Source organism: Bombus vancouverensis, chromosome 7 (assembly GCF_051014615.1).
Source record: "Bombus vancouverensis nearcticus chromosome 7, iyBomVanc1_principal, whole genome shotgun sequence".
Lineage (NCBI taxonomy): Eukaryota > Metazoa > Arthropoda > Insecta > Hymenoptera > Apidae > Bombus > Bombus vancouverensis.
The window spans coordinates 12,174,295-12,661,881 of NC_134917.1; the positions used below are offsets into that span (position 1 = coordinate 12,174,295).

General features: G+C 35.6%; 21 protein-coding genes and 1 long non-coding RNA gene across 68 annotated transcripts; 9 read left to right on the forward strand and 13 right to left on the reverse strand.

Annotated features, from left to right (window-relative positions):
* Positions 1-20,100: 20,100 nt before the first annotated feature.
* Positions 20,101-221,905, forward strand: wb (wing blister). Of its 2 annotated transcripts, XM_033332527.2 has the most exons (43): positions 20,101-20,267; positions 61,245-61,552; positions 90,790-91,032; positions 94,710-94,940; positions 101,112-101,348; positions 101,904-102,065; positions 102,356-102,652; positions 104,380-104,640; positions 105,296-105,543; positions 106,076-106,310; positions 107,404-107,630; positions 108,195-108,382; positions 108,884-109,165; positions 207,345-207,451; positions 207,856-208,039; positions 208,286-208,641; positions 208,846-209,043; positions 209,362-209,532; positions 209,646-209,809; positions 209,930-210,064; positions 210,345-210,600; positions 210,934-211,102; positions 211,376-211,597; positions 211,749-212,002; positions 212,156-212,267; positions 212,359-212,503; positions 212,670-212,982; positions 213,129-213,289; positions 213,936-214,074; positions 214,144-214,384; positions 214,700-214,873; positions 214,964-215,130; positions 215,216-215,374; positions 215,467-215,615; positions 216,122-216,409; positions 216,484-216,652; positions 216,805-217,224; positions 217,571-217,759; positions 218,036-218,370; positions 218,521-218,827; positions 218,995-219,433; positions 219,526-219,894; positions 220,011-221,905. In XM_033332527.2, the coding sequence occupies exons 1-43, from the start codon at positions 20,147-20,149 to the stop codon at positions 220,151-220,153; spliced, it is 9,675 nt and encodes a 3,224-aa protein (XP_033188418.2). In that variant the 5' UTR covers positions 20,101-20,146; the 3' UTR covers positions 220,154-221,905. The 2 variants fall into 2 exon arrangements, with proteins under 2 accessions (XP_033188418.2, XP_033188417.2); XM_033332526.2 differs by lacking the exons at positions 20,101-20,267; positions 61,245-61,552; positions 90,790-91,032; ... (8 more) ...; positions 108,195-108,382; positions 108,884-109,165 and adding an exon at positions 166,321-172,110.
* Positions 126,342-130,545, forward strand: LOC143302945 (uncharacterized). 2 transcript variants are annotated; one of them, XM_076620141.1, is made up of 2 exons: positions 126,342-129,427; positions 129,646-130,545. In XM_076620141.1, the coding sequence occupies exon 1, from the start codon at positions 126,671-126,673 to the stop codon at positions 129,035-129,037; it is 2,367 nt and encodes a 788-aa protein (XP_076476256.1). In that variant the 5' UTR covers positions 126,342-126,670; the 3' UTR covers positions 129,038-129,427; positions 129,646-130,545. The 2 variants fall into 2 exon arrangements, with proteins under 2 accessions (XP_076476256.1, XP_076476257.1); XM_076620142.1 differs by having other exon boundaries at positions 126,342-126,576; positions 126,692-130,545.
* Positions 130,538-131,725, reverse strand: LOC143302946 (uncharacterized). The gene is made up of 2 exons (XR_013058826.1): positions 131,466-131,725; positions 130,538-131,133 (listed from the first exon to the last, which is right to left on the reverse strand). It is a non-coding gene; the product is annotated as an uncharacterized LOC143302946 (long non-coding RNA).
* Positions 146,618-147,303, reverse strand: LOC143302918 (uncharacterized). Its single transcript, XM_076619986.1, has 2 exons — positions 147,253-147,303; positions 146,618-147,169 (listed from the first exon to the last, which is right to left on the reverse strand). The coding sequence occupies exons 1-2, from the start codon at positions 147,301-147,303 to the stop codon at positions 146,618-146,620; spliced, it is 603 nt and encodes a 200-aa protein (XP_076476101.1).
* A 139-nt stretch (positions 221,906-222,044) lies between the features above and the next one.
* Patronin (calmodulin-regulated spectrin-associated protein patronin) lies at positions 222,045-308,798 on the reverse strand. Of its 18 annotated transcripts, none has more exons than XM_076620128.1 (26): positions 307,311-308,798; positions 249,062-249,157; positions 243,672-243,887; positions 242,278-242,732; positions 241,280-241,395; positions 239,972-240,082; positions 237,311-237,392; positions 236,578-236,797; positions 235,986-236,490; positions 235,735-235,901; positions 234,072-234,248; positions 232,818-232,951; positions 232,580-232,754; positions 232,297-232,495; positions 231,982-232,214; positions 231,153-231,327; positions 230,753-231,033; positions 230,373-230,663; positions 230,041-230,277; positions 229,784-229,961; positions 229,109-229,228; positions 228,470-228,565; positions 227,950-228,048; positions 226,422-226,655; positions 225,885-226,167; positions 222,045-225,652 (listed from the first exon to the last, which is right to left on the reverse strand). In XM_076620128.1, exons 1-26 carry the CDS (start codon positions 307,530-307,532, stop codon positions 225,508-225,510), a joined length of 5,247 nt encoding a protein of 1,748 aa, XP_076476243.1. In that variant the 5' UTR covers positions 307,533-308,798; the 3' UTR covers positions 222,045-225,507. The 18 variants fall into 18 exon arrangements, with proteins under 18 accessions (XP_076476243.1, XP_076476252.1, XP_076476244.1 ...); XM_076620137.1 differs by having other exon boundaries at positions 230,753-230,880; positions 235,735-235,904; XM_076620129.1 differs by having other exon boundaries at positions 228,470-228,553; positions 235,735-235,904.
* A 1,312-nt stretch (positions 308,799-310,110) lies between these two features.
* gbb (glass bottom boat) lies at positions 310,111-351,645 on the reverse strand. The gene is made up of 6 exons (XM_033332587.2): positions 350,334-351,645; positions 333,092-333,278; positions 326,724-326,878; positions 314,386-314,574; positions 313,694-313,770; positions 310,111-313,572 (listed from the first exon to the last, which is right to left on the reverse strand). Exons 1-6 carry the CDS (start codon positions 350,785-350,787, stop codon positions 313,312-313,314), a joined length of 1,323 nt encoding a protein of 440 aa, XP_033188478.1. The 5' UTR covers positions 350,788-351,645; the 3' UTR covers positions 310,111-313,311.
* Positions 351,646-359,186: 7,541 nt separating this feature from the next.
* Positions 359,187-360,429, reverse strand: c12.1 (spliceosome-associated protein CWC15). The gene is made up of 3 exons (XM_033332614.2): positions 360,150-360,429; positions 359,690-359,999; positions 359,187-359,593 (listed from the first exon to the last, which is right to left on the reverse strand). Exons 1-3 carry the CDS (start codon positions 360,278-360,280, stop codon positions 359,351-359,353), a joined length of 684 nt encoding a protein of 227 aa, XP_033188505.1. The 5' UTR covers positions 360,281-360,429; the 3' UTR covers positions 359,187-359,350.
* Positions 360,430-360,698: 269 nt separating this feature from the next.
* Positions 360,699-362,979, reverse strand: LOC117155991 (E3 ubiquitin-protein ligase XIAP-like). The gene is made up of 4 exons (XM_076620171.1): positions 362,378-362,979; positions 361,477-362,075; positions 361,294-361,378; positions 360,699-361,166 (listed from the first exon to the last, which is right to left on the reverse strand). Exons 2-4 carry the CDS (start codon positions 361,834-361,836, stop codon positions 360,976-360,978), a joined length of 636 nt encoding a protein of 211 aa, XP_076476286.1. The 5' UTR covers positions 361,837-362,075; positions 362,378-362,979; the 3' UTR covers positions 360,699-360,975.
* A 281-nt stretch (positions 362,980-363,260) lies between these two features.
* On the forward strand, positions 363,261-382,545 carry LOC117155976 (protein phosphatase 1L). 3 transcript variants are annotated; one of them, XM_076620167.1, is made up of 10 exons: positions 363,261-363,462; positions 363,644-363,795; positions 377,933-378,041; positions 379,207-379,452; positions 379,648-379,845; positions 380,561-380,854; positions 380,930-381,086; positions 381,161-381,291; positions 381,391-381,698; positions 381,781-382,545. In XM_076620167.1, exons 3-10 carry the CDS (start codon positions 377,973-377,975, stop codon positions 381,854-381,856), a joined length of 1,479 nt encoding a protein of 492 aa, XP_076476282.1. In that variant the 5' UTR covers positions 363,261-363,462; positions 363,644-363,795; positions 377,933-377,972; the 3' UTR covers positions 381,857-382,545. The 3 variants fall into 3 exon arrangements, with proteins under 3 accessions (XP_076476282.1, XP_033188467.1, XP_076476283.1); XM_033332576.2 differs by lacking the exons at positions 363,261-363,462; positions 363,644-363,795 and adding an exon at positions 378,848-378,929; XM_076620168.1 differs by lacking the exons at positions 363,261-363,462; positions 363,644-363,795; positions 377,933-378,041 and adding an exon at positions 378,619-378,929.
* Ziz (dedicator of cytokinesis protein Ziz) lies at positions 364,169-377,867 on the reverse strand. 6 transcript variants are annotated; one of them, XM_033332532.2, is made up of 29 exons: positions 377,726-377,867; positions 376,936-377,052; positions 376,471-376,649; positions 376,293-376,362; positions 375,499-375,939; positions 374,914-375,408; positions 374,656-374,822; positions 374,409-374,570; positions 374,267-374,346; positions 373,933-374,186; positions 373,622-373,863; positions 373,364-373,463; positions 372,873-373,244; positions 372,612-372,809; positions 372,397-372,543; positions 372,030-372,216; positions 371,926-371,955; positions 371,110-371,288; positions 370,750-370,958; positions 370,260-370,667; positions 369,882-370,182; positions 369,632-369,791; positions 369,358-369,518; positions 368,934-369,263; positions 368,734-368,875; positions 368,203-368,465; positions 367,766-368,123; positions 367,402-367,693; positions 364,169-367,283 (listed from the first exon to the last, which is right to left on the reverse strand). In XM_033332532.2, exons 1-29 carry the CDS (start codon positions 377,822-377,824, stop codon positions 367,049-367,051), a joined length of 6,378 nt encoding a protein of 2,125 aa, XP_033188423.1. In that variant the 5' UTR covers positions 377,825-377,867; the 3' UTR covers positions 364,169-367,048. The 6 variants fall into 6 exon arrangements, with proteins under 6 accessions (XP_033188423.1, XP_033188422.1, XP_076476279.1 ...); XM_033332531.2 differs by having other exon boundaries at positions 368,725-368,875; XM_076620164.1 differs by having other exon boundaries at positions 368,710-368,875.
* Atg4a (Autophagy-related 4a) lies at positions 382,138-387,750 on the reverse strand. Of its 9 annotated transcripts, none has more exons than XM_033332597.2 (10): positions 387,577-387,750; positions 386,436-386,507; positions 386,200-386,351; positions 385,810-385,987; positions 385,661-385,740; positions 385,410-385,561; positions 385,237-385,315; positions 384,998-385,152; positions 384,726-384,891; positions 382,138-383,639 (listed from the first exon to the last, which is right to left on the reverse strand). In XM_033332597.2, exons 3-10 carry the CDS (start codon positions 386,252-386,254, stop codon positions 383,512-383,514), a joined length of 993 nt encoding a protein of 330 aa, XP_033188488.1. In that variant the 5' UTR covers positions 386,255-386,351; positions 386,436-386,507; positions 387,577-387,750; the 3' UTR covers positions 382,138-383,511. The 9 variants fall into 9 exon arrangements, with proteins under 9 accessions (XP_033188488.1, XP_076476285.1, XP_033188484.1 ...); XM_076620170.1 differs by having other exon boundaries at positions 386,200-386,370; XM_033332593.2 differs by lacking the exon at positions 387,577-387,750 and adding an exon at positions 386,735-387,257 and having other exon boundaries at positions 386,200-386,370.
* Positions 387,751-387,925: 175 nt separating this feature from the next.
* MFS9 (major facilitator superfamily transporter 9) lies at positions 387,926-396,421 on the forward strand. 3 transcript variants are annotated; one of them, XM_033332572.2, is made up of 10 exons: positions 387,926-388,061; positions 392,118-392,176; positions 392,415-392,598; positions 393,294-393,527; positions 394,348-394,653; positions 394,988-395,111; positions 395,183-395,316; positions 395,548-395,690; positions 395,955-396,075; positions 396,221-396,421. In XM_033332572.2, the coding sequence occupies exons 2-10, from the start codon at positions 392,124-392,126 to the stop codon at positions 396,389-396,391; spliced, it is 1,470 nt and encodes a 489-aa protein (XP_033188463.1). In that variant the 5' UTR covers positions 387,926-388,061; positions 392,118-392,123; the 3' UTR covers positions 396,392-396,421. The 3 variants fall into 3 exon arrangements, with proteins under 3 accessions (XP_033188463.1, XP_033188462.1, XP_033188461.1); XM_033332571.2 differs by lacking the exon at positions 387,926-388,061 and adding an exon at positions 390,425-390,940; XM_033332570.2 differs by lacking the exon at positions 387,926-388,061 and adding an exon at positions 390,996-391,153.
* An 842-nt stretch (positions 396,422-397,263) lies between these two features.
* On the forward strand, positions 397,264-399,244 carry LOC117156056 (FGFR1 oncogene partner 2 homolog). Its single transcript, XM_033332756.2, has 4 exons — positions 397,264-397,455; positions 398,076-398,210; positions 398,392-398,643; positions 398,872-399,244. The coding sequence occupies exons 2-4, from the start codon at positions 398,076-398,078 to the stop codon at positions 399,097-399,099; spliced, it is 615 nt and encodes a 204-aa protein (XP_033188647.1). The 5' UTR covers positions 397,264-397,455; the 3' UTR covers positions 399,100-399,244.
* A 110-nt stretch (positions 399,245-399,354) lies between these two features.
* Positions 399,355-438,378, forward strand: LOC117156000 (Exonuclease tos). Of its 4 annotated transcripts, none has more exons than XM_076619890.1 (14): positions 399,355-400,004; positions 400,563-400,685; positions 401,315-403,252; positions 403,328-403,493; positions 403,670-403,732; positions 432,415-432,544; positions 432,618-432,737; positions 433,355-433,616; positions 433,779-433,994; positions 434,079-434,366; positions 434,515-434,728; positions 434,864-435,648; positions 435,978-436,089; positions 438,254-438,378. In XM_076619890.1, the coding sequence occupies exons 1-14, from the start codon at positions 399,939-399,941 to the stop codon at positions 438,256-438,258; spliced, it is 4,488 nt and encodes a 1,495-aa protein (XP_076476005.1). In that variant the 5' UTR covers positions 399,355-399,938; the 3' UTR covers positions 438,259-438,378. The 4 variants fall into 4 exon arrangements, with proteins under 4 accessions (XP_076476005.1, XP_076476006.1, XP_076476004.1 ...); XM_076619891.1 differs by having other exon boundaries at positions 435,978-436,065; XM_076619889.1 differs by lacking the exon at positions 438,254-438,378 and adding an exon at positions 436,160-436,406.
* Bsg25D (blastoderm-specific gene 25D) lies at positions 423,091-431,470 on the reverse strand. Of its 2 annotated transcripts, none has more exons than XM_033332522.2 (13): positions 431,102-431,470; positions 430,043-430,458; positions 429,840-429,970; positions 429,380-429,576; positions 429,025-429,261; positions 428,527-428,947; positions 428,286-428,446; positions 428,138-428,196; positions 427,992-428,053; positions 427,023-427,904; positions 426,195-426,813; positions 426,028-426,128; positions 423,091-425,898 (listed from the first exon to the last, which is right to left on the reverse strand). In XM_033332522.2, exons 2-13 carry the CDS (start codon positions 430,410-430,412, stop codon positions 425,761-425,763), a joined length of 3,378 nt encoding a protein of 1,125 aa, XP_033188413.1. In that variant the 5' UTR covers positions 430,413-430,458; positions 431,102-431,470; the 3' UTR covers positions 423,091-425,760. The 2 variants fall into 2 exon arrangements, with proteins under 2 accessions (XP_033188413.1, XP_033188412.1); XM_033332521.2 differs by having other exon boundaries at positions 428,138-428,205; positions 431,102-431,468.
* l(3)neo43 (cytochrome c oxidase assembly protein COX16 homolog l(3)neo43) lies at positions 436,287-437,990 on the reverse strand. Of its 3 annotated transcripts, none has more exons than XM_076619895.1 (4): positions 437,973-437,990; positions 437,365-437,495; positions 437,176-437,284; positions 436,287-436,492 (listed from the first exon to the last, which is right to left on the reverse strand). In XM_076619895.1, exons 1-4 carry the CDS (start codon positions 437,973-437,975, stop codon positions 436,415-436,417), a joined length of 321 nt encoding a protein of 106 aa, XP_076476010.1. In that variant the 5' UTR covers positions 437,976-437,990; the 3' UTR covers positions 436,287-436,414. The 3 variants fall into 3 exon arrangements, with proteins under 3 accessions (XP_076476010.1, XP_033188514.2, XP_076476008.1); XM_033332623.2 differs by lacking the exon at positions 437,973-437,990 and adding an exon at positions 437,679-437,738 and having other exon boundaries at positions 436,287-436,478; XM_076619893.1 differs by lacking the exon at positions 437,973-437,990 and adding an exon at positions 437,679-437,738.
* LSm1 (U6 snRNA-associated Sm-like protein LSm1) lies at positions 438,254-439,737 on the forward strand. The gene is made up of 3 exons (XM_033332620.2): positions 438,254-438,378; positions 438,696-438,880; positions 438,962-439,737. The coding sequence occupies exons 1-3, from the start codon at positions 438,333-438,335 to the stop codon at positions 439,133-439,135; spliced, it is 405 nt and encodes a 134-aa protein (XP_033188511.1). The 5' UTR covers positions 438,254-438,332; the 3' UTR covers positions 439,136-439,737.
* Positions 439,646-445,243, reverse strand: LOC117155999 (uncharacterized). Its single transcript, XM_033332616.2, has 7 exons — positions 444,832-445,243; positions 444,539-444,708; positions 444,227-444,436; positions 443,774-444,150; positions 443,349-443,705; positions 442,431-443,201; positions 439,646-441,654 (listed from the first exon to the last, which is right to left on the reverse strand). Exons 1-7 carry the CDS (start codon positions 444,954-444,956, stop codon positions 440,902-440,904), a joined length of 2,763 nt encoding a protein of 920 aa, XP_033188507.1. The 5' UTR covers positions 444,957-445,243; the 3' UTR covers positions 439,646-440,901.
* A 952-nt stretch (positions 445,244-446,195) lies between these two features.
* On the forward strand, positions 446,196-455,677 carry lqfR (clathrin interactor lqfR). Of its 2 annotated transcripts, none has more exons than XM_033332469.2 (8): positions 446,196-446,554; positions 449,476-449,555; positions 450,308-450,429; positions 450,705-451,087; positions 451,166-451,379; positions 451,459-452,005; positions 452,097-452,237; positions 452,553-455,677. In XM_033332469.2, exons 1-8 carry the CDS (start codon positions 446,514-446,516, stop codon positions 455,381-455,383), a joined length of 4,359 nt encoding a protein of 1,452 aa, XP_033188360.1. In that variant the 5' UTR covers positions 446,196-446,513; the 3' UTR covers positions 455,384-455,677. The 2 variants fall into 2 exon arrangements, with proteins under 2 accessions (XP_033188360.1, XP_033188359.1); XM_033332468.2 differs by having other exon boundaries at positions 446,197-446,554; positions 452,094-452,237.
* A 1,548-nt stretch (positions 455,678-457,225) lies between these two features.
* Positions 457,226-462,945, reverse strand: Nop56 (Nop56 ribonucleoprotein). The gene is made up of 3 exons (XM_033332479.2): positions 462,802-462,945; positions 461,623-462,194; positions 457,226-461,516 (listed from the first exon to the last, which is right to left on the reverse strand). Exons 1-3 carry the CDS (start codon positions 462,802-462,804, stop codon positions 460,610-460,612), a joined length of 1,482 nt encoding a protein of 493 aa, XP_033188370.1. The 5' UTR covers positions 462,805-462,945; the 3' UTR covers positions 457,226-460,609.
* Positions 462,946-462,959: 14 nt separating this feature from the next.
* Positions 462,960-465,045, forward strand: Bub3 (mitotic checkpoint protein Bub3). Its single transcript, XM_033332483.2, has 5 exons — positions 462,960-463,306; positions 463,394-463,589; positions 463,929-463,998; positions 464,077-464,387; positions 464,500-465,045. Exons 2-5 carry the CDS (start codon positions 463,395-463,397, stop codon positions 464,902-464,904), a joined length of 981 nt encoding a protein of 326 aa, XP_033188374.1. The 5' UTR covers positions 462,960-463,306; position 463,394; the 3' UTR covers positions 464,905-465,045.
* A 632-nt stretch (positions 465,046-465,677) lies between these two features.
* DPCoAC (dephosphocoenzyme A carrier) lies at positions 465,678-473,269 on the reverse strand. 4 transcript variants are annotated; one of them, XM_033332482.2, is made up of 6 exons: positions 473,062-473,269; positions 468,418-468,621; positions 467,779-468,107; positions 467,305-467,570; positions 466,866-467,052; positions 465,678-466,609 (listed from the first exon to the last, which is right to left on the reverse strand). In XM_033332482.2, the coding sequence occupies exons 2-6, from the start codon at positions 468,499-468,501 to the stop codon at positions 466,459-466,461; spliced, it is 1,017 nt and encodes a 338-aa protein (XP_033188373.1). In that variant the 5' UTR covers positions 468,502-468,621; positions 473,062-473,269; the 3' UTR covers positions 465,678-466,458. The 4 variants fall into 4 exon arrangements, with proteins under 4 accessions (XP_033188373.1, XP_033188372.1, XP_076476007.1 ...); XM_033332481.2 differs by lacking the exon at positions 473,062-473,269 and adding an exon at positions 470,402-470,420; XM_076619892.1 differs by lacking the exon at positions 473,062-473,269 and adding an exon at positions 470,179-470,380 and having other exon boundaries at positions 468,418-468,525.
* Between the last annotated feature and the right edge of the window lie 14,318 nt (positions 473,270-487,587).

The following is a 487,587-nucleotide window of genomic DNA, read 5'->3' on the forward strand; positions in this document are numbered from 1 at the left end:
TGAAAACGCTTTTCGTTCTCTCCACCCCCGACAATTCGATTTCACGAGAATTATGATGCGGAGGTCGTACGTTCAATGCTTTGAATCACGTTTCGCAGGTCGCTGTGCCATCTTGAAACGGCGGTTTGCACGGAGCAGACCGCGCGACGCCTGCTATAAAAATGGCAGATGCGTTCCGTGCCGACTAAACAAAAGCAATGAACGCCGGAGACATGACAAATACGCGTCTAAAACTTGTATGAACTCGCGCAAGTTCGCCAGTCCTCTTCCTCGTCACGTTCAACGCATATATCCGATCGCCAGACGTTTCCTCCACCGTTCGCAAGTCATGGCACGTTAAACGCATTCTTGTCGAAAGGGCTTTGCCTCGAAAAATTATGCTCGACCCGCTTTTGCTTAGCGATGGAACCAAATTCGACCAGATTCGAATATTTGTATTTGTAAATTCGAATCAGATCCAATTCGAAAGTTCAATTTCTTAAGATTCGAGTAGTATGCGACAGACTTCGTTGCTCAGGGAATTCATAGAAGTTGATAGAATTCGTTGTATTTGTGAAGTATTCCATGGTATTTGCAAAGTTTCGAGAATTTATTTTCGACTACTCCGATACTTGAACGAATCGAACATTTTTACGAAGAGCTATCGAATCGCGAGAGTGAGAAACGTATTGTGGATCGTTTCTTCTTCTTCTAAGAAATTTAGGAAAATTACGCGGAATTATAAACAATGAAAGGGATTCCCATAAATTTTATTTTTTAAATCAAATGAAATTTTTTACGCTTGTAATTATTTGAGAACGATAGCGGTGAAAGATAATTTCAATCGAACAGAGTGTTTCTGATAAGGTGCTCGTCAAGTTTCGAGTCTGTTCGATTAGCATTCGATTCTACTTGCGATCTATCTTTTTTTATATCGTGAGATACTTACAGATCGGTACCGATCGCGTTTAGGTTTTTTTATACATATGCATCTCAAATATGAATTAACATTAAAACAATATAAAAAGACCAGCGAATATTTAAAAAATCAAACTTGGTGCAACATAGAAACTAACAAAATAATTCAAGTCATCACGTTGAACCAATTGGTCAAATACTCTACCTTCATACATACTCAAACACAAGTTAATATATTTATCAATGTGTTAATTCTATAACAATTTAATATGTGCAGGATGTCACAGTTTTTTTCCAACAGGTGTATCACCATATTTCATTTGCAAAATTAAGAAACAAAACTGTTTGTAAACATAGGCTCTTAGATGTTTTATTATAACAAAAATATGAAATGATAACTGGCTGACATTTTATCGATACAGCATAAGAACACATTGTCGACTCGATATGATATCGGTTATTATTATTATGACATCATATCGATCTGATATGTTTACACCAACTGCAATGTTTACTCGCTGAGGTTGTTGCTTTGGTCAACAAGTACGATAATGGTTATGCGATCTCAGCGATGCGCAGTTCAAGGAGGATCAATTCCTTCGCTCCTAAGAGCGCCAGTAATCAATGGATTTTCACTTGTTGACAACTGTGAAAGAGAAAGTTTATCGAATATGAGTTACGTAAGACGCGTGAGAAATTAATTCTGAGAATCCGTAACGTGTTTGCAGCAATTGAAAGGGAAAAACTATCAAAATAAAAACATTAGCAATACAATAGATCCTGTTTTCCGTAGATATCAGTCCTGCATAATAATGGACAATTTGAAACGGAATTATAACGAGATCCGATGATCTGTTCTTCTTGTATTTCTGTTATAATTTTTTGATAAAACGTTTGAGAGTCTGCGTTAATGTACTGTTTTTTCGACCATTCGCGGAGAGACGCGATCGCGAGAAAGCACGTCAAATGATCGATCCCCTGATTTGTGTTACGATAATAGGGGTGGTTCAATCGAGGTTACACTGAATTAACAGGTATAAATTAATGTTTATTCCAACAACTTTGTAAAGAAGATAATTACACAGATACGTATGTACAAGTTAAGTAAGCGATTGATTTAAGAAACCCGATAATCACATGTTGACTATTCTAACGATGAAGAATAAGTGAGGTACAGTGACGGTGCTGTGTCGAAGGAAAGCTAGTCGTAGGTGGGTCTAATCTACAAGAAAGAGCTGATTTGTCAAGGGCAAGGTTTCATCGGAAGAGTGAGGGAAATACTTCGCTGTCAATTGGTTAATTTTCTAGGTTGGTTGGTGAGGAAGGAAAGAGTTGCTAGTGGGAAGCATCATACGCGAGAAAACTAATTTTCCCGTAGTAACAATAAGCTTTAGAAACGATTCAGTAAAGAGATGTTTGTTCGGTCTGAAGGACCTTAGCTAGCAAATTCCTGAGATTTATGATGGGTCCTTAAGACTATTGAGGGTACGCAGCAAGGATGAGCGGACATCTGGTTCCCATCTTGCCCGCGGTGTCTGGCCTGGTCCAGGTAGTGTCGCCCGACGTAACATATACCGTGTTTCCTTATTTTACCTCATATGATATGCTGGTAAAGTATTGCGTAAAAAGACTAGTACACCCTGTACACTTAATAAGCTTAATAATAATAAAAGACTTCACTTTGAGAAAAGAAAAGGGAAACAAAAAAAGCACAGGAATATTTAACGTGATAATAGAAAGAGAATACAAAATGAGAAATAAACGCATTTCGAACCGAAATCGGAAGAGATGCAGGTGCTATGGCGGGACTGATGTGTTTTACGGAATTCCAGTGCAACAGATGTACGGATCGAACGGAGCGAGCGCAGGCCTACCGGTGGGCATGACCACGTTGAAGGGCACCACGGGCACGCTGGGAGCGCTGGGGACCTACGGCTCGGCCCTCGGATCGGGGGTAACGGGTGCCACGACCCTGCCGCGGCCGGGAAACTGGCTGCGCCCTGCGGGCCTCAGGCACGGGCACAGCGCGGCCCGGGTCCGCCTCTACTGCCAGGCAAAGTGAGGAGCCACGGTTCCGACAGGTAACTAAATCAAACCGTAAATCAGTAATTACAGTAGAATCATCCATAACGCGCCAGATATATCGCTGCTTGACACTGATAATGGTACGACTTAAAAAATGTAAATTTTGGAGGAGAGGAGACAAAGCGTTGTTCTAAAACTAGAGACAGATTGATAGCGACATATGAAAAACTGATGGCACTATGAATATGCTGTTTTACGTGATAAAAATAGGAATATAACGTAGCCATTGTATCGAATAAACGAAGCAAATTTGAGATTTTTGGAGTTGTACCATTATCAATGTCGAACAGCGATGTACAGGCTGACGAAAATATTTGAACAAAAATACACCAGGGGCGGCGATACGTAATACGATATATCGTAACAAAATATTTCGGAAATCGTTTTATATAATATGATATAATTTTTGTTTTGTGCTGTTGTTTCTTTCTTTAAACCACTGTCAGAGCGAGTTGATTGCTTGGATAAACAAAGCGTGTGTCAATGACTGCAGTCGACTCGCAGGTCGTAGGACGCGGATACAACGTTTGAAAATCGCTTTTACGCTAAACAAAAGTCTATCTTCTTTTCTTCTTCTTTATCTTCTTTTTTTATTTTTTATCTTTCTTCAGCCTCGCACACATTTTTCCTTCGTTCAAGACGTTCTATTCCGCGCTGCAGCCAGTGTCGCGCGTCCTACTCGTTTCTGCAATTGCTGCGAACGTTTAGAATTCCTTTTCTCCACTGCGTTCATTTAATTCGAGTCGATAATTTAATACGCGAGTATATCGATCCTTAAAAATGAATGCCGTGGATGGTTTGTCAGAGACGACTGTTTTCTCCGCGATCTTTCGAAGAAAAAATTCTAATTAAGAGACTGAGAAGGACTGCTCTTGGTTTGATTATCAAGAGAACTTTCAAAGGACCAAGGGAAGAAAAGTCCTCCACAACATTCACAACATCATGGTTACTGATATGTTCGCAGCCGAACAAATCGCCGAGCCGATTTAACAATTTGAAACTATTTATGATTACATGTACACCTAACACGTTAAGCGTAAAATCCACCAGCTACTGGCACACACCCTTTATGGATGTATTATAAATATTGACGTTATGTATACGAAATATTCTGAAATTTCAGTAGCGCTGTTGCGAGACACTGCGGATTTGTATGCATTTGTAGATGAAATTTCATGATGTACAGCATATACACGTGATGTGTAAAAATATGTAAATATCCAAAATATAATATTTTCTATGATATTCAGTCAGGTAAAACAATATTCTACGCAGGTTTCATTTTTTCAATTATATTCATCAAAATATGAATTTGTATAAACGTCTGCAGTATAGTAACCATCCTGTTCAGAATAGAAAGTTATCAATGAAATTACTTAATCCTTTTTCTTCGAAGAAAAATATTACGAAAAATTTCGAGGAAATATGAAAACAATTAGAAGGGGTCGTAACTAATGTTCTGTCACGCAAGGTTTATTGAAGAGTACAAACATAGCGTACATTAATTTTCAAAGTCGATGTAAAGGAATGCGTTGAATCTCAAAGTAATGCACTTCGTGTGCGTTTAGATTGAAATTCATACATTGTACAATGGTACCTAAAAAATTCTGCTCAGAACACAGTAACAAGATTAAAATTGTTTTAGCTTTCGGATCCTGCTCGCTTTTTAAATGAATGTTTGCGTTAATGTCAGTCATACTTCACAGTCTCGTGACGTTTAATTAAATTTTTAATTTAATTTCGTTTCGCAGCTTATCACATAAGTATTATGTGATATTGCTTAAGCGATCCATCAATGGTTATGATGCAATACATAAAACGAAGAAATTGCTTATAAAACAATATTGACATTTTATTAGCCGATAACAACACCCTGACACTAATATAAGTCTATAAAACATTGATAACGTAATGTTGCAATATCTTAACTAGAAATTTCTCCATATCTATTTAAATTAAATAATACCTTTCTTTTTTAAATCAAAATTACTTCAGCATCAATTATATTCTTAGCAGAGTTTTATTATATTTTAAAATATACATATGTACATTTCTAATCTATAAATATACATATATAAACTAATTCAACTTGGAGAAATGTAATTCAATTAATAAAATGTTTTTGTAGCGACATCTCCTCCAGCCAAAAAGACGAATGGTTTGTGTAGGTAAGTCGATCAAATTGTTATTAAAACTACTCTTCGTACTATAAATAACTTCAACGTCTAAACGTACAGAAACCTGAAATAGTGCTGCCTTTTCAACTCTCCGGCCTCTCGCGCAAAACCAAAAAGCATGTACCGCGAAAAATAAACTCGCAATTTACACCAGCAATAAAAAATTTCCCCCATTGTCCATCCCCGCGGACATCTTGTTCGATTTCATCCTTCCAATACAAGCGGCATCGACGAACAAAGCCAGCGTATAGAAACCACCAGCTATCATAAAACGATAAAAACACGAGCCAAACAACTTCGTTCCTCCCTTCCCTATCACACGTCCACTTTGTACAATCGCGCCGTACAAACGCACTTATTCATCCACTCCGTTCCCAATCTGGCTCGCGAAAAAAAAATAACACCTTTTTCCTCCCTCTCGCGTCTTCCACGAGCACATCCACCCAGCCGCACGTACAATCTCGATCGGCACGATTACACCGAGCGGAAAGCATGAAACCGCGTTAAAGAATTTTACAAAACGTAGAGTTCGCTGGCACATTCCCTTCGAAAAAGGCAGCACGAGCTTTAAGAGCCCCCGCGCAATAGCGACAATTCGTCGCGCGCCAGTTTCGGTCGTTGTCGTTCGCGTAATGCAACGAAACAATTTTATCGCTGTACCTGCGCGCACTTGGCAAGAAAACCGCTTACATAGGTCGGTGCGGCCGAATAACACGTACAGGCGAATATAGGGTGATTTCTTATGAAAAAAGCAAGAGAAAGACATAGAACAAGATCTTTTCATATGACGCTTTGTTTTCGAGAAGATCGAGCTTGAAAGTTTGCCAGGTTTACTCGAACTTGGCCAATCACCGATCCAGTTAGCAGGAGATTGTTCTACACGCGAAAACGAATGAAAAATGTGAAATAAAATTTCCGTTTAAGATTTCGTTCGTAAAAAGATAGAGTCTGATCGTGTTCAGTTAACAATTAGTCTTCTAAACGCGTATGATAAATTTTCAAAAGAAACAACAAATTTCAAAGAGACAAAACATTCTGTGGATAAATTTTAGTCCACATTCTGAATTTATTTCCGCGTAGAATATCGTCCTGTCGACTATTTGTTACCCACTAGTGCGCGGATAGGCTCAATTTCATAAAGCCGATGACAAAATGAAAACAGATCGCTCGTTATCCAGTTGCCACACCTCGAAAACGAAACAATCGTGCAGCAGTCGCGTGGTCAAATACGCGCACGTACCCGTACAGGCAAATGTCTCTTTCGCGAGCGACTAGTCGTCGATAGTGTGCGGAGGGCTCTAAAGGCAATTTTCGCAATTGACCGTGTGCGTGTTGATTGTTGTTGGTACGAACAGAGGCAGGCCTGGACCAGAGCCCGCAGGGTGAACCGGTGCGGTGGTGCCCTCACCGCCCCCTCCCCCCGGGGACGTGACGACGCCATGCGTCGCATCGTTCCTATTCACATCGGTCGCGTGTTACCGGCGAACATCTTGGCATGCCACGCAACTCCCCAACCACCCTTTCACCTCCACCGAACGGATCGGCGAGCTTCCCGCCTCGATCAGCCCCGGATCGAGCCCTACGAAGCCGACCAGCAAGCAGAAATCACGCGGTGCGTGTACGCGGCTGAAAGTCGCTGCTGCAGATCGTCGAACGTTGCACGTAGGTCTGAACGGACACCGAGTTCATCGATGGAACTCGTGCCTTCCGACCTGTCTGATTCTACGCGTTTCGCCGCGCGTTCTTTGAGTCGCTACCGAGTTGAGTGGAAACTCGCTTGGAGATGGAGACGAACGGGGCGAATGGCATCGACACGATGCGAGGCGTGGACACGTGATCCGACGGATAATTGGACAAAAATTTCGTTTCAGCGCGAATATACGTTGTACGTGTGCGTGTAGTTATTGGAGAGGGAAGAAAGTATGCTGAGAGTGCAAATACGTCGAGAGTAAGTATGCTGAGAGTGAGACTAGGAAAGGGGAAAGGAGTCATCGATGCACAGCCAGGGAACAACCGGAGATTCGTTCTCGCGGTACACGTGTGCGTAGTCGTTTGTTCTTTTATTTAACCGATCGTTGAGTTTTACGTAATCTAGTCACGTGAATAGCCGGCTGTCTCCTCGGTACCGATTTTATGAAAACGGTACTCTGGATACACGTGCATTCTCTCGTGAGTGGTGGAAAATTTGCGATGGGAGCGACGTGTCTTCAATTCCAGCGATTATCGCGATCTAATACGTAAATTCGATGTTTTGTATTGAAAATTGAAACACGCCCGTTACGTACCAGTTAGCTCCGGGGATATCGAAATTTGCAGAAGAGAAATAATTCGTGGAAAAATTGTCATTGCAAAATAGTACGTGTATCATAAGAGAAAATTGAATGCACGCTCGAGGAGATTTTTTTAATTTTTCACGCTCCCAAGCGCAAAGTTTCCGCGCTGCAATCTCCGCGACAAAATCCACTGTCAACGTTTGATCAACGTCGACGCCGGAAAGCGATATGGCCCCTGAACCGCGTTTTCCATCGGCCGCCGTTACTTCGGATTGACGTCAGCCATGTGCACGCGGCAAAGGGTGAATTACATAGGTAATATTGATCGGGCCGAAAGGCAGAGGAAACGTTTCACGGAAAATCGTTACCGTGGGACACGCTGATGTGTGCATGCGGGTGCAGTACGTGTGTTACGTGTCGCGCGTTATGTGTGCGTGGTTAAATTGCGTCGATGCGTGAGTGTCGCGGGGCGAAAAATCGCGAGCACAAGCCGCGGCTGAAATTATCACAACGGGCCTCGGACACGGAGGGGAAAGATTGATAAAAAATTACGTTCTGCACGCTGGCATTTCTCTTCGCGTAAATGAAAAAAGAAAAAGAGAAAAGGTAAGAAATCGAAAGAAACGAAAAGAATAGAAAGAAACTGTAGCTAGTCGGGAGAAATCTAAATGGATGGAAATTAATTAGTCAAGTGTGGTTTATCGTTTGAGATTCGTTATTCGTGCGTGTAGTTTTCATCGTTCTCAGTTTTCCGTCGCAATCGCGTCGTTGATTTCACGACATCTGTCGATCGAACGACATTAGTTCCTACAATGTTTCTTAGCTCGTAGACGAACGATAGGGTAAGAGCCGAGGCACGCTTTACGAAGAATGATTGCGACAAGACTGCTAGCACCTCGCGCGGTGTGAATTGCACAGGAGTTATAGTAAACGATAAAAGCAGATTTACGAGACACGAAATGATAAACGGCGCAGAGAGCGGGAACGTGTGAAGGAACGTGGGTTTTTTTTTAACCGAATATTTAAAGAGCTTCTGCATCGAAACATTCGGATTTGAGAGCTTATTTTGGCAGTTGGATATTCTCTATTTTCAAGCTGACAGAAAAATATGACGTAAATCTTTCTCGGCTTTGCTTTTTTTAACATCTTCGCTGTTATAGAAAATGTTCAAAATAGTTTCAATTGATAAAAATGTAACTTCGCTACGTTCTTCGTTAGGATTCCAAAAATATAGAGATTTGAAAAATAATTTTTGTCGAATGATCGACTACCCTTCCATTAAATGGTTACTAACGAAAATAACGGATTTGGGAAATTGGCGAGAAAAAGAGTATTTCAGAAATTGAAATTGAAATTATTTTCACTTTCTGACTGAGACGAATGAAACGTACTTCGGAAATCGTACGATATGCGTTCGATATACCGACAAGTTCGAAGACCAATAATTGGAAAATCGATTATCTTGTAATTACACGTGATTTATGTTATAGCGCGTATTATTGGATTAATTGACAGGAAACTGAGGTGACGCGTGTTAAAGATTTATTCGGCATCGGTGTAGCTTCGCTGTACAAAGAGAAATATTAATTCGACGCGCGTGTTTGCTACACGAACTTTGATATTGCTATTACTTTAGTATGCAGAGTAAATCTCCGTACATTTGAAATGACAATCGCTGTAGCGCATATTTTGCAATGCTATCGCTCAGAGTATACTAAATGACAAGAACAACGATGTTGTTATAAACTTTTCCGATACGTCAGTTATTCGTAGATCGGAATAGACCAACCGTACCATAGAAAAATAATTGAACATTGGACGATCACGACGAGAACCATCCACAAATACCGACTGAATCCCTATTTTATACTACGATAACGATAACAATTTTCTTGAATTGCTTAATTTATTGCACAAATGTAAATTAATCGCACAAAATTTTTATACCAATCGCGACGACTAACGAGTAAGAAAACGTAACGAGCGTACCCAGAGGCGACATAGAAAAATCATTCTTGTAGTTGAAACGGAAAATAATTTCTATGGTATGATTTCATTCCGTCAACTTTTCGAAGTATTTTTACACTATACAAATCAGAACGAGATCCTTTCACTGCCTTTTACGGGGACAATAAATAAAATTCGTCGTAAAGTGTCGAACCAGCAAGGGATGCCTTCCCTATCGTTTCGTCGTGCGGCCGTTTTAATTTTACAATCAACGCGATACGGAGCGAAATGCAAGCGTGAGAAATCGTACTCGTATACATGTAACATATTTGTATCTATTAAATAGCCGTTCAGCTTTGTGCCGTCTCCATAGATTACAGATACAAAAAGCATATATAGTTATAGAAGTTATAGTTGCGAGAGAAAGATGGTAGTCGAATGAATGGGAGTGCGAACAATAGAAATATGGCGTGTGTACGAAAGAACGAGTATATAAATAATACAAGAGAGTTTTTAAATATCGACATTAGCACGAAATCTATATCACAAGAATTAAAGTAAATCACCGATCAATGGGATTGCCAGTTTATGTTTGACGCGATCGACAACACGTCGATCGATAAGAAACGAATTGTAAGTACTTGAAAGGGTAAGATTCGTCGATGCTATCTGCTAAACTGGAACGTACGAAAAATGACGATCAGGATTATGTGGGATTAATTATTGTCGAATCTTTTTACTTGGATTATTCAAAGATTCTCGGCTATTGTTTCACGTAAAATAGAAATTAGCTGAAAAATTAGTTCGAAAAGGCGTTCTTATATCGAATCAAGAATATTCAAGGATAATAAAATAAATACTTGATATTTTTGTATTGAAGTTCGAACATTCCTTGGAACATTTGATTACCGTCGATGTGATCTGTCGAGCTGAGAAGAGATTACATAAAATTGAAAGGATTTAAAGCGCCACATAATCCTGACGTATAGTATCGACGAACAAAGAAAAGAAGAAAAGTATCCACTGTTTCTCGTAGCCAGACTGATCCTTCCGGCTCTAATCTTAGCTACTTTCTCACTTGTACGCTTAACGAGATGCGCCGATATGGTTCAACAGCGCGAGACGATATCGATTTCCAGGAAACGAAAGGGGAAAAATGTGGCGAAGGACGAGAAGAAAGTGCGTGCGGTCGTGAGAGATGAAAAATTCCAAAGAGCGAGGGGAAAAACAGATTGACGAAGAATGAGGAGAGCGTGGAATAAAGAAATGAGAGAATGAATGTCGGGCAGAAAGATGTGAGTGGATGAATTCGCAGTCCTTTGCGGCTGATGGCCGCGATTAGGCTAAGCGAGTAGGTAAGACGTTCCGATTAGTTGGATTCGGACACACGGAAGCTAGCTAAAACTGCCATGAGGGAAATGATGTAGAGAAATGGACGTAAGTGAATTTTAGTGAAAAATCGACCACTGCCTTGATGCATTTCTTACTTCGCCGAAACTGATACATCTTCGATCGAGTTTCCGATCTAAATTGGAATTTCTTTGAAAACGTCATTTGTAAATATATTTTGATCTTTTTCATCATATCGTGTTTCGTGCAAATACAGTGTATTTTTCCTTTAATTAATTAACAAACCTTTATTTCTAAAAGTATTGTAGAAAATGAACCTAAAAGATTGAAATTTAAAGCACAATTTTAGGGGGAAACAATTTTCTGCTCTCGCTATAGTACTATTTTAAACATAATCGTACGGACAGTACAAAGAAAATCTTTCCATGTTCATTTTTATATTGATTTTAAAACTATTAATGTTAAATATATATTTATATATAACTCTTATTATAAATACGTTTGATTAGATTGAATTTAAAAATGTGTCAGGGAAGTGGTTTAGTTTGCATGTATAAAGGGGTAATTTTGAGTCTGTGCCCTAAACAAAAGAATGTCTCGAAATCTTTTCTTGATTTCTCTTCTCGAAGAAACGAACTCAATTAACGCGTTAATCACGTTCTTTGTCGTTTTATCGTATATGAAATTTTTAAACCAATTGAAACAGCTCCCTAATTGAGCTCCAATGATTCGGATATGTTCGCGTCGTCGAGCTACATGTGTTTTCGCAAAAATTTCTAAAACGAAAATTCACAGCAAACTTATACCTTTATATTTCGATAACAGTCTCGATGTATCAATGAAATATTCAATTTGTCGTAAATCGTGCTGTCATTTCAAATCTTCCAGCTATCATTCAAAATTCCTCGAATCGTTACAACTCATTATTATCTCATTATTACTTGGCGATCGTGATCGTCCACATGTCCCGACAACATTATTTCCTCTTTATGCCTGACGATCACGCACCGCCAGGCTTCGCACAATTTAAAAGCAAACAACCGCAAGAACATTTACCACGTGTAATATCGCAGGAAATAAAGGGTTATTAAAGCACCAAAGCTCTATTATCCGTATATTTCAAAGCGATATCATCGGCAACATGAAGGACTAAGGGCTATCATAAATATAATTCGACCGCGAATAAGCGACAGGTAAATGCTTCTTTCTACAAAGAAAACACGCGTCAAAGCAATGTATCTTCCTGTAAATTGAAATTCGAAATCGTGTCAGAGGACTTTTTTATTGCAAATATCTACGAAGATGGTAAATATGCTTTCGAATATGTTTCACGAATGCTGTGAATTCAAGTTTTAAAGATTTTTGTAAAATCCATCCGAATAAACATTCACTTTAGATTAGAACAATTTTCTCGCGTATTCTGCGCTTGCTTTCATTCGCTATGCGATTGCTTTAATTCTGAGTTGAATATATTGAGTCGTCCCATAGGTAACATGGCTTTCTCACGGTTATGCTCGAAACGATGAGAAGTGGAATAGAAAGCTCCATGGAAAAAGATAGGGAATTATAAAAAATACGAGAAAATTCAACGCTGGTCGATTGCCAATATTTTTTATTTCCTAATAAATTTGATTTTTATTTAATAGTAATACGAGAACCAACGACCGCATTATTTATGGGATGACCCAATGCATCTGTCATGGTGTCATGTTAGGCGAATGTTTTTCGTTTTATATTTTTCTATTGCGTTTTTATCATTGTAACAATGTAAGTTAGCATTTCTTGAATTCATTTGGATACAAGCGAAATTTCGCTTTTGAAGAATCCTTTTTTATTCGTTTTTAAAGAATCCTTTTGACAACTGTCGTAAAAATCAATTTGGGAGAAAGACTACGACATTAAGGAAATTTAAGACGAAGAAAATAGATCCAAAGATACTACAAAGATATAATTAATTTTATTTTTTAATAAAATGATTTATACTATTTAATACTATATAATGCTATTAGAGAGAAAAGGAATGAAAAATTTGTTAGATGCGCCAAATAAATGAAATGGGCATTTAATCGTTTAAATTGGCGTGTTATCAGGTTCGTATTCATTCGCCTAACGATACCTGGATAAAATCGTAGAAAAGACTGTACGTCTTAATGAATATTGGATATTAGTGAAATTTCTCAACTATCGAAAACAAGGGAAACGTTAAAAATCTTTAGAATAAATTGGTTGCTACGAATCTAGATGATTTGTTGTCGTAACGTAACTTCTCTTAGGATATTCAAGAAGGTACGAGGTAACCGTAAAAATGAGCGACGTCGATTTGTAAAATCTGTCGATAGCTCTTAGAGCGAATCATTCGATTGCTTCGAGCGCAATCCTAGTAAAAATGCAACAATACACGCGTTCTTTCAAAACTACAAATCAATGTAGTTGTAGAAAATTATGGCTCTGAACAATGAAATTTCATACCAGAGTATACGCGACGCTAATATCGTTCCGTTTAACTAAATAACAATTTTAATTAGATAATATTGGAAAAGATTGAAACGTCACCAGAAAAGGGCTAATATTAAGAATTCGTGGTGAGAAAACAGTGACAACGTTAGCACATTTGAAATACGCGCTATGAACTTATGGCATGCGGAGAAAATCAGATGAGAACTTATCGATAGGACCAAATGTCACATTGATTCGAACTCGAATCTTTTTATCAATCTTCGTATCCAAACATAGTAAATATTAATTTCCATACTTTAAATTTGTTAGTCGTTGACGTAAAAGGAAGTATGTACAGATTATTTCGATCGATTGGAATCGAGTGGATGGTGTCCGAAGTTAGTCGGCAAAGGTGGTTTCTGTAAATTTCGCTTTGTGAATTGACCAGAAATCCACGTAACTATCGTCGGTAACATAGAATTTGTAGGCTATATTGTATTCTGTTCTTCATTTATTTAAAAATATTGCATGCTATAAAATCGAGCCTTGTCTTTAAGGAGAATGGAAATACTCGATAACGAAGTCATCGAGACGCTGCACCCGATTATCAATAAATAACGTTCAAATTTGTTTTTTAATACTTACAATGAACATCTGGAATGCATCAAATAAATTGAAAATGCATTTTGAGAAACGTGATGCATCTAAAATAAGCGTTGCGAAAATATTTTCAATGTGATCAATTTTCAAAAAGCCGCACAATACAAAAGTGCTGCGAAACTTTTGATAGATGTAATTGTACCAAAAGAAAAAAATTTTCCTGCATTTCGTAGAACAATGCTTGGTGCAATTAAATATCTCTGTGTTACAGTTCTTCGTGTCCCTTTCCGTAGTTTCTCACAGGCGAAAGAACGATCATTAATTAAAAAGAATGTTTCGTCGCTACTTTTGCCGTAAAGAAATATCGTTCGTCGGATTGCCGAATAAATTGGAAAATTGTTATTCATGAAAGGCATGTGTGCGTGTTTAAACGAATGCTGCTATTAGTGGAGTAAAGGGCGTATTTTCACGAGTTGGGGTAACGTCTAATATTTATTTCTTTAAGAAAAGAATAAGCGGACAATAATAATCCATCGTTTACGAGCGATTATACTTATGCAGAAATCAGCATCATCCACTATTACAAACGTTTCATTCAAAACATCATGGTTATTGTAACATAAAAACATTGCCATTAAAAAAATTATCATATTCATTGATTGTCATATGCACTTTGTTCCAATGATATGCATTTCACAACAGAACAAATTAATGCGAATGATCTTTGTTAAAATCGTATGCCCTTTGAAGAGAATTTTACATTTGCGAAAATGAAATGCAATGGCAGACATGATCAATGTAACCTTCTTAGATGAACGTTTTACGATGTATAATTCCACATTTTTCCGATATTTTCGCCATTTAAATGTAACTATTTCATCGTTGAACGTTTACCCTTTTATCGTAAAAATGTACACAAACAGACTTCCAGCTGTATTCGGAGGAGACAATATGAATCATTCCGACTCTGAAGGAAACTACGGAGTTCTGTACTTAAAGATAACATCATTCGTAAACTTATTCTTATCTAGCCTAGCATTGTCATATCTTCACCACGAGAAAGCATTGACCGTCATCAATGTCATCCTACGCATAATGCGATATTTTGAACATTTGTATTTGTATGGTTATTCCATGTTCGAAGCTCACCGAACGCAAAATTTGAGATTATAACAGTCCCATGAATGTTTGTTAAACCAAAGAATTGCTTGTAATTTGTAGACCGTCTGTCACGTTTTTCGACTAAAGTGTATTTACCATTTAATTGTAAAACGAGCAAACATCATATACTGTTAACCGAAAGAATGTTGTTTCTTATATTAAAGCCATTGGGGCTAGGCATTGGGCCAATCTTTGACTTAAGTCAATGTTTCCCAACCTTTGTCGAGTCCGAGACTATCTTTCATAATAGAAATGAATCGTACAAACAATGTCTAACCTTCGATCTCGCTAGACATGCACGAGAGGGAATTTTTAAATACAATAAGAAACTAACATTAAGTTTTGCCATAATTTCAAAATTAGATATTAAGTCTGTTCTTTTCATATACCAAGAATCAGTGTTACGAGTATTAATATAATATTGCGATATAATTGTATTAAAACAAATAAATGTGAAAATTTTCATAATAAAATATTTTATAAGGACAAACAGGTTGGGAATCCGGAGCTTAGGCAAACTACGCGTCGCCTAGTGGTGCCCTCTAAATCTTGACGCCTTCGTTAGTTTCTGCAATTGATTCGATCTATCATATTCGATGTCTATCGTAACAGCTGTAAAGGCGACAAAATACAATCTCTTCGAGGGCACCAAAACGCCTATCGTCGGTCCAGCTCGTATACTTTAACTGTTTCTCAACTATACACATAGTAATATGTATGTTATTTGTTCGTTGATGGCTGTTCGTACGAAAAAGATACAATATTCGCGTTTACAGTGCAACAACGTGGAGCAATGACCTAATAATAAGTAACGGGAAACAATACAATAATTTTTCATACTGTTTTTACTTTTTACTACTATGATTACGTACGACTGTATAATGTTATTCTTATCATGTATTATACGATATATCGAGCTGCATGCGTATCAGATACGCACATTCTGAGGAACATCTGAGAATACACGCGTACCGACGTACATATTACGCTCTACTACGTACTAAATAGTTTATATCTATAGCTGTTGCAAAGGATTCGCTACATTACGACGTAACTATTATGCGTGAGAGATAGGACATTTCGTCTGTGCATATGTATGTACGAGTATATGTGCGTGTGCTGTGTATCCGCTGGTGTAAAGTTGAAGCAAGGGGAAAGGAATGAACGAGTCACACGAAAACGAACAACCAATTTCTCGTGGTAACCTGTGCGCGTATAAGTATTCCAAGCGATTCGCTCGATGAACGTAGAACGACTGAGAGAAGCGATAAAACGCATATTATTTCCCGATTAAACGAGAAACGGCGATAATCATACTTGATACCGATTTCCTTTTCTGACCTGGCCCACGGACCGACTTGGAATCAAAAAAATCATCGATCTTAAATAACAAACGCGAAAGATGAATTTGCCTCGGAGCAGTGTTTCATGTGACGTTTGTTCTATGCAGGATGTAAACGTTGATAATGATCGCGATTTTTGAATGTCTGTTCCGCTGACATGCGATATAAAAGGTTACTTCCGTGCGAAAGGATCTCATAAAATTCGTGTCGCGTCCTACGATGAAACCAAAGGTCGCCACCCTGTATCGCGTAACATGCTTTCAGTGTAAATCGTTTTATAGGTTAGGTTTGAAATCTCCTCTTGGCGTGAAACGAAAAGAGCTCGGACTGACGACTTCTCATTGTTGCAATTTGCGCGGGTTTGCAAGGCTCAAGTTGTACATTATAATTGCACCGAGGAGATTTACGGGTTAAGAGAACATTAACGAATTCAATTGTCTTCTAGAAATCTTCGGTCGTTGATTCAAATCGATTTACATATCTCTCCGAACACTGCGTACATATCAAAACGATATTTATCGAATGTATCGCGTTCGTACAAATTAGAAATAACATCGTAGCGCCGTGAACACGTCGAAATAAAATAACATGGAAATATAGTATATCCCGTGATGTACAAGAGATGCAAAACCTTGTAGAACTGCCAAAACCGGCACGCGACAGTCTTTAAAGTATCGAACCTTCCATTTGACATCGTACGGGTTGATGTAACTGCCGAACGAAAGCGCCTACGTATAAACAGGTAAGTCGAACCGAAGAAATATAAAGTGCATAAACGAGGCGCACGATCACCAGATATTGTACGTAGTTTCTAAGTACGTGCGTGTTGCAACGATATCTAAATGCCATATCAATACCTGTCTGCACGTATCACCGTGTGACAGTAATTAATTGCAGGTCACCGAACTGCGATAAGAGTGATGCGACACTTGCATTTTCATATTATTTTGTCAATCACTGATTACGTATCCCCCAGAGGTCGAGAGTCGAATCTTCGTCTCTTGGCTCTTTACTCGGCAAAGAATGCAAGAGTTCGTTCGTCGCTTTCTCAAAACGTGTGAATTTTGATGTAACGTCGTTGTAATAAAGACATAATGGAAATTGGGGTGGACGCATCGTATGTTTAACTTTAAATGCGAAGCAATAGATGGCTCCTTGATACGCGTGATTATGGTCGGAATTTTGACGAGGCGAGTCGATAGCTCATAGCAATTATTGTATAACGATAGTAGTACTATGTGTCAGATCGATCACGCGATCGAGCAGCCAAGGCGATTGAGAGCGAACTGGGAACTTTGAGCCGCTTGGTAATTTCAGTGCTAAAAAACAAAAAAAAAAGCAAAAAAAAATACAAGAAAGAACACTAATTATATCCATAACTATCCTATATACCTAAAACCAAAAAAAAAAGATAACCAAAGCATTGTAACCTTCTAGAGGCAAAGAAGAAATAGAGAAGTACCTAATCTTGTATGGTTTAGTTCGACCACTGATTTGTCCGTGTGTGTTCGTTATTGAAATATGTTTCTTTAGTAAAAAAATGCTTAAAAATCTAAATCTGACTATTTACTACTTTCCATATCCTTTATACCTACGTTAATCCTTCGAGGTGTAGGAAGTGAAATAATGAACAAGGCAGATATGAAATGAGTCAACTGAATATGTCAAAGGAATATTTGCTATGGTCATGTGCCCGGAATATAAATCAAAATATACTACGGTGCTTAATAGATATAAAAGATATAATATATATAATAGATATTTAAAAAAAATCAATTTCCAATTTTGGGGCAAAAAGTATTGAAATACTATACAATTGTTACAGGATATATGTAAAATATATTCTATCTTGGAACAATAGGTATATTGGAATATCTTAATAGTTTTATATAAAACATCTTTAATCCTTTATGAATATTACAAAATTGTTTACACTTCCAATATTCAATATCATCCATGCATAAAATTGATTTTCCACCAGACTGTTGATCGTGTTGTCGATCAAAAACTATATCGCTAATATATTAAAAAGAAGGGAAAGTTTGAGTAATATAAATGTGCGATTTAATCTGACATATAGCCGCGAAAAGGTAAACGTGTATTGATCGTAGATAATAATGCATAAATTCCACGTCCCTTTCAGAAATCACGAATTGTAAGGGCAACGCCTGTAGGCGATTGCCGGTAAGATACCTATACCAGATAAAGCTAAATCTGGTATCTCACAACACTATGAAATTCGATATTTGGCCACTGCGAATATCCTTTAACGCTGTTTTAACGCTATATTTGATGAAATCGATACTTTTGCCAAAGTAGATAAAATCACGAAAATATATCATACTATCCGCATAAATGTTTTTCTTCATTTCAATAATACGTTCGCAAGAATGGAAGTAGAAATAATTTATATCTCTCGCGATATTATCTATCGTAATTTGTAATACTACACTGTTTTGGAGAAGCTAGTATCGATAATACGTTGATAAACAAAATACTATAACAAACTGAACGATTAAAATACGTATAATACGTAATTAACATCGCAAATTAAAATTTACTTTACTAATACATTAATATAAATTACTGTTTTATAATTTCCATAAACCTACTAGTAAAGAAGCAAAAAAATTATATTACATTTATAAAGTCGCACAGAGGAAGATAACACGAATATGAATGTTGAAAGTGCGAATGGTTAGAGACGAACGTCGTAACATTTTCACGTTTATCGTAAAAATCTAACATCTGTGAAACTTCTGATTTACTTGGCATAACGAGTAGAGGAAATTTATGGAGATTACAACAGACAATATGTACCAGATATTCCTTCTATCTGTCAAAACTTAGGGTAGCGTAACCGCTAAGTGTGAGGGTAAATGGTGAGGGGTGGGAGGTGAGCAAAGAGTCGTACTCGGTGGTGGCTCGACACTTCGGTTCAGTTCGCTCGCGGCGCTCACACCGTTCGTGTTTCCCGTCGGTCGTCCTGGTTTCCTTTTGGAACGGTTTTATCGTCACGACCGTCACTCGAAAGGGACCCGTTTTCGTACATACGTAGGTGAATAAGCGCGTGTAAAACGTGGACAACCACGCAGAAAACAAATACGAAGAAAACGACGGAAGTGATACTAACGCAGCGAGGCGTCTTTGTTTACGAGCGACCGGTACAACATCGAAATTGGCGGGAGTGAGGTAGAAAGAGAAAGAGAGAGAGGAGAGAGAGGAGAGAGAGAGAGAGCGCGCGAAAGGACTTTATCCTGCGACGGTGCAACAAGTGAACGTTGACACGTGGAAAAATCGCAAACGAATCTGATATTTCGACGGTCGTTGAAAGTCTCGCGTACGATGTGTCAGTTCGATAAAGGGTGAACGTGGTTGTGTTTCTCGATTTCGATACGTTCGTTTCATTTTCCGACACGCGAATCGGTTCCGTTTGAGCGCCCGGCGTGTTTCGATAATCGAATAATCGAATCTATCGATCGACTGTATTCGGTGTGCGTATTCGCGACGTTTCCCTCGCGGTGTGTAATCGCGGTCGGATTTTTTGGTTACGTTTCGCGCGGCAAACGGCGGGAAAAATGAACGTCGATTCGAACGACTGGAGCTCGCGAGTGGCCGACACGCGCGATTCGAAATGATATCCGCGGCGTCGATGGAAACAGAAGACACCAGGATAAAAGTGCAAACCACGAGCGAACCGTGGCGGTTCACCAACGAATGTCGAGCGTTGTGATCGGCGTGAAATCGTCCCACGATTCGTTCAGTGCCGAAGACTAGTTAAGAATTTTGCTGTTTCCCCTTTGATTTACGAACCGCGTGTGCGTGAATGGTCGCCTTTGTTCGACAATATCGCGAATTGCGAATATTCTCGTGAATCATGGCTGTTCGAATGCTCCGCTCTTCTTTAATGTTACGAAGCCTCTTCTTCCTCTTGTTGCTCCTGTGGAACCTGAATGCCGCGCATGCTGCTCGTGGATTTAGACACAACACGAGGCATGGTAAGTCCTTTTGTTTGTTTTTGTCAGTATTTTCTTTCTCTCCTTTTTTACTTTACTGGAACTGGGTAAACAGAGCGCTGACGACGCAGCTAAAGTTTTTTCTCGGGATACATATGTATACCATCCAGAATTGTTTATGTGATGGATGGTAAGGTTTAGAGCATATTACGTATTATAATTTCTTTCGTATTTAATAATGTATGAATCGAACATTATTGTCATTATAATTTATATTTTCTATATTTCTTCTTGTTTTTCTTTTTAACTCTCTAATGAGTATTTTACTTATTTATACAAATAAATATTGTACTTGATCACAGTTTATCATTTTGATTAAAAAATTAGCAATCGATAACTGCACTAAATAGACTATTTTGGGTACATATGTATATTATTTCGCTATAATTACCCCTTGCACATTTATGTCCAGTTATCTTCCCATTCAATGTCAATAATAGCCTGAAATTGCATTATAAATTGCCACCAAGCATTCATTAAATATCGCAAAGTATTCTGCAATTTCGTCTTACGAATCTTATATCAACATCGTCACGTACGTTATACATAAGCAATAAAAAGATAATACTTCATTGCCGTTTCTTTTTATTAGTCATATTACTTTCGATAACGATGACATTGTTCCGATTCCCGCATAATAACCGCTTTATTTTTTAATACGATTCATCACCAGTGTCACGAACTTTCCCGCGTAACAATGAATGATTACAGTTCTTTTCCTCTTATTTCGCGTTAGACATTTTTAGGAATTTTTTACGAATTAGGAAATTTTTTAGCGAATTCTTCTCGATCAATCCGCGCGAAATTTAAACTTCACACTGTTTCACTTTGTTTTCGCTGAACACGAAGGATGAAAGCATCGTTCATCCTCTGTGTTGCTCCAAAGTAAAACAGAGCAAATTCGGCTTTAAACATTATATATCATTTCTTCTCTCTCTCTCTTCCCTATTATAAACTTATATTGCTCGAACGTAAAGAAATTGAATTCTACGAATTATTTTCGATATCTTGCTTTCGAGCAGGCTTGTCAATTATAAATGCCATAAGTAACATTTTCCTCCCATTCCTAGAAAAGCTTTGTCGCTATTTTGGCATCGATAGCGGCACGGCTTGAAAAAATGTGAATTCGAGAGGAGATGCTCCGTAAAATTTACGAAGAAATCTTCACGAGTTACTGTTTACGAAAGCAGTACAGTACAATACCTTCCATTCGTAGCATCACACTACAATTAATGAGTCAGTATTGTTAAACTAAGGCCAGGTTGATAACGATATAAATAATAATTTTGCCGTTTAACGCCAAATTGACGGAATTATAAATATACCTATCGTTTTACGCGATAAAGATAGAAACATAATGTAGATCTCCTATCCGACAAAAGCAAATTTGAAACTTCTTTGTAGTCGTGCCACTGTTGTTGCCAGGTAGCGATATTATTACTAGCGAAAGAGGTGAACGAACTCATTACCCGGTTTAATACATTTTTGACAGATTACGATTTAGACCAGTGACGTGATACAGTGTTATTTGCATAACGTAGATTTGCACAACACGCTAAGCATAATGCACATGAATCGCCGTTTATCCGTAATGTCTCAGATGTTATGTAGACAGGCGAGTGCAACGGCACTCGACGAGATCAAGATAGAAGCTTTTTATTGCCGCGGTACAAAATCATTCCTTCGAAACGTATTTGCGCCCGTTCCTTCCAGCTCAAGCGTGCGCCTCGTTACGCGAATAATTTTTTACAGTTATTGTGACAGTTTTACGGGCTTTTTTCCGAAGCGCGCACGCGTGTAGGCTTTTATTTCATCCTGCTGCAATTTCTGCGTAAATTCCATTTTAAACGTACGTTTTCCTATTTTTCAAATGTCGCAGGCGAAAGGATAGGTAATATCGTAACGATGGACTTTCGTTTGTTTTACATTTTGAAATAGGTATGATCTTATGCGTTATAAGTTACATTACGTAATTTTACAATTTCTTTTTTTTTATATATATATATATGGATAGGTAGATGCGAAAGATTTTAAATAGCTCCATTTTCTAATAGACCGTTTCCTTTTTCATCTCACACTATAGTCATATCCTACGGTAATCAATTCCGTGAAACCTTGAACCTTTAATCTTCTAAACATCCACCGAATGGTTTCTGCGTAATATCCGTAATAACTTCCGCAGCTCCTAACCTCCCGCCTTTAATTGAAGCCTTCAACGTCTCGTCTGTACCAACATCTGCCTTGTTTGAACTAGAGCTCCCCTGTAGCTCCTTTTTAACGGCCCAGTTTTCAAGGTGTACAGGCTTCTCTTAGGTTAAAAACACGAGGCAATTAAGGACTCGAGTAAGGAAGAAAATCGCACATTGGCAGTTTTATAGAAATTTGTTAGATTCGTAGTCGATGAATTATTAGAAACTCGATTTGGACGAAGAATTTTTAACCATTTCAGCCATCTTATATAAAGAAAGAAGCAAACTATCGATTAAATCATTTTGCAGTATCCAATACGGATACCTATATTTTGCATTACAAATCAAGCAAGTTGGTATGCCGATTATTATCATAAATTCTTCAAAGATTGAAAGAATTATGTCAGAAGCGAAGCATGTAGATTGGTATTTTCGTGTAGTATGAAAAATATTTCATGTCCGCGTACACTTTCGTTGGAAAAGTATATCTGGTACGAGAAACGATACTGAGAACGTCAAACATATTTTTCCAAATTATGTCGATTGGTCGCCAAGTTTTAACGTCATTCCCATCTCAGTGATGATAATTTCGCAGTTTAATATAAAGTAAAAAATATGTAAAAATCAATCGTCAATTCACAGAAATTCTGAGACTGACGCGTGTACTTAACTCAAACTCGTTCTAAAAATTTGTGGACGAATGCTCGCGGTGTGGTCTTTTAAAATATGGGTGAAAATTTAGACGAATCACAACGACTGCGACCTCGTAAAACACACGTCTGCTCCAAGAATATTAAGTGTCAGGACATTCCGTGCCTCCCGCCTCTTTGCTCTATATTTAGCAGCAACTACATCGAATCGGTATAGGGTGGAACGCGAGCGCATCCTTTGCGCGATATCTAGCGCGATCGAAGACGAAGGTTATCGATTATTTTTCACACCGATGCTCGGTGATACGAGACTGGTAAAATGGACATGTTGGACGCCTTGATCGTGAACTTGGACGTACACTGAGTCATGGTAAATATTTAGTTACTATATAAAACCGTTTTGTGTATATATTGCGCGGCTTGTAACGAAATATGTAAAGAATATGAAAAATATAAAAAATGTAAAATTTGATAATTACTCCAATGACTATAATGTTTATATTGGTACAATTTGAGACAAATTTGGAAATTCGTATAGGGATTATAATATATTTATTACCAGTAAGAAAAATAGTAATGATAAGCATAAGTATAATGAGTGATAGAGATCGTCTCGGCGAATACACATCGAGGTTGATTAATATAGCGGATAATCGACTATTTAAATACTTCTATGAGTATGGAAATTCTTTCCAAAAATATCTTGTATTAAACATTTGTAAGAAATTTATATCGAACCTTATTGTTTAAATATTATTTTCGATAATCAAAAATTTGAATATTGTAGTATTTTAAATATTCGTTGGAATGCATTAGGAAATGATTAATTATTAATTATTGTTACAATTATTAATTCGACACGTATAAAAGCACATAAGAGGTAATTTTAATAGAAATGTTGTAGAATTAAAACTACGCGCGTTGCAATTATCAAGAAACTACCGTAATAAAATTTGCTGTTCTTGGAACTACTTTCTTTTCATCTCTCGAAAAACTTGATCGAAAGTTGCAGTTTTAATAGCTCGGATGCAAACTGGCAATTATCGCGCTACTTCGAAAAGCAATAAATACGAATAACGTTCAATAATTAGCCATTTGACGTTCATAAAGCTTCCTACACAGCGATCCTAATCAACTTCCAATCTTCCTATCGATGAATACGTGAAATACGAACTGAATGCATAATATCATTACTTTTGTCAGCCTGTATATAGCCCTTTTTGTACTACAAAAATGATCATATACGTTCATCAAATGTTCATATATACTACAAAGATTCTCTGCTATTTACTACTTCGATCATCCAATTCTAATAATTTCCTCTTATTATTAAAATAATAATCAAAAGTCTAAACACTACCAAATACGAAATAAAATCGAAGATAATATCAAACTTGGAGATATAACAAACGAACTGTTCATCAGCATCACTACGTTCTCGTAATCATCTTCTTTTCTCATGGTTTCCCGAAAAATGTGCTCTAGAGTGGCATTTTTAGTGGGTCAGACGCAACCGCGTAACTATCATTGCCTCGTGAAACGATAAATAAGAGTAACACGCGATAATTAACGTTCACGGAGGGTTAGTCAAGCGAGATCGATCGATCGTATACACACAGATAGCGGTTGCTCTGGCAAGCCGCTGCCGCCGCCGCCGCCGCGATCGAATCTTCAAGATATCGAAAGATCGAGCTGGCACTCGTCGGCCCGCCCATGTATCGCTTCCTGTTTCTCTAATCGGGCTGATCGTTTCTCTTTACACCCGATATTAATGTCTATGCAATAGCCGACGTAAAACCGTAACTGCATATCTTCCAAGCTATTATTATCATTACTATTATTACTATTATTATTCACGCGACAGACGATTGCCGAGGTGCAAGCTGTCCAGGAAACCAGATTCTTCTTCATGGTAAGTAAGATGATTGAGAGATATACATAAAATGCGATGAGTTTAATGAAATAATGAAACGAGGCAATTGTTGTTGTGACTGTAAAACACTAATGTTATTCGATATTCATGTAATACAAACGTTTAGAAGATTTACGACGTTTTCTTACGTTTGTAATACAATTTTGCATATTTTACGTTTGGTTAATAGTTTAATGGCCATCGAGTTTATTCTATTCGATATATTTGAATCAGTACTTCGATCGTTAGAATTGTAACAGTAACTTGTGAGTTATCAAGCTATCCTTATCATTGAGAACAAGACTATTGATTCATAAACTCTCGTAATTAATTACGCTACAGCCTGCATTATCCCAGCTAACGGGAACACAAAATTGTACGAATGATAGAATTTTTGGAATAATAGAACAATCACATTTCTGATATGAAATTTTATTTGTTCAAATACAGATTGAGCACAATTGATAGTTTCCTTAAATATTTATGCATCCCATATCCTGTTTCCTGCCACGTAATTTTTCCAACATGAGTAACTGTATAGAGTCACGTTCTTTTTGTACTTTGAACTATCGAATATCCTCAAATGCCACGAATACTTCGGCATAAGAAGATATTTATTGTCACTTTCGTTTCCATTTTTGTGCACAATCGTCGTTATTATCGTCCTTTTCGCAATGCAATCATTTCATTAGGTCAGTGTATTTAAAGTTTTTCTACCGCTGCCAGCATCTGAGGAATCTACGCGACTTAGATAATTTTTAATATCATTTTTTCTCTTTGTAATGTCTGTGATCTTACCTTTCCCGACACAGTAAATTTTTGCTAGTTCTGTCGTAATTACACAGTTTCGAGTTTTGTAATTTTGTCGCACTTTGTTTCCATAGTTAGAACGCTATTAGTTTCATACTAAATTCTTATAATCGGAATTCGCTCGATCGAATAAAGGGAAGTTTACGTTATATTTGAACATTGATAAAATATAAAAAAAAGGCATCTATTATTGGCAAGTATTATGTTCGGATGATAGAACGTTTGGATATTAGGAAATTCGAATAAGGGAGACTACTGTATATAAATCTACGTTAGTAATGTAAAAAGTTATGAACGTATGTGTTTGATCGTGGAAAATTTGGGACTTTCAGTAATTTCTTCTCGATTAAACACTTAATTGCGGTTTAATGTGAACATAGTATCTAATGCACTTATGGATGGATGTGGGTTAATTGCGCGGCATTGCATCGTATATCATTGCGGTTTTCGTCGTTTTATTACGCTTGCATTGTATAACGTTGTCATTACGATGCTTATAAGGAAGCTCGTAATTTTCTCCTTTTTGATTCGAAGTCTAATTATCTTCCGTGCGTTACTCAAACATCGTAAAATGATAATTGAAATTTCTCGATACGTATTTTGCTTGAATTAATACGACCAGTATGTAAATTACACCTATAATATTAAACTCGCATTTTTATGATACTTTGAAGCCATTTTAACGACATTCTTAATTATTTAATTCGCCGACTTACCGGCAAGAAGAAATAATTTACAGTTAATCGATTCCTATATTACTCGATTATTACTTTAGAAGTTTGTTTAACATATGACTTCAGTTTACCACAGAAACGATCAAATATATAGTAAATGAAACTCATTCGTCATTTAAACAGTAACATATATTATTGCTATGTTTCTTAACGAGGTAATTTACTACAATACGTTTCACAACGAGGTTGTGTACCTTGTAATTGCTAATTTGTACCCTTTGACAAAACTCACATACCGTTACTATAAATCTATCAATGTGTCGACAGCCTGGATGCCTATGAACGATAGTATCGTACATATACGTATTCAGAAATCCGCGAAATACACTTTCCCTGACATAAATAACGCTTGAAATACAGTGAATGAGGCATGCAAGCCATTGGAAGCGTGGCTAACAGAGAATGGATTGAAACGAATTTTAAACTCGAGTGAAATCATTGGTTCGTCTTTAAACGCGCGGTACGATAACAGTTTTACAACAGGATACGGTCTCTCCTCGTCTGAAACGGCGCTGTTTCGCGAACAACCGGGCGTTTACGTCGATTCGCCGGAGCGAACGATTAAATTCGCCCTTTCGCCGAAACTAATTAAATTAATGATCCCTCTGCGAGAACACCGACTGCCCGTTTAGATATCGTGCAATACACTTGGTATATACACGTCCCGATCGCTAACCAAGACATGGGCTGGAGCCGCGAGTTTTTCGTTTCAACTATGTCCGTACAAACGGCGCTATTCTACTGACTCGTGCTATAAATTCGCTCGTATCTCCTGATATTGGTTCTCGCGCCCATTCGGCGTTAGTTAATTGTTATTCGTTGCACTGGTTGCTCGATCGCGATGTTTTAATTTCATTTGACGATGAATATGATCTCTGATAGGCGTGCGTCTGGTGAAAAGCTTGGTGGTTTGATAAATACCAAAGTATTGGTAGGATGTGAATAAACGCGCTAATAAGGGGATAAAGATCGAATGGAAGCTTGGTTCAGTGTGTATATGTTTGTTGCAAAATGTTCTCTTTGCTGTCAGGTTGTTTAACTGGTCGTTTAGAAGGGGAAGAAAAATAATTCTGATAGATATGTTCTGCTCGTAATTGCGATAGTAGCGAAAGAATCTTCGAATACGATATCTAGTACATTGAGAGTACGCAGTTCAGAAAGTGTGCGCAAGTTCTCTACAGAATTCATTTTGTGGCAAGGTTCATCGTGTGGCATATAAACGTTCGACGAAGAAGCATCGTGACTTTCTTGAATATTCGCTGTAACAATCATAATGAGATCGTCGGTAGTATGATTTTAAAAAATTGTATAAGGTGCAATTTTAATAAGAGATAATTCTAATGTTCTAGCCACTTGTAACACAATTTTTTGCAAAGTCTTTCTTTCAGTCAAAAGAACAGTGCTTTTAGTTAATACAGGAATACTTGGTAAAGAAGAATTTTTCCTAAACATTAACCGTTACAATCGAAGGATTCGTAATAAAAATGATTCTCGGCCATGTCTATCTATTTCCATTTCTTTTTCTTTTTCCCGTCAGTGTCACAACTATCATAGAAAATCTTTAAAAAAGGTCTTACTAAATTCATCTTCGTCTCTATTATTATTTCAACGAAAGATCTACTCTGTAGAACACAATTTATCACTTCAGTCTTCGCTTATTCCTAGTCGGTCTCTTATTTGCGGTCAAACAGCTTCTAGGCAGAAATAAGATAAAATGTTCATAGAAATCTATCTTAGTGATCCTGGTTCGCTAAACGGGCGGCTTAGAAGTGTATCTCAGAAGATTACCAGCGTCTCGGTTCGCTTGTATTATCGTGTGCGGTTGTGGGAAAAAGGAGCGAGAAATTATGAGCGCCATATCTAACGGTGATTAAAATATTCCGCGTAAAGCACCGGCACTCGCGTATCCAGCGTTTTTGCCGGGTCGCGAGCAAGCAAATCACCGCTGGTCGCTCGAAATAATTTCATTCTCGTCTTGCGTATATCGCTCTCGTTTTGTTCCTGTTTAAATGCCGTCGCGCTGGGCATGCAAAGTAACACTGCCGACGTGTATGTACGTGCCCGGCGTGCTGGAGGGTTCAGGGAGAAACTCTGCCTCGTGCCCTTCCTTGGTGTATTTAAGGGAATGCCAGGCTTGACCGTGACAAGGGCGATCGCCTTGAACTTTGCCCTCTTAGAACCTCGGACATCCCGATCAAATCGAATTCGCCTTCTGTGGGAAGATTCGTCAAAACGTGTTCACTCTTCCGAGATTTATTTGTCGTCGAGCAAGCGTGTACGTATTTGGAATAAAATTGAACACGGTACAGGAACTATCAGATATGCAAAAGATTCTTTTTTTTCAATTCACTTTTATTTATACGTGATACATATATGCGTTATAGATTAATTAAACGAAATATATTTCCTCCATTTTGTAAAGAAAAAATTACACCGGCACATTTTTGGATTTCTCCAATGTTTCGAAAGTGCTGTCCGGTTAAAGAGTGCTGCATCGATCGTCGTGCAGTCGGTGTCAGATCTGCGGAAGAACTTTCCAGCTGAGGTTAAGGACAGTGATTCGAGCCACATACGGTCTAGCGTCGTCGATGTCGTTCATCGCGGTCACTGTTTCCCTTGCGAGATTATTGTCGCAATCGATCATGAAGTTGGCGTTTCAGATAGATCAATAGACATAAAAAAGGCGGGAAGCGATGTCGATTAAAAATAATTGCACGTGAACGCTTGGAAAAAAGCTTAAGGTAGACAATGAAGACCATTTTCCATAGAAATGAAGGATTTTGCATTTGGCCGTTAACGGTGGAAATGTAGTAAAACAAGTGGCGGCACAGTCATTGCCAATGCTCCAAATGCCAATTTCACCGCTTTCTGTACGATCATGGCCTAACGAATAGCAAATAACCCAAACCAATTGAAATGCATACACAGTAAGCCACGGCAATAGGTTAAGAGTACCAAATTTTAAAGAAGGTATCGTCAAAATCCAGGAAAACGTTACACGTCAACAGGATGAATTTATTTTATACCTTATTTGCGTGAAAAATGATCCTTACCTCGGCTTAACGAGTTCACAAATCACTAAAAAAGTGTGTTTCTAACCAAGTATTTTATGGTTCAGATACTATAGCAGAGTCAAAGTTTTAATGTAACTTCGATGACTGTGCTGTGTCTTTTTATTGTGTTCGAAACTATAGAAAGCGTGTAGTTTGGAACTTAGTATTTGCGCAAACTGCCATATCCTGCAGCAGTGCTGTTTATACAGCAGCAACTTTGCCACCGCTGTACACGCAACTGTTCTTTGATCATTATTTGCACGCGGTTGCCTCTATGGTAGATACGATATACCTGCAATCTTACGTTCTTTATGCGGAACGATGAAATATTTGAAAAAATGCTGTAAAGGTATTTCAGTTTGCTCAAACAAATTCTTCCAGCGTGAAATATGATAGCTGAGAATTATTTTTTAGAATAATCATTGCAGATATTATACTTATGATCGTATCCTGTTGAGCGTTTGTAATTGTATGCATCTGGTGGTTATTTAAAGCTACATGTATGAATACAGATTTTTGTTAATTCGAATATTATTATTCGTGTGATTTCGTATAGATTTAACTTGAAATTAATGAATGGATATTTAACTATCAAAAATATGAAAATATTTTATGAATAGAAATTTGTGGGCTATTTATAATTAATTATCTTTATGAAAGATTTAGAATGATCTTGTAGAAATAGAAATACTATGAATATTAATATAAATATTATGAGATACAACTTTTGGGTTTTTCGTTTAATTCAACTACGAGTTTGTAGCTTCGTCTAAATATTCAAACAGGACGTCAAATTTTGAAGGGAATGCGGCTGCACGAGATATTTCTAAACAGAAATCCATCGACTGCGCAAGTTGGGAATTGTAAACTTACAGAACATGCCACTGTATCCTAAGTATACAATGTACTTACCTACAGGCACCCTATTGCAGTTGACAAAGAGTAAACTTCCTTTTTTAAGAAAATTACCTTGAAGAACTGTACGTAAAAGATCACTCTAAATTCCTTGTAAAAAATATACTGACAATGTATTGATAATATAAATAACACAATAGTATGAATAAATTGATAGTAAAAGATTAAAAAATCCATGCATTTAAAAAATTTACGATTATTTAGATAAAAGGTGTATTTGAAATAGAAAACGAAATATTAAGAATTTTTTTATTTTTTGACATTCGAGTGTTATCAGAAATATCAAACTGAAAATTGAAATTACATTTTGCGATTGAAAAACGAATTTTTTTTTTAAGGAATGTTATTGTTACTTTAGGAATACATACTCGCAGTGAAATAAGAGAGAAATGTTTTATATTCCAGCTTTACCATAAAATTCCCATTTCCGACGTAATTGTTTGATGAAAAGAACCAGTTTCACGGACAAGGTTCGATGAAATTGCTTTTCGATGCAGTCGACTATGGAATCACGTTTATTATGAGCATAGCAAGGGCACGCCCACGCTTATGATAAAATGAATGTTCAAGCAAGATCGTATAGTTCCTTGCTCAAACGTGACCCTTTTACCAATTTAAATATTCCTGAATTAAACGAATGCGGATTTTCGATTCAGTTTGATTATTCGACACGAAAAGAATTCACTTCGTTCGATTCAAAGTGTTTAATCAGTGAACCCATCCTTATTTAATTCTTCGGAATATTATAAGATACATGATCTTAAGCAAATAAGGAAACTCAATTAAAAACGAAATTAAGAAAAATTAAGGGAATGAAAGAATTTAATAGCACCTGCAGTGTGAATTTAGTAAAATATGAGAGCATAGAAGGGTCGGCAACAGTGATTGTCTCGATTATTTCATTTCCTTTTGTTCTTGCTCAGCCTTTATTGTACAGCCAAGAAACGTGATATGCATTCGCAAGAAATGAATGTTCGTACATTTACATTTCTTATTTGAGTTGTGGTTTGGTATAATCAGTAAATGTTAAATTTAATTTCTTGCGGATTTTTTATAGAATCAGTTGTCATAAAGTTATAAAGCTTCTGAGGTATGATTAACAAATTTTTAATTACATATTCTTCTTAAGATTCGATAACTCAGATAACTTGGATTTTTATTCAACTTAAATTCTTATTGAATTCGCTTTTAAGTCGTTTCTGACTTTTAGTTGAACAAAGATCTTTTATTATAAATTTATAATTGAACGTCCGTGATAAAAGAAAGGATCGTTTTCGTTGAAATTAACCTTTTCTCTGAATAATTTATTTAATTACTTTTTTACATATATACATACTCGTATAGTAAAATACTTTTATTTATAAGTAATAGTTTACTAAATGAGACTTTTATATTTCGATGAAATATTTCATTCCACTTATTATAATTTTCCGTAATAAATCTTTGCCACCATTTTATCGGTTATTATGTGGCAAAATAATATACATTTCAATTTTAATGTTGTGTGTCTTTTCTCTACGTTGTATACTCCTTTAATCTGTTTCATTAATTAAATTCATTAAGAGTTATTTACGAGGGGTGAAACATTGATTACAAAAGACAATCTATAAAATAAAGGATTAAAAAGAAATATGACATACTTGATCATGTACGAAGCGATAGCTTGAAAAAAGCAATAGTTAAAATAAAGAGAACATTACAGTTCTTTCTAGTTCAAAGGTTATCAGTCGCTCTGTTGACCCTTGCACTCGCATTTTATGTTATTTGGATATGTAATATCGATTAACATAAATTTTTACTTTTCAATTAACTGTGATAGGCGATTCTGACATTTCAATATAAAGTGTCGTAATTTAAATTTTTCTTTAATTATTTGATATTTTGTGGTGAACATTTTATATCAATTTTGATAGTTTCTAATTTGTGAAAGAAAAATCTCAGATACTATTTTTGTGTAACGAGACATTTTTCCATTCTTTGCTGAAAATATACAAAATAATTGCTGAAAATATACAAAAATAACGTTACGTAAAATATAGAGTATTAAGCATTTTAGAGATACCATCATTAAATAAAAATATCTAGAAAAGTGCAAATACAATGCATGGTTAGATTAATGCGGTAAAAAGAGAAAGTATACTATTATATAATAGTACGCGATATGCTTAAATAGGATTAGATATGCTTAGGCTCGTCGATTACAGGAGCTGTGCAGCATGCAAAATTCCATGTTGTATGTTAACATTTTTATGATACGAAGCGGAACATGCATATTGTAATTATATTTACGTGCATGCAGAAGTAGAAGAAAAATTGAAATATCTATTATGTACTTTATTTGTAAGTACACGTGAATATTAATAATTTCAAACGGAACGAATGCTATAAAAAAATCTTACAGTGATATCGGTATCCCATCGTGCTGTTTTGATTAAATATCCCATTCCTGTATTAATCAACCGGTTTTCTTAGTTAGCGAGAATTGTAGATGACAGCCGATGAAAACTATATCCTTTCTATTCTCGTTATTCATAAATGGAAAAATTGCCGAAGAAGAAGAAAAGTTATCCATATCGAAATATTGAATATATAATGTATTATTCAATAGTTATTAGTCTCATTGGAACGGATAATTAATTTCAGTAAGCAAAAGATTGTCTGTAAAAATTTGAGAAAGTTTAATGTTTGTTTAAACAAATATTTGTGTTCCATCGATATATTTATTAACAATGAAGTTATTAAAATTCTTTAGTATTAGAAAAATTAAAATGTTTCTTTAAACAATTTAATTATTCATTTAATATTCTATAATTAATATGATTGTTTTTAAAGATAGACGTAACGTTTACAAATGGAATCTTTTCTAACAATTATTCAGACCTCTTGTGAGGATCAAATTTGAAGCACAGATTTCTCTTCGTTATCAATTACTGTAAGTTTAACCTGATCTTCATGCTATTTCGTTACGTCCGAGCCTAAATGATTTATGAGATTTGCCACCCTCTGGCACAGTTCATGGCACTATAATCCCCGTTTGCTGTTGTGGCTATAACATCTTCATTTTTCTCGATTCACAATGCACTTGACTAATGGATTTCATCCAGCAATTTTATTGTTCGTTGAAAGATAAGCAATCCTCAAAACGCGCGTGTAATTTTGGTTATTTCTTGACAGACTGCTGTTTCAGGGGTATAACAAATGAATTCGGTATAAAAGTAGATAGTTTGCAAATTACAATGCATTTCGACAAGACAGAAATATAATTTTAAACAGACGTATACCGATAGTTTCGTTTAAACGAATTTAATTATTCATTTTTATTTGATACTTCACTGATATTTTTAAACAGTGTAAATATTATCTAATTTCTCACAGAATAAAAGAACTCCTTTTATTGTCAATAATTAATATTAATATTTTAATATTTTTCATTATTCATAACCGTATCCTAATCTCTTGGCGTTTCATATTATTCAAATTGATCTGTTCACTTTAATGATACCGTACATGTACTCGTTTTTACGTAAATCGTACCTCAACGCTTTAATGTTTCTCCAATTTGCAACACTCTCGAAACGTGTTAAATTTTGTACGCTCATAAGATAGTAAACGTAGGTATATCGTAACCGAATCATCACAGACGAGGCACAGAACGAATCAATCGGAATATTCCTCGGTTCGTTTCGCTCGTCGTTTCACGCTGCTCGCCTCGTAAACTTTGTTAAACCGTCTATTTCACGCAGCATCGTTAGCAGCATCGTAGGGCAAGACGGAGAGAGAAAAGATCAGCCCCTAACATCCGGCAAGTTGTCGATCTTTTCCCCTAACGCCTTTATTCGTCACACCTCCGCTTTTGTATATGGAACGTCGCGAGACCGGGTATTTTTGTCTCGTCTCTCCTACTAAATCGTGATACCTACGCGTGTGTTCTGTGACCAGGTCTAGCTGCCCGTTTCACGTATCCAGAGGCTGTCGTGTCGAGTTTCACCAGACCATTAATCGTTCGGTCTTTCGAACAATATGGATATTTTCGTTTGCGCGGAGCGTAATAACTCGGCATTAGTCTAATTACCATTCTAAATCGATCGGCGAGTCTAGATAGCGTTCATTGTTCTACTCTACGCCATGAAGATTTATTCGCTGGATGACATTCGTCGTACACCTTGCCACCCTGATCGTGGTCGAGATATCATTAAAGTGTCGTTTGTAAACGTCAGATTTATGTTAGATCGAGCTCGAGCGGCCGGATTGCCTTCTTTGAAATTGAGATTAATTTTCATGCTGGCCTTTGTAGACCTCTCCGTCAGGCGATGATTGCATTTTGTCCCTTAAGATTTCCAAGCTAAAAATAACTGCAGTCGTTCACTAGTTTTTTGCTCTGTTAAACGCGCTCTAATTGCAGTTGGAATAATTTGCAATGTGAAAAACAAATATTACGCGATGATAAGTATTATATTATATTTCTTGTGCTGAAATCTTCCTTCCGATACTCTCAAATTCCACCTATACGTATTTAATCTGACTTCGCAATTCATTTCCCTAACTTACTATTTTTTAGCCACAGACTATCTCGAAGTTCGTTGAAACATTGAAATTCTTCCAGGAAATTTTTAATTCCAACGACGTATGAAAATTTCCGCAGGCGAAACATCTAAAGACTTGTAATTACGACAGTTTATACCAAAACTATCTCTGAAAGTTCCAATCAGTATCTACGTCCTGTGTTACTACATCAATTTCCTCATCTGGCAATTTTTCCTTGCCAACGCCAATTTCCTCCCACGATCTACCGTGGAAACGCATTGAAAAGCAGGCAATTTCCTCAAGTCCCGCAATAGCTTCCCTAACGCAGAAACACCCAGCGCGTTTGCCAGCATGCGTTCGTGGAAAATTAGAAGCAGTTAGTTTCCCGGTAGGGAGTCCGTGATCGAGACATCTCGAAACGCGGTAGAACCGTGGCTCGCCTGTTATTATTTATGGTTTAAAGTCGGAATAGTAATAGCCGTGATTCATAGCGCTTGAAGCCGACAGCTTCGTCCGGCGACTGTCACCGATTGCAATGTCGCATTAAGCGGGCAAAATCCGGGCCCGTAAGTAGAAGCTATTTATACCGATCCACGATGAGCCCAGTGCCGTATACACTTATTTCTTAGCTACCTTCCTCTTATCTCTGCTTCTCTTCGTTCCGTTGTCGTTGTCTTTTGAAAAGCACGAGTGCTCTCTCCACGCTTCCTCTTTATCTGTCTAGCTTGAAAACGGTTCATGGTGAATCGGATGGGTCCAATAGCAAACAGGTAACTCGAGATAGTATTTAAGTGCTTCTGGAAAAGCGTTTTGTAGATTTCTCCCTTTTCTTTCCCTTTATTTTTTTCTTTTTTCACTAAGAATTCCAATGCTTTGAAATTTAGTTTAACAGTGTAAATTTTGTTTCTTTACGACGCATATTTTATTGCAAGTCGAGTGTAATAGGATAACGTATCCTGTTCATTTTTCTGCTTGAATTTCCTTTATGACGCTGCAATACAAGACGATAGTGTCTCAAAGGGTGGGCAAAAAGACGACGCTACAACCCGGAAGTGAAACACGTTTCTGACAACTACCTGTGAGTGTCATCAAGGTGTACCATGAGAGTACCGCGCAATTAACACGAGATATGCCTCCAACGTGTATCCTCGTGCCGAGTAGTGTTATATCAGAGTCGCTGGCTTATATCGTCGTATAAAGTGTTGCGAGCCTCTCTGGTTTTCCAGCGTTCCACTTCTCGATACACCGTTATCATATGATTCCGCTCAACTTCAGAGAAAAATTGCTTGGAAATTATTTGAAATTATAGAAAATAAGCACTGCGTGGAAACATTTTTTAATCAGGCTGAAGCAAGGATGTCACTGATTGCTTTCAAACAACTGTATCGTTCATTTTATCTTAACTCGTAATTAGTCGTATCAGAACACGTAATCGTAGCAGATGTATTTCTTAATGGAATTTATTGTATTTACATGCCTATATACCGACCTTCTAGCGTATGACAAAGTTTCATTCGATTTATACACCGCGAGACCAAAAATAAAAGTTAATAAAGAATAACAAAATCACATATTTTTAAAGATTTACGTTCTTGAATTACATACTAACTAATGTAAAAAGGAATTCGTAGATATAAAGTTACGTAGTAGTAGTAGATTTGCGAACAAAAATACACACGCATACAGAAAAATAAATTCATCATACGAAAATGATGTGTAGGAGCAAATTCTAAAACGTTCGTTTTTTTCTCTCCTTGGCTTTGGCTTGCGAGTAAATAGGGCGACCGTTCGTTTGAGATGAAATCACGCTCAGCTTTTTATTTGAATCTACCGGAAGTTGAAGGTGGGCGAGCAATGAAGGGGAATCCTTGCCCGTAAAACTTGTAGAGGCGCGCTTCGTAAATAGGCATCTTACCGAGACAGGAAGTCTTGCCAGATGCTGATCGTCTTTCTCGCACGATGCCATTGCAATCACGTTCATTGCCTGAAGAATACTCTATCGAATTTTAATTTATAAAATGTTAATTTCTAAAAAATTATTCTAATAGTTGATAAAAGATTATTTAATAATTTTATTCAAATAAATTCGCTTATTGCGATTTCTATAAAGTACCTTTCTTTGCCATAACAAGAATTAGCTGTTCTGACGATCACCCTTATTCTACGTGCCTATTCGTAAATCGAGACTCGGTAATAGTAACATCATCGACCGAATATGCAAAATAACCGACCAATTCGTCTTCTTTGATGATCCGAATTCAAAATGTGCGAAAGTTGTACTCGTGAACCGAGACAAAAATTTGTCTGTCTTTGTACGACACTATTATATATTACATGTTATACATTTATTGTTGTCATATCGTACTCTCGTTTGCGTGAAATTTTATGGAACTTTTATCGTTTTTACCGTTACGGAACGTTTATCTTGCTATGCTTCTAATATTTTATTCCGAAAAAGAGATTTTTACCCGCTGATAAAGTTTACTGTTATAACATAGAGAATATTCGAATTCTACGTTTAATCCGAGCATGAAATTCTCAAATTATAAAACTTATTAGAAACGAAATGGTAAAAGAAGGTAGAAAAGTAGCGCTGTGAATGAAACGCAAGGGAAAGCAGCGCAAAGCAGTAAATTAGCGTATAAGGGAAATCTATCTATCGCTTTATTCTCGAAACGACTATAAATGCACGACGCAGCATCTGATACGAAGTGACGAGTACCTCAATTGTCGGTAATTTCTGTCTGGATTTATGCGAGATGCGTGCGGTCTGCACGCGTTCTCGCGTCCTCGCGCGCATCCTTTTTAGGGATATCGCTCGCGCGATTCTCCAGGAAGATTACCAGCCCTGTTACCTGCGTGTTGCAGATCGTTATCGGGCTTCATCGGAATTCCGCTACGCGTCCGTGGCACAATTTGTACGTTCCGACAAAGCTGGACGGCGTTTTGTTAACGATAAGATCTCCTAACGATAGTAGCTCATCCTTGCCGTCGTTCCTCTCTTATCGTCCTTGGTATATCGACGACAAAATTGTTTAGAATGTAAAATATGGGGTAGATTCCCCTCCGAGGACCTGTACGTGCTTCAGAAGCACGTTGTTTCTCTCGGAAGAATTATGGAAATCGGTAGACAGATTCGGTAGCTCTTTGTAGAATTTTATTAGGTGTGGCATGCAGTTCATAAATATTTTGTAGATTTTCTCAGCGAGGAATATTAATATCGAGAAGAAGGTACTTTAAATTCAAATACATGCTGCTTCTTATGATTAATGTCTTCGTTGCTTTTTTTCGGAAATCATGGTTTTTTTAATTTCTCACAAGTTCTATGTATGTAAGTAATTATATAATATGTCTGTACGATGTTTACACTATTTGTATGCCAAGTTTACTATTTCTACCCAATTTAAATCTTTATCTCCCGCCATTCCGCATCTTTCTATCGCGTGTTCCAAAGATTCATCTTCCTCACTACGTAACCTACATTTCCTTTCTGTGTATTCTGCCCTTATATCTACATATCCTAGATTCATTGGCCATTCTAAAACTCGCTCTCAGTTTTAACTCATTTTCATGTTTTCTTACGTTTTTTCTTAAATATTCAGGCGAGTCCTCGTTATTGTTTCTCCGATTTTCTTTGCATACTTTGTCCATCTTAAATATTATATCTACTTCTCTTTCTTGTTACTTCATATCGCCGCTTCTTTGCCCTAATTTTCTTCAAGCTTCTCCTCCTAATTGTTTCTACACACAACCATCCTCTTAGCGAACTGGCAAGATTTAAATTCGAGTATTTATTCTTCAATTACACCGATCACCACATTCTCCGCTTAAACGTTATAACGTTTCCATAGAAGACGAGAGATGTTGCGTAGTTTATCAGAAATAATTGAACTCTTGCATAACCGTACTTACAACTTTAAAATCGCATGCTGACATCAAAACCGTAATCGTGCACGAAAATCACCAGCATGTCTCTGCTGTAAAGGTAAGCCACAAAGGAAACATTACAACATCATCGTGTCAGCAAACATTCGTAAAACGGTGTATACGTGTAATGTCACGCAGATAGTCTGCTATAAATCTACTTTAACATTCATCAGTCACGATAGACTCGACAGGATATAGACACGTCGCTGAATAGCGAGTAACACGATTCTCCCTTGAAGAAACGTGTAAAATTGATGTTGTTAACGAGGCTTATCGTCTCCTTTTCCACTAGTTTAGTGGCAATTCAAACGACATTAACGAATGCTCTCGATATGGTAAATCATCGTACAACGTTGTTAAAGGTCTCGTAGCCTTAGCGATTGAATTTCGAAAGGCAAGCGAAAAGTTGAAAGATGTACGAAGATTTGCTTTTAAAATATTCGAAGTAACTGCTACTAATAACATTTGAACCAGAGAATCGTGAACTATTTTTCTTAATGGTAGTACCAACTATTCGTCTTTATCATTATCATATTGTTCTTGCCGTATTAGGGATAGCCTAAAAATAATTAATAAACAATTCAGATAAAGAACCATTTTCTATTAAACTAAGAGAAAAGAGAGAAAAATTAAAAAGATCGATGCTCGATGATTTCGATCGATTTAGATGCAATCCTCGATACATGATACCAACATGTACATTACAATTTATTTTCTGAAGATTGAAAGCCAAGGACTTTCGTCCTCCAACTCTTTAAGAAGCATGTACTTACGTATTACTTGCAGGTTTTCCTTATACGGGGAAAACGAAATATTAAAGAAACGCAACTATAGTCCCTTTAGAAAAAGCTGCTTCGAATATAAAACAGTATCTCCAACGGACAGATATTTTAATATTTATCGAAGCTCAAACAGAATTTCTAGGTAATTGGAGTTCTACCAAAGATCACGACCCTAAACGAGTTAAAGAATCGTCGAACGTCAGTAGGGAGGAGCAGCTCTGAAAGTGAAGGCTGTCAGTTCGGAATGTAACACCTTCTCGCGTGACTGGAAGGTATCGAGGTGATGGTACGCGAGCAGCAGAATAAAAATGTCCATTCGGACGTTCGATTGCCCGGTCGTTCAACTTCTTTCATTTCTATTCTTCTTCGTCGCCTTCACTGACGCCCACTCATCCGAAATTGCACCTTGAAGATCACGGGCGCCTACTCGCTCTCCTTTCTCCCCCTTTTCGTTTCTTTTTTCTCCCATAGTTTCTTCTTTTGACGTTTCGCTTCCCTGAGGCGCCACTCGCGAGAGAACCGGAAACGTCGGCGAAAGATAACTGGTCCTAATTTTACAGCACACGCAGAAATCATACGGCCTGTTGCTCGTCCAAAGCGCCGTTATTAGTTGCTTGGTGACGACTCTCTTCGTGCTTCATAAATAATGCGATCCACGCGGTACAATTGTTCTTTCACGAAACGTTTGTCTTTCGCGTGCTTGCTGCTAAACGTTGCGCTTCTTAAGCGTTTTTCAGGGCATCTGAGTGTCTGTGATTTGCATGAAAGTACCGGGTTTGAAAGCTGCGTACCCCGAACAAATGGCCACGAGGTTTCTTTCAAAATTCCTTATCAAGTTCAACAACGTTCGAAATTCTTTTCACGTACCGAATTCTTGATTTATGAAAACATAGAGAACAGAACAGATAGAATGTTCATTTAAAAAATAGAAACTATTCAATTAGCGCAGATTAGATCAGTTTTAATGAACTTACCTGTGTTTTAACTTTCTTTAAAGTACATACGTTTGAAATACTTAATGAACGAAGAAAATGAATAATTGCTTTGATCTTACACATTCTTTTTAATTCTCAAGCGTTATAATCAGTTTACTACTTATCCTCGTTCTTTCAACTTTAGTCGTTTCACGACTGCCCTACGAGTCTTCATATAATTCCAGGAATCTGCTGAAAATCCTCCAAACGTATAAATTACAAATGCAAACCAAATGTTAACTCGTTATCACCCCGCATACAAAGCATTTCGTTCAGAAACGCGTAATGCATCTTCCCACGCGATGCCTCGTACTAGCGCATCAATCAACAAATAATTGCACGCGTAATTGTAGCTGTACGTGTAACATCGTATCCTCAGTGCTCGATCAACGTTAGTCGTCCGACTCATTCTCCCCTTTATAGCAATTTCGTCAGTTTATCCTCTTCTTTCTGCAATGCAATTAATAGCGTACACTTATTAGCGCCGGCACGCGCTCTTTACTTCGTATGGTTCGCCGGTCGTGAGTCGGATAAAACATATAGTCGGTTTTTGTATTGGGTCAGAAACGCATCGAGGGCTACGATAACTAAAGTCGAGGCTAAGGCCAAGGCTCTTTAAGGCAACATGTTCCTCTCTTCCACATGCCAACTACGGTCAGAGAACCGAAGATATTCCCTTCTTTTCTTCCCCCGACTGGATCGTCGACGACGCGAAAACAAAAAGCGGTCGATCTTCCTTTTGCCGCTTCGGGAAACGACAGGCAATTATTAATTAACACTGGCCTCGGGACCGGTAAACCTACACCAAGTAGATACTAATTTATGGCTACTTAATTTTTCAGCGTTTCCTTGCTCGGTTTAATGAAATTGTTTGGAAGGATTGATGACGAACGCTCGGTTTGTTGATGACGGCGCGCGAAAACCTTGTCGTGGCGATGTGCTTCGCGTTTCGATGAATTATAAGTTTGGATTATAATACACGGAGGTTTGTGTAACTGATCGAGTGGCCGGAAAGATTAAGGGAATGAGAAGGTTTGTTTGTTCGCTGCTGGGGTCTTTTGAACTGCTAACTCCAGTGTCGATGATCTATTTAAAGGCGCGTAGTTCGTGCTTAAACAAGCAGAGATGAAACGAAATTCGGCTGCAATTAGTCTCTACCGTTTCTAGATGAATTTTATTAGTTTTGCACGAAACTGGTACGATTTAGTTGGAAAGAAAAGAAAGGTAATTGATCTGTGTTGAAAATCGAATTTAAAAGATTGCAATTTATAATTGAGTAGGCTCTTTTGAATATTATTTTTGATAATTGAATTATGAAGAGAGGAAATAAGATTGTTTTATTATTCTTTGAGCGGTGTCATTAAGAAACTAGCGAGAAAATAAAAACTTTGGTTAATAGAAATCACAGAGAAAACTATAGTTTCATAATTACACAAGCATTGGCACAGCTTATTTGCTTTCTTTCACAAATATCTTACGATCTGATTAATATTCGCTGCTTCTGGAAATGAACTATTTGTTTCAAGTTGAAAAGTACAAATTTCTCTCCTCGAAGAGTTATCAGACTTTATTTAATTTCATAAACTTGAAACCGGATGTTCACCGGTGTAAAAATTCCAGCAATCCATAAAGATACGATGTTCTTTTATGAAAATAGTTGTTCGTAATTTCCTGGTAGCGGTGTTAATTAATAGAGTCTGCCGTGTCAGCGAATGTAAATAAGATCGAAGTGATCGCTACGATAAGATCTCGCTATACAGGCTAGTTACAACTTTGCTTATGTTGCTCCTATTGCAAGCGTAAAAGGATCGACATGTGTTTAATGCAGTATTAAAGCATTGTGAACGTTTGTAAAGTGCGTCCAATTTGCTCGTGTAAAAGCAATAAGAACTTAATGACGAATATAGATATCAATGGATACGAAGTATATGAACTAAAATATAATTTTTATGTAGAGTTAAAAATTTAGCTTCTTAGTTATATTAAAAAAAATTAACTTATTTTTTTAGTATAGTTACTTTCTTAAATTACTGATTTTAATACAGACGAGGCATTTTTACATATAGGGAGATTTAAATTTCTCAGCCTTTCAATAGTAGAATTTATTATAAAATATAGTGTTGATAAATTATTTCTATTTTTAATTATAATTTCTATTTTCAACAAAAATTCATTAGAATTCGTTTAATACGCAACATAATATGAAATGCAAAGGAATACGTAAATGAACGTGAAACGGCAGAAAGTACCTACTTAAATCTCAATATGTGTCTGATTTTTATCCATAATATCCGATTGCTGGCGATGGGAAAAATTCATGTTTGGAATATTTTACGATTGATGCAAAGTGGTTGAGAACTTGTAAATCTGGTTTAAGCGAGTACTTTCACGCAAAAATGATGCAGAAGTTCGATGAGCGGCAGTCATATCGCATTCCTGACCGATACTTTACACAGCAAATCTGAAACGTTGGAAAACATTCGAACGAGGTTAATAACTGTCGTGAAATGAATTTTTTACGTAACTCGTGTCTTTCATAAAAACGACGAGATACATAAAATCAGAAAACTATAAGACAACTGCGGTAAAGTCGTTGAGTAAGTTTTTAATTGCGCGAGAACCTTTTATCTGCTCTTTCCACGTTCTCAGGAACTTTAATAAGTTGTTACGTTCCAGCTGTAACTAGTTTTAATCGCTTTATTTACAAGTTTGTCGAGATTCAATGTTAGGTGTACGGAGTATCAATTCTGGAACAGCTTTGATAGCATTTCAACATAAAATCTTAGACGTACAATTATGAGGATAATTTTGTCACTTACGAACGCATATATGTAAATATACGAAACCAAATATAATAGCAGACATTACAAATATATAATAATGTAACTAAATATAATATTAAAAGTAAAACATATCGATAGAATGCGATACAGGAACTTTGAGGAATATAATATTCTACGTTGTCCAAGGATTATTCTTATTCTATTCGTAACGTCACATTCAGAATGAAAATTGAATCGTGCAATATGTTTTTTTTTCTTTGTCAATTCGTCACGTGCGTGTGGAATGAGCGCAACTCATAAAAAATGTTGCAATTCCCACGTAGTCCGGATTTCACGTAGGATGAGGGTAAGAAATAAAATTTAAAAATAAGTAAGGAATCGTAGTAAGTTTTCGAAAGGAAGCACATAAAGGATAACGTAAATGCTACTCCCAGTTCCAATATCTCCTGTACGTTGTTCAACTAGAAAGATAAAACAAGAAAGCCACGCAGTCTTTTCACCGAAATACCATTTTTCAAAATACGTATTGCTTTCACATGGTAGCTGTCAAGTTGGGACATATTTCTATCTACGAGAAATTTGAAACTTCTCTTGCAACTTTGACGTACAAATGGCCCATAAATACGATAAGCTGGCTTTTTGCTGTGAATTATGTCCCCGAGATAAGCGTTCTGACGATACGTTCATCGTTTCGATGTTTCTAATACAGAATTTGTGAAACTAGGAATACATATACCTGAAACCCAGGATTTTCTCCACAAATATATTTTATTTATCTCTGCGATATCGTAATCTATATCGGAAAAGAAAAAAGAATTAAATATTTATTTTTCCCTTTACTTTGATTAATTTAATCTGATGTATTTAAAATTTGTCAGATAGTCGTAGATTAAAATCAGAGCTTAAGCAATGAAATTTCTAAATTAGACACATGAGAGTATAATTAAAATTTTATAGAAATTGTATTTATTAGTTTGATATAACATTGTCGTTAAATATCTCTTTTTTTTTAATTTCGAAAATTTTCAAAAATTCAAGCAAGAACCTGTATCTAATTTCAATAAGATTCTAAATGAAAAGCTTCAAAATTAATTCAAAGATCGGCAATCGTTATTTATTATTCCAATAGAATCATTACCGGAGATTTTCTTTGAAGTTCGTAAGATCATTTAATTAGTTATCAATCACAAAATAATTTATTACAGCACCGCAGCGCGTTAATTTCGCGGTCGCTTTTCAATTCTCGCGGCTCGACAAGAGGTTCGCGTGCAAAAGCCGCGCAAGTTAAAGCAGTCGACACTTGAAATATTAATGTACCCGCTGCATAATTAATTATCCGTTCGACTTGGTGAACTGTGGCTGGTTTTGTAAAAATAATAATACCGGCGAAAAATTATTGCCCATGTTCGGCATAAATATTATCTGTCAGGATAATTCTTTGATTCGTCCAAAGGGAAACTGTGCGTAGTGGTGTCGATGAGGTAATTAAGAGTGAACAAACTGCTGCTAAGCACGCAATTAAGAGCATTAAGTGACGTTGGGGGACTCGTCAAAGAGAAAAACTTCTTTTTCCTCCGCTAAATTGAGCAGTGCGCAATGATCTTTCTTCTACCATAGATTATATTAAATTACAATCGAATTATAGTTTATACAACGCAATATAAATTTTGGTATTGTTCCTTGCTTCTAGAAAATGATAATATCAACGTTATTGTCGGAATCTTTTAAAAATAGAAATAAGCAGAACCTTCATTCTGGTCGAAGCTCTTTCGAATCTTCGTATTTTAATTCCAATCTTGTTGGAACTAGCGAAACAATTCACGTTTTAAGAAAAAACAAAAGACGAAGGCAGATGAAATATTTAATTTTTTCGTAGGCGATCGCTTTCTCGCGGGAAGATACCATAATTGAAAATGTTTATTCGCGCTGATGGTCAATTACGTTACATTGTGTACATGCGACTACAGCTTATCCGGAAACTGGCTGCAAAACCGCGGAACGACGAGGTTTAAACTGGCGATTTACAACGTGTCTCCTCCGGCATTGAATGTTACATTGTAGTGAAGGCGTCAGCGGTTTGATAAGTGTGTGACGGTTGAAAAGAAATCGCGATTCACGGCGGAGGATCGAATCCTTTGTCGGGTCCATGATTAAAGTGCTGGTTCGATGAAAGGGATGTTCCACCCTGATCGAACCTGTCACGCCGTGACGCCATTTATCGAAGACACGACTTTAAAGAAACTATCAGGAGGCTACTTCCTTCTACCGAGGCAAAGAATAATGCATTATGTTATCGATAGCTTCACAGAAAATAAATGCATATAACGTGGAGTTGGAAGGAAGATGTAGCTTAAGGAATGCGGATCTGATTGGTTATTTCTTATAGATCCGACACAATCATAAAGATAAGCACACGTGTTGGCTGAAAGTATCACATATTACAAATAAAACAATGTAACAATGTGTGACAGTGAACTATACAGAACAGTACCTGTCTTACTCCTGTGTCATCCTGCTAGTCATCTTTCCGATTCCGCAGTATATTAATCTTATGGTATTGCCGTTATACACTTAACAGAAGTTGTTCTACTCTGTAAAACATGTCTGTTTAAGTAGTTTATTCGTGAAAAACAACTTGATTAGTAATTCTAGAATTATTTATAAGAGATACTATTTATACTTATTTCCCTTTGGTAATAAATTTTGACGTATACCTTTCCAATAACATTGTAGACAGATTCGAAAAATCAGCTATTGATCTTATGTAAGTTGTGTCTGAAGTTTCCAATCCGTTAAGATGCACGTGCAATGTCGAGCAATGCGTGAGGTCCGGTTCAGGTTATATAATCGGAGTGAAATGATACACCGAATCGAGATCTGTATCCGCCGATCAATCTGTCTGCCGTACCATCTGAAATATTAACGTGTCACGGGCATACGAATTGAATTAAAACAGTTGTCGAAGGAATCGACAGAGTGATCAATAATGGGTCGATGTATGAACGATCGCGTCACTACAGCTTGAATGAAGTGGCACATACCGATCCAGTACTTGGATGGAAAGATCTGTTGGGCACAATGATCGATTGTACAGTTAAGAGTTGGGATAGTCGAAGAATTCTTAGAAATTTTTTGTAATAATAATTTTTCAATACTTATCTAAATATTTTGTTCAATTGTTATTTAAATTATTTAGAAAAACAGTATCTTCTCCAGTGCAGTAAAATTAGTTCATTTCGGTTAGTTTTATCCCTTTCTATCATCATGTCTATCATCATATCATGTCTATCAAATAACCAATTAATTAGTATGAGATTTTTAGAGAGTTCCATCCTAATTAGAAGTGTGAACATCTCGTTAAAACTTCCATGTATCTCATTAAAACTCCCATAGACTCTCAAGAGGTCACTACCCTTATCACTGTACGAACCAATCTTCTCATAGAAAAATGTACGAGTGTTTGATTTATCAGCCTGGGAAACACTCGACATGGGGAAAAACAGGTCCCCATTTCTCATATCGCGTCTGATTATAAAAATTTCACACACACACGGGCACAGAAACCTGTAAAAAATACAAGCATACGGTGATTGTCACACGGTGCACGTAATCGATTACCCGTGGAATGCAATTACCGGGGATGAATTTTTGTTTTGCGATCTTTTTCTCTTGTTCCTAAGTTATGTCGTACGTTCAGCTTTTGTCTATGATATTCTGCTGTTAGCGGCGCAAGAAATTTAGAATATTTCAAAGAACTTGAAGAATTTCATTAACATGGAATTTTATAGAATTTCATTAATAAAAAATTCCGCATAATTTCAGAAATTCTTTATAGAAACCTAATGATATTTATGTCGCCATTGTTGGAAACTTTTATTTTCATATTTCAATTAATAGAGTATAGATGTTTATATAGAAATTATATGAAACGTATCGTCATAGTAAGAAATAATTGCGAGTAGTTTGTTTCATAGCTTTATAGTCGCCATTACTTTTATTATCAGTCCACTGCAAATGTAATTTATACGTGGTCGTAATCCTCTTCGCAGTTTATTGCGATTGGGCGTGGAGACACGTGGATACGTCTGCGTTGCGGTATATAAACTGAGCTATAGATTTCATACGATCTTTCGTCTGCCATAAAGAAAGAAGAAACAGAGTCCTCAAAATTCTACGATGTTCAACTTGAAAATGTATTAGTGACTGCAATTAACGTGTATTCTATAAATCTACAAATATTTAAATAGTATATACATGCTTAATTTCCCATAGTTACATTAGTTAGCGCTGGTAATTAGTAGGTAACCAGTTAAATATTTATTAACGAATTAATACACTTTTGTATAATTCTACAGTCTATTTCTTTTAGGAAAATTGGACATTTCTTACATTGCTTTTTTATTAGTTAGAAGCGATTGTATATTGTTGGATATTTCCAAGTTGCCTCTTGTATCTTTGAATTTGGTGTAGTAGCAAGGTAGATATCCGATGATGTTGGTGTTGCAATATTCACATTATTCAGCGATGTGTTTTTCCATAAGATGCGAATGTACAACGTTGGAGTGACCTATCGTGTTACTTCCAGTTCTTTTCTTGTGAAAGCTACTATTGGCCTTACTTTGTATGTGTTTCTTCTGGATTTACGTAAGAAGATGTTGTGGTTTTGCCAGAAGTTATCCCATTCTTCGCTCATTATTTTTACGAGGCGTTTGTCTTTGTTGCCAGTTAGCTACGAACAATATAGTTAAATTCTAACTAAAGTGCTCCGAAATCGTTGATTTTCTCAACAAACCTATTGTTACGAGATTCGTTGTTCTTTCCTCTCAGCTTCAACCAAAGAATCACCCTAACCGATTGTGTAACTAGAAATGACCCCAACGAATCGTTCGCAGGAGCCACAGCTTCGTCCTTCTCGACGAATAGAAAGCAATCTTTGTCGACGCTGGCCAGCATCGATGGTTCCATCGGTTCTCGTTCTTATAGCGGCCGTGGATCCCCAAACGGCTGCTAAGAACGGCGCGACCATTAATATTGCGCCTCGTTAATCTTGCGGAGAGCGAGGCTGATTAATCGAAAGAACGGTTCGCCGACTGGCCGGCATTAATTATCCTTCACGGACAGCTTTTCATTTTCGGCCCGATATTCGCCGCGGGACGCCACTTATACGACTTCCCGGCTACGATAATCGATTTCTCGCGGCACAGGGACGCACCTGTAACTCTCGGCCGGCCGCGTAAATCAGCGCCGCGGCGTCAGAACCCGTATATAAATAACCGTAATCGCGGCAGCAACCTTTGACGACAATATTGATGGCGATGATCATCCACTCGCGGCTGGTAAAAGTTGCGTGATATTTTAATGATTTAATTAGGTGAAATTCCGAGCTGCGTGCGGAGAAATGCGGGTGTCGTTTATGAAAGAGACGTGTTACAAGTTGCTCGAGAATGAGAGGATAAAGTCGTGGATTGTTGCTCGAGGCAACACAGGTTTTCGAGAATTCATTGTTGTTTTGTAATTGCAAAAAATTTGTTACGTAATTGGCAGAGTATTTTAATGTGCTTTTGGTAATTATGATAATTATTTCACACGTTTACGTTATTGGTTTCTTTCTTAAAGATCTCGTCAATACGCAGATAATTTAATCATACGTATGGTAGAAAATTTGATGAATCGTCACGGAAATAAAATCTTTAATGTCGACCAAGAAATAACTAATGATTCTGAAATAAAGCTAGTAATTTTTTAATTAAATTTTTTCCCTTATACTACTTGCAGAATAATCTTAAGGAAATAAAATGTACAACTTTCTCTCATAAAGAAAACGCGTTTTTAAAAGTAACTTACGCGCCATTTTCATGTGCAAGTACAAGGTGCTATTACCTTAAATTGCCATCGTAATGACGTACCACGTAACATCGATATCAAACGAAATCTGCGAAGCTGGATAAGCGACATATGCGTGCACTTACCCCGACAAATTACCTTTAATAAACACGGGGATACATTAACGCGACACCGCGTACAAAAGCGTTTGAAGCTGCCCGATGACAGTGTGCAGCTCCCAGCAGTTTGAATGCAGGAAATTGACTTTGTCAGTCTCGAGTGGTCGCGACCGCTTCTTTTCAGTGTCAATAGAGTGCCTGTAAAAACGAGCCAGTCGCGGCCAGGATCTCACAGCCAATACTTAAGAATCAGCGAGAAAAACTTCGTCAATCAAACTGTTTGCTAAGGTGAAATTTGTCACCGTTAACAAAAATCATTGATACGAGTGTACCAATTTTTTATCGCAATATGTATAGAATTCAAACAATTTATGTAACTTTCATATAATTTTGTGAATTTTGTATTTACACCGTTATATCCTTTTTAAGGCGAACAGAAAGGTAGGACGATCGATAGGTGTTCCATAATTTCTATGGGTTTTGTTATCAAACAGTTGTCACTGAAGAATAAAAATTGAGTCCCTCAAAAATGAGCCTAAAGATTCTATTTCTTTCACGAACAATTTTCAACAATCCGTAAACGCATCAGAATGATACGATAGTCGAAAAGTTATTTTCAGCGACATTCACGTTCAATCTTTCGAGATCGGTTACATAGATATTCGATAGTAGGATGTCTTCGTTGGGGGCAAGTCCGCGGTTCAGGCGTTCGAGATAGTTGGTATGTCGCTGGCGGCGGCGCCATTGTCTGATAATTAACATAGCAGACAGCTGTGGGTAGGCATACGCGAGATTTTGCATCCGTGCGGATCGACTATGCGCGCGAACTACGCCTCGTTTGGAATTTACGAACGCGTGACAGTCGCGTCGCGGAATCGCGTTTACGAGATTGCGTTTTCATTGACGCCACTCATTCAAGGGACAAACACGCCTGCACGAACTGGAACGTCGCTTTAACTGCTGAATGAAACGTTTCGCAACAGGCGGTAGACCCAGCTCGACATCGCAATAACGTACGGCGAATTATTTATGTATTTTGGCTCGAACGACCGGAGGCGGTACGTAGGTTCCACCGAGAAAGAGAATAGATCGTTGTTAATGGTATTTTTTAATAGCTGCGTTTCGGTTTACGTCTATTTGAGGCGAGGAAATACGGAGGTTGGGACGATAAATGATGTTACGCGTAACTGACACGTGGTATTGAAGATGTGAAAATTAAATGACGGATGATATTTCTGCGAGTAGGATGGATGCCAAACTAGCAATCAGATTCGATAATTAGAGGCGAATTCAGAGATTGTCTTGTAGAGATTGGTTGTATTGTTTTATGCCGTTTAAAAGGGACGTTAATTTGAAGTTTCTCAAGATTAATACGTATTTTATAGCTGTATGAATTACGATTACCACCTGTGTTCAAGAAGAATTCGTTTCAAACATCGACTGTCGGATCTGTGACTTACGATTCAGCTGATCGTGAATAGCTAAATGGATAAATCCCACGAGGAAGGATTCGCGTTTAAACACTTTCTCCAATCTTGCTAACAGGAAGAAAGTCCCGAAACCGATCTCCATTAGGATCAACAGGTACTTTCAAGAACTCAACATTCTTCTTCCATTCCTCCCATTCCAATCCATTCTCCATTCCACCATGGACTCAGAAACTCATTCTGAAACTATTTGTGAAACCGCAATAATATACGAAATCGCAAGTAATAGCTTTATTGTAGACTTTAGTGTTAATCTTAAAGTAAATAAAAGTCGTATTAACTCAGCAACTCATAAATAAACTCATAAATAAAAGAAAAAAGAAATAACTATCAGAATCGAACAAGTAGTTAAAAATGTTATGTAGAAGTTTCTACAATCAAAGGAACTTGCTATTTTAGATGTACAACATGCTAGAAATAGGTTTATCGTTCTATTCACCACTTCTTTTGCCGCGTAAGCGCCGGATTGATTTGGTTATGTATGTATCATACGTACATACGTTGCGATATTATCGCGAGCCGACGAAACGGGTTCACGTGCTGACTTACGCACATCCCCGGTCGTACTTTCGTGACTTTCATTCATATAAATGCATGGGAGCGGCGATAGCTAAAAGCGAGTGGGTTTTACAGTAGCTAGAGAGGATGACGTGTGGCATAGCGAAACAATAAAGTATCGCTCTGTCTCGGCTCACTGTGCATATCCTTATGCGGCAACATGTTATTCCAGAGACGATGGTGTTTTATTACCTGTGATTTATTGCAATATTTACCAACGATTACGATTGCAACATTGTCTTTCATATCGTTCTTCTTTCTTTCGTTGACCGGCTCTATCGTCGAATAATAGAACTCTCTCTATTGATTTATTCGTTCATTGATCCGCGATCCGGTTGAAGAGAAGTTACGAAATGTTTACGTTTCCTTTGCACAGTTGATTGTATTCTAACTTCAATCAATACAATTTTTAAACTAGTCCAAAAAATACCTACACTCTCATAAGTCAGTTAGGTACTCTAATCTTAAAGAGGTGTCAATGAGAACAAATAATAATTTGTTACACTGATATATTTACGTATAAGTGGTAATAATAATAACAATAATAATAATAAGGTTCGGAAATATAATGCGACACGAGACACTACAATATGCCACTATTCTGTTCACCTGTCCATTTACGACTCTCTTCTTACAAGAGACTATCGAATACCAAGAAGTGTCGATAAATTGTTTTACGAAAGTTTGTAAGAGAACGAAATTTCTTCTACCTGGCAAGGAGACAGTTCCATGTTGCAAAGTTTTCCCTTATCGCGACGGCCAAAAGAAGAGAGTGAAAGAGCGGAAACGCGATAACATCCATACATTCATCATTCCTGGTAACCGGGACTAGACCGTCGTCCCAACGCACATGACGTGATAACGGTCGTAGCCCCTGGCTCTAGGTACGATAAGTTAATATACAAACACCGAGTCCCTCAGCATCCTCGTTTCCTGATCTACATCTCTAAGCTAACTTATTAGAACGACCCAGGGTTCGGATCCTAGGGTTTGGTCGGTACGAGAGATTACGTCAGAGATGCAGGAGCTTCGAACGTATGTCGGTCAGTGGCTCGAGATCTTATTTTTCTTTCGATTCTCCATGGTTCCCCTTCCGTGGAGGAGACCCAACGGTAGAACACGAATGAAACAAGCCACGGGCACCGGGACCATTAGTCATAAGGACCACCGTGCGAGACCATTCGTGGCCCATCGTCATATGGACCAAACCTCTGCAGGATATTTTGTAAACGCGTTATCGTGAACACGAAAATCTGGCTTCCCCTTTGACAGACCCTTCGAAGATGACCCATCTCTCGAGCTTTCCCCTTTTTTCGTTCAAGAGATCGGTGAGGTTTGGGAAGATTCCTTTTCGCTTTCAGCTTTGCTCATTTAGCGGGCCATAAATCGCACGACAGTGTCATGTGACAGTCGGAGTATTCTTGAAAAATAGCGAAGCATCCTCTTGATATTTTTAACCGTACTGCGACCTTCGCCGTCCGATAGTATTCTCTTTTCTTTGTTGAACTTTCTCATATCTGAAGAATTAGGTACATGTATATTGTAAATAGTTATACAGAGTACTGGAGTCTTTAGATTTTGTTTAAACAATTATGTTTAATAAAGATTAGATACATTTTTTAAGAAACAATAGAATGGGAAATTACGATTACATAGAAAAGATGCATTTTATGTTATTAATTTTTTATTATCAAACTATTTTTATTATGCACTTTCTTCTTTGCTACTGGAATATGATTTCCTGAATTTCAACCTCGCTCGATTTCAAACGTAATACAGTCGTAGCACATACAACAACCCCTGGGAGTTTTTTTCCTCTTGTTGGCTATATGCGATCGGTTTGATCGTGAATAGAACAATTTAGCATAGGACAATGAGCTCGTAACCAGCTAAACGAACCGTAAACGTGAGTCATAGTATCCTCGATCTCCTACTCTACGCTCGTGCGCCGGTATATTTTAGTGCCATTAGTATTTTTGATGATTCAGTTCACCGTGTTCCGCGGTAATTCATGGTACAGGGAACGCGAGGTTTGATGTCATCAGGTTGCTGTTTTCGATGAAAATAGGCTAGTTTTCTGGTCTACATAAATTTATAGTCTCTCGTGGCATAATTTAGTGGCATCGTTTTTCGACTACATGTGTTACTTCATCTTTGCTTTTTCCGTTAAATGATGCGTGAAATTTTGCGTTTAATATATTGCGATCTTTTTCACCTTCTCCGTTAAAAATAATTGAGTTTCAAACAAATTGTTCCGAAGCCAGAGAATACGATAAAGTATACAAGATTTAGTTATGTTTCTTATTGATGTTCTCTGTTATTTAATGAAGTGTATATTAATGTTATTTGATAGTATGTAAGTTCCTAGTTTGTAGCAACCTGTTGAACAAGTTCAATCGCTCCTTAATCTACTCATCATACGACTCACAACGTTGCAGACATATACAGAGTGTCCACGAGGAACACAGTTCTTTCATAGTTGTAAAGAAATTAAAAATATAATTAGGTATATATTAAAGCTATATATGTGAAGTATGAAAACCAAATATATATAGTAATAGGAAAAAAAATCTATACGATATACGCGGATCGAATACAATATTTTACATTATAATTCATCAAAAATTGTGAAAGAATAAAACGTACAAAAATTATTTGTAATATATTGTTTGATTAATAAGATCATCAGTAAAATTTGGAATCAATCAGTGTTTCATGAGCGCCATGTACCTTGTAAAAGATTGTTCAGCCGGTTTCGAACGCACTGTAAAACTTGTTTTCACACTGCATCCACATCAGTTTCTATTATGAATTATGTTCACGTCGAACAAATCCGATTATAGCTTTCGTATACGTAACTACGTAATGAATCAGAGAAAATCCAATATACTTGGCAGTTTATGATACTTGCTACGGTTATATAGAATATGATATTATCCACATCTTATTCTCGCCATTTTTCACCTTAATAAGCATAATCTTCGTTATATTATAAAAATCTCCGCTCGTAAATTACGTTTTCCATTATCAAATTGGTGGAGAGTAACCCGATGTCGGATAAATGGAGTTTCACCGTACGAAGAACTAAAATCTTACTCGTCTCTAACGATTCGTTGAACCTACCCTTGAACAGAATCTAACCTGGTCCATTTCTTCATCAAGTGTTTCGGCTATCCATCGGTATCTTCCTCTCCGCGTCTTCCGGACTCGCATGCAAATCACGCGGTCTGCCCAATAGACGCTCGTCTCCTTCTGTTTTCATCGTGTTGGTCGCCGTGGTTGCGTAGGTTTGTTCACGAACGTGGACACGTGCGCCGGCGGAAAGATGGAACAGGGTTATTTCTGTCGTCATCAGTCACTCGTACCGGGCTTAAGTCCCTGGCGCACGGGCTCACCAGGAGAAAGGGAGTAAAACAGGCCTGTTCACCGGCAAGACACAACACAATGCCGCTACCACGGATTTGTTTCTTTTCCAGAGCTTTTGTACACGCGCACGGTCCGCTCGTGAGTCGTTCGTGCAGAAGCGAGTCTCAATTCGACAAAGCTATTAGGTTTAGCGGAAAATTCCGTCTAATTTAGGCCGGAGCCACACGAGATTTGAAACGCCGTCCGTTACGTGACGTCCGTTGTAGAAATATGTATATTGTCGACGCACGTTCTTAGCGTGTGGGCTGAGCTCCAATATACAACAATATTCTACAACGGACGTCACGTAACGAACAGCGTTCCAACGCTCGTGTTCAATGTCTCGGTCTTAAGGCAAAAGTAGAATAGAAAATACGTTTCGTATTGCGTTATCATAGCACATTGGTATGTATCAAATATTATAAGATATTCTATAGAAATAATTTTCTGTAAAAATATCGGAACACCAACAATTCAATCAAAGCGAAATCTCTCGTTCCTTTCATAGGAACGTTGCGATTGAGATACACGAAATCCAACATACAAGTGAAAAATAATACGAATAACGGCTCCTTCGCATTCTCCAGAAATTTAGGAAATTTTCTAGCAGAAAAATAAGATTCGGTCAAAAATGACACACTTGATTCAATAGGGATAAATATCGAAAATTACAAATATCGAATGTTCCAGTACGCTCTAGTACGAATATCGCATTGGTACGGCAAAGTCATCGTAACTCTACCCTGTTACAATTTATCGGTGTAGTCGAAAGCAAAAAGATTCATTCAATGAGCGTGATTAATACCGGACGTTCGATAAATGACGCGTCGGAAGCGAGCACAAGATTTCGATAACGGTTGCGAATCAAGCAACATACGCCTAACTACCGCTGAGATCGTGAGCGAGATCATCGTTGTCTCGGAGGCATTCATCGATTATCGTGAATCGCGGTTGCGTTCTCCAGCTACGATTTCATCCCGATAGGCCTGTTTCTTTGTGGTAACCACGGCGGTTGAGAATTCTATGGGAGAAGGGAGAAACTGACCTGACTGTTCTTTTCAGATAAGATCGAACGAAAGCGGGAAGCGTCGAACGTAGGCGTGACTCCCGTTGACACGGGAAAAGAGGCAACGGGACCAGGAAATCGAGCGTAGCTCCGATCGAAATCGTTGATTCGCGTGGTCGTTCTCGGTGAATCAGCACTACGCTTGCTTGTTAGTGAGAAAATGCGTCCGCGAAGCAACGATTAGGAAATTTTATTGATCGAGATACGTGACATTTGCTGGAGAAGAGCGCAGCTAGCAGGCAGGATATTGCTGAAGTGGCTTTAAAACACAATCTCTTTTTTTTTTAGTGGAACTGTAAAGTATTAGATTAAGTTTTTATTTCAGTGTAATTTAGGTCATTGTTCGTATGAAGAGAGAGTAAATATTGTATGGAGGGAAGAAGCAGATGTTAAAAGAAATTGTAAGCTACGTTGTAATCGCGTATTGCTTAACAGCTTGCATTAATGAGAAAATGAAATCCCAATAACAATCAAAATTTCTTTAAGTCGCTAAGTATTATAAAGAGTATGTAGGTTTACTTTGGATATCTCTCTTTCTTTGTGTATAAGTTTTAAAATCGCATCAACTGCGTCTATGTAGTTATCGGCGACGATAATGTGAGCAGAAAGAGATTTACTAGTTAGATTTTGCTAAATAACGAGACGTCTTTCAGAGAGGAGAAATCGTTTCAGACTTAATTTCTATCGCAGAGACTTTCACATGAAGTTCCTTTGATCTGCTATTTGTTGGGAGAGTAATTGGATTTAGGGCAATTCGACAATTGTAGATGTTGCAGATTGGCGGGTTAGCTTTGGATGTTTTATATGAAGACTGTAAGGAAAAAACATAATAAGTTTGTCTTAATTTTCTGATATTTTTTGGCTATGAAGAGAAAGTATCTTAGTATGAAATTGAAACAGAAACATTCAAATCTTCCATAAACACATGAATATCGGCAATCTAATAATTACATATCCGTGACATCCTTTCGCAAAGATACGAATCTTCGGTATTCTTCATTTTCTACATCGCACGTACCTTCCGTAATTCGCGAATTACAAAAGATGCGTGGAGCTTTGGCGCGCGATTCGTATATTCTCCAGCGGGTAACACGTGAAACGGCACATTTGCATTTCAAAGCGACTCGTTTCACTCTCCGATTCCTTCTCGTCGTTCGATCGGGTCGATACACGGCGCGCGCAGTGCGCGCTGCATAATTTACACCCGGCAGAATCATTAACCAGCAACCGCAAAAATTCGCTCTCTCTCATCTGATATCATAGAATAGTCGCTGCTAAGTCGAGAAAGCAATAACTTCACTCGTGGGTGTTGGCTTTAAATTAAACGGCTGTCACTGTTTGAAGATCGATCGCGTCGGACAATTTCTCTGCACAAAGAGAATCTCAGCTATAGTGTATATAAAAGTTACAATAAGAGGCAATAAATTAATACTATTCGTAAGTGAAAATGTAGATCCTAGATTAAATTTCTTCAGACATAATAAAGCATCTTTCTATTCCTTTCTGTGTGAAAAACGAGTTTACTGTCAAGTGTTGCACTACAATATGCGACAATATTGGCTATGAACATAATAAAAAAAGAAATATAATACATTACTTAGCATAGTTTCTTTTTTTTTATTATTAACGTGGAGGAAATCTGCACGGACACCAGGTCGCTTCTGGGGAAAAGCGGCGTGGTAGTGCCGGACTCCAACCGACAAAACCTCCACGATGACCGTCCCGGCTGCGATCGAAAGGGGCCCGGGAACCGGACTTAGCATTTCTACGATATTTTCAATTTTGATCTAATAATACTCTAAATATCAAAGAAGACAAAGCTAGAAATAAGATTGCGTGATCCTATCATAGCATGATAAAACGTAGTTTATTTGCAAACAGACCCTGAAATAAGATGAATGCAAAATATTTATAAGTTCAGATTAGTACTAGAATCCAAATTATCTGTTATCTCATTTGAGACACTTAATTATGGTACAGAATTCTTTAAGAATTATTTATTTGATCTTAGCACAAGATAAACTGTCCTTGTGCTATTCTTAAAATGAAAACGATTCTTTCTTTCAATTTGTTATTTTTTATCTTTATTTCAAATAAAATTCGCTCGCAAGCCTATCCAATATAAACGAAAAACATGTCGAAGTGAAAAGTAGGATAAAATAGAATGAGTTAAAGCGTCACGTAAATACTTACGCATAAGCCATTCGAAGAACACCGAGGGACACCCAAGATGTGTATAATGATAACCACGGTATCATACAACGTTCTACGATTGTCAATTAGAAACGTAGAGACTGAAACAAAACCAAGAGACCTGACAGTTCTGACAGAATTTTAGGATCCTTATCCTCTCGGGTTTTATCTAGACGTTCGAACGTGTACGCTTTGATGCCTAATCGCCTTTATGACATATACTTCTTTCGTCGATTGCGCCATGGGTTCCACGTAGAATAGCTTTCGTTTCGTCTTTGGTCGTTCAAGGCGACGATCGCTCGTCACGTTGCTTTGACACGGTACAAGCTCGCGTGTCGATTATTATTTACGCGCGTTTAACCTGTTCAGCCGTCCAGGATAGTCAGGAACCTGTTCACCGATGCACGTTGTCACTCGCGACGCTGCATCTCTCCGCGGTAACTTGTTCGCTCGTGTGCAACTGGTTCCGTGCTGTGAGCTCTGTCATAACCTGTCACTATATACCTACAGCATCCACTATACCACATATCCTAAGGAAATTACGAGATAGACTGTCCGCTTGTATCCTCGATATCGAGGAATTTCTTCAAATGTCATTCGTGTAGCAAGTTTCTCTTCCTCTGCGTGAAATTTCACGTTTAATGCTACAGCTGATTAGAAGCTGCATTCATGACGAGGAATATACTTAGGATCGATTAATTAATGATTGTCGATAATGTTGCAAAGAATTTGTTAGTGACAGGGTAGTCATGACATTGTTTTTTTTTTTTTTTTTTTTACGTGGAGAAATCCTCATGGACACTCCGCTGCTGCAGGACGCGTAGCAGCAGAGTAGTGTCGGACTCCTACCGACTAAAACTCCACGATGACTATCCTACGCGTACGACGGGGGTGCTCCAGGAACCTCAATGAATTAACTTCCGTTGCGCCCTCTTCTCGCCATTCGGAGCCGCTTGCTCGGTCGGATCTTTTCCCGGATGCCATACTCTCCGGTGGGTGTATCTCTTTTTGAGCGCTAGTGCCCGGAGCTCCCACGGGGGTACGCGGCTAGGGCAGTCGCCGACGCGTGAGACACCGTCCGGTATCCCCTAATGATTCTGATGGCGGTTACCCTGTGTAGCCTCCTCAGGAGCAGGGTGCTGCGGCGGTTCACCATCAGGTCGTCCGCCCATACCGCCGATGTTCGGTAGCAGGCCGCATAGGGCATTAGCGGCCACCGAAACTTTCGGGATCAGGCAGTCGAACTGCGGCTCGAACGTCCACTGGCTGTCGATGACGAGACCCAGGTATTTCATTTGCGATCCCACCTGGACGGTTTCGCCTGCCATAGGCCGGGCGGTGGGGTCCCTCGCCGCTTCTTGTCGAAGAACCAGATGGCCTCTGACTTCGCAGGGGAGACCCTCAGGCCCAATCACGGATTGCGCAGGCCGTTGCGATTTTGCCGATGCGCAGTGTCTCGTGCCAGCCACGACCCCCGACCAGGACCAGGGTGTCGTCCGCGTAGCACACCATGGCCGCGCCTGGGGGCAGCGCAGTACCTCGTCGTATGCAATGTTCCATAGTATCGGTCCCAGCACCGAGCCCTGCGGGACTCCGCGTTCGACAGGTCGCCTTTCCTCTCCCTCCTTGCTACTGTAGCAAATCCACCTGTCGTCGAGATAGGCCCGGATCAGCCGGACGAGATAGCTGGGAACCTCGAAGTGCTCCAGGGCCGTCAGTATCCTGTCCCGCGGCATGGAGTTAAACGCGTTGACGATATCCAGGGAAACCGCCAGCGCCACGTTGTTTCGGGAAACTCTGCCAGGCACGGTCCTCCGCGTTTTTGATTTCCTTCTGCAGCGAGCGCCGTAGCACGCGGTACGCCCGGTAGCGCGAGGAGACTTCTTCTTCGTCGCGTCGTCGCCAGCGGCGGGCCCTTAGGTACTGTCTTCGGGCCCGGACGCATCTCGTCCTCAGCTCCGCGATGTCAGGGTTCCACCAGTAGACTGCCCTGCTTCCTTTAACGTTTCCTCCTGCGTACTCTTGAGGTTGCGAGATGTCTCGACAACCTTGGTCATCTCTGCGGCCCGACGGATCAGTTCCGCTCCTATGTCTGCTGTAGTAACGGTTCTCATCTCTTGGGCTAGGTCCTCTTCCTCCGTCGTTCCTTCGGTCCGCGGGTTTTCCGCGCCCAGTGTGGGGTGGGAGGGCCCCTCTTTTGTCAGGGCCGCCCTCGTCATGCTCCTGGTGCTGACGTGTGACGGCTCAGCAACCAGCTCCGTTTCGCCCCCTCCTCCGACGGTTTCCCCTACCTCCTTATCTTCCGCCACCGTTGCGTCCTTTTTCGCCATTGGGCGCAAATGTGGCCGCTTCCTTCGCGCTTGCTGCTCCGCTAGTCGCTGCCGTTTTCAAATAGCTCGCGCGGCGCGCTTTGACACACGTGTCAATATGGCTGCATCTGTGTGGTTCCTCGGGTAGCCCGTGTGGCGGCTCTGTTGTCACGCGTCCCAATGTGGTTACCCCTCCGTCATAACCTCGCACTCGGTTTACCTCCGCCTTTAGCGCCTTTCTACACCAGATTTCGTGGGTTCCTACACCCGCTTTGCATTCACGGGCGCTAGTCCTTCACTCTGGTTACTTTCCTTGCCTGAATTCTCCAGTTTTCCGGAGATTTCGGGTAAGCTCATGGCTCCGTCCTCTCTGTGTCTGCTCCACTACACAGTCACCCTCGAACTCCCAGGGTAGTCATGACATGGCAAACGAGTAAAATTTATCGTGTAAGTTAGCACCGTACAAGTAATATAAATTACAAATGCAACTTGCATACGTTGAGCAAATCTTCAAAATAATTTGTTTCAAATAACAAACGCAAAAATTTCTTGTTCTAAACATTTACATTATTTCTTTCACGAAGAATTTAACTACATATTCTCTCAATTGTAGTAATTATGCTGATAATAATAGATTACTTAGTACACTGTATTTTGCCTGCTGACTTTAGATTTCACGTTTATCATATGTTTATCAGTTCGAGGTTTCGCAATTTATTTTATTTTATTTATTATTTAATTTCTAGGGCAATCCGCGCTGTATGGAACAAATAAGAGCCTAAAAAATAGCGGCCTCTTCCCATCGACATTCAATGTGGCCGCAAAGGCTGACATCTTCGTCAACGCAACTTGCGGTGAAGAAGGGCCAGAAACATTTTGCAAACCTTCCGAATCGTCGAGATGCGCGGTTTGCGATGCCAGGAGTCCGGATCCAGGCAAGAAACATAATATTAGCAACATACTGGACTCGAGTCCTGGAAAGTGGTGGCAGAGTCCAACCCTTGCCAGAGGAGAACACTACGAATACGTGACGATAGCTTTGGATCTTAAACAGGTAAGATGGCTTTAAGATGATAAACAGTGATTTTTGTTCTATAGTTTCGTAAGGCATTTTTATAAATTTTCTATGTTCAAACCGATTGGCATTGAAATTTTTAATTCAAAGTAATCTTCGTGACGAATTGGTCATCAGTTCTCTAGAAATCTGAACATTAGTTCTTTGTTTATTAACATTACAATATCTGTTTGTTTGTATCTTTGACAAATTTTGTTATCATCTTTTATTTTGTCTTCGAAACGTTTGAAAAATAGTTTATTATCATAGCATGTTCAGGTGTGGACAGGAGGCATAAAAGCAATGGATAAGATTTGTACGAACATGCGTTCTATTTGACGTTGCCTCAAATTTATAGCCACTTTGTATCCCGATAATCTGCAACTGCTTACCTTCGTAGAAGTTGTTCGACATGTCCTCGCTCTGTATTACACGACACACACATGCAATTTTTGAAAAATCGCGAAATTCTTTGATACGACGACTGCAAACTTACATACAGACCGATCATTTCGAGCACCTTTTACACAGGTAAGCAGTCGCGGATTACCGAAGCACAAGAACGGCTGTAACTATGGAGCAAGGTTAGGGCACGTGTTCGTATGAACCTTTTTCATTGTTTGCGTGCTTGCTGTTCACTGCTAAAGTGGGTCCCACGTGTTATGGTACAACTTGTATATCAAAACGAGTCTGAATGTGATTACGTACCAATCTTTTCTCTTTTAATTGAAATTTAATATCCACGCAAGTTGCGATTTAAAGTTCAGTACACGATTGCAGCAGCAACGAAATTGAGATCTAAATCGCGTTGAAAAAAAAAGAAAAAGCGGACATGGAAACAGTTCGTTCAGTTATCTACAACGTGTAAATCGTCTGGCCAACTTCTATATAGCCTTCTGTTAAGGCGCGCCGCAGGATTAAAATACCCCTCTCAATCTCATCACTACCACCAACGCGTAAACCTAACTCCGTAGCAACGTTGCTTGTTTCGAAGGTAGGAAAGGAAAGACAATGCCGGGCTACCCCAGCCGCCGCGTGATCCCGTGAGAAAAGCGAGTTTCATTATTCAAACAAGCCTGTATTCCAAACGATTTATTCCCCTCGCGTCGCCTCTTCGGCTTTCGGCGAGCAAAACTCAAGCGGCCGCCTTACATTACGCCGCCATTAAAGGGTCGTGTAGCGGACGCTGAAGAGAGGTTCCTTGTCCCTTCCGAAAAATCGTAAAGTCGCTTTTTCCCTGTTCGTTAGGCTCGTTTCTCGGATTGTGCCCGATCCTCTACGAATTTATGTTCCCTACGAACCGCGTGGCGGCGGCGGCTCGGCTGAAAAGAGAGCTCCGGGGAAAGGAGGTTAGAGAAGAACGTCAACTCTGGGAAAAAGAGAAGGTGGAGGCTATGCCGATTACGCGAAGCAGGGCGAACGAAGATAGACAGATAGGATGACTGGATAGAGAAGGGCAATGGTTACTTTCTGGTCCCTTTCTTGGAATTTCGCATGCAGCGAGCAACGGGTATACCTGGGAAGCGGGTCCCGCAGCAAATTGCGGGCGGCGCTGGCGAAAAACGCTTTAACGAGCAACACGGCCCTTCTTAGATTCCCTTGGTAATAAGGACGCGACGCAATCGAGAAAGTGGGAGGGTCGGATATTCTAGGACAAACAACTTTTCCGTTAACTACAGTCGGTTAGAAAAGTCTACGTACATTTCTTAAGTGGAAAATATTATGGTAAAAATCGTTGGCTCTACGAACTTTTTTGGTAAATTACAGTATACATATCGTTAAACCGTAACACGATTTATTCACTTTCGTTTTTATTGAGGGAGAGGAAGTAATAGAATGTGACATGTGTCGTTGCGAAAATTACATACACCTGTTATACTTGCATAAAATCATAAAAATAGTAGACTTAATATTATACTAATATCTTATGGATCTTCTGTAAGCATCAAGAACAGCCTGCTGTTTCCTTGCCATTGATAGAATTAGGCCTCGTAATTAGTGTAACTTCATGTCAAGAGGTTTACGAGTTAAATATTTGAATCCTTCAAATTCCTTTTAGAAATATAAATATTCTATTTTGTTGTAAACAGGTTAGCCCCTTTTTCATGCATAAGCGAAATATCGCAAGGTACAAAATTAATGCCAATATGATAATTATCTAAATATCTAATCCGCTTCGGAGAACTTTCTCTACGTTTAATATAAAGGAAGATATAGAGTCGCGGAAGAAGTTTATGCTTCCAGTGAATTGGTTTGTTAAATTTGACAATCTGGTGATAACATCGGTACGTTCGTAACGAGAAGTACACAACTGAGTGTGAACGTACGAGAATGTCTGACCTTTCTAACAGGCACATTGATATTAATTCTCTCAAGAATTCTCTCGAGAAGTTGCAATGTTCAGTAAACACGTAATATCTAAATGGTTTATATGATCAAGTTTATACGCATAATATGCTAATATGAATAATATTTTCTCCTAATAATTTCTCAGCTTTACTTAAATTTTCCCGAGTGTTCCAATGCTTACGAGCGGGGGTGTAGCTGTAGCTGCTACTTGTTTTTGCTTTTCCCTTTTCGATTGGGCTGCGCGATCGCGCATGCATACAATACGTATATATATCGAGTAATTTATTCTTGTTGTTGGTGTTGTCGGTACTAGGAGTCACAAATGATGCTCGTTAGAGGTGAAACCGTTCGCGACCGACATAATCGCCACCGCCGTTTTAACGCGATATTAATCACAGTAATCAGCCCAGTCTTGGTCAACGTATAATCATCCCAGACGCTCGGGCGTGCTAGAGAACTTTTTAAAAATGTAATCTGCAACGCCTCATCTCGTTCTCGGATCCTCCATCTTCTAAAATATTTCGAAATAGCCACGTGTAGAAATTTGGATCGTGAACACATTGATTTTCGTTCATATGTTCCTTGATTTATGTCGTAAAGGTATTGGATTACAAACGGACCGGCAGGGACGCTGGGATTAATACATTTGAATTGTAAATTAGCTTCTTAACCAAGCAAATGAGACTTCTTGTAGGTCAATCTTTTTCATCAGATCTAATTTCTGCGATAAAAAAGATTGGATTTCGTGCGCTCAACGATGAATTAATTTAATCTAGATCGTGGATCGGATAGTTGTTTCTAAAATCTTGATAATAAAATAATGAAAATGTTGCGACAAAGTGATTGCTCGCTTAGCCTTTGGCCACGTACAAGTCACATAGCGAACTAGGTAAAATGTTATGAACCATTTTCTTCGAAATTACTGCTGAAAGAAATCTACGGATTTCTTCTTTTTTAGATTAAATAGAATAAGGGAGCTAGCTATTTTAGGCGTAATAAATTTTACGATGGAATTTCCAAGCGAACAAAGCTCCGCCTAATTTTTCTTTTAAATGGTCAGTCCCCGTTTCGTATATAATTTACTACACGACTTCTCGACTTTTACTTATAATATAATTTATTCTAACTTATTAATTCTCCAACTATTAACCTTCGTTATTCATTAATTATTTATTTCCCTACAAAATGTTTGCACGAACAGACAGTCGTCTCAATACACACTTAATCATAGCAAAGTTTCCTAACTTAATTATTCAAGCATAAAATGCAAATATTGAAATGCAGTAGTGAAGAGGGATCGTTTAATAATTATAATGGTCATCGTTCAGAGTATTACGACCATCTAGTCAAATTAACGAGTACCTAATTATCGTACAGCAGCCCTATCTGAGAAACAACTATTACGTTAATATCAAAATAAAAATTCAACAGCATTGAGATGGAGTAACGTACGCGTTAAGATATGTAGACGAAATCTTGGCGTGTAATTAGAGGATGGTTCGGAGTATTCGTCTCTAATTGGATACTGATTGCGAAGCTAATCCTTCCTGGGCAAGATATCTTTGACGAATAATCGTGGAATGTCGTATCGGCTGTAGGTGATTTCTCTGTAATAATTAATTAAAAGGCTTCGTTAACGAATGTCTTTAATACGATGTTTGCGAAGATCGAGCTGTTATTAATAGTCACAGAGAATGTGCTGAGAAAAATATATCGATGATTGATGAAGCATTTGCAAGCATCTAGCTCTTCAACGACGCATTAATTAAATTTTTTATCTGGAAATTACGGTGAGAAATGGATGGTAGATAGTTTATGAGAAGGATGAAAAGAATAATTGCGTTAGACAGCAGAGGATAAGTGTTTTAGATTTTCTTATGTATTCTATTTATCATGTTACTGTAAATGAAATTTATTTCAGTCGAATATTTCCATTATAGCTACTTTTCTTAGCTAGTTTTCTTCAGGGAGGTCTTAGATATTGATTTACTTTATTAAAGTACTAGTTACACAGTATACATATCTCTTAAGTAAATGAAATTTTATTCAGATTTGTAATTATTAAACTATATAATTTCTACCATTCTATCGATACGTGTCTCATAGACTTACGTCTTTTATCCGAAGAAGAAAATAGTAAAATTTTTCTCATATTATATTAAATATTAAGAAGATCAAAATTATTAATCCAACGAATTCGTAACGAGTCGTCAATTACCCGAATATTTCAACCTGAACTGCGATCATGTAACTACAATTACATCTTTCACAAATTACATCTTTCACAAGGGTACAGATATTAAATATTAAAAGGTACGCCACGGAAAGGGTGAGTTACCATACATCATCGAACCGTCGAACTTTCGAGCTCGCCTCTAGTCCCTGCCAGGCTCTCTATAAAATGACCATGTACACCGAGGTTCGTCGTGATATTTTTAAATTACGGTCCACGTGTATCAGGAGTGATTATGCTAATCGGTGGATAAGCAGGCCGCGGCGGTCATATTTATGATCCTCGTTAACGTTCATTGCGCTTATTAATTTTACGAGCGGTCGTCGTTTGTTCACGATTGTTTTCTTTCGTCTGGTAACCAGCCAACATCCCGAATCAATGTTGTATCATTGTACTCCACGAACGTTGCGATTATTACCTGTAACGATTGGCAATCATGATATCCAGCTATGGATATTTTTATCGATCCAATTAAACTTTCATTAGCATAACGGTGTAATTAACGAAACCCGAAGGGGATAGGGAAGCTTACGAAACTCTGTTTGTCGAAATGTTGGAATTAAGACATCCGCTACCGGACTATAAGAAATTTCGTTTCAATTTCCCACGAGAAAAATAGAAGAAACCTCGTTCGATTTCATCGGAGATGCTTCTGTACAGCAACTACAATGACAGACTTTATACGTCTGGTCCGCTGTTCCAACACGTTTTTCTAGTTATTTTAACTGTTCAGTATTCAGTGAAATGTGATCAGTTCTTTGCTCGAGCAGTGTTTCATTATTATATTAATATATCTCATATCGATTTCAATGATCTTGGAATATATCGTCAGGGTCAGCATTCTGAATATTTTGGATAATTTTCAGCTTGTAAATTAGAAGATAATAAAGCAACGGGCTTGTACCTAGATGAATGTTTCGAAAAGTACCATTCTAATAAATTATAATGACATAGTTTCAAAAATATTTTTATCTTCATCGCCTCTTCAAAGCGTGACAGTTTGGAGAACGCATATAGATCTTGGGTGAGTGGAGAGGAAAAGAGTTTATTTTGTAAAACCAGCGGAAGGACATTTGAACATGAAACATTTGGAACATTTGAGAGGAATGTACGAAGAAATTGATGGAACAAGCCTGGTGGAAAGAATACTAGAGCGAGAAGGAAAAGCGGAAGCAGTCGAATGGCTAAAAAAGATAGAAAGGAAAAAAAAAGAAAAGAGGCGGACGAAAGATGATGAAAGAGGGCTGTGCAAAGTGTGAAATACAAGTAGCAACCAACGAAACATACTTTAAGGTAGTTTTAAGGAACAAGGGCGCTTTATAGCAAACCAAAGACAGTTTTGCAATACAAAAAGCGATTGGATCACCAAAGAAATAATTACGTAGGGCAAGTTCGACAACAAGTGGGATAAAGATAACGTATGCATTGTCATCTATGTAATCAAGTTCAATCTCTGCGTTAATAAGTTGAAGTTGAACAAACTATATACAACTTTATCGCCATTTTATTATTTTAACAGCTTTTGCAAGAAATCTACTCACAGTCTAGTGTCATACACATGCGTGTAACGTAAAGACGTTTGCAACATTACGTGAAATTATTTTTACTTCTTCCTTAAATGGCGGTAACGAACTTGTTAAAAACGCCGGTGGTCGTAATAAAATAGATTTTACTCGCACATATTTTTTTCTCAACTACAAACTCCTTCTCCAGATTCCTGCAATTAGTATCACCCTCGGGATTCACGTTAACCGATGCGACACCGTTTTCCTTCGTGAATGCAGCGACAAACGACGCTTAATATATTCGCGGAGTTGCGGGAGCCTGACATTCCGTGCATTTCTTTCGAGTCGCTGGCTCATTTTAAATTTAACTTCTGTTTGCGCTACTGATTGGCATGACAGCACACCGAGAAATCAGAGCCCGACCCGGCCGCCCACGCGGACACGCTCGGCAAAATAAATTAATTTGTTCCTACCTAAAATGGTCCTGTTGATGGACTACCTATTATCTCGTCGTGGATGGCCCGGTTGGTGGAACATGTTGCACAATTACTAGACGGATACAAATGATGGTCGAAAGATCGAGAAAGAAAGGAGCGTCGGTTATTTCGGTGACAGAAAAATGTGGTATGTTTCTTACCAAGAATTCAATACTGCATACTATATCCAGACATTTGTTTAATCTTTACAAGATGCAATTTATATTACAAGATGCCTGCACTAAGTTTATCATTTAATTTATTATTATATTTAGCGTATTACATTTATTTCATTGTTGCAGTATAATTGTAATTTTCAATATAATTACATTTAACCAGTTGCTCGATACTGGAGAATTTGAGAAAAGGCAAATCTTATGTTTGAATTTACCAGCAAGTGATGTCGTTCGTTTCTTCTTAGAAATACAACAACATCAATAATTTGTACATTTATCTAGCTGCACGTTTTTTAAATTATGCTCTTCGATTCGTGGTGCATCGAATGTTGGAATTTTATCGAGTTTGGGAATCATAATGTGTAAGGTTAGGTATCTTATTACAGCTTATGTGAAAGTATGAAAAATTGATGAAACTTTCTTTGTTATACAACTGGGTAACGCGTTTCACCTGTATAGATGATATTAAAGAAATTGTAAGAAATACGTATGTAGAAAGTGCGTGTTTGGTAGAGTGATTTTACAATAAAACACGATGAGTAATTGTCTTGAGAGTAACTGTCGAGAAATGAGAAAGTATTTATATCGTAATTTAAAAAAATGCGACTGGCCATGTGATCATTTCAAACTTTCAATTCAGGATATAATGTTAGAGGTTACAAAATGCTAAATGTTACGATGGTTGAAAAATATGCTGAAGAGAATAAAAGATACCAATTATAAATGTCCTTGTAATACTGTGTATCTAATTCGATGTGTAATTATTAATTCATTAATTTTGTAAGTCTTAAATTACAACAATTAAATGACGATAACTATCTTTTCTTATAATTAGACTCTTCATATCATCATACTAATATTGATAAACAGAAAAGTTAATTACTTTCTCCCGACAATCTTACCAATATAATCCCTAAATTCACTTCGAGGAACATCTCTCTTCCCATTAAAACTGACTCACGCCGACCCATAAAATGCTCCGAACATCTCTGAAACACTCATCCAGTGTAATCTCAACTTATTGCTTTGGCCTTTTATGCGACGTAGTAACAGCCACGCCAAGTAGTTCAAATGCCCACAAACGCGGCCGAAGTACCAGCAAAGTGTCATTCGATGGAAAAGTAGGACGTCAGGAAGCGAGTATGTGGAATCGATTTTATGGTGTAACGAAGGACCAGAGGCTGGAACGGAGACGTCGTAACCCTTCGGGGCGTAGGGTCGAGTCGAAAGTGAAAAGAGGCAGCGAGTGGCACTCGACTCAGGTCGGCAGGACGCCATCGAAATCTTTCATTGTTCACGGATTAACGAGTCGTGTCAGGCTCCCTCCGATGCCTCGTGTTCAAGGTCCTCGAACCTGGCCGCTCGTCTTCGAACCACTGAATGAATCATCTCCTCTGGCCGGAGAGAAGAATGGAGAAAGACGAAGAAGTCGCGTAAATAATACCCCGTAGGGCAAGGAAGATCGGTTCTCGAGCGGGTCAGATTTGTTCGTTTTTCGACTGGATGATGCGGCCTGTAACACAAGCGAGGTACCCTTCTTTATCAGAGTTACGCGATCTCGTGCGAATCATGTCTACCACAGTGTGATACTTGGAACCCAGTTTTGGAACTCGAGCAGCTGGTCCTACTTTATCTTCGCCATTATGAATTTTTAGTAGCATCGACTAGAGATTCGAAATAACAGTTACTTTAATCACATTTTTGGTAAAGGGTCATTGACTAAAAATTAATTTTTATTTCGATGGACGCCAGTTATCAATAAATCGTGAAGAAATTTCTCAAAAAGAAAAAAAATGAAATGATTCAAAAACTTATTTTTAATTCTACTGATTAGGAATAACCATCCTAACTGATTACCATTATCAGATAAGAGTAATTGTAATTTCGACCAATCGCGGGGAGACGTAGTCGCTAGGAGAAACGTCAACGGGGGTCGTAAATCCCCGTTACGATTATAACAATCGACACCACGAATTGATCGATCCCCTGATTTCCGTTGAGATAATAGGGGTGATTGAGGTTGTATAACACTGTGATTCACAGAATTATAGATTATATATTTCCAACACTTAGATTACACTGACGTAGAGAAATAAATAGTTAACAACTTGTCGCACGAAGATGCGATAGATATGTGCGCTAGAGCAGGGCTCTTATAATGGAAATTCGTGTATTAATGGACTCAGCACTATGATGTATTTAGGAGAGAAGATGTATGTTCGACAACACCGAGAACCGACAAGAGATTTGCGGGAAGTATGCGACTCTCGCGCTATGTGTAGACTGCCGCGTTAGGCGTTAGTTTTTAGACTGACTGTCGCTCTTTTTTAATACGGAAGAAAAGTTCGGTGTGTGTGTGCTCCTGTGCCTAAAGAACGCGGATTCGTTGTTCCCACTTTCGTTAGGAAAAGTGAGGGTAACGAACCGAGGTGTCGATTGGTCATGACCTGCATTACTGCTCGAAGGGATGAGTAGGGAGTCTCCTACCATCGTGGTGGATAGATGACTGTGTGCGTGAGAAAACCCTAGCTTGTTTTATTACAGGGCTATTCGGATTTTCCTAATGGGTGCATACCCGCTTTCTCCGTGTTTTAAGTGCGACTAATAAACCCAAGGACCTCTCTAAAAACCGACTGTGTCTCGAGAATATTTTTAAGCTTTAGAAATTCTTCAAGACAAACGGATTGAAGACACATGGCGAAACAATACAGGGAAGTGAAAGTTATGGTGGGTCCTTAGGTTTATTGAGGGTCGAAGTGACGTTACGCAGGTCGGTTGTTGTCCGGTCGCGCGGGCTGGCGTGCAGATGTTTTAGGCGGCGTAACAGTAATTTATTTTTCGTTACTAATAACTATTGTCAATGGCCGGAATTTTGGTTTGATTACCAATAATCATTATCGATGGCGAAAAATTCTTTTGGTTACCGCTAATCGATGTCGACGACAAAAATTTGTTCTGATTACGTTCGACAATCGTCAAATTTTATTAAATAAGATATCGTATTAAGACTTGTACATTTTATTGAGGTAAAAAAACGGTATTAAAATATATAAAACAAAGAATAGGATAAACTGTTGGTACGATATTTTTATTAAGCCTTATATTAATATTGTACTTCAGTATCGTCTGTTCTATTCTTTGTTTCGTATATTTTCATACCGTTTTGTCGCTTAATAAAATATATAAGTTTTATAATTCATTTTTTTATGTTGTCAATGAACACGTACTAATCATCAGTAATGTTAATAACAATTGACAATATCCGAATATAAACAGAAAAAATTTGTGCCATCGATAATGGTCATCGGTAACGAAAATCAGATTCTGGCCTTCGATAATTATAATGCTTACTAATAACCATAAAGAATTCCGGTCGTTTATATTGGTTACTGGTAATCAAAATTAAATTCCCGTCATCGATAACGGTTATTTGTACCAAAAATAAAATTCCCTTCATCGATAATGATTGCCGGTAACCAAACAAATTTTAGTCATTTATAATGGTTATTCGTAAGCAAAACCTTTTAATTCAAGATATTATCTCTTATGCCGTAACTTCAAACATTTTTTATGACAGTTACGTCTGATATTAACCTAAATTAAATACAATCATGAACGTTCACCTTGGCACATCCTTTGTAAAAAAAGAAATTATTAAAGTTAAATAAGAGGAACTAAGAATTTTACTATAGCAAAACCGACAAATAAATATACATCGGATAAATAGACAAAACACTATATCATAGCGTTTGAAGTCACTTTTATATCATGAACTGGTTCAAAAGAAAATCGCCAATTCCGCCTGCTATCGTTAATATTTAAGATCAGAGTAAAATTGTAGCGAGATCTTAATTTTTCAATCGCGATTCTCTTCGCGTCACGCGTTTCAAATAAATCATCTTCCCCGTGTCCGTATAAAAGTTCCGAGCTTACGGTGAATTAAAAAAGTAACGAGTGCATTTTTTCCCCGGGTCCGGCACGGATGATCATTAATAACAAGAAAGTACCTCCACCCGGGACAGAAAGTTTGCGCGATCAAAGTGTGTCAGGCGATCAGTCAGAAGGGACTTTTTACTGCACGAAACGGTTTAAGAGGCCGCACGGCGGTTCTTTGATTTTGGCCGGCGTGCGCGGACACCATGGCACGTTACGAATTTACCTCGTAATTCAATTCCCACGGCCACTGGCGATAATTACAGACCGCGGTGCTGAACCTTCGCGTACCACCGTGCCGTGTGGCCATCTTTTTGCTCTTTCAACTGACTACAGGTGATTCTGCTCCGTGTTCTCCACGACCAACCGCTCCTTTTCTTCCTGCTTTCTTTCGGTCGGGTCTCTTATTCTTCTCTTTTCTTTTCTTAGCCTCTTTTTCTTCTTTCTTTTATGTGCTCACTTTGGTACTTCTTACCTGCTTTTACAGCGTTGCCCTCATTCACGCCTTTACCTACAGTCTCGTTCTCTTGCTTCTTTTTTCTTCTTCGTTTATCTTCTTTACTACTTACAATTAGCTTCTTCTCGCTCCACTCCTCGTTACTTCTCTCTCTCTCTCTCTCCCCGCGTTTCTTTCATAAATTTGTATGTTTTTGTTTCTTGAAATAATCTAGAATATTAACCCTTTTATTCTTTTTAACCTTTCTGTCATCGTTCTCTTGTTTATCATCAGTTTTTTTTGCTAGTTTTGTTTATTACCAAAACCAGTAAAAATTCGCTAACCGTAATGTTTTATAATCTCAAAATATCATTCCGCCAGTTGTCCGATCTCGCTTGACATTTAACATCTCATTATACTTGATAAAGTAGAAAATTCGAACTTTATTTAATTCCACTTGTCAATTTGAGATACAATTTGCCCTAATAACTTTATTCCATAATCTCGTCGTTTCTTCTTCGCTACATTAATTTCCACGCACATTTCTCTGTTATCATTTCTTACTTCTTTCTTCTCTGTTCCTCTCGCTCCTTTTCTTACTTTCTTACTCCTTTCTTCAATTTATTTCCCCCCTCAGCCTCTCTCTACCCTCTGCACAAATTTTATCTCTCATCCAATCTCCCGTTACTTTTTATTTCATTTCTTGTCCTCCCATTCGTTCCCCATTTTCTGCCGCAGCTTCTGTCATTGTACCTCTTGCACACCGTACTTCTCTTCCTGGTCTCTCCCTATCCCCTGCTATTGGCGGTGCACGCGGCAGAACAGCGTGAATTATTATCTCGAGCCGCAGTCGAACTGAGGTAGAACTCGTTATTAAGATATTTCGGAGCCCGTGATATTATCCGCGGCCCCTTGTCGATCCTTTGCCGACCAGAAGAGGAAATGACCCACCGTTCGATTGTAGCAATATGCTGGTAAAGAAAACGAAGAACGCGGAAGTTCAGTGATCATCAAGTACTTGTCGATTACTGCAGGCTCCGTTATTTCATGTGTTATTCCTCCTCTCTCTCTCTCTCTCTCTCTCCCTCTCTTCATCTCTCTGTTTACTTTATTTATTTTTTCATAGCCCTCCCCTCCGGGTTAAAACGCTCTTCTAGTTACATTTCTTGTTGGTTTAGACTTATGATCTACTTTTCCGCCCACCAGGCTTAATATCTTTCGTACTTAACATCCTTCTTCCTCTATTTTGAAGAGTTTTAGTTATTTTGCTCCTTTATAATGAAAGGTTTGTTCGTTTATGGAAAGAAAGTTCTGATAGATCGTACTTTCTTTCTTTCATCATGTGAAATCTCGATTAGTATCATACGTACATAGAGTGTCTCCTGTTTTTCCAGAAAACGACGTCGATATACTCTGTGCATAAAAACGAGGAGAAAATGTCACATGAACAACTGATTTGATCTTAAGAAAGCTCGGACAGCTTTGAACAGCGCCGCGTACAATTAGCGCTGTGTGCGAGATTCACAAAAATTTGTCAGGTGTCCGGAAAAGTTCAAAGCGGACGCGCTACGTTTGCCGGCCACCATAACAGCTGTCCAATTAGCGCGTTCGAGGCCGCCATAAATTCCTGTTCGATGAGCGGCGTTCTTTCCCGTAATAACCCATGGGGGAAGGGCTGTTTCCCGGGAAGTAACTCGCCACCCACTTTGGACCACCGTTTTCGTCGGCTGGAAGCGCGAACAGAGAGGCGGAAACTGCGAAAGGAAAGCACGAAAAAATTAACCGGTATCAAGAGATGGTAACGACTTCGTGACCGGCCGCGGAGCTTGAAAATGTGAGAAAATCGAGGGCGCGAGCTGGTTGGCGATAAATCAATAGAATCTTCTGGTTCACCAGCCGAAAGACTGCTTCGGGGAAGACATACCTATCGACCGTAATAAAAGAAACTTTTCTTGACTGGATATATTGCATCTCTAAATATGTATAATTCGAGGCTACACTGATTTATAATGGGCATTAGGATCGTTTATGTGGATGAACTCGCGCGTGAATATGCGCACGTTGCCTCGATATTTGCGCACGATCGTGACCAGTTTCTACTTGTCCAGGTGAAAACGGTTCGACGCTGATGAATCGACCGGAACTAATCCTTCAGCTTTGATGACGGACTGGTAAACGCGATGCTTGCCGGTTGAGCATCTTGCAGGTTCAACTAGAAGTTAACCAAAGAAAGTACAATGACAGTACGTACAATGAAATGAACATTCACGAAGTTTCGACAGTTCAGTTATACGAGTAAATGGATTTACGAAGAACGGGAAACCGCAAACACAGGTTCTCTTATCGCACAGCTATCGTTCATTCACGATATGTGTTAAGAGAAGCTTTGCGAAATTGGCATCGCCAAGTGTAAAGTAAGAAACGAACAGTATTCGTTTATCTGAATTTATCCAATGAAAATGTTCGTTTGTATATCCTTCAAAATAAGATGATGACCATCTGAAAAGAAATTTGTCATCAGCATCTCCATGAACATTTTTCATCGATTTGTAAGTGGGATGTGACTGTTTCATGATTTGTCCACATTTGTCCTGATCCAAATTTTCGTTTGTCCATTTTTCAAAAAAAGAGTCGCTCGCGTTACAATTTCCATCGTATGTTCCCCTGTTTAACACGTTGACAGCCATAGACGTCGATGATTCGCGTTACTAAACTTTTTCGAGCGATTAAAATCAGATAAATTCGATGGATTAAAAAAATCTTCAAGGTGTAGATAACATTGTCAGAAGAAAATAAGCGAATACAGCGTAATATCTTGGAGAAAGTAAACGTTAGTACGTGTAGTATATTCGAATCTATTGCGGCTCCCAGGACGGAATATATAAAATTCGCGTGGCAGTCAACGTGTTAACTTGATCTATACCTGCTACGTCGCGCATGTACACACGATCAAGCGACTTCACGGCAATTAAGCTCATACCGCACCACACGGCTTCTGGTTATTTTTAAACTGGTTTCCACGATGCATACGACACAGGGAACGTAAACGATTCTGTTGCATTAAATAATTGCATTGGAACGAGAGAATGAGAGGGTGCAGCCACGACGTCACGAGGCGATTATTTCACCTGACGTTCGACCTGTTCGCGCCGTTTCCTTCGTCTTTTAATCGCTCGAAGGCAAGCGAGCCGAAGCGCTTTCGTGCTCCGTCGAACGTGTTATGCAGTTTTCCAACGATACTATCTTGTAATCCATATAGGAACACGCGGTGAATTGCATTTGAGATTGGTTTCTTCAATATGGTATGGTGACCTCGCGTGACCAATCAAATATAAAAATCATTCAAAAAAACGAATTCTTTTTCAACATGGTATCGTTGTGAGCGCCACAGCACGTTATCTGGTACTGAGTAGAGCATTGCACTCGTGTACCCCTAATTTAGTTACCTTAGGAAATCGATTTCCAATGAACACAATTTAAATATCGCTTATTTTTGTAAATCTTTCAATTCGTATTTGATTCTCTTATACTAGAAATAAAAATTTTCTATTAGAAATGTAAATGTGGAAAAACTGACGAGTTTAAGAATTATGATTCGTCATAAAAAGAGATTTAGTAAAAATCAGCGAATAAATGCAAGGAAAACGTTTAAATTCCGAAATGGTCGTATCCGATATAGCACGTGTGTGCAGCATCGAAAATCCGCGGAAATATTCCTTGCAGGTATTCTTCAGAAATTATGCAGCACATTTTCCATCAAGTTTGACACAGTGCGCATATTTTGACAAGACTTCTACAGAATATTCTCCATGATACCCTGTATATATATATATACAATTAACTAAACAAAATAAATATAAATGCTAAGTGTCTTCAACCTCGTGTCTGATGAAGCTACGTGCTTGCTTTTCAATCCTCTCATTACTACCAAGATTTGATATATCTCCAAAACGTAAACCAAAGAGACAAAGAAGGAAATATCACGAAGTACACATTCGCATCGCGAATCAACATGTCGTTAATGTATATCGAGGCAGTCGGGATATTATTCGTTTTCGCTGTAATCGAAGGCGCGAGGGTTTGCAGCATGGATGCACGATAAAGCAACGCTAGACAGAGACGGCTAACAAAGAATAAATGCAGTACATAGCGGGCCGTTTATGGAGGAGGCCTTGTGTCGCGCCGCAGGTATACTGGAGCAGGTATTTACCCGCGCAGGTTGTACACGGTACCTGCATACTTTCGGCTCCTCCGGCACCGAGCCGATCGTTCGTACAAGTATTCACGGCGTGGTTCCTCGAGCCAGGGAACGGTACGAAAAAAAAAAAGGTGAACGCTTGAAGATCCACAGGAGTGGAACATCCTTTTCGCTCGAAATGCTGATTCTGGTGCGAAGATCGATTGAATCTCTTGGTGGGAGCGTAATCGAGGTACCTCTGAATTTTTTTGCCGACAGAGAATTTGGGTACAATGAGTATCTTGCTATATCACAAATATAAATGTACGAATATACCGTACAATATAAAGTAAACACCAGTTTACATATTCTAATATTGTCTCACGATGTCATCACGTTTTTGGAGTCCAAGATCAGCCGAAGACGTGTTCAAATGTATTTTTTCGTTCGCTGCAAGACCCAATAGAGAAAGACACACGTTTCTCGGATAAAAATACCGGTGGCGTGTTTGTTGAATATTAAGAAGTACTATGATAAAGTTGTTAGAATTTCATTATTTCACATGAATTCTGAAACATGAATTCTTCGTAGCCTTTAGCATCCGACAAACTTCACTCGTCGAAATTTAAAAGCCCAGAATTCCAATTATAAAACTCCTAAATAACGAACGAGAGGAAATTATATCCGATACGAGAACGTTTAAGGAGGCAAGCAATTAACAGTTAAAAGTAACGAAACATCGTCGGTAAATTGACGATTTCATCGGTCGTGGTCCTGGTAACGGTTGACGAGGAAGCGTGCCCGTGTTCCAGTCGCAAAATTCTCGTGAAAGCGAATCGAGTCGTAAAATCGACTGCCCAGGACCACCCAAAGCCCGAGATAATACGTTTCTTTGGACTTTCTCGGGTGATGAAGGCGATTTCGCTGGTAACGAACAGCCGCGGCCCGTGAAACGGCTGAAAAGGCCCTGCACCCCCTTTATGCCGTGCACAATACATACAATAAATTAGACAGCGTCACGATTGATAATTAACCGGCAACGTAAACGACCCTTTAAAGTTCTTGCGCCCGGCTTGGCTCGTATATTCTGTAACAAGCATGATTTTTGGCATTGTTTGTTAACTCGAATGGCCCGCAGAAAGCCGAGTAATTAAGAGATCGTTTAAATGATTTTCTCGTTTGCTACAAGTATTCGACTCTTCGAAGAGGATCAACGTGATACAATGGACAGAGTTGTTAAATACGTTTAACTACATACGAGCATAACGAGCTAACAGCGTGGAAGATATATGAAAGGGTTGCGATGTGTGTAAAACATGAAATTGGAAAGTATGATTTATGGAAGAGTTTATGAGAGTTGTCTTGGCTGTAGAGACTGTAGGGAACTAGGTTGAGTCCATCATTTTTTTTTCCTTTTTTTTCCTATTGCACACAAATTTACCACAAAAATATAATTATTAACATATGCTAACATGTTAGATATGTTTAAAAAAATATCTTTCAATTTCCTACAAATTAACAAAGACTGTCGCGATCTTATCAATGATACTTTGACGAGTCGTATATTTAATTTTAAACGAATAATTTATATGTCATACGAGATATATATATTTGTTGATTCCACAAAAGGATAGTCATATTGTTTTTCATCATTATTTTATCACTTATGTATTTCATTCATTTATACGTTGATTTTAAAATCTCATTTACAATATAGTCATTCATGTATCGTTAATAGAGATCGACTAAAATATCCACATATTTACACGTATGTAGATTAAATTATGAACAAATTATAGAAGAAGAAACAACATTCTGTCACAAACGAGAGAATGAAAAGGATATAGAACTGAATGGCGAACAGTTTTCCGGATACTGTTGCGTAACGCACTACACTGTTCGCTCCTGTACACGCGTTCAGAGGAGCACTGCAAAAGATTAATGATCCTAAGTAGGACCCGCCGTTTGGTCTCCTATTCGACGGAAGTTTATATCGGATCGAGACGCGGGCACTTCCTCGTGTCCAGGCTAATTTCGCCACTCACATACGTAGCTGCTAATGCACACATACTCGCCAAGATTTCTAGTTAACGTTTAGAATCGTGCGCGCGTTTGCGGTTCACGCGAATTACTTTTGGCAATGGTGCCATCGCGAAACCAGGTCCAAGCCAAGATCACGTTGGCAAGAGACCAGGACGTGGAATTTCCGTGGCAGACCGCGCGGAGTCCGCTCGTCGATTTTGCATCCGCGGATTTCATGGTAAACGCGAATCACCGCGTTATGGAAAACCCCAAAGGTCTCGACAATTCGCTACTTGGAAATCTCTGACAAATTTCGAGGATGATAAATTGTTTTATCCATTTTCTGATGGAGTTATCGATCTTCAATTGACAGATCGTGATCAGGAGGAAGGTTGCAAAGGTTCTTTCGCAGGTGACGAGTCCAGGAATCTTTAATTAGAAATGGAAATGGTTCATCGCACTTTATGTACGATTTACCTGTTACACACCTTGTTTTGATGGGAATCGCGGGCTACCACCTTTCGATTCACTGAACGCATGTACGTGCGCGTAAAACAACCAGACTTAGAGCGATATCGTGTTACCAATATAGAAGGTGGACGTATTAATTGCAGATGGATTTAAGGTAACACGAGACGACATAATCCGATTATGAGGCTCATGTCGACTAGACGTCAGTTTCGACGACAAGGATTTCTGGTTGAATATAAGGTTACGAGATCTTGCGGTTTGCTACATCGTCGATGTTCTTCCTTTTTCCTTTCGTATTGTGATCGAAGTTTTTCCACGTTTATTCGATGGATTACGAAAACGCTTGAATACTTCGATTCGAGACGTTGTTTTAAACTTAACTGCGGTCTGGATATCGTACGTAAAATTTAATTTAACGAGCTTTAATCTAAAAATCGTATCGCATCAACGCTAGTAATTTAAGTATTCATTATAATTTTATATTCATAAATAATTAAATATTCTTAAATAAGATCTTGTATCCCATTTTAAAGTTACGCTTAACTTAAAATTTCTCTCAAATTCGAATTCGTTTATTGTCGCAAAAAGTCTGTCTCGAAAAGATAAAATATCCAAGAATGCTGTCGGACTTACACGATAAAATGGAGCTATTACTCGGATTACACAAGTCAGAAATCGTATCAATACGGAATCCAGATAATCAAAAATAACATCGAACTTGGATTGAAATAAAAATTACGTTTCATCTTGAATGTATTTTCCAACGATGTGCCGGCACTCGTGATAAACGTTCTTCAGGCTCCGTTCCGCGTGCTTGTACCACACGGAACAAGAAGAAGAAGAAGACGAAGAAGAAGGCAAGGGGCGAGAGTTGGCAGAAGAGCTAGAAAGGTTGTATCGTAAACAGATCTCGCGTCACGTTGTTATCCGCGATAGCATCTCGAGAAGCGACACCTCCGCGAAACGTGGCTTTATACGCGTGTCCGCTCAACTCCACGCGAACGTTTCACGCGTGTCGCCGACAATAAGCGTCGTACGATCGTTTACCAGCGCTACCTACTATTTGTATCGCGTTGTATCCAGCTGGTCGTCCGAAGGGTTTGTGCGAGATTGTAATCATTTTTGTTAAGGCTAGCAACCGAAGAACAAGACTGGAGAAGGAAAGAGGAGTAATTGGAATTTTTCTTTTAAATAGATATATACATCTGTGATAACATCGTGATTTTTCTCTCCGAAACACTGCAAATTAATTATTAGCGATTAGCATTGATGTTTAGGATGTGATAATCTGATACGAAATTATGCTTTGCGAATTTTAGTGTTTCTCTGTTACATGAAATAAAACTCGTTTCGGTTTTTATGGACAGTTTAATTCATAGTTTGAAGTTGTATGAAACGTATAATTTAGAGTTTATCCTTTTAAATTAAGCGTGTCCTCTCTGAATTAAGAATCTTCTTGAATCAATAATTGAAATGGATGAAATGGATATTAAGTGATGTTTGCAGAAGATGAATAAAAATTGAGTTTGTATCTTTTTAAATATTGAGTTATTAAAAGTGTGAAAATTAATTGAAACGCAAAGTTACATTAATTTCACTCATTCTATTTAAATATCATATTTCATATATAATTAATAATAATAATAATAATAATAATAAAATATTGTATTTCATATAAATATCATATATCATATATCAAACATTAAAGCGAAATATTATCTAAATTAGAAATACGAAATTCTATTAACACATTCTCTTGTCAGTTAGATAATGTCGCTTTTTCTGCAACAATTATCGGCATTCCATATTTAGCGTATCTTAAATCGTAATATGTAACCATTATATATACTTAGCTATGCCTAATACGTTTCAAGATAAAGCAAATCTATTTACATGTATACATAATTGGCTATCAATTGGAACAATATGATTATTTCTATCTCTTACTTCGTTTTATCTTCTAATAACTTCGAGCATTGAAGAAAGAACGTAGTATGCGTAATACGAAAGATGTAAAACATAATTTCTAATTGTTAACTTTTTGTGAAAGAGATTAAAAGAGAATCCTGATATTTTACCACGCTTCAATGAAGAAATCCAGGCGAAGTATATACCTACATTAATATATTAGCATATTCCTATTTTGCTTTAAAATTTGCATAAGCGATTGGTCTTCGTTTCAAGAAAAATATCTATACCTCGATACATATATTGTAGAAAATTAAAGAATGAAAATTCGATTTCCACAAAATTTTTCGAAGCAGTATTTTGATACGTATCAGTCAATCCAACACAGATTATTATTCCAGCTACCTAAAAATCCATCAGTCACTTTCCCTACTTTCAATTTAATTGCTATTTCAACATCTACGATAACTCATATTTTTCAATAACGTTAGCTAATTCCACAGAAGAAACTTTCTTCCTAATGTTCAAAATTGTATGATCCACATCGAACCAAAAATCCGCAGATTTCAGTCAGAAATATTCGAAAGTGAAAAGAAGCGGGTCGTGGTAAACGTGTATCGTTCCCAGTGTTTCTTACGAGCGATGGTGTCGGGCATCCCTTTATGGGTGCGTGGCAAGACCGTAAGACCCCCGCTGAAGCGAGGCTAAGGGGCACCACTAATAAATTGGCATTGTGCGCTATCTTGCAAGGTCCGTAAATGGGGTGCAGCGAGGTGCAGCGGCAAGAAAGTTTACCGGACAGACGGTTCCTGGAGCCGGTAAGGCTTGAAGTGCTCCTCTTTGCGTGGCCGAGACTCGTTCCTCAGGGTCGGGGTTTCATCGAAGAAAGGGCGACGCTTGTCGTTATTAGAATTCTTGGACGCTTTGGTTTTCAAGGAATCGGCCGTGGTTTCTTCTCGTCGAAAATACCTTCCTAGACTCTTAGTATAGTAATAGTAATGCACATTTCAAATTGGAATGTATAGCGTTGCGCAAAAGCCTTGCACCAAATTGTTTTGTTATGGTAACTGAATTTATTTTTAGGCGTTTTTAAGTATTTTTGCTACGTTTCTTTCACATATAACAGTACTACTTATACATCTGTACCGCTATCTACTACAAAATAATAACATTCGTTCTTTCACTTAGCGTATCCCTAGACGATCAGTAATGTTGTTAATATTTCGAAGTTCTCGACGAAGATTCAATTTGTCGATAAATATTGAAAATATTGCATTGACAGTATCGATCCTTTTAATTGAGAATCTTGAAATATAGAAAATATATGTATTGATAGTCTAAAGGCACTCTTATATTCTTCTCAAAAATTTCCCTTCAGTGTATCGCAATTAACACGAATTGTCAAGTGTGCGAAGTAAATTACAAAATCATGTACACTTGTTTTCTCTCTTTCATTAAACAATTCGAATCTTCTTTTTCTCCAACAAAATTTTTATTGAAGATTATAATACACGTACACAGGAAAATACGATGATCTTTGCTCTATAATAATCGTGCAATATACAAATATGAAATGTATTTTCTGTTATTATTAAAATCTTTGCACAGCTTTCTTTACAAAATCTTTACACAACAAAGGACTTTTCCCTCTCGAAGTAAAGTTCTAAATAAGAGAAACAACAGGAAGTACAAACGAAAGTGTGAAAATTGCTTAATTGTACTTTGGAAATATAAATACAAATTACAGATTCAGGATAGCTCACGCGAATCTCTCGGCTGAAAATTGCCAGTGCATTATCGGCATAAGACTTTTTGCTCCTTTCGGCTTACCCTTTGCGCGAGCGTGTTCACGCGGTCAGAAAATAGCGATTGCTTATGTATTCAGAATATCTGCCCTACACCGAGAATAGAGCGTGCAATTTACTTTAGCGTTATATCATCCAGCGCGTGAAAACAAAAGTACAGGGGCGTAGAAAACGAATGAATGGTCGGAATGATGCGGCAGTTCATCTCTCTTTGTAAGTTACCGATGAAATTGCCAACGATGAGGAACGTTCCAAGCATAGACGCGCATGCAGTTTTCCGCCAAAGAGCCAACCGCCGAAGATAATAATATTTGTAATGTGTAATTCATGATGCGGAATATTAGGTCGTTCCAGACGAGATAGTTGAATTTTTCATAACACTTTCAATATCTCCAGCTTTATTGAAAATAATATTAATCAAAGCGTAATCCATCAATTTCAATACACTTTGATCATCGTAAAACGTATTACGATTAAAGTGATCATTCGAACGTTGTCGATGATTTTTCCATTTATTTTTTAATGTTCTCTCGCCTAGCATATCAGCATCATATTATTTATTTTGTTAATTCAACACGAAGCGTTTTCGGTCGCGTTATTTCTTTAAAAACTTGTATTGCTATCAAAAACTGGAAGGAAATTATTAAAGAAAGAGTGAAAATTCGAAGTAATAAAATTGGTATTAGACGGTTAAAAATATTCAACGTGCCAAGTAAAGTAGAAGAAGAAGAAGATCGATCAAGATTCGATACAATTACGATTGAACATTGTAACATTGTAACAGATATAATTTTACTTGAAGCTTTCAGCCAAAGGTTTTTAAGTACAGAAATTTGATTAGTAGGTTCGTTTATCAGGTTAACGAATAAAATTTATAGTGTCGCACGATCATTCTATAAGATTTATTGCGATTGTAAAAATATCGTCGTGAGCTTTAAGAATACTCAACGCGATGGATTTGAACAAGGTGCTAAGAAAGTTCCTCGGTTCCGCCACCTATAATTAGTGTATTTAGATATTGGCATGATTTACGCGGCCAGTCGCGGACAATTTGAGAGCTCACAGTCTGCGAATTCGGAAGTGGAGGCACTTTGTCAACCAAAAAGAACACAGTTGACTTTTAGATGTGTTTTAGATTTATATTTATCGTGCTGAAATGAGGATAATAAAAATGACACTTACAGTTTGAATGGTACGAACCCTTTACGGCTGTGTCATTGGCCAGAAAATATTTATACGAATGAAATTAGACGATTGATGGCACTCGTGATTGCGATTATGGAGCGATTCGAGCATAGGGTGCAAACATTACCCGCTGAAACGCGAAATGACGATCATAAACTGCATCATAAAGCGGATGGAAATGTTGAATCGTGACAACATTTATTTTCTACACAGAGTTTAAGTATATGCTTATTATATATGATAGTTCGATCTTAACGAAATCAATACAAATTTTGGGTATATAACTCGAATAGCAATTTCGTTTCGTGGTAGTCGAAAATTGTTCTTGTATCGACTTAATTTTCAAATTTAATTTGTTAGCATGTTGTCCTTCGTACTGCTTCTGTTATAAGAAAAAAGCATATTTGAAAAATATCATTTTACCTGAAAAATAATTTTGTGTAACCTTTAAAATTTCCTCGTGATAAGTGTGGTCAGAATCACGATTACGAATGGATTTCACTAAAAAGCACTTTTTAGGAGAGAAAAATTATATAACAACGTAATACAATACCTTCTTGACACGGAACGATCAAAATTACAGGTTGTTTTGAATCTTTTTTTTAATTGCATTTTATAGAAAGAGAGAAATTTTTAAATAGGAAATTAAAATTTGACGTATCTTTTCTCAAATTCTCCATATTTACTATATATTTACAAACACTGTTTCACAAAAATTGACAACCAAAAGAATGACAAACGATTTTTTCTAATCCTCTTTCGGCTTTTGAGAAATTATTGCTTACGTTTGTATTACATATAGACCAATGATATCATCGAATAATACGATCAAAGTCGAGCAATGATTATTTCGATTTCTGTCCACTGTATGCCGCTCTGTACGACGCGGTTAATTGTAAACAGTTCCGCGGATCTAATTAGCTACCATATGGTGTCTCTCTGACGACTGCTTGACTAATTCTCAGGGTAATCTTCGTGTCGTAAATTGTTCCGAGAAGATGCGACCTCCGAGTCAAAATGCAATTTGTGTATCATTTGAGGTCGTAATTGGACTGCGGTTAATTTTGTACGCGAACATTGCGTTTACACACAAATGCTTTAAAAGCGTGTGGATACGTATGTTGTGAAAAATTATGGTCGTTGAGATTCGTGGTACAATAGACAAGATTCTCTTATTCCTCGAAATTGAGTACTTTGTAGCTTGTTTTATAAGAGGTGTCGTTTGTAATTAAATAGAAATATCTGTTTGCGAAAAGTATCGGTCCATACAGAGTTTGAGTTAATGAAATTTTCTATATGACAAGGAAATCTCTAATTTTGATCATTTTATCAAATTTTTAAAGAGTTAAAAATTTCCTAAATTTGTTTGTCTTCGTTTCTGATATTGTAAGTAGCAATAAATAGTTAGCATATAGTTCTAAATAGTTATAATCATAGTATAATAATAAATAGTATAGATAGTTTGTATATAGCGATATTAAACTATTATCCATATTGAATGTTTTTGTTTTATACATAAACGTAAAATTTGCACCTACTAAATTTTGTAGAGAAATTCATTCAAAGTAACTTCATAAAATACCAGTTACAAGCAAATTTAAGAAACATATCGTATAAAATACAATTGTGAACAGCATTCGCGATGCTCCATGTCCGACCGAAACATAATCTCGATCGCAACGGTGAGCCGTAGCTTGAGACTTGCCAGTACACCTGTATAACCGTACAATCGACGATAAAATCTCTTCCATTACAACGCAATCTGGCTCGATCTACACGCGTTCTTAGCGAAGGATCGAGTCTGATCGTCGACTCACGGCCCGACGCCGATCCGGTCATTATTGACTTTCTTCATCTCCTGAGCTTCCACTATAAAGCCATTTCTGTCATTCGATGCTAATACCGGCCGCATCCTTACAAGGCTGCGTCGATGTGTTCGAGCTCGAACGAAGGCGACTAGTCGTCGACCCGATCGTGGGAGCCTTCCCTTGGACGTGGTGCCCGCTTCTTCGGACCACGAGAATTCCGCTCTTCCTCTGGCAGCCTGACAAAAAAATCGTGTTTCTCGGATGCTTGAAGCGAGATCGAGCGTGACTTTTGCGGTCGTAGTCACTTTTAATTTTCTTCGAACCGATCACAACCACTTCTTTCCTCCTTTGGTCGAACCCTTTCCACGCGTTTGACCGTAACTTTTACGAGGGATTCCGGAAATGTCGAACTTTTTGAAAGGAATTTGTGTTCTAGATCAGCCAATGTTTGATACGTTCGTTATTGATACAAGTTCTATCAGATACGCTAAATGTACATATAATTCTCGTATAGGATTTACTTCCTGGTTACAAAGCCATGTAAGTATCGTATAATTTAAAGATGACACAATTCAAGCGAGTTCCTCGAGAGAAGCGAGAAGCGATTTGAAAGATCATAAGAAAGTTACATTTATCAAACGTATGATGTTGGCGAAAGTAATGGATTTTAGGAAACAACGATGAAATAAAAACGATATTTCATTTTTGTAATTTTTAAGATTTATGTTTGATAAGCGCATTATTTGCGAATTATTGTAAAAATATTTTCTGATTCATCTCACGTTTCAACGTTGTTACGTGTATATTGTAAATCTATCAACTTCAAAGAAATTTAGAAAATCTTTAAAAGGTTGTCCACTTTAAATTCTCATAAAAATAAGCATGTATCTTTTCTAACATTGTTTTTGCTACATCTTTGTTCAAAGTTAATTCAAAGATTAATAAGTTTCAAGTTTATTTTAGGCTACTTCTTTATTAAAACACAAACAACAATTGTACTAGTCCTATGTAATTTATGTATTTTTTGTGAATATAATAAGACCTATTATATTCCTCCCCCTTTTTTCGTCAATTTCTACCGCAAAAATTCTGCAGAAGAGTAGAAGATAATAAAGAATAATTTTATATACTGGCGTGTTCGACGCAATCTGAGCGAAGTGCTTCTATGAAGCTGTGAGTGCAACATAATCGAAGTCTTCATGGTAGTGCGCTGCGGAAAGGTCGCGTTGGATAGGGTGCGTTAAGCATACAGCCCTTGACGTGTTTTCTTGCAGGGTCATCCAATCGAGCTTACTACTATTTACACTGAGGCAAACCCATCGAAGATAAACGTGCTGGCCCTTGAACCGAGAAGACCGGTTCGAAGCACTTTTTTCGCACGATCCGTTGAAAATTAAAGTGCTTACTTGATAACTTCATGAAGTCCTTCATTATCGATTCTCGACAAATTCTCTGCATTCTTCTCTAAGAATATATCACGATGTATTTACCGTTTTCGTTATTTGCATGGCTGATAAAAAAATTTCGCTGTGCAAAGAGAGGTTCTTTCTTTCCTCAATTTTTATACTTTGACATTTTACATGTCCGACAAATTTATTTCGTTAGATATCTCGATGAAAGTTTTCTGGTATTTTGCGGTCGTATTCTCTTTTTAATGCAAATGCGATTGAATTGAATTACAATAAGTAGCGCGAAATATTTCGAACAATGTTGGTTATTATGACGAACAGCAAAATGGTTGAGCAACAACGACTGTCATCCGTAAAACACCAAACGTCGTTCCATTCGAACCGAAACGACAGCGTAGAAATCATGTTTGTTTTCTCCGCGTTCACCGACGTCCGTCGACATCCGAGATGGCGAAGAAAATCCAATATATACCCCGGTTGCTTGTATAGAAAGCGTCAACCTTGAACTCCGAATACACTGTCGGCTTCTACACGACCTACCCCATGACGAGGCACGCGATGCTGATAGCAGAGTCGAAGAAGCAGACGAACACGTGCAGCCAGTGTAAATATTTAGCCTTCGGAACGTTTGCACGCCGTGCTGTGTGTGTCGTACTTTTCCTCTTCGCTTCTGCTTCGTCTTCTTCGTAAGTTCGTTGCGAGATTTCGGGACGCGCACGTTGCGTCCGTAAATACCGACGGCGCGGCTGCATCGCTTCGTAAATGGATTTAAAAACGATTTCGTGGCGTGGCGGACTTTTGATCGATGCGTCTCGTTGTTGTATTAAATCGTGTTAGCCCTTTCGATGATTAGTAATCAATTATAACGCACTATATACGCAAGGCATATACGTACAGGTAGGTAGGAACATTAATCTACATTCAAATAAACACACAAGTCTCAACAGTAAATCTCATGGTCATCTAACTGTGACGTAGAAAGCTTCGCCAATTTCACGCCCGCTTTATCTCCACAAACTTTTCGATATTTCAAAAACTATGTCCAATGAATCGGTCAAGGTGTATTTTGACAGTCTTTAATACGATTGAAAGAATGTGATTGATCAATTCATTGAAAAAGTTGCATCTACGTTGTCAGATCGTACTTTACGATCAGCGCGTTTCGATGTAAAACGTTCCAGTCCAGAAATCTCTAATTCTCATAGAAATCTTCTAATGTTTTTAAAAACTGAAACTAAAGGAAGAGACGAAGGTTTGATTTAAAACAGGCTGCCTCGGCTTCAATATTAACGAGCAGATTTCCATGATTCGACTAGTTGGAAGGATCTGCTACATGCACAGACCGAGCAAGAGGATCGGATAATTGAAGTCCGCTTCCTCGGGATTCGGATCGAGCGTCCCGGACGAAGTCCTTAGAAGGAAGCGGACCCCGCCGGTATCGCGGACATGCGATCTGTCTTTATGGTCCGAAAGTGGGCGTCGGTCTGGCCTCACAATGCCAGCGTAACGACGACACAACGAGGACAACGACAACGACAAAGACGGACCCGACGAGAGAATGAGGGACTCCTGTCTTGTTAACCCGACGAAACAGGGCGACGCGTGTCTGCTCGGCGACACAACGTCCACCGTTGAGACGCGATAGCCCTCGTGAGTTACTGTTCCATTCGACAAATTATTAAAAGGATGAGAAATGTTGGGTGGCTACGAGTTTTTTGTCTTTATGGAGACTCGTTTACCAAGTAAAAGAATATTGTAATTCTTCGTACTGTTTATTACTCGTTAATTCGCGGTATAATTTCCATTATCATTTGCAACTTTTTTCCATCTTAATGGCAGCTTGTGTATTTCTTTGTGGTAAAAGGACTCGTCCTTGAAAGCGAAACACTCATCCAGTGGCTGTTAGACATCTCCATCTTCGTAAAACGTTTTTTCCATTTAACTACTTAACGACCATACACGTGTTAACAGGCTTTCAAATTTCTGTCTACCTTCCTTCATCTCGTGTTAACACGCTCCTACTTTATCGGTTGAATTTATGCAAAACTAAGAATACTCGCGTGCCAGTTCCATTGAGGCTTACTGAGCGACACTTGGCAGATTTTATTCCGCCAACTACCATCAAAGGAAGTCTTTGCAGGCAAAGTGCGTTCGCAAAAGACTGACAAAAAAGATCCGTGAAGAATCGAGGCATCGTTGCAAAGATTACAGCCCACTCTTATGCATTGTACCATGTTTGCATCTGTACCACACCATAAGTGATACATAAAGATTAATTGTAAAAATCTAAATATACAATGTGCTTTATAAAGACATTTCTCCTTGTAAGGAACATCGATTATTTGCCTCGCAATTTCTCATCCTATCGCTTTTTTTCTGTTTTAAACATGATGCGTTATTGTGTATGTTAATCAGTTGCTAAATCTATCAATTTTTGCAACATATTTCGGTCCTTAAGGGGTTAAAAAATATTGTACAAGAGGTTGTCAATAATTACATACCTCGTTTGAAATAATTAAACTCAGTTCTTATACTGGATAGTAATCGATTGAATTCAACTTGGTAATCTTAGATCTTGAATGTGACTGCTAGAGTACAGTGATTCAGAAGTATATGATTAGAATGGTTAGGATGTACGAAGAGAAAGTGCAGATATTCAAATTGATACTGTCATAACTAGTAATAGTGTTTTAATTCTAACGCAATAAAACATGTCGCTTTCTTTGCAAACATTGCTACAGGAAACACTATTTTCTAACAAAATAACAAGATTCGTATATCCTGTGGAGTAACGCGAACGACGATCGCGAATTGTTATTTGTTAGCACCGCGGGAAACGTGGCACAGCCGGAAACGTGGCACAGCCAGATGGATCGTGAGTAATTCAACCACGTGGATTATTCCACACGATTCCTGCGTGCTTGAAATTAATTATCCAGTAGAAAATTCACCAGACTCCGCAGGGATTCTGGCAAACTGCAGGGTATCTATGGTTCTCTGTCCTCTAACTCCCTTTCCGCCGTTACACACTGAAATGAAATGGCTCGGCATATCGTAGGTATTCCGTGTACCATTGGCGATTCTCTCTGAAAGACGAAACACCACGTCAAACGATTAAAATATTTTGCATTTTGATGCAATTTTTCGATACCCTCACGCTAGAAAGTATCGAAGTTATGGAAATATTTGATTTATCGCTGTAACAGTTCTGAACTTAAAATCTTTATGGCGATCTTGCTGCATTAGGAATTGTTAGAAATTATAATGCTATATATTATATAAATATACTTTATTGGGAATAAATGAATATAATATCTAATATGTCATAAATTCTGTCTGTTCAGGTGTATCAAATAGAGTACGTAATTGTGAAGGCAGCAAATTCACCAAGGCCGGCCGCATGGATTTTGGAGAAATCTATCGATGGTGAAAATTTCCAACCGTGGCAGTATTACGCACCAAGCGATGAAGAATGTTGGACGCGGTATTCTGTGCCGCCTGTTACCGGAAAACCTATTTACATCGGGGACGACGATGTGATATGTACCAGCGTCTTTTCCAGGCAGACTCCTATGGAAAACGGAGAGGTAAGGGCGTTGCTATCTTTATTCGTATTTTTGGCTATGTACTGTGAACAAATCTTAGACCATCCAGCGAATAAATATTTTTCCTTTACAAATAAATATAAAGATACTCGATGAAAATTGTTAAAAATTGATTCATCTGAAATAATACTTTAGATGAGTTTCTTTTATGCTCTCGATAACAAATTTATTTTTATTTATGTACGTTGATTATTTCAATAATATCGAAAATATTTTTCTCCTTATTTCTGTACGTACTCCAACTGTACAAATAATTTTGTACACAGTAATGTCTATTAATGTTTGATTAATTTAAATTATCTCCCTGTATATCTACTCTACTCTATTATCAGAAACCTCGATTAGGAAAAAAAACAATCAGATAAAAAATAGATTAAATTTCACGATCGTCGATCGTTTCGTCGAGAAACAAAGGTGTGTAATTATTTACGCGCGAAATCGGCTGTTATTTCCGTGTTAACGCGGTAGCTGTCCAGAGCCAGATCATTAATTATCGTTCGTCCCATGCAATCGCTGGTGTAATTACATGATTGGATGATTAGTCGGCTGACGCTTTGACGAGCAATACGAGTGGCTGCTTGGCTGCTTGGGGGAAGGAAACATTTCTTCCAAGGAATTTCCGCTGAACTCGCAGACTTTTTCTCCCTCAGTATCTTCTCGATCGAATTATACACTCGACCTTAAGTTATAAAGTAATTTCAGCGCGATTGAAACGCTCTGGTAGAAATGGAACGTTTACCAAGTGAAATTGGTCGATCGTTGCTCGTTACAGGTGACACTTCGTTACTTTCTCGATGGGACTGGTTCGTAGCATGCGACTGTTTTTGCTGATTAGAGTTGGAATTGCAAGTACTTTCTGGAATCTTGCACGATAATTTGCCAAATAGTAATATTTACGATCTAGCATTTGACAAGTTGTAAACTGTACACTTCTGTTAATTGTTTCACCGTTTTGCTCAAATAGGATAGCTGGTTCGTAATTTGTAATAATATTAACGAACTGACATTTTATAAGTTGACAAGTTATAAATTGTAAACATTCGTTATATAATGGTTGTACTATTTTGCGTCAAGTAGTTTGTAATTTGTACAATTCACTCATAGAACTTTATTTCTTTTATCAGAAACGATTAAATTTGTTACTGTTGTACGAAAGAATTTATCAGCACTTGTAATTCGTAACTTGAGACATGTAAAACTTTAAGAATCATTTTAATAATATTTTACTATTATTCGTTCAAGCGTGGAAGAGAAACCTTATAGTTGTGTTGCACATAGCGAAACTGTAGGGATGTGTTGTCAAAATGACAGAGTTTCTTTGAAACTACAATAGCATTATTAATAGCATTAATAGCATTAGGTTAACGTCATAATACGATATCGATTCAGAGGCAAATCTCGTACCTACCGTGTGCATTCTGTCCAATGTACCTTCAAATTTCCTATGAATATATAAAAATCCGCCGATTATTCATCGGCCAAAAATTCTCCCTTTCCGTGTACGCAGCAGTTCAATTTCATTGTCGGGAAACTTATCACGGATGTGAAAATACGAGAAGCATCTATCTGGAAGGGAATTAGCAAACTTCTCGGAAGAGCAAACAGATAATTAGAGCTTACAGCCGTGCACGAGGCGGCGCGCACGAGATCGGTTTTGTGCAAACTGGAAGGTGGTTGAGAAAAGGAAGAGGACAGCGAGATCGATGGTGGAAAGAGAGGGAAAGGGAGAACGAATCGATGATACAAAAACGGCGATCCCTACATTCCGGCCATGTATGGTGTATGCTTGCCTTATATGGGGCTATCACGTACGCACCTCCTATGGGGGGTTGCCAGTTTTACGCTTCTGTACGCGGCTACGGATCGACCAGGAAAAAAATCGGAAAGCGAGGAACAGCGAATCGGCCGAACGGTGTACGTCATGGGAGAAACAGCTGTCACAATTTCGGAGGAATCATTGTTCAATTTAAGGAAAGGTGGACAATGTCGAATGGATCTTAGTTGACTTTCGAAAAGCATCGTTGGTTGATTTTTTATCTACAGTGGCTGTGAAAAGTATTTGTACGAGCATTGTATTTATCGCAGCTAGAATGCGGATTTTATATACAATTCGTGTTATGGAGAATATAATTAAAGAAGTAGAAGCTCGGTGGAAAATTGTTTAATTGCCGGGAATCATAGAAATCTATACTTTGGAAATTTTATATATTGTACATTCTGTGCGATCTTGCACTTTCAAATTTCCTACAAATATTATACAATGTAATTGTGATAATAACATAGTAATGGAAGAATTTCTACGATTCGATTTTCTTCGCTTGATTTGCTTCAAAAAATAAATGGCAGAATTACAGAGATTGTTGAAAAGCTTCGGTCAGATTGTTGAAAAATATAGAAAGGTAAGAATGCGAACACTGAAGTGTATCGTGTATAGACTTGCCACTCAACATGCTAATTAGGTCCACGTATATTAAACTTTGTATTATTTAACAGTACTTTCATACGACTGTAGAAATATCATACTACGAAAATGAAATGTAGAATTCGATAAAATAGATCACTTCATCGGAAAATAAGGCTATGTGCGAATACTTTCTGTAGTCACTCTGTATTAGTTGAGTTCTGTGAAATGATCGTTTGTAGAATAATCATTCGAGAAATCTGGGAGTTCCAGGGGAACTTTACGCGAATCTTTTCGATAAACGAAAGATTCGTGAGTCGAATTTGCTATTATAGAAAGCTTTGAGCGGAGAATTAACTATAAATAAAAAATTGAGAATTTATTTTGATCGTGGAGGATTTTGATCGATTAAATGTATTTTTTCGCTTTAGTGATAAAGCAATATGAAGGATTCTTACACGAAATATTACGTACTAAATCATGTAACCAGGTGAAAAAATGTTCGAAAAAAATTAGGCATAGGAAAGTGTAGGCGCGTCTATTCTGGAAGCCATGTAATTGTTCCATATTAGGAGCCGCGGAATGCCATTTATGGAACTCGTTTTCTACTTAACGCGCGGCACCATTCACAAATGATTTACTCCTTCGATTTCAGCGTTCTCTTAGATTTAGTGCTGTAATCAAACGTTTGTATTTCTTATTATCGATCGCCGATGTCGTTTCTGCAGGTAGTTTACGTCGATCCGTTCGTAATACGGGAACAAATTGGATATCTTTCTTGTTTCTAGAACATTATTGTAAAAAATTTTATGGATCTGCATCTGATCTAGATTTTATGGATCGGATATTATCGTAATTTTCTTTGCGTCTTCCTCGTGTTCGTACACAACGTAAAACATAATCAGGATTATTCGTCTTAGATTTTAATGGAACTTAAGAATACTAAAACTCAGTTATTTCACCAAGTCGAAATATAAAACAAGAAAGTACTTGAATTTAAAATTAATTTTACGTACAACTCCCGTCATTTGATAAAAGTAACTGCTAATTAGAGCATACAGTTGCTTGTAATATAATTAAATATCAAAGCTGTTGAACTACTCTTCCGACAAAATACTAACCACTCGATCGATTTCCCAACGAGTTGAAAGATCTCTACAAATTTTAATAAACACAAACTTTTCGATAAACCATAATGTACCTAAATTAAGGAATAATTTTGTTCTGTGTATATTCAATCAACGATATCTCCCTTTAGATCCATACTCACCTGGTGAACGGTAGACCTGGTGCCCTGAATCACAGCACGACCCTTCAGGAATTCACGCAGGCCAGATACGTACGGCTTCGGCTTCAGGGTCTTCGACGAAGTGGAGAGACGATCGCGGATAAAAGGCGCGCGTTTTACTCGATTAAAGAAATCAACATTGGCGGAAGATGTGTGTGTTCCGGCCACGCGGCAAGATGTCGTTACAGCGTCCAACACGGGGTAAGTGCGAGAATAATTTATAACGAAAGAAATGCTGAGAATAAAAATCGCAGAATAAAAATAGTAGAATAATGTTAATGTATCGTGGGAATAGTCTAGTTTACAATGTCACGTTTGATTTTTATGGTGATTTTTGTGGAGGGTGGAAGACTTTGACTCGTTCTTGATCGAGGATAAGTCAGGTGTTGATAATATACGATTTTTGTAACTGTGAATTCTGATTTATCAACGTGTATATGTATTTAGCTTGTCAACGGATGTATTGGCCATACGCGAAAGTAACGACATTACGCTATATTAAGGATATCGATTTGGAACAGATACGAATTTTATGCTTTACAAGTTATCCCGGTACAAGTTACGAGCCCCATAATTCACACGTTGACTCGTGCTAAATTAAAAGTCGTAAAATTTACACATTGACTCCCGACGGATTACAAGTTTTGCAATTAACACATTTGCCTCGAACCTGTTGTAAGGTTTCCCATCGAGAAACAACCGGATCTTCTTCTACCAACGCTAAGAGTCTTTTATTCGACGCATCTTGATGGATATTTCACGAAGAGTTTAATTCAAAAGTTACATTAAATTAAGATTGGATAAAACCTGAAAAATTACCTACTAAATTGCATCTCTCCCTCTCTCCCTCTCTCTCTCTTTCTTCCTATTTATTGGAATAAATTTATTATCTAATACGTCATTTTCACTCCGTGATTAGTATAGAAAATTAGATAGAAGTAGGAACCAACAGATAGGACTAGTAATGGAAACAGCTATCGCATATTATAATAAAATTATAATCTATCGAGAAAAGGAAGAAAGTTTAGAAAGCAAACCACGAGATTTTATTCTCTTGTAGACAGTCCTTTCTAAAATTAGATATCGCGAATATCTGCGATTGGAAGGGGCGGCTACCGAGGTGCAGGAAATAAATCTGTCGGAAATGCCATAAACTTGTCAGACCTTTGTCTACCGCCGCTGCTAATGGCAGGATCGCCTTCGTTTCGAGTCGGTTGCCTGTTAGAAACCGTCGGTCCTCCGCAGGGGACTACTGTACGTTAAGTTTCTTGCACGATCGCGCGGGAGTCGCTCCAAATTTCCCAGCGTCGTTAACTTTTTTCACGTTCCGTGCTACTAATGAGAGCTAGAGGTTGCGGAAGTTACCGTGGAAAGAACACGAGACCGAATCTGCAGGATAGAACAGCAGCATTTAAAGATTTATGTTTGTCGAAGAATGTCTTTACATGCTTCCTTTCCAACCTTATTTTTCCTTCATTTACACATATCGTATTCAACTGGTAAAATCAATGAAGTTTCATCTTTTTCCTGATTGAAGATATTTCAGACACGGATTTATCACTTAACGTTTCGTACAGCACGCGAGATGCAACTGTCGTTAGGTTTGAAACGTTTCTATTAGGCACATGCACAAGTTTTAATCCTTCTTTTTGCAATTTTCTTTTATTTATACATAATTACACGTGTGCTTTATAAATTAATGTTCGAAATAGTTCCCCTCATTTCGTACGACTTTCTCGAGCTTCGTGGCGAAAAAATGACGTTTCGTTTATCTGCAACATTTCGAAAGTGCTGTCCGACTAAAGAGCGCTGCATCGACCTGAATAAACGGTAATCTGTCGGTGTCAAATCCGAAGAATACGCCGCACGCGCAAGAACTTTTCACCTCGCGCCGTTGTTTCGCGAGATTATTGTCACCAAACGATCATGAAATCGACGTTTCAAATAGATCAATACCGACCGAAAAGTTGCAGAACAAGACAGGAGATTATATCAATTAAAAGTAATTATACACGAACGCTTGGAAAACGACTGAAACTTTTGCGTACATCTGATATCATAAAGTTGAATTACAAATGTAAAATTGCTATTATTTTCAGATGGTAGCTGTAATCGTTTAATTGTAAAACAAGAAGACGTTCATCGCACGTTATTAACGTTAATTATAGTTATTAAGCCAAATAATAATACATCGAGCACGATATTACCAACAATGTTGTGTTGGTCAAAAATCTTTGTCGATTATTTCAAGCATAAAATAAAAATACATATTTCACCGTCTATTTAAGCAATTCGATTAGAACAGTCACGATAAATAGGTTCAAATTTTCCATTATCCAACAGACTAGCGAAAGTGAAAAAGAGGTGGAGAAGAAAGATCAATTCTTCTCCTCCCTGCGTTTCATAATTTCTTCATAACGGCGATTGCATAAGAAAGTAATAATTGTCTGTGCAAGATTAATTATTCTCCTAAAGAAAGACACGTTCCCAGGATGGCAAAATGATGCAGACCGTGCAATAGGAATCCTGCATACTATTAATGTCCACGAATGGGCACATTGGCGAAGTCGAGCTTTAACAGTCGTGATCTTTGAACGTGCTGAAAGAGGGGACCGGGACCTGTTGTTAATTGTTGCGAAACATTTCTTCGCAGTGCATTAATCAGCCTCGCGGGTGTCACGCAGTTTCGCCTTTGAGAAGTAATAAAATTAGAAAGAAATGATCGGTCGGTGTCTTGGTCCGTGTCAAAGGGCCTGCTGTTATTCTCACGTTCCATTATTCTTGTATTTCTGTAGCTGAACGTTGTGTGCATGGGTGATCGATGCTCGATGTTGAACTCGACTCGTTATCGAGTCACTCGAGCGAGTTCTAACTGGGTTTTAGTTCAAGGATCGTGCTGGGAATTATGGCGGATGTTTTATGGATGTGTTTTCTGCTTTAGGGAAAAGAAGGCGAAGGAAAGGTGTACATATTTTCACGATGGTTCTTGCTGTCGATTTTTCTATCTTAACGATGCCAGATATCAATTTTTCGTTAACTATGTTTCCTTATTTATATCTGACGTTTGTTTCCAGTCCAAAGAATTACAGAACGTTTAGAGAGAAAAAGCTTCAATTTCATAATTATTCCTTCTATCGTAGTATGCTTTCAGTACTGAACGATGATATCGGTCGTAAATGAAAAAATGATACGAATGGAATCAAACTACTCAGTTAATAATTTTACGTTAAGTTCATCTAGACAGTTTCTAGATATTAATACCTAATTAATACCTGGTCCTAGGTATAAGTATCGTCATCGTTTAAACTGATTACAAACTCGGTAAACACGTGTTCGATTACTGTGTTATCAATACCATTTACATTTCCATATTTCATTCCCTCTGTCATTAGTATCGTTGTACTTTTTGCGTGTAGTAGCTGTTTGATTCGCGGTGATACATCAAAAGGGTTAATGATCGAGGAACATGACGGTAACTTCTTTCGAACATCGAATAACAAGGGCCATGAATCGTCTAAGAAATTCAGGTGGCGATATCAGGTTTTTACCGCAAACACCATTCGCTCGACAACGAATTCGACTCGATTAGAATGAACTTTTGGCAATGCTCACCACGATAAATTGAATTAGTTTTTGGGCGGGTCCGGCGCAGCACGCGGACGACGATTGGCACGTAGACCGAATAGCGATCGCATTGCTGAATACGAAGCCATCGGTCGAGCATTCGAAATATTTTCCAGTTACGTCTCAATCAAATTGTCATCTTCGATCATATGACGTTGATATTCGTCAGCTTCATCCTCTCGCCTTTGCTCTTCTAATCACGAAATATCGCTTTCGCGTTTATGCTCCGGCTTCTTAGTCATGCAGTGTCGATGAACGAAAAATCATAAATTATCACAGCTACAGTTGCAACATTTTTATTTATCCTTTAATCGAACTGTGATTATATCGTGGAAATTCGCAGCTTCGTTTTCTCTCAGATTTTCTGTGTCGTAAATTCTCGTGTGAAATGTTTTTTAAATTTCAAATTATTCAAATCTTGCCTTTCTTATTGCTAACATAACTTGTCCTGTTGTGGTAACGTCCATATGGTTTTAGTATTCAGTTTTTAAGCTTCCTAAGCGGAGAAATATCTTTTTGCAATAGAGATAATTGCGTAGAGATTTATTTTATTTAACCGTTACTTTTCTCGTTAGGCGTCGTTTTTTGAACGGTATTTATATTAAACAATTATTGTGCTGGCCACAAACATCACGCTCGATTCTTATACACAGCTTGCTTCGATGCTAATTAAGTCCTCGGTACATCGATCTCAGTAAATCACTAGATAATATGCTTCATTGTAGCAGTCATTAACCGTTTCCCGCGGTGCGTCTATTCTCATGAATGACAATGGTCATTAATGAAAACACAATGAAGTCTGTGATGCGTCGTAAAAAATGTAAATTACGATTTGCTGCTCGCATCTGGTGCTCAGAATATCTCCGGCTTGCCATATAAACACGTCTCGTAAAGTCTTATCGTTTATAGGTTTGTAATTCTGCTCGTAGAGTACGATCGCTGTTCACAGTGGATCTTTAATAATTTATTAAGATCACGTGCTGGATGAAGACGCGCGGTTGATGGAAAAGTCCGATAAATTACGTTATCCGTAATTCATTCGATCGATTTTCCATATTTTTCTAATCTACTACGTAACCATAGATTACTCTAATTTGGACTAAGAAGCAAGAAACACTGCTATCTTTTCTTCAACTTTCGGCGAATATATTTAACTTAGAACAACTTTATCAATATAATTATTTTCTCGCGGCAAGAAAACATATTTTCCTATTTCTTGGTCAATTGCCAGTAGAATAATGGAACAAGGAATTAATATCACATTTTCTCTCTGAGATAATATTAAAAAGAGAAATCGGTAAATTTAAACGGAGGAAACATGGGGTTAACCCAACGCGTGGTCTTGTCACTTAAAACTGAGCGTCGTATACATTGGATCACATTTTCCACACTAAAGTGTATAATATTATGTAAATTAAATGTAATAATATTATTTACTACCATGATAGTAGCTTCTCTAACTGACCGATGGTGAACGATCAAACCAACAGTTTAACAATCCTCATTCAACAGTATTTTCATTGAACTGAATTTGTAATTTGTACTTAAGCAAGCCTTAAATAACATTATTATTATTAAACAGTCAGATTCACTGAGAGTCTCGAGATAGATGAACATCGTTAGAAAAATCTATGCTTAACGAATGGGAATCTTATTACGAAAAATGATTTTAACGTTAAACACGTAGAAACATATATTTTTATTCGAAAATGTTTCCGGTGTTAACTCTTAGATCGCGATAGAGGAACGTGGAATTTCGTTGCGAGAGTCTTCATTTTGTAATAAAAAATGTAACGTTTCCCTATTAGAAGTATCTTTTATTCAAAGTTCAAGGAACTACGATTCTCTGAAATTTTTAACAAGCTTCTACTATCTGGTTGAACAATACACCTGGGAAACGACCTACGTGCGCGAAAACTCACGGGTCTTCGTCTCAGAAATTACGCTAGTTGGAATAAGAACCGCGAGCCAGTCGAAACCGCGTGCGAATTAATGTTTTCGATAACGCGTTCGGTTATCTTAACGGTCCTATAAATTCTCGAACGTCACATCTTTGTGATTGCGTGGCTGTACTATGTCTCCTACCCGAGCGCAATACCGGATATCTGTATCGCCAGTCATAAAGAAGCATCCTCGTTGCAGCGACCGTGTCGCGATTTATAAAGCACGCTTGTACCCCGTGCGATATCCATTACGCCTTCCGCGTTAATTGATTCGACGATCGTGGAAAAATGGCTGGAAAGCGGAAATGCGATATCGCTCAGCCACTTCACTTTTTCGGTTTCAAGGAATTAGCAGCGAGATATTCGTTTCTTGGAAACGTAACAACAGAGAAGGATTGCCTTTCCCTTCTTTTTCAGATATCGTCAAGTGGCGTGAACTTATCGTTCGTCATAGACAAACTTGAAATTTATTATTATTCGGTATTAAATAATTAATATTAACACTGGCGTTACGAGTGAAATACACTAATCATAGTACACAATTTTCTACGTTCTTTGCATCCTGAATACTTCACAAATAATATACGCAATGAATACTTTACGAATCAAATACCAGCTATTTCCATATCGTCTAGTATATCTATCGAAAGAAACATCAAAATCTACTAACACTGAAGCGAAGGTTTGCTTGAAGACCGTATTAGTCGTAGAACACGTAGAAAAATCGGATACCTAGACGTTTAACCAGTAATACTAAACCGAGAAGATTAACAAGTTTCCATTAAGAGGTGGTATTGTTTCTCAGCATCAAGAATGCGAATGCGAGCGCCACACGTGCGGCGAAAGATGCGAAAAATGCTGTCCCATGTACAATCAGATTCCGTGGAAACCTGGCACAGCTGCGAAGGGCTTTCACTGTGAGAAATGCAACTGCAATGGACATGCAACCTCGTGCAGATATGATCAGGATGTGGCCGACAGAAGAATGTCTATGGACATTCGTGGGAAATTTCGCGGCGGTGGTGTCTGCATTAATTGCACAGTAAGCCCGAATTTCACGAGAGAAATATCGTCGAATGAAATTGCCGATACATCGTCAATTTGTTTTGCGAATGTGACTGTCGATGACGAAAGGAATGCTGCACGAATCTGTTTGTTTATATATGTGTCTTACGTAGAAAGTGACCAGCATACGTATAAACAGCATTGTCTGATCCTATGAATGTAAATTACGCTTTTATTCGTTGTGCGATACGTTGTGCTTTTGTTGTGGGAATTTATTTCTTTGCGATTAGTAATGTAGTTATAGTTGTGTATATATATATATGTATATGTGTGTGTTACGAGAAAGGAATTTGGGACTCTGTAAATGCTTTAATCAGAGCTGCTTCTACCTTCGATCTTTGTTTCAACATCGGCATCTATACTGTGCTTCTTGTCAAACTTTATGAATATTGTTCCTAATATTCTTCCTATTATTATTCTTATATTATTTCTAATATTTAAATTTCGAAGCAACTAAACATAGAACACTTTGCGACGCGTATAGAGTTTCCAACATCTGTGCTAACGTCCCTTGTAAAATGATTTGTTTCAGGAACACACGGCTGGAATCAATTGCGAGAAGTGTCAGGTTAATTATTACAGGCCGAACGGGGTTGCCCCTGATGATCCTGAACCTTGCGTACCGTGCGACTGCAACGTACACGGTAGCACGGGTTACTGCACCCCGGATGACTCGTACGTTCATATAGGAAAGGTAGGCACGTGTTCGTACGATGATCTTTCGTTTTGTCTACAGGAAATTTATTCGCAATTTGAACCTGGTGAATACTCGATGAATTTTTAGGTGTTACATTGTCCACGATAAAATTTCACATTTATACAGAAATCAAAAAGAACAAAATTACGAAAACTTCTTCCTTCTTTACGTCTGTCAGCTACTTTCGCAGAAACAAACTCTGCGTTTCGTCGTCGATACCTTAAACATTTCGCTATTATCGTTGGCCAAATCAATCTTGATCGAGTTAAACACCGATCGTGTTTCAGGTAGCAGGCGCTTGTGATTGCAAACCGGGTTATTCGGGATACAAGTGCGACCAGTGTGCAGCCGGTTATCGTCAGTTTCCTGATTGCATGCCATGTCCGTGCGATTCCCGCGGGATCCTCCCGTCTCACGACTGCGAGGGGGACTGCCTCTGCAAGGCGAACGTCGCTGGCGAGTTGTGCGACCAGTGCAAACCGGGACACTTTGCGCTGACTAAGGAAAATCTCGATGGATGCCTTCCGTGTTACTGTTTCGGTGTTAGCGACCATTGTGGAACCGCTAAATTATCTTATTCCACAGTGAGTAGATCATAGATGTTATTGATTTTTATTCGAACACTGATTAGCTAGATAATGCTGGATGATGCAATTTGAAACGTAATAGAATATAAGTTAGTCGAATAAACGAAGAACAGTGTTGAAGAATTTCGACGAATGTAATTAGGAAGTTGAATGTCACGAGTGTGAATTAGTTTCGAGGGACTCTGAAGGAAGAGTTAGTTGTAGGTTCCAGCGGCTGTATTCAATTATAACGTGAAAATGTATTGATATTTTTGTTAGATGCCTAATGTATTACAAGCGACAGTAAACAAGTAAATACGTATGAGTAAACGATTGAATTTTAAAACCGTGGAACGAAATCTATAAAATTCACAGTCGAAACGTAATGCTCCCTATTTGGCGAGACCAAGAAGATTTGTTCTACGAGCCATTGAAAGCTCAGAAAGCGTAGTTCTAGACTAAGGACGTTCACGAATATCAAATAAACGACGCTAGTTATTCTCTTGCATGGCGATGCACGACCACGCGCCGCAGCGAACAACGTTGTTTCGTGAAACAAATATTGTTAGAATGGAGAGTCTTCCCACACTCCGTGTATTCTCCAGACCTGACTCCATCGGACTACCACCTTTTCCAGTCAATACAGCACGCACTGGGAGGTACGCGCTTCATAAACGTCGCAGGAGTGGAAAAAATAGTTGATGGGTGGATCGATTCGAAAAATAAATACTCCATCGTCGTGGCATGCAACTCTTGTCTCAGAAAGGTGGGCAAAAGTTGTAGAAAACGAAGGAAGAGATTCCGATTAACGTAACGCCTTTGATTTTCCTGGAGCAAATGCACGTTTAGCGAGAAAAGTGAAATTTCCCTCGAAACTAATTCACGCTCTTGATACTCGAAGAAATAGAAAGTTATATTTCCCAAGAGTTAAGAGATAGAAGAACGAATATGCGTATGAACACAGACAAGAATTAAGTGCAACGTGTAGTAATGAAATATACATTTAATTACACTGCAAGGCGAAAGTAATTAAAATTGTCTCGAGACAACTCCCTCGTTTGAACACTCGAGATTTAACAGAGATGCGACGCGCTCCGGTTTCACGACGAACCGGATAAATGGACAATAACTGCATTTATCTACTCACGAGCCAACGACAAGTCCGCAATTACTTTGTCGCGCGACAACTCTTCTGCGTCGCGTGTATCCAGCGAAACGGGCAGAAACTTAATAGTACGTTGTTATCGTTTTAACGGGAAAGAGGAAAATTAAATCGAACGCAGTTTCATAAGGCAACAGCTGTGAATTACACTTCGCACTTAACTGCTTAACTTAACTTAGAGCAACTACTGATCAGTTAATTTTGCAATTATTTCACGTAATTATTTTCTAATCGTAATATTCTGAAGCGTATCATTTCTTTTATTCAAATTCCTGTTATTTATTCGATTTTTACGTTTCGAATTCTACATTCTATGTAACAATTTTCATTTAACATCGAAGATGTCGAATCGCATCACACCTTAGGTTACGTTTCATTTAGATAGTTTTCAAACGTCTCAACGATTAGCCCTAGTTTTTCGAATTCTCAAATACCTGAAATCCTCGAATCTCTCAAAAGTTAATCGCTTGAATGAGATTGAAGAGCATTTGACGGGTCGCGTTTCAATTAATCCGATGACTATTTATATGTAGGAAAAAATTTCTCAGCAAAGAGAAAGTCCATTCTCGTCGATTAATTTCAGATATACTCGCTGGAGAATTGGTTGGTGACCGATGTAAATGCAACTCGTGCCATTGTTCCTATTTTGGACACGGATAATGGGTGGCTGACGATCGCAGCGTTCGACGTCGAATACGATAGTCCTTTCTGGTTAGCTCCACGGATTTATTGCGGTAATCGACTATCGTCTTACGGCAGCAATCTTACTTACTCTGTCAGCTGGGTCGTTATGCGCGGTGACACCAGTGGAAGACCGACTACAGGGCCTAACGTTGTTCTAGTCGTAAGTATACCGTCTTTCACGTATGAGTAATAGCGTGAGAAAGTGTTCACTGAAATTTGTTTGAGGGAACAAATCGTTCTACGATCGAATAGAAGGATATAGTAATAATTAAAATCGCGTAGTAAAAATAATTTCATCGGTCTTTTATCATGTAATAGGAGAACTCTTGAGGTTTACATGATTTTAAATTTACTTATTATAATGGATTATTTATTTCGGTATAATTGGATATATTTATATGTAAAATAAGGAATTATTTTTGTTATGATGAAATATTTATTTATGCAAATATAATATTCATAAGCTAATGATCCTTGGAAGAGGATGCGATCCTAAATATGTAAATGAATTAAAAAAGAAACGTTCTTTGATATTCCACGATATTTCGTAACAACGTTTCGAATTTGTCTTGTTATTTTTTTTTTTCTTGTTACCAGGTATTCTCGAATTTCTAAATTACTATTCGACATTGAACACCGCGTCTCCTTGGTTAGAAAATATTGCAGACCCTTCGAGATACGAGTGCCTAACAGACCACCCTGTGCATCTCTTCCTCTCGCATCCGTTTTAAGTTGTTTGTTTGCCCCCAAAAGGTAGATTACGATGATTAGCTTTTCTTTTTTTGAATTAATCTCCTCGTCTTGTTTCCTCGTAGGGTAATAATGGCATGCGAATAGCTTACGGCGAGGAACAATATAATGGCCAGGAAGCAGAGATCACCGTGCCTCTACGCGAAGACGGCTGGTACCATGTACGCGGTGAGATTCAAGATATTCCTACCAGGCTGAGAAGAACCGAATTTCGCGGAGACGCTGTTACCAGGATACAAATGATGAAGGTCCTTGCGGATTTAAAGTATCTCATGATAAGGGCGCAGTATCACTCCGAACAGATCGAAGGAAGGTGCGTAAATCGATGATCCAAAGGAAATAAGATTACTTATTATCTACATAATCCCGTTACTTCTTTTGTTTTTCTTTTTATTTAGTTTTATAATTTTTACGATGTTTTATTAAGCGAGAGCTTTAACATAGTACGCATGTTTAATTTTATTGGAAAAAGTAGTATAGCATCTTATTGCTCAAACACTGTTTGAGGTTAGAAATATTTGTTGGATGTAACGTATTATTGAGGTTAGAAATATTTGTTGGATGTAACGTATTATTGAGGTTAGAAATATTTGTTGGATGTAACGTATTATTTATTCTTGATTTATTGAAATACTTTATATGGCAATTCATGTTATTTTAGCGATTCAAAAAACTAGTTGTGAAACTTCTACGATAAACTTATGTTTTGGTTGTCTTAACTTATACTTAATTTAAAATTCGCGCCATTCACGCTATACACGGACATTGTTATCACGAGAGAAGAGAAATTTCTCAAATTCGACAATTACGACAGGTTTAAATGAAGTATTTTCCTTGCGTTTCAGTCTACAATCGGCGGTTGTGTCAGTCGGAGATGTTTCATCCAGTGGCGAGAATAATAATTTGGTGGAGAAGTGCGAATGCCCCGAGGGATACACGGGTCTATCGTGCGAAAATTGTGCATGGGGCTACGTAAAATTGATCCAAAATGGGTCCGATCATCAGAATCATCACGTATGCGTGAAATGCGACTGTAATGGGCACGCGAGCACTTGTGACCTTGTTCTTGGGGAATGCACAGTGAGTATTTCCGTATCTACTTTGTAATTTTTAATTCTATTTGGTAAACCATATTTCGCAATGTATAATGTATAATTTTCGAGTCGGAAATTATGAAAAAAACCAATGCAAAGAGTACAGCTTGAAAGTAAATTTTGTCTAAAATGTTTGTAATAAAAGGTTAGTATAGAATGTAGCGTTTATGAGAGAGATAACTTGTTTTTATAATCAGTATGAATACAGGAGTTTATTCGTGTCCGGTCAACAATGTGTTAACATTAGAAAGGGTATGTAGATATATTTTGACTCGTAGATATATTCAATTATTCATTAATATTCGAAAAAAAAGTAAAATTACTATATTCCTAGCCTAGTATCTGTATGTATGTGATATTCATAGCATAGACATCAACCAAAATTCATTTGCATAGATTCCTACCTTACCTTTCTTAATACTATAACCACCTAATGGTAATGAAGAAAGTACATGGTAAATTTATGAAAGATTTATCTCAAAAGAGAAGATATCGACTTTATCGACGGTTAATATACAGGATGGTTGGTAACTGGTGGTACAAGCGGAAGGGGGATGATTCTACGCGAAAAAGGAAATCGAAAATATGGAATAAAAATTCTTTTTCAATTTTTTTTAAATTTTTTTTTTTTTAATTTTTCCATCAGAACAACGATCTACAGTGAGATCCGTTATAACGAGACGTGATAGAGTGCACGCGTACCGGACGAAAATTCAAAATCGATTTTCCCGAAAACAAAGCCTCAAACGAAAAATCTTTATTCTATATTTTCGACTTCTTTTTTCGCGTAGAATCGCCCCCTTTCCGCTTGTACCACCAGTTACCAACCACCCTGTATATATATTTCGAATTTTCTATCAAAATAATTTAAATTTGTCACATTCGATTTCAATTTTCCTTTTCTTTACTTTTTCATTTAAGAGAATGCCACTTAATCAACAACTTAAAAATATCGTAACATAACTAACAATAGACAAAAACAATTTTTTGTATTTTACAAGTAAATGTAATGTTTCTTTTTTCTCTAGAAATCACTTAGGTACTTAGATAATTAAAACTTTTTTAATTTCGTCCGATAGACCTGTGAACATAACACAGTGGGTCCTAAATGCGATCGTTGTGCACCTGGTTTTTACGGCATCGCTCTAAAAGGCACATCAGATGATTGCAAAAGGTGTGCCTGTCCACTTTTAATCGAGACCAACAATTTTAGTCCAAATTGTCAGCTGGATGACCCTACTGATATCGATAGTGGATATGTATGCACGCAATGTCCAAAGGGTTATACTGGCGATCACTGTGAAAGGTAAATGCTCATAACTATGTAACAGGAGAGCGATATAAAATCGAGCAAAGCAAAGTTAATTAGCCTGGTTAATTTTTTTAAATTCAACTTTGAATATTGCACAGAATAATCAAACTTCTTACGCATTATACTATACATCATACCATATACACTATACTCTATATTATACTGCACGCTGTATCATACACCGTAATGTACCTAATTTATTCTGATTTGAAATACAAATCACTCAAAAATATAGTTCATAAGCGAATTTGGCGAATTACAAGCAAATTGCTTAGCTTGTCCAAAATGTGTACCCAACCGATTTAAATAACTCAACTTTACCCGATTTATCATTTAATTAATTTTTTAAGCATAAAATGTGCTACAATATGTTGTTATAATTTCAACAACGTTAAACTTCTAATAAAATGTTTTCCTATTTACTACGTTAAATAGCATTATCCTTAAAAATCTATGACATTTTTTTTTTTTTTCTAAAAATTTGACAAAATTCCGTCGATATTAATCAACGTGAAAGAATAACGATAACTAAATTGAGATTTCACTTTGTTTCGAAAGCTGTGACATAGGATTCTTCGGAAATCCTCTGATACCTGGTGGCACATGCGAGCCGTGTTTTTGCGGCGGCGGCCCCTGCGATCAGGAAACAGGGCGCTGCTTGGAGTGTCGCGGTAACACGGAAGGCTGGAAATGCGACAAATGTAAACCAGCTCATTACGGAAATCCTTTGGAACAGAACTGCTTGCGTGAGTATCATCTGTTACTTCTGGTTCGTTATTTCATCAATGTTAGCACGCGATATCTCGTGAATATCGAACGTTCTTACTTTCATCTCTAAATGTTCTCTAACGTTTTACAGAAGTTCACAACCTGTATATTCTACATATTTCTAAGGAGAATCATCACTAAAGTTTAAATCAGCGTTATTGTAATTAATAGAAATTAACAATTCGATACGTTATTAAACGAAATTGTTAAATCAGTCGCTGGTGCCAATTCAAGTTAAACATTCAATGACTTATTTAATAAGAATTCGTCGACTCTACCTTAACAAAATTATTTTCCCATTGTTCGATTCAATATCTCTCGATGAAAACATATAATTAACGACAATATAAAAAAAAAGATCGTGTCCATTTATTAAAACTCATCTCGTGGTATCGTGTTTTGTTAGTTGATTAAAATATCTATTAAAATATTCTCTGCTCTTCACGAGCAATCTAAACACGAAAATCTCACGTTTGCAGCCTGTAACTGCGATCCTCTGGGCGCCAGTTCCATCGAATGCGACGAGAAGAGCGGTCAGTGTCCCTGCAAGCCTTTGTTCGAGGGTCGTGACTGCTCCTCTTGCATCGAAGGTTACGGGAACGTGACTGCAGGTTGCCGAGAATGTGACTGCGACGTGGGTGCCCTCGACGAGATCTGCGATCCTGTAACCGGCGAATGCAGGTGCACGGAAGGCGTCCTTGGCTTCCGGTGTGACCGCTGTGACATCGACCATTACGGATTGTCCACGGAAGGCTGCAACGGTGCGTACTATTCTACTTTCGCAACAATGATTTTGCACGAACGCTATAATAAAAATTTGTAAGATCTTTGAAACTCCGGAAAGATTTCTTAAATTTCTAAAAATTCCAAAATTTATCCGAACGTTCTGTTCGCATTTTTTGTTTTAAATTACCCAACTTTTTTATTTGATCTCGCGGCGGCTATCGCCAAAGGGTTGAAGTCACGAACGGAGGAACGTCTTTTTATTACCTTAAGGAGGAGCGTCCGCGTAACGCACGCAGTACGCGCAACAGGTAGCGACAGAGCAACGAACAGAGCATCGTAAAGGTTGCTGGAGGTAGGAAGCGCCGTAGCTTCGCTGTCGAGGAACGCGAGCAAGAGTGATGCATAACGCCCGATCTTGTTTCAACTAAGCCGCGGATGTTTATCTCGGAGCTCCCTTAAGTACGGGCCACTTATCCAGCACGGGCAACGGTCATGAGTCGAGAATGTTACTTGAGATTTACAAGAGTCGAACCACCCTTGCCCGTACAGCGCTCCTGACGTATAATCTGTTTAGCTTAGTTTTAATTTACGACCGCGATTTCCGTCTGTAGCACCGTTTCGCCTTGCATGCTTTTCACCAGTTACTGTTTCGCGCTTGAAATTCTTGGCAAGAGGTGAAGGGACGCGGTTTGCAAAGTTCTCAATGAATTTCCTTTCCATTCGACCAACGAGATAAACGTGGCATTTTTTTGTTTTGGTCGATGCAAGGATTTGCGTGATGATAACGCGCGAGAAATGACCGTAAATGAAGCGATTAACAATCTATAGGGAACAAGTGATCGTCGCGATCGCATTGACGAAACTTGATTGACATACGAAAACGTATTAGCAATGAAAACGTATATCGTATAGAAACGAGTTCTCTCCAGGAATAAAATTTCTACTTTGCACGAAAGTCGAGAAGTGTTCGTTTCTATGCCTAACTTTCTGTGCCTAATACTCAAGAGTTACAAGATATTTATTCCTTCGAGTAACTTCGATGAAGACATGGAAGACCGGCTTGATAGATCAAGCAGCCTAAAAAATCCCATAAATCGTAATCATGCGATGCGAGGTCGAATGCTCATGTAAATGCGCTTAAGGCTTCTCTTTGCTCGTCATCGCCGATCTAACCGTGGATCGTGATAGTTGCGTAATCCACGGCCACTCGTGTTCGGAGATCCCGTTACTCGAATGATCGATCGATCCACCCATCGCAAGCACGAGATCAATGTAGTCACTGTGCCATTTATGTGGCTTTTTCCGCCACACTTTTGCCGCTGTCCGGATCTTTCGACAAATCACTACGAATAGTGGAAAAATGTTTTGATCGGTTCTATGGAGTAGACGAAGAATTCAGAACGAAGGAAAAGGATTAAATTTTATATCGTTAAGAAATTTATTAAATTATTATTCGTTGACTATTGTCGTTAACTTCCTTAGCAGAATATAATTAGAATTTCTTTAAGATAAATCAGAAAAATAAGGGTCTTTTGATAAGAGCGATCTATCGACTGTTCGGATCTTTTTTAACGTAGCGGAAAATTATTTATGAAGATACATTGAGAAAGTACGTGGCGTGATAGAGTTGTTAGATCATTGGACGTCTTACTAATAGCAGCCAGTGCTTCTCCGCGTGGATAGTCGTACGAGTAAATACTTGTGTAATTACCGATTCGTAGCAATCGTTTATTTTACTACAGCTTTGTAAGAAATCTTGTAATTTCTCAGTACAAATGTTCTGGTGCTGCACTATCAGTTTAATTCCTATTCACGTCACATTTTCGTTCGCAGACTTCGTCCTGTGTAAAACAACGACGAAACATCTTAACAATCAATTACGTCTGTATAAGATTCAAAATACTGTCAAAATACTATCGGTTTTTATTTTCCTAAGTGCGCTGACACGTTTTTCAAAACGGATAATATCTACTATAATGTGTGATTTATTTATGACGATGTATTTTTGATAAATTATTTTAGGCTCGCAATTGCCTCGATAAATAATTTCAAGAATTATTCCTCGATGATCCATAAAAGCGTTCGCAGCCCCTGAATGTTCTCCCCGATGGCTTTCCACCATAGAGTCTGGAACCCACGCAAAAGAAAAGGAATTTATTGTTTCGTGTTCTCGCAACTTATCCATGGCAAGAAAGTGCGAAATCGAATCCTTATTTACGATTAGTCGAAACAGCGGCCAGGACACCGTATCTCACAACCGCGTCGAGATACGGGGACAGATATCGTAAGATATGGCGCGCCATACACGAGACACGAGCCTCTGGCTCGCTTTAGCTCATTCCATTCGAGCCGCCACTTGCCTGAGATGTTAATTAGCTTTCTGCGACTACGACGATACGCAACTTTCTTCTTTCTCGCGTTCAAACGATTCCCATCTCGCGTTACCACCGTACGCACGAATACCGTAAAGTATGCAAATAATTCTATGAATCAAACTCGGATTTTGGGCTGACTTACGGCTTCAAAATTTTTCAACGTACAAGATAATATCGCACGGTTAACTTATAATCGTAAACTCATTTTTTTTTTTTTTTTTGTAACTAATTTTTCCATAACTCTAACAAACGATTCTTCGTTAACTTCTATCTTCTATTCTTGATCGTTATCTTAACGAATACAAAAGTCCGATCGAACAAACCTTTTACCGCTAATCTGGGTCAATTATCGCGTTTCATAGGAAAACAGCAGGTGTTCCAATGGTCTATAGACGTGAATGTACGTAAAACTGAAGACTCTAACGCGTATATACACTACGTGGCAGTATACACAGTACTACGTAGTACTTGGAATTATAGCCTGGCGAAGTCGTTTATTAAAGGTTCATAACTGAAACATCAGATTTTCACTCGGTGTATATTCTACACCAATTACCCCCTCGCATATGTAATTTTATTCTGCTATCGGAAAAACTGCTGATTTTATCCTCGAATTTCATCTGTTCGTCTTACTCTATCGTTAATGAATTTTCGAGATGAAACCGGCGGCTCATTTGCCTAGGAAAAAAAGAGGACGTTTCTTATCCTCGCCGAGCTGCATAAATGCACCCGGAACTCGTTAGCAGCTGCACGTTTCCCAGATCCGCTAATCAGGCAGAATTATGCTAAGGTTAATCGCCGTTCGCCAGTAGATAGATCGGACGCGTACGGTTAGCAGAGGCAAAGATCGGTCTCAGCGTAAATCAATCCGCGTATCTCGGACGTAGCCTCTCTTTAAAACGTCTTTAGTCAGGCTTACGCGGCAATTAAACGTGGGCAGAGGTGTTTAGGTCGCGGTGCGATAACCGAGCCGCTTAATAATCTCTGTACGTCGTCCTGTATGCAAATCAAACGTCAATCATGCTTCCATCGAAGCACGAAAATGTCGTAAACACTGCTCATAAGCATCTAGATATTTTGATCGATTTGTACTTTATTAGCAATGATGCGTGAAATCCACTAAGATATAGGAAATTAAATTAATGCACATTAGCAAACTGCGGATTTCTGCGTATTTATGGGGAATTTTAAGGTGCAGAAATTTACGTAATATTGCACATGACATGGACGAATATATAAATTGTTTACGATAAAATATTTCCTACGCAATAGGTATTTCTGGGCAAATCTAAGTCTCCTTAAAACACTCGTTGGAATTTATACTTCAATTTATTTTTCATTTATATTTATATCTTTGACCTATATATATATATAATACATAGTTATTATATACATTAATATATACATATATATAATAAATAATAATAATATATAATAAATAAAAAATATAAAAATAAATAAATATATAATGAATATAATAATAAAATATATATAGTTAATATATATATACGGGGTGGTTGGTAACTGGTGGTACAAGCGGAAAGGGGGTGATTCTAGACGAACAAAGAAGTCAAAAATATAGAATAAAAGTCTTTTTTTTTTTTTTTTAATTTTTTCTTTTTAATTTTTCCATCGAGATCCGTTATAACGAGACGTGATAAAGTGCACGCGTACCGAGCGAAAATTCAAAGTCGATTTTCTCGAAAACAAAGCCTCGAACGAAAAATTTTTATTCTATATTTTCGACTTCTTTTTTCGCGTAGAATCACCCCCTTTCCGCTTGTACCACCAGTTACCAACCACCCTGTATATTAACTAGCATATGTATACATATGTATATGTTAATTGCAACTCTCCCTACTTTGTTACCTCATATACCAAGGATTTTACTATTATTTTCCATTTAAATGAATAAATAAATACAATACAACACTTGGAGGGCGAAGCAAATCTCTATATTTCCGTTTCACTATCTCACAAAAGCAAAGATCAGCGCGAACACACCCGTGTTGTGTATCGCTTATTGAAGTTCCTGTCGTCGTTAACTCCGCGTCAAACCTTCGTAACATCGTATCTGTTCGCGGTATACTATCGTTCGAAAAATAGCAAATGCGTCTACTCGTGCTGTAAACTTTAACCATCATGAAGAATGCAGCAAACAAACAAGACCTGGATCGTTATTTCTTAACACATTGTACACGCCTGTGCCAGTAGAGACAAGCAGGCCGAAACGCTAAACAGCGAGCCAACAACTGATAGCCGCGCACAGCAGGGACAACACGCCACGAAAACGTAGCTGAACCACCGTTTCACGTTCACGGAAATGATGAAAACTGCCGCTGCTTGCATTGTGCTCTCTGCTATACACAGAAGTTTATACGATGCCCGAAGCGTAGATTCGATCGTGCCTACCGTAATGTTTCGTGCATGCGAGCGGTGGTCAGCAGATAGCAGAGGATCATTTCCACAAAGCACCGGGGCCCGGGGCTTGTTCCAAGTCCAAGCTATGATCCAGAGACTCCGGTGAACTTTACAAGTGGACGCGAGTTCGCATTTCACGACGCGATACACGGCAATAACGGAATGGCGAACCTTCGAGTATTCGTGTCGTTCTCGCAATCGTTCGCCATTGGCGTTTCGAGAGTCGTGGAACGTGTCCGCGAATGAATTTTTCTCGGATCGAATCGATATCGCGAGAACGCAACGTTTACGTGGAGTACCTTTTTGAAATGAGAAATTATGTTCATCGTGGATGTACGATGTAATCGTAAAGTTAAACGATCGCCATTGAAAAAGTTCTATTAGAAACGGATGTTTGGGACAGCGATGATATACGAGCTATCGATGCTTCGTTTCAATGTCATTATTCATTTATCCGTGTGCTTAAAGAAATTCTAGTTACCCGGCAACATTCAGAGGGAAAATTCAGATTCCTTACAGCGAGATTTGTTTCGTTAATTCGCTGTGTTTGATAAAGAAACGCTTTCTTGTCGAGTACTCGCGAATGTATGTTTTGTAGGGAAGTCGTTTGTCTCGAAATATCGTGATTTCTCACTTTCATCTGGAAATTACATCGATAGGAAGCGTGAAATACGCGAATAGGTGAAGGTATAGAAAATAGAGATGCATAGATACGTTCGAAGCCACGAGCTACGAATGTGGCCACAGACTCAGGTCTAAGAAGAAATAACGAAATACCTCGATTTCATCGAAGCAAATAAAAATTCGTAAAATCGACAGTGAGTCGATTCGAAGAAAAAATTCGAAGGAATCTCGATTTCCTTGTAGCAAGATTTAACCAGTTAGTATTACACTCGCGATGAAGAAATGGCAATATTTCCTGTTATGACGAGTATACTCGTCGTGCGTAGAAAGTAGCTACAATCTGCTGTTTAAATTGCAGTAGATTTCAGTAATAAAATTAAAAAATACAACAGTCGTCTCATTACGAATTAATTTTATATTATAGCAACCACACATACCTTGCGTTTAACGAGTATACTCGTCATCGCTTACGTTTTACGACTCATTTTACGTACACACCGTGCAAAGTGATCGCAACAGCTAACTGGTTAAATCGCTCGAATTCCTTCGGGTAACTCATAATCAAACCAAATCACTCGCGTTTGTTAAATGCACGAGCAACATGTTGCACAGTCGTTACGATCTACGTTGCTCGATTAAACATTTGAAAAATCAAAATTTCTCCTCATCAACGAGACACGAATACAAAGGCAACGGCATACCATCGAATCGCGCTTTTAATCTCCACCCAGTTTTCGAGGGCCGCTCCCAACGTACGAATCTCGCTCGACTCGAAACTCGAGCCTCGAAACCGGCGTGCAACTACAATGCTACTCGCGAGGGGGTCGACGATTATCGTGGCAACCGTCTCGATAGCTGGTTTGACGTTTTCGCGGTTCTCGAGTTTCCATCCGGATCCAGTCGATCTCTCACGGAGCGAGACTCGCAGTCCACCCACGCTCGATCCTGATCGAGGATCTAAGTATTTACACAGTACAACGGCGAACTTTCTGAATGGCCAGCTTCGCAAAAACAGCGGCAATATGCATCGGTACATTTTATTTATTATTTCATCGTACACGAGATGCCAGGATTTTTATATCTGTCGATAAAATAAAATTTGTCAATAGAATCTACGAGTAGAAGTAAAAGGAGAACGTTACGTAAGTGTACAGATTATTTGAGCGTGTATTATACTACGGTTATGGGAAAAATATGAAATATGGAAGAAATGATAATAGAATCGTTATGAGATAAAGAACGATTGATAAATTGTATTTATGTGTTATGTATCTGTGTATTCGATCCGCGCGAAGTATCACGAAGTATCTGTGCCGTGTAGTAGGTAAACTACCGTTTACGCAATTGGAAACAGATGTAAATGAAGGTTACCAGTACGGATTTACAAAAATTTAATCCACAAGAAGAAATCCGCGAAAGAAAGAACGATAGTGCGCGTTTATACATTTTTGCTATACGTACGAGTGGTTTAAGTCTTTTCAGTAATGTCGTGTTTACGCATCGTTTTACTACTTAGTTTTACATTTCGTTCGGATTCTAATAGCGGCACTTAAACGAAATCGAGAGATTATTTGAAACTGTCCGACTTGTTTCTCCTATCGAGCACCGAGCACTCGTATCATTATCGAATGAGATTGAAAAAACTCGGTGATTTATCCTATCTATTGGTCTGCTAATCCCCGCGCGATCTGGTTCTCATCAGCAAGCGTAGGCAGCTATCATCGGAAATCCCAGTCATATACTTCTGATCATGGCACAGGGTATCTTATCGTGCTCGCGCCAGCAGAAAGATCGAACTGTCAGGAAAAAGTGCAACGTACACGAGATTATCGACAGACAGCCAGGCGTGGAACTGGACGAAGAAGAGAAACGACGTAGATCGACTGATTGTAAGACGTTTCAAATAAAACAAGGTAATCGTCCGAAGCCTAAAGGATTTGGAAACGGTAAACAAAGTTAGCTGCGAAATCGAATCGCTATTACAGAGCTTCGATTGTAAGATCCTGTGGTGTTCTTGTTGCAGGATTTGCGAATTTGATTATACGTTATATGATTATTACGCAAGCTACAATATATCGTATTGTGTTAGAGTAGTAACAAACGAAAGATTTATCTTAAAATTGTATAAGTAGTTAAAATTGTCAAGATAACATTTATCGCATAATTATAAATGTAATTATTTGTTATAACAAGAGGGAGAATCAGTGAAATATCCTTTTGCATTTACATTTCTTTCAGATACAATCTATTTTACGCAAAAGGTCTAGAAAAATCCCATTATTTTACGTCTTCTTTATTGCTTAGACATTTTTCATTTTGCGGAAGCAACTTATTTCTCAACTAGAACATTTTTACAAACAAAATTGTTTATTATTTCATTCGGACTAATTATTTCATCTTTACCATCTTTGTTATAGCAAGAGGGACAATCAGTGCGCATGGAGAAATATCCTTTTGCATTTACATTTCTTTCAGATACAATCTATTTTACGCAAAATGTCTAGAAAAATCCCATTATTTTACGTCTTGTTTAATGCTTAGACATTTCTCATTTTGTGGAAGCAACTTATTTCTCAACTAGAACATTTTTGCAAACAAAATTGTTTATTATTTCATTCGGACTAATTATTTCATCTTTACCATCTTTGTTATAACAAGAGGGAGAATCAGTGCGCATCGAGAAATATCCTTTTGCATTTACACTTCTTTCAGATACAATCTATTTTACGCAAAATGTCTAGAAAAATCCCATTATTTTACGTCTCCTTTAATGCTTAGACATTTCTCATTTTGTGGAAGCAACTTATTTCTCAACTAGAACATTTTTGCAAACAAAATTGTTTATTATTTCATTCGGACTAATTATTTCATCTTTACCATCTTTGTTATAACAAGAGGGACAATCAGTGCGCATGGAGAAATATCCTTTTGCATTTACACTTCTTTCAGATACAATCTATTTTACGCAAAATGTCTAGAAAGATCCCATTATTTTACGTCTTCTTTATTGCTTAGACATTTCTCATTTTGCGGAAGCAACTTATTTCTCAACTAGAAAATTTTTGCAAACAAAATTGTTTATTATTTCATTCGGACTAATTATTTCACCTTTGCCATCTTTGTTATAACAAGAGGGAGAATCAGTGCGCATGGAGAAATATCCTCTTGCATTTACATTTCTTTCAGATACAATCTATTTTACGCAAAATGTCTAGAAAGATCCCATTATTTTACGTCTTGTTTAATGCTTAGACATTTCTCATTTTGCGGAAGCAACTTATTTCTCAACTAGAAAATTTTTGCAAACAAAATTGTTTATTATTTCATTCGGACTAATTATTTCATCTTTGCCATCTTTGTTATAACAAGAGGGAGAATCAGTGTGCATGGAGAAATATCCTTTTGCATTTACATTTCTTTCAGATACAATCTATTTTACGCAAAATGTCTAGAAAGATCCCATTATTTTACGTCTTCTTTATTGCTTAGACATTTTTCATTTTGTGGAAGCAACTTATTTCTCAACTAGAACATTTTTGCAAACAAAATTGTTTATTATTTCATTCGGACTAATTATTTCATCTTTACCACCTTTGTTATAACAAGAGGGACAATCAGTGCGCATCGAGAAATATCCTTTTGCATTTACACTTCTTTCAGATACAATCTATTTTACGCAAAATGTCTAGAAAAATCCCATTATTTTACATCTTGTTTAATGCTTAGACATTTCTCATTTTGTGGAAGCAACTTATTTCTCAACTAGAAAATTTTTGCAAACAAAATTGTTTATTATTTCATTCGGACTAATTATTTCACCTTTGCCATCTTTGTTATAACAAGAGGGAGAATCAGTGCGCATGGAGAAATATCCTCTTGCATTTACATTTCTTTCAGATACAATCTATTTTACGCAAAATGTCTAGAAAGATCCCATTATTTTACGTCTTGTTTAATGCTTAGACATTTCTCATTTTGCGGAAGCAACTTATTTCTCAACTAGAAAATTTTTGCAAACAAAATTGTTTATTATTTCATTCGGACTAATTATTTCATCTTTACCATCTTTGTTATAGCAAGAGGGAGAATCAGTGCGCATGGAGAAATATCCTTTTGCATTTACATTTCTTTCAGATACAATCTATTTTACGCAAAATGTCTAGAAAAATCCCATTATTTTACGTCTTCTTTATTGCTTAGACATTTTTCATTTTGTGGAAGCAACTTATTTCTCAACTAGAAAATTTTTGCAAACAAAATTGTTTATTATTTCATTCGGATTAATTATTTCATCTTTGCCATCATTTTCGTATCGAGTAAAAAGCATGTATATGTAGTACAACAACAGAAGCTTCCCTAACGGCTAGGATATTTCGTAAAAATGCGAAAGTGCAACTTACGTTCAGGCTAGATCGTCCATCGAGTCTTACGATCGGTAGATCACTTTTGGTAGATCGTTCGCAGCAGAAGCGCCGCTTAAAGCCGTCAGTAAGTCATTTCTTACGCGGTGTTCGAGGGGGTCGCAGAAGAAAAGACGGGCTTCCTACCATTCTCGAGCACGCCTTATCGATCGTACTGCACGATAAAACGTCATTCCCTTTTTAAATCGCCGCCGATATACAATACGAAGTGGCGGCGATCCTCTGGCCCGATAACGGCTTCTGTATAAGGACCCTCGCGGACAGTGACACGGAGGCGACATTTCGTGGCCGTTCTTGCTGCCGCCTCCTCTTGTTCGCGCGCTTTCCCCGCGCCGCGACCGACCCGTGCTTAGGAGCCGGACCGCTCTTTCACTCTCGATCCACGCCGCAAAAACTCGACGAAACCGCGGAATGCTGTCTACCAATACAAGCTTCTATCCTCCGGTGTATAGATTTTCGATGTCCCGACGTATCATCATTGTTTGGCGAAACCGATGGATCATACCACTCGCGTGTTCATTGATTTATGTGGGTTAGTTAAGAGGTGGCATGTTACACGAGCATCTCGTATACAGTTTGATCGCGGCTTTTTTCGCAATAGACGAACGAGGACGAATAGATCGCTGCGAGTAGATTGTTCGATTGCGAAACGACGATAGACGGATATTACCACCAACTTTCAAAAATATAGGTTAACGAGTACGTGGCTGTAACTTCGATATTATTAATCCATTGTCATATAAGATCGCTTTCGAAAGAGAAGAAAAAGTTCGATAAGCGAGCATACGTAGCAGGGTGCATTTGTTATTACACCAAATTCGTCGAAAGAAATATGAAAAATCGAACACCTATCTAAAAGCCAGGGTAATTACGGCGCCAGTTCGAGAGAAAGATTGTCAGCATCTTTTCTTTTTCTCTTTATTACCCTTAAAGTTACTTTATTGCTTGTTATCGTTCCGCTTCTCGACGACCAAGCATAGCTCTTTAATACGCGCCCTTATCAATTCCAGCGATCGTCCCGCGAAGTGGAAAATAGTTACGATTATTATCGTGGTGGAAGATTGAAAGCTTCCTCGATCGATTTCCAAGCACCTTGTCCCAGGCAGAACGCATCGATTTCGTACGTCATTTGCACTGAATATCGGAAAGTCGTCGCTATCAGATTTAATTGGTGTTTCACGATCGTTTTCCCTTCTTATCCGCTGACTCCCGCTGTATCCAAAGACGTGGCATTCTACGTGGTGCGAGTCCTCTTAGCGAGCACGTACGCTCGCTAATGATGCAATCGGCCCATCAGATACCTCGACCGGCTGCCTTCCTCCTCCTGCTCCTTATTTCCTCGCTGCTTGCTCCTTAACTCCTTATATACCCACCTGACTGTACTAGTCCTGATCGTCTAGACTCTAAAGTCTAGAGAACGCGTGGGTTGTAAGTGCAACGGGTGATCGTCTAGTTACTTGCATTTTTATCCATTTAGCTGTGAATCACAGTTGCTGATATTTTAAGATTTCTATCGTATTTTTAAGTCTCGACTGGATAATTGCAACCTGCTTTGGATCAATGAAAATGTTGTAAAGTATTATATTGAAAATAATCGAACGACGACGATGGGATTACACTTCCGTTGTAATCTCTAAGCGAGCTCTGTTTTTCCGTTGTATCGGGTTAACAAACAATAAATATGTAATTTGTCTCGTTGCAAGGACATTCTTCTTCCACTTGCCTCCTTGCAATTGTTCGTCCCAAATTTTACCGCAGCCAGACTCTTTGACTTTGTTCGTTTGCGTACGTATTTTAGAATAACGAAGAGATTCGTCAATTAGATTCGTGAAAGCGTCCATTCAAATGTGCGTAACTCGAACGACGTAAACTGTTTGAGAGAATTTTTAGTTTCCACGAGTTAGATGTATATTGGATAAATGTCGTTCTATTCTATCGAAGGAAGATCGGTGGTCTCCTGTATCGTCCACGCGACTCGTAACCTCATCCGCTGCAATCGAGCACCCGTGAAAACACTACACGCGATGGAACATGCACCGGCAAAGATTACGCTTTGTCGAGTTTTGTCCCCGTGATTCTTTCACTTGTCTGATTTATCTGACGGCGAAGGCTCGGATTTATGTGGCGTGACAGAGCCCGATTACGTAATTAACAGAGCGTTTTGAAACACCCGGTAGAAACTGTTGCGACTCAACACCTGGCCGCGCAACGTGTTCAGGATTCCTGGTACGAGAGCCGAGGCAAATAACGTTAATCTATCGGCTAGTGTCGGACGATTGCGAGATTTCATTCATGAAATCTCCCGGAACTCCTGTAATCTTCGTAAACGATTAGGCGAGAAGCTAGAGCCACGGGACAGAGAAACAAAGACGCAGATATCGATGCAACGCGAAGGATTTTCATTCTTAAAACAACGATTAGTTTACAGATGGCTTCTTGAACCCTGGCAATCCAGTCGGATTAATTACGAATCGCTATTTATTCGATGACTTATTTATAGCTGTGAGGAGTCGCGTGAAGCAGCGAGAAATCATACGGCGGCGATATTTTCAGCGGCTGATGGAAATCACGGAGTTCCTACGAAAACGATATGTACATATCCAGCAAGCAAATCACGCGCGAAATTGACTCGATCTTTCTGTTTATAATATTCCGCGTATCTGGCGTTGATTAAATTCCAATGGTACGAAGAATTCATTAAGAGATCGCGTTGCCTAGATCCCTGAGAAGTTATGTTCTCTCTATGTATATAGTTAACGTGGAGATTTATCAGAGATTCTCCTTTTTTATGTCGTTAATATTAGAAAATAATTGGTAGACGATGATTAATTGAATCTAATTATCTGAGATTTTTGTTACACGTGTTTGATTATTTTTTGTTCGATAAATATGTAAATACATATGAGTCACGAAGTCGCGAAACATGTCAACTGAGATTCAAAAATTACTCGCTCGGCCGGGCAAAAAACGCATTATCATAACTGGTACAAATTCATTGGGTGGAACGTTTTTTATGTCGACGAACCTGTAAGAAACAAACTAACCTCGAGTTCTTTTTAAATTTGCATTAGAGGCAGATAAGAGGAATTTGAAATTAAAATTTCGTGCTACCCCTCTTTATGTGCTGTTGATCATTCGACTTTAAACTTCAAACCGATTGTCAAGCCCTCTGGAATCGCTAAAATAACAAAAGAAGTTTACGTACGATCAAATTTTTTTATTCTCCTCGAATTTTAATTCGCATAAAATAAATATAAATTGAACGCGTAAGAAACGAAAATTTTGTATTTTAATTATGAACAAATGATTGGCACGATCATTCCGTAAGATAATTTTAATTGAAAATTGGATATTTAGTAACTTCTTATCAGAGAACACTTAATACACAGTGACTTACCAAAGTATGTGAACGCTCGTTGTTGAAAATTTTCATGAATATATCACGTGTATCGTACGAAACTTTTTGAAACTTTAATAATTTACAACGAAATACGATTATCATGACGATATTACATAAATGAAGAAACGCTTTAAAAGCAATCGGTTTATCTTGTTCCTGTAAAATATAAGACCCATTACTTTCGCAATTATCCAATATACTCGTCTACACACCCTACTGGTTTCCACTTCGCGGCTCCTAGGCCATAATAATTAAATGGTGGAAAAAAGCTTCGACAAAGAGAAAGAAATAGTGCGTCGATAACATTCCACGATAATTATACACGCCCATTAGCCTTTTGATTAAGCGGAAACATCGAATGATACCGAGTAGAGAGATCTCGTAACATCTCTAGCTTAATTTGTTGGCAAAAATATTGTTCCGTTAGACGCTGTTCGTTGGCAATTAGTTAAGGATGGATTAAAACACCATTCACGGTTTATCTAAATCGTTATATCGCTCTGTTATAGATCGTTTCTAATTCTATTACCGTATACATGTATCTAAGCTATGTATGGTTTTGTTTCATTTCATGTCTCTCTTTGGATGTATGAAAATTATCTTCCGTGAGATATATCCGCAAAATCATTTTCAGGATTGAAATGAGAAAGATTTCTTCATTAACGTTCACTGTCGTATTAGCTATCAACGTATTTCGTATTATGTGGAACAATTTCATCAGTGGTGCATAGTTTCCTTATTTTTTCAATCTTTCAAGCTGTAATCGTAGCTTAGGAAATTCCAGTTATCCAGAATAATGATTATTGACAGCAGAAATTATGTTACTCAAAGAACTCAAAGTTCTTTACAAACGTTGGTAAGCGAAACCTACGTGCCTTTTGCAGCAATAAAGATGAACCCATGGAAAAATTACATTACCATATTATAATTACATTAATATATTCAATTCCAACAATCGACAGGATCATCTTAGCCTCTTCTATCGATCTCCAACGGAACCATCGTATAACCATACAAAAATTACAATGCTAAGTGCAACCAGCAACTCCGATACAACAAATATATTCAATTCTAACGATACCATAGCATCTCTGAAAATCGACAGAATTATTCTTTTCCATCTGTGCTCATCCTTGGCAAAACCATCGCATGACTCAGTCCTCGAACATGGCATCTTCGATCCCCTGTGTCTCGCGCAAACTTGCAAAAGCACCTCACAACCCGAAGAATACACCCTCGGTGTGTGCAGCTGCTCGAAAGATCAAAGGATTCCGATAGTTGCCCCTAGTTCCACTTGGATATCTCCCTCGTTGCGTCCATTGATCGGCCACGTTTCTCCAAGTAGCTCCTAGTCTCCTCCAGAGATAGGCGTACGTATGCTGATTTCATGCGTGTAAGCACGACTAAAAGCCATTCTAGCACCTGCGGGTGGTCCCCCGCATACCGCGATCTTGTAGCCAATCAATTTCTGTACATCCCGGCAATTTCCATAAACTGGACGTTGATCTCGAGTAAAAGGCGATGCTGCCGTTGCCTCGTTTTGCTCCTGCCGCGTGTACGCGCGGCTACGAGCACTACACACGCTCCGAGCTTACTTGAGAGGGACATCCGCTTCGTTTTATCTCGAACACATGGCATTCCATTCATCGGTACACGCAACGGCAACGATTGCTTCGTTTGTCGCGTATTAATCCCCGGAGAAAACTGTTCGAGCCGATCTGCGATTTGTTGCGCGATAGTTAGAGGATTGTAGTGGTTGGTTCTTGAGCAAATTGTTCCTGGACTAGTCGTGTTCTATTTTTCAATGCCTTTCGAAGTGGTTGCTTCAAAATGGGCCAAGGGTACAATAACGAACGTAATTATCTTGATCGTTGTTTGTTATTTTAGTACTCTTAATCTTTGGATTCCGATTTGTGATACTTTCGTTAGAACGTTAAAAATAGAAGTTTCGTCATTGTATTTCTGTATTTCTTAAGAAACTGTGATACATGATAATTTTGTATCTAGTCACATTTCGTATGTATAATTCCTTCTTATTTCCTCTTGAAATTATTGAAATAATCAGATCACTCGAAGTCACATGGCTAAAGTTCAAGCTATTTGTCTAATACGAACGAGGCTTTGACTTCTAATGCTACTATAAAATTCTAAAAACAGTTTCGAACATTTCGCTCTGCACTAGCAATTAAATCTCTACCCAGTTGCACATAGAAACTTCATTAACGTATGATGTATACTTAATCACCTCTCCTTTCTTCTGCTTTCACAACTCACCTCGCTTCATATTTCTTCATACCTAATCTCACAGACTATCTAAAAATCATTCGTTTACATTTCTTCGTCGGTGGACGAACGTTAGATCGGTATCTTTGACCCCTTCAGGGTCCCCTAAACAAGTTGCCGATCCGTAGTTTACGAGCAAAACCAATTGACACAGCTCAGCTTGAATTATTAACTCGAACAGCAGAGAGCCGGTTGACTATTAGCCTATCAGAGCTATCTCTCATTAACCATAGCAGCTTCAGCAGTTAACACGATAAAGCGAGCAATCCGAGTAACAGATCGTGGCACATCCACTGCTGGCGGAGGATATCGATTCAAGAGCTAATTCAATTTGTTATCGACTTGCCAACTTGCAGCGCTGTTGATCGTAATGAATGACGAGATTTAACAAATGCATCGTACTTAATCAGGCCTTCGTGATCAGCGAACAATAACCGCGATTACTTTTCTCACTGGTAACATTGGATGTGCAACGTTGCTTAAGAGCAGATGTTTCGATCGGGAAAAAGTTCTTTTTTATCGGAGATACAACGGGATTAATTAAGAATGGCAAATAAGTTTCATAGAAACTAAGACGAAGATGGAAACTTTTCACGAAGATTATTCACTTCCAATTAAAAGGTTACAATGATTGTCATGCAAGCGGTTTAACTTAAATAGTAAAAGTGTATATGTACTCGTGAAAAGTATCCTGTGGTTTGATCAAGAAAATTTATGCTATGAACGTAGGATAATCGGCGCTGTAGCTCTTGCCACGAGACATTTATTCTACAACTGGCGAGCAGAGTAATCGTATTAAAACAGTAAACCACCTCGCAGTTGTTACATAAAATATGAAATTAATAATTTGTAGATGTTTGGAGAAGATGTTAATAGTAGTATTATCTATACTTTATATAATCGTTTTTCATTTAAAGCAAGTGTAATACTTTCTTTTCGATGAGAAAAATCATTTAAATGCCTATGTAATAGATAAATGAAAGTTATTTAAATTCACCAATAAAATATCAATTGACAACATGGAATATGATTCAAAAATTGTTTTTGTTTTTAGAAATGTTTTTTCTGAATTTCTATTCTGTACATATATGTAATTTGTAAATATCTACTATAAAAGAAGTCTCTACTATAAAAGAAGAAATTGGAAACAACTTACTTTGGATCAGCAAAACGAAATTGTATGCCTTTTTCTTAAATTGCGTTTTCTGCCAGCAATTGTCACATTATGTAGAAAAAAGAATTTAGCTACATTATCGAACATGAGTATTAGTATATCCACTTGTCATATTTATTATATAATTCTAACAAATTTTACTTTATTTGCTGTTTTTCGTTACAACGCATATTTGATATAAATGGGATAATACATTTATGATAAAATAACTAGAAAGTAAAGCAATGGAAAGCTAATATTTATGTTAAATATTAATATAAATATAAATATTAATAAGTGTGCTAGTATTTACTTATAGCCGGCAATGTATGTTTACCGCGGAAGGGCCCCGTGCCGTTCGCAGTACATTTCTCCACACGATTCGATATTTCCCCTCTTTTCATATATTCGCATGTTTCCCCTACCATCAGAGACCCCTACCATCCCCTACCATCAGAGACCCCTACCATCCCCTACCATCAGAGACCCCTACCATCCCCTACCATGAAACAATCACGATGAGGGACGCTTACTATTAGTGTTTCACTGGCTTCTTTAATAATGCATTCTGGATCTCTACACTCTGGTATATTATACTTGATTATTAACGATTTGAAATTAGAAAATCCATTTATCAACTTTAAGAAGGCGTGTTGAAGAATATCACACATTAAGTAAACAAAATTCTAACTGAACGGAAGCTATAACTAAGGTTATGTGTAGCCATGCGTTAATAACTTTGCTATAAAATACAAGCTCTTAGTAAGAGGTAATTAGATCACTTATCAAAATTTAAAATATATGAGAGATAATTTGCTTATTTCTTAATCACTGCATAACGTCTGTAATTAATAATACAACAAATGGAACTTCCTATGCTACAGCATTTTAAGTTTGAATTAAATTTGCAACGTATGGCGATGATTAGTATGGCAACATGGCTATGGGAACAATCACATATCAGAAATAAAATACAAGAATTTTTAATATTTGAGTATAAAGAACGTGAGAATCAGAGTAATGAGAAGAAGTGGCATGATATAACAAAATTAATATTAAAACAGATAGACTCATATATATTACATTCTATATTGAAGATCGAATTAACTCACATAATAAAATCTATAGGAGAGAAGATATTTAACTGGTATGAGTATATTCGTAAGAATATTGAATATGGTAAAAAAGAATCAGCAATTAATTATATTGAGAAAATATATTGGACTCATTATGGATCAATAGATGAGGTAAAGATATTGAAATCATTTTGGATAGATAACCCAAGACTAAATATTGCTACAGTTTATGATATGGCATGTGAGTATGCTTTAGAAGAAAATATCAATAGTTTATGGGAACAAATACCAAGAAACGTGCAAAATAAATGTCGTAAAAATACATATACGGAATGTAAGAGTCTTATATTAGCATATTGGCGATGTTGTAGGGATGGAAATTTATCGCTATTTATTAGATATCTTGAAACAGCAGTACATTCAGGAGGGACATATATGTATAATCATTTATATAATAGATATCATTCAGTAGAAGAGAATATGTTTAGATGGTCAGTCTATGGAGGATATAGCAAGGCTGTAGAATATTTTTGGGATAAGTTAAATGAGGAAGAAAGAAACAGAAATGTAGCTAGTGGTATACAAATATCTGTTACTAGCCATATTTCTGATTATACAACCATGGGGGAATCTTGTCATAGACAAGAAAAGTATGTAGAAATATGTATATTTCTTATAAATCAAGTGAGAACAGATAATAAGAGAAAGACTATAGCTCGTATTGTATATGATTCATTTGAGGATGATATATATGTATGTAGCATTTTAAGAATGATATCACCCATGTGGCCATGGCAAGATTTTCTTGGACAAATATTAGACGAATTAGAGGCAGCTTTGAAAGCGCAAAATAATGGCTATACAGGTTTAAATTTGTTATATGTGATTATATCTTGCATGAAAAGAGATTATAATTTAGGGTATGTAATAGAAAATAGTAAGTATGGAATGATACTACATGAAGTATGGCATAAAATCCCTGCATGCTTAAAATCAAAGATAGCTGAGACAGATCCATATTTAGATCTCATACAGGATTTATTAGAGATTTGGCACTTATCAAGCATAAAGTTAATAATTAATGCTCCGGAGATGACACAATGGAGAAAAAAGTTATTAGAATCTGGATATATAATATGTATAAGGATAGGAAAGCTAATAAGGCTAGGACAATATGAATTATTAAATCAATTCACAGAGGAAGTATTAGTTTTTGAAAAAGAGAAGAAGCTTTTTAAACAAGCCATTAATATATGGGATTATTTCATAAATATAGACGAATATGATTTGGCAGATAAATTATTAGATTGGCAATCTGATTCCATAGAAGAGAAGGAAGAGCTTAAGAGTAAGATAAATCATGTAGGGCTTTGTCTAAATTTTATAAAAGCCGATAAATACGAATTAGCAGATAAGTTGCTAAATTGGAAATTTTCTACAAAAAAAGCAATACAAATTTGTAAGGATAATTTTACAGACGATGAATCTTCATATGATTATATTTATACACTATGGGCAGTAGAAAAAGAACATATAGAAATAGCACGAAAGAAATCTCATAAGTTTTTATACTGGTTTTTACACTCAGAAGAAGAGATAGTATGGTTTAAGAGACAGAAGTTAGTAAATGACCGATTAGAAGAAAGACTTTGCGAGTTCTTTATAAAAGATAATTATTTTGAAACAATTGAGTATTTTTTAGATTGGTGTTTATTATCAAAAAAGGAAATACAAAAGTTAAAGCAAGTACTAGTAAATAGGAATATGTTTAAAAAATGTAACTGCAATATGATGTGGAATTATATAGATATAGCAGAGAAATTTATTAAATGGGCTTTCGATGAAGAGGCAGAAAGGACAAAGTTTATTAGACAATTTATGTTATCAAATGAGGGTATAGTGTGTTGTGCTGGTTTTATAGCAGGGGGAGGTGAAAGCATAACTGGCAACGATATACCAACATTCCACGAAATAATTATTAGATTTAATAACTTTATCAATTTTTGGATCAAACCTCTAAAGAACCTTGATGAAATGAAAGATAAATTAAAAGACTATATATGTTGCTATGGTACAGATAAAAATATGGGAAAATATGAAATATTTATGAATTTATTAGACAATGTAGATCTAACTAATGAGGGGATAGACTAGTAATATGAATATATAATTATCAAATTGTTAAGTAGTATTAGGTGGTACATATATCACAGACTAATAAGCCAGAAGTAATAGAGTTACTAATAAGCAAGCCTATTAATAATCGATGAATTAATATTTTTAATCATTACACGGTGGAAGTAATTTGATACAGAACAATGTCAAGGTACTGTGGAGAGCAATGTGCTTTATTATCAGAATAAACATCAACTATACATTCTCCATTAAAGTCACGATTTTTCTTAAATTTCTTCCTTAATGCAGTGATCTCTAAATTAAGTATGGAATATATATTTTTAATAGAAATATGACACTGCTAAAACGCTGGTATTTAAAACTACAAAATGGAAATTATAATTAATAAAGAAATACTATCAAAGAATGGTAATATATTTATAGAATTGTGTATTTTATAATTCGTATATATATGGAAAATATTCTATTACCTCCACAAACATTATTTTTCCTTTTAATGTTAGATTTAAGAGGCACGAAAAGAAATCTCAGTATGCAATTGTTTAAAAAGATCTCAGCTATATTATTTCTTAAGACTTATAAGATAACTGATTTTTTCTGACGAAGAAAACGAATCTTGTTTATAGGTAGTATTTACTGTAGCGAATAAATAGGAAATAGAAAATAGATGCAAAGGCACGCAGCGTGTTTAAACCATAACGAATCTAAAAGATAGAGACATGACTCACTGATAATACAGATTTTATGCAGCCTCCGCATTTCTTCCTTGTAAATTGCAACACGACCTTACTCTACCGTGTTTCACCTTAGGAATAACCACTTACAATGACATCTTAAAAGGTACGATTGTATTTCATAGCGACAGTCAATGACTGTGAATTCATTTTGTAAGTCAGTGGTAGGAAGAAGGAAATGAGATGTTTCAGGAAATCATGAGAATATAAATAATGAATGGAATGCAGTACGCATTGTGCTCAGTATTCTCGTTTGGTGTAAATGTTAGACTCGAATTTATAAAATGTAAAAGTTTGATGGTTGAAAGGAAGAGACTGTAGATTCAGGAACACGTGCAGAATATTTTATAGTATTTTATAACATGTATTCAGTGGACTACGTGCAGCTTCTAGCAGTTTTAGACTCCCATTTTTCAGTAATTCAAAGCCACTGCTATTGTTAATACTTTTATTTTATATATATTTTTCAAAGAAATCTATTTTTTAATAAATATTCAAAATATGTATGCTATATGCATATTCTATTTATTATATATTAGTTTTATTAAGTTATTTGTTAAACAGGAGTTTAGGATTTAATAAACAATAATGTATTATCTTTCTTTTTATGTATTATCAAGTGTTTAACATGCTATTAAACGATTCGATATTCAACATACTTACTTGGACTTAATTAATTACTATATAAATCTTATCACAAATACTATGATATTCACACATGCTTTTGAAGCCACTGGCATATATCAAACATTGTCAGTTCCAGATTAATTAAAAAAATGAACCATTTCTAGTCCTTCATACTCTATTTAATAAACATACTCAAATTCAACATAATACGACTATCGTCGAACCATGAAATCGATGCAGAATGGATTCGCAATAAATTTCAATAAATTTTTTTACGGCCTGTCTCATCGTTTGTGAAACAACTGTTTATAGTGACGCTCGCTGGAGGTACACTCGTGACATTAATTCACAAACCTATAATTATAACATTTACCAGATTGAGAAATATATCAAATGTCCAAATGGTAAATCATACACACTGCGTTTATAAAAAAAAAAAAAAAAACAGAGTCTGACAGATACGATCGCGATTTCATTCAACTGAATTCGTTTTGATTTGATTCGAATCATCGTAATGAAAGGGTTCGTGTTTTCCGAACACGGAGTGCACGTGTGTTGTTCGCCGCAAAGTACGGTAGGAGCTCGACTCGAGTTGCAGGTTTATAAATTCTCGCCTCCAGTGCGCCAACTTACGCGCCGAGTCAAGAGGTCAAATCGTCGATACCAGGTAGAACGCAAGTTTTTCGCGTAGAACATCGGAAACTGATACACCAGCGTCAATACCGCCTCATAAGTGAAATTCAGCCTCTAAATCTAAAAAATAAAAAAGATGGTTGGACAAGTACAATTCGCTCAGTTGTATCGTTCAGTCACGATATATGAAGTACGAGTTACGTAATTACGAAGGATAGTCTGGAGAATTTGTAGAATTTTGATATATACTTTCATAGTCGGTTATATTATTGATTTAATTTATGTATAACAAATTATAGTTTCAAAATTGCTGAAATTTTCATAACTCAAACTTCTAAAATTATGATTATATCGAATTTCCAAATATAAATCATACTTCCATCCTTTATCCTATGAACCTTACCAACTGATTACACAAAGCAACAAAAATAAAAATGTAAATATGTACTTACGTACGTCTATGATTTGCTTAATCTAGAACACTTATCGATCGTTCCATTGTCCACTAGATTTCATGTCCGCGTTTCCTCTATACTTTGACAGGATTCTTATTACATTGTTTCAGCGAGTTGGGAGAATTTCGAAATACTCCCATAGAACGCGGTACAGCCCCTCCATATCCTCGGCCGGTGCTTTCGCGCCTGAACCGCACGATTTATACTCTGACCTATGTATAAGCTGCGATTTATGCCCTGTGCACTTCCACTCTACCCATCGTCGTTTAGATCGAGCTGGATGCTGTGGTAATTTGCCACAAGATATCCCGAGTGCATTGTTTTGGAACGCTCGATAATCGGAGCGAAGCCTCGCGGCGGAATTCATATTCTGACTCATCTATGCTCGTTTTGTTTATTTTTGAAAGCTTTGTTTCTCTCTTCTCTCTTTTCTTTCTCCAGTCATCAGTTAATTTAGTATTCCAGATTTGTGAGAGTCATCTGTTCAAATAAAAAAATTCCGGGAGTCGAAACATTCTGTTTACGATTCTTCTCTGAAAGCAATTTATTCGTTAAAAAATTATCGAAATGTTTGTAAAGATATAAGTCCATAGATATTTGGTAGTAGTCGTAGTAATCGAAGAACAGCGATTCGTTGATCGAAAGTTAAAAACGATGGTAACGTAGCCGAATCTGTAACGTTAGACCGCGTGATTTCGCTAAATTTACTACCGCGTGCTATAATAATGCGATTGACGACGCCTACACGATCCAGTCGATGGTTAATTTACAGGGTGGTAACGTGGTACGCGTTACTAGAAAATAATTCCACCTACGCGGAGGCGGCGAGCGCCAGAGCTCGAGCTCTCGCGAGAGGGTGGCTCGCATAGCGTATACACAGTGGCATGGAATCTGGTTTTTAGTGGCCGACTTTTAACTTCTTTTTTTAGCGCCACGGGTGTTGTTGAGGCAAACGAATAACTTTTCAACCGGATCGAATCTCTTAGTTTTTCTTCCTTCTAGACCTGTCTTTGTGATGTGTATGTTTTCTTAAACTAGCGAACGCTAGTTGGAGCGCGATCTTTTTGATCGGACGTTCAAAGATTTGTTTGAAACTGAGGGAATACAAGATAATATTTATGACACGTGGATAATGTTGTTTGGAAGACAACCTTCTTTCTTTACTTTGTTAGATAAACAAGGGACGTTTCGTACATTTTTAGCGATGTATTTCCGTACACTTGTTTATAAACTTATTGTCTTCCTCGTTTCGTACCACTTGTATGTCGCTCTTTGAAAAACTCTATTGACTGCCGATTAAATGTTTCAGAAAAGAAGCATTTGTTGTCTTTTGACCCACAGTATATACGTATAAGGCAGAGAAAACGTTAGATTCTTCAGAAAGCTCAAATAGACTACTACAATTTTAAACTCCTCCTTTCATTTCGAAATGTTTACTTCAAGAAAGAGTCGTTTGTTTCATGAGGTCATCGATGAATCATACGCAAACTGTACAGTGTTTCTTCAAACAGAAGTTTGTGTACTGGATAATACAGGTAAACTATAGGAGAAAAATATTTTTCTATCGGTCAAATACTTCTAACTATTTTTACGTAAATATAGGAAAAGAATTTTCCTGCTGAATTTTTTATTAAAAGATATTACAAACTTTATTTAATAAATATATTGATAAACGGATGTTTATGCGTATATGAGAAATTTAAAGATGGAAACATTTACAAAATTCACGTAACAACGCATAAATATGTTAAATATACTGTTAAACGAATGTAACAAGCTTTTGAGATTCCATTTCTTTAATTATCCTTATAAAGGTATAAGTTTATCCAAATATTCACGATCTATTAATAAATATTTCAGAAATTTTTCAAGTATTGTTAAAACACCATAATAAAATACGTCTGCTTATGGAACGTACGATAGCCAACTCATAATTACATATAATTTAGATATATAATTGATATAATTTTAATTTTTAACTTTAATTTTCGCCGTCGACGTTAAGTCAGTAGTTAATCTAAGTCTACATTAATGTTGAAGAGACAAAACACGCATTCAGGTACTTAGAACGTAGCTGATCATCGCAGGCGAACCACGTAATGCGACCCCAGCTCGGGGCTAAACGCGTATATCAAGTAGCCGGGGAATGTCGAGATTTCCACTCTTTTCTCTTTTCTCTCGACAGACTGGAAGGCTGCGAGTCGTTTATTCGTTCGCCACTGTCCCCGGTAGCAACGAGAGCAGACGAGCATGTGGCGACCGCCGCTATCAGATCCATTATAAATCCGTGGCAGAGCATCCAGCGAAATGATTTAATGCTACACGAGTCCGCGAATTTTATTTTGCACGCCGTCCGCGATAGACCATTTCCATGCAAATACGCGAGCTACACGCGGCCGATTGGAAATCTGTTTTGATGCTTTTGACGTTCGCAAGGGCACGTGTCAGCGAGCTATGTCCGATCCTTTGGTTAATTGTTCTTTGATCAATTGCCGATTAACGAGGAGGATTAACGAGGGAAATAGGAATTTCCCTACCCTAGGGAAATAGGAATTTATTGTTGAGAGGGCAAAGGAGGATCGTACAAAACTATTGATTATTTCGAATTAATAGATAATCGTTCTAATGAGATCGCTTTTGAAAAAATAGTGAAACTATTAAAATGTGCGCTATTATATTCTATTTGTAAGATAAGTACTGTAGATGTAGATACTATATAGTTCCTACTATATAGTAATGGTAAGTACAATAACAGAACAGAACAGAAAAGTATGTGGTTACTTGCCGGAAATATTCTACGACAGAAATAGAATTTTCTAAGCAATTAAAGCTTCACTTTAATTTTAATTATGATTACGTCTTTTGTAGATGTTATTGTTGAAATTTTTGATTCTCTACACTTGTCACATTTTCGGTACACATCCCTGGTGGTTTTCCTAGAACCTTCATAAAACTTTGACAATGAGTGATTATATGCATGTACAGCGAGAATAATAAAAGGCTAAGTAGAGATCGGTGATATTCTCATGTCAGATTTTGCACGATCGTTTTAGCTTTATTGTACGACATTCCTATAAAAGAAAAACGATTCACAAGTAATCGACAGATACACTTATTTATTTATTCCTGATATGTTCCTGTATATCATCATAAGAGATCACTCATCAACATTCTGAACCTCTAATGCTATTCCAAAGGAAATATGTGTATATATGTACATATGTATGTATATAACATTATTAGAATAACATTAGAGGTTCAGAATGTTGATGAGTTATCTCTGAAAATGGAGAACAAATTTATATGGTTACAGCATTTATTGACCTTTGTGAGATCTATATACGATATAAAGTAGTAAAATATTATGGCTGACAGGTCCTTTATTCATAATTTTTGATAGAATAGTCAAACTGCAATCAACGTCGAATTAACAGCTGTCCTTAATAATCGCAGTTCCTTCTTTTCCTATTTTTAAAATTCTAGGAAAATTAGAATGTAAACATAGTCAAAGCATTGCTATTAAAGGGATAATATAATTTATACTTATCTGTAATTAATATATTGTTTTTCTCTTCCTGTTTGCATGTGCCAACGTAGAGAAATAACCTGAAATGGCCAATAAATTTCGCTTATTCCCTCTCTTACTGACATGGTCAAATATTTCTTGGTTTTGTGGTTGTGTGTGTGTGGTTGGTGTGTTTGGTTTTGTAATTGAAAAATTTTACAACGATGTCCTGGGTTACCTGTATGTAGACTAACATGCAAAAGCGAACACGGCGTTCTTATGGAAAAATAAGAACAAAATATAGAATACAATTGTTTATTCTCGGTTTAATTTTCGAGAAAATTGAATTCGAAATTTCAGCGAGTATACTTGGACATGACTAGTTGTAGAGTACAGTTTTTCCATCCAAGTCTTCGTATGTACATGCGTATGATAAATTTTCAAATTTATTTTTCTCGGAAACAAAACGTCTCGTGAAAAATTGGAAAAATTTGAAAAGAGTAAGAATATGTCTAAACAAATTGTTTTATTTCTTCTATATATATACTATATGTAATAACGCAAATCCTGGGGGTAAATCAGACGATCGGTTCTAGAAAATCGAGTTTATTTTGGGAATAAATTAAAATAAATACACTAACAGTTAATAACAAATTGACTACAAATTTTACCTGGAAAATCGAGGATCTATTTCCTAAATTTTAAATTACCGTTATTCTCTCGTGATCTAATCTATGCAACAGAATGGCTGCCTCCGTAGCAAAGCAAAAGTAAAAATGTCGGTCGACGGGTAGTTTGAATTCTATAGAATATATATGTATGAGAAATAATAAAATATAAATAAATAAACATATATACATATTTCATTATTTATTAAATTTTATATAGGCAATCACGTCATGTCCGTTTTTACATGTTATTCGGCCGAACTCTGTATAATATGTCCGTTTTCCGGTTTTCCTCAACGAGAGGCGAAATTCACAAGAGTGCTCAAGGGCGTGCCGATATGGAACGAGTAAAACTGCGAATGATAATGGCGCTCTTGAACGTGCCACGGCAAATAAAGTGATTCACGAGAACGATGTTTGGATCAGACTGCCGAGAGTCGTTTACGCGGTTGTTTTAAAATAGAATGGCCACGTGCTGAACGATATTACGAGGCCTTAGGTAAGAGTTACATGGTGGAACACGTAAGAAAGATACGGAACGTGCGTTAGAAAATTGAAATAGAATTTAGAGGAAATGGGTCGGAGATGTATCGAAAGTCGCGTGTATTTTTCTTCGAGTAAAAATCGTTCGGGAGTTGATTTCTGCAGATTGCGGAAAATGGTATTTTAAAAATGTCTTAGGTAACGTAATGATAGATCTATGTCTATGTACAAGGTTCAGCCATTACAACACGTATAAGCGGGCACGAGGTGATTTTATATGAAAAAATAAGAACAATATAGGGAAAAATTTTGTTCTTATTTAAGACTTAGTTAACGGAAATATCGAGTTTAAAGATTTATCAAGTATACTTGAACATGGCTAACTACGGACTAGATAGGACTAAATAATCGACAGTAGGTCGTTCTACGTATGAAAACAAACTTGAAAATGTAGAATGAAGCTTTTTCCACAGACGTTTTGTTCCCGAAAAAATTCCGAAAAAGCCTTAACCATGTTCAAGCATACTTGATAAATCTTCAAACTCAATTTTCTCGAAAATCGAAAACTAAACTTAAATGGAAAAATCTTATTCCATATTTTGTTTTTATTTTTTCATAAGAAATCACCTCCAGCACAGTTTGTACATGTTATTTGCCCTCACCTTGTATGTAGCTTGTTGTCAATAAGATTCTTTCAAATACCTATACACTACACTGAATCGTCACACAATCATTAATTGTAGACTGTAGTTTAAAGTTACTGGATTACGTTAAATGGATGGAGTTACATAATACTAAAGGTATTTAGGTTAAAATACAATCTGTATTGATTGTGACTACTATTTCTATAGTTCGTCTACTGGTCAACTCAAATACGTCGTAAATACTGAAGAGTTGAAGTTAACAGCGATCCGTAGCAATCCGCTTTTGAACATATTTGTCATGATATATACTATAGTAAATAAATAGAGTTCTTTACATCTATCATATGCTTTAATAGCAGGTAAATACTCTGTTTACCGGTGGAAATTTTCGGTTACGGATAGATTATAATCAGCAAATTGTATTTAGCTCTATACTCGATAACCGCAATGATCGCCGCCAATTCACAGCAGTAGAAAAACAAGGAGAAATTAATATTTCGCGAAAATAATTTGGTGCCTAAGGTAGTAAGCATAGTTAATAAATATGTATATAAATCAATATGTATATGTATATAATAAATTTCCTTCCTTTCTTCAAGAACTTCTCGTCAAAGATGGATTTCTGCCTGAGCTATATCTATTGATCGTCGTACGAAAGTTTTTGCTCTTAATTAGCTGTTTTCGTAGCTGAGATGAATGACGTAATTAAAGAGAGAATAATCAAGAATCAATGTTATCGAGGAATATCAGCTTCTCTTCCGGCAGGTCTACTGGCCTGCCGACCTGCAATGATTTACTCCGATCGATAATATGATATGCAAATTATATTCGTATGGTAGAGATTGGTTACCCGTACCGCAAAAGATTTAAGCGGTTTCCACACAGAATATTTAAACTGGCTTATGTCGGTTGATCTGCACAATTTGTAGATGTTATAGAATGATGCAACCACGCTTCTCGAAAGCTTGATGAAACGGAAACTGTAGAGAATCGACAGGGTACAACGTTCAAGTTAGGATCGGTTTGAGGAGAAAAATTGGAATCTTATCTTTTCTAAATAATGACGCTACAAATGAATTTTTATGTTTATCAGGAGAGACTTACGATGTTTGTAAGCACTTGCATAGAGGGATATTGGAGTATTGTGACTTTTAGTAGGTATCAAATAAATCTGAAAGTTAATTTAATTTCAATTTCAATCTTGCTAAAGTTAAATTTATGAATTACAGAAATGAATATTATGAAAATTAGTTTTAAGAAATGGGAAGGACGAAGTGTTCGTTATTTAGGTTTCTGGTGTGATGCTTCAGTTGGAATAAATAATAACAGAAAAAATAATTCTTCGTGAATATTAAGTTCCTTTATGCCTTACATACTTTCCATTTCCATATTGTATTTCCACTGCCATTCTTTCTTTTGACATTTCACAGATGACAGCTGCTTAGAAACAAGATGAGAAAGTGTGTCGCTCGCAATGACATTCTCAATTTAATTTTTACCTGTTTCAATTTTACGCGTTAAACGTTCATGTCTTATCGAGTGAAAAGGTCACTACATCGTGTTGTAAGCACGATTTCAACATCATAAGACTTTGTTTCTCCCAAAGACTTCAATCGCGACACTCGAGAAAGTGTCTCTAGTAAATCCCATGAAAAACATTGTGTTTTTAACTTTCTGCATAAATGAATATTTTGCTGCAGGTAGATATTACTCGAGTCGTAAATTCCCCTTATGTAACATGCTAGCGACATATTCCTTGTCAAAGTTCCACGAATAACTTTTCATTCACAGAGATAATGATATGTGCTTTACTAACCCTCCACCTGCATACTGCATCGTTCCCGAGCAGTAATTTTATGTAACGCTTCAAAGAATCAAGGTAACATGTAACAATAAAAACTGTTGCATGATATTCTGGAAGCTTGAAGGAGTATTCAAGAATTTTGGTGGATTTTTTGAAGCACAGAAACCTAAAAAAACCTGCATGAACTTAAACGACCCAGTATGCAGACAACGCGACGTCAGTAAAAAATAAGGTTGCTGACGGAGTGTTAACCTCATGAAAATATATCTTCGTTAATTTAGATCAGCAGTGAAATAATATGAAAAACGATACTGCACTGCGTGCAAAAAGAAAGAATAATTACAAAGAGATACTAAAGATACAAACACGCATAAGATATAAAAGTACAAATGATATTCAATATCAAGCTCGTTCTACCATTCGACTCAAACAAAGCTACCATACGAGACACAGACTGCTCTCTGTGAAGACTCGCGCGTTTCACTGTTCTTCTCACAAATCATTTTCCACGAATCATCCTTTCCATCGAGTTGTAAATCGACAGGAGAGCTTAAAAAGAGAGCGGGAGGGAAGAAAAGAAGAAGAAACAGCTTCTTAATGAAGAGGAAGCCGCGTTGTTCGATGATGTATTCTCTGTATACATTGTTTGCACATCTACGTCTATAATTGCGCCCTGCTGCCTACGCCGATCGCAATATCATCGTCCAGCGATTCAATCCACCCACGTGGAACGTGCTGCTGGTACGGCGTCTAAGCGAGCTTGAAACGATCATATTTTCATGGTGGCACGGGATCGAGCGCTACGTGGGTAGCTGGTCTCCATCAAATCAATAATTATCGATACGTGGCAATAATTGTATATCACTGCTTAATACCTGTATACCGTTTCGGCCTTAATAACATTCCACTTACAAATGGACCGTTCATCGGTCGAATCTTATCCGAGTGCATCTCAGTGGCACTCAAATCACTGGCTTTCATTCATCCGGCTGTTTTATTTATTACTCGCTCGCGTGCCCATCGTTTTCCCCGCGTTGCATCGTTACACCCTTGTAATTAACCCGGCTGTGATCGATATTGATTAAAAATATCGACGCAACCGCGGGAATTCATCGAAGCCTTTTAATAATCTGGACGCGGGTCGACGTATGTTGGGTGTGGTTAAGGTAATCGTGGTTAGAATGCTGAGAAGTAGTTTCGCAGATTGGAAATTACGTATAACGTAAAATGCAGATTTCATTAAAAGCTTGATGAATTCAAATGAAATTAATAATAGAATTTAAATACTTGATGTAAATATTGCGTAATACACGTGTAGCGATTCTGTTTTATTTTACCGACTAGTTTTTCCCCGCGATACTTGATAGTTTAATTGTGTTAAGCAACTCTATTTTATACAGGTGGTACAAGCGGAAAGGGGGTGGATTCTACGCGAAAAAAGAAGTCGAAAATATAGAATAACAATTTTTTTTTATTTCTTTTTGTTTTTTTTTTTTTTTTAATTATAACGAGACCTGATAAAGTGCACGCGTACCGAGCGAAAATTCAAAGTCGATTTTCTCGAAAACAAAGCCTCAAACGAAAAATTTTTATTCTATATTTTCGATTTCTTTTTTCGCGTAGAATCACCCCCTTTCCGCTTGTACCACCAGTTACCAACTACCCTGTATAATAGATTTATTGATACCCTATCCTTGGAAACATTATATTTTATAATACGCGAAGATTCGATTTGAAGCTTAAACCGTTTGACTTTTAGATATCACGACGCTTCCAAGGAATAAAATAAGCTCGAAACGTTACTAGAAAGTAATTAAAACTGTCGGAAGCTATCATTTCGTTTGGAACCTTTGATTATACAAATTGTTGATCATGCGTAAAAAAAATTCTACTTCGATCGACATACGTTTAGATCTTTTCGTTAGACGACTGCAGAAGCGAGATACAGGTTTCGAGTAAACTTCTTAACGCCTCTGTCTAATCTATTCTAAATGTTTCCAGTGGCTTGCAAGTAGCTTCACAAATCTTTCTTGTGTGTTTAAGATTGTTATTCTGCATGAATTGCAAAATTTCGATCGTCCGCTCCCCTAATAATTAATCAGAATTAATTATCAGGCTTTGTGCGTTCCTGTGATATTTTTACTTGGAATTACTTCCCGAATAATTTAAAGCTTTTCACGCTCGTTCCAAGACACCCTGTATATTCAACCATTTCGTGCCAACGACGTAGAATTTGGTTATGTCAATTTTCGAAGATAAACCTCGTTAATCACTCGTATCGTGTGCTCCTGCGTTAGACCTTGTTGATAATACATGGACAGGAACGAAGGAGGAAGAAAAGTTGATTGCCACTGTTCTCGGCAGTCATTTTGTTCTTTCTGTCCCTTTTCACGGGTCGCTTCTTGGTGCAAATCTGTCAGCACCATAATAGGTTGCGATCCGCTATTTAAAATATCGGCAAATATATGGGCATAATATGCAGATGTCTGCATCACGAGGATACGCTCGTCGTTCAGCTCTTTTCTTCTTCTTTGCCTGATACCGTGGTTATCTTGCAACGCGGAGACGCTATATGGGTTTGGTTTTTGTATTTTCACCTCAAAACGATATAGTTTAACAGGACTTAAAATAAAGCAAAATTTGAAATTATTATATTTATTTGGAGATCATGATTCGGAAATTAAACTTTAGAAATCTCCTCCGCCATGGCACGCTACAATTAAGATATTTTTCAAAAATTCTTTTAGAGCAACTAGAATAACCATAATAAATGTTCGTTCCAACGATTTCCAGATTCCTTCGCACATTCGCAGGTATTTTCATTTCGATTCTCTGCCTTTCTCTCTCATAATACGTACATACATAATACGATGATAAATAATAAATAACGCACAAGTTTATGTAATTTTATAAACTATATACAGGGTGATTGGTAACTGGTGGTACAAGCGGAAAGGGGGTGGATTCTACGAGAAAAAAGAAGTCGAAAATATAGAATAACAATTTTTTTTTTATTTCTTTTTGTTTTTTTTTAAATTATAACGAGATCTGATAAAGTGCACGCGTACCGAGCGAAAATTCAATGTCGAGTTTCCCGAAAACAAAGCGTCGAACGAAAAATTTTTATTCTATATTTTCGACCCCTTTTTTCGCGTAGAATCACCCCCTTTCCGCTTGTACCACCAGTTACCAACCACCCTGTATAATCTCGATAGCGGATTATTTAACTCTATCGCCGGGAAATGATTGTTACATATCGTATATTTTTAATGAAAACACGAAATTCCACAGACACATGAATATGAACGTTATGTATCGTCTGTACAAATTTATTGCAACGGCAATGTATCGCAGCAGTCTGAAGAATTGGAATGAGCATATAGCTTGTACCAAGCATTACTCTCCATTTCGAGTCATAGTTTACGCTTTGCAGTAATTGAAACACGCCGAAACGCTCGCTGATAGAGCAGAGACGTCTGCGGATCGGGCAAAGCAGTGACCGCGAATCACATTCGACGATAACTCAGAAGAAGGCAGGGCAACATATAATGCTGCTCTGTATGTTTTATGTATGAGAACAAGATTACTCGGGTACCACCCACTTACTAAGTGCTACTACGAGCCATTGCTGGTACAGAGGAGCGAGATACCGTGCGCTTACAGAACAAGAGACAATACCGATCGATCTTGAATCAATCGTTTCGCAACGATCGAGATTAATAGCCAAGCTTGTCGAGCAAATGCTTTCTGTTCAACAAGCTTCAATTTTGCGGCTGTTATATAGATACGTGAAACGTAATTGAAAATATCTCAACACGGTTCAAAGGACTAGATGACTCATCTCCGGTATATCTGTTTGGAAGATGTTTTGCGTGATATATCGGAAGTTGACGCTTTACGAACATTTTGTTCGGTTAACACATTCAGTGCGGTGCACTATGCGGTATACATACAAAAGATGTATATTCATTTGTGGAAAGTGTTCGTTGCAATTATCAATAAAGAGAAGAGAAGCCAATAAATAGATTTTTTTGCATTTATATTTCCCCTATAGCATTATTTTTTTAACTGCAAACAGAACAGAGATATAGTTTGTTCTATTTGCACGAATTTATATAATATATCTACATGTACAGGGTGTTAATAAATATATGGGATATTTTTGCAGAGTCGATTCTAAACATCGAAACATGAAAGTGCATGTGCAAAAATTCCACGTTAATAGCAATCTAGTTTTAGACAATCATAGTGTCTTTTTTTTTTATTTATTAATATTTACAATCAATTCTCGCATTGAGAATTTTCAGTAATTTTTTCTGGCGTGGCGCAGTGACATGGTTAATTATTTATAATAAGTTAATACTTGTTATAGATAAGTATAATTCATAAGTAAGTGTTATATTACCAGTACTTGACATGACAATTTTACTTAGTTGGCAACACCGGGACGCAACTAAGTGTCTTAATACCTGCTCATTTGTTCGAGATTATAAAGGATAACTGTCGCTTACCTGACTGTGTATATTCGGTGTGACGAATCCTCATCTATTTTATTGATTTTCTGTGCTCAATCTGTGCTGATTTTCTTGGAACATAAGAATGCAATCGAATTGATCCAAAGGTCAACTATTCGGAATATAAATATATAATAAAACCAAAAAATATAAACATAAATATATTTATTTATTTATTTATTTATTTGTTTATTTATTTATTTGTTTGTTTATTTATTTATTTATTTATTTGTTTGTTTATTTATTTATTTATATTTTGTATTTTGTAAATATTTTATATTTATTTATTTATTATAATTCCAAAAGACAGAAAATTGGAAGAAAATTTTCGCAGAAAAATTATATGTGCAATTAAAAATTATGTATCAGTCGCCTGGATGAAATTTCATAAATATGTCGAGGATCAATGGCTAGTGTCCAAATGACGACCAATAGCCTTAGCTTTCTTTAAAATTGGAAGCTCATTGGCTATAGTACTTAGTTTATCGCATGTGTTTGTCAGGTATAAGGAGCTACCCCCACCATAGTAAATAGGGGTAGTTGAAACCTTCGAAAATGTAAATAGCAAATTACACTTAGACAAAACTTCACTTAAGAAGCATCTGTCTTAAGAGTAAGACTACAGTAGTCTTTACACTAAAGTGTCGTACTGTGTTTTCAAACAAATCAGTTTTTTAAACAAACCTGTGCATTCCTACGAGAAATATTTCCACTCATGGCGACAGGAAACGCAGGAAATCTTAACAACGTTGATTATCAGGTATTTATTAGAACATATTAAATATTAATATAGTATATTATCCCTTGTAGTATAACTAACTTGCAATCTAGTTTACACTATACTTGATAACATTTTTTTCGTCTAATTTCTAGCTGTACGTTGATTAAGCAAGTGTCCGGATTCGTTTGAGTAACAATTAACAGCGTTCAAACAGAATTCGGTTACACAAACTATAGCAAACAATCAAACTAGACACTCGAAACTTGCCCGATTTTAATCTTCAACATATTATTAAAACCTCGACCACAACACCGCGAATTCGACTTCTTATTGACTGAAATTTGAATATGAAATGTTGTAGATGTTAGCGATCTTCGACGATCCCGTTGCATTGTCGCAAATGGAGAACATTCTGCTTAATGCAGAGTTCTACGGTCTTGAACTACCCAATACGGATGAAATTCAAACATCGCCAACAGTGCAAGAATATAAGGAGGTCGAAAATGATAACGAACATCAGAATGAAGTTTATACCGCGCCCAAGCAGAATAAACAAAAGCACGTTTTCGCAGTACCAAAAATCTACAACTGCTTGTACTGTGAGAAGCGATTCTACAACAAAAAGGCGATTCGTAAACATCAGCTGAAACACGCAGAGGAGCAACTACGTTGTACTCACTGTGGTCTGCGAACACATAATATCGAAATTCTTCGCCGACATACTCTATACTTTCATTGCATCCATTACAAACGCAGCACAGTTGATACAGTACCAATATAGGAATAATTTTCAATTATTTAGAATCTCAATTAATGGATCTCGATCCATTGTTCATATATTTTAACCCTTTTATAAAAATTATACTAAACGTTTTAGTATTGGCGATTCTCATTGGTTTTAAAAAAAAAATGTCGTTATGTCTGGAATTTTAAATATTTATGAACGTTTCTATATGTATTACATCACAGAAGAAAATGTAATCGATAATTGAAAATTATAATCATTTTTTATATCATAAACTAAAATAGTCCGGTAAAATTTATTGTTATTCAACATTTATGCTATGTTTAGACTTTTCGATTTACATTTATATCTATAACTTGCCTAAATTCAATAATTATTGTGGTATAGTAAGTAGAGTCTAGTGAAGCATTCCGTACTAAACCACCTTCATGATAATGTAGCTTTTTAAAATCAAATATTTTTGTAACCATCTTTTAAATGAACAATAGTGTCCTACTTAAGTATTAATTTTACACTCTCAACACATGTGATTTAAAGTAATCAACAAAGAAATACATTTTTTGCTCAAACTATTTTATAATACTCATATATATTGCATACCCATAAAACTGCTGATGTATTTTTTATAATGTTTGTAATGAATTCTGTTTAATAACAGACATTTTTTCAATATTTCATTCCGATTGTTTCTTATTTCCACCGCAAACCTTGACATAGAAATAGATGCGATAGAAAAAACGAAAGAATAGTTATCTTTGTAGACTGAATGTGAAAAGAGCCTATGCAACATGCACGTGAATCATATTGAGTAATTTGAGTCGGAAAACAGACAAATAATGATAACTGGTAGAAATCCGTGGCTCTAGTACTTCTTTAAAAGAGCTGATAAAATAAACGACAAAGATGATGTCGATATTTGTAACATTTGAGGATGTTTAAAATAACTGACTTAACAAGAAAAATTCTGATTCGTAGCTATTGACAAATTGAATAATTTTCTATAAAATAAAACTTAAATAATATTGAAAATTCATGTTAATGTTTTATTTACTACAGTTCTTGGATAATATTTTACCAAATCGTACTTCACTTTAGTTACAAAATTTCCTAATACTGATTGATTGTATGTTTTAATTTTATCGCGAAGGTACCTTTTTCTGAAAAAGTTTTCTCTAATGCAACGGGAGCGTGCTACGCTTTAAACGTTAGCCAGCTAACGTGATACAGTCGAAAAGGGGTTGATTCTAAGAGTAAATCGAAGATATAAAATGAAATAATCGATAGAAAGAGTGCAGAATTTAAAATTGTTCGTGGGGTGACTCATTTAAGGAAAAATTGAACATTCTTCATTGAAAATTCTTAATTAAATACGTATAATATTTATTTTTCTGACAACGGGGCCTTAAATAAAAATATCCTAGTAGATTCTTTTTATTTATTTTAGCAGATTTTTACTTATTAATTAATTTATTTATTTATTGAGATAACTTGTCGTTGGTTGTTCACTCGCACCTGAACGCTGAGTGGTCAAGTTTACGCAAGCTAAAGTAATTTCTAAACTCGATTTCGTCAAAAACATGAAATTTTATTCTCTATTTTCGATTGACGTTCTCGCGTAGGAAAGTCGCTGTTTGATTGATTATTATAATAAAATTTGTAACCTTGTTCTAAATTATGTTAGGGAATTTTAAAAGGCGCAGGAATTTGAAAAAAGTAACAACAATTTTCTACACAAATTTGTATCTTTATTTCATTAAAAGTTGGAACAAACAGAGATACATCACTTTACTATGCACAATAGTGTATTTAATTCGAATAAATTCTAAAATGTACTTAAAATGTCTTAAAAACTAACAATGTACACTCGAACAGTGTCTTTGTTATAAAATATATGGACGTTCTAAAATTAAAAATGTTATTAATTCATCCAAAGTTGCACACAAAATTGTAACATATCTTACAACATTTCGCGACTCTAATTTACCAATCCTAATTTATTAAAAAATAAATCTCCAAGTAGACAAAAATACCCACACACCCTTTATCTAACAGTCTTGCACATGATCTATAGTATATAACAAAACAATTTGTGTTTCTTGAACCATAATCTTGAAACGAATCCTCGTTTGCATACAGAGCACCAGTGGAGATTCTTCAGTTGATGAATCATGTGTCTTCTGTAGATAGTAGGATGAAAAAATACTTTGCGGCAGTAATAACACTGATAAGTCTTGGGCTTCAAGAACACGAAGTCTGATTCATCTTTCTTTGCCGGGGTATTTTCCTGGTTTCCGGGGATGTCTTTCTGGTTTTCGGGGGTGCCGTTCTGGTTTCCCGGGGTCTCGTTCTGGTTTCCCGGGGTCTTTTCCGGGTTTTCCGGGGTGTCTTCCTCAGTCATTCTTGTGTAAAACAGATGATACATCGATGACGATATGTTGGCGATATCTTGGTGAATTCTGTCCATTCTTTTGTCTCCAGGATGGTTCCCTTGTACCTCCTCAAAGTCGTTCAGTCGCATCGAATAATCAAATCTTCTCGTTCTCCTCTTTATCATGAAACAAATAGCCCTTGTGTCGGCTAATGGCAGACTCGACCTGACTGGAGGCATGTTAACCCTCTGTAATACAAAAAATATTTCATTGTTAATTATTAATATTAATTCGAATGTTTAAATAATTAAGATTGAACAATAGCACTTACTTCTCCTTCTGGCCACATCTTCTTGAAATTGAATTCATTCAAACCATGCATTTTTGCAGTTTCTAGCAATATTTGACCAGACTTGTAAGATTGATGCACGTCGAGTTCAGCTGGACGAGTTCGTTCAACGTACATATTAAATCAAATGTTCAAGTTGAAATGAGCACATATCGTCTGTCGAATGTTCTTATATAGATTCCTGCCGAATTGCTATTGGTGATTACCGGATGACATTGGTTTCATTGGTGGTTTAAGGGTTGCTACTAAGTTTTGCGAATAAGGAGACTAAGCAGCGAACCTTTGCCTGTGCTGCAGTACTGGAGGGGGGTACGCAGGTAGGTGGGGAAACGGTTTATATGTGTCTTGGAAGGTGTTTTAGGTAACGTAGTAGTAATCTCGTGTCTAATAAGCCTGAACCGACATTCCTTACCCAAAATTCTATACTGATAGAATAATGACACCATCCGAATGAAATTTATTAAACATATATGGTTTAGTTACACGATTGCAAGATGTTGGAATAAATTTATATTCATACTGCACACAGTTTAAAATTTGTTAATTTATTATAAACAAAAAAAGTTCTTGTAGTGAATATTAATATACAATGCAGCACACACTCCATTCTACAAGGAGGAAATAAGGAAAGCTGCGTCCCTTTGTAGTATACTGTTAGAACTGGTCAGCATCGCCCCTGACAGAGAACCCAGTGTATCCCATGTTTCGATGATTATTCGCACATCCATTTTACAGATTTCAAACTTATCAAATTTTCAATTTCCTAAACTTTAATCAAATTGTTTAATTTAATTAATTGTCGATCGATATTCCAATGAAGATCGTTTGCGCAAGCTCTGCTCGCTCGCAAATCATTCATATTTATGCTCGAACGTGCGACGGCTAATTGATTTTTGAACAAGGCAAGCAGCAAGTTGCGATGCTAATAATTATTGCAAATCGATGGACGATCGTAAAGTCGACGAACCGCGCCGATAACGAATCTCGCTCGCGTTAATGAAGAAGTCCTCAGAGATATACTACACGCGTAGACACGCGTCGCATCCAGTACACATGGTCTTGATAACGATTAGATTCGAATACATTTGATTACATACTCGGTTCGATGACTTAAGTACCAATATCGCGTGTCTTTCTCTATGTCTGTATCGAAATAGCGATGAATGTTAATTGGAACGAATGTTTATGACGGAATATTGACGTATTTGGTGGATAAAATTAATTTGTGCCTTTTGGACCAAGTATTTTTCAATTATGGATAATTTATATGAGAATATGGTATAGCTAATTTTAAGAAGGGAGTTTCTTTCGTCGATAGATATTGTTAGAATCTTGTAGCGACGATAACGAGTTCGTTTGGATATTTCTGTATGTTTTAGGATCGTTCTATCTCAATTATTATCTGCTATTGCTATTTTTAAATATAGTTAAAAATATAATAGACAGAGAATTGGATAGCTAGTAGATGTGGAATAGTAAAATAATAGTAAAATGAAGCTATATGCTGATGAGTATTGTTAACAGATTGCAGCACAATCTATAATATTGTTACCACTATCATATATTGTTATATTCACAAGGGATCGAAATCGTAGAAAAATTGTACGTAGAAAATTTGCTTCGCATATAGGGAAATATTAGGTAGCTTTAAGGAAATTTTCTATGTAATTCTGCGTTCATGTAATTCTGTAAGCAACCAGACATTACCGCAATTACAGACATCTGCATAGATAAGGAGATTAACGTACGCTGCTGAGTTTCGTGTAATGCCACGTAAAATTTAGTCAGCACGGAGGAAATAAGTAAATCGCGAAGGGATTACATTTATGGAAGTAGAAATTTCAGGAGGAAAACAGCCGTTTCGATTCTTTCTGATACTTTATAGCATCGTAGAAGCAAATAGATTTTAAAATGCAAACAATCTACGGGATTTGAAAGCTGCACGGGAGCTTAATGACACTCTAAATTAGAATGAATAGACAATAAAAGCCAATGGTCCAAAATTAAATTTACATACGAATTAATTATTATTATTAATTATTATATTTAAAATAATTAATTCTTGAATAGGTAAATAAATAGGTAAATAATAATTTATAAAAATTTATAAATAATAATTAAATAGGTAAATAGTAACAAATAATATTTCGTACAGTATGATGTACAAAAATATTGCGTGTAAAATCATTTTTGTTCTTTTTACAAGAATTATATAATGGTTGGTCGGACGGGTGATAAAGTTTACGGTGGATTGTTTAAACATTTTTATTGGAACACGGGGTATTGTAATTGCTGCATGTACTTTCTCTAAGCGATAAAATGAACATTACATGCAACGTAAGAGTGACTATAAATTAGACATAAAATTGAGTAAAATGTATGGTTATCGTCTCGTGTTACATGTGTTTCTACTTGAAATAACGCCCCTTTATGGTACATAATTGAATGTACCATTCGCTAAAATAAATGATCAATAATATACCATGGTTTCGGTTTAATATATTTCATCGCATAGGGCGTATTTTAGGAAAAATATATGTGAATTTTGATTGCAAGATCATTCACATACTGTTTGATTGAAAGTAACTCAGCAAAGAATGACCTATATTGATACACATTGTTAAGAAATATATAATAAATATAATAGAACGATCATTTGTATGATGTCAAATTTATACTATTCAATTTATAACACGATAGGTGTTATGCTGTTACTTGTTAATCGCATAAGCAGATTGGCCGTTTCAAGTAGCGATCTATGTATTATGTATGTTACGTATATCTATAGCAACAAATTATGAATTGATATTTTTGATATTTCCGTATACGATATTGCATTAAGATATCTGATTTTGCATTTTCTTTTTAATGTTATATATTTTCTATCTCACCTAATAAAGACAATCGATGTGACCTATTTCGCGTAAGATATACGAATACGGATTAAGATGAAGATTTAGATCCAAGTTGCAGATTAAGATGTAAAATCGCGAAATCGATTGATATGCGATACTTGACATATAGAAAATCGTAAGGCGCGAAGCACGAACCGAAAGCTCGAACGTCCGTTCGAACGTCCGTTCGAACGTCCGTTCGAACGATCGCCGTAACCAAGCAACCAGCGTACAATGCACGCTACGCGTGCTATAGCAGCGACCTTCTCGAACGAGCCTGCGAGTAAGTACAAACGTAAACCGGACGAATAAACACGAAACAGCTCGTGTGCAAGAGAGAAACGAATGGCGAAGCGAAAACAGATGCTTCGAACAGGAAATACAGAGAGAAAGAGAGGGAGAGAGAGAGAGAGAGAAAGAGAGAGAGAGAGAAAGAGAGAGAGAGAGAGAGAGAGAGAGAGAGGGAAAGAGAGAGAGAGGGAAAGAGAGAGAGAGAGAAAGAAAGAAATTTCAAAGAAGAGGAAGAAGAAAATATCCACGAGACGAGAACGACACAGACGAGTTTCAGAGCCTGGGGGCGAGATCCGGCCGACAGAATTTTCCGTCTGGTGTAGAGGACGATCTAGGAATGCGCAGCGAGAACACTATTAAAGCACGTAGAAGGCAGTGGAGCTCGTAGATAGATCCTCTCCACGGCAATCACCTGCTGGGTGGTCTGACGGATCGCCACCGGCCATCTCTCGTGTAACTCCCTCGTATGTTCGTATTAAGTCATTTTGCCGCATGATCGTCCGGCCCTGGCGGTGCTTCGTTCCGTCAATAAGTCCCCGGAAGGATGAATCATTTCGAAAGAGATCGAGCTCTTCATTGTGAGAAACCATCCTGTCGTCGCGTGCAAGTCGATGTTTCTTTTACAAATACCTGTCAACGTGAATGATGTGCAGGTAATGTTTTAAGGAAAGGTCGTGAGAGAAGGATCAGTGCGGTAGGACATATATAGGTGTTAGGCCAGTATTTCTTAAATTTCTTTTGTTATAGGATTTACCGTCTACTACCGTCATAAAACCTCTCAGTAGGAAAAACTTGAAATATTTTGAAAGTATTAATGTTCGTGTATGTGTTCATAAGAGATAACGAGCACCGTTCAAACGATGCAAATTGTAATTCACAGCAGAAATGTCGTATTTGCATAAAACTAGAATTGTTCATCGGTCGATGAATAGTAGATAAAGATAATAAAATTTGTAGATAATTTTTTGAAAACTAATCATTATTCAAAAATTGTCAAATGTATTTTGCCTCGTTTAAGTAACGAACGACCTATTTTTAGCTTTTACTCGTTAAGAAGGTATGCTCAGAAAGTTTGGACATGCCACTATATTTTAGTCTACAGATAAACTAAACTGTACTGTACGCAGTAAGAAAGCAATTATAGTTTACAACTTAGGGCGAAATCTATTCTTTCGGAGCCTGCAATATAACTCCCTCGAAGGTGTGCTATTATATTATTATTATACTATTGTAAGAATAGAATATTCAATGCTTTGCAGGCACATTTGAAAATTCCAAGTATAGTTGGAGAATCCCGGTGTAAACCTCGAAGCTTGAAACTCATTATACCAGTTGTGCATAATTTCCGAGAAATCCTTAATAAAAAGTGATGCATTTTTACGACATATGTCGGATTATTATTATTATTTCCATAATAGTATCATTATCGTATTTATTATTTATTTTTATACTTATCTATAATAAGTTATAAAATTAGAAGAAATTCTCGATCATCTCCTGGTATGCCACGTTCACGGTGTTGTACATTGTACAGCCAAAAATCGCCTATGGTGTTGCTTCGCTTACTGGGAGTGCCAGACGTTTCGTAATGGGTTAAAATTCGTGTTTTTAGTGGCAGATGATGAAAAAGTAGAGTATGCGTAATATAGGCGAACGTGTCGACGAGTCGGTTACAAAGGATCGTCGACGGCTCGTTAAAAAAGGGTAGATCGCGGTGTTTAGAGAGATTCTTGATCGTTCCATCGCCAAGAGCTGCGTCTGAACAGAGGCTCGGATTATGGTCTAAAATTTATGAAACGCTTCTGATACCGTCATTACTGACTTATTGTCCGACAAATTTTCGCTGCCCTTGCGAGAAAAATTTGTATAAAAAACCTTAGACTGTTACTGTCTTAAACCATTTCTAATTTTAAGCTATTGTCGCGATCTATTTATCGTATTATTGTTGTTATTATATTACATAATTTGTTATGTAACATATCACTTAGTTTTTAAGTTTTTCAGTTAAATTATAATTATTAATTGATCGCTCAATTATTCTTTTTTATTTTCTTTTCTCTTTCATTGTACTAATGGGTTTATATATGAGGTGGTATAGGTCGTGCTAAGTGCTGCACTCTGCTGATGTACATGATTTTCTTCCAACCATCCGGATCGCTGGCTTTTTCTCCTCTAGGAGTCGTGAAAAACGGTATATATGTATATATATATATATATATATATATATCGAATAAAATAAAATCAAATAATGAAACAACCACATTTGCGCTATCCGCACTATCCTAGGAAGCAAGCATTAGTCATATAAACATTCTCGCGAATACGAAAGATAATAGTCTCATTGGAAAAGGCAGTCGATCGCGAAATTATGCGAACGTACCTGTTGATGATGTGCTGGTACGAGCGGGCGTAATTACTCTCATTATCGAGTCAGCGTAGTAGGAATGCAGATACACGTGGGCGCGAGTGGAAAGAATAGAAAAAGGAAGAAGAGGCGCGTTCGTCGGTCTTGACGTATTTATCAATAAGTTTATTAATGACACTAGCGGCAGAATACTGGATACCCGATTGGACGCAAGGCTATATAATTACTCGAATGAACGCAAATTTCTTGGTCGCTAAGCGTGGGCTCCTTCTTTGGCAACCCTAATCGAGGCGAGCTCTCCTCTGAAATCATTATGGCAGAACTAATTCGAAATTGAAGGATTAGTGGAGCTTTCCTTTTACATTGTTGTCGGATGTCTGTCACGTTAATTAGAGGGTATAAAAGAAAATGTTGGAAGTAAAAGTTTATGAAATTTATCTATTTCTTGTTTTATGAATAAAATAAATTTTATTTTGTATTCTAAAAACAAGAATTTACTAGAATTTACACAATTAGAACGTAAGAAAATGTGAACAGTTTACAGCTATGTCGTTTATGGGGTTAGGGGTTATGCGATTGGAGTTAGGTTCTATTCTAAAGAAATATTTTAGAAATGTGTTTTTAAAATCTGGCTTCATAAATAATGCTAGGTACGACGCATAGTTACTGTAACTCATTCTACTGACTCGTTCGCTTACCGTTAACTTTTTCATTTGTCTTGCTTCACACTTTTCTTGTCCTCACAACGTTTTATAACAATGTTAACAATATACGGATAGAATATATAGTCTTTATTTTTGATACGCCAGTGTCAGATATCAGTTGTTGCTTTTCGTTACAATAAATATATCATTATTAGATGCTTTTTCGAACATATCGATCGGTATTCTTATAATTTTCTAGTCTTCAACCTGAACTTCAAGATGTAGCTTCAAAAGAGAAAACGTAGTGCAATTTGAAAAATTTGAGTGCGAAAATTGTGACCTCAGTCTATGTATCGTGCCAAGCTTTAAGGGGATATTCTGGTCTAGAGACATGAACTTCGGGCGACTTTTGACGCTCTGTACAAGCGAAACAAAAAATATTTTTGCTATCCTCCTTTTGGCATTTGTTTATTGATATTTCGAGATTACGTAAAAAATTCATTGAAAAAAAAACTCAATATCTAAAAAGTTATGAGCTGGCAAAGTGGGTGCTGCCAAAAAATGGGGTGTCGTGGCGTGCACGATATCAACCCTTCTGGTCATTTGAAACAAAAAAAGCGAACAGACTCTTAATTAGTATGGATGCCGCTATCGTTTGAATCTTGGAAAAGTCAATACAACATTTTTTCACAAAATGACGGCCGTTTGAAAAAAAAATTTCTTATTTCGCACGTTTTTTTTGACAATTCCGAACGTTAAAAAAATAGTAATATTAAAGATTTTGAGCTGAGCGTGGTCCGGACGATAGAGGAGTATATAAGGGATATTCAGACAAAAATTTTAAATAAATCTGTTCATTAGAACTTGAGATATCGTGTACGCCAACTCGAATAAAGTAGTCTCGAGAAAAACGCATTTAAAGTTTTGAGACAAGTTTACTCGGAAGAAGATTAAGAAGGAAACACCCAACAGACCTCACAGAGGACATAACATACAAACACTCACCATACTAAAGAAATAAATCAATCAAATTCGAAGATGGTATCCCACTGGGGCTAGCCATCCACATGTTATATTGTTATACCACTAAGCTACAATATGTTACAAAATGTCCTACTGGACAAGTTGTAAAATGTAAATAAATAAATAAATAAATAAATAAATAAATAAATAAAAGTTTACTCGGACGTCTACCGTCTACTGTTCATTTGTTCTGGTCGGACCGAAGTAGATGCTGCGTCACAGAAATGGCTGTAACTCATAAAATAATTGAAATTTTGAAAAATCCTTTTAAGGGCATATTCTTGAACGTCTAAACTTTGGAAATATGAAAAAAAATTTTTCGATTTTTTCAAATTTCTGGACCAGAATATCCCCTTAAAATATATCACGCTCAATTGTATTATTTATTAATTATTAAAGTAAATTATTAACGTTAAAGTATATACATCATATTTTTAAGAAAAATTATGTTAATTTAATTATCAAAAACTTCATTCCAATGTGCTTTAGAAAACAGCATTAAAAATCAGCGTCTGAATTCTGCCGTAAGGAGAAACAGCTCAGCGCAAAATTCAGCTATACCTAAGAGATTATGAAAATATAAATATCGAAAAAGGAAACAGAAAGTAGAGTAAAAGAGTTCTATTCGTATTTCAATATTTTTCAAGTTGCATACCGATGTATTCGATTTTTAAATATTATTCATTTTCCTTCTATTCTTTCAGGTGAGTATCACTTTTGGTAACGTTGAAAATCTACATTGATCACACACGTGCACGACCTTCTGAGTAAGTGTAATTTTTATTCTTTCTTATAATTTTAGTTTTTAAAGATAAAATTAATGAAATTCAAATTTAGAAATAGAAAATATGCTCCTTCGAAAATTACTTGTGACCTTGGTGAAGATCGTTAGTTTTAATGAGGCAAATGGTCAGAACTATAGTAAATGACGATAATTCTTCAGGTAGTCTAGAACCTTCTCTAAAGAATCTTTTCTTTCTCCCTTTGACTTGTAAAATCCACTAAAGCATGTTTATTACAAGTTCACGAGCAAGTTATGCTCGTTTCAAAGCGTATGCAAATGAGGAAATTAGGATGCGTTTGACAGAGTTTCGTTATGGCAAGTATTGAAAATATTAACCAGTGAAAAGAAAATGATGCACAAAAATCGCGGTAAAATAAACAATTTCATAATAATTATAATTGAATAATTCGTGCATTCAAACTTGTTTTAAAATATTCTGTATTCTCTTGTGAAGCTACTACTTCTCTTTGATCTGAAAGAAAAAGCGGCAAAAATAAATATTTTGAGCAGAAGCAAACAATCGGTTGAACAAGTTTCAGTTTCATATTACGCGTTATTACGTAACACTGCGTAATATAAATATGCATCTTAAAGAAACATAACGAACGAAGTTGTAACAGCGAATGAATTGAGTTTATGGGGCAAACGTTAGCCTAGTGATCTTGAAAGGGCACGTACACAGCTTCAGACACGGCCGACGAAGAGGAACAAGGCATTCTTTGATCGTATTCGCGTGGACATACGTCGAGACTAACGCACTTTTTCCAAGATACGTCCACGTACAGACATACCTCTTCTTTTTTTTTTTCTTTTTAAAGCAATCTGGTTTTAGTTGCAAGTTTGTTTCAAATTATCAATACTTTCTTTTACAATCTCTTTAATGAAAGCCGAAACATATGGAATCTTCTTTCGTTATTTATCGTAATTGTTACACCGAGTAATATTTTGCATCTCGAAATCTGCGATAAAATATAAGGAGATGTACTTTATGGAAAAGAATCTTTTTTATCAGAAAACAATTTCAACAGCGTATTGCGAAATGTAATTTGTACGCTACAGTACGATAAGCTTGTACAATACCGGAAGATCGAACACGGAAACCATATCTGCCGGCACCGCCTCCTTATTAATGAAATCGTATGATCAACCAAGCCCAGCTTTGGTACGACCGGTACTTATACGATATAAAAATTAATTCCATCTTGTTAAACGACCCACGAAGTAGTCGTAGCTTCTGTCTTCTAGAGTGATATCGATGCACCTGCGTTTCACTCTTGCTCTTTCCTTTCTCTTACCCTCTGCTACATCCTACGAGACGAAAACACCATGTGTGAATCCATATCGTCGCTCAAAGTAGTCGAATATTCATAGGACATTTTGGAATTGTTTCCACGAGACGCAAGCTGAATTTTGTCAATTTATCATCACTGGGGGTAGCCATCCACATGCTATATTGCTATATCACTAAGCTATAATATTTTACCAAATGTCCTACTGGACAAATTGTAAAATGTAAATAAATAAATAATAAAAAAAAATTTATCATTGTCACATAATATAACGTTTTATTTATAAAGTATAACAAAGTTCGTTTCTTTCTAGTGTCTTTTAGTTCCAGGGTTTATCACAGAATATTTAGCTTGCCTTTCATACTTCGTTTTACATTGCTAATTAGCTTGCTATCTATCTATAGTAATTTTTTCAAAAGGCGACCTTCATTTTTTCAAAAACGTGGTATTCTGAATCTACGTATTTCAATTTACTTAATATGCGCGAATCGATAAATGCATATACGTGCATATGTGAATACGCGAGTACCATTAAGATTTATGAATAATGAATATGCATAAATCTCAGCGGCATAGTAAACAGCGTTTGTACGAGTGGAAATCTACTCTATAGCAGTTTCATGCGTGACATATTCAAACGGAATCTTGCTTCTTCATCGCACGCGTGAAATGTCTTGACTGACAATCGAGCGTTTTATCCGTTCAACGAAACTGTATGGCGATGTTTATAGAAAGCTCGTAAATTCACGTATCAATCTTGATCGCCTGTCTTCGCTATTCTATTTTAACCCAATTACACCGACGATATTCCATCCCTCTGTCACAGCCACGTATCTCAAGACGAGACACCGCGACAACCGCAACGTAAATCCTCTGCCTTTACGACGACGGCCTTCAAAACCGTCATCGTTCGTGTTTTTTCACGCCGATGTCCCTAATGGTTCTCTCGGCGTCTAGCCATCAATGTCGTAGCCTCGTGATTCACGACTAGGCCCAGACAAGCAACGTAAAGTCGCGGTCGCGTTGCCAAACACTCGAATGAGAAACACAGGCAGGTGATCTCATCGCGGAAGTACCAACGAAGATTTTGTATTCCGAACCGTGTGGGCTCTATAAAACTAACCGTGCCCACGCGGCCTGTCCATTACGTGCGGCGTCGTCCACCGTCAGATACTCATCGTCACGTAGCCAGGCCACCTGTGCCACCATGAATATCCCATAAAATCGCCTTTTGCTTTTCTTTCGAGCTTGCCGCTCTGGGAGTGTCAGCCTTCGCAGTTTCTGATTCTCGGTTCGTGTTCTCGCGAAACAAAAGACACCCAGGGACGTCTTGTCTTGAGATAGGTCTTGGAGAGTGGCGTAAGTAAGGCTGGGACCACACGAGCCTTGCAACGACGTCCGTTGCGTGACACGCGTTGTGCAAACACGTTGCTTCCACGAACAACGCAGGTTCGATAATATGTGGATTTCTTTTCTCATCGATTTTCCTTCTACATTTATTTCCTATCAATTTATTCAGCGTATCTTTCCAATCTTTTTCATCCTGGCGAATAAGAGAGAAGCTCTCCACCGTGGGCTAGCGGACCTCGACGTCCTGCCACTGCTATGCCTACTATTTTCTTCGTAGAATGGACCAACGTCAATTCGAAACTGACTAGCCTGAACTCGTTCGTGATATCTTCTCACACGTGCGAATTCGTTCGTGTGACTACATAATACTTTGCAAGTCGCCCATGCGTGCAAGAAGCAATGGCAGTGAATTCAAAACACATAACGAACCGTTATGGAGCTTGGAAAAATCGAACGTGTCTCTGTCAGTTACATAGCTACGGTTCCACTATTTGGCGCGTAAAAATAAATGAGTTCGTTATCTTCTTCTTCCTCGAACAGTTCGTCAACTGCTTGAATTCGATATTGCTGCCCGATACATACGGCAGTGATTTGAGAAAGGCAGTTCGCATCGAATCGTCTTATACCGAAGAATATAAAGAATGAATATAACAATCGTAAATTTTGAATAGAAATGCAGAATATGCGCGTGCAGTGAAAAGATATAAATGCGTGTACGTATTTCAGCGTTCATGGATTTCACCCTACGCGGTCAGTCGATGTCCCTAAACGCCGCGTAGTTTGAGGAAGCATCGTACGTATATATATCGCCGTATATCGGAGTCCATACACGAGCGACATGCATCACTGTCAACGCTATGTAACTTGTAACATGCGTAACTTTTTCCCAAACGCATTTATGTTAAAACAGACGTTAGATTTCGTAGACGTACGTTCTGTATCGTATTAATTCGTGTAGCAAGCCACACGACATTTGTAGGACGCGCCGCTTCCTCCGACGATTTCGTTCGCAAACGTTTTCGGACTTCTTTATTGCCAATCATTGCTAATGCAAAACGCTTCCTTTGCGTATCTTCTTTCGCGTATTTTGCATTTCGTAGACGATGTTACCCCGGTAGTTCTGTCTGGAAGAATCTTCGAATTTCTTTATTGTCGACTATTGTTATTACAGAAGGGCTTCTTAAAATAAATAAATAAGATTATTTTGTAGCTTCTATCGCACCCCGAAGACAATTCATATTTGAAAAAAATTGTTTTTATTGAGTGTCATAACGCGATAAAGAACGAAGTGGTAGATGGAACAGTAAATAAAATATAGAAATATCAGTATTGTCGCGTTCTGAAATATTTGCAAGTAATTACAGTAAATTTAATTATTTAAATTATAGTATCAGATAGAGATAGAGATACGGTAGGAGCTGTCGGTTATCCCAGCAGTAAATATTGTGGATATACATTTGCCTGTGAGACACAAGCCAGTACATTGTCTGTATTGTCAACGTATGATCGTCAGTTGATCTTTATGCTGTACACCAACATGTGAAAACATACGGTTTTATCAATTCAGAGGAGACGCGGAACATTGCCCGATTACGCAATGGTGAAACCATAACTGAAAAGCGGTGTCTCGCGCGATTGCTAAATCAACGATTTGTCACATTAAAAGACGAACGTGCAAAATTTCGAGGAAGAAGATATCTGCACAAGTGATGTTCCCAAGCATTCTGAAGCATTCGCAGCATCACAGATAGTCATCGGATGGTACAGAGCACATCGTCAACGAGATACTCCTGAGGAATTATTAATTTTAACAAAGATACGCAATCCGGCAGCTCGAGAAGATCGCACGAACAAAGATGATTCAAACACGTGTACGTAATACATGGAATATGTACAAACATCAGAATTTTTCATGCAGAATGTAGTTAAACGTGAGTCGTTCGATTATCTAAAAAATTCGATTACATTCGAACTGAATTATTTAGTTCGGATAATCGGGATTCTACTATATTATGATATAAATTAGAAGAAAATTTTAAATCTCCAACGATGTATTTATATACTTTTACGTATCCCCTCTCCTTCAGGAAAGGCTCATGGATACGCCACTGGCTGTACATCCGTACAACTCTATACGTACGTACTACTTTTACGCGCGTACGAAACAACGTCCGTTACAACGGGCGTCGTTGCGACGTTCGTGTGGCCGCAGCCTAAAGGTTCCTCTGGAGAACGTTCGCCGAGCGAACAGGTTCAGATTTCGGAAAAAATCCTTTCGATTTATGCTCATTGACGGCGACTGCCGGCTTCGTGAAACAGAATAGACGGAGAGGCGTGGCCGTGGGATTCACGATGCTTGCCGAGAAAACGGCTGATATTTATTAGGTAGCTGAGACCGATCGAACACTCTTACGTCGATACTTGAACGATGTGTCGAGGATTTTTAAATTCTGATGTTTGTCGTACGCTCGATACGGTACGAGGATTGCGAGATAGTGTTAGTGGTTTAGGATTATTTGACGAAAGAATCGTAGTCGAAATGATATTGCAAGAGAAAAATATTTCTCATTCAAAATATATTTGAATATATTTCTGGTATATTTGAATCAAAAGTATCGCGATATTTTCTGTGATTTGTTGAATCGTAGACAGCGACAGTGTAGCTCTTTAAAAGTCTACGATAATACGAATGAAATTTTTGCATGTATACTATGAACTATCAATTAAGAACGACTTTGCACAATGCAGATTTGTTAAATAACAACCGTAGAAGATAATGCGTCCAAGTTACTCGAGTATCTAAACAAATTTCCAACCAAGATTTTAATTATAAATATATCACGACTAAATCATTCAACCATTTAACATTTTCTCTACTGATCTGTCTCAACGACTGAAGAACTTGCAACTTTCTCCACCTCTTTATCTTACAATCGAAACTTCATAAATATCAAAAAATATTTAGTCGTTGTTTCAAATAAAATTGTATTTACGTATCTAGTAGTTTGAATAACACTACTAAAGGGTAAACTTGCCTTGAAGACCAGCGAACAGTATTCTCGTCGGTATCAATGGAGCTCAATGAATCACCGAGCCATTAAGTTACTCGCTCTCTCACTGGCGCGGCGGATAGGTGAGCGGCACAATGTAAATGCCGATTTTTCTCTTTTTTATGCTTGATTACAACAAGTGTTTGCTCACGCAATGTGCGAGGGCTTTAACCCGGAGAGTAGACGGCCACGTAGGCAGATGAAAGATGCGGTGCACGTTACACGAACGTCGCCCTCATCTAGGTGACGATTCATGAATCTCAGAATAAATCGCGCGAGAGTAATATGCGGCCACATAAACGCCACACTAAATTGTGCGCTATAAATCGTTGTATTTAGCAAAAGCTGTTATAATAACATAGCCTGGAAGCATGCGTATCTATGCGTTAGAACGGTGTTCCCGATAAAAAGTAACTACGGGGATGGTGAATGGGTGTAGTCGAGAGTTAATCGGTGTAATAAAACTTAAGTTTAATCAGAGAAAATAATTAGACGGTGCGGTGTACGTATAATTTATAATTCAACGGACGAGTAACAAAATTTCTGTAAAAACTTTGCGCGTTGCAAATGTGATAGAAATTTTTGAAAGCTGGAAATTATTACGTTCGCGTTTGGAATTTATTTTTCTTTCGAAAACGATCAATGAAATTCTTAAGAGAAGTTGACTGGATTTAGGAGACAGCGATGCAGGAGGATAAATATTTTTTATTTACTTGTGACCAGAATAAAACCACCTGTTTGACAGGTGGATGTGTGTGCAATGACCGTCGTTTCTCCGTTACCGTGAATGATACAAAGCGATCAGTCTCTCGTTAATTGAATGCAACGATGCTCGTCGTGTTGCGTTGGCTGCACAAATGCACAGTGGGTGTTTCATTGTGAGAGCTTTATGAACTTATCTCAGGTGGTCCATGACATGGTCAAGGAAACTGCAAGGTGCTGGATGCATGGATACGCGGACTGAAAGAATACGGGAAGAGACTTGATTGGATAATTAATGAACCGTGCGAGCTTGGTCGCTGGAGGGAGCGTGTTTATTGGTTCGTTACGAGTACATCGTTGACAAGCGTAATAGCCACTTTATCTGCGAAAACTGGACGTTCTTCCATGGTATTAACTCGATTACCGTGTACAAAGCGTTCACAAAACATACCTGTACACTGCTATTAAAAAGCTAGGGGCATCTCTTTACGTCAAATTAAAATGAGGAGCAAATCTCCAAACACTTCTCAGTTTCTCGCTGAGAATTTAATATTACATTAAACTTCTTGCAAGTGTAAAATCTCGTTCTATTGAGTTTCTATTATGATAGGATACTTATCGAATTTCCATGCAAATTCGTATTTTTATAAAGCTTCATGTTTCATCCGTTGAATATTATAACTAGTACTATACTTTCGATATCTTGTATATTTTTGCAATTTAAAGTTTCTCAAAAATGCATAGAAATCTACGGTGTGGTTATAATAGATTGTTTAAAACGACGCAGATTTTTATCTGTTTTATCTGCGCTTTGTTATAAGGTAGCAAAAAGCGTATACAGTAAAGAGACACGTAATTTGATTGAAAAAAAAAAGAAAAAGCCGAGTTGATCTCCGCATTTGCTCTATATCTTTGTTTTAAGAAAGAAAATTCATCGCGATGTCTGATTATATCCTTCTTAATAAAGATTGCTATGACGTATATTTTTCTACTGCCGAAGTAGCTGAATTATCCAGAACAGTTTCACGTGTCTGCAGATTTTCAGCACAAATAAGATATACTTCTCATGATTGGACCAAGTAAAATAGATTTAAAGCTTCATTAGGAGAAATTAAATAGTTTCGAATCGCATCGAATTTAAAGTTTCCATGTTCTAAGATACTTGATACAGTGGAACACGTTTGTACTCGTACAACATCGTTGGATAATGAATAATCACACTGACAAGAATTCTTACGCAAAGTGAGCTGCACGTAATAATGGTCGGCTGCGTGAACGCAAGTCTCAAAGAAGGTAAGCCCATTGTCGGTAGAGTGGCTCAAACGAAATAAATCGGGCGGTTTGAATACGATAGGGAACGGGGCCGTAAGTTACAGTGAATTAAACCATTCTTCATATCGTGACATATTTTACATCCTGCTATCATAACGTCGGTTAATCATTGCTCAGCCAGGTGTAATTTATTGTTACGCTGGCAAAAATGCGAACGCCATAACGGTACGAGTGTATTTTTCCTTTGTAAAGTATGGTTCCGAGTACCGCCTAACTATGCTAATTTCAATCGTAACTCACATACGGTACAATTACGAATGTATTCATTCATAAAATTGATTCAGTGTTAACAACAGAGGAATATGGAGGGCAGATAAAGTGATGTATGCGTTGGTGCCTTATCTTTACTTCCTCTTCGCTCTGCCTTTTACTTCTTTCGTGTCAAACCAATTCCGCGTATTCGGCATCAGAAACGTCGAATATTTGTCATTTGAAGATATCTGCATTTAGACACCGTGTATGTTGGTCAATTTTTATTATCGAACGAATTCGAGGAGCAGGATTCACCGACGAATAATGCGACTTTAAATGAATTTATTTTACCTTCGATCGTTCTTTCATCTACCCAACTTTATCTACTCTGTATCGATCATTTTCATTTACGGAGAAGTATTAACCCACTTATACCGAGAAGCTATTAGTTTAGCAGATATCTTAACTTCAGTTCGTCGAATTCAACCGCTTCGCATCTTTCCTTCTCTTTCGCTCGTTAAACTTGACGAATGGAAGTTGAAGTATCTGATAAACCGATGGTCTTTCGATACAAATAGGCTAATAGCTTCTCCCGGGGAGAATATCCAGCTGGATGGACCAATCTTACAAAAACGATACGGCGTTATTTAAAAAGATGCTTTCAGCATCTGAAAAAGTCAGATTTAATATCTCGAAACGTACAAAGCATTGAAGGATCAAGTTATCTGACATTCGTCCGATCAGGCACGTCGAATACGATCAATTCAAACGCCTTTTGACAAAGTTTTTCTTACTGACTCGTCCCGTATATCTAAACTCATGAAGTTATAATCATTTAGAGCGAACAATTTTGGCTACGATCATGGCTATTGAATCTTCGCATCTGCAACGCTCAAGGTCTCCTTAAAATCTTTCGCGATCCCGTTCGCTAATGGTTAAAGAACAAAAGAGAAAAAACAGACGTCTAGTCCGGCGCGCAATCAACACTCGATAAAGGTTTATCGCAGCGAACGCGAAGCTCGTGTATTTTTTCGTCTATGTTAAACGGCTGATGGAACTGTTGCGAGCCGTGTCGCATTCCAGCCGGTTCCTCAGCAGCTCAGCTGAAATTCTCGGCAGCCTAGATGCCGGAAGCGAAATCCGAGCGGTACGCTCGTGAGCGCGTAATTAACGGGAGTTCCTGAACAGCGAGAGAATACGTAGTATGTAAGTACTGGCGGTCGATATCTCGCGACCTCTCTCGGCCGACCGCCATCGGATCCGCGCTCAACATCGCACAGCCATACAGAAGCGAAAAGAAGAACCGAGTCTTACGAAACGAGATCCTGGCAACCGCATTCGTAATGCACCGAGCATTAAAGGCAGTTTATAAATATGCAACGAATGTACACACGTGTACCTGAGCGAGAAAAAACGATCGATCAATATTTATGCGAACACGCGGTTGCGTTTGGGCATCGAGCGGGTTAATTCGAACGTCATCGGAGGATGAAAAAAAAAGTCCTTTTTTAGACGCGGTCCTTATTGTAATTCTTCATTTACGATCGTTACTTAAATATAATTAGGATCCTGATGATCATTCGAATGCACACGGGATGATTCTAACAATTGGGTTAAACGATAAAAAAAAAAAAATTATGTAAGTGATCCAATATCGTTTAGTGAGATATGGATATATTTTATTTTTTCACAAATTTTTAAGAAAGTACTTAATTTCATTATTAAACGTTTTAACGATTGCATCTTAGCACATCTCGGTGATTGTTTAAATACGAGTATCGAACAACTAAACGATATTTTAGGAACAGGCAAGAAACGTTTAAAGAATACTTGGAAAGTAACGGCGAAACTATAAGACTAACTATAATATTCTTTTTAGAACGGAATTCTACTAGAATTCTTTTTTCCAACGGAGAAAGTTAAAAGAGCGGTACCAGTTAGTTTGAAATGTTTTACCTCCTTGCAAGCATTAGAAAACGTATTTATCTTTGCACTAGTGCGAAATACATCATCTTCTTATCTAACAGCTAAACAATCGATAACAAGGCACCGCAGTGCTCGGTTCGACCTACTTTTCTAATATCAACACTGAACGTTTTAAACGGGAAGCTTACTCAGTGGCTACGTGCCTTTACTGACTGAAATAATTCTTTTTTTTTTACGTAGCTTGAAAAACTAATTGCGATTTTATAAACTTTATTCGGTATTTATATATTGTACGATCTCAGTGTTGCGATAATTTACGAAATAATGCGATTACTTTACGATTTATAGAGTTACAGATATTATAGTATATTCCACGATCAAGAAAAAAGACTTTTCTAAAAAAAGAGGAATAGCGTTAGAATTGTTATTACATTTTCTAATTCTTTTTTCAACACTATACATATCCACAAGAAAATACACGAGCTTCTAACGATAATACACGTACTGAATACTTTTGCAATTTGCTAGAATCTCTGGAAATAGAAAGTGTGCACATACTTGCATTACTCCACACACGTATATCAATGAAGATAAACCAGATATCACACTGCAAAGTCTATTCTTCCTCGTCTCGTGCAATTGCTCTCATTGAATGAATTTATCAATAACGTTATCGAAACTTCAAAAGCATCACGCGTCTTATCGATTACCAGAAATATCTTAACGTTTTGTTATCACGTTCCATTATTACATATATCTGAACGTGCCAAAGATACTGTTCTCGAAATTTATTCCCTTAAAATCTATTACCATTTTCATCGTTTGTTCCTCGTAGGGAGGAAACATTTTCGTATCCTTCGTATCCTTCTCTTCCTGGTCGCAATGAAAAAGCTGCGGCGCCTGGATCGCACCACGAGACGTATTGTTTACGCGCGCGTGGCGTAACCCTAAGGAGTGCGCAGAGCTTTTAAAGCAGGAAGGGGGCGAGGAAAAACGGGAGCATCGGATCCCACGACAGATCCTCTCCGATCCAGAGAGACAAGCGAGTCGCGTATACACCCACGTGCGCCGGTCGACGAGGTACGGAGAAGAGATTCGGGTTTCCCGCATGAAGGAGGAGGACGCGAGCCGCGAGACGAAGAAGAAGAGGAAAAGAGGAGAGGGCAAAGGCGGCTAATGGTAATGGTAGCAAGTCAGTGTCTCTCGGTCCGCCGTCGAAGCCGGTACATATTCACCTCGTCGTGGTCCACGTATGCACTCGGTCGCTTTTTCCTCGCGGTTTCGCGATATTTCGAAAGAGGGTCTCGATCGATCGTGTCCTCTCTCCGCTTGCAAGCGTTCACCTTTCGAAGAGGAACCGGCGGTCTCGTCGATCGACCGAGGACGGGTTCTTCGATCGAGTAGCTCTTTTTCTCTTCCGGTCAGCGAGCTCTCCCTTTCGCGATCTCTCCCCGTTGGAACCTTTCGATCCGACCTTTGGCGCCGTGGCTCTTCTCGCCCCTATGAATCTTTCATCGGCGCTCCCTGGCTGAAAGTGTCGACGGCCCTGTGAGTCGAAATCCTCGCCGATTTTTACGCGTAACAGGAGCGTCTCTCGTGGACACCGCTGGAGATCGCACGACGGCCCCCGAGGGAATGCGCGCAAGAAACGGCCACCGCCTGGAACGAGATTTCGTAGATCCGCGCAACCTCCTTTCTTGGTTGCCGTAAAAAAGAAAAGAAAAGAAAAGAAAAAAAAGAAACTAGCATGATTTATGAGTCGCGTCAATCGCAGCGGCTGATCCACGCCGCCAGCTAACACGCGTCCGTCGCTCGTTCCTCGAATCGAATATTGGACCGATGGTTGCCATCTTCGCGCTATCTGTGCTCTGACGAACGAGGAATCGGCCAAGAGACTCGATAAGTGATTACAAAGTCGAAATGAACCTGTTCTCGTGGTACGGTTGAGGATCAAACGCGCTGTTACTTTCGAGGTTCCGTTGCCAGGTAGCGTTATTAGAAACTGATATTCCGATAGTATCCAGTTAGATGGTAACAAGTTGAATGATATATTTTATTGAAACGAGAGGTGATCAAATTAGAATTATTTAACGAATGTAAAAGCTTGTCGAAGAATGTCACGGGGTTCGATTATTAAAGACTCTTGCAACGAGCAAGTGGATAAACTTAAACGTGGTCGCGAAGTCGAAGCTACTTCGTAAAGATAAGTCTACGAATAATTTGCAATAAGTTAGAACGATAAATAATAATGGAAGAACGTCGTGAACGATAGTTACGGAAAAGCCAGTGCCTTAATAGTATTTCTTCTCGCAATAAATCAGTGAACGAACATAGTGATAAATTCAAGTTAACGATTGTTAAACTATTTTCAAAGCAAACCTATTTGATCGAAACAACTTGACTTCGAAGACAACGCAGACAACGATCGCAGAGTTACATTTGTCCTTCGAATCGCCGTCGCAAGTGCAATTACGAGACAAACCTGCCTGTTGAAGAAATTATTATTATTATTATCAGTGACTCGGGTTAGGCCAGGATTTTGCTTCGCGACGACGCAATATACGAAGACAAACGCTGATCGTAAATCTGAAATCGTGCTCACGAGCCTAATTAAAAAGCGAACTTGTCCATTGAAGAACGTCTCGAATTACCATGATCGAAGACACGTGTTTCAACAGTGATTTCTTTGCAACGAATCGATGAATGCACTCAGGTTATCGTTATCGCGTTAGTTCTATTTACTTCTTAAACCGTCCTCGCAAGTCCGGCTTATTTACGAAAAAATTCCTCCGACGAATACCATCAAACGATTCGCGATCGACGAAATAATCAACGAACAATAATCGCAAACTTGAATCTATTTTTAAATCACCCTCGTAATTTTCTAACGAAAATCCGCTTACCCTAGAACATCTCGAGTTAACGATATCAAGAGCGAATTAATATCTCAACGGTGTTGGCGTTCGCCACGAATTAACGAACAAATCGAGACGGTGATCTCACAACTCCATCGAAATCGCGTCGAATCGCTATCGAAATTTTCGCGCTGCTTGCAACGAGCCAGCGTGCAAACTCGAGCGTTAATAGCAAAATAAAAAGTCACTCGAATCGTCGTTACAACTTGTATCCAAGAAATCACCGAACTATCAGAAACTGTGAAAATATCGAGAGAGAAATATCAGCAAGATCGATTGTACCAGCCGAAATCGCGTCAAAAGAGAAGATCCATCGCGCGTTCAGCAAGCGCACCCTTGTTCTCCAGTCCGCTTATCAAGGTCGACATTCTCGAAGCCGATCCATTGCTCGGAGATGACAGCGTGATGATAGAGGCGCGGAGGAACGTGCCGGTGCTTCCTGTGAGCATGGGGTAGAAATGTACCCCGGAAGGTCAGCGTGGACCCGGGGCGTCCTGGCCCTCGGAGTAGGGGCCCTGTTTCTGCTGGCATGGCGGATCGACACGGCCGGCGACGCGTTGTCTACGTCCACGCCGATCGATTCGGACAGGAACTATTTCAGCGTGGCTGTCGCGTCGTCCCGATCGAGCAGTCGGCGCGACATCCACGGGAAAAAAGAGGAACGGCCGAGCGACGGGCCGGGAATCGAGGGGCAGGATCGACAGGCTTCCAGCCAGGATTATTCAGCGACCGACCAAGAAACGCGGACCCCGACCGACGTCCATCGGAATGCCGAACCTGACGGGGAACACGAGGCCAGCTATTCGGAGGAGATCTCGCTTCCGTGGTCGGATCCTCGAAGAAACGAACGTCCGAAGAGTTATTTGCGCGGAACGTCGCGTCCGACGAGAGATTTCACGACAACCGATGGAGGATCGGCGACGAGCTTCGCGGAATCGTCGGATTTCGTGGGAAGCGACGCGTCGGGAAGTTACACGGTCGATAAGTCGCCTGTAAGAAATTTGGAGAGCGGCGATGGAAAGAACGAGGTAGACGGAGAAGCTACGAGTTTTTCGATCGCGAGTTCACTCGCACCGCGGAATGTGGTGAAAAACGATGGTGACGCTGATAGGAAATCCAAGAGTCACGTGGTGGAACCGAGCAGAAGTACAGAGGACGAAGGTAATTCTAGATCAGCGGCTTATTCTATCGAGAAGCCGCTTCCGTCGTCCAACTTCGACAAAAATGATCTCGTAGAAAACGCAGAAGGCAATCGCGTGTCGATAGATGGTTTAACAAGAAGCTCGTTTCTATGGTGGAATGTTGAAAGGAATGATAAAAATGACGGTGGATCGAAGAGTTATTTGGTTGAAGGGTTACATCCGTCGTGGAGTTTCGTGAGAAATGATCGGAGAAACGACGATCGAAAGTCGGTAAGTTATTCGGTGCCAAGTTCCTTTCCAATATGGCATGTGAAAAGGAATGACGGCGAATCAAAGAATTACGCGGTGGACAGCTCGCTTCCGTCGTGGAGACTGGAGAAAAAATATGGGATAAAAGATGAACACGATGGTGGTTTAACGAGTTACGCGGTGGAAAAGTCATTTCCGCTATTGGCTTCTGAAAGAAGCGATTACATCGGCAATGAGAATAATGGCGCGTTGACGAGTTATTTGGATGAGTCTCTTTCGTTGCAGAATCTGAGGAAAAACACGGGAAACGAAGATAATTACGGATTGATGTATTTCGCGGGAAATCCTATGGTTTCTGTAGAAAATGAAGATAATTACGAATCTATAAGCGATCCGTGGAACGGCGCAATTTCATCGCGGGATTTAAAAGAAGAAACCGATAACGCGTACGATAAAGGTAATGGAAAATCAATTAATCGCGGTGTAAAAGTGTCATTAACTGGCGAGGGAAACGATCGTTCGTACAACGATTATACATCGACAGGCTATTCTCGTGAAAATTCGCTTCTTCCATCGGATTCTAAAAAGATCGATCTGATAGAAAATAAGCGTGGACCGGTGTACGGCTCAATTACGAGGAAAAGCGAAAATTATTGGAATGAAAACTCCCTTCGGTTATCGAATGCTGAAAAGATCGAGCTCATAGAAAATAGCCGCAGACCGAGGAAGATCTCGATTACAAAGAGGGGCGATCTCGCGTCGTTGAAAGATCCAAAGAGACGAACGAACGATAATGATGAGGCGAATTATACGATGTTTAGGAGCGAGGAAGCTGGAAACACGAGCGAGCAGGATGAGACTCGGTTTTCGAAGGATGACGAAGAGACCCGCGACGCGTTCAATGGCTCGGCTGTCGGTGAAAGGAGCGACGTTAAAGAGAATTTGTCGCACCGAGTGAATGGGCAATCGATGAATGAAGTCGGGAAGAGTTTGGGGCGAAGTTACTACTCGGACGCGGGCAACAGCCTTTCGCTAACCTTGCACGGGCAACGCGGTGAAAACGATGACGAAATCCATGGTCTGGCAAAAATGGAAAGTACTGCTATCTCCACGCGATATTCTCACTCCCTGCAGAGCGAATTAAACCACGAATTAACCTCCGTAAGCGACGTCGAAAGCCGGACGCAACGAAAACTTCTTTCGTACGATGTATCGTCTTCGACTTCTAAATCGAACGAGAAAAAAGAAATTCTTTCGAATATAAATAACGAAGATCCTCGTCATCGAAATGACCGATCAATCTCGACGGAATCTCGATTCGACCGCAGGGTCGAAAGGAAGCTAAACGTCGGATTCTCGGACGAGCTCGTCGCTGATTTCCATAATTCCGACCAGCTATCCGGCTTTGAAAAGGCAGACAGGGAAGAAGAATATAAACGAGACGAGGAATCGATCTCGGGATCGGCCGATTCCTCCCGAGCCAAGCCGCCTGTTCTCGCTGGAATGCAGAAGGACCGTGTGCTTTTTTTTCGCGAGGATCACGGGCCGACTCGATCTTCCGCAAAGACGTCCGAGACGTTCAGAAGCCGTAAAGGTCGAACAGTGGAACGGAATCGCGAGAACATCCTTGAAAGAGGAACGCGCGAGACGAGATCTCGCGATCGATCGCCTCCGGCCACCGATCCTTCCGTGGATTTTCGTGAGATGGACGCGGCGCAAGGTTACGCCGAGACACTCGCCGGATACGAAATAACGGATCGTCGAGATCGCCACGATGCGAACGTTCGTGAAGCCGGTCCTGCTTCCTCTCCGCTTCGTGGAAGCGGCCAATTGTTTGACGAACAGATAACGATGGTCCCTCCGGTGACCGATAAGTCGAACGCGGTGCAAGAATCGGCCGGCGAAAAGACTTTCGGTAAATTGAATTTACGCGATGGCTTCGCGGATATACGAAAGGATGGAAGGAGATTGGAGTGGGCAGACGGGATGTTGTTTGATACGAATAAAGTGCAACAGTTGGCGGACGAACAGGTAGATAGGAATATTCTCAGCGGAAAATTCTCCGGTCCGAGCGAAACGCCATGGTTCGAGGGTAAAAACGTATCCGAACGATTAAATTGGCACGGCGACTCGTGGAACGATCGAAGATTCGAAGTGGATTCGAGAGATGGAAGATCGTATAGTTTCTTGGAACTAGGACAATCCGAGAAGGATGAAACGCGGCAGAAATTTTCAAACGTTCGAGGACTTGCAACTAGATCGCCAGATACGAAATCGTCGGATTCTACGGTTACGATACAAAATCTTGGAAGGGAAGACGAATCCGAAGAATCGAATTTGCTTAATGAGCTTTCGAAGGATGAAAAATTTGGCACGAAAGTCGCGACGAAAGATCAGCAATTATCTTCGTCGTTCTTTCGGAAGGATGATTTACACCGTGAAAAACAGTCGATTATTCGTCGAAAGAGATACACGAATTACTATTCGCCGCAGTCTGCCACCCCCATGGCATACGTGCACATTCAACCGGCGTATCCGGTACCAACGGCACCAGCTGCGAACCGGAAGTGCGTACAGTGTATGTTTGTTTACAAACCGTGTTCTTCGCCACCTAGACCTCCGCCATTTAAGAATGCTTTTCCGACGAATAAGTATCAGGATTTGGCACTAAACTGGCATGGACTTAAATACGGTGAGTAACAGAATGTTAAAGGTGAAATTTTTATTACTTTCGATACGTTTTCATCCAGCTAATCATCTAGTCAATTATATGTAGAAATATATTTGCGAGGGAAGAAGAAATTTTGTGCGTATTATTGTAATGGAATTGAATATTACTACAAATTAAACAGTCGTGTCGAAAATGTTATCAGTGTTGATTATATAGTTGATAGAGCGTGTTGCATCGAGGTAGGAATCTCGTGAGAACGTTGATTTCATCTGTTTCTTCGTTTACTCAAGGCATTGAAAGGAAAGGATTTACGGTGTTTGAATGGAGCACGCGTGTAGAATCTTCTCTTGGAAAAAACGAATATGTTTGGAAGAAATAGGAAAAAGGATTGGTGAACGTGAAAACGATTCTGTGGTTATGAAGATAGGAGTTGTTACGAAGAATTGTGAAATAGAAATAAAAGTTTGAGTGGAAACGTTTCTCATTGAACGTACAGGTGGAGAATACAGTTGCGTGCAATTAAACTAAATGTCAGATTTGTAATAAACTTGCAGCTAACATGTAACAGATAATTAAATTCTAGAATAGCTTTTCTAGGGTGTGAAGTTTTCTAAAGTCTCTAGCATACATTCTCCTTTTAAACTTTCCATTTCGTATGATATCCATGTCGTAGATAATAAAAATCTTGCAAGATAGTAAACTAAAATTCCAAGTTGTTCCTTGTAGCTTTTATCGCGGATAATACCGAGTGCATAATAATTAACATGAAACGTTAAACGTCATGCTCTATCTAAATGCACGTCTAAAACAACATTCTAATAACAAAGTTACGTAATCCTCCAATGTTCGTCCGAATTATTTATTTATTTATTAGGCATATAGTACAACAGGAGACAATAAATATAGAAGTTACAACGTTGCAAAAGTTAAGTTACGAGTACAACAGAACAGGAATAGATAAATAGATAGAAAAAGATATTGCATTAACGATTGTTTGAGCGTTAACTATCGTAAACGCCGAACGTCTAAACCTGTGAAAGGAGACATAGAAGAAATCAACTCGATCAGACATTACATTAGCATAGCACATATCCTGGTAATCGCGTCGCTGTTTCTAATATCGTTCACGAAGAATTCAAGCCGGAAAGCCATAGTATTACGCAAAGAACGCGAACATGCGTTAAAATTTACAACCTGAGGAAGCCGAGGGCAATCAACGAGATTATTTATAACCTTGAATTAAAAAAAAGAATATCGGCTATCTTGTTCCTGTTCTCCAACGTGATCGTAATATTCAATTTATGAAGTATGGGATCATTATAAAATTATGGTCGCGGCTGTATACCGAACAACCAAACGCACGTGACATAAAGCACAAGAATTCATGCTGTATTTTTTTCCACAATTTTCGTCCGCTTAGATCGATCGTGAAAGACCATATGACGCTAGCATATTCCAAATGGGATAAAATCGAAGAGTTGTAGACGATTCTAAGGGCGGCAGGATTTTTAAAATGCCAATAAAATCTGATTAAAACACAAAAACGTATCATTATATATCGGTTATTTTTAAAATTTGTAAAATTGCGGCGTTTGCCGCTAATGGTCTAAGAAAAATGCATTACACGAAAATACAGTGCTAAATCATATCAGGCGGGCTAATCATCTCTCTTTTCCTCGCAGAAGAAAATGCACGTGACTTTACAGCGGAAGTCTGCTTGTACCGCGCTCGACCAACGAACCTTAATTACGCTTTTTCCGTACGTTCACGGGGGTCGCAAAATTCGTTGAACGTATAAAACGTCGCTAGAGCATATCCCCTGGCGTTGATTGCAATTTATTGCTGCACCAGGTTCATTCCTAGAAAAACCGCGCCGACGAAACATCGCTCGGTTAATGAGCCGCGTTCGAGGCTCCTCAAGTTCGCCGCGAGGGTCGAAGGTCGAATCTCCGATCGACCTAACACGAGCGGCCGTGCCTTCACTCGACTTCCGTTTTCTCGGTCGGAGGAACCCTGAAGTACGGTTCGTTTCGCTAGGTTTGCATTTCTACGTCTTCCGATTACTATGTTTTTCAGACTTTTTTTAAACATTCATTCTGTAAAACTTCTGTAACTTTTCAATGTCTCTGCTAAAAGTAGGAATCCGACTGTAACTTTTCGTCGAATAGTTGAATATCTCATCTTTCGTTTTATCCAGCTATCAAATAATTTTGATGGGACTCTAAGGGATTTCCAGATTTTGAAAGAATCTTGCTAGAATTTCCAAAGGATTTGAAAAACCTTCTATATGATTTCTATGCAATTTTAAGGAAGCATTTGTTGTCAAAATTAATAAAAAATGTAGCGGAGAACTTTCGATACGTTTTTTTATCTTACTTAGTACATCCTGATACGATTTTGACTATAAACTTGTCCGTTGAAAAATATATAAGCTATATGCTCGAGACAGAACTTGTTTATTGGTTCTTATCGTTGGCATTTCAATACCCTGAAGAGGTACGGTAACGATTACACCGTGGGGTAGAGGAAACGAACGAGAGGAGGAAAAACGTAAATGGAAAGAAAAGTTCCACGCAAAGGTATCTGCGTAGGCACGTACCATTGAAGAACGACGAAGGAACTAAAAATATCGGCATATCAACGTGTCGGCAGATGTACGTGTGCATTCGCACGCAGAAAAGTGCGTGATGTCTGAGCAAAAGTGTGTTCAAGTAGAGATGGGATCGAGAGAATCGCAAGCGCTTAATAAAACACATTGTCCGAATAATTCCAAAAGTCATTGTACCGCTTGCAAACAATTCGAGAAACATACTTTTTGCACTGATCATATCGAAGGATAAGAGAAATAGTAAAAGCAATCGTATTATTAATTTGTAGATAAGATATCGACTAACGAATGAGGATAAAAGTAAAATGAAATATTTTTCTGTGTAACGCTAAGAAATGATGGATTTCACTCTGCCACTATCTTTCTCAAAATCATTTTTCTTTCTCCTTTCGTTTAAATTTGTATAGTATAAGCCATCTCGTCGGTTTCATAGCAGAGTGACACACTTTACCCTTTATATTTATTGAGTTATCTGTTCTCAATTGGTATGGATTTGGTAAAAAATAGCGAAATCGTTCGATAAGAAGTTTATTATATCGCAGACCTAGATCGTCTAATTAGAACACCGATGCACATAAAAATCGAGGCTTGTTTGATTTGTAGGCACAGCAATTATATACGAACTTAATTAAACATTTATATTATACGAACATAACGACACATGAATATAATTAATCATTTAAAAAACTTAAAAGACAAAATAGATTAAAGTTAAATAAACCAAATAATTGTTGTAAGGTTTCAGTTCGTATAATTATTGTTCTCGCTCGAGTAAATCAAATGTAGCAGTCGGAACAGATATCCCGATCTGAGTAAGAGTTAATTCAATGTTTAATATAAAAGAAATTCACGTTTCTATTATTCCAACATCTTTGTCTCCGTATTAGTTCAGTTACGGCAGGTTCTACTGTATTTCGAAATACTTGCCAGTTTTTCCAAATTACATGGCTGGTTTTTTACCAACCACCATCGCTGTTATTTAAAATACTTTCACGCTACTGCTATACGACTAGTTTTTTGCTCGCATAGCACGAACTCCGGCATGGATTCCCATTAATTACGTCACGAATGCGGTTAATGACCGGTATCAATCACAAGAACGTACAACATAATCGAATTGAACACGATTCTTTGCGATCGTTGGTAGAAATGCACGGTCCTGGTGGCCTCGGTGAGGATCTTGTTCGCCGTCTTTTAATTAACGCCATTCCCATCAGCTAATATTAATTGAGTTTTTTATTTAGTATATGTAACGTTCCATCTATTATTACGAGATAAATTTTTTGCTAGTTTTACAGATTGCACGTAATACTCAGCAATTTTATTGTAGTATTGGACGAACATTAGGTTCATTTACTTGATTATGCAATTTTCAGATACTTCTCAGTAATTGATATCGAATTTTGAAACCGTGAGACATTTTCAAACACATATTTGATTTATCAGATTGGACTAAAAGCTTTTTTGTTTCTTCCAATCGAAATGTCCATTTAAGTTTATCAGGTTCTTTTCTCTTAAGGAAAATAATTTTCTTACACATATCACATTCTTTTCGATATTTTTTAGATCAATTATAAGGTCGAGATTATTATATCTGAAATGTTATATGACATTTTTCACATACTACTACCTCGTTGTATACAAAAATGATCATAATCCGTAAATTGTAATATTATGCTTCAATGAATTTGGAAGACATTGCCAATGCTTCTTCGACATACTTATAATTTTTAGCCTAACTTCTTCCTTAACGAACATCCAAGACTTCGTTCTTATGTCTCGAAAGTTATGAATCGACACAATATCAGAGATAATAGAGTACCTAACTAATTATCTTTGCGTACGTATTTTTGCAATGTTATACCGTGACAGATATCACGATCTACTATTTATCGGGTACGACGCATGGTTTCCGACCTTTCTCGTTCGGCTATACACAGATTCCAGATGCTATCTGATAAGAGATATCGAAATTGACATCGTTATTTGTATAGCGCGGCACAAAGAAGCGATGCACGTGTTGCAAGGATATTTGTAATTAAACTCGTCGTGGTCGCTTTGATCAAAGTTTGAAAAATACCAAGTATCGGCTACACGTGCATTTTCGAAAGATGAAACTTGGAACGAGCAATTACTCGTATCCATAATTAGTGACTGGTTATACATCATCGCCGATAGCAAAATCTTATGTTTTAATTACAAACTTAGCGGATGATATACGGAACGAGTACTAGAAATCTTTGTCTCGATTTAATAAATTATTAAACCTTCAAGTATAAAAGTTAACGATAGGTGGCTATCTTAATGTTTCGTTATCGTCCGTACTATTATTAGATATGACATCTTTTTTCCTTAGTTGAAAGTAGCGAGAAAAGTTCAGGTTTGATAATAGCGTTTGTTAAACTAGATTTGTCATCGTATTGGAAATATTTTAGCAATTACATCACGAAGTAGAAGAGATTCAAAATAACAGTTGTTTTAAACATTTTCTGGCAAAAGATCATCGAGTAAGAATTAATTTCTCTTAAGAAGAATTATTTAAATGGAAGCCAATTACTGATAAACCTCGATGAAATTTCTCAAAAAGGAAATGATTAAAGAATATTAACTTTCAATTGTTCTCGCTACGATAACCATTATAAATGATCAAAATTTTGGTAGTAACCAATATAAATGATCGGAATTCTTCTCGGTTATTATATTATCGATAATCAAAATAAAATTCGATAATGGTTACCGGTAACCAAAAAGAAAAAGAAAAATTCCAATCATTCATACGGTTTACTGGTAACGAAAATTAAATTCCCCTTATCGATAACGATTATCGGTAATAAAAAAAAATGTTTGATTAAAGATATTATCTCTTATAGCATAACATTAAAATTTTATCTTATAGAAATTATGATCTCCGCTAAGTAGTCGTATTTATTTTAAAATATCTTAATTAACATTTGAAAGTTACTATAACGAAAGAGTCAAATAATTATCTGAAGTTTTATGAGAAGTAACAATCTTTTACTAATTTGTAACGCGTATTATTAACGTCACCTTAGTCAGATCATAGCGCAAGAAGATTACCGCTGAGGCTGCGTGAATACCGTGCGAATATTCGCAATGTTGCATGGCCACCCGTGTCAGGGTGGTCATCCACGTGCACTGGCCTTCGAGGAAGGCCTCGTAACGCGCTCTTTATTAGCGCACTGCTTGCATACCTTTATTAACATTCCGATCGGCGACGATGTAACTTGTCGATACGAGGATGGGCTGATGATCGGAGCCAGAACAGAGTTTTATGCCTCTCGATTATTAATGGCAACGAGTGGTGAATCTTCGAGCACTGTTACATCGTATAACCATCTACTAGGAACTCGTAAAAATAAATTTCTTGATTTAACAATGACGGAGAATTAACGGTAACGGGAAAAAGCGTCAACTACGTTGCTCACACTGTCTTTTATTAAGCACAGTATCTTAGCATACGATAGCATCGACAAAAGTTTATCAAAAAATTGCGAAGAAACGTAAAATTTATAGGGGTTTTAGAGCTTTTGCTTCGTTGTCAAAATAATCGCTGAACAATTGGTCGTATTCTCTTCGAGGAGAATCAGAGAAAGGAAAATTCATCGTAAGCCGACGAGCATATCTAACGCGTTAACAGACTTGCCTTGACTCAGAAGAATACATAGATTTTAAGTTTTATATTAACAGCTACTTAATGTAGCCACTCGGGCTTCCATTTTTTACCATAGTAACTGCTCGAAAAGTGCACATTAAAAATGGTAATTTTCCTCGTAAAATTTTAATTATAATTACATGGTACCACGAAAGATCAACATGTGAAATTGCCGCACTAAAAATAAGTGTTAAAAATAATGAGATATAGTGACTTTCGTCGAACTAGAATTACCTGTAATTCTAGAGACGATGGAGGAGAAAAAACATTGGTGTCTAGACGCATCCGCACACGATCTCGTTTTTTCTTTCGTTCTATCGTTATTTCCATGATTTGAACCAACCACCGGCTTCTGATTTCTGAACTCGTTTTGTATATTTGTTAACGTCATAAAAAGCCGAAGAATGCGAATGAGACCAAATATTATAGAAATTATTATGCGAGTAGGAAGGAAACAATTTATAGGCTACTTAACATAAGAGTCTTATTACAAACTACTTTAATACAAAATTGTTGTTGAAATTTTCTTTCTACTCCCTATCGTTTTAATTGTATTTTCCGATCGTCGTATCCTCGCAACGAGCCGTCTTGCATTCGCTCGCTCATTATATCCATACGCATGAAATTTAATCATCGTTAATAACCGATAATTAACTACACATATAAGCCAATAACTATCTATAGAACCGCGCGTAACAATTACGGTTAAGCATTGTCGCTGTAAGAAAAAGAAACTTTGCCATTTCAATTCTCACACATTCTACCAACGTTTCTTCTAATCAACGTCCGTCAGGTCGTCAAAGCATCACGCGAGACGATAAGCGTAATTTACAACGATATTACGGCACCCTCGAACCCTTTACCCCTTTTCTAGCAGCACTACCTCTATTTACTCTTATTTTACGCCGTAAATTTATTCCTGGTTTGCTCAAACATATACGCACGCACAACGCACACACACGAGCGCGCATCGTCGTAGGTCTGGTCTTTCCTCCTCTTTTCTTATTTCCTCTGCAATAAACGCGCTCGAGATGTTCGCTCGCGGTATTTCATCGCTTCCTGTCGTAACCTTTTCAGCAAGACAGCGGACTTGGCCCACGTGCACCAGGTATGTACAACGGGACTCTTGTGAAAATGTGATTTACGGCTTGATTACCAGTCGTATCGCGCTCTTGCTTTCCCTTCGTGCCCGTGTAGACGCGTTGCTGTCACGTGGATTTGTCGGACGCCGCGAAAATACCAACAACGAGGTAGAATCGAGGAAATCGCTCTTGGAATTCGACACTGTAGTCGATCGAACGAGAAGAGTCAGAAAGTACAAACAAAACGGTCGCGTGATATTCACGTGATCGATGCCGCTGTAGTTATTAGCTGCCAGGTATCACCCTTTGTGGAAAAACCTGTAGTGGAATTGCCTTAAGCCGATTTTACGCTGCGTCACTTTGGAGGCACACAGTGGATTTCGCTTCTTTTTTCAATAGGCGAATGAAAAGGAAGATGAAAGCAGTCGTCACGCGTAAATTCGATTTTACCGCAGACCCTCGGCTCAGCCGAATTAATCCTTTAACCTACGATTTACGTTCGAGAATTTTGGTTCGAAAATGTAAACAAGCTATTATATCAAACCAAACGTAAATATTACGGGCATAGTAGCAGATGATCGGGCCAAATATAATATACAGGGTGGTTGGTAACTGGTGGTACAAGCGGAAAGGGGGTGATCTTACGCGAAAAAAGAAGTCGAAAATATAGAATAAAAATTTTTCGTTTGAGGCTTTGTTTTCGAGAAAATCGATCTCACTGTAGATCGTTGTCTCGATGGAAAAATTAAAAAAAAAATTAAAAAAAAATTTTTATTCTATATTTTCGACTTCCGCTTGTGCCACCAGTTGCCAACCACCCTGTATATTATGTTTGGCCCGATCATCGTACTACGGGCTATACACCCGTAGGTTAAGGGGTTAACAATGTTTTTAGCAACCAAACTGTGACCCAGCTTTGCCTCGCACATGTATCGAGCACGTGCACTTGTTTACATCTACTGACTCGTCACGTTACACCGACCGTAGGTGCAAATTGCAATGCACAACGAGTGCTGCAAATGTAAACCTTTGATCTCAAATAACGAGCCTGACTCGCCAATGTAGAACTGCATTTATCTGAACCTGTAGGAAGACAAACAGTTTATAGAATCGGAGTTCACGTAATAGGAGCTTACGCAAATGAATTTGACTGGTGGAAGTTCAAATCGTTAACTAAAATTTGGTTACAATAAATAATGGTAATAACAGGAATTTTTATTCCTGCATCGTATTTTATGCGAGTTTGTATGCAAATTTATTTTCTCGCATTTCAATCGCGAATAGAAAAGTGAAGCCTAAGCAGGGATGTGTTTCACCTATTTAATTTTATATAACGAGTACTGTATTTTGGATGTTTCATGTGAATTCTACTTGTAAAATGGTCAGAATTAAGAGAAGAATTTCAAAAACGTCAGGTATGTCAAGTATAAATTATATTCCAAACAATTAGTTACCAAATCCCTTGTTCTTACATATTTACCTTATATCTTCCTAATATGATGGAACAACGAACCCTTTTTTAATGTAATACGTATACGTCGAAATAATTAAAATAATTTGTTAAAAAACATTGAGCCTATAGTCGTATATAGATGCAAGACACGGAGAAAGATATACATATTTCACTTATCTGTATGATACTTTTTAATTACATAGTGCTAAATTAACAATCGTATAATTGGTAATAACAGCTGTTTCCTCCCGATTTTCGTGTGGTAGATGATTAGATGTTACCGCCGGTGCATGATTAACCAGGATAAAATGCCATTTATCATGCTTTCACTGGAATATCGAATCAAAGATACTCGGCGCATTAGCAATTCAATCGAATCGATCTCGCTCGTGCGTGTATCATTTCAACGCGTTGACAGCTGTTATTCGTTTTATCCGTGAAATAACGTCTCCGAAGCTTATGTAACGAGGTTGTAACTACCTTGTTTGTGCCACTTCCATACAACACCAGATTCCTCTAGCGACAGTGAAGGACATTTGCAAATAAATAACGCAAGTAATATAATTACTGCTTAAGAATGAAACTAGTTATCGATCAAAATTGTTAGGATGTTCGATACTTAGTTGGAAATTATACATTCGTAGATCTTACAGAAACGAATTATAGCTCGCTGAATGAGATTTCACACGGGCTACTTTCAATTTGAATAAAATTTAATCGAATAGAATAAAACGAATTGGATGTTGCTCGATAATTTTGTCATAGCAATATTCTGTCGACGTTGTACGTGCATATATTTCAATTTAATAGATTCAATTAGCCAGGATTTTTAATTATTCTAATTAAAAATTTGACTCGGTGCTGACTATCAGAACGCAGAAGTTTTTAAATCATTTCATTCATCGAAATACAAGCCTTAGTTCGTCAATCACTTCGTCAAACCTCTCGAAAGCTCGCAAATCCCTCTGCTACAGTCTTAAACGCTCTCAATCAATCCCTTCACCAGTCTAAACAAATCCGATTGTATTTCTCTTCTCTAACGAGGCATCAAGCGTATTCTGTCGATGAATCGATCGACAGACGCAACGAAAATAGCTTCGGTGTGCTATTTATGCAAGAATGGTTGCAACGTAGAAAGTGTCAAAACAACGACGACGACGACAATTAAACAGAAACTATCACGAATAAACAGAAGGAAAGTTACTTTGGTAGAAAACAGTTGCACGACGTGTGCAATGGGAAAAAAATAAGAGAACGAGTTGTTTCAAGGTTCAGACAGAGTCTCCTAATTCAGGATGAGGACAAAAAATTCGTGCAGCCAACGTTTTTACCGTAGTATATCGTGTTTAACGGGTGTGTGTAGACTTTCGTGACTGACTGTAGATCGTAGATGCACGAAAGCGTGGAATCAGGAAAAGAAGACGAGGAAGAGTTTACTCGCAGGCTCCTCGGAGGCTGCCGCTTGTTTCCTTCGCTCGCAACATACAATGCAATCCGTTGCAACGACGCAACACGCCTGAGGCAGTGCAACGCAACCTGCGGCCGCTTTGAACTGTTCTTGCAGCTTGTAGATACATATATGTAGAACGTGTCTCGTGGTATCTCCAGCCAAACACGAGAAGTCGAATTTCCTTCCACCTTGGCAGGAATTTCGGTGCTCCTCTTCGGTAACTAGCTCGTGAATTATATTTTTTTATTGTTCGATAACGCAACTGGTCCCTTAACGTATAAATTTTTCTTCGGTTTACCGATAGAAAACGATGAGATTTCTTTGCGATAAAGATAATTCACGATCGAAATGGACGTAATGAAAAATGGATAAAATATTTAGTAAATATTTAATATATTAAATATCGTTCTTAACGCGAGGTTTTATGTATTACGCGTTAAACGTAAAATATTTGAACTGAAAAAGTAGCAGCCAACGAATTTTTCTCTCATTGAATCGGTTCAAATCGACTCGTAACATTACGCACATTACATGATTCATACTGATTACAATACAGTGAAAAGGTTTCGTTTTACTTTTTCGATTTATTTTTAATAGAAATATCCGCTTCTTTGGTTTCCCTTACGCGTCACGTAATTCCACGCAACGTGCAATTTACACTTCCTTAGATCGTCTAAACGACGACATCGTAGAAAGTTCTTTGAATTGCTAAACAACGTCACCTTTACTTTCAAACGCTTCAACTGTACGTGTAATATCCATCGTAAACTGAAAATCCTCGCTAGGGCGTATTATTCATGACACATTACAACCCCTAACACGGGAAACTTATTTTACCATTTAATCTCAGTGATCTGGCTCTGAATAACATCATCCATCCTTGACTGAAAGAAAAGAGGTAGAAAAAGGATACAATATCATCTTCCTCAATAATTTACCATCAACTCCATTTCTTACGTTATACGCAATCTTTATTCTGAACGGCGCCAGGTACTCTCGGAATCGTACTTATAGCACTGGCATTTATAATTATGTAAATCAGCTTCGATTAAACCAGCGAGTCCGTGTTTCCCTTCCTTCGTGTTTCTCTTTTCCTCTTTCGTCCTCTCGTCCCGAAGCCGCGACGCATCCCGCTCTTTTTCCTTCCGCGAGAGAATGAATGGAGGCACGCGTGTTATTTCGTAATCTGTGGCCAAGATCACCCTGTAAATTTCGGCACCAACTACGTTACTGAAATTCCATTTGGTGACCGGACTCGCGTCTTCCTCTCTTCTCACCTCTACGTGTATCTCAATCGACTTATTTCATCTTCTACGGTCCTAGGGATAATGACCACCCGATGAACAGTGGTCGTGATTTACAGCAGAGAGAAGAAGAAAGTGAAGGATTACGCTTATTTGCAAATGTACCTTTGTTTCTGCCGTTTCGAAGCGCTAATACTATCGCGCACCTATTTAAAAGTGACCGTTTGTTTTTTACCGAATTATGGTTGAGTCACCCATCGGAAGCGTATTGTTGTTGCACTCTTTGACTCGACTAATCCTTTGCGTCTGATTTATTAATCTTACAACCTTTTGTCAAACAAAGTTTCGAAAAGTTTGCGGAAATGTTTGAAAAGTTTTCGGGAGTTTCGTAAAGTGTAGTTTGAATATCAAATGATCTCTTCCTGGTGATTTCTTGTTTCTTTATTGTAGCTTTTAAGGTAGAAAGTTAGTTTAAATAAAGTTACTGTCTAACGCATCAGTGCATGATGGTTTAGCATGGTTTAGCCACCCTAAGACACCTTCTTCTCTTAAGTTCTCAGGAAATATATTCAGATATCGTCAAACATATCTGATAGATATACGCTATAATATATCAGGTGCGAGGAATTCTTTCTTAACTTTTCGAATTTCTTCAAATCTTTATCTAAAACCTATGCCAACTGTAATTCACAAAATTATATCTTTGCCTTCAGGTCGCGTACTATCCTTGCGGTGGCACTCAATAATCTTTTCTATAATTCTTCGAATTCTTTCAAACGATCTTCTCTTACCATAATAATTAAGTGAATAAGTAATTCGTAAATTTTGATCCATGTCTCGTTCCTTGATACCAAAGGATTTCATCTTAAGTAATAAATAACAATAGAAGAAAAAGAGATTTTCATCTTCGCTTGGGTAGAGGGATTTTTCTTCCAACCATCCGGACCGCTTTCTCTCTTCTTTTCTTCTAGGAATCGTAAAAAACGGAACCTAGGATGCCGGGATTCCAACCTGGGTCTTGAAGGTTAGTAACCAACTACGTTAATTACCACGCTACAGTCGTTCGGCTAAAGACAAGGTCACTGTGTAATAAACCACAGAATAGGAACCGTTGGAAAATTTTGTTGCCGAGTGCCGCTACAAATGATCAAACGTTGTTAAGAATTATTTTACAGAACGGAAAATCGATCTAAAATGTCTCGATAGTTTTTTTATCCTACCAACGCGTTGAAAATCCTCAACGACGATCGTAGAAACGTGAACTTCGTTAGAAACCATTCGAGGCTGCTATTTTGTTTCGATTTTCACCAAACTGCGGACAGCAACCTCAGCACGCTGCCCGGTTCACATGGTCAATTGAACTTTACGTTCAAGACAGATCGTTGGAGCTGCAATGGTGTGCAGCATTTTCAGGTGATTCGTATCCCGGAAAGAGCAAAGATCAGGAAAAAGCACGGCAAACAAGCGGCGAATCGACATAAGTCTACATCTGACTATCTGGATATCCGTCTTCTTCTTTTCACGAGCGCCCATAGATTTCGTGTTTCCTACTATTCTGCTCGTGTACGTAACCATCACGATCTCGAACACGTTCACGCTGACTCTCGCATCAGATCTGGCTACACGTGTTATTATTCAATAACAGGTGTAATGCCAGCCAGCACTATGCGCCTCTAATCCAGCCGCGTGCGAGGCAAACAAAACGTAGATGCACCACCGGATACTACGGCCGGTTATTATCTGCATACGTGAGAGTACTGGCAGTTTATACCTTGTGTTATATGGTATATGGTATGGTATATGCATACAAGGTGTTCCAGTATCGTAAGATATATTATTTTTGCAATTACGCTACAGCTATGCTACAATCCTTGAATTCGTACGTTTCAATTTAACCCTCGTTTTAACAAACGAAAAGTGATTTAAAGAGATGAACATAAGACTGAAACGAGAAATCGCGTGTATCAATGAGACTTTATCCCGTATTTTTCATATTTTGTTCAAGACGAAGATATCTTTTAAATACCTTAATTAATTATCTCAATTATTCAAAGATATTTACCATACAATTTCCTTTTTCTTTCTGTACGTTCTATGTTTGAAAGCGTTGCATATACAGTGCATTCTTACCTTTATCCCATCGGGTGAATTCTGGTTATAGGAATTCAGTATGAAATTTATAGCGTTCTAGTTATCCGAGTAAAATACGACATAATTTGGAAACTTGAAAATGGAATAAGCGCGACAGACTTAGGAAGAATACATTGTATTGGAATAGCCACGATCACAGATATTAAAAAACAAAAATATGATATCGAAAATTAGCATATCCTGGGCAAATTTTATATTTCCAGAAAACAGCACCAATCATCTTACTTATTATATACTTACTTACATACCTTCTTCGATATTCCACGCTCGTTCGTACAAAGTTTATCACGCGATATTTCCTACATTCCATCGTGTCCGCCACACGCCCCCAATCTCTCGCCATTACTTGCAAACGCCCAACTGCCATCGATTTCCAGCTTTTCGATGTTCTCTCTATCGGAGCAACGAAACAAGAGATAAAAGCGAATCAGCCGGATACGCGTCGCATAAATAATTCCACGCGTGTATTCCATAGTGACGAAGATCGCGATATTCCGCATCGGAAAGCCACGACCGGCGAGCGTAATTAAGTATGAGCAATTAAACAGTGAGTCGTGCGTCTATCCTTCGTCTCGTTATTCCACGAAACGCACGTTGAAATCCGCATGTCGATTAATCGCGTTGTCGTTGTTATCAAGGATAGTTTTTAGGGGAGAAGGTGAAGCAATTTAACGAAGAGTAACGTTGGCGTATGCAAAGCTCTTGTCGTTTATTAGGATATCGTCTTATCGCATTTCCCGCTGGAATCGCCTGATGAAGATGATAACATCAGCTGTTTAATCGTATAGAAGCCGAGATTAATTGGTCGATCGATAAAGAGAGAGAGAGAGAGAGAGAGAGAGAGAGAATGAGGTTTTAGAAATGGGATAGCGAGAAAACTGGAATTCCGAGGAAAGGCAGAAAGGCTACAAAAAATATTTGTACATATCTTCATTTTCAAATAAAATGTTTTCTTTCTTAATCAGATTTCACATTTCATTTTCATAGTGTTAAACTTTCGTAGTCATATGAAAACGAAACGAAGCTTAATGAGTTAACTCATGAAGAGTCGACCGTTGAGGTAACATTTCATTCGCAATTTTTTTTCAATCAACATACATTATCAAATTCAACTTTCGAACAATGTTGCTACGGAAAAGAACTCTAAAGAATCGTTTGCTATTTTTATCGATCTTATTTCTTCTGGCTAAACTTTCATCTATTATTTACATACTATTTGAAATATAAATTGAAATATGAACCATTGTAATGTTATAATTAATGAGTCCTTAAAGTGTTAATAAAACAAATGGCATGAAACTTAATGTATTAGGTCTTAATATAGATACATACGCAATTAATTAATATATAAATGCGATAATAAATACAATGACGTACTTCTGTAACCACTGTACAAGTTGAGATTTTTCTTGACTAAGTCGTAAGGGCGAATTTTCAACGTTGTTTTAGTATGCTGCTATTTCGAATTGCGAGTTTTGTGAACGAGAAAATAACACGTTATTAGCTGTATAATCTTGGTTAGGGCAGATCAAACGTTGCAACCGTCTTTTTACGTTTAACCCTTAACGCCGCAAGTGTGTTTCTCAAACACCACCGATGTGCGGCGCTCTATTCCAAATGTGCTTCTCAAGCACCACCGATGTGCGGCGCTTTATTCTAAATGTGCCTCTCAAACACCATCAATGTGCGACACTCTATTCCAAATGTATTTTTGGGTCTTTATTGCCAATTGTTTACAAATAAAAAATAATACTCCTCAGTGAGTACTGTGAGATCTGTGAACCTGTGTTTTAAAAAATTTCACACATTACTCAATTATAATTAATATAAACATTGTAATCAAAATTATATTACTTCTCAGATGAATAAAGTAAAAGATAAAATAAAATCTGACACTTAAAAACTTGCAAGTCGAAGTATGATGAGAATAAGTTGGAGTTGCCGGTCGATATTGACGATTAAAAGTCGAAACGTTAAGGGTTAATCGTAGATAGATCTCGAGTACAGAAACGAATCTTGACCCTCGACAATGGAAGAGTCAATGAGGAAGTCTCATTGCTGGGTGAAAGAGAATACTAGATTCGCGATGGGAACGAGAAGTAAGCCACTAGCCGACGAAAACGGTTTAGCCTAGCGTGATGTAATTTTCTTATCAACCTACTCTCTGAGTTATGAGATAATTATACGTTGCGCTATCTTTGGTGAGAGATACGTAAATGCTTCAACATTTTATGCATTTTACGATTGTCAGAGCTGTTATAAATTATAAGCGATCAGGAGAACTGATACTCGAGTGCTCTAAGTGATTATTAGAGTCGAATTTATTTGATGTTTGAATAATTTCATAAGAATTTTTCAATGAAACAGAATTCCCTTTTTCGTTTGTGACACGTGTTACAGATAAGTTGGTATTGTACAGGGTGTCACATTTTAATCGATCCACGCAAATATTTCCTAATTATTATTACATTGTACATTATTCGAAAAGGCGTTTCAAATAAAACTTGTCCTGTTTCGAAGGGGATAATTCTTTGATAATTATCTACAATAATTATTATATGAAATAACTTCGTGCACTAAGTAGTTCCATAACGAATCGAAATGTCGTAATAAAAATCGTATGGAAAGGCTAAGGTTAAGAAGAACAGAACCGTAAAATTTGCTGATCGCGAGTGAATTGCTTTCGAAATTACAGAGACGTTCCTCATCGAGAATACTTAAAAATCAAGTTCACATAAATTAATCGCACACTGCCTGCCCACAATTTGACCTATTTATAATTCCCATAAATTCTCTTATTCGCTGTGTACGGCGGCAAGTAGGAAAAGAGATGATTCACTTACTATTATACCGCTAACATCGCATATTACTATGCTACTTAATGTTCGATAATTTTCTAAATATACATAAATTACTACACTCTCTACGAATACGGCGTTTCACCATCCCATTTGTTTAACCATCATCCAGTTCATCGATCCTCTATACGAGCCCGGAGTAACAGAATTACTAAATCGTTACGGAAAGCGTATAGAATCACATGAGAATTACAGCGATTAAATAAAGGAATTACGCGTAACTACAATTTCACGCGATTAACACGAAACCTCGTATAATTAATTTAATATCTTTATCAAATCGAACGTACTTTACTGCCAGCTTCATACACTCGTACAAACACGCGAAAATAAAAGTTAATTATCAAACGGTAAGCAATCCTCTACACGCGCTTCTCACCGTTTCTCGAAAAATCGCGGTTGCTCGAGTCGCGATGCGCCGAAACGCGCGCTAATCTCACGCTATCAAATTTTCGTTTCTCGGCAATTTTTAATCAAAATCGTCTCGCGTTTCCTTCTTCCGAGATTGCTGCGGTGGCCCGTGTTCTTTTTTCTTTTTTTTTTCTCCTCCTCCTCCTCTTCGTTCCTCGTGGTTAACCGCGATTCACCGTCCGGTTCCCATAATCCGAAATTACAGGCGGCCCAGCCTCGCGATGCACGCACGCATTACATGCATGCATAATGCGTTATGCTACGGGGGACCGCGCCGATACAGGCTATCTCCGGTACAAATGCCCCTCGAAAGCTTATTAGCCGATCGAGCCTTTGAAACGGCAAAAAGAGAGAGACAAAGGAATAATAAATGAATGGAAAAGATAAAAAGGAATAGATCGTCGGGCGTGTGGAAGTTCCCTTTGGGAAGAACTTCGCTATCCTCGTTCTCATCTTGTTGTTGGATACTTTTGACAGTGAATTAAAAGATCGAATAAGATAAATGGATAATGACGAGGAGAAGCTTGTTAGGTTAAAACGCTTTCGACAGAGAGAACGCTGGTATTGGTTCAAGTAATTGAGAAATCACGTAGGTAAACCGTGGATACGTCCTGTGCGGTGTTTGGTGGCTTGGAGTGTTCAAGATGCTGCTCAAGTTGGATGTTTGATAAAGATAACCGCACTGCATTTCTCTTTGCTTTTTCTTTTTTCGTTGCCCCGCGTTTGTTTTAGGATTATTCGTGGAATGTTTGCTCGCACGAAATTCGAAACACCGCGCTCTAAGGTGATCCGTTTCTGCTTCTTTCACAGAACGCGACTTGTTCCATCGTTCTCGATGCTTTCAATTTGACGAATACGTGGCTGTGGATATTAATTGAAGGAAAGTTCAAGTTGCTACGTGTAATCGCGATAGGAAATATGAAATATGATCTCTTCTTCTAACAAATTTATTCAAATGAAGAAGAAAAGTATGTTGAGTGTAATTACATGGAGAAGTACCTAGTACCAAGAAATTCATAACATGTAGTAACATTTATAGCTATTGTTAATAATGAAACGGCAATTGTACATCAGAGATTATTTGAAACACATTTCAAGCAGTCAGGTAGTCATTACACCATACAGTTTATTAAAGCAACCTCGACTTCTTTATTTCACAAATTACGAAGTACAGAAGACACTGGTGCACCTTTTCGTTGCATAAATACGTTCCAATGAATCCTCAGCATTAAAACACATACTAATTACGCGATAGTTAAACGTAAGGATAATTACGTATTTCAAAATTCTGACCGAAATTCAAGATCATTACAACGTCGAATTAAAATTAAAACATTAACTACCCACCACCTGCTTTAGCATACTGCTTTATCGGGGAGGAATTAACGAGAGCAATTTACCGTCCAAACACAGTTCAGACACAGAAGCTCGTAAAATTCATTTATCTTACAGTACATAAAAGCGTACTTAAAATATTTTCCATGGTGCAACAAAGGGAAAAAGACGAAACGTGCAGTATTATAAGTAACTGCGTTTGCACCGATCGTTTAGAGCTTACTTATAAACTCTTACCTCTATTCATTTACATAATACGTAAAAATGAAATTTGGCTCGCTTACATCGGCTGACGAACAGAGAATCTGTAATTATACGCTAAGCTCAATAATAAAATTTGCTTGTTTTGGAAAATTAGCATTTATATTATATGTTAAACCATAAAGAAAAAGCCACGTCCGGCCGAACGTAGCAATTTGTTATCTACGTACATAGTTGGAAAATCTGCATTTATACGACCATCCCGAAGCATAGACACAAATAACCGTAGCAGGTGTTAAGTGTTGCTAGCATTAGGAAAAACGTATAACGATCGATCCGTGTAAGACGTCCGTTCAATAGAGAACGTCAGTTTAACGAGGCACTTAGGTTATATAGATAGAGGCGGCGCAACGCGTAACAATTTAAATTACAATGTCCCGCAAAACTGATAGCGTAAGGGGAAGGAGAAATTAAGTTATCTATTACCGGGGTCGTAAACTATTCGCGGTTATCTCAATTGAACTGGCCGTTATCGATCGATTTAACAATTTAATGCCGTCGTTATTCGAACGACAACGGATGGTCCACGAGGATATAGACATTTCGCGATGATTCGACTCTTAGAAGTCCATCGTTCTTCGTTGAATGTAAGAAAATTTGGAACATCGATGAGATTTTCTGGTTGTCTATTTACGTATGAGAGAAACATAAAGATATTGTATATTTGCTTCTTTCATTGGAAAAAAGCAATTCTTCGGTATAGTTGTCAAAGGACATAGGGAACATAATATTAGAAACACCTCTGAAATAATCTAACATACAATTGAAAATATTAGAATAAGTAATCTTTGTGTCGCTGGAAGCGCCTTTGGAAAAATGTAAATAGAACTTTTTCTTTTGATAAAAAATTATAATTGTAGAAATTACATAAGGAAGGAAGATAAATTGTTTAATGAAAGATCAGAGGAAGGGGGAAAAATTCGAAAGATAAATAAAATAACGCGTAGAAAAATTTGTCTCAACAAGATTATTTCATTTGATTCTCGAAAAAGAATTTTATTTGCTCGATCCACAAGGAAACTATTTCCTTATCCGGATATCTCTGCTCGTACGTATACCTACAAACGTATTCAATTTATGCTGACATAACGCGTGGCTTATCGTGAAAAGGCATACAATTTTTCACACTGGCGTGGCGCCATTCTACTTCAATATTAATCTAGAATAACGTTCAAAGCGGATACCATAATCAAGAAGATGGCAAATAATTCGCACGACACGTGTTAGTCATGGGGTCAATGAGAAAGGTCTACCTCATCGAATCGCGCAATTGGGTCAAGTAACACTATCAATTATCATTTCATGAAACAATCAATTTAATTTGAATGATGATTGATATTCCTTCGCTTCGCATCATTGGGTGTACGATTAAGATTAAATGGAAGGTTTTCGTCGTAGTATTTTGATAGAACGTAAAGGATAAAAATAATATGGAAGATAAAAACAAAAAGAAATCGGTATTCCTTTTTTTCCCTTAGACTTCTCTGATGAAGTAATTAAGATAGATAGATAGATTTGTCAGTCAGTGATCGTATAACACGGTTAATTCGTTCCGTGTTGTATCGAAATCGTGTTAAGAGAAACTTGTTCTATACGAGGATTGTCCAAGTCCACTGAGTCTTGCCATATGGAAATCTTATTGCGAGAATATCGTGTTGTAGAGGAGGACTGTCGCAATTTTTCCATCGAAACCGTGTTTCCGGAGTTCCGTGTTACACGAGGGTTCGATGTATTCCAACCTTGTGGCCTTAAGATAGCACTTGGATTACGATTTTTATGAACTTCTCGCTATCGCATGTAACTTACTACTACAAACATTACAGTTATACTACTACGGTGATGATCAACGACATTTTTCTTTCCAACTTTAATCTCCATCCTTGCTTCTTATCTCTTTGGTTTCCTGCAACTAGGTTATCTGCTTCGATTAAATAATTAATAAATTGAAATTGATAAAAGCATACGCAAAATCCTTCGATAATAAAAAGAAACAAATGGATTCGGTCGCATATTCGTTCTTTATATCTTGGATTATCTACTCTGTTTAAAATTAACTCACTGATTGTCTGGCAATATTTAAACGTGATCTCTATAGATGACTTACGAGCGATTTGATAAATGTACGTTTCATTATAATCGTTCTTTATATTTTCTATCAGTAAAACGGAACCAGTGGTCTTTTTATTCGTAAAATCATCAACTGGCTGATTCATCGTGTTCCATTACCGGGTATATTGACGTAACACATGCGAGGTCACTTCTCAAGTCGACTAATAGGCAACTGAAATTAATTAAGATCGAAGGCAGGATAAAAGTGCGCAATGGCAAACTACTTTCAAAGTAGATCGCTTTGCCTCTACCTACAACACAAACTAAGAACCAAAGGACGAATTGTATCAGGCATAATAGCTGTCTTTATATATTTTTTCTTCAGGCAATACCGACACGATTTATTTCGCAACATGAATCTTCCAAAGATTCCGTGTCTTAATTTTTACATTTACGTTCGTGTAAATTTTTTTGCAAGAAGCAAATAAATTGTTAATTGAACCTTAAAAAGCAATTATAACATAATAACATTAAACTGATCGAACGATACGATTTTATTTTAAGATGTTAGCTATCACCTATCAAAAAGATATTCTTGATCGTTGTAATCTGCTAAAAATTAACTACTTCCATATTCTTTATCATCCTCATTATCATAAATTATTCTAGTGCCACAGAACAGCCAATAAACGGATGATACAACTCGATAATATTTTCTACTTTCAAATACGTATACCTTTTATAATTCTATATTTTTATTTCCTTTAATAAAACGTTAGATCTGTAAATAAAATTATTCTGAGAATCGTAATTGCCCTAACATACTAAAAGCAAATTAGTTTCGTATATAAATCCTCGCTTCAAATTATTCTATTTCAAGAAACATGATCACCGTTATCCTCTATATTCTATATGTTGGTAATTACCTTTGTCTTTCATAACTGAAAAGTTAGACCGGTTTTACACGGAAATAAACGTAGTGAACGCCTACGGAATACGCATGCACATCAATAGAAGCGTTCGCGCGACGATTCTCGTGAGACGTGGTATCGCGATGCTCATTTCGTGTATCCTGGCGACGATACCTCTCCTACGAAGGCGACAAACGAAACAAATTAAATATTTTCTTCGTATACAATCGCACGCACAAGTGTGTGTGACAAATTGCATGTCAGCACAGCGGGAGCGAAAGAAACTTTTTAGAAAAACTGAACGCGCTAGCTCCGCCTCTTACTTGAACGCGTATGACAGTGATCGAATTACATACTTTTTACATGTTCACCTTAATAACAATACCGCTATACCTCTCCATTTTTCAATATAAAATTTCCAAAACAGTTTCACATCGTATATTAATGTTTCTTTTTTAATTTCTAAGAAAATTTTCACTGTAATAGATGGAGACGTTATCTTGGCGATGGATTGATACAGAGATCACGCGTTAAATATGGAAAGTTTGAGGCTTGACATCCCGACTTCGATATCGCTAGATCTCACCATATTTCAATATAAGATATCCCACACCGTTTCACATCGTACGTTAGTTTTTGAACAACTCCAAAGAAGATTTTCGCCGTAATAAATGGGAACGTTAGCTTGGCTTTCATACACAAATTACGTGTTAAATATGGAAACTTCGAGGCTCGATATCTCGACTTTAATACCGCCAAGCCTCCACATTCTTTTATCCAACATTTTCAATACAATCTCGCGTCGTATATTAGTCTTTTTGAAAAATTCCTAAGACAATTTTCACCGCGATAAATGGAAAGGTTATCTTGTCTACGCTTTCATACACAGATTACGTGTTAAATATGGAAACTTTGAGGCTCGATATCTCAACTTTGGTACCGCTAAGCTTCTTTAAACTTTAACCACGTGAAACTGATTTTCTCGCAGAAATACCTTAAAATAAACGGCGATGTTCACAATGGTGCGTAGCTCGGGATACGCGTAATTGCAAATACGCTGTGAACCCGGCCATAGTATCCGCCGGCGAAATTTCGGCCTGCATCAAAAACTCGTCTCTACTCTCTGCTCTTAAGTGAGCTGCCACGCGTTAGTAGAAGGATGCGGACCACAGAAAAGAACATACGCAAGGTAGATCATACACTCGACAGGTGGTCGCAATTATTACGCTCTGCTGTCAGCTACATGCGCAACACCCCCACACAAACGTAGCTTTGCACAAGCGTAGGTATCTACGCGTCGGCTGACAAGCGACTACGGAATGACCAGTCGTGTAAACGCGTAATATGACACGCGAAATCGTTTCCAGGTATCGAATTACCAGGAATTGGAAGTAAAGAAGCCACGGGACCGCAAGGTGCACCGCGATGGGGTGCTGGACCGGTCTCGTATCGAACGGTTGGCCTATGCCATGTGGGAGATCGCGGATTTTCGAACGTCGTTTCACATTGTAACCGGTGTAGAACGATTTATGTGTTGGCTTATATCGGCTGGATACAGAAAAGAATGCCGTAGGATGATGTACGGTGTGGTTGCGTTGGTGGCAAACGTGTTTCGTTGGCGTAGACACGCTTTCGTGAGGTGAGCTTTTGCATTGTGTTTTTTTTTTTTTTTTGCAGTTCAGTTCAGAGAAGTTCGAGGATGTTTTAAGTACGAAGCAAATGGATTTTGAGGCTCCGGTGGCAAAGGTGGCGATTGTTCGCGACAGCTTTTAGGGCGGTCGTAAAACGTTGCCATTCGATCTTTTTGGAGGTCCTCTTTTTAAATTTCCTTTGTCTTTTATCATCGCCTAGGCATAGGTCTTGGTTCGTTTTTTATCCGTTATATTGTAGAAAAAAGAACTTAGGAAACAGATGAACAAATTTAGTATAAATGTTGTTTTCCTATCTCATTCTAGAGATTGAAAAATCGACGTAAACGAATAGTGGAAAGAACCACGGCTACGTCGCGCTTATAATAATATGCCAATTAACGCGTACAACTTTCTAAACACACATAGATCGCTAATCGCTGACACAGAAATTACCAAAGCTCGGCACGTCGTGTCGGTATAATTAATAATCCATCGATGCTTTTTGAGAAGACAATTCACGCAACAACGCTGCTTCCCGAGAGGAACATTAATCTACTTGATCGTTTGAAAGAGTATGTTGATTCGACTGATGCATCTGATCGTTTTAATGTCGTTAATGACATGCTTGAAAAATGATGCGTGAAATTATCGAAGCGAAACTCGCACTGGCGTGAACGCGAGTGTTATTAGACACGAGTTGGTTTGCACATTTCATTTAATGATCCTGGCTTTTAAAAGGAAGATTGATTTGCCCGATCGTACGATTCAGGATGCTGTGTACGTCTGATTAAATTATTTTCAATTCACCGACGTGATCTTAATTAACATTAAACGACGGTAATAAACATTCTGCAAAAGCGACTACAAAATTTAACTTGCAGCAGGTTCGTCCTTTATTTTTAAACGCTTTTTTTTATCAGTTTGCCTTGCCAAGCTTATTAAATACGTCATGTTCAAGATCTATAAAGAAGTCATCAAGATTTTTCTACACATCTGCGAGAAATCATAAATCGACGAAACAAGAATTAAAAGTAAGAAAATATTTTGCACCGGCTATTGAGAATCGTTTCCAAGCTCTGTAAAAAAGATTCCCCAAGGTTTGTCGGTAATTCTCTCCCATCAAATACGAAAATTGCAGAATAATCGCTAAAATTGTATATCGATAGAACAACAATTCAGAACGAGATTAAAAATGTTGAGAAACGTCGTACACAAATATGTTCGCTCGGTGGGGAATAACGTTCAACTTGATCAACTATTTTTGAGATAGAAGTCATAGGAAAAGCGTAATTCATAGGCGACTAATAGGCTCGTTAGGTTTCTCAGAGCGGAAAGAGAAGATGGTGGAAGGAGGAATCAACGCCAGTAATGTCGGCCAGCGTTAGATTCTACATAGAAAGCGACGCGCGAGCAGCTCATTAATGCTTAAAAATATCGGTAGAACGTTTTGCTTTCTGGCCATGAAACGAACATGACGAGGTCGTTGATTAATCGCGTGTCAATTTGCCGTCGACGACAGACGATTTACACGGCGAAACGGTGAGTCAGCGTTTGTCCCATTTGAAATTCAAAACGATCGCGCGGATATGCACGCGGCGCTCGAAGACTAAACGTCGAGCCGAGGAATTTCTTGATCGAAATCGTTTCTACCTTTTACGCGCTCTAAAACACATTGTTCTAAAATTTTAGACAACGACAAATATATGTACATTTAGTTGATTTACAACTTGTTGAAGCAGTATCGAAGATGCAAACATCAGTAAACTGTTTGCAACTTCTTCTGTTAAAAGTTACAACATAAAGATTAAAACTGCTATGTATAATACGTACAGTAAAAACTAATATTTCTATAAATATTTCTTAACAACATCTTAATCTAACGCGATAAAAAGGCGTAACGATAATCGCGTATTGATCGGATCGTTTATTTGAAACGTAGTGCCAGTCTAGTTTTTTGAAGAAATTAAGAAAATGAAAAATGTACTATTTTCACGTGAACTTTTCACTTCTAAATAATTTATAATTTCAATCTCGAAACATTCGTCTGTTTTAATCAGTTTTCCTTAATCGATGGAACTACATAATATTTTATTTTGAAAGCAACGTAAGTCCATTTCCTGTAATCTGTATCCTGTCCAAACAGTGGAGACACTAGTAATTAGAAACAAATGATAGCGAATGTAATCCTAACCCTTGTATCTGATATAATATAGCATATACGGATGTGAACAAGTTTTTTATATACGTTTTAGTAATATTCTGATAAATTATTATTACATTTGTTAAATTAGTATTACTGAGATTAAATTTAATTGTTACGATTAAATGTAATTATTGTTACACTTCAAGTATTATTAAATTAATAATACTTTTACATTCATATCGGGTCGTATCGAAGTGCAAACCTAAGATCGAAGAAAGTACATGGTGTTGTTATCTTGCTTTCGTCTCTCGCAATGAACAACCTGGTGTTAATATTAAAATTATGATAGTGGTACAGGAGGTACGTTTATTGCAGTTTAACACACTAATGTTATAAGAATTTTAATTCATTTAATTCTATTCTATTTATTTTCAAGTATCGTAGAGACGTTTCGAAACAGAAGTATGGAACATAAATTTTAAACAATTAAAATTTGATAAATTTATATAATTTACTATCTTTGCAAGTTCAAGCCCATTCATAGCTATGAAAAACGATATTAGTCGAGTTAATTCTGAACAAAAATATTTCTATAAAAATATGAATTTACATTTACTTAAACACATAGAGACACGTGGATAAACCAAATGGACCGTATCGCCAGTTTTCATTCGATGGAAACGCAAACACCTAAATATTTCAAAATCAAAGAAAAAATGTACTTACGCCACTTTCGAAATAAACGCTGCAATCGTACCAAACTTAACTCAATTCAACAATTCAACTCAATATCCATTAGTTCAATCGTTCGATCTACAACGTACCTACTCTAAAACTTCAACTTTCGCCGCAGCTGTAGAAAGATTGCAGCCATCGTTAAAATTTTGCATTTTCTGGGCGAATAAAGCACCGCTTCGTGGCAAAAGCAATCTCGAATGCGAACGAGTTCGAGAGGTGTTTCCTCTCATGGTTCCAGCGAACTCGAATTACGAGCGTATAATTTCTCGACGCTGCGCTCGCTTGCGTTCATGTACCCTTTACGAGTTATTATCTCGCTTGCAGTATGGCGGGCGAGATACAAGAATAAGGGGAAACAAAAGTATAGAAATTGAAGGGGCCCGTGTGTCGATCGAAAAAATTACCATGATCGTTACCACGCTTTTACTCGATCTTTGAAATATCGCTTTCTGTATTTTAATATAGATATTTATAGCCACGCTTCGAGCGTGAAAGCGCGATTTTCGTTCGTGATAAAGTTTACCTTCAATTTTAATTTCTTAACTCACCGAACGTAGGGTTTAAAGACTTCCTTTCAAAATTTTCAAATATTCCTTATCTACCGTTATATTCAAGTAAAAGATGTATTATATTACTCTATAAAATGACGAAGAAATCGAAACGCGGTAATGTTATTTTCCACGGAGTTTAAAGCCTTCCTTTATAACTTTCCAAATATTTGTTATTCATCGTTGTATTCAATATACGTATTTAAGAAATTACGAATAAATGGAACTAATTTTATAATCGTCTTATCGTGATATAACGCGATTAAAATGATTTTTAAATGTCAACATACGATGATAAAACTGGTGTCTACGTTATAATAATGAAACGTTGTAAAAGTACAAAGCCCTTCGTTTTTTCTTGGCTGGAATTTGTATTACCTTTTAATTAATGGGATGCGCGTAATCTTCGGTAATGATATTATGGAACTAGAGAAAAATTGATTAAAACATAATTACTTCCGGCAAAACGAGTTCGTAACACGTCGCGCTTGGGACAACGCGGCGATCGATCGATCGTAACTTAATCGAAACGCGATCCAGCCCACCTAGACACGCTGTCCTTGTAATAGAGATCAATAACTGATGATGACTCTAATCGTTTCATCTTAATCGATACAAATTTTCCGTATCTGCTTGCCAATCATAATTTCTTTACGGTTGATCGCATTAGTTTTATTGTATAAAAAAGTATTTGCCTATATGTGTGTGTGTGTGTGTGTGTGTATGTGTGTGTTTGTGTAATGTGCACCCACGTTACGTAAACAGGATTACGTTTATGTAGTCCTCGTGCAACGCGAGAAGAAAGTTACATTACCGGCTTTTAACGAGAGGAAATAGCTAAACAGAGAGTTATTTCACAGCGAAACTATCTAGTTAGTCAAATCAGCTAATTCTCTCGAACTGACACTTATTTAATTATACCGCATATTTCGATCAATTTCAAGTTTCCTTCGTTCGTGCTGCTTTCGATTAACATTTGACCCGAACACCGGCAAACGAGATTTTACTTTCTTGAAATTAAATTCCATGTACGAATCTTGCAACAAAATTTATTTCAATATACATTTATTTCAACTGAGAATTTATGTCAAGGTTCTGATCAATTTTCAAAATTTCGTTTATCGATTGAACGAACTTTTTCAAGTTCGCCTAAGATTCACGAGAAGAATTTAAATCGTCGATCGAATTTGCTGTCAGACAGTTAGGATCCTGGAAACAGTATACCGTTGTTTAGAACAGAACATTTTACACCAGCGCGAAGGAAGAAAGAAGAAGAATTAAAATTAATTAACATCGGAATAAAATGTTATTTATGCCTTTCTATCCGCGGTATTTAACGCTGACATGCTGCAGACACTCCGAAATTGATCTGAAAGTAAAATCTTATATACGCCTTTCTATGCGCGGCATTCAATGCTGACACGCAGTGCTAGACACTCCAGTAAAGCAAACTCGAATGAAAATAAATCTGTCAATAAGGTAAACGTGTGAATTAGTAAGATTGGTCATTAAATGGCACGATCAACCTTTCCTCCTTCCATTAACATCGCACACGAGAGAAACCAAAAGGTTGCAAACGTTTTCTTCAAACAGCCCGTATCCACCCACGTTCGTTTTATAGGGGAACCAATAGGCAAGATGCAACTAACACGCCTTCTACAACGCGCCTTATTGTCCGCTGTCAGCGTTACGACTGTCGAACAGCGTTTCCGCGCGGAATACAACACCCAGTTCTACCGGGCGTGCATTTAATTAAAACGACACCTTCGCTTTCTCCGGGGGCAGGATAACGCGATCCAGCCGTGAACGTTATCCAAGTGGCGGTAAAGAGTTTCATTGAGCGTTAAAACCCACGGAGGGTATGTTGCTCTATTTTTGTTTTACGACGTCCCGAGTTTCGCGAGTCGGATAATTCTTCGAACATACGAGATCTTCAGTTGAATTAAATCGGCAATTTTATCCTTAGGAATTTTATACGTTCGTAATTAATTTAAACATCGCGGAATTTCTCTTTTTTTTTTTTTTAATTTTTCCATCGAGACAATGATCTACAGTGAGATCCGTTATAACGAGACGTGATACAGTACGCGCGTACCGAGCGAATATTCAAAGTCGATTTTCTCGAGAACAAAGCCTCAAACGAAAAATTGTTATTCTATATTTTCGACTTCTTTTTTCGCGTAGAATCACCCCCTTTCCGCTTGTACCACCAGTTACCAACCACCCTGTATATTTTCTGATTTTTTTCAAATTTGAACGGTGGTATCGCGATAGACGAGTCTCATAACTACACTGCGGATTACATATGCGTTTACGCGACATTCCAAGATGCAAAGATGCACAGAATTGCACACGATATGCAGAAATATATAAAATATTCGTATTTAGTGCGTATTGAGGTTGAATGAGAGTGTGTATGGAAAATTATCTATGTAAATCAATCTGAATTTTATAGCCGACAGGCAAAATTTACTAAAACACGTATATACATAAAATATCCAAAATACGGTATCTGTTAGACTACGTAGTAGACGAAACAAACCTCTGCATAGGTTTCACTTTTTCGAGATTATTTTAACAAAAATATAGATTTACATGAAAATCTGCAGTCTACTTGTAATAGTATCAGTGAAATATCAAAGTGTTTCGTATAGCGCATATAGCGGGTGATTTATATTCACGAGCGTACATTTCCAGATAATAGTATCTATTGAAAACAACGATACGAAATGGGTTATTTCAAATAGTTATAGCAGCAGTTTAATGTCTCTTCTATGGGCTTACAAAACTTCCTCTTTACGTCCTAACCAAGATTTAAAACACCAGTGCACATAAAAGAATTGCGCCTTATTTTCCACTGTTACTGCCCCGTTTGAAATTGTCGCCATGAAATAAATATAATTCTGTATCGTCGTCATCGGTAGCAGCATCATTGACACGTTCCACACTACTACGTACACTCAGCGTGTTCAATATCGAGTACATACTAAAAGTGTTTCGACAGAAAAATAATAATTAAAGCAAGAAGAAAATAAATTTAACTTATTTCTCCATAAATTTCTTTTGTGCGCTCAAAAGCAAATATGTTTGACGATAGACGATGGAAAAGTAATATTTGTTAACTTAAGTAATAATTGTTAACTAGTGAAAAGCTTTCATACGCTTTCAAACTGTACCCAACGACAAATTTCCAAACGAAGCTCCTCACATTTGTACCATAAAGCCACCCACATGATAATCAAACAGCTAAAAAATGCTACCAAATGGACAAATTGTGAATGTGAAATATTAAAAAAAAAAAAACATTTGTACGAATATGCCCGTCTTCTGCTTTTAATAAAATATTTTACACTGTTATCGATAGACGTCGTTCCATATTAATCAGCTACAATTATCCTATATCATGTTTCAATTACAAATAAAATCTACTGGTGTGCGCAACAGAATTAGCGAACCTAATTGTAAATAATTAACAATCTTTCTATTGCTTTGCGTAAAAGAAAATCGATTGAAGCGGTCGGTTAGTATCTATCGGTTGTAAAACGAAATCATTCATCGACGCGGATTTGCTGCAACCTGGCGAACCGGTGCGGAACAACGGGAGACCACCTGCGCGTTTCTGCCATTTGGTGCCGTGCAAGGATGAATGAAAAACGAGCATCGCACACGTGCAAACTGCTCGTACAACGGTGTACACGTGGTAATAAAGGCGCACCACGAACGGGTGTATCGCGTCGAACGTTTGGCACTTATATATGGACCGACGCGGCTACGTGGGCAGAAGAAGAAGAAGCGGGGTCAATAAAAAGCAAAGAAGTGTCTGCGAGGAAAGCACGAGTGGGAAAGGGTAGAACGAAGGAAGAAAGCAGAACGCGGAGAACTCTCAAGCATGTAAATTGCACGGTGCGTCCACTGTATCCGATTTTAATGCGACTCGATAACTTTCTGATTTTTCTGTCTTTGGATCCTTGCGATTCTATTATTGATTTACTTGAGAGCAGTCTTGCGAGAATATGGCATAGTTATTAGGTTGGGAATGTGCAATGTGAAAAAATATATCGTCTACAAACGGATATTCTTTGTCGAAGAATATGAAAAATACGTACGCGTATCTGTACTTTTTCGTTGAATTTCGTATCTTTATAGGTCATTATATAAACATAGGTCAGCATATTTTTTTAATGCGAAATACTAAAATACAGTTTAATCTATTCTTAATATAAAATTGAATTATATATTACGATTGGGGTTACTTTATTTTCAGAAAAGATATTACTTAAATTTGTATTGCGATAACGGGATATAGTTTATTGTTAAAGTAATTTACTACGCTAGAAATAAATGTATGAGTCACACATTATCGAACGTTATTTTTAGAACATTGAAAAAACAGCACGTCCTCCTTTTTTTTCTATTGGTAGATATGTTTCATGCATCCAGCTTACTGACTAGATAAGTTAACCACAAGGTTGTTTCTCTTATTTGATATTCGCATGTAAACTAGATATATTCGCATGTAACTAAGGAATTACGTGACCGGAAAAGGAAGTATCGATAACAGAAGTAGAAATTTACGCATTGCACGGAAAAATTACTTCGACAGAGCTGAAAAATTCATATCAAAGAGTCGATAAATTAACTCCGATACATCCTGCGTTCGAGAGATACAGAAAGCAGAATTACGAATTTATTTGTTCGCACTGATCGAGCTTCAGGATTTTGTTTTCATTTTAAATTACTTCCTTTAAATTCCAATACTGATAAATTACGTCTCTCTTTCTCTCTTTCGATATAAATTGTATTAAAATTAAAATACACGTACGAAAGGGATGAAACTATCGCAAAATGAGGGAGAAGAAAGACAATCAGGTAGGCAACATGGACAACGAGTAAACAGCCGAAAAGGAAGTCCGCAGCATCTGCGCGAATTTCGTAACTGCTTCTCTCGAGACTGTTTATCGTTGTTGGATAATGAGCTGTCGGCAAAGATAAATTCGCGGAACACACAAACAGTCGGTTTGATAGCTCGGTGCACGGCGCACCTTAGACACGCGTGCATTTATTTATACGCGTGAAGCAGACCGGTGCACGGGATGCAGAAATCATGCACTTTTAGCCAAACTCGATAAAATTCCATACTCTTTCCCGCTGCCTCGAATACCTGAACGTGAGCGGCTGGTTCGGTTGTTCCTGCAGGGCTCATATCTTTGACAGTCTCGAACGTGTCGCGCTCGCAAAGTATGGAGCACTCGCTGCAATTCGAAACTCCAGGTTCGTTTCATATCAAAAGAACGTTCGTAGTAGAGGTTCTGCGTTTTGACGGTTCTCTTTTCAGGTTTCAGAGAAATAGAATGAGGGAGAAAGCGAAAATTTACATATCTCTTGATTTACAACGAGAAAACGTATCCTAACTCAGTACAGTTTCTTACTTTTGAGTGGCGTTATTCAAAGTTTGTCTGCAAACTGCAACCATTCATTGCCACACCGGAGATGTAACGGATATCCAGCTATTTCCGTGAATAGCGATCAACATAGGAAAGCAATTCCACGAAACTACCAGTTGAAACAAAGTTTGGAATTTGTCAGTTCGAAAAGATTGAGCCGGAAGGGATCGGAAGATGAAGAAGAAAATGATCGAGGAATATCAATCGCTCGGTTATTCGAAAATTTATTAATTGGGATAATCGAGATCCTATTGTATCACGTTCAGTATGATATCAGCAATTGTCCTAACGCTAGGCGGTATGAACGAAGATGTACACAGGAGCGTACATGGGTATGGCTTAACTAGGCTCGTTGTCATCGTGAGATATAACCGCGTAGATCTCGACTGCAGCTAATGGTATTCAGGAAAGTTTTACCTGCAATTTAAAGCGTCCCGTCCTCGACGAATCAGTCAAAGGGGAACGGGAAACCTCTAGATCCGGCAGATTTACGCTTTTACAGAGGCTCGTATCTTCGTGCGACCTTTGAGCGCTCGTTCCGACTGCGTAGAACGATGTTTGAGTACGTCGTGAAGAACGAGCGAAATCTCGTGTAGAGACTCGTGTAATCTGGAAAAACACGTGTCTCGTGGGAACAGGCTATCGAGGAACGTGCGTGTCTTGCCGCATTGACATTTTGATAAGTGCTGGGATTGGTTGGAAATAGAACGAGTTTCTATAGTCCAATAGGATCTCGTTCGTTCGAATCAATTAGTTGTAAAGCGAGCCGATAATCTAATTTTTCGCATAACTAAATAAGAGAATCATTACCATTGCTAGAGGAGTAGCACAGCAGGGAGATGGAAACTTTTTCAGAAAATTAATTTAGAATAATAAGTTTGGAATATAGAATTGTCATTGATTATTTTTATAGCGATCCGTGTGAAATTGTTCAGCGAGTGGAAATTAAATACCCACTACTTATCCAGTGAATAAATCAGACTTTACATGAATTCACAGTCTGAAATAGGAAGTGATCGCAGTGATTAATGATGCTTTGCAAAATAGCCTTATAGAACTTATCAGTCCAACACTGTATTGCCTCGAGATTACACATCAGACGATTCTAATGTATGCAATGGCTAAGATTCTATCTCGCAACCGGCAATTCCCTACAAAAACCACAGCCTCCACTTGCTGATTCTATTTCCTTGTACATCCTATTTTTCCCTTACTATAATCACATTACAATTCCACCCGAAGCTTATTGAATACCTCGATAAATCAATCACGAATAATCAATTGACCTTATCCTCTTGCTCGGTGGATCGTCGATGGCCTTCGTTAGCGTAACGAACAAAAGAGAATCGCACTTGAACTGTTGATGCAATAAAGAAAACATACATAGGGTTATCAATTTAAAGGATGATCGATATCACTTACAATTAAGGCGGCGTTACCATCAGTATCCAGCTGATGCTTCAGCTTTGTAACGAGTGCGGTTATTTATTTATTTACAACCGCCATGCCAGGCTGAATACCGTGTGGGATTAAAGACACGAGATCATTATTTATGCTTTAGCCACGGTTACGCGGTCCGAAGCTAAACTGGACGTCGCGTCATGGCTGCTTGAATTAATCATATGTCACTTGTCTACCGGTATTCCTAGCTGCGAGTCCTTCCTTTTTATTTCTCTCTTTTTTTCTTTCCTCTTTTTGCGAGAAGATGATTAAGACTTCTCTGGAAGTGTATCTGTTCGTTGAACGATAGGTAAAATTGCGAAAGCCTGTTGCAAGCGACACGCCAATGAAATTATTACTCGGCTGATTTCTAAATCGTGTTTTATAGAAATATGTAACTTGAATATACTTCTTTATTTTTGCGTTATAAGCGAAGTGAATAGGTAGTTATTGGCTATTTATTGGTGTAAGAATAAAAGGAAATTTTACTGTTAAATGTGAGAAGTTCAGAATCATTAGCGAATCGTGTTTCGAACATTGATAGATGAGTTGATACATCAAACTTGCCACATACGTACTGTAAGCCTTTCAGACTACCACAGGTGCTGGTAATCATATTTTTAATATTCCTGTATTTTATATTTTACGCGACAGATATTAGATACGTACAAAATCGTGAAAAACAATATGAGATATTTCAATTAAAGGAGGAAATTAACTAGAGGAAATTAAAAAGTTGAGAGAAACAGAATGTGGAAAGAAATATCTGTTTAACGTTGTTGCAGTGATCTCATCGACTATCTCGCCTCTGACTAGACCGATTACAAGTTACAGGTATTATTTCATCGTCTGACACTGGTGACCAAATTGAATTTAAATCTGCACTACCTGCTCACGATTTATGGTTGCGTCGCAAAAATTCCTCGTTGAATGGTCTTTCTTCTTTTTCGTCACGAGACAGCAGCCGTGAAAGTGCCAACCAAGGCTTAAATCGTTTGAATACAATACAACATTCGTCGTGGTGGCATTGCTAATTGCGAAATGCGATCGATCGCGCATCAGCAAACACTAGTCATGCATGACTAGGATCCAGACTGAATAGATGCTGATCACGATATGTATAGATCTGTATGTATATTGTTACCTGTGAAATGAATGGAAGACATATTTCTCTTGGCGTGATCTCACAGGTTGAGAATGAAATGTGAATTATCAATGTGGAACAGAGTTAATGAAAGAGTTATTATTCTATTTTATACTTTGACATACAGTTTTCATCTAAACATTGAAGAGAACTCGTTTAAGTGAAGGGACTATAAATTACTTTTTCGCGACTCTTTGTTAAATTTAGCAAATGGAAGATAAATAAAAAAAAAGAAGGAAAGAGATTGCAAGAAGTAGAAAGAAGTTATTGAACATGAAATTATACAAAATGCGAATACTAAATTAACGCGTTTTACTGCGAGCATCTTGAAGTACTTTTACGATCTGTATGTGATATCGATTCATACGAAACACGAATTAGAGATCACGAAATTTTGAAACGAAAGTTTTATAACAATCCACAAGTGCAGTGTGTAAAGATTCCATAAGATGGTATTCTGTAGATGTTAAGAATTCAATCGACAACGAACGTGTTAACAGCTTAACAATACTATCAATACTATCGTAAATAAAATTTACGTTCAAGATCGATGTTCATTTTAATTTCAAATTTTTCTAATTCATAAAATTTAATAAACATAAATCGTAGAATATGTACATCGAAACATTCAAGTATTCTATGAATATCTTCTATTGTATGAGTCTTCTTAACTATTTTCAGGGTGTCGATGTAATCCTATTGGTTCGATAACCACTGCGTGCGACATCGTAACAGGACAATGCCAATGCAAGCCCCATGTGACTGGCAGACAATGCGATCAATGTATGGTGAGTAGATCGCAATAAACATAAGTAGAAATTTATGTGTCTCGTTCCACCTCTTAAAATTGCTTTCACTCCCATTTTCTCACAATAGATAAAAATTGATACGATTGAGAAAAATAGATAAAGTGATTTTGTATTCCACGAATATGTCAAGAATCGTTTGAATCGCAACTCGTCTCTCAACTTAAGATCATGAAATGTCCATTTGCTTATTATACGAAAAACGTGTGTACGAAACTCTAGAGACATCGCTTTCTGAAATTTAATACGTCAGAATTACTATAGAATTGCTGCAGCTATTATTTCACCAACCGATTAACACATTCGAAGTCGTTACTAGAATCTGATTAAACGCTATGAAGTTTATTATTTGCAATCAGTCTTTTCTATTTTCTCATCTTGTTAAGATTGGTTTCTGGGGTTTGCCAACGGGAGCAGGATGCGCTCCTTGTGGTTGCGATCCTATAGGAGCGTATAATTCTTCCTGTCACGATAGTATGGGACAATGCTACTGTAAACCAGGAGTGGGTGGCACACGTTGCGATGTTTGTCTACCTGGATATTATGGATACTCATCAAACGGATGTCAAGGTACATTTTATAATACGATGCTAAATATTTTAATATATATAAATAATTTTATACGTTTCAATGTACAAACAAAATCCGGAAACGAAGAAATGAAAATGAAGGAAAAGTATGAATTTTGTATAGTCATATGGAAATGCTACTAAATAATACGAAATTTGATATAATTGGATTTAATTAATCAGTATGTAAATGCTATCACATCCTTCACACGTTTTCACATAATTCCCATCAATTTTTTATTTGTAGTTTGCGATTCGTGTGTGCGACCAGGTCACGTTTGTGATCCTGACACAGGTCGCTGTGTGTGTCCAACCTTGACCTTCGGTGAACATTGCGACAGATGCAGATCAGGTTCCTGGGACTTGGTCCCAGGAGTTGGTTGCAGACCCTGTGCGTGCACCCTTGGTTCCATGAAACCTCAGTGCGACCATCAAGGCCAATGTCCTTGTAGAATCGGCTACGATGGTCTTAGGTGTGAGAAATGCGCGAAAGGTTACTATGGTTATCCTAGGTGTCGACCTTGCAGCTGCAACGTAGCGGGTACCTTGCAGTGTGATGATGAAACTTGCGATTGCAATGATAAAGGGCAGTGTCCTTGCAAGGTATCAAGTTTAACGCATCTTTAAAGTGGAATTTTTTAAATATCTAAATTCTTATTATGACTTACAAGACATTGTAGATGATCCGTCAAAAAATTTAGAAAATTAATCTTTGAGTTTTTGATACAATCGAAGCATATAGTTTTTTGTGGAAATATATTCGGTCAGTTTCTTACGTTACACGGAAATTGTACGTTTGTTATTTAGGAATACGTGGTCGGAAGACAGTGTAGTCAATGCAAAGAAGGTACGTTCGGTTTAGCACTGGACAATCCGAAAGGTTGCACCGAATGTTTTTGTTTCGGAAGAACGACCTCCTGTCAACAAGCTGGTCTTAGTTGGGGTCAGAGGAGATTGACACGACCACGAACTCTTTACGTCAATGACACTATCAATGATATAATAGTAAGCATCGTAGTATTACGCAAAATGATTTCTACGGAAAATTCTTGTTCAGCTAAATCTTTGTCATTTAATCTTGTAAGAATAAAATTTGTATATTATGCACGTGCAGTGTAAATCTAAATATTCGACATACGTATGCGTATCATTTCGAGAAGAAATTTATCACATTCAAATTAATTTCTTTTCCGTCGATCTCTCTTTCAGATATGATTACATTAGAAATAGAAAAATTATTATTGCTGTTGTTAAAATAGTACCAATACTGTGATATGAATAGAATGAAAAAATAATTATTAAGATATTTCTCCATTTATACAGGTTTCTAAATTTAGATCACGAGTGTTTTTATCTCCTATTAACGGTGGTTTAAACATGACCAATGGACTTTCGACGATCCCTGACACTGGAGGTGATGTGACGATACCATCGCATTTGTATTATAATTATCCTCTCTATTGGATGCTACCCGAATCTTTTCTTGGTGATAAGGTAACTTCAAATGTCTCGAAAAACACTTGAACATTTCATTGAATTTTACATTACGCGACAAACAAGTGGCCACACAATGCTAAAAGATGTCGTAACGTAATTCATAATTTTAGGTTGTATCCTACGGAGGATTTTTAAGATTCACAACTTCGACAGAAGGTGGAATACCTTTAAGATCATCCTTTCAATATCCGATCGTGCAACTGCAAGGAAACCGTAAAATTGTCTTAGAATACTATTTACCCGTACCTTCGGATAGCAATCATTACGAAGTCAGGTAATATTGAATTCCAATTAGTAATTAACATAATCTTAATTTGATATTCTAACAAGGAATTAATGCCTGCTTTTATTTCCTTTCGATAACGAAATGATACGAATTGCCGGTATTTTTTAGATTTCACGAGTCCCTATGGCAATTACAAAATAGGCCAGACTATAAAGTCACGAGAGAGGTTCTTATGGTCGCTTTGCAAAATTTGCAATACATTCTGGTAAAAGCCTCCGATAATGCGGAATTTACAAGGACGACGTATGTAAACTTTATCATCGAAGTTACTTCTTGTTTTTCCTATTTTCTTCTTTTTTCTTCCCTTATGTAAATTATTTAAGATTTATTTAAAATCGAGAAAATTCTTAGAATATCGAAAAATTGTCTTTATTCGACGATATTTAATACAAGATCTCTCTTCTTAAACCTGTGTTAACGTAATTCCCTTTAACTTGCAAAATTAAGTATTTGTGAAATTCTTTCACTGTATTTTTAAACTTTATAAAATGTCAAATTATTGTATTATTATATTAAATTTTAGCTTGCACGAAGCTTCTATAGACGCTGCAGTTTTAACGCCTATGCATATACCGCAACTTGCAACCGGTGTCGAGATTTGCAAATGCCCCCCGAAATATAACAGCACGTCCTGTCAAGATCCGAGTATCGGACACTATCGATGGTACAACAACACAACCGTCACATCGACCATTGTTATCAACCTTATTGGAGAAGCAATACCTTGCCAGTGTAACGGAAGATCTGATATTTGCGATATAGAAACAGGGCATTGCTTGGTAAGATAGTCGACTTGAATTCTACCAACTGCGCTTTAAGAAGGAATCATTCAGCTGTGTCTCTTGTGTGCAAAAATTGTCATGTTTTATACCAGGATGAATGCTAGACTTCTTTCTATAACTCATAGACAAAGTTTATATTTTATGAACTAAAATAATTAAATGGAATTTTCAATAGACATGTTATTTAGAATAGTAAAAAAATATTAAAGAATACAATAAAGTCATTGTTTCAGATTTAGACAAATGTAACTAACAAAATATAAATAAAATCTCAATATATACATATTATATGCTAAGTCTGTGAAATAAAACCGAACATTTTTGCTACAGAATTGCCGAGAGAATACCGCAGGACCAAGATGCGATATTTGCTCAGACAGTTTCTACGGCCATCCAGACTTTGGCTGTAAACCGTGTCCTTGCCCACAAGCAGATAAAAGATTCTCAAATACTTGCATGGTTCTTGCCAATACGGAAGCAATTTGTGTTTGCAAACCTGGTACGTACCTTCAACGCATCGCAGAAGAATTCCTTTATACAAATTTTAATTGCAAATATATAATAACATTTATCAGAAACTAACTCAATCGTTGAACCAAAGAAGCGTTATTTTTGTTGATGTGAATCATGCGAGAGAGAAGAGCCCTTTCTAAATTGAAATAAATTCAATTGTATCTCTATTTTTGACGTTAGAAATATTTGCTTAATTTTGCATATCCAGAGAGGATATACTTTCGGAGGAAAATGTATCTTATATTCTTTATATGCGCAGGTTACACCGGTAGAAAATGCGAACGGTGTTCTTCCGGATATTATGGATTCCCGCACCTTCCTGGTGGCAAATGTATACCGTGCAATTGCAACCCCGCTGGAAGTTTGAACGATGAATGTGATACGGAAACAGGACAATGTAGGTGCAGAGCTGGTTCTACGGGTCGTGATTGCTCTGAATGTACTGCGTATCGTCACGTCTATATAAATAACGTTTGCACGTGTAAGTGAAAAATGCGAAAACCTTGTTTGTTTAAATTTATCGAAATTTTTCTTTCTTTTTTTTTTTCTTTTCTATGATGTTCGAGTAGAAATTTTTTTAATTTTAAAATTAATTAAATTTTTGTTAAATCGTTGATATTATTTTGCATTAGCGTGCAACGATAATTGTACCGGTATACTGCTCGACACTGTGGCTGCACTTTCGCAAGAATTAGCAGAAAGCACCACTCATATAGCCAATGGTTATATTCCTCCTCCATGGGAAGATTTGTCTTACATTGACTCCAACATAACAACGTTTCTAGATGAAATAAATCTTCGAAATAGACTGAGGCAAAGAATGAGAGATGTACCCTGGCATGAGTATAGAAATCTTATGAAATACCTTGAAATGTTGCTCAGAACTGTATGTATTTAATTCTAATTTCATACTTATTCAAATTACACTGATTAAATATTTATTCTTAGAGCCTTGAATATTATTTATTCGTAAAGAAAATAGCTCGTAATCGATGGTAAATTTTTTTGTATGAATATTAATAATATTTTAATATTTTAGGCGAACGAACGCGCTCTGCGCGCAGATACTGTAAAATCAAAGACCAGTGATTTAGAAAATAACATATTTAGCGCAAAGATCGAAGCGGAAAATCTGCGAAAATATATAGAAGGTACTTGCCTTAAATAAAATATTCTTATACACAAATTTTTCATTTTATATAAGTCTATATATACCTATAATAAGATTTTTCATTTTTCTAGATACAATTACGTTGTTGAATCAATATACAAATGAGAACAAAAGAGTAGAAATAAAAAAAGCATTGAACACAGCAAAAATGATTTTGAACGGTATAAAAGAACTAAATCTAGCAAAGAAGACAATGGAAATAGAACGTTTTCTCGAGTTAGTACTTTTAACAACTTTTTCACATAGATACCGCATTGATTACTCCAGCTTAATTCCATTCACAACAAATATTCTATTATTATAATAAAATCCAACTTTATTACGTCAAGATCATTGGTTCAATATTTATATAATAATTTTTGAAAATTTTTTAAAATTACAGGGACGTCGCAGAATACACTGATTGGTTAAATTCCTTGTACGATGCAACAGGGCCATTAGCAACCGCTCAAAACAATGCTGAAGAATATTCTATCAAACTAACTGACATGCGGAACATCATAGAAAACACGATGGAAACGCTGTTCACATACGATGGTTTATACAACAATATTAATCAAACATATCAGGAAGCCAAAAATTACTGTAGCGAGATCGACATGTTACGGAGCACAATTAATGCGTCTCTTGCCGAGGGGGAAAAGCTGATCGTTGAAACGCGTAGTTTTATCGTCAATTTTCAAAATAATGTTCAAGTATGTACAAGTACAATAAATTAGCTTACAGACGATTTGGTAGAAATGTAAATTTAATTAATTATTTTAATATTGGTTACAATTACAAGTAACGATATCATCGATATCTCGAGAAACATCTGAAAAGAAGACATATTAAATTACAGGACCTTCCGGAACTGCGAAACAAATTAACATACTGGTTTGATAAATTGAGTATGAAAGAAGAACTACTGTATAGATTAAATTACGAATATAACGACACATACGTGATACCCGCGATTGCACATGTGAAGAATTTATCGAACTACGTTGATCAGTATGTCAGGTAAGAGAAAATTATTTAGTTTTGTTCTTATACTTTTATATTCATATTATTTTATCGTCGCGTTAATTAATATTTAGATAGTCAAGCAAATATCGTTATATATCAAGTCAAAGAAAAACAAAATGAAAATATAGTATATTAATTTTAATTAGTATTTGTGAATGTTAATTGCTATTACTAAAACCTATCTGTATTTGTAAAAGTATTTATGAAGATATTTAAACAATTTAAAGCTATAGTAGGTAAACGCAATTTATATTGAGAGGGAAAGATAAAATAATAATTCGTTGTTTTATATTTTTAAAACATCTCGACGTACTTGATTATTAAGATACTTGAATATTTAAAACAATACTGAACAATTTTTTCGCACTGGTCCTGTATATATATTTGACAAATACGTAACACAGTGTAAATGTGTATAACGCGGTAGAAATACGTGTTGTAAAAATAATATATATATCTCTGCACGAGAACTTGGAAATACTCGGGACTTCAATTAAAAGCAAAACAAAACGAAATCGTATGAAATATGAAGACAGTTCCAGTTGCGAATTAATAATCGTTATTTAGTAGTACGCTTTTACTTTATGTAATTGACGATCGATAACTTGATAAAGTGCAACTTGGCGTTTCTGCCGAGCAGTCTGTTTTCCGAGACAAAAAACATCGCAGCTAGCCCGCTGAAGGCCAGTCAAGCATACAAGAATATCGTCGATAACATAAGAACTGCAAATATAACAGCAACGGCAGCTAAAGATATTTCCGAAGACACGTACAATAAGGTAAGGGGACGCTTTGTAGTCATAGTGATTTAAAAAATAGTCTACTTCACAACTATAACGTATTATCAGATATTTCCCGATGGCCCAAAATCAAAATCGCTGTTGGATAGCGCTAAAGAAATATTGCTGGCATCGTCCAAGCAGCAAAATAGTGCAAACAGACATGGAAAGTTAGTACAAAACGCGAGTGATGGATTGGAATTGCAAAAGGAAGCTGTGAACATTTTGAAAAATACTCTCAATAGTACTGGAATTAGGGATAATCAAGTCAATATAAAATTGCAAACATTGCAAGATGACAGTAAGAAATGTAAGTTCATTTTCTAGCAGTGATCCATTTCTTTTCCTTTTTTAATATTTATACATAGCTATGACTTCAATAACCGCAATAAAGATGTGAGGTTTTTTACTGATCGTTGTGATAATAAAGTATTTGTATTTTGATATACTATATCTATACTTTTTAGAACAAGTTATTTACTTTTGAGCTGTGATTGAAAGTTCTTAATTAAAAACCCTGATAGTAATTAATTTTATCTTGAATTAAATCTTGATTTTTTGGAATTGGCAATAAGATATGTGTTTATTAAAAGTTTCTATTGAAACATCCGTATGTTGCTTTCAGTGCGTGAAAATGTTGAAAATATATTAAACGACAACGAGAAGGTGTTAGAAAGTATTAAAACCTCGCAAAAACTTATTGGAGATTACAAAGAAGGGATTGCTAATATATTAAAACCAAAATTGTACGATTTAAAAAGAGAAGGCGATTCCGAAATCAGTTTAGCCAGCGAAAAATGTAAGATTTATTATATTTTTCTTCGTGCTACGTATAGTATACGTTTCTATATTTAGCTTATCATACAATCATCTAAAAAAATTGTTTCAGTGACAGAAGCACTAAGTAACATGAAAAAAGCAGATGCAAAATTAATAAGTTTATCAAATGCCGCGATAAAAAGGAAAAATGAATTTGATAAATGGAACGATACGTTGACTACAAAATTACAGAATCTCAAAGACAAAATCGCAGAAGCTAGAAACACCGCTGACGGAGTAATCATGATACTATAATTTTTGGAATATATTATCTTTTTATACTTTTGCCAAATAAATTTTTAAATGAAATGTTTTTCTTTAGATTCGCGTTTCTTTAAAATCAGCAGAAGGAAAAGAATGCAGCCGATCCTACAGACCACCCACATTACAGCCATCATCAATGAATTCGATTATCATGACCTTTGCACTTCCAAAAGGGAAAAAGGAAGGCCCCCTATTTTATTTGCCAAGTAGCATAAACGTAAGCATATTGCTCGAATTAAATACGAAATTAAATACATTATGAAATACGAAACGTGAAATACCTTTGCTATGTTTCTCTTGTTCATACAGGATGATTTCCTTGCCCTGGAGATCATTGACAGGAGAGTGAGATTTATGTGGAATGTTGGAGGAGGAACAGGTATTCTTACACACCCTGAAGTGATACAAAGTGGCGATCTTCTAGATGATAGATTCTGGTATCGTATTGAAGCTGAAAGGTATGTTATTTGAAGTATTATATGTATCATCCGACGTTAGTTTTTAATAAGTTTTTCTTATAAGAAATTACATTATATCGGAAAAATCATGTAATTAATTTTATGTAATTTCTTTATAACAGCATTTGAATAAAATTCAATTCCACGAGATAATAGAAGTGCGAATAATTAAAAAATAAAGTACGATATCTGTTATAAAATTATTTTCGAAATTATATTATATCCCCGCCTCAAAATAAAACACTTCAATAGAATTTCAAAACCGAATGAGGAAATTAAAATAGCGCATTTCACTAGAGGAAAATAACATTTATATTGAACTATTAACACTTTGATCCTTTTTTCATCTACCTTACTTAAATAATATAATAAATAACGTCTTTGTCTGCCGATATCTATAATACTTTTGTCTATGTATTAACTGTTTACTAAAATTTATCATCCATTATCTATATCACGTGCAAGAAATTGAATGAATTTTTATGAGAAATTGAAATGATTTTCAGGGTTCGTCACTTGGGCAAATTATATGTACGAAAACAAGCGTCGACAACCAAAGAACATCCACCCATAAAGAATTCGACGGACTCTGAATACGGCCGCTTTGATATTACCAGTTCAGATCGTGTTTGGATAGGAAAAATTCCCATAACAGAACGTAGAAGAACCGAGCTCATTGCGTCTAATGGTCTTCCAGCATGTGTACACCAAGTTATTCTAGATGGAAAGCCTATAGGTCTTTGGAATTTCATTACAACTGCGCCAGATATGGCTTGTGAAGCATGTGTGGAAGGGTAATTATTAAAAAGTTCGAAATTTCATTTAGTTTTTAGATATACGAAGATGACTATTTACCTTAATGTTATAGAGTGGAAGATGTCAAGGATGATATAGCATACAGTTTCAATGGAGAAGGATATGCGGTCAGAAACAGGGTTTCTTCAGGACCATATAATAAATATTCGTTTGGAGTATCGATTAGTTTCCGAACTTACGACGAGAATGCGTTGCTATTTTTGGCAATTAATCCAGACAACGTACGTGATATTCACATATCATTTATTTTGAATAAATGTAAATTCTATCGTGTCTCTTTCATTATATCGTTATTATTACCAAATTCAATTATTATACTTTTGATAATTGTCCTGTTTCTCTTAAAAATCAATTTCATTTTTATCCACAACAGAACCAACACATCATGATATTCCTGCGAGAAGGAAAAGTGATCCTGCACATTGGTTACGGTGGTAATGTTAGCATGGAGATGTCCTCAAACTTTAAGTATAACAACGGAAACTGGACAAAAGTGGATGCATTTAGATATTATCAATTACGTAAAACGGTTGAAAAATGTAGCTTGAGTGTAGGAGGAGAAAACGATAAGAGGATAGGCGCACCTACACCTCAACCCAAAAAAGAGGACATCCCTGATTTCATTCAGGCTAAATATTATATCGGTGGTGTTCCACCAAGTTTTCGCGCGGAAAAACTAATCCTGCCGTCTCAAGTTTCCTTCTTTGGCTGTATGTCTAATATCATCGTTGAAGAGGGCTATGATCCAATGGCAGAACAGTATCATGGCGTGGAGCCTACTTGTGCAAATAAGGTAAATAACTTAATTATGAAAAATGGATACCTTCTATCTAGATGTTAAAAATAAGTAAATTCCTACTGGTTGAGATCTCCTTAATTATAAAATAGAATATTGTGGGATATTTTGTTCAGCTATTCTATGAAAAAAATATACATACATTTTATTTGTAGTAAATTTTCTGTATTGTAAAAGTTAGGAACCACTTAAATAGTCAAGGAATTAAGAAACAATTCCTATAAAAGGAAAATTTATTACTCACTTTTAAAACATTTATCGTTCCCTTTAATGTTGGACAAAGAATTTTAATTTAAGTAAAACAGTTCGTACATAAATAAAAAATAAATTTTTATTTTTGCAGCCATTAAGGATCGTAGGATTTTACGGAGATGGATATTTACAACATGTATCATACACACTGCGTAAAATAAACTCCACAATGAGTTTCTCTTTTAGAACAATGCAGGAAAACGCTGTACTCCTTCTTTCTACATTCGAAGGACAAGAAGAACGTATGCCTCCTATACGACACATGAACGACGACTCAATTGTAAGTAAAATAATATCGTTATTCTTCTATACGAAAAACTTTTTGCATCGAAATTAAATGAAATAAACGTAATGCAAGGCATTTAATTTAATTCTTCAATATTATATATTTAATATCATATCTGATACAATATCATATACAATATTTGCACGATAAAATATGATCATATTGTGTTTTGGGGTGGTAATATAATGAACGAAATTCGTCAAAATTCTCCAAGTAAATATTGAGATCACGATCCATGTTTCTAACTTACAATGTCATTTATTCTTTTAGAAAAAAAGTTACTATTCCATATGCATAATCAATGGGCAAGTGCAAGTGCGTTTAAATGCTGGAAGAGGGGAGCTCACTTTACAATCGAATGACACTTTTAATGACGGGAGATATCACTCAGTAACAGTAATTAAAAGACGAAAAGATATCGAATTGCGAATAGACGACGCTTATCAGAGCGCAGGTAAATTACCCACCAGTGCGGCTATTAAAGCTCCCGAAGAAAGTGGAGGACTATTCTTCGGAGGTTTACCAGTGCTTATTAACAATACCAACATGATTTCCACCACCACGCCTTTGTATGGAACGATTAAAGACGCGATATTTAATGACGAGTAAGTTAAATACAACAAATTTTACAATATTCCGTATTTTCAAAAATGCAAAGGGTATTAGAAAATAATAACTCAAAAATTTGCATCCATGTGATTGCAATATTTAATAAACTAAATAAGAAATATTCATTCAATTATTTCTTTTTATAGCATTGTTCGTTTTGATGAAGCCATTAGTTTTGAACATGCATTAATTGGTCGTTCCGGACCAAGCATGGGAAAAGACCCTCCTACGTATACACCATCAGCATCGCTGTCAAGGGGAATGTCTACCCAACCGGAAGGGTGTCAAAAAGTGCCGTATTATTCTTTGGAAGCTGGTGCCCTCAAATTTGGAGACAAACCAAACAGTCACACGCAACTTTATCTAAATTTTAAAAAATTTTGGGAGAAGAAGTATGCAATAGAATTTGATTTCAGGACATACTATCCAAATGGACTGCTGTTTATTACTCCAGTATGTGGAAATTATTTATAGCTTTTACAAACAGCATATATTTAAGAATCGGGCCCTTGCCTGGCCTTGATTGACCAAGCTTGTCGATTGCCTTGCCATACCTAATATCCATATAAGCCCTTACGCTATAGAATATTACTAATTAATATATCTCTTTTAATTCATAGGGCCTTAGACCAAAACACTATCTCATGGTCGTGATACGAGATGGACAGCTTTTACTCTTGGTGAAAAGCAAGCAGAAGAAAGAAATACTGTTTAAAACACCGTTTAATGACGGTAATTGGCATCATGTAGTGATCAGTCATGACGAGCGGAAGTTGACATTGCTCGTGGATTCTCAAACACCACGCACGATTAAAGTGCCAAGAAAAATTGGACTAGCTTCTATGATGTATATTGGAGGCCTGCCTGAAAGTGGAACACCCATACCTGAACAAGTCGTAGTTAAACTTGAAACCCTCAAAGGTTGTATCAGAGGGTTGAGGATCAATGGCAACGTGTATGATATGGTTGGTTCTACGAGTAGGGCCTATCAAGTGGGACAGTGTTTCCCAAATGTTGAAAGTGGGGCTTATTTCCAGGATGAAGCATATGCCATATACAGTAAGATATCAAAGTTATCGGTTTATAAAAATGAATATCACACAAAAATAAAATTAGATCATAGTGATGAGCGAAATGTTTCTCTTTTACAGAGCGGAACTTTGAATTAGGTGCTGTACTCGAACTTCAGTTGGAATTTAGAACATCAGAATTGTCGGGTGTTTTGCTTTCTATAACGGCACCCGGCAATTCGCCTTCATTATCATTAGAGCTGAATAATGGTAAAGTGATTATGTCGGGTGATCTAGGAGATAACAATCCGTTATATGTAGAGCAACGTTTCAATAGTCCATACACGATCTGTGACAATCGGTGGCACAGAATACAAGCAGTTTATAACGACGAGGAATTGGCACTGAAAGTCGATGAGTTGGATCAGAAGTATGGCCTTCCAACTAACGTCAATTATCATATAATGGATGCTACAGTTTCTCGCCCTCTATACATTGGTGGTTTGCCAGGTTAGACATACTTATCAACCTCCTTCTATTTAATTATATTCCATTAAAAAATATAATAAAAACAATTTACTATTATATTTATAAATGTGAATGAATAACATATAATTTTGCTCCAGCCTCTGCTCCAAAAGGAACATTAATAACAAGGGATCATTTCAACGGATGTATAAGAAATGTAATGATAGGGGGAGAAAGACGAGATTGGACAGACATGGATGAATTGCACAATATTCACTTGAGCTCCTGCCCAGTACAATGATAATCAGTACAATGTGTGAACTCCTCTGAGTCATTTAATTTTGTTCCAAAGACTGTTCAAAGGACGCACAATGCACGAAAGGTTTCTATGAACTGTGTTCAATACAATTTCACACTGGGATCAAGTGCCATATCATGATGGAAATTCTTTAATCATTAAGACATAAGGTTAAACGAAGCCAAGAGATGCTAGCATGCAAACGCATGAAGTTTACATTGATGTTTCTCAAACTTGTTTTTATTATTTTAAAGTTCTACGATAACAAATTTTTATACAATATTAATGAAACTTCCTTATTCTTTTATATGTATCTCTTTCTGATATATTTATATAAAAAGTATGTTCAGAAAAAATGATATATAATGAATATAATGTGAGAAGAATAAGCTAATATTTATAATTTGTACATAACAGATTTTACATTTACCTAATTCAACTAAAATTTTCTTAAATAAATTTTTACCATATATAAAAAAAAAATAAACAACTTTCTCAACATATACCAAAAAAATTTAACTTAATTTACATGCATTATATGTATACTATTTGATAAATCAATGTTGAATCACTAATTAATTATTATTTAAGCATTCATTTTGGAAATTATTAGCAAAAAAGGAATTATACATTTATTTAACTTACTATTCTACTAAAATAAATCGATTAACATTATTTTAAAAATTTAGAAGTTATCTATTCAATGAATATTGTATTTAAAAAATAGTTTAAAAAATTGTGACATATATACTTACAAAATAATAATACGAGGTAGAAGCAATTCGTTACACTTATATTGCCATTCCACAATAAGTATTTTAATAATAATATTCATATCACTCCCCTTTTGAAGATGCAATTAACAAATGAATATCTTCCCGCACTTTTATACAAATCTATATATTAACGAATACAACGTACATCAAAACTTAAATTGAAAATAAAAAGTTATAAAATATTAACTTGACGAAAAGATCATAGTTCATAACATAAATTGGAATTAACTTAACTTGGAATTAACTTATAAACATGAAAGATTTTAGTTTATAATTTAATGTTAGTATATTGGAAGATCAATGTATGACGTAGTAAAAATTCAAACGATTATCCGCCATTGAAACGTTTTCTAGAGCTTATTTCGCGATATGTATTTCACGATAATTTTGCAAAACATAGTTTGAGAAACAATTTTTAAAGCATTAAGAAATTATGGCACAAATTCGCGTCGAATTGTATCATAGACCTGATATGCAAAATAAATGTCATAACATACGTGTAAGTAGCAAGATCACTGCCATATAGTTTAATTGTAATTCATCTGTAAGTCACAAAACAATTGTACATCAGTATTTAAAGCTATTTATTATCGTTAATGTAAGAGCAAATAGCGATTTCGATCGAGAGCGCAGCGTGGAACATGAGATGGCACTCGATCGAAATCGTATATTTTTTAAAAAGGAAAGGATAAGAACGAACGAAATGGGATTATTTTGTACTGTTATAGCGGTAGTAAGGTATCGAATTGTAATATTTAAGATGATTAGAAACGGAAGAAAAGTCATGTTTAACACCCTGTAATAAAGTGCCCTTAATGAATTAAATATATATATAGGGAGAAATGTTCTTCACAAGAATATTTTAATATTTATGTCTAGTATTTTTCTTATTCGTTGAAATGTAATATATTATACATATGCAGAAAAATTAACAATGACGCCTTCGCTATTGTGTATAAAATATATAACAATGAGAAAGTATGGTTATTTAATTCACCCTCTTCTGTACTCCAAAGGTTATATATACATTTACATTACACAACCAATTAAGACAAAGAAGACACATTTAGTTCCATTAGATATATATTCACAGATGAAGACTCAAGAATAAAAGTCTATTGGAAAGTGGGTTATTAAATTTTATTGATGACATTCGCTGCAAGATGCTAACAGTAAAATATGACCCAAATTTTGACTTGACGTACTCAATAAATATACATATATCATTGAGTAGTAGATTCATTTATGCGTATATAAAAACATAATATTTACAGACATGGATAAATCGACAAAGTTTTCAGTTTTCACTTCTTTCATTTATGACAATAAAAATGAAGGATTATTACATAAAAGTAATCGTTTATTAATAGTAAGCGCGATTATTTATATCCCATTTTTTCCTATCTCTGTTTTTCGTTTCATTGTTTATCACGCCGATTGCCAACAGCTCACTAATAATATTTCTCTGCTTCGAAAAATATAAATATCAAGCACAAGCAATCATCCTCCCTTCCTACAGTTACACATCCTTTTTTCGAACTTTCTCTTACTGTTTGTAGCTTTTCTTACTATTTTCAATCCCTTCTCCACAAGCCGGTGTTCCTCCGTTGATTCTTAAGATTAGTGACTATTATATCGTTATTCATAAATCTTCATTCACTGTTCGTTCACATTGTTATCGTAGCTTTTAACGCGACTTATGTCTTCAAATCTTATAATTCATCTTACGGCGTTTACTTATTTTCGCGTTCAATATTGTCAAGTCGGACTGTTTTCGGAGACTGAGGCTCACAAAAATTTCTCTATTCATCATTTTTTACGGCGATACACGCAATAGATTTACAATACAAGAGAATAGAATATAACGAACTCCTTTGGATATCTACGATCGACGGATTCTTTTCTTATTTGACGTAAAATTTGTTTTGCAAGTCCCTTCATTACACAAATCATCTACCTTGAACGTGAGCTTGAATAAAATAATCTCGGGACGATTGAACCAAATATTGCATCATTGCGAATTAAAAATATATTTTTCGCGATTATAATTGTGAAGAACATGAAATTCGATATGTTGCATAATTACTTAAGAATAATCAATACGGTCGTGTTCTGCTATGCCATTGCAGAATATAGGGGGGTCTATTGTTCCAGTGAACCAATCCAAATATTGTTTTTTCTTTTCTTCTTCTTCTTTCTTATGACATTATCGCTTTAAATTCCATGCACAGACCCATAAAGTTAAAAAATACATTCTACAAATATTGGACAAGTAAAAAATTGATAAACGCTATAACATACACGCTAAACATAATTTAAATAAAGAATTCGAGAACAAAATTCTACAACAGATAGACCCTCCATATTTCTGTACAAAAATTGTATTTTACCTCTATCTAGTTTCTATTCATTCGTCCTACCGGCGAATTACGAAAAACGGATTGCATACACGTTAAAAAAATTGAATCGTCAAGATGGAAGATCAGTGCCAGTCCCACACGAACGGCGGACAGTTATAATTTATGGCACAATAAATAAATAGTTCTTTCGTTATTACGTTATTATGCTAATTATCCTTCATGTACAATACAAGAACCGCATGTTTCGTTTCGCTTGAAATTGGACTGACACGTTCCATTAGGAAATGAGAAACATACTAAAAAGAAAGAAAAATAAAAAAAGGAAAGAAAGAGAACGATTACCATCCGAAAAAATAAGATCCATATACTGTTTACAAAATTCACGAGAGTAATTACCCAACTTATAAACGGGTTAAACATTAGTCTGTTTGATTAAAATTTCCAACAATATACTAAGACAATTTATAAATAAATCATTAACACTCTCTTTCCAGGGACTCTTTTCTCAATTTCAAGGAACGCAGACTATGGACACTGAATTAGAATTATTTAGGCCTAGGACACATTCAAATAAATTAATTAAAGTAAAGATAACTTTAAATACAAACAAAATTTTTGTTGTTTTAGTTAAATTATTGTTGTTCTATATTCCAAGCCATTTTCTGCTTTCCTCTTACAATGATCGAAACTATCATAAGATTTTAAACTGTTCGATACATCGTAAAGAATAAGTATGTATTGCGCGCAGGAAAGAAAAATAGCAATTCAATCAAAGATTTCACCAGTTCGTGGCCGTTTTCAATATCCAGACACTTCCTATCAGTTACCAAAATTATTACTGTTCACTCAAGAAACGAACTTTTGGTACTGTTTGGTACGGTCTCATTCTCTCTCCCTTCTCAAATCCTTGCAAGTTTCTAATCTTACACCGATACACACTTCACAAAACTCGCTTCAAGATATTCAAATCAACGAGGCATTATATAAATTATATTCGATGGTACCTATACTGTAAAGGAAAAACATCCTCGCACAACATCAATTACATTCAGATCGATCTTAAGGCTGATTTGGTATTTTCTTTCACTAATCAGAATCAACTTATATATTTACAAATCCACATTATTATTATTTTTTACCTTTTTCGTTTGTCCGTGAGCTGGTATTTTTCAACACTTTTCAGCAAACGAATTATATTATCTACGTACGCTGCTGCAACCGTTAATGGCTGCGAAAATCTCATGGTCAACGAGGAATCATTAATTCACCTTTGACGATGATATACATTAAACAAAAAAATGTTTTAAGACAGTTACAATGAATCGTACGCAACAATGTTGGTTTAAAATCATTTGGAAAAAATATCGAAGAGACTTCTACAAATGAAATTTTCATTCAAAACAATCATTTTATTCTGATTAATATTATTTTAGTTTTGTTAAATAGAAATTAATCAAATACAAAAATCACATTGAGAAATTCGAATCTTTTTCTAGACTCTGTCAAAAATATATTCAAATTAATGATCCTCTATTTACGTTTAGTAATTTATAAAAGTTAATGGTACTACGATAATAATAATAATTATAATAATAATAATAATAATTAAGAGCAGTTTTAATTTACGCGTAAGAGAAATATGTGCGAATTACTTTATGTAATATAAAGACGAAATGTTCGTTCGACACTTATGAAAGCCCTGCCTCTCTTTTAGCAAAAAAGAAGAAACAATTTTATAAGAAAAATTAATTAATACCTTTTATCAATCAGTCACAACTTTCATTTACAACACAATAGCTTACATGATTACAAGGCGATTATACGTCAGAAGTTAGTCCGCAAAGATATTAGATACTGACAACAAACCATTCCTATTAATTAGATATTGATAAACTTATGACACAGTGATTGATGCCAACGTTAACTTAAAAACAAAACAAAACAAGAAGTAAAACAAAAGAAAAATATAAAAAGAAAAGATACAACAAATTACAAAAAACGAAACATACGTGGTAACATTGCGCCGTTCAATATGGTGTGCGATCGTAAAAAACGCTAGAAATGATTGCACACCCGTCTTTGTGAGTCAGCATCAATCATTTGTCTTTATAAAATTGACTAAAAACGCAACGTTTGCATTAATTTAATATGGGCCTGTATTAAAATAGTAACTATGAACAACAGAGGGCATAGTAGCATTAAATGTGACACATGTGTAAAACTATATGACGAGAGGCATGTCTTTCTTGTTCGGCAAATTCACCTTTTTACCTTGCCAAAGGCTGTTGTGTATCGTAAAGGCATCTATGGTCACAGTCAGATGCTTTGTGTGTACTTGAGAAAAGCATTTTGCTCCTGAATTGTATCTAAAAACAAAGAATTATATTATAAATTTATTATATACATTATTGTGTTCACAAGAGTTACATAGTATATATATTCAATTCACGTGATTATGCAAATGGTACATACGAGAAAAAGGTTTTCATATTTTTCAATGTCCTTGCTTAATAACATGGTATTACAATGTAGAATGAGATCATAGAATTACATCTACAATAAAAATCTAAAAATAAAAGTCTATGATAACAAACTTACTTGAAAAATTTGTCGAACATTTTATCCATGACTTGCTTCGGTCCAGTACCATATAACTTTGAAACTTCTTCTCTATCTGGGCAGTATGAGTAGAGAGCCCGGAATTGGCAGCCAGCATCTCGAAATAAGATAAGAAAATGCTTGCTTTCTGATCTTGCAATTTCGTCCAAAACTCTTCTCTTCGCTTCCTTATTTACCGTTCCCGGAAATACACAATACTCCACAGCGTTTAGCATAATGCCACGATTTGACTTGGTGGTTGGTTGTTTATACAATCTCGGACCTATTGACAAAGAGGAACCAATCTCATAAAGTTTACGCAATATAAATTTCATCAGTGAGTAATTGCTTGCTTAACAAGTTAATTTAACAAGATTTTCCACGTGGAGAATTTAAGGGTATTCCACATCTCCTAAAAAAAGAACATTTCTTCATAAAAATGGCAACAAATTTCAACTTATAAATTATGAATTCTTACATTTGTACCTGAGTAGTAAATAAATGAAATTTTGTAACTAAATTTCTTAAAATCCTTACCATTATAGTCCATCATCGAACTTGGTGTACTACTGATATCGCTGCTACCATCATCGAACACGCGTCTCTTGGTCATCAAACCGGGAGGTAAAGAACCAGGTCCTGATGGCGACGGAAGATGCCTCATGCTACCCATGCCCGGACTCGGTGCTCTCCTAGGAGGTGTAGCTCTGCCCAGTCCGCTGTCCGTATCTGTGTATCGACACATCATACCGTCTTGATCACTACTCGAACCTGCGAACGCAAGCTCGGTATATGAAGATAGAAATAAAAAAAAAAAGACTCGAACGTATGTGTCCGTCCACGAGATAAAGGACTAGAGATACGGCCTTTCAACAGTCAGTCCAATGTATAATACGTTTATACCCATCCAAGCAAGAGGAATTTGAACGGAATCAATTTTATTAATTACTAAACAGTTACTAAACAGTTAGTCCCTGATACGGATTGTGAGATATTAGTCACTTGTTAGACTTACGAAGGACCTTCAAGAGTATCCATCTTCATAGCTTGCGTCCAATATAAAAACTTTGAAAAATATATATCATACAAATATTAAAAATTTGTTTTCTTTTTAATTCTATGTATCGTCTAAGTTGTTCAAATAAAACAGTAAAACTTTTCATGATTCTAAGATAATCTAAGGAACTATTTATTCGAGGAATTTCGAAAACCATAACGATCCCGACAATTTGACTCAGATACTATTTTATCTAACACTTTGTAAAACGCGACGAAAAAACAGTGGACAAATTCATTTGTGGTAAAACATATGATTGCTAGTAGTAATTTTGCGATTTTAGCGGACAAACGAAGCATAACAAATTCATCTATAGACAGTATAATCCGTTAAATGCAGTAGTAAATGTATTAACTCATGCAGCACTTATGAGCTCTATTGAGAAATATAATGCTCTTCGCTAAGATGAATTTACTATGCTATATTACCATAATACCTGGAAATAAAAATAGAGAGGAATGACAGAACAAATACATATTCAACATAAGTGATGGATAAGATGATACAGGACCTAAATGTGAGTCAGAGTGAAAGGTTATTATATGGAAACTGGAACCACCAACAATAATCTGAAAAACACTGAAAACATTGGTACCCATAACCAGTGCTGTACAACAATAAGCCCAACAAGCATCAACTTAAATTTAACTGCAGCAAATGAGTTATCCTGTGAATGAGAATCAAAATTTTATCTGCTCATAGAGGAACATTTTAAGAAGTAAAGACAATTTAAAAAAAAAAGAGGCTGGGAAGCGCTTATGTATCATTTATCTCTCAAGCAATAGAATATAAACATAGCAGATAGAATTTCGAACACATCTAAACAATGTGCTGTTGGTGTATGCGTGTAAGTATATCACTGCCACCTGTGCTCCGATCTGCCACCATGCGACTACGTGTATGCTATGTAGCCTACAAAAAATTGGAACGGTGTACGGGACACGTAAAATATACTTTTGCACGATAGAAGGGGGATTAAACGTATTCCAAGTCACTGGTGCTTCTTACCACACAAATTCATCAAGGAATTAGACTTTCTCCCCTTAAAGTTTTGGTAACTCGGGTATTTAGGCCTGCCTCTAACCTGTTGCTGAGGCTCCTGCACATCTGCAATAATGCAATGTTTACCTTGTTACATTCCAAACGCTATGTACGATCAAAGATTAATAGTAGGGGATGCTTCAATCGTACGTCATTGCATCAGGGGCAGAGTCTAACTACGAGCCATGTCCACTAGGAACATCAAAAACTCAAGGTAGCCAGTGCAGGTTGGTGCAGAACAATGTTGCGTTCCAACTGAAAGATGTCTACTATAAGGCGCTACTTAAAAATAAAGTCATACCCTTAAGTAACCTTACTTAGGTAATTTGAAGAATAATCAAATGCTAATGAAATATTCAACATTGTAAGATTCATACGTAGCTGCCCATACCAGTGATACATCCTGCAACGAGTCTACTTTCATCAAGCCAAACGTTTAAAGGAACATGATTTAAGGCATTCTTTCTATAAACAATATTCAACCCACCTCTAGATGTTTTGTAGGAACCACGTCGACCAAGTTGATTCATACTTCGACAAGGGGAGGAACCTCTACCGTCGTCGGGTGAATCTACGGAAGATACTAAAATAGGGTACCTCTATTACAATCAGTTAGTTCCTCTCCAAGACGATACTAAATACTATATATGTTCTTAAGAATATGTTTTGCTACGACATTACATTAATAAACAGATATTTTAAATAAATTTGAAGCATGCAAAATTGTACGAAAAGAAAAGTGCCATAATATATATATATATATATCATTCACACGTTAAAAATGAATAATTTTGAAAAAAAATATTGAACACAATATATCGTCAAGTATTTTCCATTCTTGCTTATATATATTTGATACAATAATATTGCATTTTTTCTGTTATATATGAAGTATATATGTTACAACTAATTAATTTGGGAATATTTCCATAAATTTTGCCGTCAAATATTAGAAGCAGCAAGTATAAACAAAACACTCCAATCAGCATGTTAATAATCATAGGACGACATTTAATATTCCAATAATTTGTTACTTGTTTAGTTCTTCTTATGCAAAGCTAACAAATATATATATATGTGATGTTTTAGATATATACGCGAGTCAGAGAGTGTGTGTTGTGCATACCCCTGAGACTGCCGCCCCGATAAAGAGGGCCGGAACGTCGTTCATCGAAATGGGCAGCAGTGAGACTGTCCTGCGAGCCTCGGTAGTAATCTCGCCTCATCGTCGGAGAAGTCAGCGACGCTACAGTAAGTGTGTTAGTGCAAAACAATCAGCTCGAAATTTCTTTACTATTCTAGTTTATTCAAATGAGTATCTAGGTAATGTATGAGATCAGTTCGCTGTGTAATGTTTCCGTCTGGAACGATCGACGGATAAACTAGTATAGCCGAAAAAATTTAGAGCTTATGGAATTGTGACTGGGTGAGCTCCCATAAAACAAAAGAAAACAACAAGAAAATCAGTATGAAAAACACGACGTTACTAAAGAAAAAAAAATTAGATCTTTCGGACTTGAATTTTCGCCATGCAAAAAATAAATGCAATTACATTACAACACTAAAAAACTGTTACTATTAGATTATAATAAAGGAGTATACTTGTTACGATAGCAGTGGTAACTGTTATCTTGGAGGTGACTTAATACATGTGCAGTAATATATGTTAAAATATGTCATTACATTATATAAATAACAATCATTTTAACTATATGTATCCTATTTAACTTCCTCTCCAAGAAACACTGATCATTGCAGTGAATAATTGTTTCACTACCAAATGTTAGATTCGTTATTATACCTGTACTTAGATTAGAAGAGGAACCCTTCTTTCCACGGCTCGGCGTAAGAGCTCCAGAATCCAACTCCGTACCAGCATCCACATGAATCGTTTTGGGTCGAGGTCGAGTTGTTGCAGTCTTGTTACGCAATTTCGTTGGTTTTATTGTATTAAGAAGTTCTTTATCGATAACCTTGCCCTAAGTAATAGTAACAATTTCTAGCAATTAATTCAATTAAAACACTATTGATGACAGAAAACTTAGAAAGAGCACTCACTTCTCTTTCTGCCTCTTCTATTGCTTTCTTTACTTTATGTTGTTCTAAAATAGCTGCCCTTCGTTGCCTTTCCTCTTCCTTTTTACGAGCTCTTTCTTCTGCTTTCAATTTTTCTTGTTCTCGACGAGCTTGCGCTTCTACCTCTTTTCTCTCTTTCATCTCTTCTTGTTGCTGCCTTCTTTGTAATGATAAGAGCATTATACGTTCTTTTTTCCGTTCCATTTCATCAAGAGAATTCTACAACAATATTCCAATAATGCGTATGTAAGGTAAAAGAAGAAAAAAAGATTGTACAGCAACAAAATTCATGCGAAGTTTATCGCATAACTTACTGGATCAGGATTTGCTAATTGATTTCCAATTATTAAACCAACTCCAGATTGTCGACTCTCTGCACTCATCTCGTGCCGTTCTCGTTGCTTTTCTCTTTCCCCTTCTCTTTGTATTTCTCTATCTCTAATTTCTTGCCGTTGGAAGTCTCTCTCGTCTATCTGACGCTGCTTTTCTCGATCAGAATCTCGTTGAATTTCCAGCTGTTTCTGCCTATCCATAACAATCGCAGAAGGAGAGTCAGGACGCATCGTAAAATCTTCACTGTCAACATATGAAGATACGCCTCTTTCCTAAAGAAAAAAAAATTACATATTTATCATATACATAACACGTCCTGTATACGAATTCTAAAATTTTAAAATTATCATTACATATTTACCTTTTTAGGGGATGTCCTTTTCACTCTAAGGGTTGGTTTTGGTTTCTTCGGTGCGTCATTATCAAAGCAGATATAAAATCCTTTTTCACCAGCATCCGTTGGATCTAAAGGTGTTACCTCTGGTGTACCTGATGGAGATGGTGTGGCTTCTCTTAATGATGGATGGGGTTGAAATGAATTACGTGATATTGAGGGTCTAGTTGGTGATGGAATTCTATATGTGCGGCTGCCGGACGTGATGTTTAAACCTCTTATACCTTGTGTAAGCTCATCATCATTTCCTTTAAAACACATGAATGAGTGAACAAAAAGAGGATGAAAACAAAAACATAAACGTAATGAAATTTTTGAAGATATTACACATGATATGTTTTTGGGTGAATGGAAAAAAAACACTTACCAATAAATGATATATTCTGAGGCTTCATGTCATCAACAGGTGGAGCTGGAACAGGTGCATGCATTGCAGTAATTTGTCTTTTTTCGGTAGGGCTTTCACACTTAATCGGTATATGATGTACAGTTGGCCTTTTTGGTTCAGGACTTTCACTCATTAACTGACTTATTCGATGAACCTACATAACAAAATTGAGGATAGAAAATTTGGTAGCGACAATATTAATATATTATATAAACTATCAAACTGTCACAAATAAACGAACCTTATAATGATAACTATACGAATTAGTAAAACTGGATGAATGAAAAAACTGCATTTTTGGTTGTATAAATCTTTTAAAAAGGCAGGTAATTTAAAAAAGGGAGAGGTGCGCTCGAACGTTGAAACTTCAATCCGAGGAGCGTCTGCTATACTAGGTGTGAAGAGAGTATCTATAAATGTGCATTACATCACTAACTGGTTCCATGACAGTTTCTTACATATACACATACATGTATGAAGCAATTCATTTACTATCTAATTGACCAAAAAAGTAGCGAATAATATACAATCTTAACAATAAAACAAAACTTCTCTGTTAGTTTAAATTACTATTATGAAAATATATATAGTTATTTATTTTTTTTTTTGCATACTTAAAATATGGATTTTATTTAAAATACATTAATTAAAACAAAGCTTGATAAATTGGACTTCAAGAATTTAAGATATATTTTAATATTGCTTCCATAAACAAAAAAAAATTTAAATAATACTTACATAAAAATAGAAATAAAAATTTTTCCTTGTGAATTATTCAAAAAAGTAAAAATCAAATCATTATACTCACAGCATTGCGATGTTGTGGACTAGCAGAAGATGGTGGTGTTTGATTAAAGATAGATGTAGATGATGGATATGTAGGACCAGGATGACTCATTTGATTATTACAAAGACTATGATCTCCACCATTGAGGTACCTCGGTTCTTGAGGAGTATCATGTAGAACAAATCCTTTCTGTTGAGGTGGATGCGTTCCCCAATTTCGTGTATCTTGATATAAGCGCATATCTTGTTGATAAGCTACACAAAGTTTTGAAAGATTTATGTTAAAAATTATGAAAACATCAATAGATTAAATCTTAGGCTGTTATAATGTACATACGTGTTGGTTGAGTACTATATCGTGGATCCATTGACTGTTGATAGCCCACAGCAGCCATTTCATTTGCTAAGCTTTGAGTTGGAGGTGGTTGACCCCACATTCGTCTTTGCAATTGGGGTTGATCATGTAGATAGAACTGAGATTGCTGAGTATCTTGTAATTTGGATGTTAATGGATTTATAGGCGCCATTCCAAAATTCTAAACAGGAAAGGAAAAAAGATATAAATGTTTTAGATGTTATTAAAAAATAGCTAAATTAAGGAACTGGAAAATAGTACATACTTGCATATGTTGTTGACTAAGACTTTGCAACTGCTGAAACTGTTGCTGTATTTGCTGTTGATGCTGTGTCATTAAATGCTGCTGCTGTATTTGATTTTGCTGATTTGCTAAACGTTGTATATCAGCTTGTATTTCACTAAGACTGTTATTCATTCTGCGAAAAGGTGTACATATTCTTTTTCAACAGATTTGATAAAACGAAATCTTTGTATATTATATAATGAAAATGTATACTAACTGTGATATAGATTGATGATATTGCTCAAGATCCATGTTCTCAATATCTGGAGTGCGTCTTGTTTCAATAAATGGGGCGTTACCGTCATGCTCTAACCATTTATGTTCAACATCCCGAACATCCTCACTAATTTCCTATGATCATTGGTACAAATATTGAATGATTATTTGGAATATGTAAAGAATGTATTCTCTCATAATATTAATATACTGCACACCTACAGGTACATTAGTTATTTTGTATTTTATCCATTTCTCAATATCTAATAATTAATGACAATCTTGCAACATAATATATGTATATCTTTTGACATATGCACAAATATTTCAATTAAAAATAAATAATATACTTGTAGATGTATAAGTAAACTGGAGTTTAATGTGTGTGAACAATATAATATTATTGGTGATCATTTAAATTGAAGATCCGTAATATTGATGACCTAAAGCTTAGAGTCAGTTTATAAGTCATATTTTTCTATAATAATTTTAAGAGCTGAAATTGCCTTTCAATGCGATTTTCCCTTGAAGTAGTAGATAAGATTACAATAAACACAGACCAATGTCTACAATTAACTACTGTAAAAATGTACACATATAACAATAGATCAGTCCAGTTCAAAGTATTCATACATACATCACATATGTATTCCAATGTAAGATTGGTTTTGTTAATGTTTTTGTGCTAAAGTATGTTTAGAACACAAGTGTAAAACCACCACCACAAACAATAAGTTCAAATCAAATTTCAAACACGTCTCTATAGATTTTTATCCAGGGAGTGTTTAGTACTGTACCATGCGTTCCGAGAGCGATATTGTACAAAATTGCATAGAAACGTGGGAACAGAGTAGCAAACTTGATCAAAGACCACAGAATGCATTGAGACTGTTTCGTTTTCCTCTATGACTAAATGTAAGCAACGATAAGCAGAATAATCATACGTTGTTAAAAAAAAGACTCAATTGAAATTATTTTCTGATTAAAAGAAATTATAGAAAGCACATTTTCTATCTTACTTGCAGCGTACTAAGGCAATTATTATTATTATTGCTCTTTACTTGTTTCTTATATTAAGAATTAAAAATAAAAGATCAAAGTCCTTTTAATGATATCTTTAAAAGCAAAAGTACAAAAGAAGTTAACGAATGTCTAGAAGCCATACATAAGCCATGTATGTAAATTGCTAGACGAATCAGCAAATATTTCTCTTTCAAATGTTCATCTACAGGAACACTGTTGTATAATATCGTACCTTGAGCGAGAAGGGTCTCTGTGGTTTTTCTTGAGAGGGTTGTTGGGTTACGGGGGTCGTCTCGGAAACACTTGTCGGGGTCTCCCCCGAAGATCCGGAGGTTACAGGAGTGGGGGGACCAATTTCAGCCGGACTGTCCCCCCCAGACGTTGATGAAGAGGGAGATTTAACCTTACCCTGCAACCAGCCCAAGCACCGTGCCTTGTTAAGTACTTGGAGTCCGCATATGCTGAGTCCAATATGTCATCAACCACCACACCATGGTCGGACTTCTCCGCAGCCAAATATATACGTTACATTCAAGCACTAAACGCCAAAGCCAATTCAAAGACTTGCAAATACTTAATTGCCAATAGCTTTCTTCGCTATTGCACGACTGAATAATTCTTTTTAAGTAAGTACGATAGAACTTCCGTAGTGCACAATGTTCCCAACTAAAGTGAATGAGTAAATACGTATCTGTTTATCTGATTACTTGAAGAACTTGAAAAAGAAACATAGCGTTTTTACTGCCTTTATCTTCTACATTCTCAGATATAAATTATCTTTTACTAGGAATTACAATTCTTATAATTTGATTTCGTCTATATTTAAGATTTTTCAGTTTTTCTAAATTTAATATCGATAGATGAGAAGTAAGTCAATTTGAATATAACTTTCTCGGTTAAAAGTTGCTAATTACTAATGTAAAACATGCATACCGTCACCAAATTAATTTAAACGGTTACTTGTTTATTACTCACATTACTTATTTAGAGATATTTTTACATAAACATGTATAAAGCGGAGGAACGAGAACGGCATCCAAGGAACTGATAATCTATTTTATTATACAAAGTGTGTAGTCTACGTTCAATTTTATAATTCTGTAATAATAGAACTTTATCATATCAGCATGCACTTACCACCAAGTACAGCTGAAAGATAAGAAAGAAAAACGTATTACAATAGTTTAGCTGGCAATAAAGATTATCTGCATTAACCATGATAGGCATCAAAATTATATCACATTTGCAACTACACACAAAGATTCATTGCTCCAGAAGCTAATGATATGACAGAAATATAGATGTTACGGAAAGAAATTAACAAGTATCGAAAAATATGCGGCATTTACCTGAAATAAAACATTATTATCGCAAGCTCACTTACAACGCTACTTCACAGTAATTGAATATAGTAATACAGCCAGTTATAAAATCAAATAAACGTTATAGAAGCAAATATATAATAAATATCGAATTGCTTGTGGATCTAAACAAATTTCGTTACAGAAGAAAAAGAAACTGTTCGACGTTCGATACAATATAATTATGCATTGCTCTATACTAAACACCCGTGGCAAAATTTCAAATACCTCATGGCTGTATTCAATGCTCTGTTTCGTTTCGATTTATCTCCTTTCCCCTACTCTTGTACGAGAACAATCGAAGATTAATTCCTCCGGGATACTAAGTATAATTAGAAACGAGAAAACGAAGCACATATACGCTCTCTAAAAATACTTATTCTCATATCTTATCAATGATGCATCTTCCAATGAAAGAAACAAATCATTAAAAAGGCCATGAAAGTGATCTGGCTGAAATTCGATCGTGAGACTTTAAAAAATGGGAAACGCGAAGTTCGCGATCATCTTTTCGAGCGTAATCACGTATTTTACCTTCGTGACAGCTTGCAGGAACGCAGCTTTGCCCACTTTCTGCCGTTGTTTCGACATCACGACTTCCATCCTCCTCTTCTCGTTTTCTATGTGGCGTCGTTTCTCCTCCAACTTCAATCTAATATTATTCAGTTGTGAGGCCATAATCGTGTTACCTCCGTTCTCGTCTGCTAGCACGATTACATCGTTTATTCCATTAATATAGGAGGAACTATCTAAGTCATGCGCCTCTTCAAATAATAAATACATACCAACAGAATGTTGTTCCATCTGTTGAGATTGTTGGTTGCTCTGTTGCTGCCACGTGGTCGTATTCGGTAACGTGGCGAACGTCGTTTTCTTCTCACCATTCCTATTACCATTGGTCTGACCAAGTTTCTTATTCGACAGATTCGACTTGCTGTCGTCGCGTTCTTGTTCCGTGTAGGTCAAGTTGATCCCTTTCTCAGAGCTCTGCCTGCTTAAATTCGCGAAGCTGGCTAACTTGGACGTATCCCCGTCCGAATTAACGTTCTCGCTGGAATGTAAAATTTGCTTGAGCGCGACGTTGTCCAAGCTAGAGTTTGAGGTCTGCCTTCTTAATCTCGGCGGTTCTTCCTTATCGTATCCGTTATCTGATAAAATATGCTGCACTCCGCTACCGTACACATCCTGAACGCTAGATCTTGCTGGTAGTGTCGGCTCTGTGGTGCTCCGTTTGCCAATGTGCGCGCCGACCTCCTTGTCTGGATTTCTGCCGAAGTTGTGTAAATTGTCCTGCACAAGAAACGTCGTCACTCGATCGTTCCCTTTTACTTCTTTTGAATCTGAATAATTGATATCACGTTGGCAGTGATCACTCACCTGAGATCCACCAAAGTTCTCAATGGTCAGCTGAGAGTCATCCGAAACACTGTTACGCCTGGATCGTCGGCCAGCATACGAGCTTCTCCTCTGTTCTTCCCAATTGCTTGGCCGACCAGCGGCATCTACTCTAGTTATAGATTTCTCGTCTGCTACGGAACTTAACGTAGGGATGCCTTTGCCACGGTGGACTACGAAACTTTCTTCGCTCCCTGCTCGTCTGTGAAACAATCATAAATCAGAGATAGTAGAATAATTTTCAACGCTTTGATCAGTGTTTGCTATTCACTGATTTCGTATCGAATGCTGATAAAGGATAAATTATATTTGATTTATGATTACGTAGCTCTAAGTCTGAAGAAACGAAGCTACAGCGTGTTAATGTTCGTATTAAACGTTGTTAGAAATACGGTCTGCCTGTGTTCACGGAGTGTGAATCAATATTACAAGGAAATGGATTAACAGTTGACTACTAAGAAACTTATGCATTCCGAAAGCGATAAATGTCGTTTGTCGTTCCATATTTTTTGCTAATCTTTATAACATTAGACTATGATCTCTTTACGACAGAGTCTAGCCTTTTCTGAAACGAGAAGAATAAAGATCTGTCTTGCAATATTTTAACCGAATATGCTCTGTATTCTTTTCAAGGATCGTCATACGAAGAGTAGAATATTGAGAATTGTTAGGATTACTTTCGAAATAAGTATAAAAATGAAGCGTGAAAACCTACCTGTCGTCGTGAGAATAATTTTCGGCAGTTTGTTGCAGTGATTGTGACTTCTTGACAGAGGAGGATGACGGTGCTTTTGCAACTAGAAAATAATTCAATGCTATAGCGATCGCTTACGTATGTACCTAAATGATATCAATATCTAAATCAATAATCACTCCTGACGTGTAGGACAATAGAAGTTCGGAAGGATCCTTTAATCGGTGTGAAAACATTAAGTTGCATCATGATACACCGAATGAAACTCACGTGCGAAATTTCTATACACTGTCCGGCAACATTGTCCAACATTGGCGATCGGCCACTGTGCTGTGGCTGCAAGAAAATCGATCGTAACAAATAAATCGTGATCGCGTCACGATGAAAATTTGTCGCCAGACTATAGAAATTTCGGGACGCACGAGTTTCAGAAACCAATATGTCTATTGAACAAAAGCTAATGTTATCATACACTGGAAAAATGTACACTCGTCAGATGGGTAAAACGGTTAATTAGAGCTAACAGACTAATCTCTAGCTGTGTCTAATCGTCGTGGTAATGTGTCACACAAAAAGAAAGTCGACCAAACCCATTCAAAACGAACGAAACAAGGGGGGCAGAAATAAAAATAGGTACAAGGATCACCGAGCAGACACAGAAATACAAAACACGCAATAACGTAGACGATGTACGTTGCAAAACAAGTATACCAACTTAATATGGAGTGGATATATTAATGAATCGTTGAGATTTCTTCCTGTATCAGTGAATATGATATAAGACAAAGAGGAGGCATCATGCAGAACGAAAGGAACGGAAAGCTAACGACAACGCAAGCGGCAACCAAACGATGAGAACGAACGTTTGTTAATACTTCTTTTTTTTTTAATCACAAAAATGCGCAAACACGTATTCTTCATGCAGTCCTAATAGTTAGAAGATCGCTACTCCATCATGGCATTAAATGGTACGCAAAATAATACGATTAGTAAGAAGCAGAGTGCGCCTAATAGTTATCTGCGCTTTGTTACATAGCTAAATCTAAACATCTGGCCACGTTTTAAATGCAGAACGCATTTTTCATTCGCTTGTTTTTCCTTTTTTTTTCTTTTCTTTCTCTTCCCTCTGTCTCTTTTTTTTTTTTTTTTAATTAATTATCATTAGTAGTAGTATTCTTTTACACGTGATAAAAATATGGACACATTTTGAAACAACTCGTTCGATCGTTCCTGAGTCGAAGTACGTATTTTACTTTCAGCTTGTTTCAGTTAACGTCCTTCTTATGCGTAGGATACAGACACGCGATAATATTGTTACTACAACGATGACAAATCCGTCAATGGAACAAAAATCCAGACGTACTGTGCGATCTTGGAGAAAAGATTAGACACGTAAAAAGATCGTGGATATCGTTCCATCGTTCCCGAAATCATTAGGAAACCAGTTATTAAGAAAAGTAACTCTACCGTACAATACCTGCGCGAACATTGAAATACCATTTTTTATGTGATTTACGACTTAAACGTCAATTAGCGACGTCGAGTTTAATCCATCACGTTGTTCGAAAAGTTCGTAGCGTTTCTAACAATCGATATGAAATTCAGCTGTTCTTCGCGAGATCAGAAGAGAATTTTATGAGAAACTTCTCTTAAATAACGAAATGCTTAATTGGACGAAATATTGTTCGTAGTACGTTAAATATAATGATCAAAGGAAACGATCAATTTACTGGGAAATTCATTTCGAAATGATCAATAGAGAAAGCTTTTTTGTTCGATAAAACAACGTTGATCCTACTTGTGGGGATTACTATTACAACAACAGTTATTTAAGAGAATTCATTGTTAAGAAGAAAAATGAAAAGTTTAAGAAGAAATATTCGCGATGTTATCCAATAGAAAATCCCCATTTCCTCCCTTTGAATATGCTACAAATTTTTCGAACAACCCAATGGTATAATAATTTGATTCTAGAGAAATTAGTTTAATTAGTTTAATTTATCATTAACTATGAGTCCTTATACTTTAATCGTCAAACTCATTTTAACAATAATATCTCTTTGTGCATTGATAATTACATTTGTTTCCTCTATATACAGAGTGTTTCAGGTTTCCTCGATGAGATACAAACATAGACTAGCAATTACCTGATTTAACAAGTTCTAGCAAGAATACAAAATAATGATATTCTAATGATAGAATGTTCTTCTTATCTTTACCGATAGAACGTGGTACGGTTTAACAGAGAAAACCTGAATCCGCTCAGTATGGCAAATCTACCTTTTATTCTAAAATTCGCGCACGTATTCACAGTACCTTTGTCACTCCATACTCAAAGGAAAGGGAAAATGCGTCGCATTTAAAATGTAGTAAATCTAAAGAAGACCAAAAACAGAAAACCAAGAAAATTAAATTAAGATAGAATGAAATATTACAAAGTTGAAAAAAAAAATAAAAATAAAATAAGAAGGAACCATCGAAGAACAAACGACAAACTCGACAGGTTGATGATCCCTCGGAAGACCTGAACCTTTTTCATACTCTTTCTCTTTTTCTTTTTTTGCGTTCGATTTTCTTTTTTTTTTTTTTTTTCATTCGAACCGACACGTCAGTCGGCGAAACGCGATTCAGAGAAGACCACCTAGTTTCATGATTTTTGGTTGTTTGGTAACGTGTGGGTACCTGTGAAGCCTGGCGCGGATACGGAGAGGTTGCTTCTCAGATCAGGTATCGGAGCTATAGACTGTGGCAGACTTCTTTTATGAGCTACGCCATGACTATTGCGCGGGCAGGCTGCACCCGTCACCGCACCGTATTCGTTCATTGGCAACCGGAAGTTGACGAAAGAAGAAGGCGAGGATAGCGTTGTTGTCAAGCATCAAGAAGGTTACGCCATAGAAATATATGGAAATATTACAGTTTTACATTAAGTGATATAATTACGTGGAGGATCGTCGCTGTTGATTTGTTCTTTCTTTCTTTTTTCTTTTTCTTTTTTTTTCTCTTGCAATTGTTTCTCCTTTCTTTAAAGTAAATTTTATTATTAATCGTGAAACAATATATAATTCGACTTAATTTTTGTCTTGCATATATCCGTCTAAAAAGATACAGATGCGTTTATTAGTCGCTGCTAAGGACCTGGATCTCGAGACTGGGAACGAGTGTGTGTACTGACACTGATAAAAAGCGTGATACCGTTCCAACTGCGAGCAATATTCCGTTTCGTTGATTTACGATTCGTTAGATAGTAACAGGATACGAAATTGTATACAGATAGCGTGTGGGGTATTAGAAAAATTCTGTCGCGCGTTGTTTTCCAGGATAGAACAGAGCATCGAAACAGCAACGTGATACACTTATTATAACTTATTGAAAATAATTCTTGGCTCTTTAGAATAGTCATAAAAATGTGTATGTGTGTACGCGTGAGTCTAGGTTTTGTTTGTTCAAAATTAATAATAATTTAGTAACTCTTCGTAATCTTAACTCGAAGAAATGAATTAAGATCACTGTATCGTTCGTTACTTAACCGCGTGTACAGAAAGAAGCATAAATCATCTATCTTTAGCACCGAAGATAGTTGGTTTATTTCTTCCAGTCTGCTCACTGATAAAACTTTCAAGCTTTTCGTCGGTAGCGTAGAATGAATTACACGAAGCTTACACGCTTATCGAACATAGTTATGAGACAAAACTTTGCTAAAACGTTTTCTTAACCTTATGATACGTGCGTAACAAATTTTGTACAAATATACAAGTACAGATTGCTCGCAACAGAAGCGGAATTCCATGGAAAAAAAGTATAATTAAAAATAAATTATAGAACGGGTAAGTCCAATACAGAATGTACGCAGCCTTCACCAATCACATTAATCCGATACCAAAATTCATTAGCCCTTCCTGATCAAAGGATGCGTTCATAGTGTCGAACAAGTCTCTCCAATGCTTTTTAATCGGGAATCGCCATTCTCGTCTTGAATACTTTACGTACCATCTAAGAACTGCATCGCCCTTTCCTCGCCTGGATAACGTACACATTTCGCCGGATGAATTTCCAATACGTTGTACATGTCCGCCAAGAAAACGACTAAATTTTGCTTCATGCACCTGGTATGGAAAAACGAATTATTTAAATGACAACACCTGAGAAACTTTGCTGTATGTGCTAGTCGTTGCTAACAACGCTGGAGTAAACCACGTTTCACGATGCTAATCAAAATTAACATTACTAAGGTTTTTTATGGAGAAAGTTCAATTGAAAGAATTTGATCGATATAAAGTTCATGTAGAACAATGAGATTGAATTTCATTTAAGCATAATATAAATTAGGTAAATGTTGACGAAAAAAAGTCACCTTCGATTTGCATAATTTTTTAATATGCTGTCGCAGGTCATTCTGTGTAGTATCGCGAGGGTATTATTTGGGTGAGACCGTTTATTAAAAAGTTATTATCAAAACAATTTATATTTAATAGAGTGTGAATAACAGAGGCTTATTTTCTCAGGTAACCCACGCCTAATCCAAACGCATTTCTAATTGATACCACTCTATCAAAATACAAAATAATTTTACTTTCTTTTATAAATAGATAATTTGTAATAAAAAAAAAATAAAACTCTTTTTTAGAACAACTTTTTAACAGACGGCGACCCTCAAAACTTTCGCAACGCTGCTTAGAGCAATGACCCTAAGAACATATTAGAAAATGATGGAAATCGAAGGTCCCCTTGTAAATAATTATCGTATATTACAAAGAAGATTAAGCACATTAATACTACTGGCTACAGGAGAATTGATTTCCTTTCGATAGATCTAACATTCTTCCGAAATAATACTAAGCTAATTGATAGAACCAGTTACCATTGAGAAACTTATATTTTCCAGTTTGCATGTCGAGTTACTATAAAAAGCTCGAAAAGCTAAAAGTAATAAAAAGCGAAGTGAAAGTTAAAAATCTCACGACCTTCGATTAATCTGCGACTCTTACCCCCTCATATACGTCACGTCTTCGGGTAGCATATGAAAAATGGAATAGGGTAAGCATCGGTTACAAAACGCGTGGACCAGCGACAAGTTGTGCAGCGCGTCCGCGACCGACGGTCTCTTCGACACCCTGATGTCCATCCAATTGAGCTCGCCGGGGCAGTAGAAGGCCACAACGGCGGCAAGGCCGACACCATCGCATAACGATTGGAAGTCCTTGGCAGCTGGCAGTTCTGGCAGTCGCGTTTTATCACCAGCACCTTCCTCCGCCTGGATCTTGGCAATCAACGCGTTTGACGCGTGGCTGATCCAGAGAAGAAGTCCTTTCTCGTGGTCCGCTGGCACATCCACCTCCGCCTGAGGGTCGAACCGCCGGATCGCCGAAACTACTCGATCTCCAGTCACTACTTCCTTCGCGTACAAGACCATCAGGCCCTCTATCACAGCCATATGCGCGGACTGCAAAGAGATATACGACTGTCAGATTCTATCGTGGACAGAATATTTAATGGAAAGAGAATTTATTTGAAAGATTTTATAGCAGCTGCTATACTCTGTAATTTACGTAGATGTTAATACCAAGAGAAGGAGAGTGGAAAGGAGGCGAGAAATAACAGGACCAAAGGGAGTACCGTGTGCAATATAAATCAGAGGACGGTAGGAGTATAGTACGGAGGAATAAGTTACAAGGATTATTGTAAAACAAGTCCATCATGTGGCCTTCTGGCACCTCGAATTACAATAAATATCTATCTGTTTTATAGTGGTTGTAGCATAGTTATAATAGGCCATAAGAGGAACTCGATTTACAATTATTTTCCCTGTTGCCTTGCGCTCAATTGGCATTTATTTTACCCTTCATAAATCTTTTATATTCAGATGTGTCGCGTGGTTACGTATGTATCTTATATGTGATTTATTGTGCGTTCGTTAGGACAGCAAACTGATACGGTTTTAACAGAGATAGATCAATCGGAATTTTATTCATACGACATTGTAATTAGAGTTTTGTATGTTTAAAGATGGTATGGGGAACAAATTAGATTTTTTTGTTGAATATTCTTTATTTTCTGACGACTGAGATTTCGAAGGAAATATCTACGCGTAACTATCTATTTGATGTTTCATTTTCCAGATTATAATAGATTTAGTAATAATAATAACAGTAGATTTCTAAATAATTAAAAGTATATTTTTTCCTTGATTTATTCAAAGCTCGACAGTTTCTCGTACTTCCAGTTTTAACGTCGAATAGACATTATCTTACAGTTTCGGAATTTTTTTCTCAAGTATTTTATGCTAATACCATTTTCGTTCGCGTATCATCATGATCGTGTGTTTAGAGCGCGGTCGTAAAAATTCGCGAAAGTGCAACCGAAAAAGTTCATTTCATCTTACCATCTTGAGTGGTGAATTTTGAATGAGAATCGTTTCGGTGAGTTGAGTATTGTTTGGCTCCGCGAGGTAAACACCCTTTCTGGCCAGGGCTTGGAGAATACCGCAATGATTCTGATTGTGATAATTTGGATCCGAATAGATGTTCGCCAGCGCCAAACAGTATAGTTCCGCATTGGAAAGTGCGTGGACGATCTGCGGCTTCAGGTGTTCTTGGTTCTGAAATGAAACATTTTAATAAAGTTGTGCGAGTTGTCTACGAACGACAAACAACTTCGATAAATCTTGTCTCTTTATGAAAATTGCTTACACAGAGGAAAAAACACACCTCAGAATGTCCGTCATAATTCTTACTAGATAAAACAAATCTCCCTGTGAAGATATACGCTTGTACAGAAATCCGCAATCTAATAATTATCCATTCAAACGTAGCCAATATTGAAAAAATAAAACAAGAATTTCAGACGCAATTTACTCAATTCTCATGAACCGTTTCCTATAAAAAAAAAAAAAAGAAAGAAACCTCTTAAATTATGAAAAGGAAACGAAAAAATTTCTAAGCAACGAAAACTCAAATTAAAAAAAGGAAAGCGGAGAAAGGAAGAAAATAGCGGCTGCAGAGAAATCAGGTTCGTGTCAAAGCAGATCTGCTCGTAGCGGCAGCTCGAAACACAATACCCTGTGTCGCATAGGTTGGCCGCAACCGCATAAGAATATCCGGCAGGCACGACGAGCAAATATTAGTATTCCGTAATTTCCGGCGTAGTGCGCGGAAATGCGAAGAACTCGAGACGATGCATCGTAGTAACGGAAATACACTGGTCGTCGCTATTGTCGCTGAACTATCGCGGAACAACACGCGCCACGCGTCTAACCAACCAGGATAACGCTTGTAAAAGAAGGAAGAAGACATGCAGAATGCAAGAGAAAGAAATTTGAATAATTTCCCTTGAAACGTGAAAATTCTGTTCGTTAAAGTATGAGATAAAGTTTGCTAAAGGGTGAGATTGGAACATAAAAGTTCGAGATTTCTGATAAAGGTCGCGTTCTTATGGCTATTCCTTGAGACGCAGATATTGTCAAACTTGTAACACGTAGCATAAATTTAAATTGTAGTTTTTGGTCTTTGATAGGTTAATTGGATAATTAACGATGTTACCATGAATACTTATCATTTCACGATAATCTCGGTTCACCTAGATTTCAAGATGCCCGCAAACTAGATCGCGAATATCCAGATACCTTTACTCGAATCGTCAACTCCAAGCGGACTTGAAGCGTCGCCGCGAAAACTCGTTTCTCTCTTTACGATTCTGCCTCGTACAGAAAAGAAATTAGGACAGAATTGATGTTTCGTCGGTCAGCGGAGCTTCGGTCGAGACAACTTTACGATAGAAACGTGAGGTTCTTGCGGTTTGTTCCAAGTTCCATATACGTACAGCACAGAAAAAGTTAATCCCTTTCCGATTGTTACTGCCTCTCGCTTTATGTGCCATACAAACATGTTTTTTTTACTTTAAGTTACTTTTCGAAATGTGGAAATAACACCGTGGTGTTTGGTTGAATACTCAACAGGGGAAGCATTAAGTATGGAATATTTAATTATTACGTTTGCAATAGTTTTACGTCCTTTATCATTATTTCTTTATTAGCTAATAAATAATTCATATTCGTTAAGAAGCGACATAAATATGATAATTCGACATCTTATATCTTTTACAAGTTAATCTTTCATAAAATTAATCACTTTTTACCACATTAAGATTAATTTTAAAAAAACCATAAAAAGCCCAAAAATTTGATATGTTAAATAATTTGCTATACAAAGAATTACTATTGAAAAAAATTATACAACTGTCTGATTTATTTCGAATGCTTAATGTAAATTACTTTGGCGACTATTAAATTACATATTAAAGATTTCTTTAAAAAAAAAGTACATCAAACAGTAAATAAAAGATAAATGGTTTCTAAAGTATACCTAAATATATATATCTTGCGAATTTTATTTTTTCAATCTTTTCGAGCGACGCGTCTTACTGAAAAGAGGAAAACACGACGTCATCTATCTAAAAGATAATTACCGCTATGATTTACGCTACATTAATTCCTTACGTAGGCACTTGAAATGACTGAAATAGCCCCCGCTGGCTGTATATATATATAACGACCAATTAAATCTGCTCTTGGTCCATAAAAAAAAAAGTGGCTCGAAAAATCGATCGTAGTTAAAAGTCTGTTGAAAACGAGCGAGCGAGCAAGTCACTGATCTGAAATAAGTAGAAAGTATTACGTACATTATTTTGCCAATCATTGGAACTTACGCAATCGCTAGCCCGAATCTACACTTGCTAGTACAATTTTACGAACTTCGCTTTTTCCAACGGGAGGAACTCGCAAATCAGCTGTAACAAAAGATAAATCGGCGAGACACAATAGGGAAGGAAAAAAAACGGAAGAACAATCGAAACGATCGATTATCAGATGCTCAGGCTCCGTTCGCACAGGTGAAGAAAGCCGCGACAACTACTCGTTGAAGATGAGCCAGACTCTGGTCTCTATTGTTTCTTCCAGAGAGTCGTAATCATCGTCGGATTACACCTTTGACTTTAAAGGGAAAGCCGAGACTCGGCAACTGGTTATCCGAACGAACGAAAGTTCAAGTGTGAAAAGGATGCGACTAGCTTGCAGATGGTTCATAAGGAAGAAAGAGGAGAGTTCTTGCCGGTTAATCAAGCGATACCGGAGAGATCGTGACTAGAGGCTGAAACATCTATTGTGGCTGAATTCATTATCCTGGAACAAAGAGTACCACGGATCGAAAGTATTTGGTCTTGTTGATGGTTAACGTCTAAAAATGAGGCTCGTGTGTGCATTTTGATTATCAAATTAATTAAATATTGCTTTTACGTTGTAATTGCGTGCTAGGGCAGGAACAGTGAACGAGAACAACAAACGACGAAGATGCGCCTTCTCCTTGTGCCGAACGTTTCTGTAATTTAACGACCAAAGAAATACGAATTCCTCGGATATTCGAACGAACTGACAATTTCCCTAGTCTCTGTCTGAACAAATGAAATTTAATATCATGGAACGCGTTCTCGCGTTAAAAATTCATGTAGTTCAGTGGACAAAAAATATGGGTTTCCCAGATATTAAAAACGAACTGACGATTTCCTTGATCTCTATTTGAACAAATGAAATTTAATATCGGAGAAACGATTGCTCTATTACTCGGATGATCTATCGTACGAACATTTCTGTCTTCTTATTAGCTCGGATACGGGAGGCTCTAGCGCGCTTTCGAGTAGAACCGTTCGATAGCACTTTCCAAGTTCAAGGGTCTCACCTGGCGGCGCCGGAACACCTTGAACAGCTCCCTCTCGGTCGTGAATTTCGAGCGTCTCGAAACAAAGAATCGATAGCTAGCTATTAATTGATTCCGCTTAACGAAACGGCGATGGTCCTCGGCTAAATAATACATCCTGCGATCGAGTCGACAAGGCACAAAAGAAACGTATAAATCAACGCGAACGCTCGTCACGGTACTTCCATGATTTACTGATCGCAGAGAAAGAGGTCGGCTGCGGACGATCGCGCGGTAATTCAATTGCCTTAACTGGATCAACCACACAACCGAAGCTTTCGTGTATGCATTGTACGTGGAATGCCAGATACGGTTGTGAAGTAACAGTGTAACAATCGATATCAGTTTGTTTACTTTTACGATACAAAGAATAATTACTCCAAGCGATTACCTATCCTTCGCGCTCTAACGTTATTACTAGTTTCGATATACAATTTTCCTCGATTGCTCGATTAAATTGTACTTCAAACTCGCCGTGATGTTTATTATTTCTATGTAGGGTAATCCAGTAAGAATTAGCGCCGTGAATACCTTTGGTATCGCGAGAGTAGGACGAGGAGTTCTCGAGCAAAAATTGTTTGATATTTCCTTGTTGAAATGGCTACATTTCGAATGCAGAATTATTTCCATACGGCGTTGTGCCATGACGAACTATATCGTAGTGATCGATAGGGGCGTTGTTCGTTTCACACGACGAAATATTTCGTCTTACACGGTGATTTGTACCTTTTCATGACGTTCCATGTTTCGTGTAAAAATCTTTCGCGCCAACGAGAGATGAGATTATTTACATAAAAGAGAGGCACTTGCACGCGGAATTGAAAATATCTGGACGTTTTCAAAACTCGCAAAAACAGAGAATTCTTTGTTACGACTAATATGCTGCCTCGAGTTTTCCTTCCGCGTTCGCCGCGTATTACACGGGTCCACCTCGTTCGTCATATCTATGATAAGCAATCTCTCGTTATAACAGATATCCGTGTCATTTCCGAGAAACTTTCCCGAGATTTCGCCGTTCATTATCGAAGTTCGGCGGAAGAATACTTTTCACGGATCTTTATTAGCGTTTGCCGAGTAAAACGCCCAACGACTTTGCGTATACCTTTCACGATGCCAGCAACGGTTTTCTCCGTCACAAAATAACGACGTGTGCCACAAAAGAGTTTTCAGCACGCGTTAAAAATCGCGGAAGAAACCGAGCTACCGCCATTGAGAACCGACATGTCCACCGGGTGTCTTCTCTGAGTTGTCGAATGATACGCGGCACTTAGAAAAATTAGAATTTAACCGAAAACCACGATACTTTAAGAATCAAGTAGCTAGACGGAGGTCCTGTCTTCTATCAGCGAATACGACTGATACTTTGATTCTGTTCTCGGAACACTGCTGTTTTAATTGAATGTTTCTGTCGAAAGTTCTTGTAAAGTTAATTAGTCTCGAGTTAAGTGAGTTGAAAAAGTCCGTAGTAGAACCGAAGACAAACTTTCAGTAAAAAAAACACGTAGTTTGTGACGTAATAATTGCTTGAAGATAAAGGAGGGATCATTAATTACGTTGATCAGAAAATTCCAAGTTTAGATTAATTGGAGAAGTTGTAGCTGAAATTTTCAATAATCAATCTTTAACGTGATTGGTAAAAATATTTATACAGTTTGTGATCGACCAACTCTAAAATAACAGAAACGCAAGGGGATCGTTTATCACGTTGATCAGAAGATGGTAAGTTTAGATTAAATCGAAAAGTTGTATGTGATATTTCCAACAACTAATCTTCGACGTGATTCATTTATTTATTATTATTCGTTATTGCATTTTAGTCAATCGACAAATTATTTCAACGCTGTAGAACTGTTCGGTTTCGTTGTTAAAATATTCTCCCTGTGTTTTCAGAACTCGATTCTTACAATCGGTATTCAATTTCTGTCCTGTCGTAATTCAAATTGGCGTTAATAAGAATCCGCGCGTCTCTGTATCGATTATAACGTCAACTGTGGCAGGTGTCTGGTAAAAAATCAGCTCTACTTACCTCATTATCGATATAATACGGATCACGAAGGTTTTCTGGCACTCGGTTGTTGTACGCCTTCGACAAGAGCCATTTTACGGAGGCACGTTGTTTGGCCTGCAACAATGAAAAACAAGAGAAAATCAATAATTATCACTTGGAACGTTCGAGATCGACGTTTGCACTGTCGATAGACAATGACGAATGAATGTAACAAAAACGAAGTACGCGATCGCACTGTTTAGATTTTGTGTCGAAAAGTCCCAGTGCATTTGAAAGCTACGAACGACTGACGGTACTTTGTATCTCATTGTTATCTTCTCAATAATTTTTATTGGACAAAACTCGAAATATTTATAAATTGATAGTATACATATATAATAATATAGACGTATTTCATAAAAATAACAAATATGACGAGCGCTATTGCGCCGCTTGTTTTTCTTCGCAATCGATCAAGACAAGCGTTGCCGTATTGTTCGAGATTCTTCAACCCTATTTTTTTAAAGACCTCTGGGACTCAAACTGTTAATATTTTTCCATCTTAAAAACCATCGATCTAACTATAAACATATACACACGTACTGCTTGATTTGACACGTTTGATCGAAGAAGATTAACAATATAAAAATGTAATAGCCGCAATAACAACGCGTTGTTCCTTCGTTTCCAAATTCCATGTATTTTAATCATTTTTCCCACTTTCTTCCAATCTCTAAATAAATAAGATAAGATTTGCAAATTACAGACGAATATGTAAGAACATTTGCAACAAGATCTGACGCATCGCAGCTTATTCTGTCTAAGGGTTTGTGTATCGTTTAAAACGTTCCTGTCTATGGCTGTGTAATATTATCTATAGATTACAGAGGATTAAAACATCTTCCTTGCAACAAGGTTGTAAGGTTCAACGACTATCCAGCAGGTGGTACGCTTTCATCGCACTTTTATACCTTCGTGCCTCGTACACTTTCCTTCTAACAATAAGATAAGGCACTTCACCAGCCACTCGAGACGCTTCTTCGCGCCTTATTGTATGGTAAATCTTCAAGCACCGCGCCCTTTTCTAGAATCGAGAGCTGCCCTAACGTGCCTGGCCCGACAGACAAATAATTTTTAAGGAAAGTACATACATACGTAATATACCTTCAATGTGTCGCAGCCAAGCGAATGGCGCATAATTCGTCGATTCGTTTCAACGACGGATATATCCGCTGTGACAGGCAATTAATAGTTTGGCAACGCAGTACGAGTTTGTAAATTTCCCGTTTTGCATAATTTCTATCGTCGTATCGAATACAAGGTACGTGAAAAATGGGCAAAAATGTTTGTTTGCCAGTCGACGTAGACTAAAATCAATGTCATCGACGAGAAAGATAAAAATCTTGTCGCGTTTGTGAAAGATGCTCTACCAGCCCTGACCAAATGATCGGTTTCGATATTTCATTTAAAATTGTACATTCGTTATGTTATTTCTGTTGTTCGTCTAACTTCATGTAAATTCTTGTATTATCCGATTAATCAATTTCTCAATTTTTATTGATACGACGATGTCCGCTTCGCGATAACAGGATTAATCACGATTACAGCAACAATTACGTCACTCGTCAATTACGGAGACCGATACAATCGTACAATACAAGTATTTTGAGCGAGGAAGAGCGTCGATTTATAACATTGGGCGAGGCTCGGGAATGTGTGCAAGTTAAAGGGGTCAACGAAGTCCGGCCAATCATTGTTATCGACCCAGCACAAGCATTGTTAGTTATACAGTAGTCATCCTTCCTTTCGTGATAGACGACCCTGAACGGCGCCTTATGTCCCATTTCGTGCGCGGGATGCAACGGAAGCTTCTCCCGTTCCAGGTCGCTCGTGAAAATCCCAAGACGGTGGGAAATTGTTATTTTATTCGGAAAGTAACAGCGAGAGAGATGGCTCTTTGGAAGCAAATTCACCTCTGTTTTTATTACCTTGGTTTCTGATATACCCATCGCTAACAAGGGAAGATCATCCAACTCGCAGATTCGACAAATTATGAAACTTTGGGAATATGTAGACGATATATTGATACGTATTACGCAATTATTTTTCTTTTTTGCTATGCAAATTCACTCTAAGAGGGTGACATTGATCTCTGAAAATCCAGTTATTTTCGAATTTTACGTTACAGCTTCCCTAGAACGTTGATAAACTTTTTTGCCAAATGACGGTCCTCGTTAAAAGAAGTAACTTTTGTCTGAGAACCTTCTTTTTCTATCTTTTGTAGTTCACGAGTCGAAAGGTAAAATCGGAAAATGGATTTTCAAGGGTCAATATCACCCTCTTCGGGCCAAAAAAGGGTCGAGAAAGATTGCGTGATACATATCTATATATCGTCTACATATTCTCAAAGTTTCATAGTTTTTCCAAGTTACAAGTTGGGAATCTTGCCTTGCAGGTTGAAAATATTTATTTATTTTTATACTTGTATTTATTATATACGATATTTACACGTACATGGATATGTATATATTCGTATTTATATTTACTTATTAATGATACTTTGTAAATTATTGTTAAATATTTTGAACGATTAAAATGCGAGTTTAATAATTCGTCGTCTGAATTGTCAATCCACTAGATAAGATTAAATCGTTATCTTTCTTCCTTAACTTATTTTTGTTAAATACATTCCAAGGCTGTACTTTCATTAAATACATACTCTAAATAATTAACAATCGATATAAAAGAAATTACGATATAATTAATTTTACAATATCAGGCTGCACTGCAATTGGAACTGGTGAAAGTTTGAATTAAGCAAAATCTCAATAATCAGACACGATTACGTTAGATTTTTCGAACCAAATGAATTAAGCCTTCGAACGAAAGACTCGGCGTATCAAATGAATAGCAAATTTGATAATTACACAGAGATAAGTCTCGGTTTTAAGCAAACTGCGCGAAAGATAGCAAAAACGGGTCATAACCACTTTGAAAAGATATCGAAATAGACTGAAAGAACCTGCCAAGTTTCAAACGAGCACGATATTCAATATACATCCTCTCTCGTCCTTTGGAACAAGTTTGAACGACGAAGGCTACCAGAATCGTGAAATATTCTCCTCCCAAAGGAATATGTTGCGTTACGTACATTCATGACGGCTACTCTATGTTAGATTTGTTGTAGCTCGTATCTTTGATGCTTAAGATAACGCTGGAGAACAAGAAAAATATAGATAAAACATATAAACACGGTGGTCTTCTTTTTTTCCAAATTATTAGTAGCAATTCATTCCAAATTATTAGGAAAGTAGTTTTTCCATGGTGAAAGGGACAAATTGAAAATTAAAAGATATGAATGATGTTGTGAAATAAATAAACTATCTAGAAAATTGCCTGGAACAATTTTTATCTAGTACTTTTTAATTCCTGTCGTTCAATTAAAAAAGAAAAAAATCTTCGATGGAGAAGTATCGCAGTGTCTATTCGGAAAAGGCACGTTAAAAGCTAAAGGAACTAATTACAAAACTGTAATCGCACAGTAATTTCAGTTCTGCCATTCCAGAGTGGAATTTCTGCTGCATAACGATGACGATTCTCCGTTTACAATCTACCGGATGATCGCTTGCGGACGATATCTCTCGCACACTCATTCAACTTGACCAGTAATTTCAAGGAAGAGCGAGGAATGCAGAAACTCGGAGGCCTGCAAAAGTCGGGAGTGGCCGTACGAAATAGTAATGGCACTTCTGCTATGCAAATGAATGTTGAACGAAGGAGTTTCTAATGCCTTTTACAGAGACGATGACGTAGCGACGTAACCATTAGGAACTATCGATAAGAATAAATTCCTATAACACAATATCCTTTTTATTGTCAGGATATGACTGTGCTTTTTAATTTAGTATCTTGCCTCTTACGTTGATACGCAGAACCGAGGAAATAATTTTACGTAATTATTTTCGAATAATTAGAACTTCTGAAGATATCGCTTCTTTATCCTCGATACTAAATATTTTTATTCACAGAGATATTACATATATACATTCCATTTACTATCTAAATTACTATTTACAATTTGTATAAATTGTATGATCTCGTACGTTTTATTCCATTTCAGATTTACCTGTTACCTGCATAAATTATGTCTGTGCATGGATAAACGTCGGGTAAACTGTCTTCTACGATGCGGACTAGCAGGGCAGCTGTTTATCTCAAATCTAAATACACGCGTATGAATGTAGTCGAGTACGAATACGAAAGCACATTAGGCTTACTACGATATACAGAGAATATTTAATATATCACATCCCTGTTACAAAACTGACGTACAGCGAGCATTAAAGCGACGTTACAGTAGAACTATCAGCATGAGAAAATTCGTTTGAATTCTTTGCGTTAATAACTTAGAAGATAATAACGGAAATGATAGAAACAAGAATGATTAGCCCTTAATAGCTTGAAACGATCCGAGTCTTATTACGTTTCGTTTTTTAAAAGGCATCGATCCAATAATTCATTTGCCTCGTCAAAGTACGTAAAAGTGACACGATTAATTACGCGAAACATCGTTGCTTTTATTTCGTAATATTCGCTTAATAACGTGGCTGGCACGATATTGCATTACGCTTGATTAAATGCACTTCAACCACGAACATCCAAGTATTTTTTGTACACGTTACGGTACCAAAGTAATCAATTGCTAACTTCTCTGCTAATTATTAGTAACGAAAGAATATCGATCGGCGTAATAATTTTCTTCAAGACAAAAAGAGTTCCATTATCGCTGATATAATTGAATCTCCATAGACTGAAGCGGTATCGAAGTCCTTGGCCTGACTGGTTTTCACTTTTCTTTCGAACAGCAGAACACTAACGCAAAGAATAACACGAGATCGACGTTTTCGCGATCATGCGACTTCGCGGTGGAAATAAACAAAGCAATAGTGTAAGTTTTTCTTCGATGTTCGAGTATCGATTGATCAAGTCGAATTATACGATATCAGCTTGTTAGTGTGTAACGCATCGTAACGCGTTAAATCAATCGAACAATCTGAACGAACAGATTCTACGGTGCCCTTAGACGATCAATAATACGTATTGTCAATATTTCAAGATCCTCAACGAAAATGAAGTTTGTCAATAAATACTGACGATATCGTATTGACAATGCGTATTGATCCTTTTAGTTAAGAATCTTTAAATATTGACAAATATATATCGATAGCCAAGTGCACCCTTACACGTCTGATCGAGACAAATTGTTGTTAACATTGAGTGTAAAGAGAAGTTAAGTAAAAGAGAACAGAAGAAGAAATTATTCTTCAAGAATATTCTTGAATATTCTTATTCAAGAATAGCAAGAAACATTTGCTTTGGTTTCCTAATGCAAGACTCATCTTAACAAACGAAAATTGGAAAGGCATACCGAACACAAATTAACGTAATTCGAAACGTACGTTAAACGTAAATTAATCTATTTACGTTTTATTATAAATATCTTGTATCTATTTTAACTAATCTGCAATCTGGCTTATCATAAAAAGCAACGAGAGATATTTCTAGCCGACGGTAGATAATAATTTATCAATAATTCAAATAATAATATTTATTATCAACCAGATAATAATATTTATGAGTCGTTGTTTTCAATGAAAATTGCGTATAATCGAGAAAGGTGTGACACGATCCGCCGAGGTACGAATAATTCTCGAAAAATTATCAATTTTATCTGGAATAGGGAACATACTAAATAAACCGTGAAAGTGCATATCACCGACCGTAAACTCCCAGGAAATTCGCGCGAGATATCCCGCGGCAGGCGAAAATTTCCATTACGAGACTCGATAGCAGAACGAAATCGTAAGATGCAATATAAGAATAGATGAATGGATGGTTAAACTTCTCCTAATTTCTCTCTCTCTCTTTTTCTCTCTCGGTAATTATTGTTCAGATTAAAAGATTAGTAATATCAATATTTAGATTAATTTTTATTTTCTCTTCATTAATTCTGTATATTTATTTCTTTATGCACTATGCATATGCTTTTTTTATATTTATTAAACAACTATATATTTATTTCTTATTTTATTTATTCCAATACACTACATACATACGTAAATTCAAAGTACAAGATAAAATGAAGTTGTTGAAAATGTAACAATCTCATCCACTGTGCAGGATTAATAAAGCATGCATTACTAACTAAGTGCCTGAAACAAGATAACAGTCTTTCCATGAGATGCTCGGTTCGAGGATATTTTCGCTTAAATCTCCGACACCAAAGCCCGTGCAAAAATCAATTCTTATCCGGGAGAACGTAGTTCCGCGTACGAATGAAAAATGCAACGAGGCAAGAAGCGAACGATCCTTGAAGCTTCGGCAGATCGCACGGCGAGCAAAACCTACGAAAGTGGGAAACACGGGGCGCAATAAAAAGAAATCCTTGAATGTCCACGTTAGCCAACGTGTTCTTCAAACGGGCACCTTGGTTCTGTTACACAACCGTGTCACATATAGGCATGGCTGTTCGAGTGGAATAACGATCTATATTCTGTACAATCTGCTCGAATAAATATTCGAGTCACGGATCGCCGTCAAACGGATCGTCATCGATCGCGATCACGTAACTTCGTCGATCTTTAATAGATGAGCTCGTAATTTTACAGAAGCTTGAAGCTTCGTAACTTATAAATTGAGCGTACGATGCGCGAAAGAGTTAAACAGGGGAAATTTCACGTAAAAGTCACGTAAATGCTGTCGACGTTGAAGATCGACAAAAATTCGACGGAGAGCTCTTCGACATATCAACAGCTTGTTACTTCGGATAAAAAAGCAGGAAATTTGACGCTGAAACGTGTCTTTACGTTTGCTGTAAGCGATATGTGTTAGCGATTAAGTTAAAATACGCGACGAGAGCTGACGTCGTTTATCGTTTATCTCGACATCGTTCGTGTACTCAATGACCTAATTTTGTCTTGCGTTTCCGCGTAATTAGTTTTAGAATCGAACTGCATTTCGTAATATTTAATATATCAACGAGAGTTATTTTCCTTCCGTTTCTTTCCATCGTTCCCTTTAATACTTTAATCGAATCTTCTTCTTCTTCTTCTTCTTCTTCTTCTAATTGCCGCAGTGCTGCTGTAATCAGGACAGAAGCGATACGCACTCCTCGCTGCTGCAATCTGTGAGATTCACATAATGTGACAAAACTCTGGCTGAACTAGTTCTATGTTGGAGTTTTACTAAACTGGTGTTCAAAGTAAATGATGGTCCGTAGTTTACAAAACTCGTTTCCTTTATAATCGTAATTTGAGAATTAAAATTTGAGAATTAAAATTAAATACTAAATTTCAATGAAAACGTTGAAACAATATAGGAAAAGGTTTAATTCCCTTTCTTTAATAAACTAGTAAAAAGTATTGCAAATTTTAATGCGATAAAAGAGAATAATAATAAAATGAATAACAGAACTATAAACATATAATTTAATATACTAGCAATAATTTTTTATAGTTATATTCTATTATTTACCACAATTATATCTACCATATTATATTTACAATCATATTTATCCTGTTTACCATTCACTTTACCATTCCGTTATCCGTTATCATATTTATAATGATTCACTTAACTTCACTTAACTAAAAATAAAAATTGAACATACGATCGGTTCGATATATTGTTAAACACTCGGCATGTAACAGCGTTTTCAGTATTCGTATTAATTCTATTCCGAAGATGAGGATGCAATATATAACCAGACTTTCTAAGTAAGAAGACTGATCTCGTGCAACATTAAATTCTTTCCACATAAGGATGTGTTGTAATTTGTTGCAGCAAAATTACACGAAAGTATTCCTACAGCGTACGTATACAATTAACAGTAATTGCCCGACTTTTCTAGGCGAACGTATATATACCATGATGTGTACCATGTAATAGCACGATGAAAGCTATCAGAAACATTACCAATCTGCCGAACAGTCCGGACATAGAACGCTCCTATAAAATGAAAAAGAGCTCGAGCTTTCCAAGTAAGTTGGCCGGTAGCGAGGAGTAGAAAAATATTTTTCCTCGGGGCGATGGAAGCGGTAGCAACGGATGTTTGCTACGCTCGTGCATTCGTTGCGAGTTGCACGTGCTCCGCACAGAAGCATTAACGCGCGGAGAAAACGGGCACGCGAGCGCGCGCGCCACGTTTACGCTCGTCTATAAAAAGAAGCCATGTCATCGCTAACAACTAGTTGTCATACGACATCGAGCATAGCGTTACAGACTGCAAAAAGAGAGAAAGAAAGAGAGAGAGAGAGAGAAAGAGAGAGGTTCGATCGAATTCATCGAGACACCGGTTTCGATTCAACGATCAGCGCGACGAAGAAATCACAAGACTATGTCACGACGCATCGTTAGACTCTGTTGTACTCAATCGAGCTTGGACTGTTCGAGACGTTTTTCTACTTGAAAATGCTTCTAAAGAGGGATCGTAGGATGATTTGGGGCGAATGAAGCTTACAATGAGAGAATCTATCGTGCCATTCTTTTTCCCTTTCTCCTCGTTTTCGTTCTCCTTTTTTCCTTTCTATTTTTGGTTATAACAAGTCGAAGTTTTAGAAAATGTTGCTGCAAGACTGATTTTTATTCATTCAATTTATGGCTCATACATACATATTGGATACGCTAGATGACGATCCAAGCGTACGTTGAAATTACAAAAGTAGCTCTATTTTTTATGTGATTTGGAGCAGGTGAAATAGTTACGACAAATCGTATAAATTCAACTAAAATAATAATAAGAAATGCTTGCCGGATATCGTATGCTTTAATATTTATTTAGTATCAAATTCATGTTTCGATAAGTGTCACATTTACCATACACTTATCTACCATGCTAGTAGCATAGAAAATGTTCCGTGACCCATTGTACGTTGATCTTTAAACAGTTTAAAGTAAGTAGAAGAGAGGAAATGTTACTTAAACAGAAGAGAACGAGGTTTGTTATTTTACGCCACATTCGTGGAAAGCATTTAGAATTTACACTTTCTATACTCTTTAAATATTGTCACACGTACAGTACCCACGTTTAATTAAGTGGAAATAAAGTATTCTGGGAAAAGCGTTACAGCAGAAACGAAGTTAGTAAAAATCATACTTCGCAAAATAGAAATGCGTACAATGTACTGACCCGACGCTACTATAAATCATTATAACGACTAACTTTGCATTTTGGATTTAGTCTTTGTTACCTCGATATCAACGATCGTGTCGTGTAGAATTTTGCTCGACAATATCTTTTTGAAAAATAATTTCATAAATATAAAGCAAGATAGGCTGCAGGACCCGACTCCCGAATGTGAAGTTCACTTTGTACGCAAAATAATTGTACGCTAACCCTCTCAAATTACATCTATCTCGAGCAAAGTATCTTAACTTAAACGCGCAATTACACGCAAATAAAAGTCACGCTTGACAATTAAACAAAAATTCATTAAGAAGAAAAAACTCGCAACATCTTCCTCGAGTAATTCGAGAGAAAAAAATTCTTGTCAAAATGTTAAAAATCCTGAGAACATAACATTGTCAGAATGTTAAAGAAATCCTGAGCGTGCCACGGACGAAACAAAAATCGCATTGCACTGTAATCGTTCATCTTATCGAGGCTTATGCCTATTACGATCTTTCTGCGCAATTAATCACGACCTATCTAAGTATGTACGTATTTCTATATCTTAATTTACTATGCAGATTACTGTTGCAATACATTTATAGTAGAAATGTATATATTTCTACTTGTCGGTGTTTGGTATTTCGTTTCTGTTCTGATTGGATAAAGTATTGGGTTGGCAACTAAGTAATTGCGGATTTTATCATTAGGTGGTAATGACAAAATCCGCAATCACTTAGTTTCCAACCCAATAAAAGCGAAAGCCGCTTTAAGTAAAAGCATCGGTCGGCTTTAATAATTTTGAAACTGACGAAATTCTGTTGCAGAGCCTGCCGGCTCTTTTATACAGATTCATGTCAAGATGCACTTTGTGAACGTTCAGCGACGACGGCACACCGAAGAGACGCATAGACGCACATATAATGGGGCTGTGACGAGAGTGCCAACATCCATTTTAATAATTTTGAAAAGGAGTAATTCGAAAGCACAGCTTAATCTGCGAGACATCAGTAAGATTGCGAAACGTGCCCACCTTGACGCGGATTACGTGGACGTTAAAATCTCTGCCAAGTATACTTTAAACGCGATATTTTTTAACACATAATACGGTACGGTACGGCCATACAGTAGCGCACTTATCTGTTTAAGACCTATGACCTAACCGCCCATGTCGAGAAATAGGCGTGTTACGACTTAAAAATAACTTCCACGTTACCTCCTTAATGAGGCCACGTAATTCCACGCAAACCGATTCTCTAAAACAAAACGTTCGACAATGAAGTTGCAATCGACACGTAGAAAGACAGAAATAACCGACATTTCACAATTTCCTCTATTATCGTTCTATGGAAATAGGAGGAACGACAAAGTAGCTTTTAATACGCGTTACACGTACCAAGCACAATTGCGAAATAACCGCAAACATCGTATATTATTTATTATATGATGGATGATTTACGCTGCAAATTATTTTACATTCGAATGGAATTCGATTTGCCACGTACTTTTTTGTTCTTTAGGTTTTGGATCGTTTAACTTTTCGGAATTTCATCCCCACAGTGTTCAGGAAATTCAGACTTTTTGAAGGAATTCAACGTCGGAGGCCACCCTTCGAGAAAAAAAGAAAGGAATTGAAAGGCTCTGTCACGTTGTTTGCACGAGCGCAGCCCTCCTGTTAGTCAATTCAGCGAAAACACGAAAGAGGTGGAGAAGAAACAAGAAGAAAGCGAAGAAAAAAGAGCCGGATGGGAAGGGTTGACAGAAAGAGCTTTTTTGCCGGGATGCTATCGTTCAATCAAACAAACGTCCGACTTCCTGTCGTCGTCGCAATTCCGCTCTTTGTCCTGAAATTTCGCGCACGTCCATTGAAGAAAAAACTATTCTACGCAAAAACATAACATCCGATCGACATGTTAACCCGCGACTGCACTCGAACCTCCCTGCTATCCGCAAGATCTATGATCCGTATGTTCTACTATCCAAGAGTTCCCCTATCTAAACGTTTTATTTTTATTAACGGAACAATATTTTTGGATTCTGTCCTCTTCTGTCATACAGGGTGAGTAAATAAGGAGTACCGTCTATGGCTCTATGGAGACAGGTTTTTAACGAATTATGTCGCACTTGAAGGAACTCGTCGGGTGGATGCAATTTTATTTTTTTATACCTTGTATTTTCTGCGACATCAAGATGACCTCACTTTCTTTGATAATCGTCGTATATATTTTATCACATTACTCGATTCAACTGGATATTCTTTACAAAAGAGTATTAACGTATTTGCACCGGAGAGCCGTTAGTTCGACAGATATTTTATCTGTCTAATTTGTCAAATTTAACACATGGGAGAGAAAGACAGCGCAAACACAGGGTTACCGTTTCACGTTTTTTCCCGTCTTTCATACGTTAAATTTATACTTGCGCAAATGTCAATTCTACTTCCTGGGGGGGGGGGGGGGGAGGAGGAGTAATTCGTACAAAATAAGGCATCTTTTTGTGCATTATTTGTGACGATAAATTAGTCGCAAATTTGCGCAAAATTGGTTAATTTATCCCTTCAAAGTGTTCCGAAAAAGTGAAAAATTGAAATTTCGAAAAACCCTCGCAGCGTTACCTGGGGAAAACTGTTACCTAACGAATGAACTTTGATTTTTTGATCCAGCACCAAGTTATGAGCAATTCTACCTTTTTCCGAGACACGTCCGAATAATTACTGCCATTGCCGTATTTTTTAATATTTCTGCGTGAAAATTTTACACAATATTCTTCGAATGTCATACTTTAGTATACTATTGGTTTTAATAAAGAGATTTTAACTGTGTCGTCACAAATAATTCACAAAAACTCGAGATAAGTTTACGCGAATATGCTCCGATGTCGAGTGTCCAAGTCGTAGGAGAAGGTTAAAGGACAAATTACGTAATGCACTCTAACGACACGAAACTTGTGGGTTTGGCTTTAGATCATAGTAAGCTACGATATATAACTAAGCAGCTTATTACGAATGTACACCACCCAAGTAGGAAAATGACGCTTACACGAAAACAAGGTCGAATTGCTCCTTCGTCCTGCGTTCGTTGTTGAACCGAGCTTGAAATTTGACGAGGTGCCCGGTATGTTGGGATCGTACGATCGTTTCACGGTTTTGCAAAGCTTCTGTTGCGTGGGCAAACACACGAAGATCGTGTGGGTTGGAAGTCCAAGTCTCGCCAACGCTAGTTTTGCTACGGTTTCCAAGGCTAAGCCGTGAGGGAGAAAAAAAAGCAGGCGAGAGAGCATGTACGAAGAAAGGCGACCAAACGAGCACTCAGAATTTTATGACATCGCAAACACGTGCGAGTAACTGAGAATTACATCTAAATTGCTCTTATAAACGATATTCAAGGAGAATTTTATGGCCAGAAGGAAGCCGGCGCGATTCTCGATAGATATAATGGAATAAGATATTATAGCAAGATGCGTACAGTGTTATTATTTATAAAGAGCAAAGTTATATCGTGCATAGTTTATAAAATTTGCATTACGAGCGTAACAGATAAAATTCAATAGGCGAATAAAGTGTGGAAAAATGTTATTCCAACGTAACGAATACAGGTGATTGCATTGAATTAGCGTCTCTTTTACTATCAGAATCGTTTGGGTAAAATTGGAAAAGTGATTATTATAAATTACTCGTAACGAGTCGTAATCGTGAAACAAGAAGTTGCATAAATATTTTATAAAATATCTCTGCTGTTCGATACGTGATGATTTGAAAATTCATTTTGACTTTTTCCTTCTGTTCCGGATAACATCGTCCGATGCTAATTAGATAGACATTAATTAAACTAAATTACTCGTTTAAATGCGACTAGAATTTAAATCGACGTTTAATTGAAATCCAGACGTTTAAATTCGAATTGAATTCAAATTGGACATTACGGTAACAACTTTTGAATTTTATTCCTCTGGCATAACTAATTCAGTTCATAATTCATAAGAGTTCACATGTTCGTCAAAAATATCTTAATTAGTATCGAGTTACCACTTATATCAGGCCTGGTAATAAACAAACGATCGTTGTTACACGGCTAATTTCTACTAACATCAAGCAGAATATCGCGTAACATTGTGTCAGTATCGTTTGAAGCAGTCTCTCTCGTAACATTCTATTCGCTGTAATTATGATCGCGATACAAGTTCAAAGTCGAATGTAACAGGTTACGCTAATTCTACCCATAACGAGCCAATTTAAGGTAATACGATATCAACTACGTTTCATGAAGAATAATAAAAGTTTTGTCAAAAACTTCGCAAGTTTACAAACGATAAAAACATCAAAATAAAGTGTCTTAATAACGTAACGAGTCATATAAATTATCGCGTAGAATCGATGATAAACACGGTACGTTCTCTTCGTAATAATAACGAAACGTTGTAATTATTTTCCGTGAGACAAAATTATGTATTATCGTTCATTTACTTCATTAGCTATGTACAAAGACTGGTTGAAATAATAAATAATTCATTATGACCGTAAGGTTCGTATTCTTACAGCTACTAATTATATCCTGCCCTTTGGATTAAACTTAATTAATGAAATAGATTGCTAAATTAAATTCGACTAACATTAATTTAGTTACTTAGCTTGCCCCTTGTCAATTTTCATATTATAATTTGTATAATATAATTTATTACTTGTTCGTTAATTTAATCGTTAACTGTAATTCTTGTATGCGCGCAACATACATTACAAATTCAATTCCACTCATCTAAATTCAATAATTCTGTAATTCTGAATACTACATATCCCCTCTCATCCGAGGCAACAACTCGGTTTAATCTGAAATAACGTCGTTCTCAGACAACGTTACCACCAATAAAAATACTCGAATACTCGTGCGTCTGGTGAAACGCAGCAATATATACGTTCTTACGTACACGTAGACATAAATGCGAATTCCTATCAAATTACGACCTTTACACATCGTAGCTGTTACTTGAGAAACTTGTAATACTCTATTATGCAATATTAAGTTGAACAGTGAACGCACCGTTCCAAACAAACTCTCTCGAATCTGCCCGTTTACGACAAGCATTCAACTTATTTCCAGCTACGTTAAAGTCAAAAGATACATCATACAAGGTACAAATATGCCGCTGATAAAATCGATAACGTATCTTTAAGTTTGTCCACCGGAGAAGACGAGTCAGCTCGTTGCTCGTTTCACCATCGACTCTGGTAATACAAAAATAGCATAAGCAAATTCGTCACTCTAACGATTAACTAGATCAGCATCTGTAGTAACAAGGAAATGAAAATGAATTTTACAACTACAGCCTATAAATTGGGATTGCAACTTTCTGCCAGAGTATCGCACGATCTCGATACATTTCCATTTCACCATAGCGATCAAAGATTGATCTAACGTCGGAGATGCAGCGTTAATAAAATCAACTCTTATTCCTCAAGGCATTCACTTCCAACTCCATCGCGAATCAACAATAGCTGGAATAACACGAAACCTTTAAACCACCTTTCGTATCCATTAGCAGGCGATCGCTCCCTTCGTTCCAGCGCCTGGACGAGGAAAGATCAGCGGGAGGATCCTGCACTAGGAATCGCTGCCGGTTGGAAGAAAAACTTGGCCGCAAAAGAGCAAATCGGAGCACGAAACCGAGATTCTAGCCTCGGCTAGAAATTCCGAGTACGTTGACCGAGCACGCGAGCGCGCGCAACTTTCATGCCGCGCCATTGCTGTAGGTCAGTTACCTGTTTCTCGTTGGACGTTTAGCTAATGCACGCAGCTTCGTAATCCGAGGCTTCCCTCGTAACCGCGAAGATTAAAATTATGTACACCGTACGGCGGAAAAAGAGCGTTCCTTCGCTTAGGAACGTCTTACCCATCGTTCGCCGATGTTGCGGGGAAACAGGAAGCGTACGCGGTGCCCGGTTTCTTCTAACAATGTGGCACGCGTTTAAAAATAGACGAACCTTTGACGTAACATGTTCAGCATTTGGAATTCACGACTTGAGACAGACCGCTGAACGTTGTACGCGTTGAGAATTAGACAAGATTCCGGCTGTTTAGCTGAACAACTCTCACACTCGATCGTATCGTAGCTCGTGGCTCAAAATTTATGATACAGGCGAAGCGAGGGCGGTTAATAACGAGTGAAGATAAGACGAAAATCGAGAGTAAAAAGATTGCGTTGACGGACCGCGAGAATTATTCTTTCCCAGAAGATCCACTTTGGAAACTTGTCCATTTGTTAATTATTACGAACACGTTAATAGTAACGACGCGATGTAACCAACATTTTTGTTAAAAAAGGAAAGAAAATCGTATTGCGCGGAAATCGAAGATGGTAGAGTACTTGTTCGTTTTCTTTGGCAAAATGACATGGACAGGACTCGTTTCTTTTTATATAGGCTCTTATATGAACTAAGATCGCGAGTCTATGAAAGAAACGATAACTACGCAGCAATATTTGACCTTCTGGATTTCATAAAAATGAACGTAACTTCGCAGCGAAGTTTCTGTTGCTTGAGAAATTGCGTAGCGAAATTGCGCTTTCAAATTTTTCATTTAAGAGAGAATGGTAGGCGATGAGAAGATCGACGGGCCAGGGTTTGCCTGTTTAGAATCCTGGCAAAACCGGAAGAATTTGCTGAGCTTGCTTACAAACTGGTAATCGGTTCGTGGTTAACGGTAACGAGAGTCCTTTTCCAGTCACGGTAATTACTGTCTGTAGCTCGGCGAGCTGCATGCATCGGCAGATTCGTGGGCCAGCGTGGCCGATCGATCGGAACAATTAGTCGTAAGACGACATCCACCACGTTTACGGCTCAATAAATAAAATACATCAGTTTTTCAGGCTCGTGTTTTATATTTTGTTTATGGAACAATAAAACCTCGGCCACGAGCAAACCGAATAATTCTTCGTAACTATAAAACACAAGCAGTTGAGGCAAAGGAAAAAGAGGCGAAAGAACGACGATTAATCAAACGTAATTAAATAATAAAAAGTGGAGCTGCAATTATCGAGAAGACTGTAAACGATGGTTACACATACCGGGTGTATGATAACATGTGGGATCCGCTTTAGGAGAGGATAGCAAGCATCGTGAAAGATTCATACGAAGATACGTCCTATCTGGCCTTGTTTCAAAGTTACAGCCATTTTTGTGCCTTGGTAATCCGCAACTGTTTACCTTCGTAAAAACATGCTCGAAATGGCTGCCCTCGATCTGTATGCAACCTTGCAATCACCGTATCAAAGAATTTCGCCATCTTTCAAAAATTCCACGTGTACGTAGAATGATACAGACCGAGGGTACTCATTTCGAGCACCTTCTGAATGAACGTAAGCAGTTGCGGATTATCGAAACACAAAAATAGCTATGGAACAATATCAGATAGAAGACACGTTCGTATGTACTTTTTCTACTGTTTTGTGTTGAAGTTGGTCCCATGTGTTGTACGTGGCCCACTGTATGTATGTGCTTCGAGATATTAATTAGAAAATATCCTTCGAGAATAAATGTATTCTCTGAGATAAATACAAGAAACTGAACTACCGGTGTCATTAAGTGTTATCAGACGAAACGGATAATTATTAACATTAAAACGATACACTTTTATGTATTTTGTCGCGTCATAAATTTCACGAAAAACCTCGGCGCGTAACTTTTATATGAGATGATTGATAATCGAAATAAATAACAATTATTCCTGATGTTTTTTTTCTACTGATAATTTATTTAGCGACGATATATTTCACGTTCGTGTGAAAAGAATAATTAAGATAACAAATAGGAACGGAATATCTAATGTGAAACGTCAATTCGAAAACGCAAAACATCTCTTTTGATATACAGGCGAATGTTAATGCGGGATTGTTTCTGCTGCACTGTGTCCCCTTGACGAATTTTTTTTCTCCCGTTCAAAAGAAGGACAGGAAAGGAGAGGGGAAAAAATTGAACGAACACGTTCAAAAGTAAACGCGACTTTGCAATTTGCATACCTGTCGTGTTGCCAAAATCGATAGCCGACCAACGAAACCAAAGGACACGGAATCCCTGACGCTGCCACGCATCGCTCCTTTTACGTATCGTACACACAACGTTATCGAGAACAGAAAAAGACAACGACGTGGGCAGCTATACAGCCACTGAATATTAAACAATTTTATTCGAACGACAACTCACCATCGCTAAGCTGACACCGTTCGAAAAAAGGCGTTGCAGAGATTCCATTGTAATTGGAATGGACTGTGCTACACGAGATAATTAAAGATTAAGAAATTAGTTCAAACGAGTTAATTAATTACTTAGTGCTATTATTATTAGCGTGCAGAAGTCTCGAACCATCTACGATAGCGAATTCATAATGTTAACTAATGATATTTTGGAGAAATATTTCCACACGATGGTACGTAGAAACAAATGGTTGGATATTTCCTTTGTAAATTTATATTTATAACGCACAGTAACGTAATAAGCTTTCTTTAACGCGCAAACGATTATAATTAAGTTTATAATTAAAAGTTATAAATTCACAATTAGAAACGTAAAAACTAAAAACAGATTTAAAGTATCCAGCGCCGATAAAAATAAAAGTATGAACTGCTTTTTAGAAACGCGAGTTGCTCATCTACCGTACACGTGTCTGACTTATTAATTTTAAAAAGGTCCTTAAAATCAGCATCAGAACGAAACAGTGAAATTTTGTTCAAATGATCGTCTTATCAAGACTTTCTCTAAATTACAAGTATAGACGTTAATTTATGTAAACTTATACATACTTACAATTAATCAGAAACTAACATTATTTAGAGAGGATAATTAGTAACATAAATTTATCATTTCTCAACTTGCGAAACTCGTTCGAGTCCCGTTATTTTTCCTCTCTATAACGTACGTCCGTATACAAAGCAATACGATTTGAAAAGTCATACTTTCTACTGGTCAAATGTAGAGTAAAATAGTTGAACTGAATTCGTAATTCTTTTTTGTTACACTTTATCGCACGTGTACGTACAACAATGCCAAACGTAATTACAATTCCGCGGTAAAATAAATTCCGGATACGTAGTTTAAAAATACATTTCCGCGGATCAAAGTGAAAAATATTTGCAATGTCGGGATAACGAGTAAGTACCATTCCTGGATTCTTTCATTGCGACCTATTCGAAAGATAAACTATGTAATAAGGAAGAGAAACGGTTCGTGAAGCGCTTGTCACGCGACGTCTACCTTCACCGAACCACGAAACGCAGTTCGCTCCAGTTGTATCACTCATCCTATATCTTAAAGCGATAAATATTAACAATTTTATCTGTCATGTAACAAGCAGACACTTCAAACAATTTTTCCAGAGCTCGATCGTGTATCGAGACACTAGAAAATATCGCGTTTACCAGAAGTAAAACAATCGATAGATTTAAAAAGCAAGACATCGCTCGAGTCGAGTAACGACGAATAGCTTCAGATGTGAAGTATTATACGTGGAGTATACGGAAGTATACAGAAGAGCAGCATAGAAAGTAGTACGTTCGGTGAGTTTTATGTAAAAGAGAAAATTTCTTTGTTAAATATCGAGCAAAGAGACTTCAAATCCCTGCAAAGCTTGATAGCTGCCTAAAAAGAAGCATAAAACTACACTCAAGCGCGGAGAAAGTAGAACATGTTCTTTAAATTTTATGTAAAACAGCCATTAGCTACCTAGATAGCTTGTTTTTCAAATTAGGCGTAGTCGTGTTTTCCACGTCCATGAAAATGAAAAAAGTTTCGATTTCAAGAAATATAAGATCGTTTCGCTACTTAACATTCCACCTTTTTGCACCTGAGTGTGTTTAACCTTATTAACCAGCGTATTATTCCTTTTAGAATCGTTCCATAACTGAGTTTCGTTTCACAAAAAAGGAAAAAGAAGAAAAAATGAAATATCTCGTTTCACCTTGTCGATTATCAGTTTATTACAGTATCTAGTACTTTTGACGCGAGTACTTTTATATTTTTGTCAGATACAGTACGAAATACGAGCATCGTGGTAGCTTCAGATTTAACAACACTGCGATATTCAACGGTAAGAGAATAATTCATTTTCCCGAAAAAATAAAGAGAGAAAAACTGAAATTAACTCGCTGGTCAAAAGGTTAACCCTTTGCGGTCATGTGCCAGATCAGATTCGACATTTCATTACGTCCGATTCTGTTCAGTTGCAAGAATATTCTATAAAATATATTTTCCTATGTGCTTAACTATCTCATGCGCTGCACACGTACATACATGCGGATGATAACAAGACTTAACGAGGTGCTAAAACATCGTGTCAAAGATAGAGACACGCTTATGAACGCATACAATTTATGATAATTGCGTTAAATGAGCCGGTACGTTAACGTAAATTAAATATTAAATAACTATATCGTAGACAAAATCGAAATTTTACAAAGTCGCGCACAGGAACGTCTCTATTCAATGAAAACGGACGCACGCGAACACTGACAAAAATAACATATATCTAAATAAAACACAGTTAAATTATCACCTACGTTTAAAGTATCTTATCCAGATACTATCTCAATTATCTTTCCAAAGACGAACCGGTTGGGATAAAATGTCGAATGCTGCTCGGACCGCAAAAGGTTGATCAGCCCATCTAGCAACAATTACCTTCCTTAAAACCGCATTTGCGCCAGAAAGTTGGTCCTCCGCCCGACTCTTCACCCATTCGAAAACGAGCAAATCGCAGAATCAGATGGAGCACGCGGTACGCGACTCGACGTGAAAACGCTCCAAGCCATTCCAGAACCTCCATCACCACGGTGTTGCCGGTACACGCGACGCGCGCGAGAAACGACCAAACGATTTCTACCAAAAATCGCAGCGATCGACGGATTATCGCTCGAGATCGCCGTGCCGATCGATCGACGCACGAATGGCGAGGAGCAAAGATAAGAGAAAGAAAAAGTCTGGGCGTTAATCGGTTGCGTAACCGATCGATTTCTGAAACTGTAACGTGATTTGCAACTTTCCCGGAGGGTTCAACGTCCTTACCAAAACGAGCCTGAGTATCCAAATCATCCAGACGGAACAAGCTTGTTGCGCGCAAAAGTCTCCGGTGCTCCGGACGCAGGCGGCTCGTTACTTTTCCGGAAACGCGTGCATCTTCGTCGAGTTACCGGACGCGGAGGCGTCGCGTTTCCCTTTATGCTACGCGTTTATCGATCGGTTACACGTAACGGCGGACGAGGACGCGAGGTAGGTCGAAGAAAACGACGAAAACGGATGAAAGGGAGGAACTGGAGGCACGCGAGAAGACAGACGGCCGAAGGAGAGACCGGAGAAAGACTGGTTGAGTTCCAACGAACGAGCCAACGAACGAGCCAACGAAAGAACTTCGCACTGTTTCGTATGTGGATCGCGATACACGCACCGATGACCACGTTAACCATTTAACGTGCGGTTGTTAAGCACATTACACAACGAAGACCGAGCAACGAATAGGTAGATCGGTGGCTGGATGAGCGCGAGCAACGTCGTTCCTATGGGTGAAGAACACCTTACAGTGTGTAAATACAGGGTGCGATTGTGCGGTGTAGCTATAGGTACGGCTAGGCGCGAGGTGATTGCTCGCGTGAACATAAAGGGAGAATCTATTCGATACGGAGCTTCTCTGTTCTCTCTGGCAATTCTTCGAGGAAATCGGTTTCAAGAAATCGCTAAGTACGCGTGAACTTGACTGAGAATTGGTCGTTGTGCAACGCGTCGCGCGAGATCAATTGAATATACGGAGTGTGCGATTTTTATTTATCGTTGCAAATACATATTTCGAAAATATACCGGGTATACTGGTCTGTTTTTATGGTACACATAATGGGATCACGGAGGTGCCAATTCAATTTTCTTATTCTTGATCAGCGTCGTATTTTATTATAAAATCTTCGCCTCGTTCGTAACGTTAATGTCGAGCCACCCTGTAGAAGAAAGTGCTGCAGGAAACTGGATACAAATGCGAATTAAGGATAGTCATAAGATAACTTTCAACCTTCCATCTGTATGTCATTTGGAGTTTTCCTGGTAAAACAATTCAATTCGTTCGTGATTTATTAATCGTTTAACACAATCTTACGATTATGCGAACAATTTTCATATATACTTGAAAGATATTCTAGAGATCGCTTAATTACAAAGCTAATTCGACGTGTCAAAGCACGGGTGTAAATAAAATAATCAAATTACCACCACTGTATCGTAAACGTTTTACAGAATCGCTAATCGGAGAATACAGTTTCAATCTGGCACAGCATGCTCTGTGTCGGGGTTAACGCGAAGCAGCAGTATAACACGTGCATGAAAATTGAATAGCATTGTTCGCAAAAGGCGCATCGACCGGCTGATCAAGGCTATTTTAACTTCCTAACGAGATTAGGGATACACACCTTCCCTGTGGAATTCTGATCAAACTACCGCTTCGGTTCAACAACCTCTATAACACGCTATAAATTTGTTTGATAAATTAGCGATCAGCGTTCGGTGTCTGAGACGAGATTCGAACAAATTCGATTATCTGGATACGCGGAAGAAAATATTCATCGTTATACTTCATCGTTTCTGTAATAATTTTCGAGACACGAAAGATCGAAATACTCGGTGAAATCTGAAAATTAAGTTATAGGCAAAATATTCGAAGCAAAATGGTATTTCTCACTAACCAGGAAAGAACCACTAACATGTATTCTATTCAATTTCAAAAATATAACCGTATATATGTCTGTTAATGAATTGAAAAGAAGGATCCTATAATCGATAGCGTCGAGACTGAAAATTACGTGTCCCTGACGTAATAAAAAAAGCTATATAAAATCAGAAGCATATCCTTCGTTAACAATAAATGAGTTAATAACATTTGCTTAATCGTAGGTATAAAACCACGATATTTTGTATTAAGTAAAAGAAATCCTACTAGTTATTAATATCGAAACAATTGTCAGATAAGCTGATATGAAAATAATTTACTTCCTATTTGCAATAATAAAAAATATATTTGAATCGAAATGTGGCCTTTCGCTGACAATAAACGAGTCGATAACGTCTTCTTAACTTCAAATATTATATTTTTCTTCAGATAAGTTACATCGCTCGGTATGTTACGTACCATAAAAGAACATAAAAATCTTTGAATCATCGCAATCGGAATGATAATACCGTTATCCCGTGCGAGATAAATCGCGTGGCACATGAAACGATGACTGGCGAACAAGGCGTATAAGTGTTGAGAATCGTATACGCCAGGCGCATAACTTGCAACGTGAGCCATGTATCGGTTCTCCAGAAGAGAATCGCGTGTGCCGATGCGTTTCACGTCCGATTAACGCGCATAAGCTGCAAAACTCGGCATCTGGCCGTCGACTTTCTACTTTCCTCTCGTCGAATTACCGGGACACTGATGGGTGGCCCACCGGTTTGGTTCCCCGCGGCACCACTTCTCGTCGAACCGGTCACGACCAAACCAATAACCGAATTGCAACGAAAGTGCTTCCAGTGATTTTCGCGTAGGATCGAGGACGAACGAAAGGTAAATATCGCTTTTCATCGTGCTCGAAAATGAAACGTGAAAGCGACTTATTGGAACAAGATCTCGTCTTGCAATATTCGGTCTTCTGCCGGTGATTGATTTCTTTGCTATATTTTAATTTCATCTTTTTTCTTTTCTTTTTTTTTACGACCAGGGCTCTTTACACGTAAATCAATGCACAGTATGAAATAATATCGGTATTGAGATTAATTTTGAAAATAGCAGTAGCTGTAATGCTCTTATATAAAGTTTACACAAGGACACGTAAGTACTCGTATAATTTAGGGGCATCTACGTAAGTTTAAACCGTATTCAATGAGACTTTCTTACATCGTAGCGAGGAATCGACGAATGTATTCGATTTATCTTCTTCGATGCCAGGGAAAGTCGTCTATTTTTCCTTTTGTCTTCTCCGAGAATTTTTACACATTCGTATTATTTTGATTTTAAATCTGTGTCGTATGGATCTTGTCAATCCTTTAAATACATTTTTAGTTTTAATTACGTTTGAGGAAATTATCGACGAATCTGTTTCATGATTATTTTACTATACGAACAGTTATAATTTTATCGTGCATCATTTTTCTACGAAATAAATATTTGTATTTGCGTGTAGGCGTTTCTCAAAAACAGGTCCATTTGTTCACATGTATTATATTGATAACGATATCGTATTTAGCTTCCCACTTGTTTTCTTATCTTTTTACTTTCGAAGGAAATTATTTATGAAAATGCACTGATATTTAAACGATTAATGAAACTACGTTTCATAATTTTACTTAGGTATATCAAAGTGAAATTGCTATTCTCCATAATTTCTGCGTCAATAAACGTTGGGGAAAATTAAATGCTTTAAGTTGCCTGTTAAAATTGAATCGAACATTCAATTTTCGGAACTAATTTCAAACAAAGCCTCGATTACCACAAATTTTATCTTAAATATAATTCGTATTCCAAATAGTATAATTATGATTTAATATAATACTATATCTTCAGTATTAATAAACATGTTTCCTACAATTTAGTACTGGTATACTTTGCTATAGCATTTAAGAGTACGTTCTGAAATTCAGCGGAAGTTTGCGAATTCATTAATTAAGGACTGTTCTTTTTCGTTGATTTTTAAGAATGACTTTTAAGATAACGAATTCCAAGAGAAGGCTAAAAATCGATGTAAAAGAAGCAAAAAAGAAAGGAGCGATCGCGAACAAATGGCCGGAAATTCTAACTGATCGTATCTATGATTCTTGTTCTCCTTCTTCGTTCGATGCAATGATCGTTTCGAGTCAGCACTGTCTGACCATGGCTAGCTCTTCGTTAATTACAACGGGTTAATGACCGACGATTTCATACTCCACGGTAAGGAAGTGTGTCTTCTGGATGTCTTAATACGTCAGTAACTTCTTGGATATTCGATGTTTCGTTAAAAGCAGAGTGCGAAAGCTTTTACAAAAACTTGTGGAACAGGTGTAATAACACTTCGTTTGTGAAAATAATTGCGAGAATCCGATTAACAACTGTTCGAACAAATACAGCCTACCTATTACAACGTACTTAATTATTATTTCATACCTATTTATTCGAACATGAACATTTACATAGAATTTATCTTCTTTCGTTCTGTCGTTTTATTCGTTCATTTTCTTCAATAATAAGAATGTTCTTGGTTTTTTGGTTTCACGCAGCAATCGAGGACGCTAGAATCCCCACCGTTTTGCAACTTCAGCTGCGACGCTGCACTGCAGCAAGTGCCTCGATCGCAGCGTCTGTAGTCCGCATCCTTAACGTAACAAAGGAGAATGTTAAAAAAATGGCCATTTTTCAATCTTCTTGCGAACGAAAAATTCCGAGAAAACATTCAAGAGCGTCTCTCAAAGAACGAAACAGGTTGCTAGCGTATGCTGGCATAGCTACGATAACTTGCGTTATCCGAAATGTGATGGTGAAGTTGAAAAAAATGAGAGCAAAGGTGAAAAAGCGGCAGCGATCTCACTTATCTACGCGTTACACTTAATCTTCGTTTCCTTCGAATTCTGAACCAGCTACAGAATAATTTCCATCTATCTCGACATAAATAATCGATAAATCAATGGATGTTGGAAATCCAGCAAATCTGAAGTACATTCAAATCGTTGCTACGTGAGAAGGATATTACGGTACGTACTTCGAATTTGGCCGATTCCAAACTTCAATTGACTCACCAGCAGAATCTCTAAAGAATTATTTCCTAGATGGATCGATAGCAAAGAAAGATGAAGGTTAAAGCGTAACGTCTGGGTAAGTTCGATCGTTGTCACTTTTTCTCATCTCTGCACCCGTTTCTTTCAACTTTCCCATCACGTTCCAGACTAAATGCTAATCACGTTGCAGCTTGAGCGATGCTCTTAAACATCGTCACGAATTTTCAAGAAAACTCGAACTATCCTCGTTCGCAAGGAGATTTAAAATTGCCCACTTCTCAACACCCTCGTTTTCTCGTATCTTCAGAGGTTAAATACAAAAGTCGTAGAAAGTCTCCGAATGATTTGCTTCGTGGTTCCTTCGAAAGAAACTCGCGGCCTGTCTCGGCGTTTCGTAAAGCGCTGCGACTCTGTCAGATCATTGAGATGGTATCACTGCGCGATTTGGCAGCTTCGCGCTTCCAACAACGCAATCGCTCGCTTCTTGCGCGCGTTACATCATTAGAGATACACATAAACCTGCGGAATCGCACAGCATCGACCGAGAATGACGTAAAATCGCAAGCAGTCGCGTCGCTCGTCCGCATCGCACCTTACATGGTCAAGATCTTAGGCCTATTGGAACACAGGAACGATTTTCTCTACTTTCTATAGTCGATATATATCCCCGTCGATGAGTCAATAACCTGAATTGCATCATTGCAAAATGCAACTGCACATGGCGCGTGTGCAACCGCACTTACGATCGACCACGAACACGAGCGCTGCTCTGACTTGCTTGGTGCACGTGCGCGCACGCGTGCACGCGACACGCATCGTAATATGCATATCGCGCGTTTATACGTATACGGATCGGTCACGCTGCCATGGGATAACTTCCTTTGTTGGTTAGACACGCGTTAAATTAAACAGCTACGTACTCCATTTAGAAGGTAAAACGAGGGACGATTAACGGGCAAGGAGAAACTGCGGACATCTGGCTTCCATAATTAATGAAAACGGTGAATCTGGCGTGAAGATGCGACACCAGATACCGAGGATGTCACTGAGGCGAGGCTATCTAGCGATTATCCGCTGTTGGACGACTATGGATCGAAAGCTGGAAGGGAAGCGAGCAATTCAGTAACTGGCGGAAACTCGGTGATTACGAACGTGTATTTGTAATATCTAAAACAGGCTGCTCTGTCGATCGATCAGACCGCAAAGTGGATGCTCGCGTTTTCGCCTGACATCTCTGGTTCGAGATTTGTTTCGTCGTTGATAATAACTGGTAGATGTTTTTCGATGGAATTTTTTGCAGCTTTCGAGAACTTGGTTGAAGAACGTGCGGTGCTTATCAAAACGAGGAAAAATGTCATGAACATTAGTCTGGATGTTATTAGTCTGGAAATTATTACCCACTTAGGAATGCTATGTGACAAGTAGACTGCGGACTTCTACGCGTTCTTATATCTTTATGATCGTGACCACAGGAATGGAACTTAGATTGAAGATGGTTTCATCGATTAAATAACATAATACTACTCTGCATATTTTATATACTTTATGATAATCTTATTTGTATGATGAGCGTCTGTTATTGTCAAATAAATTGGTACAGTATAAGATCCTCAACTACTGAATAAGTCGAATCTAATTGAAAACTTGTCGCTGTCAATATTGTATTATACCTTGACAATAATTCAGTAAATTATCGAAAGTGAAATCGTAGATAGTCGTCTTGGTTCACTGGCGCGACATGCTGGTTTGCACCTGTACTCGTTGCAGTACTCGTTTAGCTAAAAGGGAACATGATTTTGGCTCCGTTTTGTCTTGGTTCTGACGCGAATAGAAACCGAGAGTTCTCTCTCCCCTTGTGACCGCGTCAAGTGCTGTCTGGCAAGTCAGCTGGCACAACAGCGTACGCACAAAAACCAGTGCGTACGATGAGTCACCACGAACTTGCAGTAGCGGCGACAGGCCACGCTTTTCGACCGACGTGTTTCAAACAAGGCGAAAGCTCAGCGACGGAAATGTTTTAATTCGCGGAAGAAGCAGAACGAACGGAGGGAGAGAAAGTCGAATTTCTGCGTACCATCGTTTGCTCTCGTTCAATGCAGCTTTGTGAAACGCTTTCGTTACCGTAAACAAGGTGAGATGGTAGGAACACAGCGAAACGAATATCCAGTTATTTTCAAATTGTATAGTTTCCTACTTTCCTCCGTTTCCTTCTCTATTCGGAAAGAAAAGTTCATTCACTTGCATTTTTCTTCTATTTATTATTTTTAAACCACTTTAATTATCTTTACCGCAAAGAAACAGCGTACAGTTACTTTAAGATATTGTTTTCTGATGGTATTTTCTTAATTATATTTTTTTACCTATTTTTCGAGTTGACTCAATTTTCAGACGAGTCTCTCATTCTCTGTCACTAATTCCAACGTCAAACTAATTTCAATTTAATTTAATCAATCAGATCCAAATACAAAGTCTGTGATTCAACTAAATAAGAACTAGAAAAATCAAGGAGTTTACGGAAAAATCGACAAAGGACGTAATATATTTCAAACCAATATAAATATTTTAATTTTTACGTTACGCAATAAGATATTCTAAAAACCTGCAAATGTTTCCCCAGTTTACATTATATATTCATATGCCTGGCTAAGAATTTTAGTTTCACTGCTATCTTAATTAACGTTGATACTGTTTAGGTCGTATCGCAACTTAGTATTTAACGTGATATTAAAAAAGGTGGATCAATGAACGATCTAGTATAAATCACGTTATACGCCTTTCTCTTCTGCGACGGGAGCACGAACAGCGGGGTCTTTCCACTTTGCTGGAATATACCTATGCTGCGGTTAAAGCGATAACGATAAGCTCATGCAAATACTGTCGCCCGCAAATTGTGTCTTATTTCATTTTTGATAATGCTTCCTAGAAAGATAAGATAGGATTACTCGTAAGGCTATCGTTCAGCTTACGCACACATACGAGTACATACGCTGGTACTTCTAAGAAATAAAAACACCGTGTATAATGAAACAAATCGCGTTCCCAGTTCCTTACATAATCTAAAACGTGTCACTTATTTCTATTCGGTTGGCAACTGAGTGATTGCGGATTTTGTCAATACCACCTTATGACAAAATCCGCAGTCACTTAGTTGCCAACCCAATATATAATTTGTCACGTGAAAACAATTATATTCCTAATTTTCATACGTATTCTATCCGTCACAAAGGATTTGAAACTTGGGTACGGATATGCATACGTATCTCAATGATCTACTACATCAAATTTCTTAATTTTTACGCTTATTAACTCCCCTCCCTACCAGCTACTCTATGCGTCACTATGACGCGGTTGGGTGGAGACAAGTCGTTTTACGTTTGCAAAAAATTGGATACAGGTAGGTAGTTACGTAAAACTTGTAATTTAATCGATTACCGATAAAGGAGTATCTCATCTTCCATTTTATTATTTCTTACTATTATCTAATTTTATCTTCTATTATTTTATTATATCGTATAGTTATTTTCACACAATACGAACCATTGATATATTGTTATCGTCCTTTGTATCAAATGTCGATAGAAAATACGGAAAAGGAATGCGATGAATCGATAGAAATAAGGAATCTTCGAATAATGGATATTGAGAAATACCCGGAAGCATTGAAAACATGTGGCATGAAGTAATCTTAGTAGATTCGGATAAAACATTTTAGATTAGAAACAACTGGTCTTTTTCTAAACGAGACGTTATATAGAAGTAGTATCTGCGAATCGAATTGCACGAATTTATTTCCGCCTCGAGATGGCTAGACTCGAGTTATCTCCGATGATACACGACCCTATCACACAAACGTCATTCGTTAAATAAATCTTGCGGTAACTGGTTTGATGGGATGAGCAATAGGTTGGTTTGATATGGAAGTTGCGATATCTACTACTGATTTCGTTTGATTTATTTAAAGTTCAAATGTAAGTCGTGAATATACCATATGGAAGAAAGCAAGAAAACTTGTTTAAAAAAAGAGCAAACTTGTTTTATTTCATTTTCGCTTGTGTACATAACGTGGAACTGAAAGACACATATGTGTATATGTGAAAATATGTGTGTAATGTGTATATGTGCATATGTGTTAATATATTTGTAATGAAATAATTAATTTAAATAACGTATCAACTTGCTTCTATCACACACGGCTCATAATTATCTCATATTTTCTCGTAATTGCTTGAAAGCATGAACGTGACACCATGATTATTCAAAAGACGCTAATTACCCCGTTATTCGTCAAAATGCTAGCTTTTCGGCCAGCTTATTTTAGAAACATCATAAACGCGCGCTTTTTTCCAAACGCTTCGTACAATGTTTCATGCGAGCTAAATAATTAAGAGACTAAAAACCCGACACGAACGATAGAACTTTATATCTGCAATTCGCGATTCGACGTTTCTGTTTCCATCGTGCTAGAAACGAAACAATTTGACAGAGAGCGGTTCAGTTCGAGCTTTCACATAAAAATATAGAAATTCAAGATTATACGTATACGATGATTTAATAAAAATCGCAGGTACCTCTCAACGTGTGAATTCTAAAGACGATCCAGACAAAAACTTTACGTTTGAACAGCCTGATCAATCACAAATGCGATAAACGTCGATCCTCTCTCGGGCCTAACGAGCAAATTAATTTGCGCAATACCGGAAACACGATCACGTAATCGAAACACAAGTCGTTGCGAGCGTAGTGATCGACTGTATGTAAGATAGCCAAGCAGAGTTCGTTTCAATACGTGAAACTCGAAGGATAAGCATAGTACGGTGTTCGTACACCTACTGCGTGCACCCACGCGATCATTTGCACAAAATACGGGTAACTTGGAAAGTTGAAGGTGATCTTCTATCGTGGTAGCACTTTCATGGCGGAACCGATCGAAATGTGATCGCCATTTTGTAACAATTTATGCGAATTATAGCGAAGGGAAGGGCACGCGACGGACCTTTGTCGCGGAGAAGATGAAACAGCAAAATGAAGTCACCACTGTGAGCAATCTGTATGTTTTCTGCACGTTTTTTTTTTTTTTTCAAGGAAAATAACAAATTACATGGGCGAGAGCGAAAGTTTACCTTGACATTTGTATTATCGTGGAAAAGCAGATAGGAGAGCAGGTTTTAGGTTTCCATTATATCGCTGTAAATATAATTGTCTAGGTGTAATTATACTTAAGTACTCAATTATATAGATAGTTCTAGAGTTAAATATCAAGCCTGTATGATACATTGTATGATTGTATAATTTCAGCTCTTCGTTTTTCAAACCTCGTATATTTTATTGTTTCACGTTCCTTCTACGTTTTTCCGAAAAATAATGATCTACTTCCGAAGTATTCAGAAACGACGGCAAATAATCAATCTTCGACCAGCCTCTCGTTTTTCTTAAATCGAACATTCAAAAAGTTGTTTTGTATTGCTTTAGCTGTTCTAAACGTTGCTTTACTCTACCGTGTGAAGCAATTTGAGAAACCCATAAGACAATGGACGTTTCTTTTCATTTTAACAACAATAACATAAAGAGTAAAAGGTTCTGTAAGGGCTTGCTTCTTTTGGAACACGTACCTACACCGCTAGAACAAGCCAGAACAATAATTTGAGGACCAGGACTCGAACAGAAGGGTGACTATACCCTCTTGAGACTGCAAGTTGTTCCAGACTTGCCTGTTTGAGACAATTACTTGGACCCTGAGAACAAGCTAGAACAAAGATTCGAAGATCAGCAGACAAATATAAGAGTAACTCTACTCTCGCTTCGACGACTTCCAAGTTGATAAAAAGTCGTCAACGCAAGAGCAAAGTCGCCTCTGTATTCGTGTCCCGATCTTCAAACTGTTTTAGAAACGTAAGCACTTGCTCCAAAAGAAAAACCTCTCGCCATCGTTGTTAAAATGAAGAGAAACGCCCATCGCTTTATCGAGTCGGTTCTTTTTAAAAATTATCTCCTAAGCCAGATACGATATCGAAATAATACTTTAGAACAATGTTTAGAACGACCAGAATCAATTCTGAACAACCTTTAAATATTCGATCTTCGAAAGGTACTTCTGGGAAGCTGGTCGAAAATTCACATCTTGTGATTCTTTCTGAAATCTTCTCGGATAAATCACTATTTCTTTGGAACAACGTCGAACAGCCTGGATTAAGAAGAAAAGATACGAGATGTAAAATACCGGTGACTAACTTTAGTTTTAAATCCTTTTTTAAGAAATTAAACGTCTTTTACATGAGCGTAGAATTCGTTGTTAAGTCCAATTCCATTGTCTTTTCTTGTTCCCTCAGCTACGCGAATACTCCTTTGCAACGTACGAAACAGAAGAGGAAAAAGAAGGTTTTAGAATGTAGTTGTACCAATTTGCTTTCACCGATCCTGCAAATGTTCGTCGCTTCTGTACGAGGCGATGACGGGGTGACGATTCGAAGAGAACTCGAGAAATTCGAGTAAATGTTGGCGAAACTGCTAGAAAGAGCACTGTGTCAGAAAAGAAGCACTCGAACGAACCGACGCACAACGATACGACTTTTCAGAATTTATTTCAAAGCACCCACTCTGATATCTCAGCTAGATCGTTAAAGAAGCCGTTTCAGGCATAGAATCATTATATAGTATGCACGCTGAAAGGCACGGAAGAGCCAATTCGAAATTCCTCCATCCTATGAATTTTACCGCCTCGACCGTCTTTTACTACTCTTCTCGCTTCTCGTCCAACGTTTGCTCCATGATTCCTTCATTTTTTTTACAAATTGTACAATCCTAATTTCAATAAATTGCGCGAAAGTCGTCGGGAAGAACTGAAAGAACTGAACAAAAGATCGCCGAACACAGAAAGAAACTGGGTCACGCGAGTAAGAAACAAAGTACGATGCTGTAAATTCGATAACAGTCAGGAAACGATAGAGTACAGAAGAAAACTCAAGGGAAAATACTGAGAGAAAAACTAGTCGGGGAGGATAACAATAGAATACAAGGATCCATAGAGTGAAACATTGAGAGGTATCAGAGATATGGAAATGTTTGAAAGCGCCGAGTATTTCAAGATGAACACTCGTCAATCGACTAAACGGATAATATGAGAATTAAGCGTGACAAGAAACTTAGCACAGGCAACAGAAACCGAGATAAGAAACAAAACAGAAAAAAAGCCTGTCACGCCGGATGTGTAATAGGAACGACGTATTAAGCAAATGCTCCATGTACGAGCGAATTAGGTCAACATACGAAAAAACAGCGAGTGGGCAGAAACAGCAAGAACAAATACAGAGAGATAAATAAGAGAACTAATGAACTTTATGGAAGGAAGCAAGAAAATAAGGGCACTATGCCTGGAGGAGCAAGTCCACATGCGATAACGTCCCAAAGAAACCTCAAGAAAACCTCAAGGAAACCTCAATCCTCAAAGAAACCGAATACCAGTAATAATAGGTATAAAATAGTAAACATAAAGCGAGCTGTGATAAAGAGATATATTATAAGGTATTTTGTTGGCAACTAAATGATTGCGGATTTCGTCATTAGGCGATATTCACAAAATTCGCAATCACTTAGTTGCCAACCCAATATTATAGTGTGATAGATAACGAATAGACCGCGGATTTTCGGGCAAACCCATACTGTTGAGAATATTGAATTTAAAATATTTCATTGAGAAAATAAAACCTTGGTAGGAAAAGTGTTTAGCTTATGAAGTATTATATAGAGAGCATTTTAGTACTTTACATATATTTCCGTATTATGTGCATTCTGTGCAATTTTGCGGTTTCACACTTCCTATAAACGCATAAAAATCCGCAGTCTAATAATGAGTCAAAGCAAAGCTGGAATATATTATAATATAAGATAGTAGGGTAAGACTTACAATTATTTGATAAGCTAAATAGATTATTAAGTGAAATAACTGCAACATAAAGGTAAAAGAAAGCCAAGCAACCGTGCGCTTACGTAAACAAAGATTGTAGCAGGCTACGAGCCTCGTTAGAATAAACAATATACAATACGATACGAATTTGAATAAATTCGAAAGCACTTGAAATTCCAAAGATATTCGTCGTAATAACTTTCCGCGTTCAGGCATAATTCTTTTCGTAAATTTTAATGTCTTAATTGTAATAAGTGCAAGTATCCAAAAAAAAACCTGGAAGAAAGCTATTAAATAATCCTTCAGACTGAAATGCAATCTTACTTTCTAGAAATTCTAATTTGAATAAATTTCGCGATATCTAAGATTCTAATAAGACTTTCTTAAAAAAAAAACCTAGCGAAACTCTGCAGTAAATTATCCGTAAGGAGACCAGATATGTTGTCACGGATGAATAAAAAGTGCTGGAAAGCGTTGATCAGCGTTACCAAACAAGGAAGCGGCTGGTTCTCACATTTCGATCCGCCTACAAGGATCACAAAGGTCTCACGGTGAGACTGAACAAGAATTCTCGAACGTTTAATTCTTTTAATTTCGCGAAACGATGATTTCTTCGTAAAAAGACGAAAAAAAATACCCAGCATCTATTTTCATTGCTTCTGTTTACAGGATTTTTTCACCGAGATAACGAAAATTACCGCGAACAAGCTTAGAAGCGGAAGCGCCTGCTGATCGATATATAGAACGAAGTTGTTTATTTTTAACAGCAGTTCGAGCAACGTGAAAACTTATCAAACACTGAGAAAGTTTAAAAATATTTAGTATACCGTAAGTCGAACGAATTTAACAATTTTAATCAGTCTCTATCTTCTTATTGGGAAATATCTTCCTCGATATGTTCGAAGAACATAAAGAAACGCCCATATAACTCTAAATAGCGATACGTACGTATCTATCACTTAAAGAAAAGTAAGAAAATACACGTTATCAGAGTTTCCAGCAAGCAGACACGACGCCAGAGACGAAAAGAATTCTTTGCAAGCTTCTTCGTAAATCTCGTGATTCACGAATATTTAATTAGCATTTCACCGAGTGATAAACAATTCCAACCATTTCAAACGTCACATTCGCAGTAATAATAAAGTAATAATAAAGGGTTAACGTAAAGTTAAAAGAAAGATTATATGTAAAATAATACTTTAAGCAAATGTCTCTCATTTGAAACACTTAACGACTACGACCAGGATTTGCTATAATTATATCTACTTTTGTTCTGAAACTTCTCGCAACTTTTAATTCTGTAACGTTCTAAAACATATGCTATAATTCTTTATAAAAGACTACTCTTTCGAGATATTGGAATAAGTGGTGCACGGTTTAGTCGCTGCAGCTCGAAAGCTTACCAAAAAGGCATCGCTGTCTTCCACATTCCGTAGCCAGATCCTTTGAACAAAGTCTTTGTTCTTCGGTAACGCGACGTCGTCGCGTCGCTTGCCATTGGGAAAACTATCTCACGCACCCTCTAAACAGTCGTATCATCGCCAACACCTCATAGCACTCAGAGCACGGCGACTTCGAGTCGCCGGCTATCGACTTTCCAAACATTCACTCAAGCACCCTACCGGGGTTTTTATCGAGCCCTCGGCCCAGTTATAAATTACGGTAAAGTTAAATAGCAACGGCCGTACGTACAGGATGCGACCAAATAACATGTACAGGCACGAGGTGATCCCTTATGAAAAAATAAGAACGAAATATGGAATACAATTTTTTCATTTGAGGTTTAGCTTTCGAGAAAATCGAGTTTGGAAATTTACCAAATATACTTGAACATGCCACATGTTATTCGGTGACACCCTGTATGTGTCAATCGAATTTTTCGTGCATGAGACTTATAATCCATCAACCGAACGAAGGTTGAAGACAAACGATTCCTTATAAATTGATTGGTTTTTACAAAATTTCACTATATTAATGGTATTGTTTCAATCCTAATAGCTATCACTAATAAGTTAGTTACAATTTCTACGAAATTGTTATTAGAAGGTTCTATATTACTTTATTTCGATAAAAGGCAACATCGAAGAAAAATATGCGTATTGATGGAGCAGTGAAACGCTGAACTGCGAAAGGTATAGTGTTGCTACTATTTTCAGGCGTAGTGTATTCGTGCGATATTACTTTTACCTCGGGCTACCTGGCCCATTTTCTAAAAACGAATTTACAGTATATCACACAGCGAATAAAACGAAGAACGGAAATGGAAACGGAATGCACAATATAAAACAAAACGCGTTGAAGTCGGAAAAGTTGGCGAATGTATATAATCTGGGCGCATGATCTTGATATTTCTAACAATGAAGAAAAGCGTAATAATGGTTACCACGTTTAATTACGGGAGGGTTAACTCGATAAAGAGAAAAAAGAAGAAGTAAAATAATAAGAGGTATTTTAAGAATTCATCCTATCATCATTTATCTCTGCATCCGTCGTTCAACGTTCTAATTAACCTTACAAGACGTTCATTTAAATTCTTCGCAGTTACTATGAATATCATGCTCCGTTATACAATCGTAAAAGTTTCCATGTTTTTCTCTCTCTCTCTTTCTGAAAAGCTTCTCGACGACAAATTCGCTGTATCTACATCGTTGACCACACCTCGTCGATCGATTTTAAATATATTTTTTTCTTCATAGACATACACGTATGATGAAGAAAAATTTCTAATTTTTAAAAACGGTGAAACTTCAACAAAGGAAATCGATTGATTTCTATTAGAGCTTGATCTTGCCGTTATTAATACGCGCTAGAATCATTTCTCAATTAATACAATCGATAAAATCCATCGATCGTAAAATCGAAAGGGAAAAACGCAACTTTCGAAAGCCTTTTTTTCCATCTAACACCTGATCAAAAACTCATTAATACGAAATTATTGCGTCGATCGATCACCACCCACGTTCGTTAAACCGGTCATTGTTGAAGTAACGAGAGATTAGAGTGTCTAGTCTACACATTGATGGGCGACAACGCGGCCAGGGAGACGGCGGCGCGACGTTACGCCCAGAGAACTTTATTTATCAAACCATTGCGATTTCTTGTAACATCCTGACTGGTTTGCAAAAGTAGATACCCCGAACGTCATTCCGAACCTACGCGTTCACCATATCAATCCACGCAGAACCGAAAGGAAGTGCGAGATGCACGCAGACACGCGAAGCGTACGACTACACTAGCTCTTGTATGTTGAATACGTGATCACCCTGTTAATTAGTTGTGCAACGAGTCGACAACACCCAGAACATTGAAAATCTTTCGAAGCGTATAGAAAATTACACCGTGGCGATCTATGGGAACGCTTTAAAAGCGCCAGCTTACATGCGGTTCGTTTTCTCGGGAATACAGAATGGACAAGCAACGCAAAGTGCCATTTTACGTTTACAACCGAAGGGCTCACACGCGACGAAGGCAAAACTCCTGTCAGATTTCCTCGATTTATCGGATGAAACAATCTGGTAATCAGAGGCGAAGCGAAATACGACGAAATCGGTAAGGAAATAAAACTTGACTGGTTTTACAAGAATAATTACAAGCATAAAATTTGTTCACTTGTTTCTTGCCATTGTTAAACGGGCAGATTCGTTCTTGTGCTTCTGTCAGCGAAATACTCATTTTATTGGACTTTGGCAATGGTAGCATTCTTAGACGTTGCTTCGCCGCATACCGAATCTTCAGTCTTCTCGACTGAATGTGTATAATAACTTGCACACCTCTATCAGAATTCCAGTAAATTGTCCTTTCTTTTTCCCTATATAAAATATCTCCCTTGCTGAGAAACCGGCGAGGATCCTTTGTTACCTTCGAGTAAAACCAACCTTAAAGAAGCAAAAAGTCTCGTTTGCCCTAACGCTGGTAGCAGAACATAAATCGACAATGCCGCATCGCTAAAAATGACACCATTCACGATCATTACTGTTCAGACACCGTGACCATTTCACGGTTTGAGAGCGAAATCTTGTCCTTGACACTATTGTCCTTCGTCACTGCGGCCATACGACGAGCAGTTCTAGTAAACAAGTGAGAATAACGAAATTACGTACATTGCATCCGAAATATGTTCCTTAGCTCGAAACACGTCACGTACTAGTATTAACACGCGGTTGCAATCTCGCTCATAAATCTAATTATGGTAGCTTGTGACCTCGGACAGTACATTGAACTAGAAACTCTTGCTACGAAGAGTTATTAAGATTATTGGAGTGTAATTTATCTTAATTCTATCGAAGCACACTTTATATTATTTATTAGAGCAATTTTACACTGTAATATTCATTAGTTAACAGATAAGAACAAATTGCTGTGTGTAAAGTGTGACACGTAAGGTTCTCTAGAGTATCGAAGAAATTGAAATAATAAAATTCGGTATCGGAGATGGAATGTCCGTGTAACAAAAATTCATACGTTCGTATCATTATCATTTGAAAATGTCTAAAAATGAAAAATGCTATTCAACAGTGATAACGTTATACAAAAATAACATTGCTACTATCGAAGAAATTGAAATAATAAAATTCGATATCGGAGATGGAATGTTCGTGTAACAAAAATTAATACGTTCGTATCATTGTAATTTCCAAATGTCTAAAAATGACAAATGCTATTCAACAACGATAACATCGTTGCAACAAACAAATTGAATAATGGATGTAGATTAACGTGTTTGCAATTCATGAATCACGTAGTAGCGAAGAAAATTAACAAAACTTTTCGAGTGAATCTTTCACAACTTCGTCAATACGTTATTTTAACGTTCAATTTTATACCGAACGAAAAACACAATTGCAAAAGCATATATTTTTACGATCTCGAATTTAAAAGCACTTATTTTTACGATCTCGATCTACGAGCTGACTTTTTCCACGCGTAAACTACTGCGTTTCCCGGCGCGACGACTGCCAATGAATCACGGAAACATCGTAGTAGTTGCAGATTTCTTTCATCGATCAACGATAAACGTCGACCGTGTAACGGATATACATTTAACCGATAACCTGTGCAACCGAAGTTGCTTCAGCGAACAACTACCAGATACAACCGATATCGCGAAATTTCCTTCGAAACTATCTCGTATCGCAATCGTTATTAATTTTCTACGCGGCCTAGTTTTCTCTTAAATCGAGCAAGTAACACTAGACAACGTGCATAAATAAACGCGTTAAATATACGCTGTTAGTTTAGTCAACAATCTTGCAAATTAATGGCGAAGATTTCGAACCGTGTTCGTTATATTAAACCTGATTTCGATATCCTGCTCGCGTTTAATTTATTTCTATACACCAGTTATATCGTGCAGATAAAATCATTGACGAAAGATACCGCTTTACAGGAAACGTATACGGTGGTCTGAAAGAAAGGCTGAATAATTCCATGTAAAATCAAAATCATCGTAGATAAAAGGTTTGCTAGAAACGTACGTCCTACTTTTGATACTTTTTAAACGCGAGTTTAATTTGCAGCGATTCTCCTGTCCAACTGTGAAGCGGTAATCCTCGAGCGATCAATTTCAGGCAAACTTTTATAATTTGCTTAATATCATGCTCCACCTAAAGGCTTCGTCTCGTCTCCAACTCAACGTCATGAAACCTACGTAGCTACGTACTTTATACTTTCACGTTGCAGTCACGGTCAAAAATTTCAAAAATTTCGCGTTCGGACGTTGCAAAGCGAAGTTAGAAGATAAGTTTTCCGCAAGATCGTTCGATAAGAAACACTATCGGGGAAGAGAAGGGAAGATTAATAACCGCTGTAATCCGGTAGTCTACATTGTGTCTAGCGTGATACTATAGATAGAGAATCTCGTAACTTACGTAAATGGTGGTTACGGTCGCGTTTCTAACCATATCTCTGACGTCGTCTATTTCCCGTCTAGATGTTCCAGGCGTCGTGGTGGGCGCCAGCATCACTTCGCTAGCCATCCTAGAAACTGTTGTTTGTTTCGAGAACGTCACCGGCAATGCCACTGTGCACAGTACGACATCGACACTTTCCAAAAACTCATCGAACCACGGCGATGATTTACGAACGTTGCTTACGAAATCACTAAATTTCGACACTTTCAACCTCGAATTATTTAAAAACCCGCCGTTCCATAGTGAACCGCGATTTTTCCTTCTTTCACGTAGAAAATCATCAATTGCACGTAAACTATTAATTACACGTACAAAACGATATTACCAGTTTCTTGTCTCTTCGTGAAATATCTCCAAAAATATAATTTCTATTTAATAAATTTTCCATCGTGCATACATTTTTAATCAATTTTACACGCAGCAACTCCTTTTATCTTCATATCGAACTCGAGCAGCGAAAATTAGAAAACCATCAAAATTCCACAGACGACAGTGCTAAGTACTCTTTCGTATTCTGACTATTTCTGAATTTACATCGTAACAAGGAAGTTCGTGTGGAAGGTCATCGGGGATCGAACACGATAGCGTAGAAAAGATTTATATAAAATATTGGTCTGTAGAGATTCGTACTCGTAATTTCCGTCGTAACAAAGTCGAGTGCATTCCTGCGATATAATATCGGAGTGAATCAAATTTCACGTGGCAAGGAGCCAGAGACTGATCTTAACGCAGTCGTCGCTGCAAAACTGATTCAACCGTGGCGTCGCATAAAAGAACGATACCCGTTTGGTACATTGTCATTCCTTCCCGCGTATATCTAGCACCGCTGCTATCCATGATTTACATTACAAAATACGGCGAAGAAACGGGCACGAGGGAAGCAAACACAGACAAAAATATAAAGATACTATCGATCCTGAAGCTTCTCTGAACGTGTCCTTTTTCCACTATATCGACCATACAGAAATCTGCTTGGTCAATTGCGCGAGATTGCGCGATCTTCGAATAGTCACGAGAATTGAATAAAAACCGAAACCGAACACTGGCACAGTTATAATAGAATCACTTTCGATCCATCAGCTTCTCTGAATATCCTCGGTTCGACTACGCAAGATTCTCCTTTATCGACCGCACATTTTAGTAATCTTCGATGACGTAAAAAATGATGTAAAAAAAAGCGAACTTGGAACTTTTAACGAAGCCACGTTAAACTCTACGTAAACGTCAATCGCTATTAAAATCAGGCTTCCATTATAATTTTCCAACAAGCCGATAATTTCAAGCGTTGTACACACGATCCTGATGAACTGTGTCTATTTTCCCTGGGAAATCGTTAAATGTCCGTGGGGAAATCGACGGGCCGTTAATCAGCGTGGCGCGCCGAGCTGCTAGAGAACGGAACTGACCGCGAATACCAGAAGTGTTCCGAGTTTGGAGCGAGACTAGAGGCGAAACGTGGCTTCATTCTCTTTCTCGGTGTATGCCAGGCAAGAGAGGAGCGAAAGAGAGCTCGTGTATGTGTGTGTGTGTGTGTGTGCGCGCGTGTGGAGAGGACTCTATGGTGGTGGCTGCGTGAGTCAGCTGGCGTGCTCCTCTAGGCCTCGTGCACTCGCACGAATATCGTTAGGTCTGTGACGCTGGAAACCGGAGGGGGAAGGCGAATCATTGTGATTCACATATGTAGTAAGTCGATTGGCGGTAGGTTGCAGAAGAAGGCGTCTTTTCACAAGGGACGTGACTGGACGAGATGCTCTTCCTTTCGTACCAGTACCGCAGCAGAGTATAGCGAAGGACGCCAGGAAACGAGAAAATCGTTCTTAATCGAGAGACCGTAAATTACGGCCCGTAATGAACCGCGAGGGCAGCGGTTCGAGGAAAACTGCTGCGAACGAGTCTACCCTGAACAGACGATGAGAAATTTCTTCGCTCGATCGTATCGGGTAGAGTCGAAAGTGCGTAGATGTTAATTTTCCGTTTGCTTTTGTCGATGTCGAATCGTGAGAGAAAGCGGTACGATAAGATTGATTCTCAGTGGAATTTGTTTGACAGGTTGTTGCAGGGAAATTTAGGACGTAGGCGTTGTCCGGACTGCAGATTTTTCGTGCGTTTTTAAATGTGACGAGATACGCGATGTATGAAGATACGGAATTATACAGAAAGGAAATCATTTTTATGCATTTTCGGTGATTTACTTCGCCATGAAATAAAAGATAATACACCGCATAATAATTTTGTTCGTCTGTTGTATAATATTAACGTCATACATTTATAATATGCAAAAGTACATCGCATGCATGTAGCTTGTACATGAAGCTTGTAACACACATATGTAGAAGTACGTGATCTCGCTAAAAACCAAAATGGATAGACTTTAAAATTTCTGTAACTAACGTAAAGAAAGGAATTTCATTCCATCATCGGAACAGGATTTTTCCTTGAAGGGGAAACGAGCATCCTCTCTTTAATAGCATAGCATGATATAAACGAGTATGAACACCGTATAGCTTTCAGTTAATAGAAATACATTTGTTATTCCCCCCCTTTGCAAATCCATCGTTCCTTAAATAGTCGATGGAAATATACTTCCCAGCGGGAATCAAAGTTAGCAGAAAATAAGTGTTGCTTGCTGCGATTAGTTATACCTGTAGCTACCTGAGTAACTCTGTATGCACTGCAATTAGTTATTCTGTTACCGAGAAACTCCGCAACCACTGTAATTAACTATTTCTCTGTCGAAATTCGGAAAACTTTGTAGCTGTGTTACCGGAAACCTACTCGTTTAATACTCCCAAAATACATGAAATTAAAAGCAACGTTACTTTGTGACGTTGCACGCTGCTGAACGATGACTTTTCTCAACATCGTTAAACTGAAATTTCGCATCACGTTCGCCAATATGTTCTTCGAATAAAAATGCGAGGTAAAAACGCCACGATCTTACAACGTAATACAAACGAACAATATAAAAATGATTTTGCACAAATTCGCCGAATTAAGAAATGCAACAACACTCGACAGCAAACTTTCCAACGGTTTCTGTCCCGTGCCCTGCTACACAAAGACTCTGTCCTTCGCAAGAGACGATCGCCAGATGTCGAAAATGTTAATAGCATATTTGCTATTAGCCTAAGGATCCGTTATAAATCTTAGAATTCTCTAGCTAAGGTTCTTCAAACGAACAAATAGTCTTTGTCTTCGTATTCCCTAAATGCTAGCAACTTTCTCTCGAAGACGGTTAGCATCTTTCCTCAACCATCAACTTAGAGATTAACCAATTCACAACGACTTCCATTTCCCTCATTTTCCTAACGAAAGCTTTCACAGGCATTCGACAAAGTATGGCATGAAGGGCTACTATACAAACTTAAAAAAATCCTACCACACCCCTACTACTCCATCCTAAAATCCTACCTAACCAATAGGCAATTCATGGTTAAATGCTTAGACACCACTTCTGCAACATTCCCAATAGAATCTGGCATACCCCAAGGTAGTGTCCTCGGACCCCTACTGTTCTCCATCTACACTGCCGACTTACCTGTATCAAACGAGATAACAATAGCAACATTTGCTGACGACACAGCGTTATTAGCAACCAACGCAGACCCGGTAATTGCCTCATCCACTCTCCAGCGATGTCTCGACTCCATGGAAAAGTGGTTTCATGAATGGGGCTTCAAAATTAACGAAAAAAAATCCTCACATGTAACCTTCACGCTCCGAAAACAAACCTGCCCCCACATCACCATTAACAACACAATAATTCCTAGCAAGGATTCAGTCAGATATCTGGGCATGACCCTGGACAGGAGGCTAACTTGGAAAAAACATATCTCAGATAAAACGAAGCAACTAAAGGACAAACTAAAAAAATTCTATTGGCTCACGGGCCGACGCTCCAAACTAAACATACAGAATAAAATTACCCTCTACAAGACCGTAATAAAACCTGTCTGGACCTACAGAATCCAACTATGGGGAACAGCAAGCAACTCCAACATTGAAATACTTCAACGTTTTCAATCGAAAACGCTAAGATCCCTAATTGATGCACCTTGGTATGTTACCAACGAAACAATACACCGCGAACTCAAGATACCCACAGTCAAAGAGGAAATAGCAAAATATAGCGACAGATATAGCGAAAGAGTCAACAAACACCGAAACCCCCTAATCACTGGACTACTTGATACGACGGACCAGATCCGCAGGCTGAAGAGACACTACCCGCTAGACCTAAACGATAGATTCAACTAGTTATTTAAATTAAGTAACATTTACTTATTTACAATACCTACGTACAAATTATACTTATCTATAATAAGTGTCAACTTATTATAAATAATAAGCCATGTTACTGCGCCACGCCAGAAAAATTACTGAAAATTCTCAACGCGAGAATTGATTGTAATTTTAATAAATATTAAAAAAAAAAAAAAAAAAACGAAGGCTTTCCTCGAAGAATCCGATGATCTTGTATTCTTAGACACACCTCGTTATAATTCTCCTCTGCAGTATTCTCGTGACGGAAAGTCAGTTGGTAGTTAACTAGAATTCCTTGACGCATCTTGAGCAATCATCATCCGAACTTGTATGGCGCACTCTTCTGAACGCTATCGTAACGCATCGTCTAGAAATCGAGTTGTAACCGCGAAGTACGAACCGCTAAGTATAATCATGAGCTCTACGTAAAGTGTATATCGAGAGTATTGTTAATAAATATACTTATATATAAATTATACTTTAGTCTTTCTTCAGCACCTATCACGACCTATCCACCTCAGAAATATACGTTGTATATTTTTCCTACAAAGGTTTAATAACGTTTTTGTGCTACGACTCTCAACTTCGTGCTATACACAGCGAAGAATTCTTTTGTGAAACGTACTAAACATTATAATAATAATAAAGTTACTTTCACACGAAGTTTAAACAGACAGTAGAGTTTGTAAACCACGCTATACTCCATGCTTCTATATTTCTTTGCGATTGGAAACTTCTGGAAGCTATTTTAACTTTTCGCAAACTTCTACTGGCAAAAGAATGTGTGTATGAAAAAGCATGGTGATCTCGTTTTTTGGAGAAGCTTACTACACGAGAATATTACAGAATTGCGTGCATCGGTTCCCTCTTGAGTACAAGCGTGAACGACTTATTTAATCCCATCACGTTTCTCTATAGCATGGAACCTCGCCTGATGATTTACTGTCATGGAACACTGCTGAGTATTTGAACGTGAAATACATATGTACGTCGTTATCTCCTGAATTGCGATGAAGTTATACATACATACTAATTTCCATGTAAACGAATGATCTTATTCTCTCTTTCCCAAGGAAATACTTTAGAACGTAATAATAAGGATTTGATTCACAAATTATACCATTTAATTCATTTCATTTTCAATTACAGGAAATTTATACCAGTTTTTACGACAAGCGAGATTTTACAAATCTTTTTCCTTTCCTCACATTTCTAATTTTCTTACAGTTCTTTGATTCCATTACAGTGACGCGTGAAAATTTGTAATTAAAAAAACCTGGAAGTATTCGCTTCTGTGATAAGTTACGATACAAAATTTGATACAACATCAACTAAAAGAGCAATGATAAATTTCCTATCGGATTTTGTATTTCATACGAACAACGCATTTTCAAACGTAGTTAGTTTATTCGAAATTATTTTAATTACATCCGTTAATATATCCAAAATTGTGTCAGTAAATTATTTCTAAAGTGCTCTTAAGCGCTGTAAGGCGAGAAATTCTTTCCTGAATCACGAACTACGAACGATTCGTTATATGTAAAATTTAAATAATGCTCTAGGTGAACGAAGATGCTAAAACATAATGGTGTCCATCACGCTTTTTTACAATTTTGTTTAACACGCGATGAACTTGATTATGAATACGAAATGAAAGTTAAAGAAGCCTGACTAGAAAATGAGAGACCATTAAAAAACTAACGGATACATATTATTACCGCATAGTGTGCATAAACGATTGGATAAGTAGGTAAAACAGTAAATTATTGTTGACAATCGTTCCCATCCTTGACAATCGTATTGTATAACGGCCGTGATGACGATCGTCCATCATCCAATTAAAGAAAGGCCTAACATCAAACATTAAGATTCTCCAATGAGTTCGTTATACGAGAGAATATTGCTATGCCGTTAACGTTATTTATTATGGTAAAATAAATGAAATAGGATAAAACGATATAAATAGAACAATTAATTTACCAATTGAGCAATAGTATGGAATTAAAGCAACCATTTATTTATTTCTCCTTCATTTTTCTATTCTTATTCTATTTTTTAAATCAATGTTTACGAAACTCAGTTTAAAAGCTTAATAGTTATTAGAACTATCGATTAAAAAATTGTTGAGTTACAAAACAGAATCATATTGATTGCCTATCATAAAAATTGTAATTTAATGAGCAGAATTACACTGTGAAAGAAATGAAAAATGTATATTTTCGATTGATGAAAAAACGAATAAGAAATTACGTCTAAATTAATGTTGCAACCTACTGCATCCATAAAATATTAGAAATTCAACATGATTAATAAGATAGCAGACATTTCAGCAAATTAACAGCTTATTTATCTGAACCAATTCTCAAATATTATCAGGAAATCTTGTTTGCTCTGAAAGCGTACGTTGCCATAAATTTCGCATACGTACATATATCTAATATCCTGAACTAAACGCTCGTTCAACTAACTGAGAAGGTTAAAGAACAAAGACTAAGGAAACAGTGTGTAGTTACAAGTTACGAGCAAAGAAACCTAACTAGCAGTAAACTTCGCCGTGCTATGTTTGCCTATTGTTCTACTAGTGGCAACATTGTAGCTAACGTTATTACGTCTCATCCTATGATTGCTATCATTAGTAATCCTATTATCATTCTTCGCAATTTAATAATGTAAATATGATAAATATGTAACAGTGCGATAAAAAGCACAGCAGAATATTGCAAGTACAGCTGCATCGTAAATGTACCTCGTTCAACGGAACAAAATACATGGAGATTTTCATTGGCAATTTTACGACATGTTCTCGAAAAAGCAGGTTATTTTTGAGTCAGAATTTTAACACATCGCCGGCGATACCATTCATCGCTTCTACCATATACTATCGTTCATGAGCGCTTATCCGCTTACGCTTCCGCTAAAAAAGAGTTTCAGACTGTTTATTCTATGGGAAGGGAGGTTGGATCTTTTTAATGGAAAAAAATAAAATAGATATTTCAGCTTTGATATACATCACCGCTCAAATACATCCGAACACTTTGGCAAATTTGTGATAATAGCACGTTGAGTCGTATCTACCGAGCTTTTTCTACCTAATGGCGAATTGATGACTGAAAGCGGTACTTATCGCCTTCTTACAGAGCTAGAAAATTACAAGTTGAAACTCTCTGAAGAGAATTAACAATAATAATATACATTTAATCGTAACGCCCCCCGTTCGAAAAAAATTATACTGTCATCGACTCTATGGAACGTAATATGAGCTGGAAAAAGATGTTCGCGTATCTATACTGCGTATATTGGTATCTTTACGTTATCTAATGCAGGTGAATAAACTACACTGCGTTATCAAGTAAACTTTGTACGTTTTGCAGGAGAAGCTAAATCAAGAAGCGTATCGAAAAGTAAACACGCGTAATCAGGAAATTTTATGTTACTACACAGTCATGTTTTATTTTATTTATTGTTTTTATTGAAAGATCAATTACATCGTGCTCTATAGAATTTAACCCTTGATTCGTTTTTATACACGCACGCATCATGTTTTCATTCATTTACAAATATATCCGAGTTAGTTTCTCTTTCTACCTTTGATATCGAAATGTTAATACTCTGTGATGCTAATTTGAACTTTATCTTCGTAAACCTTGTTTTATTTACTTATCACCTCTATGATATTTTATTATTATCTCGTCGTAACAATACCGAACGATTTATTTATAGCAACTATTGATTTCCAGTTCCCACGTCGCGATGACATAAACCGTAGTAATCAACTATGATTTCGTTTTCTTGGAAAATAATTATCCTTAAAATCGAAATATCGAATAATGTTCAAAACGTTCAAAATTCTTAGTAAAGTTAACAAAAGTCGAGTATACCTCTGTTACGTCCGGTGACAATTTGCGTAGCCCGGAATCCATCCCTCGGTCGAGGCGGCCACTCGCTATGTTAATATAACTAGTTGCACCATAATAATCATAAAGAACTGCCGTAAAACTAAACATTTCGATGTGACCGTTAAGGCCGTTAAGTGGCATAAAACAACTACGGGTCAAGATGTTCTGTATAGTTATTGCTCCACCAAATGAAAGTGGGGAAACGTGGGTTTTCCTATTTTTCCCGGAATTTTCACCCGTAAGCGACAGGTGGTGGGGCAACCAACACCCAGCACGTGACAGCATCATCACCGAACTTTACTGGATCTACAACTATAGATCAGTCAACATCTCTGCGCTGGGTTCACTACTTTAACTCAGTCGACATATATTCGTTAACTATATCTGTTTTTGATAACTCATCTAATTAATATATACATACACACAACGAGCGTAATTATCTTGTCTACAATTGTTGTTGGAATAAAGAATACATTATAACCTGTTACCTCAGCGTTGTAATTAATTCAACTACCTTTATTATCTTCAACGAATTAGGGGATCGATCAGTTTCGATTGTAAAATCGTAACGGGAATTTACGATTCCTGTTGACGCGCTTCTTGGGATCGCGTCTCTCCGCGAATGGTCGACAAAACAGCTTTTAAATAATTCAACGAAACTCACTATGAGAATAATATTTAACGGTTTCGTTTAAACAAACGAAGGGATTAGCCAGCGCGTGGAAATGTTGTTCTTTCTCTCGCTAATGCATCATTTATCACGTGAATAAAGGTTTCAATTCTTAATTGAACCGATCGCTCGAAAGGCTTTTCTCTATGTTGGTGACCTTTGTTCGAGTCTAGCGATTTATCTTCGCGCAGCCTCCGAAGCTACACCATGCAGCACAGGATGTACCAAACACTGTAAATGCACGCGTACAACACAACAACAACAACCTATCCCATGCCCCGACGCCTCTACCATTTACGAGTTCTACATGACGCTGATATCTCGCGTTTGCCTTCGCCACCCACGCTACCTTCGTCGTATTTTTCTCAGTCACGGATTACTGGATTTCGAAATTGAAAAGAAAGGCGCGCTTCGTGGCCTGAACCGTCGCGATTTTTGTCGAAAATACGATCTTTGAAAATTCCATGACTTTTCTGCACATGCGGCTTTACGAAAATAACGGATAAGCCGATGGAGTAAGTCCCTTGAAAGCTATTTATTATTGTTAACTATGCAATTCTACTAACTATTGGTTAAGTGAAAAAAAAATAAAACTCGGACGTAGAATGTTAAAAATCATGATTACTCAAATTTTCTAATCTCAAACATGCTGAAATCTAGGAAATCGCAAAGGTAATTGTATTTTTCTACGATCTCGATACTTACGTGTGTTACATTAAATTAAATGTTTAGTTACTATTTAAATTATCGTATATAAAAGAAAGCGAACCGGGAATAATTTCAAGGAACAACTACACCTACGAGTATCCATTCGAGAGAAGAAAACACAAATTCGACATTCAAAGTTATCTTATATAATACAAATACAAAGGCGAGCGTCTCGCAAGGATGAAACCAACGCAATATGAATCGCAGCATCGTGTAACGTGTGAGAAGCGAGTCGGTCACAGGCATCCAAGGCATACATCATGAACGTTTCGATTACCCTACAAGGTATCGTCAAGGTGTACCACGGCGATTTTCCTCTTGGAAAGATAGCTCGTCAGAGTTGACCGTGGAGGCGATTGTTAATGTAAAACGTCCCGGAAAAGCCTCGATAGTAAGTAGTTCTAGTCTAGAGAGAGCACTGGTCGTGACCAAACGTGATCGATCAGTCAAGATCATTGGAGCAAGCACAGCTTTATTTAGACTGGTGGATACAATGACATCGGCTAGTCGCAATTAACCATCTATAGCTGGATTTTTGTACGCTATGACATTATGTGTCCAAGAGTAGAGTGTGCTCGATTTTATTCTCTTCGTCGTGACACCGTTCGTGATACGAGAAGAAAACGAGTTTTCAAATGGAGATGAACGCTGAACGGATTTAACGTGTCTTTCTCCTTTTTTCATCTCGGTGTAAAATAAACGACGATATGGGAATGGACGAAGATTGTTTGATTTTTGGAATATGGCAAATGGAGCTGGATATTGGTAATCTTACGAAGTCGATTTTTGGTGACGGTGCGATGATACGATTCTCTGATGCAACAGTTTCTTTTTGTTAATTTTTTGGCGAGGTATAATTTGGCCAAGTTTGTCCACACACAATTCTCATCGTAGCTTCCTTCTTGAAAGATTTCGCGTTGCGACGAAAAAGAACATGCGGCGCTGACGCGAACATTTTTTATTTGATCACAACTTTTTGTTTCGACAAACGGACAAACGAGAACATCGGACAAATCGTAAACAGACGAGTACCAATCGCGATAAAAATTTGCACTTGGAAATGCCAAAACTCACGAATATATCAAATATACACCCAACCTGAATGCGTACAGACGCAATTTTGACATACGAAGATCCACCGAACTCGCGTAACCTACAGCAAATTTCTACGTGTTATCATTCAAATTATCCGCGCGAAGATAAGTCGAGTGCTCGCTCGGTGCTCGTCCGACTTTAAGTATGTAATTTCCAAGTTAAATAGCTTTGCAGAAACTCAAACGAGAGTATCGAAGTGATACGTTTCCATTAATCTCCTCTCGGTCACGTTGCAGAGAATCTGGCGATGTACCTAACACACTGAACGTGCAAACGGACTATTCGAATGCAAACGCCATTCAGTTTTTATTACCCGCTACCAAGAAGAGAGTGAAAAAATGTTCAGAAAGTAAATAGCGTAGGCTATTTATAGGAAACGAAGGATGAATACGATTCCAAGCTCTGAATGAAGTCATTCGACCGTGTGAAACGATGATGATGCCCAGTGAGACGAGACCGAACGATTTTAAATACTAACTCCTTTCAGCAATGTGCCTTTGAATATCGTCTCAGCCATTCTCTCGTCTTTAAGTCTTTTCTCTCAAACGTCCAAGTCATTAGAGTCTCAGATTAGCAATCGATTCCCAAATCACTCTATATAATATATGAGATATTTGATCATTTGGATTATATTTTGCATCGTGTATAAGCTTTTTATTCCTAAGACGACAAATTTCATTTTTTGCTTCATTTTTAATAGGATTGGCAACGGTTGCTAAGGCTTCGTGATGTTGCCAGAATATTTTCTCCGACACGGCGCGGAGTTATGCGACACACCTTAGATTAGGTACTTTGTTTCCGCAACATTAATCAGCGGAAACAATTTAAGGCTTAAAGATCCTTCTAGATAGCATAGTCTATAGCAGCTTACATACTTCTGCACGCAACGCTATATTAATAAAGGCACGTACTAAAATATTTAGAAAGATGTACGAACATTTCTGATAACGTCTATATAGCGAGACTGTAAAAAGTGCATACTTTTTAATTTAATACAAAAAGCAAGCTAATCGTTTGATGTCTATTTGGTGTACGATAGTGAAGAAATGGCAGAATGAATGAAATATTAATTCCAATGAAATTCGATACATTAATGAGAAATTAACAAATATTTGTCAAAAGTGCCGTAATAAATAAATAAAGAGTGCCGTGTAATATTTTTACTTGGAAAGAGGAATATTAAATTTCTATAATCTAATATATTCTTCGTGAGATACTTCAAAAATTATCGGATACTACTCCGCTTTCAACAAATATAAATTAAATTCGTACATGGTGGAATATGTTACATGGAGAGCAAAGTGCCTTCGATTGAATATTTTTTTAAATATTTTACAAAATTCCATTGAAATTGTAGCATGGTGGTTCACGTGGTTGCTCTCTAAATTCTAACAAACCATTTGTTATTAAATTGGGCAATCTCTAAATTTGGAACAAGTGCATTGTGAAAATCACTTTCTTCCATTAATTTCACTTTATTTAGATCGAAGCATACGTGTGTCAAACCATAGACGATCGGTGCTATACACTTTGTTTCTACGTGTACTCTCACAGTTTTCACTCCGGGATAATTAAATGAAATAATGCAAAATAATTCCGCGCGCTAATGAATAATTTTCACAGAAACGAACGAGAACGATCAACACTCGTCTTTCCAACGCCAGTTTCTCGATATTTCACAGCTGTGCATGGCGGAATAATTACAGCTGTTATCCAACGACCAATGAACCTATACAGACGAATCTACTTACGTCTAAACACGTCGTCATGTGCAATAACGTCTTTATCATCGATCGTCATGCTACCGAATTAATGGAGCCATCCGATAACACGGATTTCAATCTCAATCTTCAATCATAGTTACACATCGCTTGATCCGTGTAACACGTACGTCCTAAATTATACCAAATATTATGTCAGACATCAAGTTTATCAGACGACATTGATTAGGCAAAATTATTGCGACGCGACAGTCGTAATTGACGAAAGAACAGAGTCATGCATTAAATACGAACATTCATAGCATGTGAACAATTTATATTTTTTATCCGAAGAAGGAAAACAGGCTTCCGCGAACGATTCGATGTTTAAAGACACTTAAATAGTATTTACAGATTACCTGCAATTGTATAATTAGCTTCTAACAGATTACAGCACTTCGTCATTTGAAATATAAAACGCGAAAGACCACTGTGGAAATGAGACAATCTACACGACTGAAGATTTAAGGAATAATTATATCTTGATCTTTTAAATGGCACAAATTTCTAATTTCCAAGTAGTCATAGTTTTACAGTAATTTTAACCAACGCTGATCACGAATGTTCGATTACTTTCGTCAGTCAGCGTAAATATATGCAGCACAGCTGTGATATCGTACAAGTTTTTTTTCACAAAAATCGATGAATCATCGATAGTCGATTTACACTCCTTTCGCATGCCCGTCGTGTTTCCATTGCCAAGACAGTTTTCCAAAAGTTCGCGTGACTAAAATCGAATTAATCAACGTTTAAGAGGGAATTTCTTTCACAGCCGAGGAAAGAATGATCGCTTGGCAAAAGTCCGTCGTCGCTTTCTTGCGGCACGACAACCAGCTACATTTCTGACACCTTTTTCTAAAAAGGAACCGAAAGAACACGGCTGTTCGTTTGGGCACAGGCCAAGCTTGACCATCGATAACGAGGTCACTATGATGCCTACATATTGATTGTTTATTGCTACGGGTTTGCGCAAGCTGCCATGTGCCAGGATTAACGGTGCAACGAAACCGCACAGAACAATGGGAAGCTCGACTCTCAGATAGAATGGATACCTAAGTAGTTGAAGAAAACGTTGATCACGATGAAACGTACCGGGTCTCGCGTTTCGAATATTTTTATCACGTGTGCTTCGTGGCTCGATAACGATTTAACGCGCCGAAGGAATAATTTGTAGAGCTGGTTTTCAATTAAATGTATTGCCACAGAAATTTTAAATAATTGAAATTGGAGTCATACTCGCGGAGAGAATCGACAATTCGACTACAAAGATTTCAGCAAACGAAACGAATGGCAGTAGAGGAATCTGTTTAAAATTTATTTTTCTTTTCGATAAAGTTATTATTGAGTTTCATCGTAAAATGATCAGTTGGCAGTTTCATTTTTATTTTAATTTCTTATAACCGTCTCTTTCGTTTTATAAGGAAATAATGCACAAGATTTTTTGCTTTGTATTATTTTATTGAATTATGTATGACCCATTTCTGTTGATTCTGCTGGAACAAAATCGATCATACATAATTCAATAAAATAAAACAGAAAATGTCGCGCATTTATTATTTCCTTGAACGAAGGAAACTATTGGGACAACCTAATACATCGAAAATCGATTTTTCATCTAAAGTGATCGATGGGGGCGACGAAAATTTATCTTCAAAATTATATTTACAGAGGTAGAGAAAATTATATCGCGAAAGGAAATTGGTTACGTATAGTACACAGGATATCCACCTATTTTTAATTTTTCATTTATCAATGTTATTTTTCCCGTGGCATAAATTTATATCGTAAGCTTATCTCGGTATCTCGTGATACGATGTTCTAAAAATTTTATAATTTCTCTTTAGCTATCGTATGCATATATCACCATGTAACACAATTCTAATCAGTTCGACGTGTCTGCGTAACCCAGTTACCTAGTATTCTTGAGTGCACGAGCATAAAAGGCAGTCCAAGGAATAAATAGCGACGTGTATGCAAATATTCTAGATGCCTTTTTACCCAACGAAATATAAAACATGAGAGAATGAGGATAAAACTCTGAAAGTATTTGCAATACTTGCGATAGAAAAGCTGCTTGACTTCCTTTTTTTTGCAAAATGAAAGATGTAAAAATCACTACTAAAGAAAGTTATTTATTTATAACTTGTTCGAAATATTTCTACGAGTTTCTCTATTATACTGTGATGAAACGAACGTCAAACCAGTTACGGGTTAACGGCAAGTAAATAACATTTTTTTTCAACAAAGTTTAGTAACGGCTATTATGCTATTTTCTCGAACGTAAAACAGAATTAAGCAATACTAAAATATGCAAATTCTACTTGAAATAAATCATCGTAATAGGAAAAAGCAAATTATTCCCAGCAGACTTAGAATTACACCACAACTGACACACTCTCGCCTTATAACTACAAATCAGCCAAATAAATGAAATCACTGTAACTGTATTCCGTCTGCGAATCATCTTAACTGTAGTAACGTCTCCCGACAGAAAATTAAATTTAGTCTCCCAGACATGTCTGAATCATCAAAACCATTGCGGGAAATCTTCCTTACTTTCTCAAAGATATTAATTTCTATCACCAAGTATGATATTGCAAACTACCAACTTAGCTTTAACATACACTGTACCCTATTAATTTAAGCTTAAGTTAATCGTACTGCTATTTTACCGTGTATATATATCTATGTGTGTATGTGTGTTCAAAATGTATGGTTGCTATTAGTTTTAGTAATAGTAATTCACTTATTGTATCTTACGTTCTTCTTTGTACATTCTCGTTCCGTTAATCGCGATCGCTAATGACCATAAAAGTAGGTTGACGCGTCCTTAAGTAAAATAAATAATAATAATAAATCAGCGTTCACAGTGAGTACGAACGGGAAGATCGGGTTTCTAGGAACACGACGTTTCCAAACGCTGTTCCAAGGACGAGTTTCTCGCGCCACTTCATTCGAAGTCAGCGACAGTGGCGTAATTAAACTGATAATTACGAGCGTGCGTCGCGATTCTTGGAGATCCTGCACGCCGCACCGTGCCAAAAAAAGTCTCCTGTAGCTGGAGGAGGTGGTTCTCCGCGCAGGTACAGGCTCGTTTTACCGTGCAATAAATAACCTTGCGTACAGGAAACGACGCCATATTCGTCATAGCGTCGCAGCTCGGGAATAGCTTTCGTACGACAGTCTGCCACGGCTACCCGTAAACGAGCACGTGAAATACCAGTGTACAGAAAGTGTACAGAAGAATTTTGGTTTTTCGTACAAGAGTAATTTTCACGGATTTTGCTGTGATCTATCAGATACCTTAAAATTTGTATCGAGTGAATTATTGGTCTCTTGCAATCATATAACGCGTAATTATTAATTCAAAATTAAGATTAAGCATTAATCGAAATTAGTCTCTGTGATCCTTCTAAATTATCGAGATAATTAATGATACGGAAAAGACGAAGATGGAACGTCTCTTTGGTAGCAAACATATCGTTTTTAATCCCGCTACGGTCCTAAAACTTATCTGTCTATTGATATTTTAATAAGATCGAAACTTGAGAAATTATTTACTTAAGAACACGATCGAGTTCAAAGTAACACCGACGTTCAGAAGAATACAACTCTAGATAGATGCTCCACTCATGTACCAGAGAATTGTACCAATTTAAATTTTGTCATAGATTATTCCGTCTCTTTTAACTCATTAATATTCCCAAATAATCTGTTGCCTTTGTAAGCAGTCTGTTTTATAGACACAAGATGATCGGTTCTCAACAATTCTCCATATCGTTCAATTCTGACAAACATACAGGCTGATGCAAAAGTGGAATATTCGTGTGATATGCCTTCTCTAGTTAGACATTAAACGCAAAAGTAAGCCAAAATAAATAACAAACATCGAACAAACATGTACGATAGAAGAAAATATGGCAGAATATTTATAGACAAAATAAGATTTAGTTTGTAACAAGTTTATAGAAATTCAATGGCTGTTTCATGGCATTGCATTACTATCACAAATATCATATCTGATGTATCTATCGACATATAAGTTATTATTTATTAATTTTATTTGTTAGTACATTAAGCGATATTTTATATTGGCACATTCTTGCCTTTACCACGCCATAAATTACACGGGCCGGTTGAATGCCATGTTTAGCTGAGTATCGCGTCTGCATTTCATTAATCGTAAGTAAATTATGAAGCAATCCTGTTCCTGGTACGTTTGAATATTAATTAAGTTATCGATTTCTACATGTCTCTATAACATTGATTTTACATGGTCTTAATGACACAGGTTATTATTAACTTTCATTAAGCACATAATAAGTATGACACGAATCAGATGTTATCGAAGAGATATTACCATTCTATTATCGCAAGTATACTTGATGCTTAAGAAGAATATAATCTAATGAACGATACTTGTCGAGGTATGATTAATACAAATCCCATACTCATTTTCCCATTGAACTTCGTCAAAATTCGTAACGTACGATGCTTTTTAAATACTTCGCTCAAGGTACATAGCACAGTAGATATACGCTATCGTTTTCTTTTCATTTCACCATCCGTACCACACGTTGATCTTCTTTTATTGCACTTACAAGAAATAACGAAACAAAGCGAAACGCCGTAGAAGAACTTTATTAATCTAGAAGAATATTACTACGTAGTATGAATCATCGTCGACTCTACATCAAATGCATTAAACGCGATAATTATACATTCGCTAAACGTATCACGAAGCATTTCCCCATAATACGTATTTCAACTCCAACGACGAAAATAACAGCTTCAGCGAACAGTCCTCTGTAGGTCACTGATGACCCACGTGCCAAAGAATGCGGTGATGGTCTAACCGAGTATTTGGAATCGATTAAATCCTGACTAATTCAAATCCATCCATCGAATAAATACAATACATGTACATGTATTAAATTTCAGAAATAGATTTTGTAAGAAAATTATTTGTTACAGTAAGAAGTACGTAACGATAATTAATAGAGATGCAATCAAGTTAAGCCGATCGAACGTTAAAATAATATTCAACGAGACAGTCGCCCTGATCGTGGCTATTGCACGCAAAGATCTCCACGTGTAGCTTCAGACTCCATTAATTACAAATAATTGGAATATGATACAAGAACGAGTAAGCTTGTAACGAGCCTTGGACACGAGGCGTTGCGCAGAGATATCTTTTCATTGATCGAACGTTATGCTCTCTTCTCCTACGGTCGAATTAGTCTGTTCGCAACGACAACAGCCTCCGGGAAGATCACCTTCGTATTATAAATTATTTACGAGAAATTTCGATAGTCTCTGGAAATTCGAATTAATGAAAAATAAATTAACAGTAACGCGAACAGTCTATTTAGTTCTGTACATTTTTCTTTTCTCTGAATCGCGTCTGTCTTGTATATAAATTTCAGCATACAGTTAGTAGAATTTTAGCATAGAATTCACAATGATAACGTTACGTTCGTAAAACGAAATCATTACTGAAAAGTGTGGTATAAATAAATATCGATATTAAAAATAACTGCAATATTTCCTGATCGTTTCTTAGAAAATTGATTTGCATTTTATTTCGTTTGTAATTTGTGTTTGTGATGTTAATTTAAATAATCGTATAGCGATGGATGGTCGCAATGTTTGATTTACATATTTACAGATAAACATGAAATTTAATCTTTTTTCTCATTTGTTGAAATCCTTGAGAAGACTTCAAGGCCATTCTTCTCCTTTTTAGTCGATGAAAATATATTTTTCATTGTATCAAGTTTATTATACTATAAAAATGAATTCCTCGCGCTAGATAGCATGCACTTTTTTAACAATGTTTTCTGACATGTTATCGTGAGCATTGAAGATTAATTAGTCACAGTTCTGAGTTTGAAATAGTGAATCTCATGCTACGTCCCACAAAATAATATAACAAGAAATTTTGAAATACGAAAAAGTAGTTGGGAACCGCTGACTCATACACGAATTAATAACAAACGTGTCAGCAGTATCAATAAATGATATGTTGCAAAATTGTGAACAAAAATAAATATTAATGTCTGTGAGTAAAATTCATGCTGGAATAATTTACAAATCTAATAAAAAAATATAATTTAAAATCTAATTGATTAATAAAAATACATTGTTCTTAAAATTTAATAAATAAATTTCTGTGATTATTTATTAGAAATATCAATTTTAATATTGCGCTTCGCTCAAACTAAGGAACTACCTTATACATAGAATTACATATATGATCTGCAGTAATTATGACTTAATACTTATTTCAAGTACTTTTATATGGAAATATTCTTCTAGCACAAATATATGCATGTACGAACATACAATGAAAAGTTTTATATATGTAATTAGGAAACAGTACCATAAAATGAAGCTGAATAAATTTTCAAGTCTATTTAGCTTTTCAAAATATGTATGTATTATGTACTTTGAGGAACGTATAGAAATATAGGAAATTAAAAAACAAATTACACTATTCTACTCTATTTCTTCAAAAATGAATTTTATGATCGTTCCAATGAATCTGTGATTCTTTTGATAGGAAACTAATATTATCTAAGCACCACCTATCAAAGATAGGATTTCAAAGGACACGTCTGTGATAAAAAGTTGTCTGAATAAAAATGTACAAATTTCGACATAAAGAAAATATGTAAAAAAAATTATACGTAGAAGTTTATAATGTTCCTAGTACTTTACAAGAATCTGCTATACATTAATGACATACTTTTCACCAAAAATTTAATATCGATATTTTGGAAAATACAACGTATAGAAAATTATACAAGATACAAAATACAAGACAACGACTATTTCTTTATCAGATGAAACCTAATTTGAAATCAATCAAACGAACAACTTTGAACGTGTCAATTCATTTTGCAGACTAGTAACTTAAAATAAAATCAACGCTATTATTGTCTAAACAATAGCACCTATGTCGCTTGTATTTCTTACATTACATATACTGCAATATAAATATACATTGCTCTCTTTCTTATCTACAACTATTACCATTTATATTATTTACAACAAAGTAACGTCATACCAATTACATTTGTCAAGCTTCTAATCTGCAAAATGATAATTTTTGTAAATATTCAGTGATATAGCCATAATAGAGTTTTGAAGTAAAAGTAGAACATGTATAAATACCTGACGGGAATCGTAGGCATCAGAGAAGTGTTCGGATTCGGCTCCGTCGTGGTGTTGCTCGCCGGCAGGGCCCTTACGTCGATCGTCACCCGCGTTACGATCCATTGCGTCGAAAACATGGACGACCGTATCGGGCACGCCGTCACACGTCCGATCCTTCGTCCTCGGGGCAGATTCCTCTGTTTTGCCCTTAACGAAGAGGCGCGTGATCGCACTCCACATTCAACGAAATCACAGCATTCGCGACGGCTGCAGCGACGATCCGATCGAACGGGTCCTTGTTCTCGTCATAGCCGGCGAGACAATGCGTTCAAAGTATTTCGCGTTACTCGACACACGCACGCCAATATTTCTTCCGTCACGGGATCATCGGGCACGTTTACGAATTTACGTCGAACAATTCGAACACTCCGTTTGACGAACGCGAAGGTTAGGTGGCACAAATACCGCTAAATTTTTCTCGAAGTAAGGTTAGATTGTGCGCTTCGACAACAGCAATATCACTTACGAGTAAATTATCCGCGTTAAAACGATGCCGTGTTCGATTTTCAGTCCATTTTGTATCACTCACCTACCAATCATCGATTTACGTATAACATTTACAGTAAGATCGGTAACCAGAAAATTGAAATGATCACAGGCTACTTTATGGCTCGTGCCGGAACATACACAAGGCTGCAATAGACACGATGTTTTGAAACTTCAAATAGCGTTCTTTGGACAAGCAGCGCCGTACGCAGAGCAGTTAAAAGTTACAGTCGAAATAATGCCGGCTCACGATAAAACACTGCAAAGGATGAACAGTAGCAGTTAAGGACACTCTTCTATCGTGTCTACCGTGGACCCTGCTATTTTTGTCAGCAAGAGTCGTCGCGCGTTCCGCACTCCTCGGGTAATGTGCGAGCTTCTCTATCGATTTTGCGCGAAACAGCGGAAAAACCAACTACAGGTATTCAATTCAAAATTACAGAAGCATATCACCAAAGAAATTTGGATACGTCTTGAAATTCAGCTTCCTCGAGAGGTGTCTCCGGTGGTCGATTCACTCGATGGGTGTTGCAAAAATGGTATTGGCACCTGTAAAAGGGGCGTACCTCGCGCGACTCTTATTTCCTTCAAATAAATGACGAATGTGTGTGTTCTCGTTCTTTGAACTCAAATTCACAATGTGCTTTTTATCCGTTTCATCAAATTTTCTCATATAATTAAACTAAGATCTGGATATTCGGATTTTCGTTGACAGCGGCACGAAAGCACACGAGAAGACTACTGTCGTACACAGCTCAAACTTCGCACTAGCACCACTAACGATTCGTTGGTTTTTCACAATCGTTACTATCTGTTTCCCATGCGAGACGCTCGAAAATCACAGTCGCATATGCCGATGCACGTGAATTCTCAAGCAAGAAACATTGTCAGCACGAAAAATCGTCATTTCGTATGAACATCAAGCCCACGGCACGTTCGCCGTCCATCGTGAAAACGATCATCGATTTGAAGCGAGAATATCGCTTAACGATATATCGAAACGTATTCGAGAGTGGTCGCCATGTTCTTCCCAGTCGAATTAATTCACGACAACGATATTTTCTAAGAACTATGATTTAGTTCTTTATTTTATGTTTTAAATGTGCGAGAGATACTCAGTTTCATAGATAGTTGGCGGTTAATGTATATTTTGATGAAAATTGAAAGATTTTCAAATAGTTTATCGATTGAAAACGAGTTAATTTTAAATATGCTGTAACCAAGTATGATCGAACTTGATTGGTCGAAATGCAGTTTGAAAAATCTCGTGCCTATCTGAATCGTCGAATAATGAACATCATAGTGACAACGGGTTTCCTTTAGATCTAATCTAAAAGCGTCTAGCAGATTTGTTATCAACTTCTCAAGATGCAACAATGAAACCGGTTTCCATCGTAATTGGTATGTCACGTTTTATATACTAAATATACATGTATTTTCACACCATTGCAAATCAAAGTAAATTATACAATAAATATTTACTGGACTATGTATGAAATAATTTATATTACGTATTAAGTTATTTATATGATATTCAGAATTAAATTATTTCATTAATTCATAGTACATAACGTTCAAAACATTTAAAATTCTGTTTAAAACTGATTTCCTATGTAAAATTATCGTGGGGCGTACATGCAGTGCCACCTATCAGCAGACAGACTAACTTATTTAGTATAGATATTTAAATAAAAATGTCGTCTCGAACATTCGGAATTCAATAAATACAAAAATTCAAATTATCAATACCAATACCTATTACATATTTCAAAAAATGATTTATTCGTTACTTTTATCATGATATTATCAACGTCTGATCGGTACTAGATCCATTGTTGTTAACGTAAATATGAGCAATATACAAATTGCATATAATCGCTACCCAATCGTTAAAACATTCATACTTTTAGTGTTCTTTGTTATGAATTGTTAGAATTATACGTTTTTCTTAGTATCTATCATCATGAATTGTTAAAATTCATTATAACAAACGATATTAATATTTGTCACGTCCTTTTGTATAAAGTTGAATTAGGAAAACGTTCGTTTTTGTCAAGTTTGTAATGTTGCGCTTTGTGGCTGTTACTCATGATCATGTAAATTAAATTAGATTTGCAGCTAAGTAGAGTAACTTTAACCTTTTAACTAAGATATATTTCCTCAGTACGAATCATTAAGTTGATTAAAAGATACTGTTACCAATAAGACATATTCAAAATGATTCACGTACTTAATAGAGGCATGGTAATAAAAACGAAAGAACTGACACAAGTACATTGTACATATTATGTAGTATGCATTATAGAACGTATTTACAACGATATATTTACATTGTCATTACAAAAGTTGTGTTAATAATACCACAGACTATATATATTCATCGATTGATTTGTGATCGCATCCACGAACGCATTCACGCACCCACGAGCTAAAATGGACTATGCTTCATTCCCATTCACACGGTTAAACGCTCGTTAAACGCCATTAAACAACGCTGACACATATCTCGAGCAGCGGCGGCACCACATTCGAATCTTGCGTCGGAATAATTTATAAAACTTTTAATCTCACGCGTCAATTAAGTATGACTATAACGTAACTCTCGTACGTTTTCTAAGAGCTTGTAAAAAATAGAAATCTATACAAAAAAAGGGGGAAAATAAAGAAAGGAAGAAGACAGAAGAAAAGGAAGAACAAAACTGTGCGATTATCGTTCGATTGTATGATTAATCGATCGATTGCGTTAAACGCGTACGTTTCAAAATGGAGTCAACGCATAATTTCGAAATGCGCGAACAATACCGACTTGCATGTGGGACGCAAAGTAAAAAGCACGAGATTTTGGAAAATATGTACTTTCGCCTCGATTGAAAAATATTCGCATATGATGTTTATTTCGTTCGACAAATCTGATTCTCTGTCGCATTATAATTACGATACTACAAAATCGTACTAAAGAATTGTCCACTTTCTATATACTTATATGTATATAAATTTACACTTTACATACATGTACATAGAAAGTTGAGTTACTAGGGTGTGTAAGTATGTACAGGGTGGTTCGGTAACTGTCGCCATGTTAATCCTCTATAACGAAATTTAAATTGAAAATTGATATGTATCTTTTCTGTCATCGTTTTACTTACTTCTATCGCTATATCCTTTATTTTTACTTTACTTACTATCACTGTATCGTTGCATATTGAAATTTAGACTTCGTTGGAATAATTATCGTATAATAAAATAATAATATTATATATAACAAATTGCAAGCAACATCGATTCTTTTTTCTTAAAGAGAAATGAAACAAAGAATTCTTGTTATAGAGGATTAATATCCCTCGGAACGAGGAAGCTAGAGAAAAATATTTCATTTATAATAATTATATAGCAGAAAAGATTTAGTCATATAATTCTTATTCCGCTTGTTCTATATGTATAATCGTCTAGGTATTGCTAATTGAATTAAGCAATTATCTGTAATTACAAAAGTTAAGTGTTATATTAACGTTCGATTGGTATTGTTGGCCCATAGGTAATCGCTACAGTTTAAATTAGATTTGAATTGGGTTAATTCATTTTAACTCGTATCTTATATCTTACGCGATCAACACTACTCACGGCCTTTGTCACATAAGATAGAAAATTCAAATTAAAGAGGAAGTACGTACTTTCAAATTAAATAACTTAATGCAGACTATTGTAAGTTAGGTTGGAGCTACGTCACAGCGATATTTTATATCATCGCAGTTGAGGATAAAATTCCGTTTTTCTTCGGTATATTCATTCAAATTCTTGAGTATTTCAATTTCATGAATAATGAAAATTAATCAAACTCGCAATCCTTAAGAAGAAGAATAAATAACAAATAAATTCTTCGTATTATAGAGTTATCATAATATCCTACTATAACACTTGATTTCGTCGTATCTTTTCTATCGTGCTATCTTTCATAGATAAACTCTTTCCCACTCTTCGTAATTTCAATGATATTTAAGGTGACAATTAACCGACTACTCTGTGGAATGTTTTATACGATAAGTAGCGAGACTTTTCGTAAATGAGAGATTCTCGGATGAAAATTATTAATTCTTGATTCTTCAGCGCAATCCGTTGATCGATCAGAAGCCAACAACCGACAAACCTGTCTTAAGAATCAATTCGCTTTTGCGCGAGGGATCTGTCACTTGCTGGATTCATGGATTATCTTATGAAACAACCTGTACACGTACGAATTTGCTACGAGTATTACACACGGTGCTCTTATTCTCTCGGTCAGACGCATTACTTACAAACATAAATAAGTCTAATTACAAGAAAAAAAAAAAGATATCTTTTTCCTTTTCGTGTCGGCTTGCGTACATAGAGGCCTTCGACGAGCGAACGGAAGAACGCGAACACAAATGTGTTTTTCAAAACAACGACAGATCAAATACGTAGAAACTCACCGAACAACCGCGTTCTCTTTGTTTCATTTTTTCTCAGACTATAATATCGGAAGTTTGACTTCGTTAAATTAATATCACTAAACGATATATTAACCGATCGAATGTTTGAACATTAGATGAGATATCTGAGTTGATTAAAAGAAAACAAAAAAAAAAAAGGAAAATAAAAAAAGAAAGGAAGAAAGAGAAAGAAGGAAGGAAAAGGTAGAAAGAAAGAAACGATTCGAAGCATCGGTTGATAACCCCGATCGTTACGGACATATGTATATTACAATGTATCCACTAAAACCGGATAAAAATCACGTGTCGGAGTCGCAGGTATTCGTCGATCGTTTTTGTTCCCATTCAATTATTCACTTTTTCCAGCGACGAAAATTATTACGATCGTTAGTACGGAAGCACTTGTTTCGAGAAATTACACTATCTACTAGTCGAAATTTGGCACCAGACGACCGATGATTTTCTTGCGACGCTTGAAATCCGCCATCGATCAGCGTTTGTCGTTCACGTCCAACACAGGCGAACAGGCACTGCAGTTTTGTTTCGTCGAACCGAGAATCGAGCGGAATTTTGAGCGACAACAGCTTAATTCGAACGTCGAATTGCACTCTGAGCAATTGAGAAAATCATACGAACTTAGAACGCAGTGTAAGAATTTTAAAAGATCAAACGACTATCGAACGATTTAATTTCTTGCAGGAATAATAATGTGTGATTTTATAATTATACAGAGTGCTTTAGCGTTTGCCATTATTTAACGTTCTAACGATTGCAAACTCTGAGAATCTTCGATGAGACATATCAGCGAAATAAAAATCGTTCGCACGGACGAATAGGTGAATGAATAAAGAAAAGGAATAATTCCATAACGCTAGATACTCGTCTCGATCTCTCCATCGATCGAATTAAGAACTGTCGATCGATTCTACTCGGAAAATTCAGCCGCACAGCTCGCTTTGCGTTCGATTTATCGTCGTTTCGAACGCGCTGTCCGCACATGTATACATCTTGCTAATCCCGGACGATCAATGGCAACCGCAGCTCTTGACGACCATGTTTTTGTACTTCTTCAGTATAACGTTGCTTTCGTCGAGGAAATACAGCACGGAGATCGGCGAGAGCTTGGTGGGCGCGCAGCAAGGCTTTGGTACCTTACCAGGGCTAACCAGATGCACCAACGTTTGGACGATCGCGTGATTGGTCGCGTTCATATGAGCGTTCAAAGGGAAATTGCATTCGCCGCTGCAATAATATGCGTCGTATCCGTCCGGTGCTATGATCCAGTCCTGCAAAATAAATATTCATATCGATCATCGATAAGTACGCGGCAAACTACGAGTCCCGATGATCGTGTAGCACATGATTGCATCAAATATGCGTATTATTACGCCTCTTCGCGTAACTTACCTGCCACTTCAGGTCCCTGAAGCTCACGTACAACGTTTGAATTTTACAGGTCCTCGAGTTGTATTGTACGCCTGGATCTGGAAAATGATAACGATTACCGGTTGTTCATCGTTATTTCTTACAGTTAGCGATGTCTTGGTAAAGTACGAATCAAAGAACACGCGTATTTCTTACGTATTAAGAGAGGAATTCAAATTCATCAAAATTGCCGGTTACGAGCTTCTTTGTTTCTCTAATTATTAAATACAGACGTATGCACTTCGACGACTTCTATCGAGATAGAGACATTACAGTTTCAACTGTTTTTACGTTACACCGCCTGTTTCTGTGTATGGTCTTATTAAAAATTTTTGTTGCACTGCGCTCCGAGTAAGAGAATAGGCTGTCAATTACGAGGCTGTTAAACAGAGTACACGCACAAGTTGTTAAACTAAGGTGTTTATGTTAAAATGTCTAACCGGCATTACGCTAGTACAATTTAGAGGTAGAACTATTGAAACAAAAACGACTTTAACGCGCAATCAGGACAAGGTAAAATACAGATTTGGATCGATCTTTCTTTGTACATTACGGTTAAATCGAATCTTTTTCAATGAGAAAAAATTCCTCTTTCGATGTTACTCTAAAATACGAAAGATGGAGATGGAAATGATAGATTTACTGATTCATCGGACGTTACCTTCCGGACTTACCGGTGTACGGATTATTCCGATAATCCAAACTCGAGGACTCGCTCTTCTTTCTTCTCCTGGCATCTCGTTTCTGTCGTACTTTCGATTCTCTGATGCCAGAACTCTTAAAGTAACCCACCATAAAGGGTTGCTTGTCAGGGTCGCCTCTGAACCCGACGATCCCAATGTCCTCTGGTCTCATTTCGTGTACTAAAAACACAATGATATTCGTTTTGATAATTACGCGATAATATACGCGATTACTCGGTGCATTTACTATCGTCCAGTCGTTAAACAGGTTTAATTTGCTTGCAACGTATTTTAGAAAAACGCCTTTTTCTCGAATTAGTTGCACGAACTTAACAACGCTAAATTCTCCGACGATAGTTGGAAATGTTTTTATTTTTAGGACAAAATTTGGAAACTTATAACGCTATGGAAACTAAGATGTAGGAAATATTTTATTCGAACGTTAGAGACTTTTACTGGCACAAAATTCTCTAAGAGCGCTAGCCGACTCCGATCGAAACGATGTAAATGTTTAAAAATTCGTCAAAGCGTAAAACGTAATAAAGTAATATAATATATAAACATAATAAAGTATAAAGACCGACAATTATTTCCCGAGAACCCTTGGCTAATTAGAAACGTTGACATTTGGATGGCAAAAATGGGCAGAAAAGATGCTAAAGCGATTTAACTTTTACAAGATCACGCATTTCGACGCACTGTTTAAAGTATTGCCGAAGAACTTTATAAGAAAAGAGGTTTCTTTTTTTGCCATGATCGCCTTCAGGCCAATCGGCAATGTAACTCACGAGGAAACGTTCCAATTTGGCGATACCCAATTACCCCGTTTGATTCGATAAGTGGAATGCACGCGTGAACGATTACGATTCGCGCGCATGTTTGTTAGAATGGCCTACCAGCAGTTGGAATTATTAATAGGCAACCTTCAGGAATATTAACTATTTAAGAATCTCGAGTCGGCGGTGTGTCAGCTGGTTCTCGATAGCATGATCGAGGGAGCCGTTCACTTGGCCGATATAGGCGACAGTTCATGGTTTCCCAACACGTTGGCCCTGCAATTAAGTGGCCGCTGCCTCGCACCGTTTGCACGTTTAATTAATTGATCGTTCTGTCAGCTGACATGCTGATCGATCGATTATTCTTAATTATCGTCACGCGGCACGCATGAAACGCGGAGAGGCGGCCGCGTACAGAAATTTCAGGGTATAAGACACGGCCGTGGTGGAAACGCGTGGAACCCGACATGATCGTAGACTCGTTTCGTAATGTATATCGGAACTGAAAAGAAGTTATGGTACTTGTTTATCATAATTATATCGGAGCTGCTTTAATTATTCATGCGGTAATAATTATACTTCTGTCCTAACAGTTTGCGGTGTGACAAAAATAAAGCCGTTTTACATGAATTACCATGAAGTGTCGCAACTTGGATCTGCACATTAGTGATATTAATGTCAAGAATATTATTTCCATGCCGCGATAGTGACACCAGATTGGAACGGAACCCCTCGTGAAAGTATAGGATCGTATTTTCAGCCGGGAAATTTGCACCTTCGGCAGTAAATAACAGCGTACGGTCGTTATCGGTATTAATTTAGAACGTGTTGCGACCATATAAATTTCTCTTATCGCTCACAGATGATGCGTGTTACAGGACTTTGAGAAAATCTAGTTTCGATAATACCTACTTTCCAATCGATATGGTTAGTTAATGCGGTATAATTGAACGGTTACTTGAAAATAACAAATGAGTTTTAACAATTGCGGTAAATAAAAGACACGGCTGTGGGTTATGATAGTAAGGTGTGTAACGCGTGGACGTGTCCTGTAGTACAATAAATTAATCGAAACAAATATATGCTATTCTTCTAGGAACGTAAAACGATCACCGAAAGGAAAAAACGGTGATCTCGCTATCGATTCACTGCACAGCTTCGTTCTACGAGAATTCTCTTTTTCTCGCACTCGCCGATACGCTAATTATCTTATCCGACCTTACGTTATTAATGAAATCACGTAAGACTACTTTAGCGATCGTTAATATGCCAAGAAGCGAGCCCCAATCAGTGGAGAGGTCAAACGTTCGATAAAATCAGCGATTCGACTTCAAACCACAGCTTCGATTCTCATCCGCAACCTGTACGCGTGCCATACAAATCGTTCGTTCCACCGGTAATAAAGCAGAAAATGCATTCTCGGCGGCTCGATCGGCGAAACAATGACGCGCGGAAACAACGAGGCAGAAATGCAGAAAAGGAAAAAAGGAGAACGAAGAAGCGTTGAGGCGTAGAATCGGTTGGTCGCGACGCGACGGCCAGGATGATTTTTCAAGCGGCATCGATTCGCATTCGGCTCGCGCAGTTTTCGCGCGATATCGAAATTCGAACGAAAGGACACGCGTGTACGTGCGAACGATCCAAACGGTCTCATTGCGGAGGCCCGTAGCCGTCGGCTCGTCTCCGCGAGCCAGCATTGCCGTGTATGCAAATGATCCCTCTTACGAGCACGACCGTACCGAGTTCGAGAAAGCTAGTAAATTGGCTCGCAGGAATGCGCATTTGCCGTGATTGCAGCGGACACCTGCTGCTGCACTTTGCGCGCCGTTACAGAATCGACTGGCTACCAGCTTGTCGACGAACCTCCGCTTGCCGAATGCACGTGGCGAATTCGATTGAATTATGCCGTCTCTTTCTCCAGGAACGCCGAGTTTCGTTATACGGCTTTATTTAGCACCAAAGAACGCAGACTGTCGATATTTACGCAGACGTGGATTTTTACGAATATAATGTAAAAATTGGCAATCGTAAGAAATTCTGATTTTCCGCTGTGACTGTTCCTGATAGAAAGAGGAGCATCTGGATGGTAGAAGAAGCAGTTGATACAAAGGATATAAAAATATGTCGCACCGAACACGATGGTAGCAACGATAGAACGAGTCGAGCAACAACGATTGTGAGAAGTGGTTTTCATGCGCTTGTAGCGGGATTATGAATTAAAACGCAAAAGAAATTTGAGCTGCCAAGAAAAGCATTAGCAAAATTACGCGCGTTATACGTGAGAGCGTATAAACAAAGTAAAATAAACGTAGTTCGGATAAACGGCTGTCTGATCGCATGACTCGGTGCGCTGCAATTGATTAATAAGGAAAAGGGAATTAACGATAATTTAAAATAAGATCTGCGAGTTAATTATATCTCGTTATATCTAGGAACAGGCATATTGATCCAAGGAACATTTAGAAAGTAAATTTTAATAACGGTATTACGATAGGTACGAGGTTTTTGGTACGTTTAATATGCGCGTGGAAACTGAACCGTAAGAATACGTAATTCGTTATGATTGCTATTCTCGGAATTGCAGGAATACGAATTTCGTGCAGTTTCTGAATAGAAGACGCGTGTTGTGCGCATTTGACGACACTGTCGTGTCTCTTAGAATAATCTAATTTTTGAAATTGGCTGTAGAAACTCTCTGATCGTTCTAAAAATAACGTTGGTGATTTATAAAATAATTTGAAAGAGTCACAAAGTCGAGAAATTTATCGAAACACGAATGAAACAATTAATAGGCGAATGCAAAGTTATAAAAATGAAGATTTGCAACTGATAATCTTAAATAAATCGTCTCGTTTCCTATCGTAGTTTTTGATACTCGAACAGGATCTTCATCGAAGCCATTTCCAGAAATCTTACACTTTCAGAGTTTCGATATTGTTATCTGATAACTTGTATCTTTTAACAATGCAAATAGCTTCGTAAATTATAAATAATGTAATAATTTATCCAATCTTACAAAGATATATTAAAATTGCGATTAGACGATGATGGTACGCAGAAAACGTGTGAAATTCGTGGAACTGTAATTCCAGGCGACTAATGCGCCGCTGATTATACGTCTTTCACGGATTCTTCGATCCGCGTATCCTTCTGATCCAGTTTCCATATATTAAGAGTAATAAAAAGCAAATTTCTTGGCGTGTCCTCTTGCTGCCGGAGGTTCAAGGATAAAACGATTCCCTACAAAGGGGCAGTCCTAGATCAACCGGCAACGCTTTCGCAATGCTTTCAACAGTCAAGGACGTGGAGGAACCTTGCTCATCTCGCGATTCGTTTCTATCAAAAATTATCAACTCTCGAGGACGCGTTTCACGCGATCTAAAAACGTGTGCCAGTGTCCTAACATGGTATCAAGCTCCCTTCTAAATTTCTCCCTTCGAAAATAAGTATACAGAATTTCATGTAGGAAAATTTTCAAAACTTTGAAACAAAGACATTTTCCTGAAAAGAGGGGATTTTTTGATACCATCCAGTTATAGCTAAATCCTGTAGGAAATTGGCAAATAAAAATGGCAATTACTAGCAATCATGAACACAATTATAATTTCTTCATTTGTTACTCTTAACTGCTACTAAATAATTCAATTTATATATTTGTAACTACGAAATGTTATATCGCATCGAAATAGAGTTTGTTTTATTTAGAAACTAGAGGGTGTACCAGATATTAAAAACATCTGTCTTCTCTAGTGATCTCAACTTTTGTAATCCCGTCATCGGAATATGCAACTATGCAAATAATATCTTCGATCGAGCCGATCTCTTCTCTGAATCTTGCTATAAGCTAAGGCGATCGACGTTGCAATTATTTAACTCCTACAGTGTCATTATCATTTAACTTTCTTCGTCCGTCTTTTTTTCTTATATATATATATATATATCGTTCTCAAATTTTCTCCTATATTTATATCTGTTTTTCGTTTTCTTCGTCGTACATCTATTATCCATTATCGTAACTCATTTTCTTCCTTGTACTCGTAAGTCTGACCGTGATTTGTTAAATAAATACATCTGTCTACCAAGCTGGTTGCGATAAAGTTAAAAAAACAATCGAGTCGTCGAAAAGATTAAAGATCGTCGTACAAACAGAGGGAAAAGTGTAAAGCACGTAACATCAGCACAGCTGGCATACATTCCACGCACAAGTCAAATACCTTTGTCATTGCTCTGTTAATGGCCCGATAGTGACTCTATTACCGCTGAATTAGCATCGCAATAAGTACGAGTAAAACACACAGCATTAACGCTATCGTCACGATCGTCCGTTCTTAGGTGGAGTTTTCTACAGTTCTCTCAGCCATAGATAATCTTTTCTCCCGCTCTCTCTCTTTCTCTCTCTCTTTCCCACTCAATACCTTGATTGTCCAATAAAACGACGATCGTGGACATTTCTCTCAAACGGCGTATAAAATCTGCTCTCTCGGAGCCCGTGGAAAAGATCACCGGAAGAAGAGAGAAACCGAGTACGGTATTCTTGAATCTTCGCTAACCGCAGCCTCCACTAGCCCATTCCCCGACAAATACGACGATCGCCAAACATTTATTTACCCACGAACATCTTTTCAAACACCCGCGCCAACGATGTGGAAACTGCCGATAAACCAACAACATCATGGCCAAATAATAATATTATTACGGCTATTTAAATAAATATACATAGCTGGGATCGCGAAAAGTGAGCGTATTACGCTGTTTGGTAACAAAATTGCAAACATTACTTCGTCATGTTGATAAACCGACGTCGTCGTTACCAAATATCATAATCGTCGAATCGTAATACTTTGCTAGACTAATATTTTTGAGTGATTTTTATGAACCAATACTCCCGTGATTAATATATATATATCAACGTGATTGATACGATAAAGATATTATTACTATCGTTCGCACGAACGTATCCTTCGATCGGTACTATCATACAGAAAATCACGCAGTTAGGTAAGAAAATTCTGAAAACTTGCCGACGAGAATCTTCGAAACACGTAGGAATGAGACGATACGTTCTAATGAGATCGCGAGTTTCTATAACAGATCACGGCGTTAGGAAAGATGCACGAACTTTCTAAAATCAACGATCATCGTCTCTGCCTTGAAATTTCGATGGGACGATAAAAATCGGCTGGATAAATCCGAAGGCATCTGACAAAGGCTCGTTTTCGTTTCGCGGTGATAGCAAGGTGTCGCAAGTCTCAAGAGCGAGCGAGCGAGCGACCGAGCACGCAGTTAGACGCACACGCGTGGGCGTATCACGCGGAGGTGTGTAGCCGGTCTTTAGAAGCGGAGAGATAGCCGCGGCTATACTTTCGAAAGCATCTGGTTTTCTGCAACCGGAGGAAACTTCCTCTGGCCAGGAGGCGGACGGTGAGGAGCCGCGCGCGCGTCCGCGTCACGGCGAACCAGTGCAAACAAACCGAGGGGCTCTTAACCAAACGAGACGAAGTAGAAGAAGAAGAAGAAGAAGAAGAAGAAGAAGAAGAAGAAGGAGAAGAAGCAGAACACGAAGAGGAAGGAGAAGGAGAAGATGAAGAAGAGGGAGAAGAAAAAGTAGGAGAGGAGCGTAGAGTATGCGTGCGAATGCGTGTCGCAAGAGGGACGCGCCTGCAGGGGATAGAACGGGAGAAAAAGAGGGATCAACGCGAGGGATTGGGAGGAGACGAACCGAGTGGACAAGACGAACCAAAGAGGAGCCAAAAGTCAAAGGAAGAGAAAGACGTCGCGCAGGGAATAAGAGAAGGAGAAACAGCGAGAGGGAAGAATTACCGAGGAACGGAATCGTGGCTCTTTCGATGTATGCAACGTATACCTGTGGATACGTGAACGCGCGCAGAGGTGTGCGCCTCCGATCTTGTGTTTTATATTGAATGATCAAAGATAAACCGGTTGTGCTCGCGAAGGAGAGGAGCAGAGAAGCAGAGAGGAGTGAGAAAGAGAGAAAATATACAGGTGCGAGGAGGGTAAGAGGAGGATCGACGTGGGGAGAGAGAGAAACCGGTGAGGAGGAAGAGGAGGAGGCGTATGGAGGTGAGAGAGGCAAGCAACGAAATGATCTAGGCGCGGCAAACAACAAACTGTACGCACGAATACATAGGCATTTCAAGCTCTCGCGTATACATGACCGTCCCAATGCCTCGTTCTCGTGCTGAAACGTGCCTCGTTTAATATCCACGATGTCGTTATGGCAGACCTCTCAAGTGTTACCTGCGCGTATCGCGCCGAGGATACAACGATTACAAGCTAGACACGCGCCGTTCCTCCAAGATCACCAACACTGATTCTTAACTCTGTTTACCACCGAACCAACGTCTCCAATAAACGTTTGCTAATGTTCGCGATCATTCGCATTGAAACACTTGCCAAGTATCCTCTCCACGAAGCAAATGTTTGCGAGCAAAAGCCCATTCGCAGAGAGGAGATCAAGCGCATCGTAAATAGATTCGAATCTGACTAGAAAGTTCCATGCATTTCGTACGTACGTACGTACTTGGAAGGAAAAAAGGATACGTTCGAACTGTAACGTGAGAAAGTAGGAGCAATAGAGAAACACGAGCCATGTCTTCGAGTATGATCGAACCTTGACCAAGTAGATTTCAATTTATTAAGAGTACTTTAACCAGAAATACACGCGTATAAGTATGTATGTCATTTTTCTTACTTCTAGTTTTCGACGTTTCTTATCTTTACAGTACAAGCGTATTACTTTTACATAATATTTCACATAATAATATGTAAATATACGTGAGAGGTACGTTTTCCAAGTTTACAAATATTCATTCTGAGATTTGAAATCAGCTTGTTTAATTCATATTCGTTGTAAATTCGTAAGGTGAAACGTTATCTAGAAACGAAGAGTAATCTAATTCTACGAGTCTCTTGTACCGAAATTACCGAAATTAACTTGCATCGAAATTAATCCCAGCCATACGTATACGTGTTTCGTAGAACAAAACGATCGTTCCTCGGAACATGGGCAACGATTAATGGTAATGCTATCATCAACACGTTGTTGCGAATGCTTTCAACTGTTTATACTTGCTTAAGGCTTGAGGTACATTTACACGTGACACTAAATCGTGACTTTACAGTCATGACACTGAATGTTAGAGCAGTACATTCTACTGCTGCCTCCCTCCCTTCCTCTTCGAGAGGAAAGTCATGACTTTGTGCCACGTGGAAACGTACCATTTACTGCCCTTGCGTTCTTCGCGTTTCCATGGAAGCAAATTCACGTTAGCAAACGTCAGCAATTTTTTAATGCTTTTTATGTATTTGGCTTACTTCTCTGTTTGTCTGTCTGTCTGAGTGTAATTTTTGTAAACGAAATTTCACCCACTTCCAGACCAGCTAGAAAGCTGAAATTTGGAACACACGCTCATTTCCGACGACGTTACGATATAATTTCAGAAAATTGACAATTTCTTTTATTGAAAATAACAGTCTGCCGACGACTGTTAATTAGCCGAGTAGAAATCTGAGAGAATCTTCTTATCTCACAGTGACGAAAGAGTAAAAAATAGAAATTAAAAAACAAAAAATAAAAAAATAATCACTTTCATTTAAAAGCGCGTACTAAAAAGAAAAGAATAATTTTCCTCGTTAGGTATCGTCAGCACACCTGTTAATCATAGAATAGAATATCGTTGAATCGTTAGTCTCGAGATCGCTAAACAAATAAAAATCTAAACTATTAGATTTCTAATTTATATATTTTTCGCGATTGACGATCATAAATCGCCCGGTTCTTCTCGTTGGACGTTTTTCAATAATCTTCGTCGGCGACGAAAACTCAGCGAAACGATGAAATAGGTTTCAAAGTTCGAAATTCTGCCGACAAGGGATTTAAACTGAGACATCAAATGGAAGATGCTGGGTTGAACATTCGCCTGATGCTTGTTAGTTACTGCCACCGTCTGACTTTTATTCCCTCTTCTTTCCACATTTATTTCGTCTTTTCTTTTCTTTTCTTTTCTTTTTTTTTGCTTTTTGTTTGAGCTTCCTTTCGTAGAAGAATCGGTCTTCGAATCTCGGGAACAAGATGAATCGTGGTTTTTAAGTAGTGCTCGAGGGAAGATGTTGGTTCCAAGTGAAGTATTTAACGGCCCTGTTAGTTCTTTTCCAGCATAGAATACGCGAAGCACATACAGACAGAGTGGAGTGTTTGATGCTCGTACCCTTGTATGCATAAAATCTCAACATCAAAAGTCGAATCGGTAGGAAGATACTGGTTCCTTTTTAATCATAGAATGTTAAATAATTCGATGGTTCTCGTTAAAGTTAAGGATGCTGAATGATCGATAGAATTTCACAAAAAGCACTGCGTCGTTATTACAGCGATTATGTTGTTACTGTTTTGTGCGCGAAGAAATTCAATTTCCGATTGATCGCCATAAAGAGAAAGGATAATCGTTAATAGCTTGGTAGAAGACTAGATGCTTCGATTCCGACAACTGGATAGGCAGGGATCGGTGTAATTATTTCGCTGGATCGTTTCAGGCCTGAAACGATAATTTAATTTCACGTTGCAACGTGTATTCCCGCTAGACTGACAGGAGTTTTGCAAGAAAATTAGGTGGAACGCGATATAAAGCATTCTAGCATTATTCAATTATTCAACAATCGTGATCCAATTACTGCGTCGATGTCGGTAATCCAAGGCGCCCTATCTCGATCTTTCCTTCGGAATATCGAACGCAACCGGCACTTATTCAACGCGATCGATTTATTCTACAACGTGTAACAACAAAACGGATTGCAAGCCAGCCAGTACAGATAAAACTCCATTGACGAATAGATCGTACAAGGTTATTCGCTCGTATCGACCAACCACGCTCGAATTTCCATCGATGTACAAAGAATTACGTACGTACGCGCACGAGAGCGTGTCGAAGATTTCTCTTTAACGTAGAAATAAATACAATTCGGAGGCCAAGTAACGATCAACGATGCAGAATTGATCAAGCAACGTCGACATGGAAATAATCGAAGCAAACATAGTTAAAGAGCGATGAGAAGGATTTTAATGAACGTTCAACGCGAACCTTCTCGAGATCCTATTCATCCGACGAGTCGATAGCTCCTTAAACGAAGGATAGCCTGATACGAAGATCATCGACGAATCTCATCTCTGGCACTCGAATATACCGAGAAAACACATGTTCGTCGGGAATATTAGTTCGAGATCTCTGTAGCTGGTTGTATTTCGTACGTTATCCCGGTGAGATTTAATCGGCCAAGGCTACCACCGTTCCCAGATCGGTGAGGAGATCTGGCTCGACGACCGTGCAAAGAAACGAAAATCATCAATGATCTAAAGCTCATCGGTTCGTGGGCCAGCCAACAGGTGTAGCTTATCTAAAGAATCAAATCAAGGTAATCTTCCCTCGTACGCCTCGTGACGATTCTCATCTAAGATTCGGTGGCAGAATTGGATTCAGGGGCGTCCTTATCTCACCATCTGGGTCTTCACTCCGTTCACGTATATCGTTCTCCGTCTCTCTCGTATAGTCTCACAGCCGGACTTTGTCCGTTCCTCGGGCTAAATCCCACGCACGAACATCTCGCCAGTATAGGAAGACAAGACGACGCCACGGCTTGGCCTCTTGTCGATGATGTATTCGTGCTGGCTAGCAGTAGGAAGGACCTCGAGTGACGCACGAAAATTCGCAAGAAGCGAGCAAGATCTACGTCCTCGATTCGCAAACCATCCACTCCCTCCATTTCCCTCTGCGTTTCGTTTCTCGTCGTCTCGTTACGTTTCGTTTCGTATCAACGTTTTCTCGTTTCATACTAAAAATCTTAACGTTTCCAGTTCCTCGCGGGTCTATCGCGAACTAACGTATTTCTATATAAGCTATTTATAAAGAAAACTGTCTCCGTCTGTCAGGATAAATGAAATGAAGAATGAAATATTAATCTTCGCCGAGGAAATGAATAAATTGAACGAAAGATAGAAGATCAATTTCGTCGGAAATAAATTTATTCGTCGGATACGCCTCAATTACGCCTAACAAGTACATCGCTGTCGCATAGAAGACGTGGAAAAAATCGCTTGAACCAGACGTACGAGCGCTCTCGAGGCATCGATCTGGCGCATAACTCGCGCGTAGAAAATAATCAGTGACAAATAGAAAATAATCGGTGACAAATAGAAAATAATTGTGGGTATATTCCACGAAACGGACTGCACGTGCACGAGCGAGCTCCGAGGAAGAGAAATGGACCGGAAAGGTGGAAAGGCCCGAGGCCTGATACGAAGCCATCGCTAGCCGATCGGTCGCGTACAGGACCGAAGGCACAGCGTGCGAGAGCAAGGAACGCTTTTCAGCATGGGAGTGAGAGCGTGGAACAGGTGTACGCTCGAGAAAGCATATACCTGTACACATCCGCGGAGACTGCCTTCTCTGCTCTGCCAGGTGTACAAGAAATGCCCGGAATTCACCGCGTCGAACTTCTGACCCCGAAGCGTTTATTAGCCACGATCTATTGCTCAATAGGAAGCGTGCGCCGCGTCTTGTTACTCGTTAGTCGAACACCGGCTCTGCGTACACCATCCTACGATCCTTTCGTGTCCTTTCACGTAAGCAGAGACGCTTTCGAATTTATGTGAATCGTTTTATCGAAAATATCGTGTTGATACTTTTACGAATTTTCACGAAACGGAGACAATTCGCGTAATCGAAGTTGAGGATCTTGGATCATAGAACAAAAATCTGAATGCGCGAACGAAAGAATATCGAAAGATAACGTTCACAGCGACATTTTGAAAGGATATATCCAGCGATGTAGAACTTTAGGATTCGAGACCGCGTTTCGTTTGACTTACAGGGAACAAAGTAGCTGTGAAGAAGAAGTAGCTGTTAAGCTAGCAGTACGAAGCTATCTTTTTCGTCAAAGTCGATTAAGAAATTCTCGATAATCTTCTACCCAAAAGATCAACAACCCCATAAAAAAAATGAATATTTGAAAATTTCGAGTTAAATATGCATATAAATGGCACATTCACATGTTTGCACGCTCGATTACTGGACACTGAAGCTTAGCAAAACCCACAGGATGGACTGTTTCTGCGATGTTCCGCAGACTATCGAAAGATAAATCACAGGCAGAATATTTTAAAATTAGCCTCCTATGTTATATCGAAAATAATTTCTCATTTCGATTACATTGTGCTCCAAAGATTTGCCTATAAATTTCCATAAATGCAACAGTTACCAACCGAACTTATTCAAAACCTTTTTCTACTTAAATAAACAATATTTTACGAACTATCGCGATTTAAAAAGGTATTGTATAGATGATCATTATATTGCGATATTACCATAGAGCATTAAACTATTCGATATTTCTATCATTTTCATTAAAAACTTCCTCTGTTTGATCGAAAGTCAACGAATAGACTTCAGTAGACGCGTAATGTAAGGAAAGCCATAAATAGAAGATCATAAAACTTTGTACAGCACAGAAGTAGTAATTGCAAGATAGTAAATTTTTACTCACCAGAACGATCTGCGGGATGTACTGACAGATACAATCCCTTGTTTCCATCAGGATTATTCACCCAATGATCGAGAGGCTCGCTAACGTTTAAAGTCAACCACCCCTCTTTTCCTGTCGTCGTATTCACTGCATCTACGTATTGCAACTCCCTTGTCCTACAACATGAAAAATACAGTCGTATATAATACGACGAATACAGTAACTGTGAAAATTTCTATTAAAAGTATGTATATTATTTATCGTAACGAGGCTTAAGGCATCGCTACTTCGCCAGTGTTTCCAATGTTTTCTCTTTTTTTTTTTTTTTGTTTTGTAACTTTGTCTATAAAAGGTATAAAATTGATTCAAAAGATTTATTTAACTTTGTCGTCTTAATATTCGGATTATTCGGATTGGCGATTACTTGGAAATTTCGAAATGTTCGACGTAACTGGATTTATAACAAATATCGATTTGTTATAAATATATCAGAATTGTGACTATTATATATTTAAATCTTAACGGAAGCCTAGTATTAAGGCAAAGTAGCCGAGCAAAATAATATGTAAAACAGAGTTAAGTTTTCAAAACAGTATGTGTCAAAGATTCTATTCTAGTGGTAATGTTACCTTCTGACTAACAATAAGCTCTAAGCATTGCAACGCATTAACCGCTAAATGCTCGGTGTCACTAATATCCCTGCGATTTTCCTTGCATACATCAAGGAAAACTCGCGTTACTCATTACGTTAACACGCAGTTGTGTGGACATCATACGGACAACACACGTCACATGGAAATTATCTCGCTGATCAAAACAAACATCTTCCATCCTCGCACCTCTACAAAATTTTTACGCTTCTTCAAACGAAACTTCAAATATTTTCTCACTCTATGCAAAAACTATGAATTGTTAATAGACACTATTAGCTGCGCTGTTCGCTACACGGCTGCTCCTAAATACCTGAACGTCTTGATCGGTTTTTAGTAATAATATCTACGCGAATGTTACGAAAGTAGGAAAATTAATAGTTTAAATGATATTCATCGTCTGCTATATTTACCATCTATTTCCGAAAGCCACGAATTAGAAATCGATGTTACTTTTTAACGACGATCCCAAAAGATACAGAGATGTGGTAATGGTAAATTTTATTTTTTTCCTTCGAACATTTCAAAATATTTACCGATATTGTCCGCCTCGATTAGTATCTAAGGACATAACGTGAAAGGAATAAGGCTAAAAAATAAGAAACGAATATCCGTTTGTGGTCTTAACATATTCGTGTCTGAAGATGTTAAAGTTATCATTGAAGATGTAATAGGATGCTTGACATATTATACACTGAAATTTTCTATCAAAGTACTCTTTCCATTATCGCAATATCTCTAAAGTGTAACGTTACATCGAAATACGTCTAACAATTTTTGCTGATAATAAAAATTAAATCTTGTCCATGGGGCATACAAAATACGTACGTGTCAGATAAAATACGTTAAAACAGAAAAATATATTCTGCTATATACGAGTATAACGATAGCAGAAAATAAGGTAATCGTAGATGCTATTATCGATCAAGAAACGATCGGATACATTTAAGCGATAACGTACATATGTATATCCTGACAATTAGCGATAATAGCAAAGTGTGTTAATTGGCAAACACCAAGATTCAACAGCAGATGGTCAAAGACGTATATTGTTTCTCTATCGTTGCACGGCTTCGAATCGCGCAATTCATCGATAAAATCGATCAATAGAAAACCACTGATTCTTACGTAAGCACGCTAACCGTGATATACATCGTACGACGAAGCATATACGACTATTTGCCATAATTCGTCCTCGATCGTGACTCGACAATTCGCGCAAATCTATCTTGCACGTGGCTCGTGTCAATATGATTTCAGCGAAACACACTAATCATTGTTCATTGAGCGAACGGGCTCATCTCCGATCTCCACGGTCAAAGACATTCCTTAAACGACGCATTTATCTTTTTCCCGGGACTGATTATCGTTCCCATAATTGAATAATTGAGAACGCTAAAACTGTATACAGACGCAGGACGAACGTTCCCGCATAAATTTATCACCGGAGATTGTACGCATTATCCATTTTCTTTCCGTCTTTTTCCCTTTCTTTTATCTCGGTTTGTTCGTTTACGGTTTGTTTACGCGTGGAAGAATTTTTAATAAATTACGAAGCTCTTGCTACCTCGAAATATCGTAATATTATTCTACGCTAAATATTTATTAATTCTCTTGGACGTTCCAGGATTTTCTTCTTTCCTTTAATCTCGATCGATTTGACATTATCTTTAATAGCTTCGAGGTACGTGTAACGAGTTTTATGTCTCGCACGTTATTGCAGATTCACAATGTGCTTGCCAATTTATTAGAATTTACTCGACCCTAAGGTCCCGTCGATCTCGATTTATTTAAAATTACTTTTCTGTTTAAAAGAAGATTCACAATGTGCTCGCCAGTTTATTAGAATTTACTCGACTCTAAGGTTGTAAAATTTGTTTCCCTCCCGTCGATCTCGATTTATTTAAAATTATTTTTCTGTTTAAAAGAAGATTCACAATGTGCTTGCCAGTTTATTAGAATTTACTCGACTCTAAGGTTGTAAAATTTGTTTCCCTCCCGTCGATCTCGATTTATTTAAAAATATTTTTCTCCTTAAACGAAGAAGAAATTTGGTATTAGTTTCGAACGAATGATTAATAATTTCACAGCGAATTCTAAAATGTATTGATGTTCTTGGAAATAATTGATATACGTTTTGTTTCACGTTCACGATAACGTATTGTTGGCGATACGAAATGTTTGTTTACTGAAATTAATTCTCTTAATGTGTTGTAACAGATGCGGCTGTTAAATTGTTTTCCTTCGGCCGAGTGTGAATTCCTGAATTGCAAAGCGTAGAATTGAATACATTTCAGCCTCGCAGCTGTGCATTCATAAACGTAAGCATTGATGAAGATGTCTCGCGATTATCAATCAACTTTTAGCTTTCCTGAGGTATTATGTATATTTGAATTTCAAAGTGCAGCCGTTACATTGTGATAAACAGGCACAAAGACAAACATCAATTTTTTCCGCGGCAAATTGAATACCATCGCTCGATGATAAATACCGATTGAATCTTAACAATTTCTTGAATGCGAAGCGTGAATAGATAAACGATCGGTGAAAAATGATAAAAACGCGTGTGATAGAGATAAATTCAGAATGAAAACAAAATATTGAAACAAAATAGCGGTATCAAATTGCGGAATTATAATTATCGTAAAATTTCAATTACGTTTAATACGCGTGCACGAGTGTATATATAAATATGTACATACGCTAAAATAAGATACAATAATTGGCAGCGATTGTAAAACTGCGATAACAGCGTTATCAGAACGGTACACGTAATTCTATATGATCATCTAATGCATTTATAATCACATTTATGTTAGGATATTACTGTATTTGTTACTATTGCGTTATTAATCATTCGAAATTCAGTAATGCGACACGTAACTCATTTTGACGAATTTTTCACTTCTACTTATTATTATTAATAGCAATTACAGAAGTATTAGACAAATATTTCGACAAGTAACAATGTATATGATAAATTTATAGAATATTCTATTACATTCTACTTATAGAGTACTCCGTTTATATTAAATTAATACGATATAAATAAAGTTAAAATGAGAAGGACAAAAAAGGAACAATTGATCTTTCCAACTAAACGAATACGACACGTGAACCCCATAAACCGGCGAAACGGAGCGAGAACAGCCGTCCAAGAAACGGCGGCAAGCGAGAAAAATTTATGAATTGCTAATTGAGACTAAAAGCACGAGACCCTGAAGCTCGTTACGGCAAGTGTCACTGTCTGACTTTCGTCAGAGAAGTCCTCTTATCATGGTCCAGAGACAGCTGACGCGGCCTGGTATCCCTACCACAGGAGAACTCTTATGGAAACCTGGTGCGCACACGTAAGAAACCAGAGTCGCCAGCTTGTCTCGGCTGGACCAGAAGGTGGAGGAGGATAAAGAGGTGGAGGAGGATGCGTCACGCATCGAGTTTGACGGAAGAAGCCGAAGAAGAAAGAGTAGAAGGAGGAGAAGGAAGAGGAGGTGGAGTGGCTGCGTGCGTGTAACTGCGTAGGCACACCAAGTAACTCGTGCTCTTAACTCCTCGCTCGGAGCCCGTCTCCACGGCTAATTTACCTCAATTTACGGAATAGCGTTTCCTGTCGGGGGCCTGTATATCGGTCAGGTCACAGTACCAAAGTCTACGGAAGTATCAGACAGGGATGGCTCTAGACTAGCTGTCGCCATCCGCTATACGGTCTTTCTCGTCTGAGAAGCGGACACGTGGACGCGAACCGAGCAGCCTGCATTGCTTGCTGAAGCCGTCGGTCTGTCGCGTCTATCGAGATAAATCGTCCTTTCGAGAGATCCAATTCAACGGGGATAAGAATGGAACCGCGTCAAGACAACAATCGTTCGATCGTAGAGATAATTGAACGAAAGTACGATACAAGGAACGAGAAGAGTCGATGAAAAGATCATTGTCAACTTTGAAATACCGTACCTACGCACAGGAGCTCGTCAAGACTGGACTGAAATATCAAATACCTGAACCGTAGAAACAACTGAGATGATCGAACAACATGATGTTATTTACGCGATGATTGAACAAGTTCAGAGTTAAGAAATTGTCAGGAGCTAGCATCTCTTCGAAATAGTTGAAATTAAAGGAGTAGAGAATATTTTGAGAATAGTATCACGGTGTAACTTTTGAATTACAGGTGGTCGAAAATAGTAGGTAGCTTTAGAACATTTCGTTTTACCTTTGCAGCGTTTATGCTTAAAAGGAATCAGAGAAGGCACAAAATTCGCGTTTACCTTTTCACAGGTAAGGATTTTCAACGTTCGAGGGTTAAATGTAACAAAGAAAGAATGGGAAATTTAACGGAAGGATGGACACCTGTAGAGAACGAGGCAAAATATACGTATCTGATCGTTTATTGACTAATTTCACCTAATATCCGTAATAAAAAATGTATCATTGCTATGGAATGACCCAATATATAAGAAATATGGCGTAATATAGTCGGTGGTTCTAGAAAGGAATCGGTCGTTATTCGTGCGCCGCTAGACGGCCCTGGATATGAATGAGAAAGGTAGAATCGACGAAAGACGAGTGGGCTGGTCCCCGAAACTCTCACAGGTAGAACAAATACCTGAGATTTTTTCGGCGACTTAAGGACGGCCTAATTAGAGGCACGATGACGATGTCAAAAACCACGGACTCTGCCTGAAGGAACACGAAATTGGTCTAGCCACCCACCCGGGTGGGATCTGCTTCACCAACGTCGGAAGAAGACAGAAGAGAAAGAGTACCGTTTTTCCACCATGCCCCTTCCCCGTTCTCCTCTTCGCCCTACTCGCTAGTTAAAGGTCACCTCAAACCTATCAGTCACCCTTACTCACCCCGAAATAGTAGCCAGTCAGAGCTGGCTGCAGGTAGGAACAATACCTGAAACACTTTTCCCAGAAACGGGACATTCCAATTAACACGATAATGACATTCAGGGAAAGAACACATTCCATTGCAAGCTCGTAAGGAAAAATACGTAATTCGGCGTCTTTGAATTTGTTGCCTCGAACAAGGTGTAAGGTGTGGGAAAAATTAGTTACGATTTTTAAACAACATTCCTTCGATGGCACGTGTTTCGAGGATACAGCGATAGAAAACCTCTGTTTCCTCTGAAAACCACTGAAGAAAAATTCTGTTTATGTATATAAAACGGATTTTAATTGAAATATGACTCTAGCGGGACAATTAGCATTGCGAAAGTAATTTTGAGGGTACTATGTTTTAGCATTAATGGTCTTATTCCATCTACTTTTAACGCATAACGAGCTCTCTATTATATATTACGTTTTACTGCGAAGAAAATCGCCTTTAAAAATTTATCGCTATTGGCATTAGGTATTCCTGTGAAATTCTCGCCAAATCGCACTAAACGAATTAGTTTAACGTTTTCACTTCTTGCGTGGAAAGTTAGAATGTTGAAAGCAAATACGTCATTTGATTTCTTATCGAAGAAACTAATAAGAAAATTAATAATGCAATTTGCCGACTACTTTTTCGACTCGATATGACTTTCTAAATTATCGGAACAAAGATCAGAACGACCGTGGCAACTATTACGATAAAAGTCCCGTATATCTTGGCTCTTAAAGAGTTAGAAAGAGCCACATACTTAAAGGACACCTCGTATAATCCTCGCTGAAAGCAGATTATCCCTAACTTTGAACTGACAGCCCGAGTAAATCGCGTCACATGCAAACAAGCCCCTTTTACAAGACTCACCCGTCTTCGGTTCTCAAGACCCGGTAGGCTGTGATCATGTACGATCCGCGATTCCTCCGATTCTTCACGTCCATGCTGCGATAGAGCCTGAGCTCTGCACTGATTATGTGCTCCCCCGGTGGTACCTCGGAGACGTCAAACCATAGCCTTTTGCCGCGCTCATGCCTCACTCCCGGAACATGATGATCTGCAGATCGAGAAAAAGCGTCTCATTAACCGATGACGACCGAGCCAATCTGACGAAACGAAAGGTAAACGTAGATTTACGACGGGATTGTCGAATGGCAATTAGCTGGTTCACCCGGGGTAAAGCGCTTTTACTCATTATCCTTCGGCCGGATACCGATAGCTGAGATAACTTTTGTAAACATCCTTTCGACGATTCCCTTCGTAAAAGCGTCCATCGTTGGATCTTAAGAAAACAGAGATTTTTTTTGTCGTTCACGATGTTAGGAAACGATAGTACGATGGTGTAATGCATCGGTATAGGCGTGTAATGGGGCCGTGAGCCGCGAGAAAAGGGAAATAAATAAAGCGCATCGTTACTTATCGTAGATACGTAACATCGAAATGACTGGAAAGCGAAGAATAATAGGAAGGTACTTAGGTTTACAATACTTTCGGGGAAAGTAACGGGGAATAACGCTGTACTGCCTATTAAGCTAACAATTTCGCTTCTATGGACACTGTCGATGTACTAGAGACTACTTTGGTCATAAAGAGCACACATTTTTTTTTAAATATAGCTGTTAACATAGTTTTGTACATATATTGCATCATAAGAATTAGAACCTGAAATATCGTCGAAACTGTTAATTGTAGCGGAAAATGTTTCGAACGAACGTTAAATGAACAGCAGGAGTATAATTTTCTGTGATTAGATTCTTTATTAGTTAACTAAAAAGTATGAAAGCCAAATATGTATTAATTATAAAAATTGCTTCTTTACAAATTCCTATAGCGCATATATAAATTAACATATTCCTATATTATGTATCAACATAGATCACTATAGTTGCAAACTTTTCTCTCGCCTAATATAAAACTGGAATATTATGTTCGTAATGTTTAATTATTATAAATATTCGTTTCTGTAAATATTCTTAGCGAAATAGAAAATCATATCGTCGATACGATACATACGCTTCGTTGTTTTCCTTTTGCGCAACTACCTCACTTAAGAGTAATTATCCTTTTATTTCGAGGTAGACCTCTTCTCCTTATCTCCCTGTTCAACCACGAAAGGTAAAACTTTAGAAAACAGCGGAAAAGGTAAAATGCCGATAATCTCCGTAAACTGAGTAACCTGTTCGTTTACGATAAATTTCGAACCGAAGCACCGGCCCAAACTTGTCTTCCCTAATTGTCTACCTAGACATTGCCTAAATTCCTCTACAACCGTTCCATTCTCCGAATATCGGTCTACAATGCACCGTTGGAAATATATCGTTGCTGTCGTACAAGTTCCTTGACAAAGCATAGCAGAACTACCAAAAGCAACGAACGATCAACAAATATTTTGACCGTATAAGAAACGCAAGATTCAAAATCAAAACGTAGCTTCGATATAAGCTTCTCCCTTTTTTTTTCCAAATCCGCATTATTAAATTCTCGCTATCGTAAAAATTACCATTCCGTTATTAGCTTCTCGCAAGCACAGTAGGAAAGATTAAAATTCCACTCGATCATTCAAACAACGTAACAACGCGCGTAAAACGTAACCTGTTACTTGCGATCTAGATTGCGAAACCCTTAATTAATATCCTGCCGGGAACAAAAACAAGAAAAGGACGAAAAAGATGAAGAGAAAGCGACTAAAAGAGAAGAGGAGGAGAACAGAGTCGGATATAGCACGACTCGGCTTCGCAACGAGGCTCGGTCAGCCGGTAGGAAAAAAGAGTATCGTTCCAAGTAGCGATTCGACTTTCAGCAAACATCGATCAACCAGGTTCCAGCAAAGCCCCCGACCCGCCAGCAGCCAACGGTAATTCCATCGTTCACGCTAAACTGGTTGCAAATCAATTTTCCCCGAAACAACGAACCGAGCTCGTCCCAGTCACATCTTAATCCCCGAGCGATCTGGCTGGCGGTACGGCCTCGAAACGGGGATCGGCAGATCGTCGAAACGTGGACGAAGAAGAGGAAGAGGGCGGATGGCCAGTGCACGGGCAGCAGGCAGCCTATAGCCGACACCGATAACCAGCTATCCTCGTTCCGGCACGAGATCGATAAGGGAATCGTTACCTCCGTAAATGAGAGGCCCCCAGAACGAGCCGTGGACAATTCGCAGCGTGAAATCGTCCTTTTTTCTACCGCCAAAGCGAGCGCCTCGAACAGAGAGCAAAAGGGAAGCCAGCAGTAGGTACCCTTCCTCCGCTATGGTTGGAGGACTGTGGCCCTTAAGTAATGCCTAATGTTTCTCCCGAGGAGGCCGACTCACGGGAGGTGGGGGACTAGAACGAGGAGCACAAGCGAACGAGAAAGCCGAAAAGAAGAGAGGAGGGAACGATGGGCAGAGAGGGGTAGGGGGAGGGGAGGGCATAAAAATTTGTTTTGTTTTTCTCTTCGGACGGTCGCATTCCAACGGCACCTGATTGCCGCGAGCCGAGCTGGACCCCTCGGCTCTCGGGGTGGTCCCGAATAGCTTGGGACCATCCTGGACCGCTCCACGACCGACTGGACTTTTGTTTTTTACCCCACCAACCACCTCTTTCTCTTCTACGTCTTCGGTCCTCCTCTGACAGAGTCCTCTCTTGTACACCTACAAATACTCTTCTCCTCTTCGTCTTCTCGTCTTCTCCAACTCTAATCACTCTCTCGAAAGGCCTCTCTCCTCTCCTCTTCTCGCATCTTCTCGCATCTTGTCTCTCGTTCCTCCGCGCCTAACATACACGCGAGAACTTGGAAAGAGAAAGAGAGAGGGCGGACTAAAACGGACTAAACGAACTCAGGGTCCCTCTTTTCACATAGGAACGCTCCTTGTTCGTTCTTGCGATATTTTCCTGGAAATATCCGTGGGCCGTTTCTCGGAGATCCGTCGTTTCGCGGGCTGATCGACGATGAGTCGATCCACCCGTTCTATGCTCAGTTCGACAACTTTCGACCACGAGTCCGGCTGGATTATTAGTTCGCAGTAACGCAGCGACCGGATGCTCCTTTCGGATCATTCGAACACATCGACCGTGGGAATACCGTCTCTTCCTCTGTGCCCGCTGCCGCCGCGCTGCGTTTAAAGGCTTACGCATAGCTTGCATAATTGTGCTCCGATCGATCGTCACAGTGGAAGATGCAAATCACGACGGTTTAATCGATTTAGAAAGCTTCGACAAGCAACGAATTCATCTTTGCTCAATGTGTGAGATTTGTATGAAACTTAGTTTTGGCTATTCCAGAGAGAATCTTGAAACGTTAAATGTCAGTGTCCTTTTACTGGAATTTTTATAGAATTTTAGAAATTTTTATTGCCTTAGGATTTCACCAAAATAGGATCACACGGTATCTAATTAGAATATTTTTAACGATGCAGTCAAACTCATCGGACTTAAGGAATTAGAAATTCACAAATGTACAAGGTTTCGCCAATTTTACAAAGATCCTCGTACAAATCCCATAACTTACGTAACTTACGTGCGATTAAACGAGAAAGATTTCATCGAACGTAGCAGCTCCGCTCTGTAATGTCACGAACCTTCCTCTCCTCGTTATCGCGTCAACCGTAAACGGTTAAGGCGATCACGAAGCATCGCCTTAAATCTACATCTTCGCAATTTATTCCTAAACCTTGCTTTTGTTTCCTCGCAAAAGTATTCGTCTCTTACAAATGCAAATCTCCAAGACAAACTAGAAAACGCGTACCCACCGACAGTGCCATTTTTCTGTTTTCTTGAGCTGATGGCAATTCTTCAGCGAAAGACGAGATCTAATCGAAAATATTTCAAAGCACCGCCTCGTAAACCCCGTAACCTGCGTGAAATCTCATCGGGACAGTTTCACCAACTCGGAAAGGAGTTAAAGAGCCGACACAGAGGAACGAAGCATAGTACGAACAAATGGAGGCACGAAGAGGAAACCGAAACTCAACAGCCGTCGCACACGTCGCGTCGGGCCTAATCATTAGTCTAACTACGAACAGAGGGAACGGTGCTCGCGGCATTCGCCACTTTTACACAGTGCGCAGAAACAACGAACGATCCATCCATCTCGTTCTGGCATGTTTCTCCTTCCTCTTCTTTCCCCTCTTCGTCTTCTTCTTCTTCTTCTACTTCTGCTTCTCCTTCACCGGACCTCCCTTCTTCCTCTTGTCTGGCCTGTTGAAGGAGCCGCCCTCGGCGGAAGATAGATAGATAGGGAGAGAAAGAGGTCCTGGGAAAGAAAGAAGCAAAAGGAGCAGCCAGGATGAGCCAGGGCACCCAAGTTGAGACATTTTTACCTGCCCGCGGCTTCACGTGGGGAGAGATATTGACTCGTCTTCCCCGTTCGACTATCCACGCGATTTGGCGGAACAGAGAGGGCAGATGGGGAAACTTTGTATAATATATGGGCCGCACCGCGACTCCGCACGTACGTGTGAGCACACGCCTACAAAATTCGTCCAGATGCACGTACCCCGAAAGGATCGGCCTACAGCGGCCCATAAATCGGACGATACTTTTTAGGGGAGTACGCGATTCCCTCTCTGACAAATGGAAAGATCATGAGGACTAATTATACGAGCAATTAATATTAGCTCGTCCTCTACGCGATGTCGGGTTTCTTAAATAAACGTTCAGCTCTTATTTGTTAATACATTTTTTAATGGAACTTTCGTTCGGAGGTTTGAGCAATTTGTAAAACAACGGTAGAGGAACTATATTGAGTTGTTGGAAAATACGATAAATGGAAACGAACGACCATGCAACGATCTACTCTTAAAACACACTGTACTTTTTCTGTTTTTATACTGTTCCGCGACATAGAGGTCCGGCCCGTTAGCTGAATAAATAAATTGAAATAGAATTGAAACTTGTTGCGCTTGTGATCAAAATTTATTTAATAATTTAATAGACAGTTTTTTCAAAACTCTGAATCATGTGTTTCAACTTTCAATAATTACGTGCCTCTGTGGGGACAAAATATTGGACATTAACGATTTTGTTTGACAAGTAGAATGGACAAATGCTTTCGTAAAGCTGAATTATGCGACTGACTTGGAATCTCGATTCGCTGTGAAATTTACGGCGACTCGCGGCGAGAAATGAAAATTATTGAGTCGCGTAGAGTATGTAAATTTTCTTTTCAGAAAAATCAATTAGGTGCGGTATAAAAATCCGCAGGGAGAAATTTATGAAATTATTTATGAGACGTTCCTTTCGCAACGGATACCAAGTTCGACTGGACATGTAATGATGTTTCTAGTTTGGTCCGTCTGTCAATAAATTAGCATCTCATAGACCATCGTACAAAAAGGCCAAGAACAAACAGCCTCTAAAAAATGATGGCAAAACATATTTCTCTAAATATCGATGACTTTGTAATCATCACGGGAACTGCAGGTTTATTCCAAACTGAAGGACGAACATTTAAACATTAAAAAATATATATATATATAATTACATAATTATTTAACAATATATATTTAATAATTATGTAACATATATTTCTAATATTATATATATATATATAATTGCGTGATGTCTTATAAAAAGAAATTAAGTCATCGTAGAACACCGTTATAGCCCCTCTTTAATACTTGCAAATTTACGTAATTTTTACGTTTACGTGCTGCTTTTTCTTACGTTTGCCACGTGTCAAATTGACACAAATTGACAACAAACGAGGGTGAATTCGATCGTACTTTAACGAGCGGCAGAATTTCGGACGATCCTGCCATCCCGTGCAAAACTGCTGGTAACTGGACTTGCCGGTACAGTAGCAAGTTCCATTCAGATCGATTTTTTGGCCGTTAGTAACGCGCGTACGTGTAACAAACAATACGGGAAGGAACATGAACGAGGATAAAACAAGTATAAACCAGAAAACCGACGTACGATGGAAAGAGAGACGGGACGAGAAGAGATTCTGTAAAGGGGGTAAGGGGGCTAGCAATGGCAATCAATTAAGACTCGCTGGGCGTCGTATAACGTAATAACGCGTTTTAATTTATGCTGGTTTTTATCGGACGCCCGGAGTTCCCAGTACTGGGTTGGGTACATATGTCGAATAAGTTATGGTTATGGGTATCAATTTATATGCATGCCGCATATCGCGTCGAAGAGCCTAGAACGTTTCTCACCGCGAGCCACGGCATGAGACGTCTCGGAGATAAAGCAGGAGGGACAGATAAGCGTGAAAGAGAAAGAGGGACCAACAACTTTCCGAGAACTGTTCGACCGCGCTTCTTCTGCCACCCTCGCGAACGGACGCGACTCCTCCGTAGGACCTCGAAACAGATCTGAGACCGATCTCAGCCTCGAGATCACAGAACACCTTGTCTTTTTTCCTACATCGAACCCAACACCGATGTTTCTAATGCAAAAATTTGTACCGCGATTTTACTTACAAATCCGCGTTGAATTTTGAATTATCATCTTACTCGAGGAACTACGAGTTCGAGCGTTCGGTTTTGCTTCGTTATGGCAGTCTCTCGCAGACTGTAGACAAGAGATTACGTTTTCTTATGTCTCTCAATCAATTTTGTGCAATTTTGCTTATATCTGCAAGGTTAGATTTTAATTCTTCAGGGAGTTAGATGTTGATACTTGATTTGTCGTCGTTTTGGATTTCGCTGTTTGCTCGAATTCTCTTCCGTTTCGATGAAATACGTGAGTTTTGCAGCGAGGGAAGTTGGTGGAATTTTTGAAGCTTTCGACGACAGTTATTTCTGTGGAACTCAATGATCGAAAACTATATATAGATGCGACATCATTTTAATTTTGCTGTTTGCTTGAGTTCCTTCTCGTTCCAATCTAGTGCGTAATGGTAGTTGACGGGCTTATTAAATTTTTTTAACAGATTTTCAGTTCTTGCTGCAGGAATTGCTTTTGGAAAAATCGATGTGATGATAGTTACGTAAATGTAGATTTAATGCTATTTCGAATTACGCTGTTTAAATTCCTTCTCCATTTACAGCTCTCCCGAACAGTATGAATTAGTATGAACAATGTAGTGAGTAAATCTTATATCGTAATCAACTTGAGAATTGTTCGGAGTTTTTGAAAGGGTTGTTCTCAGGGAAACTGATGTTTGAGAATTATATGCAGATTTATCGCAATTTTGGACATTCGTTTCAATTATTTCCACGAATCCATCGCGAAAAAGACACGTTTCAATCTTTTTCCTGGTATAATTTTATTTGATGAATGGCAATTGAATTGGTTCTTAGATCTACATAGAAGAAATTCTTCTTCTCTGACAGTAATGTTTCTCGAGAACTCACTTAGTTGCAATTCGAGTCTCTATCGTATTCTCTGAAACATATTGAAACTGTAAATGTTTTCTTCTATGGATTGTAAACACTTCACATGCCTGAGCGATCATCATTTCGAAAATGATTTACAGAAAAACATTATTTCCTCAAATAACTCGCAGTTTCCTCTCGGGGCTCTCTGCTTCTTTTTCGAACTGTCATAACAAATTTTACCAATCGATTACGATCGTTTGAGAAGACAAACAAAATTGTTTCAAATTCTCAATAAATACCTCGACTTTCGTAAAATTTCATCGTCAAGTTCGATCATCCTTTAACTTGGCGATTTCTCAAATTTAACTATTCCTTTTTCCTAAGGATATTCCGCCTATACGTATTTGTTACGCGACGAATCAAATCCCAAGTCCTTGAAAAAGTTCCTATTCTTCTTGCACTTAGTTCTCAGGAATTCATTTATTCGCGGTGAATGGACTTTTCGCTGTACTTCCTCAGACATGTTAGAATTATGGATTATCTTCGCGTCTCTGCCAGCGAGGGGCAACGTTTTTCTTTCTCCTCTTCAATTTATTCTATCACCGCGATTTGATGAATTGCACTTGCTAAGAATTCTAATTTCCCCGTCAGACCTCTTCTTTATTGAACATTAGTTTTCAAGCATCCCGGATACGTGTTAGAATTTTAGATATTTCCCGTTTCTTCCTGCTATTTCGATGTCTTCTTCCTCTCTGCGATTCAACGAACTTCGCTCGCTGTTGGCGAAATATTTCAACTTCATAAAACAGCTTCCTCTTCTTATCCCTGCTGTTTTTATTCAACGAACTTCAGTTTTTGTTTTCCGTATCGTATTTCCTGAAAATTTACCGAGGGTACTGAGTTTCCAAGAAACCTATCGAACGTTGAAATTTTTAGACGCGTCTTTACTCGGAAAAGTACAACCACATCTTCTTAAAAGCTTCGTACAAAACACACGGCAATTGAAATTGTCTCGACCGATCGAATGGGTTTTTTCTCTTCGATGTGAGAAAGATAAACGCGAGGCTTCGATTCCGCTTTACATTCCTCCTTTTCGTCTGCGTCAGCTAGAGCGAGGAAACTTCTTATTCTACCCAGCAATCATTTCTCCATTTCAGCGCGTCAATCTTTTCGCGATTCTTTTAAAAACCCTTCAAAAATTCTTGGAAGGATGCAGCATAATTCCTCGGGATGAACGCGAGGTGGCGAAGCGTGAAGAACGCCATTCGATGGATTAATGTTTATCGCGCTAGATCAGGCGTGCGTATCCGTTGTGTACTATAAAACAATTTCTACGGAATTTTCGTGCGAATACCAGCTATGCAAAACTATCAATTTCCCAGCCTTCCGCGTTTATCTCGTCGCTTTATTCATACGACCTCGAACTCGAGCGAACGCTCGCATGTAAACTCGTTCGTATTTGCATCTTGATGTGCACCGAGCCTGCAGGGGGAAGGTCAGGTAACGAAGATCCAACATCGGCGATGATCATCGGTCCCACCTCTCCCCGTTCAGACTACAATTTCGTCACTTTCGCGTTTTATGCCTTTATTCTACGAACTCGTTTTAAAAAAAGTCTTCCTCGAACCGCACGGCCTCCGGCAACTGTCCGCATAAATTTGCACGATCGGGAAACTTGCAAAACCGACTCGTCCCGCGCGCGAATGCTTCGCTTCCTGCGTGTGTCAATTAGCACAACAAGCTCGCCGCTCGTCTAATGAGCGCGAATCGAAGAAATAACAACGCGTTCGCTTTTGCAAATTGCTCGTGTAACAGATCGAGCGCGGTTTTTACAGTTTACGTTAAATCGTTGTATCGTGTGCCGGAGGTAATTTCTCTTCTCTTTTTCTCTTTCTTTTTTTTTTTTTTTTTTTTTTTTAATTCATCGTGGATCGAAAGTCAGCTGACATCGAATTACATTCAAATCGGATTATTTATCGTCGAATCGAACGTTTTCTCGAAGCCTGTTGTATAGCCGAGAGCACAGAAGAAACACGTATACAAGAACTTATGTACTTTACTTATGTATTTATCGAGCACAATGATAAAATATACATAAATACGATCGGAGATACAACGAGCATATTTCTCTGGGCAATTTAAATTTTCAAGCAGATAGAACATAAAAAAAAAAAGAGGAGGAAAAAAAACGCTAATCTCTCAGCCACTTTTCTGATCCGACACAGTCATTTTCCTAATTTGCATGTTAATTACAAAATTCCTTCCGTTCCTAATTATCATATCAGATTTCTATCAATCCGCCAACGAAGAACCGCTCGTTCAGCGTATGTATCGTTTATTTCCCTGATTTCTCGTCAATAACTAACTGTTCGAATTTTCATCGGCTGGCCACCGATGAAAATCATTCGTTGCACGAACAAACGGAAACATCGACCAAATACCACAGTCACATGCATTCAACGTATAAAGACGAATAAATATGAAAATAAATCGCGATAACCGAAGCGATAATTTCCATATTTCTTTCTTATTACGAACAGCGGCTCTCCCATTGATATTTTCAGTTACGAACACGGTTAACAGTTTCGGTGGATTATGTCCCAGGTAAAATCTTATCTCTCCGGGAATCTTCTTCGCGACAGGCGAATGAAACATCGCCTTTTCTGAACCGTATATTCCCTAACCTTCCCCTTAGGTAGAGCCTAACGTAGAGGAAAACGTAATACGGCGTGAAAGTGCTTTAGCTCGGTGGCTGAAAATATTGGGAACGAGATGCAGAAAGATACGATTGATTTCGTTTGATCTAAGGCCGGTGGAAATTTTTGCATACAACCGTTCTGAATAATTATACAGGAATATCGTTTCCACTCGTAACGTTATAGAATATAAAAATGCGAAGCGATCGGAGAAATCTTTTACGAACAAACAGCCAACGAGATAGAGTTAAGTGACGCAAGCACGTAACAGTTTCTTCGTATATTTCGAATCTATAAATAAGATGGTATCCTTCCGTATCGGATGAATCTACAAAGAACAGTAGAGTTTAACAGCATCGGAGCATTAATTAATACATACGTTTCATTTACAGTTACTCCGACCAGTATCTCACTTTACATATTCCGCTAATCCTTTAGGCCATCGTAATTAAAGCGTGTTCCCAAGAGAATAATGTTTCGTTAGAAAGGCTTAACCGGTCGAAATATTTGAACGTAATAACTCGATATAATCGGGCGTTAAGCGTATGACAACAATTAAATGAAACGATTAAATTCTGACTATATTTTCGCGCGTGACCAGCGAGAATCTACTCGCGTGTTCGGCAGGCGATTTCCGCGAGGCGCGTCCTTAAATTTCACGGAAAGGGGACGAAATTGCATCGAAGAAAGGCTGAATTCCGAGAAATACCTGTCCTTCATTCATTCACTCGTCACAAATTACCATTCTCCTTCCACTCGTGTCACGATCGTCGAACGCGGAACAATTTACGATACCACTGTGTGCCGTCTTTCGGGAAAGGAGCTGCTCTCCTCCGAGGTAGGGAATTCCCCTTTGCGAGGTTCGTTGAACCGAATATGTCAGACTGCGAGATTTATCCCGTATGAATAATTTACTGCCAACGCGGACAGTGATATCTCTCGATACCGCTGTATGCCGAGCTAACGCAACGATTTCTAAACGGTTTTATCTGCATTTGAGTATAATTAACGATCTCCTTTTTTAATAATTCTAGGTTAAAGTATGAATTTTCATTTGGATATGGTTACCGATCTATTTGGGTAATCGTCGTCATCGTGCGAGCGACAGTGATTGATGGTATTCTGAAAAGCAATTATGTTATTGTCAGTGATCTCTTTGAATAATCGAGCGTTACGATAGGCGTCTTAATTTGGATATAGAGTCGCCGGTATTTCTCGAATAATCGTAAATTAAGTAGAGATTTAAATGGAAATGTAGTTGGTTTCTACGAATAATAGTAATCACGTTTTATACAAGTATATAAGATATAATTGATCCATTCTTCGAATGATTAAGAACCGAGTCTCGATTTAAATACCTATGGTAATTAACGATACGATGATAATAATCGTACATCGAAGGACAAGTAGCGTTTTAGTTTTTAGGATTAGTAATTCGTTTTTACGACCACGAGCCAGAATACGCGAGCTTTCGTTCGAGGGCAACTAGTCATTTCTTTCTGACCTCTTATAACTCTGAACTGAAATCCTTATGTGGCTGTGTAACATTAAACAGCTCAACGCTTTCAACGGATAAGGATGGATAAGTATCCCGTAACAAATCAAATCAATGTCCGCTGCAAAATAAAAATTTCCTAATGGAAAATTAATCCAGAACAAGGTAGAATATGATATACGTTTAAATATATAAATTTTCTCACCATTCGAACCGCTCACTCCGTGATTTAATCAATCTCGACAAAGTATTTATATAACGTTGCATGGAGAAGGAGCTGAGACAACGTTGAAACGACGTGGACGGGTATCGTGTATGAAAATTCGAGGTTTAAATTGGGCGCAGGATGGCCCGGTCCCCTAATAAAAGCGGACCAGAAACGTGGCAATTTCACGCGTTAGCCTCGATTGACTCGGATCGTTTTCGTGATCACGAATCTGCTACAACCGGCCTGACGTCCCCTCGTCCGATTTCACACATCGGGAACGTGTTCGTGGTGTCCTTGTAATTTATCTTCTTCGAACTTTCTAGAAGAATTCACGATACTGAACGTATAAGCAACGATAGGAAAAGAGAGAGGTGGCGGCGGCCAAATGAAACGGCGACGAAAAGAGATTCCGGCCGAGTAGAAAGTTCTATGATGAGGCCCATTTGCATAAGTCGATAGTAACGAAAGTGGAAACTGCCTGGCTGTTCTCGTCCCCGCTGTTTTTCCACAACATCCGCACCGATTTCGATCATCCGAACGCGCGTGACATAACCGAAGAGTTATGTCCGGGACTTGGTCGAAGAATTCACAATGGGCGGTCTACGTGAACGGTTAGCTGTTGGAACCTTACGGGAAATATCTCCTCGAATAGAAAGTTCCAGCCGGCCGTTCCGGCTTTCCGTAATCCTTGAAATTTCAAGATTTCGATAGCAAGATTCGTCGATGTTTGCCAATCCGCTGTTCTTTCACGTCGTTGCCAATTGTTCGGGTAGGTCCAAGCTTCGATCGAAGCATCGTTGTGCCGTAGGTTGCTCACAAGTTCGCCAGAGCATGCAATACGTTGTTCAAGTTATTCGTATTCTTGTCGTTTGTGGTGTGTTTGTTACACGAATAGTTGACACTTTCACGAGCATTTCGTTGCTGATTAAGTATATCGTTCCTTGACATTGTCGCCGATTGTTCGAGCAGGTGGAAATTTCAATCGGCATTCTTGGATTGCAGGCTGCTCACGAATTCGTCGGAGTATAGAGTGAGATGTTTAAGATATTGGTCGTTTGTTGTTACAGATTTTGTTGCTAATTAGGTGATATATATTGTTTCTTGACAGCGTCACTGGTCGTTCGAGTATTATTCTTACGTTCACTTTGAAAAAAAGATTCGTCAGTGATATTTTTAAACAGATATGATGAAACTTATTTTCAAATCTCGCATTGTTGAATAAGAAGATCATATTTCCGAAATTCTTTGGAAATATGTATTTTCATAAATACCTGGTCAAATATGTATATAATTTGAGCAATTGACAAGGTGCTAAATGAACAAATAATTTAGCAGGTGAATGCATCAGCCTTTTTAATAGTCGCAGCCGATCCTTTCGGTACCTTAGAGACGCAGATCTTGCGACATTAAGCAGTTTAACAAACGATGAAGTTTAGAAATGAATTCCAATCGATCCAGTTAATCGAGTCGATAATTCTCCGATTATCTCACAAGCAAGAAGCTTTCTTTTTGATAAGTCTTTTTAAAAATACCTATTCAAATATAATCTGTTCGATTTAATATTTGCCCGATATCTTCTATTTAACAACTGAATTCTTCGTGGCGATTTTGTAATTTAATTTCCGATGGGCGAGTATAAATTTGATTAAGGCCGAGATTTCACGCCTTGTTCGCAGCTTTCAAACGCAATTTGAAATTTCTTCAGCAGGTGTTTGCCATGCTTTTTAGCTCGATGTGCCTTACTTAAAGCAGAACGAAGCGGAGGCAATGCTTTATCGGATAAGACATCAATTTTCGAATCTTTTCATCGATCGATCGTACATAAATTTGTCAATTTATCTCGGAAGAATCCTGTAACGCTTAATGAAATTCCCGACGTTGAACGTGTTTTCTTAACTCGTAGCTTGTGAAATTATACTGTTTTTCGCGTGACGTCACGGCTTCGTAGAAATCGATATGCCTTCAAATTTTATTATCTTCTCCGACTCTCGATGAATATGCATGCGGAAGCACAGATTTGCGCGAAACAGGTTCGCGTCTGAAACGCGACAACAAGAGAACGCAAACAGAAGATTCGACCAATGGAAATGCATTTCTTTCTTTTTCCTTCTGACTGCCATTAACATAAATAACCCGTATATGAAAATCAATGTTATCGGACTACTTTTAATATCTATTTTTAGGCAACGAACTGACGCTGCTCGATGTTCTATTTTTAAGATCTCCGGCAAATCCGAGCAAAATAAATTTGAATTCCGAATACCTTATCGCGTACTCGGTCAGTGATGTACAATTTTGGATAAAATTGAACTACGTATTTCGTGTTAAGAAATAATTAAATGGGAAACATTGTCGTAAAATCGTAATTAAATATATTGCATTAATTATCAGGAGGAAAAAATCAGGAGCTGGTTACGCGGACTGTTCGGATGAAAGTGATCGATATTCAAACGTTACACGCGCCATACTGATTAGTAATAAAATACACAAGTGAAAATATCCTTTCAATGGCAATTAAGATATACGATAAAATCCACGCGCATTTTTCAGTTTACGTACACGCGGCATGGATCAGTTTACTATTCCTTGGCGGATATTATGGGACGAGAACCCACAGAACAACCACGGAAATCGGTGTTCTACTTTTAAACTGGTAGGATCTAGTCGTAATATATCGTAACCTAACAGGATACCGATGATAATCGCTATAATTTCTCTTACATTTCTTTCGTTCAATTCTACGTTTCGCGTTACGACAACGGGGAACGATTATTTACTCGATTAACTGGTATTTTGCATATTTCAAAAGATAACGACGAATGTGGGTTTTTGTAAGATTTACACGATTCTAGAAAGTGATTAATCACTGGATTGCACGTACTTATGCACTAAATATATGTCACAGTATGCAAATAAGGTACGTGACATATGAAGATGTAATATATGAACGTACGTCGAAAGAAATATGTCGAAGTATGGAAAAAATGCGTGAGATACGCAACGAGTGTATGGAATATTGAAAATTGGAGTGTTACAGTAATAAGATTCTTTGTTATCTGCACGTTACGACTATAATTTAAATTCCAACAAATTGTAAACATTTCTCAGCCTTGATTAATCGGCGACTTCGATCGGTTAAAATTAACATAACGAAAGCATATTCTACGACTTCTGTTCGCTTCTGAGCAAGTTCATCTACTATTTCAAATTTCAGACTCGCGATACAGTTTTGGAATTTCTCTTGGGCATCGTTCTTAGTTCGATACTACTAGCGATATGATACATCTCTCGATATTATTTAATAATCGTGTGCAATATCGTTAATAAAACCCGATATAGGGTATAAAACGTAGAATATTTAGCTACACACAATATCTTCTCACTGTAGGTTTCTTCAAACCTACGCTATAAATAATATTCAATTTTACAATTGAACGCGAAGTACTTTACGAAGCAATGTACTTTAAGGTACAATAGTCTTCTCGCAGAAGCATATAACGACAAATACGTAGGAAACTTATTTGGCGAAATGTGAAAATTAAGACCCTCTACAGATAAAACATCCTTCGTCCAGGTTTCACTTTATCAAGAATTTTCTGTATAAATATGCATTTGCATACGTATAAATATTCACAGTATGTCGTAATAATCACTGTATGCATATTCTCATCATAAATCGCGTCAAATGTAATCTACATAACGAATAAAGAAATATACTTTTGTGGGTAACTGCGAAGGATTAAAACGCAACGCACGATGAAACGGGCCATCGGTTCTATCGGATCGATCAATTTTTTGACGAATCAAGGACTTTTGATCCATTCGCTGTTTCAGTATCAAGATAATTTTTTAGGTTTCTCGTCGAACGAGGTTTCTCGTTCCTTTCAACATCCTGTAAGACTGCGAAAAATAACCGAAATTCCAAGTGTTTTTTAACGAAAATCAACCGTAGCGAACACGTTGAGAAACCGAACGAGTCTTTGGATAATCGCGATCAGGTTGTTCGCTGGACGATATTCGAGAACCAGCAGAGGATCTGCCAAAGTCACCGAAGAAACGCTAGACGAGCATTCCTTGCCGCAGAATGCTCACACCCACGAGAACTGCTTCTAAACCGGTAGAATCCAGTTGGTAAAGCGATTTATAATCCCGAAGTAAACTCATACAGTGTGTTAATTATATCGATCGGTGGTGAAATGATTTTTAAAGTATCTCTGAATTCTAAATCCGTCGATTGAAGAACCAGTTCTCGCGCCAATTCCACCATTTCTCGCTTTTCCGCCGTTGATTCTTCCTTTCGTCGAAGCCACGGTTTCGCAGCCAAAGCTTTCCAACGCGAAATTCAAAATTAGCAAAGAATAATTCATTTTATCTCGCCCGATAATGAAATGAGTACGATCAGCATACCTTTAACGGTACAAAAATAAGAAAACTAATCAGAAATAATCTACTTAGGTAAATTGGTAGTCAGCGAGTTAACGTTATTCTTTGTGTTTCTTTTATTCACGTTCTCTCTTAATTTCCCTCGACACTGAGTTTCAAAAAATATACCTTAGGTGTCGTGTATCCATTTTGAGAGATACAAAAAAGTAAATGCAAATTATCATATTTGATACGTTCAATCGCGTCAATTGATAACATAAATTACATAAATTATATAAATTATCGCTGTTAATTTCAAGCTTAGCGAGATACGCATTGTGTTGTAACGAAACTTTAACAACATTTCTTTATTCAATTAATTAGTAATCGGAAATTCGCTGACAACGTTACAACTTATAATTGCTATAGATAAATTATTCGGCGCTGGTATAGTAGGAAAATTGAATAGCACAGTGTCGAACGAAGAAAAAAGTTTCAAAGATACACGAGCATGTAAATTGCGAGATACACGGCGTTATAAAAGATTAGACGAATACGGTAAATTATAGTACGATTAGAAACGTAGCGGCCTAAACAAGGATTACGTCCCCGTAGAGGCTGCGTGAAATGAAAATCAGATCTCGACGGCAGCCTGCGCGGCACGCAAACTAGACGCATACCATCGGAAAACGCGTTCGCGGAACCTGTTAACCTCCGAGGCCGAGAGAAGAGAATTCATTCTGACTGATTCCAATGGATTCCGACAGTGGTTGGGGCACGCCATGAGAGACAAAAGAGACGTCATCCAGAATATCTCGAGCATTAGAACGACGACGTCGTCGCTGACGACAAATGTCGGCTCTCCTTCCGCCAAGCTCTTCCTACGTCCACGTACGCGTACTGTACGTACACGAGAAACTTACATACGCAACGACTACGAGTAATAATGACGATCGAGCCGCGTAAACGCGATGACACAAACGAAAAGAAGCGTGTGCACGCACACGGTACACGGCACACCAGGCAACAGTAGCGTATACGTACGTACGAATGTAAGTACGTATAGAGAGAGAAAGAGAGGAAAAGACAGAATAATGACTTACTGTGCGCGGCAAAGGTCATGATGACGTCGCTCTGGTCGATGGCCCTGAGATCCTGACCGGTGAGGTCGAACTCGCCGGCCCTACGTTGCTGCTCGCCGATCGGCTTCTCGTCTTCGTCCTCGCCGAGAGCATTCTTGTATATGTCCAAGAGAAACTTGGGCGCCGACCTCTTGACCTGCGGCGGCCTACCGGCCGTATTCCTTGGTCGATCCGGTAATCCAAGAAGATTCAATATCTCGTGTTCGACCTCGCGTTTCTCCCGCTGGCTAACCACTCTGTGGACGATCGTTTGATCGAAACCGTTGTCGACGTAGAGGCCGCTCATCCTGTCTGCGGCGGCGGTGCTCGTCAGCCCGGCGAGGATCGTACCGAGGATCAGCAGGGGCGCGAGACGGCGCGGCGACATCTCAGCGCGTCTTTCCGCTCGAGACCGACACGGGCCGGAAGGCACCATTCTACCTCCCGCCGCTTCCACCACCACCTCCACCAGCACCACCTTCCCCTACGCCACCGCCTCCTCCTCCTCCTACGTCGGCGTTCGCACGACGACGACGTCGTCGTCGTCGTCGTCGTTCCTATCGAGCCACCAACGTGGACGCCGAGTGGGACCGCCGCCGAGGCGATCGAGCCGCGATCCAGATGCCGCGGAATCGATCGATCCTGATCGATCGATGTGTCCCCGGATCGCTATGCGACGACACCGCGCACTCTCCTTATATCTTCTTATATACCGCCTTATATCGTCTCGACGCGCCACTATACGAACCTCCAACTTACGGAATACCGTCAAACTTCTTTCGTTATCTTTCGCCTCTTCTCCCTCTTATACCGTTACTTAGTACGATTTTTCTTCTCTTTCTTCGTTTCGATCACTCGGTCCAAGTCGTTCTTCGCTAAATTAACAATGAACGTAACGAAACAGACGACACGTTTATCCGTCTATTTAGTAGTTCGTCTCACGATATTCCCCGACCTCAACACTGATCGACTTTTCTCTTGCCACTGTTCAAAGTATCCACGCGTAGTATCGCTCGATCGAACTCGATCCACTCGAAGCTTATCCGATCGTTCCGTTCCGTGCTTCCTCTCGCTACTGCGATCGAGGATCGATAAAAAGACACATAGTAGCGCGCACTTTGTCCGTGAAGCGATTTAAAAGATACACGGGGCGCATGTTCGCGAAACGCGCACACGGCTGATTCTCGAGACCGTCTCGGTGACCAGCGGTGACCACTGCCGCTGACTCCCGCGATGCCAGTGCCAGTCTGTTTGTCTGGCCCGTGCCGTGCACCTCCTCGTCGTCGCTGCTCCTCCGCGAGGCCTCACCACCGCCTCCCAGGGCCGTACCGCTCCTCCGACAGAGCCACGCCTCGCTTTACCTTCCTCTCTGCCTTTGCCTCTAGCTCGCTCGCTCGCGTCTCGCCTCGCCTCGTTTCGCCTCGCTTCGCTTCGCCTCGCCTCGCCGCGCCGCGCCGCGCCTCGCCTCACCGCCACTCGCCACAACTCGCCTCGCCTCGCTTCGACTCACCTCGCACTGCTTTTGCCTTGCCACGCCGCGCCGGTAGCCACGCGTACATACTGATCCTTTCCTCTTTTTCCGCCGTCCAGTTGGTTTCTTCGCTCGTTTCGATCTTCTCCGCGTTTCGTTTCGTTTCGTTTCTTTTCTCAACCCTCTTGTACCATTCGACCAATATCGATCGCGCTATCTTGCGAATAAGTTTCAAGTTACCCACGCTCACGATTTCTAGTTAGCGTAGCTTGTATGTAGGTGTAATTTCTCTTTCTTAAACGGTAACACGTTTGGTAGTGGGACAAACGAAGTTCTGTAAGTGAATCTTGCGAGTTTTACAAGCTCTAGTCGATCGTTTTATTAAACGTGAAATTATAAACTCTCGTAGAAGCTGGGTATGCAACAAGAATCTATAAATCTACGGACTGTCACGACCGTTAATTCGCCGATATCGTCAGGAAATCGCGCCAAAACGTCCCACCAGGTTTCTCTGCGTTTCTCTTCTCTGATTTTCCTTTTGTATCGTAGGATCATCGGACCAGAAACGGCGCGATCCGCGCTTAACCGAGTTCACGAACGAGATATCGCGGTAAAAGTCGTGAAAACGAAAACGAGTTTCGAACGAAGCGAAAAATGAAAAAATGTAGCGAAATGCTGACGAACGCCGGACCTTGTACGACTAACTGGCAAAGTGTCACCGTACGCAACGATCGTCCTGGTATCGAGGTCCACTCGACGACTATTAAGTAACAGGACGAGGTTTGATCAGACGCGTGTGCGTGTAACACGTTAAATAAGAAAAGGGGAAAGTATCGAAGCATTCGATCGTTCTGTAAACCGCATGTCGTCTCGCGATAACGTTCCATATCCAAGAGAGAACGTATCGCCGTGACGGAGATGCTAGTGATAAAGAGAGCCGCGAAAATGAAGGATAGCCGATGGTAACGTGAAAATGTTCTGTTCACGATTAGATTGTTCGCCAAGCGTATACACGCGAGTGTATTATGGTGTTGCGTACAACGCTTGTCGCACGCCTAACGCGGCATTCATGGAATGTTGCATGTAATACCAGATGTTTGCAAGGTTCCGAAGAGGTTCGCGGACGCGTGTTACAATGTAACTATTACGTAATGGAAGGCTGATGTTGTTTGAACACGGAGAACGGCAGCTAACACTCAGCATTTAATCTAAGTATGTACGTACTTAAGTACGTACGTCCACGACGCGCAAAATTTCTGCAACCAGTCGCTTCGACACAACTCTGCGAGCATGCGACGATTGTAAATTTGATTTACTTTCACTGGGGATCGCTCGCGACCTTTTTGTGCGTGGCTCGATTGTTAAAAATATCAAATGCAAGGGAAAACACGGCAATGGAACGTGGCTTGGACGTTGATTATAACGAAGGAAGAGATTTAGGTAACTCCGAAAAATTGGACTTTAATTTACGGATCATCTCTGGTAATAGTCGTGCTATCTACTGTTTTAATTTGAATATATTTATACGACATCTTTAACTGATCTTTTCCTTCTTTGCTTTTTATTCTGTCGTTACGCGCTATTCCTTAGCGACGTCTTTCCATTTGCTTTCTTTTATTTCGATAAAAAAACGTAATAAAACTTTCGGAAGAAGAATATTCTTCTTTGAAATAGTAATATATATATATAATATAAATTTTTAGCGATAAATTGGTCGTGTCAATTCCTGTAATCCAAAAACCAGTTCCTTTCTTTTTTTTTTTTTTTTCTTTTCGATAGACGAACGAGTAACCGAAACGACGATTATAAAATGAAACGCGTTTTGTTTAAACGATTGCGTAAAACGAAACGCATCTCGTTTAACGACACATCGATGTCGTTTAACGCTCCGAAAAGAACGAATTCGTTGCTTTCACCGGGCGAAATAAATTTCTTCGCTTCTTCTCAGATGGACGCGCAACTTTCGGAAGTGTAACGATCGCCGTTAAAAAAAAAAGAAAATAAGATTCCTCGTTCGAACTGTTCGAACAGATTCATATGTAATAGGGAAAGAGTACAGCAACGCGTCGAATTATATCCACTTTTCCTCGTTCGCTTTTACGATCACCACATACATAATCGTGAAACTGCCAAAGATAACTTTCCACTCGTATATCTACACGAAAAAAAAAAGAAAAAGAAAAAGAAACGAAAGGAGAGAAAAAAGAAACGATACAAAACGAGAACTAAATGAAAGGCAGACATTTTACAAATTAAATATGAGTACAATAACCGATCGATAACACGAAAAGATAGGAAGAAACGAAACGAACGATTCGCAATTCGTATAGGTTTTCGCGAGGAAACTTTTCTTCCGGGCCGATCCACTGAATTTTCGAAGACATTTGCACGTCCCTGGGTCATAGAGATAGGACCGCCCCTGCCGAAGAAGTAGGCGGCGTTCACCAGCCCTGATCGTTGGTATTACTCGGCACTCTAACGTGGTGCCGGAGATCAGGGTTAGCGAAGAAACGGCATGCGATGGCGGCCGACCGAACCTCAACATTCTTCCACTTTTTCAACCCCCTGGATCTTTATCAGCTCGCCATCCAGACCAGTTGCGCCACAATTTCCGCCCGATAACCGCGCTGCACCGTAACCGCTGCCGATACTTTCCATCGGTGAAAACTGTCCTTCGTTTCCGGCCCGGGTAATGGAAGAACGCGTGCGTGAAAAATTCGCTTGAAAGCCTACGGATGTAACAGGTTGCACGACAAATAGAGGTTGCCTCGGTTAATGCACAACTACGGCGAAGAATCTGTTTACAGGCTGTTACAGGTAACACAGCGGTACGGTATGCAGCGGTTGACACGAAAGTTGGCCGTACGAGAAATTCCTTTCGAAGATGCGCGCCTCGATGGCATTCAACCTTTGGAGATATTTATTTTTGGAAACGCCTCGTCTTACTCGGTACCTCGATTTAGATAGCGTGAGAGAAATATTTGATATACGGCGATTCGTTAATTTCACCACGCTGACAATGAACGTACGTATTCGCGCCTCGTATTCCGCCGTCAGATCTCCTGTTACATGTGACGATTTTGATCGAAGATCTCGTCGTACAGAAAATTGGCGAGGATCACGGACGAATGATACGCGAAGATACGAAAGATAGTTAACGGGAAAATACGCGAAGGTAGTATACGGTGGACTTTTTGAAAAACATCATTTTTTTTTATTAAACTGAAATTGCATAAAAGGATAGATCATACAGAGGATTTTCGAAAAATATCGTTTATTTGATGTCTGTTTTATTGATTGACGATTATTTACATACGTGTTTGAAAGAAAAATTGCCGATTTTTAGAACGTATCAACGTACGACTCGTAATACGAGAACAGGCGATGATTAGCTCTTAGTATAAATTTTTTACGTGTCCGGCTAAACAATTCGTTCTCCGTCATAAATTACCTACAACATGAAATCTATTACGTACATATTTCTATTCAATTTCTTGTTTATTAGAAGAAACTGTACCTACGTTACGTCGAATTATACGGCTATCATAAATCATCATGCAAAACGTTCTAAGTAGCTCGTAACTATATAACCACTAAAGCGCTACAAACATTTTTGCAAAAGTTACAGCCCATAAAGTCAACAAGAAAACATTTGCGCTCCTCGGCATAGGAAGACGAACAACTGGAAAGAATTCCACCTTACGAACCATCTAAGTATACCTGTCCCCTCGAGTGAATTTAAACGATCGAAAAAATCAGCGATCGCGAGTATCGTGTTCTCATAGAGAATTTTTAATAGAGGCACAGAAGAAAAAATAAGTCGCGTGTCATATTTATGCGCAACCGGCCATAAACGTAGAAGGGGTCGGGGTGGGCGGACGACGGTGAAAGCGAATCGGAGACGGTAGTATCATTAATCTGCCAATAAAGCCAGCGCAAGGCTTACAATATCCAGTTTGTTGTAAGAGATATTTGTTTACTCGACACAATTTCTTCGGTTGGTAGACACTTGCAGTCTGACAAAACGAAATTAAAAAAGAAAGAGGAAAAAGGGAAGGTCCGATTTTGACTGTGTGTTTCGGCTTCCAGAAGATACGTACATACAGATGTGTGTATGTATATGTTTACCTATACCACCTAACATTTTCGTGTTACACCTATCTAAATAGATTTTCTCGCCAGTGAATAATGAATAGCAAATAGAAATTTAGCGAGTATTTTTAAACTTGGTATCAAGACATTTTATTTGTTTACTTCGAAACCACCCGTTCCTTTCTATCCAGACACGGCCTTACGGCGCTGCTCTAACGAGAAAGTGTAACTGTGATTTTTGTTGAAACGTCCAACAGTAACTGCGATTTTGTTCTGAAATCGTCGACCAAATCGTTAACGCGCCAACGTTCGTTTCGTGGATGAAACGGATCTCTCGCGAATGAATTATATCCATTAATTGAGATAACTTCATAAACGAATAATAATTGGAATTCGTTCGGCTCTTGCGAAACTTTTGACAAAATACATCGTCTCGATGCAACGGTATTGATCCGTCGTGTCAAAGAAACGATTTTATAAACGTACGAAGTTCAAACAATTTATTAGTACGTATTTCTATTATCTGCTCTTATAAATAAATTATTACTTCTCTGGTATTCTATAAACACTGGATAGTAAGCATCTCACGAGGATACGATCGAAATTAATTAGCTCCAAAGACGAATTTATTAAGGCTGGAAATATAATTGTTTCTCGCTTGTATTCGCTTATGGTATATTTATGAATATTAAATAAGATAGATATCATATTTTACAACGACTGAAAAAAATAATCTGCATAATAGATACACATATGTGATCGTTCTATCTTTACTTGAAATTGTACTTAAAGAAAAACCCAACATGTATTAGTATGTGTGTGATTTCCGATCGCCACGTCGCTGCAATACTACAACGAATTTCGTTGCTTCGTTACGTTGAATTATTTACCAAAAAGGTATAACGAGTACGATAGAAATGTTTGCTCGACGAGAAAATTTCCCAAAATGAAGAATCAGCAACAAGAGTACACGTAATACGGCGGTTTAACAGCTTCATTTTTATAGCTACGACAGCAAAGTTTTACACGTTCGCGCAAACAACCTGGCCGATTGCGTGCGACAAACATTAAGCACATACCAACGTGCTTCTTACAGGTGTCGGACACCACGCATACCGTCCGTTTATTCCGCAATGTTCGGATCTCAATTCCACAGAGATAATCCTGAAAGTATCTGCAAAGGTGAGGGAAGGAGATACCATTATCGATGCATACCGGCTCACCCAATAAAACGTTGGTAGCTTACAGCCCTGGATCGTCATTCTGCACGTCCGTGGATGAAACTCTTGGAGAAAAGCAAGAGATGCTGCAGTTCACTCTACTTCTCTCTTCCTCTCTCGTCCAGTACGTTCTCTTTCTCCACTGACCAACAGCAACGGAATAAATAAAGTAAATAGAGGAATATAGGAGGTAAATAAAAAATGTGGCAGCAGAGAAGAGAGACAGAGAAAGAGAGAGAGACAGAGACAAGGAGAGAAAGAGAGAGAGAGAGAGAGAGAGAGAGAGAGAGAGTGGAGTGTGTGCGAGGAAAGAGGGAGGGAGGTAAGGAGAAAAAGAGAGTTAAAGGGAAAGAAGGAGAGGAAAGAAGAGAGGAAGGGAGAGTGCCCTCAGGGCGAATTCCCGTCGAGCATCGGCCGCTGCAGAATCCAGAGGTGCGTTCACCGGGGAAATCCCTCCCTCGGAGATTATCCTCTTGAAGAAAACTCGACGACTGTGCATTTTTAACGCGCGCCGTGTACGACCGCGTGTTCCTTTATTTACAATTGCGTTTTCTTAAGCGCACTTCGCTCTTCTTTCGTCGCATTTTTAGAAAAGTCATATTTACGTCCGGCAAAACTAACGATAGATTGTACACTTGAAATTGTACAAGATTTGTACGAGACAAAGTTGTAAATTTGAAACTTCTTTAATCGATGGACGAACGCGTAAAATGCGAAAGACAATTTCACTCGTCAGCTTTAATTCAATATTACTATTATTACGTGATATAAGTAGGTTTAATAGGTGAAGCGAATGATAATAATTATTATAATTTTACTCGGTTATTCATTTTATTAATTTTGATCGAGTTATAAAATTGATTATCATACGGTAATTTCGACTTTTTGGAAGAGAGTCCAAAAGGATGGCATCCGATACAACATCCATATAATATATTTATCATAAAATAAACAAAATACTCCGTTTAGATTCATTCTTACGCTGTTGCATACAAACGATAGGCATCTACCGAGAAAAACTCTCCTGGCCGAAATTACGGCCCATTAACACGACGAGAGACGGAACGCCACAAGGATCGCAGTTGATCAGGAATAGATCTGAACAATGGTATTTGAACGAGACCGGAAACTAGGTTCCCGTAACCAATCTGAAAGTTCGAGAAGAAATCAAAAAGGATAGAATCGGCGATGACGAATTCAAGCACACAGAGAAGCGATCGCTCGTACCGTAACGTACGACATATCTTTTCTCAGAAATCATCTCGAAGCGATCTACCAGTGAACGGTCGTCTTTCTCTCTCTGTCTCTCTGTCGAGTCGGGCCGGCCTCTCGTGTGTCCCTGTTGCGTTAGTTGGCCAGGTCGGTGCCAGGGAGTCTACCAGCGATAACCAGCTGCGCGTCGTACCGGTAGACTGCCTGCTGCCTCCGGCTGCTCCGGGGACCCTGGGACCGGTTATACTTGACCCAGCGGTTTACACGCGCTTGCCGCCGTCAGCACCACCACCGCCGAGGCCGGATCGCACCGCTACCGAAACACGTACCTACATTGCCTGGACAAACTCCACCACACTCAGCTAGTTTCTTCTCTTTCTCTCCCTCTATTCTTCCAGCTTTCTCTCTTTTCTATCTTTTTCTCTCTCGCACGATCAACGATCTCCGTCGGACCGATACACGCTACCTCAATCCGCTTCACCCCACTCTGGCACACCCTGCTCTCTCTCTCTCTCTCTCTTTTTCTTTATCTTTCACTCTCTCCCCCTCCCTCTCACTCTGAATATCTGTACGCTTATTTTTGCATACAAAGAATTCAATGATTTTTTTGTGAAGTTATTAGAGTGTCCTCCTGAAGATGAATCGCCAGCATCGAATTTAGTTGGATCTCAGAATCGAAAGAAAATGATAAAAGAGCCTAATACGATACCTTCTGTTTTTAAACTAGAACGATACGGTTGCCTTAGTTGTTCATATTTTCATACGATGAATTTCGTAATCGAATATTCGTAGATGTATGTGAATATATGAAATCAAGTGTATGATTTAATAACACATGTGTATGAAATTAATGTTTATGGATGTTAAATTTGTAAGATTTCCGAAATTTTGGAATAACTATCAGCATCATCGATTGCAGTCTGGAGTACGAGACATTTATAAATAGTATGATAACATTATCTTAAAACTATATACAGTACGATATACTTCTTACAGTAATTCGTTCACTTAACGTATTTTTCCATAAATTTACGATGGAATTCACTTCGTAACGAGTCGTTTATGAACACATCGTGCTTCTTTTTCGGTTCCGAACGAGCACAGTTCTTGAATACAACATCATCATCCCATCTTCGTCTGACTTTCATATCTGTTCTTCCACTTTGAGAAGAATAACTTAATAAAGGATTTCCAGAAAGTATGTTCTCCATTCTTATTCTTTCCTCTTCCTGTCTTTTCTCCATTTCCTGGAAAATAAAGAAAATAAAATAACGTAAAAGCTTTAGAAGAAACATAATATTGAATTTACATATCAAATGTAAACGTGAATATAAAAACTTTGCCTTCTTAGCTTGCTCCGCTGCTCTCTCCTTCTTAATACGTTGCAATTCGGCTAAAAGAGCAGCAGTATCATCTTCGTCACTTTCTGACTCTGAATCATCATCGTCAAGAGGATCATCTGCATCTAAACTTGCTGTAGGTACTTGATCAATTTTCTGCCTTTTAGCAGCACTTGTCGTGGACGTTTCTCTAGGTGGTTCTATCATACGGCGGTTAGAACTTTTATCCTTTTCCCTCTCACGTTCACGGTCCTCTAATTCCTTGCGAAAATCGCGGTTTCGCAATTCCTCGATTGTTCCTTGTCCATGTTCCCTACAAATGAAATTCATTAATTTCGGCAAATGCAAATAAGTAAGGTTATGTTTGTTTGTTCACTTGATTAAAAAAGTTACATAAAATATCTTAAATAAAGATCACAGTACACAAATTTTTTTGAAAATATTATAAAGTACAATATAATACCTGTATTTCAATTTTGTATGAGACGGTAAATCTCTGCTGCTGTATTGTTTTGAGATTGCACTTAAATCTTTTTCACCACGTCCTTGTCCTCCTCTAGCAGGTTCAAACGTGGGTCTCGCGGCCGTAGTCATTTTGTTTGAAAATTAGCCAGTACTTTTCGATGTAAAACTCAATCTTTGTTTCTTGAATATGTTTCGTAAGTTTTCAAAACACAGCTGATCATCCAACAAGTCTGAATCAAACCAATTCGTACCGTATATGGAGATGGCGTAAACTGTTACATTTTAGTTTCTTTATTAGCCGCATGGCGCAGAACACGAAATTCCTCAACGCGCATGCGTATCTAGCGACCACTACGTCACTCTACAGCCGGCGACAGAAGCTGTCATTAAGCCGCTGCACATTCGAATGGAAAGGAGTGCAAGGAGTAAACAGAAACGAGTAAAAAGGAAACAACAGCACGTATACGATCGTGATTGTAATTGCGAGAAAAATTTATGATAAAAATGGCTCATGCGTTATATCGTTAGGTATGTTACTATCGTAATATTTAATATTATATGTTTATTATTACTGTAACCATTAATAGCAGTAACACAGTTTTCTGTTTGGTAAACACTATACTATTATTATACAATTTGTTTCTTTCACTATGTGGGCTTAATTTAATAGGACTAAATTACAAATACAATAATATATGTACATCATTTTCATAAAATATACAAAAAATATAATTTTATACATATATATTTTTATATTTTAAATTATTAAATTTGTATAAGAAAATTTAACAATATGTACATCAATTAATATTTTATTATTCGATTTATGATAGAAATGTACGAACAGTGGCTTTAATTTCTTGTCGACACATTAGGCAATATGTAAGAGATGATGCACAGTAAGCACAAGTTGCTAAGTGTCCGCAAGGTAAAAATACAATTGCTATTTCTCGATCCATGCAAATTTTACATAAACGAGCTTCTTTTAATTTTCTATTTTCTTCTTTCAAAGTTACTACAACAGTAGACAGTACATTTCGTTAAATTAAATATATAATAAAATTTATTATATGTATATGGATTTAATTCAAATCAATTAATTCAATTTATGATCAATCTTTCTTTGTATTTTTATTACTTACTAATTTCCTTTAAGTTAGCCTTTTTATCGGTATTACTTTTATCATTGGATATTACAGAGTCTGCACCTTCAATTTGCACTGTTTCCTGAAATAAATATAATGTAGATAAGTGTGCAATGGAATTATTAATTATACACATGACATAAAATATATATAGTTAAGAATATAAGAATATGTGCTTACTTCTTTAAAAAGTGGAGATATATCCTGACCTGTTATTTTATTTACATAATCTTGCCCTTGAACCATTAATAAATAGCAGCATTTAGAAAACCACTTTGCATGTTGCTCCCAAGGATCATTTTCTGCTTCCCAATCTTTTAAACCAACTCCACAGTAGTAACAGAAAGTTTGATCACCTTTTCCAATATAGTAAAAGCCTGCATCTGCTAACTGTTCCTTCCTTTGTGGTATAGATTTTGGCCATGTTGCAAATGTGTGTAGTCTAGCATCATAACTAGCATATTCAGGATGTACTGGACTCTTAGTTCTTCCTAGACCTAAACAGCTACATTTAGCTGTAGTTGATAATTGTAATTCCATTGAAAAACTATGGTTATTAGGACCAGATATAGGTCGATATTCTAAACCATAAAACCAGATATATTTCTGCTTTGTGGTCTTGGCAGTATAACTGTACCAAAGTATACTCTAATTGTTATATTAACACAATTCATATTGCAAATAAGTCTACAACTTGCAGACCATCTCTGATCAACCATGGAAATATCATCTTATACCCATTTACATATCTCTATTTGATATTCAAAACATCTCTAAATCTATGAAAAAAAAATTGCAATTGTTAAATAGGATATTAATCGTAATTGAGTCAATTTTATTGAAATATTATTGACTTATAAATTATTTTTTCTATCATAAGTATTTTTCATAGTTTCAGTTTCATGTTATTAATAAAAATACGTATAGTTTAATTTAATTCAAAGTCTATTTTCTACATTGCATATATTTGTCTATTATAAGTCTATTTGCACATAATGGAATCGTGCAACATATGGAATATGCATATTTAAATAAATGCCGCCTTGAACGTACGATCGTGTTGTACATTTATGGAACATACCATCGACATTTGATAAAAAAGAAGGAAGGGGGAAGAACTCCAAACTTGAACTCCAAATGCCACTACACTTCGTAACTGATGGAGTATTGTGGACTTTTCTCAGTATATAACGTTGAAATAACGCAGGCTATGTATCGCATACAAACGAGAACTTCCGACAACTTTCTCTTTCCCTCTCTTAATTCATAGAGTTCAGGCTCATGCTCTATCCACCATGTATCTGTGTAACGTTATCGTTTGTATGGCCCGCATTTCAACGAACTTCTCTTGTTATGCACTGATATAACACTGTGTACGTATCATATCGTATACAATATCTAGACATAGCGGACACTGATATATATAATGATATGTACACTCAAGGCGAGGCTGTCTCGATACGAGCAAATAGGGCGATTGTCGGTCTTTTGGCGAGATCAAAGGTTACTTGCTTTGCCTTAACACGTATTGAACAACTTCGTCGATACTCCGCCTCGCGTACTTTGCTACTTGGCAGCGCGAGTCAATTCAAATGAGACAGCTATCGAGTGAGGCAACCTTGTGTCGTACAGGTCAGCCTCGCACTGTCAGTAGTCCGTACTCTGTACTCTGAACTTTAGTACTGTAGTCTGTTCTGTACTCTATATTCTACGAGATCCCGCGCCCGCGAAGCATCTTAATCGCAACCATATCGTAGCTTTAGTGCATAGCGCCACTATCGTTCGACTGGCGTACTTCATAACTATGTGTACTTTTAACATAGAAGTTCTAGGTAGAAATCTGTGTATAAGTACTTTACTCTCCTATCCTCCCCTTTACCCTCGCAGTACGTCGTGTCGTGTCTATTAATAACAAAATATAGATTCTGCAAGGGCGATGGAGAATACAGGAGAGTGAAGTACGCTAGTCGAACGATAGTGACGCTACATACTAAAGCTACAATATGGCTGTGATCAAGTTGCTCTACAATCACAATCAATAGTATATACAATAAGAGTACACATAATAATACATATCAGTATCGTGGCATGAACATACCTATATCACCATGTTCGTACATAAAGATATTCGAAACCTAATCCACATTAAGATAAAAAGTACCAAAAGTATGTATTATTATTGTTAATGTTATTATAAATATCTTGGGAATCTAACCGAGAAACGGTTATATGTATAGGGAAAAATTGTTCAGAATTAATACATATTTGAAAATCCTTAAAATTGATAAAGTTAAATTATATATTGGAAATAGTAGAAATCTATAATGGATCTTTTTCTTCTTTTCAGAATGTATACTTTTCTAATGTCCTTGTCTAGAAGAAACGTGCTATTCATCCTCTGTTTTAATTTCAACTTTGGTGATATAATTAGTTTTAACTGACTTTAGTTATATCATTTCGTCGAAGCAATTTATATACGAAATAAGCCAAAACATGCAAGTAAGTAAACTTTAAACTTATTATCGTCTTACAATTTATTTAATTTAATAAACAAATTATTTTATTTGCGCAGTATGATTTAATGCAATCACTGTCTAAGAAATACTTTATATATTTTCATAAATCCATTACATATCTAATAAATAAATCTGAATTTTTTCAAAGCAAGTTTTATATTTCCACTGTTTCTATTCATTAAAATTATGATTACACTAATATTACTTACATAGTTGCAACATTTATTTTCATGCATCATTCAACTTTATCATTGAATTTAGACACTTATTATATTCTTCTCTCTCTCACATGCATCCATAATTCAAAATATTTCCATATTATAAAATTTCATATCGAATGTAAATTACGACAGTCATATATTTTGTGCAATATATTATATGTCATGGTCAAACTTACATTTAAGTCATCATCAAAGTAGACTTTAACATATCATTGGACAGCATTCGGACTTTTATTTATAAATATTTTTGCAACTAAAGAGGCACTGTATCTTGAAACATATTTTTTAAAATTTCATTTAATAAATTTGCAACATGGCAAACTTTTATTAATCAAAATCGTATATATATATATACACATATAATATGCAAAGAGAAGCAATAATTATTAATTGTATTTTATATTCAACTCATCTTTAAGAATATTTCTGATATAATTTTCATTTGATTATGTGTCTAACACATAATTAACTTTTATCTTTATATACGTATATTTGAATAAAACTCTTAATAATTTTAAATAATTCGTAATTATTGCCTCACTTATTTGTAGAGAGTTTTAGCTTTCTTGAATTTACAAGTGCAAAAGCAATAAATTTGATAAAATTTAATAACACTGGTCCAACTTAACTTTGTGCTAAAAAAAATCAATGTGTTATTATGCATATGAAATATAGTTATTTCTTAAATGTAGTTATTCTTTTAATAAACAATTCATAGCTTAGTAAACATAACTCTTTCTATTTCTAATAGTATTATTTGCTATCTTAAATATAGTTAAGACAAATATCAACATATATTTCCAAATATTCAGACGCATTACTGTGCGATCTAATTTATGCTATAGCTAGACTACTAGTGCAGTCTGAATAAAAGAAATAATTTGCAATGGCACATAAGTTTTACAACATTCCAGTCAAGTATTTTTATTATTTCGTAATTTATCCACCATGTAAATGAACTCTACTAAAACATAAATCTAATAGTTTTCATTTACATATTATATAGTTCTTCACTCAGCATTTTTTTGTAGTGTAAGAGCTGTATACGCATTTTTAAAATTGCAATTTTGAAAGTAAAATAGTTTGTAATAATTGTAACAATAAAAATAAAAAATGAAATAATTAATTTTATGTTCAATATTCAATACAATGTTCAAGTTATTGAGTAAGCTCTTAAAATTATTAATGCATAATTATATTCTGTGTTTATACAATAATGAAATTTACTTTCTACAGCACAATCGTAATCACAATCTCACCAGACTTCAAAATGAATAATTTTTTGTGGTTATTTAAATATACATTTATTATAAATTCTATTCTTTGCTTGCACAAATGTCACATAAACAGTTTTTTTGTACTACCAAAATTGCAAATGTATGACAATCACATAACATAATATAATTTGAACATAAAATTCTAATATCAAATAATATATATTTATAAAGATAAATAATAATATTTAATTATCAAAACAATATTTTATATGTACTAATTACAATTATATACAAATTGAGTACCCATAATAGCACATAAATTCTGCAAAATTTTTTAGCCTGAATTCTATAATGCAATTAATATCTTTTTTTTATACATATGATAATTAACAAAATTTGATCAACTAGAAGAAATAAGATTTATATAAAACAAATTTTTTCTACTGTTTATTTAGTTTGGTGATATTTTATGTGCAATGAATTAAAAAATTTCAAATTTCTGTATTCTTATGTATAGCTAATTTTGAAAAAAATAATATGCTGTATAAATATAATAAAGTGTTATTCCCTATCAAAATCCTATTATAAGAGAGATATATCGAAGAAATTCGCACATAATATAAAACAAAAATTTGTTGAAACACTTGTTACGAAAAATTTTGTTAAGTACATCGTCCATAAAATTTTATTATATTATTAATCAAAATGAGGAGATATTATAAAAACTTCGTATAGAAGATACTGAAGAAAAATTTGTAATTAAAACTTAATTTTTTATTAGTCGTTATCATATAAAAGCGTAAAATAAATATATGAAGATTCAAATGTTTAAATTTCTTAAAATGTTATGACATCACAAAATATTCTCCTCTTCTCGATTAAATAATAACATTTCCATAAATATAGAATAATTGCTAGCTACATGTTTACATAATACATATATATACGTAGAATAAATTATACAAATATATACAAATTAAGTTCTACACATTTTAACATATTCTAATGTACAAATCATTGAATTCTTGCAGAATATATACGCATGTATAAATGCCCCTTTAGGTGCTCGACACCAAAATATACTACATTTAATTAGATTTAAATGTATCTGTAATATTTCTAATATATAGAAAACATATATTTTTTTAATATAGATGATTATAAATCTTGTAACTAGCAAAAATGTAGTGAATCTTTTATGGAAATAAAAAAATGTCAGTAGTATTCTTGTTACTTCTTATCTTCATGCCTCTATAATATTTCAATTGACGTAATTATTTAAGAAAAACAAAACATGTAATAAATATATGAAAATATGGCAGTGATTAGATATTAAGAACCTTTAGTAATATTAGGCCTTGAGATAATTTATAGTTTTATATTGATCAAAGAGAATAATAGATACGCATCTATTATGAAATGATCTCCTAAACTAAATATTTTAGCATTTTTCCCATCCTATCAAATAGAGCAGAAAAGATCTTATTATTCACCATTTATACTCGAATAAATGATAAAGAAATTAATAATATAAAGCACATATATACGCATTTTATAAAAAGAAATAAATTTGATTATAACAAATAAAAAATTTAAGTAAATATGCAGTAATAGTCTTACTTACAGTCGTAGTGGCAATATTCATTCATTAATCACTTGTAACAGAAGTACTTTTGAGCATATGCGAATTAATTATGGGTTAATATGACCCAATTTATATCATTCACTTATAACAAAATGTGCATTAAAAATAAAGCTAATTTAATTGCAAATGATTTCATTTCAATGACCTCTTATCTTAAGCTGTACTTGTGTGATTACTAGCACCACTGATAGCACTAAATAAAGCAGCGCTGTTACGTTTAAAATTTCCAACTTGTTCATCAGGCCAAATAGGTTCACCAAGTAATGATGACAAATTTTGGCAAAGTTTCTGATAATTCTCACGTAACACTTCTTGATATTCATGCTGATCAGATGTAATCAACTTACTATTTATTTGCAGAGCTGTGTAACATATTTTAACAAATTCTCTGAAAATCAGATAATTCCAATTAATAAATTTTGTGTGTGAAATGTAATATACTTTGAAAATGCAATGATTGTGTGTGTGTGTGTACATACGCGAGATATATTTTTTAAAAAACATACCTGAAAACATCTTTTAGTTCTTCAACTTTATCATCTGGATATTGTGGAGACAGTGCAGGATCTAAAAATGCGGAAGCGTATGCGAGTGGTCCAGCATTTACTGTAACACATATACTTCCTTGTAATCTTAATTGCAATTTTTTCACGTCTGTTGGTCCTATAAGAGCTACATCTTCTAATTCTTGGACACGTTGTCGCATTTCATCTAAAGCGACTTCAATTGGACTCAGTTCCATTATTCGTTTTTCAATAACTAAAATACGTTTTTTAATGTATGGAAAAGAATATTGTGCTGAAATCATAAAATATGCTATCACGTATATATCTATAAATAATATGGTACATAATAATGAAGTAAACTTACTTGTAAGAATTGTTCTACGTTTCCATTGTTCTTCTGGAATACCTCTGGCTTTTCCTTCTTTAGTGAATGGAGTTTCAAACATAAAACATGATATATTATGATTCTGTTCAAACTCTGTTTGTCTTGTTTCTAACTCATATTTTTCGAAATAAGGTGTAACGTGTGTCACTTGAATATACGCTATTTTTGAATCTAATTCGGTTATGTCGATAGGTATAGAATCCATTATCATTTTAACATTTTCTGAGCCAAATTTTTCAGAGTAGAGATGATGGAGACGTTCTGAAATTTCAGATAAAGATGTAACTTTTGGTTCTTTATAAATGTACTCTTGCCCATTTTCATCCTCAAAATATGCCTAAAAAACATTTATTACAAATTATACATACAAAATGTAATGAAATAACATTATAATATTGGCTATTAATAATATTTACTGTGCCAAAAAATGCAACTCTATAAAATCTTCCAAGAAGTCTTTTTCCGGACTTTGTAACTTCAACAATTTTATTACAGGCTTGTGCCAAATGAGAATAACAATTTGCTAAAGCTTCATAATTTCTTTTCGCTTCGTACATAGGAACTATTAATCTGTACAAATGTCCAAGAAGTTCAAATCGTTCTGCTTTCTCTAACATCTCAGCACAAAGTTCTAATTGTTCAAGAAGTATATATTCGTTGTAATGAATATCTTGCACGCCTAAAATAATGCTAGTGTTTATAAAATTTTATATTTAAAAATAAACAATTGATTTCCAAATAATTCACCAACATTAAAAAATTCCAGTAACAATTTTTAAATCGAAATTCAAAGTAAAAAGTGCATTAAAAACAAAATGTTATAATTCCAATATAAATTAATAGCTCTAACAAGAAACAATAAAGAAATAGATGAAAAGAAGAAAGGAATGTAAAAAATAATAGAAACGTAACATAATACAAACATGTGCAAAACATACAAATCTCACCAGCATCAAGTTTAAGACTGCATTCATCTCTAGAGATATTTTCAGAAATCTTGTCAAAGGCTTCTGCACCCCATGTATGAACTTTTCTCAATTTTAAATACTCTGCTATTAATGCGGCAATATGTAATTGACAACAAGCAGCCTAAAAGTGATATAGCATAAAGATATTAAGTTATTTAAAAAAAATTTTTAATGTATACCTCTGAAAAATTTCCATCTCTTGCGTGATTTCTAGCCATAGTTTCTAACCATGTATGTCTCAATTCAGGTGTACTGGCATAAGAATTAGCCAAACTATGTTGTAGGTCTACCAACATTTCAGGATCATTGTTATGTTCTCTCATTTGAGCTGTGGCCATCAAAACAGTCCTAATTCTTTTATTCAGATCTTTAACTTCAACTGGAAAACCAGTACCCTTCATCACTTTATCAGAAGAAGCATAGCTATTTATTAATGATAATGATTCTTGAAACCTTGAATTATTTAATCCAATAACATTTCCAAGCATTTGAGAAACAGATATAATTACCTATTTACATAAATATAAAGTATTAACATTTTTAAAGCATAATCAGACTTAATGCAATGTATAAAAGGGAAAATTATTTTCGTCATATACTTACTTGTAAGTGAACCCTAGTTAGTCCTTTCCTACTGGTGAACTCAAAATTGCTTCTCATAAGAAGATAAAGTAAAGCACAAGATTCCTGCCGAATGGAACTTAACTTACTATTACAACAACGTAATAATTCGTAACATAAACGTCCACATAATACAGCATTTCCTATAAGAATAATAATATCTAGTTAATTAAAATGAGACAGTATAATTTATTAAATATTTAACTGTTTTTTATTTACACCCAATAGAATCAGACTCAACTGTTAAAATTCATACCTTGAAATAGAATTATAGAATAATTATTTAAAAAGGCTCTGAAACTGGCAAAAACGTGCCGTAGTAAGGTTTCAGACTGTCCAACTTGCAAAAACGATAAATATATACTAAATACTTTCTGCATTATGGGATTATCACCATCTGCTGTTAGAAGCACATCCTATACAAAAAAAAGAAGAAAAACCAAATATAACACAGATAAATATTTCTGAATTATGACATATGTATAAGTGGAAAATTTCTTTTATACCTTAAAATGAATACAAAATAATCCTAAACAATCCAATGCAATTAGACCAACTTCTGTCGCCATATTCGCTTCTAATAAAGCTTGATGCACTTTCCCACTATCGCTTTCAACAAGATTTTCCCGTGCAGTAGTATTATGTGGTTGTAAAGTACTAGTAGCGGGTCCATCGTTAGAAAAATCTGGAGGTGCCATTCTAGCTGGTAATGTCATTGCTTTCACTGTTCGAGGTTTTCCAGAACTATTTACCATGTTTGCAGCTATTTGCCTTTTCCCAATATATTTAAAATGATGAAGGCTCATTCTGAAATAAAGAATGAACATAATAACGCCTATTTTGCACTAGAAGTAACTTTTATGTTTAACTCGACATTAACTTACTCAATTACTGTAAAGAAACTTAAAATTTCACAATCGCTGCATTGTTGCCACCAAGCAATAACTTGATGATCACCTAAGTATTTTATTACAAATAGAAAACAAAGTAAAATATCCTTAACTTCCGACGACTGCAATTTATCGCATCTAGGTGACGATTGTGTAACACTTAAAGAACGAGAATGTCTTTTTTTTTCGCCAGTACCATTTTCGATAGGTTCACGAATAATAGTAGTTTCTTGAGATATATTCGATTGAGAAGCACCAGATATTGTTGATGTATCTGATTCTATACTAGTACAGGAATATCCATTAACTAATCCTTGGCCTGCTATGGCTGCGAAGTATGTAGAATCTCGTAAATGCATAGACGCCCTTATTGGAGATTGAGTTTCCAAATGTAATGTAAGCCTACATATATTTTTTTATGTAGATTGTTTCTCTTATTTTTTTATTTATCTTAAGCAAATATGATACTGAAAAATTTGTTTACCTATGTATTGATTTTGGAGTTCCAGTGGTCGCAGTAGTACTCGCGGTATCTTTATTTGCCAAAAATGAACTACTAGTTGATATTCTATTTGTGCCATTTTGCCTAACTTCTGTTTTACTGTTATCATGTATGGATTGCAATCGATGTAGATTTTCCAATACAATACCTAGCCATGGTATGTAAGTGGATGCTATTCTACTTAATTGACCCTGTAATAATAAAATTACATTATTTTAGAATTAAATTTACTTAAATATTTGTACTTACTTTGAAAACATTAATTATATCAAAAGTACAATATATGTAAGATATCATATTAGAATAAAAATACAGAGGTAGAAATAAATAAAAGCAATTTACCTTATTCTGATATCTATCATCAAGTTCATGCTTTGCCATTAAATCTCTTAATGTAGATATTGCCACTTTACGAATTTGTACAATTTCATTTAAGGAGGTTCTAACTTCTTGCATTAACAGTCCAACTAAGAAATGATGTTTGCAAAAATCTTCTGACAAACAATATTCATTTATTAAATCTGTAATGAATATTTCAAATTGATAAACTTATTTGATTTACTATAATTTTAGATAATATGAAAATAGAAAAACATGTACATACAAGGATCACCTAAATATAGGAAAAATTGAATGAAATTACAGTAGCTTAAATGAAATTTTTTCATTAGTTTGCTATCGAGAATATTGATTATTTTATAGGTACTTAATATTTAAGTGAAAAAGATCTTTTATCTGAAATTACCTATTGATTAATTATGTGAATATTACTAATTATAACCATGATTTTGTAAAACGTTTGCAAATTCATGCAGTTTTTTTACATTAAATATTTTTAAATAGCAAATATGTATTAAAATAAAAATAAGAAGTTTTGCATAAAAGTATAAAATATAACATAAAATTTATGTGAGTGTGTAAATCTATATATTCTATATTGCAAAGTTCAGTACTTCATAAATTCCATTTGACAATTTTCAGTGCATTTAAATATAATGAAACAGGCTTGCATAGCAACAAATAAGAATGCCATGAAAGTATTTTCTAAACATCTACTGATTGATAGTGATTAATAATAAGAAAATTGTATGCAACTCCCACTCACTATGGCTACGGTAACAAATCACAATAAAGATGGGAGTGTATGACTTAACATACCATCACATTCTGGATCACTCTCTGTATCTTCTAAATAAAGCATAAAATGATTATATTTACGAAACATTAGGCATCAAATATAATATAGTAGTAGTTAATTTTACCTTTGGAAATGATTCGTGATTGCATCATTGGTAAATTGAAAGACACATAATGCTCGTGTGAACAAATTATTTGCAAGAATGTAAATTTAAAATCATGTAGTGTACGTTGATCTCCAGGAGAGAAATTGTCCATGTATGAATTTATTAAACGGAAAACGAACCCACGATCCATAAATGTAAGGCATCGCTATTTTAAGATATGAAGAATTAATGATTATTTAAAAAAAACTATTTTTATATAATAATAAAATACTATCATTAACAATTACAGTATGAGACTTTATAAAACTTATGCTTATCATTTGCTGTATTATCTTTACTCTAAAAAAAATATTTAACCTGTAAATAATATATAGCATTTACTTACTTTTAAAAATTGTGCAAGACTTTTGTTTAATTCATGTGTTTCAACTGGCATCTCTTTATATTTGTTCATAAGATAAGGCATAATAACTTCCACTAAATTTCGAATTTTTTCATGATATTCTTTTGAAAATCTTTCATTTCTATGCATCTGTAAAAGATGTTAATTGATTTATACTTTCTAATAAATTATATTTTTTATATTATTACAAAACATACTTTTATCCTTCCTGTCGAAAGCAAATGCTGTGCCATACTCTTAATCATTATTTCAAAAAAGAAACTGGAATGATGCATAAATTTATTTACTACTAGAAAGTCAGTATTACTTGGCTGCAATAATGTAGGAAGATGTTTTCCTAATTGTTCATGAACTGTTATAATACCATTTCCTTGAGAAGGTGGCACAAAAACAAACTGTAAAAGATAATGATATAAAATTTACTAGTAAAATTAATCAATTCTATTAGTAATATTTACCTTAATATAAGCCTGAAGTGTTTCTTTCCTACCAGCTTCATGCACCATATTTATGAAATGTATTAAAACTCTTATAATATACCATCCAACTTCTTCATTTGTAGTACATGTTAACAATGTAAATAACTGATTCAATATAGTAGGAAGAAATGTAATAACTGTAACTAATTGTACTGCATGAGCAGCTTTTAATATTTTGCATGTTTCCGAATCCGCTGGTACCGCTCCTAGTTTTGTATCTAGGATGCGTTCCATATGAGCAAATAAATTATGTAAATGTACATCACGTGTGAATACAGTTGAAATCAATTGAAATGCTACTGTAAATACCGGTCGTTGAGAATCAACCCATATAATTTCCGGTCCAGCATTCTAGAACAACGAAAAATTTATCTTTAAGATATTAAACGCGATAGCTATAAATGATTATCACATTTTATTATTTTTTTGAATTAATAAAATATAAATATATAACTTCATTTTATTTTTACCCCTTTTCCTAGTCCTAGAGGTTGTATTGAAAGATATCCTGGCGGTAAATGTGTTGCAACAGGTAGTGCTTGTACATTCATATCCATATCCACATTTAATCTATGTAAGATATACAAAATTAATACAAATAATACAAGATTTGATTAGAAAGTTTACTTTGTAAATATAATATCTCATATTTATATAGTATACAATTATAATTACATATCAGTGTTTTATTAGTGATATATAAATCGTAATTCCTAACATTATCATACCTTCCTTTATGCAACAATGGAGACCAAGCATAACCAACACAATTTTCAACACCATTTTCTTTTTTCTTGTTCATATCACAACTTATGTGGTAAAAAGAAAAGAGTAAATGATGCTTGGCATGAAGTTTTGATGGTAACCTTATTTTAATTTCTTCATACCAAGAAGGAACTGCATTATGATGTAAAACTGCGCAAGATGCTCGTAAACATAAAAGTGGAGCACCAGGTCTTCCATATATACACTATTATGAAAAAATCCGAAAAGTATTAGCAATAATTTAATAATCTATGAAATAACATATTCTACATACCCTTAAAGGTGTGGCATTTTCACAATCATTGTCTCGTAATTCAATAACGCACGCAATGTTTCTAGCTCTGGTAAATATTTTTTGAGTATCAAAGCAAAGAGTTTGCGGATATACATAAAGATGGTTAATATAAGTTGTGTATGGATGAACATCTTTCTCTGAAGTACTTTCAAACTCTGCGATCTCAAGAGTTGGTTCAGATATTGGCGGTAATGGAAATGGCTTTAAAGCTGCTAAAGATGTAGATAATGTATCTGTAAAGAAAAAATAAAAATTAGATTTTATTATTCAAGTTTATACATAGTAAGAAAAATGTTATTCTCCAGATACATACTGTCAGGTAAATCTGTAATTGACTCAATTCTTATTTTCAACCAACCAGGTATCACAGTCAATTTACTAAGTTTTTCAGGCCTATAATAAAAAATATCAAAATATATATCATATATATCTTACTATATATTATATATGCATACTTTCTATACTCTGAAAGGAGTTTGAGTAATTCTTCATCTTTTATTTTATTTCCTTCTTGCCTATATATTGCAGGAAAGTCTGATGATGTATCTAATTCATTACTATATAACCTAAATAATGGTCTGGCAGCCCAAGCAAACGGCATTCTATAATTTCCCAATCTAAAAAATTTATAATTTTTTGGACAAAATTTTACAATGTACAGAAAAATATACAGGTTAAAAATGTAACTACATATAAACTTACCTTTGGCAACATGCTCTAACTTGTTTATGTACTTTTAAACCTAATCGTGGATCTTTTGTAGCCCTTAAATATGGTTCAGAAGTTTGGCATATATTCCCTTGTAATATTTTATCTATTCTTACAACCAAAAATATATCAGGGTGCGGATTACTAATACTAAATATGGCCTATAAAAATATACACTGCTATTAGTAAACTACACAATGATATTAACATTATTGTTAAAAATTTGTTACTTTAGAAAAAGAAAGAACAAACCTGTTTTGGATATTTAATCCAATCTAGTGGTATATTTTTCAGATCATCTGGTAGTTTAATATTTTCTGTAGATTCTGTCATAATACCTACAGGACTTAATTCTTTTACTATTCCTTGAACAACCTCATGATTGATATCAAAATGAAAATTTTCAGTTAGCTTCCTGCCATTTCTTGCATCATAAAGACTTAGTGTAGTTTGATATGGTTCCACCTGACATAATGATTCTTTCTCATCTATTGGTGCTTGTAATCTAAATTTAAGACTTTCACATTTTACAAAAATTCTCTGCCCAAATTGTTCTTTGTATGGATCAATATTCTGTTCATTACAATTGCCTGGTTGTTGTTTAATATGTGGAATATGAGGATAAATACTAAACAATTGTTTGCGACATTCTCGTCTTGCTAATGCAATACTAGTATCTGTTTCCCTAGAATACTTTATCAGTTGTGGATTCATACTTTGTTCTAAGCCTTTGAGCGTTCCATAAACCTACAAATAATACAATAAACTCAAGTGGAATTATATGTAAAGAAGTACACTTACAACATTGGAAACAATGCTTATTTCTACTTTTAATACCTGCATAGGTTGAGGAGAAGGAGGAGGTGTATTGCATGCTCTCTCTAACGAAGCAGCACGTTTTTCTTCTTGCTGCTTATAATGCTGTAATACTGAGCTTAACTTTAATAACCAATCCTGCATATCTGTTTCATTGTCTGCTGCTAATGTGTACGATTTATGAGTCCCGCTCATTCTTAATTCAAAACAATACCTTCCACGTTTTGGATTTCTAATAACTTCAGTGCAAAAATCCATTACTATCGTCAGTTTAGCTTCACCCTTTTTTTCATCTTTAAAAAGTTCAAGAATGTATGTGCCATCAACTTCTTGACGAAGATGACAAAACCTTCTCTTAAACGATTTTGAACCAATATTTGCAAACATGCGGTCACTACTACCAATTTCTGGTCCTTTCATTAAATAGCCTTCCTTTGTTATTCCATTACTCTTTGTTAATTCCTAATAAAATTGAACAAGTTGTTTTAATTTCTTATTTCTCCCTTATAAATTTATTATCTTAATTTCTCATAGGTCTATAATGATAATCAGAAATAATAATAGATGAATTTAATAAATGTTGTAAAAGCGATATTTAACATTATTTTCTTACAGAAAAATTACATGAAAAAGATAATATTAAAATATCTTTTCAAAATATTTTTTGCTATTTGTGTATAAAATATAATGTAAAAGATAATATATTTAATATACAAATCTTATTTATCCAAATATAATGCAAGTAAATGATATTTTAATAAGAAATATCATAATCCAACCTTCAAAAAGTTCATATTAGAAGCAAAATATTTTACCTCATCAACTTGATCTACTTCTGTATCAATTTCATACACTTCATCTTTTAGATCATCTATTTTTGCTATTCTAAAAAATAAGAAAATACATATAAGCTACAACAATATATTTTATATTTTATGAAATAAAATTTTGCAATAATAAAATATTATTTATAGTCAAGTTTTATATTTATACTTAGGTAACTCAAGATAAGTTCCACTATATGCTGAATATTTATAATGTATGAGATTCCAATTAGATGTGTAACTCCGTAAACATTCTTTTGTAAGAAGATTCTCTTCCCCTTCCTCATTATCTGAAGTTTGTGGTATAGTTGGTACAAGAGTACGATATCTTCTAGGTAATACCACTTGCTACATTAGAAAGAGGATATTAAAACAATTAAAAAAATACTTAAAATTAAATAATTTATTTCAGTAAACTTTTTAGTAATAAGATTAAAAATATACATTATTATATATTATGGACAATAGACACTAAGTTCGACATTACACTTTTTAAATAATAAATTTAAAAAGTAGATTCCAAAAATTGCATGATATTAAACATCCTGTACATGGTCCTATCTGATAACTTATCTGTCCCTGCAACGGATGTAAGTGTTTCAGAATAGATAAGAAATAGTAAGTTAAAACTCACTGAAATATCATCCCTAGGGTATAGCAGGAGTTCTCTCTGAGGGTCGTTTTGTAATAAAGTTTTATTCTTTAATACAAAAGTTTCAAAATCTATGGGTTCTACTAGATGTGGCTTATTCTGAAATTAAAACATTTTCTTAAAATAAATAATACAAATTAAGAAAGATATGTATACATATGTTGATTTAAATTACTTTGATATTGTAATAAGAATTATTTAAAAAATTTGAAATAAAGATAAACAGCAACAGTAAACTATATAGAAGGCTATAATCTACACACATTAAAACTTGTAACATAAACTTTAAAAATTAAATATTACTTTGTCAATACTTATTATGACAATACAACAGGTCAAATAATTGCTTTTAAGAATAATGTAATTTATTTTTAATTCAAGGTAATAATTAATGAATAATGAATCAAGGTATTACAAGATACCATAAATGGACATGTTTCAGTGTGAATAACATTATCCTTAAAAAACCAGAATTTCATGTCTCAACCCTACTATGATAAAATAAAAAATAACGTTCCAAAAATATAACTAAATTGTTGATTCGACGTTATTTTATCTCTTCTTTAGCTTGAAATATTTATAGTTAGCCCTGTCCAGTTGACAGCAATTATCATGAATAATGAATTAACGATATTATGAAGGTCCTGATAAATGACTGCAGAGAGAACATATTTTCACTGGTATCAATTGTTGCATATTTGTTATTCAGAAAATAATGTAAAAATATATGCAGAAAATCATGCGGCAAAATGTATCGTGCCGAAAAACCTACCTGTACGGTACTCTCTCGTACTACCTGAGAGACGGTTTCTCGTAATTGAGCGGCCATGCCCGGTTTACCCAGGCCACGGGTAAACTTCCTTTCGCTCATCTTTGTTGATGACACATTGATCTCATCACCTTACGCCAACGAGGACAATCACGATCATCACGCGAACTCATTACACTGGGTAATATTAAACATTCGTTATTGTCGCAGCCATATTTACGCGGCTTCTAAACTCACGTCGTAGCAACGCATGACAGTTCTCCCTATGCAGTTTACAGCGTACAGCAACGTAATACATACATCGCTGCAACTATATCCGGTATATATGCTTACATACAAAATATGTACTATTTAATCACGCTCTAGCCTACATAACGTTGCACTTATGCATATGTAATACAGTCTTAACTCCCTGAATAAAGTTAAGTAGAGTCAAACAATTTTTAAAATTTTTACATATTTTATATATGCAATAAATTTGACTTGTTAATTTTAGAACAATTTTGTTTATGGGCTCTTAATATAAATACGAAAATATGTTTTATATGTTACGATTCTAACAATAAAAAGAATTTTGTTTTCTTCTATATCCTTGTTTATAAAGTAATCTTGAAAATCTCAATGAAACATTTACCTGCATATACATATGTGAAAGTCACGATTAAAGAAATCGTACTGTATACTATATGGTATTGTGATTATTAATTATTTCATTTAAAATTGTAATGTATTAAATTTTTGTATTTAATCTTATACTTTAACAAATTATTTTTTCTTATCTTCTTTACTATGTTATACCTCATAAGATATTTCTACTGGTTATGTCATTCAAAATACTTAAATTATATCTGATTCTATAGATATAAAGTAATCTTGTTAATTATGTGAATAACGTGAAATGCCAGCAATGCCGCATGCTTAAAATTACGGCGTGAGGTCAAACGTCTATCTACAGTAACGTTTGTAATTTGGTAGCGTCTGCTGTAAATACCAAATAGTATACAAATTTTTATTTTCCTCGAAGTTATAATCTTTTATCGAACGAACGATTATATGAATTTTGATGCATATTTGGTCAAGTGCGTGTTAATTGTAAATAATTATCGAATATTTATTGATATTTAGGTTTACAAGAAAACTGGCTTAATTTAAGGTGTTAATGCATTAGATTATGGATGACGAACTAGAAGACAAGATTTTATATCAGGTGACATAAAAATAATTTAAAAGATATAATGTTTTCTTCTTTTTAGAAAAATTCGTTCGATCTACGATTTCTGTATTCTGTTTAGTATTCAAAAATAGTCTCGATTGATTGCTTTTGAATCTTTGTAATATACTTTAAGTAGAAAGTAATATAAGTTTATTCTTTTATTAGAAAGAAATATTCATAGATTATGATATACTTGACTATTTGAAATTTATGATTTCTTTATAATAACAGCTATTATCAATAATTTTGTATTTTTGTTATTGTGCAATAGACATATGTATCATACATGAAGCTAGTATCAAAGTTTGCAGTGGGTATTCCCACAGGATTAAATGCTGGCATAAATTCTCCTTTGGGCTATTTTTGGAGAATCATGAGAGTCTATGCATTGAAGCCAGAAGTATTAATTTGTGGTGCAGTTTTGGCAGTAATTCTATTTTATATACAAACTATTGATATATGGAGCCGATCACTACTAGGAAAAATCCAATATACACTTGGTCGTACTACATCGAAAGTAAATGGACTAGAGAATAAGCTATATAATAATATATTATACAAATAGGACTAATTAGCATTATACTTATGTAATTAAATATGATATATATTAGTTGAAAAAATTACTTAATTATTTGTTTATCATTTAATTATTTGTTGCTCAAGGCATTACAAAAGAGAAATAAACATTTGCATCGTGTCTTATTATCTTTAGGTATCAAAACTACCATTTTTGGTTAATGATTCTGTAAATAATGGGGTGAAGCTGAGTTGGGAATTAAAACAAGGACACATTGCTGCATATGCTATTCAAGGTCATAGAGCTCGTATGGAAGATCGTTTTGTCGTAAATGAAGATATGAACAATACAGGTGTATCTTTATTTGCAATATTTGATGGACATGGTGGAGAAGTAAGTTCAAAAAGATCAGACACATGAGTCTATTTAATAGGAACTTAATCAATTATTCAATCAATTGTTCAAATAGGATATTTTTTAATGATTACTTATCATTTTTACTTGACTTTACATAATTACTTATCACATAACATTATCATTTTCAAATTTCTAAATTTATGATGTTATATGACTATTATCTTCCAAAATTGCAGATTAGAAACACAGGAATAAGGTAAATAATGATAAAGTTATACAGAGATAATATGGAAATATGGAAATAGATTGTATTAATATCATAATATATTCATATACTTATGTATTTTATGAGTTAATATATATCAATTATTTAGAATACCATTATAGATTATAGAATAATATAAAATATCATTATGTTTATGTTATATAATAGCTTAGCTTATATAGAAAAATTTAAAAATTACTACAGCAGTGCATGTAATAATAAGACAAAAAATTAAATGTCCTTCATACACCAATATCTTTAGCAAATGACTCAACAATATGTAAATAATAAATAAATGAAAAATTTTTTTACTTATAGTAAAACAGATTATTAAGATATATTTAATATATTATATTACTATTGTTAGTTTTACTTTAAATAGTATGAAATATTTCAATGATAGTATACCAATGATATGCCAATATTTTAAACATATTTATTACTTATAAATGTAAAATGTTGACATATGTTTTTATTTCTTAATAGTTTGCAGCAAATTATGCACGTGATAAACTTATTCCAAACATTAATAAAAAAGTGATTGAATTAAAAGATATGATAGCTGGTAAAGCAACACACATATCAGAAGACATAAAGGAAAATGAAGAAACAGAGAAGAAAGAGGAAAAAAGTAATGCAGATCACATTGAACGCAAAAAATCTTTTCGTAAAACTGTAAGCACTTCTTTAACAGATGATTGTATGAAAAAAAATGTTGATGTAACTGATCCAGAATTGCTTGATAAATTGGATAGCTTGTCAAGACCAATAACAAGAGAGGTATGATTGATATTAAATTTGATATCTTTTAAAATGGTAAATGTATAAAACAGTATTTTTTGTTTTAACTGTAAGGTAAAACCATGTAGAACAGTGGAAAAGCCACCAAAAGTGGATATTACAAATTACTTGGATGGAAATAAAATAAACTATGGTAGATTACTAACTGATGAAGTATTGGCCGTAGATAAATTATTAGTTGAGGCTGCAAAGAAAAATATGGATGTAGCTGGTAATTATCTTTTTACAATTTATATACTTTATTTATTCAGATTTAAAAATAACTTTTATAAATGTATAATACAGGTACAACTGCTTTAATTGCTCTCTTAGAAGACAATAAATTAATTGTAGCAAATGTTGGAGATTCAAGAGGTGTAATGTGTGATGGAAAAGGAAATGCCATACCTTTATCCTTTGACCATAAGCCGCAACAAGTATATAATTTTATTTATATAAATTGCTTAGGTCTTATGTAATAAATTTATGTTATTTAATAGTAAATATATTTTTTCATTTGTGAAAATAATTTTTAGGAAAGAGAAAGAAGGAGAATTAACAAAGCTGGTGGTTTAGTAACATTTAATGGTGTATGGAGAGTTGCTGGTATATTAGCAACTTCTCGAGCTTTGGGAGATTATCCATTAAAAGATAAAAAATTAGTGATTGCTGATCCTGATATTTTGACTTTTGATCTAAGTGACCATAATCCGATGTTTATCGTCCTGGCATCAGACGGTTTATGGGATACTTTTACAAATGAAGAGGCTGTCGCGTTTATTAAGGAACGTATAAACGAACCACATTTTGGTGCAAAAAGTATCACATTACAAAGTTATTACAGGTAATACAATTCGATCTTACGATCTTTACAAATATTGATTTAAATCAGATTTTTATTATGTATTTGTCTTTTTAACATATAGGGGTTCTGCAGACAATATAACTGTAGTTGTAATTAATTTGAAGGATCGTAAATACAGCATATCAGAGATCAAATAGAATCAATAATCTTTTAATTATACAACGAATTTATGTTTTTTCCAAAGATATTCTAGATTTATTAATTACTCATTAACGAATAGTAAGTGTAAATTTCTCTCTCTCATTTGTGTAATACAGAAATATGATGTTTCAGTCTTTATTAAAATGTTTCCCTTTTTATATAGTCAATTTTAGTTTTGTTATAATATCATATACATTTTTATGTATTGTATATTTAATGTGTTACAATACGTATGAAATATCCCTCTTTTATCTATAAAATTTAAACAAGTGCAATATTTTCTTTTACCTCGTATGTTTTTGAAATTAAATATGTTTGTATCATATGTTATTAAATTTATCCTCTGAAATATCTATTTTTCTATTTCACAGCAAGTACAGAATTCATATATACTTATGCATGTTATTTATGCATTTTGTAATAATGGTCTATATATATACATACAATACTATAAAGTTACAACATAGTACAAACGTGAACATATAATATTTATTTTTGTATAAATCTGAATGAATGAATTTCGTAAATGAGTAATTTGAAAAATCACATTTAGATATGTTACATAAAATAACTACTAACATTTAATATAACACTTTATACTTAAATGACTAATGATCGTTTAAATGTAAAAAATTCTGTACATTGAAAGTAATAAGTAATAAAAGTATAATATAAATACATAAAATTTAGTTCTAATTTTTAATGTTGTTAACAGAAAGTTTTTATTGGGAACTTAATAACAACGTCATATTATCTAATATGAGATAAATTATAATATATCATCATCTTCAATTTCTAACAAAATATTAATGAAATTATGAGTTCTGTTACAATTACAATATACACGTATAAATTTTATATTACCAAAATTCTTTTTATTCATATAATACATACAAAATTATATACTAGATATTTTTAAATTGTATACTTTACTTTATTATATAAAAGTTGAAGCACAGAAAATTTTATAGTGTTCAAATAAATACATTTTGCTGTTTATAAAGTGCGACCAAAATTGATCTTAAATATTATACTACAAAATATTTATTCATTAAAAATTAATTCCATGTTTGAAAGTGTATACATATTTAGGTATCACATGATGTTAAATTTTCATATTTTTGATGTAACAAGTAGTTAGTAAGCTATAAACTAGCCATTTTTTTATGTTTTTAGTCAATTCTATAAAAATGTAGATATATTTATATTAGATTGTAGTATAAATCTCATTATTATTTGAATACAAATTCAACTATTAGCCACATAGAATAACATAACATTAAAATAGTTTGTTTAAGTATATGTAGAAATAGTAATATTTTTCGTCATTTTATAAAATTTTTAATTGTATATAACTTCGAACTATAAAACATCATTGAATATTTTTGATAAAATTTTATCTATTGTTCCTATGCACTTTATATAACTTTGAAATTGTGAAAGTTTTTATTATTAACATAGGTAATATTATAAATTCTATAAAATCGAAAATGTATTAATGCAATCATACATAATGTAAATCAATATAAAAATCAGTTTGTTTTTCTTTCATATACTTATGTTAATAAACAATTTTTACATTCCTGGATTTAAATTTTAGCTTTATGAATTACCAACATATTTTTAAAATAAATAATGTATAAAGTTATAATCAAGTTTTTATATTTAAATATTCAATTTGATTTTTGTTCATTTTTGTAAATTTACGATATACAATGGCATACAAAAGTTCCCGGCGAAGTAGATCTTTTAGTATACAGTATATACCAAAATAGACATCTAAAAAATTTTTAAGCAATATTAGATACATGTGTATCGCAAATAAGAGAAAACAATATGCCAAATAAACACTATTATATTGTGTGTTACAGTTATCTAAAAATTGTAAAGCTAGCATGTTTAAAAATTTCCAGTCAGTATCCAATATACCCAAGATCCAATATTAATTAAAAGTTTTTAGATATCACTGTTGTAATGTGTGGTGAAAACTATCTGACTGAAAACTTTTGCATGCCATTGGAGACATATCACTATATATTAAGATCATCACATGCATTATCTGTTAAAGAAGGCAAAAATATTTTAAGGACATGAGTGTTCTTAATTTTTTATATTTTTATCAAGTCCAACTAATAAGTAATTTTTTCTATTGTACAGTTTGAGAATAAATAAATAAATAAATATTACACATAGTATACTTTATGTTTAAAATTAATTTATTTCAAATATGTGTATGTTTGTGTACTTAAATTATTTTTAACGCATAATTATTAAAATAATTTAACTATTTACGAGACTTAATACATATTATTATTAATTTTTTTCATTGGTGTAAAAAGTAAGTAAGTACATTCTGTGTTGTTTGTAAAATTAAATATCTTTTTATTTGTGATTTGAATATACTCTTTACAGAAAAATTCGTTTATATCAAAATTATATTATATTAACAATGTGAATAGATCACTCATGTCCAAAAAATGTAACTATAAGTAATATATACAGTATTTTAATTATTTGATATAAATTATTTTATTATTCAATTACTAGTACTTTGAAATAGTACTAGCTTAAGTCATATGTAGATATTGAATGAATGGTTGTATTTTATGTACGAATGGATCATTTTTGATGTTATATATACATTATTTATATCGTAGATTTTGTTAATTGCTGATTAAATGTCAACCAAGTAATTCAAAGTCTTCATCAGATGTATCATATTGTGGATCTATATGTTCAAAATCTACAACTATAACAAAGTATTACTAAGACGGACTACAATAAATGAAATTTCGAATTATTTAATCCTTTAGTAAAATTTTCCTTTTTTTTTTGTTAATGTTATATCAACTTCAAAATACTTACAAGTTGAAGTTGCTGTAGCTTCTGAAGCTATGTCTTCAACTGGTGACCATTGTGCTAATCTTTCTGCACATAATTCAAGTAAAGGTTGCTTTTCTGGTGTTATTAATTCTTCCTGAATAGATTTGCATAAAGATTTAAAGTCCTTTTCAGTTGCGCAAAAGAAACACTGAAATGGAACGTTATTCTTTTACTTCATAAAAATATATTTTATTTTATAAATTGCTTAATTCTCTGACTAATTTTTAAAAAACAAAAATTAATTATATACTAACAAGTGCTACAGAAGGGTCTATTCCCGTGATAGGTATACGACTAGAAGATTTACAATGGTAGGTAGCATCCATTTCAATCTCTTCCTCTTCTAGTTTTTTGCCAACACTACCCGATCTTTGTGTTGTATGAGGATCTAAATAAATTACTTCATTTTCTGCAAATGCAAAATTGTAATTTGTGTACATTTTCATTGTATCTTTTTTTAATTTGATAATTCTATTTTTATATGTATACATACCAACACATCCTATGAAATATAGTGCAAGATTAGGTTTTCCTCCTATTACTCCTAGAGATTGTGGAATTTTGAATGAAGTCTGAAAAATTATAGGTATGAATATATTATCCTTAACTTCATTCATATTTCACTCCAATTTTAGCCATTCATGCAAGAATTGATTTCTTTATTACTTTAAGACCGTTAATGTAGATTGGATTAATCTCGCTTAATCCAAGGCGAAGAGGTATTAAAAGTAATAAAGGTTTCCATTGGCTAGGTGCTTTCAATGGTACAGCACCATCAGCTTCCACTGTTGTTCCTCCTTCTACTCTACATTGCTTTACTATAAATGTTTAATTATATGATACAGTTTAATGTTTAAAAATTTATTAAAATTTATTAAATAATAGACATATTAAAATGAAGAGTTTTGATTACTTACAAATGTCATTAACTATTAATGTATTATCCAAAGCAACGTGTATTGTAATTGAACTCCATTCATCAAACACAACTAATTTTCTAAAAATTGAAATTTGATAAAATATCAAATCTTATATTAGAAATATTTAAAATATAATAAATATGTACTTTAATACTTGTGCTATTGTGTTGGGTCCAAACCATTGTCCAACTTCTTTTCCTTCTGATGCTCCCATTGATGCAATTTGATGAATAGAGAAAGCAGCAGTTCGTTTGTCTTCAAAACGTTCTAGAATTTTCAGGTACGTACTGTTTCTAGTTTCTGCAGTCCATTGCCAATCTCTACCTATTTTTAATTTTTTAACATTTAAAAATTAAATATTTACAATTTATATAACTATAATTATCAATATTTTATTTTAGGAACCATTATTATGTTACAAAATGATTTAATTGATAGATTTTATTGATGCAATTATGAACAACTAAGTATTTAAAATTGTTATAAGAACATTAAACGTAAAGTAATAAAATTATTAGATTCAAATTAACAGTTACCTAAATGTAATATAATTAAAGCTTGACCAAGAACCATTTGACCACATCTTAACATACAACCCCAACCTTTGTCGGATGTAAATGTAGAATTGTAACCGCCAATAGGCACAAAATTTTTTCGGTAAGTAAACCATAACTTGGATCTTATATCCCTACGAATTATGTCCAGTTCTGAAATTTAAGATCTTACATATCTAATTTATTATAGATCTCTTTACTGTAACTGTGTATTAGACCTCTTATGGCATTATATTTTTTCCCAAGAATCCATACTGGTTCATCTGTTTGTGGTATATCCTCTGGTTCGTCTGAAATATTTTGTGTGAAAAGGCTGTCCATTCTCACAGTATTCGCAAATACTATCTATGTCACTTAAAATTCTTCAATGTATCATAAAGATAAAATGTTTTGTTATTCTATAATTATACAAAAGAGAAAGTACAGCTTTTTTCTACAAGAAAAAAAGAAGCAATTGCAATAAGGTTAAATATTTGTCAAAGAATGACATTCTACATACAATGCATAGTACAACCACCTTCAACTTGGTAAACCAGCATTCGTCATTGCTCATTGAGCGAAGAATTCATTGCTTTTGCAACTAACAAATATAGTATGTACTAGTATTAACTTTAATAGAATGTCAATAATATCATATCAGCAACACAGCTGATTAACAAAGATCTCGAGGTTAGTGCAATAACCGAGAACAACTTGAATTTTAATATTGTATAATGTATAAATAATATATATAAAACTTTATTTTGATGCAAAATATTTCGTTTCCAAAATAATAAGATATGAAATATGCTCTTTACGTCCAAGCAAGCACATAGTAATTCCCTGTATCTGACATCTTTTTCATTCCACTTCGCAAAAATATATATTTTGAATACTCCTTCTTTACGCTAGATGGCATACATTCTCATACGAAGTATATATATACTCTCACATACTTACCTCGTCTGTGAATCCAAGTCAATGATCTAACTACCTACTTACCAAAGTTAGTAAAGTTAACAGAAATAAAAATGCTTCTTTTATTACACACTCATATAAATATACTCATTTGTAATACTACATTGTATAAATTTATTTAAATTAAATAAATAGAGATTAGAATAAATAAAGAATAAACAAAGAAATTTTATTTTTTATTAACTAAAAATTTGTCCATTGATTTATATTCCTTACTACAGCATAATGAAAATGTTATCAATATCTGAGATCTTTTTTATAAAAATTTATTTAAACACGATCTCATTGAAACTATTTTTACTTATCCATATTATTATAATAAACTTTCACTGTTTATTTAATATAAATTATAAAGCATCGATAATTTTATGAAGATATAATGAAAAGTATAAGTATACGCACGTATTCTTGTATAACACAGTAGTTAGTAAGTAAAGTAATGTATTTGCACGAAATATTTTACATTTGTGAAATAATACAAGGTATCGAATGTCAACGACGATAATACAATCAACCGGAAATATTTACGAATTATTACACGCATTGACATTGCATAATATTCGGACTATCACAAGTGCAATGGAATACTCTGATTGGTGCATGACAGATCAAATTTCCAGTCTCTTGTATGATCAACTTCTACCTGTACAGTTGACTACTTACCCACTTAACGTTTCTGTTTATTTCGATCGGTGGTATTTAACGTGCAACTTTTACAGGTTTTCCTATTGGCCTTTGAATAATGTAATAAACATATTTCGTATTTTTTTGTGACAATAGTATTATATAGTGATCTAGTTTCTTTACTTTTCGGTTGTAAATTTGTGAATAAGTGGTAACTAAAGCTTTTGTGACATTGATGAATTTGATTGCAAGGATTAAAAATTGTAAGTAAATAATAAAGATAGAACATAAGATAATAAATTTTTAATTTCATTATTATAAGAGAATTATAATACTAATATAAATATGTAACATATTTATAACGTATGTAATACATTAATTTAAAAATGTTGAAATAATTATTGTTATGTACAATTTTTAAGATACATATTACCAGAAGAGGAAATCTTTGATATTACACATAACTTACTGTAAATTAGAATCTGAAATTCGATAACACGAACCAATTGTATTTGTTCAAGATTTTCTAGTTGTAAAAGTAGGTCAAATTAAATTGACCTTTAATAAGAGTTCTTTATAGTTTAAACATGTATAGTTACTTACAAATCTAATGCAGCATATTTAAAAGGTTATCATAAATTTATTTGTTTTTTCAATAACTAACAAGTAATGAAGAAATATTAAATAAAATTATTTATTTATATACTACTCTAAATTAAAATTAATATATGATAAAATCAAATAAATTACATAAGCTACAAATAAGTCTTTAAGCATGACTACCGAATTAAATTTTGTGCATAAATTTTATTCCGTTAAGATCGATATAACCGATTTTAGATCGAATACCTTTGATCAAATACCACGATGGTTTTTTTTTAATAATAAAGTCTATCGTAGCGTTGTTACCTTTCGTAAACTGGATTTCCTTGAGACTTTCTACAGGTATTGTAACAGATCTTATACGTATATAAATCTTTGTATGAATAATTATTTTCCAAGATAAATATAACGATTTTCGTTGTGGAAAATCATGAATCGTATTTAGTTCTCTTACGCAATAATAAAAATTATAGTTGTACATTACTATATTAAAATTATTAATAAATATTGTGCTTCTGATACATTATTGCACAATATGCTTAACAAATTTTAATTACCTTGTATATCGTTATTTATTTAGAGAAATACATACATTACTTTTTTTGAAATAATGCTTTAAAAAGATCATGTTATTCGTATCATTCATAATTTATCAGCATCAGCGATATGAAAATTTGCATCTGTAAATGAATAATCTAACAATGATCAGTTATTAGGTATACCACGGTACATAATCATTTGTATAGTACCTTTGTATAGCAACTCGACTTGGAAATACGTGCAATATGACTCATTATAGTTCATAATTCATGAAGTTTTTTGTTCTTCTATTTTTCGCGATGTTGAGGATATTACGAGATAAATTGCTCGGAGGACACAATTATATTATATAATTGCAGTAATCATCGTGTAATGAACTCTAGTATTCAAATAGGATTCTAATGTAATGCGATGGGTATAATTGATTTCTTTTCATCACTTTTATATTTACATTTGTATATATATTTTTCGTTATAAATCCTTAAAAGTTTCTTTAAAATTTGTTCTTGTCTGTTTTTTGTTGTATAGCGAAATTACCTGAATTTAATACAAAATTAAATTAAATAACTATAAACATGTGCATTGCGAAATAACAAATTAAACTTTAAGTAATTTATAATAAAATACATAACAAATTTGAAACAAAAATTCCATTCCTTTCATTCGTCTATATTTCAATTGTATAATAAGTAGCTTAACAAATCAACTAATCTGAAGAGCAATCAGATCTGATGTATAACAAAAACTATGGCGAACGTAATACGAGATTAATGTAAACGTGTAAATGTATGCAAAAGCAGGCATTCTCAATAGGTTTGACTACTTACAATTAGTTCCAATTGCACAAGAGGAATATCCTGTAAATCGAATCTATGATCCAGTATGCGCGATCCAATATGCAACTAGTATGTGATCCACAACCGCAGCATTTCTAAACTTACAGCTCTTTACTTTCACTTGATCCAGAAGTTAACAAGTGTGAATTCTTGTCACTTTCAGTTTGATAGATATTATAATACCGATGGAAGATATATAATAAAATGTATAGTAAGACGTAGGCAGTGAATTTAATACTCGAATTACACATATGCCTTATTGCAAAATTAATAGATTCAATCGAATTCATTTGAATTAAGGTTGAAAGAAATACATGAAAAAAAAATTTATCGAACAAGCTGTCTGATAAATGGCAAAAAATCCTCGAAAGCAACGGTACGTGCTATTTAATGAACAACACTGATTCCACAAAAATACATCGCTCTTAAATTTTTTTAAAATTTTGTTACGTACATTCTGAATGACACAAGAAAAATTCATTAGACAAACGAATCAAATAGAAGCTATCTATATTCGGCGTTATGGACGATTAAACTTTCGAATAATAGGTAAATTATCTTTTTACGTACACGTTTAATTGTTCCTTCTTTATCAAATTTTATCTGAACGCATATGCAGCGGTTCCATAAAACTTTGAAGCAGAACGTACAAAATGAAAGTGACGCGACATGCGATCAATAATCTCCAAACGTTCAGTTGAAAGAGTAGTCCTATCGTTCGGATCATGATAATCATTTCAGACACGATCGCGAGCACACCTCATTGACACCGCTAGGATTAAAAGTCTTTACCGTTTATGGATAACTCGTGTATTTTAGTGCAAACGCAAAGACATCTGTTGTGCGGGAATAACGAGTATATTTAGATATAGCGTAAAAATTAGTAAATTAAATTAATATGATCGAACTTAGATCAAGATACTAAAATCACAGTGACACTAAAGTATGTTATAGTCGATTCTAAAAATATATTAATCGTAATAAAAACAAAAAGAATCACCTTTAAGTTTCTTAGAAAATCGCGATATGTGTCGAACACAGTTACTATAAATATCATTTGGAACAATTCTCAAGCTATTCTTTGTTATCGGCAGATCTCGATGGATCTGTTTTTGTTAAATAACAGAACAGGAAGTGGCTTCAGTTGAATTGTGAATACGCAGGTTGGTAATAAAAAACCATATATTTTTATCGTGAATATAATCGAAACGTCAAACTAACACCATTAAACGTGTTCAAGAGGTGCACGTGTGTCACAACTGTTGCTTTGCGTAACAGGTTGTCGCGATACATACGGCGAAATGCCTTGGGAATATGTCAATAGAATGCCTATGGATACTGATGTGCTTGAAAGATTAATTTTATATTCGGATCAGGTATCGTAATACACAACAATTTGTTGAATTGTACAAGAGAGTTGGAAAATATCTTTAATCGCGGTATATTAAAATGCACTGCACTGAAAGGTTGCAACGTAGCCTGTGTTACCTTCTGTAGAATGGAAAGAAAAAATAACTTTGAAATCACTATTTCATTAAAGATTTGAATATCGTCGCTTTGTTACATTTCTGAAACAGCATAAGTTGATTGTATTGTTCTGTGTATATATATTTATAATGTATATAACTGTCTGCTAAGATACGGAACTTTCTACTTTCGAAATATTACTAGGTCACTGCTGTTAGCGAAATTCTTCCTCGATATTGGTACTTATGTATATTTGTTTATATAATTGTATGTATTATTCTAGTTGTAGCACATCATAAAACTTACTATTTTTAAAAGTGATGAACATGTTCATAATATGCTAAAAATTATTTTAAGTTAAATCTCCTTTTAAAAAACTGTTTTACGACGCTATATTTATTACTTTTCGTGCATCATTCATTCCAAATTAATATAATTCACAAGAAGCTAGATAGATAGTTTGTTGAAAAATTTATATAATTTGTGCCATTCTTAAATTAAAAATCTATAGCTTATAATGTCCTAAAGTATTTTTTAATCTTATGTTTAATCCTATTATTTTGCAGATATTTTTCGAGTATACCAATAGTTTATTATGTTACGTGTTTCAGTATCAGAAATAATTAATTTAAATTTTCAATAATATCTACATAGTTTGAAAGAAGTAACAATAAGAAATTATAATGAATACTTAAAAGTGCCATTAAAGTATTAATTATCTTCGTTGGAAAAATGTAATAAATTTCGAGTTAGATTTTAACCCATTATCTCATTGTAAATATGTAAAGAGGGATACGTTTTATAATTGTTTTATAGTTCTGTAAACCAAGCTTCTCTGACAATAAACTGCATTTGAAATCGGTAACCTTTCAGGAAACGATGGAGAGAAAGAAATCCTCGGTTGAGTCTGTCAAGGATACAGAATACGGAACGTGAGTATTGCAGCTTTCCATCTGATTGCTCCATTCCATCATAATTGATGACTTTTTACGCATATTTTTGCGTTGAACATTATGTTTATTTATTTCTCATGGGATTGCTAACAATTTTACAAAATCATCTCCTTAGTTGTATGTCATTGTTTAAAGATCGTTAACTGTTTAAGAAATTATAGAAATTGTACTTTCGAAATGCAAAATGTTAGAATTTATAACACTGGCAATTTTCTAGCGTCAAATACGAAGATGAACTCATACCATCCTGGAAGTTTTGGAAAAAAAGACGATACGTAGTTGGAGTATTAGCATTTTTTGGATTTTTTACGTCCTACATTCTTCGTGTAAATTTAAGCGTAGCCATTGTCGCAATGACCGCGAAGGTTCACAAAATCGATAAAAATGGAACCGAATATTTTGTAAGTGATTAAATTCTAAGTCGTTAATTCTAATCCTATTCATTTTTAGAATATTTAACTTCGTTTTTAATTTGCATACTTAAATGTAGGTGTACATATGCGAATATTATGTAAATAAAAAAAATATCAGTAAAAATTTGTCGATAAATAGCACGAAATTCAAATGAAACAATGGTTGCGATAAGTTATATTAATAGATTTACAATATGACTTTAGTGATGATATGTCAATGCGTAAGATTAGTACAAAGAATATTTTTTATCAGTTGTGAAATAATTATCTGACATGATTATGCACGCATTATCTTTATCATAATAGGTATATCAAAGAGGATTTGTAAATATATAATTCTGTTTTATTGCTCTTTTTATATAATGCGTACTCAGAAACTCGTGCATTTAAGATCTCCGTTTAACGCTACATTAATACAAAAATTTATTTTGATTTGTATTTTTTCTCGTAAACTTTGTATTTTTTTCTGTAAACTCGTATTTTTTCTTTTAATTAAAAATAAACTAAAATCAAGCAAAAAGTTCAACATGTTAAAAACTATTAGTATCTATAAAAGATAAATACAACAGTGACTATTTACTGTTTGATATTTAGAAGCTTAAAAAAATATACTATTACACCAGACAAACGAATCATACATTAACTTTGATCACTTTTAAATGTATTCAGAGTATCATTTACAGGAACAAGAATTCGACTGGGATTCGAAAACACAAGGGCTGGTTTTAAGTTCCTTTTTCTACGGATACATAAGTACTCAATTACTGGGAGGATGGCTTGGCGCACGTATTGGCGGAAAAAGAGTTTTTGGTATTGGAATCGCCACTACAGCTTTTCTTACAATTATCACACCACCCCTAGCCAGAATGAGCGTTTACATTTTGGTTGCTTTGCGAATAGTGGAAGGAATTTGCGAGGTAAGCCATATTAAAATTATGATATTAAGTATAAATAAATTCCTTTTATCTGGATAAATTTTGTTTATTGCTTTTTAATAATACGTACGCATAATAATAATATATATTTAAGTTCAATTGTGTATTAATTAACATTTTTTAAAATTATTAGTTAAATCTTTACTTTAGCTTAACATATTGATCCTGAAAAATAATGATCTGTTCTTAAGAATGACTTCATTTATTAATCCTTCACTCCTGTTCTTAGAATAATATCTTTTATTTTGCACTAGGAGCCTTTTACTCCATTCATTGGAGAGAAAAAGAAATAAGATAATACTGGAATGTTGGAAATATATATTGACTTATAAAAATGTCACATAACCCGTTTAACATCTTCCAAAACATATTTCTCATCCTTTTTTAAGTTCCTAATAATCTCATATTTTATATCAAAGATAAAAAGTGAGACATAATAAGTATATTTTGCAGATAGAATGTCAAGTAGAAAACACACTCAATATGCAGGGTTAGTCGAGACAAGTAACCGATAAATACAGAAATCCGGTTTCTCGTGACTCACCCTGTATACAAAGCGAATATTTTTACACATACGTTATACGTATCCAAATTCACTATTATAGATGTGTACAAAATACACTATCATACATTCATTTATGCATATTATTTATTACTCGTATCTGTTATTCTGTTTTAATAAATAGTAAAAATACGACAAAATAACAATAAACTTTCGGAATAACTATTTTTCAATTAAGTAAATTTTTTTTTATCTTGTAGGTTTTGATTGCTCAAATAATTTCTAATCATTTGAATTTAGGGTGTAACATATCCTTGCATACATGCAATATGGGCACAGTGGGCACCTCCCTTGGAAAGATCAAAATTAGCGACTCTTGCATTCTCCGGAAGTTTCTTTGGAACTGTATTTGCTATGCCGGTTGCCGGTTTAATGGCTGAACACCTTGGCTGGGCTTCTGTTTTTTACGTTTTTGGAGCAGCAGGTCTTGTTTGGTTTTTTTACTGGTGGATAATCGTGAAGGATAAACCGGAGGACGATACATCTATTTCTGAAGCTGAACTTGAATATATTAAAAGTAGCCTTGGAAATGCGAATAAAGAAGAGGTAAGATTGCGTTAAGAAATAACATGATATAACAGAACAGTTTTTATGCTCTTTTACACTTCCTCAAAAGATTAAAAAATTTGAATAATTAGATAATTCACTTTCAGAAATTGTATCATTTTGTACCGCCCTATTTTCAATAATTTTCGTATTGTCAATAATTTTTTATCGAGAACTTTTTTTTAGTTAATTTGCTTTGCTAAATTTTTATGTGTCATTATTATTAATATATACATAATGTTATATTTTTACATTTTATTTATAGAATTCTTTTAATATATAGAAATTTATATATTATATATATATATATATATTATATTATATTTTTATATAGAAAATTACACATCCATGGAAAGCTATGCTCACATCTCCACCAGTTTGGGCAATCGTTGCAGCTCATTTTAGCGAAAATTGGGGTTTTTACACCATGCTTACTCAGTTACCGACATTTATGAATGGTTCGATCAATTGAACGTTCATTTAATGAATATAAATTATATACTCTGTCCTAAATATAATTTACTTTTAGATGTACTGGATTTCAAATTGGATAAAACTGGATATTTATCTGCACTACCGTATCTAGCTATGACTCTCGTTGTTCAATTTTCTGGACACTTAGCAGATTATCTCAGAACAGAGAAAATCCTATCGACTACGCAGGTCTGTTATTAAATACTTATAAATAATTTTTATTTCAAACAAACGTATTTTTTATCTTGTTTCCAGTCCCCCCTTCCCTCAAAAACATTTCAAAATAAAATATTTAATTAACACACTATTTATATTTTATTAATTTTAATATATTGTTTTCGAGTACTTTTTCAAGGGTCACGTAATACAAATATGAAATACAATAAAAATCTCACGATTAAAGTATTTATTTTATTTCAGGTGCGTAAGTTATTTAATTGCGGAGCTTTTGTATTTCAAACGATATTCATGACTTGTACAGGTTTTATCTTAACGCCAACGGGGGTGGTTATTTGTATCACTATAGCAGTTGGCCTTGGTGGCTTTGCTTGGTCCGGCTTTGGGTAATTTTTCTCGAATTCCGAATATAAAATACGATATAGTATATACATATCATACGATACATATATATGCCAGGAAAACTGAGGATTTATTTATTTACAATACCATATAATATAACAAGTTGAATGAATTGAATTATGTATCTTATATAAATTATGATTTTACTTTAAGAATTCATTAATTACATATCTCATTTTATAAATACATTAACTCTATATTTAACTCTATAAAATATATTATTACATTATATAAATATTCTTTTATAGAGTAAATCATTTGGATATTGCTCCTAAGCATGCCAGTGTGCTTATGGGAATAGGAAATACTGTTGCTACCTTACCTGGAGTTGTGAGCCCTATTATTACTGGATATATTGTCCAAAATAAAGTAGGTTTAAATCATTATATATTTATATAACTTTGTGTTAAATCATACTTACCATTAGCTATAACACTATAAAATCAATTAATAATTATTAATTAGTAATTAACGGATGTTAAAAAAACTAATGAGATTGGAACATATTTCATAGAGTGCTGCAGAATGGAGGATAGTTTTTATTATTGCTGGTGCAGTTTATTTGATAGGAGCTGTGATATATGGTTTATACGCATCTGGTGAAAAACAAAGTTGGGCAGAAAGAAGTGATGAAGAATCAAAGAGATCTTATGATAATCCAGCAATGGAAATAGATAATTTGTAGTATGAAACAAATTAAATTTACTAACAGTTACATCAGTATTTATAATATATGTATATAATATACATGAATGTCTGGCTCGAAGCTAAAGTAGTTGTGATTATTTTTATTGAGGTAGTTGTGATTATTTTATTATACATTAATATAATACACATGAATAACTTTTTTTCTACTTTTTGATTTAAACAATTCTTTATAAACGAACAAAATTTTATAAAATTCTTTTCATATATATGTATGAATATAGTGTAGAATAACAGTATTTATATCATGACACATAAAACATTCTTTAATATTTGATACTTGCCAACAAAAATATAAATGTATATTTAAATGTAATGTGGTTCTATATTTATAGTATTTAAATAAAATAATTGTTATCAAAACAATTAAATGATTAAAAAAATTTATTTATATATAAGTTATTGTTTGTATGTACATTTTAAAAAGAAAAAATTTATATAAAGAATTTCTAATTGAACATTTTATTTTACGAAAATAAATAACTATTAACAATAGATAATAATCTTCGTAAAAAATGATGTAGAATAATGACTACATTATAATCTAGATAATATATAACTAACAATTTATAACAGTTAGTTACATAGAAATAAAAAAAACAAAGAATGTTGATATGTAAATTGTGCAAATCTTTCTTACCCTGTTTGTAGCAGATTTTTAACAAAAAAATTTATCTAATACGTTACTTATGCATTTCATTAAAAAAATCATTATGATCGATACAAATGCTTAAAAAAAGAAATAATTTATGGAAAACAAAAACTTATAACTTATACTAGCTTATATACCGTTATATATAACGTTAACTGCATATGTAAGAAATTATGACATGTAACAATTTCTACGGTCAGTCAATGATTGGTAGACCAATGATCTTACGGAAGTGATAGAAAATAAACAAACCTGCCATACAACTGAGGAATAAGGAACGAGATATTTTCATGTGACGTTGATCTTATTCATCAATTACACAATTAAAATTGGATGAATTAATAAATAAATTCTTTTAAAATTTGTAGTATAAAGATTTTTATCGTTAAGAGGTAAATGAAAAAATATATTTTTTTAAATTATCATAAAATGTATATCTCAGCTTGGATGTAAGTATAACCTATTTTATAGTAGTCGAGTTTTAACTATCTTTTTTACAAAAATGTTTACAAATACGTTTATAAGACACTGTGCTCATTAAAACTAATAAGTATGATATTAAAGCCATTTAAATAGACTACTACAGCATTGCATAGAGGTTATGTACAAACATATTAATTCTTAACGAAAATTATACTACTACGAAATTATTTTAATGTTATATTTATATAGAATATTAAGAAAAGATATAAACCCTTTTATAAATAATTTGAATTGATCAATAACAATCTGAAACATGGTAATATAAAAGCTATATATAAACTTCAATAAACATATTTTGATATAAATATATACAAAATACATAAAAAGAAAAATGTGAAGAATATATTCAAAGAAAATAAATATATTTATATATATACTAAATATATGTATATATATCTTAATAGTTGATAATATCTAATAAATGTGTATGTATGTTTAATAAAACAATATAATTTTTTGGTAACTAATTTGTTAAAAGCTTATATTTATATAATATGTTTATATGTTATATGCTTACATATATTTACAGATGTCATTAACTTTTCAACAAATCATATTGGATGCTAAAAAATTAGTGATTAGAATATCAGATCATGAAAATACAGCAGATAATTTAATAAGCGAAATAGAATCAGTTTGTGGTCAAATTGCTAATATGAAGCAGGTAAACAATTTATTTATATAATATAACAATTTAATCAAAAAATTCACAGACATACATAAGTAAAATAAAAGATATCAAAGTATAATAAAGTGAAAACTTATTCTTTTAGATTTTTAACACGATTCTTTATTATAAAACTATATAAAGTTCATCTTTTATACTTTTTTTAATGCATTTACAGTATCAAGAAGAAGTAGAGATCCTTAACACTGAAGCAAAACAGAGGCCACATATACAGTTAATCTCGGGAATACAGAGAGAAATCAAGCACTTGCAAGAATTACAAGCTGAAAATAAGGAATTGAAAAAGGCATTAGAAGACCATCACCATGCTCTTGAATTAATTATGTCTAAATACAGGCAACAGACAGCATCTTTATTGCGTCTCTGCAAAACAGATCTTTCTACATTACATAATGCGAAATATGCCAACGTAAGCATAAACATTATACATACAATTATGTATTACATTATTGTATCAAAATGAATGTTTTTTATTATATAGAATACGTTAAAATTTTAATATTTAATAATTAAAATTTATTATTACTGATCAAAAGTCATCATACTAAATGTATGAAATTCAAGTTCATTAATTCTATTAAAATTCTTTTTATGTAGTTTATTAATACTTATGAATGATTCTTCTATGAAATTACAGATAATTACTAATCAAGCAGAAAAGATTAATGAAATGGCAGCAGTAATGAAAACTGCAGTTGCTTTGGACGAAGAAAATGAAATGAAAGAGAAAGAGGTATATAGTACTTTAAAAGAAGAAAATACTACCTTGCGAGAAATAGTTAATATTGCAAATAAGTATTGCACCCTAAATAAGGAAACTGAAGTAGATAGTAAGACTGTACAAACTGACCCAGTAGTATGCTGAAAGTTACAATTTATATTTCTCTTATATGAATTTCGTATTTTATTTATTTCATATTTTATAATATAATTAATATTAGAAAAAAGATGTATTACTTATATACAATAAAATGCGCATATAAAAAAAAGTACAATTTGAATACATTAAATTGTTTTAATGAATTTTACAAAAATATAGTTTTGAATGTTGTTTCATTTAACATAAAATTGTCAAATTATATTTTATATCATGATTACCGCCGTTAATAAAACAATTGCACTTTTACGTCAAAAGATATATTTGTATTCTATGATTTAGAGTATTACAATTATGATCGTGTGACCACAGTCGTATAAGACCGTTTATATTTTATATGACTATAATTGCAACATTCGAATACTTCCTCATTTGCGCACGCGCGCAGGAAGTTTAGTAATAACAGGTACACTTTCCTAGGGGAAAGATATCTTTCCTCTGGAACATTTCGGGAATTTGCGTTTTATTAACTACTAGAGTATACATAATGTAAAAACTTAATAAACTTGAATTAAAAATATCGTACATTCGTGCGCGGTATTTAATGTTCTTATTTAACACACTTGACTATACTATCATATGTGGTTATATACGCATATGTAACGTATATATATAATAACTATATAACCATAGTTCCATCTATATTCTGTTCGTGTTCTGTTCTCTCATAGTACTGTCGTTAATGTGCATTGTGAGTTTGTGAGATGCTAGCCAGCTACGTTTAAAGAAAGCATAGGTTGGTGTGGGTGTGCAACTGCTGGAAGGCAGCCGCACAAGTGAAAGGGTGATGGCAAGGAGGAGTGGTGATTTTCAGTGATCTTTAACAAATGGCTCTGTCCGAAGTGCACAATTTGGCTGCAATTATCAGCAACAATGGTTTTACTGTTAGCAAGGTAAGCAACTGCGGCTCCGACTTCATTTCTGAAAAAGTGACGTTCATTTTCCTTTACTGCAAAGTATAAAGTAATAATTCCAACATAACGTCCAAAAAGGCGTAATTTTGTTGTTTAAAAAATCTCATTTAGATCAATGAGAGAAGAAAACGTTTAATATGCGATATGAAGACTATAATTTTGATTATAATCATTTAATAATTTAATTGTGATAAAAACGATTCGATTTTAGTTCGTTGTCGATGTATACGATACGTAATTATGCTTATAATAGATTTTAATTTAAAATTGTTGCTTCTGAGATGAAGTCGTAAATGAAGGAGTAAATTTATTCTGATGAATTTAAAGTTAGTGTTATAATAATGGTTTTCATGTATAGAATCATGTTAATGTATTTTAATAATTATCTTTTAACACACTAGTCTATATTATAATACTTAATAATTATGAGATTGTAGGAACAAAGATTCATGTAACTACTAATAGTCTCATATTATTAAAATATAATAAAGGGTTTAAACTGTCTTGAGTCAAATGCAACTACTTTTTTTTTTATAGAATAATGTGGTTGACCGCAATATCAACATGTTGGAACCACGAAACAGTTATCCAGCTGACAGATGTAATACAGAATATAATTATTGGAACTACGACTTAATGGAATGTAATACACAAAAAAATGTAAGGAACTTAAAAATAGTAACTGATTTTTATATGTAAAATTACTTTTTTATATTTGATAGAGTTATATAAAAAGGTCGTTTTAAATTAAAAGAAATAAACATGTAACTTACATCACATTTGAAATATTGTAAAATATTCTGTATATGTATATATTTTAGTGGGCTATATATTACTTCGTTTTAAATATTTCCATTACATTACTTTATAATGCATTATATGTCTTTTTCATAAAATGTTATATTTATATGTTTAAATACAAGTATTTGAAAATAATATATTGCTTTTGTATAATATTAAGAACTTGTTCAGTTTTAAAATTAAATATTTTTACTTATCACATATTTTACTTAGAATAACCTATATGTATACAGAAAGGAAATTTCATTTTATTCTATTTAAATTAAATATAATTGAACTTACATATTTATTCTTACCTATATATTTTATGTTTATGAAAATAAAAGATTTAAATTCAGTAACAAAATATTTTATATAATTTATATATTTTAGTATTATCTGTGATTAAATATAAATGTTAAATACATTACTTGAAGATTCTTTGAAAATAATGAAAAAGATTGTATTATAATACTAATTTAATCTTTTTTAATTATTTACTTATATAGATGAATGTAGAAGATGAAGATAGTCAGGATTTAAATAATCCTATGGTCAATGATTTAGTGTCAAAAATTCTTGATGATGATTCAATTGTTGGTGACAACGCTCACAATATTAGTTATAATGGCAATATTCAATATTATTCAGATACTCAATCCTGTATTATGGAAAATAGTACAGATCCTAATTTTACTATGGATCGTTTCAACATGCATTCAACATTTAATAAATTGCAGAATAATGTTTCTAATAATGTTAAACCTGAATGTAATTATAACAATCTCTGTGGAGAACTCAAAACATTGAGTCTCAATACATGTGTAGGACAAGTATCAGATCAAGGAAATTTATATAACAATGGGATTGGTGCATATCCTAATACGTATCCTTCTGATTCACAATCGTATGTATTACGTCCAAATAGTGAAAATTGCTGTGTTAGTGGAAATACTATGCCTTTATGCAATGATTTATTAACAACCACAAATGAGACAAACACAAGTAAACAGTCTAACTGGACAGAAAATTTGTCAACACCAGGATGCACATCAGATCTATTTGGAAATTATCAGCGAATACAAAATTGCACAAACCCAGATCTTAATTTGAACATGGCTCTAACATTGGCACTAGATTCACCTGATCCAATTACTCTGAATGAATTGGAATATCATAATAATATTGGACAGAATGGAACTGCTAATACATATAATAATCCAACACCTTCTATGCATGAATTATACAGCATGACTGCCAATAATCAAAGTTATAGACCAAGTTCAGCAATGACTGATTTGAGTATTGATTCTGGCTTTCTTTCAAATTCTCCATTACAACATTTTTCTCCGGCTGATACAAATTTGCATAATTGTTTTGGGAATAATATACAACGGAGTAATGCTAATGATTATAAGGATTTACATGACTCAAGTAGATTAAGCATGGCAAATATCTCCATACCAAATGAGCAACTTCAATTTTTGCAACAACAAGCTCGTAGCTACAAGTTAAATCAAGCTGTGGACCAAGAATTTAAACAACTAATCGACTATTATCCAAGTGTAAGCGACTTTACCACATCATCGATTAATAATTTAGACACAAACGAAAATTGTCTTACTAATAATGATTATAGAATTGATAATAATTTACTGAAAATTATCAGTCCAAAATCAAAGACTATTGAATCTAAGACATATTCACCAATTGGATTTCCAAAAAATCTAAGTTCGCGTAACACCCACCAGTCAATTGCAAAATATGGATATCACAATTATCAACATTACACTGCCAATAACGGCGAGACTTTAAAAATGTTACCACAAAGTTCCACATCTTATCAGGACTTGAAGCAGCCTAATAGTACTAATACGTATAAGATGGAAGGATTTGATCTTACCAAAGATATAGCTTTTCCTTCAGTAAGTCATCTGACTAATCAAATCGCAGGGTCTTCAGTGAACAAAGATACTTTTAATTATCTCATGAAACAACGACATCACATGCCAAGAATACAAAATAGTCCTGGTATTCCATCTGCTGATGTCCTCTTTAATTCAGGAATAGTACCAAATCCTGGTACAGTAAGATCTGGAGTATTCCCACCAGTAATGCCAGTTCCTGTACCACTTCCAGTTCCACGTCTATTTTCTGTACTCTATGGTGGAGGTCTGAGCCTTAGAAATGGAAGTGGAGCAGCTAGACGTACAGCACCTTCAAGCATATTGCACTTCAGACTAGAGCAAACTTACGAACAATTTAAACAATTAGAGAAAGAACGAAAGAAATGTGAAGCTGGGTTAGCTGCTCATTTTCCTGGCAAAAGAGTGACAAGTGCAAATAATATACCTATTCCTCGCCTTCAAGGAAATCCATCACGTGTCGATCGTTTAATCATTGATTATTTGAGGGAGCATGCACGCGTCATAACTTTGATTGCAAAGGTAATTATAAACCTTTTTGCTTTCTTGGTAATAAAAATGTATTAAATAATATACAATAATATACTCCTTAAACAGATGGAACGTTTGCGTGGGACCACGATGAATCAACGCGTGCATAAAGCTATGGAGTATTGGTTAGAAGCAATAAAATTTGTCCAAGAATGTCGTAAACGAGAAATCGCAAATGCTACTAAACGCCAGAAAGAGAACCCACCATGCATTCTTGTATACAACGATAATGGTATGTTCATAGCATATTCAATTGCATATTCAACTATAGATCTAGTTACAGTCCCATGGAATTGTAACCCATTACTTTTTAAATCTTTTTTAAAGCTTGTAAACATTGAATATCTTTGTTACTAAAGTAGCAATAGAGAAAACTTTTATATTTAAACTATTGATTTATGTTTACAGATATATTAACATTGGCAGCCAGTGTCTACGAATTGACGAAGGCATCTCGATATGCAAGAACTGGTATGTATAACGCATTACAAGCTACACTATTATATGATTTGGATATAGAAAAGAAAGTCGTGGAAACTTCTAAAGATCCAGTTCTTGTGATAAAACGTAATGAAAGTCAGATAGCAGGTGACGTTGGCGATTATTCAAACTGTACCTAGCAAGATTTTGAAAGCCGCTTTTCCATTTTGTGCGACAAAACATAGATCCAGTCCAGCAGCTTTTTACTTACGTATTCTGCGTTACGTTAATGAAAAGCTTTTGCTGGCGTTTATCATAATTTTATCGCTGAGACAAAAAAATGCCGCCCACTAATTGCGAAGTTTTCAAAGCATCATACGGAAAAGTACGCGTACTTGCGTCGAAATAGGAAAATCGTATGCGTGTCTACTTTTTACAAGTTAATATTATAGGAACTCCATAGTTTTCTACTGTACATATTTTTATCCTACAGTCTTGAGAGTGTCAGTTCTCGGTATACAATACTTGTGATCCAGTTATCTATCGTACATATGTCGCACTTTCAAGTGATTTTGCTTGTTCTTTGCTAATGTACTAACGAAAAGAAAACTTACGAACGTCGATATTTTTATCTTTGGGTATGTTGTCTTGCGTATTTCACATTGCCAAAGATAATCATTTCAAATTTATTGAGGATCCGATACTCGTAGAAAGGAAAAACGGAGAACAAGATTGCTCAGACGTACTAAAAGAAATATAAAAAAAGAAAAAAAGAAAAAGAGAAAAAAGGAACGTTCGCCAGAATCTCCGACTATTACTCGTTTGCGTATGTGTCATAGGCTAGATAATATAGGCTAAATTTTATCAATATATTTGTTCAGAGTGCTAGGCAGTAATTTCTTAGACTAGTTCAATGTGGCCTTCCTTAAATGTGTGACCCAAGATGTATATCAGGTAGTCAAAATACATCTCGAAAACTTCGAATATTTCGAAAAATTGAAGATGCGATGCGGCAATTTAAATTTCAGATCGGGTGAGCTTTTCTCAATCTGTGAAATATGTGTAGCCTTTGATCTGATTCGGTATATAGATATATATATATAATAGATATATATACAACGCAAATGATGTCCATTATACTACACATAAATCTTTGTTAAAAGAGAGGACTTTTCTAACGCATACTCGCTACACGCATACACAAAAGCGTGCTCTGGCGTAACATTTACGCACAGCACATAGTCACAGTTACGTGTAAAATAAAATACAAAATATTCGTGTATATAATTACACACATATACGTGGGATATTATATATGTACGTATACCTATACGTATACATGTCTATATGTGTGTACGTGCACATACCTATGTGCAAGTATACGTACAACTTGTATAAGGTATATAGAGAATTTTTAACGTGCATACGTGAGACACAAAACTATTCCTACATACTTACTACATGTACGTTCTAGGCAAGTTAATTAGCTCTATAACGGCCGACTTGCAAAGTTCAGCATTTCCTCTACTCAATATTGAGTAATCTCTTTCATACTGATGATTTGTTAAGCTCAGGATATTTTAACGTTCCAACGTGCGTATGTACAATTTCGTACGAATTCGTTTTATTATAATTTAAGCCGCGATATAATCGCGCAAGTTCGAGCTCCACGAAAGCATCGAACGTCGTTCCGTTCTACGTTCTTGAGATGCTTGAACGACGATTATTTCCGTATTCCTATGAAATTATAAAACAGGTATTCGCACAACGACGAGCAAGAGTACTCCGTATTAGAAAAAAAGGGGGGGGGGGGAAAAGAAAATGTGAATCTATATAGTGTCCAACACGTAGAGATGACAGTATGATGAGATAACGAAACTTAGGTGCAACATTTTTGCTGTCTGAAGGTCTAACTTTCTTAATATCTAAGCTGTATCAATCGGCCTGTATTGTGATTAGAAATACTCATAAAATCAGTTGTTGGTTATCGAATATCGGTGAAGCTTTAATATAATCATCTCTGTACATATGTCCGTTAACTCCCATTTAAGCTGCATTGTGTACGTAGTGATTCCCAATGATAAAAGCGGGAGAAAAACGGTGTGTTGGATTAATTTCTCCGGTACTTCTATATCAATCTTAGGCAGGAGAGACATTAGTAGCGAAGTATTTAATTTAGTTTCTAGCGATAGTTGTTGTTACGAATACAATTTTCTGGCTGTCTTTGTTGCCGATCACATTAACGAAACAACGTTTCAGATTTTCGACTACATTGTTCCTCTATATTGGCGCGTTTCGCAAAATTCTTGAAGCTTTACAAAAAGATTTTATATCGGTATCGTATTTCTCCTTTGCTCGAGACCACTCGCGTATCGACTGATAATTTTATCAATTATATCCATTTATTTTTACAACTTGAAAGATACAAATTTGAATTTCACCGATGGAAACGTGATTTCTAAAGAATGACTATTATGTAACGTGAAACTGAGATTCTTGATTGTTTTAGCCACTTGGATGAACGCGTTTTCATACGGGTCGGTATCGAGGAAGCAGAAATAAAGTTTATTGACTTTACACGTAGACACAAAGTTTCAAACGATATAATTACATGGTGAATTATTAAAAGGAAGATATAGGAGGCGTCGCGTCTTCGAACTTACTGTACTGAAATGAAAGCAATCGCTCGGCTGCAAAGACAAGCTTTTAACGGAGAAGGGCCCGGTACTATCCAGTCTTGCGAAAGGTGCAAGATATACATACAGACTGTTAACTCGCTTTTACATAGCGCTTACACATAATCATTGGGGACCATGTCGAGCATCGTCTCCACGTATATCAGCATATCTGTGAACCTCATTTTTCATTAACACGAAGGGACATTTGCATTTCTTCGCAACTTCGTTGTTTGTCTTTCCTTCTTCTTTGTTTCTTTCCTTCTTTCTCTTTTCCTCTTTTCTTCCTCACTTATTCGTTTCATCTAATTTCAGGAGTGGGCAGTACGTGAACTTAAAACCCATTACCTTTACGTTGATGCTCTTTCGTTTACGTTTCACTTTGTCCCCTGCCTTTTCTTCCCTTCTCTGAAAACGATGAAGGCAACGAAGGAGAGACGCGTGTGGTCTGGAAGAGAGTCACACGGCGACGTTCGCTCTCTTCTTTTTTCTTTTCCATTTCAAGAATCAAACGGGACAAACGATGAAACACGTGTCCGGGAACGTGTCGAAAGTATAGTCTTAGCGAAAATTTAATGGGAACGTAAGAAAGAAAAAAGAAAAAAATACGAAAAATATATGTCTTTGTTAGGGTAAGGTAGATTGCCGAATGGCTCATTAAAAAAAGGAGTTGGTACAATGAAAAAGGAAAAAGATTACTTTTGCTTGCGTTATGTACATCCAAGAACGTGATAAAGAGAAACGAGTTTTTATAGCTCTGTTTAGGCTGAAGAAGAAAGCAAGCAGTGCTTTACAGAATTTCCTTCCGCATTTGTCAACGTGTTTATATTGTAACTGTGATATATATAATGCCAATTTGTACATAACTTAACGCCGAGGAACTTACTCTCGCGGTAAGAACACGATGAACGCAGTCAAATCTTGTTACTTTCTTCTTCTTTAACGTCGACGTTTCTTTCCTGTTCTCGACATTTTCGCTTCAGCCAGTTGCTTTTACCGCTGTTCTACGCTATAACTTGGAATGTGATATCGATAGATAAATATACACGTCCAATTATAACTGTGAGGTATCGGCTAGAAACATTCTCTTCGAAAAATTTTGAAACCATCGAGATATACGTTGGCGATATTCGCGCTCATATCGCGAATCGTTTTTTAATAAGTGTTTCATTTAACATTTAACCCATGGTACTTAGCCAGAACAATTGCCAATATCGTGCAATCATCCGAATTATCTATGCTAGTACACTCGATCTCTTCAAAGGCTTCTTGTAGCTTTCGTGAATAAAGTGTCGCGATATAATTTTTCTCGCTATTTCTTCTAGTCTAAAAAACGTTATGTGATAACCCATTTTCTTTTTTTTTTTAAATATTCATGTTCGACTTCGGTTTGCATTTTATCAACGTTTCAATTTATCAATAAGTAAGACAGTAAAATGTCCATTATCTGAACTAAGTGCAGGAGACAAAAGCGTTTGGAAAAATAAATATTCACATAATAATCAGTATTTAGCATATCGTACTATCGTTAAGACGAGGTTGTAATTTATATATTCGGTATAATATGAAAATTTATCGGTATTATTCAATTCTAAATGTTTCAGACAAAATGAAAAAATATGAAACTTATGAATCTTAAATGTCTATTTGGTTCAAAGTACATAAATTTTCTATCGAAAATATGAATACCGTGGCACGTAATTGATTTAAAATATTTTGAACGATAACTTCGAATATTCGTAAGAGAATGTTTAGACAAAGGAAATTCTACTGTGCACGGTCCATTATCTTTTGCCATTTCTATTGCGATCTCTATCCTAATTTCCAATACGCATACGTAATTCATAGGAAGCTGTTAACGTAAAAGGATAATAATACGATATGAATAATGATTATGTTATTTTTCACGTTGATCAGCATACTGCATTGTTCGTCGCGGAAACATTGGAATCTCGTTAATCGTAACACAGAGAAGCGGATGCTTTTTATCAAAATTCTGTAAAATTATAGGAAATATCTTGCCAGCTGCAACTTCTTCAAACGTTGCGGATGAATTTCACTTGCATAGAAAAAGGAGAATAGAAGAGATCACTTAAGAAAGAGTAGCGCCATTTGCATTCGTCCAGCTTCTTCTATGCGTGTACAACATCTGTTTTCTTCTTCCTGTTGGAAAAGAACACGAATGAAGCTTTCTCTCGCGTGAAGTTACATATTATATATATACATATTATATGTGCATGCGCACGTATTCAGTGATTACCTCGTATCGTATTTACCTTACGCAGCATCATTAAGAATAGGAACACTATCTGTACAGATACGTGTTTGACAATCCTATTTAAATTTGCATGTGATATTATAAACTACCTATAATAGCTAAATATATATGTATCCAGCGCGTGTACATGTACTGGTACAGGTTGTTTCACTGATATCGCTAATGATACTTTTCTTTCAAATGAACCTTTTTGTTCCATTGAACTTCCGACCGTAAACGTCCGAGTTGCTTCTAATTGAAATAGCCGGTGAAATTTCGGTTTCCGAGAAAATAATTGAATTTTTATAAATCGAGATTATTTCCGATTCGGACAATCAGTTTGTGTGTTGAAATTAACACGCGTTATAATTAATAAATAAAAAGAAATCGCATGAAAAAGCAGGTTTTATCGGATTAGCTGCATACTGGTACAAGTATGTCTGATAATATACTGTCTGTTTCTCCTTGCTACCTGATCTCTTGCCAGTCTTCTCTTACATTAGGTCTTCTCGCGCTGCTATATTTTGCAGTTTTGTACATACTTGTACTTCACCTAACGTTGATATTATTTACCGAATAATTCGATGTGTCGTAAAAGCTAAAATTACGTTCTAAGTAATAAAAGGTATGCGTGTGTATGCGTGTATGTGCGTGCGTGTAAAATTAGCGAAACATCCTGTACATTCCGTATATGTACGTTCACATGCTCGTGTATGTGAGTATACAACTAATTTTGCGAACGCTCACGAGGCAACAAGGAGTTACATAGGAAAAGTCTTAATCGTCCATACAGAGATGTATATAAAGCAGACAAAGTAATAACGAAGAGAAGTAGACAAGAAACCGACCAATGTTTAACTCACGAGACTCTCAAGACGTTAAGTGGGTATTCATAAGACTCAACTATTTCTTTGCCGATAGATACATAGGATGTTAATCGCGAAATCGTTCCGCTTATATTGCGATAATATTCGCCCAAAATTCCGAATGATAATTAGGATCAGTACAGGGTCCGGATAATTCATTTTCAATCGTATAAGTAATCGCTATACGAATTAACTTAGCGCGCAACACTAGACAGTGTTTAATTTCGTTTATTACGTATTTTGTACGACTGATATCGAGGTCAGTATCGATTTTTGTGTTCAATTTTTTTCTTTTTTCTTTCTTTCAAACGTACAATTCAATTTTATAAATCGTTAGTGTTTTATAATTTGACGTGATTCGTCTTCGATCGTCTAATTTCGAGATACACTCCGAAAACGCGTGTTCTACGATCCTTCTTATCTTAGTATTCCTCGTTTGATTAGAATTTCGAAATAGAACCGGCAATATTAAATATCGTTGTCACCTTGGATTTTCAATTTTTTAATGTACAATTTTCACTTATCGAATTTACGGTTGCATTTCCCTTTTCCTTCAGGCTTATTCCATACGCTTACGTTAATCTCGAATAGTATTCATTTCATTCATTGCTGACGTTTAAACAAAAAGCTGTCGAACAACTAGCCATTTTTCCTTTGAAATTGTTTTCACTGCCAAAATTGCTTTGATTTCTTTGTGATTATTTTTCTATTGTAAGAAAGATACTCGTACAGTCATGTTCATGCATTTTTGCATCTAGAATTCTTTGACATATTTTTGGCTATAATGACTTATTTGTAAAAATCTAGAACGCTGGAAAAAAATTCCGAATTCATGCCTTTCTGTCAGTTTGCAATTATTCTTTCGCAATTGCTCTGATTTTAGTTTGTTGCAAATCTATCTTCGGGAATAGATTTCTATTCCTGAGATCTCGAATAACGTAACTCTCGTAAACCGGAATTATTTCACCTCGGATTGCCTATCGTTTTCTTAAATCTGACACGTGCTACACTGTGACCATGGCACAAAACGTATACCGACGAGATCAATAAGCAGCACACGCCAAAATTGGTGTGTCGCTGTTTTCATATATTTCCCGAGGCAAATAGCAAACTTGTTAATCTGATATTTATGTATTTTACAACACTCGTTTCCTTCCTATTCTTTACTTATACCTTACTGTACATATACTTCTACTCTTTATCCTAATACTGTAAAATAACTTTCAAGTGTTCAAGCATCTCGTTAATTTGCGTACTTCGTTAGACACGGAACATTATTGGGTAATTTTATAAGAATTTCTAGCTACGTTTTTTAATAGGATAAATATATTAAGTTTAATAGATATTATAAACGATATTAAATACTGTCTCGAGCTGATATTTTTATTTTCAAGCGTGTAGATTTTTATTTCAGAGTAGCCAGAGTCAGTTGGTCCAGATCATTCCAATTGGCGAGTGTCAATTACTTTGCACTTGTTAGTCTTCGTTTCGTTCTCGATTCGTTGTAGCATTCGTCAGTGCACGAATTGCCTGAACGTTAACTCTTATCCACGTTTATTCTATGAATATCACGGTGTTTAGTTCCACGTGAAATTGAATTAAGTTCCCATATAATTCGATTAAAATAGTTCGATATATAGTCAATAAAGGTGTCGCGGTTATCGATCGCTGAGCAATTTACACCATTGATTAATAATACGATAGTAATCGACCAATAGAACAATTTCGCCATGGAAAACATTTAACTGTTTGGCACTAATGGAAACGCGATGCGTTCAAAACTACCCATTCCTACAAAGTGAACATGTATGCCTAAGATATACACACACCTACGTAACGTGGATGAATTATGGGTGTTTGCCCATTTAAAAGGCAATATTTTTCTTGGAACGATCCTCGATCGTATATAGACGGAATGCTATTGATAGTATTTGTACGATAGTTAACGATTTTTATCGCGTACCTTCGAACGCCAGTACAGCTTCAGAGGAACTTTAAAGATGGTGCAAAGAATCGTATTTACGTAATATAATTACCGTGACAACAGTTTCGTTTTTCCATGTAATCTTCGACAATGTATACGCTTTAACGATCGTGTAAAATTTAGCTTGATCGTAATCTGTAATTTTCTGTCTCTATGACGAGTGTGCGTTACATAGCAGATTCGATTTTCTTTTACTACGATTTTTCCAATCAAATTATTTCCACACGATTGATAAAGTATTAAAATGTACGAGGAAAACTATCGAGCTTTTGAAAACGTATTAAAAGCTATCTAAAATCTCCAAATTTTATCATCAGCACGTCGAATAGACAATTATTCTTGGTAACCGGGATCGTTGTTAATGATACATTAACGACTCATTGGTACTTCTAGTACTCATGACTCATTAGTATTAGCTTCTGTAATAAAGTCAACATCCTCAAGAATGTCTGCAATATCTTGCATACTTGTATTTTCTGTTTTATCCCGTTACTCGTTAGAGCGATCGGTATGATCTTTCGGTTTTCTGGTTCTACTGGCGCTCATGATTTTCATGTAGAAACTGTATTACGAAACACAAATATCTAAAGTAAGAATGATCGTATTAAATTAAGAAAGAGATTTCTAAATCGTATTATACACATTACCGTCACGTCAGCGGAGAGGGGATGGCGATTTCGCAAGTTGAAGATTGTCGTTATAGGTAACGAAGCTTCAGTTAGATCCGAGTTACTTAATTTCGGAATATTTCGTTTTAATTTGCATTCTATGTCTCGCGCGATAAATACGATCGTCGGTCGTGTTCGTCGTCTTTCTATCTCGTAAATTAAAATAATACCTTGAAAATTAAGTAAAGTAAATCGATGGAAACTCTTGTGGACCTCACAAATCCCAATGATTCCAATCAAGAGTTAAATTAAAAATCTGTAAAATATGGAAACAAGGGAAGGGATAACGACAAGTATATAATAACAAGTTCAATATGCAATAAGTGTACGTTCAAAGGAAAAGATACTAATATAGAGAAAAAAAAAAAAGAAATTGTACGTAGGTAACATAGTATTGGAGGATGTATTGTTCGTGTTAGAATGACTAGCTCTGTCGAAGCCTCTGTATTTAATATCGGTGTGACTTTACCTTTCTTTGGCACCCGATAAAGAAAGAGGCGGTTCTGCTACAGCTTAGAAAGTTTCTAATATTAGGTGTGACAAACTAGCGATAGGTATTTTATTTGTTTCCGCCTAGAAGCTTCCTAAGAGCTTGACTCGACAAGTTCGAGGTGCTGGAACTTTCAAATATTCTTGAAAGCCGCGAATTTAGTGGATTCGAAAATTAACTTCGCTCTCGACGACATCGTTTGAGAGACTTTGAGAGGACGACGCGTCCCTTTCCTTGCAACTTTTTTTGTAGTTTTTATTATTACACGTAGATAAACATAGAGGCCTATCGCGTGTGCAACTTGTTTCGAAATTATTGGTATAGATTGCCAATATAAGGCAATATACCTTTCGAGAAAGGTTGCTATGGAGAGCGAGTAAAAAGTATTTATTTCTTATTTATAGGTATGTCGTTAACGCGTATCTATTTCTCTCTCTACCTTCCTTTACCATCTTTCGTCATTTATAAAAACGTGGTCGAAATTGAATACTTAATATACTGTTTTTTAAATTATATAATCGAACAAATATTTTATCGAGATAAATAAATCTTTGGAGATAATGACGATTGTATTGTGGATTATATAACAATACATCGATAATTACATTATGCGATAATGTAATTCAAGGTAAATAAACCGGTGGGAAGATTAAGTTGATCTATGAACCTATTGACGTTGAAAAATCTTTTTACGTAAATCTTTTTACACAGTCGGTCAATCTGTACTTATAATTCGAAGCCTCGGTGCAAACTTCTAGTGTATTTGTGCTTTTGCTACTATCTTCCTATCCGTCAGTCGGTAACTTAGTAATAATTTAGTAATAATAACGTTAAGTCATTGTTTGGCGGCTAGCGACTCAGAAACGTTTTTATCGAATGTTTGTACGATTTGTACGATTGATTCCATTCGAAACTTACACTCGATCGTATCGAACTCTCGAGATCTGAAACTACATGTCTCACGCGTTCATCCACTTGAATAAACAACTTCTCTAGTGCAGTAATTGAAGCACATGTATATGTATAAAAAAAACATTATCTTATCTCGGAGATCGATAAAATATTCAGTTGGAAAATCGACTAATCCACGGTGTTAGCAATTTCGTACTTTTCGAATCAACGATTGTAAATCGTTCTATCAGAAGATATCGATGAGCTCTCATAACCTCGTGTACAACAATCGAATAGAATTACTCGATCGATGAAATATCAATATCGAACGTCGTGTTATCGACGTGAAAAATAGATAGACTCGAGAAGCAAACGCCGAGAACTTACGTATGAGTATTTCTGATACTATGAGAAGTCAAGGACCGTAGGGAACACATATAATCACAAAGATACAGAGAGAATCTGTAATTCCTGATTAGGAAAGAAGGTAGTAAAGTTTAGTTACTTCGATGTTAGCGATAGTTCGCAAAGATTCGAAAGAGATAATAGTCGAGTAGAGTTGTGAACGAGAAGACGAAGTCGATAATTAGTAACGATTAGTAAACGATTAATAGATAAATAACATATTACACGTACATATGCATATACATATATGTGGACATTTACGTGAGTAATTCGTAGTAAAACGTCGGAAACGGACGATTAGATAAATTAGATGATATTTGTACGCGTGTACAAGGAAAGGAAAATTTGTGAAATTCGAAATAGCCGGTGAACACGGCGTTTAGGGAAATTTCGCTGTTAGGAGACGGACAAATCTTAGATATCGTTTAATATTCGATGTCAAACCTCTGGCGAGATTCGCTACTTTGCCGCTGATACTCGAGTCACTGTTTGCTCGTTGATGCATCTATTATCGAGAACTCTTTGGAGATTATCGACGCTGACGAGCAACGATGAGTTAGTTCAAATTCTTAGTATAATTCTCCGCTAATCCTAGACGCGTATACTATAATTTTTTATTCGTGCAATACGCGTCGATGGGAGTGGTGCGTTTAATTGTAAATAATCGGAGCGATCTTTTTTCGACGTTTCTCTCGTTCGAGAGAACGTTAAAAAAATGAAATTACGCGACAATTATACGCGTATCGTTAACGATCCTTCCTCGTTTCTTTTTCGTTTGTCTCTTTGATTTTATCGCCTGTGGTATTCTTTTTTTTTTGTTTTGTTTTCTCTTTTACTTTTTATTTTTTTTTTATATATATATATATCGACTTAGCTTAAGGATTTCATATTTACGATAATTCATAGAATAATTCCTTGATAGGATATCGTGTTATTATCGATCAAAGAAACACGTTAAAACTGAAATATTTTCCTTCGTTTTCGTTGCTTAACAACAATGAACAAAACGGAAATATACGTTTCGCATCTTACCGATGTTTCAAACGCATTTTGCCAAAGTTTTATTCCTGCTTTCCTTCGTTAATCGATTTAGCTAATTTACTGTATTTAATCGGTATAGGTAATTATATTAGAAAAGTTATATTTATTTTCCTTTCGATTATACCAGTGATGATTGTTTGAACGTTGTTTGCGCACCGTAACACGTCACATATCGATGATTGATGACGAGTGTCAGCGTTGTCTTGCCAGTAGGTTGATGATTAACGTAATTCTACTTGTTTCGCGTTGAACGAAAAAAAAAAAAAAGAAAAAAAGAAAAACAGAAGAAAAAGGAAGGAAACAAGTAAAACGCAATCGTTGAGAATCATTCGTGTCGTTAAAAGGAGATATCACAACTATTGATAGATTTAATGCAAATGGATAATTATATATCTTCTTGTCTATGGGGTCGGGGCTAAACGATAAATGGAAGACGATTCAGAAAATTCGTTTCTTTCTTCCGTTGAACGTATTGCAAAGGAACATTGTCCGCGTAGTAACTCTAGAAAGTTTTCTAGCTTAATAATGCTTTCGCGTAAGCGACGATAATATTCTATTCCAACGCGTTCGACGTTATTAGCCGAAGAAACGAATTTTTCAATTTCACGTTTTCTCTTCGCTTTCGAGCTACTATCGCGAGATACTAGCTTTATATGATGTATATGTATATATGATGGACAAACAGAGAAAAAGAAAAAAAATGGACACAATCGTATGCAAAATTGCATAAGTGGTAAGAGCAGTGAAGGATTGTCGCTTTCGCCGCTAATATCTAAACTATGGATCGCTGCTACGGATCCTCAATCAAATTCAGCGATCGAATGTCGCAATCATCGGTACGCTTCAGTGTCCAGGAAAATGAAAAAACGAGGGGGAGTGGGGGGATGAAAAAAAACGAAAAAAAAAAGAGAAGACAGAGGAGGAGACGTATAAAATAAAAGCAGCGTTGTATCGCCGATGTTTAGAATGTTCAGCGAGTAATTTAGATCGCAGGTTGAAAGTTCTCAGGGAAATGCAACCAGAAGAGAGGCACGTAAGCATAAGAAATGCACGGCCTGATCGATATTCTTTCCTGGTGCTGACGAAGGATCTCGATAATTGGAGAAAATCTCGATGAAAATGTGACGAGGCGGCTGTTACTGAAATTTCAATGGAAACGAAAACAATTCCACGTAACTGAGTCATCGATATAAAAATCAATTCTCGGAACGTTCTTCGTATCCTGAGTTTTTCCACCTTGGTCATTTTTGGTGACGCCAGAATGAGACGTTCCACGAGGAACGAACGTTGATACCAACGGGAGAACCGATATTCTTGGTCCTAACGCTCTCTACTATATCATTGCCTCGTTATTTCTCACTGCTACTCTTTTCTACTTTTTTATATTTTACATGGTTTACACGATAGAACAGATTTTGTACGTTGTAATATTTCTTAACGGTTACACAAGAGCGATCGAGACTACGTAAACCGAAGATAGTTACGAGAGACATGGAACATTCTGTTTCGACGACACGATTTCTCATAACGAATTGTCGAGATCCTTCGGGATCCAGCTTTTCGCCGCCTCATCGAACGAGAAAAGGAAGTGCGATCTCCTGGCCATCATATTATACGCGTAGGTTCGTTCGTTCGTACGAAGACAATCGTTTTACTTCGAAAAGTAAAAAGAAAAAAAGAAAAAAAGACAAAAAAGAAAACAAAAAAAAAAAAGGTATTCCAAACTTCAGGGTAACGGGTCAACGATGGTCGAGTATTATCGAGAAATTAAACAAATAATGAAAGAGAGATAATAATTAAACAAATAATAAAGATGAAGTCTAAGTAAACATCGACATCGCGAAGAGAATACTGCTTGGTTTGCGGACCATTAAATACCAAATACTATACAACGATCGCGTTACAATAGTTATTTAACATAGATTTGCAACGCTAGGGAGGATAGCGACGGTTGAAGACGATTTCTCCTTCATCGGAATAAAGTCTACTTCGACGAGGAAGCGTGATCGAAATCCAAACGCCGGATTTCTTTACCGTTTTTGCGGTTGTCGGTTAGTAAATTTGATTGAGGACGTCATTTGTAAGGAATCACCTATAGATTCGTGTGCGTTTCTCTAGTGGTAACTCGAAGATCGATTAGCTTTTTCTTACTAGCACATTTTTTCCTAATAACGATCAAGGTAGAAACGAGAGAGAAAGAGAGAAACAGAGAGAGAGAGAGAGAATGCGAGTTCGGTCTTAGAAAACTCGTCGCGCAAATCGATCCTGGATACTGTTACAGACGTACGATCTGGAGGGGGGGTTTTTTTTTTTCTTTTTAAGAAAAAGAACTTGACCTTTTACACGGCTGCAAAAGTTCCTCGATCGCGAAAGAAGACCTCAATTCGGTTTTTCGTTTCTTCTATTTTCCTCCGTTCGAACCTAAGCGAAAGAAAGAATTTCACTTTTCATCGCCGCTTATAAGATTCTTGTACTTCTGACTGTTTCTAAAGGATCGCAAATCCGGTATCGACGCTCTTGAAGAAGAATTTTGAGTGTCTTATTTTTAGACGTACATCTCAGAAAGGTTGGGCAAAAATTTCGGCGTAAATGCGTAAGTCAGAGCGCGAAAGGAAGTATTTATGTAAATATATGTGCATGAAGGAATTCCAAAGTACTTTGGAGGTGTTCCGCGTAAGTTCCGATACACGCGTACACTCTATTTTACTATCAGTTACCATAAGATTTTCAGAGTCGCTTAAAGATGTTTAAAGGACGGAAATTAGCACAAATATTTTTACTAATCTCTTATCTTCGTTGTATTTTATTATTTTGTTATTACTATTTTATTTATTTTTCGCTACAGTCTCGCTATTTCGATGTTTGCGATATTTGATCTTAATGCTACGTTAAATTATATTTATAAAGATACGTATTTCTATGAACGTATTTTCTTGTTTTAACATGTACAACATGTAAAAGTGGTTTACAATTTTTGTCCAACTTTTTTGAAACGCCTCGCATAGAGGAATAATTATTTTTCGCGTAACGATCTCAGTGATTTTTATTAGCTACGAAAAATTTCACTCGATCACTACACTAGTCTATCATCGCTTACGTAGCTTCCATAGGCCGAAATACAGAGCTCGATTTTATCGTATTTCGAACATATCGGAAAATCCTCGGAATTCGCGTGCTATCAAGGTTGCACTTTGCTCGCGAAGCATCGCATAATCTCGTGTCACTTGCCATGAAGAAAAGAAATACGCAGCAGGTGCAGAACGTTTCGGGTCTAATTATTTGCTCACGCGCGTACGTACACGCGGCAGACGTTTACTATTCGCCTGCGATTCCATTACGAAGGATGCTCGTCGAATTTTGAACGTCTCGCGTGGTACACGTGGATACGTATCACAGACAAAAACAAAGTGCAGATTTTGTCATGACGTTCGATCATAGAACGCGAATCTGTGCTTCGATGTACGAGCTCCGAGCGATTAGGATTATGTCGAGCCGTTTACACTTAAATAGCGAATTCTGCTATCTCGCGCGGTGCTTAAAATTTGACTGAACATTAACATTGCGTCCATGTGTATCAAATTTTAAGCAAACAAAGTATCACAACGTATGTAGATAATATCGCGGAAGAAATTAAACGAAAAAAAAAAAAAAAGTAAGAGAGAGAAAGATATGTAATGGAAAAATATATAAGCGTGGTCGAACGAGGAGATGAAAAATAAAAAAAAGAAAGAACAGTGCTCAAATCTTAAATGGCTATGCGTCTCGGCGTGCATCAATTTTTAACAAGTCATGCGTGCAGAACATTATACATTCACACATATACACACACGTACGTACATACATACACTAAAGACTGTAGAGATTCTTGAAAAAAAACGACGGTAACTCCCACCTTCTGTAAACTGCACAAAATAATTTTTTTACGGATGCATTAATATTCGTGTAAATGTGTTGTTACTTACGACAGTGCCAGCGAATCGCAAAACACGAGAAAGAGGAGGAAAAAGAAAAGATACGTTCATTCACTCTCGTCGTCGTTTTTTCGCAAGCGATCGTGTACGTTTGCCTATACCCGATGAATCTTTATATTCGTTACGCTTAACTCGTATCAACGTTGTGTTACTCTACGACTGTTTTTTAAAAGAGAAAAGGTTCGTGTCAGGAGACTAATTGCGATAAAGTACACTATATACTGCCGGAAAAAAAAAAGAGAGAGAATCATTAACCGAGGTATATCATCAATAATTTTAGCCCAAGCGATGACGCTCGATTCGCAGATGTTGTATGGGACGAATTAGAACAATGGTACAATAAAGGTGGTTTTTACTAGAATTCCATTACAAATTTCTTATTTGTGTTCCCGAAATCTCTCGGATAATCGATTAAATCTCAACTGAAGCGTTTTTGATTGATATTATTTACCGATATTGCTTGCAGATTCGGATATTTTCATATTACTCGAGAAAGCATTTTTTAACGACTTTTTCAAATGTCATTTACTAGCATACGGTTCTTCTTCTTTCTTTTTTTTATTGCGTACATATAAACAATTTAAGACCTTTAAAGCGACAAACAGAAAAAGAAACTTATAAATATTAGAAAGAGAAGAAAAAGAAGAAACAATTTGACCAATTTTTAATATCAACGCGTACGCTTTTGCTTCAGCATCGATTAGTTTCGTAATTTTCCGTTTGCGTTTGAGCTTATTTCTCTCGTATTATTTGTTTACGTGTGACAAAACGAAAACAAAAGGTTTGCTCGAATCGAAGACGAGGCAACGGCAATAATAATGATTGGCGCACGTGTCGTGTCTGATCGACTCTCTAGCTTGTTCGTTTGTTCAACTTCTTCGATGCTTTTGGGCTGTGATTTTACAACGCTAATAACCCAAAAAGGTCGCATTATTTATTCTCAAGTGAAACTGAATCGACAATCCAACTAAACCAGAGAGAACTCTTAAGGACTTTAAAACGACGTTTTCTTATTAGCCCTTTCTTCGACGTTTAGACAAGAGAATTCTTCGGCATCCTTTAACATAAGCGCCAGTGAATAGATGTTTACCGCGATAACGTGGATCGTACAGTGTTCCGGGTAAACGTAATAGTATATGGATGATCGTGAAAAAATTTCTCGGAATGTGAGAAAAAAGGGACGTTGGAAAATATAAAGGAAAAGAACGAGGGCCAGAGCAGAGAAGCAAATAGCGTAACAGATGCGCGAGCTTGGATATGAGAGAGAAGGAAAGAAAATTAAATCTGTCGTTCTTAGTGTTTTTTATATATATATTATATATGTTTACGTTTCAATGTACACTACGAATCGTATTAATGATACGTATATGATAATATAACAATAATATATATTATATACATATATATATTATATATATATATATGAATGATATATCGTTAAATGGGCTGTGGTAGAAACCTTTATATACTTTATACACCAGACGAGTCGGATCCTCTTGTTTCGTTTGTCTTTCGAGAGAAATGAACAATTACTGGCTATAACGGAAGGAAATACAAAGGAAAAAAACAAGAACGAAACGAACAAAATGATCGAAAAGTATAGATAGAGGCAAGACGTATATGTGCACACGAGAAAGAGAAAGAAAAAGAGAGATACGGCATCATTTTACAAAGACGCTTCAGTCGTTTGAGTGCGTAGCCACTTGTCCTATATTCTGTCACACAACGATTACCTTGCACAAAATGTACCTAATTATACTTAAATAGTAGGATCCGTCTTAATGATTGTCAATAATATTGTACCTACCGTACCCGTGGACACGGGCAAATTATGATATTAGACTTTAAGGCTGTAAGGCGTAACTACGATTAGATAGAAAACCCAGTCGCTAAACAAACTGTATAACTGTGATGCACCTGCTTCGAAGGAAACTCCTCGAATTCTGTAACGAGTATAAATGCAGAATGCTAGTTTTCGTACTTAGTAAAAAATATTGTTGCGATGCCCATTGTTTTAGGTCTTTCCTTTCCCCTCTCCTTCGAAACTGTATTTCTTTTCTTTCGTACTAGTTTAATTTCAAGAGACAGACGTTGTTTCTAATGGAAACTGTTTGACCAGTGACTACTTATAGCATTGCAAATATGTAACACATAACCTCTTTGTGTAATATTGACATTTAGAAGCTTTTTTTGCGATGTTGTTACCTGAAAGAATACTTAGATAATAATATACATTAATTCTAGAGAATATTAGCGTTAATTGTACGCACGATGTTTTCCATGACGTTGAGAAGAAAACTTCCGACGAGTTTTCGTATAATATCGTTTTAAGGAATCGGGCATTAATCGTTTTGTTGTATCGATAGATTCGTTGTTCTTCTGTTTTGATTAGTCTAAAAAAACATACTTGTTCTTTTCTTTTTAATCGTTTTGCTGTTTTCGATTCTTAAAAAAGAAAAAAAAAACACGAAAGTAAGCATGCACAATCGCAAATCCCTTCTAAATTACTTCTCGTCGTAAAGTAAACGTATATATCATCTTCGAAGCAGCGTGCACGAATAATCGTTCATATGAATGTCATAGCCTTAGTTTCGCTAGTTGAGAAGAAGAAAGAATGTTTTAGATCCTTGCTCAATAAATAAAATATTAATTTCGATGTCACAAATTATATACCGATATTAATTTTAAGTTAGATTCCCAAAGCAAAACAACGTCGACCATTTTTGCGAAACGAATCGAATTGAATATACGTACAGTTTAACATGTAAGTACACGTGCATAGTAATATGCCTAATATGAGCAACGGATTTTCGTATTCTCGTTATCGATAATTAGATGAATGAAGTAGTTGTCCGGTCGACATCTATCAACGAATCGTTTCTTTCCGATTTTTAATTTGCGTAATTCATTCGCGTCAGCATTTTCGAGTAAACGTCGCGAAGTTTGTCTTGCGTGCGTGTCTAAAATTGCATTCTTAAACTCGCGCCGATTTCCGTCGATTTCCGCTCACTCTTTCAAGAAATGACAAAAAGGATTCGCCGGAGGGTTCCAAACGAAACATTTGTCTCGCAAAGTTGGACACACACAGGACCATGTTTTCGTAAAAGTAGAGATAAGACCTGAGCTTAATGTATTCTCTCGTGAAACCATGTATAAAACTCCTGTTTGTACCTTACTAGTTTACTATGACGCTATTATAGATTACGTATAGAGGAATTGAAAGTGAAAGAAAAAAGCGGTCGAATAAATAAGATGAAAACAAGAGAGCGCGCGAGAGAGAAAGAGCGAACGAGCGAGCGAAAGAACGAGAGACAAAACAGATAAAGAGATAGGAATGTTTAGTGTCCATTTGAAGATCACGTTAAGTCCTTTATTTTTCGCTACGAAGCGACGAAAAATTAGTGTTAGTATAATTAGTAACAAAAAATGCATATAATTATCGTGCTTTCGCTTCGAGAATGTTTCATAATTCTGATTAGATTGTTTTGTGGCGCATCAAATATAACGCCGTTTGGTGAAAGACTATATCAGCAAGGCTGGTGATTAGACTCCGATTAGTTTCCTTCTTTATGTTAAACATGTTAACGGTTTAGCAAATGTGTTTTACTGAAAGTGTCCTTCCTATGTAAATTTACTTGTTTGTCCTCATAAATTATAAATAAATAATATCTTTCGTGTTCACGTATCTGCAGTCCTTTAAATTTAATTCTTCTCCGAAATAAGTGATGCTGATGGAAAGGTACGTAATAAATACTACTAATAAATACTACTTCTTCGAAATATGCATATAAATTTAATTAATTTGCATAAAAATAATTATAACATAATTACATTTTCTTGATTGAATTATTTTTCTCTTATCTAAAAAATGATACAATGAAAAGAAACTCGATTCATTTAAGAATTAAAATAAATAATCTTTTATATCAATGGTAATTGAATCAAATAAATTAACGATATAATGAAAGAAGATAAAATTATAGAAAGGTATAAGAAAAATTAGATTTTCAAATATAAATACACAATTTAGTAGTCCGTGCTCTTTTTATCATTATTTATTACATTTCAAATTGTAGTAAAAACATTATAAATAATTTAAATAAGCAATATAAATAAATAAACAAAATTTGTAAGGTATAATATAATAATAAAAAATTTGAGTTTGATTTGAAGCTTTTTCCTCCTTCATGCTCTTTACTCATTAATACACTTTGTACATTTTAACAACATACAATGTAAATACAATAGGAAACATAATTTTTGTAATAATAAAACAAATTATACTTCTTAAATTTCTAATTATTGCATCAAAGTCGTATAATTTGCTATTAGTATTACTGTAATTATTGCCGTTTAACAATTCCGTTATGAAAAACTATAGAATACTTGAAGACGAGATAATTTAACAACAGTGTAATAAAGAAATATAATATATAAAAATATATACAGGGTGTCCCAACGACTGTGATTCTACGTAAAAAATGAAGTTGAAAATATAGAATAAAATTTTTTCATATGACTCTACGCTTTCCAGAAAATTGGATTCGAAAATTTTGTAAGTAAACTTGACTAATTCCGGACTGAGCAAAAGCAAATAATCAACCGGAAATTATTCTATATTTGAAAATAAGTTAAAAATGTAAAATAACATTTTTTCATAAGCTATTTTGTTTTCTTGTTTTAAAAGATAAATTTGGAAATTTATTATACGAATGTAAGTTAATAACTAAACATGTTCAAATTCTATTTTCTAGAAAACTGAAACGGAAAGATTGTATTTTGTATTTTTGTATTTTATACTTCTTTTCTCATATAGAATAACTTCCTGCTGATTGTTTGCTCATACCTAGTCCTTAATTAGCCAAGTTTAAATATATTTAATTTTCAAACTTGATTTTCTGAAAACGAAGAGTCATACGAAAAAATTTTATTGTATATTTTCGACTTGTTTTTTGACGTAAAATCACCCTATTGCCGATTATATTATAGTCGTTAAGGCACCAGGTATATAATTACAAAGATTGTGTAAGAGTCATCAATAAGGCAAATGTGAAGAAACTTAGTTCGCTGCAGAATAGTAATATACAAACATTTATATAAATATCATGTACAAAATGTTTTATATGGCAGCGATATGATCAAAATTAGATAAATCTCAATTAGAATAATTACTATACAAAGTAAGTTGTATATGTGTGTGTATGGTATATACAGATAGTACCTATTATTATTATATGCTAAATAAAGCTAAATATGACCATATATTATACAATACCGCGGATATATTTGGTTGGATATTCAATACACACAGTAATTTGTATATGTATTCTTATGTGACTATTGAATTATATAATATAACATAATTGAACCCAAAATATTGATCATGATAGTATTAATCTTGATTATGCATAATAAAGGTCTAAATCTGTAATACTGAATTAAAACCATTCCGAACATTGAGGATTTCGAAAACATAAATAACAATTTATTTTAATGAAACATGTTAATAAATTCAACATAATTGTCATAAAAATTAACTTCACATTAAATAGAATCTCACGAATTTTATATTTAAAAATATATAAAAAGCAAACAGAAGGAAATTTTAGTCTAAAGAATCAGTATTAAGATTTGAGTTTTTTCTCTGCTATTTTACTTTTACTATAAATAATAATATTACTGTGTATATAATATGTATTTGTTTCGTATAAGCTTTATTCTCGATGTTTAAAAAATACGCATCTTATAAAAAGAACAAAATAATTTTATTGTAATTTGATTGTAATAACTAAAATAAGCTTCCAAGAAAAAATAATTTACTTATACGCAACAAGTAACGAACATATTTAGCAATGATTTGTTTAATAAAGTTAATAATAAGAAATTTCCTATCTTTGGCATTTAGGCTAAAGAATCTAACCAAATCGTTCTGAAAAATATCTATTTATACATAATAACTTAATGAATACCAGATAATAGTAACAATGATAGAATAATTTTTTGTACTAATTAATTTGGGTCTTTTTTATCATGATTCATAATTAGACTGTTTGTTTTCTTTAATTTCATAAAAATGATCTAAGAATATGAATTCGATAGGATTTTATGAGATATACTTATAATTGTAACTTACAAATTATAAGGCAGATTATATACTTCTATCAATAATAACCAACGTCATAAAGTGAAGAACATACTAGTTTTTCAAACTCTGTTTACGTTAGAAACAATTTGAGTCTAGTAATAAATACTGTTTGCTTTAAACATAAATGTAAATTTCTAATTGTTTCAACTCTCTTAATTATTGATAATTTTACCATTCTTTTTATAGTACATTGTCCTTAAATCCTCAAAACAAAACAAGATTTTCTGTTTATCACATTACATAATATCACCTACTACATAATGTTATATGATAAATTGTATCAAAGTTTATGTTCATGTAATATATTTTTATACACATATGCACAAGATGAAATTCAAGAAATATATGTATGTATAACCATTTCGACATTATCGATATATATTTGCACAAATCTCAAAGTGCAAAATAAAAGACGTATATCAATTTTAAAAAATGTCAACTGCTTGTTTTTGAATTTTTAAATTATTCTATGATTTAAAATGAGCACTCATAAAAAAAATATTAATTTTGTTTACTGTTATTCTAATACTATAATTGAAAAAAGATAGTATGTATCACAATTAACAATTGAGATAGGGTATCTACCTCTGACTTACACTCTGACGTTAAAATATTAGTAGCATTATTACTAATATTTTATTAATAGAGCTCTGCCTTTTATACATTATTGATAATTGATTGTAATATCATATTGAAGATGATTCAGCATTTAATCCTGTTAAGATATTGTAATGTTGCTGTAAACGTTTTAAATTAGCTGTTAAACAGGCATTTTCTGTGTATAGATGTTTTACTAATATATCATTTCGTGTCAATTGTTCAGCCTGTGGAAAATGATAAAGAAATTAAAAATATGTTTAATCAAAAATTTTATATTGAACTAAATCAGTGTTAGTTAAGAATGATATACAAGAACATCAAAAATCATAAAAAAAATTGTAAAAATTATGTACCTGCTCTGCATTTGTTTCAAATTCTCTTTGAAGTCTTTCTTGAGTACTACGAAGAAGACATTGTAATTCAGATATCTCTGCTTGGTGTTGAGACATAATATCTGAAATAATAGCAACTTAATATTGTAACATATATAATTATTTAAATAAGATCGTAAAAGACTTACGTTGTAATACACGTTCAGTGTGGTATTGCTGTTTCTTCAAACATTCTTGCAATTGATTTTTTTTACGCTCTTGTGCCTGAAGTTTCATACTTAAATTTTGCAATATATTGATGTTTATACAAGCTACTTGTGCATCATTTCGCATGCATTGACAATTTGGCGCTTTTAAATTTTGCAACTTCGAAGTATTCTGCAGAAAATAATATTCTGCATTGTGATGATAATGGGGATATATTTGGTGCAGGTTACAATTATCATCATCTAAATTATCTTTCGATAGTCGTGGAGTAAAGTCATTTGATGAGGTCGAAGATTCCAGAATTTTATTAAATTTATATTCTTCAGGAAGGTTGTGAATATTATCAATACATTGAGCTAACTTCAAAACCGAATCACTGGATGGTTGAATATTGAACGAATCATTAGGTACATAATTTGATCGTGTAAATAAAGACGGAAAAATTAATTCATCTGTAACTTGTACAGACATATCAGTCATTATAGGTCGTTCTAAGGATTTTATTTTCTCATGTAAATTTTTAATCTCTTTGTCTTTTTGGGATATTTCTTCTTCCATTTGTGCTTTCCATTTTTCGAATTCTTCTTCAAGATCTAAGTACTGTATAAAAAAAGTATACATACAAATAAACAGAGTAAACTATAATTATGATTTAGTGAATCATAATTATTTAATAATAAATTTTAAAAATAAAAGACTTTAAGAAGTTAAAATATTTTTTCTGATTAGAGAATTAAAGAAAAAACTACAATGATAAACAAAATAAAATTATTTATATGCATAACAAAAATAGAAAAATTGTATCTTACTTGTTGTTCTAAATTAAACTTTTCTTCAATTGGAGATAGACGTCCACCATTCTTTACTTTGTCTACTGGACTAATTAATTCTTCATACTCAGCCATTTTAGCTATAAGTTCTGAAAATTTCTCATCACTAATTTTTTGTTCCTGCTCAAAAAGTTGTCTTTCTTCCTCCAATTTAGCAGTCCAGTAATCTTCACACTCTTCGTATTCTACTCTTAACATATCAAGACTTCTTTCTAATTCTGCACATTGTTCAATCAATTGTTTTTTTTCAGTAGCATGAGTTGCTTCAAGTTCTTTCAACTTCAAATTTAAGGAAACACTTTCAGATGAGTCACTTTTTATTAAGCTTGAATTAGTTCTTGTACTAACTTCATTTGTAATCTTTGCGCATTGAGTGACCAAAACATCTTTTTCCTTATTTGATTTTGAATGATCAGCATTTATGTATTCTTCTTTACGAGGAGGATAATCTCTAAGACTTGAAACTTTGTTATGTGATGAACTTTTCATATCTTGATTACTAAAATAATCAACATCACAATTATTATCATTATTATTGGATGTTACTACCCGTTTAACAGAAACGGAATTCTTGTGTCTGGGAATTACAAAATCACTCGTTTTTTCTTCACATTCTGTTTCTATCTCAGATGCGATGCTTTTGATAAATTCAGTCTCTTTGAAAAATTGTGTATTTGAATTCGATTGTAATCCTATGATCATTCCTGATATTTCATCTTTAAATGCACAGTTTTCTGAAGTACACTTGTTATTATTTACTAAAATACTTTTTAATTGTTTTATAACTATATCTTTAAATCGTTTTAAATCTATCTTTTTACAATTTTGCGCATTCTCTTCTTCATTGGATTTATAAGATGGCTGTATTGATAAAATGGAACATATATAAATAGGCGAGTACTATCAAATATCTAAATTAAAGAATATAAATTATTAATTGTTACTTACAGATGTGGAATGTTTTAAAACAACATCTAAATCATCTTCTTCGATTATAAATGTTTCTTTACCTGAAAATATATTATACATTAATTTTATTGTGCTAAAAAATAAACATAAATGAAATGTATAGAAATGTATAGAGTTATTCTTACTTTCAGTTTCATTTGACTGTATATTCTTTGCTGTATGATTGCCAGGAAGGTTATTCTGTCTGCAATAACTAAAAGAAATTAATCTTATCTTTATTTATATTACTGAAGTATCTTTTTTATAATTTTTCATTCTGTATCTTCACCTTACCTTGTATCTTTATTATGACGATCATGCTGTTTTAAACTGTCTAGTTCTGCTGTAAGTTCGTCGTTTTGATCTCGTAAAAGAACTGTTTCTGAATGCAACTGTTTGATACGCTCTACCAAATACATAACTTCTTGTTGATATTTTATCTCTATATTTTGCGACTAGAATTACCAATGATATATGAATATGCAAAAAAATTAAATTATTTCTTTTATTTATAAAAATTTGTTTACTTGTGTACCTCATCATGCTCTGCTGCCAACATTTTTATTTGAGTTAAGAATTCATTGTTTGATTGCTTAAGTTTTTCTATTTGACTACGAAGATTCTCATTTTCAGTTTCTAAAACTTGATTCTCTTGTAACGTATTTACAAACTTATTTCTAATCTCGTGATTCTCTTTTTGCAACATCTGTATTTGGTCATCCTTTGATTTCAAAACACTAGCACTCATTTCTCGTTCAGAACTCAATTGGTTTGAAAGATCTTGTATAGTTTCAGCATGTCGTTGTTCAATTTGTTTTCGTAAATTTTGAACAATTTCTTCTTGTCGAACATGTTGCTCATCAATCTCTTGCGCAAGAGTGTTTGCTCGTTCATTAGCTTCTATGATATCAACACGCAGCTTTTCCTTCTCACCATTTATATTCTCTATTACGAGGCTAAAAATGTAAGAACATTTTCATTAATTAAATTTTTTCTGTTTAAAATATTTATTTATGTAAGTTATAGTACTTACTTTAAACTGTGTAATTCTTCTTGATATAGTATAAGAACATCTCGTAATAACATTATATGAGATCGAATGGCAGAGTGACCTAATGAGTCATTAAAATTTTTCAATTCATCACATAAACTACTTGTTAAGTCAGTTAAAGAAATATCAGATGTTTTAAAATTTCCATCCGTTAATAACGATGTACTTGTAATATTTGAAAGTTTCCATGTATCCAGAAAAGTATTATTCCTTGTAAAACTATTATTTAACAAATAGAAATAAAATATTCAATAAAAATTTCATAAAATAATAAAATTGTAATAAGAAAAGCATAACAATGAAAGTTATATTAACATTGATAATTATGATGTAGTACCTAGTTTTGCGAGAAGCATGTATATCATAGTTTCGTTTTCTAAAATCCAATTTAGTTAATTCATTTGTAGACTGTTTATTCTTATCTAGTGTTAATTGATCTTCCATTGCCTTATTTTGAAATATAACAAGAAATTCATCCAAATTAATTAATCCATCACAATTCTGATCAAGTTTTTCAAAAATGCACTGTGATATCTGTGCAAAATAATATTTTATATGTCACTTTAAATTATATATTTTTATATTAGAGAAATGAATGTAACAAAAAATTTTAATTATAGTAAACTATTGATTATGAAAGTAATTGATAGAGCTCCTTATTTTACATATATATATATACGTGTTAAATGTATACTGATCCGCGAGATTTTTGTTACACAAATACCCATATATTATTTTAACATACATATGTGTAGTAACATATTTGTATTGTTTGTAATATACTTGTAGAAACATACTTGTTTCGGAAGAGCTGGGATTCCTAAACAATTAGATATAAAAAAGATTGTTGCAGAATCTACATTTTCTTTCAAACAGGTATTTATTTTTTCCCATAAACATTTTAGTCTATTCTCATCCACTGCCACGCCTAAAAATTAATAACACATAAACACATTAAAACATAAAAAAAGATAACAAGTAATGTAAGCATTGTAATTACCTGTTTTTCCATTTAAAAAATCTACATTAGAGCTAGAATTATTAGGTGGTAATTTATTATCTACAACATGTGGATTTGCGTCATTTTGTGATTCTATTATATTATCTTTTTCTGTCTGTGTAACTGAATCTTGTGTCTTGCCTAATAGAGTTAATAAAGCAGCTCTAAATTCTTGGAATGATATAGATTGCTTTTCTTGTTTATGTTGTTGAATGCATGATTTTAATTCTTCACTCTGTTCCGTCAGGTGTAACTTATGGCATAAACTGAACCAGTTATCCTCTTGTAGTTCAGTTTCTCCTTTTGTTAAACAACTTTGAAACACAGCGTAAAGCTGTTGTTCATAAGGATCATTGTTGTGTTCATCCATGGCATCCTTTCATTGTCTTTTTTATATGTTATAAAGTATGGTAGATCTATAATTATATTACATATAATATTTAACATAAGTACTGAATAAAATTCTTAAAAACTAAAAAAAAAAAGTAAATAGCAATATAACTCAGATTTTGTAACAATTTTAGAAATCTGGCAAAGGTATTTTAAAATATATTGCTTTATTGATCATTATTAACATTAATATAATGAATATTATTTAATTAAATAAATCTTAATTATCAAATTAATCAATTTAGCCTGTTGAAGTCAATTAATAATAAAAAGACGAAGAAATTCTTTGAACAATTAAAATATACGTATTTAATCGAATAACATAGGTTTGTACATTAACCTAAAAAGTGTATTTGAAAATAGTAGTTTACAATATGTACAAGAAATTAGCTGTACAAATTTATATGTATTAATGATTTGCGTGAGAAATAAATCATTAAAAAGTATAATGTTAGCCTTTCATTATTTTTACGTTGCGCAATAAATATGTTGCAAAATGAATTATATCTGTAACAAGATAATAACGATATCTAATAATGATATCATATGCGAGTTATTCTACTCGAAATTAAAGAACTAATAATTTGAAAATAATAAAATCTTTTATTATAATTTTTCATTATGTATAGAAAATTAAACAACCAAATCATAAAATAATTATTAACCTACCATTAAATTATATAGTAGAACTTCATCTATGTGAACTCATCGGGGGACAAACAGCTCATACTCATAACATAACTGGAGTTCATATAATAGGAGTTCACTGTTTCTCCCCACTACCTATGATTTTTCGCTCATATAATAGGAATTTACGTTCAGATAAGCAAATTAAATTGGCAGGAGTTCATTTAATTAGGCACTATATAGATTTTGTTATAATAAATGGTGTTCGTATAAGTGGAATTCCATTGTAAGGTTCGTTTCACAAATCACGCATACACATCTCTATCTATCCATTTATATACATATCGAAATAGGAAGGAGTATGCAGCATCAAAATATATTCCATATTTATATTGTACTATTTTTAATTTCAAATTTAATCCGACAGTTTCTCCGAAAGTTTGAAACTTCCCCTGATGTCATACGATTTAAAAAAAAAGATAAACACAATTTAAATATATCGAATCACAATAATAAACGATAGATGGCAGTATATTTCATAGTTAACGATTTCATAATAATAATTGAAATACATATACATAAATATATTTATAAATTACTCTTTATCATTTTATGAGAAAACATTACATCTATTATGTTATTCGTTATATATATATATTTACATAGCTTATTTTACGATGAGTACATATCAAGATTAGTAATAAGTATTATTGAATTTATTAATAAAGTTTCTACTTTTAAAATGGATTCACGTAAATCATTACTAACCATTTACATATTATTATAAGGTATAGAAAATTATCATAAAATATCAATGTAATTTAAACGTAGTTTTACGATATAGTTCAAAATAATTGCACAAAAATAAATAAATTTAGTATGAAATATTTGCTCCATATGTACTGTATATTTCCAAGAATTAAAACAACATGCTTAGGTGTGATTATTAAAATAATATAGAAAATGTAAAATTGAAAATATATTGAAAAAATAGGATGTATTTTATTAACAATATATTACTTTTACGTTACCATAAATTATTTTTTATACACATGCAACATCTTCCACAAAATTTATATATTTTATAATTAATTACACCATTTCGCTTTATAAAAGGCAGAATGCATAAAATTTAATATATTTTTATTTTCTTCGCAAGAAATTGTTCTGACTAGTAAGTTACATATCTAGTAACATATTATTTCCGGAACTAAAATCGTCACTCGTTAATTAGCGGGAACTTTGGCGGCAATGTCAAGAACGGTTCTGTCAGTAATACTCGGGTGTACATGACTGTTGGATGTTATTGTATTCAAAGTGAAAAATGGGTATCACTGGTTTACTTCCATTTTTAGAAAAAGCCTCTAAAAGAATAAATGTTGAACAATTTTCCGGTGGTACTGTTGCTATTGATTCTTATTGTTGGTTGCATAAAGGCGTATTTTCTTGTGCTGATAAACTGTCAATGGGACATCCAACAGACGCGTAAGAAAATTTACATTGTTTAACTATATTGTTTACTGACACAAGTAATTGTTTAATTATAATTCTATTTCAGATATGTTCATTATTGTATGAAGTTTATACATATGTTGTTATCTTATAAAATAAGACCAATACTTGTATTTGATGGAAGACATTTGCCTGCTAAAGCACAAACCGAAGTAAAACGACGAGAGTATGTATAATTAAGTTTCTTTTGAATATTTGAAATAAAAATTCTATAAAATTTAGGAAATTTTTAAAATGATAATTAATGTTAAATTACAAAATTTATTAATTTTACATGTTTATTTAATACGGATAGTTTAACATTGTAATTAAATATATTAAAAAATTGAATTAATTTGAATTAATAATTAAATTGTTATAATAAGTATTTTTGAAACTTAGTATTATAATTGTCCGCATAGATATATAATAATTCAGTTGAATAGAAGATATCATTAACTGCATTGTTTAGTTTATTCAGAGACATGAAAATAACTGCAAAATGTTTCGAATGAATTTAAATTATATATTAAAAGCATCACAATATGGAAAATTACAAAAATAATATTTAACCATTGTTTTTTACATTCTATACTTTTTACCAACATTATATGTTTAATAAATAATTTGTTCGTAAACTTTGTATAATATATTCCTCTTGGTATCTTACAACGCTCATTTAAAACATTTTTTACATCATTCATAGTTTTCAATATATTTATGTATTTATAGATAAATCTAATACACTATGAGATAATGTAATATTCAGTTTCTTTAATATAATATATTCATGTGCTTATATAGAAATAGACAGGCAAATCGTCGCAAAGGTATTGAACTAATGCAGATGGGACAACATGCAGAGGGAAGAAATTTATTGAGAAGGTCCATAGATGTTACACATGAAATGGCTTTAGAGTTGATCAAACAATGCCATGAAATGAATATTGATTGTATTGTAGCACCATATGAAGCAGATGCACAGTTAGCATACCTTAACATCAATGGAATTGCTGATGTTGTTATCACCGAAGATAGTGATTTAATACTATTTGGTTGTAAAAAGGTTCGTATTTTTCCTATATGATTGAAATATTTTCAAAAATTTTATATAATTGATTTTATACACTTATAATTGATTTAAATATAAAAATAAATAAATATATATGATTTTATGTGATATCCTAAATTTCAAAAATACATTTACTTCACACATTTTATATTGCAGGTATTGTTCAAAATGGATTTAACTGGTAATGGTCTTTTAGTTGACCAAGAACAATTACATCTTGCAATGGAAATACCTTCTAAACATTTTAATATGGATGACTTCTGCTATATGTGTATTCTATCAGGCTGTGATTACTTACCATCTCTTCCTGGTATTGGGTTAAATAAAGCACGAAAGTTTATAAAACTAAATAAAGACTGTGATATACACAAAGTAAATATTTTTACATGTATATCTACAAATTTTTTTAATTTGAGGATAAAATACTTAAGTATAAATATATATTTATTTTCATAGGCTTTAACTCGTTTAGGATCTTACTTAAATATGAAATCTTTAGTTGTTACAAAAGAGTATAGAGATTCATTTACATTGGCAGTTATCACTTTCAAGCATCAGTTAGTGTTTTGTCCTTTAAAAAGGAAACAAGTTCGTTTAAATCCACCTACATCTGATGTAACAGAAGAACAATTATATTATGCTGGTCTAGAAATAGATCCAGATATTGCATTGCAGCTTGCACTTGGAAACTGTGATCCTTTTACTCTAAAAACACTTCATAATTTTAATCCTGATAAAATAAAGGTAAATATTGTCAATAAAATTATTTCAGAGAGCATAATTTTCTTGTTAACATAAGAATAAACATTAGACGTGTTAGATATTAAATATATAAATATGTATGATAAGTATTAATAAAACGTTGAATATCATCAAATTTGGAATTTTCTAGAATAAAGTTAATAAATGCAACATTTGGACACAGAAAGCAGGACTATCTCAACATATTAGTATTTGGTCAAAAGAATATAAATTAGTACAAAATCAATTGCAAGACACTTGTCAAGGAAAGAAGCTAACAGATTGGTGTACTGTTAATTCAGAAGCAATTCTTCAGACAAATCGTTTAAGAAGATCTATTTTTGTAAAACAGCAAGATAGTTCTGGTATGAAATTTATTTTTATATTATTATAAACAATAGTATAATAGTTATTGTATAAATATAAAGATAAATAATTGAATATATCTAAGTATAACTTAAAAAGCTGGCAAAAGATAAATGATTATATAATTATTACAGAACACGAACAACTAAATCAAAAGGAAATTTTAGATATATATAAATCTACAAATACAATGGATATTGAAAATAATCTAGATACAAGTAGTCTTACTCCTAGCGAAGATAAAGTATCTCCTGTTTTAATTAGAAAACAAAATTTATTTTCAAAACGTTCATCTAGTATCAAAACTTCTCCAAGCCTTTTATCTTCTAGTAAAAGTCGAATAAACGGAAGGAATATGCGTATCAGGCGAACAATTATAGATGAAGGAACTGTTACAGAAAGTAAATTCTTTGTTAAGGATAATACTCACGAAAATTATACTCCAATAGATAATGAAATTACGAACTCAAATGAAATTTCATTAAAAAAAGAAAACATGGAAGTAAATAAAAATAACCACACAAACAATATTAATTTAAAACTTTTAATGTTAAATGAGGAAGTGGGGAAGGATGATCGTATGGATATTGATGAAGAGCATAAAGCACCAATTACAAATGCATCAAATGAGTGCAAAAATATTGAACCCTTAAACACTTCTAATTGTGATTTAGGAACATCACATTTAGATGTTTCAATGAATGAAAATATTGCAAAAAATGCTAATAAAAACGAATTACACAATTTAAATACTTCATTGACAACGTTGGAATTTAACATAGATTCCGACTTCTTAATTCGACAAGAAGATATAAATACTTCAAATAGTTTATTCACGTGGTCTGATACAAAAATATCCACACAAACAAGTAATAAAATAAAACAAAACAAAAGTAGAAGTTCTTCAAATTTTCGCACAGTAAGTATCATTTTATAAGCGATAATTCATAGAAACTAAGAAGTGACATTAAATCAGATTAAAACAACGCAAATGTTTATTAAAGTTGGAAAAAGGTAATATTAGAAAATAATCAAGAATATTTGCATAGTTGCTTTAACTACTGATTAATTTTTAGTATGAACACAAATCACATATATGTTATTTTATAGTTGTGCGTAGAGGTATATCGCCCGAACTTTTTTCGTCCCGTCCCAAACTGATACTCGAGACGATATGCGCATCTCTACACAATTGTATATTTCAACATTTTGTATCTCACTCTCTTTCTCTCTCTTTCACACACACAGGTTCTAAAAAGTAAAATGAACACGACAAACGGTACACGGCGAAGCCAACAGTTACAATCACCAGTACAAAGGCAACAAAGTTTATTAAGTATGTATGGGTTTGAAAAAAAAAGTAAGTTTAATATGTCAAAATTTTGAAACTTTTTTTTTCTAATTTAACTAACTATACTGTTCGTTTATAGTATTACATTCATTAACACATTAAAGTTACTAATTGTAAAACAAATGTGTGCTGTGCTACATTTTTTGTAATAATTTTTAACTTATTAATTACTGCAAAAAAGATATGTATGAAGAATACTCAAGAGATTTTAATACAGATTTTATCGTAACTATAATATAATATAGATAACAATTTGTTATAAATATACTTTTATATACATACAATGTACATATATTTTTTTTAAGTAAATTCTTTTTACAATTTCATTTGTTTGTCATACTTGAATCCTCCCATGGTCGTGGTATACGAACGTTTTCCCAATTATCAATATCCAAGGTCTAGAAATATCAAGCTAAATGTAATTATGACTTACTGATTATTTCATATAAATTTGTGTATACCATATAATGTAATTTGTATATAATATATGTATCATAACAAAGTATAAAGTTTTCTACAGCTATTTAATATATTAATACAACTTGATATATTAATTTATTAAATTTGTATAATGTAATTTTAATATTAGTCAGTTGTTTCTATAGACATAACACATGTAATTCATGTGTTTTATATACTAAGCTTGATCATATTTGTCATCAATCTTATTTGCATTTTTTATTTGTGAATAAAAATGTATATCCTTGTTCCTAATTTTAACACACATACAGTTGCTGTGTATAATTAACATAACTTAAAATAAAAGGATAAAATCGTAAATTTACTTTTGTGTCAATTTGTCATAAATTCCTTAAATGTGTATAAGGATACAGTTTGTTACTCTCAAAAAGAATAGTTAAAATTTGATTATTTTCTGTAATGATTATTAACTGTTAATAGACATTTAAGGATATGAAGGAATTTTGATCCAATATATTAATAAACAAGAAATTATAACACGTTTTTGTGTTGAAATTACCCTATTTTCATATAAAAAGTTTAAAAATAGTACAATTCTCAAATTAGTAAAAATGGAATTTTTCAAATATTTAATATATAGGTATTTTATTTAATAAAAATAATCGGGTTACTTACTTCTATTAGCTTATATTCCTCTTCAAGAGTACGACTTTTTTTCATTTCAATACCTCGTTTTTTAGTTTCTATTTTCAAATCGTGGGATGTAACTTTTGGATACTTATATCTGAAGAAATGAAAATAATTTAGTTAATAACATTAAATTATACAATAAAAAATTTAAGATTGTAGCATTAAAGTACATACTTTAGGCTTACAAATTCCTGAATAAAAAATGTACCTCCTATAACAAGTATCATAAATGGTAAAAATTGCCAAAAACGTTTTTGCTTCATTGTATTAAAGGTTATGTTCTTATATATATGTCGGTACGAAATCTATAAATTATAGGTATTATTTGTTACGTATATACATTGCTATTATTATTTCAAATATATGAAATTGTATATTTTTGAAGGTATTAAAATATTATGGATCAAAACTATAAAATATCAAAAGTTATTATGAATGATGTATAAAAGAAATTATGTATGCATGCAAGTATTCACTCAAATGTTTACTAGCGCTTTTTTATCAAATTTAAGGCTATATGTTAAAATCGACATATTTTAAAGTAAGTATTACTTTATATAATAATTGTATTAAACTTTAAATAATACTTTATATAATAAGCAATTTAAAAAAAAAATATCCATAATTGGACGAGTAGTAGTATGTACGTATATAGAATGATTATCATCGTATAGAAATGAAACTTTATACAAATATATTATATATATTATTTTGATCTTTCTTATATTAATACAATCATTTATTTATGTAATCCTACTACTATGAAAGGCTAATAATAATACCATAATATTGTTTGTATTATTTTCTTAATTTACAATGAATTCAAATCAATAACACATTTTACCTCGCCATACACACAAAATAAAATTCACCAAAATACATATATCGATTTGCGTGGATCTTTTAAGTAAATGTGAAAGGAGTGATGATTATAATTAAATTATTTTAGTTTGATAACTAAATAAATTTACCGATAATATTAATTCGATAACAACAAGTTAACATAATTCAAGTGATTATTGACGAACAAACGAAATGATTTTAATTTTATATCTCACTACAGGTTAAGCTGACATAGAAGATTTTTATTTGTTTTAATTTGAAAATTATTTCTATATATCAGAAATAGGAGAAATTGCAAAATGAACATTTTGCCAGGGACGGCATCTCTTCTCGAAGAACTTGACAGTACGTAATTATGTTACAATTGTACATTTGTTAGGTTATATCAGTGTGTTATTACACTTTATTCTTTAATTAATAATTTTTATAATCGCTATATTTATAAAAGCAAATTATTATACAGTGTAATACAAATGTTTTCTTTTATCACGGGAAATTGTATTAATTAAATCTAGAGCTGTATTATTCATATGTATATCTTTTTAAACCTTCGCAAATGATGAAATTTTTGATAAAATATAATACATTTTGTTTATTTTAATCTCTACTTTGATAAAAGTTATTTTCATTACTATGATATATTATATATAATTCTGGTCTAGAAAAACTTATGGTTTTACTAAGAGATGGCAGAACTTTAATTGGATATCTTAGAAGTGTTGATCAATTTGCTAATATTGTACTTCATCGTACAATTGAAAGAATTCATGTTGGCAAAGAATATGGAGACATCCCAAGAGGAATTTTTATTGTCAGAGGAGAAAATGTTGTCCTTTTGGGAGAAATAGTAATGTCGTTATATAAAAATCTTTTATTTAAAAAAACATATATTAGACTTCTTAACGAAACAATATAATTCTTATTATAGGACAGAGACAAAGAAAGAGATTTACCATTGACTGAAGTATCTGTTGATGATATCTTGGATGCACAAAGACGAGAGCAAGAATTAAAACAAGACCAGAAACGACTAATAAATAAAACTCTGAAGGAACGAGGTTTATCATATATTCCAGATATGGGTCATGATGACATGTTCTGACCCATATCCACATCCTTGACTACCAATACTTTATCATCAACATCTTCACATAATTCTGAAACATGTGATACATGTTACACTTCACTTTCTTTCTGATAATATTTAAAGGGGACAACTTGTGAGATGTGAATATATCACATAATTGTGAAGATAAAAAGAATAATTATATCCTACAATAGAATAATAATAATGTATATCCTACAATTTCTTTATAAAACTATGATATAATAGTACAATTCAAATTTGACATATGAGATGTCAATAATATAAGAATTTATATAGTTTTAGTTTTATTACATTAACCCCGTATTTAGTGTGGAATATGTATCCACTATAATTGTATTGTACTTTTAAAAATCTTCAAACTTCTACTATATACAAAAATTATATTTAAATAGAAATCTATTATAATTAATAGATAGTCTTTTACTGACTATATTAAATACATAAATGAACATATTGATTACATTTACAGATTTCTAGTAATTACATATATATTTTTCTATGATCAGTTTTACATATCTTGCTTTGTATAAAGAATTCTTGTTTCAATAATTCCCTTGTATTTCAAACTAAAAATAAAGACGAATACACAATATAAAGATTTGATTCAATATAAAAGTCATGTGTATAAAATTTATATATTACATGTTTAATAAATTTACAGAATATATTTCTTTAAAAATGTAAATCCACATTATGATCCAAAATATTTTATTTAGAAAATCCATATATATATATAAAACCTAATTCTCAAATCATAAGTAGATAATGCGAGATAAAATATTTCATATTTTACAATTTTTTGGCAATTAGAGTTTTTTTCCTATATTTGTTTATATAATACTAAATATGGTATTATGTTTGACAATTAATGATATGGAATGAATTATTTAAATCTGTACAATATATATATATTATATTGTACTACATATATCAACAAATGTATTATATATATAAATATATTAATAAAATGAGTTTACAGTCATTGTATCCTATTTTTTATTATCTATAAAAGACCTCATGTATGTGAGATCCGTTATAACGAGACGTGATAAGTGCACGCGTACCGAGCGAAAATTCAAAGTCGATTTTCTCGAAAACACAGCTTCAAACGAAAAATTTTTATTCTATATTTTCGACTTTTTTTTTTGCGTAGAATCACCCCCTTTCCTCTTGTACCACCAGTTACCAACCACCCTGTATAATAATTGAATTATTATTAATGCTATATATTAAAAAGTACACTGAAAGTAGTAGTGTTATCAAATTTCACAAACTTATATAGTTACGTAATTTATTGAAAGTTTAATATGAAATTTAAGTGTATCTATAGTCAATGTACTTTATGCAAAAGAGTTTATTCATATATAATGAATAATTTAGCAAAATATATAATATATAAACTTTAAGAAAGTACATAAATTAAATGAAATAGTACAAAACTATTCACCGTATATTATGAATTTGAATGTATCACATGTCGATATATTTTAATCTTTATTATAGAAATACAGAAGTAATGGAAGTTTTAAAAAATAGAAAGTTATATAATGAAAGTAAACTTTAAAATTTTGTTTTCATACCGTTCATAAGCAAACCTATTGATATCATAAGTTTTTATATTAATATCTCTTTTCAAAGTAAAAGGTATTATTAAAACGAAAAAGTGTGCATAAAGATATGTATAGAAATCAATATATTATTAATGTCATAATACGTTTAAACACGTTGATTTTGGTATATATCGTGATTATATCACTTTGTCAAAATGAAGTTTCTTGAAATGTGTCTTTTATTTTTACAGAATTTAATGTTGATTCGCTTAATTGTTTATTTCTGAAACCTTGTCCTTGTATGTTTCTTAATTTTCTAGATTCTTTTATTGATTTCTTAGAATCATTACGCTGTAAACTAGTTGCTCGTTTTCTTGGCGAACTTGCCACTTCCTCATTCTTTTCCGACGAATTCGCGCTATTAGTACTACCAGATGCAATACCAGAAGTATCAGATTCAGGTTGATTTCCATTTAAACAACAAAGTAAGCTTTCAGAAAGGCCATCCTCATTTAAAATATTTAAGTCGGATTCTGATTGTTCGAAGTCTCCAGTACGCGACGAAAAACTGAGATCAACAGGACTAGCAGTTAACACACTTCTAGACAATAAATATTCCCTAAATGTGCTTGTTATAGACATTGTACTTTGTTGTTTGATTGTGTAATAGTCATCGGTAATTGATGTAACAAATCTTCTTTTCTCTGTCGTATTTTTGTTTAAATTTTCTTTATCTTCCAAGTCAATAACTTCGTTGTATACAATTTCGCTGTCTGTGTTATTGGGCTTTTGAGATTCTTCTAGAATTGAAGTACAATTTATTGGACCAATAACATCAAGGTTTGGACCATGTATGTTATTACTCTGTTGATTCCAATTATTATTGACAGAAGCGAGATTACATAGGTTTGATCCAGAAACCATCATTACTGGTTTTCTAGATCGGGGTGTCATCATTGTTTCCTGTAATTAATATAGAATATTACTAGTTTGAATTTGTAGTAAATTCACAATTATATATGTCGGGTTTGTCGGGTTGGCGCTGGTTCTTGGGGCGCGTTGTGTTTCTTCATTAGGACATGCCATTGTAGTTGTTCAAAGAGGTTTTTATTTACAATGATATGTACAGGTGTTATTTAAACAAGGTTTAACTGTATAACGTAAAAGTTTCTCTTAAATAACAATGTTTCTCAGGTTTAACGAATCCACGGTCAACGGGATAACTTTTTGTACATTTGGATTTTAGCTATACTTGAAATGACGTTTGCTATGACGTACGGTATCTTTTTGACTGACAGACTGACGTTGTGAATCAACTCTCCAAGGTAATCATACGAATAAAAGACTGACACGACCACACTTGTCAATTGCATATTGATCAGGGTTATCAACAAAATTCCAGGCACCATTACTAGGCTGATTCGCGTAGAGCCGTCGGGACTTGTTTGTTAATACAACGTGTGTCCTTCAACATTAGTACTACTACGTTCATCCTATGACCGTGGCTACGTTCGGTGACCAGTAGTGTCACCTTAACCTCAAGTCCACTGTTATAATACTATAATGATTAGCTTAAACAAACAGTTTAACCCAAAGTATTGAGAATCTTCCCAAAATTCCAAAAGAAAGGCCCGTTATCCCTACATCTCCGACATATATATAAATTATAAAGAAAGTAAACAATGGTAAAAAGAAACATATAAAATAATGATATTAGGGATAATATTATAAATTCATACCTGCATAGCTTTTGTCATTTTAGTAGCACTTTGCGTAATTGGGCTCATGCTCTTATCATTGTTAGTAATAGGAGTTAACATGTAGTCATTAGTAACTAAGCTTTTGCGTAATAAATTTGATGGCGTTGATGTGTGGGCAACATATACATTCCAAAGTCTATTCTTCACAATAGGAGACAAATGAACACATGCATTATCAGAGTGTGATTCCATTTTTGAATGTTCCACTGCTTTCTTGTTCTCTTCGCTATACTTAGCTATAGATATCATTTCTGTATGAGTTGCTTCTGACACTGAAAATGTAGGTTCTGAACTTTGTCTATATAATTCATTTTGACTTGTTTCATACAAAGTACTCTGAGAAGAATACATATCTGGTGGTTCACTGAGTTGTCTAGATAATCTACCAGTGTTAATTGCAGTATTATTCTCCCCTCTTAATTCCTTGTTAGAATCTTGCAAAGATATGTTCGCGTTACTTGACTTTGAATTTATAGATTCATCTATATATGATCCTTTATCAGATTTATTTATATTCCAATCATGATATTGAACTATTTGTTCCTCGTTTATATTTACAAATTTCATCAATATAGCCTTCCTCTTGTCTTTATAACTCCTTAATGTGGGAGTATTAAGACTACCAGTACTATTACTAATATGTTTAGTATGAAGAAGGCTATCATTATTTGTATCATAATTTTCCATGCTAAGCTCATCATCTGATTTGCTAAGTAATACTTTTGTTTGAAGTAATGATTTTTCTAGATTCTGTGTAGTTAAAAACATGCAAATAAAATATATTAATCATGGAGTGCTATTATAAGTATAATTATATGTTATAAAATTAGTGTGCTGTTATGAACTTAAGAAGTATTGGCTATAAAAAATATTTTATTCTATATATGTATATCTTACCGATGACAATATATTTTCTTCACTATTTGATCTAGTGATATTACAACCTATATTAATATCAAATTTTTTATGCCCCAAAATCTTTTTCTGGAATATGTGTTTTTTAATTGAATCTCCAAGACTTTTAGTTCGAAAATGTTTAACTTGTCTTGGTGTACCTTGACCATTTTCTTTATTAAATTGTTTTACAAGCCTACGTTTTTTAGCTGACTCTGGCATAGCTTGTATGTGAGCATACAGTTGTGCTAATGCTGCCTGAGTATCTTGCGTAGAATTTGCCTTTGCTGTTAATTTATGATCCACAAAACTGAATACTGTGTGCGCTGTACCTGTTGTATCTGGTATAGATTCATTTAACTGTAATAAAAGATAATTACAAGTTATTAGGTATTTAACAATTTTGGAAAGAGAAAAGAAAAACTTACATCTATATTTTTAGGGCTTAGTAATTTTCTTTCTTGCTCTACCCAATATGCTCTGATATCTGTAGCTAGTTTTGGTGGAATTTCAAACAGTTCATTTTCTTTTTTAATCATGAAGGCAACTAAACATGATAAATTTTGAGAATTGATATGTAAAGCTTCTGGTGATAATTTTCTTGGACACATTAAGTGTGGTGTAAAAAGTGTAGCAAGGCTATCACAGTTCATTTTATTATTAGATTCAAAACTAGCTGTTTTATTCAGAAGATTCAAGACATACTTAAGTAAAACTCTGTTTATAGATGGTAGAAGTAATAAAAGTAGTTGCAGAGATCTTAATAACCTTGCATCATTCCCACTTAAATCAGAACTACATAACTCTAAAATCAATAAAAGTAGACCTTAAAATAAACTATGACAATAAAAAAATCAAGTATAATTTAGTTAATTTCTTACCAGCAATTTGACAATGTGCAGGATAATGCAAATCTGATAACAATGGCTCTGGTAATTCAGCCAAAAATCCTTTTAATACTGATGCACAATCATGTACACTGTATCGGCCATCATTAAGATTCAATGGAATGCCTTGATACAATGCAGTTTTTAAATCTTGTTGCCTTGTTAACTTACCAGTACGTCGAAATATACCTTCTTGTATAATATCTTAAAATTTGTTCAACATGGAAATAAAGGAAAAACAAATTATTTAAACATTTTCCAAACAATATAAATGTATACAGTATACTGCATTATATTTTTACTTACTTTGTTCTTTAGATAAATATTCTATCAACTGTTTTACTTGATTTATTCCATCTTCAGATAAGCTAGCACCTTCGACTCCTTTTTGTAAATTAATTGTTGACTTAGGTTTCTTTGAGAAGCTTAAGAGACCCCACTTTTTCAACTTTGTCTTTTCATTGATGCAATCATTGCTGTATATATATACATAACAATAAATTAAAAAGTTTATAGATTTTATTTTATATAAACAAACAGAGTACCAAATTGTAAAATCAACTTCTAAATTCAAACTTTAATAACATTAATTATCTTACTCCTCAGTATTGAGGTCCAATTCAAAAGATAGATGCATTTTGACGAGAGTGTGAAATTGTTCTGGATTGACTTTTCGCATTCTAAAAGCCAATTTACCATCCACACCATCGTTAAAATCTTCCATTGTCAATTCCACAATAACGACAATTTAAACACGTTCTGACATCTTTAAATTGTATACACACGTTCGTTGCCGTTTCGTTAACGGCGGTTACTTTCATTCTGACTGAATGACTTCTGTTTCATTATAAATAACATGTTCATGTATATACAAATCATCTTTTATAAAATAATTACAATAATTAATCAATATAAAAGACAAATCATAACGTAATAGTATCTTCGTTCATTCGTATTTCTTTTACGTATCCATTCAACCAATCCAACTACACGATATTTACCGCAAAGTAGTAATGGTTTTATAGTAAGACAAAACTAAATCTATTTCTTAGCACCATCTAGTGGTATATACAAAAAATAGACAGGTATTATATGTATATTTAATTTATCCCTTGATATTTATAAATAATACAACACAATTTCACTTTGTAAAGATAAGCAGTAGCCGAAAATTGAATGATTTAATGAAATATATTTTTTAATACATATATTGTTAATATAAACACTATTTAATCTTTTATGATAGAGATGATTTCTTGCTCAAATTTTGGTACTTCTAAAAATACTAAAAAAGGAAGTGTGATTAAATATCAAAGACATATAACAAATTTTAAAACAAAGAATTACGTATTGTATACGTACATATTTACAATTAAAGGCTATTATTTTCAATGAATCTTTTATGATAATTCAATATTTATATCACATCGCAATAATATTGTGTTAAAACAATCCAATGTATGTATATGTCTTTTGAAAAATATTTTGATAAAAAGATTTAGGAAAGTTTGAAAATATTTTTTTTTAGCTATGTGTGGAATAAGAATATAAAAATGTTAATATTATAATGTCAATGGAATAACTGTAATTTAATCTTTTTTTCATTTAGGAAAAAAGGCAGTTGGTATTAAATGTTTTGGAAATTTAAATAGTAAATGTTAATTTTATTTCAAATACCTTTTCATATTTTTTCAATTTAATGATATTACAAGTGTTATCAGAATCAGTAATTGTCAACTTTTAAATAATCAGTTGGCAATAGCCCAAAATAAATCTTATATTTAAACACAACGTAAGCATATCAGAATAAAGGACGACAATCCTATTTTAAATAATTAAATACAACCATTAAACGATTTATAGTTGATACATTAACCGAATTATATTAATCGGTGACTTATACATCTTTTTTGTCAAGGTAAACATGTTTTCTGATTCATCGGCTCGAATAGAAATTAATTCTTTTCGATTGTTTAAAGTTTAAACGATTCTCCGTGATTTCTTTGGTTACCGATTGCTAGATAATATTTTAGAAAGAATAAGAATGTTATGTAGAAAAACTTGTGATAACGAAAAGCAAGGTTGGCAGACGTAAAACACCTGTGACGAGTTGAATGGAACGTGGAAGGGATAACATGGCCACCGCCTGGTGACGTTCGTTCGCCGTCGCCGTTGCAATATCAAATGCTTCGAAAAACAGCTGGTAAACATTTATCAGTGTAAGTTACGTAGTTTTCACGCGGAAAACGCGTATTATATTCAGTGAGGAGTATAAAGCACGATGATGAACATGTGGAAAGTGCGGGAATTAATGGATAAGGCGTAAGTACAATTAAGTCAGTTACACGCGATCTAACCTTGCTTTTACTTTTTTCAACGCATTCCACTCTACTTCCTTCAATACGCTGCACGATTTTTCATTTATCCCTAATGTTGCTGTCACTGATAGTCACTTCGATTACATTGTTTAACGCATCATTCATGCGTATGAATGTGGAACCTGTTTAATTCTTTCTTTTCTCGTTTAATCTGGTATTCACGGAAGATAAATAAAAGATTGTCTGCACTTATTTTCGAACAAGTTTTACTCATGAGCCTTCATAGTAGATTGATATATCGTATACTTAGATAGATTGCAAAAAAACGTTTATTTACTTGGTCGAATATAAACTTTCACGTCAAATAATAACAAATTGCATAGAATTGATGAAAATAATGTTACTATAAAAGGATGAAATAAATTACATTATACGTTTCATTCATAATACGAATAATACGATAGCGTTCGTTTATCTGATACTTTTTTTTATTATTACTGTCCTTGTTATACTTTTTATAAAATTTGCTAGCTTTCATAAACATCTTTTTATTTATATATCTTGTTATCATGTTAATGTAAAGCATCATATATTTTCGGATGTAAATTGCAATCTTTTAGGAAATGTATTACGATAAATTGCATTGGTGTAACTCTAATTACATAATATATCTATTTTTGTATTATACGATAAATTTGCACGAAGATACCATCTGTAATTATTTTTTTTTTCCTTATTTTCTACTCTTGTATTTTTGTGTTTTAAAAGATATTTAAAATTTTTAATATTATTAGAATTGTTCCTTTTTTTCACTTGATAAGAACGTACGAACAAAAAGAACAATGTTTTACTACAATAGCGACTGGAATTAGACGATAAGCTGTCCACACAAGCTCACGAACAGGTTACACTCCATGATAAGCAAGACTACCCGTTGAGAAAGTCTTGCATATTTTAAGAGGAAGGAAATGAGATATTGATAAAGTACCAGTTTTCTTCGGTAAAAAATGATCTATAATATCTATCAATAATAGTAATTAATATTTATAACAACAGAAATACATCACGAATTGCATATACATTAATTATTGTCCGTTATGTCTATTTTCAAATGCATAAAAACTGTTACCGAATATCGATAAAAAAGTTTTGCAAAAACTTCGAAGATTATATTCTAGATTACTTATTATTATGTTAATTTGTAATTTTTTTAGTTTCTTCTGTTCAAAACAATATCAGATTCTTGTGTATGATCTTCACATCGTTAAGTTTCGCTTTCGTGTAGTTGTATTCAATGCGCGTGTAAAATATTCATAAAAAATTGAAAGTATAAGAAATTTACTTCGTCACGAACATTACATTTCTTTTCCTTTCCTTTTTCCTGTGTAACTACGAAATACAAGTATTGTTCTTACACCAATTCTTATTACATTCCATGTACATGATCATAGTGTTGAATCGGTTAATGGTTCTCAAACACTACTAGTATTTATCCGTTTTTATTTTATACTATCCTTTGATTCTTTCACTTCTATTGCTTTTAAAACAACACCAAAGCGTAGTTCTTAATACGTAGTTACCGCTTGAATTTATTGTTTCTTTGAAATGATAACTACACGTAGTTTCGCTCATGGTATCACGATCGAAAACGTGAGATTCTTCACGATCTGTGAAAATCGAGAAGCGGAAGGACACTATTATCTCTAACAGCTCTTTCTGAATACAAATGTAACCTGTAACTGTATATAACTATATACGCGAAGATGTCTGATTCCAAACACGACTGTTATTACTCATGATGAACAGTTAATTTTTTAAATACCAGGCAACTCATGTTCTTCATTATTTTTATTATTAAACAGAGGACATGTGTGCAAGTTCAATTATTAAGTCTATAGGAATAGTAAAGTTATTTATTACAGTAAAAAATGTGCTTATTATTCCTTCGGTTTTTTGCCAGATTATTATGTTAAATACTTTTTAAATATTAATAATAATAATGAATGAGTTGTTAAAAACAAATCATAATGCTTACTTGTAAACTAGAGTATTTTTTTATTGATAACCGCTTTTCATTTTTATCATTTATAGATATATCACATTTTACTTAATACTTTAAAATAAAAATAAGAGTTTATAAAAAAAAGGATAGATATCTTTTTATGTAGATATTTTTAAGTCTCGACAAAAGTATTACATAATCGAATGTTTGTGCTCAATGTCCTTCTGTACCTGTCGTTTTGATACTTTCTATGTATACAACAAAAACATGATAAGATAGATCGTTTTCACCTGTAATAGAACTTTCGATTTCAAAATGAACGCGAGAAATTTAAACTGCACTATCATTTCTTGTTCAGAAGAAGTTCAGAAGAAGATAAATAAAAGTAAGATAACATTTTGGATGTATAACTGTATACTTCGATAACGATCGCGACACTAAAAATTCAATCGTAAAAATTGGTATGGTCTTTTTTGTTGTGTGTATATATATATATATATATATATATACATATATATATGTCATGTGTACTTCGCGCATTTTAATAGCATACAAAATTGTCTTGCGTAAAAGAATGTATCTTGATTTGATCAATTTCATTTGCAACAAAGAGTTGAATTTCATGAAAACAATCTTTTTTCACAATACAAATATCGGAATTCCGTACCATGAAACATATGTTACTGAAAGTTAAAAACAAAAGTATTGTATGCAAGCAAAGGCGTAAAAATATTGCGCAATTAACAGGTGTTCATACAATCCACGTGAACACAGTGAAAGTAATTTTACTTTAGAATTAATAGTATTATCATATATTGTATATTGTAATATCTCATACGATCTATTTGAAACTATTAATACATCATAAAATATATACGTTATTGTATATATTTGTACTAATGAAAATAAAAATGATATTACAGGACTAATGTAGTTATGAATTACACGGAAACAGAAGCCAAAGTTCGAGAGGCAACAAATGATGATGCTTGGGGCCCAACCGGTATAAATTTTTATGTTTAAAGAAATATTTAAACAAATATTTGTCAATTATTATGGAGTTGTAAATGTTTAAATTACATTTGTCCAAACATATTGTACAAGTTGTACGTTATAATGCGATGGTGAATGCTTAATGTTATGAAGGCAAAATGATAGTTATTGATCCAATGTTATTTTTGCTGACAGTATAGTATTTTTATGCACAAGGAATTCTGTAAGATATACATAAATCGGTATTTTCGTTAAATAAAAAATAATAAGTAAAATTACTTTTGTTCTAAATACTGAAAATGCTAATAATATTACATAACTTTTGATTTTTAATAATTGAATAAAAAATTAATTAATTATATTGGCAATTGCAATTTCATCTTTAACAATTTATATTAATTGTCATATATTACATTATTAATTGTTATATATTTAAAATTCACTTTCATTATGCAAAAGTAAGGTACTCAAAAATAATTGCATAAAAATTGGATTTTATACACTTCTGTATTTGACAGTTATCACTTGCGCATTTTTTCATGCAATAAATGTGTAACTAAAATTACGAATATTAACTTTATGTTTACTGGTAAATATAATTTTTGTTTCTTATTAATTATTTCGTTAGTTATTGTTTCAAGACTTATTAAAGTTTCTTATGCTAAACTCTATTAAACAATTCTGCCGACTTTTTAATAATTTTATCCATTGTTGAAGTTCGACATGTGGTAAAATTAATTCTACCGCATGTTATTACTTTAGGTGCAATGATGCAAGAACTGGCTCAGGCTACATTCACATATGAGCAATTTCCTGAGGTAATGTCCATGCTGTGGAAAAGGATGTTGCAAGAAAATAAACGGAATTGGCGCCGAACGTACAAGGTAAATCCGTTTCTGTTATATATACATATTTAATTCGTGTTATGTTAATAAATATATAGGTATTTTATCAACAAAAATTATATGAAAGGTTTAATGAAAATTTTATTATAAATAAATAAAAGTAAAAAAATATATAACTATTAATAATACAATCTTATTAATATTCAGTAATATCCAATGATATGTTACATCAATGTTTATATATTTCTTTTATTTTTGTAAAATTTTTGCTAGTACCTTTATTTAATTAATTAATTCTATTTTCTTATTTTCAGTCTCTTTTGTTATTGAATTACCTAGTTCGCAATGGGTCAGAACGAGTGGTCACATCATCTAGAGAACATATTTATGACCTCAGATCTTTAGAAAATTATACATGTATCGATGAATTTGGAAAAGATCAGGGGATTAATATTAGGCATAAAGTCAGAGAATTGATTGATTTTATTCAGGATGATGATAAATTAAGGGAAGAAAGAAAAAAAGCTAAGAAAAATAAAGATAAATATGTAGGTTTATCAAGTGAAGCAATGGGTATGAGATTTGGTGGTGGGGATAGATGGACAGATAGGTTAAAATGGGATAAAACTAATACTGATTCATATAATGATTGGGATCGAGACAGTAGAGGAAAAGGTTTTGAGGATACAAATAATAGGTGAATATAAAGTTTTATGTTTTCATTAATAATAATCAAATATCTTTAATATTGTTTATTTTCATCTTTTTGTAATAGCGATGACGGTGAAAGAGAAGATTCTGATAATGATGTTCATCCCAGTCCAAAAAGAGGAGGAAGAGAATACAGGGATACAATGGATAGCATGGATCGCGTTAATAAAGCTATTACATCTACAACTTCAACAAATGCTTCTCCAGCAAGAGTGACAAGAACTATTAAAAAGGTAGATTTAGGGGCTGCAGCAAATTATGGAAGAGAACAATCTAATGTAAGTAAAAAAGTGTTAGATAAAAGAGATTACTGATTTTATAACAATTTATGTTGAAAATTCTAACTTAAATTTACAGAATGGTATATCTGGATCACAAAATAGTTCTTTATCTACTAAACAGAAGAATAAAAATGATATTCTAAATGATATTTTTGATGCTCAAAATGAGAATAATACCAAATCAGCTGTCGATGATGATGATGATTTTAATCCAAGAGCAAATACTCAACCTAGTGTACAAACTCAAAATGCAAATACAGATTTTGGGGATTTTACTAGTGCATTTGGCAGTCCTACAGTAAAAACGAAAGATAATAGCGATGAATTTGCAGATTTTACATCAGCTTTTAACTCTTCTGTTACAATATCTAATCCCCCAGCGCAGCCACAACTGCCACAGACACAAGTAAATTTAATAGGCGCAACAATACCAAATATTAATAGTTCAGTAACAGATAATGTAAATAATGCGATGTTTATCAATGCCCAATCATTAAGCACTTCTTTTACAACTATGCCTTCTACAAATACACTTCCCCAAAGTTCTAGTATGAGTAGTAATCTACTTGATACTTTACAACCACAAATACTTAATAACCAGCAATCATTGAACAATAATACAGGTACATTATACACAATCATTCAATAACATTGAGTTATTACACGCTAATAAATATTTAATTATTTTAATACAAAATGATTATTTTATAGCAGCTTCAAATTCAGATCTTTTATCGGACTTAGATAGCTTAAATTCTTTGACTACTGGCTCTATGGATAGGCGGGTAAATAATACCAACAATACTAATCTCTTTTTAAACATGAATTCAACACCTGCCACAGCTAGCCATGGAGGTAAATATACATTACTTACTAATTTAAATGCAACTATGATTTTATGATTTAGTAATATTAACAATGTACTTTAAATTTTGATGAATACACTTTAGTATTACCTTATCATGAAATCAAGATATCTGTAAATCTTTATTTAGAAAACAATATTTTTATACATTTTCTTTTTTTATTGCTCTTTTTATTGCTATTTATCCATAAATTTTTTAATTTGGAGGAAATTATGAATTTTTGTTGCAAAATTTTGCGTATGCTTTAGTATTGAAGATATATTTGAATATAATGTAATGTCCCCAAGAAAGTCTTTCCTTGCAGCAACCAAGGTGGAAAAAAGCATCACTTCAGCTGAAAATCTTTCAAAATGTGCTGCAATTCGACTTTTGGAAGAATTGTGTTCCATGGGTCCTATCAAAAGTCATAATAACTTGGAAAAGCTGAAATCATATATTTCTGAATATATTAAATTTTTACCGGGTCCACTTACTCCACAAAACTACTGCAATCTCGATTTTTATCCAGAAATTGATTCTATGTTACATGGAAAAATTTTAGAAGAAATTATCGAAAAATTCGATCATAATTGGCCATTACAAGGAAATATTTTAGATCCAGTACTTAAGCAATTGATGATTATTGATGGTGCTACATTACCAATATTAGCCGAGTCTTTGATTGCTTTAGTTTTTGCTTTGAAAGAAACAGAAAATGAGAGAAACATTTTTATCATTTCAATAATTTTGGAACAATTAGTGAAAAGTGATTCTTTGTTTTCCGCAATAGTAAATGCATGCAAATATCGAACTCGCAACGTGATTCAAGAAGAAGAATTTAATGAAACATGGCGAAATGTGGTGCAAATTTTAATCTCGTTGCCTAATCGCGTAGCTAATAAATTGAAAGATAAAATATTTGATAGTTTTCTACCTCAAACATATCTTAAAATTATAAGCTTCCATATTGCTCGTGCAATATCCTTCATAAATATTGGACTACATTATGATATCAAATCAGAATTAAAATTACTCTCAGTTTTAATTAGTAAACTGATAATCACTACAAAGTCAGAGAATTTATTATCATTTACTAATATTTTAGCAGAATGGTGTTTTGAAAATAAAAATAATGAACGAGATTTCATTCAAAATATACTAGAAATTCTAGATACATCTAGCATAGAACCAGTAGCTGTACTATTTTTGAAACATTGCGATGTAAATCTTGGAGTCCATAAAATTTTTGGTGATGTATTATTAAATTCAAATTGGAAATATACATTAACAACGAAAATTCCTTTAATGTGTTATTATAATGATGACAGTTTAGTAATAAATTTAATCTCATACCTAGCACAATTTTTAGATAAAAATGGTATTTTGATCGAATTACTTATGAAACTTTTAGATGTATGGGGTGATAAAAGTGCTTTAAATCATACCTCTATAGAGCAACATAAATATATTACGAAATTAATTATTACGTGCGTAAGAAAATCTAAAAGTTATTTAAGCAAGGATGATAAAGATAATATTCAAAGATTATTGTTCTCTGGTATATCTATTCATCTCGAATCTACACATATTATTTTAAGAGCAATAGGGATGTCCGTTGGTGAAATTTTCACTGACGAATTATCTGAGTCAGATACTGCACCAAAGCTTTCTTTCGAATATAATAATATGCCTGGCGAAGTAATAGATTTAGTACAATCTTTAAAAAACTTAGCTTTGGGAACAAAAAACGTAAAGAAGGAAGAAGATATTAAAAAGGGTAAACTAATTGTTAAAGATATTGAGTTTAACACATTGGGTGATAAGAAATTGTATGAATTAGGTGTTGAATGTAATGTTTTACCTAAACTAAGTACAAAAGTAGTAGATAATAATAAAGCTGAGCAAATCACGGTTATAGCAAGTTCAAACGTACCGACTGTGTTCAGTAAACAAATCTTGGAAGATTTTGCAAAAGATAAAAACAATATTAAAAGTGATGCAGAATTGGATAGTGACGACGATTTAGTACCATATGATATGTCTCATGATACAAAAGCTAGTGAAAAATTACGACCAGCATACTTGCGGGATCTACGTGATAATTTAGTAAATGAAAAAAGTTCTTCAAATCCAGATGTTTTTTCAGAGTCCTTAGAAGTTTGTGAAGAACTTATATTATCACAATTACCAAATGATGATGTATCTTTTGCAATTGAATTATTAGAACTTCTTGTTACACTTAAAGAATCCTGTTATGTAGAAAATTTTGAATTATTAACATTCAAAGCTTGTGTAGCTATAATGACTGTCTATCCCAAAGAATGTGCTAAATATTTATGCGAGCAGTTTTATTTGCCAGTAGATAAATATTCTGTAAATCAACGATTATTTTTCCTTGATATATTGGCAGAATCAGCAAGAAGATTATCAACTATTTCAATTCACGAGAATAAGGAAGATACAATTAACGAGCCTAAAATAAAACAGAGAACAAGAGAAACTTCGAACAAAGTGTCACTTTTCATTAATACAGAGAAAAGTCAACAATACAAGATATTATACAGTGATGACTTTGATGACTTTGCAAAGTCGGAAGATCAAATGAAAAATTGGCAGGAAATTGTTGATAGAAGAATTGAATCAAATACAAAAAGATACGCTCATAGTACAAAAGCACTCAAAACATTTAAGAATAAATTTGGAAACGTTGCATCTTCATTTTTTTATCCATTACTTCATGGCTTTGGTAAACAAGATACTTGTTTGAACAGTGGGTTACAAATTTTCACAGATCAAGAAAATATTTTACTAATTCGATTTTTGAAAACTTTGTCTACTATAATGATAGCAGCACAGAATTGTTTATTAGCCCCTAAAATGGGTAAAGAAATATTAGAATTATCATGGATTCTGAGATTCCATGATCAAGCAAAAGTTAGAATCGCAGTGATAGAAAATATTGCAGCTGTAATTATTGCAATACCAAAATATACGATTATAAATGAATTATTTGAAACCATTATTGAAATACGATTGTGGCTTTTAGATCTATCTCAAAATATAATCAATGGTGATCATGACAAAGAATGTAGGAGTTTAGGTACTCAAGTAGTGTCTTTGATTGATTCTATTATAGGTTCGACATTCAATACATAGTTATTAATAAGATTTAAACATTATATTTATACAAACGTTTTTTAAAAATTATATATTTTGCATGTCATTACGAGTACAATGTATAAGGTAAAACATTAATTTGTATAATGAACATAACTTTTTTATTTGCTCTGTTATACATTACTTGTGAATGAGAATTAAGCTATTATTTAAGAAATGTAATTTATGTCACACTATATATTTTATATAATTTTTCATAATTGATTTTTTCGACAATATTGTAATAATTTAATATTATGCATTAAATAAACAAGATACAAATATTTTTATCTATTACTAACTTCTAACGATTTTAATCTATTTTATTATTTAATAAGTTAATTATATGTAAATGTGATAATAAAATAAAATATTAAGTAGACATATTACTAAAACTAAAACAATTGTTATATTCAGGAACTATTGGATTATCGCCAGTTACAAATCTTCTTACTCCTACATCTACTAATTCCAAAAATCAAACATCAAATAATGCCTCCATACAAGTTGGTTCTACATGGGCTGGTTCAGGATTAAATATAGATCTTGATAATATAATGGGAAGTAAAGTTAAACAAACAGGACCAGCACCAACAATGAATCAATTAGCAAGCAATAGTCCACAACATCAAACCAAACTTATGAGTAAGTAACTTATATGTAAAACTTATTTTTTTAATTGACTTTATGATTAGAACAGTATCATATATATATATATATAGTATTAGTATCAATACCTTTCATCAAATATACAGTGATAGTATCTATTATATTGTCTCTTTCAGTGTTATTATAAAACATTTTCATAACTATAAATATTATAAATATATATAAATGAAGTGTTGTATATATATATGAAACAGCTGAACCTCTCTGTTAATCTCTAAAATTTTGGTATATGACAATTTATAATGTATAGTAAAATATATTTTGAGAAAGATTCATAAAAATAAACATGTTATCAGTAAATATGATTATTTTAGCAACACCAATGGGATATACATCACCAATGATTCAACCGCAACAACAGAAACAACAACATGTAAATCCAGCATTTTTTCCTGCATTTCAATGAAACCTTTTTAATAAATAAAAACTAATATTAGCAAAAGCAGAAGGCATACATGAAATAACTTGGAATTAAAAACAACCAAGGCTTGTTGTAAACAATCTATTTATTTAATAAAAACGGAGATAAATTTTCTATTTTCTGGGCAAAGCAGTCTAATTATACAGGGTGCAACTGTAAACAATTGCATATTGTAAATGTCAAAACAAAATGGTCAATGAAATATATATTGCATAATCATGTGTTCACAAGCAGTCAAAAAAAGAAGTATTTCAATTTCTGGATTTCATACATTTTAAGTTAAATGGTTTGTCTATATTTTGTCATGAATTTCATTACAATTATTTTACTTAAAAGTACAATAGAAATTACAATTTATTGAAAACTAAATTGCATATGATCACGATGAGTGGTACATAAAATACGTGATTAATCTAACATTCAGAGCAGCTCTATAGATATATTTGTTAAACTAATAATTCTAGATTATATCTGTTCCCCCAAGTAACATTCCATAATACGAATGTTGTACTTTTTTGATGAATATTTATGTTACTTGCAAATCGTGTGGGAACAAATCAGGCAGACTTGTCTTATCTTTTATACATAATGTAAATTGAACGAATCAAGATTATGCCTTACATAATGTATCATAATTAACGTATGCATGAAAGTGAATTATAGAGTATATATACTCGAGAAAATGCAAGTATAAAGCATTCTGTTTAAATTCTTTAAATTAAAGAACAGAATATGCTTTAACAGGGGTTGAATGTAGAGAACAGAATTAGTGCTAATTTTAAAAAACTGTATTTACATTGGCGATTTAAAATGTAAGAATGGTTTCACTTTTCTATTATAACTATACTAACTAATTCGTCTACGAAAAACAAAACAGATGCAATAACGTTGCTAATAATAAGTGCTTCCCTACAATAATTAGTTTTGCACTAAAGAGAATGATATAAAATTAGTATTATAATATTAGTATTACAAAAATTAGATATGTACATGAAAGTGTAATGCAGGATACGAAGTTTTATTGTCTTTGAAAGAAGCACAAATCAGCGCATTGGGACATTTTTTGCGTTTCAAAAGCGTTCCACTCAGCATGATGATTCAATAATATTATATGTTTATGGTCCATTGTAAAATATTTAAGGACTTTGTAGTTACGTAATTATATAGTTATAAAAAATTTAATCATCTTTGTGATTGAATAATGATATTCTACAATTTTTGTAAAATAGGTAAAGAAAGTAATTAATTAAATAGCATTTCCTTAGTTCTTTGTTACTTAACAATGAAGAAATGCATATCTTTTAAGATTATTGTTCATGGGATTATAAAGGAAAACAGATAATTATTAATAATTAGGGATTAGTTAATAGATTATTAAGAATCGTTTAATTTTATGTATGCTGTTTATTATCAGTGATTTGATATATCTTTGCTGCATGATACTGAAATATATCTTAGAATAATTTGTTATAGAATGTTTAGATATTGAAATATTTATTCGTGAGAGAATGTTGGAAAAATTGTTTGCATGCTGTATTTGTTGGTTTTATTTACTATGATATATATGTGATGTATATTACACATATATTTGATGTAGCTAAATTTTTATTTCACAGTTATATATTTCGATATATTAGATATTATATTTGTCTGTTATTTATTGAATAAATTAAATTCATAAAATATTTCAGAATTTGCAGCAAAGTGGGATTTTATATTTACATATGTTTTGGAATGAATGATTTAGATAATCTATTGCTTATATACTACTCTATATATTAGTATCTATAGAACAGGTGCCCCTCAAAAACTTATTCCATGTGGTTGAAAGTATTCCATCTGTATTAGAATTTTATTATTGCGTTATCAAATTTCGTTCAAGTCATCTCATAAAGTTGATGTGGAATTAACTTACAGGCTTCTATGCGAATATCAGAGACTGAATCTTGTAAGGGAAAAATGATCCTTTACATTTTCCATTATTTGTGTATTTTATATAAAGCGTACTATTTGACGTAGATGGGAATATATTTTTAAAGTATTAAAATATACATACATATGTATGTGTTAATATACATATATATATATGTATTATTGTACAAATATAAACAATTATAGTCAATATAAATAAGAACGGCATTACCATCAGTTGAACCATGTGAATATTAATATAGAGAGGCATGATTACAGTCTAGAATTACAGAGGCCTTTGTAAAGTCAAATTGGATGAAAATGAAGGTCATGGAAGTAAAATAAACCTTTTTTTGTTAGCAAATAAATTTTATAAATTTGTACACAGAATATTGGGAAATCGTTATATAAAATTTTATTGAATCTAAATTTGAAAAATAGGAAGTAAAAATATCATTTTATTGAAATACATGTTACTAATTCCTATTTACGTATGTATTATATTTTTATGCTACTTGCGCGCGATGATATTGTTCATTGTACGTTTTACGAATATAACTTAATAACTTCATTATATTGTTTGTTACAAATAAAGTTGTATAAAATTAGCAATGTTCTGCTGTATATCTATGAAATGAATTACAGCTATCGGCTAATTTAAATTAACTTAAAAATAGTTTTTATTGTTAAATATTGTACACACATGTATATCTATAAAGTTGCATTTAATATCAAAGAACATTTAAAATATGAAATACTAAATTGAAACTATTAAGCAATACGTACACGTACTGGTACATATCAATATTAATCGCGCGTGTAGAATATATGGCTACTTACATATGCCTTACGATTTTATGTAAAGATATTACAGACTTGAAAATTATTGTTCCTCTGGTGAAATTCAGGACAGTTATTACGTCATTTATATTATACACGTACGGTATATACATACGAATGAAAACCAATAGCTCACTTGTCGATTTTTGACTGAATATTGTTTACAGTAGTCGCGGTAATTGTAATTATTAATTCCAGTATTTATACTTACATCACAATTTTATCGTTATTAAATGCTCATTGGTGCTGGTGTTAATATGAATTGTTAACTATTTTTTTTTTCATTTTTAACATAATGTACCTCTTCCTTATGTTTGAACTGTCCAATTTATCATCCTGCCTACTTTAATATTTTGCTCCAAATTGTATTTTTATTCATTCTTGATATAAAATTTGATTTTGACCATTTTGTATGTGGAGTTCTTTATATTTAATTATCTTTTATTATGCACTTTTATAATTACTTTCACAGATATATATCTTCGTTCCTTAATAAGTTTTTTACGATAGTATAATTTAAAGATTTTTTTAAAGTATAATTTTATTTTATGTTTATATGTTTATTTTAAAAGAGAAAACATAAAAAGATTTTAAGATATATTTCTTAAGCGTAAATTAAAGAATTATTTGAGATATCTATTGACATAATTTATGAAAAATAATAGTTTGTTCAGTATACATAGAATTAGCAATAAGTTGGACAAACATAATAGACAAACACTAATACTGTTTTTACAATGTATGAAGAATTAATTCTACTTAACTGAAAAAAATAATGAATTAAATATAACATCACATTAAAAATATATAATTATATCAATTATAAAAATTGGTCCTTGAACTTTACTTGAATTATACATATATCAGTTTCCAGGATTTAATTAGTTTATTGTTTAATTTTATTTAAGAAAAATTTAAATATATTGTAATGTAGTATATATATACATATAAATTTATTCCTAATACTATATATACTAAAATAAAGATACAGGAAATTAAAATATAATGGAAACATAATATATACTACATATATATATATATGTAATTTATGTTATAAAAGATTATATTTTACAGTTTTTTTTCTTTATAAAATAATACATATCTTTAAAGAAAATCAGGGGATCAATATATGCAATATATGGAAAATATGTCTATAAATTATAAACCTAATCGTCAATTCTCTCTTTTAATGTAATTTTATAATAAGAATATACAATTAAAAATGAAGTAAATGATGAATTGCTAAATCTTTTGCTAGTTTTTTTAAGAGACAAAACATTTAACTGAACATTTCAATTCAACTTATAATTTACAGTGATATGAATAAGGAAATCTGATTATAACAATTATATCATTATAATTACATAAAAGTAATATATAAGTTTTCATTCATTTTCATTTATACTTTTTGATTTCTTTTTTTTCTTTTTCTTTACTGGCTCTTCAGTTTCTTCTTGTACTCCATTTTCGACAAATCCGTTTTCCTTTCCATTCTCTAAAATCTCACTTTTTCTCTTTTTATCTTTCTTCTTTTTCTTTTTAGACGATTCTTGTTCCATACTTGCAATCACTTGTGCAGCTTCTTCTAAAGCTTCTTTCATTACGTCTATATTTTTCTTAGGTACTTCTCCAGTTTCATAAAATTTCAATCTATCCTCTACTTGTTGTCGTAATTTTTCACCAAATACTTTAGTTGGTGTATCAGTAAAGCAATCAATTCTTGATGCTATGGAACATTTATTTGCAAGATATCTTGAAATTCTACCCTTATTTTTTGTACCTGCACGTCCTATAAAAGTTGAATGGAATAATAGACCATATTTTGGAGTATTACCTCTAGTTTTTAAAGCCCTAAATAAGGCCTTTTCCGCCCCCAATATTTGTACAGTAGAGGCAGGATATTTGGCTAAATTTGTAAGAGATCCAGCATGTGCTATTAATCTGGCTCCTACTTGGTCACCTATTAACGTAGCTAAATTTGGCGCAACTCCTGCCATTTTAGAACTTAAATATTCTGCTAATTGTTTTCTGTAATCAGCCAAAGCAATAACACGTGCTGCAAACATTTCGATATTAAGAAGATCAACAGGACTGATATCCATTCCCATAGATGATTTGGATGCATCAATAATTGCTTGAGCTTTGGCACTGTCCATAACAATTTCTTCCAAAGCTTCTAACTTTTCATTTGTAAGTTCTTTTCGGTTTTTTATTAATTTTGCAACTTTGGCATACATATAATTCTCAGGAACTATTTTTACAAGCTCTGGAAAATGATAACTGTACCATTCCCTGTAAGTAATACATATGTAATTAATAAACTTTGAAAGTATAATGGGATACCTTATATGTACGAATTTAAAAATTAAGTTGACTTATGCTCTTTTTAAATAATTACCTTATTCGCATACTAAATGTATTGACATCTTTGTCCAATTGGTCTAACAGAGCTATGCTTTGTATAATCATATTATCCACACGATTGACATTGAATTTAACTTTAGCTCTCGAATAACTATGACCAAGTCCAAGTTGTGCAATTCCAGAACTTTTAGCAGTGAAACCTTTCACTAAATTATGAAAATGAAACCTTATCCCTCTAATAATTTCTGGTATGGCACCAATATGATCACACTTTATATCTAGTGCTTCAGTAATGCTAGCTCCGAGTTTTGGATCCGCTACTCCAAGCACAACTTTGTTTTTCTTTCCAGATTTTGGTATACATGAGTCTATAAATAACTGTAAATCTTCTGGAACAATTCCTTCAGAGACACTATTTATATTTTCTAGAGCTGCTAAAGCAGTTTTAAAAGGTGAAAATGCAACTAGTTTTACAACTGAATGAAAACGAGACAAATCTGTGACAGATGCTTCAACTTGAGGCAGTAACATTCCTACCTCTTCAAATTCCTTGACAGAAAAAATGGCATAGCCAGCAGCATGCTCAAATAAAACAAAAAGCTTCGACTGAAACAAAAAATTTTTATGTACAGTTAAAATTACAAAATATATATATATATATAAATTGTTCAAAACAGAACTCCACAATTGATAGAATTATAGGTGAAAGATTAATAAAACATTTTATATTTTATTATTTAAATATTTTATAATAAATATATTAAAAAAGAACTGAATTCACATGTGAAAAAAATCTATTATACAAGTGTATTTATACAAATATCTGTTATAAAAATGACATGTTTAATAGTTTATGTTATATAGTACACGTATGTTATATATTCTTATAATATAAAAACTAAAAACACACAATTCATTGAAGAAACTTCAAGAATTTCTATATCTCTGTACTCTTTTAAGTAAATTTTTTTTATCATATTTGTATCAAATATCTATCGAAACTTATTGTTTTTTTATGATTCATACTTTTTAATATAAATAATATGAAGATTTACTCTAGTTTTATTAACAATTATATTTTGAATATAATTATTACATTCAGTAATACTACATTAAACTTAAAATATTTTTTCGTAAAAAGTACAAATAATTTTGAGAAAGATATATTAATTATTAAAATTAATTTAAGGACACAGTTAAAACATTAACTTACCATGGTTTTCTTAAGTTATATTCCACTCACTATTTCTATATAACTATTACAAGAAGCGAATGCACATTAAGAGGGTTAGAAAACGACCATGTGTTCCGGAAATAATACGAAGAGAAATATGGAGCTATCAGTACTTCCTGAGATTCAAACGTTTGCCGAATGTTCCATACACATATACATTTTTTAAGTCGCTAATTAAAATTGAATAATAGTTGCTTTTACATAATACATTCTTAAATAGCACAATCAAATAGAATTATATTTTCGAATTTTTCTTGTATACATTTCTATTCATAATTAAGTTCAGCAACGTATATTAAAGTGTTCTCTTTTATGTTATGTATGAAAGTGAATGTCTGTATTTTCGTTTCTGATATTTAGGTTCCATTTAAATAAGTTTTTAACTAGTGTTTAACTAATAGTTAAAAATATAAAAATTTATATTGATATTGAAAATAAGTATATTATAAATCGATTATTAAGAGTAATAATAGTTTTCTAAAATGTAATTGAATGGTTTATTGTTTGCAGGTTATGTTTAGTTTACATTATTTTGTATATATATTTTTCATAAATTTCTTTTTCTTTTAAGAATGGAATCTCGGACAGAGTTTAAAATAAAATCTCCGCCAACTGATGCAATTTCAGCAGTAGAATTTGGACCTAATTCAACACAATTCCTTCTTGTTTCCTCTTGGGACAGTACAGTGCGGCTGTATGACATTCATGCAAATACTATGAGATTAAAATATAATCATGATTTGCCAGTTTTAGATGTTGCATTTCAGGTAATTACAAATTTATCAAATATCCTTGTGCTTTATAAATTTTTATATATTCATAAGATAAACAAGTTGGAAAGTATTATAGTAATATCTAACGGTATGTTATATTTGTATATTTGAAGCAAAAAGGAGGATTGGATAAAATATAATATTTAAAATACAAAGATACACAACAAATTGAAAGTATTTATATGATAAGAAAAATGTATGCAGGAATAAAAGAAGAAAATTCTATATATTTAAATATATTATGCATTATTATATTTCACATTGAATATTTCTCAATTATTATAAAAATTTCTATTTTTAGAACTAGCATAATAAAGAATGTTTCTTTAACAGGATGCTGTTCATGCTTATAGTGGTGGTTTAGGAAATACATTAAAGATGTATGATATCAATAGTAATACTGGTATTAACACTTCTATATTTTTATCTTTATTCATGTTCAATATAATGTAGAAAAATCATAATAAAAATCCCTTTATAGAATCAGTTATGGGAACACATGATAAACCAATTAGGAAAATTGAATATTGTGCTGCAGTAAATGCAATATTAACTGGTGGGTGGGATGCAGCAGTGAAACTTTGGGATCCCAGAACACCCACTTGTGTAGGTAGTTATTTACAACCTGATGTCGTTCTTGCCTTGTCTGTATGCGGAGATAAATTTGTAGTAGGTACAGCTAAACGCAAAGTTTGTATTTGGGATCTGAGAAATATGGCTGGTATGTTTCAAAGACGTGAAAGCAGTTTGAAGTACCAGACACGTTGTATTAAAGGTTTTCCTAATGAACAGGTAGGTTTGATATTTAAAAAAAGATAAATTTAAAGATTGTATAAATACTGTTTTGTTTTAATTTAATATTAATATTAGATTTTATATATGTCTAATTCTTAATAACTTTTAGGGATATGTTCTTAGTAGTATAGAGGGCCGTGTTGCTGTTGAATACCTTGATACAACACCAGAAGCACAGAAAAAGAAATATGCTTTTAAATGTCATAGGATAAAGGAAAACAATGTGGAGCACATATATCCAGTGAATGCTATTAGTTTTCATTCAACTTATAATACATTTGCAACTGGTGGTTCAGATGGTTATGTAAATATTTGGGATGGTTTTAACAAAAAACGTTTATGTCAGTTTCACAGATATAATGCTGGTGTTGCTGCACTTAGTTTTAGTCATGATGGTTCTGTGCTTGCCATAGGAGTATCATATTTGAATGAAGCTGAAATTCCACCAGGTGGAAATGATGAGAGAGAAATTTATATAAGATATGTGAATGACCAAGAAACTAAACCAAAATAATATTGTGTTATTGTACAAAGTTTTTTACAGGAAAAATAGATTAAAAATTTTTTAATTATATTCTGCTTTATTAAAGCAGTAAAAACTGGATGTTAAAGCTTTTTCACAGAAATTAATAACCATTTGTAATATATATAATAACAGTGTTCTATTTTACATTTTTATATCTTAAACAATTGACTGATAATTAGAAGCAAAATCTACAAACAAAGTAATATCTGTTCAGAATTACGAGACTAGTCAAATTTTAATAAAATATTTTTTTGTAAACATTATTTTGTTTATTTAAGATAATAATAGACTTATTCAGCACTATTTTACATATTAAATATTTGTAAATTTTATTGTTCATTTCATCATCTATTATATTATTCTCTTCCTTCTTATTATTGATAATAATTATTACTAATAGTACTAGAATAGTACTAGAATAGTACTTATTAAGTGTTTGAGTAAAGCGTTTTATTCAAATTATAATATATTTTAATAAAAATAAAATATTATATATTATAGTATCCAATATATCTATTACAAAAGTATTAATTAACGCATTATGTTAAACAATTTAATGAAAAATCTACTTAAAGAAAAACGTAATTCTTAAACTTATTTTATTAAGCCACTAAGATTAAATCAAACAACAGTGTTTTATACACACACACTTCAAGTTAGATGTACATAGTATTAAAATAAGTTGGAGCAATATAAACATACAAGATAATTATAAATCATTTTATAAAAGAGACATGAGGTACAAATAATTTTTCCATTAATTTGCTCCTTTATAAATAATTGTGCTATTTATTAATACACATACGTATATATTGCACATTATATTTACGAAATTATTGTCACAACTCAGTTGATGTTAATAGAATGCTGCAATACTATACACAAATTTAGTACGTATTACTATTTAGTTAATAGAGTTATCATTCATTTACTATTACATTAACGATTGTACGTATTACACATATCTGTAGTTTAATGCGAAAAAATGTAGATGTTGTATTTCTTAAAGTTATTTGAAGTTATTTGAAATTGAGAAAAGATACGTTTATTCTTTTTATTATAGATGAAAGAACAAACTTGTTAGGGCAATTGCATTGACGCTATTTGCTCATATTGCAAATAAACTAAATGTTAATACTTGCGTAATATATAATTTCATTTTTTAGTGATTTATAGTATATGCCTATATGAGACATGCATTTTTAGCAGTTTAACAGTTTTTATAACACTTCAGTTAACAATATCTACATTAACAATTTGTACTAGCATCTTCTGTTTTTTTGAATATGTTCTTTGATATATTTTACAATTCTTTTACATGATCATAAATATATACGTGTACACAAGATATTTGACAGATTTCTGTACAAACTCTATTAGTACATAACTGTTATTAACAATAGAATATTATAACAAACTTTGAGCGCAAGTCTACCACAAATTCTGTATTTCAAAGAGCTGTTTAGCAGATAAAAATATATTTACTTGTTTTTCTAATTAGATGCCCTATGTTAATATATAATTAGCTACTTTTGTTGCTTTTTATGTTTTTGATGAAGTATTTTCAGAAATTATGAGTTTTCTTAACGCATCACGGATTGAATCATGTGTTGCAAAACTAATTCCTACAGCAATTGGGCCTTTCACCCAATTCATGCTCAATCCTTTATAGAAGGCCATTATACCTTCTTCTCTGAAAATGATAAAAGATCATATATAAAACATTTTTGTTTACAATGCAATCAAATTTACTTATTTATGCAACAATTTTTATTACTTTATACAGATATCAGTTTACTACATTTGTAAACATATATTCTATATTTTAAATAACACGAATATCACACTTATAATTGTAATTCTTATGAAATTATATTAGAATTCAATTTGATGTTAGTAATTTTTAGGCAAAACTAAAAATTATGTAAGAGCAACAATCTTAAACTCACTTGTAAATTTTTGTGACAGTTGAGGTAATTGTGTGATAATGCTGGCTGTTCATCGGGCCATGGATTGCTGAGGTCTGCATTCTTCTCCGTACGATGTCCAAAGGGTAGCTGCTAGTCTGAGCAACCATTCCGGCAATGGCGCCGCAAATCAGTGATGTCGAGAAGCCAGGAATAGCCACCGTGTGCACTGTTCATCGACATGTAGCCATCATCGAACATGAAGCACGTACTTGAAAAACACCGCCATCGGACTTGTCTCAACAAGCGTCGCTATTAAAGTAAGTACTGTCCCAATATCGGGAAACAGCCCCGATGTGCCCCACGGGTACCCTGCTTTACGATCATACACGAGCCACTCTCGTTCGTATAAATCACGATTTTTTTTCTGCGCGTAAGCACTGTCACGACGTAGAATAAGCCTGTAAAAGAATTGACTTACCATTTAATAAGTTCCTGAGTAGATCATAGGTGAAGAAACTGCAACCAGCATAAGGAATGACACCAAGTAACGTTGCAGTAAAGCCACGGTAATAGGCCAATATTCCTTCTTCCACGTAAATGCGTACAAAAATTTGTCGCAATGTTTTATATTCAGCCTTTTGTGTCACAGCCATTCTTGCTCTCATCAAATCCAGGGGGTAAGTTGTGCCTTGTGATGTTATACCCGCTAATGAACCAGCAAGAAAGTTTAGTCCAGGTTTTTCTCTATAAAGAACAAAAAAGTTTTTGTATATGTCATTGCAAATATATTACTAATAAAATTTAGCATAGTTGTAAAATTTGCAAAAGATTTGTAGATTAGTTTAAAAAATTAATTATATTTAAAAATATGACATTAAGCACTATGTGGTTATATTATATCCTATACATATATTCATGCTGTTTTAATTTAATTATAATTTTTCTGTTTTACCTTTCCGACCCATTTATTCCCAGAATCCTTTTCCATTGCTCATGGGCTGTGAATTGAACAGCAGAATATGGAACTATTCTAACCATAGTTGCACTATTCCCACGCCACAAACTTAATAAACCTTCTGTTTTAAGAGTATTTACTAAAAATCTGACCGCCGCTTTTGCCGAAAATGGTTGATTTGAGATTTGGAAGTTTATTTTCGTGCGATCTAGAGGTGCTATTGTAGTTTTTGCTAATGCTCCTGCAATAGCACCTGATACCAAGCTTGTCCATACTCTTTGTGTATTTGATAAACCATCGCTCCCAACCTTTTTTTCTTGTTTCTTCTGAAATACACAATTTAATGTTGTGTATGATATAGCTGAATATCAGATTTTCCACTGACTGAAATCAGATATGCAATGAAATGCAAATTTATAAAATATAATTGAATTGAAATATAACTTAATATATTCATTAGATCTTAGTTGAAATGCAATACACAACAAATTTTATATTTTATAATTTTGAACTGATTTCAATATAATAAACCAAATAAAAATTCAGATAAGTATTTTATTTTACATTTAATATAAAAAGATATGCGTGTATGTATAATCTTTACATAAATATTCAACAAATTATTTTATTACTTACTGTTGTATGTACATCTTGTTTTTCCATTGAAAGAGGTGATGGACTTTGTAACACTTGCTTTGTTGAGTTTGACAAAACAGACATTTATATCCCTTCAATAACTGTTGGCTATAATTGATAGAACAAATTTCTTAAGTACATTCTCTTATAATGTGGATGATTTTACTTAAATTGCTTTATTAAAGAGTATTTCTGCAGATTTTTCTGTAAAAAGACAGAATATTTTATAAAAATTATGTAATTGTGTACAAATATTTAAAGTAAAGAAATAAAAAATGTGACCTATGGATATATATTGAATACAAGATTTACTTTTGCTATTTTTATCAAAAAAAACTTAATTGCATTAATTAATTATTTCGATATTGGAACTATATTGTAATTATATTTTATTATTGATAATATAACACATTAAAATTAATTTTATTATCTGTAGTAGTTATATAGTCATATGTTAGATAATTCTGCATCTAAATACCTAAACGAAAGTTACATGTACATCTATATCTGTACAAGAGATTGAGAATATAAATATAGATATACAATACATGTATTGTATATTTAATATTTATAGTTCAACGTGGTTAGGTACTTTATAAGTAGATTATATTCTATTCACATATTTATCCTTTTGTTGAATGTACAAGGACTCAATAAGAGAAAGCCTTGTGCTATTTTTTAAACCTTACGGAATTGGTGCATCTACTGAAACTGTTTTTCATAAATAAATTTATTATTTTTCAAAGTGATTAATACAAATATTTTGTTATTTTTATATAGAGGTCAATCTTTACATTCATGATATTAAAAGCAATATATACAAAAAATTTAAATTAATATAAAAAAGTTAATATTTTTTTAGTCTCAGCAATTAATATATTGTATTATATACATAGCAATATAATCTTGTACAAGTAAATAGAAATTGTTAATTACATAAAATGCAATTTGATATACAAATCTCTGCAAATTAATCCTAAATATATATTTATCACTTAATCACATACAATATTTTTTAAGTTTTATCAAAATAGTAAATAAAATTTATGATATTTAGAAACTACTTTATATTTTTCTGTATTGTTTAAACAAATATTTATATTTAATTCAATAGGAGAGTATAATTTTTATTATCATTACAATTCTTATCTTTTCATTCATTAATTTTCATATTTAAACAATTTCTCAATTAAATATTTCATTGTAGCAAATATTTAATTATCTTGTATTACGAATTAAATTTTTTCTACTCTAATGATCGTACCTGTGATTAATGATACTTATCTTACCTAACTATAATTTACTAGCTATACATACATCAAAGAACCAATGAAATTACGTAATGTGTATTATTACTAAATTATTAAATAAACTATTTGAATATCGTCATAGTTAATTACGAAAAATGATTCTACTGCACAACTATTATAACGTAATATGTATAATTTATATACGTGCGAAAATACGATATTGTGACTTTTAATTGCACGGATGAATTGACATGATAAAGTAAACATTTAATTAATTAATTTATTGCATTTATCTTTTTATATAATTGCATGCGAATAATGGGCGAGGTAACGTGTTATTTTTAAATTCTACATCTGTACCTTTAAACGAATTTGAATTCCTTTAAAAGCATTTTCCACTGTAATCTATATTATGTTACTTTATAAATATGCAAGGTATAAAATAAATACTATCTGACAAACTTATATATAATAAAGTAAAAATATAAACAATAAAACTGTTATACGTTACATTTTTCAGTTGTGTAAAAAAACAGTCGAGTGATTTATCAGATTCTGTTTCTTGAAAAAATAATGAATGCGAACGGAACATTCAACATCGATTAAAGTACTTCACATTATTAAATAAATATTACAAAAGTTTGAAGTAAATATTACTCCAATGGTTTTATACGCGCAACTGATACCAAACTGTAGATACATCATAATATTGCCTTTATTAAATACATACGTACGTAATGCACACTAACATAATGTATTCACATATGCACAAGTCTTATAGAGTCTTCTGATTAAGAATGGAACAATATTTCTACGTGTGACGATGTGACCTTTCGGTATATTCGGTTCATCTTTATAGATGGCGCTATAAAACAATGTGAATATGTATTCAGAAATTTAAATTCTTATCATTTAAAGTATTTACACTCTCGAATACATATATGTATACATACATATTTTCTTGTTAGTTCTTGCAGAATTATTAAGTTTATCACAAAGGATGTAAAACTAGATTTAGATAATGAAGGTTCACATGTGTATAAATTGCGACTGGATTTAATACAGCTGCATGCGTAAAAACATATGTTTATGTACGTACATTCGTCAATATTTGTCACTAATATATCAAAGTATGTTAACTATCTCATTTATATCATCATTTTTGAAAAGTTTTGTCTCGTTAAATAAATTTTAATGTCAATAATAAAAGTAATATCAAATGTTAAATTTAGATTTATATTATAAACGTAATTACATAATTAACATTGGAAAAATTATCAATTTTAAATATCTAATTGCAAAGTTTGAAGTGTCTTATACACTCCTTAGTTGAAAAGTTTAATTTGAAAGAACATTGAATATAAAGGTATAGAGAGAAAACAACGTTGCTCAAGTAGAAACCTGTTATATGCATTTTCTTTATACGTACGTTAGCGACCTCTAAGCACTATATATAAAGCACTTTATGTAATGTCTGCACTCTCTATTGATATCTATTTTTCGAATTTATAATAAAGTTATTAAATGTTATCAAAATGAAATAATTTATTTCTATAAAATTATATAACAAACATGATAATGTCTACCTTAATCATTTTTTAAGAGTTTAAACATATACATAATCAAGGAATATTACTTTTATTACGAAAACGTAATATCAAAGAAAATTAAATTTATTATAAACATTTTTATATTAAGTTCGAAATTTAAATTTTGGATATTTACGTTAATATAATACTACGACGTAAATACTAACTTTATTTTGATTTATATTCTTTAGTTCCAAATATCATCGTATTAGCGCCATGTCGTATAAAGTTTCAGCGGGAGTTTATCGGTTAGGATAAATAATTGTTTATTTGTGAATTATTTTAATATCTTGAAAAGTTTATTTATGCAGAAAGCAATGTATTTTCTTTCAACAGGGAATCTTCCACCGTTTATTCGACACTACATGGGTATTGGTGAGTTAGGATTACTAACGTACTAACGTCTTTCTTTTTTAAATACGCAGAATCAGATGTTATTTATATAATAAATTTTAGATAATGTTTGTATTAATATATAGGTTATTTCTTTATTATGAATTGAATATTACAAGCAATAGGTCATTTAAATATTAAAAGAAAGTAAAGTATATCAAATGTATTTCTAAATTATTTGTCCTTTAATATTAAATAGATGTTACAGATTATATAAAAACATTGTACACATTATATTATGAATGTACTGTCAGTTTCAAATGATATTAATTCTTACTGGAACTTTTATATTATTAGTTATAAAGTAACATGTGTAAACAACAATAGTTTTTAAAAAGAAGAATATAAATAATAATTTTCTATAATAGTATGAAATAATAAAATTCTTCGTAATACAATGTGACTCTGACAATGGATTAGCTTAAAAGGGTTAAATATTTCGTAAATGAATGGTTATTTCTAAAATGATAAGAAGGAATTATTATTTTCGATGTAATTTCCAATTTCCGATCAATTATGTGGTCAAAGACTATTTATATGTTAGCTAGTGTCAATGATCCTAACGACCTAAGCTCTTCAAGTTTCAACAATAACTAAATTATGACGAATTAGGTTAATTTCATTACTTTTGAATTAAATTCATTGAATTAATCAATTTTAAGTATTGAAAAATAAAGCAAGGTCAAAATATAATTTTACATTGAAATAAACTGCCCTAAAATATGAAAAGGAATAATAAATTACATTAAAGACTTCAAAATATCAAGACATTTACTAAAGAAAATTTAAAAATTATTTTGAAAAAATGTGTAAAATAATCCAAAACGGAGCGAGAAGGAATTAATTTGTATACTAATGATTCAGTTTTTTGTTGTTGCGAAAATTTCGGTATTCTGTTGTATTTAAGTAAGATCAATGTTTCGCGTAGAGGAATAGGTTAGAAAATAGAGAATAGAGAAAGATAGCACGGTAGATGTTACGTCGTTGACGAGCTTCAAAGATCCGGTCTGTTATCATTGGAATTTTAAAAGGCCGCCTCCTCGTCAACTTGGATTTATTCGAATTAAAACCCTGCAGGACCGCACGCCGTCTGTCTACCTGATAATGTTTTCTCCTTGTGGGCAGGAGCGGCCACTATGTTTTTCATCCTTGCTTGGAAATCAAATTTTGAAAGAAATTCTAATACTCGAATTTTGTAAATTAATACAGAACTATTGAATTTATCATCTAACGGGGAAACTCGTCACATTCTTTTTCGATAGAAATTATATTAAATGATCAGTTTAGTATAAACTCTAACCTCATTCTTTTGGGTACGATACACGCAACATTTGATAATTTACAACAACGTTGACAAATATCGAAATTACCTATAGTTAAAAGATTTCTTAAAATTATAAAGAGATACTTACAACACGCTTCGAAACAAATCATCCATTGTTGTCACAATTTAACGAAGATTTAAACTCGTTAGCCTTCTGGTTTCTGAACGATTAATCTCGACGATGTTTTTGTGTTTTCATTGGTACTGATAATAAATACCCAAGAAAACGCGATTGTAAAGCGTTAGATACGTTATCAGTTAGCGGACTTGCCAGAGATAGGCATTTATAGTGTTCTGTAGTCGACTACCAACATTGAAATTGCATTATAGAAGTTGGATCAGCCATTTAAAGTCGTACAAACCCGTAGCAACCACTGACGATTGATTTCCAATGAGAACACGCGTAGAGTTAAAGGAAATGGAAACAGGCATTACACAAACGTTCGGAGCGTAACAAGATTAATTCCATAACTATGGAAAATGTACAGAAGTTTTATTAAGAAAAATGAAACACTGAGACGAAGAGATTTTAAGAAATATTTGTTTACCATTAATACGTCTGTAAATTTAACATAATAGAAGTTCTACTTCTGTCTTAATATAGTAATACCCTTTATTAATTACATTTGTTTTACGTATAGCAAGATGAGTAAGCGATTGAATCTGAATCTAATTTTGGCAAGTCTATCAAATTCGCGAAAAAAAAGGAAACACTTTTAACTCTTGCAATTTGAATAATCACTGTTCTTATCTAACGCACTTAGCTCCAGAAAAAAATTTCTCTTCAATTTCTTATATATACTTTCCATGAACTTTTATATCAAGCTTTATATTTTTATATTATGATAATATTCTTATCTTTGCTGCAACGAAAACATCCGTGGTTAACGAAACAATGATAAAAGTCTTGTAATATACCACTGATAGTTTTACAATCGCTTTTGTTTTCCAATAATGTCGCAATAAGTCTCAAGATATATCTACCGAAAATAAAGGCTAAAGTTAAAAGCTAGGAAAATCTCGCATACTTCCACCACTCCTCATCTATACGTCTTACATCAACGTTAAATCTTTTTTCTAACCACTTTCTTCAGATCTATAGGCTTAGTTCCATAAAATTTCGCCCCAATTCTTCGTGCTTCCTATAACTCTACGTTACTCTGTACTCTTTCCATTACGATTCTGTCTACCGCAATAAGATAATAGATACATACAATAAAAACATTTCTAATTTATGAAACAACGATAAATCTTTCCACATGACGTCACCGATAGTTTCAATATAGTTTCACAATAAATTTCTCGATATCTTCCTTGTTATATAAGAAGCGCAATAAAGGCCTAGGAAAATTTTCCACGCTTCCACATACTCGTTACATGGTTTTTTTTTCTCCTATTAAATTTTTCTCTGGCCGAGTCCCCTCCCACCTTATCTCGCATTCATTATTTCCGTTCTAGTTCGTAGGCCAAGAACATTGGTTCGCGTTTCGAAAAATCCGATTTTTCTCGAACGATGGATTTCCCCGAATGGTCAGAGGACGTGGGGCACCTTTTCGAGCGTATCCTTACCTGGTGGTTCGGTGTCTACGCTGGACTTTGCTTTATGCGGACACTTTATGCCCCCGATTGCGAACGACACCGGAACGCTCTCAAGTCCTCGGCACCGATCGGGGATCCTTTTCCGATCGCAAAACAACGAGAGCGGTTTTAATTTAAGGTTCCGAGAAGGCCGGGAACTGCGTTTCCTTTATTGGGCTCTACGAGCTGGCGGCACGTTTTAATAATCGTGTTCTAGACGACGAGCATTCTCGTAAACCAGATCCGTTTTTATGCATGAATCTTATCGGCTCCTCGGGCCAGTTGACTCACGGTGGACTCGTCTTCTGCACGTGGAATGTTCATCGGCTGATTGAAAATTTAAATCGAACACCGGACAGATATCGACCGTTCATCGTACGAAAATCTAAACGAATAAACGTTCCACCGTTCTTCGAGGAATCTCGGCTGTGGATGCTCCAGCGCCGGCTCTGGGGCTTTGCAAGATCGGGCATGAAATTTAATTGATCATTTTTTAATGTAGGAATTTAGATAATTCAGTGACCGAGCGGCAGTTTGTATCTGGCTCAGTTTTGAGAAGTTTTTTTTTTTCTTTAAGGCAATGATATTTAGGGGAATTTTGAAAGAGACGAGATCGTTTTTAAAAATGTCTCCGATTCGCTTAATTTATTCTCATGCAGCGAATGATTCTATGAAAGATATGGAGATATGTAATTATCGCGATATCACAAGTTTATAGTCGTTTAAGTTTATAGACAGCCGTGGAGATACGTAAATAAGATTTTGGATTGCGATCCGCTTGTTGCGAATAAACACAGTTGTAACAAATTGTTCTAGTGAGTCGACGTTATTAAATCTTATTTTACGAGCATTCTCAAATAACAGAGAGATATGGTACTTTTTATGACGACGGAAGAACTGATTATTTTTATCAGAAATTAAAATGTTCACTTGCAGCGAAATTGTCTAGAGGAATGACGTAAAATTCACAGATTATAGTGACACATAACGTGCAACAAAACGATATTAACGCATTGCGCATATAACAGATAACTTGAGAAATAAACTACCAGGCTTCTCTTGCACAATTCTTTACTCATAACATTAACGTTGCACGTTGTAGATTACAAACCTTCGTGTTTCATAATTTCATAATTTTGGGGACCAGACGACTTGTAATTAACAGTTAATTTAATCGTTTCTGCTTTCGAAAATTACAAGCTACGTCATCACTCTATTTGTAAAATATATAAAATATATATATAAATATATAAAATTCATAAGCTACAACGTGCGATTTGTAATATTATTAAATGGTTGGTTAATTATCGCGCAACGATACTTTCCACGTGTCCTGATATTTGTCTTTACGTCTATCGTATCACGGGTTTTTATCATCTATTTTTGAACATGTGGAGACACATAGATACTGAATTTCCTAAGGAGATAAAGTCTGACAATATTTACTCGAGGATTGTCCAAGATTGTCAGCGTATGGAATTTATGCAGTAGTCGTTACACAAGGAACGATTAAGTGATATTTCGTATTTTTGTGATACACGAGATTTAAGATCGTATCATATAAAAAGATAATTATAAACTCTTTACAAGGCGATAACGATCTATTTAATATTTAATAGATACACCCATCTGTATCACTTTTTCATTTCAAAAAGTACTATGAAGTACTATAAAGTGCTATACAACAATGATTAAATTGCTATTATGATAATAATAATCGCGAGAATAATACAAAGCTAGCTACATACGTGCGACTATCGCAAAATATGGATTCTATTCGTTTATACGCTTCTTTCAAAATTCTATCATTTAATGAAGAATTTTTCTATCCACATATACAGGGTGTCCGAAGAGATCGGAACGAAACTTATTAACGAGGTCAAGTACAAAAACATGTTCTTCTTTTGTGTACTTTACTTTATTATTTTTTGACAATTTCTAAGTTTTCAATAACAACGAATTGTTAATTTTTTATCGAATTAAAACGTAATTCTTCCTCGTTTTGTTTTACCTTTTCTTCGTTAAATTTATAATAGGAGCATATTTACACCACGGTCGACGTGTATACTCGTCGTTGCTTGATTTTACCTGTGCACCCTGTAAGGTATCTTCGAAACCAAACTCCGCAGTTAACAGGGTAGCAGTAAATACACCTGTGTCTGTCTGCTGCGATTCTGCGTAAGAGCGAGTCGTAAGGATAACTTTCCCGCAAATCTTTGAACCCTTTTATAACCCTTTCATTAAACATTTTCGGACACGAGCTTCTATCAACTTCTTGTTTCCCTTTACTCGACCCTAACGATACGTAGCGTACGCTTTGTCCCGACCTCTTCAGACACCCTGTATAATATGTCCATACGCTTTGAGCGTTTCATCTTTCATAAAAATTGATCGTTAAATCGTTGATTTCTCGACTGAATCCGATGAAACGACCTGTACTCGTTTTTGGCGAACGCGTTTGGTTAAAACGTACATGTGCGCTACGTAGCTCTGTTGTATGTGTGTGCGGTCAGGGGTCAGAAGTCAAGACACGAAGCGAGATGGAGGTCGAAAACAATTTAATGACTGGAAATGGCGGTCTCGGGAAGATTAGCACTGCAAACGTGGATGGTGAAACGACGAGAGTAGAGACAAATACAATGCCGAGAAATATCGGCAATCGGTGCGGTCTCATTTGGTCTTTAAACGTTCCGTAAAAAGAGCTGGACACGATTTACGTTTGATTATAGCCTTGACTCGGGTCAAAAGTCGGTACGAAATGACTATCGATACGAGATGGCAGCGACCAACTCTGGAGATTATAGGTAATGACTAATAATATACTTCGAATCTACGATGGAATCGTCTGTTCTTCTTGTAAAGGGCGTTGAAACGCACGATAAAGCTCCCTTCTGACCGACATATAAGATCCAACAGTTAATAATTCACGGCTGATAAGCCGTGTTCACCTGTGATTGATACTCGAGGCTGGTTCTTGCGTAATTTTATCTTTACGAGAAGTGGCTTAAAAGTTCGACGCACGATCAATTGAAATTGGTTGCACTCTGTGTGTCGTAATGAAATAATTTCTGGTTGTATCGGTTCTGTGTCACTTTGATATTATAATCACTACGTATATAATTAGAGATCTATCTATCTATCTACCTAACGGTCGTATATCTATTTAGATAGTAATTTAAATCGTTAATAAATTAAATAGTTAATAATTTAAATAGAAAATCCAAGCTTATCGCTAATTCTGTAGATCTTTATGTTATACGTTATTTTCATATATAATTCATTTTATGAATTTTCCGTGTATTACATTAAAATGGAATATTTATGCGATGCAACGATCGCATACGTTTTTTTACGACCTTTTGTATCGTAACGCGAACCATGTACCGTTGTACGAGTACAAACCTTTTCTCGAACCAATGGAATTCGAAAGCGGGACGAAGACTGGATATACATTTTGCTAATTCAATCGTTGCTCGTGTATTTCCATTGATATCGATGTCACGCGGTTTTGCATAAAATATCGATTTATATTCAATTCGTTACTCTCTAGTCGAACCGAGTCGATTGGGCCAAAGTAATTGATGTCTGCCATTTTCATTATTTCTTTTTCATTTTCTCTGCTTGCAGCTAGTGTAAATACGTGCGTGGATATATGCGTGTCCGAAGTTTCTGTTCGACATCCTGCGTATAACTCTAACGAGAAAGACGAACATCTTAACGCGATGTCGAGTGAAAATATGATTTTACTCCCTCTCTCTCTCTCTCTCTCGTTTGTTCATTATTATTTTGTTAGAAAAAAAAAAAGAAAAGGAAAACAGCAGAAAGTTATATCTTACCTTAGTTAAATCCATCTACGTACTTATGCAAAAGTGTTTACACCTCACTTTGCTTAAGAATTAAAGATGATACGAATCATGTTGCTTTTCGATCTTCATGTCATTTTTTCCCAACTATCTCGATACTTACGAATCAAGCTGTACGTACCACTATCGAGACAGGTGGGAGCTGGCGTTCGGATAAATGAATTCAATCAGCAAAAGTTCATTTAATCGAGCGTTAAAACCAAAGCTTCGTACAAATGAATACTTCGACCATTGTTCGACTGTATAAACTGCATGTTTCCGGATAAGTTGCGACACGCAGTCAAATGGAGCTCTCACTGTGACGAAACACCCGAAATAGAACGCCTTTTTCTTCGCCCTTTATAAAAATGTGTCTTATCCTTTACTCGAGAACAATGCTAAACTTGGTAGGCGACTTTGACTCAGTCGCTCACTTCTACCGTTTCTGGTCGTACGGCTGATCGATTCGCATTGATCGGATTGATTCATCGTCCGGTCCGGAACGGGACAGGGACAGCGCGAAATCGTCGTTGCCGCCGTCCCCGTCCTCCTTCTTGATCCTATATTCCAAGATGGCCGCCAGTTTGTGCGCGCGAGCGAGCGGAGGCTGCGGTGCAAAAAAGGACGAGCGTAATAACGTAGTATCGTTAATGGCTGGGCAATTTCAGCGTGTACGAGTGGCCCCTCTTCCTCTCTCGTTCTTTCCTCGCCGACGCGGTGTATCGTTCTTTCCGACTCGATCTTTTTTCTTTTCGTCGTTCTTGCCGCTCTCCGAAGGCGCGGCAACCACCTCCACGCGCTCCCCTTGGCACCCCTTCTTTTGTGCCACGGCATCGTTCGCCGTGGAAGTGCACGGCGGACCGGTCGCCGAAAACTGATCCGCACCGACCGAACCGATTCCAAGCGTTTAACTGGTTAGCCGTTTTTGACGAGTATACTCGTCATGAAGAAACGGCGATATCTTGTATTACGACGAATATACTCGTCATGAAGAAACGGCGATGTTTCGTATTACGACGAATATACTCGTCATGAAGAAACGGCGATGTTTCGTATTACGACGAATATACTCGTCATGAAGAAACGGCGATGTTTCGTATTACGACGAATATACTCGTCATGAAGAAACGGCGATGTTTCGTATTACGACGAATATACTCGTCATGAAGAAACGGCGATATTTCGTATTACGACGAGTATACTCGTCGTGCGTAAAGAAGGAAAAAATAAAACAGTCGTTTCGTTGCAACTTAATTCCGTGTTATGACAGCCACGCACACTCCGTGTTCGACGAGTATACTCGTCATCGCGTACTCTTCGCGACACGCTTTAGGTACACGCTTTTCGAGCAGGTCGCAACAGCCGACTGGTTAATGGCACGAGTCACCCTTTTTATCCGCAACCGTTTCGTCACCGGTCTGTCTCCTTTTGCCTTTTCGTTGAGCCGCCTCTCTTTGCGCTGAACCATTGGCATCTCCTCTCTTCGATTCTCCTTACGCACTCATCGATTTTTGGCAACGAGACCCGCGTATTTCGTTGGTCGCAAACGCGTGTTAGGACACTTATACCTTTCTTGCAAGATTCTAACGAAGTCTGCTTTATTTCTACATACTTTTGTATACTTCGTTGTAAGGATCGTGCGATTCGAACGAGATAACGTGGAATTGTTATAAACTGATCGTAACATGAACGTCGACAGAAGCATGAAATTTATGTTACATAGTTACTTTTAAGAGCATTTGGAGCTTAACTTTAAGCTTCTTTTAAAAGATTGTCTCTAAGCTTTATTTTATTTTATCAATTGTTACAAAAGAGTGGGAATTACTTGCCCTTCTCATGGAACGTTAGTTAATGTACTTTAAGATTACACACATATCGTTAATTTCATACATTTTTGTACATAACACTGATAAATACAAGTTGATCGAAATCATGTTCATTTAGGTATTCTGCGAGGTAAAAGTTACGGACGATCATCAGAAATTGATATTCTTTCCTGATATCGAATTATCAATTTGCTTTTTAATCGTAAAAAATATTTTATCGCCGATTGCTGCGACAATTAATCGTTATAATAATTAGCACCAACGTTATTACTATAATTCCACGATGTATGATTCATTTGGTACGAAGGTCGTTTAAGCAATACCACCTATTCTCGTAATTGTAATAGAATGAGATTCTGGTGATTGTTTCTTCTTTTATACTTCTCTTGGCATTGACGCTTATGCTGAGATATGCAGGACTACAACTATCAAGGAATATTTCAATTTCTCAACCATTTACCAAGAAATAATGGCGAGTACTAACACAAAAGCGTACACACGTAAGCACATTTAATGAAATTGTTGCTTGTTTTGGCATTTGATAAATAATATTTTTTAAAAGACAGTGTTGCGGGCATAGTGTTATTTAAATTCCTATATTATTTGTTCAGAATTTAATAACAAAATTAAAACCAGTATAAAAATAGAGAAATAAAATATCTCGTTTATTTCCTATTTATCTTCCATTCATATTTATTCAACATTTATTATCTCAATTTTTATTTGTTTACTAATCTCTAGTCCTTATCGCTAATAGAGAAGACTGTGCAAATAAATGTCTATTTAATTGAAAAGATATTTAAAATACATTTAATTGACTAAGTATCGTATTAAGCTATCAACATTGATCATTCGAAAGATTAGTTCAAACAGCATTTCATTTTTTATCGATTCTTCTTCTTAAAAAGGATCCGATGTTCGGTGCACGAATGTTACCCGTTTTTTTTTTTTCAAAATTTAAAACCATTGATCGTCGTTAATTACTCAGGCGATCCATTGAGTATTGGCAGACCAGTGAGTAATGGTCGAATTTTTCTCCTTGTCAGTTCGTTTGTTTCACTTGGCGACTCTCGAAAAACGAGGACTGGCATACTCGAATTGTACGAGACAGACGTATCTACGTGTTCGGCCTGACGAATATTTTACACACGAAAGCTTTAAATACAATTAGCGTCTCGTTTTTCAGGAGAAACGTTTCAGCTTTTTCTTTTTTTCATTTTTCCTCGCGAGGATATGTTTTCGGATTTTTGTTTCGCTCCGCTTCCGACAGCGTTATAGGTAACGCGAACTATAAACAACACGAGTGAAAGCAGTTTACGCGAAAACAACCGTGTTATATCATTGCTTACTTTGATTCTTAAAATTTCATAATATCGCTGTGGATAAATTTCTTCAATCCTTTTCCTGTCTTGTAAATATAGAATATTGAAAATAAATTGATATCAACGATAAGTATCGAAATCGAACGATATGAAAGATAAATGCACGTAAATCGCGTCTTTCTAGTTACTTGAATAATCGTTCAAATTTCATTGTCAGATCGTTCGAAAAAATATCGCATCGTTCGAATTACTTATCGTTCACGCATTGCGCTGATATCTGAAATATCGTTTCCATGATAATTACGATGTGTTCCATTTTGTTGTTTAAAAATTCTTACCTATACTTATATATGTATATACAGGGTGGTTGGTAACTGGTGGTCGAAAAAGAAGTCGAAAACATAGAATAAAAACTTTTCGTTCGAGGCTTTGTTTTCGAGAAAATCGACTTTGAATTTTCGCTCGGTACGCGCGCACTTTATCGCGTCTCGTTATAACGGATCTCACTGTAGATCGTTGTCTCGATGGAAAAATGAAAAAAAAATTTTTATTCTATATTTTCGACTTCCTTTTTCGCGTAGAATCATCCCCTTTTCGCTTGTACCACCAGTTACCAACCACACTGTATAACAATAGGTAAGAATATGGCGAAATTTACTCGAACCTTACAATTAGTCGATATCGATTAGGCACCTAATGCTACGGGTTCTCAGGAACTTTTCAGAATTTCCATGACTAATTTGATCCCAGCGCAAAGTTATTCCCTTTATTACCAGGTTATTACACAGCGAAGAAACATGAAAGTCGCCTGGAACAATAAAAAAACTTGAAAAAAAAGACCAATTTCTTTTATGCTTTACGATGGAATATTTAAGTGCGTTATTAACTACCGCTTAAACGTCGTGCAAGTTTTTTCTCTCGGAAGTCAAACGCCTCCCGAAAACTTTTATGGGGTGCTTTATCCTTGTACAAATGGGATAAGTTGTGGAAATTTTAGGGAACTTCCTTGTCGTTCGCTATCTTTCATAAGGAGGCGCAAGTTCGTATTACGTTTGATCAAGTTTCATTCATTACCTCGGCCGTGTTCGCGAAATTGCTGTAATTCTTATTTATTTAATTCAGCTTCGTTCTAATTCTCTAACTTTCTAACAACATCATGATGATGATGAGCGTACTTTTCGTTTGCATACTTTTCGTACCGGTGCGATTCGGTTTTTATCGTGAAAACACGCTACGAGATGATTCGACATTATGACTTGGAGACTGCGATATCGATAGAACGATACAATAAAGCCGCAACAGGTCATTAGGTTCGATCGACGTGTAATGCGTTGTGCAGAATAGGTTGCGAGAACCCTCCGAAATTGTACGGTGTTGGAGGGTCTTTGCAGGCGCGCAGGGAACTAATCGAAAACATATTTACCGATTAAGCCGCCAGTACTCGCAGCCTTTTCATGATCAGATTGAATCGTCAGAAATATACGATTATTTGGTCCGTAATGATGGCCTGCGCTTATTACGAACGACGTGGAAAACAATTCACATTTTCTATCCCTTTCGTAATTCGATCGAACGAATTTAATGAAACGCGAGAGCGAGTATCTAAATGTTACGGGGCACGAGCAACATAAATTCTCCGATCAGAAACTCGAATTACATTAGGTTATATACTTTTGTAATCTTAAAAACCTATTACGATGGAAAAACGCTAGAATTAAGAAATACGATTAAGAAACGTGCAGCTAACGATAAAATTGTCAACGACAGATTTAATTTAACGTTCTGTTCGTACTGCGAGGTAACGTCCGGAAAGTATTACCGTATTCTTTCGTCTAATTCTGTACGTGGCTACTACGAAATTGGTATCTATTAAGTAAAACAGCATTTTTACAATTACGCGTTCGTGAATCATGCGAACTTTTTATTCCTTATGAAAGTTGCCCTGGTTTTATGAAAGACACTTCGTCCGAACGTTCTTCCAGCACCTTTTATTTACTACCATTTCATAGCCAACAAACGTGCTCGTCATTTCTTTTTTACTCTCATTGCGTACGCGTCTAGTCGCGATAAAAATGTCTTCTCTTTCTCCTTCTTATTCGTCGAACCCCGAAAACACCTTCGTAAAGGGTTACGCGGATGTAACTTCACCTTGGCCTTCACGTGGCAAACCTTCTACGTCGTAAATGTCCAATTTCTCGAGATACGTCAATCGCAAATTTAAATCGAACATTTAAATTTGCAAGTGACATCTCTCGAGAGTAACATCGTTCGTGCGTTCTTGCATACCTGGCCGATTCGTAAACTCCAGTCGCTGGACCGCAGTTAACACTGCAAAGTAAAGATCTGGCTTTCGGTTACGTGTACATGCAGTTGGCGACAGCGAGATCTCGTAAGGGTCGGCCGAACAGGACCGAAAACCAAGAGCTTGTGAGCCGAAGCGATCCGAAAGGGTGTCTGTGACTCGGCTCGTTCGTAAATGAGCTTTGTGCCCTTTCGAACCTCGTGTACGTACACACATACGTAGGTGCAGCGAGCCGTAATAACACATGCAGCCGTTAGACTATGGCAATAGGACTACTTGGACTATACACGGGTATACTTGGACGCGATGCTGAGATTAACCGTGCAGGCGCGATTACGATACGCCAGTATCCGATTGGTCGGTGGTTCGTCGAACAGCATGGGCGGAGCAACTGTAATGAGTTTCTAGCTTAGTACTCTCCTGCTTCGTTCCTCTTGTTCCCTCTCTCTCTCTCTCTCTACGTTTCTCCCTATCTCTGTCTCTGTCTTTGTCTCTTTTGCTCTTCGCCGTCTGCCCTTTCTCTATCTCTTTTCGTTCACCCACCGTTTGCCGTCGCGTCTCGCTCGTACTTGCGACGCGTCATCTTTATGCACGCGTACACCGGCCATTTCGACACGTGAACGCACGCGATTACGCGCGTAGTGTTTCTTGGTTCGCGTCGTCTCTCCCCTTTGTCTCCGCCCTGAAGTTGTTCCGCGCCTCGTTTGTCCTGGCTCAGTTCACCGAGCCTTCTCTCTATGCGTTCTTCGTCGAATAATTTTCGAATTACGGTCAGAGAGCGTTCGACGTTTCACGGGCTGGCGTTCCGATCGTGAGATCGTGAAAACGGCGTTCATTAGCGACTGGGATACTTGACAAGATAAATTCGCTTCGTTATATAGAAGAGGCTGGCTCTCGATGATCGTCGGTCGGCATCGTGGTTGCTCTCTCTCTCTCTCTCTCTCTTGGTCTTTCTCTCTGATCGTTGTGAATTTTTTACGTCGCGGTGGAAATCCGCGTTTCGTAGAAGCGTCCCGCGTGTTCTTTCCTTGCCAGATAGCCGTGGCTTTTTGTATTTTAATCATCGTGTTAACCAGCGGTCGTAATACGGATAATTGTAGGTGGTTAAGTATCTTCTAATATGGTTCTAACGTATTTCAGCAGAATTTAGTTATTATCCAGAACGTTTATCTGATTATATCGTTAGGTTGTTTCAATAGTTTCTTTCGTTTTGTAAGGAAATAACAGACACATAGTGACAGGGCAGTCTATTCAAGCTAACCGTAATAAAATAATGTAAAATAAAAAATGTTGTGCATCTGTTATATTCTCGTAAAACGAAAGGAACCTTTGGGACAATCTAACGTAGCGTCAACAGAAGATTTGAATCGGCAGAGTCTCGTATTATTGTGCCTTGGAATACCAACGTTGTTTTGGTTTGTTAGGTTCAAAGGTAAACAAACTCCGGACAAAATATTGCCGTTACTTGTAATCATCAACCGGAGTCACATTTAAACTGTAGTTATAAATAGACGAACGTGGTCTCTAGGACAGTCTAATAATAGAGTAATTAGCGAGTAGAGGATTAATTGAATTGTTTCGAGCGAGCCACGATTACGACCAGTGTACACTATTTTTGTACTATAATCGACCATTACAATTGTATGTACACTTGTCTCTTTATTAAACAAATCGACACGTTTAATATCCATCTCACTAATATAAATACGAACCTATCTAAGATCGGACGTTCTGAATTATGATTTCGAAACGACTGAAATAGAAATTCCAATTTATTGCTTAATTAAATATTCAGGCGAAATTAAATATTATTACGCAGAGGAAAGCGTGGGAAAGTAACGTGGAAGGTATCATAGTTATTCTCGTTGAGATATGTGTGTCAAGTATCTTACGGTAGCGAATTGTAAAATGTATTGGTAAAGCTGCGGTAATCTGAGAAATATTTTTATGGCACATTCAGTGCCATTGCGGCGATTACTTTCCGTAATGACGCATCATTCCACCCTCTACGTGCTCAACTCCGTAATAGACTTCGCTTGGTTGGTTATTCCTAAGGAAGAGAACAGCGATTTTTAAATATCTACGCTATACGGTATAACAATAATCTTCGGTTTATTTAAACAAGAGTATTTTAACGCTAGTTTTACGGGGCGTGTGATTTTGACGCATTTTGTACTTCACTTCAGGAGAATTACACGAACCGATTTATATTTTTCTTTTACCATTTCTACTGATTTTTATCCATTTAACGAGACGAATATATATCGAAATTCATTTTCTTCAAAGCGTCCTAGTTTTCTATGCCTATTTCTGCGGATACTGCGTCGATTTGATTCAATCGAAATCCGTCCGTAACCGTAGCGTTAAAAAGTAACGTAAAACTCGCAAGTATGCGTGTACGTAATATCAACAAACAGAAGTATCTAGATGCTAATAAATTCTCAGGGATAAAAGAGACAAACTCGATGCCCACGACAAGACAACACAATTTTACAGATTAATTTTTCAAATTCAGCCGGTCCAATGAAACTGGAAATACTGTCGTTCGCGCAACAGAATCCGATGTCTGTACGTAAGCCGAAATTTGTCACTCGTTAAACCGCGTAATCGATAAACCACAGCGTGAGAAGACCCAGGCGTTAGCTGTTTAATCGATAAAAAGATCTCGTCGTAGTATGAAACGCGATAACGTTTTATTTTGCCGATCGCTCGCGCCTCTGCCTCGTCCCGAATATAACATATAGGTACTATCGTTGATTTAAAATCGATGCTGAATAATGGATCGCAGGCAAAAACGAGCGAAAAGCAATCCGCCCGGGGCAATCGGTTTTTCGGTTAAATTTCATTTCGCTGGAACTTTATGTCAGCGCCGCTTATTGCAACCGTTGAATATTTAAACGTACCCTCCACCGCGATCACCGTATCTCATCGCTTTTGTACGGTTCTTCGGCCCTGGCGAATATAATTCGCCGGTAACGCGAGGTTAATTATTCCAACTTATGATCAGACGAAATCGCTTGGTTCCGCGGCCACGCGGATTTCAGTTTCGGATTGAAAGTAGGGGGTTGCGTCCGTTCACGGGTAATTTCGTGAGTCGACGCAAACGTTTTAGGTACCCGCTTGCAGCCGGTATTAAAGTTGCTTGATACGTAGCCGGGCGAATAATCGGGCACAACTTTAGTCGTCCTTCGCTATTAAACCCGTCTGCGTTTCGTTGCTTTTTCATTCCGGCCTGCTATTTCACCTTCTCTCTGAGAGATAGTCGGAGTCGGGGTACGAGGGAGGCGGTGCCTGCATCAAAATGGCAACAGGGAGGAAATTGAACGAAGGATGAAGGAAAGGAAGAGAAAAAGAGAAGGGCGAGGAGAAAGGAAGGAGAGAAGATAGGAAGGAAGGAAAAGAGATTCTAGAGATCGTTCTAGTCGGGATTTTTGTTGAAACGCGGATTAACATGTTCTATCCTTTGTTGATACTGTTGCACGCGCCTCTAGCCGCTTCCTTCTTTCTTAATTTCCGTCCCGGCTCTTTTACACGCGTTCTCGCGTTTCATGCTCGTTGCTCTCTTTTACGACTTCTGAAAATCGATGTCGACACGAGGAATTTGTGAATTATTTAAGAGTTCTCGTTGCCGCGCGGCCCCGTTGTTGGCCTAATACGAATGAGCCGCTATCCTTGTCGACTCTGCATTCTTCATGAGAATCGCATTGTGCGCTCCGCCTAAAACGGACGTGAGAAACGCTCGAC

What these genes read in the sequence shown, in the direction of transcription:
- LOC143302945 (XM_076620141.1), top strand. Translation starts at nt 126,671, where the DNA reads ATGGAACTTCCTATGCTACAGCATTTTAAGTTTGAATTAAATTTGCAA.
- LOC143302918 (XM_076619986.1), bottom strand. Translation starts at nt 147,303, where the DNA reads ATGCATGGTTTGAATGAATTCAATTTCAAGAAGATGTGGCCAGAAGGA. An exon ending in AGATGTGGCCAGAAGGAGAA is followed by an intron (nt 147,170 to 147,252) that starts GTAAGTGCTATT and finishes TTTGTATTACAG; the next exon opens with AGGGTTAACATGCCTCCAGT.
- wb (XM_033332526.2), top strand. Translation starts at nt 168,486, where the DNA reads ATGTACCCCGGAAGGTCAGCGTGGACCCGGGGCGTCCTGGCCCTCGGA. An exon ending in GCGGAATTTACAAGGACGAC is followed by an intron (nt 210,065 to 210,344) that starts GTATGTAAACTT and finishes ATTAAATTTTAG; the next exon opens with CTTGCACGAAGCTTCTATAG. An exon ending in AATTTGTGTTTGCAAACCTG is followed by an intron (nt 211,103 to 211,375) that starts GTACGTACCTTC and finishes TTATATGCGCAG; the next exon opens with GTTACACCGGTAGAAAATGC.
- Patronin (XM_033332539.2), bottom strand. Translation starts at nt 307,532, where the DNA reads ATGTGGAGTGCGATCACGCGCCTCTTCGTTAAGGGCAAAACAGAGGAA. An exon ending in AATTATTCTCACGACGACAG is followed by an intron (nt 236,798 to 237,310) that starts GTAGGTTTTCAC and finishes ATTGTTTCACAG; the next exon opens with ACGAGCAGGGAGCGAAGAAA. An exon ending in TTCCTTGATGAATTTGTGTG is followed by an intron (nt 226,656 to 227,949) that starts GTAAGAAGCACC and finishes TTGCGTTCGCAG; the next exon opens with GTTCGAGTAGTGATCAAGAC.
- gbb (XM_033332587.2), bottom strand. Translation starts at nt 350,787, where the DNA reads ATGGTGCCTTCCGGCCCGTGTCGGTCTCGAGCGGAAAGACGCGCTGAG. An exon ending in TCGGAATAATCCGTACACCG is followed by an intron (nt 313,771 to 314,385) that starts GTAAGTCCGGAA and finishes ATCATTTTCCAG; the next exon opens with ATCCAGGCGTACAATACAAC. An exon ending in TCAGGGACCTGAAGTGGCAG is followed by an intron (nt 313,573 to 313,693) that starts GTAAGTTACGCG and finishes TTTATTTTGCAG; the next exon opens with GACTGGATCATAGCACCGGA.
- c12.1 (XM_033332614.2), bottom strand. Translation starts at nt 360,280, where the DNA reads ATGACTACGGCCGCGAGACCCACGTTTGAACCTGCTAGAGGAGGACAA. An exon ending in CATACAAAATTGAAATACAG is followed by an intron (nt 360,000 to 360,149) that starts GTATTATATTGT and finishes TTTCATTTGTAG; the next exon opens with GGAACATGGACAAGGAACAA. An exon ending in CAGCGGAGCAAGCTAAGAAG is followed by an intron (nt 359,594 to 359,689) that starts GCAAAGTTTTTA and finishes TTTATTTTCCAG; the next exon opens with GAAATGGAGAAAAGACAGGA.
- LOC117155991 (XM_076620171.1), bottom strand. Translation starts at nt 361,836, where the DNA reads ATGGAATTACAATTATCAACTACAGCTAAATGTAGCTGTTTAGGTCTA. An exon ending in TATCTCCACTTTTTAAAGAA is followed by an intron (nt 361,379 to 361,476) that starts GTAAGCACATAT and finishes TATTTATTTCAG; the next exon opens with GAAACAGTGCAAATTGAAGG. An exon ending in GGCTAACTTAAAGGAAATTA is followed by an intron (nt 361,167 to 361,293) that starts GTAAGTAATAAA and finishes CTACTGTTGTAG; the next exon opens with TAACTTTGAAAGAAGAAAAT.
- Ziz (XM_076620164.1), bottom strand. Translation starts at nt 377,824, where the DNA reads ATGAGCGAAAGGAAGTTTACCCGTGGCCTGGGTAAACCGGGCATGGCC. An exon ending in AATTACAGATTTACCTGACA is followed by an intron (nt 374,187 to 374,266) that starts GTATGTATCTGG and finishes TTTTCTTTACAG; the next exon opens with ATACATTATCTACATCTTTA. An exon ending in ATCACGAATCATTTCCAAAG is followed by an intron (nt 371,956 to 372,029) that starts GTAAAATTAACT and finishes TGCTTTATTTAG; the next exon opens with AAGATACAGAGAGTGATCCA.
- LOC117155976 (XM_076620167.1), top strand. Translation starts at nt 377,973, where the DNA reads ATGACAGTTCTCCCTATGCAGTTTACAGCGTACAGCAACGTAATACAT. An exon ending in TTGGTCGTACTACATCGAAA is followed by an intron (nt 379,453 to 379,647) that starts GTAAATGGACTA and finishes TATTATCTTTAG; the next exon opens with GTATCAAAACTACCATTTTT. An exon ending in ACATTACAAAGTTATTACAG is followed by an intron (nt 381,699 to 381,780) that starts GTAATACAATTC and finishes TTTAACATATAG; the next exon opens with GGGTTCTGCAGACAATATAA.
- Atg4a (XM_033332590.2), bottom strand. Translation starts at nt 386,756, where the DNA reads ATGCTGGTTTACCAAGTTGAAGGTGGTTGTACTATGCATT. An exon ending in TTTAATTATATTACATTTAG is followed by an intron (nt 385,988 to 386,199) that starts GTAACTGTTAAT and finishes AATTAAAAATAG; the next exon opens with GTAGAGATTGGCAATGGACT. An exon ending in AGCTACAGCAACTTCAACTT is followed by an intron (nt 383,640 to 384,725) that starts GTAAGTATTTTG and finishes AAAATTTTTTAG; the next exon opens with ATGTCTATTTTGGTATATAC.
- MFS9 (XM_033332570.2), top strand. Translation starts at nt 391,079, where the DNA reads ATGCCTTGGGAATATGTCAATAGAATGCCTATGGATACTGATGTGCTT. An exon ending in AAGGATACAGAATACGGAAC is followed by an intron (nt 392,177 to 392,414) that starts GTGAGTATTGCA and finishes GCAATTTTCTAG; the next exon opens with CGTCAAATACGAAGATGAAC. An exon ending in TAGTGGAAGGAATTTGCGAG is followed by an intron (nt 393,528 to 394,347) that starts GTAAGCCATATT and finishes ATTTGAATTTAG; the next exon opens with GGTGTAACATATCCTTGCAT.
- LOC117156056 (XM_033332756.2), top strand. Translation starts at nt 398,076, where the DNA reads ATGTCATTAACTTTTCAACAAATCATATTGGATGCTAAAAAATTAGTG. An exon ending in AAATTGCTAATATGAAGCAG is followed by an intron (nt 398,211 to 398,391) that starts GTAAACAATTTA and finishes ATGCATTTACAG; the next exon opens with TATCAAGAAGAAGTAGAGAT. An exon ending in ATAATGCGAAATATGCCAAC is followed by an intron (nt 398,644 to 398,871) that starts GTAAGCATAAAC and finishes ATGAAATTACAG; the next exon opens with ATAATTACTAATCAAGCAGA.
- LOC117156000 (XM_033332617.2), top strand. Translation starts at nt 399,939, where the DNA reads ATGGCTCTGTCCGAAGTGCACAATTTGGCTGCAATTATCAGCAACAAT. An exon ending in ATGGGACATCCAACAGACGC is followed by an intron (nt 432,545 to 432,617) that starts GTAAGAAAATTT and finishes ATTCTATTTCAG; the next exon opens with ATATGTTCATTATTGTATGA. An exon ending in AAGACTGTGATATACACAAA is followed by an intron (nt 433,995 to 434,078) that starts GTAAATATTTTT and finishes TTATTTTCATAG; the next exon opens with GCTTTAACTCGTTTAGGATC.
- Bsg25D (XM_033332521.2), bottom strand. Translation starts at nt 430,412, where the DNA reads ATGGATGAACACAACAATGATCCTTATGAACAACAGCTTTACGCTGTG. An exon ending in CATGCTTCTCGCAAAACTAG is followed by an intron (nt 429,262 to 429,379) that starts GTACTACATCAT and finishes GTTAAATAATAG; the next exon opens with TTTTACAAGGAATAATACTT. An exon ending in CGTCATAATAAAGATACAAG is followed by an intron (nt 428,206 to 428,285) that starts GTAAGGTGAAGA and finishes AATTTCTTTTAG; the next exon opens with TTATTGCAGACAGAATAACC.
- LSm1 (XM_033332620.2), top strand. Translation starts at nt 438,333, where the DNA reads ATGAACATTTTGCCAGGGACGGCATCTCTTCTCGAAGAACTTGACA. An exon ending in TCTTCTCGAAGAACTTGACA is followed by an intron (nt 438,379 to 438,695) that starts GTACGTAATTAT and finishes ATTCTGGTCTAG; the next exon opens with AAAAACTTATGGTTTTACTA. An exon ending in TTGTCCTTTTGGGAGAAATA is followed by an intron (nt 438,881 to 438,961) that starts GTAATGTCGTTA and finishes TTCTTATTATAG; the next exon opens with GACAGAGACAAAGAAAGAGA.
- LOC117155999 (XM_033332616.2), bottom strand. Translation starts at nt 444,956, where the DNA reads ATGGAAGATTTTAACGATGGTGTGGATGGTAAATTGGCTTTTAGAATG. An exon ending in TAAGCCCTAAAAATATAGAT is followed by an intron (nt 443,706 to 443,773) that starts GTAAGTTTTTCT and finishes CTTTTATTACAG; the next exon opens with TTAAATGAATCTATACCAGA. An exon ending in AAGAAAATATATTGTCATCG is followed by an intron (nt 443,202 to 443,348) that starts GTAAGATATACA and finishes TTAACTACACAG; the next exon opens with AATCTAGAAAAATCATTACT.
- lqfR (XM_033332468.2), top strand. Translation starts at nt 446,514, where the DNA reads ATGATGAACATGTGGAAAGTGCGGGAATTAATGGATAAGGC. An exon ending in TTTGAGGATACAAATAATAG is followed by an intron (nt 451,088 to 451,165) that starts GTGAATATAAAG and finishes TTTTTGTAATAG; the next exon opens with CGATGACGGTGAAAGAGAAG. An exon ending in TGCCACAGCTAGCCATGGAG is followed by an intron (nt 452,238 to 452,552) that starts GTAAATATACAT and finishes CTTTCCTTGCAG; the next exon opens with CAACCAAGGTGGAAAAAAGC.
- Nop56 (XM_033332479.2), bottom strand. An exon ending in ACATTTAGTATGCGAATAAG is followed by an intron (nt 461,517 to 461,622) that starts GTAATTATTTAA and finishes TATTACTTACAG; the next exon opens with GGAATGGTACAGTTATCATT.
- Bub3 (XM_033332483.2), top strand. Translation starts at nt 463,395, where the DNA reads ATGGAATCTCGGACAGAGTTTAAAATAAAATCTCCGCCAACTGATGCA. An exon ending in TTTTAGATGTTGCATTTCAG is followed by an intron (nt 463,590 to 463,928) that starts GTAATTACAAAT and finishes TTTCTTTAACAG; the next exon opens with GATGCTGTTCATGCTTATAG. An exon ending in AAGGTTTTCCTAATGAACAG is followed by an intron (nt 464,388 to 464,499) that starts GTAGGTTTGATA and finishes AATAACTTTTAG; the next exon opens with GGATATGTTCTTAGTAGTAT.
- DPCoAC (XM_033332482.2), bottom strand. Translation starts at nt 468,501, where the DNA reads ATGTCTGTTTTGTCAAACTCAACAAAGCAAGTGTTACAAAGTCCATCA. An exon ending in AACAAGATGTACATACAACA is followed by an intron (nt 468,108 to 468,417) that starts GTAAGTAATAAA and finishes TGTGTATTTCAG; the next exon opens with AAGAAACAAGAAAAAAAGGT. An exon ending in GGAATAAATGGGTCGGAAAG is followed by an intron (nt 467,571 to 467,778) that starts GTAAAACAGAAA and finishes TGTTCTTTATAG; the next exon opens with AGAAAAACCTGGACTAAACT.